The sequence below is a fragment of the Lynx canadensis genome, chromosome B2 (assembly GCF_007474595.2).
Source record: "Lynx canadensis isolate LIC74 chromosome B2, mLynCan4.pri.v2, whole genome shotgun sequence".
NCBI classification, from domain to species: Eukaryota; Metazoa; Chordata; class Mammalia; order Carnivora; family Felidae; genus Lynx; species Lynx canadensis.
This window is the reverse complement of record NC_044307.1, coordinates 144,853,049-145,429,764: the sequence shown is the minus strand read 5'-3', so window position 1 is coordinate 145,429,764 and position 576,716 is coordinate 144,853,049. Positions and strand designations below refer to the sequence as shown.

General features: G+C 45.9%; 6 protein-coding genes and 1 long non-coding RNA gene across 14 annotated transcripts in view; 4 read left to right on the top strand and 3 right to left on the bottom strand.

Annotated features, from left to right (window-relative positions):
* PRKN (parkin RBR E3 ubiquitin protein ligase) overlaps window positions 1-46,312 on the top strand; it is a 1,351,707-nt gene extending 1,305,395 nt beyond the window's left edge. For both annotated transcript variants that reach the window (XM_030316747.1, XM_030316746.1), the window contains exons 10-12: window positions 7,070-7,153; window positions 36,957-37,074; window positions 43,901-46,312. In XM_030316747.1, the coding sequence (XP_030172607.1) occupies window positions 7,070-7,153; window positions 36,957-37,074; window positions 43,901-44,013 (315 nt within the window). In that variant the 3' untranslated portion in view covers window positions 44,014-46,312. The remainder of the gene's footprint in view (window positions 1-7,069; window positions 7,154-36,956; window positions 37,075-43,900) is intronic.
* Window positions 3,322-20,269, bottom strand: LOC115514619. Its single transcript, XR_003969050.1, has 5 exons — window positions 20,198-20,269; window positions 10,441-10,485; window positions 9,852-9,950; window positions 5,637-5,912; window positions 3,322-4,941 (listed from the first exon to the last, which is right to left on the bottom strand). It is a non-coding gene; the product is annotated as an uncharacterized LOC115514619 (long non-coding RNA).
* Window positions 46,313-92,220: 45,908 nt separating the features above from the next.
* Window positions 92,221-218,826, top strand: AGPAT4 (1-acylglycerol-3-phosphate O-acyltransferase 4). Of its 6 annotated transcripts, XM_030316742.1 has the most exons (10): window positions 92,221-92,340; window positions 120,478-120,722; window positions 128,382-128,646; window positions 188,202-188,371; window positions 202,240-202,401; window positions 202,903-203,056; window positions 206,397-206,499; window positions 208,995-209,070; window positions 215,612-215,810; window positions 218,267-218,826. In XM_030316742.1, exons 3-10 carry the CDS (start codon window positions 128,469-128,471, stop codon window positions 218,359-218,361), a joined length of 1,137 nt encoding a protein of 378 aa, XP_030172602.1. In that variant the 5' UTR covers window positions 92,221-92,340; window positions 120,478-120,722; window positions 128,382-128,468; the 3' UTR covers window positions 218,362-218,826. The 6 variants fall into 6 exon arrangements, with proteins under 6 accessions (XP_030172602.1, XP_030172601.1, XP_030172599.1 ...); XM_030316741.1 differs by lacking the exon at window positions 120,478-120,722; XM_030316739.1 differs by lacking the exons at window positions 92,221-92,340; window positions 120,478-120,722 and adding an exon at window positions 92,379-92,401.
* Window positions 218,827-225,774: 6,948 nt separating this feature from the next.
* On the bottom strand, window positions 225,775-337,479 carry MAP3K4 (mitogen-activated protein kinase kinase kinase 4). The gene is made up of 26 exons (XM_032593352.1): window positions 337,340-337,479; window positions 297,982-298,172; window positions 284,337-285,700; window positions 268,831-269,073; window positions 266,414-266,560; window positions 260,892-261,049; window positions 257,723-257,839; window positions 256,149-256,248; window positions 255,885-255,968; window positions 254,199-254,462; window positions 252,684-252,833; window positions 250,286-250,447; window positions 249,692-249,825; window positions 248,930-249,008; window positions 248,147-248,213; window positions 244,587-244,683; window positions 240,418-240,518; window positions 239,699-239,779; window positions 236,621-236,812; window positions 235,552-235,622; window positions 234,456-234,572; window positions 233,413-233,572; window positions 231,117-231,239; window positions 230,132-230,238; window positions 228,082-228,261; window positions 225,775-226,317 (listed from the first exon to the last, which is right to left on the bottom strand). The coding sequence occupies exons 1-26, from the start codon at window positions 337,477-337,479 to the stop codon at window positions 226,297-226,299; spliced, it is 4,650 nt and encodes a 1,549-aa protein (XP_032449243.1). The 3' UTR covers window positions 225,775-226,296.
* A 57,859-nt stretch (window positions 337,480-395,338) lies between these two features.
* On the top strand, window positions 395,339-438,399 carry PLG (plasminogen). Its single transcript, XM_030316733.1, has 19 exons — window positions 395,339-395,456; window positions 399,945-400,080; window positions 401,403-401,509; window positions 404,946-405,060; window positions 407,282-407,421; window positions 410,065-410,185; window positions 411,650-411,768; window positions 412,947-413,109; window positions 413,807-413,952; window positions 417,571-417,736; window positions 423,347-423,528; window positions 425,083-425,231; window positions 426,785-426,878; window positions 429,070-429,190; window positions 430,600-430,674; window positions 431,303-431,443; window positions 433,079-433,185; window positions 437,192-437,337; window positions 437,988-438,399. The coding sequence occupies exons 1-19, from the start codon at window positions 395,408-395,410 to the stop codon at window positions 438,147-438,149; spliced, it is 2,439 nt and encodes an 812-aa protein (XP_030172593.1). The 5' UTR covers window positions 395,339-395,407; the 3' UTR covers window positions 438,150-438,399.
* A 589-nt stretch (window positions 438,400-438,988) lies between these two features.
* Window positions 438,989-535,846, bottom strand: SLC22A3 (solute carrier family 22 member 3). 2 transcript variants are annotated; one of them, XM_030316731.1, is made up of 11 exons: window positions 535,436-535,846; window positions 491,701-491,804; window positions 489,161-489,315; window positions 487,276-487,444; window positions 486,277-486,394; window positions 457,049-457,146; window positions 456,715-456,929; window positions 447,652-447,760; window positions 446,783-446,895; window positions 443,171-443,270; window positions 438,989-440,556 (listed from the first exon to the last, which is right to left on the bottom strand). In XM_030316731.1, exons 1-11 carry the CDS (start codon window positions 535,844-535,846, stop codon window positions 440,496-440,498), a joined length of 1,653 nt encoding a protein of 550 aa, XP_030172591.1. In that variant the 3' UTR covers window positions 438,989-440,495. The 2 variants fall into 2 exon arrangements, with proteins under 2 accessions (XP_030172591.1, XP_030172592.1); XM_030316732.1 differs by lacking the exons at window positions 438,989-440,556; window positions 443,171-443,270 and having other exon boundaries at window positions 446,789-446,895; window positions 447,684-447,760.
* On the top strand, window positions 535,845-536,702 carry LOC115515021 (translation initiation factor IF-2-like). The gene has a single exon (XM_030317127.1). It carries the CDS (start codon window positions 535,845-535,847, stop codon window positions 536,700-536,702), a length of 858 nt encoding a protein of 285 aa, XP_030172987.1.
* Window positions 536,703-576,716: the final 40,014 nt, after the last annotated feature.

Here is a 576,716-nt window from a genome sequence, read left to right as displayed (position 1 = left end):
TCGGTTAAGAGCTCCCCATGAATGAAAATTAAACCAAGGAAAGTAAGGGCCTTTTGTAGTAGGAAACCTAAAACAAAACTAATGTGGGGGATGAGCAGGGTCAACGTCACGGTATTTTGCGGGAATCTAGATGGCACTATTTAACCCTCCTTCGTGATTCCTACAGGATCTGAAAAAGACAAAGGCATTCAGCCACTGAGCTATATTCAGCTTCCTCAAAATTATTTCTTTTTAGCCATTTGGAGGTTATGTGCAAAAGATTGTCTCAGTCTGTTTACATTTGGAGCATGGCATAGTCTAAGATTGCTTCCCACCATGAGATTCTGTGATTTTAAGATGTGTACTTGAAAGGAAACAACCTGACTTTCTTCTTTTCAAAATTGTGTTTTAGCGCATTATAATCTAACACCACTTCCGGTCTTGTCAGAACAATTTTGCACGGATCAGCGGCTGGTCACCCGTGGGGCGCCTTACTCTTTTGATACACTATTTTTAACACACCGAGGTTGGATCATATATATCACTGCTGCCATCTTCTGGAAAGTCGTACCCCTAAAGGAAAAATATTTCATCTGATCCCACAGAAGCACAGACAGATGTGTGCCTCATGCTTTGATGTTTCCCTTGACTATAGTAGGGGGTCCTAAGATAGTATTTGATTCTCTCCCGTCCTTTTAATACAAAACTTCAGAGCTATGGAAAAGAAAATAAATGGCGGATAACAAAATGCTTTTATAATCGATGCTGTTATGACAGAAAATACGCAGGAAGAAATTTGATCAGATAGACATCATTCAACTTGAAGGATCAAACCCTTATTTGAGGGTCATTGCTTATAGGTACCAACTCACTCTCAACTTTATTGATCAGCAGACACTGAATGTTCTGATTGCATTGGAGACTGTTCACTTGATTCCTTTTTGTGTTTCCAAAGAGGAAATATACATATGTCTCCTTTGGAACGTCTCCATTTTGGGCATGTGGGAAATCAAACTCCGACATCAATCAAATGACTCCTCTACTGGCATGATATTGAATGATAAACACGACAGGCAATTCACAGAGCTCTGGATGGTCTGAGCACTGGATGGTCTGAGGGGATTGACCATGGAGGTACCTCTTCACAAACACGAGCAAAGTGAGACATCCCTTTGCATAGAGCAGTTAGGGGAGCGGACACGCCTGGCGTTTCCTAGGAGGTCCTCAAGTTCACAAGGACTTTCACATTTATTACCAGAATAGTGGGAACTGCTTTCATTACCAAGGTGCTTCACTGTCAGTTTACTTTTCTATCGAACTTTATTGCTTATAAAACATCATAACTCTATAAGGAAATCATTGATTCCTCTGTGCCAGAAACTGTGTTAAATACTCGTCACCTTATTATTTCTTCCTTACAAAATAATAAAGGAAAGAAATGTTTAGGGTCACACAGGACAATAAATGGTAGAGAAGGGCCTCTGTCCCTAGGTCTTTCTGACTTCAGAGGCTTTACTTTTAAACATAAGTACGTCCGATTTTTAAAAATATATGCCTACTATGTGACTTCATGTGTTACAATGTGCTATTCTTTTATGTGTGGTCCAGGTCCAAGATTTTATTTGTCCTAAAAGCGAATACTCAACACATATTAATCGCAAGGCCAATAAAATATGAATTGAATGATAACAGTAATTTACCTATTACTTCTTACAAAAAGTTTGTCTTATTGAATTTTTCATTTACTAAACTGCTTTAAAGTTGTATGCCTCATTTTAGGCACCGAGGATGAGCTAGTTTCTACAGTTAAGTGGAAAGTTGGGCACAAAACTCCCGGGCAGCTCAGCTAATCTGAGGATAAAAATGAATTGGATTAGCATATTCATTGTCACATAAAGGGACACAGTCACAGTCACGCTGTTGGGAGTGATGACCTTGTTCCTGATGTTGAATTCTAAGGGCTAGTGTCCTGTGTGTACTTGGGATTAAAAAACACACACGGAAAGAGATTTGAACTACAATTTTGCAAATAACATAGAAAATTTCAAGTAGCGATTTAATGTCATGTTAGATAATGTCATATGGAAACATATCCATCCGCAAAAGAATTAACTGACCTAGTAAAATTTTTTCTGTAGCAGCTGAGCTATATCAGCCAAGATTCCCAAAGAGAGGCAGAACCAGTAGGAGGTAGATGTAGTTTTATATGATACAGATAGACAAGGGTCTATAAATATATTCAGCTGTCCCTAGAGATCTACAGGTGTATAGATCGATATATGTGTATAGCAGCATATCCATATCCACATACACAGGGAGAACACTGACCTAAGTGACTGTGGGGCTGAGCTGGCGGGTCCTAACTCCACAGGCAGACCTCCAGGAAGGGCAGGCTGGCCCACAGCCTGGCTGTTGTTCCCAGACAGACTCTCTTCTTCTTGGGGAAACCTCAGTTCTGCTATGAAAACCTTTCAACAGATTGAATCAGGCACACCTAGATTATCCAGGATCCTCTCTGTTTCCTAAAACAAATTGAGTATGGATGTTATAGGCTTACAAAATATCTCCACAGAAGCAGCCAGATTAGTGTTTGACTGAAGAATTGGGGACTGTAGTCTAGCCAAGTTGACTTCGAAAGCTAACATCATAGGAGCTAAGATGATACAGTCCATATAGATTGCTTTCTAATTAACTCTAATAAGGGATAGAGTTGAGGGAACCAAAATTGTAAGTGTGTATTACTTTTATAATTTTTAAAGGCTTTCATTTTTTTTTTTACTACAGAAATTGATGGCATTTATCAGATATCTCAAGAGAGAACAACGCAAGAAAAGTAGACTACATAAATGTGTGGCAGTCCCTTCTATTCAATTAGTATTCACTTAGAAGGCATCTTCAGCAAATGTGAGACCACAGTTAGTTAAGAGCAAATCCCTAGGTAAATTGCAGCTTTCTGCATATCGGTTAGAACAAGATTCATGTGTCCCAGGCGAGGGATATACAAAGTCAGCAGACCGAATGTGAAAATGTTGGAGCCAGATCTGTCTTCTCAAGCTCTTTCTCTAGAAATATCTGTGCCGCTGGCAGTGTTTGAAGACTGTCCCAAAACATTATCTTGGGAGCATCTGCCCATGCCGGAGGTCCCCGACCTTCCTCTGTTTGTCATGCCCTTAGAGACTCAGTAGGTTTTCATGGTGTTCCTAGGCCAAAAGAAATGTGGTTTTGTTTATCAAATACTTAGGTCTAAGCAGTTTTGTGTATTAAATACTTAGATCCAAGTAACACAATAAGAATGAATGCCTTAGCAACTTAATAGCCATTTGAAAAGATAGTTCACAGAAATTGAAAGAAAAACGATTTTTATTTCATTCCTAAATAACTGCATCTCCTGTAGCAAACAGATGTTCGTTCACATGCTAGTTGTTTTTCTATCACAATAACCAAAAACCCATCTTTGCAAAGATATGTCATCAAAAGAAGGAGAGCACAAGCCACGATAACATCATGAACTACCGTGCGTTAGTAGTTCACGTAGCATCCAACAGATAGTATCACTGTAATTTCCTCAAAGATGTAAAATTTCCCACTGCACCCCTGAGAGCCTGTTATGCCCCAGAGTACCTTGGTGCACAGTTTGGGAACTGAGGGGTCTAAACATTTGTACAAGCTCCCGTTTGAATTCTGAATAACACGATTAAAAACTTGAACATTTTCAAGATCAAACCAGACTTTCTAGATATTTCCCCATTTTGTATGAGACAGATTCAAGTTATTTACCTAGGAGGCCCCACTGCATGGCATCTCTAAATTTAAGTCATACTTTCTGCATAGAAGCAAATTAACAAGCACATTAGTGTTAAATCATCCCCAGCGTATTCTTGCAGCTTCCGCTTGCCTTTTGCCAGGCTGAAATGGCGAGGCCTTCATTTCTGTGCTCTTCCCTTTCTGTTATTTTTTCAGTCCATTCTTTGTAGTACAGTGTGAAAGGGAAGTTAATGTCTTTGTGTCAGGAAAGGCCTATTTATTCTGACAAACTGATCAACCTCCAGGGTGTTCCTCTACCATGAAACTGATTTTATATCTCATCCACTAGCTAATAAGATGTGAAGCGTTTTCCCTGTCACGCCGAGAGATCAGACTTGCTTCCATAGAAAGCGGTGGGATGAAATCACACAGCAAGCTCTTCTCGGTGACTGAAGCACGCAGTCTACGTTTTTCCAACATGAGCACGTAAGAGCAGAGCAATGGCTCTGAGGCAAACCCACAGATGAGCGGAGACATTAATAAAAAAAAAAAATGGTTTTAATCTGAAATGGAAGCCCTGAGATGCACTTCATTCGCCGTTCCCTGGATCGGCTTTCGGTTCAGGGAAAATGAAAATGCCAGGAATTAAAACCTGATTGCATTGGCGAATTGCCTAAAGACATCCTGACATACAGCCCTCTCCCACCAATCTGAATCTTTAAATAAAGTTTACATCCTACAAACTTGAGATCAGGCTCTTTGCTGTGAGAAGAAGTAAGACTACAGTATCCTGAAATTAATGGATAGAAGGTAGATTGTATCGTATCTAAAGAGACCTTTTCCTTATAAAATACTTGCCTTTTCTAGTTTGGTATGTGCTGAGATTAAGACGATTTTCAGACGAGGGGTTAAAACAAGAAATTGGATGTGGGGAAGGAGGGAAATCTGTTTCCGTGGTGAAGACAGCACGAAGGAAAATTGCCTTGGACGGGCTGCTTTTGAGGCAAGGAGGGATGACGATGTACTGGGGCATAAAGCTGGACTTCTCTGTATCCTGTTTGTGATTTTGTTTATCAGTTCACATCAGTCTTATCTGAAGCAAAATTGTGCCAACTTCCTGGCTCATGCTATAGAAGAGTCATTTGAGAACTTTAAGCATCCAGAACTTTCTTGAGTCTTCCAGATTCTCAGTGCCATTACTATATCGGTTATCGATTGCTGGGTAAAAAACACCAAAAAACTTAGTGACTTAAAACAGCAACAATCTTGTTCCTGTTTTGCTTTATATTCTCTTCCCCCCCACAAAGCTGTAATTTGGGCAGTGTCCCGTAAAGCCAATGTGTCTCTGTTCCACACGGGGTCACCTGGGCCAACTCATCCAGGGGCTGGAAGATCCCCTGGAAACATGGCTCAGACGTACGGCTGGCAAGTTGGTGCTGGCCGTCTGCACTCAGCCAATTCTCTTGGCCAAGGGCTTTGGTTCCTCTGTACATGAGCCTCTCATGAGCCACTCACATGAGAGGAAGCTGCCAGTTTCTTAAGGCCTGGGCCCAGAAAGCGGCACACCATCACTTCCACCATGTGCTATTGGTCAAGTAGTGAGCACATCCGTATCTAAGCAGAAGAGACATCAAACCCACCTCTCCATGGGAGGAATACCCGCTCATCCGGGGCCGATGCTATAAAATCACCACCACTGCCCACACACCATACTCATTAATCACACTGGTTCTCTTGTGACACCTGTTTCTCTCCAGCGAGGTAGAGAATGTTTGCTGAAAGGAACCTGTTTTCTAGTAAAGCAACTCCTTCTTCAGTTGTGAAATGGGGTCGGGGAAAAGCAGTCCCTGGCCGTTATCTGTGTAACAGTTAGAACATCTTGTGTACCACTTAGCACGTATGATCTCACCTACCTCTTCCAGTGATCAGAGGAGATAGTTACCAGTGTTATCCTGGGTTTCCAAGGATAACTGAGGCCCAGGTGACAAGGTGGCTTCCCAAGGTATCTCCGTGGACAGGCGATGGGATGATGACTTCAATCCCATGTGTCTGACTGCAGAACCCACACCCTTAGCCACAACCTCTAGAGCATGGCGGGTGACGGTGAAGTAGTTCTAGAAGGGTCTACTGATGCCAGATGCTAGCAGGACAGCCTCCTTTTCCAGCATTCACTTGCATAGATTCCTTACCTGCAGATGAAAGGTAGAGGGCGGTTGGTTGGTCCCCAGATCTCGTCCATTCCCTGGAGCACTATCACCAGGTGAGGAGATCCTCTCCAGACTAAGCATTGGCTTCCTACAGCCACCATAACAAAGCACCCTGGACTGGGGGCCTCAAACAACAAAAACTCTTGAAGAAAACTGTAAGAAACAGTCCTGCAGATTAGAAGCCCCAGAACAAGCCCCTTGGTTTCTACTGAGGCCTCTCTCCTTGACTTGCAGACAGCCACATTCTCACTGTGTCCTTGTGTCTCTCAGCCCCTGTGTGTGTCTGTGTCCTAATCTCCTCTCATAAAGACCAGTCATGTAAGATGAGGGCCACTCTAATGACTTCATTTTACCTTACTCACCTCTTCAAAGACCCTATTTCCAAATGCAATCACACCCTGAGGTCCTGGGTGTCAAGACTTCACCGTATGAATTTTCAGGGGACACCATTTATTTCTTCTTTCCATTATAGGCTGTCATTGCAAAACCAAGTCCATTAATATGAACATAGAAATCCACTATGTATGTAAACAGATACCAGATGTGAAATTCTTTATTTTTAAGTTTATTTATGTATTTTGAGAGAGAGAGAGAGAGAGAGAGAGAGAGAGAGAGAAAGAGAGAGAGAACAAGCAGGGGAGGGGCAGAGAGAGAGGATCCCAAGCAGGCTCTGCACTGTCAGCTCAGAGTCCGATGTGGGGCTGGAACTCACAGACCATGAGATCATGACCTGAGCCAAAACCAAGAGTCAGACACTCAACCAACTGAGCCATCCAGGCGCCCCTAGATGTGACATTCTTGAATAACGTCACTTCCCTCGGAGCCTAACACCAAAAACACTTTACTACAGATATTTATCTGCATTGTTATCTTTTCTGCCAGACTGGAAACATCTCGAAGAAAGGAAACATGACTCATGCATCCTTGAAACCCTGCTATAGTGCTTGGAACATTGTTTAGTAAAGAATTAACAATACCATCAAAATATAACTTTATTTCCTCTTTGCAAAAAGTGATCTGGCTCAGAAGCCATCACACACGTCAGAGGAATGAATCCAGTGAGCTTGGAAAAGGGAAAACATGTTATGTCCAGATGCAGCCCACAAGCCCGTCCCTAACACATGTGTGTTCTTCTGCAGTTCGTCTTTTGCCGGGACTGTAAGGAAGCGTACCATGAAGGTGAATGCAGCACCCTGTTTGAAGCCTCAGGAGCAGTTTCTCAGGTACAGTGACCTCTTCCTGCCATAAAACAGGGCTCAGGATATGGAGGAGAGACAAGAGCTGCTTCCTGAAGCCCAGGGAGGGTTTCAGTCTTTAAAAAAAATAGTTTCAAACAGAGAGGTTGGCAAACCACAAGAGACTCTTAAATACAGAGAACAAACTGAGGGTTGATGGGGCGGGGGGGAGAGAGGGAAATGGGTGATGGGCATTGAGGAGGGCACTTGCTGGGATGAGCACTGGGAGCGATGAATCATGGGAATCTACCCCTGAAACCAAGAGCACACTGTATACACTGTATGTTAGCTAACTTGACAATAAATTATATTTAAAAATTGTAAGATGATAAGATAAGATGATAAGATAAGATAAGATAAGATAAGATAAGATAAGATAAGATAAGATAAGATATAAACCCCAAACCAGACTAAGTAGCCAACAACCATGGGATGTGGCTCTGGCTACTCCACCCTCAAAGTCCTTCCAGAACCATCCACCTCCTCAGGGTAGGGCTGTAGATGGCCATCGGGATATGTCCATACTTTCATAAGAGTTTTTCCCTAGGGGTATATGCAATAGGGAAAAGGAAAATAGCGTGATGAGAGGAGACTTTAGAGGAACAAACAATTTAACAATTTCCAAATCAGATCAAGCAATATTAACCCTACATTTATATCTTTTTTTTCAAAAATGTCTTGTTTAAAATCTTTGGTGAAACTATGATATGCATAGAAGTATTATATGATGCAAGAATATTACTGTTTTTTAGCAACATCATGAACTATGCTAAATTGTATTTCAGTCTTGATTAGGTAAAGAATGTGTTTACTGAGCCTTACTCTCCAATCTGCTATATCAGGCTTAGGGAAATGCAAATACATTTTCTTTTATTTATTAATTATGATCAATCAAACCTCAGAGGAAAGGAGTAAAATTTCAGCACAGTTGATGAATTTACTCATTATTTTTCTACTGATATAGATGTTAACAAGGTTTTAAACATTAAACCTATCCGGATAAATCTTTTAGTTACTTTATTGACAGGAACCTCAGAAACAGACATAGAAATTTCAGAACACTTCAATTTTACAGTAGAAAAATTTAAATATCTGAATGTTCTGGGGTACCTGGGTGGCTCAGTGGGTTAAGCGTCTGACTTCAGCTCAGGTCATGATCTCACAGTTCATGAGTTCGAGCCCTGCATCGCATCGTGCACTCGGCTGTTACCACGTGACCCTGCTTCAGATCTCTCCCTCTCTCTCTCTGCCCCTCCCCCACTTGCACTCTCTCTCGAAAACAATAAACATCAAAAAAAATCATCAAAATGTCTGAATATTCTAAAATCAGAGCATAAAGAAGTGTATCTTTGTAAGGCATTATGTGGATTTATTTACTAATATTAGCACAACCAAATAAACATAATTAGTGAACTCAGGTCTTCTTATCAGCTTCTAAAATGTTGGCTATGAGCCTATGGGGAGATTTAGATCTGAACTGCCATTTCTGCAACAGAGGCAGCAAATGCTCTTTCTGTTGATTTTATTTTAGCTCAGGGGCATTCAAATACCAGCTCACTGCATACTGATGTCAGGAATAATATTAATCCTGAGACTCCCCTGCCTCAGGACCATGGTAGCCCAGAAGAGCTAGCCTAGACTGAGGCTCTAAGAAATGGGTTTGGTCTGGCAACTTATATCCCTGGGCTCCTATGACCGCAAACATGCACAAAGCCTTCTAAGAAGTGATACCTTAATGTCCACTTATTGCAAAACAGTAGAAATAGGGTGAAGAAAAGAACACATTAACCTATAGTTGCCCAAGTGCGAGACGCACTAGATAATCCCCTTCATTATTCATTCAAGAACTAACCAATCTTGGTGTTAAAGATTGAGGTAGCCCTCCTCCCCCCCCCCAAATTTTTAAACTATTAAAGCATTAATGTTCAATTCAGGAAAGTGGGAGAAAGAAAGTTAGAGCTGGGCTGAAGCATAGATGACCAGTACCTAGAGGCCTGTGTCTGCAAGGACCACCCATTAGCAAACATTAAGTCCAGCATTTGTATGCACCAGACATCCTGCGGGAAAACTGCAGATAAGTATTTCTTTTCAGTATATTGTGCAGATAAGCACATGAGGGAGTCATAGGGGAGACTTACAGAAAAATATATAATAATAGTAATGTGCTACAACAAAGTTCAGGAAATCTTTAGCTTTGCATAACACTTCCCCAGAAAAGTCATAGAAGGTGGGTAAGAGCGTCAAAAGGACAGTGGGAGAAGGATGATAAAGAACATTCCAGCAAAAACACTGCATGGACAAAGATACAGAGGCAAAAATTTTATCTGGTGCACAGATATTTCATAGATGTTTGCTGAATGATTGTGGCTTCTGAAAAGAAAAATACATTCTTTCATTTATTCAACGAATATGTATTAAACACCTATAATCCGTTAGACTTTATGCTAGGCTCTGGGGATAAAGTACCTGCTGTCACAGAGGTGAGATGGTTGGCTGCACCAACAGTCATTATGACAGGAATTCAGAAGAAGAATCGTTAATTCAGGACAGAGATGTGCAGGAAAGAATCCAAGAAGAGATAGCTCTGAAATAAGACGTCCCTGAAATGAGGCTCCTCCCTGCCTTGTTCACACTCCTAGGCAAACCTCATATTCCCCTTATTTGAAAACAAAGCAAATTGACCAACCAAACTGGAAGAGCCTGTCCATCCACTGTTGTCTGAGAACAGAAGGCAACTTCTTGGGGTTTTGCTGCCCTTTTTCCATACATCCGATTTATTCAGGTCCTACAGGAAAGAGAATTCAGCTCAGATGGGCACATGAAGAGACTTTAACTGAAAGGTCATGGATGGCCTACAGACGTGGGGAAAGGTCACAAGAGCCCCAAACAATGTGGAGGGCCTCAAAGTGCAGCATCAGTGAGGAGCCATGAGCCCCTAACTCTGAAGGGACAAGAGGAGGGAATGGTGTCACACAGGGAATAATCCTGTGAGCTGGAGCCACGGAGGCGGGGCCTCTTGGCAGGAGGTGTAATCACAGAGGGTCCAGCATTGACAGAGGTAGGCCCCCAGCAGGAAGAGAATGAAGGGACATCTCCATTTCTCTCTCCCATCCTCTGATCTCTTGCTAATGTCTCCCATTGGCCACACCCAACCGAAAGTCAGCCTCGAGGCGTCTGAGGGACACAGCCTGTCCTAACGAGCCAGCCTTCCAGGTGCAGAAGAGGGGAGGGGAAAGAATGCAGAATGACGAGTGCATTCCTATGATCTGATTTACCACGTCTCCAAAACCTCTTGATTTCAATCGTAGCTCCTCCTGGGCCTGGAAAGAAATGAACCAAATGAACTATTTCATCAAACTAAAAGACCCAATTCCATTCACTAAGAGAAAGGAGGACTTCTATTCTAATAGGGCCAGCTTGTTTTCTGTTCCTATATTTCGCTCAAATGGGAGTGATCTCCAGGTGGATCACCTCTGCAATTCCACAGACACGAAATCTTTGAAAGAGGACATGCTACACATCCAACCACAGAAATCTAATTGCAGCTTCCTTCTTGGGACTGAAGGCTTTGGATGCAGCCTCATGGATAAAGTCTTCTAATACAAACAAAATACTCTCATTAACCCTCTTCACATTTCCTTCTAGTTCAATTCACTTGTAAGGTGTTTCCTTTCAGCATTTGTGGCCACTGTCCACTGCTCTCCCTTGAAAGCTGAGTGGTTTCTGGACTTTGATATTACATTACCCAGCCAGGCAAGCCCATGTCTCCCGGGGCCCAGTCAGGCTTTTTCCATCAGTTGGGCTGCTTGACCCTAAACTTAATGCACTTTTTGATTAATGCAATAATTTTTTTAAAGCAAACTCAAAAATTGGTTTTAAATTGGTTTTAAAATATTGAACACACTTTAGGTCAAAACTGCTGGGCATTTGGGAAATCAGTGACAGAAGATCGATCCGTCACAAGCTAATGAGAGTCCAGTCCCATTTGCTTTTCCTTGTTCTTGCCTGGTTGTTCTCCTCCCCGTGCTCCGTCCCCTTCCACAAATTCCCTCTGGAGGCTTTCTAATAAGTAAACACTTGCTCTTGCAAACCACAGAAATTGATTCATTTCCCCCAGTGGTTCTAAGTAGTAGCTGTTACTCTCCCTATTCAACAGGAAGGCAAACTGAGATTTCTAGATTTTTAACGGCATTATCCAAAGACACAAAGGAAATCATTTTCAGTGGCATCACCTGATCAAAGTAACAGTGAGCACTCTTTCTGAGTAATAAATCTACAGTGTCTAAAGGGAGTGTGCCTATCCCTTCCTGCCAAGCTCCTACTCAACCTTCAAGACCCAGATCACACATCACCTGCTGCATGAACCCATCTGCCCACGCTACAACCTCCTTGAAGCTTTCAGACAACTGTACATACTTCTGTGACACATTCATCACACTGAAATATTGTTTCCCTGTCTCTTCACTAAAATTATGAGCTTTGCTAATGCAAGGTTTGTACCTATTTTATAACCCCCAGTGCCTAGGATGCCTAAGATATAGTAGGTTCTCTATATAGATATAGTAGGTATAGTAGGTGCTTGTTGAAAGAATGACAACTCCTTCCTTCATCCCCAACCCTCCCTTCTCACCATGAAGCTGGGCAAGCACTCTACAAGAATGAGTGGAGAGGAGTCATCCAAGATGGTGACATAGGAGGATCCTGAGCTCCCAACCCCCATAGATGCATCAAACCTGGAGTAATGCCCTCTGAAAAAGATCTAAAAACTGGCCAAGTGACTCCTGTCTATCAGATGAATGAGAAAATACCCACATCAAAATGGGGAGGCTGAGACACATTCTTGTCATGAACCCCACTACTGGCACTGTGCCATTCAGGATGAAAGCCCCAACCCCCTGCTTCTCGCAGAGTAGCAAAGGGTTTTGACCCCACATCTAGCACCCCCACTGTTAAGACTGGGTGCCAAACACCTGGCTCTGCAGCCAACAAGGCTGATAATAATGAGACCCACAAGACTATAGCAAACACAGAAGCAATTCCTACAGGGGCACACCACAAGCCCCACATCTATCCCCACAGGACTCAGCACAGAGGGAGGCAAAACTGCCCACCTTCCAGCCTTTCCGTGAAGGAGGTTTGCCTGCATACTTTGAAAGCTGCTGTCTCTGGACCAGGCTTCTAATTTAGCAGGCACTAGCAGTTGGCTGCCTTCCTCCCCAAAGACCAGGGAAGCAAGAGGACACCTCTCTCACCTTCTCCCTCGCATCCACCACAAGGTACCTGTGTCCTCTTGGAAGGAGCTTGTGAGCACATCTGCACCCTAACTTTCATGGCCCAAGGGATGGGGCTCTGATCCCTGGCTCTGAGAGCCAAAGAGACTTCCATTCAGGAGTCCCACAGGACTATAGCAAACAAAGAAGCGCTTCTTGGCTGGCTATCCCCCCAGAGCCCAGCACAGAGGAAGCAGGCAAAAAACACTATCTCCCATCTTTCCCTGAAAGGGATTTATCAAAATACTTTAAAAGTTGCCACCCAAGAGCCAGGCTTCTATTTTAGCGGGCATCTAAGGACTGGCTGCACTCTTCCCCAGAGACAAGGGAAGCCAGCAGATGCCTTCCCCACCCTCTCCCTTCAGCTTGCTCCAATAATAGAACCAAGTTGCCAGTAACTCTTTGGAAGGAGCTTGTACATACATCTGGCACCCCAGTTTTTACAGCTTCCACCTGAAAGATGGGCACTTAGATTTATCGCCTGGCTTCAATAGCCAAGGGAGTTTGCATTCACAATTCCTACAAGACTATAGCAAACAAAGAAATAGTTTGTAACAGGTGCAGGAGCACCACCACCACTCTGTGGCTGTATACCTGGGCTCAATGTGGAGGGAGCAAGCAAAAACATTCATCTCCCAGATTCTCCCTGGAAAGGGACTTAACTAACTACCTACTTTCCCATCTGCTGCCTGAGGGTCCCACTTCTAATCAGCCTGCATCTAGATGCCGAATGCAGTCCTCCCCTTCAGTATCCTGACAGGTCTCGACATAGCCTCAACTACTGGAAGCTGCTAAGAACAAAGAAGGAGACCTGGACAATCACAAAAACTTCAGAGACAGCTAGGAGCTTGGGCCGAGTTAATTGGTGAGGCTCATCTCCTGCATGAGAACTCTGTTAAGACTGGGAGAGGTGGCTGTTTAATGCACAAAAACCAACACAGAGAATCAAGGAAAATCAATGGAGGAATATGTTCCAAACAAAAGAACAAGGTAAATCTCCAGAAACAAATCTTAGTGAAACAGAGATAAGTGATTTATCTGATAAAGAGTTCAAAATAACAGTCATGAAGATGCTCACCAAGGTCAAGAGACCAAAGCATGAACAAAACAGAATTCCAACAGAGAGACATAAAATATAAGAAAGTACCAAACAGAAGTTACAGAGCTGAAGAATACAATAACTGACCTGAAAAAATACACTAGACAGATTCAACAGCAGGCTAGATGAAGTGGAAGAAAGTCAGTAAGCTCAAAGACAGGCCAGTGGAACTCATCCAATCAGGGCAGCAAAAAGAAAAAAGAATTTTAAAAATGAAGATAGCATGAAGGACTTACGGGACACTATCAAGGAGACTAATATCCAAATTATAGGGGTCCAAGGAGAAGAAGAGAGAAAGAGTCAGAACGCTTATACAAAGAAATAATAGCTGAAAACCTCTCTAACCTGGGGCAAGAAACAGACATCCAAAACCAAGAAGTCCAAAATGTACTAAATGAGATCTAAAGATATCCACATAGAGACACATTGTAATTAAATTGTCAAAAGTTAAAGACAAGAAGAGAATTTTAAGAGCAGCAAGAGAAAAGCAACTTGTTATGTACAAGGGAATCCCCATAGGACTGTCAGCAGATTTTTCAGCAGAAACTGCCAGCCAGAAGGGAGTGGAGTGATATATTCAAAGTACTGAAAGAAAAAAACTGCCACCCAAGAATTCTCTACATAGCAAAGTTGTCCTTTATAATTGAAGGAGAGAGATGCTTGGGTGGCACAGTCATTTAAGCATCCTCCTCTTGATTTCAGCTCAAGTCATGATCTCACAGTTTATGAGTTCAAGCCCCACATTGGGCTCTGCACTGCCCTTCTCCCACTTGTTCTCTCTAAATAAATAAGTACATAAATACATAAATACATACATACATAAACAAACTTTTAAAATTTTTAAAATAAAATAAAAAGAATTGAAAGAGAGGTAGAGTTTTCCAGACAAACAAAAGTTGTAGAAGTTCATGACCATGAGACCAATCTTAGAAAAAATATTAAAGGGAGTTCTTCAAGCTGAAATGAAAAGCCTACATCAAGAAACAACAACAATCTCAAATAAACAATCTAACTTTACACGTTAAGGAGCTAGAAAAGTACAAGCAAACTAAGCCTGGGGTGCCTGGGTGGCTCTTAACTAGAGTCTGACTTTGGCTCAGGTCATTATGTCATGGCTCGTGAGTTCAAGCCCCACTGAGCTGACAGCTTAGAGCCTGGAGCCTGCTTCAGATTCTGTGTCTCCCCCTCTCCCTGCCCCTCCCCTGCTCACTCGCTTACTCTCAAAAATAAGTAATAAAAATTTTTTTTAATTAAAAAAAAACTGAACCCAATGAGAGTGGAGAAAAGGAAATAACAAAGATCAAAATAAATGACATATAGACTAAAAAGATAATAGAAAAACATTAAAATTAGAAGCTGGGTTGTTTTTTAAAAGATAAATTGGCAAGCCTTTACTAGGATTAGCAAGAAATAAAGTTCTCAAATAAAATCAGAAGAGAGACAAGACATTACAACTGATCCCATAAAAATACAAAGGATCATGGAACTACTATGTACAACTATACATGAACAAATCAGACAATCTAGAAGAAATGGAGAAAAAAACATACAACCTACCAAGACTGAATCATGCAGAAACAGAAAATCTGAACAGACCAATTACAAGAAAGAAGATTGAATTAGTGATCAAAAACCTCCCAACAAACAAAAGTCCAAGATCAGATGGCTTCAGTGGCAACTTCTAACAAACATTTGAAGAATTAACACTGATTATTCTCAAACACTTCCAAAAAATAGAAAAGAAATAATTTCAAATTCATTTTACAAGGTCAGCATTATCCTATGCCAAATCCAGACAAGGACATTATAAGAAAAGAAAATTATAGACCAATAGCCCTGATGAGCATAGATCCATAAATCCTCAACAAAATATTAGCAAATTCAATTCCACAATGCATTAAAAGGATCCTACACCATTGTCAAGTAGATTTATTCCAGGAATGCAAGTATGGTTCAACATCCACCAATCAATATAATGTGTCACATTAACAACGAAGGATAAATATCATATGATCATCTCAATAGGTGCAGAAAAAGCATTCGACAAAATTTAACATCCATTCCTGATTAAAAACTCTCAATAAACTGTGTATAGAGAGAACGGACTTCAACATAATAAAGGCCATATATGAGAAACTCACAGCTAATCATATGCAATGGTAAAAAGCTGAAAGTTCTTTTTCTAAGATCAGGGACATGATAAGGATGCCCATCACTTTTATTCAGCCTAGTACCGGAAGTCCTATCCAGAGCAATTAACCAAGAAAAATAAATAAAAGGCATCCAAATAGGAAAGGAAGAAGTAGCATCTCTATGTGCAGATGGCATGACACCATATACAGAAAATCCTAAAGATTGTGCCAAAAAGCTGTTAGAACTAACAATTTCAGCCAAGTTGCAGGATATAAAATCAACATGCAAAATCAGACACACAAATGGCCAAAAAGTGCATGAAAAGTTGCTCAACATCATTCATCATCAGGGAAACGCAGATCAAAACCACAACGAGACACCACTGCACACCTGTTAGGAGGGCTAGTCTCAAAAAGACAGGACACAAGAAGTGCCAGTGAGGACGTGAAGGAAAGGAAACCCTTGCCGGTGGGAAAGTAAACCGGCATAACCACCATGTAAAGCAGAATAGAGGTTCCCCAGGCAATTAAAATGAGGACCACTGTATGATCCAGCACTTTCACTTCTGAGTATATATTCAAAGGATATAAAGTCAATATCTCAAAGAGATATCTGCACTCTCGTGTTCCTAGCAGTACTATTCACAATAGCCAAGATTATGGAAACAAGCTAAGTGTCTGTCAACAGATAAAAGGATATATGTGGAATGTTACTCAGCCTTTAAAAAAGAAGGCAAGTCTGTCATTTACAACAATGTGGATGAAACTGGAGGGCGTTATGCTAAGTGAAATAAGCCAGATAAAGACAAATACTTCATGGTATCACATGTATGTGGAATCAAAAAAAAAATGTCAAACTCACAGAAACAGAGAGTAGAAAAGTGATTGTCAGGGAAACATAAGATACAAACTTCCAACTATAAGATGAATAAGGACTAATGATCTCATGTATAACCTGGTGACTATCATTGACAGCGCTGTATTTTGTAGTTGAAATTTGCCAAGCGAATAGAACTAAAATGCTCTCTCTCTCTCTCTCTTTCTTTCTCTCATACACACACACACACACACACACACACAGCACTGTGTGAGGTCATAGATGTGTTAACTCAATGCAGACAATGCTTGCCCAATGTATGATATATCACATCGTCACGTTGTATACTTTAAATATCTTACAGTCTGGTTTTTCTATCATACCTCAATAAAGCTGAAAAGAGAACCATTATGTAGATAAATTTTCAGATGGAAAATATTTTTCAGAGCAAAATCTGACACACTCATGTCTTTTCAAAGGCAAAAAATTCTAGCTACTTTCTTTCATAATTAGGAAAAAATTAGGAAAGCAGGGAAAAAAAGCTCACTCTAAAATGCTCAATGAACTTTGTTTTATATAACAAAACAAAATAAATCATTTAAAATTTTTAAAAAGAATGGGCAGTAACTTCAGGGTTGGCTTTTGTCCTGGCCATCTTTTGAATTGTAAGAGAAAATAAGATTGCCCACAGCAAACTACACTGTTCCCTCCATCTACCTCCTAAATTAGAAGAATAAACCTCCAATTTGCCTGGGATAAAAATAATAATGTACACTCGTATAGTACTTATTTACAAAGCACTTCCTTTTTTTATTTAAAATGTTTTAATGTTTATTTATTTTTGAGAGAGAGAGAAACAGAGCACAAGCAGGGGAGGGGCAGGGAGAGAGGGAGACACAGAATCCGAAGCAGGCTCCGGGCTCTGAGCTATCAGCACAAAGCCCAATGCGGGGCTAGAACCCACGAATGGTGAGATCATGACCTGAGCTGAAGTCGGACGCTGAACCGACCGAGCCACCCAGACGCCCCTACAAAGCACTTTCAAATACACCATCTCATTTCGAGCCTCTTGACAACATTATACCACATACTTAGATCGTAGGCAAGGCACAGGGAGAGAGACAGAGACACCCAGGGTCATGGAGTTGACAATCAATAGTTCTAACTGGTGTCACGCTGCATGTTGAAAAGGGGATATGTGTAGGCTATTGTTGGCTTGTGAGATGTTATACCAGGGTGGCACTCATAGTAGTATACATTAGATTAGATTCATGGACTTTCCCATGTGTTGATAAGGATGAAGACACATTTTACTTCTCTTCTAGCTTTCCTTTAAAACAAATACAGCAAGAAAAAATCACATTAAAATAACTCTCTGCAAACACAATTGCACTTAGCCTATGTCGGAGGAGGGGAGGGAGTGGGGTGGTCTGTGCAAAATTGGAAGCACATGGCTCCAGCCAATTTGGCCAAGTAGAAATGGGGGGCCAACATTACCAGATTTTCCAAATTGATTAATTTTTCGGTAGTTCGAAACTCATGTGTTTATGTTAAATATCTTTATTTTTAAGTGTTGAGAGCTAACTCCATAAAAATTAAACACATCTATCTACAGGTAGAATTTTGTCTCCAGCCTTTGTGTTACACCTGTTACATGACTTGGAATTTTATTTTGACTGTCTTAATTCCTCATAATCAATAAAAATGAGAAAAAAGAGGGATACCCAGTAAATACTTATATAAAATCTACTCTGTACCATTAAGACTACAGGTATTTTGGATACAGCATGAAACAAAATAGAGCACCCCCCCAATCTTATGCAGTTTATACTCTAGTGACATAAAAAAAAGCTAACAATTAAAATATCGTATGCTGAGAGGCAGAATCGGGAAGTTGGGGATGCTATAACGTTTAGTCTTCTGAGACGTTCAAGGAATTGGTCACAGGAAGAAATGAGATCTGAGATGGAAAAGACGAGCTGGGGCGATCCTTCAGAGTTGCTCTGCATCCCAGAGGGGCCAGGCTTTCGCACCCCTTTCGTCCCCAATGGTCCAGGCCCCTAGTTTCATACCATACTAAAGCCACAACTACCGAACTTGACCGTTTGCTATTGAAAGGATTGCTGCTTAGACCAGCCCCACAGGTCAGGAGTGTGCCAGGGAGCTTTTTTCCAAATGGTGCATTACTTTCGGCTGCAGGGCCCTAGATGCCATCACCGTGAATCACTGTGATTGCAATAAACTCCGCGCGACGTCTTTTCCCGCCACGGAAACCTTGCGTACCCTGGCTCCATGGCAGAGACTGTTTGCATAGCCCTTTGCAGCTCTGGACCCCCTCCAAGCGGCCAGTGCTCATCTGCCACCAGTAGGCCCCCTTTGTGGCCACCACCTGCTGGGTCTCTACCTCCACCACCTCTCCGCCCCCCATTTTAGAATTTGTGTTCTAGGACCACTCCTAGTACCAACTGTCATAGGTCAGGTTCCCAGGGAAACAGTCCCTGAGACTTGCACCCAGAAGGGACTTGGGAAGCACTGTCAGGAACAGCCCCTTAGGAGAAAAAGAGGGGGTGTTGGAGGTAGGGTCCGTGGACCTTGGCAATGAGAGAAGCGGCAGTTCTGGTCAATGCCTGGATTTCTAACTTGGGCGGAGGGTGGTGCCCTTACCTGGAGGAGGAAACACTGGAGGAAGAGCAGAGAGTGTGCAGGGACAGAGCCCTCACTTTGGACGTCTGAGCACAGGTGAACAGCCCGCCAAGGAACGGATGCATAGAGCGCCTTAGAGCGGATGCGGAGGCGGGAGCCAAGGATAAGCCACAAGATTAATAGTGTCCAGTCGCTGGCCCCCCAGCCACGATCCCTACCCCAGCCCCCTAGGGTTTACAGCCAGGGCTGGGAGGGGGCCTCCCTGTGGTGGAGAATGAGACAAGGAGGCTCTGGAGAGGCTGGAGTCCTGGATATATTTTGCCTCTGTATCTCATCGCCCTCATCTCTCGGCCATTTACTACTTCTGCACAAGTGCCGCCCCAGAACTGGGAACCGGATGAAACTTACTCTCCCCGAGGTGCAGGTCCCGGTTATTTAGGAGTGTAGTTCGGAATCACGTGTTGGTTTAGGCAAAACAGCCTGATTGATCACCACCTCCCTGAAGCCCTAGGGTCTGGACGTACAGCCTCATGGCCTCGCGGATGCGAATGGCCTCGCAGACGCGAACGGCTGGGATGCATCTGCGGTCTATGCAGGTGCGTCCCAGCGTGTCACTCCTGGAAAGTTGCTGAGGAGGGGCCTTCCCCTCCCCCAGCCCTCAGTAGCCCATTTCCCCAGTGCTCAGCACATGAAAGGTAGGCTCTGGGGGAGCGGGGCTGGTACACTGAAGAACGGGCTCCGGTTTTCTCCATTTCCAGGCAAGTCACCCAAATTCTAACAGCATTTTTTCCTCATCTGCCACATGGGGCCAGCAAGCTCTACTGCGCTATAAATAATGAAATGAGAATGTATGTGAATCATTTTATAAGTTGTAAAGTACTACAAAATGGTCAAACTTGGGCTTTGGGTATTTTTAAGGCAGAATGCTAAAAATACCAGGCATTACAGAGAAAGAAAATGAAAGACAACACCAGAGGCCAAATGAAGGCGTGCACACACACTGGGCATGCACACACACACACACACACACACACACACACACTCTTACACGACCGGGAGGCAGACCCTTACCACACAGACTATGTCCCTGTCTCTCCAAGGACCCTCCTGTCCTTCAGACTCTTTCCTTCTCGTCTGGGGCTGTCACTGTAGGAAGAGCCCACACTGAGCCCGGATGCAGCACTTCCTGGGGCTCAGCCCCTCCCATGGGGCCTCTCCCCTCCTCTCCAGAAGCCGCCCCAGCCCCTTCCCGCCTGGTGTCCACACTGGGGGACACAATTCTCCAGGCTACCTGAGCTCTCATACCCCAGCCCCAGCCAGACAGCTGCCCGGAGTCCCCGACCTTCCCTGGGCTCTGGAACACCTCCGGGAGCAGGGCAGGCTCGCCTGAACAGGGGGCTACCTCTAGGGTGCTGGATCCGGGAGGGGCTGGGATGGAATCCTGGCCAGTTTGCTAGAAAAGGGCCAAATATGGGGCGCCTGGGTGGCGCAGTCGGTTAAGCGTCCGACATCAGCCGGGTCACGGTCTCGCGGTCCGTGAGTTCGAGCCCCGCGTCGGGCTCTGGGCTGATGGCTCAGAGCCTGGAGCCTGTTTCCGATTCTGTGTCTCCCTCTCTCTCTGCCCCTCCCCCGTTCATGCTCTGTCTCTCTCTGTCCCAAAAATAAATAAAAAACGTTGAAAAAAAAATTAAAAAAAAAAAAAAAGAAAAGGGCCAAATGTAAACTCTTCACCCTCATTTGCAAGTCTGCATCTTGTGTGACAGACAGAAACTCACACATGCACACATCCCATGTACTCACCACACACCCCCATGTGCACATCCCACACACACATCCACCACACAACACCCCAGCCCCCTAAACACACTACGCATGCATCAGACTCCCGACATACACACCTCTCACCCCCGCAAACACCCACACACACCCCCACATACCCATATAGCACACGCCGCCCCCACCCCCCACACACACACACCACAACGCATCCCACATATCCCACACGCCCCACATACACCATGCACCCCACAGACACACACACCCCAGAGACTATTTTATCTCCACCCAGGAGAACAAGCCCAGGCCAGCCCGCCTGGATTTCCTCTCCAGCAAGAGGGAAGCACCTGCAGAGCTCCTCTGTTCCACCAGATGGCGCTACATCCTTAAGGGAGCCGGTATTTTGCAAGAACCCGTGGCCACCTGCAAAGGACCGGGAAATGAGGACCCTTTGCCACTTTCTCCACGGCCCCCCGGGGCCAGGAGGACCAGAGGACGGGTCCCACGGGAGAGCTGACTACCGGCTCCCGTAAATCCTTCACTCGTTGATAGATGAGAAACGAGGAGAGATAGGTGTTGTCATCCGCAGGAGGCTTGTTGACCACTCGTGGGGAAAATGGTTCATCTGCTCTGCCCGATCACCTCCGTGCAAACCAAGCAGGTGCCGAATGCGAGCACGAAGGGGGGCAGCACGCTTCAGGTGCTCCTGCTCTTTGCCCAGTTTTCATGTCCTTTTCCTGTGTAAGAACCACTTGTGCCGCTCGTCTGCCTGGCCTTATTCCGTGAGGAATCCCAGGCAAGGCAAAATGGCTTTGTAGTCCAACGGATCTGGTCTCGAAAAAGTCGCAGCCATGACAGGCTGTTGCGGTTACTTTCCATGACCGTGACGCTTAGCTGGGCAGTGGAGCCCCACTGCTTGGTCAGACGCTGGTCTAGTTGCTGCCGTGAAGGTATTGATTTAGGTCAAGGCCACATTTCTAGGTATTTGTTTATTTCTTCCGTAAAGGGGATGCCCGAAACGCAGGTGGGCCTCATCCAATCAGTTGAGGGTCTTCAGAGCAAAGACTGAGGTTTTTCAGATAGGAAGGAATTCTGCCTCAAGACTGTAACAGAAACTCTGCCCAAGTTCCCAGGCGGCCAGCCTGTGATACAAGTACTGAACTGGCCAGCTCAAACAATCCCATGAGCCAATTCCTTAAAATAAATCCGTATAGGGGCGCCTGGGTGGCGCAGTCGGTTAAGCGTCCGACTTCAGCCAGGTCATGATCTCGCGGTCTGTGAGTTCGAGCCCCGCGTCAGGCTCTGGGCTGATGGCTCGGAGCCTGGAGCCTGTTTCCGATTCTGTGTCTCCCTCTCTCTCTGCCCCTCCCCCGTTCATGCTCTGTCTCTCTCTGTCCCAAAAAAAATAAATAAACGTTGAAAAAAAAAATTTAAAAAAAATAAAATAAATCTGTATATTACATATTACATGTTACATGTTACATATTATATATACATATCCTATTCATTCTGTTTCCCTGGGGAACCTTGACGGAGACGTTAGTTGTAGTAATTTATTAAGTGAACCGTGTAATCTCTCAAAGCTATGCTTCCCTCGTCTGTAATATGATGTTGTAAAACCAGGCAGATTTCTTGAAATAACGAATGCGTGATGCCTAGCTCGGAGCCTGACAAATCACAGTGCAAGCTGGATGAGGTCATTCTTTCCGCATCCATCCCCATCCCTACAGGATTACATAAGATGGGGGGGACTTTGGGGCCACATGCCCTGAATCCATTCTGTCTGCGGACCGCAGTGCATACATTCTGCTAGCGGCTTCTCAGAGGCTGGTCCACGGAACCTCAGCATGAACGTCACCCAGGGATGTGTTAAATCCCAAGCTCTCGGGCCCCACCCCACACCTGCTTCAGAGACAAGGTTGGCACTTTTGGGGGAGGATGTGTGGCAGTCTGTGTTTCAGGGAGCCGACCAGGTGATGCCAACGCATCAGAAGAGGACGACTCTTCTGCTAACGTAAGCTCCACACGACAGGGACATTTTGGTTTGCTGTCATCTCTTGTGTTTCCTAGTGCATCTCTAGAACCTGGGACAGTGCCTGGTACATCGTGGGCACCCAACACTTGCTTACTGAATGAATAGATCTCTGTGTCGCCCTAAGAAAAATAATGGTCTGCTTTGTACCAGCATAGCCTCACTTTGCACAGAGCACAAGCTATGTGCTCTGCCCTGGCTTCCCCTTTGTATTAGTGGTGCTCCCATATTCAAACTCCTGTCTATGTTGATAATTCTAGTAATTACTTACCTAACCCAGCCATGACCTACAGATCTTCGTTATCAAAAATACAAGTTAGGGGCTCCTGGGCAGCTCCGTCAGTTAAGCGTCCAGTTAAGCTCAGGTCATGATCTCACGGTTTGTGGGTTCGAGCCCCGCGTTGGGCTCTGTGCTGACGGCTCGGAGCCTGGAGCCTGCTCCGGATTCTGTGTCTCCCTCTCTCTCTGCCCCTGCCCCCCTCTTAAAAATAAACATTAAAAAAAATTCTTCTAAATTTCATTTTAAAGTGTGGCCTGTGAAATTTAGAACTTAGTGATGAGAGTGCAGCCTAGTAGCCTATACAGCCTTCGGCCAGACACTCTATTACGTATTAGTACTCCAACGAGTTCTTTCCAAATATATGTGTATGTGCAATCTACATCTATATCTGTAGATATATAATAAATATATAGAAATTAATTCTAAACTATTTATTTTCTAATTTGAAATTGTGTAATATTAATAATAATGTGTATATGTATTCCCCCCAAAGAGACAGCAATAGTTTTTAAAACGTGAGAACAAAAACAATTTTGTTGACATCCTTGTGCCTGAAAGGTACTGCAGTATTCTGACTCACCAGCAGGGGGCGGGCCGCTCACAAGAAGTGGTCGTCAAGGAGAACATCCGTTAGACTTTGCTGGGACTCTGGGAAAGTTGGGAGGGCCGCTGTCTGCAGAGGTGGGAGTTGTCAGTAAGGAGGTGGCAAGGGACGTTACCTGGGCATTCGATTTTGATGAGAAAAGTGATGACACTTCAAAGCTGGCATTCACCTGCAAACATTCCCATCTGAACCGAACCAACTATGTTTTCGGTGATTAATGACAATCTAATCCTTTTTGGTTTTTTGTTTTGTTTTTATTTATTTTTGGGACAGAGAGAGACAGAGCATGAACGGGGGAGGGGCAGAGAGAGAGGGAGACACAGAATCGGAAACAGGCTCCAGGCTCCGAGCCATCAGCCCAGAGCCTGACGCGGGGCTCGAACTCACAGACCGCGAGATCATGACCTGGCTGAAGTCGGACGCCTAACCGACGGCGCCACCCAGGCACCCCTCTAATCCTTTTTGGAAAATAGATTTGTTCTTGACTTTTAGAATTGGGATTTACTTTTCCAAGTGCTGGCTAAACAGGTGTAACAAATACGTTTCCTAAAGCAGGAAAGAGAAAATGCACGTGAACAGTAGTCTCTCAAGTTGTTCTAACTTACCTATACATTAGCAACAACCCCTCGGCACAAATTTTAAAACCTCTCTAAGGACGCTTTGATTAACCTGTATTTTTCAAAGGAGACTTGAGGCCAATCCAGGCCTTCAGCAGCCTTTATAGTTTATACAAACTCGCATAGTCTGATATTCCCACCTCTATAAGCCAGAGATGATGGTGATGCTAAGGAGGGTGAGGATGATGGAGGTGATGATGATGGTGGTGAAGGTGATGATGATGGTGACAGTGATGGCAAAATAATGACGATCATGATGAGAGGAAGCAGGAAGTTAGCGTTCAGGGGTACCGGGCCTTGTACTAAGCCCTTTGCCCATTTATCGTACTGGCCCACACCAACCCTGTGAGGTAGGTACCACATTCTTCACACTTAGGGATGAGCAGACACCGAGTTTGGCCACCTGTCCAGTCACACAGCAAGTAAAAAAACGAAGCTGGGGCTTAACTCAGGCATGATAACTTCAAAGCCCCACTCTGAACCACTACCTCTGACACAGACACCTCTAAATATCCACTTACAAATTTTCACTGCGTGAACAAAAACCATCGTCCTCTTTTGAGCCACAGATCAGGTATCAGGCCAACATTTCACCTCGCTAATGCAACTTGGAAGACATATAGGAAAATGCAGGAAATTGCTGTCTTTAGCCGTCTAATATGTAAGACAGAAGACATTCCGCTCCCACCCCTGTTTCACACACACACACGCACACGCACACACACCATTCCTTCTCATGATGGGTAAGCAATAAGCAATAAGCAGGCCTATGCAATTAACCTAATTGTTGCAATGCCCCATACGAGACACAGCTAATCGCACGTAGAGCCATAACGCTGAATCACAACAAAACCTTCACCTCCCAGCAGCACCAGCCACTGCTTTGTAGCTCGACAACTGAACTCATAACAGAGAAAAAGCTTACCCTACCGACCGAGGGAGATGGTCCTCAAACCTCCCTACACCTCACAACTCCCCACGGTGTTCTTAAAGATTCAAATCCAAACCTGCTGAACGCAAATCTTCAGGGTGTGAGCTCAAGAATCTTTTTTTTTTAAATCCCTCCGTGACCCTGAAGCAGTGGGCACCTGGCCACCGCTTACAATCATTCCAGATGGATTTGAACAGCAGTATTAAAGATACTCCTGAAACATGAGAGTCTGGTCTTAGTGTATGCAGCTTCTCAAAAATACGTTTCCCAGGTCGCCTGGGTGGTTCGGTCAGTTAAGCATCCCACTCTTGATTTCAGCTCTGGTCATGATCTCACAGTTTGTGAGTTGGAGCCCTGCGTCTGACTCTGCACTGATAACATGGAGCCTGCTTGGGATTCTCTCTCTGCCTCTCTTTTTCTCTGCCCCTCCCCCCAAAATAAGTAAATGAACGACAAAAATATACTCCTAAAGGATGCTAAGCCAAGATGGGCTCATGTCAGTAAAAAGGGCTTGATAACAACAGCCTTTTCCCCCGGGAATTGACCGTCAAAGGTCTAACACAGACTGTCACCTGGGCACAGATGGACCCCTTGAAGGATGTTCCAGGACTGTTTCGTGGCTTAGAAATAAGTGTCGGTTAGAGCTGTAGCAGTGAGGTGAGTCTCTGGCTGCCGCCCCCCCCCCCCCCCGCCCTTGTGGATCCAGCGGGTGAGCCAGGAAGCAACAGGAGTAACTTTGCTGTGCGGGCGTGGGCTTCCCGAGGGCCTTCTGGGGGACTCTGTTCTGCCCCGGAGGAAGGAAGCCCAGGAGTGTAAGGCACCGTGCAAAGCTTCGAGGTGATAAGGACAAAGAAAAGGCATCGGCTTCGGCAGCTGGGGCCTCACCCCTGTCCCCTCTGAGAACCATTTCAACAGGCCACGTGGAAGGGAGAGCCAGACAGAAGACAGTGATGGCAGAACAGAAAGCGGTGCTGAAGGAAGCAGGCGAGCGGGGCTCCGTGGCCGTGGCAGCGGAAGCCAAGGTTTCTCCCTCTTGCCTGTTGGTTGCGAGTAGAAGTGCTCCATGACCTCGTCACGGCCTCCAGTCCCCTAGTCCTCTTTGTGGCAGGTGACATCTAGTGATTGTAGTCGCAAGAGCGTGAGGGTATGAAATCAGAGAGCTCAGGGTTTACATTCCGATTCTGCTGCTCACAGACTGCGTGACCTCAGGCACGTTCTGCCGTCTCTTGAAGCTGTGGTTTCTTCAGCAGAGACAGTTGATAACAAAACCTGCCTTTTAGGGAGGCTACAATTGCTAACTTAAAGATCGCCATCGGGGTGCCTGGGTGGCTCAGTTGGTTGGGCATCCGACTTTGGCTCAGGTCATGACCTCCCAGCTTGTGAGTTTGAGCCCCGCGTTGGGCTCTGTGCTGACAGCTCAGAGCCTGGAGCCTGCTTTGGATTCTGTCTCCATCTCTCTCTACCCATTCCTCTCTCTCTCTCTCTCTCTCTCTCGCTCTCACTCTCGCTCTCTCTCTCTTTCTCACAAATATAAATAAACATTTAAAAAAAAAAAAAGATCACCATTAAGCCCCTGACACAGAGAGCACCCTTCCTGATGCGATAGAAACTGTCACCATTTCTTCTCCAAACCCTTCCCCTCCTGGCCTCCAAGATCCCAGAGGAGCCAGCTTCCCTTACCTCTGTACCTTCTCACTGCAGACTGCAAACCCACAACTTCACGGTGTCTCGGCACGACTCCTAACACAGTTTTGTGTTAGCCCACACCGAGTGAAGTCTTCTCCATGCACTCAGCAGAAAAACCAGCAAAGGGACGAGAAAGAGAGCTGCCTCCATGAGCATTTGAGGAATGGAATGCCCTATTGCTTATTGGGAAAGGACGTTGAAATGCTGTTTCTAAGTTATACACAAACTAGTTAATGCCCTGGGGTGGGGGAAGGGAGGGAAGTAACCTCTGCCACCAAGAAAGAAAGAAAGAAAGAAAGAAAGAAAGAAAGAAAGAAAGAAAGGAAGGAAGGAAGGAAGGAAGGAAGGAAGGAAGGAAGGAAGGAAGGAAGGAAGGAAGAAGAAGAAGAAAGAAAGAAAGAGGAAAGGAAGGAAGGAAAGAAAAGAAAAAGAAAGAAAAAAAGAAAATCCTACCTTAGCAATTTTCTACGAGTTAACTTCTAATTTTTCAAGGCTATAAAACACCTGGGCCCTAACCGGTGGTAGGTAGGTAGTCAGAGCGACCTCTCCCAAGAGACAGCAGACATAGCAGAAACTCCTCGAGCACGGAACTAAAAAACATTTCACACAATCCCCATTTGGCCTTGTTGCTAAGGTGCTGGCTAATTCCTCCGGCCCCAGGCTTCCTCCTCTTGGCTCAGATCATTGAACGTGGGCATCTCCACAAGTGTCCTTGGCATCTCGTCTCGCCTGTGCTCCTAAGGCATCCACATAGCTTCAGGCATCTCTCTGAAGAGCGGGCACTGAGATCTCTCGTCCCCACCCCCACCGTGGGTCCCTGGGCTTTCTTCCAACACCCCCAGCTGCCTCCTGGACCTCTCTACCGGGCTGGCCAGCCAGTGACTGGACACGCCATGTGCCCGCAGCTCGTCCTTCCCCCATATCACGTCTTCTTCCCATGCCTCACCCCTCAATCTTATAAGTGTCCCCGCTGTCGTGCAAGGTCTGACTGGCCAGTGTCGGTGACAGCTTGCCCCCCTGCCGCCCTGTGTTTCGCACCTAAAGCCGTCCTCATGCTCCAGATGTGCCTGTGGTTCGGCATTGGCTCCTGAATGACCACACTGTGGTAGGAACGTGGACACTCAGGAAGCAAACAGACTTAGGTCTACGTTTCCATCTATATCTCCTTGGGGAGGCGATATAACCTCTCCGGGCTCATTTTCTTCATCTGCAAAATAAGGATAGCATTTGCACTGTATTACGTGTGGGATTATTACAAGGATTAAAGGTGATAGAAACAATGTTCGTTTCACACATAGTAGGTTCTCAACAAATGGCACCTCTCGTTATACAAAAACAACCTGCTTGCTAACCTGCTAATTGTTAATGAACACAACACCCAATGACCTATCATCCAAGCCAGGATACTTCTGAGACAGAAGGGCATTTTAATAGTTTTGCTGGGACATTAGATATACACCGGTTTTATCTTAGGTGTTCTGAAAGACAGGTTTTATTACTCAGGAATATGAAGCCCAGCAGATTAGGAAATGACTGCCATGGAAAAGATAGTCTATTACTCACCGATCCCGAGAGGAGGGCAGGTGACACCCTGCGGGACCACATAGGGAAGCCCCAGGGTTGGTCAGGAGGCACAGGGAGCAGGGGAAACGTGGACAAGAGCTTTTGGTGGTTTCCACGCGAAGGGATGGGTGAGGCAGGGAAAGCGGGCTTTGGATCAGCTCGGTTGAACGATTCCATGAGATCTGGGGTGCAAGAGCCATCCCTAATTGCCCGGTGCCTACCTGGCCCGGGTGTGATTAGGACAGGACACGGTGGCCAGGGGTGTGGGAGCCCAGCAGAGGAGACAGCTGGGGTATGGGCTCCGGATTGGCTGGTTTGCGTAGGAAGAGCATGCTCCCATCTATCTCTGGGAATTGGCTAGCCCTGGGAGGGGTGGTCTCTCGGGTGTCAGTGAGGCCCCAGATGTCGGAGCATCAGAATACAATGACGTCTGGGGCGCCTGGGTGGCGCAGTCGGTTAAGCGTCCGACTTCAGCTCAGGTCACGATCTCGCGGTCCGTGAGTTCGAGCCCCGCATCGGGCTCTGGGCTGATGGCTCGGAGCCTGGAGCCTGCTTCCGATTCTGCGTCTCCCTCTCTCTCTGCCCCTCCCCCGTTCATGCTCTGTCTCTCTCTGTCCCAAAAATAAACAAACGTTGAAAAAAAATTAAAAAAAAAAAAAAAGAATACAATGACGTCTGATACACAAGGCAAACAAGGCCATAGGGTCGCCCTATCAATATGAGAAGTCTGTCCTCTGTGCCCACCCCCACCTCCCCTATCGGTGCCGCCCACTGGTCTGCCTAGGGCTTTTCTCCCCCTCGGCGTCTTGGGAAAGTTCCTTTGCAGTAGCCCGTGCCTAGCCCAGGCGGTGCCAACCTAACGCTCCAGATTCCTAACTGGTCCCTAGAATAAGTAATCAAATTTTCAGTATTTCTAATACTGCAGAAACTGTACACACGTTTAAAATAAGGAAGGGATGTGCTTTCTTCCATGCGCAAAACTCTTCAAAACCCGGAGTCTGTAAAGGAAATGATGACAAAGCAAAAGTCAGAAGATGAAAACAGAAATTGCTGCTCTAGCGTTTTCCTTTTCCCTCTTCTCCCGTGAATCAAAACCTCCTTACCTACCTCCCAGCCCGCTCAGGTATCCCAGGCGGACTGCCAGATCCCAATCAGTCCAGGCTCACGTGCGAATGGTTACACAAGAAGTATTTTGTTACTCCGGGTGTGAGTTCGCGGTACCCTCTCTGGAGGGACCTTGGGCCCGGGATGTTGGATACACAGACGTTTGCGAGCAATCTGTTTTCGTATCATGTTACGGTTGTTACAGATAACCTAAAGTATCACTCACACTCATCACAATTTCAAAATAATGGTAACTTTACATCAACCCCTGGATCCTGCTAACTAACGTGTTCCCAGCAACAAAACCCATACAGCATTACGTCAAAAATTATTATTTTATTATTTAACAACCATATTTCAAGATAGCTGGCATCCTCTGAATTTTATATTAGAACATTCTGAGAAGTCCAAAGACTGCCAAAGGGAACCATGGCACAAAAGAGAAAAGTTGAGAAGCCCACTCTAGACCAGGGGCAAGTATGGTAGGTCAAGTAATGGCCCCTCATCGATAGTTGCCCATACCCGACTCACTGACCCCTGGGGATAAGGTGCCTTGTCAGAAGGGACTTTGCAAACGCGATTAAGGAGTGAGTCCTAGATAATCAGTGGGTCCAAAGAAGGAAACCTTTCCCAGATGAAGTCAGAGAGATGGGGCAGACGAAGAGGCAGGAGAGACTCGAGCATGAGAAGGACTCCATCCACGGCTACTATTGACGAAGGGAGCCAAGAACCAGGGAATGCAGGCAGCCTCTGGAAGCTGAGAATGAGTCCCAGTTGACAGCCGGTCAGGAAGCAAATCCTCAATCCTGCAAATGCCTGCAGCGGAATTCTACCAATAGTCCTAGGCAATATGCACATGAATGAACAGGGCTGTTCCAATAAGACGTTATCTACAGCACCGTGGCAACCCAGACGTGGCCCGTGGGACATTGTTTACCTACCCTTTCTCTAGATTACCGTCGACTTCACATCACTGCGGGTACGGATGTATTTGCAGTCATTTCGGCCACTTTATTTTATACTTTCCGTATCTTTCTATATTTCTATACTTCCATTTCTTGCCTTCTCTTTGACTTTTCGTTGGCCTGCTGTTTCCATTAATTTTTTCTTGTTTAGAAGCCAGGTGCTTTCTCTCTTTTCTTTTAATGATTACACTAGAAATGTAAACATGTATCAGTGTAACAAAGTCCATGACTCTCAGCCTAAATAACATAAGCACCTTAGAGCCACTTAATCCTTTTACTTACATGCAATTCTTGTCTAGCATTTTAGTTCTACCTTGGTTTTTTAAAACCAGCCAATGGAACATGATTTTGATAGTTTTGTATAGTCAGTATTTGCTTTGATTTATCCGCATATGACCATTTTCTTGGCTCACAGTTCCTTATTTAAAAAAAAGTTTTTTTTAACCGTTTATTTATTTTTGAGAGGCAGAGAGAGACAGAGCACAAGTGGGAGAGGGGCAGAGAAAGAGAGAGACACAGAACCTGAAGCAGACTCCAGGCTCTGAGCTGTTATCACAGAGCCCAACGCAGGGATCAAACGCACAAACCGTGAGATCATGACCTGAGTTGAAGTCGGAGGCTTAACCAACTGAGCCACCCAGGCGCCCCTGCTCACAGTTCCTTCTTGTGATTCAGCTCTTCCTTTGGACTTTATCCTGTGTAGCTGTTCCTTTAGTGAAGGTCTGTTGGTGAGAAATCCTCTGTATCTTACGTCTCTAAGTATTTTTATTAATGTTCACTTTGAAAATTAATTTTGCCTGTAGAAGATTCTAAGTAGGCTGACGTTCTCTCAGTACTTGGAGGACATTCTATTACTGTCTGCCGGCATCCAGGGGTCAAGAAATCAGCTGTCAGAATAACTGTTACTTTGTAGATAATCTGTTTTCTTTGCCACTCTGTGTACCAACACTTCTCCTATTTCTCTCTGTCTAGAACTCTAGAGAAGTGTTCTACCTTTTCACTGTCCACACTGACTCTCACTCTACTTTTCACGTTTTGTACTGATTGCCTCTGATCTGTAGTCTGGGTTATTTCTTCAGTTTTATCTTCCGGTTCACGAGTTACCCCACATTTGTGTCTAATTTGCTATGTAATTCATCAAGTGAGTTTCTAATTCTAATCATTAGTTCCTTTGTGTTCAGAAAAAAATGCACAAAACAAAGAAGTATGTGTCTTTTCCAAATGTGCCTGGTTAATCATGATAGTCTCTGATGCCTTTACCACACTTTGTATCCTTTAGGTGTTTGAGCATATCAAATATATTTATTTTGTATTCTGTATCTGACTGTTCCAGTATCCACACCTCTGTTGGTCAGGTTCTTCAGTTTTATATTTTCTGTCACTTTCACTCATGATAGTTTGTTTTCTCCTACAGTTGCAACTTTTTTGTGTGATCTCAGGCTTTTTGGAATGTTATTTGTATGATTTTTTTTTGAAGTTTGGCTTTTTAAAGTGCATTAATCTAGGGGCATCTGGGTGGCTCAGTCAGTTAAGTGTCCGACTTCAGCTCAGGTCATGATCTCTCAGTCGATGGGTTCGAGCCCCACGTCAGGCTCTGTGCTGACAGCTCAGAGCCTGGAGCCTGCTTCAGTTTCTGTGTCTCCCTCTCTCTCTGCCCCTCCCCTACTTCTCTGTCTCCCTCTCTCTCAAAAATAAACATTTAAAAAATTTTTAAGTAAATAAATGAAGTGGAAAATAGTTCTGCTTCAGCCAGGTTCGTGGGTATGCTACCAGAGCATTCTGAGTATTTCAGATTAACTTCTTGGCTTGGGTTCTTTTCTCAGGTAATCAGGTAGTATGCATTCTTTTCACAAAACCTTGGGTGTAAGGCTTGGTGGTTAGGAATTCTCAAACTTTGTCTCTCCAACCCGCCTCACCATAAGGCTGAGACCAGCACATAGCTTTATTAATTCTTTACCAATTCTCTCTTCTGGGAAGATTTTTTTCCCATCAGCTGAGGATATCACCCCTCCGGAGTCTAGGTTGTGTGTGTGTAATGGGAAAATTTGATTCCACCTTCCACCCTGCTCCGGTCCAGGTTTTGTCCGGTCTATACTCTCGGGGCCTGTAAAGACCCAGCTCTGAGAACCCTGAGACAAAGAATACAGCCCCATAGCAAACCCCAGATTCCTCCCTCCTTTACCCAAGAGGATTTTCTCTTTCTTTTTTAATTTTTTTTAATGCTTATTTATTTTTGAGAGACATAGTATGAGCAGAGGAGGGGAGACACAGAATCCAGAGAAGGTTCCAGGCTCTGAGCTGTCAGCACAGAGCCCGACACGGGGCTTGAACTCAAGAACCGCGAGATGATGACCTGAGCCAAAGTCAGATGCTCAACCGACTGAGCCACCTGGGCACCCCCATTTATTTTTAACTTTTTAAAATTTCTCTTTCTTATTCTAGCCCTCAGGGATTTCCTGTATTCTCCCACCAGATCAGCCATGCATTAAGTAAAGATTTTTCTTCCATATTTCATCCATCATTTTTAGGTGCATAGACCTGAGAAGAATTGCACTTATTGTACAGCGAGCCATATTGCTGAAAAGAATTTTGAAATTAGTTTTTACTAAGTAGAACTATGTATTTCTCTGATCTATATGCCCCTGCAAACAATTTTACAGCATCACTTTAGAGATACGAGCTCCCGGACCTTAAAAAAGAAAATCTTGGAGCATATGGTTAGGGGATGTTTGCTATGTATCACTGAGGATTAGGCCCACAGGTGAATCTGAGCTGACTGGAAGATGTGTACTTAAGATACAAACCTGCTTACTAAATCTGGCAACTGCTGTCATCAACCACAGCTTTATCACCCTGCACTCTCAGCCAGAGTCATCATTAAATCATCCCGGGGCCAAAGGAAGTTCTCAGTACCTGTGGTTATTCTTAGCCAGTAAACTTACTCTGTTTTATCCTAACAAAGTATTGACAAATCACATGACACCCTCTGAGTTATAAAGGAAGCCTCGTTTGTGAATGGGATAGCTAATTCACAGAAAGAAATTTGCTTCACTGCAAGGCCGTCATTAGGATGCACCCCACGTGCCCCACGGGCTTCTTGGGGCCTTATCCCTGGATGCTTATCGTGTTAGTGTCATTCCTTCATTACTCAGCCGAAACATCGCGAGTGCCTACCAGGTGCCAGGCAGATCCTGGTCGTGGGAGGAAGATACCAACGTGATCTTGGCCCTGGACAAATTCGCTTTCTATTGGAAACAAGAGAAACATACATGCGAATTACAGTAAAAACCACTAAATGCTGCAAGTTAGGTACAAACATAGTTATTTACCTCAGAATACATCATTCTTTTTTGAGATGTTATTGAAATATAACATTATATTAGTTTCAGGTGCACAGCATAATGATTTGATATATAGACAGAGAAATGATTACCACGAGTTTAGTTATCATCCATCACCATACGTAGACAATTCTTTTTCTTCTCCTAAGAGCTTTTAAGATCTGCTCTCTTAGCAAGTTTCAAATATATAATACAGTATTGTTAACTATAGTCATCATGCTGGACATGACATCCCCAGGATTCATTTATTTGATAACTGAAAGTTTGTCCCTTGTGACCCCCTTGACTTACCTCTCTCCCGAACCCCGCCCCTGGCCACTGTCAGTCCATTCCCTGTAGCCGCGAGTTCAAGTTCAGGTTCCACATACAAGTGACATCATATGGTATTTGTCTTTCTCTTGGACTTATTTCACTGAGCATAATGCCTCCAAGGTGTATCTGTGTGGTCACAAGTGGCGGCACACTGTCTAACCACAGCCGCTGCACGAGTTTACATCCCCACCAACGGTGCCCAAGGCTCCCTTTTCTCCACATCCTCGCCAACACTTGGGATCTCTTATCTGTTTGCAATAGCCATTCTACCAAGTGTGAGGTAAATAGCTCACGGTGGCTTTGATTTGTATTTTCCTGGTGATTCGTGATGTGGAGCACCTTTTTACCGTGCCTTCTTTGGAAAAAACGTCTGTTCTGATCCTCTGCCCATTTTTTTTTCTCAGATTTCTTGGGGTTTTTTGCTATTGAATTCTAGAAGCCTTATATACAGTTTGGATATTAACCTCTTATCAGATATCTGATCTGCAAATATTTTACCCCATTTCATTCCGCTGAACGTTTCCTTTGCTGTGCAGAAGCCTTTTAGTTTGACAGAGTCCCCCTTGTTTATTTTTGCTTTTGTTGCCTTTCCTTTTGGTGTCTTTATTAAGACTGAAACACTTTAACATTTCGAAAGTATTTTGAATGTGACAGTGAATGGCTGGACGTTGGATTCGAACGTGGGACGGAGGGTTCTACTCCCCAGACGTGGCGTCTTAGATCCAAGCGCCTCCCTGCACCGGGGCCATAAGAGGATGACTACCTACTAGCTCTAGCCTTCATGCTCACCACCTAGAAAACCTGCCACCTGCCACGCATGATGGTGCTGGGCAGAGTTTGATGTTCAAAGCACAGTGTCATGGGGGAGGAACTTGTGTGTGAGCACCTCTGGTTTGAGTTCCCATCTTTCAGGTTTTCCAAATTTTTGCATTTGAGAGGCACTGATGCTGCTGCATAAGTGTAAACATCCTGAATTTGGCACCTGACCTTTGTCACTCAGAGGGCTCATCTGTGAGTTTGTTAACTTATTAGACACCGCACCGTTTCCTCTAGGTTATTATGACAAGCAACTGAAATGATGGGAGTCAACGTGTAAAAACGAGTGTTATGAATTTGTTGAGCATTATCATTATCATTATTATTAGAGTAATATCAGAGTGTTAGAGCATGTTTTGGTATTTGATTTCTTACCTACTTTATATTTAAAGTTAGTAAGGAGTTAATTTTCGTAGTTTCTTAATGTAAATTAGCTCTGGGAATATACTAAAATAATTATTACAAGTTAACCAAATGACTTGAATGCTCACAAAAAAATTTGTTTAGATGCTATAGAAGCCAAAATGGAGGGATTCTATATGGATTAACATGTTGAAATATTTTAGATATAGACCGAGACTACACATGTCTTGAACCGAATCCAAAAATGTACCAATCCATGGGGCGCCTGGGTGGCTCCGTTGGTTAAGCGTCCAATTCTTGGTTTCAGCTCTGGTCACGATCTCGTGGTTCGTGAGATCGAGCCCCAAGTTGGGCTGTATGCTAACAGCACGGAGCCTGCCTGGGATTCTCTGTCTCCCTCTCTCTCTCCCCCTCCCCTGCTCTCTCTTTCTCTCTCTCTCAAAATAAATAAATAAACACTTTTTAAAATGTACCAATTCTTTTTCTGCACACGTCATCCAATGTCGAAGTAAGCGGGAAAGATTAGAGTGATTAGACAGGAGCAGAATGAATGTCTGCAGTGGTTGCATGAAACGCCCCCTCCTCCTGTGCTGAGGGTCGGGGATGGCTCAGTCCTCTGCGTGAATAGTGTTTGCAAACATTTCTGAGAGCTCGCCGTGCGATAGACCCCGAGGTAATTCATAGCATCACTTCACGACACGTGTCAGATACTAGTCCCACGCCTTCAAAGAAACACACTCCGTGCTTGAGACCCCCAAAGGCACTAGGCACTTTTTTACCTCCATCTAAGAGATGAGACCTTTCAGAGACGTGAAGGGGCGTCTCAGAGTCACCCACCCGGCTGCGGCCGGGACGGGAGCCCGGGCAGATGTCCCCTGAGCCCAGAGTCCTCACATGGGCTGTTCCCGGCTCTCTCTGCATCCCCAGCCACGTCAACTTTGTTTCCTTCTTCTGGCTCCTGAAGACAGAAGACCGTTCCCCAGGTGCAAGAATGAAGGATAACAAGATGAAGAACATTTAAATGTCCCACTCGCCAGCTTTGGGCAACTGTGTAACTCCCTTGATCCTCGATGGAAAATAAAAGCGAGCACGCTCTCCTGACAAAGCATCGAACAAAGACGTGTCTGTAGAGCACTGATCACCCTGCCTGCACGTTGGACACCTGATAGATGTTATTTATTACAATTATTCAAAACAACAAAAGAGAGGATCTCGCACTATAAAATCAAGCTGTGTTTTCTTAGCTTGCAAGCGAAGGGCCCATGCCAAGAGAAGTATATCCCATCCATGTCAAACCTTGTCCACCACTTGCCAAGTGACTTTGTGTTTGTGCTGCCTGAAGACACTTCTGTCTCGAAGAAGTTCCCGTATCGGTGTTTCAAGGAACCTCAACCCTGACATAAAGATCCGAATTTCAACTCTTTTTGTCTTTATTCGCAGGCCTACAGAGTTGACGAGAAGGCCGCAGAACAAGCTCGGTGGGAAGAGGCCTCTAAAGAAACAATCAAGAAAACCACCAAGCCCTGTCCCCGTTGCCATGTGCCAGTTGAAAAAAATGGTGAGTCTGGGCTACGAAAAAAAGTGAGGATTTGGTGAGCTTCTTGGAGAACATGAGCTGCATGGTTATAACAGTCAGGAATTCTAGGAGGATGTGTAACTGAATAGTAGTTCAGCACTCAGGGAATTTGGAACCATTGGCCAGAGTGCAAATCTCTCCACTGTCCCACATCAAGTCTCTTAACTGCCTAAGCCCATGGTCCTCCTCTGTCAAATAGAGATGAAAATAGAAGCTGTCCCCCAATAGTAGAAGCATGAGATGTCATGCAGGGCAGATACTCGGCCAAGTACCTGGCATAGAGAAAGCACTCCATAAACCCTAATTACCCTTATTATTATTTATTATTAATAATATTAGGCACTTTGTATCTGGTAAGTTGTCTACTATATATATATATATATATATATATATATATATAACCTTGGACTGTGAGTAACTTGTTCTGCTAGTGTTCCACAAGATGAGCAAATATTTCTAATAAAGTTTAGCTTGATAGATGAGCGATATCTTTTGCAATACGAGTCATACGTGATGCCGAATGTCACATGATCACAACTGAGCCAATGGTTCTTAAAATTCACTTTGATACACAAGTGCTTTGAATTAAAAGTATGTTTCGGAATGAATTATGCTTGCAAACCAAGGTTTTACTATATATATATTTTTTAAACATATATATATATATATATATATATATATATATATATATATATATTTCCTAGTCCAGTATTTCTCACTGTATCCCCCATAGTATTCTGGTGTCTAGAGACACTCAGTGGGGAAAGGGGGAATGTCACCATGTCAAATACATTTGCCAGGTCATTCCTACTAGAGCCCCCTCTTGGATAATACCAACAACACAAACAATTAACTTGTATTGAGCATTTGTTCTATGATTGTTCTAGGTTCCTTACAATTATCACATCATTTAGCCCTCACAGGACTCGCATAAGGAAGCTATTCTTATTATCCCCGCTCACAATATACATTGGCAATCCAGACTTCCTTCTGTAAGAGAAATCTGTTTAATTTTGTTTAATGGACAGGTTCCCACTTCTTTTGGCCACGATATTCTTTTTTTCCTCCTCACACCCACTTGTGTACCTTTCAATCGCAGCACACACTCTGGGCTCTGACGTCCCCATCCCTGCTGTGGGACATTTAGTCCTCGACGTTACTACGACACTTGCCCCCTTCAGTAGAGTATCCTTCGCGTAATCTGTTTCTCAATAGAGTTATTCCTTTGGCCTTCTACCAACTACTCTCTAAATTTTGAGAACGTGAACTGAAACTTTGGGGATGCCGCTGGATTAGCTGACATTAACCGCAGGCAGTCTTTTAGGAGCCCACAGTTGTGCCCTTGTTTGCGTGAGTCAACAGGCTTAGAATCACAGGGGCCACACTCGAACGCTTCTCTCCCTGACGATGCTCCAAACCCAAGGCATCAACTCCCAAGAGGGCCTGCTCTTCCTTCCTTACACACCCCGTCACACCCGTGCCTCCTCATAAATGCTGGAGGCCACCGTGCCTACGGGGACACCGGGGAGAGCTGGCAGACGGAAGGACCGCCCTTCCTGATCCCGTCCTGATGGACAAGTGACCCCTGTCATACGCTGTAGGACACGGGGGGAGGCCCGCTCAGCTCCGCGATGCTGTGTCTACACTTGCAGTTGCGGTGTTATTCTCCTCCTGAGTGTGCCCTGCTCCCACGATCGCGTGGCGGTCCTGTTGCCTGCCGGCCATCGTTGCACAACCCGCCCCTGCTCTGCGGCATTCAGTCTATATTCAGAGTTGTACTTTGGGCCGCCCCGTTCACGGTCAGCCTGATACCCCGCAGCAGCCAGCGGGGTACCTGCCGCCGTCAGCCCGGGATGTGCCGGCCAGCTTAAAGCCATCACGGCCCCCGGAGCCCGTCCTAAGTGTCAGACACCTCTGCGTGGGTGAGGTAGGGGCGGCAGCCCTGCCCGATGAGAAGTAAAACGAAGCACCAGGTACACTTTTCCCACACTCTCCCCACTAAGCATGAGCGGCACCTGCCCGGCAGGCCTCTAACGGCTGGCTCGCCGTGGCGTGAAGCCCGGCAGTCTGGAGGGGCGCCCCCCCCCCCGCCTCTCTTTCCTCGGTCATGCCCTTTAGGAGGTCTTTATTCTTGCAAAGGGGAGAGTGCGAGCACATCCCAGAGCGGCAGGAACGGGGCTCAGTTCAGGCCAGGTCCCCGGCGGAGTCAGTGGTCTCCTGGCAACAAATAGATCCGCGTGCGCCGTGAGCCGCTGTTCTCCTCCGTGCGCTGGGTTGTGCCCTGGGTTGACACTCCAGGGCGCACAGAGGACGTCAGCGGAGCCAGGGGCAAGACCTCTTCCGGTCCTCACCGCTGGAGCGGTGATGCCGTGTAGACAACCTGAGGTCAGAGGAGACGCAGAGACCCTTCACGAACGCTCACTTCACGATGCAAGTTCAGTAGCGAGAGACCGTTCTGTTATCACCAAAGGTCAGGAGCCTTGTCTGTCTGTCCCCCAGGCCCAGAAGAGTCCTGACAGATATCTGTTGAATTAACAAGTAGCTAGTAAATACATGAACAGATATTTTATATAAAACATGAGAGAGAGAGCAAACTAGCAGAGCGCAAAAGCCTGAGGGCTAAGAGTTGTCTTCCCGGAGGGGCGCCTGGGGGCTCAGTGGGTTAAGCATCCGGCTTCCGCTCAGGTCGTGATCTCACGGTTTCTGAGTTCAAGCCCCGCATGGGGCTCACTGCCATCAGCACGAAGCCTGCTTTGGATCCTCTGTCCCCCTCTGTCTCTGCCTCTCTCTCTCTCTCTCTCTCTCTTTCAAAAATAAAGTAAAAATTATTTACTTATTTTATTTTTATTTTTTTAACATTTATTTATTTTTGAGACAGAGAGAGAGCATGAACAGGGGAGGGTCAGAGAGAGGGAGACACAGAATCTGAAACAGGCCCCAGGCTCTGAGCTGTCAGCCCAGAGCCCGACGTGGGGCTCGAACTCACGGACCGCGAGATCATGACCTGAGCCCAAGTCAGATGCTTAACCGACTGAGCCACCCAGGCGCCCCTAAAAATTATTTTAAAAAAGGTTTCCCAATCCACCATTTCTTTGAAATAGCATGATTTAGTATAAATGGAAAGCACTGATTTTTCACCTATAGATTTTTAACCTATGAACAGAAAAGTTGAGACTTTAAACTTATTAATGATAGTCTCCACTGATTTCAAGCATACAGCAGAGATACATGTGAGCTCTATGGGCCAGAAAAGCTCGTTTCATGATCTCGTCCTGAAAGTAAATTCATGATCTATTTCATGGTCATCTGAATCCCAGAAAGTAGTTCTTTGTGCAGCAAAGCCGTAATGAAAATGAGGCTCATTTCCATCTTAAACATAGGCTAAGCCTGCACTTCCTCCCGCAGCCTTCCACCGCGGAAAGTGGCTTCCTTCATTTCTGCCTCAAACAGATGAGATTCCAGTCCCATTCTCTGATCAAAAAGTGCCAGGGTGTTCAAGAACTTCTCCTCTGTCTTTAAACCTAATGAAAGAGTGGCTGGCCCCAGCCATGGGGCTGACGGCGCATAGGCTGGGCTTTTCATGGTTTGAGCATCAGTTGGTGGATAGAATTCTCTATGAGGGAAGCCATGTTTTCTTCATTCAAATGCCCTCAAAGTCACGTGAAGTTGTCAGCTTCTTGCTCACATTTACTTTTAAGTTGGCAAAGCTTTGGGGCACCTGGGTGGCTCAGTTGGTTAGGCATCCAACTCCTGGTTTCAGCTCAGGTCATGATCTCACCATTTGTCAGATGGAGCCCCAAGTCAGGCTCTAGGCTGATAGCTCAGAACCTGTTTCAGATTCTCCCTCTCCCTCTCTCTCTGCCCCTGCCCCACTCTGGTATGCTTGTGCTCTCTGTCTCTCAAAAGAAATAAATACACTTTTAAAGAGAAGCTATGACCCAGCAATTGCACTGCTAGGAATCTACCGAAGGGACACAGGAGTGCTGATGCATAGGGGCACCTGTACCCCAGTGTTTATAGCAGCACTTTCAACAGTAGCCAAATTATGGAAAGAGCCTAACTGTCCATCAACTGATAAATGGATAAAGGTGTGGTTTATATATACAATGGAATATTACCTGGCAATGAGAAAGAATGAAATCCTGCCATTTGCAGCAACATGGATGGAACTGGAGGGTATTATGCTAAGTGAAATAAGTCAGTCAGAGAAAGACAGATACCATATGTTTTCATTCATATGTGGATCTTGAGAAACTTAACAGAAGACCGTGGGGGAGGGAAAGGGGAAAAAATAGTTACAAACAGAGAGGGAGGGAGGCAAACCATGAGACTCTTAAATACAGAGAACTAAGGGAAGATGGGGTTGGGGGAGAGGGGAAAGTGGGTGATGGGCAGGGAGGAGGGCACTTGTTGGGATGAGCACTGGGTGTTGTATGGAAACCAATTTGACAGTAAATATATTTTAAAAAATAAAAAAATAGACATTACAAAATACTTTTTAAAAATAATAAAAATAAATAAATACAAAAAAAAAAAGAAGTTGGCAGAGTTTTTAGAATTAGAGTCCCTGATTCTTCTCCATATTATGAGATCTAGCATACTGCCTTGCATATATTAAGCACCAAGGTGGAAAAGAAAGTTAATAACATGAATATTCTTTCTTCCTATTTCCTTTCTTCTTATTCTACAGAGCCATTATGTTTCTAGTTTCTATAACGAAATCTCATTTGTAATGTTAGTATTCCATACCCATGAAAATTTGGTATAGTAGGAAAACATTATATTATTTATATCATAAATGTACAGTCAGTAAATATGTGTGGAAAATTACACAGTCCTGCCAATGTGTAATCCTAAATGAGAAATATTAAGATGAAAGTATCATAGGTGAGTTTTTCCCCTGATTTTCTGCATATTTATAATTTTTTTTAATTTTTTTTCAATATATGAAATTTATTGTCAAATTGGTTTCCATACAACACCCAGTGCTCATCCCAAAAGGTGCCCTCCTCAATACCCATCACCCACCCTCCCCTCCCTCCCACCCCTAAATGATCTTTAAAACAAACCAAAAGGAAGTTGGAAAAGTATGGGATTTTAAATGCCCTTAAATTATCCTAAAACAAATTCCTTCAGTTACATATTCATAAATATTTTAAATCGGTGGAAGTTCTTATGCCAGGTTTCTAATAATAAAAATGAGACAGTACTGAAGCAATTACCTAGAAAATTTGGCAAGAAAAAAAATGACTTAACAAGATAATTGGTAAAATTGAATAATAGAGCACATCCAATGTTATATCGAGTTCAAGCAAAGAACTGCTTTTGCCTGAATTATCTAGGAAATTCGATCAGAAGCCATTCTCTACATGTAACTTCACACGAGTAACTCCCTCTGCACTCCACCGCAGACTTGATGTCTGAGCCCCAGAAGCAAATAAGAAATGAATTTAACAAGTGTGGGAAGGGGCGGAATCCCAAAGTGAATCCCCGAATAAGGGACCTTTCATCTCATGCGGCGAAGGCCCTGTTCCGTGAAAGAACAACAGATCCTGGTGAAATCTCAGACTTTGCCGTTTAAAAGTCCTTGGCCTTAAGAAAATTCTAGAACAGGGTAACACTGCTCTCTCACAAAGTGCTTTTGAGGAGTGAATGAGGTAGTACATGCAGCGCCCCCACTTCTCCCCGTCTGCTCACCCTAAATAAAAGTTTGAATCGCATTAAGGGCTGCGTTCCCTATGAGATACTTTCAATACTGCTGTCCCAACTCCTGTTTCAAGCCAAGTTATATTATGTATTCCATATTAAGTTGCTAAGTATATTAACATCTATTTAAAACATCAACCTTGATATATATTTAGTAAGGAATTGACCCCGTTTGTGAAACACAAGGCATTTGTCTCTAAGTCCCATTTCAGGAGAAGTAAATAAAGTCAGATTTGTAAATAAAATTAGTCCTAGATGAGGATGGCATGTTTCACCCTCACTCCTTTTTTTTTTTTTTTAATTTTTATTTGGGGGGGCGGGGCAGAGAGAGAGGGAGACACAGAATCCGAAGCAGGCTCCAGGCTCTGAGCTGTCAGCACAGAGCTGGACGCGGGGCTCGACCCCACGGACCGTGTGATCATGACCTGAGCCGAAGTAGGAACCCTTAACCCACTGAACCACCCAGGCGCCCCTCGTCTTCACTCCTTTCTTGATGAAGGTCATTAACTGCACAACTTCCAGGGAGCTTTCCAACGGGTTTGCCTCAGTCCACATTCTGCCCTTGGATTGCTTGAGACATTCCCTTAGAAACCCTTTTCTTTTTTTTTTTTTTTTTTTAAGTTTATTTATTTACAGGGCGCCTGAGTGGCTCAGTCGGTTAAGTGGCAGACTTCAGCTCAGGTCATGATCTCGGGGTTGGTGAGGTCCAGCCCCACCGTCAGCTCGGAGCCTGGAGCCTGCTTTGGATTCAGTGACTCCCTCTCTCTCTCTGCCTCTCCCCTGCTCGTGCTCTCTCTCTCTCTCTCTCAAAATAAATAAACATTTTTAAAAATTGTAAGTTTATTTATTTTTGAGAGAGAGAGTGAGCAGGGGAGGGGCAGAGAGAGGGGGGAGAGAGAATCCCAAGCAGGCTGTGCGCGGACAGCGCCGATGTGGGGCTCGAACCCACCAACCGCGAGATCATGACCTGAGCCGAAACCAAGAGTGGGATGCTTAACCAACTGAGCCACCCAGGTGCGCCAAAAGGTATTTCTAGACCGGGGTGCCGGTGCGGGAAGTGCTGTCATCCAGGCCTTCACCTGTGTCCTTTGCCCGCCCGCAGGAGGATGCATGCACATGAAGTGCCCGCAGCCCCAGTGCCGTCTGGAGTGGTGCTGGGCCTGCAGCTGCGAGTGGAACCGCGCCTGCATGGGGGACCACTGGTTCGACGTGTAGCTGCAGCCCTGCGCGCGCCCCCTGCCGGCCGGCTCGGAAAGGCGCGCGAGTCCCGCCATGCCCTGGCCTTCTGTCTCCAAATGCTCGCTCTCTCTCTCTCTCTCTCTCTCCCTCTCTCTCTCTCTCTCCCTCTCTCTCTCTCTCTCTCTCTCTCGCACACGCAGCCCTCAAGGTCCTTCCAAAACTACAAAAACAAAGTCAGAGGAGAAGCTCCTCGCATCTCTTGCTTTGTGCCCATGAAAAAGAGCGAGAAGTATTCTCAGGCCTCAGCAATACGCATAACCCAGCGCAGAGGTCAAAGTGCGGTTCGGCTTTTTTGTGTGGATGGCCATTCCCGCGTCATTTCGAGTCAGGCTAGACACGTACATAGAGATTCCTCAGGTTCTTTTCATTTCTCGCATTTTACCTTCAGCAACGACTGGGTGAATTCTCTGTAAGACTGACCGCGACGGATTCTGAGCACTGTACTCACAACTTTAAGAGCAATGTTCTCATTTAAGGTTTCAGAGAGCATCTGTTCCCGAAGAACCACAGGCAATAGTCAAGACCGCCTCTATCCCCAAGAATCCTACTATATATATAACATTGACGGAACATCAACTAATCGGCTTGTCAACTAGTGAGAAATTATGAAAGCTGATTTGAATGTTGAATGATTAAATTCCAGGAGAGAAATCAAAACTCCATGTACTTTCATTCTATTTCATTATTTGCGACTTTAGAAAGAACTTGTTTTTTCTCAAAATAATTACGAAGTCTATAATTCGACCTCAGACATTCATTTTGCGGCTTGGAGAACAAGCTAGTACCTTTGGCTTCGCTGTAAATTTAATGGATAAGGGGCCCAGAGGGGAGACATTTTTATAAATGGCTTTATAATGGTTCTCAATGGTAACAAAAGTGCAGAGTATTAAAGCAGGATCTTTAAAGAAGGAGCATTTCCGGGGCTATGGAAATGAGGCCAAACCTGATTCTGCACCACAGGAGTTTAAGCTCTCTCTGCACCTGCTCTGCCCCCCCATCTGCACACCCCAGGGGCTCTGCCTACCCAGTGGGTTACTCCAGGGAGAGCCCTTTTCTCTAGGACAGTACAGTGACACCAGAAGGTTTCCTCACGTTGACATGGATCGAAATGGAGCCTTCACCAAGTTTTCGTCTTTTTTTTTTTTTTTTGAGGCATCCACAACACATCAAAAAGAGATGTGTTTCACTAAATGCAACAAACCTCGTTTCCTACAGCACACCCTACAGATGAAAACGTATAACCACCGTCGTTTGTTCTCACTGTCTGTCTTCTCAGGGACGATCGTGACCACAGCATAATGAGTTTCACTAGCCCATGGGGTCCTCTTTGGATGTAGGGCACCTGGAAATGATCAAATCAGTAGCAAGGCTTCTCTTTGTAGACATAGCACCAGAAATCCTTGCTAGGGAGAGAGAGGGAATGACCTCAGAATACTTCCCAAGGACCTCCGTCCCTCTTTCCCTAACCATCCATCCAGGGGCAGTCCTGCCTGATCTCCCTCTTCTCTCAGAGGCTAGACCTGGGACAAGATGGGGTGTGGCAGCCACAGTGGCATTAATAGCCTCATTTGGCTTCGCTCTGTCAGAAAGTCCAGCCTCCCCAACGTGACCCCAAAGCTGCCAGACTCATGTCAGGAAGCCCTTAAGATCACAGAGAGGTCCTGGAGAGCCATTATCTGTGAGTGTGAGAAAAAGGAGGGTCAGTCGGCATGAGCCCACGTGTCCCAGTATCAGTGATCAGTCCAAAACCCACTCAGGGCCCAACTGCACAGTACTGACAATCCCAGTAAGTAGCAGCTTCTTACAGTGACCCAACGTGACAAATCCGATGGCTCCCTCTGTCATGTGGAGCACCCAGTATTTTATATCCACTAGAGTTTTGGGGTTTAGCGATACTGTCGTTTTTGCTTCCTCCCAAGCTTGCATGGTGTGTTGGATGTGTGAAGCCCGAACAAGGGTTGCTCTCATCGGTTCGGGCACCGTAGAAGTTTCTAGGTCTCTGCTCCTTTCCTGGTGGTGGTCTCTTTTATTTTTTCTCCCAGAGGAGGACACTGAAACAAGTTAAAGAAAAAACAGCGTCTGTAAATGAATATGAATCACAAACCACTACAAATGAACGTGTTTGAGCATGAATGCTGTAACCAAATGTGAATGTATCAAAAAAGTAGAAATAGAATCTTTGCGGAAGAATATTTCTCTCTGAAATGTGTAAAGGAATATTTGACAACTAAATCTAAGGTTGTACTCGACTTATCAATAAAAGCGTCAAAAAAGCTGTTGAGTCCCTCTCTGAAGATATATTTCCAATAAATGCTGAAGGCGTGGGAGGGAAGCACAGGACACCTCGCTCCGGGAGCCTCCCCCGTGGCCTGAAGGGATCGCCTGGTCAAGCAATGGCCATTTTTATGGCCATCAGTTGAAAATCTAACGGTTACTTTCCTGCCTTATCAGCAAACTTTTCTAACAAATGCCCAAAACAGAAGTTTGAGTCAGGAAAAACCACAAGGATTTTCTCTGTAGTGTCATTTCAGAAAAGCTCAGTGACCTTGTGTCGCTGTTGACGTGGGTGTGTTGACACCGCATTTCTTTAGAACTATTTCAGTGGCTGTGAGTTGACAATGAGTCTGTGTTTGAGCAATCTGGAATGGAACGTTCTTGGAGAGCTCCTATACATATAGCAGGCAAGCCACACACCATGAGGGCCCATTGGTACCAAGCACCACAGGAAACGCTCTGAAGAAACACAAAGTTGTTAGGAAGGGTGGCCCTGGTGCTGACTATCATCTCCGGCGCTAAATTAGAGAGCTGGTGTCGTGAGTGGAAATGAATAAGCACAGAGGTGGAGGGCTTATTTGAAAAGAAGCAGATGTGGGGGAAAGCCAGCATCATTGTTTGGGTGGGGTACGGGCTCCCACCAGCACCCTTGCCTGGCTATGTTCTTGTACCATGGAAAGTATCGATGTCAGTTTTTGGAAGAAAACCCTATTTCTTTTGCTTTAAGGATTGTTTTTTTGAGAGAGAGAGAGAGAGAGAGAGAGAGCACACATGCAAGCATGAGCCAGGGTGGGAGTGTGGGGGGAAGAGAGAGAGAGGGAGAATTTTAACAAGGCTCCATGCTCATGAGGAGCCCAGTGCAGGGCTCAATCCCATGATCTTGGGATCATGACCTGAGCCAAAATCAGGAGTAGGATGTTCAACCGACTGAGCTACCCAGGCACTCCAAGAAAACCCGATTTCAAAACAACATTGAACCTGCCTCCCACCCCCTCTGAGTAAACTGTCCAACCCCAAACGTTTAAGAATTTCCACTGTGGTTTGGATAATCACGCAAAAAATAAGGTGAGAAGTGTCACCTGGGAAGACATTTGGCACACAATGGGTGACACTGTCTGGATGGGCCCTCAGTGTTCCCTGATCCCATCATCCGATGCGTAGACTGAGAGAATCAACTTTGTCAGCATCAAGAGGTAATTGGATGCCAGAAGACTGACTCACGCTAATCCAACTTCTGAGAGAACAAAGTACAAAACCTAGAACATCAATTTAAATCTACATTTACAATGAGAAGCTCACACCCTGGTCTTCACACGTGATTTTCCATCTGCCTAGAATTTTTACAGCCCTCTTCACAACGCTCCCCTCTCCGCTTTGGCTGACCAATCTCAGGTCTCCATTTAATCAGCTTTTCCGGAAACCCTTCTCTTACCATCCTGGCCTTCATTGAGGGTCTTTGCCGTATGTTCCCAGAGCTGTGCTTCTTCCCACATCACAGCAATACCAGAAAATTCTCCAACTCTCCAGATAGCACCTGGGTGTCCTACAAGTCAATTCTGACACTACCAGGAGTAGGTGTCAGATCCCACAGGTTAGAGCTCAATTCCACAAGACTACCCTCACTTGAGACGTGGTGCAAGTCCCAGGTTACCACCTGTAATTCTCATTGGCTATGAATCCGGGGTTCCCATGGTCGCCTCCTCAGGCTCAGTAACCTGCTAGAATGACTCACAAAACTCAGGAGAGTGCTTTACTTACTACTACGGGCTCGTGATGAAGAGTACAGACTCAAGAATCACTGAATGCAGAGATGCATAGGGCAGGGGTGGGATGGGATCAGATGTGTGTGCAGAGCTCCCGTGTCCTCTGCAGGGGCCCCGCCTTCTCAGCACCAAGAGGGAAGCTCTCTGAAACCCGTTGTTTAGGGGTTTCTATGGAGGATTCATTAAGTAGACATGATTGATGAAATCATTGGCCATTAGTAATTAACTCCATCGCCAGCCTTCTGGAGACGGTTACGGACTGGGGCTGAAAGTTCAAGCCTCTAATCATACCTTGGTTTTTCTGGCAAGCAGCCCCCATCTTGAAGCCATCTGGGCCCCCCCAACCACAGTCATCTCATTAGCATACAAAAGACACTCATCACTCCACAGAGATTCCAAAGCTTTGGAGAGCCATGTGCCAGGAATCAAATATGTATCTTATGTTTATTTATACTTATTATAAGTATATATGTTATTTATATTTATATTACATATATTAGTATAATTATACCTGATATTTATAATAAGTATATATGTAAATATAGATATGTGGCATTTATTATGTAAAACTTCACCCATTTATCCTCCCAGGAGCAGATAAGAAAGAACTATCATGCTAACCTTTGTCTCTAGCCCTAGGCTTGCCACAGACCAGGCTCCCTAGCCAGGGAACTTCATGCTTGAATTCTGAAGAAATCTACACGGAAAATCAAGGTTCAGTGAAAAGCTTACTTGCTGAGCCTAGACTCAGAGCTCAGTGACTTAACGATGTGTTGACCAGTATTCCCCGGACAGATGTATCATTTTCCATTACAAACGTGTATCAGACACAAGCCAGGAAACCCTGGTGTCAGATGCGGTAACATTACCTCAAAAAGTTTCTGAGATATGTGGCCAAAGGGTTGGACTTTTAAACTCCCTATTATGACTTCACTGCCGTCCTTCCTCTCAGTGCCCCAGGTGACCTCACCTACGTGTCGAGTGTTCCTAAAAACTCTCCAACTGCACCAGCAGCAAAGGCTTACTCCACTGTGTTTCCTTTCTACAGATGGTTTGTTTCATCCACGATTCTTGGATCTTTAATTTCAACCTCAGGGAAACTGCAGTGACATTTTTGAAGAATGCTATTTGCAATCAAATCTCCACTCAGTGTTCTTTCCCTGTATAGTTTTCCTTATGTTTTTTTTTTTTTTTTTTTTTATAAAATAGGTATTCCTTTAGTATGTGCTCATTACAGAACATAAAGAAGGCAAAAAGAAAAACCGCCATCTAGAAATAATTATTTTGCAGCTTACGTGTTTCTACTTAAAGCATATGATAAAACATCTTCTTATGTCAATAGATATCTTTTTTTAATATTTATGTATTTATTTTTGAGAGAGAGAAAGAGACAGAGCATGAGTGAGGGAGGGGCAGAGAGAGAGGGAGACACAGAATCTGAAGCAGGCTCCAGGCTCTGAGCTGTCAGCACAGAACCCGACGCGGGGCTTGAACCCATGAACCAGGAGATCATGACCTGAGCTGAAGTCGGACACTTAATCGACTAAGCCCCCCCAGGTGCCCCTGTCAACAGATTTCTAAATTGACAATATTCCAGGGCTTCAACATGGTCTTCTGTATGCTAATTAAGTAAGCTAATCTTTTAAGCTTTCAGATCTAAATCAAAAGCATGTTTTTTATATAGTCATTAAACAATTTGGTTATGAAAAGTATCCCGCAGCCCGAAAAAATATGTTTGCAGTATAACGTTAAGTGAAAGGAGTTTACCAAAATTGTGTGTGTACTGTAACTAAAACTGTTGGAAAAATTCTAAGAAAAAAATGATTGAAGAACACACATTAAAATGCACTTTGCTATGGTGATAAAATTATATGTGATTTCTTTTTTACTTGTCTCTACTTTCCGTGTCCTTTGGCAGCGTGAAAACTCACTTTAAATGAAAATAATAGTTTTTTAATTTCCTGTGACAGTTAAAGTGGCTGATCTTGCAATCGGCCAAGGAGTGAAGCTTTTTCCACTCAGTAATTCTGTTCTTGAAGTACCTGAACTTGACTAAAATAACAAAACAGCAGACACACTCTACTGCTTCTTTCGGAGGAACTCTAGCCAACAAATTTGGGAGAGGTGGGCTGAGGGGCTGAGTCTCTGGGAAGGTGCAATGGCCCTGGCCACCCAGCGCGAACGTGACGTTTCTGAGCTTCTCGTGCACCTGCTCGGCCCAGCACGGAGAGGGGTCCTGACCCCTGGAAAGACTCTTGTTCCGTAAAAGGCAAAGAAATAGAAGGTCAGCGTGCCAACCTACGTGGCCACTTCTGTCTTATTCATAGGAAAGAAAAAAAGGTTTTATGTTTCTGACTTCTCCCTCAAAAAGCATCTCTCCCAGTGCGGACTCGATCGATGTCAGGAAGCTAGAATAATCCGGCGGCAGCTAACAGAGTGTGAGAACTCAAATCAATGTCATGCAAGGGGTGATGACCTTATTTTGTTCCTGAGTGATGGGAAATACAAACCCGCTTCTCTCTTTTGTGTAGTAAATTGAACAAAATGGAATAAAGTCATTTTGATTTCTTCTTAAAAATTTGAAATGCCGAGACGGTGTTGGGTGGAGATCACGGGATGAGGGCCGGCCCCGGGGCAGCACCACGCGCTGGGGCCTCCGGAAGGTCCTGTCACCTCCCTGACGGCCGCTGCTGCTTCTGTGCAGCCGGCCTCTGCCAAGGCTTCCCCGATCCGTGCTCAAGCCAGACTCCTCAAGAGGCCAACATCTTGGACACTGATGCCTCCCAAAGGAGCTTATCCTACTAAAAATAGGATCTACTGGAACCACAGCGAGCCCTTGATACTCACGAGGGACCATCAAGTGGTATTCGAGAATCCCTAAATTGTGAAGTGTCTCTCTGCACGAGCAGCTGGCTTTATTCTGGGGGCCGTTTGTCACAAAGACATTCAGATGTCACGATCTCACACCTGTTCTGTGCATCATCCCAGCGAGCCCTCGCTCTCTACAGCCTGTGCCCCTGCAGTGACCTCCAGATGCGGTGTCTGAATCGGACACCCTCTTTCCCCACACCGCCTGTGCCCTCCCTCCCTCCCTGCAGGCACTTGCTCCCTGTCCCTCCTCCACCCTCTCTGTCCCCCATCCTGGCTTGCTTTTCTCCACACCACTGACCTGTCCCTGAATGCACTGTGCAGTTTACTTGTTTATCTCGTCTCTGCCTGTCTCCCCTACTAGAATGTTAACTATGGGGACAGCTCATTTGATACACTTGTCTTGTTAATGTTAAAGTATAACCATCAATAATCAACCCAGGGGCTCCTGCCCACCCTCCTGCTCAGTGCCCAGGCCCTCAAATCTATGCAAAAACCACCTGACTGAGACAGAAGAGAGGGTTTTCAGAGTAGCGTCAATCCAGATCATCGAACACTGGAAGAACGTGGCATAAGAATACAGTCTCGAGGAGCGCCTGGGTGGCGCAGTCGGTTAAGCGTCCGACTTCAGCCAGGTCACGATCTCGCGGTCCGTGAGTTCGAGCCCCGTGTCGGGCTCTGGGCTGACGGCTCGGAGCCTGGAGCCTGTTTCCGATTCTGTGTCTCCCTCTCTCTCTGCCCCTCCCTCGTTCATGCTCTGTCTCTCTCTGTCCCAAAAATAAATAAACGTTGAAAAAAAAATTTTTTTTAAAAAGAATACAGTCTTGACCCCTCCATGGTCCTTGCAGTTTCTTAACGTTAGAGGCAACTTGGGGAAATAATCTATCATCTGAAGAAATATTTATATGTTTATCTGCCTGTCTTTTTTCATTTTCTTTTCTTTCTATTAACTTCACATGATCTGAAAATTAGTATTTCACATGACAAGAGAGCGTGTCTACTATGACTCCCTTTCTATGAAACGAACTCACACTTGGGCTGATATGCACACCGACCCTTCCATCTGGACTCTTGGCGGAGTTTGATGATTGGCATGAAACTTACCAAAAGCAGTGCTGCCTTTTGGGGATGGTGAGATTTGGAGTGATTTTTCTGTTCTTGTGTTTTTCGATAGTACTTGAATTTTTTATGACAGTCATCATTTTTAGAGAAAAAAATACCACAACTCATTACTTAAAAGACAGAAGGCCAACAGAAATCTATAGACCAGCCTCATTTGTGAATGTGTACGGGGGGTTTGTAGTGGGGTTCATGTGCAGGGTTCATGGCCACGCTGCAGTGCCCACGTGGGGAAAGCCTACAGGTGAAGAGGGTCACTGTGCTTCAGGGTGTTCAAGAGGTTCTATTACATCTGAAATCCCATCTGCTGACCTGAATGTGTCCAAATGAGTCTGAATAGTGAGTTTGAACTATGGCCAGGGCTCCTGTCCTGATGGGCGTGTCCAGACGGGCGTGGGGAGGGTAGCCGCGCAGACCAGGTACCTGGGGGCTTTCTGGCGAGCCCTCATTAATGGGATAATTCTATGTAGGCTTTCAGGCCACGAAATTTCCTTCAGCTGCTAAATGTCCTTTCCCCGGTGCCTTACTACGTCTCTGCATTAATATTCATTTCCTGTTCTTATCAGTAGCTTATCCTACTACACGTGCATAAGCTACATTGCCTATGGTCCATAAAACTGAGTCTCTACCCATGTATTACGACTGAAATGTGAGCATTTTAAATAAAGATCTGTAAGGACGTTTTCACCAATATATTAACCAATATATTAAAATAACCGCACTATAGGTAAGTTTCAATACCATTCGTGGAATGTTATATTAATATTAAAAATCTATAAATATAGCATTTCACAATATAGGCAAATAAAATGATCTCATTTGATGGCAAAATGACATTTGGTAAAAATAAACATTTATTCTTACTGAACAATACTTAAAAAATGAGAAATTGAAGGATGTTGTCTCCGTTTGATAAAGAAGTGACTCATTGGTGAAACTATAGGTGTGCTCATTAAATTTAACCCCCGTTACAATAAGAAACATTGTGGTGACCATGACTGACTATTCACCCTTCACCTCTTCTCCCTCTTTTCCTGACAGACCTTGTTTTGTCTAGGTTTTCACTCCTTTCCTATTCAGCCACAGGGGAAGGCGACCAAGCCCACCCCAGAGAAATAAAAACATCTATCCAGACAAAGTCTTGTACAGGAATGTTCAGAACAGCTTTATGCATAAGAGCAAAAAAGGTAGAAGCAATCCTATGCCCATCAACTAATGAATAGGTAAATAAAATGTGATGTGCCCGTAGACAGGAAGGTTATTTGCCCATAAAAAGGAATGAAATACCGAGAAATGTTACAACGTGGACAAACCTTAAAAACAATGCTAAGTGAAAGACGCAGAAGACCACATATTGTAGGATTCCTTTTATATGAGTTTTATATGAGTTGTCTAGGATAGGCAAGCCCAAGGGACAGAAAGTAGATTGGTGATTGCCTAGGGCTGGGGGTGGAGGGAATGGGGAGTCACTGCCAATGGGTACAGACTTTCTTTCTTTTTTTAATTTTTTCAAAGATTATTTATTTTGAGAGAAAGGGGAAGAGAGAGAGAATCCCAAGAAGGCTCCATACAGTCAGCGCAAAGCCCGATGTGGGGCTCAGACCCACGAATTGTGACATCATGATCTGAGCCAAAGCCAAGAGTCAGACAACCCATTGAGCCACCCAGGTGCCCCGGGTACAGACTTTCCTTCTGGGGTGATGGAAATGTTCTAAAGTTGATTCTGGTGATAAGTGAACAACCCTATGAATTTTATTAAAAGCTGTTGAATGATACAATTTAATGGGTGAATCGCATGCTGTATGGGTGAAATCTCAGTAAAGCTCCTACCAAAAAAAAAAAAAAAAAAAAAAAAAAAAAAAAAAAAGAATGAATGAATGGAACATGGAGAAGTAGAACGAGTATGACCTTGGTCTTTTGAGAGACTTTGTGGGCCCTCGGTAGGGGGATAGATAAAGGGTGGAGGTAAGACGTTTGTTTTAAGATAGGATCGTGCCTACAGGGCAAGAGCCAGCACACAGAGAGAAGTTGAAAGTGCAGACTGTGACTGACTGTTCTAGAAAAGATATGATTACAGAAGGAGGACTAGCCTCAGGCAGGAAGGCTGGCAGGAGCCTCAGATTGTACTGCTAATGACTGCCCCCTTTTACGAAAAGCAGTGTGTCTTCGGAATGAGACCAGTCCTGCTGCCCAAGTAAGGGCGGACAAGGCAGAGTCTGTGCCTGAGGCTGCACCTGCTCCGAGGACACTCCACGGGAGGCCACTTGCCTCACCTACTGGGAGAGACCGAGCACCAGCGAGAGATCCCACGGGAAGCCGGGGAATGGGACCCGTCAGCACAGAGCTGCCTCAGATCCTGCCAGAGCCTCCTGCACCTTTCTCCACACCAGGGAAGAGGGAGGAAAGCATGGAACGGGGCTTGGGACCCGGGTTCTAGTTCAGCTCTGCAGGGTATCTGTGAGAGATAGTAACAACTAAAACAGATGTTCACATGAGGAAGAACGATTAGCGACTCGATTAACTGCATTTTATATACACTTCTGGTCTCACGGGTAACTATGCAATGTGGTCTTTTGCCCTTCATCAAACATGCAGAAATATCAAGTGAGCCTGGATTTCTGCTCTACATTGGAACGGTTTTCATTTTTTCAGTAGTTAAACAATTACGTTTAAAATAATTTCCTAACAACTCCGATAATGCACGTTCAAAAGAAACAGAAAATCATGACTCTCCTGACACCCTTTCCTGCAATCAGTTGGAATTCAGGGTTAAAACTGGGGCCACCTGATGGTTGATGTCAGAACAGCATGTCTTTACCTATTAGGGGCCCATTAAATATACCTTGACTTTAACTCAATTTGAGAAGGAAAACTTGATCTACATATATATTTTTAATGTTCCATCTTTCAGCCAGGTGGCTGGAGTTTCTCTTTTAAGAAGGTAATGTCACTATGCTTACAAAGCATGGATGTATGGATGCCAATGGCAAAAAGTCTTCCCCAACTGAACTCTTGATTCAGGATGTTAAGATCAATGAAATAAGGGATTTTTTAATGTTTATTTAGTTATTTTTGATAGAGAGGGCACCAATCGGGGGGGGGGGGGTGGTGCAGAGAAAGAGAGGGAGACACAGAATCAGAAGTAGGCTCTAGGCTCTGAGCGCAACGCAGGGCTTGAACCCACGAACTATGAGATCATGACCTGAGCTGAAATCAGACATTTAACTGACTGAGCCACCCAGGTGCCCCAATGAAATGAGTTTTTTAAGCCACGTTTATGAGTTGGAAAACAATGAGTTTGTAAGTAATCAAGTTAATAAGTTATTTCTAATTCAACAATCTCACTTGTTTAAACTTCCTGGATAAAAGAGTGAAGTTCATACCAGAGAGTAGTTGCAGAAATGTTTGGATTAGCAGAGAAGGAGCAAACCAGGAAGTCATCCAGGTTGTGGTATGACATTAAGTGCCTAGAGAAGTGGGGAAAGAGGACGGACAGGAAGTAAAGAGGGGGGTGCAGAGGACAGAGCACACCTCTCCACACCACCACGCCCTGGTCCTTGGCCTGTGTTCCCGTTTAACCTTTACAACAATGGCATGTGCATTACCCATGTTACAAATGAAGAAAAGTGATTTCACAGAGGTACCTAATGTATCCCAGGCCATTCTATGTGGAAGCCATTTGGAAAAAAAAAAACATGGCAGATCTTGGTAACCAAATAGACATGAGCAACCAAGATGGCCCCAGGTTATGAGTTCAGACATCACTGACAAAACCCCGAAAGGTGAGGAGGCCAAGACAGCGCCTCATCTATTACTAAATATGAGCCAAACTCCATAATGTAACCAGGTTCTATCAGATCTGTCAGAGCTCCGTTTCCAGACACATCCCCTTCTAATCATCCCACACACCATAGACTCCAGGCAGATTGGCCCCTTCAGCTCCGCCAGGCTTGGTTTCTTCCCTGTCACTTCACACTTCGCTTCTGAGTGGGTCACATCATATTCTGTCTTGTAATATGGCTCCCCACACTACGTTGTGACCACATTAAGAAAAGCAGTAAAAGTTAATCGTCTTGATTACCACTCTCTCCTCCCTCAGAGCCTAGAACTATCCCTGGTACATAGAAGGTGCTTAATATTTCGTGAGTGGAAGTATGGATACATGAATTGAGTTTAGCGCCCTTCTCTGGCTGCTATGTATCTATACCATTTAGTAAGGATAAATGAGGAAGTCTGTCTTGAAAAAATATGAATGGAGATTATACAATTTCCATGATTTAAGTGTGTAGTCCCATTTAAATAAAAAAGGCTCCTCCATATATTTGATGGAACCTTCCTAGTTACAAGTGTAAGAACTCTGCATTTGCATTCGGGGGAGGGAGTCCTAGAAAGTAGCGGGACTTGCTGCTGTCCCGGGTTTTCTATTCACCAGCTGTGAAGCCGGGACATCTCTGGACCACCACCACCCCACCCCAAGGCCTCAAGTGAAACCAGTGCGGACAATGGCGGTATCCACCTGTGGGGACCATGGAAGGATAAAAGGAAAACATAGATACAAAGTATTTAGCACGATGTCTGCCCACAGGAAGTGCTCATGAGCAAATTGTTATAGTTCGCAGTAGTGATGACTGATTTTTGCCAGCCTTAATTTAGGCAGGTAATTAACTCCTCTGTGCCTGAGTTCTTTTTTTTCATCTATAAAATAAGGACAGTGATGACTGTCACATCGTCTTCATAGTGTTAAGAAAATACAACTAGAAGTTGTAAATATTCAAGACAGTTGCAAGAAAGAAGTATGTGCCACGGTCTCAGAAAAAATGAAATGAGTGGCGCACCTTGATTAGTACATTCCAGAACCATGAGTTTACAGGGAGAAGAGCTCATTCATGCCTTACTGCAGTTCCTTTACCTCCAGCAGGGATCTCTTCAGGGGGCCGGGGCCACGGGGTGGTCCTGTCTGAGCCAGGAACAAAGAGGGCTCCACCTGTCCACCACCACCAGCTACAGATTTCTTCCAGAAAAATCTCGGAGAAAGTGCATGACCTCACTGCAAAAAGATTAGGCAAGAACAGCTCTTTAAAGCCATATGCCAACTCACAAATCAATCGTGTATAAATGGCCATGCAGGGGTGCCTGGGTGGCTCAGTCGGTTAGGTGTCCGACTTTGGCTCAGGCCATGATCTCACTCACGGTTCATGAGTTCCAACCCCATGTCGGGCTCTGTCCTGACAGCTCAGAGCCTGGAGCCTGCTTTTCAGATTCTTTGTCTCCCTTTCTCTCTGTCCCTCCCTGCTCACACTCTCTCTGTCTCTCAAAAATAATAAACATTAAACAAAAATTTTTTAATAAAAAATTAAAATAAATGGCCATGCAAACTCCCTGTTGGCTCATCCATCCCATGAACTGAAACTTATTTTGCTTCCTCTGATACAAAATTTCTCAGCTTCAGCACTGAGGACATTCGGGGCTGGGTACTTCTCTGTTGTGAGCTGTCCTGTGCACCGTGGGATGTTTAGTGGCATCCTTGGGCTCGTTCTCCTAGATGCCGTGACGGTCCCCTCCCTGTCGCCCCCAGTTGTAACAACCCAAAATGTCTCTAGACATCGTCCAATGTCCTCTGGGGAGCAAAGTCACTCCCCCTCGAGAGCCACCACCCTACCATGTTTCTAGAGTATTGCCTGCTTATATAATGTTATTTCATTAGAAAAATCTTCCTTTCAAATTCCCCGTGTGTCTGCACCAGGAGAGTTTTTACCTAAATTCAAACAGTTCTGCAAACTGTTTTCTCATCTGGCTAAAATTACCTAGTAACAGCAGTGTATTTCCTATGGGAAGACGTGCTCTGGAGTGACTGTTTCAGAGACAGTCCCTGGGTATTCCAGTAGTAAATTGTAAATGGCTCTTAGCCGCAGGAGAGATGACCTCTGAGAGAGGTAAAACATACAATTAAGGCAATTCAGGAAAATCTTGAATTCCACACGATGTACTTTGCCTGTGGATAAACAGTGCCTGTACTTGGGTAGGCCACAATTCCTTTCTAGTACCTGTCAAGAATGCTTGAATTCACTTAAAATAAAAACCCAATTTCTCAGAAGCAAAATAACCAAATCAAGGTTTCTGCGTTCCCCACCAAAGTTTTCAGTTTCTCAACCCAAGGAAGTTTCTAATTGCTATTAAGATTTTCTGTAATGAGCAGGGGCGCCAGGGTGGCTCCGTCTGACTTCGGCTCAGGTCATGATCTCACAGTTCGTGAGTTTGAGCCCCGCGTTGGGCTCTGCGCTGACAGCTCAGAGCCTGTAGCCTGCTTTGGATTCTGTGTCTCCCTTTCTCTCTGCCCCTTCCCTGCTTGCATTCTGACTCTCTCTGTCTCTCAAAAATAAATAAACATTAAAAATTAAAAAAAAAAAGATTTTCTGTAATGAGAAGTGATGGCATCCATTACTTGTGTAATTAAAAGTATGCTGCCAGGCACTTAAATATTTCTTTTTTTTTTTTAATTTTTTTTTTCAACGTTTATTTATTTTGGGGACAGAGAGAGACAGAGCATGAACCGGGGAGGGGCAGAGAGAGAGGGAGACACAGAATCGGAAACAGGCTCCAGGCTCCGAGCCATCAGCCCAGAGCCCGACGCGGGGCTCGAACTCACGGACCGCGAGATCGTGACCTGGCTGAAGTCGGACGCTTAACCGACTGCGCCACCCAGGCGCCCCTAAATATTTCTATATCAAATCCTGTTCCCAGTACACAATAATGGGCCAAGTACAGAATGGATCCACATGACTTTTCCCTACATTATTTTCACAATGCCAACTAGATTGCAGCTTCTGTTATTGAAAAGTGCACTGTATTTTACATATTTGGCAAATACCTACACAACTTAATTTCCTGTTGTCACTACTTCTTAAAGAGCTCGGTCTTCCTTCCATTTGAAAGGTTGAAATAGAACCTCAGTTGGCTGGAGAAAGCAATGGTTCTTCTTCAAAGATTCTTTTGGTGGGTGATCGGGAGATGACTAGTACAGTGGAGTCTTACCGTTTGTACTTTCCACTGAGACAAAATCGAGTATTTACACTTGGCTATGAACCGTGAAAAGACACAACAGCACGCACAAAACAGTGCAGGCAATTCCACTGGCCCCTCCGCTGAGAAAGTGTATGTCCATACCGGATCTGCCATTTCTTTGCTCTTTCTTATATCTGGCCTCCATGAGTATGACTCCATTATATTATTTTTATACGATGCCGCTGATTTTATACAAATCAGCTATTTCAGCTGGTCCTCAGCCTGAGAAATAGTCATTTGTTTCAGCCCTGGAAGAAAAATTGATCATGTTGGATTTATTGAGAAATAGATTGGTCTCCACAATGGCCGTCCCTTTCTAAGGAATTTTTAAGAGTAACATTAATGAGGCACTGCTTTTTGCCATGTTTTCTGGACGGGGAATTTAACCAGATGTAAGTAACGATGCTTCTTTGTTTCCCTATTTCCGGGCAGACAATGTCACCCTCTGCTGCCTTCTTGGGAGATGCCCAGTAGGCTTCTTACTGGATGTTGTGTACATTCACCCCATTCCTCTTCTGTGTGGGGAGACTCCAAGGTTTCTTTTGACTTTTTTCTCTCTCTGGAATGCATGAAAAGGAGATCTATCCCCCCACAACACCTCTGTTCTGTAGTTCCTCTAACCAAACAGCTTAACAGCCGCTCCCTTCCTCCCCTCCTCCTTGAGCCACACCATCTCCTATCAGCTTTTTATTGTTTCCTTCTTCTTTATTTCCTTAACAATTTAACCTGCTGTCTCGCTCGAGCATTTTTCAGGTTCCAAAGATGCAAAGGAGAGCCGGTTGCAGCCCGAAGTCCAAGGACAATAGATAAGGTACACAAATCCATAGACTCCAAAGTCAAAGGTAGACATTCTAGAACTTTCCATGTTATAAAAGACAATTTCTGAGGCACCTGGGTGGCTCAGTCAGTTAAGCGTCTGACTTCGGCTTAGGTCATGATCTCACAGTCTGTGGGTTTCAGCCCCGTGAAAGGCTCTGAGCTGACAGCTCAGAGCCTGGAGCCTGCTTCCTATCCTGTGTCTCGCTCTCTCTCTCTCTCTCTGCCCTTCCACTGCTCACACTCTGTCTCTCTCTGTCTCTCAAAAATAAATAAACATTTAAAAATTGTTTTGAGGGGCGCCCGGGTGGCGCAGTCGGTTAAGCGTCCGACTTCAGCCAGGTCACGATCTCGCGGTCCGTGAGTTCGAGCCCCGCGTCGGGCTCTGGGCTGATGGCTCAGAGCCTGGAGCCTGTTTCCGATTCTGTGTCTCCCTCTCTCTCTGCCCCTCCCCCGTTCATGCTCTGTCTCTCTCTGTCCCAAAAATAAATAAACGTTGAAAAAAAAAAATTTTAAAAAAAAATTGTTTTGAAAAAAGACAATTTCTCACCAATAGAATGGATACCGGCATAAGATTTGCCACTGTATAAACCTTTTAAAGATGTTCACAGATACTGAGTATTCCATCATTTTGACTTCACATCAAATCAGTGCATTTTGCTTTCAGACATGAAGCTGATTGTTCCAGCCAGAAAGTATCGTGTGAATTTGCAAGACACAAATAAATGTTAAAAGAAAATTCCTCGATTAGAAATACAAGAAATCCTGAGAGAAAAATTATCCCGTTGGTAGTATGTTCATACTTGTCACCTACAAGGTTTTTTAAAAATGTACCTTGAATGAAGGTGAAAGAGTACATTTTCCCCGAACCTGAAAATAAGTATCCGTGTATCTGAAGTCTTGTCCTTCTATCCTTGAGGCTCATTCTAACTCAGGCAGGGAACAAATAGAATAAAATGCTTGAGCTCTAAGACCCAGCTCTCGAACTACAGTACACAGAGGTAACAGAACAAGGAAATGAGTTTGCTTCCCTCTGAAGAAAGAGGCATTAAGAGCTTCACTTCTGTCTCTCTGTCATTGCCGGTAATGGAAAGATCTAAACAGATGTTTGTGAGTGCATCTCTTGTTGAAAAAAACACACACAATATCTTGTTAGAGTTAATAGTAATAACTAACAATAATCATGTACCGAGAACTTACGTGCCAGGCATTGTGGGAAGAATTTCACATGTACAACCTCATCTTGCCTTCTCTTTCACAGCCCTCAGAGAGAGTTGACTTCATCTGACCCAGGAAGAGAGAGACCCATGAAGACGCTGACCTGCTCAAGGTCACCCAGGTGGGAAGTGATCTCACCTGCCTCCTTGGGCTGAGCTCTGGGTTTTAACCACCTTGCTGTGCAGCACATTGTTTGGGGTCAGGGGTCATCGATGCAGACACTATTCCACGTGTATCTTTCATTTCAAAAAGAACGCATCATATCAGGTAGAGAACAGTTTATGTGGCAGGATTATTTACTCACCCAATCTATCAAGTATGGTCAATTGACTAATTCAGATTTTTGAAAACGTATCAGAATCAAACGTTCTGACACCCCAGAGGTGCACCAAAGCATACACGTGGTGTCATCGGAAAACATCAGTGACCGAGCAAAATGTGACTTAAGACAGTGCTCCATAAATTTACTGGCTGATTTTGTCAACAATTTCTGTTCTCTGGTTTTTATCTAAGGTCAGTATTGTCCCTTCACAGTGGGAAAATTACAATGCTCCTTTCATCCAAGTAGTTGGCGATTTTATTGGATGCTATTTTATTTACCCTCTCTTGTGATTGTTCTAACTGATGTTTTATCGCTTCCTTTAAGAAATCTATCACTGGATTTTAAAGATAAAAGTTAAAGTGATGCAGTTTATAAAATAACCCAAATATGTCCCTAATTCCACTATTTTAACATCACCACCAACACCACAGATATTGATATTCTTATTACCAGTGTCTTTTATATCCTGTAGGAAATTAGTCACAAGTATAATAAGATAGAACTCTTTGTTTTTAAGAGCCCCTGCCCCTCACTGTTTTGGGTAATATTTGAAGGATCACCATGCAAGAGGAAACATTGTGATTGTAGACTAAAAGAAACCATCCAAAAGATTCATGCAGATAAAGGAAGCAGGAGTAAAGAAAATCTATAGTTTGCAAAACAAATGGAATTTGGGGCGCATCATAGTGCACCTGCCCAAAGCAGCCCAGTTCCTTCCCCCTGATTTAATGAAGAGTGACCACATCACATCAAATGTACTCTGGAACACATTTTTCAGGAATACAAAGCAGCCTCTGCCTGCACAATGGATGATTATCAAGCTGCTAGGGGCCAGCTTGTTCCTAGAATAGACCACAGGGATGGGGTCCCTCAGTTGTGCGCCGAGAGATTGGTCCAGATGGGGAACAGTGAGGCTTTCGTCAGGCCATGGACATGTCACATAGGTAGTGCTCCGTAGAACACGAGGAAGGGAGAAATTGGGTGCAGGGTGGAAGGAGTCTTAGGAGTTGGGGAAGTTTTTAAAAACTCATCCTCCAACTTCAAGAGTCAAATTTCAGTCTTTCAAACAAAGTGGTGAGGAGAGAAGGAGGCCAAAATGAAAAAAGAAACGAAAGAAAATTCTCCATAACTTTGTGTCTTCTAAAGAACATCGCTATTCACGTCAACTCTACATGCAGGACCTAAGTAACCTTGCTCCCTGAGACACTTTAGGATAATTGTCTGGTGTGCCCATAAAACTTACAGTAAAACCTTGGTGTGCAAGCATAATTCATTCTGGGAACATGCTTGTAATCCAAAGCACTTGTATATCAAAGAGAATTTCAAGAACCATTGGCTCAGTTGTGACCATGTGATGTTTGGCATCATGTTCGGTTCATTGCAAGACATCGCTCATTTATCAAGTTAAAATTTATTAGAGGGGCGCCTGGGTGGCTTGGTCGGTTAAGCGTCCGACTTCGGCTCAGGTCATGATCTCACGGCCCGTGAGTTCGAGCCCCGCGTGGGGCTCTGTGCTGACAGCTCAGAGCCTGGAGCCTGTTTCAGATTCTGTGTCTCCCTCTCTTTCTGCCCCTCCCCTGTTCATGCTCTGTCTCTCTCTGTCTCAAAAATAAAAATAAACGTTAAAAAAAATTAAAAAAAAAATTTATTAGAAATGTTTGCTTGTCTTACAGAACACTTACAGAACATACTACTCGCAATCCAAGGTTTTACTGTATTTAACAATAACTCACTGCTGATCTATTTATGCTAGAACGTGAGATACATAAAATCTTGAAAGGAAGCATAGGAAATATGGAAGAAAAGAAAGGAAAATAATCCACTGTCATAATGGAGAGAAAGACTGAATTCTGGCTATCTTAAGTTCTAATATTTAAAAAAAGTCACCATGATTATGAAATATATTTCTTCGGTGGTCTCTTTAAGTGCTCTGCTACATACTTAGGAGCAGAGCAGAAGGGGCAAAAGAGGCTCCTGTATGACTTAGTTGGTTAAGAGTCTGACTTCAGCTCAGGTCATGATCTCGCAATCCGTGAGTTTGAGCCCCACATCGGGCTCTGTGCTGACAGGGTGGGGCCTGGAGCCTGCTTTGAATTCTGTGTCTCCTTCTCTCTCTGTCCCTCGCTCTATCTCTCTCTCAAAAATAAATAAATATTATTTTTTTTTAAAGGAGAGGGGCAGTCAGAACTGTAAGCACCTGCTGTGTGCACAGCCCCACACCTTGCACACACGGTCTCCTTTAAGGGGATTCTTTAAATAGGATTTTCTGCTGGCACTATTTGGTACCAAATACAAGAGAAAAAATTTCCTCTTAGATATGAAGGGGGAAAGTCTGCCTTACTGAACAGTGTCCCCTATGGCAATGAATGTGCTGTCAGTTCCCACAAAAGCCTCTTTGTGGCAGATGTGATACAATGAATGCAATCACAGCAGAAGCTGGGCCCTTCTCTGTGGATGGACGCGAAATCCTACAATGCAGAGCTTCATCCTCCTCCTGCTTTCCTTTTTATAATCCTGGTTTGCCTCCCCAACAGTTTAAGTGGTGCCGTGGCCTGGGAGCTTCTAAGATGTGAGGTACAATCACCAGGAACTTCTGTTTCCCTTTGAACAGGTCTGCCAACTCCCCGACGCTTCCCCTAGCCACGAGTAACATAAATATCACCCAACTAATGACAAAAAGCCACAGTGGCAAAATATATATCCTGTCAGGTGTAAGGTTTCTGCCAAGATCAGCGAGAAGAGCTTGAAGGTCGTGTAGTTCCCACGTGGGGCTCATGCACTGCACGCGGTCACATGCCTGTTCCAACCTGAAGACACATCGAAAAGGATTTTTCATTCACTCATCCATCCCCTCATTCATTCAACTATCGTTTATTTCTGGACTGTGTGTCACCTTGTGCCAGATCCTGAGTTGGGCTGGTTAAGCAGGGAGGGGTAAAAGAGTAGTTTCAAGGTTGAAAATTACATCATCTCTGGATAAAAAAGAGCTATAGAAACATTGTATTAGATCATAGTATTGAGGGGCACCTGGGTGGCTCAGTCGGTTGAGCATCTGACTTCGGCACAGGTCATGGTCTCGCGGTCTGTGAGTTCGAGCCCCACGTCCGGCTCTGTGCTGACAGCTCGGACCCTGGAGCCTGCTTCGGATTCTGTGTCTCCCTCTCTCTCTGCCCCTCCCCTGCTCATGCTCTGTCTCTCTCTGTCAAAAATAAATAAACATTAAAAAAAAACTGTATTAGATCATAGTATTGAAGCAATGTTAAATCCCTTAAGATTATAATTATATCATTATGTAGGAAAATGCCATTGTTCTTAAGAGATATATATGTAGGGATAAAGTGTCATGATGTGTGCAGTTATTAAAAAGTTTTTCAAGAAGTAAATACGTGTGAGTATGTATATGTATATGTATATGTATATGTATATGTATATATACACACATACAGAGAGAGACCGAATGTCACAAAATAGTAATGATTGGTGAATCTAGGTCAAGAGAATGGGGGTGTTCGTTACATTTATCTTGCACTTTTTCTATGTTTTTAAATTTTTCACAGTACAAAGTCAGAGGAAAATTTATCATCTCTGACTTCAAGGAGCTTACTATCTAGAGATCAATTTTTTCTAATAAAAAAGGAAGATAGGGAAGGACTAAATTTAATGTTTATTTATTTTTGAGAGAGAGACAGAGCATGAGTGGGGAGGGGCAGGGAGAGAGGGAGACACAGAATCCGAAGCAGGCTCCAGGGTCCGAGCTGTCAGCACAGAGCCCAACGCGGGGCTCGAACCCACAAACCGTGAGATCATGACCTGAAGTCGGTCGTTTAACGGATTGAGCCACCCAGGTGCCCCAAGAGAAGGATGAAATTTAAAAAATGTAGGATCGGGGCGCCTGGGTGGCGCAGTCGGTTAAGCGTCCGACTTCAGCCAGGTCACGATCTCGCGGTCCGTGAGTTCGAGCCCCGAGTCAGGCTCCGGGCTGATGGCTCGGAGCCTGGAGCCTGTTTCCGATTCTGTGTCTCCCTCTCACTCTGCCCCTCCCCCGTTCATGCTCTGTCTCTCTCTGTCCCAAAAATAAATAAACATTGAAAAAAATTTTAAAAAATGTAGGATCAAAGTCACTGGAAGGATGTCGAAACTGGTAAACCAAGGCTGGAACTCTTTGGCAAGGAGGTCTTGGTGGTTTCTGGCCACACCCACAAACTGAGCTATAAAAAAGGAAGGCCCGAGGCAGATGCGCATGGGTCCAGCCGAGCCCACGGTGGATGCTGTCAGGAAACAAACACTGCAAGGCTCTTGGAGGCCCTCCTCCCCAGCCCCTGGAGGGGGTCTCCTACCCCATTCCTCAGAGATGACAACGGCAACACCGTGACTGGGGCGAGGCCACCGACTTCATGTTACAGGTGCCTGCAGTCACCGAGCGATGGCCAGGTGACGCTTGAATGGATATTTAGTAACAAGGAAAGTAGAGGGGATGGGGATGTTTAGGAACATAAATCAGAAAGAATGTGGAGCAAACTCCCCTGCTTTGTCTTTATTCAGAAGGACTTCACAGAAGGTGATGGAAACCAACGTGGGAAAGCAGCTGGCCAGCCAAGCCTAACTGGGCCAGGGGCTGTGGGGCTCTTCCCTGCTACTGTTGGGGGCTTGGTGCCACCATGAGACTAGAAGAAGCTTGAGCTTCTTTGTTGATGGCATTAACACAAGAGGACGAAGAGAGAAGAGTGGTTCTAGGGCCTGTTGGGAAGGGGTCGGGGTTACGGACCTGAGAGCAAGGCTCAGGTTCAGGCTCTAATGACCTCACGGCCAGGCTGGTGTTGACTTGGCCCGGAAAGCTGAGGTTTCCCTGCAACCCCTGAGTCACCCAGGATGGGATGACAGCCAAGCCTTCTCCCCAAGGACAAAGGGCCACCAGCGAAGCTGTGAGGCTTAATCGTCCTTCCCTCTCCGCTACATGATTACTGCAGGGAGATGTCACTGCTCGCTGTAAGCAAGTCCCCTCCGTCACAAATAACAGTATCAGAAGTTGGGGAAACACTCTCAGGAGTGGAGAAGAGCAAAGGTGGACCCTGGAGAGAATGTTCTCCACCGCGGCAGGAGCTGTAATCCTCTCCCTATCGCCAGCCAATTACAGGTCCAGGACTCAGACCTCAGCCTGTTCCACGACAAAGCCCGAGTCTGTGCCACCATGGACTCACAGAACCACAGGACGCTGTCTCACCATCTGACCCAGAATCAAAGGTTTCCTGTCATTCCAGTCCTGTGTGCTGACGTTAGCACCCCTGTGGGACTTTCTAATGTCCCGACTTTGTGGTTCTTGACCCTGCAATGCTTCTGACCGGTGGGTCACCTCATCTACCAATCGTAACAATCTCTGCACGCCTGGTGCCTGCCCTGACCTCCAGTCCTGTTTGCCATCTTGGTTCCCAGGCCCAGATTTCTCTGCTTTGTTAGATTTGTTCCACCGGAAGATCATGCTCTAAAACTCCAGCTGGGGCCCCACTCTGACCTGAAATACCTTCTCATTCATTCTGAGTCCCAGCCACTGTGCAGATGATCCTCATGGTCTCTTTTAGTTGTAAAAAGCACTTGACTGTACCTTTTATTAACTCCTAAATCCTTAAGTCAGTTGCGTCCATCCCCGTGCTTCTGTTTTTCAGGAAGAACTATTTTTTGCTCTGACAAAGCTAACCCCTCATTCATCTCTGCTTTTGACTCCTTCCTACACCCTCTAGGGTCTTGTTTTAATTATTCTTCCTTATTTTTGAGATTTTTGATCACTCTGTTTGGGGCTCCTTGTTCCCAGACAGCATATCCAATCTTTTTCTGACACTCCTCACAGATCATGGAACCCAAAGCACTTTCCTCCACCAAGACAAGTGGCCATAGAATGTTCTGGGGCATAAAGATTCTACGGCTTATACCACGTGTTTCCAGGGAAGCCAGCCTGAACGCTGGCTATGACTGCCTGCACCAGAGATTGGTGTTCAAGCCAAAGGCAAATTCTTCCTGCCTGGACACCAAGGAAGCCAACAGAGTGTGAGGCAATTAAGACACAAACTGTGACATAGAGAGGTGCTCCATTCAGATCCTGTCCCAGACACATAGCTCTAAAGTACAACCCAAAGAAGGTCATTGACCTGTTGAGTCCTAAACTGGGGTGGGTCTGTTTTCCAGTTCTTCACCAACATGGTGATACATCCCAGTGTGGAATATGCTGGATGCAAATAGCTTCCATGCTTTCTAAACCCACCACTTGAGAGAATCCGAGGTATGCGGTTTCCTTTTCCTCCATCCTGCACCCCTTCCTGTGGGATGTCATGGGTAGTGCAATCAGGGAGTCTAGCCCTGCACAGGTCATGGTGTTCTGTCACCCCTCAACAAATGATTGGAGCTCAGCACATGTATTTGACCAAAGCAGCCTCCTGCCATTTCATATCTCCACAGTGCCTTGCATTACTTCTCTTCTCTCTCATGGGTTATTTGTACTCCCATTTCAACACCTATGGCGCCTCGAGTTTGTCACCACCTTCCTGTTGTCACTGGCACTACCATCGGGCTTCCACCTAGACTTTCTGACCTCACGCCCCTCCTGCCAATCCATCCTATATAACTCTTAAAAGGCAATATTGTCAGTTCTCACAGAGGTAATTCTTGGCTCAGGGAAATACTGTTTTGTGATTTTATAACACTTAGAGGAGGGGTGTCTGGGTGGCTCAGTCGGTTGAGTGTCCGACTCTTAATATTGGCTCAGGTCATGATCCCAGAGTCATGGACCAAGTCCTGAATTAGGCTTAGCGTGGAAAGTGCTTAGGATTCTCTCTCTCTCTCTCTCTCTCTCTCTCTCTCTCGCTGTCTCTATCTCTCTCAAATAAAAATTTAAAAAGAACTTTAATTTAAAAAATAATAAATAGGGGCGCCTGGGTGGCGCAGTCGGTTAAGCGTCCGACTTCAGCCAGGTCACGATCTCGCGGTCCGTGAGTTCGAGCCCCGCGTCAGGCTCTGGGCTGATGGCTCAGAGCCTGGAGCCTGTTTCCGATTCTGTGTCTCCCTCTCTCTCTGCCCCTCCCCCGTTCATGCTCTGTCTCTCTCTGTCCCAAAAATAAATAAACGTTGAAAAAAAAATAATAAATAATAAATAAAAAAACAATTGAACTCTTAGAGTATATTCAGTTTGGTTATCCAAGCTAGAGGTTCTTGTCCAGGGTCAGAGCAGGCAGGGACGCATGTTTCTTCTGTCTTCACAGACAGAATCTTTGTGTCAGAGCTATAGATAAGAAACTCTCCTCCTCTGTTCTAGAAACTTCTTGTTCTGTCCTGTGGAGCTAGATGAGAAAGCCAAAGTTCTTGGCAAACACAACCCATTGTTCCTATAAGAAAGATCCCTGGTGTCAGAAGGAGGGGTCTTGGGTTCAAAGAGAATAAATGAACCAAGAGATACCTCTGAGAATAGAACCTGGAGAGCTTGCCCCAGAACCAGCCCTTGTGTTCAGGAAGATCTGTCTCTCTTCACATTTTCATCCTTCACAGTCTTTATTGGAGGTTATCTTTTTAGTATTTATGCCTTCAAATGCCCCTACATGCAAGTACAAAAGCATAATCCGATTGATTGGAATAGAGTTCTAATGTATATGTAATAATATTAAATGATGAAACTAAAACAAATTGCTTTTTCTTTCTGCCCCCATTTTTCATACAAGGCTTTTGGCTTGCTTAAGGCAACTAAATACCTTTTTATGATTTAGACATCTTCAACATTTAGAAGCAACGATGGTTTTCCAAAAATGATAAGCACAAAGCTGTTAGATTATTTCAAAAAAATGTTTAAATTATTTTCTCCTATCCTTCTCCTGTCAGGCTGTGGCTGATGAGCTGATGACCAACATTAAGTGATAAGAAGAACAAAATAAATAACCCTTGAGTGTTCTTCCCACCCACCCCAGCCCCGACCCTTGGCTGAGCAGCTACTACAGGGGAATTTAGATGTTGTTGGTTAAAGCAGTTGCATCCAAGGGTCAAGGACGGAAGAAAAAATGGCAAAACTGGAAAGGCAAACTGAACTGGATTGACGTTAAGGGTTGAGCAACTTCTCACGGGAAAAAGAAAAATGGATGTAGAAGAGGATTGTGGAGGAAAGCCAGATCGGGGGACGAGCACTCATAAAGCTGAAGTCTTAGACATTTGGGAGTCTGGGGGATGGGTGGGGGGGAAGCTATTGCCACATGAGCTGTGTGAGATTTTGAGAGCCAGAAGGAATGGGCAAAGAGGATTTTAAGAGAAGCTGGAGTGTGTAAAGAATGTACTCCTTTAGAGACATGGCAGTAAAGGCTCAAGTTACTTTCAATTACGGGATTTCTTCTGAATGGGATTCTGGCCAGAGACAGGCCTTAAGACGAGCAAGAGCTGATGTCTTTATGCAGATTAAATTTACAAGATAAGAGTAAAATTAATTTAGGAAGACTGGCATAGGCTTCCCTGTTCCCCAGGGAACTTTTAATGTCTGATTCCCAGCTGAAACTTTGTTCCCTGGGTGTGGAAAGAAAGAGTCCGTTTACTAGACGATGGCCAGTGCGAAAATTCAAATCCACACATCCTTGTAAAAGGCACTTTTTGCATAGACTAGAAGACCTTTCTAGCATTGCAAAGCCTCCTTCTGACCCATGTATGATCAGGGCCTTGTCTACGAGTCATTTACATTTTGTAATGCATGTTTTCCTTGGTGTCTCTTCCTAGAGTGTTTTCTGAAAAGATATCAATCAATTCTCTCCCTCCAAACCAGCTTTATTCTTTTTCAGTAACATTATTCTTAAGCAAAAACACTTCACCTATTCAGGACCAAGAGATGAAGAAGCCAAAGAACATCCATTATAGTCACCCGAACCATTCTTGAAATTCAGGCAGGTTAGTTACACCATGGTGTAGACCTCAGTTTCCTCTGACAGGCTTGGTTGTCAGGGTTCTCGGGTATTCATCTTCAGGGGAAAAAAATTTTTAAGGAAGTAGAGTGGCCCATGGTGCCCTACTTGTGTTAAGAGTTAAAAGGATGGATGTTAAAGGAGGAGTGGATGGATGTTGGGTAGATGTTGGGGGGAGGAATGCATGAATGTTGGGTGGTGGTGTGGATGCATGTTGGATGCATGTTGGGTGAGGGGGTAGGTGCATGTTGGGTGGATGTCGGGTGCAGGAGTGGATACATATTGGGTGGAGGTGTGGGTGCACATTGGGTGGATGGTGGGTGGAGGAGTAGATGCATTCTTCCCTCCACAGTCAACCCTGGGGTGAGGCAAGGATGGGAAACAAGGGGACACTGATGGTCAGAGAGTTCTCTTGGCATTAAAGAGGAGAGAGAAGCAGTTAGACTGAGTTCTAGGGTCTCTATGAAGGCATAAAGTGGAAAGACAGCATTCAGGTTTCTGGGATGGACTTAGGAAGCAGCTGTGGAGACTGAACATTCAGTAGACTCTTATGGTGGCCAGATGTTAAATTCTGAGTCCTTTGTACCTACAGAGAGCTTTTTGTTCTCATCAGACAGACGGTATCTCTTGCCCAGTTGGTTTTCCATTGCTTTCCAGCACTCAGGTGACTGAGGCTCTTTCTGTGGCCTTTTCTTAGCCCATTGTCACTGAAGAGGAAAAGCACAGAACTAAAAGGAGGTTGAATCGGTAGTGACAACTGCCAGCCCCCAGAAGCCCAAGCTTCATCCCAGCTTCTAGTGCCCCCATTTCTGGATGGCCTGGGCTCTGTGCCCTTCAGCTCCCTCCGTGTATTCCCTGCTCTGCAGCCCAGAGGCAACCAGCTGGCCTTCTCCTTTCCTCCCTCCCCTACAGGGCCTAGAAAACAGTCTCTAGGCTCCAGTTTGTGATATCAATCACTGCCTTTGTTGGAATGATGTGGGAACAGATCCTTTTAGGATGAATGAATGTATCAATTATTCTTCATTCCAGTTATCGTCTTAGAGTAAGCCTGTAACTACTATTCAAGGACCTTAACTATAAGAATTTTATGAAATTGTGGAACCATTACAATGGTCTTAGTCCCTAGAGTGACTCATGGTAATTTTAAAAGTGAAAAAGGCCTGTTATAGACTGAGTTGTGTGCCCCCTCCAAATTCATATGTTGAAGTCCTAACCCACAGGATCTCAGGAGGTGACTGCCTTTGGAGACACTATCTTTCAAGAGGTGATTAGGTTAAAATGAGGTCACTAGGGTGGCCCTTAATCCAATGATTGGTGGCTTTATTAGAACAGATGAGGATACACACACACAGAGAAGGACCGTCATGTGAAGACACAGGGAGAAGACAGCCAACTACAAGCCAACAAGAAGCTGACCCTGCAGGACACCTTGTTTCTGGACTTTTAGCTTCCAGGACTGGGAGAGAATGCCTTTCTGTTGTTGAAGCCCCCCAGTCTGTGGTACTTTATTAAGGCAGCCTTAGCAAATGAACGCAAGGCCTAAATCCCCACCCACAGGAGCAACAAAAAAAAGATGAAACAGACTTCCTACTCATCCTCGGGGCAGTAAGCAAAGGGGAGGCACAGGAGGCAGCCCCAAGAGGAAAGGAAGTGGCCCTGTGTGCAGGAAAGTGACCCCGGGGCTCCCAGCAGAAAGACCCTGGCGAGACCCCACCTCTGACATTTTCTAGCAAAGCAGGAGCCCCAACTGAGTAGGGTTCCATGTAGAAGCAGACAATACTTTTTCTCCACACCCACCCACAGACTTACAAACAATAGGTGAGAACACAGAAAAACCATAATCAGCAGATGTAAAAAATGCAAAATGCATTAAGAGTCTGAGCCCATTTTGCAAATAGGAAACTGGAGTTTGCAGCTCGTACAGTGTCTTAAGAGTATCTCCCCACTCACCAGTCTGGAAGGCAGGAGGCCTGGGGTGTGCCAGTCCAGACCTTGGACCAAGAATTAAAGCCGTGGCTTCTGGACCAGCTGCCTTCGAACCTAACTGCATTTTCCCACTCTCCATTCCTATCATGCCTCCATTTGTGCGTCTAGAAATGGAGCTAGCTGCTCTCTAAGGGCCTTTTTTGTACTAAAATCCTTTGGTTTTGATTCATAATGATGATTCACCATGAGTCAACAAGAAAAAGGTTAAATTATGTTCTGATTATTCTAGTTAAGAAAACAGGCAAGTATGTATTCTATTGTAAAAATGTTTCCACCAGAATTATTAGAATTTAAGAACCATTTTGTTGTGTACAGATGTAGGGTTGAAATACCGAGAATGAATTTTAGCGGGGCCTCTCATCCCTTCTGATGCTAAATGGGGACTAACCGTACCTGTCTGTACCGCATTACTTCCTCAGAACCTTCTGGGCACACGGAGATTATGTATCGTGCATTTTCAAGGTCAGAAAGTTCCACAGGCTGAAACAGCATGTTATTTCAGGGAGTGTCATGGCATTTAAAGTTGACATATCACATCTAATCAATCCCACTTGTCTTTCAGAAGCAGGATTATCCAAAAAAAAAAAAAAAAAAAAAAAAACCCAAAACTTAGGTATTTATAATGCAGTTAGCATCTTCTTTCCTAAGAAGTCAGTGGATTCCAAGTATTGAGAATCTGTAGATAATCTTATCTGTCTTCAAATTATTTTTAAAATTGTAATTATTTCAAAATCAAAACAAAGGGACATGAAGATTGTATCTCTGTCTCTTTCCTGTTAGATAGTCACATTCACTTCTGGTTTATTTACCCCTCAAATCAGATGAGAACAGCTTGGCAGGGCCAGCAGGTGCCCGTCTGCTAGACACACAGTACAGGGCATGGGAACAGAGGCAAGTGCCTGGAAAGCCCCTCTCTGCTTGAGACCCCTCTGCGTTCACCTCCACATCCAGGACTTATCTAGACTTTTGGTCCTTCTTTCATATGTTTCGCTGGCTCATTTTATTCTAAGATGAATATTCTTGCTTAACGGAAAAGAATAATTGTCTCAGTATCAATTGTCTAGAATGCCTGAACCACTGATTTGGTTCCGTGGTTTCCTGCAGTAAGGGGGCACTCCCAGACATTCTGTTGACAGGTGACAATGCTAATGCTCGGAGTTGCTTGGCTCCCTCCCTGCCCCGAAGAGGAACCTGGTGACCCTTCTTCAGTGTTCTCTCAGGAGAATGCAAATATGTATGCTTCTATTGATTCTTTCAACAAACATTTGTGGGAGGCCTATGCTGTTCAGGTCGACTCTCAGAATTTTGGAGTTTCAAGGAATTTTCTAAATAATCTGGACCAGTGTCTTATTTTGCAGTGAGAAAACCAAAGATCTGAAAGAAGTGACTTGCCCAGCGTGGAGGTTATGGAATTTGTTAGAGACAAGAGGGACTGGAATCCAGTTACCTGGGTCCTGGCCTGAGATTTTAGGGTTGACCTCCATCTCTGCTGGCTGTGGCTTCAGAAACGAATGCAAAGAGGGCAATGCTGCTCCTGACTAGGATGAACGCTCCTCACTACCCTGGCCCCTCAGAGCCAGTGGCTCCTGCTGTGATGCGCCCAGAGCCTTTGCACAAGGATGTAGCTTGCCTTTTTGCAGATGGCAGCAATGAACACCAAGATAGCAAAGGACATCACTATCCTCTCCTTCCCTTAGCCTGGGATTCTCCTCCAGCCCAGGAAGCTAGGCTAGTCCACAGAAAAGGAGACCAAAAGAGTCATTGCTTAGCTTTTGACTGTTTTTTTCCATTTTTTTATTGTGATAAGATACAACATAAAATTGTACACTGACCTATTTTTGTTTTAATTTTTTTCAATGTTTATTTATTTTGAGAGAGAGAGCCAGAGACAGACAGAGAGCAGGGGAGGGGCCGAGAGAGAGAGGGAGACACAGAGTCCCAAGCAGGCTCCAGGCTCTGAGCTGTCAGCACAGAGCCCGACATGGGACTCGAACAAGAGTTTGGCGATAACATTTTGGTGCAAGAGACTGCTTCCCTTTCTAGACTGGGGTAGGAGTGTGGGAGGGGGTTTACTGCCTGATGCATCAGCCACCTGCCAAGCCCTGACTAGGGACAGCAGAACCCTCAAGATAGATGTGGATATCCAAGTGTAGAGGAAGTGAGAGCAAGCCTCAGTTCTGGGGAGCGGGGAGCCCTCCCAGAGTCCCCCTAACCACAAGGACACGGGCCCTTAGAGTGGGGATGCTTGGGCAGGCAGGCAGAAAGGCATGGAAAGCAGCTAAATGTTCTCGGTGACTGGGAGTGAGTCCCTTGCCCTGTAGAGGGGCAGAGGTGTGGGGGCCAGAACGTGCAACTATGTGTGATACCATTAAGGGTTCTGTCAGGTCTCAGCAGGGGCCTGTGGAAAGGGTCGTCCCGAAGGACTGTGGGCATAATGAATCATCGTGAGAGACAAGCAACACCGGGGTTCAAGTTCAAAGAAGTATCGCCGGAAATGCGAAAGTTCTTGATGCTCACGATGGTTATTTCATCCCTCTAGCCGCAAATCAAGCTCCTTTCTGCCTGTCATCAAAAGGAAGAAAGAACCTGCATAATTTAAGCAATATAAAAATAGGCTCCCTTTTGACTTAAAGAGGAGAAGAACTAGTACCTCTCTGTCCAGAACAGACAGGAGGGAAGCGTCAGCGGATGGAGATGACAGTGAGCCACTCCGGAATTCTGGAAGGCTGGCCGTGGATCCCAGGCTCTGGTCCTGGAGGGATGCTGACGTTTATCCCCCTCCTGCATGGTGTTTTCTCATCTATAAAATGAGGTGCTGGGGTCAGATTTGTCTCGTGGCTCCCGCACGGTTCCGTGTGGAGAACTCTTTATGGATAAGCTCTAGGATTGCCCTTCTCCAAATAAGGTGTGGTCCCCTGACCACCACCAGCATCTGTCTCACCTGGGAACTTGAAAGAAAGGCAACTTCTCAGGCCCCACCTAGACCTACTAAATGAGAAACTGGCCCTGGGGTGGGGCCCAGAGTTCTGTGGTTTAACCAGCCTACAGATAGTTCTGGAGTGCCTTCAACTTTGAGAACCACTGCCCTGATGTAAATAAAATACTGAGTTTGCAGGGTGTGAAGTAGATCCTTACCACTTTACTCTTAGGAGGATGGCAAACAGAGAATAGCACTTACTCAAGTATCCATAGATGTTAGAAGGAATAGGTTGGACTGATTACATTTGGTAACCAGCCTGCACCAAGATAAGTAAATTTTCACAATTGATAAATATGTAATGCTTCCCATTTATTTTAATGCAGTTAAATAATTTTGATTTTTTTTTAAGAACAGTGCTGTAGTTAACCAGACGTCTCTATCTGATTAAATGTACAACATGCAAAAAGCTTTCACAGATAGATGAAGTCATAGAATAATTAAGTTACAGAGATCTTTGCAGCTTATTTTTCAAAGCCACATCATTGAGTTTTTTAGGGGGATAACCTATAAAATCAAGATGTATTTAGATTTAAGTAGATAGATTATACACGTAGCCAAAACGCTGTGAGAGTAAATGTTATTTTTTTTTCTTTTAAAAACAAACGTAACACCCCTAACAATTTGCAGTTATGCGTGCTGATTCTCTGGCTCGTTTTCCAATACAAAAGGCTGACTAAGGTTTCCAGTCATGATATTATTTGGATAGGAGACAAAGATGAGCTCTGTGTTATCAACTGTGAGGCAGAATGTTCTTTTGAGTTGCAGCCCTGGCTTGTTCTCAGAGCAAGAGAATGTCCTGTGTATGGGGTGATATTACACTCTGCGAGATCACCTGACCCTTCCCATTCAGTACCATTTTTATGTCTCAATGTAGCAAAGGCCAAGCCAACAAGTGAAGAAAGGAGGTTGTCTTTTGCTTGAATTAAGGGACTTGGTAACAACCACATTTTAAAGTACTGAAGGATTCAAATGGTACCACTGCCGCTTTCTTTTTCCAAAAAAAAAAAAAAAAGAGTATTGGCCGTTGGAACGTGGCTAAGTATGCTGTGGCGTGTGGGCCCTTCCAGCCCTGGAACGGTCATGTCCCCGGCAGGGGTAACTTGCTGCTTCCGGTGCGACCCGGAAGTGGGTTCAGTGCATCCGTCAGGTGTCCCTCAGCTTCAGTCCTTGTGTTCCTGGAGAGCAGCTAATCACCTCCTCCTCATTACTGTCCCTCAGTTCTTCCCTTTTCAGCCCGCCTCCCCGTTTTCACCAATGCACATTACTTTCACCTACTTCAATTCTGTATCCACACTCGGGACTGCCTTTCCTGATGGAGGTGTCCAGTGAGTTTATTTAAAACCCCACTGATTGCGTTCTTTCTGGGGCATCTTCGAGATAGAAAGTGTCTACCCTAGCTCAAAGGTGAAAGTCATCCTGACCCCTTTCATCAATCAATCCAGCACCAGTGAACTGAGGTCCTGCACGTCAGGCCCCCAGAAGGAGGAAGATCATTTATCTGTAAGTGCTGAGAGTCCACTCAGCACTACAAGGTGCTCAGGCGCTGGGAGGTGACACCGGCCAGGGTCACCAGCAGCTTCCTCGTTGCCAGATGCCGTTCATCAGCTTTAGTCCTTGTGTTCCTGGAGAGCAGCTAATCACCTCCTCCTCATTACTGGTTTCTCCCTCGGGGGCCCAGGACCCTGCACACCTGGATTGTCTTCTTCCAGTCTTACCTCTCTGTCCCCTGCACATGCTCTTCTCCTTCTCCCCAATTGCTATGGACCCACACTTCAGTCCTTGGACCTCTCCCTTCCCTGCACTCACTCCTGACGTAGCATTGCCAGAGTTTCAAAATGGGAATACAGAAGTCCCCATTAAGTTACAATTTCAGGCGAACCAATAATTTCGTAGTATGCATATGTCCCCAATATTGCATGGTGCCGAGTATTTACTTGGTTAACAAGTAAATATTGCATGAAACACACTTATGCTAAAATTATTTATCTGAAATCAAATTTAATTAGGTGTCCTGTGTTTCATCTGTCTACCCTAAAATGATCTCATCCAGTTTCGGGACTCTCATGCCACCTAGATGCTGACTCCTCCCAAAATGTTTATCTCCAGCCTGGATCGCCCTCTCCCAAACTTTAGGCTCCTGCCGCCTACGCCCCATTGCCACATGGATAATTAATGGATGTCTCCACATCAGCATATTAAAAACAAGGCTCATCTTTAGCACAAATACTCTGCTCACAGGTAATTTTGTTCTCATTTGCTCAGCCAAATCCCTGAGCACGTGATTCTCCTCTTTTCTCGTGCTTTGGTCCCGGCTGGTCTGCCACCAGCATCTCCTGCCGGATCAGTGCAAACACCCTCTACTCCTCCTCTGCTTTGCCCTGGACCTCATACCGTTTTTTCTTCACGTGCCGACAAGATTCTTTGAAAATATTAGTCACATGATGCCACTCTTCAGCCCAGCACTCCACAAGCCTCCCCATGCCACTCAGCCTAGAAGCCAAAGGTCCTTACCTCATCTTGCAGTGTCCCAGGCCCCCTCAGACATTATCTGAGCCTGCGGCCCCTCCAGCCACTCATTCCTGCAGCCTCCTTGTTTCTCCAGCGAGCCGGCATGGTCCAGACCCTTGGCTCTGGTGGCCCCTTCCTCCCTCCTGGAATGCCCTTGCCTCAGATACCCCTCCACCTGGAGAAGATCTGTCCCTCCCCTAAATCTCTGCTCATATCTTGCCTTCTTAGAGTGGCTACTGACCATCTTATTCCCATGCTGATCTACTTACCACCCCAGGCACTCCAGGCACCTTTTTTCCCACTCTTCTCATCATTTTGCCAGTGATACCGACTTCTACTGTATTACAAACATACTCATTAAATTATCACTTGTTCTCAGGCTCTTCCCACTAGAAAGCCCCACAACCCCCAGGAATCTTTGCTCGGTTCCCTGGTGTGTGCCAGGCACCCAGAAGAGGGCCTGCCTCACCGTTGGCATAAATGTTTATTGGATGAACAGACAAAAGAGTGCTTGTGGCTTGGACACACAGAAATGATTGCAGGGCACACAGATTCAGGTCAGTCTGTGCTCTTCCAGGGCACGGTCCACAGGGTGGAACAGAAGATAAATCATTTGCAGAACTTAAGTCCCCCTTTGCCTCCTTTCTTGCCAGCCCCTTTCTGTCCCTCAAAGTTAAATGCAAGAGGCAGTTGCCCTGTTTCTCCAGTTGGGTGGAGTCCCAGGAAGGGTGTCACAGCAAAGAGCCACCCGGGAAGTTTCCAGAGCCTTCTTGGTGCCAATCATTAACCTACTGGCTGGCAGACAGCTGTTTGTTCTTGGACTCTGTAGTTCCATATTCATCTCTAGGGAGCTAATAAACCCATAAGGAGTCACGTGACACTGATGGAATGACTACCACTGTGATTGGGGTGCTAAGCACTATCACTTGGTTATCAGTGGTTATTTTCCTGGGTATAAGTTCTGGAGGATCCTCAGAGTGTCACATTTTAAGGGTGAGATAAGGGAAGAACCGATCAAAGTTGCTTGATAAAGGGTCTTATTCATCTTGACAAGAAGAAGACACAAGGTAACCAGGTTGGGACTAGTCCCTGACCCCACTCTCCCCAATAGCCTCAAGTCAGGACTCATCGTACTTGGTGAGCGTGTGGTCCCGGGCAAGGTGACATGGTGCCAAGGGCATGGGCTTCAGGCTAATGAGTTGGATGAAGGTCCAGCACTACTTCCCTTATGGGATGCTTTTGGCCTTTCTGAGCCTCAATTTTCCTTTTTATAAAATAGGGAGGCTACGCCAAAGAGGTGTTATAAGACACAATGAAATATGAATGTAGGGGCGCCAAAGTGGCTCAGTCGCTTAAGCGTCCGTGAGGTCACGGTCTCATGGTTCATGAGTCCAAGCCCCGCGTAGGGCTCTGTGCTGATGTCTCGGAGCCTGGAGGCTGCTTCGGATTCTGTGTCTCCCTCTCTCTCTGCCCATCCCCTGCTTACACTGTCTCTCTCTGCCTGTCAAAAATAAATAAATGTTCTAAAAAAACTTAAAAAGAAAGAAATATGAACGTAATTATTTAGCATAGTGCCTTGAAAATAGTGTGCACACAATAAATTATAGTGATTTCCATTTTGAAAGAAGTGACAGATGTTGGCTGCTGGGTCCCAAGAAAACAATTTAACTAGTACTAAGTATCTCCAAGAAAAGTGAAACTCATTTCCCTTGAGGGTGTGGTTTTGCTTCAATGAATGTTTGGAGGTCAGACAAGAGTTTACTTATTGCCCAGGCCAGATACTTGGCTGTTCCCATGATGATAAGAAGCCTGTAATTTTTTTTTAAGTTTATTTATTTTGGGAGAGAGAGAGAGACCAGGAGGGGCTGAAAGAGGGAAAGAGAGAATCCCTAGCAGGCTCAGCACGGTCAGTGCAGAGCCCAATGTGGGGCTTGAACTCATGAACCATGAGATCATGACCTGAGCCAAAATCAAGAGGCAGTCGTTTAACCGACTGAGCCACCCAGGCTCCCTAGAAGCCTATAATCTTAAAACATCTCTCTGGTCAAGATACTTTTTAGTCCAAATTATATACCCACAAGATACAATGTCTTCCCAGAATAGAACTGGGTTAAGTAATTGGTTCCTGGCAGTACTTACCAATCTTGTCTCCAGAGAGTTGGTATCGAGTAGTAGAGGCATGATAAAATAGATTATTTTAAAAAATTTTTTTTTCAACGTTTATTTATTTTTGGGACAGAGAGAGACAGAGCATGAACGGGGGACGGGCAGAGAGAGAGGGAGACACAGAATCGGAAACAGGCTCCAGGCTCCGAGCCATCAGCCCAGAGCCTGACGCGGGGCTCGAACTCACGGACCGCGAGATCGTGACCTGGCTGAAGTCGGACGCTTAACCGACTGCGCCACCCAGGCGCCCCAAAATAGATTATTTTTTAATATAAAGAATACTAAACTATAAGGTACATCCTTATAATAAAGGAAAAAATCAAAATAGGCCACTGTTGGGGGGGGATACCCTCAAAATAATTACACAAAGAATCTCTCCACAAATGCCAAACTATTTTCAGTTTATACTGATCACATTAGGCCACCTTACCTACAATATTCTTCCTGAAGCCCTTTTCATACGCCAGAGCGAGACTCAGTTGTATTCCTGGGTAACGTGAGCAAAGAGAAATTTACTTTCACATTAATATTCGGCTGGAAAAGGCTCAAATCTGTTGTTTTTGAGAGGAGAGCTAGAGTTTTTTCTTGAAGAGCAGATGGAGAAATTGGAGTGAACAGTTTTTCTTTGCAGCTTTTTTATGGAAACAATATGCATGTGGAGAAGGGTGCACATCCTAAGCGTATACATATCAGTGACTGTCCCCAGAATGAGTCCACCCATAAAATGACTACCAAACCAAGAAATAGAACAGTATCAGCATCTCTTATTCTTCCCCATTTGCTACCCTCCCACATCCCCAAAGGTAACCACACAGGTTTGTAACATAACTTACAACCCATGGACTACTCCAGTGGACTCAGAGGCGGATCCTCAGAATGTCACATTTAACGGGAATCACGGAATAGGTTGTCGTTAGGGCCTAACTTCGTTAGGTCAAAATTTGCGACATTTTTTCACATTGTCGCATTTACTTGAGTGCCATTTATTTCCATCGGGGAATGGCATCATATAGCATATATACACCACCATTTCTTTATTCGCCCTCTACACGATCCTTTTAGCTGTGAATCAGGCCATTGCAATTGTTTGCCAGTGCACATAACGCTGCTCTAAAGACTACCGAATCACGTGTGTGCACTTCTGTTGGGCATATGCCTAAGTGTAGAATTGCTAGGTCATAGAGGATGCATGGGTTCCACTTTATCAGAACACATTACGTGATTGTCCAAAGCGTACCGTCTGTTTACTTCCCCTCCAGGAGTGTTTGTTCTGATCACTCGACGGTCTTGTCAACAGCTGGTATATTTCATCTTTTGTACGTGTACGATGGGTGTGTGCCAGTGAAGTCGGCCACCTTTTCCATTGTGTATTGATGACTTGGATGCTCTCTTTTGTGAAGTGCCTATTGAGATTTTTCACATTTCCTATGGGATTGACCTTTACTTACCAATTTGGAGCATATTTTAATACATTTGAGATAAGAGCTCTTAGTCATTCACATAACGAAGATCCACGCACTCTACGTACCTTGCCTTTCGACTCTGCGTGCTGTGTTTTGATGAACAGAACTTCTTCATTTTAGAGTAATCCAATTCCTCAGTCTTTTCCTGTATGGTTAATGCTTTTTGAATCATGTTTAAGAAAGTTTTTTCTACCCCAAATTCATAAAGATAGTTTTCTACTTTGTCATCATGATGCCTTACCATTTTATCTTTCACATTGAAACCTACAATGCATCTGGGAATGACTTCTGTGTATGGTGTGAAAAATCCATTAAGTTTTGTTTTCTCTGTGTGCCTATGCAATTGACTCAGGAGTTATTTATTCTTTCTTTCTTTCTTCTTTCTTTCTTTCGTTCTTTCGTTCTTTCATTCTTTCTTCTTTCTTTCTTATTTCACTGACTGTTCCTTCCCAACTGTCCCATGGTGCCATCATCGTCTTAAATCAAGTGCCCATAAATACATAGGTCTATTTCTGGACTTTCCATTCTGTTCCATCGGTCTGTTGTTTATTCTTGTGCTGTCTTAATCAGTGTAGCTTTATAATACACACCCGTAGCTCTTACATCTGAAACTGTAGGTCCTCCCTCCTTTTCTGCTTGGCTTTTTGCATTTTCATGTAAACGTTAAAATCAGCTTACACACCGGCTGGGTTTGAATGGATTGCACTGAAACTATAGATCAGTTTAGGGAAAATTTACATCTTTGCTTAAATATTTGCATTTGTGTCCACATTCTTCCATTGATTAAATCTTCTTTAGGGGCACCTGGGTGGCTCCGTTGGTTAAGCATCCGACTTTGGCTCAGGTCACGATCTTGCGGTCAGTGAGTTCGAACCCCACATCAGGCTCTGTGCTGATAGCTCGGAGCTTGGATCCTGCCCCCGATTCTGTCTCTCTCTCTCTGCCCCTCCCTCGCTCACATTCTGTATCTTTCTCTCTCCAAAATAAATAAATATTAAAACAGTTTAAATCTTTAATTTCTCTTGTTAGAGCTTTATAGTTTCCTATGTAAGGGTCTTACACATCTTTCATTAGATTCATCTTTAGGCATTTGAGTTTTTTGATACTATTGTAAATGTTTTCATTTTTTAAATTTCCGCTTTTTCTAATTGTCTGCTATGGGTGTATGTTTTGATGATCCAAAGCTGTGTGACAAACTACCCCAGCCTTAGTGTTGTGAAATAACAGCCATTCTAGTATGCTCATGGCATCTGTGGGTGAGCTAGACAAGGCACAATGGGAAGGACTCCCTTCTGCTCCAGGATCTCCTCAGCTGAGAAGACTTTGAACAACTGGTGGTGACCCAGATGGCTAGGGAACCATCTGGAGGCTTCTTTGTTGGTGTGTTGGGCACCAGAGCCAGACTGACTCATGGGCTGGCCTCCTCTGGGACAGCCCACAGAAGCCCATCACGTGACCTCTTGTGTGCTTGGGCTTCTCACAGGTTAGTGGCTAGTTTCTGAGACATAGACCAGTGAGAGCAGCCCTACAGAGCCCAAGAATGTCCAAAGACCCAGGAGGAAGCTTCCCAGACTTCTCCGACTGAGCCCTAGAAGTTCTATGGCATCATCTCTACCACACTCTTTTGGTTACAGTCAAGTTCCAAGGCCACTGATATTCAAGGGAAAGGGAAGGGAACACCATTTCTTGATGAGGGAGTGGTAACGCACACTGAAGAAGAGTGGGTGGGATGGCAGAGATTTCCTGGGCATCTTGGGAAAATATAATCTGTCACTGATACGGAGATACCACTGATGTAAGCCTGTTGACCTGCAAAACTCACTTATCAATTCTAATTCATTATCTGCAGATTCTTTTGGAATTTTATTTGTACAAACATGTCATTGCAAATAAGGGGAATTTTATTTCTTTTTTTCCCATCTTTACACTTTTTACTTCTTTTTCACTGATTCGTTTCTTCATTGTTCCATAAGTGATTCTATCATACTGTTAAGTTTGCTCTCCCTACAATCCTAAGACACAATTATTTTGAAGAATAGTCTATACAATGACACAGACAGTGCTAAGATTACCAGGAAAGGATGGGAGGGAGGGAGTGGTGGGTAGTAATGGGGGTGAGGAAAGGGAAGGGTATATTTTCTTCTTCAATAGAATGTTTGAAGCCCTTGATTCATTTTTCTCCTCTAGGCTCAACTATAGAATTGGTTTGAAAAGATTCATTTCACAATTTAGCCAGAACTTCCTTGTTTTTTTTAATGTTTGTTTATTTGTGAGAGAGAGAGAGAGAGAATGAGTGGGGGAGGTGAAGAAAGAAAGGAGGACAGAGAATCTAAAACCGGCTCTGCGCTGACAGCAGAGAGCCCAATATGGGGTTTGAACTCGCAAACCCTGAAATCATGACCTGAGCTGAAGTCAGACACTGAACTGACTGAGCCACCCAGGTGCCCCCTAGATCGTGGCTGTTAAGACATCCAGCCAACTGCTCCAGGTCTGCCTCTCGTGACTGGAAATGTCCATTGCCTTGGGCTACCCAAGGTCCTCTGGGACAAGGTCCTCTGGCTAGCTGGCATTCCTGTGTCCTGAATCTTCACCTGGAACAAAAACTCAAGTCCTCAAGACAGGGGTGCCCTGTGTGTGGGATGTGGGTGGATGAGTGGGATGAGGCAGGGGATCACGGTCTTCCTCATTATCTCCCTCCGTCCCACATCTCTGAGCCCTGCTGGAGCATAGGAGAGTGTGCACGCCCTTTTGGGAAAGGCTACCCCCAATCACAATAGGATTTATCTCCACAGCCAGGGTCCTAACTCACATCTGTTCTCTCCGAAAGCCCAAGCTCTTTCTGTGTCAGCACACTCAAAACAAGGGAAGATTTATTTAATAAATGGCAGGACGGGATGGCAATTTGCTAAGCACCTTAAACACCGTAGACCACACACAGAGGATGAGCTCAGAAGAAGTACTTAAGTACGGAACGACAGGACAAGGCGTAGAAACTAGAACTGAGTGCTGAAACAGTTGAGGTCATAGAAGACACAGATTGACCAATCACAGTTTACACGCAGATGGTAAATACCAGGACCGAAACATAGTCAATGCGTAAGAATAGGTCTCACGGAAAAATGGCTGCAAATGGTAATAATTAAGTCAACCAAGAGAAGCTGGTGGGGGGGGGGGTAGGCGGAGGTGGCAGTGGGAGGTACGAGAGGTGGAGAGGGGGGGACTCTGCCAGCAGCAGCCACAGTGGGAGGAGAGGCTTCTTGGAGGTAACTCTGAGAAGAGAGTTGCCAGTGCTGAGTGGGGAGGGAGAGCGGCAAGAGGAAGAGGGGGGAGTCAAAGCAAACTTTGGAATCACCATTCACCAACGCAGGGAACCAGGGACCTGTGTGAAACTGCGGAGTTCTGGCAGAGTCGGGGCCAGAGGTCCGTCAGGGGACCTGTTCAGCGCGGGGTGCAGTTAGGGTTTGTCCATGAAGACAAGGTCCATGAAGACAAAGGTTATGGGGTAAATATGTCCGAGGTTCGCAGAGAGATGCCAACCGGACTCCTAGGTCTGTGAGTCATCTTTACGTTCATGAATGGGTTGAGGAAAAGGAGAAAGGAAGGACCAGTTTTTGAGGTCCTACCCCATTTCGGGTGCTTCCACCTCCTGTCTCATTTAAACCACCAACCCATGAATTTTATAAACAAGAAAGCCGAGGCTCTGAAAACTTCATAAAGAATTAGAACCCTTTGTTGCAAGTAACAAAGCTAGCTTGATGAGGGAATTTATTATATAGGGGACTCTCGTGGCACCCAAGGACAGCGAGAGAGGGAAAACCCGTATGCTCCTTTTTTATGTTGCACAGGCTGCAGGGTAATGAACGAGAGGACTGAAACATGGCAAGAGCAAACCCATGAGGCCCAGAGAGACCATTTTCTTTTTTACAGCCTCTTGGAAATCGGTCACGAAGCTCAGTTTTGTTGAATTAGACGTGGCTTTGGCTGGCAACCAAGATAAAATGATGGTGGAGAGGAGTTGTCCTATGCTTTTTGCCGACGTTGGGCCGATATTCCAGGATTAACTTTGGGTAAAACCAACTCTCTATGTATAAATTCAAATGCATGGAGTATAGATAGGCTTTCAATAACCACACTTAGAATAACAACAGTTTAAATAAAAATTATTTTTAGCATTTTTATGCCAGTGGAGTTTCTTTCAGACTTGCTTTTCATCTGAAAGCCTAGGAAACACCGAGGAAAGAATTCTGGGGTAGGAGACATTAAAAACTGAGCCTCTGCTTTAGCTGTTTCCTGTTCATTGTGTAACCCAGGACAAGCGGACCCAGCCTTCCCAGACTCTGATATGACAGATTCTCTGTAAATGAGAGATGCGGACTAATGCGAGTACTTCTCAATCTTTAACGTGCATATGACTGTCCTGGAGATGTCATTAAATGCAGTTTCTGGGGCGCCTGGGTGGCTCAGTCAGTCCATTCGGTCTCCGACTTCAGCTCAGGTCACGATCTCACAGTTCGTGGGTTCGAGCCCCACGTCAAGCTCTGTGCTGACAGCTCAGAGCCTGAAGCCTGCTTCAGATTCTGGGTCTCCCTCTCTCTCTGCCCCTCCCCAGCTTGCGCTCTGTCTCTCAATGTCTCTCTCTCTCTTTCTCTGTCTCAAAAATAAACATTAGAAATTTAAAACAATAATAAAATAAAACAAAACAAAATAAAATAAATAAAATAAAATGCAGTTTCTGATTCACCAGGTCTGAGGTGGGGCTGGAGACTCAGCATGTCTAACACGTCCCCAGGTGATGCCCATGCTAATGGTCCCAAGCCACCCTCTAATTAGAATACCCTCTACGGGGCCATTAGGCTATAAGCTTAAGGGCTGCCAACTAAAGAAAAGCATACGTCACAATTAATAACAATACTTATTTTTAAAAATGAAGATGCTTTAGTTTTCCACTTATAAAAGTAATTCAGGCTTATCAATGATTTTTTTTTAAACACACAATATATAAAGTTCAAGGGCTGAAAACCATCCAGAGTTAAATACCACTCAAAAATAGCGTGCTCTCTTTTCACTCCGTCATGAAGAAGGCAGGTGCTAAGTTTCAGTATTCCTTTGTTTTACTTTGTCTCTTAAAGTCAGGTCATGAAGCTGGTAACTTTTTCAATTTGCTGTCCATCAGTTCGGCACGAATCGATTTGAATTCAGTTCCTCCTATTGTGGTAGACTTGCTCCTGTATCATATGATTTCCAGTTGTTCATTGCTTGGCTAGAGGAGGAGACATTGACTTTTTGACCATCCCTGCCAGGTTGCATTGACCCGAAGCTATCTAGAAGAGAAAGCAGATGAGCGAATACTGAGAATTTTTAAGAGACTTAAAACACGATCCAAGTTAAGAACGTTAACAGCTGTTGGACTTAGGGTTCTTCATCCGCACTAATGTTTGGGGGAATGACTCAGGTCGTAGTCATCATTGATCGAGGAGGAAATCTAGTGCTTAGTTCCTCTGCCTTTTCGTGATTTGCATGTTAAATGTTCATGTCAAAGCCATTTGAATGTGCTCAAAACGACCGCAGTAATAACAACATAGTCTTAAGAGCTTGTTGGCCATTAAAAATGATATGCAACATATCATTAAGGCTTAATAAGGGTTGATTTCAATATGCAACGATTAAACATAAGGTTAAAGATTCCAAATATCACATTCACTTTACTCTTTACCCATTTTTCTTTGTCTACTTGAAATAGCCAGAACTCTTAATTTAGCTAGCACACAGTGAGGTAGTTACAATTGCAAATCTACGATATGCTTATATTTTATAATTTGAGGAAATTTTCAAAGCGTGTATATAGATTTAGTTGGATTTGCTTATATTTGTAATCATACTATCAGGCAAATGAAATAAAGCAAAACTATCATCAGCGTACAGCTAACAAGGTATTAAGGGAACAGGCTGTTTGAAATACTCATGAAATAACTCCAGCATCTAGCCTGGCAGTCAAATATATAATATGTAACTTACTATTTGAGATAAATGATATTTATCATTTTAAGTGCCAAAATTTAGGTTAAGAAAAAACTTTTCTGAAACACATAGCATTCTTCCTTTAACAGAAGGTTCTCAAAATACTTTAATCTTTGGGATACATGTTATAATCACCATCAATTATTCTTTGCGTCTGTCCTAAATCATCCTAGGACACTATGGCTTTAGAAACCTTGAGTTATTTGGTTTTTACTCATAATCATTTTCTTTGATAAAAGTTATAAACGTTCAGTGTTGAAATTTTTTCCAAAGGCAATAAAATAGAAACAAATGCGAATCATCCTCCATCTCACAGGCCAGAAATAATCACGAACAGTTCAGTGTAGTATGAGTCTCCTAGGGCCACCATGACAAATGGCTATCCACTGAGTGGCTTAAAAACAGAACTTTGGGGGCGCCTGGGTGGCGCAGTCAGTTAAGCGTCCGACTTCAGCTCAGGTCACGATCTCGCGGTCCGTGAGTTCGAGCCCCGCGTCGGGCTCTGGGCTGACGGCTCAGAGCCTGGAGCCTGTTTCCGATTCTGTGTCTCCCTCTCTCTCTGCCCCTCCCCCGTTCATGCTCTGTCTCTCTCTGTCCCAAAAATAAATAAACGTTGAAAAAAAAATTAAAAAAAAATAAAAAATAAAAAAAAAAACCAGAACTTTGTTCTTTCACAGTTCGGGAGGTCAGGAGTCTGAAATTAAGGTGTCAGCTGGGTTGATTCCTTCTGGAGGCTCTGAGGGGGAATCTGTCCCAAGCCTTTCTCCTGTTTCCTGGTGTTTGCCAGAATGCAAGCCTTGACGTTCTGCCTCTAGGTTTTGCCTCAAGCATCGCATGGCCTCATTCTCCACGTGTGTCTTTCTGTCCTCTCCTCTTCTTGTAAGAACACCAGTCATTGGATTGAGGGCCCATCCTAATCTCGTATGACCTCGTCCTAACTAATTATATTTTCAAAGACCCTGTTTCCAAATACAGTTACATTCTGAGGTGCTGGATGGACGTGAATTTTAGGGGGCCTCTATCCAACCCGCTACACACAACCTAATATATATTTGTATAATTATAAAGAAGAGTTTATGTTAGATATATAGCTCAGTTCCCTTTTCACTTAATATACTGTGAATGTTTCCTCACGTCTTTCAAATATAGCATGTTAAATTTATGTAGTATGCTCCATCATACGAATATCACATCATTTACATAACTGACCTGCGACTTCAGACATTAGATGGTTTCCAGTCTTCACTATCATACATGACTCTGACGAAGCTACATGTGCCTTTGAGGTGACCTGTGCTTACTTCCTTGGCATAAATACGTATGAGTTGAATTATTGGATAGAGTGTGAACATTTTATTTATTTTGAGAGAGAGAGAGAGAGAGAGCAAGTAGGGGAGGGGCAGAAAGAGAGAGGGAGACAGAGAGAATCCCAAGATGCGGGGCTCAGACTCACCGGCCATGAGATCACGACCTGAGCTGAAGTCAAGAGTCTGATGCTTAACAGACTGAGCCACCCAGGCACCCCGAGAGTGTGAACATTTTAAAGGCTCATGACAGATCTGGTTCAATTGAGTTCCAAAAATAATGTGCCACTTTACTGTCACCAACAAGAGAGGAGAGAACCCATTGCATAGCATCTTCTTTACCTTTGTATATTTGGTTTTTGAATATTTGACAAGTGGATAAACAAAGAAAGACCATCACTTCTTGTATTCTTTCTTTTTAATGTTTTATTTATTTTTCAGAGAGAGAGAGAGAGAGAACGTGAGTGGGGGAAGGGCAGAGAGGGGGGGACAGGGAAGCTAAACAGGGCTCTTGTGTTGACAGCAGAGAGCCCAAAGGGGGCTCGAACCAATGAACCGTGAGATCATGACCTGAGCTGAAGTCAGCCAATTAACCGTCTGAGCCACCCAGGCACCCCTTCACTTCCTGTATTCTTATGTGAGGTTGCATATTTGTTGTTGTTGATGTTTATTGGTTATTTGTATATCCTTTTTGTGTGTGTTATAGTTTATATCTTTTATGTCCTTTTAAATCGCTCCACGGGTCAGCTTTAATTTTTTACAGTCTTGCTGATGAATGTACTGCCTGCTGTCACCCCATACAGTTTGTTGTGAGCTAAGAAACTGTGTAGACGTTCTCCTCCACTTCCCTATTCCCATTCTTTGGGCCGTTTCTGAACCTTGTACAGACTTCAGTTACTGCCTCCATTACACCGTATCTTAACTGTTTACAGGTCTTTCGCTCCTAAGACCTTGAGCGCCGTGGGCCAATGTCCACATCTTATTCACGTTTTTGTGTCTTCAGCAACAAAAGCACAGGCACTCAATAAATATTTGTTGAACTGATTTGTTAGATTGTGAACTGGGAATTTTCACAATTCCTTGTCTAGACAGAAACAGCTGAACAAGGAATATCTAAAATAAGAACAGAGTCTAAAGTGTATAAGATTTAGTCCATGAATGTGGTACTTCCACTTTAAATTTTTAGAAGTGGTGACTTTCCCCTGTATTTCTCAGCTATATTGCTGAGATAATTGAGACTGTGAGTAACGTCATTGAAATAGACAAAGTGTTAATGTAGCAATAACACACATAATAATTATCATCATAATGGAATCAAGACATATTAAAGTACTGAGATCAGAATAAGACTGGCAATTGTCAAAAATTTTAATTTCATATTGTTTCCATTGAAATCAATGACTGTTCTTGTAGGAGCATCTAGGTGGCTCAGTTGGTTAAGCGTCTCACTCTTGACTTGGCTCAGGTCATGATCTCACGGTTGTGGGATCAAGCCCCTAGTCAGGCTCTGTGCTGGCAGTGTGGACCCTGCTTTGGATCATCTGTCTCCCTCTCTCTCTCTGCCCCTCCCCTGCTGGTGTTTCTCTCTCTCTCTCTCTCTCTCAAAATAAATAACTAAATTACCCTTGTAATATAGCACAACTTTATGCAATTTGCAGATTTTGAAATACATTTCCATTCAAGATTCAAATATGAAAAACAGTCTAACTCTACTTGAGAAGTACTTTGAAAAACCTTTGCAAGTTTCCCCCACACTAGAAATAAATGGATTTTAAAACATAATTTGAAAAGTTATAAAAACTCTCAAAAATTGCTTTGGCTGTAAGAAAGGTCTTACAAACATCTTTTATAGGCATCTCTGTAGGGTCAAACTTTCTTTTTTTAGTTTACTTTGAGAGAGAGAGAGAGAGAGCACGAGCAGGGGAGAGGCAGAGAGAGGAAGAGAGAGAATCCCAAGCAGGCTGTGCACTGGCAGGGCAGAGCCCCACATGTGGCTCAAACCCACAAACCAAGAGATCATGACTCCAGCCAGAACCGAGAGTCAGATGCCCAACCGACTGAGCCACCCAGGCACCCGCATTTCTGTATGGTCAGATTAATTTTCACATGGATATTAAAAGAAGACATTGCCACAAATGGGTTTTCTGTCCAGATTCCTGTTCAGATTCTTCTTTTATGCCTTCGATGTCCTTTAACGTCCCCCTCCCCATCCATGTCCCATCTGCCTCTCTCCCATCACACGTGCCACCAGCATGCCACACACCTTATAGTCCAAACCCCCCTTTGTCAATTGCGGATGCCCCCTTCTCTCCCACCATAACGGAGCAGAGCTCTTTCTCTGTTCTCTTTCTCTGCTCTCATGGCGCACTGTTTTGCTTGGGTTTTGGTTTGGTTTCCTTCGGTTTTAGCAATCTGTAGGTCTTAGTAGTTTTGCAGTGTGGTCTAGTTATTCGCGAGCATTCTATTCTTCCCCGTGGGCTGTCAACATCTAAAGAATGGGGGCGAACACAGGGGTCGTCTGCAAAGGCTCCAGTGTTATTTGTGAGTATGGTTCTAATAGTGGACATTTGAAGGGCACACATCTTAACTATTTGGAGGTTGAAATCATGCTGTGGGCATGTTGGAGACGCGGTATTTGAAGAGTTGCTGTTGAAACTCTTTTAAAGTTGTGATGACAGCGTTTGATTCTAAAGGTGTGCCCAGACCCACTCCAACACACTGGGTGCAAATGCCACGTGCGTGTGTGTGCGTGTGTGTGCGCGCGCGCGCGCGTGTGCGTGGTAATCGACCCCGGCGGGGAGAAAACACACCGACCCCAGAGCTTCTGTTTCCCAGTTCGGAACGTCTGCGATCACTTGGACTTTCCGGTCCTTGAAGGTGCTTCGGGGCGCCGGTGGGTGGAGAGCGATCTCCCCGCAGCCCCGGGCGTAGCAGCGAGGGCGGGGGGGATCGGAGAGCGCGGGCATCCCCCCCCCTCCCCCCCAGCAGACCCGCCGAGCGACCCGCGAGCCCGTTTGGGACCGTTTCCAGGTCGCCGCGCGGACGGGGCCGGAGTGCGTCCGGGCCGAGCCTGCAGGAGCCCTCGGGGCCCCGGGGATGCAACAGGGCGTGGGAGCCGCGGCAGGAAGAGAAGGGCCACCTAGCGGGCTTTGTTTCGGATTCCGGCAGGTTCCCCAAGCCGGAGGCTTTGGAACGCGAAGCCGACCGAGGAGGCACTTCCTTACACTAATTGCAAGGGGAAGGGAGTGACTCATGTTACACCGGCTCGTAGCTTCCCTCCCCGTAACTGCTAAATTGTAGCTTTAAAAGGAAGTGACATGGGGTGGGGAGAGACGTCAGCTGAGGACCACTTTTTTTTTTTTTTCCCGAAGGGTCCACCCCATGGGTGGAGTCTCGCTTTTTTCTTTCCAGTGTTGGCTGACTTACAGCTCCTATAAACTAGTGGCAATTTCTGCACCCCAGCCTGCTCCCTTTCAGTTTCTGGTTCCCAAGCCCATGTGCCAGGGGCCGCCAGCAAGGAGGTATGTGCCGTTCGTGCGATTTCCAGGCGACTTCACCTCTGGGCGTGGCGGATGTTTGTGTGTGAGTGTCTGTGTCTCACTGTTATCCTCTGCGGGGCTGGACCTCACTAAAACCTCTGGAAGGGGTAGGTACAGAACGAGGAAGCGTGGAAGGTGGAAAAGGAAGTCAGGCTCCAGTGGGGACGTGGAGGGGCAGAGCCTGGAAGGCACGGGGGCTCTGCAGCCACAAAAGGACCCTTCCTTTGTGCTCAGCTGGGCGAGCGTTCGTTTCCCGGTGGTGATTTCGAGCTGCCGTTCAGGGCTTCCTCCCCGCCCCCCTCCCCCTGCGGCCCCCTCCCCTTGGGCCAAAGCGTTTTCTCTGCGATAGATGAAGCTGGGGAGAAGGTTCCTGTTACAGATCGGTCTCCTGTGTCATGCAACACGTTCTTCCGTCCCTGGCGTTTCTATGGCAACCACAAAAAAAAAATACTCCACAAAAGGCAGCCCCCGATATAAATTGATTTATTTGTATTTCGTTCCGAGTTTGCTGCTTTCCGGACCCGGTTATGGGCTCCGCTTGCCAAAATCCAGCACGGCTTTGTGGCTACCCCCTCCTCACTTTCATTTTGGTTTTTCCCTATCGGAGGAGGGCTGGGGGAGGGGTGTTGTCAAGGAAACAGGCATTTGGGATTACCTCTTTATTTACTTAATTTTTGGCCTATGATTTTCTCCGTCATATCTAGGAATTATGGAAGGAAGGGTTCTGTGTTTATGCGAGTCCTCAGTTTCTGGTCTGTTTTAGGAAACGAAGACAGTTTTCTAGACGTGGTATTAATGCCGTGAGCAGCCTAAGCAAGGGGCGAGCATGCACTTCTTTATAGGAGGTGAGGTCCTTGAGAAAAGTTTTAGAGGGTGTTTGAGGACCAGCGCTGATGGGAACGTTATTATCTGCCCAGGTGTGCCCCATCGCCCAAATATGCAAAAGAGGGTTCTTTGCTCTAGCCTGAACTTACTCAGCACAAAACCCAAGTTCAACAAGTACGAGTGGGTGACAAAAGGTAACTACTAGCAGGATTCTCTGTTTGGATTTTTTTGTTTTTGTTTTTGTTTTTCTTTGCACATCTTCCTTATGTGGATCACCTGTGCCATCCGCTCTCATTAAGGTCAGGGTCCGTAGACCTTCTCGTTTTCAAAACCGGGAAAGCATTAGCCCATCTATGATTATGAGGGAAGCGTCTGCAGTTGGAGAAAAGTATCCTGAGAGGAGGGAGAAAGTGTGTGTGTGTGTGTGTGTGTAGGTGGGCAAGGATCAAAGTCCTAAATTAAAGCTACTGAATCTTCTCATCCTTTATGGGGAGAAAAAGAATTGATTTTCAGGAAAAGTATAGAATACAAGAGAAAAGTATCATCTCTCTGGTAATAAGCAAAGTTAAATATGATAAGAATCAAGGACATGTCTGCTAGAAAGACAGTCCAAATGGGCCTGTTAACAGGTGAGAGTCTTTTATTCAGTAAGTGTGAGGAAATATCTGATAACGGGCACTATTTTCTTAATGGGCATATCCCGAATTACAAGTCAGCCTTTATAAGATAGATCAATAGTCGTCTCATCCTCGATTCTTAAAATGATCTGTAATTTTAAATAAAGACTTGTGAAGGTCGCTCAGCCCTCCGAGTCCCTTCTCGTTCTGGAAACCAAAAACATTACTCAGAAACCTCAGGCTAACCCCTCAGCATGGAAGCAGGAAGAAGGGGTGGTTTTAACGAGGTTCTGTTTGCAGAGATCCTGACCTAAACATGCTATTATCTGGGACTTCTAAAACTTACCATAATGCAAGAGGTCTCAAGTATTTCAGATACAAAAGGGACCTGAAAATGAGGACTGCATGGTATGGCACGAGGCTAGCCAGAACCAAATGGAGTTAAAGCCAAGAGAACTAGTTAAATAGCAAAAAGCCAAGTGTCGTTGAAAAGAATCTGCCTCTCACTTTGAAAAGCGCCTGTTGGCACACCTGAGCAGTTGAGTTGTGGGTTTTCCGATGCTCGCAAAGAGCGTGGAAAGCAGTCTTGCTAAGTTACTGTTTTCCTAGTCTGAAAATGGTCCTCGGGGATGTAGATTTACCCCTTGACCCCCCAAAGCAGATGGATGGTGTGTGAGTCAAAGTCTGTGATGGGGGGCGCTCTGGAGTTTCCAGACCTAGCAGTTTCACAACAAAAAGCCTTCCGGCATGGAGTTCAGAGGGCAAGAATCGTTGGGAAGCACAGCCAGAAATAAATAAATAAATACTGTCCTATAAATGGACCCTGCGCAGAGCTTAAAAACATAATAATAGCCCTGACCTGGGGAAGGTCAGGGAGGCTATAGAGCAAAGCAAATTCAGGACGCCATGAAAGAGGCTGAATAGAGTTGGTTGGTTCCAAGGAAAGACCTTTTGACATTGGCGTCAGTTGCCACTGAGTGGGGGCCTCACTCCAAGGCTCTGAACTGGGTGCCGTGAAACTGCGAAGAAAAGAGAAGTTGTGGTCTGGGCTCCCAAGTTAAAAATCAAGTTAAAAGTTAAAAATCAAGTTAAAAACCCAAGTTAAAACCAAACAGGTGTGAATGATGTGTGCAGATGTGCACAGGGCTGGAGGGCAGGAGACCAGGCAGGAGGGAGGTGAGAGAGAGCAGACGTGGTTAGTCTGAGAAGACTATGACCGGGAAGAGGATGCGATGGTTGGAAGGAGAAGAGATAGACAAGTCAAGGGGAATAAGGCAACGTTGTCCCAGCTAACAGGGGTGGGTGGTAGGAGATGGTTCTCAGTTCTTGTCCCAAGTGGGGAGAAGTCCGCCTTTAGTGTGGAAATAGAGCAGGTATACCCTGTGCTGGTGGATATAGATTCAGGGGCAGAATTTTGTCTAAACCAGAGCAAGAAAGACTGGTAGAAGAAAGATGATGTGAGTAGGTGGTGGAAGCATACCTCATCCAATGATTGTTGAGTTGAAGCTCAAGAAGTGAAGGCCAGACTTCAATCAAATAAGAGATTTGGAACAGGGAGCCCCACATGCCCCTGTGGCATCATCCTAATAATACCTACCATTGCCATCGCTTTGAACTGTGGGATGGTCAGATGAGTGTGGGGCCAACTTAACTACGTTTTGTGCGGTCTGCCGTATTCTCAAAAGGAGGTCTAACGAGTTATGTGAAGACTCTACATTCACAGTTCTAAATGGTTTTTAATACCTAAATGTGTAGAAAGACCTATGTGATCAAGCCTGCTTAGTAATCATCCAACACTACCCAGAGCGTGGGCAACTCTAATTCAGTAGTCTTCGTCCAAGACAGAATCAGTTTGGAAATCAAGTTTTGGAACTCTGAAATTTGGCTTAATGTATGGACCAGGGAAGACCACGGCTAAGGCTGTGGGAAAGAGCAAGCTCAAATCAGGAACTCATTCTTTTAACAATATGCATTGTGCATCTATTGTCTGTCAAGTGCTATGGACACAACTGTGAGCAAAACTGGATACAGAGTAAACGGCCACAGTTTTCAAATATCTGAAGCCTTTTCCAGGGAGATAATGTGACTGGCTGATCTCCATTTTCTTCTAATGACTGAGTAAGAGGAAATATCTTAAAACAAGAGCAATTTTTGGTGAGCATTATCATGGGATGATCTGTCTAACCTGTGTCTCCTCCACTTTTCAAGACACACTCTTGTTCCACCAAAGATTTTCTACCTGTTTTTGATTTTGTCTTCATTTTGTTACTCTAGTTGGGTTTGTTCCACTTCTTCCTTTGATCCTAAATCCTACTTTTCAGTCACCCTTCATTCATCCCTTTATACATTCATGCTTACATCATCCATCCACCCATCCATTACTCACTCAACAAATGATATTGACTATCATGTGTCAGGCACTGTAAATGATGGATATAGCAATAAATAGGAAACTATTTCTTTCCTAAATAAGCTCAGGAACTAACAAAGAGAGAAATGTGGAAACAGCCCCTTAAACCAGAGGGTGTTATCTTTGAGAGATGCATTTATTGGCTAATGGTGATTCATTCTTGTTTCATTGAACAAATTTATACATAGATTGTGCTGGGCAGAGAATAAAAGAGTGGTTAGCTGTTGACCATTGTCCATGTTAAAGTTTTCTTGTATCTTTCACACTGGTTGAGCTTATGGCTGGTGTCAGTAAACATTTGTTGATTAACGAGATGGGAAGAGGTAGGATTTCTGACCCAGGAGCCATAGAGGAATAGAGTCCAGAAGACTTACATGTTCTCTTTCTGAAAAGTACAAGCTGAGCCTTAATCTCTCAAAGTTCCCTCATAGCGAGTTACTTGTAGACTTCCATGGGACTAGAGCTCCCTCCAGATGCACTCAACGTATAGCGTTTTTAAAAGAGAAACTCCCCCCCTTCATCAAAATTATATGCCCAGTGGTTTACCAGAGAGCCTCTTGTCATTTAGAGCTAGGTTTCCCATAACACATTGCAAATCTATGTCTCCTTCCTACAAAACCTAGATTTAGGTTTCAATACCTTAAATCTAAATATCCAAAATACAGAATGTTAAAACTTTGTTGGAGTACTCCTGTTTATATTTCCTGAGGTCATGAAGCTCCTCTTAGAATTGTTTTGTGCCCACTTGATTTCCTACCTTCATCATGGAATTTATATGGGCAACCTAAAAAAGTTCTTCTGGAACACCACCCTCCTCTGCTTGTCAGACCTTCAGAGAAAACATTTAGCAAGTTCCCCTTCTTAGTTATTTTGATCTCATATGAGGTCAGCTTCTTCCTCCAGCATGAAGTTGTTGCAGAGTTCCAGATAATTCTGGTTGGCATAGATCTCTCCCTTCTGAATTTGGGTTGTACATAGTAGTAGCTATTTCATGGTCATTTCTATGTGGGCTCCTACAAGAGAAGAGGCCACATTTTGGACTTCTTAGGAGTCTGAAGCTGATCACTAAAATTTCTGCAGAAAGTTATTGCTCAGTCTGGGGGATGACAGGTAACTTGCAGAAGCCATCAGAGATGTTGAGGTGACCAGCCAACCTGTAGGCTCTCTGAGAACGCTTATAGCCCGCCTTCACGAGGACTTCCTGTGTCTATTACAGAGACCTCCCATGTATCAATTCACTTGATCCTTATAACAAACCAAGCAGGTAAAAGTTTTCTTTCCATTTTATAGATATAGAAGGCAAAGATTAGTGAGTTATTCACCTGGTTTCATAATAAGTAACAGAGCTAAGATTTGAACCAAGACCATAGCTTTCCCGAGCCCAGCTTGGAACCACTGTGCCCTCCGTATGGTTGGTTGGCATTGTATCCATCTGTCTGTGCCCAGGGCCAGCGCGGTGCTGCATGCTGAACAGACACGCAGCAAACATTTCTGGCATAATCATCAGATCTCCACCATGCAGACCTTCCCCTGTATCCCTTTCATCTTAGTTTTTGGGAGCTGCAGAAATACTGGAAGAGACAGCAGTGGTTTTGAACTTGGGGAAAAACCAGTAGCAGAATGTATAAGACACGCTACTGTGGTTTTCAAGGAGCTTGGCTGTTCTGGTTTAGCCAGGGAAGTGATCTGGTGGGGAAGGGGAAGGGCCCTGTTGCTAAAATATCTGAATGACAGTGCAAGGCATCACATCAAATTAAATAGGAACTGTTCTCAAAACACATTTTTAACCAAGGGTTGAACTTTGCTTGGAAATTGCTCTTAAGGACACCTGTGGTGGCTTCTTGAAAGGCTCCCAAGGCTGTGGGTGGAGAGTCCGACTCTCTTTTCTGCTGCTGATTGCCAACAAATCTATCACCGAGTGTAAAGGCAGAGTGTCATCTGGGAAGACATTGCCTGTGCTGATCTCAGACAAACTTTGAAATAAGACCTGGTGAAATGAATTGATGGGGAGGGAAATTTGGTCTTTTTCCCATCTCCATCGGCTCCCTCGTGAGCTGTCACCTCTCTGTGGGCAGAGGTTAACCCAGGCTGATGAAATTTTAAAGAGTCTGTCCATACCAAATGCTTCTTCCCAGAATGCTGCCGCTCTCAGCACACAATCAGTGCAGTCCCCGAACCTTCCTACTGGGACCAGCTCACGCCCCCCTCTTTCTTTCTTTCTGCTGCGGGGAAGGGCAGGTTGCGTGGAGATACGGCGACAGCTTCTTTCCCCAAATGTGCACCACCCTTTGGGTCTATCTCTCAAACTCCTGGCCTCTGTTTTCCTCCATCCCATCATCCGTGCTTTAGAAAACTCACTCGAGATGCCATTACGTTATATGACAATTCAGTCTTTATGGTTCTATCCTTTTTATTTTTTTTCAGTTTTTTTTCAGTTTATTTATTTATTTTGAGAGAGAGAGAGAGCATGAGTCGGGGAGGTACAGACAGAGGGAGAGAGAGAGAATCCCAAGCAGGCTCTGCACTGTCAGCACAGAGCCCGATGTGGGGCTCAAACACATGAACTGTGAGATCGTGACCTGAGCCGAGATCAAGAGTCAGATGCTTAACCCACTGAGCCACCCAGGCACCCCTTTATGGTTCTATCCTAATGACTGCACTGGGTGCTTCCTGGTGGACTGGGGTTTTCTAACTGCACTGTTTCTTGCACAGAGCAGGGTCTGGCATTGAATGGGTACTGTAGCCTAGAGAAAGGTGGGCGCAAGGAGTCAGGGGTCAGATGGCCCCCGCCAGGACTTCCCAGGCTGACTTTCCTTGAGGACAAATTCTCAACCTGGGCGCTGTTGACATTTTGGGCCAAGTCATTCCTTGTGGGGCCTTGCTGTGCGTTGTGGGATGTTTGCATGCCAGTAGTCACCTCCCCACCCCAGGAGTGACAGCCAGAAACATTCCAGACTTTGTTAAATGTACTCTGGCAGGGCGGAGTTACCTGCCATTGGGAACTCTAGGGAACTCTTACATCTGACACTCAGAAACCCGGTTAGCTGGCTGGTGATCTAAAAGAACTCATCTCTCAGGACTAACTTGCACTCACCAGCTTTATAACAATGGCCCCAACCAAAGGGGCAATTCGTTCATTTAAATCAATTGATAGGAATTGAAAAATAATAAGAACACAGGTGTAACCACAAAATAATCAAATGTGGCCCCCTGCCCAGGATTCCATTTAGGTTGCCCCTACCCCTCAGCTGGCTGAGCCCGGGGTGGGCAGGGGGGCTAAACTTTGGGTGGGACAACCCACTCCCCAGTCCCGGTGGGATGGATTAACATATGTAAGGAAAGAGTTGTGAGAACAGCTCAGTATTCCTGACTTCTGGTGAGTCTGCTGGGATTTACTGATTAATTCCCAGTTTCTAGGCCAACCAGTGTGCTCCCCACCCAGGTCTCCCTGGTTATTTATTTGCCTCTTAGTACCCACCTCCAATTCTGTAGGCATTTCAAGCCTCTCCTGCCTTCTCACTGAAGCCGGAGGGTCACTTTTATTGCTGGTCCTGGGACCAGCTCCTACTTCAGGTGACCCCCCACCCCACCCCGCCTTGGCATCCCCAAGGCTCTGCAACGGCTCCCCAGCAGCTCTCCAGACCGGTGCCGGCAATGCTAGGCGTCTAGTCTGTCCAGGTGTTGTGTCTGCCCTTCTCTTCCCTTCTTCCTTCCAGGACCAGAAAGATGGGCGTGGGGGGGGGGGTGGGGTCTATTCTTCCAAACTCCCACACAATTCCAGAACCTTCTCACAGCATTCCTTCCTGAACCCTTGTATCCAGCCTATGGTTGGCCAAGCACTGAAGGTACAGAGATGAACCAGACGGAGTCTGCCCATGGGGATAAGACAGACTATAAAAGCATTGCATACACTTGCATGATGTGCTCTCTCCCATAACTTCCCTGGATCTTCTTTCAGGGTTAAAGGACCTTCCATAGCTTCAAAATGAGCAGAAATTCTACATCTTAACCCCTGAATCACGTGGAAATTTAAGAAGTTACTTAAGACCAAATAATCTAATGAAAGTTCTGTGGTGTCACTAAAATCCTCATTTGGCCTCCATTTCTAGCAGAATAATAGGGTTAAAGTTTAGGGGAAACAGGGACAAAGGACTGCGGAGATATTTTAAATGTGCCTGATTGTTTTAATTATTTATATTGGGTCCAATTTTAGCTAGATTGAGATTTCATCCCCCCTCCCCTTCTTCCACTCCTTCTGTCTTCTCAAATGGTTGAATCTGTGATTTGTCTTTAAGACAGTCTGGTCTTAACAGCTTCCCCTCCGGCCTGGTTCCCCAGAGAAGATGTACCTGTCTTGAACATGTGCTTAGCCAGGCTGGGATCTAGTTGTTTCCTGTGGGTGTTGGGCAAGCGTTGAGTTGCAATTTCCCAAGAACGGTTATGCTATGTGGCACACCCTGCCTGCCTCTCTGGGCAGGGAGAGGATTAGCAGGTGGGGAGTCAAGGTGTCCAGTCCTTGTCAAAGGCCACAGGAATATTTCATTAGCGAGAATCTGATGACTGTCCCGCCTCCTTCCCTAGACACTTTCTGCTGGGCCACAGAGACTGGGGGTCTTTTCGGGACAATGAGAAGCAGCATGGCACAAGGGAGGACCAGGGCAGGGTAGCAAAGCCTGGGTTGGGGCCCCAGTCCTAGCCACCTGCTTCCTTTCAGTGGGACCTTGGGCTTCTTGAAACTAGGAGCTGTCTCTTGGTGGGTACTGTCCCTGGCACTGGGAGGTAGCCTCACATGTCCTGTGTCCTCATTTCTCAGTCTGGTCAGGGAGGAGTCCAGGCGTAGACACAAGCGTCTTCAACCACCCACAGGTTGGGGTCATATTGGGGAGTGTGCCAGCAATTTGTGCTGAGCTGCGGGAGAGACTGGGCCCAGGTCACCCAAGCATCTGTTTTGCAGAAAGATCTAAAATTTATTTTACCTTAAAAAAGACAACAAAGATGGATGTGCCATGATATAACACACAACATTTACATGAACTTTTAAGACAAAACCCGCTCGATTGTTTGGATGGCTTTAGGCCATAGCTCCAGACCTTTTGGAGTTAGCCTCCTCTGCTAAAGGGAACATTTCTGCAGAAACTTCTAGAGTGCTGAGTTGGATGATCTCTAAGTGACTTTGTGGGAAGGAAGAGTCGATTTATTGTGCTGTCCCTTCCAATGCCTTTCCTCTTTACCACTGTCACTAAATGAGGAGTCTTGGGGATGGGATGGGGTGGGGGGAAGCAGGGTTTGAGTCATCTCTGAGAACTGGCCTGCCTTGACTCTGTTTTCTCCTCTCTCTGTTCCTGATGGTATAACTGATGGGGGTTGCTTGGGTCTCTTTTTGGCTCTGGTCACCCACCACCCACCTTTTTGGACTTTCCTCCCTTCTACTGGAATAACCCCATCTCTGGATTAGCACAGTGCCTTGTTCTGTTCTTTCTAATGTTTCTTCCTCTCCCATTGCCTTGACTATCTCTCGAATAAGGAGTTACTTCAACTTCTACTGCCTGCAGCTATCTTTTATCTTATTGTCAGTTTATGATACATTACTTCCCGTCCTCATAAGTATTTCTTTCATTGGGATTATCTTTTGAAATTTGGACAAAACAGGCAAGTAAAATTTGCCGATTCTAATCCCAACAAGCTGTCATAAAGGTACCCATTACTCCACGCTCTCCAGTGGGGAGAAAAATAACCTAAGTCAAACCTCCTGTGTAAATAAGAAGGCTGGATAGACCTTGTTGTAATAGAGGGAAAGAGGAGAACCCGACACCTAACTACCCTCAATAAACCACTTTTTTTCCCTTTCCAGTTAAACTTTGTTGGAGGAAAAAAAAAAAATCTGAACTGTGGACTTTGCCCAGGCATAAGCAAACCATGTTTTGTTTGTATATTCGAGAATAAAAGGAAGAAGGGTCGACCCTCGTGTGTGTGTGCGTGTGTGTGTGTGTGTGTGGTGTCCGTACTCTTCTTAAAACCATGTTATTAGGCCACCTGGCTGCTTGGTGGTAGAGCGTGTGACTCTTGATCTCAGGGTCAGGAGCTCAAGCCCCACATTGGTTGTAGAGATTACTTAAGTAAATAAAGCCATATTCTTAAGCATAGATACGCTGTGTCACTTGGCCCAACATTTGACTGAAATGCGAATAACGCTGTGAAGATTATTTAGGCTGCTGTGATGTCTGCACATAAGAAGTCTTACCACGTATTCCAGTGCAATGTATATTTGCATATTTGTGTGACACAGGATGGTGCGATCGGCATTATGGTGTGGAGCCTGTTGAAAGTAGAGAAAAGGTACTCTGTGACCACAGGGGGTTTATTATCTAATTCAGTTTAAACGAGCAAGTCTGCCAAAGTGCATTCCATTTAGGAGATGGTAGAATATCTACTTGGGGACGGATTCGACCATGTGGAGCCAGCCCCAAATCTGTAGTGGGAAATAATTATTGTCAAAAGCCTATGTACTTTATGAGGCCAGATCTGATTTTACCCTGAACCTACTGGCACGGCGTGTATAATACCGAAATTACTGGCTTAACAAGGGTGGTTACCTGTTTGCCTGCGTACATTGTGAAAAAGCAACCACGATAGCAAGGTAGGAAAAGAAGGAATGGTCGACTGAAAAAACTTGTCTGGGGGCGTCTGGGTGGCTCAGTCGGTTAAGCGTCCGACTTCGGCTCAGGTCATGATCTCACGGTTTGTGGGTTCGAGCCCCGCGTCGGGCTCTGGGCTGATGGCTCGGAGCCCGGAGCCTGCTTCCGATTCTGTGTCTCCCTCTCTCTCTGCCCCTCCCCAGCTCACAGTTTGTCTCTCTCTCTCTCTCTTAAAAATAAATAAACATTAAAAAAAATGTTTTTTAAATCGTCCATGGTTGAGACACACTCACGTCCGGCAGAATGGAGGTCCTGAGCCGTTGGCGTGGTATCTAACCTACTCCATTTACTAAGGGAGGAGAGTCCGGATGCCAGTAGAAGAGAAGTTGCCATCAAAAACAAGGAATGGTTTTGTCAACTTCAGTTCCAAATTTTAGCTTTGCCGAAAATTATTTTTACTCAAAAAAAAAGTGTCCCTGGTTCACAGGGGTGACGAAGCTGATGGCTACACGTAAAGTCCGGGTGGCCAGCTGCCTGCCCTCGGGCCGTAGCCCTCCTGCACGGAAGCCGAGCTCTGAGCTGGCCATCCAGGTCCAGATGGAGTCTCCTGGAGCGTCTGCTCCCTGTTCTCAGTCCCCTTCCAACCCCAGACTCCAATGGAAGGAAAGGAATCAAAGGAAGAAAGGGTGAGCCTCCGTGGAGCCGGCCTGCTGACCTGGCATGCTTGGTCTTTGATGCAGAGGCAGAGTTGGGGACACAGCCACAGTGGCACGGAGGGAAGACGTGGCTCCAGCCAGCTACCTCTCACTCCCTGTATTCCCGTCCCCGGGCCTCCGTGGCAGAGCCTTGCCCACGTTCTCAACCTTGCCTGCCTGTTAGAATTGCCCGCCTTGGACCGGCTGCTTGAGTCTCTGGTTCCTCGATTAAAAAAAAAAAAAAAAATGTTTTCTAGGTGATTCTGAGGGGCTGGGAGAACAGGAACCGTGTGACAGAAAGAGGGTGGCTAGTAAGACAGCGACTGGACAGACAGAAACCAGAACCAGGAGACAAGCAATGGGGATGATGATGATAGCCACATTTACGGTTATCACGTGCCAGGCAGGGTTCCAGAAACAGCTAATCTTCACCATGACCCCGTGAAGTAGGACCTACTATCTCCATCTTACCGATGAGGAGACTGAGGTTAAGTAATCTGCCCGGGGTCGTGGAGCCCATAAAGGCAAAGCAGGTCTTTGGCTCTTGGGTCCCTGCCGTGGTGTTAAGGCTGATAACTTTCCATGACACAGCGTCTTCAGATACTCAGTCTGCAAGTTTCCGTGTTACAAGAGTGCAGCAAGGAGCTCAGAGCCTACTTCGTAACTAAAACAAAAGGAATAAAGCGGATGAAACCAGTTGCAGGAAATCCCCTCATCCCTGATTTTGTTTTGCCTTGTGTTTTGCCCAGCGCCTCTTGGATTTCACTTTAATGGTGGTGGTAGAAAGTCACAGCGGAAAGAGTCGGGAAGGTTCTATCGTCTCTGACCGACATCTGTTCCTAGGACGGAGATAGAGTTACATGACTGAGTTTTCCCACATCAAATACAGCTTGGTGGCATTACATTATCAGCTGGAGCGATGGAAAGTAAAATGTCCCACCTGCCTGAATGAGGGCTGCTTCACTAACGAGGATGCCCCGGTCTGGGTGCTGTGTCACAGCTCCATTCCACTGACATTGTGTCAGGTTATTCATACACGGTGAGCGTCTGGACCAGTGTGGTGGATGTGACTGACCATTGAAGTCATTCACATTATGAATCTTTGCTAAGCACCTGCCACGGCCAGGTCCACGCGCTGGACACCGTGGATACAGACGAAAGCACTTTTGCTCCTAAGGAATTCAGGCTGTAGGACGGCAGACAGATACACAAAGGAAAACATTCATTGATGTTACACGGCCTGTGCTGAACCTTTTACATCACTTCCCAGGCAGTAAGTAATCTTTACCACGCAAGGGTTAAGTTCTTGAATCCTGAACTTCACAGCGAAGATAGAGGGGACCCTGAGAAGACAGGGAAAAGGGCATGTCTCGGTTTGGGGGAGGGCAGCTGGGTGGTACAGGCTAGGGCAGGGTTTGGAAAGATGAGCACACGCCGGGCAAGTCAACTGGGGGAGGGGGAAGGGAGGGCAGCGGGCAGATGGGACAGACCCGGAGTGCAGAAGTGGGACAGTGAGCCCTGCTGGGGCAAAATGACCACTGAGGTGTGCCCTCTAGGAAAACCGTCCTGACCTCCTCACTGCCCTGCCCGCCCTCACTTTTTATTCTAAAAACACACTGCATTTTGGGAGGGTAGCTGCTATCATTTAAATTTCTCTCCTCCTCCTTCCCTACTGTGTAGCCAGCTCCTGGATGCCATTGGGCGTTTCCACTCCCCTGGGTGGTGCCTCAGTAAATATTGGGGAAGGAGTGACGGGCATCCTCCGGGGAGGGGTCCTTACAGGGGGAGCCTCTCTCACCAACCCCCCCCCCCCCCCCCCCCCCCCCCGCCGATACTGCCAGTTTTATTGCAGCCTGAACCACATCAGAGCAACAAGCTGCCGGGCCAGCAGGGCTTCTGTTGGAGGCACTGAACCTCTTTCCCCAGGAGATGTTTCTGTCGTTAGAGGATGCAGTTCAGCGGCAGCCCCAAACACGCGCAGTGCCCCGTGGCCGTGGAAGTCCTCCCGTGGTGGCCCGTGCGGGTCCCAGTGTGTGAACTGTAACGTCGCACAGAACCTCCCGCTTGGTATGAGCTCTGCGCTCACGGTCTTGAAATTCTTCCTAAATTCTGACCAAGGGGCCCTACGCTCTCATTTTGCACCGGGCCCTGAAAATGATCTAGTCCCTACGGCGTTGAGTCTAGAGAGGTTTATTGGGTGTTCGTGAATGCCAGGGCGTCTGGTGGGGCTACAGTTCTGCCCTCACTGCGGACAGCTGTTCAAAAGCAAGACTGTGTGAGACAAGATGGCCACATAAAGATCCGTCCGTGACCACCAGCAGCTCAGGGCGTGGATGCCACTGCCAGCCAGTGTCACGTGAGGCCATCTCGGAGTAGGAAGGATGGTGTGTTTGTTGGGCAAAGCTTGTGGTTAAGTTGTTCCCACACATTCTTTACCTCTGGCCATGTGATTAAATTTTCAACCGAATCTTCCTGAAACTCAGTCTGAAGAACGGCTCTCTGTTGATGGTGTTTCCGTGGTTTTTTGGGGGGGAAAATAGAACCATCTTCCAACATACGAAGATGCCAAAGTCCAAGGCCAAAGTTGCCTCAACTAAGAGAAATCATTTCTGGTGATCGTGAGAGATTATTGCTCTCCTTGTGCCCGTTTAAGTGTGTGTGTGTGTTTTCTGTATTTTGGTTGCCTTTCTGACTCGAGGCCTGAATAAATAATATATGTTTCAGGTTTTCTGTGAAAAACAGCAACTTTATATTCAGTAGAAAATAACTTTTTAAAAAACAAAATTCTAAAAATTAATACGTAGATACTTTCAGGTATTTGGAGATTCTGCCCACCCTGTTTATGGGAAATCTGTTTTCAAATGGGGAAGGATAGAAAAACGAAAAGGTGGGATTGCTGCCATTTTGAATTCTTTCAGTTATTCCAGCCAAGACAAATCACTTTTTAAGGAATGGAGAGAATTTACAGTTTTCATCTCTGAATTGCCATTCTCACTCTTGGCGATCTTGTGGGGAAATTGGAAAAGTATCATACGACTGGAGACAAGTGAAATTCCCTGTTTGCAAAAGCTGGGAAACATAAATACTGGAGCCTTTATTCTGGTATGCAGGACTGGCCCCAAATATTTCAGTTCATTAACTAATAAATAATCACATGGAGCCAGCATCCACTGTAGCTAAATTCTGTTGAGTTGACTTAACCTGATTTTTTCATTGGTACCATTATTGGGTGGGTCAAGGGGGAAAACGCCAGAGCAAAGGTGTTATCTTTATTTAAGTAAAACTGTAACAGAATGTACCCATATGCTTTTATGTATATGACAGGGCAGCTGGGGGTAGGGAGACCAGCTGGACTCATAGCTAATGAAACAATGAAACTGGCATGTTTTTATTTCCACTTTGAAACAGAAGATGGAACTCATGCTGTCTTTCCTCTTTTCTATTTTACGTCTCTTTCTCATTCATTCCTGCCTACGTTCCTTTTTAACTTCCACGAAGACAGTTCATTGAAACTGACTCCTCCTATTCAAAGGATCAGCCTATCGTTCTTTTCTATTGTTAGGAATTTGACCACTTTTTTTTTTTTTTTAACGTTTTTATTTATTTTTGGGACAGAGAGAGACAGAGCATGAACGGGGGAGGGGCAGAGAGAGAGGGAGACACAGAATCGGAAACAGGCTCCAGGCTCCGAGCCATCAGCCCAGAGCCCGACGCGGGGCTCGAACTCCCGGACCGCGAGATCGTGACCTGGCTGAAGTCGGACGCTTAACCGACTGCGCCACCCAGGCGCCCCAGGAATTTGACCACTTTTTACAATTCTTCCATTCATTCATGTAATTGTTGATGGCTTTTTTGAGACATACTTTACATATCATAAAATTCATCCATTTTAAGTGTGTAGTTCAATGAGATGGTAAATGTATCCTGTTTTGCAATAGTCACCATTGTGTGATGGTCATTCATCACAGAGCCTTTTTTTGTCACCCTCAGCAAGTGCCTTGTTCCGATGGGATCCTCACTTGCACCTATAGCCCCAGGTGATCAGCAGTCCATTTTCTGTCTCTACAGTTTTGCCTTTTATGGGAGCTGCCTATCAATGGAATAACTCAACATGTAGTGTTTTGTGTCTGGTTTCTTTCATTTAGCATAGTTTTTCTGAGACCTGTCCATATGTTGCATGGGTCAATCGTTTGTTCCTCTGTTTTGCTAAGCAGTAGTCCATTGGATGGTCTAACCACATCTTGTTTATTCATTCACCTGGTGATGGATGTATGGTTTTCAACATCCATCCAGTTTTAAGTTTACTGCTTTTTTAAAAAAAAATTAATGTTTATTTATTTATTTTGAGAGACAGAGAGAGTGAGCATGTGAACAGGGGAAGGGCAGAGAGAGAGGGAGGGAGGGAGAGAGAGAGAGAGAGAGAGAGAGAGAGAGAATCCCAAGCAGGCTCCACCCTGTCCGCACAGAGCCCCACGTGGAGCTCGAACTCCTGAACCATGAGATCATGACCTGAGCTGAAACCAAGAGTCAGACTCGTAACTGACTGAGCCACCCAGGTGCCCCAGTAAGCTTACAACTTTTATTCCTGATTCAAAGTACAGGTTGGAAATAAGTCCCATTTTCTTTGCTGCTTCATCCCTATCCCCAGAATCCCATTTGAGGGACACGAACATTCACAGAAGGGCTTGGAGGAAGAGTGAGGAGAGCTGCCCCCACCGTCCCTGGCCACAGTGTCTGTCTCTCAGACTATGCAGCAGGTGCTTCGACTTGGACGCTGTAGGTTGATCAAGCTAACAACTCTGATCTGGGGGAAAGAGCAGGTCTCTCAGATCTAAAACTGGACAACAGGGAATATAAATTCCTGACTCCTGTCGTGGCTCATTTGTCTCCCACCCCCAAAAATGTAAAAATGTCCATGTTGCCAAACTGATGAACCCACTTTTCCCCCCTCAATTATTTACCGCCCCATGGATTTCGTTGCTTAAGTGAAGCTTTTGACAATTCACCAAATCCCATTTACGAATTCTTTCCGTAAGCGTCCGTTCTGCGCTGGCTCCTGGGGGGGATGGGGTGAGCCCCCAGACGTCAGTCCTGCCTCCCAGGGTTGTGCTCCAGAGAAGCTTTGTCAGCTTCTGCTCTGTTTGGGCATCAAAGGGTAACTGACCTGGTAGCACTAGTAAAATTTCTTTCGCATATTTGAGCCCTGAAATTTCATCTGATTTAATCACCATGAGTCTGCCGTAGCAAATACAGCCTATCACGTCTTTGAGTGGGTAGCATTGAAAGTGATGACAGGATTCAATGTCAGGTGTTCAAAACTTTTGACCCGCAGAAGATTTTCTCTGGATCTTAAGCCCAAAGCCTAATTATCCTACGTGGTGGCAATGGCTTCTGTGGTCTTGCATGCCTAGGGCTGATTTCCCGTCACTCTTTGTAGTATATTCAGAGTTGTGCAATCATCACCACTATCTACCCTTAGAGGATTTCATCACTGAAAAAAAAAGAAAAAAAAAAACAAACCACATAGGCTGTCACTCCTCCTCTCCAGCCCTGGACAACTACTAGTCTGCTTTCTGTCTCTACAGATTTGCCTCTTCTGGATATCTCCTATAAACAGATCCAGATGATATGTGGTCTTCTGTGACCGGTTTCTTTCACTTGGTCTAATGTTTTTGAGGTTCCCCCATGTTGTAGCATGTATCAGTAATTCATTCTTTTTTGTGACTGAATAATATTCTATTGTGTGGATACACAGCCTTTTGTTTATCTGTGCATCAGCTGATGGACATTAGGGCTGTTTCCATCTTTTAGCTATCACGAACAATGTTGCTATGAACATTCACATACAGATTTTGGGTGTCCGATTTTGGTTGGAGTGCATATCTAGGACTGGAATTCTTGGGTCATATGGTAACTGTTTAACATCTGGGAAACTACAGGCGCCTGCGTGACTCCGTCAGTTGAGCGTCTGACTCTTGATCTCGGCACAGGTCGTGATCTCAGAGGTTTGTGAGATACGGCCCCCCATCGGGCTATGTGCTGTCGGTGGGGACTGCTTGGGATTTCTCTCTCCCTCTCTCTGCTCCCCTCTCTCAAAATAAATAAATAAACTTTTAAAAAAATATTTGAAACAAAAACATCTGGGGAACTTGAGTTCGGTGTCTTCATTCACTGCCTAAAATCTTCTCTGAGGCCAAGGAAACTGATGCTTTGCAGAGATGTCTCAGACTTTCAAATCAAGCCCCTTTGCTAGTCAGGCCTATCTGAAAATGATATTATTGAACTGATGCAGGAGAATTTTATGCATGAGATGCCACAGGAAAGAAACGAAGAAGGAACTATCAGAAGGGCTCTTGGTTCAACTCACATAGTGGTAATTACATGGGGTTTTATGACAGGGAACCAGGGCTGTGTCCTGTCCGACCTGATGTACCTCTTACTGCCCTCAAAACAGTAAAAATGGTTTCTTGGGTGTGTTTAGCACCTTGTCCCTTTTTCTTTCTTTCTTTCTTTCTTTCTTTCTTTCTTTCTTTCTTTCTTTCTTTCTCTCCTTATTTTTGTTTTATTTTTACTTACTTTTATTTTAAGTAGATTCCACGTCCAATGTGGGGCTTGAACAGACGACCCTGAAATCAAGAGTAGCATGCTCTACCGACTAAGCCAGCCAGGTGCCCCAGTGGGTGCCTTTTTCTAACAGTTTTAAGACGCTAGCTTTTTTTTTTTTTTTTTTTTGCATCCAGGCATTGTATTTCCAGAGCTCTCCACTCTGCCAGGATTTGCTTTCTTAGAAACTAGGAAGTTCTGTGAAGAGCGTTATCTGAAACCCAGAAGCTTTCAGTATTGAATCTATTTTTTGTTGTCCCATTTGAGCCAGTATTTACTGATCTTTAAGAATTAAATTACTGTTAGACTAAAGCTTAGATCAAGGATTAAAAGAGTAAGTCTCCCAGCAGTAAACCATTTGCTAACCTATACTTCTGCCCATGGGGAGGACCAGTTGAAATGGTACCTTGAGGTTTTGTAAGAATGTATTTCCCCCATATTTCTTGATATTTAGTTCTTACTCTGTAAGAAGAGTGATGGAGATATAAAGAGCATAACTATGAAAAAAGACAGCCAATGAATTGTACATATATAAAAATCACTTTAATATTTTGTAGAGTTTTACACAAATTGTCTTATTTTTCATCCCCAGTAGTTTTGTGAGGTAGGCTGATGGGAGTGACCGAAAAGGAAACTGAGGGAGCAAACTAAACAAGTTGTAGAACTTCCCTGAGCCTCCATTACCTTATCTATAAAGTGGGTACATGGATAAATCACAGAACATTATCAATCCCAAGTGATATACAACATACTTAAGTAATCTGAAAAATGTGGTGCAAAAGTTTGAGCTCTTTTTTTTTAAACTAAAATACATTGCCTAAAATAAAATAAAATACATTACCCAAGTGGGGTAGTGCATTACCCCAATACCCTTCTACCAGGGGTATTTACCATCATCAAGAAGAAAATTACTATTTTCCATTATCTCTAACTCAGAACATCCTTCTGGAGTGTTAATTGTCCAACCATTTTTACAAGCCATTTGTTGATATCTGGGAAAGCTGGAGGGGCGCTGTCCGAATAATGCAGCAATTCCAACTCCAGTGGTCATTAACACGTCGTCTAGAATAGAGAAAAAAAGTGGAAATACCCTAAGTGTTCATCAGTGTGATAATACATTAATATTTGGTGTAGTCACAGAAAAGAATACTTTTCTGCACTTAAAACGACAAAACTACATGCATAAAATTTCAAAAAAAATAGTGTGAGTGTAGAAAGGAAATCACAAAAGGATTCAAATATTATTTTCACACCTCTTTACAACTCAAAAATTATGTATTGTTTGTGAATACAGATATATCCAGTAGAAGAATAGACACATAGAAGAAAACACGAATTTCAACCTCAGATTGGGGAAGTGGTTTCAGTATCTATACTATGTTATTTCCTTAAAAAAAAATCAAATGTGACTAAATATCAATGAGGTAAAACATTTCGGACGTTTTGTATATTTAAAATATTTCAGAAATTGGTGTGCCCGGATCACTCAGTCGATGGAGTGACCTACTCTTGACTTCAGCTCAGGTCATGATCCCAGGGTGGTGTGGTCGAGTCCAGCTCTGGGCTGAGTGCAGAGCCTGCTTGGGATTCTCTCTTTCTCTCCCTCCCTCTCTCTCTGTCTCTCTCTCTCTCTCCCCCCCTCCACCCTTCTCTCCCCTGCTCAAACTCTCTCTTCTCTCTCTCAAAAAAAATTTTTTTTTCAGATATTAAAAAACATTTGATGGCTTATCATATAGAGATAACACTTTTCTTGTCTCACAAAAGTTAGCTCCTGTGCCGGCCATGTTTTTGTTGACTTTGCATATTGTAAACGTCTTTTGTCACTAAATATACATTCTCATTGTTTTTTTCCCTGTGCCTCATCAGTCTTACTGTTACAATTTAATTATTTACTCAGAGAAGAATGTTTAGAAGAAACAAAATTGCTGGTGCTTCCTCTTAATATTTTTAAATTATTTTCTACTTATTTATTTGTAATTCGAAATTATTTCTAATCCGCTTAGGATATATTTGGTCTCTGACACTGAAGGAGCTCGTAACCTAAAAAACAGAGGTAAAATTAAAGTCTGTTTTAACTAGGGCACAAAGAACCCATGGAGTTTCCTAAGGAATTCCTCAAATTTGGGAAGTCAGTATGGAACTTTAGTTTACTATTACCAAAAATAACAATTAATCAAACAAGTGCCTGGGTTGGAAAGAGGATTCGCCCATCCTCGGGCGACCCAAACTCTCACTGGCTGTTGCCCATGACTCCCTTCAGTTTTCCCTGTTTCCCGGATGCCCTGTGGTTTGCCTGTGTCCCAGGATACCCTGCGGTTCTGCGTCCCAGGATGTTCTGTGCGTTCCCTGTGCCCCAGGATGCCTTGCGGTTTACTTGTGTCTCTGGTCTCCCATTAGTACTGTGTCCTAGGCTGTCAGTCCTTCAGCAGGAAGTGGCCCAGAGGCCTTGCGAGGCTTTACTGTCCCCTCTATTCCTGGATGCATTCCTGATGTGGGTTCTGGAGATGCACCAGTTAAGACCACGACCTAAGCTCCCTGCTGTGCTAGGGTTTCCATTCCCTAATCTCTAATGGTAGTGTGTCCCTTTACAAATCTAAACAATTTACCTCTCTGCTTTTGTTTTTTCTTCCTTCCACAGAATCCATCGTATAGGTAGCTAAGTATATCAGAACTGGCAGTGCCCTTACGGGTAGTGAGAATACTTCTTGGGTCTTTGGATGGGCAAAGGAAGGCCCAGGCAGTGGCTTCTGCATTCACCTTGGTTCCCCTCACTCCCAGCTGAGGTTATGTCGGCATGAGTGTAGTTCCAAGGTACAGCTTCCTGATTTCCTATGGATTTTTAACTAGTGATTGGAAAAGGCTGGTCTGTGACTCAGTAACAGTTGCTGCGTCTGAGAGAGGAAAATAGCATCTGGTGGCAGGACCAGGAAGAAAGAACACTCAGGGCTTTGTCCCTACCCCCCAGTGACGTGATGGGGCCAGTCACCTGACTGTCTCGATGGCCAATGTTTCATCTAGAAAATGAGTAGTCGGAGTATTGACCCCTGCAGTCTCTTTTTATTGGTATTTAATAGATGAAATTATAGTATGAGTTAATGGAATAGGAAGGGTCTTTCAATAAATGCCTTGGATACAACTGGTTAAATATTTGGAAAGAGATCCACTTAGATCTTCACGGACTATCATAGCCCAAAATAAATGTCAGATATAGATTAACCAGTTAAAAATAAAATTAATTCTAGACCATAATATTTAAATAAAAATTCTAATAAGCATTAAAAAATAAAAAATAAAATAATTCTGGAAAAACAGTGACATGTGTTTTGTGCCGTTTGAAAAGTGAGGGTAGAAGGAAAAACTTTCTAAGTTTAAACTTTATGAAAGAAATCACTGTTCTTCACAATAATTTAAAGCCCCAACGAGCTAAAAATAAAAGCAAACTAGAAAAATGGTCATTCTAAATGGAATAGGAAGATGTTATTCTACTTAATAGATGAAAAGCTCTTGAAAATCAATATGCAAGAGATAAATGGGCAATAAATTAAAAGGCAAGTCATGAAGAAAAAGCCATAGTTTAATAAATGTTAAAGAATATCCAGCTTTACTTGTCACTCCAAAAATTAAAACAATGCGACACACTTTTAATGTATGAAGAGTGAGTCTGGTTTTTGTTGTTTTTAGATGAGAATTTTTAGTGTTGACATAAATGTGATAAAATGGGTATTTTTGTATTTTGCTGCTAAGAACATAAGTAACCACAAAACTTTTGGAAAATGATTTGGCAATATTTGCCAGATACCTTAAACTTTTATTCCTTGAACCCAGATATCCTATATGTTCTAAAGACCTAACTCAAGGTTCAGAAGAAAAGTTATGCCTGAAATTATTAATCATGGCTTTATTATTAAAAAGGCAAAAAGAAGTCTAAATATACAACGATGAGGCAGTAAGGAAATAATTATGATATGCCCAGTATAAGTACTAGAAGAGTTATACTGTGATATTTGGACACATTGAAAATGATCTCACTAAAGCTTAACAAAAGGGCATATAAAACTGATTTAACCTAAGAGTTCAACATATTTAAAAACAAAAAAGGCGTCTGCTTTTTTATGGTAAGTTCTACCTAACAAAGAAAAAAAAAAAAAAGGAAAAAAGCCTATGCATTCACCAAAGACTGAAAGAAAATAAACCAAAATGTCAGTGACAGTTTTAGGTGCTAAAATTTCTACATTTTAGAACTTGACAAATTTTTATATAATGAATATGAATGACTGTTATAGTGGAGGAGAATTATCTTTAAAAATATCCATGACTATGGCTTAGTGACTTGCATAGAGCATATAGTTTCCTTTACTTTTATCAGATTTGCATTTTAATAGAAGAGTTTTTGTTTAAAAAAACAAAACAAAACCAGTCCGCTCTGGTCCCCAACCAACATCTGAGCTCCCCTACTGGAGTTCAAGTAGGTAATTTGCTTTCATTTTGAGTTATTTTCATGTCAGTTTGATATATTGCCTCATGCAATTTTAGCATTTGTAAAAGAGAATTCTGTGCTTGTTACACGCAATGTGATGGGTTAGGGAGCAATCATGGGGGGTTATCTGCATGGCTTTTGCAAGGAGAATAAATTGTTGGGTCATCTGACCTGTGCTTAATTTAATGGGAAAGAAACCTAGGACTTTATCAGTTCCTGCTTTCGCTTTTGCACTTTGCTTTTGACGATTCAGAGTTATTGGTATAAAGATTAAATTATATTAGGTCGTCTAGAGATTCCGATTGAGTCACCATTTATGGAGTATCTACTTATTCTGTAAGAAGTGGAAGGGGTGGGGGCGCCTGGGTGGCTCAGTCGGTCAAGCGGCTGACTTCGGCTCAGGTCATGATCTCGCGGTCCGTGAGTTCGAGCCCCGCGTCGGGCTCTGTGCTGACAGCTCGGAGCCTAGAGCCTGTTTCAGATTCTGTGTCTCCCTCTCTCTGACCCTCCCCCGTTCATGCTCTGTCTCTCTCTGTCTCAAAAATAAATAAACGTTAAAAAAAAATGTTTTTTTAAATTAAAAAAAAAAGTGGAAGGGGTGGAGGTTCCTCCTGAGCCTGGAAATATTACTCAGTAAGTGCTTTAGTTTATTGTGCACAGTGCTGACCCACATGAGACACAGAGAGGGGTTCTGTAACAATCCCCTGTGCTTACCTTCAGAAGTCTAATGCAGTGGTATAAAGTTATAACAATAAATACGAATCAATGAATTTCTAACTGAATGGATGAATGGGTAGCTTTGTGGACAGCCTAATGCATGAATGGAGTTATCAATGGATTAATGAATGTTTGCACGGGTCCAAGAATATCTGTCCTGGATTCTACTGAACAGAAGTTGAAAAGAACATACCTGCTTTCACGAAGCATCCTCTGTTCCTGAGCTTTGTGACAAAAGGAGAAACAGAAAGGGAGAGAGAGGAGGCCCTACTTCATGTTTTATCACTGCTGTTATTAATGAGACTTTTCGAGGAATAGCCAGTCTGTAATGACCCCAAAAGCATTGTTCCTGTCTGAGTACTTCACTATTCTGTGGTCATATTTCAGACCTATCTAGAAACAAGGATACTGTAAGTCAACTTATTTTGGGCCCTCACAGCCAGCATTTCTGTCTTCAATAAATGATTCATGTCAGGAAAGCATTTAAGTGCTTTTGTTTTCTAATAAGTCCCTCTTCGGGTCCATTATGCATGAATCCAGTCGGGGAAATTGCCTGGGTTCATTGACATCACTTTATGAAAATCAAAGAAATGAAAGATTTAAAATCCAGCCTTATTGATCTCCCACCTTCCACACACTTCTTACCAGAAAAGAAGAGTTGGCCACAACAGGGCCTCCAAGAACTCAAGGGTCAAGGGTGCTTAACCAACAGTGAGGAACCCGCCAGAGAAAAGAGCCCATTTACTGGTGTCTGAGACACAGAAGAAAAAGGCCACTTGCTTATTTTGCCCGGAGTTATCACCTCTGAGCAGACCCTCACAGAACCTACCCACCTTGAAATAAGCCCCATGGATCCTGACAGAACGAGTGGAGGGCTTCTTCCAAGCTCAACTCCCTGGTAGGGACCCCAGGGCATTAATGCTATGGCAGTTCTTATGAATCAGAAGCACTGTGGTTGACAGCATGTAGACTAGTGTCCCCATTTCCCATTTTCTGAGCCACAAAATTGGGTTTGACAGAGCCTTTGCTCATCCCTTACCTCACTGAACTCTCCCACCACCCTTCTACGTGGCCAGTGAATCTGTCATATTCAATTGACAGAAGACCAAGCTGAAATTCCTGGAGGCCAATGGCCAGGTTGATGCAGACACACAGACGGTCAAGAGTCAAACCCAGACCCGAGTCAATACTGGTGCTTCCCTTTCTGTACTTACGTTGTGGACCACTGGTAGAGTCATGATTTCTACCTTCCCGAAGAGAATTCTAGTCCGGATGATACATGCCAGTGCAAGATAAGTTCCCAGTGTATCGCCCCCGGCACCCCCTGTATTTGCACCAAGTTAGCTATTGTGTACAGGAGCATCCCATGTCCACGTGGTTTTGTTACATAGCCCTCAAGCTTTGGTTCCCTATCACTTCACATCTTCTTGGTTTTCTCACTTCATATCTAATGCTCAGAACTTCCCCAGGACTGGCAGTTTGGGCATTTGTCTGAGGCTGGTGACCTCTGTTGGTTACAGGCCCTGTTTACCTGGCTACAGACAATGTTTTGTCCTGTGCGTAATGGCAAAGAGTCATGACTCCTAATGAGCTGTTGACCCAGGCAGACTAGGTGGGCTAGGCCAGAATACGTGAAGAGATTTGTGCGATCTTACCAACTTTACTGGAAAAACAATGCCAGAGAATGTGCTTGGCTATCTCTGGTGATTCAGTACTAGTGTCCTCACAGTTTCCTGGCCTGGCCATTCCCAGACCATGTGTCGTCTGGCCAAACTGAAGCCTGCTTTAAGGTTAGAGCTTCTAAATACTGAAAAGATTAGAGTTGTACCACTCTCTCAATGGGTACTGAGAGTGGAAATATTAAATTATAAAATAAATTTAACGAAATTTTTGATGAAGTTTTACATTTTACCCTAAGTCTTAATTTAATGTAATTTTTTAAGTAGGTTTCGTGCCCAGTGCAGAGCCCAACACAGGGCTCGAACTCACAACCCTTGAGATCAAGACCTGAGCTGAGATCAAGAGTCAAATGCTTAACTGACTGAGCCACCCAGGTGCCCCGCCACAAGTCTTAATTTTAAAGGCTTTTTATTATTATTATTATTATTATTATTATTTTACCTATTTTGAAACATTAAAGGTCAGGTTTTATGAAAAAAATTTAGGCGCCATGATTTGCTGATGACCTAAGCACCTGTCTGTCCGCACCAGTAAGTTGTCCCCAACCTCACCCTGTTCAGAAGTCAGCCTCCTGCAAATTGCTTCCTGGTGGATACAGACACATCTATTATCTGCTTCCTCTTATATATATATGTATATCTATCTTATATATATATATATATATATATATATATATATATATATATATATATCTTGTATATATGTGTGTGTGTGTGTGTGTGTGTGTGTGTGTCCTTAGCTTCTTATTGCAAGGCTCCAGGGAAATGCTGTGACATTCCAAGGGCACCAAGATGACTGTGGTCTTAATCTTGTCAATATTGGTTTTTGTTTCTCTTCCACGGTGTAAAAGCAAGTCGCATATCGTACGTCCAACTTACTCCTTCCATGCAGTTTATATAGATAACTCACTGGTATCGCCCATCGTTTTGAAGAGAGCTTCAGAACCAATGGTTTTGAACTATCTTACTTGAGGAGAGGAATGAGGACCGAATCATTTAACTAAAACTTGTGAGTGGACTTTGGGGGTCTTACAAGTCACCTCACCTCATCCTGGAGTGTGTGGGGTCAGAAAAAACAAATGTTCACACGAGGAATCTTACTAAAACAAACAGGAGAAATGGATTAGGGGAACTGCAGAGTGGAAAGGCTAGTAAGAAAAGATGGTGGATGGTTTGGGGTCGTGGGTAAAGCAGCTGAGGGAGGAGGAGACACGCCCGGGCCGCCAGTACCAAGGAGCTGCTTCATGCGGGCCTGAGCTTGGCGCTTTCTTTCTATACATTGGCGCAGGTCAGCGTCCCACGATTCCTGGAAGGAGGGGATTATTACCTCCATTACACAGACGAGGATACTGAGGCTGAGATGACGAGGCCAAGGTCATGCAGTTAGGAAGTGGGGAGTTAAACCCAGCGTCTCTCTGCAGAGCTTCTCCATGGCTGGTTTGGCCACCCAGCTTTGTCACGGCCCATGTGGGAAGGGGAGAAGGAGGCACTGGAAGACCGCAGTCCTGACCACGTTGCCTTGGTGACAGTGGGACTAGAGTAGGAGGTGGTTTATACGCTGAATAAAGCTCTTTTCTCGTTTTTGGTGCCAGCTGGTGCTGCATCGAACTCGCGCCTGCTTCAGCAGGCCCAGGGCTGGTCCCGGGCCGTTTCCCCACTTGGAGAGACCTGAGGGGCTAACTGCTCCCTCCTATTTCCACCGTCACAGGTAGATTACTGGACCGATGGCCACCGATCTGCCACAACAAGAGTGGTGATGAAGAAGCAACAATTTGCGTTCAACATCCATCTTGCTTTCATTCTGTATTTGAAAAGGCTTCATTATTAATTGGAATATTCTTATTTAAAGCAGAAATGTCCATGTTTCCTGAATGGGAAGATTAGTGTTCCCCCATTTCATTTCAGTTTTTGGTTTCATGATACTGGATCTTGGGGAAACTTCCAGAGGTGGAACATAATTTCACAATGCATTTTCCACAGAGTACCTAGTAAAATAGTTCACACATTCTTGGTTGCTGGAATTGCAACCCACCAGCTAGCTCCTCGGACTGCCCAAACGCCGTGAAGTCAGGGCCCCCCGTACCCTGTGACCGTGAGAGAGCTGGATTGGGGTGTAGAAATGGCAGGCATTGTTCTGGAAGTGAGGGTGTTCCTGAGGGCTGGGCAGGACCGACTGGTGGGGCAGTAGCTCAAAACTCATGATCTCCCCAGTGTCAGAAGTGGGACCATGAATTGAAATATGGAATGGTGCTATGAAGGCCCAAGTTCATGTGCAGTCCAGCTACCTCAGCTGTGTCAAAGCAGCACAATATCGCTCAGGGCACGAGTTTGGATTTTAGACATTTATTCACTCTTTGACCTTTGCATAGTCTAACTGCTTAGGCTAGCTAAATCCCCGTTTCCTCATCTATAAAATAGGGATAATAATACCTTCCATGGTGGGCTTTTGTGACGGCGACTGAGATAATGTGTGTGAAACGTTCAGTGTGCTGATCCTCACTGCGCTGGTTACTACTCAGAAAATCTCATGTTTAACTCTGGACATTTTAATCTTGTAGTCGTTACTGCTACAAAAGGCCTTAGAGAATATCTAATTGAATTTCCTTCTATCTTTGTTCTTTTCTCGTAAAAAGGTACCTAGGGTATCCATCGGTGTTTATCTCGGAGTCTTGGTTTCCTTGGATTGGACAGAAAAGCTCTTCAGAATGTGTTTTGCTCTTATAAGCTACTCAGAATCAACTATTAAATATAAACTCAGAAGCCTCAATTTTCTATAGACCTAAGTTTTTATCATCCTAAAATTAGACTTTGGAGAAAGGCTCGGTGTTATTTATTAGAGGACGTAATGAAAACCTTGAGTATGATTTATGACTCCTTCGGAGCTTGGTTTGTTTTAATGGACATCATGTACGGTACAGGGATATTGGACAGAGGACTGGTCCATAAAATTTTAACATAAGCTAATTTTAATAGGCTTCTCTGCAAAACCATTCGATGGGGATCATTTTTTTAATTGAGGAGTATTTTAGTTACAGATGGTCCCAGAGACAGTTAAATTCAGTCTAGAACACTTTCTCTCCTGTTTTGTTTTGGGCCTTGGGCCAGTCTAACGCGCAGGAATCCAAAAACTAAATTTATCCTTGTTTGTCAGGACTAAGCCCTAAGTGGAAGCCTCAGGCTTCCACAAGGTAGTCGCTGCCCTTTTGGAGATTTCTGCTAAATTCATTCACCCTCACGGGGCACGCAGAATCTGAATGTTCCAAGAGCAGAACATACCTCACTCGTTTCCCCCTGGGACTACATCCGTGTCCCTTTCCTCCAGGGCCACCACTACTGGCCCCAGGCATTCTGTGCTCTACCGACCGAAAATACTGGTCCAGAGACAAAATTCACTAGCTAGCTGCACGTTAGTCCGTGTTACTCTCCACCAACCCTTAAGTTTTCTTTTTCTTTCCATCCAGTTGACCATGCCCCTTTGAGAGCCCTCTCTGTACATGGGAGCTGAGGAAGAGAGAAGGATCTCCTTAATCACTATTGAGGAGACCCCACTGAAATGACCGGAAAACCTGATTTGTGAGGACATACATTTCCTGTATTAGAATCAGAGACTGTTCTGTCTGTCAAAGATCTTGGAGCTCGCCTACTCACTGTCTTCCTAAGGAAGAAAATGCTAAAGCAGTAGTGAGGCCATCCCAACAGACTCCAGGTTGGCTGACGTGTCTAAGTGTGGGATGTGTGTATGTGTGTGTGTGTTTGTATGTGTATATAACAAATAACTGTTAGTGTTTTCGTAAGGCGTCCTTGGCTTCCAGTACTTTTTTCTATACTTGATTTTAATGTGATTATTATTTATATATGTGTATGTATATATACATAGATATGATTCGGGGTCCTTTAGCTCTTAATATATTGAAAATGTAGCCATCTCACTATAAACCTATTACAGTGATACTTAAATTGTATGGGTTTGCCATAATTCACTTAATTGTTTCCACATGTGGAAATGTAAGCAGTTTCTAATTTTAGGTGTTTATAAATAATGCTTGCTGAATATCTTCATGCAGAGAGAATAGTCTAAAAGTTAATTTTGTCCTTAAGAGTGTTTCCCAGAAGTTGGTTACGAGATTGAGCGGTAGGAAGACGTTTCAGGTCTTTGTACGCGTGTCAAGTTGCTTTTCTAAAAAGACTGAACGGTTGTTCTCACAAGGAGGGTGAGAGTCCCACTTCCCTTCAAGTCTTTCAGAATGTATTATTATTTTAGTTTGGAATGTAAAAAAAAAAAAAAATAGGTTCTGTTTGTTTAGTATTTGCATTTCTCGCATCTCCTTTCTGCTTTGTGACCTGTTCTGGTGCTTGGAGTTAAAAGAGCCTAAAATGAGGGGTTGTTTTGATTTCAGTGATGATACTACATTGGTCACGGGTATTATTTTAGCAATTCCGCTTGGACTGATTTCTTTGGAGGAACGTTTTGCTTCTTCTAAAACCCTGCCCTGGCTCGGCGCTGTAATAAGTGTGACAAACAAGCCAAACCCCGAGAAACAAGCTACTGAAGGACTTAAACCCGTTTCAGACTCCTTCTCTCTTCCTGCCCGAGCCTGAAGGTCGTGCTTATTTAATGGTTTCAGAGTAGTGAGGAAGGCAGAGGACTTAAGTCTTAGCGAAGGCTCTTCTGTCTGTCGCCTTATTCGAATGCTTTCCGTTGAAGCTCTCTGTGCGCACTTAGAGGAGGATGCAGTTTGAATTCTCTCCTGGGGACATTCCGAGCTTTCTTTATTTGCTTATGTTTCCACTGCCTGAGGCTGGGCAACGTGGGGCGCCATCTGCTTGACTGAGCTGAACTGGCTCAGGAGCCCCGCGGGGCCCCGCTCGGCTGCTGGGGTGCGCAGGGCTGCTGGGGTGCGCTCGGCTGCTGGGGTGCGCGTGGCTGCTGGGGTGCGCGCGGCTGCTGGGGTGCGCGCGGCTGCTGGGGTGCACGCGGCTGCTGGGGTGTGCTGGGCTGCTGGGGTGCACGCAGCTGCTGGGGTGTGCTGGGCTGGGGTGCGCGGGGCTGCTGGGGTGCACGCGGCTGCTGGGGTGCACGTGGCTGCTGGGTGTGCAGGGCTGCTGGGGTGCCCTCTGCTGCTGGGGTGTGCAGGGCTGCTGGGTGCCCTTGGCTGCTGGGGTGCCCTCGGCTGCTGGGGTGTGCAGGGCTGCTGGGGTGCCCTCGGCTGCTGGGGTGCACAGGGCTGCTGGGGTGCCCTCGGCTGCTGGGGTGCCCTCGGCTGCTGGGGTGTGCAGGGCTGCTGGGGTGCCCTCGGCTGCTGGGGTGCACAGGGCTGCTGGGGTGCCCTCGGCTGCTGGGGTGCCCTCAGCTGCTGGGGTGCACGTGGCTGCTGGGTGTGCAGGGCTGCTGGGGTGCGCCTGGCTGCTGGGGGGGGTTGTTGTGCAGGGCTGCTGGGGTGCGCGCGGCTTCTAGGGTGCGCTTGGCTGCTGGGGCGCGCGGCCGCTCCTCTCCTCGGTGTCTGCTCACTTCCTTGCTGGGAACGCTGCGTGGGAAACGCAGCGTCCCTGAAAGCACGGCCCGGCTCGGACTGCCTTCCTTCTGGGGTCCGCTTCTCCAACTCCACACTTGGGAAGATTATTCCTCAGTGAAGAAGGTGAAGAGCCGCGAGCTCTCGTGAACGCATCGTTTCCCGTCTCTGAGTCACCGACGGAAAAGTAGAGGTTACAATGAAAACAAACGGGGGAGGAAATGTTTTCACACGCTTGGAGGTAAATTCAGGAAAATGTCAGGCTCTAGATATGTAGTGAGAAGGGAAACTAAGTCGATTTCTATCTCTCTGCTTTCCCAGAAATGCTAAAATCACATTTCTTAGCTGCGCCCCTTTGCCTCTTTATTTTCTTGCCACGAGAAGAAAAATCTCCCACTATTTGGGCGCCGCCTGTGTGGCAAGCATTCCAGAAAGTGTTTCAAATGCGTTATTATCCGAGCCCCACGACCGCCTGGTGTTGAAGGTATTGCTCTGATTTCGCAGACACGGAAGAACTTTCATAGCTGCCGATGGGCTGAGCCTGGATTTCTAGCCAGGGCTGCCCTACTCGCAATGGCCCCTTAACCTTCCCTGTTCCCAACTTCCTCCCAGGCACCTGTGCTGGGGTGCAGGGTGGCATCCAGCCTCCACACGGTCAGAGCCCGGATTCTCACCTTGGCGCCCTCCTGACGGGGGGTGTGTCCTTCTCATCAGGTCTCATCAGGCAGCACACTTGTTCTGCCTCGACGACCTGGGCTGTCTCCCCTTCTGCATCACACGGGCTCCGTCATCTGACCACAAGGAACCATGATGCAGGCCGGGATCGGGTCCCTTCTTCTGTCCAGGGGAGGAAGAGCTCATCTCATTCTAAGAAAAGAGTAATAAAACAGGAGAAAAGAAACCGCCAGAATTCTTCCACCCCAAATTAGCCACTATTAATAGACAGCCATGAATATAGAAATAGACAGAGATGTGAATGATATAAATATACACATTATTATTTTACAAATCTGAATCATGCTTCTTTGTTACCGTTTTTCACTCAGTGTCTTCTCATATTCTTCAAAGGCCTATACCAGCTCGTTTAATGCCTCTGTTATACAATTGGTTCATGGTCGCTCAACGTCCCCCATGTGCGTGACCCCAGGTCTCCCTTCCTTGGATGAACAGCTTCTTTTCTTCACAGTGGCACTTCAGGAGATTTCTTCCATTGAATAAGAGGCCTCCTCCAACATTAATGGCAGCTTTTTCAAACAGCTGTGAGCCGATTTAACATAGACTCATGGGCGACAATGTGCCCTCAAGGACTGCCAGAGACTTTTTCAAATGATGAGTTAAGTTCAAACTCTGCTAAACATCAGTAGCTGGGACATGAAGGTAATTTGGAGTAAACTATCCTCCTTGAACCTATTATCCTCCTTGAACCTTGATTCCTGGTGACAGGAGCTTTCTGTCTGTGTTTAAAATGCTGGTTCAGGAATTTTCAGGTGATGGGTCAGACTCTACCTTCTGAAAAATCCAAATAATGTATACAGGTTGGGTTTTCTGGCATTTTTCCCTGTTCTCTACGATTTCTCTTTAAAATGTCTTCATGTTTCAGGGGCACCTGGGCGGCTCTGGCAGTTAAGCGGACGACTCTAGATTTCGGCTCAGGTCATGATCTCACAGTTCTTGACATTGAGCCCCAGGTTGGGCTCTGTGCTGAGTGTGGAGTCTGCTTGGGATTCTCTGTCTCCCACTCTCTCCTTCTCTCTCCCTCTCTCTCTCCCTCCCTCTCTGCCCCTCCCCCGCTCGCACTCACCCTCTCTCTGTCTCTCAAAATAAATAAATAAAACTTAAAAAAAAATGTTTTCTTGTTCCGGCAATTCCTCCTACATGTTACCTGCATTCCCTGGGTTGTGACTGGTCTGGGCTTCAATATCTGGCAAGACCCCTGCTCCTGTTCTCAGCACAGCCAGCTTGTGCGCCAAGCCCCAGTCATGTCACCTCTCCCCTCTGTCCCCTCCTCAAAGATGACCTGGGCTGGATTTGCCATCGTGAACACGATGGAAGGGGCTGTACCTCACAAGCCTGGAGTCAGCTCTCGGGGCCTGTGGGCGAGTGCCAGGGAGGGGCCCACGGGCCGGGTTAAAGGCCACTTGGGAGCCCCTGATGTGCCGTCCACACTCTGCCCTGTGCAAGAATCCCAACCAGACCATGGCAGCATCTCGTTTGGGCTTTCAGGCACATAGGTTCTTCATCATTGCCCTTGATGATAAGAAATATCTTTGCTCACAGCAGTATGACACAGAAACAGCTTCATGGTTATTTGTTGATTTACAAACTCCATAAATTACTTGTTCTGACAGTCTGTGAAATAAAATTCTTTGTCATTTCCTTGCTTCGTATAAGCTGCTGAAGTGAATTTGCTGGAAAGTTTCTTCCCCTCACATTCTAGGTAGTCACGCATCTGAAAGGGAAGTAGGCAAAGTATTTTTAACTGCTTTCACCACTGGTCAGATATTTCTATCATCTCTCCTCAGTAGGGCACCGAATTGGCTGATGACCACGTTCAAAAAAAGCTGTTCCTTATTCAGTATGGGTAGGGTGGCCCCCCAAACTTCCATCTGGAATAAACTTAAGACACACAACACATATTTACCCAACAGATACCTCCTTAAATGATTTAGCCTTGTGTCTCTTTATTGCTAATCAGCTCTGAGACTAAGTCAGTCGAATTGTTTAACAAACTCATGGCACCTGCCAGCCTTGTTCCTCTTCAGGCAGTTCCTTGGCTAGTCTTTCCTTTTGCTCTTGCCTATAATTTTGAGACTCGGTTTAGGTTAAAAAAGAAAGAAAGAAAAACAATAGTCTCCTTGGAATTTTGATCCCTCTTTACAGATAGGGAAACTGAGATTCAGAAGGGTTACTTCACCTGAAGGCACACGACCGGTAAGAGGTACAGCAGAGGTTCAAACCCAGACAGTTGGACCCAAGCCCACGCTCGGCCACCACACTAGTCTAGGAAGAGAATTTGAGGAAGTGTGTGCAAAACCAAAGCAACCAAGGCCCGCCTGCCTGTGATTCCCCCTGAAACATCACCAGTATTACATAGACTCCTGCTTCGTGCGGTACTAGCGAAGGTTTTACTTGAGGGCATGGTGGTCCCTGGTCTTTTACAAGGAAAAAAAAAAATCTTCCGTGTTCTTTGTAATGTCCTACTATTGACTGGAAGTCGAGGAAGGCAGCATTTCTTTCCCTGCGTTTCCAAAGTCCACTGTCTTCCTTTTCTTAGTGTTAAGTCAGCATAACAAAGGATTTGCAAAATACTTGACACGTACTAGATCGTAGAGACCTAGGGAAGAATCCTACTTCTTTTGGCCAGGTTGTCTGGAAGCTTTTAGTGGCTCATCTAGGGACAGTGAATAAAGCGCATGAATATTCAACATCGTCCTGTAACTGCTGCCACACTGTAAACCAGCGTACATCACTCCTCTTTATGTGGCTCCTAAAACTCAAGTGCATTGAAAGGGGGCTGCCAGCTTAATGCCTACTCATTAGAGAGAGACTGAGTGTGTTGGAACCAAGTGTGTCTTAAGGAGTTTGACAACCTGGAGATGTTTGTGGGAAAAGCCACCTGGGAAAGGTCAGAGACGTGACGCATCAATCAGTCCCCGCAGACCCTTGGCTTTGTGCCAGAGAGCAGGGCTTCTGGGGGGGTCGGGTGTCTCAGCTGACTCCAGAGAAATCAGGCCCAACGTTACTTTCCACTTCCCCCTACCAGAAACATATGGAAAGCATGCGGGAGTACCGTGTACCTTCCAGATCATCTAAGCAAGTGTAAATGTTCTAGAGGAACACACCTTATGTCTGTCCTGCTGCCCACGGCCATCTTCAAAACCGGTCTGGGTGACCAGAAGCAAGTCCCATTCCCCACTCTGAATATAGCTTGTGATTTTGAAGTCCACTGGAGGCTGCGCTCGTTTTTGCCTTTGGGGTCATCTCTGAGCTGCTCCGCAGAGCCCAAGAGAGCTCCCCAGCTCCCACCCCGGGAACAAAGCAGCCCAGGCAGGTGCACAAGAAAGAACTCGGAGATAAGACAGAGACCTATGATTAGTTGCGGGCTGTGACAACCTTAGGCAAATCACCCAACCTGTGAGTCATCTCAGTTTCTTATTCTGAAGAATGGGATGATAATAATACTCTTCTCATTAGATTCATGGGAAGCTTAAAATGATATAATAGATGTGAAACTATTATGTAGATTTTTTGGTGTTATTAACAAAGACTGATCTCTCCACTGTTACTGTTGGAGGGTTTATGCTAAGTTTGGGCTGCTTCTAGAGAAGTTTGCAGTGAGATCCTGCTTCCAGGAGAACCAGGCTACTGTGCGTGACTGCCTCAGCTTTCTTCCTTTTGCCATCAGAGTATTTGAAACTCCTGCCTTCACGCTTGCCCTCAAAGGCTTTTTTTGCCACACTGTAAAGTCATATCATTATTCCATTTTGGGGTCGGAGACTGATTACCAGGCCGTGAGTCTGGCTGCTATTTGAGTTTCTTTCTGATTTTAGAACTGTGTGTGTGTGTGTGTGTGTGTGTGTGTGTGTGTGTGTGTGTGAGGGGTGTGGTGGGGGTGGTTCTCTTGCCTTCATACTTGGTCATTTGTGTTTACTGATATTTCAAAGCCCATTCCTTGTCTACCTTCATTAAATCATTCCACATTTTTTTTTTTTAAATTAAGCTCCCCTTGGGGCGCCTGGGTGGCGCAGTCGCTTAAGCATCCGACTTCAGCCAGGTCACGATCTCGCGGTCCGTGAGTTCGAGCCCCGCGTCAGGCTCTGGGCTGATGGCTCGGAGCCTGGAGCCTGTTTCCGATTCTGTGTCTCCCTCTCTCTCTGCCCCTCCCCCGTTCATGCTCTGTCTCTCTCTGTCCCAAAAATAAATAAACATTGAAAAAAAAAAATTTTAAATTAAGCTCCCCGAGGGGCGCCTGGGTGGCTCAGCCAGTTAAGTGTCCGACTTCAGCTCAGGTCATGATCTTGTGGTTCATGAGTTCAAGCCCCACGTTGGGCTCTGTGCTGGCAGTGCGGAGCCTGCTTGGGATTCTCTCTCTCTCCCTCTCTCTCTGCCCCGCCCCTGCTTGTGCACTGCATCTCTCTCAATATAAGTAAATAAACTTTTTTAAAAAAATTAAGCTCCAGCTATGTGCCAATGACTGCTCCAGTCACTGGAGAGAAAATGATGATCTTCAGGAGAACCGTGTACTTGGGAGCAGTGACGGTGCAGTGGGGGAAGGGGGAAGAGCAGAGGGTGTCCTCCAGGGACACACTGGGACAGGTGCTTCGGCAGGCAGAGGCCACCCCAGGGGTATCCCTAACGTCACGCGGGCCAGCTTGCCAGAAGGGACGTTGGAGCAGGCAGGATCTGGAGGAAGAGAAGTGGGCGGGGGAGGGTGTTCGGGCAGAGGTGGCAGCAGGAGGGGACCCCGGAAACACAGCCTCTGCTGTGATCACCAAAGACAGGAGCTCGCACAGCAGGCGAGCCGCAGGACTCGAGCCAGCTCGGCCACCTGTGAACCTGGCAGCCGTAGAAGCCGTGGAACCGCGGCCGGGCTGCTTACCCTCCCAGGACCTCGGTCCCCTCCTCTGTGCTAACAGTCCCAGCCTCACGGGGTGTTGGGGCAACGAAAGGAACTATTACTTTTAAGGGGCTGAAACCCGGCCTGACATAAGTAAGCGCCACGTGACTGCCGAATAAAAAGAAACCAACTCGTGTACAAAGTGTTTCATTGTAAGAGTCTATTTTAAGTCTATCCCCCCCGACTCTAAAAGCACGTCTTATATTTTTGTAACGTGTAACACTGGTTTGTGTTCTAGACACTTTCCTGGGTGGCGGACCTTGGTTCCCTCTGGAAATATTCTCCTGCGAGTATTTATTTGTCTGAATCAACGCAACCCCGCGCCATGGACCTCCTCGGGTTGCTGAAGTCTCAGTTCCTGTGCCACCTTGTCTTCTGTTACGTATTTATCGCCTCGGGGCTAATAATCAACACCGTTCAGCTCTTCACCCTCCTTCTCTGGCCAATTAACAAGCAGCTCTTCAGGAGGATCAACTGCAGACTGTCCTACTGCGTCTCCAGCCGTAAGAGTCTCGTTTATTCTGTTTGTATCCTCACCGCTGCGGGGTGTCGGAGACAGGGCTGGGAGCGGCTCCCCGGGCTTGCCCGGCGGCCCAAGCTGCTTTTGGTTCTTTTGTGTCCGTTCCTTTGTTTTAGGTTGGCAATGTCTGCTTTGTCCTCACTCTTCAAAAGCTAATTTTTGACCGAGCGATGCCAATAGCCCACGGTGCAGCTCAACAGGCGCAGAACGGTCGCCTCTGGAAAGTAAATCTACATTCTGTCTGTGTTTTCATTTTCCTCCTCAGCGGCAACCAGTGTTAACGATTTCTTAGTTGCCCTTATGGAAATGGCATTATTTTGTGTACTGAGATCTTTACGGATTTATGGCTCTGATGTGTGTATGCAGGTGGGTCTGTGTGCATATGTTTGGATACATAATGTTTTTAACAGCGAAATGGCAATGTAACGTATTGTTCTTTTGCCCTGCATCTTTAACTTTTTATTTTGAGATAATTGTAGACGTACCTGGGGTTGTGAGAAATGACACAGAGAGCTCCCCTATACCCTCCAGGCAGTTTTCCCTAGTGAGAAATAACTTCTTGCATAACTACAGTATAACATCCCAACAAGAAAACCAAGAGTGACACAATCCACCAGCCTTATTTAGATTTCTCCGGTTTTATGGACACTGATTTGTGTGTTTGTGTGTCTGTGTTTGATTATACTCAGCTATTTTAAACGTGACTAATTCCACTGGCCCGAATTTCAAAATTGAAGTGAAAAGAAGTAAATCAGAATATTGGGAGTGCCTGGAGATGAGTTTTGTTGTTGATTGACCTTAAACCTGTACCTATTCTCAAGAGTACGGAAGGCAGTGTATCATTACCAATTATGTATATGGGTGTGAATATATTTAAAAATATGAGGGGCGCCTGGGTGGCGCAGTCGGTTAAGCGTCCGACTTCAGCCAGGTCACAATCTCGCGGTCCGTGAGTTCGAGCCCCGCGTTGGGCTCTGGGCTGATGGCTCAGAGCCTGGAGCCTGTTTCGGATTCTGTGTCTCCCTCTCTCTCTGCCCCTCCCCCGTTCATGCTCTGTCTCTCTCTGTCCCAAAAATAAATAAACGTTGAAAAAAAAAATTAAAAAAAAAAATGAGCTCTTTCACATCAGGCAATTTAAAAATCTCAGCTATATTAGATGCACCAGGAGTCCAAAATTATTGGCATCTTCCTGAAACCCTTTAAATGAAGCAATTAAATGTGAATTTGAATCCAGACAATACAGGCTGCTTACAATTATCCAAATGGATTACTCCTGATCCAATCAGTTATTAATTTAAACCTCAACATACCGACTTGTGACAAGAAAATGATAGAAACATCCTTATCCGTGATTTCTTTCACCAACTCAGAACTTACAAATCTTTCTGATACTATTTCTGATAGGGTGTCAGTGCTAGACCCCTAAGTCTTTTATTAGTGTGTTTTATATAAATATGTCTTGAAGATATTCATAACATCCCAAAGGCAAGCTATAACTGCAAAAAAAAAAAAGAGAGTCTTGAAGCCATTTGTCTATGGCATATTGGATGCGGTACCCGATGCCCCAGTACATAATGCAAGTCTCCGTGTCATACATTTTACTCTCACGTTGGTCTGTGGTACTTAGGGAATGGCTCTTCAGAGCACGGTGGCCGTAGTAAGAGATGTCTGAGCTGAATTGTAGCTGTTTGAGGAGAGAAGAGTTTGCATAGTCAAGAGAAGGCGATCACTGTCTGAGACGTACCTTATGATTTTAAGGTAAAATTTTAACTCCGGTGATCGGCATCTCTTTAAACAAAACGGAAATTTAACAAAGCAACGCTGATTGTGCTCTTCATCGAAACCTGTATTTATGTGATGCGCACACACCTGTGAGATACCAACATCTGTCGGTTTGCAAGCTGAAACCATGCCTGTTGGCACCGTCACAACCCCAACCAAGTGTCAAGCACGTGGTTCGGAATTGGGTTTCTCATTTGGAGTCAAGAAGAAAGAGGTAGAATTCGGGAGGTGAGTTCCCAAGAGTACTCGATTTTGCTTGTAGTAGGTGGGGGAGACACCCAAGGCTATGGCAGGATAAGGTCCAATTCTTCCGAGAGTGCTTTAGCCCACTTGTTTCTGGTGGAAATTAAGATGGGGGACAAATTCAGAAAGCAAGTGCATTTTTACCCATCACAAATTGATGGAGTGATTTTAGAATAATTCCAAGTGGAACTCAGGAACTAACCATCCAAGACAACTAGCATTTTCCCCACGCAGAGTGTGATGGACAGACAGTCTCACTACAAGGCCTGGGAGTACATCCATCCACGGTGTCCCAGAGGAAAGCTTCTGCAGGCTCTGGACTGAATAGAAGCAGGGCCATTGTACAGCTATGTGAATAGAGAAGGGAAGGAGCAGCCGTGGCTCCTGGGGAAAGAGAACATGGTAGGAGAGAAGGGCAATGCATCCCGGGCCCGGCTTGGGGGCACCTCATTATAACGAGTTCCACGCAAAGCAGATTCCTAACCCCTGCTGCCCTGGCATGTGTTACATGGCAAAGCTACTCTCCTTCTCTTTCTCCTTTCACTTGTTCTAGCTGGTAGATGTCCTTATTCCCTGAGTGCTTCACAACCACAACAGAGGACGTGTAACACACAGACCGTGGGCCGTTGAAGGTCACGGGCTACGGTCCGTGGGTTCCTCGGCAGCTTGGAGTAGGAGACGGTCAGGTTCCTTCTGTTGGCTTCACCCTCCTCCTCTTCTCTCCAAGTTGAGATGAAAACTGTCTGTGGGGTTTGATTGTGCCTTCTGGCGTATGAATCAGTCCGAAGCTTAGAAAACCGGCAGCAGCCATCCCTGGCCACTGATATTTTAAGAAAAAAGGCAGAATAAATTGTCTCTTGGAGACTCAGGCCCCCTCCCTCACCCTGTTCACTTTACCAACAGGGCTGTGTCATCATCCCTTTTTCTTTAAATGTTTGTTAAGAGCTTGGTGTTGTGCCAGGTAAATCCGAAGTAATCCGCAGCCCTGGTGTGGGGAAACGCACGTGCCAAAGGCCACACGGATGTGAATGACAAGTAGAGACGAAATGCAGCAAAGACAGCGTGGTTACTGGCAAGACACACGGTGCAGAGAATTTCAGTCTAGTGGCCAGGACTGACATCATGAATAACAATTTGAAGGCATGTTTAATCTAGATGGCTGGGTTTGGGAGGGTTGTTGTATCTCACTTGCCCCTAGATTTGCCAGCACGAAAGGCTAAGACAGGCAGGCAGCTGAGTGGGGACGGGCAGGGTGGAGTCAGCTTCTGCAAGGAGAGAAGCAGGAAGAAAGTGACAAGATGCGAGGCAAGGAGTAGAATTGAATTACCTTTCCATCGCACAGGATGTGCCTTTTAATATCCAGGGAAAGGTAGCCAAGATTGGCTGGCTTGTTTTTCTTCCCTTCTGACACTGCAGGTTTAGAAACAACCACCACCACCACCACCACAACAAAAAAACCCAAAGATTAAAAGAACCTGTTAATGGCAGGGTTTTTAAGAGGGGGTAGGGCAGGGGAGGACTACAGATGACTTAATGTTTCAGCAAGGGAAGGACTCTTGGTGAGCCCATAGCAAAATGGAGACACCCCGTTCCCTCTCCCCCACCCCGCACCCCCCCAGCCCCGGGGCCTCGCTGCCAAATTCCTTTCTGCTCCTCACTAGCCCTGTGCAGTTGCAATGCCATTTAGTTCCTCCGGACTGAGGCGCCCACGGTCACGATGCCTGCCTGACGCACAGCTCCAGGGCCAAGGCCGCACGGTGGCGAGGGGGCAGCCAGCATCTACGGTGCCAAGATGTACAAGAGAACGTTCTACCTTCCTGCTTACAGCCTGACTCTTCACTTCTCCCACGGTGGCACTTAACTCCTTGGATAGGTAACTCCAAAACACGAACTACATTTGAAGAAAAGGAATGGGGTGGAATTGACCAAGATTCCAAGATTTTTCTAGTTAAGGGTTTAGATTTTTGTTTTTGCCCTTGGGAAGATGTTCCCTCCTGTCTTTAGCACCCCTGCTGCTCCCCTGACCTGGTTGATGGCCACCTAATCAGTAGTAGGCAGTGGTTGAGCATGACGAGAGAAGCGAGCTTCCGGTCACCACCTACATGTGTCCTGCCTTGGAACAGATGCTGGTTTTCCTGCTGTCATAATAATACACATTGGCAATGGACTCTGGGGTGTGTACGTCACTTCGGAGTTGTGACCTGAGAAGAGGGCTCGGCAGTCTGGTGAGCTTGGCAGAAGTCAGTCTGTGATCCTCTCTGGAAGGGTCAGGGCTCAGGAACTTTTCAGAACAGCCTCAACAAAGGCACGCGCACGCGGGCAGGGTGGACGCTCTGAGCCGCCCGCGAAGCTGTGTGTCCCCGAGGCATTCGATTCCGGGGGTGCGTGTGAATCGAAGACCATGGGGAGAGGGAGGTAGCCCCATCCCCCTGAGACAGAGACCAGATTCTTCCCCCAGCCAGCACGCGTCATGGGTGCGAGAGTGACCCAGCAAAGAAGGGGCCGCTGTAACCTTTTCCGACATGACCTTGGGAGAAACGATACGTCCTGTGAACCTGGCAGCTACTGATCTGTGTCTCTCTCCCCAGCCTGGGTGAGGGCAGGGCTGAGTTTCTCACTTCAGTCCAAACTGATTTCTCACTCTTCAGTGCTGGAGAGGTTTGACCCCTTCACTTGCCGCAGTGGTCTCTCCTCCAGGATGTCAGAGAGGCTCTTTGTCAGATAATCCCAAAGCTCCTAGTCTTGACCCTGCACACGCTGTCTTGGCTCCTGCTGAAATGTGGGTCTGGGGGGGACCTGCCAGTACCTCCGCTGGGAGCCACGACCCGAAACCTGGGTGTTGTCATCACAGGTCTCCGGCTGCATCCTTAGTGGGTGCCAGGCGGTGAGCACCTCCCCGGAGGGCACAGATGCCGGGCTGTAGATGGACAGAAGCAGAAAAGCCTACAGTTGGCGCTCTCTCCTTGGCTACAGCTCTGTGATCGGATGGTGGCTTCGATGAGTGGTCAGTGAAGGGATTCTGAGGACTCATGATAGGTGCCTCAGCGCTGCCCCTATGGATTAGCATTCTAGAAGGCAAAGCCTAGCTCCCTGAGGGACCCTCAGCTCCCCATGGGGACCCCTTCCTCTCTGCGCTCTGTCACCCGCTGGCACCCTTTGCGTCCCCTGAAGTGCATTGGTCTCCCCACCCCCAGCTTTACTGAGCAAACGCTGCTGGCTTCACCTGGAGTCACCCTCTGATGGCTTGACCTGGGAGATTCCTCAACGTCCACGGTGATGTTGAACGAGTGCTTTCAGGAACCGGCAAAGAGCGTCCTCCTCCTCCTAATCCCCCCTTCTAAGGAGTATACCTCTGTGTCGACCCAGGCGATGACGGCAGAATCCAAAGACAAGATCCATGACATGAGAAGGATCAAGCAACAGAGATCCTATGCCACGTAGCGTTTTGGGTTTTTTTCTGGTGATTTATTCAACAAGTATTGAGCACCTATCATGTGCTGGGCACTGTGGTCCCGGGGACATAGTGGTGAGATAGGAAGCTCTGCCCCCAGGGAGCTTCCAGTCTGGTCTTCTAAAGGTCTCATCATAACATCTTACAAAGGCATCTTTAATGCGTTCTGCCTGCCACATGCCACAGCCGTCATTGTTCCCGGGCCCAAACCTTCCCGTTTGTCCCAGGACTGGGCGAAGCAGACCTCCTCCATTTTCTCCTCACTTAGTAAGGCCTCTTGGATAGCACAAACAGAAAACCATACCAGGTTAGCAAGTTAGCATTCCTACAGGAATATAGCCGAAGTGATCCAGAAATTGACTGAGGTTAGATCTCATTTAAAATTCCTTACAGAGCAAAAGAACTGGAGTGTCTGAATTTAAACGACGCCAGAATGATGCACAGGAGAAAAGTAAGGGCATGCTGGCATGTGTAGGGTGAGCGGAACAAACCTCAGGTCCGCCCCTTTATTTTGCGGACTTCTGCCCAGCTAATAGGACAAGAGCACCTATTGTTCTAACACTGCTCTGAGTCCTTAGGCACAGAGAGGTTAAGCAGTTTGCCCAGGGTAACCCAGGAAGCGGAGAAACTGTGATTATATCCAGGAAACCTCAGCGCAGAACTTCTCTGCCGGGCTACCAGTGTGGCCTTGGGGCTGAGGACCAGGCTTCTGGGCTGAGGCCAAATGTCCAAGAGGTGATTGTAGTACATGACGTTCCGCAGGGCCGTGGAAAAAGGGAAAGGGAAATCATAATGGGTAGTTATTTTCATTTCTAATCATTGCTATCACTGCGGTCTGTGTGTTGACTGTGTATTAGGCAATTAGGCATCATGCTAAAACTTTTATATCCTTTACCTTGTTTGAGGCTATAATCCCTCTTTTGAGGGATTTTGAGGCAATCCCCCATTTTGTGGCTCAGTTAACTGAGGCTCCGAGAGGTCAGGTGACTTGTCTAAGGTCAGACAGTTAGTAAGTAGGAGAGCTGAGGTCCCAAAATGCATTTTTTTCCTACCATATTTTGAAACAAACATAGACAGTGTGTGATAAGACTTCTTATTTTAACACCCATGGCTAATGTCAAACAAACATCTGCTAAGATCCACCCTGGGCATGTTAATTCACAGTCTTGGCCCCAGGTGACCCTGCAGGATGCCTGTCCCTGCTCAGCAGGTGCTCTGGTCGGTTGCCCTGAGAGAGATCCAGTCTCATGAGGAAGGCATGAGGACACAAGCCATTGTGGAGCGTGACAGAAAAGCTAAGGTGGAGGAACTCAGGGAACAGAGGAAGGGACAGCCCATCCCGTGAGAGGGTAGAGTCGTGTTCTACTGAAACATGTCACTAGCCCGGTGTTATGGAATGAGGAGGATTTGCAGTGTGTTAGCAAGAAGAGGAAGGATGGTCTGGCCTGAGGAAAAGGCATATTTTAGCGTCTCCAAGGGACAAATGGGTTTCTTCAGGCCGTCGGCCATCAAAAGGAGGAGGTCCTACCAAATCCCATCAAGAACCTTCCTGTGTCAGGAGACTGGAGCCAGCTGCAGCCCCCTAGGCCAGGAGGACAGCAAAGACATGTGTGCAGAGTGGGCTCAAAGCTCCTGGTCTCCTAGATGAACCCCAAGTGTTTGTCCTCGGGAATTCCAAGCGTTATGAACATCAGTTCACGTCAGGATTTATTTCTGTTTTGCTCTAAGCAGCATTGTTCAAAATGTGCCTTGAGAAACTGTTAATTTGGTTTCTTCTTCTTCTTCTTCTTTTTTTTTTTTTTTTGAAAAATCTGTTCACACATAATCTTTTATAGAAAGATACCCAGCTGGGTCTTTATTTCTTTGAACCATCTTATACCCTAAGTATAATATTAAGTAAAAATAGCACGATGCAAAACTGTACAATATAATACCAAGCTCATAAATATAGACTGGACATAAATTCATCAGAGTGCCATTTTTAGGAATTATAATTAGAAATTTTTTTAATTGCCTTTGTATTTTCCGAATGTCTTCTATCTCATACGTGGAGCATGTCTTCTAAAGTGAAAGAAACCAAACAAAATAAAAACCCAAACACCAGAAAGAACTAAATAGAGAGTGGCTTATGGAAGGCAGTCGAGGGGGGAAATATTAAGTGAGCCCTTTGTGTGGTAAGGCTGGATATAGGCTGGGTGTGGCGAAAGTCACGGAGACCCGGGTGACGATTTTCGGGCCCTACCTTCCCGGGATCGCATACAGCACGGTGAACCCCATCACAAATACTGCAGTGATTCAGTAGAAAGGAAGTGAGAGGGACATGTGGCCCCAGAGCCGCGTGTTCAGGTTATGGGTTGAGCTGCATCGGCCTCCCCAGAGGCTACGAAGTCCTAACCGCCCGTGACTGTGAATGTGGCTTTATTAAGAAACAGGGTCTTTGTCGATCATCGAATTAGGAAGCGTTCAGTGGAGTGGACCCTAAGCCACTAGCACTGTGTCCTTATAAAAAGGGACAATTGGGACACCGTGACAGATGTGCACTGAGCAAACACGGGGAGACACATGGGGAGACCCGAGGCGGGAGAGGCCTGGAGCAGATTCTCTCCAGCAGCTTCAGTGACAACCAACCTGCCTACACCTTGATGTGGGGCTTGTGGCCTCCAGAACTGGCACAGTATTTCTGGTTTTGAGCGCCTCGGTTGGGGATAGTTTGTTATAGCGGCCCCAGCAAACCAGCACACTTTCCTTTTCTAAGTCCTTTTCCTTCCGCCGTGGCTGTGAAACACAAAGTAAAGCCCAATCCATGGGCACCAGTAAGTGTGGACACTGCGTTTATTTCGCCTTCTTCCCCCTCGCCCGGCTTCCGCCCACCCTGGCTTGTTTTACTGGAAGCACGAGAAACAGGTCACGCAGCTAGCCTTGTCCTCGCTTGTGGACCAAGCCAAGGACTCCCTTAAAGTCAGGGATCTCGGTGAAGTGGGGCTGGTGACACGGCACGCGGATGGCGACGCGCTGGCCCAGAGGAGGCAGTCCGGCTCGGGTCCAGCCATGATTGGCATGTGGATCTTTCAGTGGATAGAGATGGCTTCGTGCTTCTCTCATTCTTTATTTCTTCTATTTGCAACTGGCGTTTATTTTTATCACTTTAAGTACACTATTCAAGTCCAGATCTGCTTTGGCTAACCACCAAAAGCAATCTGCCTGGGAAAAATAGAATTAAATGGTTCTTCAACCCTGGAGAAAGGTCTCAGAAGTGTCAAGGAAAGGGAATCGCTTACGCATAATGCAATACTTGAGTCTGTCTGAGTAATAACCTCTCTGCCATAAAGGAGGTAGCGAATCTTTTCTTCCCCTACTTGCCTTGCATAAAGAAGTCATAGCAGATGAAGCAATCTCAGCGAGGCAGTCTGTTCTGGCCTCCATGTGCCTGGATTTTGTATTCTCAAGTATCAAGGACGGCGTCTGCCCAGCATCGTTCAGATACGATGTCGTCTCTTCGTGATCAGTGTTACACTCCGTGCACCTCCCGACGAGACCGTCAGCGCAGAACTGGCCTTTTTACTTTGCTGACCTTTATCACGCAAAGCTTGTTACAAAATTAGTTCTTTGTACCGCCACCTTTTTGGGGTTTTTTTTCGGGGCGAAGAGGTATTGGGGTTGAGATCTAACGACAGAAGTATGTTACTAGCTCAGTCCCCTCAAGAAATAGCTCAGCCCCGTGCTTCGTGTTCCTGGCGATTGCAAGCACATTAAATAGCCAACTGGTCGTATCTTTTGTAACTGATTCAGTGAAAGGAGCATGTTAAGTGACACCGGACTTGTAAAAAAGTTTTTAAAGAGCAATGTAACTGTAGAGCACATGCCACGTTCAACTTGAGTCACATCCGTTTCCGTATCTTAAATATATGTGTGTGTGTGCATATATGTTTCACACACAGTAGAGGGATATGTATTATATATAATATATAGAATCCTTTGTATAAGAAATTACATTTTATTTTTTTTAGTTTATTTATTTTGAGAGAGAGAGAGAGACAGCATGAGTGGGGGAGGGGTAGAGAGAGAGGGAGAGAGAGAGAAACCCAAGCAGGCTCTGCATTGTCAGCACAGAGTCCGACGTGGGGTTCGAACTCACGAAACTGCTAGACTGTGACCTGAGCCAAAACCAAGAGTCAGACGTGCTTAACCAACCGAGCCACCCAGCTGCCCCTGGAAATTATATGTTAGATAGGGAGACTGAGTGCTCCAAATTTCAAATAGGGGTAGTAAAAAGACAGCAAAATTAGGAATACTTATGTGATATTGAATTGTATGAGCAGACGCTTAACTTGGAGCAAGGTGTCTTAGCTGTTGATGTGGTTTATAAGTAAATTAATTCTCAGCCAAGGTTGACATTTGTTTTTGCAAGCATTAAGTTTCACTTGCGACTTAAGTTACAACTTTCAAATTAGGTTATAAGTTGGACTTGGGTGTCTCATAACTTCAGAAGATGATGGGGTGTGGGTATTCTCCAGGAGGTAAACAAGAGAAGCCATTAGGGTCTAGAAAGAAATTTCTGTTTCTAATTTATGTTTCTTTGATCGTATATACACGGATAAGATAAAAGACATTTAAAATATTTTATATAAAACATCAATTGTTTTATACATAACAATTTACATGTGCTAATAGTGCATATTTAATTTCTTTTGCTGAACCAATCAAAAGCATTTGGAGACCACTGCCTTAGCGTGTGGATTTGGGTACGAGCATACTGACGATAGAATTTAAGTGACACAGAGTTTGAGGCAAGGAAGAAACAGGCTTCATAGACATGAGTTCCAGAGAAACGGAAAGACTAATGGCAAAAAGTATTTCCCTGTTTTCCTCTATTTCAGTTTATCTTGGGTCCAGATGGGAGACGAGGCATTTTCAAACAGTTTGAGGCATCCTTTCTCAGGCTCTTTCCCGGGTCTTCAGAAAGGAGGGGAGCTATCAGATTAAAAGTATTCCCTCGCCTCCGCATTTTGTTTTGGAGAAAAATAATGATTTTTTCGGTGTTTTATCATAATGTTTTAAAATACATAGTTGGCCACTGTCCATCTCAGTGGCATCCCGTGGGAGGCATGGAGTAGAGTGGGTCTTCTCTCTCATTCTCGGGCTGCCTTCGCGGTCCCCATGCAGCTGTTTCGGGGTAGATTTATTTGGATGTATTGTGTCTAGGGCTGTGGGGCAGGGGTGGGGGGTGTCCTGCTCTGGTGTTCCCGGAAGGAGACTGCAGTTGGAGCCTGGCGTCCTGGTTTCCTGTGCACTGGCCTAACCAGCTTGGTGACTGGGCCTTGTTTTTCCATGCGCAAAATGAGGGAAATAAAATTTAACACGCTATAAAAATGTAAGGTGAAGGTATTCTTGCTGTTACTATGCACTTAGTCAGCAGGTGTGGGCCAGATGGGCTTGAGTATGCCCTACGAGGAGCTCTGGGAACCTGGGACGGGGGAGGAGGGAGTGGTTGGGAAGGTGGAGGAACCTGGGAAGGGAGACCGGCCTGGGAGGCGCCATAGCTGTGTCAATACTAGCAGGACATTACGTGGAGAAGGGACTACCGATGTAGCCCATAGCCTGGGAAGGAAGGAGACGGGCATGCGGAAGAAGCCACCCAGACACATCTGTAATGGCGGAGACTGGGGGCAGCAAGGCGGTTTAGGAAACGGGGAGCCCATCCCCTGGATTCTGAGGAGACCGGGAGAACTTCCTTTGCGGGGAATGTGTTACAGGGCCTTCTTCAAACCACCTGTCTGCGTGGAAAACTTCCGAATCCCTTCAACGACCTTCCGAATCCCTTCCAACATTAAGAATCTGAGTCAGGAACGTTCGTGGGGAAACAGGGCTGCAGGGTGCCTGCCACATCCTGGGTGCTGAGGAGAGAGTGTTGGAGGCTTTCTGCTGAGGTAACCCTCAGAGCTCAACAAACGATTACAAGAATACGGGGACTTGCTTCAGAAGAAGTAGGCGTGGGACAGATGAAGAGATGACTGAGGTATAAGTCATGTTTCCCTGCTAAGGGAGGGAGAGGCTGGCATGGCCTCCATTAGATGGGCAGAGGGAGGCACTTAACAAATTATGTTTAAGACGATAGAATCAAATACTTTTGGTAAGAAAAATAACGTTTTGAACTGGCCAGAAGGTTAGAAAGGAGAGGCCTCCTTTGGTGACTGCTTCGCCTAACCATGGCTCCAGGAGCGAGGTGATGGGCGTGGGGGAGGGGAGGGTTCCCACATCAATAGGGCCCTCCCCCCACCTGCCTCTTCCTTCCCTATGGGTTCCATTCACTCCTGTGGAGGGTCTTGAGGGCGACCAGCCTTCCGGGTTTGCCTCCAAGGGGCAGGATCCCCAGGATGTGGGATTTCCAGCTTTACCATCCCGACAGCCCCAGGTAAACTGACAAGTTCATCTCCTTAACTTGGGTTCAGGCACAGCCACCCAGGCCTAAACCCATCTCCAGAACTAAGGAAACAAGCTAATGTTCACTGTCTGCTCCTTGTGGGTGACCTTGGGCCAAGGACAAGAAATATTATGGTTGTGTGCACGCCCACGCATTAATTTTTTACTGAACCTGCCTTTTATCATATGAATTCGCCGCTTTTCATTTCAAAAGGAGTACCTTTTGACAGACACTCTAACGTGACATTTTATTTTGAACGTCCTGACGGCTAATCATCTGGGTTTTGTAAACATGGCCTTCACGCGTATTGCTTTATAAAGGAGCTGTGTAAATTCAGCGGTAATTTTTTTTTTTTAATGTGAGGTTTTTGTTTAGAGGGCGACTATGCCTGGCTGACATTGCCTTGGAGGTCATTGTCATGCTATTCTCATAACTGTTTCGGCCAAGGCTGGACTAGATCGGACAGTTCCTGGCTGAGATGTGCAAGTGGAAAAAATCTTCCACGTCATTGCATCAAAATAATGTGTGAGGTGCTTACGATTATTTTCTTGGACTAAAAGGGGGGATTACCACATTCAAGGAATAAGGTGATGCCTTCCAGCCAAGGTCCTGGCTGGTGTGCAGTGAAGGCCAGTGGTTAGTATGTGACTCAGCACCTGAAGTCTTAATTTGGCAACTCTGACTCAGTCCCGCCATTTGGGAAGCCCATGCTGGCTCCTACCCTCAAACCATGACTCAAAAGATGAGTCCCTCTCTTTCCTAGGATTCCCGGGCGCTTGTCTCTGCCTTGACCTCCCTCATTGCTGTAGGGAATGTGAACTTCCTGGGGGCAGTGAGGCTTGATTGTCCATCCTCCCCGTGGGGCCGGCAGCCAGCACCCCCCTGTCACAGAGCAAGAGCGCTCTCTGTGAAGGTCATGTGGATAAGCCAGGGGACGCCCCACCCCAGTCCTAGAGTGAGCCACTGTGCACAGGGACCACCCCGCTTGACCCTGAAGGCATTTTATGCAGCCCCCAGGTGTGGGTGATTGGAATACTCGGATGCACTGGCTGCATTTCAGTGTTCTCAAGTCATAATTATTGAATGAGCCCAAGGCTGTTTATTATTGGGTACTGGTCTAGTTTCACCGTGAAACTAAGTATTACACACAGGAGGGAACAGAAGACTACGTTACTCATTCCAAAGTAATATGGGAGAGACCTGAGTCTTGTAGGATTTTAGTTAGTAGAGTCTGGACTAGTCAGGGAAGGCTCTAGAAAGGGAATGATGTCAGCCGGACCTCGGAGAATGGGAACCCGGGGTGAGGAGAGGGACAGAGGACCCGTGCACCAGGACTCTCAGTTGCGTGGGGCTGACGCCCAGCTGGGCTGAAGGACCCGTCGGGACTTTACCAGCTCACGATAGCAAACTACAGGGAGGGTGGCCCGGATCGGCGTCCACCGGCCACAGCAGCCAGGAGGCTGGTAGACTAGCTCACTTAGCTTCTCTGTGCTGGTGGCCCTGCTTCTTCGCACGTGGGGTTTCTTCACCCAGCACGGCTTCCCGAAGTTCCAAACTCTCATTCTCCTCACTTCTGCTACCAAGGAGGAAAGGGGTCCCCCGCCCCCCCCCCCCACGTCCCCATCACTTCTGCTACCGAGAAGGAAAGGGGACCCCCCACCCCCCAGCCCCAGTGCCTGGCCCAAGCTGAGTCACGAGCCCATCATCCCTATAACCAGCAGAGCACAGGGTCACCAGAGCGAGCTGCTAAATCAGCAGTTTTCCAAGTCAATTAACCACAGCCGTCACAAACTCACAATATATTACATTATAAAACAAAGGTAATAAGTATTCCAGACTTGTCACTCCCTAGTTAATTTGTTGCATTTTACTATTACCTCGTCTCTTCTGGAGGTTATTTACATCAGCCCTATACATACGGTAAAAATGCTATATAACTCCGCATTCAATCGTTACAAATTGGCAGTTTGACATTAACCGCAGTGGGAAGATTTACACCGTGGAAGTCGGCAAAGCCATAAATTGAGGCTTCCCGCCCCCGCCCCTGGAGAGCTGGTTGTTAAACATTTCCCAGCACACCGCTGTCTGCACTGTCACTCTGGACAGGGAAGATTACCGAAGGGACCTTGTCCAGGTCACATGCCCGCCACTGAAGGGTATGCTTCTGTTTCTCAAAGAAAGGAGGACCCAGCTGGTCAAAGACACCAGACAGCACAGAGCGCATCTAGCGATGGACGAGTAGACATTCAGAGGCCTACGTAGGTATCACCGCAGCACAGGCTCTGGACCAAGAGGTGAGCAGGGAGGGGAACCAAAATGACAAAGCATCCTGAAGCCCAGCCACGATCTCGTGGGGGCCACGCAGGGAGCAGGCAGTGCCAGCCATGCGGAGAGCTGCGCTGAGTGCCCCGGGATAGCCCCTGGCCACGGAGCCTCCTGGCTGGGCTGGAAGGGAGGCTGTTGGCTGCACCCTTTCATTCTGTTGCAAGGCTGTGGGTCGTTTCTCACTGGAAATCTCCACGTGCCAAGTAGAGCAGATGTCCCTGCCAGGCCGTTGCTTTCACCAGGACAGTTTGGATGCTCGTAAATAGGTGATTACTCACGTACAATGTATATCTCTAAGCAGAAAGGAACAGATGATAGCCCTCTATCTCCCCACTAGAGGCGGGGCTCACGAGAGAGAAGGTAAGATGCAGTCAAGCGCCTTCACGTTGGGTCGGCACACGCATGCTTGGCCCTCCAGGTAGATGCAGGGAAAGGCTTCCATGTTGTGGGCATCGTTGCAATGAGCTTTGAACAGAGGCCCCCGCCCCCGCCCTCCCCCAGCACATCCTCCACCTGACACCCGATTCATTTTTGAAAAGCACACGCAAACAATGGAATGCCTTCCATTCATTTCAGTAAACATTTATCGAGCGCCTACTGTTAGCACATCGCAGGCATTGTGCTCTAGGTGCTGGGCGCCCACAGATGACTGGGATCCAGGTTCTGACCTGAGGGGCCTCGTGCCCCCCACCTCCACCCTCCGCTGCGTCCCCCTGCCTCGGCTTCCCAGCAAAAGGACCGCGTTTCCCTCGGCACTCCTGTCTCTGTGCATCTCCACACCTGCGCCTGCCCTGGTCTCTCCCCCGGCGTGCCTCCTTGTTGATCTGCTCATCATTCAGAAATGTTGTGAGTCAGCCCAGAGCCATGCTGTGCCCAAAAGGAAATCCTGATGGGAAAGTCTGGGAGCAAAGCGCAAGTGCATCATGGGGGCAGTATCAGCAGGTGGGAGATGAGGCCAAATGCAGAAGGGAAGCCCACACTCGGGGAGGGGAGGAAGTCAAGGCAGGGGGTGGAATCACTCAGGAAATTACCTTAAAAGAGAGAGTTGGGGTACCAGATGCTGCCCGAGCATTTTTGGAGCTTCGATGAGTAGCGCAAAGCAGGTGCGTGGGGAGGGAGGGGGTGCGTGGGGAGGGAGGGGGTGCGTGGAAACCCTTTGTGCGGATGGAACAGCCCGAGAGAGTTCACGAAGGCAGGGGTACAGGTCGTCTGCCCTCCTGATGCAAGAGGGTTGCGAATTTCACAGGGTCCCCTGAGGACAGAGAGGCTGGCAACGGGGTGGCCTCTCTGCCTCGCAGGTTTCTTCCAGGAGCCCTGAGAGCCTCCAGTTTTGTTTCCCTCATCCGTTAGTTTATTCTCAGCCCAGCCCACGACCCCAGCATGGGGTTGGGACTCTTTGAACCAGGCATCAGCATCTAGTCTTTGGGTGGAGGTGTCTTACCGTCCCTCCTTCGTCAGATGCGAAGCAGCCTTGTCAGATCTGGAGGCCCGCGAGCTCTTGGTGGCCTCGCGCATCTGGCTTTAGTTGAATATCATTTTCGGTTTGTTTTCTGTAATCCCTGTCAACAGGACTTGGAGCAGCAGAGAGAGGCAAGCTTGTCTGAACTGCAACAGGTCCCCAGCTCTGGGGGCAGGGGAAGGTTGACAGCCCTTCGTGGAAGGGTACGTGCCACAGTCTTTCCTGCAGACATACATCAGCTCGATTGTCTCCTCCGTCCAATTTGGTGTGCATTGAGGGTAATGCTGTGTCAGTACTGAAGGAATGGGTACATGCACCTACAAAGGGGATGTTGTAGGGGTTCCCGGGTGGCTCAGTTAGCTAAGTGTCCGACTCTCGAGTTCCAGCCCAGGTCATGATCTCACGATTCGTGAGTTTGAGCCCCGCATCAGGCTCTGTGCTGACAGCACGGAGCCTGCTTGGGATTCTCTTTCTCTCTGTCCCTCTCTCTCTGTCCCTCCCTCGCTTGCTCTCTCTCTCTCTCTCTCTCTCTCAAAATAAATAAACTTAAAGAAAAGGGACGTTATAGTAGATTGGTGTTGAGACTTTCAGAGTTTGAGCCACCAATAGGAACCTCGGGATTTTTGTTGTTGAGGTGGATGAGAGCTTTCTAGTGGGTGGTTCAAGCGATGGGCCTCTTCTCTCTGGCAAACATCTCTGTATCTCATGTGTGTGCTTGACTCCAGGACATAAAAGACTAGGATGTTTAAGGTTCACAAAGAACTTAATATGGGTTAAAATCCAGTTTCTGCCTATGTCTCTCTGTGCCAGAAAGACATACCCGGGAGAAGCACTCATGCAACGGAACCGGAACATTTCCGCGTGAGTCGCGGGAACCAGCCCGGGCTGAGTCACGGTCATTGGGTTTTTTTTTTTTTTTTTTTTTTTAATTTTTTTAACGTTTATTTATTTTTGAGACAGAGAGAGACACAGCACGAACAGGGGAGGGTCAGAAAGAGAGGGAGACACAGAATCTGAAACAGGATCCAGGCTCTGAGCCGTCAGCACAGAGCCTGACGCGGGGCTCGAACTCACGGACCGCGAGATCATGACCTGAGCCGAAGTCGGACCCGTAACCGACTGAGCCACCCAGGTGCCCCATCATTGGATCTTTATATCATGCAGATTCAGGAGTGTGCAAAGTAGCAGAGAAGGGAGGAGCTGTAACGCCCAGGAGCTGGAGATCCAGCACAAATCTGCCCACTGGGCCGGGCAGACATTTCAACCCCTGTGTATACGGGAACTCACGTCTGGCAAGTCATGTTCGAAGCCAGCAACCGATGAGAAATGCAAAGCTTAGGCATAGGTAGAGGTGGCCTCCTGAGTTAAATAGGATCAGCCTGTCATGTCCAATCGTGAAGACTCTTTTAATATTAGTATTCAACTTGTATTGAGGTCTGTAGAAGAGAGAAGTGTCTGCAGATATTCCCTTTGGGGGATTTAAAGTCAGTATTGAAAATACTAGACAGAGGCCATAGCTGTAGCCTCTCTAAAGGAACGACTGTTACTGTGAGGCTGGATGTGAACCGACTTGTGGAGGCTGCAGTTAGCTGGCCCAGGCCTGTCTAAGGAAGCTGGCACAACAGGTTTGGGAGCCTCCAAAAGCATAGTTTTGAGAGACACCAACTTGCAGCCCAACCCCATACGGTCCTCTTGCAGGCGCGTTCCCGGGGAGGACTCTGAGGGCTGAGTGCAGGCACCAGGCACCTCCCTGCTGGCCTGAGAGTTGAATGGTCTTTGGCAGCTCCTCCGAGGCAGGGGTAGCCGGAAATGGTGCCGGTGGACTTCTTCCGGTGCATAAATAGGGAAACAGAGCGAACCAGAGAAGTGACTCCCTCCCTTATTCGGTTCCCCTCAGGCAGATGCCCAATGAGCTCCAGGACCCAGGCCGGCCAGGCTGGTTCGGTTTCTGCCTCCGAGAGACTGCTCCGAGGCCCCAGGGTTGACTTATCCCGGACCCTCAGCTAATCTGGCCTCAGCTAGGCTCCGGGCTTCTGCCTGTTTCTTTCCGTCCCAGCTGTCACCTGGGGATTTGGGCACGTCCCTCACCTTGTTCTGCCTCCTGGCAGTTGGGTTCTTCAGCACATCCTTGTCTGGTCTCCAACTCTTCACCTGTATTTGTGCCTTGACTGGCCTCCTTGATCCGCTCAACAGACCTTTGTTGAGCACCTGCTTCTGCGGCCCACCGTCCCGGGAGCCGGGCAGACCACTGAGGACACCTTCCCTCTCGCTTGGGGCTTCCGTCCCCGTGCGCATGGCTGCTGACCCTCCGGGAGTCGACTAGCCTCTGACGCGGGGTCCTGCTACTTGTGAGCCCCCCAAACCCCACTCTCCAGCCCCACCCCGCCCACTTGCAGGTCTATAAATTCCAGGTCTCTCCTGGCCCGTGCCTTCAGATGCCCCCCTGTCCCGCTGGTCCCGGCTCCTCAGCGTGTGTCAGACCGGGTGTAGACTATCAAGGCTGGTAATAAAGGAACAGAAAAATTCCCTCATCTTTCTGCCTTTGTTAAAATCATTAACATATTTGGGGCGCCTGGGTGGCCAGTCAGGTAAGCGTCCGACCCCGGCTCAGGTGGTGAGGTCACCGTTCACGCGTTTGAGCCCGCATTAGGCTCCACGCTGAAGGCTCAGAACCCGGAGCCTGCTCCTGTGTCTTCCCCCCTCTCTCCGCCCCTCCTCCGCTCTCACTCTCTCTCAAAGAATAAATTACCTTAAAAAAATTTCTTTAAGTCATTAATATATTTTATAGCTACACTCGTGCAAACTTTTCTAGGGGCTTGGCAACGTTTCCCTCGTAAATGAGCGGTGTTTAAGCGCATCGATCCAGCCGGGTGCCACGTGCTGGATCACCAGCCGTGGGAGACGGTGATGTGAGCTCTTGGATGAACTCAAGCGCAGTAGAGGAGCAAACAATCACCTCTGGGCCATCACCTCTGGGCGAGGCTCGGGGTTTCTGATTGTGCCTTTCTGCTGAGCTGTTCTCCAGAGGGAGACAGCGCCATCCACATGTCAGATTTCCACCCCCCTGGGGATTGCATCTCAGGAAAGCGCCGCTCTGCCCTCTCGTCACCAGGCTTCAAGCTGATTTATGGGCAACCCAACTTTTTTCCGTTTGGCTTGCGTTTGTCTCCTTGAGGAAGCCAGCCTTCCCTGTGAGATGAACTCATGCCCTCCCGGTAATTGACACACGGGGCAGTGGTGCTGTTTACAGGGATCACTCCCAGTGCTGCACACCCCCCCCCCAATTACGGTCCCCGGGGTGGTTCTGATTGCACGTTTTGTCTGATTATTAACCGCCCTTTCCTGTTGGGTGGTGACACATTTCGTCCTGGCTTCTATTTGATTGTGACAAATTATAAATTCATGGAATTCAAATTCACTTTGTACCTTATGTAAATACTTGGAAAAGAACTCTTTATTCAAACCAATCAGCCACAGATCATTTCCTTTTGAGCACACCTGATTATTGGCCATGTCTTGCCATCTTTTTCCCTGGCTGTGACTCTTGACGATGTAAATGATGAGCGATCGCGACTTTTTCAACCAAGTTGCTCGTTGCAGGCGTTTTCCTTATTGTTGACTTGCATGAATTTTAACGTGGCCCGTGGAGATAGGAATTGTTGTGTGCCTTACTGGATTTTGTCTTAGATTTTGTGAGTGTCGTGAACAAAAATAAAAGCAACTCAGATCTGTGGATGTCAGTACCATCTGGCGTGCGTGCGTTGTGTACTTTTGCGGACACGAGTGTGTGTACGTGGATGTTGCACGAGCTGTTGAGAACAAAGGACTCCAAGGTTGAAACAAAGAGAAGCCTCGTTGCCACAGGTGCCGAGATGATGAACAGGCCAGAGCGCGCCGTGAGGGCAAGTCCACGTCGGAAACGTCCTGAGAGATTTGTCGGAATCCCGACTAGCTTACTCTGTAGTACGGCGGGCTTTTTCTTGGTAGCTAATGTTCACGTACAAAAAAGCAAGACTGGAACGTAAAATGTATCCTTGGTTTTCAGAAAACCTGCTTCTTTTTAAACTGACCGTTTCCTCCTTGTTAGAATTGGAACTCAGCCGGGGCGCCTGGGTGGCTCGGTCGGTTAAGCGTCCGACTTCGGCTCAGGTCGTGATCTCGCGGTCCGTGAGTTCGAGCCCCGCGTCGGGCTCTGTGCTGACCACTCAGGGCCTGGAGCCTGTTTCAGATTCTGTGTCTCCCTCTCTCTCTGCCCCTTCCCTGCTCATGCTCTGTCTCTCTCTGTCTCAAAAATAAATAAATGTTAAAAAAAAAAAAGGAATTGGAACTCAGCCTCACCTTGTGAGTAAGGGGGACATTAAAAAGCCCACGAAAGGATTGCTGATACTACCTTTGGTTCTCATTCTTTTACCTCTGGTAAGAATATGTAAAATAAAACACCTCAGGGCAGGGGCTCCTGGGTGGCTCTGTCGGTGAAGCATCCGACTCCTGATTTTGGCTCAAGTCAAGATCTCATGGTTCATGGGTCCCAGCCCCGCCTGACGGAGCCTGCTTGGGAATCTCTCTATCCCCCTTTGTCTGCCCCTCCCCCACTTGTTCTCTCTCTGTGTCAAAAATAAACATTAAAAAAAATTTTTTTTTAAATACCCCAAGGCATCCCTCGGATGATTCTACATCCACATCTCTCAGTCCAGAGCTCCTACACGAGCCTCACCCCTGTGCCATTAGCTGCTTCTCATAGGGCTTTCTTTGCTCAGCCCATGGGCTGCCATATTGGCTCTCAGTGACTCTACGTCTCCCTCGCCCATATCCAGTGCTCACTCCCCCTGCATGCCCCTGATACTAGCCCACCATTTCTTTTCTTTTTAATTTTTTTTCAACCAGAGGACTATAATTTTCTTAAATACTCATTTATTTTTTATGTTCATTGTTAATGGTCATCTCTCTGCACCCCGCCTACCCCTCACATCCCTGGAATTTGAGCTTATTTTAGGGACTTCTGTCTAGAGTCCACGTATGTATTCCAACTCTACAGAGCAGTGCTTTCCACTAGCAGCACCAGTAAATATTTGTTGAAAGAATTCCTTCATTGCATTATGTTTGTTTGATCTTCTTACCGAATGTGTTTACCCAGTTTTACAGGGTCTTCATAGCATAGGCCAGTGCTCTGAATGACAGTTGGTACCAAAACAGGCTGGAGGCTAATCATGTGACCCAGGAGCTTTTTGTTTTGTTCTGTTCTGTTTTGTTTCGTTTCACTCAGATCCACCCCAGAGTGAGGAAGGGTCCTGGTTCTCACCGGAGAACAGAGCAGCACAATCCAGGGCACCAGGAGCAAGAGGGCTCTTATCTCTTCCGTGACCGATTCCATTGGCACTTTTAAGCAGCCAAAGACATTTTAGCAATTGTGCCTCCAGATTTCTAGAATCACTCATGGATTGCTCACTCTTTGCAGAAGAGAGATGGGCTCAGCCTGCATAGATGTTGTGGAAACACGAGACTCTTAAATTCATGTCTGCGTTGGAAACGGTGCCTGGATAATAGCTTTATACTTTCTAGGGACCCAGGCATTCCTTGGAATGTTCCACTGAGTAACTTGAAGGACTACTTTTCTGCCTTAGTTTTCTCCCTGTTGTTCCAATTGGAATGTCTGTTGTTCTGCCCTTGACTTCATGGATTCTTTTCTCTGCTTCTGTTCTGTTGGGCCCCACCAGCGACTTTGTTATTTTGCTGTTGCTTATCGAATTCCAAAATTTCCACTTGATTCTTCTTTGCATCTTCTATTTATTTGTCGAGACTTTCTACTTCTCATTTCCTCCCAGCGTGTTCACAGTTAGCTCACAGTTACTCACTGAAGGATTTCTGGCATGGCCACTTTAAAACTCTTGTCAGATAAGCCAAACATCGATAGCATCTCAGTGTGGATAAGCGTCCATTGCCTTTCCTCATAGAAGTTGAGTTTTTTCTTGGTTCTTGGTACATCTGGTGAATTTCCAGCTGTATCCTGGACATTTAGGGTGTCATGTTTTGAGACTCTGGATCTTCTTTAAACCTGTTTTAACAGGTTTCCTCGGACACTGTGTTAGTGGGAGAAAAGCTGCCACCTTCCTACTTACTGTTCAGCAAGGGTAAGTGCAGATTCCTCGCTGTACCACTGACGCCCCAAAGGGAAGGGTTCCTTGCTAGTGCTGAGCAAAGGTGGGAGTTGAGACTTCCCACCAGGCCTCCACTGACCACACCCGGGCTGGGAGAGGGAGGTCTGCCTTGTCACCTGGGGGGCTCAAAGGTTCATGACCAGCGGAGGATAGTGAAAGTCCCAGCTCCCCAATATCAGCCTTCCCAGAACCACCCAGCAGGTGGGGGAGTTGAGAGGAATGTTTCATTATAGCCTGAAAGTGGTCCCCCACACCCCCCACCGGGCCTTTCCTGAAACGAATCAGAGTAGGGCTACAGTTTTTTCCATAATGTTTGGTTGGAGTAGGGCGGTTAATGTCTTACAGACTGTCTTACAGACTACTTTTTGCCTCGTCCTTGAGCTAGAAAGAGGAAGCTTTTGGGGCGCTTGGGTGGCTCAGTCAGTTGGGCATCTAACTTCAGCTCAGGTCATGATCCCACGGTTCATGGTTTCGAGCCCTGCATCAGGCTCTGTGCTGACAGCTCAGAGCCTGGAGCCTGCTTCAGATTCTCTATCTCCCTCTCTGCCCCTCCCCCACTGGCGCACACGCGCGCGCTCTCTCTCTCTCTCTCTCTCTAATACAAATAAAAACATTTAAAGAAATAAAGAGGGGGCTTTGGGCAGGAGTGGGGGGATGGGACGGGAGGGGAGGGTGGCTTTTTTCATCTGCATCCCATTGGCATTTCCAGGTTGCGAACGCCTACAGCACCCAGTCTGGGATATACGATAAAGTCTATGTGAACACCAGGGAATGCACCACCTTGTTTTTCCTCTGATCCTGGTCCCTGCCTTTTTCTCTCCACCTTTCGGTCTTCACGCGCCCCTTCTCTACACAACACCCTGAACGAGTGCATCCATTCCATCTTGTCCCACAACCAGAAGTCTAGAAGGACTATTGTAATGTCCTGTTTTAGAATTTGTCCAACTTTGAAAAGGGGACCAACAAAGAATAGGGAGTTTTAGGTCGGCAGGTTTGTTGTTTAATTTCAACTCTTACAAAGTTTCTTTTTCTTTCCCCTCTAATCTAGTCCTGAAAATTGATTTCACTTCCACTCTGTTTTGATGTTTTTTGTGATTTGCCAATACGAAGATTCATGCTGCCTCTTCCCCACCCCCACCACCTGAAAGTGCTATTGTTTCTTGCTTCAGAACCAGGTATCCATCTGGTGCCTGAGTTATTGACCAAAGCTGATGCAGGAAGAGAATGCTCTAACCTCAGCATCAGGAAACAGAGGCGGAAGGAGACACGAGGGAGACGTGCCCTTGTTCCAGGGGGCACAGGACTGCCCTTGATTCCTCTTTGGACTGCCTCTGGCCACTTGGTGTCACAGCCTCAGTTTCTCTGGCTGAGCCTGGAGAGCTGCTTGGCACGGGACCTGGAGGTTAGTGGGACATGCATGCCCACTGTCTGAGGTTGGGCAGCCTGGAGGGGGCAGGTGGAAGGTCTATGTTTTAGGAGCAGTCATGCCAGTGAATCATTACTTGTTCGACCCTGGGCAAGTCGGCAATGCGGCGCTCCTCACGCTTGCCTTACCACCCAGGGCGTCCGCAGGTAAAACTTCCCTGCGTGCACCCTTCCGTGGAAGGCCATCAACCTTTCTCTGCCCCCGTGTCAATCTCCTCTTGCTCAGCGCCAGTGGTGGGGTTGAGGCTGGGGCCATCTTTGGTTCCCCTCCAGCGTTTCGCCATCAATAATGCCACACAGGCATTTATGCCAGGGATACTGTTAAACTTGGCAATCTTTCACAGATGGGGGTCATCCGGTTTTCATTTTCTTTTAACCACAACTTACTTATTTCTACGGTGGATTCTGAAGAAGTTACAACACAGTACAATTGTGGGGAGGAAGGAAGAAAGGAAAAGTCATTCGAAGCTTTACTTCTCTCCAAGTATGTGTTTAATCGTGGGGGCAAAAATCCTGCTTCTTTTACATCAGAGTGTACCCATATCTATTATACTTGATGCACACAAATTCCTTGAATTTGAAGGAACAACCTTTTTCTTTTCTTTTCTTTTCTTTTTTAAACAGCTGCTGGCGACAGACAACTGTAGATCAGTTTTGATTGACATTTTGTTGGCTTTTTTAGATTGAATTAGCATTTGTAAAATTTAGGAGAGTTAAACTTAATCATGACATAATGAGATAATGAGAACCAAGCTGTTTCTAGATAATTGTCTTTGCAGGGTAAATATAGAAGGAAAAGGAAATTTTGGTTGGGGATTAAGTAGAAGCTGAGGTATTTACCTTCAAGCCTGGTGCCAGTTATAAACTTGGGTATATGAATATTAAATTGAAGGCATTCATTGTTATCAGATCCAATAAAATAATAAATAAAGTCACAGGCTCAAGCGAATTGGAACGTCTATCCAGACTGACTAAAACACCATTCTCTCAAATATCAGACGTGTTTAAAATGTATTCTAGGGGCACCTGGGTAGCGCAGTCAGTTAAGCATGTGACTTCAGCTCAGGCCATGATCTCACAGTTTGTGGGTTCGAACCCCGTGTCGGGCTCTGTGCCGACAGCTCAGAGCCCGGAGCCTGCTTCAGTTTCTGTGTCTCCCTCTCTCTCTGCCCCTCCCCCATTCATGCTCTGTCTCTCTCTGTCTCTTAAAAAGAAATAAAAACAGTAAAAACTTTTTAATGTATTCTATACTTATGTAGAAATATATATTTTAATATATTCTATATTTATGTAGAAAGACACACAAATGCTAATAAACACACGATCCCCTTTTTATACATTCATTAATGTAAGGCTTAAATGCATTCAACTCCTCTGAATGCAACTGAGAAAAAAAATTTAATTTTTTAAAATGTTTTTACTTATTTTGAGAGAGGGAGAGACATAGCACGTGTGTGCATGCTTGAACTGGGGAAGGACAGAGAGAGAGGGAGAGAGAATCTCAAGCAGACCCAATGCCTGCTATGAGCCAATGCAGGGCTCCATCTCATGAACTGTGAGATCATGACCTGAGCTGAAATCAAGAGTCGGATGCTGAACTGACTGAGCCACCCAGGCGCCCCTATAAATTTAATCTTTTCAAACACATCTTCCAGCCCATATATTTGGAATTGAGGAGGTAAAATCAACTCCAGAATCCTAAAATTGTTTTCCAAACATTTAACCTAGAATCAGAATTAAATGGAAGTACCTGGGGGGCTCAGTCGGTTGAGTGCCCAACTTTGGCTCAGGTCATGATCTCACAGCTTGTGAGTTCCAGCCCCGTGTTGAGCCTGGAGCCTACTTGGGATTCTGTGTCTCCTCTCTGTGCCCCTCCCCCATTCGTGCTCTGTCTCTCATAAATAAATGAGTGAGTAAGTAAGTAAGTAAATAAATAAATAAATAAATAAATGGAAGTACCTTTTGACTTTGAGGCCACAGCCGTGTTTATGATCATTATTACTATTTATTTATGCTAATAGTATGCAAGTCTTCGCATAGAAGCAGAAGGAGTCCCTGATTAAACGCTTTCGGGGTGAATTTAGAAGGTCAAAAGAAGGGTGGGATGAGAAGATAAGGAACGCCAACTCTGCGAGGGGCAGGGAGATGGGCACGTGAGCTGGACTGGTAAATGGTGGTAACTCTACTGTCGGACTGCTATCCAGTGGATCTCAGGAATTCCAGCCAATGAGGACTATTCTGCCACAACTTCATGAATTCTTTTTCTTTTCTTTTTAATGTTTATTTATTTTTGAGAGAGGGAGCGTGCAAGCCGAGGAAGGACAGAGAGAGGGGGACAGATGATCCGAAGCTGGCTCTGCACTGACCACTGACAACAGCGAGCCCAATGCAGGGCTGGAACTCACGAACCGTGAGATCATGACCTGAGCTGAACTAACTGCGCCGCCCAGACGCCTCACAATTCCATGAATTCGTATTCATTCATTATTCGTTTAACAAACATTTGTTGAGCATCTACTACATGTCAAGCACTATGTTGGGTGCTTTATAAGGAGTAAGACACAGCTCTGTGCCCTAGAAAGCTTTCAGCCTAATTGTGTATCGGGGGAGAGCGTGAGAGAGCGCAGACGATTATAATGCAAAGTATGTTCCGGTTACTAAATGCTGTGTAACCCAGAATCCCAAAACTTAGCAGTTTAAAACAGCCATGCCGTGATGCCTACCGATTCTGTGGGCCATGAAACTGCACAGTGGTCCGTGGGAGCAGCTATACCCCGCTCCAGGATGTCTGGTTCTCAGCGAAAAGACTCCAGAGCTGGGGGCCAGAATGAGCGGGAGATCCCTTATTTGCTGGTCTAACAGTTTACGTTGGCTGTTGGCTGGGACGTCGGCTGGGGCTGGGGCACTCTATCCATGTGATCTGGCCTTCCTTGTGGCATGGCAGCCTCTGGGGGGTAGGATTTCTTAGCTGGTAGTTCAGGGCTCCCAGGTGAGTGTCCTGTCCTAGCTCCCAGGGCAAATGGTGCTCTGCCTTTTATGACCTCACCTTGAAAGTCGTATCTTGCTTCCACCGTATTCTGTTGGTTGTGAGTAAGTTGGCAGCCCTCTCAGAATCAAGGGGTGGGGAATTTGTTCTACCTCTTGATGGAGGAATGACCCCATTCTAGAAGATTATGGGGCATAGGAGATATTGCTGCAGCTGTCTGTGAAAAATTCAACCAGCTGCAGGATGGTAATTTTTAAATATGTCTTTGACAGTCCTTTCTACAAGAGGTGGGACCTAATTCTTCTAACTCTCAAATTCTGGCTAGACTTAGTGACTCTCTTCTAGCAAACTGAGTGATGGAAATGAGGCTCTGTGAATTTTCAGCCATAAAAAGTACAGTTTCTGCCCCTCCCTCCCTCCCTGCCTCCATCCCTCCCTCTCCCCTCCTCCTTTCCCTCACTCCCCTCACCGCTGCTCCTGTTCTGGGGAAGACTGACACCACATCAGGAGGACATTCAAGCTGCCTGTAAATAGAATTGGGGTCTGTAGCCGGCAGGCAGCCTGCTGTGTGAACAGCTGCCTTAGAGGTAGACCCTCCAACCCCAGTCAAGCCCCAGCCGACATCCGGACCACAGCCTCCCAAGAGACCCTAAGCCCGAACCACTCAGTCCTGTCAGTCTTGAATAATTGCTGACCCCAGAAGCTCTCAGAGATAGTGTTTCTTGTAGTTCTGAGCCATTCAGTTTTGGGGTACAAAGTGATAAATAACCAACACATCTTGTACAACAAGTATATAGGAGTGTGTGTTGGCATGTATAGGAGGCCCACCTTGTCTAGGTTTGGTGGGCCCGGAAGGCTTCCTGGAGGAGGAAACACACGTGACGAACCTTCAAAGGCTCAGACTGGGAATGGCAGGCCAAGGAATATGAACCAGGGAACACCACCTAAGAACAATGGAAATAGGGAAAGAATTATGGGCGAACAGTGACCGGAGTCTAACTAATTGTCTGTTATGGGGCTTTCCTCTTGGACCATTAAGAGACTGAAGAGAACTAATATATTCAAAGAGCCGAGAGCAGGACCCGGCCCTAGTTGGGGTGCGGTAATCCACCTACCTCTCTCCCCTAGGTCAGCCTCGGCATCACCCTGGAGTTAAAAAGGCAGATCTAAGCCCTAAGACTCAAGACCTAAGACTATGTCGTAAAGTCATCTGTAGGTGGTGCACATGCCTATGAAAGTTTGAGAGGCCCTGCTACACGGGACGGACGCTGCCCCCCGCCCCCGCCCGTCCGCAGGGCGCCTGGCACTTCACAGGTAGAGCTCATGGTGGGGAAATCTAGATGGTGGCCTTGAAAACCAGTGACTAATATAAGAAGCAGAAAGCCATCTTGCCTGGTTGTCGCAATCGACTTTCTTCTGTGTTCTATTTTTAACCCAAAGTGCTCTTTGAATAAAAATAAAACTTTAAAAAAAAAGGGGGGGCGATCAGTTCCTATAATTTCCTCTTCTTTTTGGTACTTCGACATCTCCCTTAGGACTGTGGCGCTCATGAATCCAGTCCCCGGGGCAAACTGTCATTTTTCCTTAATGACTTCCTAACCTTCGCCTTCTCTGATGAGCTGTAGAATTAAGTCTGCCTTGAAAAGCCTCCAGTCCCCCCTTCCCTGCCAGCTTCTCTTCTCCAGGAAGACCTGGAAGATCAATATTGTGGAGCAAGCCGAGCTGATCAATGGGACAAGATTTCCTTTGTGACACTGCCCGATTCATGACGACTTCCTCAGCTCAGCTGTTACCTTGGCGGCCGGCTGGAGAGTGAGGACAGGCTGCCTCTGTTAGCAGCTGCCGCTCTCCTTTCTCTGCTCATGGAAGGGTCCTCCAGCTGGTGTAGCCCCGTGCTTGCCAGTCCCAGGCTGGATGTGTTGTTTCGGTTGAGAGCAGTGAACCGAACTGTGACAGGGAGTCGTTCTGAAACGAGGTGGTGGGAGATCTCTATGTTTATGAACTTGGATAGGTCGTATGGCCAAATAGAATGCCCTTCTCAGAGACTAGAGCCATGTGATGGCCGTGCGCCAAATGGCCCAGAACAGATGGATCCTCCTTCGAATTAAACATGTCATTTGTTTGTCCCTGATACTTTTTTTTTTTACTCATTTTCTAAATTCAGTATATTTAAACTACAAAACAAACTGAAACAGTTCACCCATTTTTGCCACCTCTAACCTTCCACTTCTGGCCGTTCTCTTTTTCTGTGAGCTTGTTTATTTACTTTTAGATTCTACACGATATTTGTCTTTCCCTGTCTTAGTTCTCTTAGCATAATGCCCTTGAGGTCCATGTGTGGTGGTGCAAAGGGCAAGATTTCATTCTTTGTTATTGGTGAATAACATTACTGGTGAAAAATGTTATTGGTGAATAATAATAGTAAAACACACACACACACACACACACACACACACACACACGTCACATCACATCTTCTTTACCCATTCACCTATTGATGGACGCTTAGGTTGTTTCCGTATCTTGGCTCTTGTAAATAAACCTGCAATGAACATGAGTATACACATATCTTTTCAAGTTAGTTTTTTCCTTTTCTGTGGGTAAATAGAAACCCAGAAGTATGGAATTGCTGGATCATACAGTAGTTCTATTTTTCATTTTTTGAGGATCCCCCACACTGTTTTCCACGGTGGTTGCACGAATTTACATTCCCACCAAGAATGGGAAAAGGGTTTCCTTTTCTCCACATCCTCACCAGCACTTGTCATGTCTTGTCTTTTTGATACTAGCCATTCTAACAGGTGTGAGGTGATACCTCGTTGTGGTTTTGATTTGCATTTTCCTGGTGCTTAACGATGTAGAGCATCATTTCATCTACCTGTTGGCCATCGTATGTCTTTTTTGGAAAAACGTCTGCTCAGATCTTCTGCCCATTTTTTAATCAGATTTTGTTTGTTTGTTTTGCTGTTGAGTTACAGGAGTATTTTTTTTTTTTTTTTTTTTTGGGACAGAGAGAGACAGAGCATGAACGGGGGAGGGGCAGAGAGAGAGGGAGACACAGAATCGGAAACAGGCTCCAGGCTCCGAGCCATCAGCCCAGAGCCTGACGCGGGGCTCGAACTCACGGACCGTGAGATCGTGACCTGGCTGAAGTCGGACGCTTAACCGACTGCGCCACCCAGGCGCCCCAGGAGTATTTTTTTTAAATATATTTTGGATATTAGACCCTATCAGATATATGATTTGCAAATATTTTCTCTCATTCAGTAGGTTGCCTTTTCATATTTTTGACGGTTTCCTTTGTTGTGCAGAAGCTTTTTAGTTTGATGGAATCCCGCTTGCTTGTTTTTGTTTTTTTTTTTTTTTTTTTTTGTTTTTGCTTTTGGTGTCAGTTAAAAAAAAATCATTGCCAAAATCTATGTCAAGAAGCTTACCACCTATGTTTTCTTCTAGGACTTCTATGGTTTCAAGTCTGAATATATTCTGAGTTAATTTTTATGTATGGTATAATAAACTTGTCCAATTTCATTGTTTTTGCATTTGGCTGTCCAGTTTTCCCAACAGCATTTATTGAAGAGACTGTCCTTTCCCCATTGCATAGTCTTGGCTCCTTTGCCATAAATTAATTGACTGTATATGCATGGCTTTGTTTCTGGACTCTCTATTCTGTTCCATTAATCTATGTTTTTATGCCCATATTATACTGTTTTAATTACTACAGCTTTGTAATATAGTTTGAAAAAACGGGAGCATGATGCTTAGTTCTTTTTCAAGATTGTTTTGGCTATTTGGGATCTTTTGTGGTTCCATACAAATTTTAGGATTGTTTGTCCTAGTTTTGTGAAAAATGTCATTGGAATTTAGATAGGGATTACACTCAATTTATAGATTGTTTTGGGGAGCATGGACATTTTAACAAAATTAATTCTTCCAATCCATGAGCATGGAATAGCTTTCCATTTATTTGTTTCTTCTTCAATTTCTTTCATTAATGTCTTGTAGTTTTCAGTATATTTTCACTTCCATTTTCTTGGTTAAATTTACTCCTAAGTATTTCATTCTTTTTGAGGCAATTGTTAATGGGGTTGTTTTCTTAATTTCTCTTTCTGATAGTTCATTATTACTGTAAAGAAATGCAACAAATCTTCCTATATTAATTTTGTATTTTGCAACTTTACTGAATTCATTTACTCTAACAGTTTCTTGATGGAATCTTTAGGGTTTTCTAAATATAATATCATGTCTATTAAACAGTGACAACTTTACTTCTTCCATTTCAATTGGATGCCTTTTATTTCTTGCCTAATTGCCCTGTCTAGGACTCGTGCTACTATTGAATAAAGGTGCTTAGAGTGTCTTGTTTCTGATCTTAGAGGAAAGCCTTTCAGCTTTTCACTGTTGAGTATGATGTTAGCTATGGGCTTGTCATATGTGGCCTTTCTTATATAAGTTCCCTCTGTAACCACTTTGTGGAGACTTTTTGTCATAAATTCATGTTGAATTTTGTCAAATGCTCTTTTTGCACCTATTCAGACGATTGTATCATTTTTATCTTCACTTCATTGATGTGGTGTTTCACCTTGATTGATTTGCAGATGTTGAACCATCCTTGCGTCCCTGGAATAAATCCCACTTGACCATGGTGTATGAGCCTTTTCATGTGTTGTTGAATTTGGTTTGCTCGTATTTTGGTGAGAATTTTTGCATCTATGTTCCTTACAGATATCGGCCTGTACTTTTCTTTTCTTATGGCATTCCTGTCTGTTTTTGGTGTCAGAATAATGCTGACCTCATAAAATGAGTTTGGAGAGCTCCCTCTTGTATTTTTTGGAAGACTTTGTCCCTCATTCTTTACTAGGAAAGCAGGGACCTCTGGTATACCCAGTCAGCATAATAAACATGATTATTGAAGAGGACAATAGGCATAGATAAATTCGAAGTATTCTTCAGCAGTCAAAACATGAGATTATGTGGCACTGTCACGCTTAAAGACACGTATTTCTTTTTCTCTCCTTGTCCAGTCCTAGGCTGGTAAGACACTGGACAGAGATGGAAGGAGAGAAAAAGAATGCAAATCTTCTCAGATAATTAGAATTTTACTACAGTTATTTGGGGATGGAATGGCACATTGTTTAAGAAAAGACCTTCTAGAGGCGCCTGAGTGGCTCAGTTGGTTATGTGTCCGACTCTTGATCTCCGCTCAGGTCATGATCTCAAGGTTCATGAGTTTGAGCCCCGCATTGGGTTCTGTGTTGACAGTGTGGAGCCTCCTTGAGATTCCCTCTTTCTTCTTCTCTCTCTGCCCCTCCCTCACTTGTACATTCTCTCTCCTTCTCTCTCAAAATATAAGTAAAGTTAAAAAAAAAAAAAAAAGAAGATAATACTCTCTGAATCAGCCCGCTCCATTATCTACTGGCCTGTAAATCTTTTATTGTAACACTTGGTACACGGAGCTTAATTAAAAATTTAATAACACTTACTGAATGCCTTCTATATGAGTAGTAAATATGTAAATGTTAACACTAATATCATTAGCAGTATTCTAGTGTGATTTTCTCATGGAAGTGATACAGGTTTACAGGGTCTAAATGCAGAGCTGAAGACTGTCCTTTTTCTTTCTTTCCTTGTTTCCTCCTTCCCCATTATGCCTGGAGTCATCCCAATTCAAAGTTGGGTTTCCCAGCAACACTCTTTCGTGCCTTTTCCTCAGTCTCTCTGTCCCTGTGCTCGTGCTCAAGAATGGTGGTCCTGCGAGATTTTAAAAGGCAAGTTCATGTTCCTGGAGGCCAAGAGGTATACATTCTTTTTTTTTTTTTTTTTTAACTTTTTTATTTTTGAGAGAGAGAGACAGAGAGTGAGTGAGTAGGGGAGGGTCAGAGAGAGAGGCAGACACAGAATCCAAAGCAGGCTCCAGGCTCCGAGCTATCAGCACAGAGCCCGATGCAGGGCTCAAACTCACAAACTGTGAGATCATGACCTGGGCTGAAGTCCGACATTTAACGTACTGAGCCACCCGAGTGCCCCAAGGGGTATGTATTCTTTATGCAAGAATTTGCCTAGTGCATAAACCCAGGCAGTTTCTCCAGTGGTGGTGATGAATGTGGCCATCCCTCCCCAGCTCTTGACCAGCCACTGTGTTCGGTAAGGGGTTGGTGTGTTCAACGGCACCAGTCAGGTTCCCACACAAAACAAAACAATAATAATCTCCACATCTGCAAAGACCTTTCCCAGCAGCAACACCTAGATTTAGATCGGGTTTGATTAAATAACAGGACACTGCAGCCCAGACAAGTTAACACATAAGCCTGCTATCACACGACCCATGGCTGGAACGAAGCCACGGTGCCCACGTGGGATTAGAGACCTTCACTCTGGCCTCGTTGGCCCTGTGCTTTGAACAGTAAAAGAGCAGTAGGAGGGGGGAGCGCGACAAGGAGACGCATGGAGGAAATGGCAAACGAATGCCTGGTCAAAACATTCGCAGTCCTGCAGGAAGGGTTTTATATGTTTGTGCAAGTCTGATGCATGGTCTCGTAACGCATCATTTATGCAGAGGAGACACCAATGAATGTTTTCTGTAATTTCTCTACAATTACCCAACTAGAATCTTTTTAAAACCTGCATTGTTAGGCATGTCATATCCAGATGTTCTGTCCTAGGCCAGTGAGCCATGTGGCGAATGTAGACAATCTGTTCCAAAGGCCTACTGCACCATGGATTTCAAAAACAAGGTTTAGGACTTCAAAGAATGAATTAGTATTAGCAGGAATTCCAGTATGTGAGGGTTTGAGGATTTTCCAGAGTTTAAAATATAAAGTCTTGGATAATGTAAGGTATCTTTTCCTTAACAAGCTATGTAATTCTGTATTCATTTACAGACACAGATGAGTTCTGGGTCATTTCTTCTGTTAACATGCACACAATCTGCCCAAGAAAAGGAAATAAAACAAAACAAAACAACAGTCTGCAAATGCTCCAGGCACCGTCCCAAGTCCTTTATATGTGCTAGTTTACTGAAACCTCAGAACGGTTACAGAGGAGGAAACTGAGGCTCTGCAAAGTCAAATAACCTGTTCAGGGTCTCACGACAATAAACAATAGAGCTAGAATTCAATGCAGACCAAGCAATTACGGGTCCAGATCCAACCATAAAACTGTGTGGCCAACCTGGCCCGTCTTTTTCACTGTCGACGGTCATAAAGCGGGTTTGTCGGCCTCTGCTGACTAGTGACATTTGGGGCTGGGTAGGTCTTTGTCACAGGGCTGGTCTGTGCATTTTAGGATTAGCTACACCCTGGCCCCAACTCCCTGATGCCAGTGGTGCTCCACCCCCAAGTTGTGACAACCCAAAATATCTCCAGACGTGGCCAAATGGCACTCTCAGCTGAGAAACCACTGCCGGAGAGAGAAAAGTCATCTGGTGGTCACACTGGGGTACAAAGCAAGCTGTGTAATCTCTAGGCTTTTATTATATTTTGGAAAGAATATGTAAATCATTGTACCTAATCCACTTTTAAAATGAAGAACAAGAAACACAGAACTCTTCTATCAGCATGTCAGTAATTGCAATGGAAATATGCTCAGTCGTTAGAGAAGGAGGGGAGGGACAACCGTAAAGGTACAAAATACACGACGAGCGAGGAAGAAAGAGATGTGGACGTTGAGAAAGAGCAGGGATGAAAAACCGAAGCGGAAAATACGTCCTCCCCGACAGACAGCACGTTAAAATGGAGCTAACAAGTTGCTAGCCTGAATTTGGGTCAACTATGCAGGATTGCTCAGGTTGGTGACGGTGAGGCCAGGACCAAATTTCAGTCGGTCACTAGTGAATATTGGCTGATTGTGCCATCTCCGCTTAAGCCCAGGCGTTCCCAGAACTTGAGGGCCCACAGGCACTTAACCCCTTGGCCGGTGCCCTCCGCCATGATCTCACTGGGAGGAGGGTCTGGGTCATCAGAGGCTCTCCTCCCCTGCCCCCCCTCCCCCGCACGTGTCCCCATCCTTCCGGGAGCTTCTGCAAGATGACCTCTCTGGGTCAAGAGCAGCAGGGAAACTCCAGACCTGGTTTGGGAGATAAAAACAGGAACGCGAGTCAGTCTATGTCAGTACCTCCACCCAGGCCTGCCTGCCAGGGCAGGAGGGAGCTGGGTTGGTACTCTGGAGATTTCCCAGAGGATGGGGCAACCAGGTTTAGACATTGAGACTCTTTGCCAAGATTACATGAAACAAAACATTAAGAAATCAAGATAGACGGGTACACTTACTCCATCAGGGTAAGGAGGGGAGGAACGGTTTCTGGAACACTAGTTCCTTAACAGCACCGTAGTGTGAGGTCAGGAGGTGGGTGCCAAGACCCGTCTCTGAAAAGTCTCATCAGCACATTGTGTCCTGAGAAGGCTGGTGGTGAAGACACTGATATGTCTCTTTTTTTTGTTTCCCCGAATGCCGATCTCCCCAAACACTTGTTAATGTCACCTAATAGTGTTCCTGAATTGGGGTTCCGTGGGGCAGAGTATGGGAGAGTGTTCTTGGGTGTGGGTAAAGTCTGCATGCTTCGGACCAGTTGTGATTAGCTTTTCTGGAAGAGGCTTGTGACACAGGCCCATTGGTGCGACTGGACCGCCCTGAGCCCTACGTTCCACAAGCTCCCCTCCCCAACTTCCACTCTTTTTCTCTCCCCATCTGAAGAAACAGAGTCATGTTCTAGTGGGAAACCCAACCTCTCCGTTTCCCACTTTCCAACCTCACACCATCTTTAAAATCACACCAGGTGAAGTCCTTCCAGGGCTGAAACCCTTCCGTGGCTTCCCATCACATTTATAGTAAAATCCAAAGTTCTTCTAGTGGTTTCTGAGGCTGGCCTGGCCTGGCCTGTGTCCACTGACTCCCTCTTCCCACTCCCATCTCACACCTCGCGCTTCAGTCACTGTACCCTCCCACAGGGACTTGCATTCTCCACGCACACTCCACTGGCAAGACTCGCCTTTTCTGTCCCTTGTGCTGGCGACCCTTCCCCGGCTACCGATGACATCATAGGCGCTCAAGTACTGCCTCCCAGATGACTTCCCTGACCGCCTCCTCCTCCAATACTCCCCTTCACCTGCCAAACTTTCCCGTAATGTGCGCACCACTCCCTGCTCCCCCAGTGTCACCTCCATAGTGTGCAAGGTCTAAGAGGACAGATGCTTGCTTTTCTCGTTCATGGCTGAATTTCCGAGCCGGCCACCCAGTTTGCTCAATGCCTGTATCCTGATATAACCCTCCCGGCACTCACGTTGCCAGTTTTCCTCTCCTTGCTTCTAGGATTTAACACACTAAATTGAACTCTGGCCCTTAACTCTCGTCTTCCCCTCAGTCTGTTGCTTCAGACCTATTTGGGGTCCTGTGTCCTCCCCTCCAGGTCCAGTTTCTCAGAGTTGATGCCCCCCCGCCCAGTCACCATGTGTTATTTGATGTGATTTCCCTACTGCACGTGACATGACCACTTCCTTCCGTCTTTTGAAATTTTCCCTTCTCTTTTTTTCTCCCGCCTTCCCTCCAGACTCCCGGACTCACCAGTTCCTGGGTTTTTCTTAATGTTGCTTTAAATGTGGGTAAAAATTCAGCTCTCAGTGTCCACAGTGTAACCTACCATGTCCCTACCTGCTGCATTTCTCAGTCTCCTAGAAAACGTGTTTGACGATGGTGAACCCAGCCAAGAAGCCTGACCTTTCTGTTTTGTGACTGGTGTTGTTAAGGTCTGTTAAGCTACGCTAGTCCTAAAACTCTGACACCTGGAAGGGCTCTTGACCATCAAGACGTGTAGCAGCACATGAATTGTGAAACCTTGTACGAGTGGGGTGCACGGGTCACTCTGCAAGAGTGAGCAGAGCCTTAACGTGATCACAGTGCTTCAGGGAAGATGTGATTGGAGTAAACCTTGAGAAGTGTCACATTCTGGACTTGCCTTAACGCCTGATGGCAGAGAATCGACGTGCCCGCTGGCCACTGCACCTGCAAAGAAGAGGCAATCGGGAGTGACTGTGTGTGTTGAATGAGCCCGTCGGGAGTGTTAACCAACCGTCCCCATGTCGGAAGTTTCCATGCATGTGAAGTTTGGGGATCTGAGAGATAGAGGGTGACTTTCCTAGAATTGTATTCTATTCAGAACAAAGACAACTGAGGCATCCCCTATCTCAGGGTTTCTTGTCAACCTCTGAGTCTTTGACGACTTAACGAGGTCCTACCAAGTATGCCTTGGCTGCATACACCACGAACACGCTGAGTGAACGGTGACATCGAGCGCACTCTACAAACCTTCTTTGGCCTTTCAAAGATGACTGGTTGCTGTACGAGGTGTTACTTCTAATGATCATGAAATCCCTGTAATTCGAGGTGGCTCTAGAGCTGGGAATGACCGTGTATTCTTTGCAGGACACATCACACAATGAATGTTGGCTTGAGAAGTGTTTATTCCAGTTTGCCTTCCAGTCGTGGTCCTACAGTGCTTGTCTTCTCTGGCTAATTGCTCCCCCCCCCCCCCCGCTTTATTTGGGAAGACTGACATTGGAAAGAGAAAGCCAGAATCTTGCCCTGAACATAATAGCCTGTTTCTGGTCTTGAGTTACCCTTCAACTTGATCTTGAGTTAAATGGGGAGTTCGCTTCAAGCTCTGAATAATGTTTCCAGTGTAGTCAAATTAAATTGTATTATATTCTCTTTGGAGCAAAGGATCTGTGTCATTTTGGACCTCGAGGATGATGATCTCCAAGAGGTCCTGATACATAGTACTGTGCTCAGTTATTTTTCTGAACAATTTGAGAATGTAAGCAGAGACACGGAGGATGGTGGCCAGAATATTTCCTGTGTCCCTGATGGAGCCTGTCTTGGAAGCTGTAGCTTTGTAAGAGCCAAACGGGCCCGCTGACTGAGCCCCAGGATTGGGCAAGCAGTGTTGGCCCAGAGCAGCCTCCCAAGGTCAAAGACGGCAGTTCCTGGAGAGTAGAGGAATGCTCACTTTCAGACAGAATGCAGAGCCAAGTCAAGAATTCTGGTTTAACTTTCCCCAACTCACCAGTCATGTAAATTACCCCACTTCTCCTGGGTCAGGTGAGTAAAGGGCTGTTGGAAGGGCAAGTGTTCGCTTAGAGAAACCAGAAGTCAGGAGAGGTGTTCCCATCTGAAAGTTGAGAGTATCAGATCACAGGGGCACCTGGGTGGCTCAGTCAGTTAAGCCTCTGACTTCAGCTCAGGTCATGATCTTGTGGTTCTTGAGTTCAAACCCCACGTCAGGCTCTGTGCTGACAGCTCAGAGCCTGGAGCCTGCTTCAGATTCTCTCTCTCTCTCTCTCTCTCTCTCTCTCTCTCTGCCCCTCCTACACTCACACACACTCTCTCTCTCTCTCTCTCTCTCTCAAAAATAAATAAACATTAAAAAAATAAAGAGTATCAGACGACTTACCTTGGAAAGTATTTCATTCATTCATTACTCAAATGTTCACTGGCCTTCTACTCTGTAGTAGGCACCAAGTCTGATAACATAAAGATGAAAAAAAGTGTTTCCTTCCCCAAATAACAGTCTTATGGAGAACAGATACACACACACACAAGAATGGTGACCAAGTTTGGCAGTGAGGCTCACCAAGGACATGGGAGCAGCTCATAAAGGGTCTTTACAAGATGCTAAGGAGCTCTAACGTTTAGACTAGAGCTGTCCATTACAAGTCTAACGAGAACCACATGGGCAATCTTTCATTTTCTGGTAACCACATTTAAAAAAATTAAAGGAAGCAGGTGAAATTCATGTTTATAATACATCGTGCCACCACAATACGTTCAAATTCTCATGTCAAAATGTTACCATTATAAAAAAATACTGAGACATTTTACATTCTCTTCTTTGTTCTATGTCTTTAAACCCCAGTGTATACACCTACAGCATACCTCCCTTTGGTGTAGCCGCTGGACAACACAGCTGTAGACACTGATTATCATCCCCGTCTTACAGATGGAAACACTGGGGCTTCGAAAAGCTAACTACCTTGAAGAGAACTGAGCCATTTTCAATATGGCCACTTAGGGTATTTTGCCCACTCTTCTTCTGCAAGAAGAAAGATGAAAAACTGAAACCTAACCTAAAAATTAAAACCAACCTAAATATTTTTATACTGAATAAAAAATATTTTTGAAAGTCTTCTTCAAAGTATTAAAATGCTGTCAAGACACTAAGGACATACCAGATAAAATCTAAGAGAAGACAGGAGCCAAGAGTGTTCTGATCATTTTGAAGAAGGCAACAAAGGAGAGAGAAGAAAGACACATTGGAAATGTGGGAGGAATAATGTGACTCTAAGTCCAGGTAGGAGAGCAGTGCACCACCCCAGACCCCGTATAGCGCTGGTCACAATAGCCTAGGCTGTGGGCATTGAGCTGAAAGCATCATTTCAGCTTTCAAGATTGAAGAAAAACAAATGACTTGCCCGAAGTCGTCACCTAGAAGAAGTGGAGTCAGTAATCAAACCCAGTCTGTGCTGACTCCAGAGTTTCAACTTAATGTGAGCACAATAACCTCGTTGGGGTCTAATTTTGTCCACATTAACTGGAACTCTTCTTTGGAAACTACATCTTTACCCACTGGGATGATGTGGATGCAATCTCTTAGTTCACTTAATCTACATCTGACAAAAATCTTTGTTATTGATATTTTAATGTCAATCGACAAAAAGTCAAGTGGCTGCAATTTAACCTTGATTGTGTCCTTACTCTAATGACTCAATCAATGTCTCCAGGACTATGACAGGTGGGAAAATATATATACATCTTTAATCTTGTCTGGCTCTAGTGTCACCAGCCATCAGAACTACTGGAAGGGGGGGGGGGGTGCCTGGGTGGCTCGGTCGGTTAAGCGTCTGACTTGGGCTCAGGTCATGATCTCACCGCTCATGGGTTCAAGCCCCGTGTTCAAGCCCCAAGCTGACAGCTCAGAGCCTGGAGCCTGCTTCGGATTCTGTGTCTCCCTCTCTCTCTGCCCCTCCCCCACTCACACTCTGTCTCTGTCTCTTTCTCAAAATAATAAATAAACATTAAAAAAAAAACTACTGCAAGTGGAAAATCTCTCCACTTGTATTTGAGATGTTTGGCCTCTTTTCTTTCTGCCACTTGTTATCCTAACTTCAGTGGTCTGGGGGGTTGTCTCCCTTGGCCATAGACTTACTTCCCTATACTTGAGTTTATATTGTGATGGTATAATTGTCCTAGTTTCTTTCCATTCTTACTTACCAAATTTTTACTGTTCTACATATTTCTCACTCCTAATTTTCATACAGCATAGTGGTTAAGAGTGTGGGGGGTCAAAGGAGCGCCTGGGTGGCTCAGTCAGTTAAGGATCTGACACTTGATTTGGCTCGGGTCATGATCTCACAGTTTGTGAGACCAAGCCCCACATCAGGCTCTGTGCTGATAGCATGGGGCTTGTTTGGGATTCTCTCTTTCCCTCCCACTCTGTCCCTCCCTGTCTTGTGCATTCTCTCTCCCCCCCCCCCCCCCAAATAAATAAATAAACATAAAAAAAAAAAGAGTGTGGGATTTGGAGTCCACTGGGCCTAGGTAGAGTCTGGCTTTGTGACCCTGTGTGTCTACTCAAGTCTTCTATACTTTGGTATTTTCATGTTCTGTATGATAACTACTTCATTAAATAAGATAATGTTTGTAAACGTTGCCACTACCCATAGCCCGTAACAAGCACTTAGTAAATACATTATTATACCTGGAATCTGGTCATTAGCCTTGTTAGTATTATATCTTTAGGGATTCAGAAGCCAATGTAATGATGCTGGGAGATTTAAATACCAGAAGTAGCAGTGAGTCTAATAGACCTCTATTCGTGGGAAATCTAGATTGGGAAGACTGGATATATTTGTCAAGAACAAATAACAAGCCTTGACTACCATTGTGACCTTAGATTATATTATCTATTCGTTAAATAGATCAAATTATGTCCCAAGAGCCAAAGCCATTGACTCTCATAATAATTGATTCCTTTCTGCTTGCCTTTACCTGAGAGATGGATATTTAAGGTCATGTTTATATCATTCCTTTTTCCTTTGGACCTACTGGGGCTTGGCAGCTGCTGATCTCCCTTTCGCGTCCCCATGATTGCAGAGATTTGATGTGTTGGAGGTGAAGGTGGAGTGGAGAGTCTTTCTCCTCTCTCCGTCAGCGTTGTAAAGCCAGGGATCTGATAGCACCTCTGTTTGCTTCCTTCATGACAAAGTGTTTCATCAGCCTGCTGTTGATGGGCCACGGAGAACTCACACCAGCTGAAAGGCGGGAGAGAAACCGGCAAGGGCAGAAACATAAACAATAGTTTATGTGCTTTCTGTAACATTTAAAAAAAAATTTTTTTTTAATGTTTATTTATTTTTGACAGAGAGAGAGAGAGAGAGAGAGAGAGAGAGACAGAGCATGAGCGGGGGAGGGGCAGAGAGCGAGGGAGACACAGAATCCGAAGCAGGCTCCAGGCTCCGAGCTGTCAGCACAGAGCCGACTCGGGGCTCGAACTAACTCATGAACCGTGAGATCATGACCCGAGCTGAAGTTGGCCGCTCAACCGACTGAGCCACCCAGGTGCCCCTGTAACATTTTTTTTTATGGAAGAAATATAAAAAGAAATATAAAAGGATCAACTCACCCTGGCTTGTTTTAATTAATAGACTTTATTTTTTAAGAATGGTTTTAGGTTTACAGAAAAACTGTGTGGAAAGCACAGTTAGTTCCCATGGAACCCTCACTTCCACCACCGGCCACACACACACACACACACACACACACACGGTTTCCCTACCATTAGCATCTTGCATGAGTGTGGTACATTTGGTACAGCTGATGAACCCATGCTGATATGCTGATATTCACTAAAGTCCATGGTTGACATCAGGGTTCATTCTTTGGGTCTTGATAGATGCATAATATCACGTATGGGCCATGACAGTATCGTACACAACAGTTTGCTGCCCTAAACACCCCAGTGCTCCACCTGTTCATCCCTCCCTTCCTCCCTGCTACCTTGACCGCTGGCACTGCTCTAACACGTGGCCGCATTTCAGATGCAGCCTGTCTAAAGGACATCGGCTTCCTAAGCCGATTTTTTTTTTTCAAATTCCTATCTTTCACAGAATCTAAGATGTCACCAGTTGTGACGTGCATCATGACTTACATATCTCTAAGCAAGAAAAAGACACACTGCGATTACGCTGAGTTGCGCCACTGACCGTAAGATGCCCTGCCTTCAGGCATGTGAAAACGAGAACAAATAGCATCTCAGGACTGATAAAAATGTGACATGGAGTCCAGGCCTGCACAGGTGACCCTGGCGCTAGGTAATGGGTGACGGCGTGTGACAAGCCTTGCTCACCGCCTGCCCACGATGTGTGCCTCCCCTCTGCCTTCGTTCCTTGACTCCCCCCCCACACCTCCTGCACCATCCCTCTGTGTCCTTCCACTGTCTCCCCAACCCTCCCCCCGCCACCCCGCGCTCCGTCCCCCAGTCGACCTGGGCTGGGTTCCCTTACCTTGCATCTCGTGAGTCCCGGATGCCGGAGCCCTTGTGTCAGCCTTGGGCTTGCCTGCAGGAAGTAGCCTTCGCAGTCAGAGCTGGTGGGGATTACCTAGGACACTTGACAGACAGCAAAGCCTCTTAATTCTTGGCCTTGGTGTCCCCGGGGCTGGGGAGCAATTAGGGTTTAGTGACGGATCGTTGTGCCACTCACTGGCTTTCCAACTTGATTAGGTAAAGCTCAGACAAACCCCAGTAAAATGATTTCTCGGGGACCTTTGAAAGTTTGGGATACAATTGAAGACAGGCTTATTATTTAACAATTGCTAAAATTCAAAGAAACACGTGTTGTGCTTATTCGTGAGGTCAGTGAGGTGAGAAAACTCTCCCATCGACCACCAGGAATTCCAGATGGTAGCCGGAATCCTGCTCCCTCAGATCTGTGACCTTGGGGGGCCCTGGACCTTGCATCTTGTCATCTGGAAAGGAGGGGGGGGGGGCAAGCCCATCTCCCGGATGGCTGTCAGGGTTCCACGAGGTGATCATGAGAGCCCGTGGGACCGTCGAGGCCGGTCAGCCCCGAGAGCTTCCGGTCCATCCCAGAGCTGCCTTTCTAGAGCCTCATCAGTGCTCATTGCCATGGCTACTGCTGGCTTGCTAAGGACTCAGGCTGCCAGATTTAGCAAATAAAAACTCAGGATGCCCAGTGAAATTTGAATTTCGGATAAACAACGAATAATTTTTTAGTGTGAATTCGCCCCAGATAGTCCACGGCTCGTACTTCACTATATCTTTCCTTTCCTATTGCAGGAGACATACTTATGCTGCAAAAGCATTTGTAGTTTATCTGAAATTCAGTTTCACCGGGCGCTCTGTGTTCTATCTGGCAACCTTAACAGGGACAGAATATTATCTTGTTGAAAACACTAGGAAGATGTTTCACTTGAAACAGCTGGTGTTAGGATAGATTCAGAACTATCTGGCAGCCTCATTTATCAGTTCTGCGTGAAGAAGAACCAATTTATACATTATTCTCGATAATTAAACGTCGTTCCACCAAAGTTGGTCCTGTATTAAAGAAACAAAGTTAAGTACCTCGTGGCGTCCTAGGCTGAGAGAAGGAGTGTCTCATGTGATGAAAAGGTTTGTTGTTGTTAAAGTTTGTTTTTTTTTAGCGATCTCTGCACCCAACATGGGGCTCGAACTCATGACCCCGAGATCAAGAGTCACATGCTTTACCCACTGAGCCAGCCAGGTGCCCTGAAGAAAAGGTTTTTTAAAAAACAATCCCAAGGCAGCCTCTCCTTCACATGACCCTAACAATTATTTTTGGATTTGTGTATATTTTAGCATCTTAATTTTTTTATCCTTTTCAAAATTACACTATATGTATTTCTCTGTGGGTAGCAAATTAGAGGCATGAAAATAAGCCTAATTACATTTCGATGAGGGGAAAGTGAGAGGAGACAGCAAAGAGATGAAAATTAAGAGCAGGTATTTATCTTAAGTAGATTCTAAAATTTGCTTTAGATGCTCTCAAAGTGATTAGTAATTTCTTAATGCCAACCAAACAGGCCTCTGGAATGTGAGAAAGAAGAGAATCAGGCTGACTGGCCATTGCTACCTGTAGGTCCTTCTACAGACAGTAGTCTTACTTAATGCTGACAACAATTTTGTGAGTGATATTATATTATTCCTTTTTAACAGGGAAAACTGAGGGCCAGAGAGGTTAAGTAACATGCCGATGTTATAAGGCTAGCAGGTGATGGAGTGAGATTTCAAATCAGGTCCGTCTGACTTGGCTGTACTATCAGCACAGAGTCCCTAAACGGGGGGACTTGGAAGAGAGACAGGTCACTTCTGACAGAGGGGTTGGGTAGCATCTAGGACAAGTTCACGGGCAGAGCTCAGGTGAGCAGAGACCTGGTGGACAGATCAGGTTTTGACATGCCTTGGAAAGGAAGGGTCTTTGGGCCAAGAGAGGAGCTTGAGCAAGAGGCCAGACCTTGGGGTAGGTACTGAGTTCTAGGTAGTTCCAGGAATAACATGTAATTCACTTGGACTTGAGCTCAAGGTGTGCGGGAAGAAGAGGTGCACTAATGAGGTGAGCCAAGCAGGAGGACTTCGTGAAGGAGTCTCCCTGCCTCTGCAGATGGTGGGGAGCCAACAAGGGTGTTGACAGGGTTAAGCTGGCATCAGGCACAGGCTGGATGAGACGAGCATGTGACACTGGAGGCAGACGGACCAGATAGAAGGTCATCGGCGTGACAGGGCACCACGGAAAATGAAAAAGAGGGTGGATAGCAGTAGACGTGGGCAAAGCAGGACTGGGGACTGGAGCGATGGCAGTGGATGGCAGGGGGAACTATAGTAGGGTGCACAGTTGACCCGTGGGTGGGCTGTAAGTGAAAATCCCCGGCCACAAATAAATGGCTGTTTGGAGAGGAGCTCTAGAGATAGCAGGATGAGGGATGGACTTCCCCGTAGGCTGGTTGTACTCAGAATAGTTACCACATTCCGGAGTCTAATCCTCACTTTGTTAGTCTATGACACTGATTTATTATTATTTTAATCGGGCTCTAACAAACTAATATTAAGCAATCTTCTGATACACTTATGCAGGAAAATTAGAATGCAGTTAATCTATTTCTCAATGGAGACAATAAGGTTAAGTGAATGCTGACATTTGCTGATCAATACATTTTTACCCTGAAAGCTGATCTACACTTGAGTTCAGATTACATTCAGGAGGTAGAGGAGTACATTTGCAATCTCAGCAAAGGGATTTGGATGGGTATGCAGTGGTAGAGGTGTATCTGCCATGTGGACAGGCCTCACTCCCGAATGACCAGCATGCCTCTGGTTGATTCATTCTTCCTACAGTTGTATCCATTTCTTTAAATGAAGCTGGTGTCTGAGTCTTGGCCAGGAAACCATTGGTTCTCTTTAAGGTGACTCTGTACATGCCTGCACCGTCCCTTGGTATATGTTTTTACAGTTTTACCATGAGAGCACCAGGTTGTGCCTTATTTCCAGGCTCTTTGGCAGAAACTCAGTGTTGAATGTGGGTTTCGCCCACACGGGTATAGGGTACACCCAGCTTGCAAAGTTGAACTTCCATTCAAGGATGTAGGGAAAGGACTCTTATCTTCAAGGAGAACATTTGGACCTGAGGCTTAACAAGGGTGTAACATCTTTGTGCATATGGGAAGGTCAACACTTCAGAATATGACCATGGCCTTCATACTTCTTGGTTTTAAGAAACCGTTCTTTCTTTAAAACAACTTAGCAAGTAATTCTGGGAGGACCGCTCTGACTGAGACCTCAGGAGCAGGCAGTAGAAGTCTGAGCTTCAGCCACCTCTGGAAATTTAAAAAACACATTTTAGTCATAGCTCAAGGATATAAAAGAGCCCAGAGGCATATGAACCTCCCATCGCTAAGCGGAAGGCACAGAGACCAGTTAGTTCACAAGTCAAGGGCACTTCAATTTGGGGTCTGGAGTAGCTCTCCAAAGGAGGGAGCTTTGATGGGGTCTTGAAGGGCACTAGGATTTGGATCAGGTAAACAGAGAGGTGTCCTTGTATCCAGGGTTGGATGGAGGAGACAGGTAAGAGTCTATTGCCCTTGAGAGTCTGCTGTCAGCCAGACCCTTTGCAAAGTGTTGATAAATCCCCATTTCGCTTGGTGGTTCCGTTCTGGGGGAAAGCCTGGAGGATTTCCTCCCAGCCCACCCTGCAATGCCCAGACCTGGCAGAGAAAGCACTTAGCAAGACTTATTTTTTTTCAACGTTTATTTATTTTTGGGACAGAGAGAGACAGAGCATGAACAGGGGAGGGGCAGAGAGAGAGAGACACACAGAATCGGAAACAGGCTCCAGGCTCCGAGCCATCAGCCCAGAGCCCGACGCGGGGCTCGAACTCCCGGACCGCGAGATCGTGACCTGGCTGAAGTCGGACGCTTAACCGACTGCACCACCCAGGCGCCCCTTAGCAAGACTTATTTGATCAAGGTCGGAAACATCGTCCACAGCCAATAACCATTAACAAGAAGTCACCTGGCTTCTATGTACCACTGACATGAGAGCTTCGCCACGGCCTACTGGCGGCCTTGTCCCCACTTTAGACATCAGGAGACTGAGATGGCGGGCAGAGCTCCCCAAAGTCACTCTGCTGAGAAGGGGTGAAACTCAGGGGTCCGACCTCCATGGACTGACCCCCATGTGGCCTCAAGGCCTGGGAACTTGACTCAGGGATAGCGTGAACAGCGGAACAGCCGAGATTTTGAGAGCGAATTGCTACTCCACGGAGCAAGCAAGGGAGAGCAGAGAAGTGACGGCTTTCACGCTCTGGAGAACTTTAGACCTTTTCATCGCTTAATAGAGTGGCATTGAAATGCAAATTATTTTCAAATTGTACTTTAATCTTCATCTCCTTCAGAAATGAAAAAAACAGAAATCCATTTGCGGAGCTGGTCTACGTCTTACACGTGGGTATCTTCATAAGATTTTCGTCTTTGTCTCTTTCTCCTTGTTGCGTCTAGAGAAGCGGCAGTGAATGCTTGAGGCAGGACTAAGGTGTTTGGGGGAATGCCCTTGACCCTGGACTCAGTGCTTCCTGGACATACTCTTCTATGGAAGAGGGAACTTGTTGCCTTTTGCTTTTTTATTATGGAACATACAAATAAATATGAGTTAGAGGACACAGTGTAAGGATTCCCCATATTCACAGCACCTAGACTTAATTTTTCATCATACTGACATCTATAAAGTGAATCCCAGACCTTGTAGATCATGAAATACCACTCCAGATTATCACAAGGCATGTTTTATAAAGAATAAGGACAACTTTGGGGCACCTAGGTGGCTCAGTCCAACTTTGGCTTAGGTCATGATCTCACAGCCTAGGAGTTCAAACCCCATGTTGGGCTCTGTGCTGACAGCTCAGAGCTTGAAACCTGCTGCAGATTCTGTGTCTTCCTCTCTCTCTCTCGGCCCCCTGCACTCATGCTTTGTCCCTCTCTCTCTCTCTCTCTCTCTCTCTCAAAAATAAACATTAAAGAAAAAAAATAAGTACACCTTCAAAACATAACCCCAATATTATCGCAACTATCAAAATTCTCTTAGTATCGTGTTATACCATCTAGATTCAGATTTCTCCAATGGCTTCCAAGCTGTCTTTAGTTGTTTCTGTTTTTGTAACATTTGGAGTGTTGAAGTCAGGACTTGAATAAGGTCCATATACTGCATTTGGTTGTTATGTCTAGAAGTCTTTCTTATGGTAGAACAGACCCCTCTCACCCTTTTTTGCCTTCTTCTTGCCTCTGCCCTGCCGAAGGTCCCACATTCTGAGTGTGTGAGTGCTCACGGGGGTGGGGTTTCACCTGCTCCTCCCTCCCTGGTAACTGGGAGTCGGGCACAAACGCTCCATGGATCCAGGCTCCGCGTTGTGCAAGAGAACGTTTCGCGGCAGGGCTGCTTTTCCTCCCTGTGGGCAGTTTATAGAGAACAAAATCCAGGTGCTAATGGTGCTCGCTAATCCTGAGCTCTCGCTGCTTCCAGACCTAGTGAAGTTCAATTTCTTGTCCTGCCAACCACCTGGGAGGCGTTGAAACCTAACGTGGCGACTGAGCGGGAAAGCGTTTTAAGGAGAATGACCAGCAGCATTTGGGAGAGAAGAGGTGGGGCAGGGCCTGGGGACAGAGTGGCTTGTGGTGCCAGGGGAGGGGGAGGCTTGAAGGCCAAGGTGGGATAGCACCGTTACCACTGCGTGGGTCCAAGCCAGGACCGCAGGATCCCTTCGCTTGACAAATACGTCCCAACCCCCGCCCCCGTTCCCCCACCATCCGCACCTCCCTCCCCGCCCCATGTTTCCCAGCTCGTGCACCCCAGCTACCCAGGCCGAAACCTCAGAATCTCTCCCTGACCTTCTCTTCTCCTGCACCCCATCCAGCCCATCCACAGACGCTGTCTGCTCCACCCGCTGGAACCCAGCTCCCTTCCACATGTCCACCGCCCTCTGCCCTCTCCCTGGCTGGTCACTCGGCCCGCTCCCTGGTCTCCACCCTGGACCTAATGACATTATTCCCCCCACAGCAGCCTGTCACCGCTTAACTGTGTTCCCAGCTGTAGGCACTGGAAACGCCCCTGTGGACAAAACCAGCCCCTCGTCTGGCAGGGGTCACCTTCTAGCAGCTCACATTCAATTAGGTCAGGGCGTGCTTCACGCTAAACTCCCGCGACAGCCAGAGAGGCCTCCTGTGAGCACCCCCACTGGAAGATCAGCCTCGCCCCCCTCTCAACAGCCCCCTGCTGTCCCCACGGCACTGACAGCCACCTTCCAAGTGACGTGTTTCTGTGGCCGTGCGTTTGTATCTCCCCGGCTGGAATTTGCTTGCTCACTGCCATATCCAAGCACCTCCAACTGTGCTGGGTCCCCGGTGGGCCCAGGATCTGATGACTGGGTAAGTAAGGTCACTCACGTAACCAGGCCTGGAAAATCAGACGGTGGAGATGCCACGGCCCAGTGACCTCTGAGCTGCTTAACTGGAAGGGAGTTTTGAGAAGCCAGACGTCAGGGCACCAGAGTGCTGGGGTGGGGGGTGGGGGGTTGGGTTCTAGACCCTTTCTTTCCCTCTCCTCCCATCTGAAGGTTCTGACTGAGGGTGGGAAGCATAGGGCTTCTCCCCAGCTTTTACACTCCTCTCTCTCGAGATAGTCGTATTTCTTGACATCCTGCCTTTCTGAAAGACTGACCCGGTACCTGGAAGCAGAGTGCTGACTCCACCTGATAAAAAGCTGATTTTTCACCCTTAACATGATTCACTCCACCGTTCGTACTGTGAAGTCTGGTGACGTTCGTACTCGTGAAGTCCGTGAGGCACTCTCAGGCCACCTCTAGCTCAAAATCCATTACCCAATCCCCTCTTCTTCATCTGGAAGGCTCTGTGTACTGTGGGGAAGGAAACAGCACCCCCCTCACCTTGCGCGGTTCAGGCATGTTTTCACGGCCCCTCATCGCCCTCCCGCTCAAGGCTTCAGGAGGAAGTTACGGTGTGGCAACATTACCTTCTTACGATCTGGGCTCCAAGAACATACCAGGTCAAGTCCGTTTCCTCCGTATCTTGCCAAGGGCAAAGCCTGCCTAGAAACAGGCACTTCCTTTCCGGGGGCCGGGAGAGGGACGGTGATGCAGGAGGGTGTGTTGTCGAAAGTAAGTGGCTTCGCACCATGCCGCTCCTGGCAGATCAGTTTCTATCAGACGCGTGCCGCGGGGCTTCTCAAACTTCCCTCGTTCTCCCCGACGGTGTCTTTCTAGACGCTGTTTTCCTCAGCGGCCCCATGAAATGGCGACAGCACAGGTGTGCCGTGTGTGCCTTTCTGGGCGTCTGGCCTCGGCGTCATCCGATGACCCGGACACAGAAGTGGGAAAAGCCGGGCTGACTCCGGGGCGTGGACGCAAGTGTGGCGAGCGCACTGGGCTCCCCGCGTGGTGTCGTGGGAAGGCGGCGGGAAAGCTGGCTGTGGCAGAAAGGCGCCCGCCGCCGAGCTCACGGGAAGTGGCTCAGAACGAAACACAAGCAAGTGCCCAAATGAGTGGGGCACACTTGGCATCAGGAAGTTAGGGAGACCTGGCTCCGTGGCCTTGGATCTGAGACTTCACAGAAATATGGACACGCCCTGAGCCTGGAAGGACGGAGAGACGTGGTGAAGTCAGGAGTGGGGAAGGAGGAGAAGGTGAATGTGGGAGGAGCCGGCTCCAGCCAGTTTGCAGCTGGTTGGGCCCGGCTGTGAGTGAGGAGGACGAGGAGGAGGGGGTAGGCGGCTGCACATCGGGCCTGGAGGGGGACGGGGACCAGCACGTAGGGTCTGCTCTCAGATCAGAAACCCCAGCAGCTGCGTCGGGCGCGTTTAGTTACGGAACTTCACTCACTCTACCGTCCCCGGGCCCACGCGCTCGGCCCTTGACCCTGTGCGTGCCGCTCAGCACCTGCTCAGCAGCAAGACCCCCTGGGCGCCACAGCCCAGACAAAACCTCCCTGTTTCCTCAGCTCCCAGTAAATCTTCGGTTTCATATTTTTATTCCAATTTTTGCCCGGGGCCCAGAGAGTGCGGGCGGGCGCCTGCGACTTGATGAATGGCTTCCAGGTGAAGGGCACAGGACGGGTGCACCGGAGAATGTCGCCGTCTCCTCCCAGGCCCCAGTGCCACGTGGCCGGGGCAGAGGCGTGTCCCCCGCCCGCCTTCCGTACAGGATGGAGACACAACAGCACATCATGCACCAGACGCTTCAGAGTTTTGTTTTTGCCTTTTGGGGTCCTTTGAAGACGAGAGGTTTAAGTTTTAACCTTAATTTTTATCAAATTATAAAAATGGTTATAAACCCATAATTGTATATACTTAGTTTATAGATTACACATCATTATGGATGTGATTGTACAATTTTTTAAATTAGATAAAGTTAATTAGGAAACTACTATTTCCCATTGTAGCATCTCTCCCCCGTGTCCGGATGCGGGGGAGGCTGTATTGTTGACGCAAGTTCGAACAATGAGCTCTGCTCAACGGTGTGGATTTCAGGGTCCTTTCTGCAGCCGGTTTGCCTCTCGTGTGTGATGAGACCTCCGCTCAGCACCCCCACCAGAGCGGAGTCAGGTGGGCTCAGCATCGGCTGTGTCCGGAGGGATGTCGAGACTGAGGACGGGGTGTCTGGGGATGACAGATGGAGGGGCGGTCCGCACACGGACACTCAGCCTGGTGGGTTGCTCATCTCTTAACTGGCTGTTTTTCCGCTATCTCTTAATTACGTCTTTGGTCCTCAGGGCTGTCTGGTCGCTGGTCAGAGTGAGACGCCGGAGAAGAGCCGTGTGCCGGCTGCAGGTTAAATACTTTAAATACTTGAGTGTATTTCACCTTCACCAGAAGCCCTGAGTTGATTATCTTATAGATAAGGAATGACCACCGTCTGCCTGAGGCCAGGGTTGACCTTCCACCGTAATCTTCCTCTTATCCGCCCCCCTCCCCAAATGCTCTCTTTCTTTCCCCTACGCCACCCCTTATAATCACGGCTTTTAGTGTCTGTGCAACCTCGGAGGGGCCTTGCGGGCACCAGTGTCCCCAGCTCTGGGTTCAACACCCGGCAGGCTCACGTCCCCGCTCTAGGAGTGTGGCCGGCTGCCTTGCCCCACCGTCTCCCTGTCCTCATCGGCAAGATGGGGGCAGGGACAGTGGCTCTCCAGGATGCTCTGAGCTAAGTCAGTGCATGCTACTTCTTACCCTTCTTCCCAGACAGGAAAATAGGCGCCTCCCCTCCTACCCCACTTTTCCTTTTGTCCATCTAACTTCTTGTTTCCCACCTGCGGTTAAGCGGAACAGCGGCGCAGCAAACAGAATAGACGTAAATCTGTGCTCCGGGCCGTGTGTCTCTATAGCCACCTGGCATTGGTGCTTCCATCGGCCCCTGAGATCCTAGACCGCAGCTGGGGTTTTGCGGTGAAAGTCACTTCTTGCGCCCCAGGCCCCTCCTGGCCATTGCCTCGCAGCACTGGGAATTGGCCCCCACCGGTTCTCCAAATGGAGTTTGTAAAACTGGCCCCAGTAGTGGGCAGAGGCAGGTATGGCCCCAAGTGTAGATTCCAGGGGTGGTAGGGGAGGGGCAGAGAGAGAGAGAGAGAAAGAATCCCAAGGAGGCTCCTGGCTGTCAGTGTGGAGCCTGGCGTGGGGCTTAACGTCACCAAACGAACCGAACCGTGAGATCACGTCCTGAGCCCAGACCAAGAGTCGGAGGCTTAACTGACTGAGCCACCGGGTAACCCCCGGCAAACCAAAAATTTTAGATGGAACAGAAATTTCAAAATTGCTGTATCATATTGTAGGAACCTTGGCCGCAAATCTTAAGCAAATCTTATCTGTCATAGGTTTCAGACGGCCGAAGGCCCTGCCACTCACAGTGGCCCTGCCACTCACTCGGTGCCTCTGAGGAGAACCCGTGAACTGGGTGTCCCTCCTTCCCACAAGGAATTAACATGCAGCTTGAGGCTGCTGGAGTGGGAGGGAAGGGAATGTGATAAATTGGGTATTGGTTTGCCTAGGGGAGGGGACGGGACTGGAGGGGAGGGAGGGACTGGATGGGGACTGGAGAGGGGAGGCAGGGGATGGGTGGGGACTGGAAAGGGGAGATGGGTGGGGACAGGAGGGGTGGGGGGGATGGGTGGGGACTGGAAATGGGGAGGGGATGGGTGGGGACAGGAGAGGGGAGGCAGGGGATGGGTAGGGACTGGAAAGGGGAGGGGATGGGTGGGGACAGGAGGAGTGGGAGGGGGTGGGAGGGGATGGGTGGGGTCAGGAGAGAGGAGGCAGGGGATGGGTAGGGACTGGAAAGGGGAGGGGATGGGTGGGGACAGGAGGGGTGGGGAGGGGGTGGGAGGGGATGGGTGGGGTCAGGAGAGGGGAGGCAGGGGATGGGTGGGGACTGGAAATGGGGAGGGGATGGGTGGGGACAGGAGGGGTGGGGAGGGGGTGGGAGGGGATGGGTGGGGTCAGGAGAGGGGAGGCAGGGGATGGGTGGGGACTGGAAATGGGGAGGGGATGGGTGGGGACAGGAGGGGTGGGGAGGGGGTGGGAGGGGATGGGTGGGGTCAGGAGAGAGGAGGCAGGGGATGGGTAGGGACTGGAAAGGGGAGGGGATGGGTGGGGACAGGAGGGGTGGGGAGGGGGTGGGAGGGGATAGGTGGGGTCAGGAGAGGGGAGGCAGGGGATGGGTGGGGACTGGAAATGGGGAGGGGATGGGTGGGGGACAGGAGGGGTGGGGAGGGGGTGGGAGGGGATGGGTGGGGTCAGGAGAGGGGAGGCAGGGGATGGGTGGGGACTGGAAATGGGGAGGGGATGGGTGGGGACAGGAGGGGTGGGGAGGGGGTGGGAGGGGATGGGTGAGGAGGGAAAGAGCTTGGGGAGGAACCAGTTTCGGTGCGAAGGTGAGGAGTGAGGCCCTGCAGATCCAGAGGAAACTCACGTTTCTCCCTCTCCCTTTTCAAAGGGGCTTTCACTGCAGGTGAGGGGCGTGCCTCCCTTCCTCCTGTGTCCCCTGCATCTATTCCGTTGTCTGCCTTGAACAAACACTGATATCTCCATTTAGATTTATTCTGAGGTCAGAGCAAAGGGGCTTGAGGATTGGGGCTGGGGCGGGGCGGGACCCACAACACCCAGCGCTGTCTGCATTGATGATGATATGGGAATGTTCTCGAGGACCTAGGACCGAGACCGACAGGAGAAGGTACTAAGGACGGAACCCAGACAGAGTGTGAGTCCAGAAGTCTCTGCACCCACTGAACTTCAGCCAGTGTGGTGAGGAAGCTCCTGGCTGGGCCACAGCCGAGCCCCCCCACGTGTCCCAGGATTGCAGGGCCTGCTGTCACCCTAGCATCTCGCGCACCGCAGAGGCCACAGAAAAACGTGTGGAGTCCCCAACCTAAGGCAGTGCCACCCGATAGAAGGATTTCAGGGACAGAATGGAGAGGACTCTTCCTTGGGGGAAGGGCAGCAAAGAAGCTGGAGGGACCCGCCCGCCTGCACCCCCAGGTCCCTTCTTAGATCAGCGAAGGAAGTTTTTTCATGCCACCGATATAGCCCGATTATTCCAACCTACAGCAAAATGTGCCCGGCCAGCAGGCCTCGGGAAGAGCCGGGAGGGAGGTGGCTCCGGTGGTCTGAGGACGCTATGTGGGGGTGGCTTGTGGTCTCCGTGCAACTCGTGGTCTCCGTGCGGACTCGCTGCAGCCACCTTCCATCGCACGTGGGTCCACTCATCACTCACTTTTCCAGAGTGCAGGTACAGGCTGATCAAGGAGACACAGGCGGCATCACCCAAAGGCTCTAGTTAGTGAGGTGCTCCATGGGGACATCACTGAGGGACAATAGTGGCTTCTCCACGCTCCAAAGTTTTCTGCTGGTCTTTGCCTTTTCTGCCTCGTGGCCATTAGTACTTCCAGGCCCCCCATGGATGACCCAGCCTCAGGGGGGTGACCTCCTTGGCTCACCAAACAATCAGGAGCCCAGAGGTCAGCAGGTCTGTCTGGATGTTTTCTTTACCTGCAGCACCTGACCTTGGAAGAGTCAAATCCCAGCCACCTTCCCAAGTGACTTTCCCGGGCAGGGACCCCAGTGGTCCTGTTCCCTTGTGCCTTCCTACAGTCTGCCCGTGGTCGGTGATGTGTGAGGCAGTAGCCCGAGTGGACATGTCCCCGGAGAGACCCTGCACTCGCTCACCCTCATGGCCAAGATATGACCACTGAGTATGGAAGAGCGGGTCCTGGGGAGGCCCTGGGAACTTCCAAACTGCTGGCACTGTGCTGGCCTGGTTTCCTTCCTTCCACCATCTTCCCACCGAGAGAGCCCTCTCAGGACACCGCTGCAGCCTCTAGGCTCTTGTCTGGGGCTGGCAGAGGAGCTCCCCTTCCCCCTTCTTCTGCTTCGGTTTTGATGTGATTTATTGTTTTAATTCCGAGCTGCACTATTTTTCAATTAACTCCTCAGTTATTGGCTCCAGTTCTCGTGAGGCAAAAACTTCCATTGCTTTTTTTTCCTTCTGATTGCTCAATGAGGGTTGGTTTGGATACACAAACAAGAAGGTCAGTGCTCTGGGGGCAAAGACCTCATTTTGCATCTCTTATATTTGCCCTGGTAGTATTTGTTGTTGCCCCCTGGCGTCGTAATGCCAGCTGATGGGCCTGCAAATCCCAACAGTTGACAAGTGATTTTTCCCCCCATTTTCTCATGGGCGTCATTGGCGCCACTCACCTGTCCAGGGTCGTTTGGAGGGAGAGGGTCAGAGCAATCCCAGGATCTGCTGCCATCCTGGGCAGATGGTGAGAGCCCGCGAGACAGGCCATTGAGGGAGCTGCTGGCAGACCTCCCAGGATCCTGCGCCCTCAGCCGCCAGAACCCTGACATTCAACACGCCACAGGGCAGAGTGCATCTAGCTCAAGTGACCGATGTCCCGCCCCCCTCCCGTGGGAGCAGTCCACCAGGCAGGTGCTCTCGGGGCTGCCTGGCAGTTGGCTGGGAAACCGCAGAGCCAGGCCCTGACCCACAGCGCCGAGAGCAGCCACACCAGAGGGTGAATGAAACCTCGCTCGGGGAGGTATTTGTAAGTTGCGTGTAGTTATTCACATGGCACATCTCACTAAAACGTCAACTGCTGAGTCATTCGACTGAAGGTTTTTGAGCACCTACCAGGGTGGGTACTGGGACAAGGGTGGCGGAGACACGAAGAGGAAGGGACGCGGGTGCTGCCTGGAGGGTGTCGCGAGGTAACTGACAAGAATCGCCCCGCGCTCTGTGGGAATTCGTGTTGAAGGACACGCGTGGTCCCAGACTGCTAGGCGCTCCACTGTTAGCCCAGACAGGTAGGAAACGGACCGCCTCCCATGCTGGTGATTCAAGCGTAGATTGGTAGGATCTTTTTGGAAGGCAATTTGGAAATACCCATAAAATTTGAAAATATGCGTACTCTTCAACCCATAATTCTACTTTTGTGTATACCTATGCTGGAGAAATACTTTCACAAATATTTTTTTTCTAAAACATGCATTTTCGAGGGTGTTTATTGCCGTATCTGTAACAGTAAAAATGCTAATCAGTAGCAGAATGGCTAAATAAATCGTGGTATATCCATAGCATGAACAGCACAGCTGTTATGTTACCCTTTATGAAATTGTCATTCTGGTTATTTTTGACCTAAAACAAATGGCAGTTTCATATATTGAACAGAAATCCCTGTGCCTGTGTTTATCTTCAAAATGGGGATAATAATAGTGCCTCCTACTCTCATAGAATTAATGTGAGGATTTCATGCAATACCACGTGCAAAGCCCTTGGGACAGTCCCCAGCACATGGCTGGAGCCCAACAAATGTGTGCTAATATCACTATGTATATGTGTCAACATGGAAAGATTCAAAATACACCATTTGGAGAAAATCACTATATTTACATTTTTACAAAGGCGGATGAAATATGAACCCACTTGTGGGTGGGAAACACATGAGCCAGTGTGTGTGCGTCGAGTAAATGCCTAGGAATGGGACTAGAAGGCTTCCTTCCAAACTCTTCCTAGAGGTGAACCCTGGAGAAGGGAGCGGGAGGGGGAAGGGGAGGAGAGCTGCGGGGAGATAAGGCAGCCGCCTGTTCAGGGACTGGTCTCAGGGACCCGTCCTTATTCCACCGTGGGGCGGGGCGGGCTGTCTCTGCAGCTGGGGGTGTCATCTCTGCGGCTCATGTTGAAGCCTGAAACCCCAAGGGCAGGCAATCAAGGCGTGATGGATGTAAGTGGGGGAGATCAAGGGGTTGGAACCCCCAAGTGCAACCCGAAGCCTTAGGAGGGCTTGCGTCAGCGAGGGGACACACAGAACCTGGCCCAGGAGTCAGACGAGCTGGGGGCGGGGCGGGGGGAGGGGCAGTTGGAGACCCAGCTCTGATGCTGCCTCAGGCGGAAGAGGTGAATCAGCAGGTCTGCAGCCCTGTGTGTGTGTGTGTGTGTGTGTTACAGAGTGCCGCTTTGTCCCCTCCACCTGCCAGACCTCCCAAGAGTGTTTGTGGCCCCCCCCAACTGGAAACAAACCAAACAAGGGAGTCTGGGAGATGTAGTCCAGCCTAGCCTAAGGGACAGGCCACAAGGCCATCAAGGGGGAAATGTTACATTTTCCTCTATATACATCTGGATTTTTAAATTCTCTTACAGTGTGACCCTAAAAATGTATTTATTATGAATGAAAAAAAAAATTTGAAAGCCCTTGGTGAAAAAAAAAAAAAAAAACAAAACAAGGAAAGAAAACTCTTCCTCCCAGTGAGATCTAACGTTTGGATTTCTTGCTAACGGCGTCCTGAGAATCTATTTCTCCGCTGCTACCCGCCTGGCCTGGCCGCGGCCACCATCGCCTCCTCCCTGGGAGACTGCACTCACCTCCTAACTGCTTCTGGCCGACTCTCACAGTCTGGTCCCCCTTCAGCCAGAGTGCGCTTTTCAAAATGCAAATTAGATGCTGCTGTGCGCCTGTTTAAAAATGCTCCTGTGGTTTCTTGTTGCTTTCATTATGAAGCCATAAATCACAGCTCCCCACTCTGGTCCAGAAGTCGTTGTAACACTCTCCCTCTGTCTCTCTCCCCCCACCTCTTCGCTCTCGCCTTTAGTGGTTGCAGAGCTTTGTGGGTGCCATAAAGTTACCATGCAGATTACAGTAGTTCATGGCTGGCTACTGGCTGACCACCTACTATGCGCAGCATTTGCTAGGTGCCTTGACGATGTCATCTGATTAAATACCCACGGCATGGGGTACAGGCTAAAAGCTTTTCCTGTGCCCAGTTTACAGACAAGCACACCGAGACTTAGGGACATAGAGAAACGAGTGAGGGGCGAGCGGCACCACCGGGATCGGAGTCTGGAGCGTCTGACCCCCATACCCATGAGCGTGATGTTCAGAACCATCCATCCTGGGGACAAGTCTTTCCTTCCCTGTCACACCGCCTCGCGAGTGGGTAACGGGCTTTCCCTGGGGCAGTCGGCTCTGGGAGGGTAGGCATCTGAGCCGTCTCCAATGCCTCGCATGGAACTCGCGCACATTAGGTCACTGGTGTTTGTTGAAAGCGTGAGTGTGCTGGCGCCGTGCTGGGTTCTGGATTGCCGCTAGGGTTATTAGACCCCAACGATGCAGTCCTTGCTCCCAGGGCTTGTGCTGTGGAGTAGGGGAGCTGGTCTCACGCTCTGTCGCTAAGTCCCGGCAGGGTGCAGGGGGGCGGCACGTGTGAATCAGCCCAGCCTGGCCCCCAGTAGGGAGGTGTGGAGCCCAGAGAGGCAATCAGGGGGTATTTGCAGAATGGCCGTGGGATGCGAGTCACAGAACTGGAACAACAGCCTTATCTCGCAGACTCCCACGTAGTTCTGCTTTTGGGGGCTTATCTGTGCTCCGTGGCCAGTAATGGGGTAGATTGGTCCTGCCCACCCAAGCTCTTAGAAGAAATCAGCGCAGCAATATAAGCTCCTCCTACCCGGTGGTAAACAACTCTCCCTTGTCCTGGGTGGTGCTGCCCGGCCCTCCCGCCCTCCCTAAACACTTACCTTCGTCCCGACTTGCTGTGTTAGGTCCCACTGATGTCATTGCCTGTGGGACAACTGACCGGGGACTTGGCATTTTCTCAGCTCTGAGGACTAGGCAGACACTTTTCATTACCAAGTAAGGGGAGCCGGTCAGTTTGTCTGTCATGAGAGTGCTGGATCCTGAGTGGTTGGTTTGTTGGGAACTTCCTGTGTACTGTGCGTGGATCGGCCGCTGTGTGCTGTATTCTTTAATCCTCACGGAATCCATTCTAAAGAGTAGGGCACTGAGGCACCAGGAGGCTCACTTGTCCAAAGCCCCACAGTGCTCAGTGCTTAGAAACTAGCCTGTAATGCCTTCTAGAGATTTCTAGGGCTCCAGTTAGAAAGCATCAGTCTCCAGCCTCAAGGAGAAAGGTTTCCAAGGGCAGCCACTGACGCCCTTAAAACATGAGGTGTGCCTCCAGTCAAGACTGCACCTGCTCATGTGTGCGTGTGTGTGCGTGTGTGTAGGGGGTGGGTGAGGAGTGAGTCTTCGCTAGATGCGTACCCCACTAACCGGTGATAAACAGGGCTATGGCCTTGGGGCACAGGCCTCACATACCACCCATCCACCTGCTGAACACCTTCAACTTTCAAAATTCATTTTAAAGCTGCCATGTAGTAGATAGAGTCTTAATCCCCAACGTGCAACTATTTTTCTGAGCCATTTCTACCATCGAGGCAGGCTTTTCCTGAGGCAGCCAAGTTGGAAAGGGGTCACCAGGAATAAAGCTATCACTGAAGAATAAAGCCAAAGTGGTCATTATTGCCTGGGGCGGGGGGAGGGGGAAGGACTTCTCTATTTTCACAAGCTCCTTCCTGTAAAGAATATTTGAACAGTTTCACTGAGGCCCGCAGTACGATGGCTCTAATGTATCCTGGCTTCCTGACACCATGGCTCTTCATTATTTCAGGTGCACACAAGCATCGTGAATGGGAGAGAGAAATTAGGTATTTAGTGTTCTTTGATGGAGTTTATAAGAATCCCGATTAGGGGCGCCTGGGTGGCTCAGTCGGTTGGGCGTCCGACTTCGGCTCAGGTCATGATCTCACGGTTCGTGAGTTCGAGCCCCGCGTCGGGCTCTGTGCTGACAGCTCGGAGCCTGGAGCCTGCTTCAGAATCTGTGACTCCTCCTCTCTCTCTGTCCCCTCCCCAGCTCATGCTCTGTCTCTGTCTCTCAAAAAATAATTAAACGTTAAAAAAAAAATTAAAAAAAAAAAAAGAATCCCAATTAGTCATTTCGCAGGCTTTTAAGAATTCTGTGCATCATCTCACGCTGCCTTTCAGAGCGCTGGAAACACGAGGGCAGGCATTCTTGATGGATTCTGGCTTTCTGGTGTACTTCTCCCCAAGGTACTTAATCAAGGAATGCAAGCAACTCACTTGGCTTCTCAGCGCTTCCTCTCCTCCCCCGGACACTGTTGTGCAGTCTTCCTTGTTTTCCTTCTGCTTCTAAGCCATTTCAAGGACAGGGGTCTGGGCTGAAATGATCTAGAATGTGACCTCTAGAAGTTGCTTTCTGCCCCAGCCGGGAGGGTAGAGCCTTGCCCCTGCCCGGCCCGGTAGAACCAAGCCTTGGTCACCAAGGACGCGTGAAATAAACGTCTGTCTGTTGTTGTGGTTTGTTCCAGAGCTGGTGATGTTGCTGGAGTGGTGGTCGGGCACGGAATGCATCATCCATACAGACCCCCGGGCCTACCCCAAGTACGGAAAGGAAAATGCCATCGTGGTTCTGAACCACAAGTTTGAGATTGACTTTCTCTGTGGTTGGAGCCTGGCCGAACGCTTTGGGGTGTTAGGGGTAAGTTGGATTCACATTTTTCCGCCTCACACGCTTCCCTTGTTCAACACCATGACTTGCCCTTTTCTCTCAACCACTCGGGATTGCAGAAGCATTAACAGTTTCTACCTGATGAAATGTTCTTAACCAATTGCTTTTCATTCCTGCTTGGAGTCAAGATGAAATTCTTCTTCTTCTTTTTTTTTTTTAAGTTTATTTTTTTATTGATAGAGAGAGAGAGAGAGAGAGAGACACCCCCAAGCAGGCTCTGCACGGTCAGCACAGGGCTGGACCCCACGAACTGTGAGATCACGACCTGGGCTGAAACCAAGAGTCGGATGCTTAACCGACTGAGCCACTCGGGTGCCCCAAGATGAACATCTTCTAATGACCGACAGTGATATTTATTCAGCGACGACTGTGTGCTAGGTATTTCATATACCGTGAGTTTATTTGCTCCTTATAGAAACATTTATGAATAGATGATATATGCCCTCCCCTTTTTAACAACCTAAGTGACAGAGGGTTTAAATGATCTGCTCAAGCTCACAGAGCTATCAAGTGGATTTGGACTCGGGCTCCTCTGGTTTGAGGCCCCGTCGCGCCCTTCGTCTCTGCGCTCCGCTGCTTTCCCGGCTACCGGCCAGGAGTCATTCCAGGGTGCACCTTCCCCTCTGTGGGCTTCAGCACGCTGAGTCCCCAAGCCAGAGAGTTTCAATGTCAGAGTTGAGAATAAATACGAACTTCTGTTTCCCGCCCCCAAGTAGTTTGACTTCTTGCACGCCTTTGGGACTGGGTTTTCTGGGTTGACTTTCATCATCTTGAAAACAGCGCGTTGTGTAGTCACGCCCAGATCCGATCAGCGAATCTGAGCTGTCTAGGTGCTTAGGCTGAGCCGTCCCGACCGGGATGACGGGATGACAGGTGGCGGCCTGGGGCGAGGAAGGGCCCGGACAGCTTGAGCAAGAACTCAGGGCTCCTGTTTAGCACCGTCTGTGGGGAACAACGCCTGCAGACAGACGGGGTGTCTGCTCACATTGTTTTTGGACGAGGGAGAGAAAATGATAGTGTTCAGAGGGGCGGAGATTGAAGCCTGGGAGGCTGGCGGTGACTGCCTGTTTGGGAAGACCCTTCGTGAAGGAGGACTGCACTGCACGGATTACATTTTGTATCTGCGTTTAAACATTGATGCACTTTTATTTTTTTTTTTTATTTATTTTTTTTTTAATTTTTTTTTTTCAACGTTTATTTATTTTTTGTGGGACAGAGAGAGACACAGCATGAACGGGGGAGGGGCAGAGAGAGAGGGAGACACAGAATCAGAAACAGGCTCCAGGCTCTGAGCCATCAGCCCAGAGCCCGACGCGGGGCTCGAACTCACGGACCGCGAGATCGTGACCTGGCTGAAGTCGGACGCTTAACCGACTGCGCCACCCAGGCGCCCCAAACATTGATGCACTTTTAAATTGGGGGCAGAAGGAGAGAGAAGGAAATGTGTTTAGAATCAAGTCCCATTCATGTCTTTGGGACAAATGAGACTCCTTCGTAGGCACTGAAACCATCAAAAGGCAGGCAAGGTCTTTAGCAGTTTTTCAAGAGATAGAAACAGTGTGTTCCTTCGCCGTTGCCACCTTAAGACTTCGAGAAAGCTGGGTTGCCTATGAGCGAGTCACAGAAGGGATTTCTAGGAAAGGGACAGGCCTTCCAGCCAACGGTTTTCTCCTTTGTTTTCCTATTTATTCTTCCAGTTCCGACTTGGTATCTATGCGCACACGGGTGTTAAATATGTTTCCAGGAACAAGACCAAACACTTTAGCATCTGCCTTTCTCCGTTTCGGGCTCCTGGTCTCAGCTACAGTTCTGTGCTTTGATTCTCTGCGAGAGGAGACCACCCCCTAACGTGTCACAATCCGAACCCCACCACGGAGACGAATGGTCATGACAGGGTCCTTCTTCTGCCTTGGGAGAAAGGGTGCCTAGTCTCTCTGCGTCCTGACTGCCAGAACGTTCTTCCTACTGCCTCCGAGCTAGACTTCCTGGCGTGCCAGCGTCCCCCCAGGCCCGGGACTCCGGGTGTGGTTGAGGGACAGTCGGTGTTTTCCCGGCTTCCCGAGGCTTTGGGGGTATTCCTGCTCAGGATGTGAACACGCATATGGTCTGGGTGGCACCGTCCAGTTCGCGTCGTACCCTTGTAGCTCGATGACCACCAGCTCTTTCTGGGTACTTATTCACTGGATTTTGCTATTTCTAATTCTTAGGACATTGCATTATTTACACTCCATAAACTCCCAAAGCCTCAGTTTGGCTAAATCATTTGTCCCAGGAGCGTAACTAGAACATCTGATTTCAGAGCTCTGCTCTTCTCCCCCGATGGTGGTAGGGGAAGAGACGCAGGGGCCCTGGGGACGCTGGAGCCTTTGCGTCAGAAAATGACCAGGGCCACCTGAGGACAGGGACCAGGCTGGAGCACAGTGGTAAGAGTGCTGATGGCCGGAAGGTTCTTAACAGGACACCCCCATCTGGCCAACAGCACAGGGACTTCTCGCCTCCAGCTGTGATTCTGTAAACGGATACCCTGTCCGTCGGGTTTCCTTCCTTACTGTTGAAAACTGAGCAGCCAGGGTTGCCTGTGAGGGGTGTGAGCCCTGGCATCAGAGACTGTTCTAGGAGCTCGCAGGTTTCAGAGCTTCCGGGAGCCCCGGAGTCCTCGCCGGGACGGGAGGTGGCCGCCTTCCCCTGTCCTCCAGCACTGAGCACCGGCCTGTGGTGTGGCTGCACTTTCCAAGGTCGCCTCGTGCCGGCCAGGTACCTGGTGCCCGGAGAGCGTGATGGAGGAGTCAGCGACCCTTGTCGGGGTCGGGGGTTGGGCCAAGTCAGGGGGAAGCCGCCAGACTCTTCTCCCCGGGGACTGCCCTGTCTGCTGCAGGGGACAGTTCACATCCACACGTGCTGCTCGAGCAGCCGAGGTCCAGGCAGCGGCCGTGATGCCAGGTGAGCCGCTTGGCCTCTTTCCAAAGTGGCACGTTTATTCCTGCCACCCTTCAGCGGCCACAGAGCAGCGTCTTGTTACGTTAATTGTTCAGCAGTGCCCTTTGGCCTTAAATCACCTGCCCCCCAAAATAAATGACTAAATAAACAACACGTGACAGCGAGATCCTTCTGGAGTCTAAGGAGCTCCCGAGCTTCTTAGAGAAGCTTCTTAGAGAAGAAGGGACAAGACGGAGTTCCTGAGGGGGCAGTTTTCACCTGCCCGTGCAACTGCCCACGAGGATGTGCGTTCATAGTGAAGCCATGAAATTTGCCGAAATTCTTGAGAATGGGGCCACTAAATGTGAAATTGGTTTTGGGGGGAAAGGGGTGGGCTTTTCTTAAACAGGAAAAAGACTTGTCGCCTTTTATAAGCATCTGAGGACCCACACAGTCATCCCAGTGGCCTATTCTCCCCTCAGAGCTGGCACTTCGTGGCACAGGCCAGGGTTACAGCAAAGGCTCCGGTTATGACTTTGAAGAATACACGCGCTTCCCTCCTGCCTGGGGACGGGCGTGGCCCGTGGACAGTTAAGAGCATGAATCACTAAAGCGTCCAGCAAAAATACAATGCAGAGGGGCCGGGTTTCCGAAGCTTCCGGAAGTTTCTCTTTCTGTCCCAGCAAAATACATACGTGTCACTTCATAGTGGCCCTGGCAGGTCACTCCAGGTCATATTTGTTGGGTCTTTGAGCGACACCAGGTGCCTGGTGAGCGTTCCATACACAGAAGCGGCTATGGTCAATATTTACCTGCTGGGTAGGTGCGGCCTGTAGGTTAACGTGGAGGCCAACTGGGATATTGTTCTTTAGATTGTTAACGAGCCCAGATCTGTTCTATCTGTGGCAGTGAGACAAGCCACCAAACACAGCAGCTTAAAACAGTGAACACGTATTGGCTCAGCCCGTGTGGTCTGGGATCCAGGCACAGCTCAGCTGGGGGTCCCGGCAAGGGTCTCTCGGGAGGTTGTACTCAAGCTGCCGGCCAGGGTGGTGGTCTCATCGGAAGGCTCGCCGTGCGGTGACCTGCCTCCACCCTCGTCCCTGTGTTTGTTGCCAGGCCTGCCCCCTCCCCTGGGCTTCTTCTCAGCTTTCCCCTGGACGTGGCCACTGGCTTACCCCAGGGGGAGCTGTCCCGGAGAGAGCAGGGAAAGGCCCCCGACACAGCACCCACGGCCTTTTTGTGACGAAACCCCGAAGTGGCATCATCACTTGGTCACGTCGTATCTGTCCAACGTGAGCAGATGAGTCCAGCCCACCCTCCAGGAAGTAGGGTGGGTTACAGGAGAGCTTCGATACCAGGAGGCGAGGACCACTGAGGCCAGTGTAGACCCTGCCACCACACCACGGCAGGACATCTGCTCTCAGACCTCACATAAACATAATATATGATAGCTCAGCCTGAGAACAGATCGAATTTCTGTTGTGTTTCTTCATATAGGGAGAAGTAGAAGGAGAGTAGTAGAATCATTACCCTAAGCAGAGGGCACCCTGATGTCCCTCACAAAGCTCTCAGGATGGCAATGACAGCTACTGAGGCATCTTCAAAATACTTTCCCAACAAAAGGGGACTGCGTTTCTGTAGATAATACCACTGGGCATTAGGGAGATACAAAGGGGGATCGGAAAATACAGTCCTTGCCTTCAGTGATTTTGTAACCTATCAAGAGAGGTAAGGAAGGAACTTGCATGCCTGCCACGGGACACAGGGGGTTGAAGAGGGTGACAACATAGGGCTGAGCGTGTTCCCTTGGGGCGGCAAGGTGCGGGTGGACGGTCGTGATACTCGGCGCATTTAACCACAGACCAGTCAGCCCTACAGCACTATCCTGGGGGCCTCCGTCATTCCGAGTGTCACCCCTTTGTTAGCCCTGGAGGGCCTGGGGACGAGCTGGGTTCACTGTGGTACAGGTGGGATATTGGGGGGTGAGTTTGGGTATTTGGGGCAGCTCTGTTGACCAAACTGTGGGGAGGGGTTTCAATATTTTCACAACTGATGTAACATTCTGGTGCCTACCAGCACATGGGCTGTGGGGCCCCTGGGACACAGGAGACTTCCAGAAGGTGATAGCAATGGACCAAGGCCTCAAGGGCATGATTTGAGGAGCCACAGGAGATGCAGATGAAGGGATGATCATAGAGGTGGGGAGGTGCCTAAAGGGAGACCCTGAGAGATAGGCCCCCGTCTGCCAGGCGTCACGCCCCTCTTCGCCGTCTGGGCGTGGCCAGGAGTGCGTATTAGTTTTCCCACTCATGTCACGGGCCGCCAGCTCAAGGCCACTGTGGGCTGCTTTCAGACTTACTGAGGCAAGTCAGAAAGAAGGATGTGGGCAGGCTGCTGCCATTTTGGAGGACCCATCTGGGCCGAGGTGGAGGCCTGCACGGCTCCGGGTAACACGGCCAGCAGATGTCATAAAGCCCTAGGAAATCACTCAGGGGCGAAACCAAGAACGGAACCCAAAGTGTTGGTGTCCCGATTTAATTTTGCCAAGACGTTTGTGGTCCGTAACATTGAATATGGTTCTCTCTGTGAAAGGTTGACACGTATCTGAAAACCAGCATTTCTCCATGTTTGATTACGAAAAGGAGCACTTTTGTCACTAGAGGTTTCCTGTAGGAAAAATACCAACGCACATTTGTTTAGAAAGGCTGCATGACTGTTGTTACCTATAAACCTCCGTCAACTATAACATTCCTTCAAATTGTAGGTTTCCTGGGTCTTGTGTTCAAACGTGTAAGACTTAGTAGGAAAGTGGACACTTTGAGAGATGAATCCATGCCTTCTGTGCTCAGATATCAAGAGCAATTGTTTCTTTTTCCCTGTACTTACTCCAGAACAGTTCTCTCCTGAGGGTGGCAGGGCAGACACAGATGTATAGGGAAAACAAAACAAAACAAACAAAACAAAAAACAAAACACACAGAAAAACCCGATGTCTTAGAGTCCCACAGATTGGGACTTGGAACCCTGACTCTTGCATTTACCAGTTGCACGACCTTGGGGAGGTTATCTGACTTTTCTGAACCGCAGTTAATAATTCCCATTTATGTGGTGTTGTAAGGGCTTAGTAAATATATAGGGCTTAATGGATATATGCCTCGGATTAATGAGTATAAGTAAAATACTTAGTTCAAGTGCCTTGCACAAAGTAGGCGTGCAGTAATTATTAGTTTCCTTAACCCTAATTAGTTTCCTTTCATTGAATGTTTTCATCTTACGAGAAGGAGGAAAGGGTATGGAAGACAAGAGAGAACAAAGGTTTTACGAAGTGGGCTTTGGCTGGTGCTAGACCCCCAGGCAACTGACACCTCCCCCATCCCATCATTTTTGTGCAATGCAAAGTGCGGTTGTATTCGCTCTCTCTTGGTTTCTTCATACATGGCAGTCAAGTTCCTTTTGGCCCCAGAGAGATTGGAAGTTTCTAGATGGGGAGAAACGTTTTGTTTTCCTTCTCATCAGATACACCTGCAGCTATGGTTTATCAGCTCCCTTAGGGTGGGTTTGCACCACGCTCAATGCCAGTATCACATGGCGGCGTGAGGGAAGCATGCTCACCCCCCCACCGCCCCACCCTCAGGGGCTTGATCAGCAGCCTCCATATTGCACTCGGGTACCACCCACTATACTAAGAGTGGGCAGGGGTGCCACTTTTTGCCGCTAAGTATTGACCTATCGGGCCAGGCATGCGGGATCTGGCATGACACAGATAAGGAGACCGAGAGAATAGTGATGAGGGGAGCCGGGGGGCCTCATGACTCACTGGCTAAGGACACAAGCCAGCAGCTCCGTGGAAATACAGATATGCACCTTGAGTTCTTAACTGAGTATATTCCTGGCCATGTTAGCATACACTTTATTTTTAAAAGCGTAGTGCCGAGTTCGACACACCAAGGTCTTTTTTTTATTAAACAGGATCCTCTGGCAATGTCTTTAACGAGCCAGGGTTGGATCACACCAACCGATCGTAAATCCAGACTTGTTTAAGCAGCCCTACCATGGGGCTTCCTCCCTGCTCTTCACACAGCCCTCAGCAGACCTCCCAAGCCGGTGATGGGAACCGTCTCTGACTGTGCTGGGCCCCAGTAACTGCTCCCTCTTTGGCACGCCCGTGTCCTAAGGCGCTCGGGGCCCTCCGTGCCCCCATCTTCCCTGTGCCTCTTCAATGGCTTATCAAACACCTGCTGGTGACAAGAGGTTGGCGGTATAGCTGTCCTGTTACCTTCTGCCCTTGCGGAGCGCTGGTCCCCCAGCCCCGCCCCTGGATTTCTTGTGCTCTGTCTTTCCATCTGGCCAGGCCCGGGGCCACCTGGGGCAGGACTCAGGAGGGCCATTCAGAATAGAGGATGGGAAGGGGACACACGGATCTGTGCTCAGGAAAGAGGATCAGGGCATTGCGTGGTGGGGGGGGGGGCTCCTCTCTCATCTGCTTTACAGGGAGCCCTGATCCGCTGAGCAGAGTCAAGTGTGATAAATACCCAACGCCCGAGAGTTTACTTTGTCTGCAAATGCCCTTTCCTTCCCCGCTCCGCATCTGCGCACCAGGCAAACTAAGGAGAGCTTTGGGTTTGGTAATGGCAGGGATGTAGACTGGGGAGGGGGGACAGAGGGCGGGAGGAGATGCTATGAAGAGCTTTGAGTATCGTGCTCCACCTGGATAAATGGCGCACGTTTATTTCCGGTCGAAGAGAGATGAATTCTCAGAGAGTGCTTTTGTGTCTTGTTTGTTTTGTGCATTTCCCTGTGGCTGTGACTAATTGTGGAACAGTGTTCATTTTGTTTTCAGACTCTCTGGAGATTTTTCTGGTAGTGCAAGGTCCCCAGCATTTTCTATTTTAGCATCAGAGAAGGGAGACAGCAAGAGAAGGGAATGAGGGCAAGCAGAATGAGGCCACATGTACGTTACCCCAGTTGGCACGAACGGAGTCTCACCTTTTGACGTGCACACGCGTGCGCACACGCACATACACATACACACACGCCCGGCTCATTGTTTTGAGCTCTAGTCTTATCTCCTACCTTTTATTGTAGTGAGCGACTTACATTTCAGAGACACGTTCCAGCCCCATCTCTTCCATTCTTGCACCGATCTCTTTTGCCAGAGAGCACGTGTGCTCCACTCGTTCGCAGAGTGGCACAAGTAACACAGAAGTTGGTAGCTTTCTGTTTCTCTCCTCCCACGACACTTTGAGCGTCTCAAGGCCGTGGGTAACCTTCTTCATCTCTGTGTCCCCAGCACCTGTCACAGTGCCCAGTACAAAGGAGGTATTTAACTGACGCTTGTTGCATAGACAGAACAGAATAGGGTTTTTTTCAATGTTTTTTTTAAATGTTTATTTATGTTTGAGAGCGAGAAAGACAGGGTGCGAGTGGAGGCGGGGCAGAGAGAGAGGGAGACACAGAATCGGAAGCAGGCTCCACTCTCTGAGCTGTCAGCACAGAGCCTGAGACGCGGGGCTCTAACTCACAGACCGCGAGATCATGACCCGAGCTGAAGTTGCCCTCTCAACCGACTGAGCCACCCAGGCGCCCCAACAGAACAGTCTTGATGGTAAAGTCCACACGTCAAAAAAGAGGCTGCGCCGTCGGCTGACTTTCTAGCCATCTGCAGAGATGGGGCCTCACTCACAGTCAAGAAAACATTCAAAGGGTTGAAGTGTGGATGTTTTAGCCGGCTTTCAGAGTTCCACTTAAGACACCCCAGCCAGGTATTTCATATATTTAATAGAAATACGTGACCTTGGGTGAATCCAAATGACTGACTGGTGACTGTACTGGTAAACCTCCAGGAACGCCCATGTGCTTGGAAACCGGGAAGAGATATTTATACAAACAACACATTGACCAGGGACCATCCTACTGACTAGTGTCAGTCCCTAATCGTGTTTTCGGAGCGGTCAGAGGAGGCAGGGGTGCCATGGAAAGAAAGGATGCCCTACCTGTTCCAACCGTCCTACAAACCCGGTCATCGACACTTCATAGTTTCATCTTATCAGATGAACATGGGTGGCCATGTTGGAGAAAGCCCTTAGCTAGAAAACCCTGATTCTGCTCAGCTTTCATCACAGAGGCTGTGGAGCTGAGAAAAGTCAGGCAAGAGCCACACGGTCTCAGGGTTGGAATGGACCGGATCTCGGTGTATCTTCAAAGCAGTTCTTTCTGGCACCACACGGTGTCTGCACAGGGGTCGACCAGTTGGCTGGAGGTGCTGAAGGGGTTTGTGGGGTTGGCTGCTTCTCTGAGCTATTGGGTGGTCCCAACTAGGTTATGGGCCGATTGATTAGATTATTGGGCAGCTGTAGTAAGATGGTTCTCTCTCACACGCACACATTCTGACACAACACTCTCTATATACACACACACTCTCTCTTTCACACACACACACACAATCACTCTCATACACACACCCTTTTTCTCACACACACACATATAGATACATACTTTCACACATACTCTCTCTCTACACACACCCTCTCTCTCTCTCTCTCACACACACACTCAAAAGTTTCATAAACTGCAGAACGCGATATCACGTCAGCGACTCCCCACAGCTACTAGAAACGGCCAGGTCCTTGCCGTTGTGGATTCCTCATAGGAAGTTGCGCTTCCTATGAACGTTTTTGATTTTCCAGATATGCTAGTGTCTAGAGGGGCCTGTGGTAAATCTAACTCCTCTGTAAATCCTCTCAGGTCTACCCTCAAAATAAACCCAGAGTCAACAAAATTGGTATTGTTTTCATACAGTGTCTTTCCTGAAGACGTTACCGTCCACACACAGAAGCCCTTGCGTGGCCTGGGAGGGTCATGATAGTGATGGCACATTGAGTTTCCGGGAGGACCGTAAGCACACTGAGGAGAAAGTTTCTAGTCTCTTGGTCTGAAATGAGCGAAGCTGGGTAAATCTCTTCGCACACTGCCTCTCAGGGAGCCCTGTAATAACCGCAGCCTTCCGCTATTACCATATGCTGAAGCATGGTTTCAGAAATGGGGGGAATAAAAAAGGACGTTTCGCCACTGTGCTTACTCTGTGGCGATAATAACAGCTATACGTTATTGAACACCCGTGGTCAGGTTCTCAACTCGGCACTTTTGTGTCTGCTTCCATGTGGTATTCAATCTTTACAACAGCACGTCGCGATAAGTATGACTTTCCTCAGAAGGCGGCTGGGAATACTGAGGCTCGGGAAGGTTGAGTATCTGGACCAAAGTCACACGGCCGAGCCGTGGTAGAGCCTGGCCGAAACCAGGACTGATGTCAACGCTTTCCAAATCCTGTTATCCTTGCCAAGGAAAGGAAATCAAATAAAGTTGCTTTGATTTGAAAGGCAAAAGTTTCTACCTTAATATTTTAAAACAGTTCTTCTATCAGGTAAACATAGTCAGCATCAAGGCCTAGGCCTAATGATAACATCCAGAACTTGAAGGCTGAAAGATGTATTAATTCCCCATAAAAACAGAAATACCTCCTCTGTCCCTTTTGATCATCACCAAACGGGCTGCTTTGATCCAGTCTCACTTAAGTGGTTGAAATGTGCCGATGTCAAGAACTTCCCAAAATGGTAGTTGTTATTAACACTGCAACATATTTTGTTGGTGAAAGAAAACAGGAAAATATAATAAAATAATAAAATTGGGGGGGCGCCTGGTGGCTCAGTTGGTTAAGCATCTGACTCTTGGGATTCAGCTCAGGTCATGATCTCATGATTTGTGGGTCCAAGTCCCATGTTGGGCTCTGCACTGACAGCTCAGAGCCTGCTTGGGATTCTCTCTCCCTCTCTCTCTCTGCCCCTCCCCTGCTCTCTTTCGCTCTCAAAATAAAAAAAAAAAAATCACTTCTGATTTGACCACCTGGCTCTAGCTACTGTTATTTTTTACTGTTTTACTTTTTTCATGGAGTCATAATCAGGCTATAGACTCAGCTTTCATTCCAGACCTTTGAAAAATTTGGTATTATATAATCATTTCCCCAGCTATTAAATTATCTGTAGAAAACAAGTTTTAGTGGCTCCAAATGAAAGGTTGGCAGACTTTGTAATTGGAGGGACAGTGAATATTTTAGGCTTTATGGACCACGTTGCCTCTGTCACAGCTATTCAACTCAGCCGTCGCAGTGTGAAGGAAGCCATAGCGGTGCGTACCCAAAGGAGAGTGGTTGTGTCCCAATAAAACTTTATTTATAAAAGCATGTGGTGGAGCCGCTTTGGCCCACGGGCTACAGTAACTGCTCTGTACTATCATATTATGCACTGTATATACAGTCTGCCATATATACCAGAATTCATCGAGCCCTTCTAGTGTGGGGCGCTTAGATGGTTCGCGGTGTTCTAACACAGTAGGACAGTGATGGACATATAGACTCTTGAGCTCCCCTCTTTGGTCTACACATAGATCCTACATCACTGTCAAAGTTCATTGCCTTTTAGCAGTAGGTTACCAAAGGCCCACTTGCGTCTGGTGGGATAGAACCATTAATAGGAAATGCCCCTGAGAGTACTTTCCCCGCCAGACAGCCGTTGTGATTGACAGCATGGGGCCACTCACCTTCCTAGCCCCAGTGGTTGCTACCTTATAGAACATGATCCCCTTCTCCGTTATAGAACAGATCATGTTTTAGAATCCCTTCACGTTGACACAAGGTATTTTGGGGATGAGTTCAAGGATACGTAATTTTTGTAAGCAGTCTTAACCTACCAAGAAGGTAAGTTTAGTTCATCGGGGAGGATTTTCTCTCTTGTTTCCATCTCACAGGCTGTGAGTAGGGAGGTAACAGGAAACAGAGAGCATGAGAACATCCCTGTCAATAGGAGGAGGCTGAGGGAAGGGAGGCAGGGCCTCCCACGACCTGAAAGCTGGCAGTGGACAGACCCGGTGGACTGTTAAATGGCTCCTGTGGGCAGAGTGATGATCCCCAAGGCCATTTGCTTTTGCGTTCTGAGTGACAGGCACTTCCTTCTCAGTCCTAGTGCGAGAGAGCGCAAGTCAGGATAATTCGTTCACGCTTTTAGGATTTAAAGCAACCCCATGTTGAAAAGAAAAAAAAGCTGACCATAGGAAAGATTCTCACCAGTAATGTGATTGATGCTCTGTCACAGGCCCTCGACAGCTGGAGATGTACGGAAACCCTGACCCAGGGGCTTTGGCCTTGGAGACATTCTGCCGCCTCAGAGGAGAGCAGGGCTGTAGCCAGATGCCTCTTGGGCTGGCCCAGCGGCCCCAGTGGCCTCAGCATTTCTAGGCTGTTGTCTCAGGGCCACAACATGATGGTCAAAGCCGTGATACACTTGGCAACCGTGTTCACGGCAGAAAAAGAGCCGGGCCTCCTGGCCATCTCTCTTTTTGTCATGGAGCAAAAGCTTCCAGAAGCCCCAGAACATGGGCACCATGACCTCTGAGCCGCCTTGCCAGAACTGGGTCAGTGCCCACACTAAGCTGAGGGATGCAGGAGGGGACACCAGGCTGGTATAGGCGGTTAGCAATGTGACTCTGGGCTAGCTACTTCACATCTCTGAGCCTCAGTTTGATTATCTATAAAATGGGGCTATTTCTCTTGATTTCACATTGAATAGAATTTATATAAGTGCACAGCCCATGCCTGGCACACAGCGGTCCCCCCTCCCCGCCGCCCACGTACAGCGGGTTCTCTGACCCAGCAGGACCGGCCTCTTAGGTCCTCGGGGGACAGGCCCCAGGTCTTATGGCTTGGTTCTCTTTGAGATAACTTGCATGTTGGGTTTGTGAGAATAACAAAAGCAAAACCCATCAAAACATAGAGACACTGAACCTGAACGGTGTCTGTGCTTTGTCTTCCCCACCGTGGGGCAAGATGTTTGTTGTTGCTTTAACATAATGGGGGCAAGTGGCTGTTTTTTGCCGCTCTCCAGTCTGCACAGGTGTGTAAGAGGATACGTATTGGCTGATTGGTCTTCACCGAGCTGCAGCTGTGTGGTTGCTGGGCACGTGACAAGTCTCGTAGGCTCAGGGCATAAGTAGACAGTCGTCAGTCCGTATGGCTGCCCGACTGTCCGCATCACTGCCTCAGCCTCCCATGCCGTTCATCAACGACGGCTATCTCGAAGAGTATCTTGGCCAATTCCAAAATTAAGGGTGAAAAATATAGAGCCCAACCCACTAGATGTAAGGCAGTTTTGGGTCTCCCCTCATCCCCCTGGACCCCTGGTCTTCCCCAGGCCAGCACAGGCCTTGTAGACTGGCATAGCCCATTCGGGGCCTTGGCCGAGTGGCCTCAGGGGCCCGCCGGTTGGTGGGCCAAGCCCTTGCGTCTTGAGCCAGCCTCAGGCAGCCGCGGGGGGATGTCCCGACCCCACTGCCAGCCTTAGAGATGAGCCAGCGAGGGGATGGGTGGGGAGCCCCCAACACGATCTGGTGAGCTACGCTCAACTCCAGGCTCCCCCATTTTGCAGCTCTACGATGCAGAGAACCGCCCCCACCCCCACCCCATTTCCTAGTCTGCGAAAGGAGATCGTGTCTGCCCTGCCCGCACAGCCAAGTTTGCCTGAGGACTGAGTGAGACCTACAGAAAGGGTTTGGTGTCACAACTGCATGGCCAGCTTGGAAAATGAGCTGAGCATCGATGACCCTTAAATGTCCCTGGCTGTTCCAGACGCTGCCCAGATGCCTGCGCACCCCCGCGAAGAACCCCCGCTCCTCCCCGCCCCGCAGACTTAGCACAAACTTGGCCTCGAGTTAACTGGTGCGGAGGCTCCGGCTTCATTGTGCTGTGGGACCGTCCCCTTAGGCCTTCGGAGAGCGCGTCCTCTCCACTTTTTCTAGTAGCGTCTCCAACAGCCGTGGGAGAGGCCCCGCAAATGCCCCTGGCGGACTCCTGGGCCCCCTCCTCTGTTCCAGGGCTCCAAAGTCCTGGCCAAGAAGGAGCTGGCCTACGTCCCGATCATCGGCTGGATGTGGTACTTCACCGAGATGGTCTTCTGCACACGCAAGTGGGAGCAAGACCGCAAGACCGTCTCGCAGAGCCTGCTGCACCTCCGGGATTACCCCGAGAAGTACTTTGTACGTGAGATCCCCCCACCCGCCACCCCCCGACCCCTGACCCCCGACCCCGAGCGGCCACGCCCCCCGGTGCCACGCCCCCCGGTGCTCTGAGCGCCTGACACGCCTCGCTCCTGCCAACTGCCCCGCTGGCCTCCCCACGGTCGCACACTTGTCCTTCCCTCTGAACTGACTGGTGCAGAAATAAATCCTCAGGACACTCTTGTCACACACACTCGGGACACTCTTGTCACACGCACATTCACTCCTCTACTATCCTCAGGGTAAACCTTGGTCTCCAAAGCTCAGAGACAGGAAGGCCACCTCTGCGCCCCACCTGAGGCCGGGGGCCACGCAGCCGCCGGGCTGTCCCCACTCTGGCCGTTCCCTAGGGCTCCTGGGGGACCGTGTGTGACCGAGGCGTGTGACCGGGGGCACCACGTGACTCTGAGAATGAGCGTGACCGGGGGCCCTGTGTGTGAGACCGGCAGCTGTGTGTGACCGTCGCCCTGTCCTTTCCAGTTCCTGATTCACTGCGAGGGCACTCGCTTCACGGAGAAGAAGCACCAGATCAGCATGCAGGTGGCCCGAGCCAAGGGGCTGCCCAGCCTCAAGTACCACCTGCTGCCACGCACCAAAGGCTTCGCCGTCACCGTGAGGAGTTTGAGAAATGTAGGTAAGGAAGATCCCAGAATCCCCTGCAGCAAGGAGACCGAGCCCCAGCACCCGATCTGAATGGCTGTCCCCTGGCAGCGGGCCCCAGCTGATGGCGGCCGGTCGCTGGGAGGGCAAACGGGGGACAAAGGATGGCTTGCCAGGATCCAGGCCAATGCTCGCTCTCCCCCCCCCCCCCCGCCTGTCTCTCTCTCTCTCTCTCTCTATCTTTCTCTCTCTCTCTCTCTCTCTCTCTCTCTCTCACACAGACACACACACACACACACACACACACACAGGCACGCACACGCGCACGAACTCTACGCGAACACCGCCCCCTCCTGCTCAGCACCGGGACTGCAGGGCTGTGCTGACCTTGTGGATTCCCGGGTCCTCACCTGGGGTCAGCCTGGCCCCACGCCTGCTTGGCCCAGGTTTTTGTTGTCATTTTGCTTTGTGTGGCATTTCTTGCCCATCTGGTGGCACCAGCTGCCTCCAGCTGATGAACCCTGTGACCTTGCCATCTGTGCCCGCTGACCCCGAGTTGGGAGCATTTGTTTTCCAGCGTCCGGTCATGACTCCGTCTCATCTTAAATCCCCGGGCAGCCAGCCCCCTCCCAGAGGTTCACCCCCTTCCTCGTCTGTCCTGAGCGAGGCTGGTGACCCTCGTGGCCCCACGTCCCCCGGGGCCAGGCGCCGCCCTGGCCGGAGTCCGGCAGCCGGTCCAACAGCTTCTGTCCGCACACGGTCTTCTTTGTTTAGGCCCCCAGGTCTCGTCTCCCTCTTGGGAGCACAGGGATCTGAGTGTCCGGCGAGGGGTCTCCTGCGGCGCTGCCCGCGCCCGGGGTCGCGCGTAAACCCGCCCAGGCCCCCTGCGGACCCGCCCGAGCCGGGCCCCAACCTGCGGGGCAGCCAGTCCTCGGGTGGGGGGGCCCTATCCCCGCCCCGCGGCCGCCCCCTCCCTTGCTCCAGGCCCGGCCCCACCCCCTGGTCCCCTCGCGGTCGCAAGGCTGACCCGGGGTTTCCTCCCGCCCAGACACCAGCGCGTCAGTCCGGGCTGGCTCGCGGGGAGGGGGGAGAAAGGAGAGCCCGGGCAGCCGCTCGCAGATCCCAGGCCGCGCACCGAGGGCCCCCCCCACCCCCGGTCCGCCTGCAGAACTGCCCGGAGACCAGACCCCGTCACTGAGCTCCCCGCTGCCCCCGGGGCCGAGGTCGCCCGCCCGGTTCCTGGTCCCTCCCTCGACCTCCCAAGACACCAGCTGCTGGCGTCCTGCATCGCCCCGGGGAGTCGGGGGCAGACCTGAGACCCAGCCCTGAGTGCCGGGGCGGCGGGGGTGGGGAGGGCTTTCGCGCGCGCCGTGGGGCCCCGGGCGCATCACCTCGCAAAGCTTCTTGGAGTCGCGAGGGTTAAGTGAGAAAACGGGTAGAGGACTCGGCACCGGGCCTGGCCCGCACTGAACGTTTACTCAGCGCTCGCCCCGCTCGCCTCACCTTCGCCCCCTGGTGGGGGCGCCCAGCTCCGGCGTCGGGTGTTCCCCGCGGGGTTCCGGCGCCGCGCCCAGACGGACCCCCTGGCTGAGCTTGGCCTGCAGGCCGCCCCGCCCCTCCCCCCACCCCGGAATGAGCGCCAGCGCGCGCAGGGCCCTCGTCATCTGTCCCGTGCGCAGGCTCGTCACGCGTGGCGCGGCCAGCGTGTGCTTGCCAGATCCAGCGACGCAACCCTTTGTTTACTTCCAGTTTCCAGGTGGGGAAGTTGGGGCTTACAGAGAATTTAAGGAACTTTTTCCAAACGGCTCCACTCGTCCACAGAGGCTGGGGCTCAAGGGCTTCGCAGGCAGATGGGTTTCCTGCCGGGCCGTTGTGTCCCTTCAAGACGCTTCTCTTGGGGTTACTCCTCTGGAAACGAAGAGAACTGTGCAAGTCATTAGTTTTCAGGCTGTCCTCTGGGGACCCCCTGGCGCTCCCCCTGTCCTTAATTAACCACAGCCACCCCACTTGCGTGTAGGAGCCAGTCTGAAGGAAGGAGGCTGAGGCCGCTGAACTCCATGAGCCACACGAGCCCTTCTTGCTCCCAGACCCGGTGACCCCACAGCCACACGCGGTGCAGCCCGAATGCCTGTAACCATAATGCCTCCACCAGCCTCACTCGCCCCTGGAGAGCCACACCTTTCCCCACCGGAGTGACAGGATGGGGCAAAGGTCTGGGTTGCTGGGGGGTGGGGGGCCACCCCCCGGGCACTCCTGCGAGCCGGCCCCAGGGCCCCTCTCTCCTCAGCAAAGACCAGCTCCAGCTGCCACAGCGCCCCACGCAGACCCCACTGGCGGGCAGGCAGCAGGTCGAAGCTAATGGACAGTGCTTTTCGGACCGGGTTTTGAATGCTGGTTCTTCACGTTCCCAACTAGAACCGAGACATCCCGCCATCCTCCTGCCCACTTTATGAAGAGTAGCCGTACACATGCCAGGATCTCGGTACCGTATCAGGCGCAGTGTCTCCCCGGCACAGTGCGCCAAGCCCTGCGGACAGGGGTGACTTTCGCCAGCTCAGCAGGCGTGGGAGGAGGGCATCGTGGGTCCCATTCTCCAGGGGAGCTAGGCTCCGGGAGGCTGGGCGGCCTGTCCGAGAAAAGATCCCGCAGGCGCCAGCCTGACTCCACAACTCCTGTTCCTTCCGCTGCCCGGTCCTGTCGTCCTGACGCCACAGGAATGGCATCTGTCTCCCCTCCGTATTTCCCTCTCCACGGCTGATCCCTCGCTGTTCCCTCGGGCATTCTGCATCCCTCCCCGCCTCCCCCCAGTAAGCTGCAACAGTGAATTCTGACAGCAAGCTGCGGGGTTAACTCACCACCTGGGAGACACATTGAAACCACACGTTCTTCTTTGTTTCTCTGTCATGTTTCAGCCGACTCTAGTTCAATTCCTTAAGAGGTTCCCCACATCCACTTCTAGCTTCGTAGCTATCTTATTTTTCTAGGGGAGAAACGCTGGTAAAATGGTTACACTGCCATCAACTTAAGACATGTCCTTAGTATGCGTTAGATTCGTTGACCTTATTATTGGTATTTGTCGGAATATGGGTCCTTGTTGTAGTACGTCTAGAAGGGACATCGCAGTATTGCTTTCAACTGATCTGACCTCAGTAATAACTCTGTTCTCAGCTACTAAGTTAGTGTGCTTTCTGATTACAGAAAGTGATGTGTGTTCAGTGAAGGCATTTGGATGATATAGAAAAGCATGAAGAGGAACCCAGTAATCCCACCATCCTGAGACACCCAGTTAGCAGATTTCAGTATTGTTTTCCAATGTGTGTATCTATGGGTTCACACGCTATATACTGCTTTGTATTTGTTTTATTTTTTTATAGTTTCAGCTGTATATGACTGTACACTCAATTTCAGAAATAATGAAAATCCAACACTGTTGGGGGTCCTAAACGGGAAGAAATATCATGCAGATTTATACGTCAGGTAAGTGGGTTCCATTTTCTTTCCAAAAAAGAGAGCGCCCATCAAAGTAAATAAATCCCAAATGGCCGGCCAACCTCTTTCCGGAGAAATCTGTTTAATATTTTCTTGTCTCTAATCTGTACTGAAACGGACCCATTCACTACCTGTATTAGTATTAGAAACTCAAGACGCAGGCCACTCATGGGAATAATCAGGGGAGGCCTCGTTTCTTCTCAGCTACTTTCTGATTCTCTCTGACCAGTTCATACTCATCACAGAGCTCAGGCTGGCCAGACGGAAGCCTAGTCATTTTATAGTCGTTTTGAGATTGAGTATGAAGAGATTATTTCATTGACCCCTTTTCCTGGAGGATGTATCTGCTGCACACAGATGTCCGCAGATAAGAGGGTGTGTAATTTATAAGGAGGTCTAGAAACAAATGGAGACCATTTTAGCAGTATCTTACTTATGTGTTAGATTCCACGCTGTTACGATTTTATTGAAAACACTTCACAAGATTTTAGACAAGCTAGTTCTCTTTGCCCATTTATCAACTGACAGAATGGATCTCACCCTGGTCGTCTGCAATGTTGAGATTAATGGGAAACAGTTGAAAGACACTGCAGATGGTAAAACACAACAGTGCACACACATGAAACCCCATGTGACCCGGTAGAGGGATCGCGCTGGTTTCTCATGCAGTAGGTGGTCTGCCCAGAAGGCGAACCAAGGTGCTCAGACATGCCCACTGCTGGAGAGCTAGCCAAGTGTTCTATAGCCTTCTGATTATTTTTTTAAATAATTAGACCTTACAGATGCTAAAGTCAACACAGGATGCAAATTCGGTGGCTGATCATCACCACGAGGCTTCAAGAAAAAGCTCAAACCTTCCAGGACTGACAGCCTGGATTAAATAGCTTTCTAGCTGGAAATGACTTCGGCTCCCCCTTACAAAGAGGAGGGAGCGTCATACTACTGTTTTCTAAGGCCACAGCCAACATTCTGGCTTATCACTCAGTTTAAGGCAGACGAGGGTAGGAAATGCAACCTTCCCAAGGGAGGCCTCCTTCCAGAAGTAAAGGAGGCTTTGTCCCCTGAACTCTATCACCTAGCAGAAGCGCCACTGACAGCTGGGCCCCTGCTATTTGGGGAAACTTCGCCCACCATGCAAGATTATTGCACCTCTACTAGGCCACCTCTCGGGTAACTGCACCTCTCTGGAGCACATGTAGGGATGACGGCTGTAAATGCGATACCCAGCAGGCCCACAGAAGTTGGTACACCCTCACGGCTTCCGAGGAAGACCGTGCCACTCCTCGTGGTGCAGGGGCCCTTTCAAAATGAGAGAGGCTTTCTTGTGTTTTACCGCAATACAAAGTGTTCAAAAAGCAAGGTGGAGAATGTCAAAGAAGTTACTGAAAAGAGCAAAACTGCCTTAAACTCCTACTATTCGAATAAGTAGTATGCAGGCTTTCTAACCTTTTTCAAGAAACACATTGAGAGATCCGGTTTCCAAACCAGGGTGAGCCAGTAAGAGCGCAGGAGTAGGGTATTGGTGGGAGTATTTGCAGGGGCCTACCGGGTGATTCCTCACCCTGAACAATACTGCCTCTGTTACAAGACGAAATCGCACGTTCTCGTAACGGGCTATAGTGTGACGGATAAGTTCTAAAGATGTATCTTCGTGCGAAGATAGTCCAAAGCCGGAGAGAGGACCCAGTCCACCCATGGCAGTCATGAGGGATGTAGAATTTTACATGGATAAAATCAGGTGTGAATAAATACGGCTGGGCATCACAAAAGCCAGCAACCTGGGAACACACAGAAATGTATGTACAATAGGAGACAGGGTCCAGTGACTTCCCCTTGCTCACTGGGGCTGTTGGCAAGTGGCTGAGCCCCCAGCCCATGCCAGCACCAGCCCAGAGCCACCCTGGGATCTCCTCCACCTCTGGTGAGCCAAGAGCCCCGGGGCCTGGCCAGGATCCCCTGTCTCTCCCATCCTGCGGGGAACAGGAGTTGCCCAACATACAGGTCCTTCTGTTTGTCGAAATCCTTACATCAGGATCCACCTCTAACCTGTCTAAGAGGTCAAAGGAATCATTTGATGGGAGACACTTCACCACCGTGTTTAGTCATTACCTCGCTGGCAGAAGTATTAGCAGATTACCACCTACACGTAGATTCTCTGCATATACATTGGATTCTAACATGTGGGAACGGAGGCGGTTCTGCCCTCTCTTGGAGAAGCAAACAGCCGGTCTTGGGAGCCTTTCCATGAGGTAGGGAGGGAGGACGGAGAGAGGCAGGTGTCTGAGTCCCTGAACCTGCCGTTGGCCACTCCTTCGTGGACTATGATTACAACTGGGCCTGTATCAACTGAATTGCGCTTCTCACAGCCACGTGATCGGGTTACCTAAACAGAAGCCCAGAGAGGTGGAGCACTGTTACTCTGAAACCGTGGTGGGGGCATCTGGCGTCGGCCTCCCCGCTGCTAGCTGCTCTCTGCTTTGCAGGCGGATTCCTTTAGAAGAAGTCCCAGAAGACGAGGATGAGTGTTCAGCCTGGCTGCACAAACTCTACCAGGAGAAGGTCAGTGCCGCGGGTGCTTCTGTGGGACCCAACGACCCCCGTTTCGAGTTGCGGCTGTGGGCGCGCCGTGGGGGCCTCTGGGAGCTGACGGTGGCGAGACCCCACTGCCTAGTTAGCAGCCGCCCTGGGGCTGACGCTCTGTTCAACAGTGGGGAAAAGAATATAGCAAAATATGTGTCAAAGGGGCTTCACAGGAAGAATGATGGGTGTAGTGGACAGAAGAGGAAGTGACGGCCCCAACAGCCGGTGTCTGGAACTCGGGGGTGGAATGTTCTTTCAGTAACGCATACGATCCCGCTGGCTTCCAGACCTGCAGCGTGGCTGCCTGTGTGGTCTCAAAACCACCAGCATCGGCATTGCGAGGACCCGCTTTGCTGGTCTGATCTGGTGCAGTGCCCCCCTGCCTCCTGTCTGTTCCAGCCCCTCAGCTCCCCCCGCGTCCCCGTCACCACCACACACACCGTCTTTGCTTCCTCTGGGCAGGACCTTACCTTCCGTTGGCTTCTCTCTTCAAAGACCTGCTCAGGGCAGAGGCAGGCTAATTATCATTGTCCCAACTGCCTGATCTTATGAAGGAGAAAAGGCTAGCTTCCACCTATGAGGAAGGCGTCCTTATGACCAAGCCTCACTGCCCATAAAGACTTATTTCTGATTCATCGTACGTTTTAAGGGCAAACCAGCTTATTACCTAGAATCGAGCTCAATAAGCAGGATACTGATTTCCTGTTGCCAAACTCCATAAATACAGACTGCCCATCCCTGCCCCATCCCTCTAGAGATAATTGCCCAGAACTCTATGGGCTGTCCCCTACAGTGGGGTAGGAATTTTAATCCTGCCTTTGCCAATGTGCTTTGGCCCCAAAGCCTTCCCAGTTACTACCATCAGATTAAGTAGAGGCTCCATTTTGGGGATCAAGATCCTCATACTGTCTTAGCTAGAAGTCGCTCCTGCGTTCCCAAGGAAGTGATTTTCCGATGGTGCCTTTAAAAGCGCATTCACGGAACTTGCTTCGTGTCTTTTCTGGACGAGTAATAGGGATGGGCACCCAGTTTCCTCTTACAAATAGTCAACAGTAAACACCTGTCACAGAGTGTGAGCCATGCATCTTCCTCAGCCTCAGAGATTTATGCAGTGGGTCTGAGGAGCCCTGGAAACGTGTATTTCTAGAAGGCCGCCTCTGACACGCGGCCTGCAGACCCGCCCTTGGAAACGCACTGCAGATGCTTTTTAGCAAGATTCCCAGTTATCACGCTTCCGTGCTGCCACGGGCCCAGGCCCGACAGAAACACACAAACAACACAAACTCTTTTCCTCTGGTTTCATGCACGAGGCAGCATTTTCCTTGTGCGGTTTTCTGGTTTAGTCATTTAGGCAGTATAAAAAAATGTCACTATTAGCAAGAAGAAAAACGTGCTAAGCAAAAGCCTAAGAAATGAATCGCTTTGTAAAGAACCACACAAATCTAACAAGCGCAGGACCCAAAACTCACCAAAGCAAAGGAGGTTTTTCTCCTTCGGCCCTTTCTCTCCTGTGTTCGGGCGCGAGAGCCGCGGCCGTCGTGTGAACCGAGCCACTTGGGTGTTTGGTGGAGAGGCGCCTTTCCTTCTTGCCGACCTCTCTCGGGAAGGTTTTCTCTAAACTATGTATGCATTAGAAATGATAGCGTTCAGTTTGGAGAGGATTCTTGAAACGATCATCTGGCTCCGAGCTCTTAGGCTAGTGATGAGGGTATTAAGGTCCAGGGAATGACATCATTTGTCCATCTTCGCAGCTCACTAATAAAGCCGGGTTCCCGAGGCCAAGTTCTTCCTTTCTATGGAGGGCTGTGTCTGCCGGCGAGCAGACCTTTGAGGCGGGCCTTTTCCCTGGAGGGAACACCGCTGGGCAGTAAGTGCAAGGGTCAGCGGTGCCTCCAAGACGAGATGTGACCGGATGGCAGGGAACGATGGCATCCTTTCATTTCTGTCAGCCCTGTTTCCTCAGGAGCCTAGCTGGGTCTGGGGCTTTCTTTACGTACCAGAAATCTCGGTGCCCCACCACGCTTGTCAGAGTGGGGCTCTGTTTTAATCGTCATCTTTCAGATGTATGGTGTTGAAAGACAATTCTGTTGACTTTGAGCTTGGGACTTTAAGGCAGTAATTCTCAGGCTTTTGATGTCACAGACAAGTAAAGTGGCTGTCAGTGTGGGACAGGGTGGTGGCAGCCACACAGGGATGTGCTGACACTTTCTTCTGCTCCAGCAGAGACACAAAAGGAAACCCACTAGGGACGCCTGGGTGGCTTAGTCGGTTAAGTGTCCGACTCTTGATTTTGGCTCAAGCCATGATCTCATGGTTTGTGGGTTTGAGCCCCGCGTCGGGCTCAAGGCCGATGGTGCAGACGGAGCCTGCTTGGGATTCTGTGTCTCCCCCTCCCCTCTCAAAATAGATGGATAGATAGATGATAGATAGATAGATAGAAACCCATTAGCTACGACTGCCATTTTAACACCCTAAAATAGAAAGAGCATCATCTCTGAAGCCCGGGCCATCCTTTAAGTGGAACAAATTTGGCATTTCGGAAATGCACAATGTTGATCACTTGTCAGCATTCAGGACTGCTGCCGGCTGCAGGGTGTGGGCTTTGAGAAACCAGGCACGCCCTCAGGTGACCCCTCTGGGGACAACAGCAGCTCCCAAATCACCTTCCCCGGAGCCATGATGGTTCCTCTGTCATGTGGCTTAAACAAATTCTAATTTTTCATTTCTTTTTTAAAAAAAATGTTTTAATGTTTATTTAGTTTTGGAGGAGAGAGAGACAGAGTGTGAGTGGCGGGGGAGGGGGGGGCAGTGTTACACAGAGAGAGAGGGAGACACAGAATCTGAAGCAGGTTCCAGGCTCCGAGCCGTCAGCACAGAGCCCGACACGGGGCTTGAACCCAAAAACCGCGAGATCGTGACCTGAGCCGAAGTCGGACGCTCAACCCACTGAGCCACCCAGGCACCCCGCTAACTTTTCATTTGTGACTTAAAGTACTCAGTTCCCTGGCGTGCAGTCTGAAGTCTGCTGCAGGGGTGAAGAATTAGTCCTTAATGGTGCCAGATGAAAAGTGGGTGAAGGAAAGGGGCATTCGAGCCGTCTCGTGGGCGTGCAGGGGCCACAGGGGCCACGGTTGGCAGCTTCTCCGTGTGGGGTGCGGAAGCCAGCGGGAAATTCTTCACGCATAAGAACTGAGGGTTTTCCAAGCTGGCCAGGGCCTCTGCGCTTACACTGAGGGCATCGCTCCTTGGAAGGGCGGCAGGGTCTCTGGCCTGGCCCCGTGGTACCGTCCTTTGCCCACAGCACACGCCCGGCCGGAGTTCCGCCCCCATGTCAGGCTGATGCCGGGGAAGGCGTCCTCTGAAAATGTCCCTCCTGCCCAGACGTGCTTACTTTCTGTCTCTTGTTCTTTCCTCCTCTTCCCTTCCCTCCCTCCTTCCTCCCCCAGCACCATCGAAGACGTTTCAGTTTGCTGAGCCGAACGTTGGGAAAACCCAACCAGCCGGGCTGTTTCTGGCCGGCGTGGCTTGTGGTGCCTGCCTCCCGGGGCTCTGGTTGTGTGCACACCGTGTGTGCTCAGGGGCTCTGCCCTGCGTCAGGAGGGCCTCCTCCTCCTTTACGCTTTTGGGCTGATGGCTCTTTCTGGAAACAGATCAACTCCCCTTTCACTAAACACATTTCCCAATTCCAGCCTCTCCTGGGCCACGTGATCCTTACACACGGAAACAAAAACTGGAAGCGTCATGAACCAAAGCCATCTCCCCGTAGGGCCGGACTTCCTTGCAAAGGAAGGGACGTAACCAAGAGAGGCCATAAATGCTGCTGGAGCTAACGTCTGGCCCCAGACGTGCTTCGGGTCTACCCTGCCGGGTCACAGAGTCACTGTGACGCCCCCGGGGAGGCCAGCAAGGGTTACTGCAGCAGCCACGTCAGTGGGGGCAGTGAAGGGTCTTAGTTTTCTGAACGAAACAGAGACAAAGAAAACTCTGGGTTGAATTCGTTCTGACCCCCTAGAAAAAGCAGTGCTTTTTCGTCTTGCTAGAGGCACAAATAAATGTTGGCTTAGCCAGTGTCTTTCTGGCAAGAGATGGGGAAAGTGGCACCGGGCCCTCTGCAGAAATATCACAAGAGAAAAGTTATTATCAAGACTATTAAAGAGAAGAATTAAAAAAAAAAAAAAAAAACAATTCCACTTTTTAAAATGAGGGAGTTTTATGATATGTAAATGACACCTCAATAAAGCTGTTTGGGGTTTTTTTTTAAGGCGCAAAGGTATCCCCTCCTGTCTTTGTCCAATCAGGCTTGTATGACAAAGTGACAGGGACCAGGTGGCTTGTACACAGCAGACCTTTGCCTCTTGCAGCTCAGGAGGCCAGGCCAGCACCCCCCGCCCTCCCCCGCCCAGGCTGTTGTGTCCTCACATGCTGGACGGAGTGCAGGGGCTCTCTGGGGCCCCTGTGCTAAGGGGGGGGCCCCCAGTCATGAGGGCTGCATCCTCACGAAAGGCCCCGCCTCCTGAAACCACCGCCCTGGGGATCCGGTCTCCACATGCAGATTCTGGGGGGGGGGGGGGGGGCACAATCAGTCCGCAGCAAACCCCTTATCTGGTTATTGGGCTCCCGTGGCCCCAGCCTGAGATGAGAAGCATCAGCCAAGTTAATGGCAGGGAGGGACCATGGGAGGCCTTGACAGAGTTAGGTGCCCTCTCTCTGGGCATCGGACATGTCACCATCAGGTGGTCTGTTGTGGCCACAGGCTCTGTGTCACTTGGGCGTCGGGAGCACTCGGCACACAGGTCGGTTCTCCTAGAATTATTTGATTATTTGGCCCAAGTGCAGAGACACAGGAGGAAAGTTTGGACCGGGCCTGGGAAGGGGCCGCGGTGCAGAGCGCCTGAATCCCCAGGGAAGGGGTCAGAGGCTCTCCTTCCAGAAAGGCCCGTTTGCGGACTCATTTTAATGACCCTCCCTGAGGGGTCAAAAAAGCATATTCCTCAGTACCTCCTGACTGGGAAAAAAGAGAAGTGGGATGTATTTTAGAGATTTCTATCTCAGGCCGTTGAAGGGAACAGTTCGGTACCTAAGGTGTAAGTCGCAGGCATATGGAGGCTTGTCTTCCAGGACCCTCGCCTCCTTAGACAACAGGGACATTACTGGGCTGAGACACGGGGCTCGCGGGACCCAGAGATGCACGCGTGTTGTCAGCCCCCGGGGTGTTGTTAGGAGATGTTAATTTGTTGCCGGTATTCAGAAATGGGGAAACTGCCCACGGCTGCCGGCCCTCATCCTCACACGGTGCCGGGAAGTGCCGATCGGTGTCCTGGTGCCCGTCCCTCCCGGCAGCACACTCCTCGGGGCCGCCTCCTGGTCCCGCTGCGTCACTCACTCCCACCTCGGGGCTCCGGGGAGCAGCTGGGCGAGCTCGCTGCGCAGGGCCGGCTTCGGGGCTCCCTGTGCTTCGCCGTGCCCCCACCGAGACCCGTGATGGCGCACTGACACACACACACACACACACACACACACACTAGACCACCGGCCGTCCCCTCACCCGCGGTCTGTGACCCGCGGTCGGTGGTGGTGCAGAAGCAGGCGATCCTTCCTCTGACTCGGCACCCGGTCAGTAGCAGGCCGGCGGCTCACACGCCGTTCCTCCCTTCGTCTCATCCCGTGGGCATCTCATCATCTCACGCCGTCCCTAGAAGGGAGGGTACGTGCGTGAAGGCACTGGGAGACCACAGTCACAGAGCCTTGGTTACAACGTTGTTGGAACTGCTCTATTTTGTTACTGCTGTTCGTCTCTTACGCACAAGGGCTACACACAGGAAGGACGCGGCATATGTAGGGCTCGGCAGGTGCAGGCGTCCATGGTGGGCGGGGTTGGAGCCCGCAGAGAAGGGGCGGGGGAGGAACTCCTGTATTTAGTCTCGGGTCGGGCACCAGATGAGAATCTACTGAAATGTCAGGACAGGAGGCTGTTGGCCATCTGGCTGTGTTGACAGCCACTGCACACGGCTGCTGGATCCTGAGGAAGGAAGGAGGCACAGAGAGCATTGCCACTGGAGGCCGGCCTGGGCTGGGCACCGAGCCCTCCTCTGCCCGGCCTCCTCCGTGAGCACCTCGCCTCCCGCGAGCAGCCCCCACAGCCTTTCGTGGTCGTGCGGCCTGGGTGCCCGGGCCAGACGATCAGGACAGTGCAGCGGTGTCATGGGTCAGGTGCAAGAGGGTGAGCTCCTGGCTCTTCCTGAGCCCCGGGGTTCTGGTCTGTTCTGCGGGCATCCACTGAGGGCCAGGATCAGCGTGTCGCCTCAGTTCGCTCCCTACTGGCCCGTCCTGGGCGGCAGAACTGTCCGTCTTGCAGACCGGGAGTCTGGGCCTCAGAGGCCGGTCACCTGGCCAGAGGCGGGGGGGGGGGGCCCAGGGGGGGGCCATGAGCCGCCCCCAGAAGCGGAGCCTTGGGAAGGGCCTGCGTCAGCCCGGGGTCGTGCGTGAGGGAAGTGCTTCAGGGTCGCCTCTCTGTTCCCAGGATGCCTTCCAGGAGGAGTACTACAGGACGGGCACCTTCCCAGAGACCCCCATGGTGCCCCCCCGGCGGCCCTGGACGCTCATCAACTGGCTGTTCTGGGCCTCCCTGCTGCTCTACCCTTTCTTCCGGTTCCTCACCAACATGATCAGCAGTGGGTCTTCCCTGACCCTGGCCAGCTTTGTCCTCGTCTTCTTTGTGGGTAAGTAAAGACGAGAGGCCCGGAAGTAGGGACCACCCCACCCGCGCCACCTCCAGGAGCGTCTGACGGGGAGACAGGTGGAGGCAGGAGTGGGGGTCACCTCCACACGGGTGCCGTACGGCCTCTGGAGTGAGGGCGCAGGCTGCAGGTGCACAGGGAGGAGCGGACCGCAGGGCCCGTGTCCACACACACCCGGGACCCCAGGCCTGGAGGAATCTTTCCCCGTGGCCCAGCGAGGCAGGAGATCCGGTCACAGGGTCTCTGCGGACAGCACCGCTCAACTGTAGTCGTTTCTGCCTTCCTTCTCCCCAGGAAAACCCTTTTCCTGGGGCCCAACAGAAACCGACAAAGGCTCTTGGCCACTCGAAGCAGGTCCAGGCCCCTTCGGGGACGTGCGCATGCTTCTCGGACTTGGTTGCCACGCGCACCGACACCCGAGAGAGGGGTTTGGTGACAGCGTTTTCATTGAGCCGTACTGGCTTCACGGACAGCAGTTTTGAACTGCTGTGGTTTCTTCGCGCCAAGGTTCCCTGCAGTCAGGTGCCCCTGGGGCCAGAGGGAGACGTGGCAGGATCCCCCGGGAGCCAGGCCTCCCGAAGCGGCCCGGTCGCCCCGAGTCTGGGAGGAAAGGCATCCTCTCTCGGGACCGGAAAGCGTGGGCAGAGGGCAGCCTGCTTCCCTGTGACGGAGCAGACGCGTGTGCCGCGATCCGGGGGCAGGCGCAGTTACTCCCGAGAAACATGCAGGCGCCGAACGAACGCGCCAGGCGCCAACAGTATAAAAGCGTGTCAAATTGAAAGCGTCTCGGGACAAAATCGCCCCGTGAGCCTGCTTCCCGGAGATGATCATCGCTAACAGTGTGGCTCACATTCCTCCAGACGCGCGCACACGTGCGTGTGTAAATTCACACAGATGGACTTCCCCTGCACTCGTCACAGCACACGAGACCTCACTCATCCTTTTGGGTCAAACCAACCAATTCTAGACTGTTCGCAACAGGCCAAACTGGCTGTTATTCCCCAAACAGACCTTACTCTGGTCTTTTTAAAAATTAAAAGGTCTATTTTCATGTTGCAAATTAAAATAACGCCTGCTCTCTGTAGAAAAAAGGGGGTGTAAGAGAAACCCCATTTCCGATGATTTAAGTCCCCCTCCCCCACAGGCCAGAGGGCCCCCTGCCGCCTGCTGGCCAGGTGACAGGCAGCTCCTGTGGTCAGGGTCTCCAGAGGGAGGAGGGAGGGGGCAGAGACCCGTGCCTTCAGGAGAACCTGGCTCCTTGGTGATGAAGGTGTGTGGTGAGAGCCAAAAACGGGCTGAACTCTCTCCCCGAGGAGATGGGGTCCCCAGGAGCTCTGGAGGAGCAGACTGCCCTGTGCCCCCTGCCCCTACGCCTCATCAGCTGCGAGCCCCAGCCTCCCTGCACTCTGTCTTGGATTGCCGTGTGTCTTGTTCCCCTTTTAAGGCCTTTGGGCAATGGGGCTGATGTTTTATGCACCTCTTTACTCTCTACGCTCTCATCACAGCCACCGCACGGTGGTTTGGCCACTGGGATGGGTCCTCCTTAGAACTGGCCCAGGCTGAAGCCCGGCTGGTTTGTAACTGGCCCGTGGGATACACGGGCCCCATCGGGCGGGGCTGTGCTCAGGCACGCCAGTCAGCTCCACGGGTGCCTGACCGATGGTTCACTGGCCACGCTGCTCGCGCTTTTAAACACGTGCGTCACGGAGATTTCAGCTGTCACCCATTTATCCATTCTGAAACGTGTGCGACACAGTCTGCCGGGCCTGGGGTGTTTGGTGCTGGGCTCATCAGGGTGATTAAGACGAGCTCCCTGCCCTGAGCGAGCTCACCGAGTCTGCCCTCTCGGAGGGAGTAGCTTTAACTACAGCATCTGAACTTGGCCTTGTTTCCCAGCTTCCTGGTGGCTCAGCTGGGTTCCCACGAGGGTCCCTCCCGTTCTCTGTTTGGGCCAAACCTCACTTGGAGAAAAGGCTTTCTGCAGACTTTCCTTGTTCTCTGCTCTATAGTTATACCAACAGCAGTGCCGGGCACCGAACAGATACTTGAACCCTAGCAATCTCCAGGCTCCTGGGGGGGCTATCAGGCTTCGCTGAGGGGCCTTAGTAAGCACCTGCCCTGCATTCGCGAGGGAATCCTCTCTGCCTCGGGGACCCCACGGGAAGCAGAGGAATTCCATAAGCCTCCGCGTATAATGGAGCGTGGCTCACGCAGTTCGAAGGGTCGAAGGAGCATAAAACCCCCCAGCAGAACAGCCTTGCTCTGTTTTAGTGTCACTTAGTCTATCCTGACGCTCGTGCTCAAGGGTAACCGTGCAGCAGGAGGACGCAACGGGCCCAGGTTAGCCCCTCAGCTCATGCTGCAGCCTTGCAGATGGCTTTCCCGTCGGCATCTCCCTCAAAGGTTCCTCCTAAGTCTCTGCCTTCCCATCTCCGCAGCCTCCATGGGAGTCCGATGGATGATTGGGGTGACAGAAATCGACAAGGGCTCTGCCTACGGCAACATCGACAGCAAGCAGAAACGGAACGACTGACCCCGGACACATCAGCACCCAGAGGGGACCTTGGGGACTGGTGGACGCTGTCATCCTTAGTGGGACCCAGGGGCGAAGCGGGGTGAGCCCCTGCTGGGAAGCCAGGGAGTCTGGTCTCGATGCCAGATGGGGAGGAAGATGTTCTTAAATCTTTTTTCCCCCATCACGCTTTAGTGGGTTTTGGTTTTCTTTTCGTGTGTGTGTGTGTGTGTGAGTGTGAGTGTAAGAGAAAGAACACATATGAGTAAGAATGGTGTGCGGTTGAGTGTAAGCCTTATTTTGTGATCATTCGGGGGGGATCTGAGGCACAGGGGGAGGGCAGGGATGGGGAACGGAGGGGTTCCCCTTCATTCTTTGGTGCTGAGTTTTCTGTACTGGATCGCGAGAGAGTGAAAGGCGCTTTAGGTAAGATGACTAAATTATGCCTCCAAAAAAAACAAACCAATTAAAGTGTTTGGCTCTCTGTGGTACGTTGTTTACACAGGCCGCCGCGCGCTTCCACCCGGCTCCCTGCCGTGGCCCTGGTGTCCAGGTGGCAGTGACCCCGCAGCACTGCCGGGAGGGACAGGCGGGACTCCGCACGCCAGGGGCAGCCGGAAGGGGCCCTCCCGGCAGGAGGCGCAGGGGCAGGAGCCCGGAGTGCGTGCTCAAGGGGTGTGGCGGTGCCGGGGGCGGGCTGAGCGCGGCTGTCGGACACAGCGCCAGGCCCAGTGAGGTCCGGTTTTCGGAGTCTCCCTGGCCCAAGCCTTGAAGACGTGGCCGGTTCCCTGAGGAAACCGAATGGAAAAATCGTAAGCATTGCGGTCTGCAGTGATTTGAGAAATGACTTTACGTCCACTGCCCACCTCAGTAGCCGGTAGAAACCGGGTCCCTCAAACGAGGACAGGCTCCTTTGGGGCAAACACCATGCAGGGGCCACGGGACTCCTCTGAGCAGGGTCAGGCTGGAGCAGACACGGGGTACAAGCACCCCCTGGGCTTCCACGTCTCTCCCAGAAGCCCAGACTCACACCACAAACGAGGGCTGCTCCTGGGCATGGAAGGTGTTCTTGGGAGTGACGGGCACACGCAGGGCTTCTGCAAGCCGCCTCCAGGCCCCACAGGCCAACGCAAAACACGAAAGAGAGGCAGTGACGCTTCTGGTGGAGAACACGTAGGTACCGGCCACTGTGTCCTCTCGGGTCAAGACGCGACGGCACTTGGACCGACGGTATTTCCAAGCGCGAAGAGTTACGCGGGAGAAGCCTTTCTGTGCTCAGCGACACGCTGCTCAGGACAGAGGTCTATTCTGTGCTCCCAGAAGAAGCTGGGCAAATAGTACTGAAAGGTGTCATCTCTACAGAAGCTCTCTCTGCTCGAGGGACAGTAACGTATCGTGGACATAAGCTGCAGAAGGGAGAAGAGGAACAAACTCTGGCTGTGGGACGGGCGTTCCGGTGAGGCCCAGGCCTGAGAGCAGGGTGGATGTGCCCCACGCGTGTGCTCGCCCTGCGTAAGGCCACGTGCTGGCTTCAGACGCACGGTTTCCACAAAGCAAGAAGAATAGAGAGGTGTGGGCAGATCCCCCGCAGGCCCCTGGAGCGGCTTGTCTGTATACGTGTTCCCATGTGTCAACCTGCACCTGGATGTGGGGGGCCGCTCTCCGCTGGGGACTCCGTGCTCCGCAGGGGACCAGAGTAAAGCGGTCAGAGTCCGTCATCCCTGAGCTGTGTGGTCCGCCCTCACAGCACTCTGCCGCTAACTCGCTCCGAGACCTCGGGCCAGTCATTTTGCCACGAGTCCCAGCTTCCCCGTTGGTAAAACGAAGGTGATAACACCTACCTCTTGGGCTGTTTCAAGGGTAAACACACTGTAAGAATCCTAAAGCACTAAACAAATGAGGGATGAGAGATAAGAAAGCTGCCCTCCACCTCGCGACTTCCCAAAGCGCTCAGAAACCACCCTGAGGTGTCCAAAAACGTGTCACTTTCCTGTCCCCCCCCCCCCCCATTCAATACAGTGGTGATTAAGTTCTAATAACATATACCCTGCCTTCACTCCAGAACATAAAAGGGGCCCTGAGACATTTATTTTTTTTCCGAATTGGTTCTGGGACCAAACACAGGATCTGACAAGCAGACAGACGCAGGCTGCGCACCCGTGCCGTGGGTCCAGGTCGGAGGAGGGCAGGCAGAATGCTCTCCTGGGAAAGGACTCGTCAGCGCAACTTCTCAGAATCGCCTTAGGCAGCGAGAGAATGCGGGGTGCTGGGGACAGAGCCTGTCCTCCCTTCGGCTGTCTGCCCTCCCACAAAGAAGCATTTTGTCAGGAGGCACAGGGATCTGGTTTTCCTCCTACCCTGCTGCTGTAATGGCAGAGACGAGCACAGAACCTTGGAAAGACCCGTCCCTGGGCCCCTTAACCTGTGCGCAGGTCTCACAGACGCCAGAATCTCTTCAGCAAGGAGCCGTTCTGGCTCCCAGGATGTAGATTTGTCCCCGAATTAAGACCCCATGGGGTTTAAGCCTCCTGTAGTGCTCCCTGGTGGCGTGCCCCGGATGAAGAGCTTCACGTCCTGACATTTTCATCCGACTGTAGCTTGGGTCAGCCCTGCTCAGAGCCGGCGCCGGGATCCAGAGGAAAACACCGTTTTCCTGCACTCTGGACAGCCACACCCCGGGCTTCCTGCAGCTTTGAGGCAGGGAGTTTGATGCACTTCTTCTAGGAAACCAACTCCACAGAGTGACTTTCTTTACCAAAATCCCCAGCCATCCAAAATGCAGCTTGCAGCCACGGGCAGTGGACAGATTCTGGGCCTGCTAAAGGACCAGGAGTAACCGTGGAGGAGGAACTCGTGCGCTCTGTGAGTCTGTCATCTTGCTTATTTTTTAGAGAGACCACAACCCTTTTCATAGGATCACACAGTAGTACCGGAGTATCTCTTGACTTGCTGTATTCTCTAAATGAGTGCACGCAAAACCTTGTAAAAGCAGTAGCCACTGGTGTTTAAAAATTAAAAACATTAATATTTTCCCAACATATCCGTAAAAGTGGATCTGAAACACAGTGACTTAGCAGTAAAATCCAATGCTAACCATGCAGCCATGACGCAGAAAGAGATGATGTGACGTCACTGAAAGGGGCCCTGGCAGCTTCCGGTTTCTCTCCCGGTAGAATGGAACAGCGGCCTGGCTGGTCCCCATGCGAAACGTTTTCGGCTTTGCAGAGAGTGTAGCACTTACTCCTAAGTATGGACAAAAGTGACCAAAGGGTACCCGTTCTCTGCTCAAAACGCGGTTTAACCAACCCAGCTTGCCCCGAGGCACTGGTCAGACTCTTCACCGACTTGCTAGGCCCGGGTGAGGACAAATGCTCCCGGGGCAGCCGGTTTCCAGCGCGGCCACTGGAGGAGCGTCGGGGCCGCACCACCTGCCGTCTGTGTTGACAAGACCGCAGGAGCGAGAGGGGCCCGGGCTGCCGGCCGCGTCCGCACTGGCCGCGAACCATCCCGCCCTTCCCGGAGCTTCCGGGTAGGGCGCCCGCGGTGTCAGCCCCCGGGCCACCGTGCGCCGGTTCCCCGGGGAACCCAGTGTCCGCCCTCCTTCAGCGGGCGGGTCTTGCAGCCTCCGCGGAAGTGGCTCTGGCGCGGGGCTTGCGGAGGACGGTGTTCGGGGCGGCAGCAATGGTGCGAGGACACCGCCCCACCTGCGACCCCGCAGGGCCGCTCGCGTTCCCGGCCCCGGTTCTCCTTGTAAATGCTCTTCCTCCGACAAAACGGGTCCTAACGCCTAGCGCTGCCAGGGCCGGGGCCAGAGGCGGCTCCCGGGTGGACGCAGCTCCGTGACGCGCGTGCGCGGGCTTCCTGTGCGTCCACACGGCCGGGAGCTGCTGCGTGTGCAAACTGGGAAGCCAGCTCAGTGGCTCTTAAAACGAATGACGTGGGGTTGGACACCCTGGACGGGGGCGCGGCCCCTCCCCCAGGGCCAGACTCACGGTCATTTGCTGCCTTTGCCAAGGAATCGCGTGGGAATGTCACGCCAGCTGCTGAAACTCCCTCATTTGTGGCTTCTTCCCCGCCTCTACGAGGACACCGTGGCTGCGCAGATAAAGAATTGGTTGCATCGGAGGAGGAGGATGTCCTAAAAGTATCCCTAGAGATTTAATTAAAAACCATTTTTAAAACCATTTTTTAATTTTTTGCCAGGATTGAATGAAGCTCATTTCCTTGATCGACATGCCAGACGGAAGGGCAAGTCCCTTCTCAAGGCCAGCCCCCCTGCCCTCCCTCCCCGTCCCCCCCCCCCAAGGGGCCCGTGTGAGGCTCCCTCGGCACCGAGCGCCCCGAGCCGCACGGGAGCCTGACGCGTCAGCCACGAAAGAACACACACCACAATCTGCAACGTGCTCCCGCACCCCTGGCTTGGGTTTTGAGTATTTCCAGAGTTTCCACAAGGGTAAACGAAAACCAACCACTCCAGAGGCTTCGAGGCTTTCAGTCCTAAGGCAACGGTGCCGCCAAGCACCGCCCTACAACTTGAGAGGAGGGTAGGGGACTCACGGACTCCGGTTTCTCTAGACCCATGACATCCTGTACCATTCCCAGCACCTGTCACCAACTGCTAAGGTGTCAGAAACAGAGTACGGGAAACTTGACCTAATTGGTTAGCGCATGTCTCCTGAGAGCATCAGCCCTCCAGGGCAGGGCCGGGGCACCGGGCACTCAGGGAAGGCTGGTGAGATGAAGGGGGTGCTGACTCAAGACGCTTTAGTAAGTGACCTTCCATGGTCTTCTTTTGATTCCCTTTCCTGAAGTAAAAGTAAGAACCTTTCTTAAATGCAAACAGGCCAAAATTAAATCCAGGACGTTATACACGGTATTTTGAAGCAGAGTTGGTGGTGAAAAAAAGCAAAGCTTTCTCCAGTGAAGGATAAGCAGCTCGAAACGAGGCATTCCTCAGCCCCTGCAGCCTTGTCCTGCTTTAATATCAAGGTTCTGAATGGTCTGACAAGCACTTATCAAGTACCTACTTAGATCTTTTCAGTATCTAGAAAATACTCCTACGACCATGTTAGTAAAGCTTCCCACTGAGTAAGACTCATACAATTTTTACCTTTAACATTTTGTTTTCATATGAAAGGAAAGTCTTGTTTTGCATGTTGGAGAAACTGGGTATTTTTGACATTTCTTGCATCTCTGTTCTGTTGAAATTTAAGGAGGTAAGCAGCATGAATACAAAGTTAGGATTCTGGAATAATAAACCCTTTGGACTTCAAAACTGCATTACACCACACAAATCGCACTTTTTCTTGCTCTGTAGTCTCTAGCGGGATCCCTCCCAAGCACTTTAGGAAATCAGGAGTTACCAGTGCAGCCCAGAGCCATTTCCATCCGGATGTTTGCAAACGATGAGGAAGGAGAGCAGTGGAGAGAATTAACAAAGGTGATCAACCTGTGCAGGGTGGCTCAGACTTCTAAAGTTTATGCAAAATAACATCGCAAAACCACAGGACCCCTGCCCACATGGGGCAGCGCCTAGAATGAGCGGTGCGCATCTGAGGCAGAAAGGCCGAGGCTCCAGGACAGGGGTGGCGGTGGGTGGGGCAGCTCTTCCTCCACTTCTCTGTCTCGTCCACAGTGGAAGTTAGGGAACGAGTCACTTGAAGTGCACGGTGAACCCTACCGACGTCACACATGACAATTACCTACAAACTGACGGTGAGCCTAAACGTAAGAGCAGAAACTATGAAAACTCTTTGAAGAAAACCTAAGTGTAAATCTTCGTGACCTTGGGCCCGGTAATGATTTCTTAGATAGGATATCATGAGAGCATGCAATAAAGAACAAGTTAATGAGCCAGATTTCAAAAGACACCATTAAGAGAAAAGACAGACGGGGGGGAAAAAAACGACTGTAAATCATATCCCTGGTAAAGGGCTTGTATCAAAAATATATAAAAACCTCTCACGATTCAATCAGACGACAACAAATACCCCAATTAAAAGATGGGCAAAGGACCTGAACAGACATGTCACCAAAGAAGATGCAAATGGCCAACATGCAGGAGAAAAAACGTTCACCCTCCTCAGTGACATGCGGACCAAGCCCCCAGTGAGCCAGCGTTTCCCACAGAGTGGACACGATCAGAACGACAAGTCCCAAGGAGGTTATGGGGGAGCCAGAACCCTCGCACGTGGCCGGTGGGAGCGCAGGATGTGTGGCCACCGTGGGAACAGTTTGGCACGTTCTTAAAATACCGAACGTGGATTCGCCACGTGGCCCAGAAGTCCCGCTGCCGAGAGAGATGAAAACGTCTGTCCGCGCGAACACGTGCGTGTGAATGTTCAGAGCAGCATTCCCCCCGAATAAGCAAAGCATGGAGCTCGTCGGTGAAGAAGTCGCGTGTGCAGCATCTGCACTCACTGGAGCGCTCGGCACCGCAGAGGAAGCAAGTCCCGGTGCGTGCAAGGGCCCGGATAAGCCTCCGAAGTACCAAGCTCAGTGAAGGAGGCCGGACGCAAAAGACCACGTACAGTCAAATTCGTCTGAATGGCATGCCCGGAAAGGGCGAGCTGTCAGAAGAGGTGGCTGAGTGGTCACCTACGGCTAGGGAAGGGGGATCCAAGCGGATACGAGGCTTCTCCGTGGAGGGGTGTTCTGAGACGGACTGTGAAGACGGCCGGCTGTACAAACGTACAACTAATTACGGAGAGTCACCTAACGGTATCCGTCCAAGATTAGGTGAATTCTACCTCAAAGAGCTGTTTGAAAGAGCTGAAATGTTTTTAAAAAATCTAAGTGTCTGTATAATCCTGCTGTGATGCCAACGTTCTCTGGACATTCATGTCTTGAAGGGGACTGCCGCCCAGGAGGGAAGGTGAACACACAACGTGCCGGAGAAATGAGTCTCCCAGAGCCAGCCGTTCGGTGTCAGCTTCTGAAAAGATCTCAGGAAGCTTTAAGCTCAATCTTTTAAAAAAATCGCAAAAAAGAAACTAAAGAACACCATCAATGACATAGACTTTGGGCTAGTTTAGAGAACTAACTGCTGGAAGGTCACCTTCTGACAAAGATGCTTTCTCCTCAAGAGCTCATTCGGCGGTGCCTACCACTCACCTGTCACCTCTCCGTCCTGGGGTACACATCGATGGCCTCCATCCAGCATGCGGTAACGAGGCTTACCCTTTCACCCTCCCACACTGCCCGGGTGACGTAGGAGAATTTAAAGGGGCCCTCTTGCATCCTGAGTGGTGTTTCCTTTATCTGCTTCACTCTTCACGAAAAGCCAGGAGGTCCTAGGTCCTGAAGGACGGCGCCCGTCTCTAGTGCATCTGACTGCACCCCTTTGGTACGGGAACACACGAGTGAGAGCAACAGACCTCTGTCTCAGGTAACGTCTAGGCTCTGAAGCTGATAACCATTAAGAGACAGTATAACTGAACTTTCCTAAAATAAACCATTTATTGAAAAAAGAACCTTTTTCTGAAATTTCATCAATCAGCCTTTGCGTAACAAGCCCGTGGCTTGCCAATGACAAAAAGGTAAGGTTTCACAGTCAGTGCACTCGACAAACAAGAAGTTTAACAACAAGGCCCAGGACACCGATAACACTACAACTGCTTTTGAACCCGGGAAGGTCAAAAATACTACACTGACGTCACGGTCCTCAGTCACACGAGAAACAGGTGACAGAGGCGATGGTCCGTGTACAGTAGTAATGGCACTTAACATGCAGCTTCTTTACCTCGTGGACACCGTCACGCGGAAGGGCCCCGCGCCGCATCGAACAAACAGGAGCAGCAGGACAAGTGACGCTTGTCGCCTGTGCAGTCCTCAGTCTTGGAAGGTTAGAAAGGCTTACACTGCTTCTCGGCACAGTCTCTATGTAAATATTACATACAGTAGTGATTGAGAGAATTCTCCGAGCACACACACCACCAGGCCACAGACCAACTGGCTTCATTCTTCATCTGTGCAAACCTGTGAGGGAGGCAGGAGAGAGCTGAACACGATTCACGGTCCGCACACAACTCACGGTGAGTCACTGCCGCCGCCTCCACGTTCCCAGCGCTGAGCCGGCGGGGGGAGGCTCGGCTGGTGCGGCGAATAAGGTCAGAGCTAAGTCACTGCTCCGTCACCTGACCACTGAAAGCGGTAAGAGTCTGTATGCTTTATAACGAAGAAATTAGTGTCTTTTTAATCACAGATCCTTAATATCTACATAGCAAATCCAGCTGTCTGTTCCCTAATTCCACCCACCCATGAACGTGGTCACTCCTCTCTTCCGCATCGTCCTTTCCTCTATCGGGGGCTCCCCTGCAAGGCCCTTCCAGTGTTGTTTTCCCCAGGGTTTCACGGGCACCCCGCTTCTCCCTGAAATACTCTCCCAGCAACGTTCTGTCTCCCAGGTCTGCATCTGGGCCCCACTCTCTCCCAGGCGCGGGCCCGCAACACCTACGTGCCCATCTGAAGTCCCTGAGCAGACGTTCCAAACACGCCTCGACCGTGATCTGCCACAGACAGAACCGCCACCTCCATGACTCAGCACCCCGCCAGCTGCCTCTGTACCCCTCTTGGCCAACGGGGTCTCTAACCTGGTGGCCCAAGCCGGGGCCTGGGAGCCGTCCTGGACCCCACCCTCACTCGCCTTTCTCAGCTCATCAGCTACTTGGTGGTGGCCATTTTAACCCCTAAATATTGCTGATAATTCGCCCCTGACCCCCCATGCCCAGCCTATTAGCTGTATCAGCAACTTCCTCACTATTCTGTTGCCAGAAGGATCATTCTAAAGCACTATTTAATATTATGCTTATAATAAAACTGAAATTCCTTCATGTGGCGCCTGCTTACTTTTCCAGCCTTACCTTTTACCAGTTCCCACATCCTAGGATCCATCTACACACACAGTTCCTTGACTGTTTTACCCTCTTCACCCTGCCATACCCCTCCCTCCCTGCCTGACCCCTCCACACCCTCCCACACAGCTCAGGCATCTCATTCCAGAGCAAGCAATACCTGAGATTACCTAGCTGGATTAAACTGCTCTTCTCAGTGACCCCACAACAAAGCATGCGTACCATTATCACAGCTCTGCTCTGAACATACTGACTGCTCAGTCATTACTAACTCCGTCTCTACTCTCCCAGAATTTAGTCATTACTAACCCTGCCTCTACTCTCTCCTGGTAGAACTCAGTCATTACTAACCCCGTCTCTACTCTCCTAGATTTGAGTCATTACTAACCCTGTCTGTACTCTCCTAGAATGTAGTCATAGTCATTACTAACCCCATTCCTACTCTCCTAGAAGAACTCAGTCATTACTAACCCCGTCTCTACTCTCCTAGTAGAGTTGAGTCATTACTAACCCGGTCTCTACTCTCCTGGAATGTAGTCATTACTAACTCCATCTCTACCTCCTAGAATTCAGTCATTACTAACCCTGTACTCAAGCAGCCTACACACTCTCCAGAGTAGAAACAGGGTCGTTCGGCCAGTTCCATTAAAAATTCCACGCAACAGCCTCAAGTGTACTGCAAACACACCCGGATGGATCAAGCAGAGGACCTCAATGAACACTTATCCCCCCAAAATAACATACAAAACCCCTTGGCATAATACGTTGACCTCCTTTCCATTCCAGATATAGGGACTTTATATCTAAGTTCCCAAATTCCTTCAGTGCCAGACATAAGTAGAACTCAAACACTGAAACATGAAAAACACTGTTCAGCGATCTGCCCAACCTTGACGAAGGCGTGGTCGAGGAGCTGGCTGGCCGTCCACCTCATCCGGGGCTCACTTTCAAGGCAGTGAGAAAGGAAGTCCTTTCCTTCTGGGCTTAGTCTTTCAGGGATCGGTGGCTTGTGCCCCATGCCCACTTTATACATAATCTGGAAGTTGTGTTCATATTCATGCCAAGGCCTCTAAAAGAGGGAAAAAACAGGTTTTAATACTACATGGCCTTAAAAAAAAAATGAAACTTTCAAGTCTTTTCAGGCACCTCAATATTAATACATGTCAGAGGCCGGCGAACTTTTAGCTACAGAGCCAAACGGTAAATATTTTAGGCTTGCGGACCACGTGACCTCTACCACAACTCCTCAGTTCTCCCACTGTGGGGTGACAGCAGCCACGGAAGGTGTATAAATGAATGGGTGTGACTGCATGCCAATAAAACCTTATTTACAAAACCAGGTGGTCAGCGTAGGCTGCCGACCCCGTGTGGATGTTCTGTTAGCCCAGCATTACCTAGAAGCCACATCATACGATAAAAAATGTAACACATAAAATGATGTAAATATGTCAAGAAAACATATAAAACTCAACAGTTATCTTATAGGGAATTACTACACTACCTTATTGAATAGTGAACATGAAATTCTATTAGTGCGAAGCTCTGGTTATTTTATATATCATAAAACATAACAATAAAATGCTATTTCATTCAGAGGCCACAAGGTATAATACAGTTTCCTACTAATAACACGAGAGGTTTGTAACATCTTCTGCTTTACAAAAATGATGCTGCTGCACGTGCGCGCGCGCACACACACACACACACACACAATGGTACCTTTATACATTTGCCTCGTTTAGTATTTTCATCAAAAAATAAATTTTTTTAATAAACCTTTTAACTTTTTTTAGTGCTCATTTATCTTTGAAAGACAGTGAGAGAATATGTGAGGCGGGGGAGGCGCAGAGAGAGGAGGACAGAGGATCCAAAGTGGACTCGGCTCCGAGCTGTCAGCACAGAGCCCGACGCAGGGCTCAACTCACGTACTGTGAGATCGTGACCTGAGCCGAAGTCAGATGCTTAACCAACTGAGACACCCAGGCGCCCCCCAAAAGAGAAGTTTTTAGACTCTGCAGATACTCAGTCCTACAGAACAGCCTCATTGCCCTAAAAATCCTTGTGCTCCATCTATTCCCCCTTCCTTCCCTTTCCCACAGCCCTTGGCAACAACTGATCCTTCTACTGCCTCTACGGTTTTGCCTCTCCTGGAATGTCACGTGCTGGAATCACACTATACATATGTGGTGTTTTCAGATTAGCTTCTTTCATGTGGTCGCATGCTTTTCACGGTTCCACCAAGTCATCTTCTGACAGCTCATCTCTTTTCGTTGCTGCGTAATATTCCGTTGTCCGCATTTCCAGTTTGCTCATCCACTCACTTACTGAAAGACACCCTGGTTGCTGCTTCCAAGTCTGGCAAATTATGAATAAAGTTGCCCTCACATGCCAGTTGTCGAGTGGACCTAAGTTTCTGGCTTCCTGTTTCTTTCTGTAGCTCCTCGCTTCTCAGTGTTTTAACTTCAGCTTCATACTTTTTTTATTCCCTCGTAAGAGTGCTCAAAGTTATAAATCTTATAAATATCTGGTTCCTAGTCTGTCACTCGTCTTCACAGTACTGTATCTTTTGACAGGTCACATTTTTCATTTTTTTTTAAATGTTTATTTTTGAGAGAGAGACAGAGCACAAGTGGGGGAGGGGTAGAGGGAGAAGGAGACACAGAATCTGAAGCAGGCTCCAGGCTCTGAGCTGTCAGCACAGGGCCCGATGCAGGGCTCGAACCCATGAACCACGGGATCATGACCTCAGCCGAAGTCGGACACTTAACCGACTGAGCTACCCAGGTGCCCCGACAGGTCACATTTTTTAATCTTTAGTCATGATCTCTAGTTAGCAGATATGTCCGTGGTATTGATAATAAATGATACAAGCACACATCCAGTCTTGTCAGGGTACAGAGCCCCCCGGGGGTTTGCCCCCAGGTGTGCACCCCGCTTACCTTGCCAGTCACCATCTCTATGACGACGCACCCCAGACTCCAGATGTCAGCGGCACGCCCGTGGCCTTCTCCTTTTGCGCGAGTGATGACTTCTGGAGCCATGTATGCTTTAAAAATCACAGATACGGGGATAGGAATAGGTTATAAACACAGTAGCACACAGTAATCAAGCCAACCATGGAATTAATATTGTCTAATATTCCACATAAAAGAAACAACTAATTTGCCGGGGGCAGGCAGGCAGGGAGATCTTTCTCTGAGTTATGTAATAGGAAATATCAAAAGCAATAGACATCTCGAATCAGTTTTCTGAGTGAACATTTTAAGAGGCTGAATTACTATCTAAAAGGACGATTTTTGAATGGCAAATCTTCAGATAAACTGTATTCACATTAAAAATGTGAAACCTGCACTACAAAAGAGAATGAAAAGCTTTATGCCACTGAACAGTCGAAACAAATTAATTACCCTTTCTGCATGTCCCTCTTAAAGGGGACAAAAGAGTGGACCGTGGTGAGGAGCAGGCCAGGTGTGGGCGTGGCTGTGTGGGTAGCACGTCCCCGTGTGTGAAGACATTCACTTACTCCTGGGTGTGCCTACCCACTCCTTTTCCTTTAGAAGGGCCGATAATGCTCCAAACTGCCTGTCTGCTTTAGACAGACATGAAACGGTCACAGGTGCTGGACAATCAAGAGGTTATGTTCGAAAAGAAAAAAACAAACCAGCCCATACCATCGTGTTTAATATACATACAGCTGAGTTTGGGCTGGAATCATTTAAACATCCCCCATGTGAACAACAAACGATAGTGTTCCGGGCAAGAGAAGGAGAACTTTCCTCCTGCCTCTCACTCTGGGGGAAAAGGTGTTTAGAAACCCTCCTCCCTGTTCCCGGGACGAGCTGACAATAGGGGTGATGGAAAGCCCAGACGGCAAGCGCACTGTAATGAGTCGCCTTCGCAAAGCCCGATCGGGCCAGTCCCTACCTGCGGTCCCCAGGGTGCTATTCACTTCGCCCGGCATGGTCTGTGCGTTGTTTTTAAGCTTTACGGAGCATCCAAAATCCCCGAGCTTGATGAGTCCAGACGAGGTGAGGAAGATGTTGGCCCCTAACCGGAAGAAGGGCACGCAGGTGCATTTAAGCTTGCATGGTAACCAGAACTCCCAGGGACTTGCTTCACAAACTGAATTACGCAAAGCTTCATAAAACTCCACTTACAAAGATAATCACAGAAAGACTCTTAAGCCTTGTGCACAAACGTTAATACAAAGCAATTTTAATATCCGTACAAACAGCTTTGACCGATAGGTTCTGAAGTGAAATACGCACACAAACTCCGACACTAAAAACCCAGAGACAAAAAGGAGCTGTGTATACGGCGCAAATGCTTGTGCTGTGGGTCCCCGAAAACAGTGGGCACGGACGGAAGGCCCGGCACACGCACCGCTGCCCTGTAGGCCGACCGAGGCCGCCCTGGGCGGACGTCACCCTCTCCCTGAAGAGAACGCTCTGCCGCCTGCTTCTGTGTCTACAAGCAACGTGCCTCGCGTACCCCAGCTGGAGTCCGGGCTTATGCTCCCGGCTCCGGGCAGCTCGAGGCTCCACGATCTCTCCGGCACCGTGCGTCCTGTGGCACCTTCCTCAAAAAGCACGACGGAGCCACTCGCGTTAGATAAGCAGCCACACAATGAGCTGACATCTAACAGGGAGTCCTCAGCGCCCCAGTGCTCCCAGGGTACGCTGTCCCCACAGCGGACTCGACAGCGCTAACTTCACGACTCTGGAGCTGGCCCACATGGGCACACTGGTGGTGCTGAATTATAACAAATGTCACAAGGACACAAGTGAATGGATTGATTCAAGGACCCTGGCTGTGCTGACGACAGGAAGGTACCATTTTGTGACAGGGGTCAGAGACAGAACAATTGCAAACAGGCAATGCCGTGGCCTGACAAAGAACCAATTAAGCAAGTGCTCAGAATGACCCCAGCAGCGGTGTCGGCAGACGGGCAGGTGGGGAGGCAACGAGACTGGAGGACGCTGGGGATTCAGGGCAAGCCACTGCAGAGAGGGTGGACAACTCTTACACCCAGACCAAACCAGGTTCTGGTGTAATCCATCCCCGCCCCGGGGTCCAGGGCCCGGCTGGAAGTCAGCCAATTCTAGAATGAACGTGTTTAGGCTGGCCTCAGGCTGTGTGACAGAGTGGAGTCCTTTACTCGAGGACCCATGGGAGACCAGTAATTCGTCACTTGAATTACCTCGAAGGCTCCCAAATACAAAGGCCAGGGGCAAACGCCAGAGAGACAGTTCTGAGACCAGCAGGACCATTCCCCTCACGCCAGAAAACAAAAGCGCTTCAAATCAATCAGCGTGACCAAGTCAGTCATTGGCAGAACTCTATACTGGAGGAGGTTGGCGTCAATAAACGCTCTCGCCCAGGACACGGCTTCCATTTCAGACTCACTGTCCCTTCACACATTCACAAGGTCCACATGGAAATACCAAAGAGTCCGGACACGGGGAAAAGAGCTCCAGCAGTGAACGTCTAGTAAATACACAAGCTTGGCTAAATCAGCCTATAAAAATAGCAAATTTCATTTTTTTTTTGAAAGTTTATTTATTTCGAAAGAAAAAGAGAGAGAGCACAGGCAGGGAAAGAGCAGGGAGAGAGGGAGAGTGCGAGAATCTCCAACAGGCTCCTTGCGGTCAGTGCAGAGGCTGATGTGGGGCTGGAAACCATCAACCCTGAGATCGTGACCCGAGCCAAAGTCAAGAGTCAGACATTTCACTGACTGAGCCCTGCGGGTGCCCCGCAAATTTTATTAGAAACCAGACTTCACTGAAAAGAGTGTGACCCGCAAAGAGCAGACTTATCGGCTCATGGGTGGAGACAAGTGTTCTACATGGCCTCTCGATACTGGGCTCTTTGTGGAAGCATATTGCCAGTAAGGGTACTTCTTTGTGGAGAAGTGACGTGTGGGAGTGGGAACGAGTGTCTTGGCAGCAGCCACGTTCTGGTGCTGGGCACCAAGGAGTCTGGTCTCCGGCAGCCAGGTGAGTATGGGGATCACCTTCGTTTTAATGTTTAGTTTGAGAGCAAGAGGGAGAGCAAGAGAGCAAGAGAGCGTGCGCAAGCGCCCGCATGTAGAAGAGGGCAGAAAGAGAGAATCCCAAGCGGGCTCCACGCGGAACCCACGAACCGTGAGATCATGACCTGAGCCGAAATCAAGAGGCAGACGCTGAACCGACTGAGCCCTCCAGGCGTCCCAGGGGGTTACCTTTAATGTCTCGGTGAACTATGCCGTGCTCGTGGAGGACGTTGATGGCAACGGTGATCTGCTTTGAATACAGCCTGATGACGTGCTCCTGAAGTCCCAGCCTCGACACCTCTTCTAATGTCCCCTCGTCACAGTACTCCATGAAGATGTACATTTCTTCCTGCAGGTGGAAGAAGATGCAGCCGCGTGTTCACACGTACGCTAAGTGAAGAATCTGGAAAACGTCACAGGTCACACCCCAAAGGAATCTTCTTTCTAACGGTAGGCTACACTTGTCCTCCTCGACACTGAATCTGTCTTGTAGCAGTCATTTCTCGCTCCTGCACACAGGTGTCTGCCTGCCTCCTCTGTCTGGAATTATACAGCTGGTTGGGACAAGAACGTCTTCTCCAAATCACAGGTGGTAAGTGTCCATAAACCTCTGAAACGAAGTCTGCTATATAATCTCAGACAGGGACCAACAGGGCTGTCCCTACGAATGTATTATTAAGTACTGAAACACATCCTTTTCAGACACGAATCTGTTTGGGAAAACATTAAAAATCACCGTTCAACTTCCCCCGGAAGTTCAGACTCCACCGGGACGCTCCAAGTTATCCTCTTTCCCTCCAAGTGTTTACTTCCAAACACAAGGGGGGAAACGAATTTGAGGCTGTAACGTTCTCATTTCACAATGGGCCCTTACACACGTGTAAAAGGAAAATCAGCGTTACTCGATAGCGCACACAACAGCGGTTCAGTGAAAACTGGGGGAAAAAGTAACGCGCTGTGTAAGGGGCACGTTGGAAGAATCTTCTGACTGGCAGGATGGGTTTCAGTGCTTTATAATGTCGGGTTAACGACTACAGTCTACAACTTACATTTTAGGAAGAACTCCTCTAGTTTCAGAGAGAAGGCAGAAATGATGTAACTCATGGAGATTTCCTGATAATTAGGCAAAGTTACTGTGCTCTGAAATGAGAAGACCTGTGATGTAGAACAGGACTCCACCTGCGCCCTTAACTGATTCCTCACACAAAACCGTGTGACCAAAGTTGGCTTACTCTATGCAGCTCCACACCAAAATACCGAACCAGATTGGGGTGTTTGATGCCCTCAAAGATTTTCAATTCGTCTGCAGTTTCCTTGATAGTTTTATGGTCGTTAGGTTGAAATCGAATCTGTGAAAAGAAAACCGTCCATTAGCGTCAGTCCTGCCACAAACCAGGACAAGACACCTTTCGAACACGGGGGCCGGGAGGCCGTCTCCTGACGTTTGTACCATCCAGACCCACGGGACTACGGTCAGTGGCTTTGTGACTCGATTTTGAGTCTTTCTTTCCTTTGTCGGGCCACGCGAATAAAATGCGCCTGCTTTACGATACTGATGAGCGAGCAACCTGCTCACGGGATCACACTCCGAAGTGCAGACCGAACTCACAAAACCACTAGACAGTCAGCAGGCGATCACAGCTGTCTAGGTTCTGGGAAGGCAGAGATGAGAGAGGATTCTGCCCTCAGGAAGCTTCCGGCCAAGTGACAGTGAGGTTGAAGAAGCAGGGCGGGGAAGAGCCACACGGGGAAGACACGAAATGCCCCGGGAGCTGCGAAAGGGAGGCCCGGGGGCTGCGCGGGGGGTGTTGCACCCACACGAACGGCCGCGGCAGCCCCACACTCGTCCTCCACGGGCTCCTCTGCCCTTCGGAGTCCCGAAGCGTCTCCTCACGAGCGACAACGGTATCCGTTTCCCTGACGGGCCTCCTCGGCTTTTCCCGGCTCCCCCCCCCATCCTAGCTGCAGCTGTTTCTGAAGCCGATCGCAGAGGTCTCCTCCCCTGACTCCCCGCCAAGACGCTACCGTTGTCACCGTGCTCTGGGTCTTCGGCTAACTCTGCCTGCCTCCCCGGTACGGCCCCGAGCATCCCTGCGTGGGGGCAGAACCACGTGTGCACCGGTCTTAGCAGCCTCACCGGGATCCGCACTGGAGTCGGACACCCCGTTACTCTGCCATCTCGGTGTATCTGCCCAGACGACGCAACACGGAGGCACCCGAGTTGGCTCTGTGCGCTAAGAAGGCCTCACAAACGAGCTGCTTTACCAAATCTCTGTCTCACAGAGAGGCTCCAAACAGAAGGGCCTCCGGGAAGGCCAGACCACTCACCTCCTTCATAGCCATCAATTCGCCAGTGTCGACACTGATGCAGGTGTAGACCTTCCCGTACTGCCCCTCCCCTGTGAACAGAACAAACACACTGCTCTCAGTCACCAAAGCTAGGTCATTTTAAGTCACTCAGATGTACAATAATCTTTTGAATTCTGGATCTATATTCAGACACCTACCTTACCTAGAGTCTACTATCGCAAGACCCAAAATGTTTCTGAATGTCCCCCAATAACCGAAAGCCATCTCTTCGCTGTGCCTTACCTGTAAATACCTATAAAGAGAAGTGACTTTGGCAAACCCCAGAAGAGGTACGAAGGTGCACACTCTGAGCCCTTACGACCCTTCAGGAGGTCAGGGTCAGGGTGGGGCACAGGGAGTAGCCAGGAGTGAGCCTGTGTGCAGGAGTGGATACTGCACCAACGTATCTTTGGGGACATTAAACTAAGGGCATATATGGCTAAGACTGGTAACAGTAATTGATAACATTTCTACAGCACTTCATTGTTTCCAGTGTTTCCTGCGCCTATGGATAGCTCTATGGAAACTTCAGGGTCCCGGAGGCTCCCAGAGTCCTACATTCCAACTGCGTCTGCCTCATCAGACCTAAACACTCCATACATAGATGCATTTAAAAGAGGGAAGGATCTGAAACATCATCAGGCTCCTTCCGTCACACAATCTCCCATGAGTTATTTCACCTGGAAATGAATTAATAGGCAATGTTTTAGGAAAGACTGTCTCTATTTGCATCCAGTCTCTCTTCGGTAATGTTCTTGAGGGAACACGATCGTAAGAATATCAACTGGAACAAATGGCTAACTGGCAACTTCTGGAGTTATCGAGCAAAACCAGTCGGTTTAATGAGCCACTTAAAATCCAAAATCTCCTCTCATATTGCTCTTACAACACATTTTACAGATATATGACATTTGCACAAACAAAAAACCAGAACCCTCTGCAAAAGACCTGCCACGTCTATGAGAGAAACGGCTTGAACCTAAAGACGTGCAATGATTGCCATTTCTAAGAGAGGCGACCTTTGTGTCACGTTCCTCAGTTTCCTTACCAATTTTGTTTCCTCTTTGCCACTTGAAGGTCACCTTCCTCAAGCCTACGTGCATAACATTATCATAAGATTTAGGGGTATCACAAACTTGACCAATGATATTCTTTCTCCTCATTTCTCGATACCTCTTTTCTTCGAACAATCGGACCGACTTCTGGATAGCCTCTATGGGTCCTTGTTTGGAAGCAGTGTCTGCAGAGAGAATCACAAACGCAGGAGTCCCCAGTCACTAGCGGTGAGTCAATGTCCGGCAAATAATCACAGAAACAGAGCACTGCACGTGACCACTGCCGCACGGCAAGGCACAAATGAGCAGGTGTGTCCAAGAGCTCCCGGCACCGTCCCCCCCGCCCCCCCCCTGCACAGGTACATACATAAAACACAGGCTAGTCAGGCACAGAGGGTGCCTTCCTCCCCCCAGGCTGTGGCTTAGCAACCTCCCACCTGCCTCCAGCCTCTCCTGTCTCCAATCCACTCTTGTTGGCCAGATCTAACTAGCATGTAAAGTTTGATCATGTTCCTTTCCTACTTAAATTTATTTCATGGTTCTCAACAACCTGTTTACCAAAAATCCAAGTCTTTCCCACAGGATTCGAGGCCGTGTGGAATTCGGACCCAGTTTACCTTTCCCAGTTCACTTTTACAAGTAGTCTCCTTCTATTCTCCTACCACAGGTCCCAGACAAGCCAAACTGAACACACTCCTAGAACACGGCAAGCCGTTCCCCACTCCCAAGCCTATGTTCCCACTTTCCTGCCTGCCCGAAATGCCTGTTTCCCGCCACGGTGCCTAGGGAATAACCTCACCCCTCACAGCTCCGCTGAAGTTCCACACCTTTCTAGCAAGCATCTCTGATGAGAAGGGAGGTCAGTCATCCCTTCTCTAGAAAAAGTCCAGAGCAAAGGCTCTGGAACCAGAATGCCTGGGATAAATAAAGCCCCAGCCTCGCCATATTCCACATGTCTGACAATGGGCAAGTTAACTGACGTCTTTATATATCCAATTCCTAATCTGTGAAATGGGAGTAAAATATCTTGAGTACAGAGCTATTGTGAGTATTTAATGAAATCACACACGTAAAGCGCTAAGCCTTGTGCCTGAGACACAGCAATACTCAGTAAGATTCAGCTACTATTGTTCCTATTCCTTATTTTTTCATCTGTCTCTACATCTCTAGTTCTCCAACTTATTTGATTATGAAGGACAGTGAGAAGTAACTTTTACACACACAGGTATCTAAACAACAGTTTCATAAAACAGTGAAACAGACTCCATCCTATTTTTAAAATTTTTTTTTGCATTGTATTTCTTTAGTAGCATTGGTTCTATATAATCTTGATTATCCATATTAATTGCAATTGTAATTGGAGTAATTTTATTTCCTACAGAGATAGAGAAAACTGGGAAAAGGATAATATCATGTTATATATAAGATAAACACGGCTCACAAGTACAAGCTGTATCTTTCTTGCCTTAAGAAATGTAAATAGGTATGTGTGACTATTAGGAGACATCCTGATTTTTTAAATGCTGACTTTCCGACCCTCCTAACCGATGTGTCACAACCCCCAATGTGAAAAGCACTGCTTCATTCCTGTACCCATTACAGCAGCCCTCATACCATATCCTAGCTATGTAAGAGCCTGAATTTCTGGCCAGCAAAGAGAGGACCAGGATGGCTCTGAGGTTAACGCCGAGAAGAGAAATTCCCAAAGGTGCATCATGTTCTAACTGTAGTTTCTCACTACAACCGTTTCTTTAAAACATGAATCGCTGTTTCCTCTACCTCAGTAAATGACACATCAAGTCTACCGGGCTCTGAACGAGACTTCACAGCTACGAGGCCATGGACTCCACGGTCAAATATTTCCGGGAAAGGGTTTTTTTTCTTTTTTTTTACAGTAAGAACTTCTCAAGATTTCTCCATCTCTGTGAATGTGAACTGTAAGTCTCCCAACAGTTCCCAAGTTCTCTTGACCACAAAGTATTTGTTTTGAAAATCGTCACAAAGACCCGGTAAGTGTGGGAACTAGTGATTATGTGAGAGCCAGTGGAGACACCCTCTTGCCTGTCTCCCAGGCTCAAGCCTGTGGATCTCCTGCTCCAAACCCTCCAAACGCACCGCACCTGCCCCAGGCCTGGCAAAGACTGCATCAGGGTCATTTCCTTTTTTTAAAATCCCACCTTAGCCTGATGTGTGACCATCTCCCCATTTCCTCCCCACTCCAGGCCAGCAGCTCGCTCCACACCGGTGTCTTCCTCACTCCTCCTTCCCACTCGCCAAACACACCAGCAGCTCAGGAGGCTGCAAGGGCTGCCCGCCGTCCCTGGGTAAGGCCTTCATCCGTCATTGAAGACCGGCCATGGTCTGACTTCCCCGAACACCTTCAAGATCATTTCCATTTCCAGCTACACTGCCCCATACAGCTGCTATATTCTTTAGACACTGGGCCTCCAGATGTGTTTTTTATTCTGTACTTTGTCCCCTGGCTTGATGCAAACCTGTTTTTTCTTTAAAAGCCAGCTCAAGCCTCACTCCTCCATGAATCCCCCCCGCCCCCGGCCCCAACTATTCTCGGCTTTGGTGGGCAACATACTTCCACGGGGCGCTGAGAGGTAAGAGTACTGGACTCGGAGGAGACAGCACTGTACGCACGGTGGTCCTAGCTCTGTCAGTTATCACGTTCACCAAACTATCTGGCTTCTCAGAAACTTTATCGCTTAGCATAAGATAGGAACAGTTACTCATTTCACAAATATCAATTATATTCCTGTCACCTACAAAGAATTATGCCAAGGGCCCACTCAAGGTGACACATAGAATTAACCATCACGTGTATGCTTAAAGAACACAAAGATGCATAGAACACGTTCTGGATCCAAAGGAGCTTATAATTTATTAGAAGAAATAGGAAATGTATACAAACATGCTACACACAAGAAAGTGATGTCACGGGTCTACAAGAAATCACTAAATATTAATGTAGAAGGTCTAGTAATTCAAAAGCTAACACATGTTTTAGCTGAGACTACTCACTCGATGCTTAAACGTTTTAAGTTCAACATTCTCTCTCTTACCCTTAGTCTGGCTGATAAGTGTCCGAAGTTCCCAACTTCTTCGAGCTGACCCACTTGAATCACCTTTTGGATATGCTGGTTCTGCAGGAAGTATGTTTTTCACACAAGTTAAGATTTACGACACAGACGCAGCTGATGTAATTGAGAGCAAGACTGAAGTGGTGAGTGGCAATGATTAGTTACCATCCACCCGTCCTTTCTGGTAATTTCTAGTTGAGGTGAGTATGAGAAGCTGTCTCTATAATCAGTTCTAGAAAAGTGTACCAAACGAAGAAGCTGCCCATGGTGTTACATGACTTTAACTACGTGAACTTTCCATAAGCAACAGACAACGGAATACTGAGCAGACATTAGATTGTTTAGGGACACCCCCCGCCCCCAACACCTCAAGAGGCCCTGCCTGGCAATAAAACCTCAGCATACCATTAACACACACAGTGTCAGTTTGTTTTTTTAAGCGGATGAGAGTGCTTGGCAATTAAAGTATCAGAGATCATGGTTTTTAAAAAGTCAACAAAAGTAGACTTAGAAAGTGCATCTATAAAAAGGCTAAAAAAGGCATCTATATTAAAAAGGCAGCATGCTGAGCATCAAATGTCTGAGAGTGCTGCCGCCTCTGTCTTACTCTTCACTTCTTTCTAAGGCATCAACAGTGGAAGCCGGTGAAGTGAGGCGGAGGATTCAGCCGGTCGGGGTCACAGCCAAGGCCTCACACTCACCATCGCGCTCCTCGGTGGGGCTCGAGTGGCGGCTCAAGGACCGAAACTGTAACTCCGCAGCTATGGAAGCCAGCCGGTCGTTCTCAGGGACGCTGGAACCCCTGTTTCGGTATTTTTAAAAATTCAGCTGTCAATTCAATGGAACTGCAAGTGAAAGCTCCGTGAGATTCTTCTAGAGCGGTGATTCTCAACTAGGGGTAATTTCTCCCGCTGGGGACACTGGCATCTAGCAAGTAGAGGATAATGCAAAGGACGGCCCCAGATAACGAATTATGCACCCGGAACAACAGCGCTGCTACTGAGAAACCCTTCCTGGAGCTGGGAAGTCAGTCGGATTTTTATCCTCCACTGCTGACACATGAGAACCTGACTGCGTTACACTGTTTTAAGTTAAAAACAGCAAAAATAAAACCAAAACAGTATTTATTGAAGTGCTATTGACTTGTGTAGAAAGCTCCATCATTTCAGCCCAGGATGGACAAAAATTATTAGTCAAACTGGCTAATATTTAAAATTATGATCATACTATATATTTATGGGCTTAATTCCATTTAAAATGTAAAATTATTACATGATTCAAAGATTTCAAACCTCCTAATAAGAAAATGGAAGGAAACACCTAGTGACTTTTTAAGCAGTAGCCAAGCAAAGGTGCAGGACAGCAGAAAGCTTAGCATGGAAAGAACAAGGTTAATTTGCTGCTTTTCCAGAATAAAGTGAAGTGTGTTTAGAAATCCAGAATGAATCCAAAAAGAGTAAAGCCCAGAATTAAATAAGGGCAGTGTTAAAACTGTAATTCAAATAATCCACACTAACTATGGCATTAGTTTATTAACAAGTTTAGTATTTTGTACACGAATGATATTATGAAGTATGGTAGCATTTATGCTCTTTTTCACGATATGCTGAATGGATTTAAGGCGACGTGGTCTACTGAACACGTGTTCACAAATGACGCTGTAGGCAATGCTTTTTTATTTCCCTAAACTCTCAAATCCAGTGTAACACTTGTAAGTCTGAAGAGTGGGGGGCATCCTCTGTGCCATGTAGCTCATCAGAGAGTCCTGACACCATCTCCTGGGAACAGCACTGATGCTGAAGTAAAGAAACACACGACTCCTAAACCAAGGACACGTCACTCAACACCCCTGTTCCTGACTTCCCAGACATGAAATCAGCCGATTCCACACCCTCAGAGATCTTTGCTAGGGCAAAAGGCAAAAAAATATCCTTAAATGAGGCAGCGTGCCGGTGAACGTCTCACTACCCGCTGTGGACTCCCAGTTTCAGCGGCGGGACGACCGGCTTGCTAAAGCCGTGAAAAATTAACCATCGGTCTCGCAGACCGCTAGGAGCCAGTTCCAACGAGAACAGCGCAGGAAAGTTTTATCAACAACGTCAGGTAACTGAAGCCCAGCCTGTTCCCTAAGTCAAACCAAGCCAAGTCAAAACACTTCCGGGATGCCCTGGGGCACAGTGACAACTCCCGGGGCAGGAACCCAGAACGTCTCTGAGACAGGGGGTGGTGGCTGCACGCTGTGAGGCTGGGGCGGTCCTGCGGCCCCGGAAGTTCCAGCCTCGCGAGACTTCCCCACGGCGCACTCGCCAACCGAGGGCTGTACACACCGCGGCTGCGCAGCAGCCGGCCACCCCGGGGTCCGCCCCGCAAGTTCCCGTCAGCCGAACTGGGCAGGCGCAGGTCCGGGACGCAGGAGGGCCTCGCTGCCCTCTGCCCACGGTCACACGTACGCCGCCAGAGAGTCGCGACAGCCTCATCCTCCGGAAACAGTGGCCTCGAGACGGCACACTGTGACGGCAGGGAAATCCCTGCGTGTCCAGAATCATCGGGAAGATGAAGAACACTTACGAGACGCTGCTCGTAATGTGCTGAAAAAGCCTAAGACAACGCACAGGAAGGCCAACCACACGTACTTGGCCTTCAGACTAGTAACATCCGCTCAGCGTACCACTGGCACTCACAGATGCCTTCGGCCAGACTTCATGACCCTCGAGAACTGGGGCGCTCCTCCCCCCTCCCCTCTGCAGTTCTGCAGGAATGTTGTGAGGACGCGGACGCGGCAGGCGTGGGAGCCAGCACCGCCGCCCTGGTGGAGTGTTCTGGAGTCTGCACTGGGGGGCAAGTCGCTTCCATTAATCCCGTGTGACACTTGTATAAGAAACATTGCTTCAAGAACAGTATCTGTAAAGGTCTGCCCTGCAACGCTCTAAACATAAATGAAGAAGGTGAAGGGGAGTCCGCTTACGTTAACTGTTAATTGTTTTAGTTGACAGCTTAAGCTGTAAAGTATGTGGAATTTTTTAGGTGATAGATGTTTATCACTACAAATTAGGGGCATCTGTTATTTTAATGAAGGAGAACAATGGAACTGCAGAAACTTTAGACTTCTATAAAGTACGTCTAAAAACAAGTTGGTGTGTCTTAGATTCTAAAACTGTACGTCATCTTTCTGCCAATGACCTACTCGTATCTCTTACGAGCACCGAGTTTCTTTACAGTTTTGTCTATTTTGATTGGATTACCCTCAACCCCTGGAGTTTGACTCTATCGCCATGTGTGTCCGAAGACGAGCACAGAGACAGTGTGTCCCCTCTGCCAGACAGGGGTGTAATGAAGAGTGACTGAATGGCTTTTCTCCACTAAGTGTAGGAGACTTGGCTGAAATCCTCTGTCAGAACGACTAGAACGGGTGCAGAGACTTCATGCAGGAGACCTCCGTTTTCCGGAGCTTGCCAGCTGTCTGACAGCTCTCTCCAGAAAGGACACTTTTCTCCGCAGAAGATACCAACCTCACGAACTCACTTTTCCACTCTTACACACTACTTCTAGTCAATGATTATATAAATGAGGAAAGCGGGTTAGGAAAGTGACCCTCCTCAAAAACAAATCCCCACCTGAGGGTATTAACTAGATGCCATCTCTGAACCACTATGGGGCGGGACCCCTCAGGAAAGGCGCTACTGGCCCAGATTCTCCTGTCCCCTTCGGTGGGAACTAGGTTCTCTTGTCCGATACACTCTCAGAGGACTTGTTACTGGTCATTTTGGTTAATGTTTAGCTCCAAAGAAATACCGATCGGGCACACTGTTTCCTCGTGCTGCTGGGTGTGAGAGCCTTTGAGTCGGGACACCCCACGGGCGAATCCCAAAGCCAAGGCCACTGCGGACGTGCACACGAGGGGGACCCAGGGGACGTGGAGCCGGTGCAGGGTGACTACCTGGTGTCATGGGCACCGCTGATGGGTTTGGGCGGCACAGCGTCGCTGCCGGAGGGACCGGGCCGGCCGGCGGCGGCCACAGTGACGGCAGCAGCAGGGCCGCCGTGGCTCCGCGCGTCTGAAGGCACGCTCCGAGTGCTGGCACGAGAAGAGAAGCTTCAGGAACACAGGTGAGGAAAGGGAACGGACTCTTGAATCGTTTTCAGTTAGAAATAAAACAGGGTGAGGAAGGGAAAAATATTTAAAAATATAAAATGCAAAGTTTTCTTTGAGATTCAGGTCTAAGTATGAAGAAGAAAAAAAACTCATTATTTTGAAAAGTAATTGTGGTCTTCTCCTAGCAAATACTGTCAAATAAAATTAACTTTTAAAAAGGGATCCTACAGGGGAGAGAAAATGCTCACTCCCTCAAGATGCAGAAATGCCACCACATTCGAGGGAAAGACTCGGTACGAGAGTTCCAGAACTCACGGTAGTACTTAAGTTGCTTTGAGGCTACGTAACACGCATAAAAGTCAAGACTGAAAAGATCATTCCAATTGTTTCTCCACTTCTAAACTGACGTTTAGGATGGTTTTTCAAATGCTTATTATGCTATGCACACTCACATTTGATTTCCTAAGGTCATTTTCAAAGAAAAGAAAAAGAATTATTCCAAAGCCGGTCAGCATTTAGCAGCCTGAAGTTATAAATGAGCAGAGACACTAAGTTATCTTGAAAGGAACAAGTCTTGTAAACTTGCATGTCTTTTTCTCTTGCAGCTAAGGCACTGTGGTGTATTTCAAGATAAGGCAACAAAGAGCTTTTAAAAAAGGCTGAAGGAGGACACGGAAAGGATACTTAGTTACAGAGCAAGCACCCAGGAGCCCAGAGAGTGAGCACGCACGTCAGAGGAGGAGTCATAAAGCAAATGACTGGCTGAGCACCAAATACCTGAATCCCTCTGGAGTCGGGATAATCAGATGTGGGTTAGGAGGGTCACTGTGGCATCGCGGCACCTTCACGGGACGGGGACTGTTCCGATGGATGGCTGCCAGTGACAACGGAGACAAATGCAAAGTGTTAAAGGGGTGGACAGAAGATGCCGAACCAGACAACTTAGCAGAAACGGGATGGGCCTTAATTTTGCTGGTGACCAAAATAAATCCATTACATGAGTAAGAAAATCGTACTATACCTATACTCATATTGGGGAAAACATCGCTTTTTAAAAGTTAGTAAAAGTTACATCACACAAACTTTCAGCCGTCGAAAACATTTCTTAACATCCTGGAGAAAAAGTACACAACGGATGCAGAACAAACAACGTGGCCCATGTTAGAGACCGCGCCGTGGCAGCTCCGGTGAGAAAGGGCTCTTTCTGCTGGCTACACTTTTTGAAAGACTCTGGTCCATGCTGACGCCTCAACAGGCTCTGAGCCAGGGAGGGTCGCTGTCATTTTCCTGAGTACGTGGAGTTTTATTTAATTCTTTTAAATCTAGAATGAGGGGGGCCAGGCACAGTTTAAACAGGTTATTCTTTTGTTCAGAACGCATTTTCTTCTCTTCTTTGTTTAGATAGTCTGGCAAAAACTGGATAAAATTTACAATAAAAATTTAAAGGGATAACCTTACCTCATGATTACAAAAACGCTGATAATTGTCCTTTCCCCGTAACTAGACAGAGCTAGTGTTGCACATGTATTAAATTGTCTATTTCACCCTGACATGTTGTCCCCTTACTTCTGACTCCGTTTTAACTCTCCTTAATTTTGTAAATGTCCTATTTTCTTTTTATGTGAATAATTTTACTCCACGTGTTTTATTCACTCCGTATATGCTTTGTCCTAAGTGGAAACACTTCCTTCTTCGTGGTTTTGGTTTCTTTTTAACATTACACAGGAAAGACAGCAGAAGTCCCCCAAACGGAGAGATCTGAAGGGAAAACTTGCAAAATAAAAATCAAGCAATTGTTAAGAAAAAAGTCAAGCAATTTGTGTCTCTGGCTCATTATCTCAACAATTACAGTAGTAAATAAAAAAACTCCAATTGTAACAAAGATAAAAAGAAACAAAACAATAAAAATGCCTTGGAGAAGATGGTGATGTCTTTGAATTGGTGGTATCTTTAATTCAGCAAACGTACTGGGAACTTCTGAGTCAGAAACTGCTACACACTTTCCTCATAAAGGTATAAAAGAAATACCTGCTGCTAAAACACATGTCCCCAAGTTTTACGTTCCTCATCACGAAACAGAACATTTAAGAGTATATATGACCAACTGCTGAGAAACTGTGGTATTTTATTGAAAAGAAAATCCGAACAGCCAATAAAAGGAAAATAGATGCTCTAATTTCACTGGCAATGTTACTAGAGAGATGTTTTTCAGGGCAAAAACGAACAAAACAAATGTCCCCAAGGAAATGGTGCAAAAAATCGCAATACCCCCATCATGGACAAAACGAAGCCACTAAAGAGAATGAACCGGATCCATTCCTATTGACAGGAAGGAATTTCTACGACTGTCAGATAAGAAAACCAAGAGATTACTATCCAATGTGATCCAGCTTTTATACAGTGAAGCGAACGACCCTATCCACGCTTGTGTGATTACAGGAGCAGAGCCACACACAGCAGAACGCGCCCGTGCAGCTCCCTGAGCACATGGAACCGAGGGGAGGCCACACACCAGGCCGTGCTCAGTGGCTACGAGCGCAGAGCACAGGAAGAGAAGACGGTACACAACGGAACGACAGCTGGTGTGCTCTCCATTCATTAACTGCCCTCGTAAGGGAAGGGCACAAAACGAGATGCGGACGGCTGCCGCGCACAGGACACTGCAGTTTACAGCTCTCATGACCTTACTGAAGCCTCATTAGCATCCAGTTGTAAGCATTTGCAGAGGAGCCTCTGTGATGTTGGATGAGCGGCCCCGGGTCAGCAGGATGTCAGGCGATCTGACTCGGCCAGTGCTGTTCCCAGCAAGCCACATGGCCGAGGGGACAAAGGTCACCTCCAGCCCACAGATGGCACTGCTGACCCACTGTCCCACCAGCAGTTTGCAGAGAGGCATGTGAGTAATTAGCGATGGATCGCACGTTAGCCATGATTACCTAGCAACCGTAGGAGGATTGCTTTTTTTCCTTTTGTAATATTCTTCTACCTTGAAATTTTTTCTGCATGTACATTTTCTACATTTGTCTATATACTCTTCCTACATTGTAACTTTGCCACCATGGAAATGATTCCTCACGTAGGAAAAACTTTAAAGAAGTGATTTTTACTGAATTATTAATGATGTATTCTTAGTGAAATATTTTAGATCAGAAAATCAAAGCTTTTAGGATAATATGATTAATCAAAAATTTGATAAGAATACAGAACACTATAAAATTGTAACATTATATAAAATGTTCAAAGAGTTTTGTAAATGGTGACTTTCATAACAGCCTCGGGAGAAAAGCAGGTATAAACTGAGTGAACTGTTTTTTAAGTATTTATTTATTTTTGAGAGACAGAGAGTGCGTAAACAGGGGAGGGGCCGACAGGGAGGGAGAGAGAATCCCAAGCAGGCTCCGTGCTGTCAGAGCAGAGCCCAGTGCAGGGCTTGGACTCACAAACCGTGAGATCATGACTTGTACCAAAATCAAGAGTCGATGTTTAACTGACTGAGACACCCAGGTGCCCCCTGAGAGAATTCTAAAGATCAAGGAACCAAGCATTAAAACCCAGTGTACTAACTTTTCTATAGCTAGCAAATACCCTTTAAGATATAGTTCCTCCCGCTCGAGAAATTTACCATTTATGAATTATTTTATTTTGTGTAATTTAAACTGTTTTAAAATTACTAAATTTTCATTTTTGGATGTTTATTGCATATAAATAGAGTTTTGCTTTTAGTTACTATCTCAAGAATGGGGTAAGGCACGGCCTTTTTCTGATACATACTTTGTTGTAAAGTTTCAACATACTCCATAAAACTGTAATATTAACTATAATTGAAAACTCTAATTGAAGTACATCATAGCATAACTTGTGTTTTTGTCTTTTTAAGTAAAATCAAATAAGAATTTACTATGTTAGTGGGGACACAGGTACCGTCTCAGCTGTGAAAAGGGGAACAATTACACTTGCCCCCCTCCAGCAGGAAAGGCCCTTCCTTGCTCCTTAACGGACAACTGTCTCCAAGTCTTTCCTTCCCAGAAGAAGAGATTTTAAGGGGGAGAATAAAGTGTTGGTGTGCAAAAAATAATGAACTAAAATGTGTAGTTAAGACTGCTGGCAGGCAGTGAATGCCGTGTGCTGGCATTTTAATCTTCCTGCTGGATTTGGAAGGACTATGGTCTTCTCCACAGGCACACCTCATTCCTGTAACTTTCACTGTCGTTTTCCGGAATACCATTAAAGAACTTCTCTACACCGGGTAAACGGCCACAATTACAAGATGATGCGCTTGCCCAGACCAGGAGGTTCTAGGGGAAATGTTCTAACTGCCATCTTACCAAGGTACAAACCTGTAACAGGACTGTGTGGCTTTCCTATCACATGGCCAATGCATTCATTCATCAAGGCTTGAAGACTCTGGAAACCCGAGGAAAATAGCAAAGAAGAAGGGGAATGTACATTCTCTCAATCAGTAAGTAACACAAATTAACCTTTCAGTATATTTAAAAGAAACATGCTACCCTTAGTCAAGATTTTCAAAGTTTGTTTAAAAGAAAATAGCTATAAACATAAACACAAATTGCACATAACTTATAATGATAGTACATACAATTCTATTTTTAGGAACAAAAACAAATTCACATTCAACTCCCCATAGTGCAATGATGTGCACAAGCACATCTCTACTACTTGAGGCTAAAATGAATGAATTCACATGCTGAACACCATCTTTTGGAACTGATGGAATGTACTGGAATAAAAGTGATAATATTCAGCATTTGGCACTACCCCCTCAAATGGCACATGCTCGTGTGAACCAGCTAGTCCCTCGTTAAACTGCCAAAAAGCAGCAACTAGTAAGTCAGCAATTCATAAAATCTGAAACTGACAAATATTTTAGAAGTGCTAGGCTTCCCAGCTATCCATGGACTTAGCCAGTTGGACACTATTGTTATGAAAAGAAAAGAACACGGAATTTCTTCCTATGCTATTAAGAGTGCTTTTACTTTAGCATTATCGTTACAATTATGAAAATAACATTTAAGAACAGCTATAAAAAATACACAGAAATAGTAATCAATTCATTTCTTTAATGAAAACAAAACAAAACAAAACTCTAGAACATTCCATACCAAGAAGTCATCTTCTGGCAAAGCTGAAATAAAGGCAGGTTCAATGGCTTGTAGAAAATCAAAACCTTGGGTTGCCCACCTGTTACATGAAAAAGTTCAATAATCACAAAACCAAGAAAATACTGTAGCAGTTTTACTCTACACAATACTGAAATGTAATCTGACTGGAAAATTACGGCCTAAGAAAAAACATACCTTTTGGGGATGAGTACATTTATAGCATGTTTTGTGAGAAAAGGACAAACAACTTCTTCATAAAGGAACTGGTTACCAATTTGTTTCCACTTACATTAATAACAGGCTTAAATTTCATGAGGGAGGGAAAAAAATTAGCAATCAGGAAGACCTGTCCAGGGAGAAAGTGAACTCCCCTGAAGTTAACTCATTATGGAACAAATTTTGCTTTTAAGCTTTCCAAGCACTATGGAGTCTGCTGTGTTGATAGTCTCATTTAAAAACAGAACAAAGCAAAATCCTGATGGCCAAAGAGTTCAAAATGCTCCTTTTTGTGTCAGCTGCTCAGAAACCTCACATACAATATGCAAACGAAATATTACCAATCCCATATCCCTTGTATTCCTGCATCTTCCAGCTTCACAGGCTGCTCCAACACTCACACTCACACATGCTCACGCACTCACAAACACATACACACATGCTGTCTCTCTCTCTCTCTCTCTCTCTCTCTCTCTCTCGTCTCTGCTGGAGAGACTGGAGTACTGAGTTACTTGCAGTTCCAGGAAACATGTCCTTGGTCATTACCTGGGTCTTGTACCTCGACCGCTCTCACATTTAGTTAGGACATAGTTCATCCACTTCCGGGCAAAGCTTATATATTTGTCTCCTATCTTCTGTCTAAACTCTCCAGACATCAAACGAACAACTTCTTTATGATACTGTAAGAAGATTTTGTGCATATCAAAATGAAGAAGAAAATAACGATTATACAACCATCTCAACGCTACAAATGCCATGTCTGTTTAAAATGTCATTTTTCTAAAAACAAAAAGCAAAGTCTAATTAAAATTTACACATTTTCAAAAGCATAAAAAGTTACAGATAATATAATATCTTAAAGTGCGGCTTCACGATGTTTTATTCGTAAGTTGAAATTACAGACGTACTTTCATGATAGTAACCATCTCATAGAAGGTTTTGAACACAGAAAGCTGTTAGCACAAAATAAGAACCGGGCAACGACTGGCCAGTCTAAAAGGAAACCAGCATTTCTGATACTCAGCAGCGTACGATGAGTCGTGCCTGACGAAGCCGTGATTACCATCAATAGTCTGACGTGAGTGCGTTACGGAGCAACTGCAAAGCTACACCGTGCTTCTCCTCTTACTCTGTACCTACCTCGAAACCAAAGTTGTACCCCTGAATCATCGCCTCGCGGTAGTACTGCTGCAGCGTAACAGACTCAGATTCGTCAACCTCCGCATCAAATTCGGAAGTGAACATGTGGTCCACTCGGTCGATGGCATCGCTTATTCTGTTGCAAAGCTCTAGCGCGTCATTCTAAAGAGGCCCAAAGCATAATGAATACAAACCAAGCAATCACCTAATACCTACTGCATTTTAGAGGAAGACTCCTTTCGTCATCACAGACGTTAACCACTGCAATATATTTTAGCCGTATTTATTCTAGTTATTCAAAAATAAAGGATATTTATTTACTTATTTTCATGTTTGTATTCATCATTTGTATTAGGTCTTCTTTAACATCTTATGAAATCCAAGAGGAAAAATAAATCCGTTTAAAACGATAATGTCTAGGGGCGCCTGGGTGGCTCAGTCAGTTAAGCATCAAGACTCTTGGTTTTGGCTCGGGTCATGATCTCAGGGTTTGTGAGTCTGAGCCCCACATCGGGCTCTTCGTTGATGGTGTGGAGCCTGCTGGGGATTCTTTGTCTCTCCCTCTCTGTCTCTGCCCCTCCACTGCTCTCTCTCTCACTCTAAATAAATAAACTTAAAGAGAATGCCTAATTACTATGTGGTCTCTGAACAGACGCTTTCCTCTTCATATTTTGCACATCAACCACCAGCTGCTTTTCCCCCCCGGGGCGGTTGCTGAAGTGTTAGTGTGGTTTCAATCCAACATGTGCACCCTGTATTGTCCTTCTCATCTCCCTGCTGCTACTTGCTAGCAGCCTGGGGGTTCTCAGCTAGGGCTGATTTCACCCGCCTTGTGCCAAGGGGACACTGGCAATGTCTATTTTGGTTGTCACAATTTGGGGAGATGGGGTGTGAAATCTATTGGTATCTAGTGTGTAGAAACCAGAGATGCTGCTAAATATCCTACAAAATAGGGCAACTGCCCCAAAACAAAGGATTCTTGACCAAAAATGTGAATACTGCTGAAGCTAAAAAGCCCTGTCCCCGCTGGCACTTGTCTCCGCAGGCAGGACGACAGCCGCTCCAAGCTGGACCCCCACCCCGCCCCTGAAACACAGGCATGTACACATGGTCTCCACCGGGCGCTCCCCCTACATACTGCTTCAAAATGCTCTTCCTAAATCTTCAACAACTCCCTGAGGCCTAGAAAAAAATAAAATCCAAAATCTCTCAACAGCCTGACTTTTGTCCATCTAATTTTACCAGCTTTATCTCCCCCAACTTTCCACTGTGTCCACCAAGATCCAGCCAAATCAGACTATTTGATATGTGGTGAGCACTCCGGTTCCCCTGATCCAGAGCAATGTTCCTTCCCAGTTTGTATCTTCGGTAATCCTACAAGCTGAAATGCCTCCGTGGTGGCAATTCCCAGATGCTACGAGGTTCTAATATCTCCCTCCTCAGGACTTCAGTGTGGCGGTTCAGGTCCTGAAGGCCATAAATCCCTTGGGCTCAAGAATCATCACTATCTTATATAATTTTACACTCTCCAGAGTTCATGGACTCAAAGACAAAGTCTCTTGCCCTGCTACTGGAGTGGGAAGGCAATCGATGGGAGAATGTGTTTCCAGGTAAATAAGACAAATCAGACTGACAGAAGAAAAACAAATGTTTATCAAATTACTTCTGATTTCAAGAAGTGCTGCTTCTTCAAGCAGTCAAGCCCTGATGTGACTAAGAAGGCATAACTGATGGCCTGTGGAACAGTGTGGATCAGACCACGGCTGATGACTGGGGTACAAGGCACAAGTGGTGAAAACAGGAAATCCTGGGAGAAGGTGAGGCTCTGGCTTGCCCTGGATGTGGAAGGCCTGCCGCCTGTCTACAACTGCTTGCTCTGCTGTATTTCATTTGGATGAAGTATCTGCTAAAGCAAGGTATAAACAAGGCTTCTTTTAGATTACACATTACTGATCTGGAGTACCTCTAGCAAATACTGGTAATTGCTAAAGAAGAAAGGAAGCTGGATTAGAAATAAAGAGACATAAATTCCAGTATCAACTTGGCTGCTAACCCACCACGTGCCATTAAGAAATCACGTAACTGTTCAGACTTCTATCCTGTCCAATCCCCACGTTCTACGGCTCCAAGAAAGATGTGGGAAATTTTTAGTTGAAGTGTGGGAAAATGTGTATTGTGAAGAGGGAGAACGGAGAGGACAATGTCGGACTTCAGATTCCCCGCGTGGCATTACATTGTCACACCCGGACTCTTCCACAGCATTACCACGGAACATCAGTCAAATAGCTGAGGCAGAGGTGGCAGGTGAGGGAGACGAGGCAGGGGGAGGCAGGGGAGGGAGAGGCAGTGGGGGAGGGAGAGAGAGGCGGCAGCTAAGGTTGGGGCGGCACCAAAATACCTTTAGCTGCTGCAAAGCCTTGGCGATGAGCGGCTGACTGGATGTCTGCTCCTGGTGCAGAGTCATGAGTCCCTCGATGGACTGCTGGAAGGCCTTTCTCTGAATTGTGAGATGGGCAGACTGCATGACAACTAGTAAAAGATTATCCACCTGGGAGGAAAATCAAGCACCGGGCTTAAAAACAGACCCACTTAACGGTTTCCCATTCCAGGTGAACCCCTCGTCCAAAAACAATGCCAACCTCACAGAGCTACCAGGCCAGGAACCACCGGATCAGAAAGCAGTTTTCAAGCAGAGCTACGCCTGGCAGTGGGCCCTACGTCTAAAGTCTTCCACACAATAGTGAAGAATCCCACGGAACCGTGTGGGCACGATGCCTTGAACAACCTAGAACCACAAGTAACTCAATACTCCTGCAGCAGTCTGTGTGTGTGTGTGTGTGTGTGTGTGCGTGCGCGCGCGCGCATGTGTGTGTGTGTGTGTGTGTACACGTGCTGGAGCAGTACATAGTGTGTGTGTGTGTGTGTGTGTGTGTGTGTGTGTACACGTGCTGGAGCAGTACATAACGCTGGAAAATGCAGGAATAAAAGAAAGTGACCTCAGTGGCTTTCCATGAAACAAACAGCTAATTGAGACTTCTTTAGTTTTTTCTTTCAGTGACAGTGAGTCACTGCAGTATTTCGCACAGAGGTGTGATGTGATCATAGCCGCGTGTTATGAAGGTCATTCTGAAAGTACCCAAACAAACACAGACTTGGGGAGAGGGAAGGTGTGGCTGGAAGTGTGGCAGTGCAGCAGTCCAGTCCCGGGATGACAGAATCGAACTGTGGTGGTGGCTCCGGACGGCACAGAAAGCGTCACGTGCTGGAGATGCTTCGGGTGTGCTAGGGCTGGTGACTAACCGGGGGGTAGGAGGACGAGTTTACACGGTCACACTCTGCGTTAAACACCTGAGTGGACACAGCAGCATTCACAGAGACGGAGAACACGAGCAAGAGAGCAGGTTGTGTGGAGAAGAGACAGCCGTGCGCTCAACTTTGGCCAGGCTGAATGTAGAGGGCATGCGAGGGTTTCTTCCAGGTTGTAATTAATGAGTTATTTCAACCCTCCTGGGGTTGAAACCCTCCCTGTCGGGGAGGTAGGTAAAAAGCTTCACCACAAAAACGGAAGCTAACAGCAAGTCAAGCAGAATACGCGAAGAAGCGGAACTTCTGAACGGGCGAGAGAACTCCTGTGAGAGTGCGAGTACACAGATCACGGCTCAACTAGGTAAGGACATAAGTAAAATACTCCAAATATTCCAGTACAATTTAACATACACAATTTGAAGGAATACGCTGGTACCAGTCGTGCTACAAAACTATGGAAACATCGAGGTCCATTTTGGGGGAAGTCTACACTTGAGACTCCTGTGGCAGTTAAACCAATCACTCGGGAGCCGGTCATTCGTTTTCTCCAAAGGTATTTGAAGCACCCAGTGCTGCCTCAGGTGCGGGAGCCGCGACTGACACGCACCTGCATGCTTCTCAGGGTATCGACGGTCTCCACCTGCGGCACGACTTTGACGGGCTGCGCTTCCCACGCGGCCCAGCCATCGTCGGCATCCCGGGCGCGGTCGCTGTGCTTGGTGAGCAGTAGGTACGCGTCAATCAGGACGTCATCGGACTCTTTGGAGCAGTCCTTTCCCGCAGCTGCATTGAGCAACTGAAGAATAATGCTCTTCTCAGCGAGGGTGTCTGGGACAAACACCTGCAAGTTTTCCAAGCCGGGAATCTGTACCTGCAAAAGAAATGACCCAGAATCTTAAATTAGGGAATGTCACACATAGAAATGTTATTTAAAAAAGAAAACCAAAAACAAAAACCAGAAAAGGACCGGCCTGTGTGGGGAAGGCGCAGAAGGCACCTCAGGGCATCCAGGGCCACGCTGCAGGCGGCAGGGAGGACAGCACGGGAGCACTGTGCTCGAGAGGCCTGGTGAAGCCACTCACAGAGCACCCTCCCACCGGCGTATTTTTAGTATAAGCACAAAAATACCCTCCAGGGGAGGAATGTTGGCCTCCAACAACATCCAAGCGCTACTTTGAGATGCTTACAGAAAGTAAGGCAAAACAGGGTAATAACGGATTCATTAATGATTCTTGGTGGGGGCATCATAAAAAGCCTTTTAAAGATCATTTTAATAAGGAACACGCATGTGATATTGTTGTGCAAATCACACATAAATGCAGGTGGGATAAAACTGTGGGCTTGGGATAAAATTTCCAGTAATAAGACCATAACACAGAGTCTGTCAATACTAAATGTCCAACAACTTAAATGGGAGTAAAGATGGTGACTCAAAAAGGGGGTCCACTGATGGCAAACGTTCCTATAAAAAGTCTAAATTGTTTCAGGAAATATAAGGGTAAAACATAAAAAAAAACACTTAAAATAATTATTTTGTTATTTTACATTATTATTGTACACACATTATTTTAGATGTATGTGTAGCTAATTTTAACAAATAGTATGAATGAATATTTGATGACTTTATCTGCATTCTTTTTTAAAATTTTTTTAACATTTATTTAAAAAAAATTTTTTTAATGTTTATTTATTTTTGAGAGAGAAAGAGAGCACGAGCAGGGGAGAGGCAGAGAGACAGGGAGACACAGAATCTGAAGCAGGCTCCAGGCTCTGAGCTGTCAGCACAGAGCCCGACACAGGGCTTGAACTCACAAACCACAAGACTGCGACCTGAGCTTGAAGCAGGACGCTTAAATGACTGAGCCACCCAGGTGCCCCTAACATTTATTCATTTTTTTGAGGAAGTCAGAGACAGCACAAGCTGTGGAGGGGCAGAGAGAGAGGGAGACACAGATTGCCAAGCAGGCTCCAGGCTCCAAGCTGTCAGCGCAGAGCCTGACGTGAGGCTCAAACTCACAAACCGTTAAGGCCCACGACCTGAGCCGAAGTCAGACTCTCAACTGACTGAGCCACCTCAACTTTATCGTCCTTCTTAAAGCAAGTCAATACATATGAAAAACTTTGTTTTTCTAATTATTTCATTGAGAAATTATGAGAAAGTCTTTTTACTGGGATCAATACAGCCAGCAAAGCCTAAAATATTTACCATCTGGACCATTAAGATAAAGTCTGTCCATTTTAGAGAAAAACAGGAAAGGCAAAATATTCCAGTTACAGCATTTTAAATATTTACCTTAACATACTGCTTTGATTTCAGAACGTCCAGAAGGTCTCTGACTGGGGCTGAAAGTACAAATTCTGCTGCTATTTCCAGGTCCTAGGATCACAGTTACAAAGAAACTTCTTTAGGGTTAGCTTTTAAAAAGAAGGAAGGAAGGAAGGAAGGAAGGAAGGAAGGAAGGAAGGAAGGAAGGAAGGAAGGCAGGAAGGAAGCAAGGAAGGAAGGAAGAGAAGTAGGTAAAGGAAACATTTTCAACAATCAGGATTGTTAACTCACCTTTCTCAACATTTTGGCAAATCCGAGGGCCTTGGAGGCTCTTTCTCTGGCTTCGTGGAAGAGCTCCTTCAGCGCCCGACTAATCTCTATGACAGACCTCCTGCAAAGTCAGCACCACCCAGTTAGAGCCCGTGACACTGTGTCAGGAAACCTCAACAAAGAGGAGCAAGTCCCAAACCACATCAACAAAGACTGAGAACTGGACACATGGGAGCAAGCAGTTACTGAGAATGTGTCTGAAATACTCAGAAGCTCGCTCTCTTGTAGTTTTCCAGAAGGTACTTGTATTCTTTACATAAGTAAGGCACATACAATAACCTTCAAATAACAGTAAGCTCAATTTTCTAAAGATCTGATTATAATAACTTCTTGGAGTTTGAGATAAAATTCCTAAAAGTTGACTCCCAGTGCAGAATCTTTCTGAAGAGGAACATACACAGTGGTGGGCTGGTAAATGGTTAACAACCGGCCCCCCTCAAGTTCCTGTCTTCACGGTGTCTGGTGATTTCTGTGGCATAAATACACCCCTCGCGGCTGACTGCGAGCTGCCGGCGTGACGGCACTGAGCGACGGCGGGGGGACAGGTGTGCATGATCGTACTTCGGCTCCCGGGAGCCGGGACGAGCCAGCACGAGCCAGCACGAGCCAGACCCAGCGCACAGCGCACGAGCCCGCTTTTTAGATCCACCGCTAATAAAGAACCGGGGCATCCTAAGAGCCCTTCTCTAGTTCACCACCTTACATCTCCGACTCCCTGTTTATTCTGAATCCACCGTGTTACCTCCCAAGCCTGCAGGATCTTCTACAGGCCGACTCCTTCCAATTCTCAGCTATTCGTACTTTCCCAGGTAAGAATCTGGGTGAACGCTTCTTTCTTTAACTCTGGCGTGAGGACCTCCCAGGTGTTCTGAAACCCGAAATGTGCTTCTCATCAAATTTTGGATGGTGGGAGAAACACATTTCAGCTCTAGAGAAGTCATTTCCCTTGAGCATCTCCTAAGCTTGAATCCTAGGACATCGCTAATAACTGGCCACGAAACAGCTATGCGGCTGATACACGTGCCACAGAAAGAGCAGTTTAACACGGTCCAACCTGAACACCATGTCACGGAACTGGAGGAAATGCAACAGGTGCGTAAGCCATGGTTTCATGTACTTAAGCTTCAAGTTCAACAGAGGGAATAAGCTATGCATAAAAACAATGACAATGTGTTAAATGTATTAATGGACTGACAGAAAGAAACAGAATTATGTGATTAGAGACATTCCAGGACACAGGGATGAATGCTCTCTACTCATTTTTAGTCAACTTGCACTCTTTCTCCCTTTCTCAAAAGACACTATTTTCATTAGGCCACTAAATTCTAAATTCACCTTCAAAGAAAACGCCACAGAAAATTCTAACTAAGAGAGGACAAGGAAAGATAAGACAGTCACAACCAGAAATCTTCAGATCTACTACGGAAATCCCTACAGTCCAACAGTTCGGTTTGAACGAGGTGCACTTTAGACTCATCACCAAGAGCAGGAGTCCGTGAAATGAGGAAGGGGAGGGGAAGGGAATGAGGCACAACCTTATTTCGTCTGAAGCGTTGCTGTCGTCGGCGCTGGTCCAGAACTCGGCACAGCTCTCCTGTAAGCCAAACTCTAAAAAACTTCCTGTCGACTTCAGCAGCATCCCTGCGATGTCACTAAGGGAACAAAAGTACAAAAGTAAACCAAAGAAGAAAAACTGTCCTCGTTCTTTCTAATTCTAGAATGAGAAGCTGAAAGTCCAGCTGTTTTAATAGTTTGGGAATCAACAATAGTGAGAATTTTCTTGTACTATAAAATCCTGATTAATGTGAGAAAGGGGAAATCTCAACTACGGCATGTATCTGTCTTCGTTCTATTATCACGGTTTTATCATAAACCTTAAAATTTTAAATCATATTCAGAGAAGCTAGGTAATTATTACACAAATGTAATTTTCTACTTAAAAATCTAAAATAGCATGAAACAGCCTTAAATATATATCTGTGACCAGATATTTTTTAAAAGCTTTATAAACTAAATGACGGCATAAGAAAACAAGGTGAATTCCTTAAATGCAACTGTTTTTACAAATTTCCCTGACAATTAGCTTTGCCTGGTCCATTGACACGAAACACGCCACACAGCTGATGCCCCTCGCGGAGTACACAATCCACACACTAGGGAAAACTGTAAGCCCGAGTGTATAAAACTATCTAAATGAGTGAAGTAAAGACTCAACAGCAGTTTACCGGCCTCTAGGTTCAAAGAGAGGAGCGTCTATCTGGTAAAAGAGAGCGGGTAAGCATACAAACAGTGGCGGACGCGGCACAGGGAAGCGCCAGGGGACTTGCAGAGGATGGAGACCAAACCCAGCTGCGTGCGACACAGGGGTGCAAGGGAGAGAGCAGTGAGAAGAGAGGCTAGCAGCAAGGGAATGGAGAAGGGGAAGAAAAGTCCAGGAAGAACAATGAATACGATCGAAAGGCATGAAGACGTGTTAAGCAAGAGGTCTGGCTGCGAAAAGAAATTGCACAATCTGAAAGGAGCGAGACCCAGAACGCGAGCTGCGGCCAGGCTGCGAAAGGCCTTGCACGCCCTGCCGAGTGCCCCACCTTCAGTTACTGGGCAGAGAGGTCAGCCTTCAAAGAAACTGAGTGGGAAAGGGACCTGATTACAGACCCGCTTTCAGAACAGCAGTGGAGGAGGATACCCACAAAGGGTTTGCTCGACAAGCACTGAGTATCTGTTACGTAGTAAGCAGTGAACGGAACCGGTAAGAACCGCTCCAGTGAATAGAGGAAAAACCAAGAAATAAAATAAAAAAGGAAAATATGGAGCAGTTCCGTTAAGTGCTATGGAGAGAAATAAGAGGAAAGGAAACCAAGAAGAACTTGTGGGTAGGAATTTCCATCTTAAATATGGAGAAGGCGACATTTAGACAAAGACCTAAAGGAAGCGGAAAATGGGTCATGAAAATAACGGGGGAAGAGCAGTTCAACTAGAGGAACCACCAAGTGCAAAGGGCCGGAGGCACGAGCATGCCCTGTCCGGGAAAAACAATAAAGAGGCCAAGGTGGCTGTCTGGTAAGGCCTGGAGAAGGGGACAGAGAAGGGTGACAGAGAGTCAGTGAAAAGTCAGACTGTGTCCAGCCTTACGGGCCGTGTTCAGGAGCTCTCACTTTTACTGAGGAAGAAGGGAAGCCACTGGAGTCTTTGCAACGGAGGAGAAAATGGTCTGATGTGCACTTTAACAAGATCATTCTGGCTGTGGTGTTGAGAATAAACCAACGGGGTGAAGAGCTAAAACAGAGAGTCTCCTTGGAGGGTGCCTGCAGTCATTCGAGCAAGATACGACAGCCTGGGAGGAGTGCCCACGTGGAGGGGTGTGCAGAGGTCAGACTGCGGATGACTCCTGCAGGGACCAGCGACAGGCTCAGGGGTAGTGTGCGAGACAAAGACAGGACTCAGGGATGGCTCCGAGACTGATGGAACCTGGGAGGAACAGCCCAGGAAGGAGACCGCTGCCGTGCGCATCCAGAACTAGCCCGGCCCGCGGCGGCAGGCCCTCAGTCGGGAACTGCTCAGAAGAAGGCACAGGAAGGTGAAGTTCAGACGCTGCCGCGTACAGACAGCGAAGGACGAGCAACAGATAAAAACAAAAAACCAACAGGAGGAAACGAGGCTGGGGGGAAATTACATAACATGAATGTGTGGCACAAATGAACAGTAACCTCTTAAAAAAAAATTTGTTTGACAAAGCCCGACAGCCTGGAAACAGAAAACGCAAACAGAAGAAATTACAGGCAAAGCAGAATTACTGGACATTAAGAGAAGGCGAGATGCTGAAAAGGGCCGTGAGCGCACTCTGTAAGAAGGCTGACTGGTTCTGGAACCAACCGGAACAGGAAGGCAGGGCCCGAAGGGCCGGGGAGGTCGGAGAAAGAGTCAGCCGCTCACTCACAATCCAGGGAGAGAGGACGGTCAGGGCAGGAGAGGGATTCTGAGGCCCTGCGCATGGGACACAGATGGGGGTGGGGGGGCTGACAGCGATGCCCTGTGAGGCTGGAGGGGAACCCGGGAGAGCTGCGGTCCTCACGACCCACACGACGGAGGGGAAGCTGGGCTGCGCACACGAGGACTTCTACGAGGGGACAGAGGAAACGAAATGGCTGATGGGGCAAGTGAGAGGGGGCGGCACTGACCCCCAGCAGCCGAGTCGAGAGCCGAGGGGCCAGCAGCGGGGACGCCACCTTGGGCACTCAGCTCCTGGAGAAGGGACGTGGGTGAGACACACGCCTGAGGTTCCCAGCGCCCCGCCGAGGCTGGGACACCCGGGGCCTCCGGTCTGAGCCGCCCTTCAGGGGCCTCAGAGCGTTTCCGCTAAGGCAGGGGTTCCTCAACTTCTCAACTGGCGTTTTGGGGGGAGAATTTGTGGTTTGGGGGCTGTCCCGTGCACTGCAGGATGTTCAGCAGTGCCGCCGGCCTCTAATCAGGAGCACCGCCCAGTCACTACAAGCAAAATTGTTTCTGGAAGGTGCCAAATGTCCCCACTCACCCCCCGCTGAGCAGCCTGGCTCCCAGGACAACGAAACTCGGGAGAGAGGCACATGCGCACGTGTGACTGCTTGTCACCTTCATGTAACTGAGCAGGTACACATGTCGCAGAGGACGGGGTGGGGGGCGGGGGGCGCGAATGGGCGGGCGCGCTCAGGAGCACAAGGGTCCTACCAGAAAAGTTTGCCGGCCTGTGCTTCTCCTCCCCGGATGTAATGGGTTATTTCTTTGGTGAAATTCCATTCTTCTTCTAACAGATTTTTTAAACTATGGGACGCCTGAGGTAACTGCTGTAGCATTTGGATCCAGCTTCTCATGTAATCAAAATACACCTTAAATAAAGAAACATAAAGGGAGATAGTTGAGAACAGAACTCAGCAGCTCACAACATTCACCTCTGCTGACCTGAAAGCCACAAATGAGAAGGGCAAAGTGGAGGGGACGTTGAGGCACGCAGCCCTGCGAGAAGCAAGATCGTTCATTGCATCACCGAGGTCTGAATGGGCACCTCTCTTAAACTGTGCAACTCAACTCCTTGGCAATTTAACACATTATTTATAATCCCCTCAAATTACCAAGAAAATAAAATGTTCACAATGTACACAGAAGTAAAAAAAAAACACACAAAAACCAAGATAATAATACCCAGAAAATTTCATTATTAATATATTATGAAATTATTCCTTTAAGAGGTTGGGATCTTTACTTGTTGAATCACCTAATTTAACTTTAGACAGTATCTTCCGTGTTGAGAGGAAAAGAGCACACTTTTCGCCACCATCCCTTCCTGACCCCCGGATTTTTATGACACGGTTTTTTTCAAGATGTATGATATATAAGTTATGGGATCTAATCAAAATACCCAGGTCTTCTGAAATGGGGTTTATGTCCACCACAAATCCTATGCAACAGCTCTCCCATCCCTACATCCTTATTTTGATGTATCTGCTGCTTCCCAGGGTTTTACTGTCAATTAGCTTTTCTCAAGACAGGTTCACAATTATTAGATTACAAAAACTCACCGTCTGTGGATTCTCCTACTGAAAGGACAACTTGACTGAGCATAAAATGCCTGAATTACACGTTCTCCGCTTCAGAATGTTTCAGGCATTGCTCCCGGACTACTGTCTGCCGTTGCGTGTCGTTCGAACAAAGAAACCTGATGGCAGCCTCGTCTCCCGCTGTCCCCGCTCTCCTCACGCCCTGAGGTGCCTTGCTTTTTCTCTGCCCGGATATATACGGGATTCTAGATCCAGTCTCGGATCTCAGTTACTTCCCCAGGCTACATCTTCGTGTTCGCTGGAGCGAATGTTTTCTGAAATCCGGTACTAATTTTCGGGAGGTAAATTTCAGGTCTTGATTTCAGAAAACCGTCTTCTGTTGTGTCTCTGGATGCCCCTGGGCTCCCCCAGCCAGCCTGTGGGGTGTGAATCTGCGGTCCGGGGTCCGTTACGAACACAGCTGTCGGGGTATGTGGAACCTAGCATTTGTGGGTCTACCACCCTCTCGTCCAAATGACACAAACTCTTAAATACGAGGCCAGGACCCCCTTTGGCCTCTCGGGGTGCTGCTCTTCTCCCCGGCTTCGCTCATGCCCGGCCGTCTCCCAAGGAGTGCACCTCTCCCTTACGGCCCCGTCACGGGGCGCCCGTGTGACCGCGTACCCGAGGGCCGGAAGCAGTTGGCATCCTCAAGAATCCTTTGTTCATACGGTCACCTACTGATTTCCGACTGCTGTCATCCTGTCCCTCTCTGGTGTCCAACACAGTCTTCTCTCCATCCCAGACTCAGCCACCACATTATGTTTCATCCCAGATCTTGTCATTACAGAGTATCTCCAGGCCTCAGAGCACCCATCCAAACGCCTGATTCTAAAACTCCTGTCCTCATTCCAGTTTTCTGTTCAACTACCACCACCATGACCATTCTCGTATTGAAACCTTATGTGAACTCCAGTCCATGGGTTTCTCTTCCTTCTCCAGTTCGCTACTCCCTTCCTTCACTCCCTCTCCTCCTTTTTTGGCTTAGAGCCCACACGGTCAGCTCTCCACACCCCGGCCACCCCCCACCCTGCCACCCCTCCCTCTTCAGCTCACCTGCCAGATCCCCAAAGCACGGTGAGCCCAACAAGTCCGCGCCCCACACCCTCACTCAAGAAGCTGAGGGTCGTGAGGGTCGCGGGACAGGGAGGAGCCCCTGCTCTACACATCGCGATCCCGACCACGTGGTGCGCGCAATACTTCTCTCTCCACTCGACCCGTTTTCCTTCTCTCTACGACCGCACTTTGAAACCCCTCCATTTTCCTCAGACTGCCAATGCCCACCCTCAGCCCTTCTCAGCAGATGATCTATCTCAGCCCTCCTAACGAAGAGAAGTCATTAGATACAGGATTCCTCACCTTCTCCACCCCAAACACACACACGGCCGTGTGACATCTCCTCCTAGCAGCGGCCGAGCGAAGCGTCCTCCCAATCTCAACACTTGTGTTTCGAGACCCGCCTCCTCATGGCATCTGCGGAAGCTCACAGTATCAAGTTCCCCCTCCTCTCATACGTGCATCATTTTGTTCATCTGTCTCCCTCCACAAAGTCAATCCCCAAGGCTTTCAAATGGCCTCCAGTAAGTTCTATTTAAGAGCTCTCACTGGACCCACAGTCGTCACTATCGGGGTACAAGCTGCACCCCAGCAGGAACACCGGCTGCACACGTCTCCCCTCTCCCCCCTGCGTCTTCTACAACTGCCACGTCTTGCTCCTCATTATCGCATTTTCATTCCTTCTAAGTTCTTTTTCTGTGGCTTCCTTAGATCCATCACACGTTCCTCCACCTCCATCATGTTCACTGCTTTGGTTACTTCTAAGGCCAGGGCCAGAGAAATGAGCTGAGACGGTTTATAGCTTCAATCTGGTTTGCTGCCTCAAGCAAACGCTCAGCAAGTCACGTCCCTGGACCTGCTCGCATGATGCTTCAGTTTTCTGCGTCAGGACGATGACGAAACGCGGAGTAAAGCCCCCAAAGTCACCGACGTTCTGCATCACGGCCTGCTCACCACTGCCTCCCGTCACCCTCCTCAGCAGCGGGATACGTTCGGACAACACAAGCGTGCCTGCTCCTCCTCTGTCTTGCGGACAGGCCACCGACAAGCCCTCCGCGGGGACCCCTCCAGCCTCTCCCTGGACCGCTCACACCCCCACACACCACCGCTCCAACGGATCCCTGAACGGGCTGTGAGATACCCAGAGCTTGCATCTACCCTCACGTTAGTCCAAACTTCAAGGCAAATAACCGTAACGGTCTTTTGGTCAGGCAAGGAGAGGAGAACAGTGTGCCAAATTTTCTCCTTTGCTGAACACGGAGTTTTTTTCCTTACTCGCCATTCCTTTGGCTGTTTTTGAGTTTCAAGAGGAGGCTGTGTGGCAAACACGATGCAATTGGCCATCCAAAGACCATTCCCTCCTTCCTTTCTAACGAACACACCGATAGTGTTTGGGTTCCCCCAGATGTCTAAACAGGCCCGTGCCATTAGCCACTGAGCACACGTCAGGCACACGTTTAAAACCGCTGATAACTTCCAGCTCTTCATCTGTGAAGTCATGGAGATGAAACTAAGGGAGATCTTGTCTCACACAGATCATTGTAGCAAAACCAAAACAAAGTCCTAAGTACTTAGAGCTCTGAGGAGCTGCTGCGAATTTGGGTATTCCCTTCACCTGGCCTTCAGATATCCCACAGGCACACCGCGGACTCCGGACTCCAACATTGAATGGCCCGAGGGCACACCCTGCCCACCTGCCTCTTACCCTTCCTGCCTCAGTGACCGCACTGATAAGGGTGCTTGCTGTGTGTGCCTTTGTGAAACCACCAAAGACAGTTTGGGAAGCTTTTTGTCTTTTTAAACTCCTGGTTTAACCATCCATTGAGAGAAAGAGAAAAAATAATTTGCATTTGTTTTTTTATCATGACTTTTCAATGATAAAGACTTTTCTGACCTAAGAAATACACTGTATTTCAAAATGTAGCCAGGTTACACACTCTGGTCTTTTATGCATTCACCCCAATTAAGAAATAATTTCAAACTCAAAATTCTTTCTTGTAATGCACCAGATATTATAAGTCCCCCTCCTAGCCACCTTCTTCTTTATTTTTTTTTAATGTTTATTTATTTTTGACAGAGAGAGAGAGAGAGAGAGAGAGAGAGAGACAGAGCGCTAGCAGGGGATGGGCAGAGAGAGGGAGACACAGAATCCAAAGCAGGCTCCAGGCTCCGAGCTGTCAGCACAGAGCCTGACGCAGGGCTCAAACGCACAGACCACGAGACCATTACCTGAGCCGAAGTCAGACGCTCAACCGACTGAGCCACCCAGGCGCCCCCTTTCTATCCTTCTGCTGTAGCAACTGGAAAGCTAAACATTTGAATCCCCAGCCTCTGCCACAGTCAAGAGGCCACGCCATAGGTTTGATCAATACGATGCAGAGGAAATGTGGTGGGTGTGGCTTCCAGGAGAGCGTTCACTGCTCTGGACTTAGCTGGCAAGGGCACTTTTCCCCTTCTGCCCTTCTCTTTTCCTCTAGCCTAGAAAGTGGGGGTGGTACCTGGAGGTGCTGCAGCCACCCTGACACAGGACACAGCGAAACGGCATGCAAAATATGTCTTGAAAACCTTCCCCAAATAATATACCCACAAGCATGGTCATTCTTGTATTGTTTCATCAACCTGCCAGGTTACAGAATCATCTGTGCATATGCCCGACTCAATCCAACAGGTACTGGCTACACACTATCCTCTCCCAGACATCATGGGAGACAAAGTAACTCCAGGCTACAGCCGCTGGCTGATGACGCTTTCAGTAGTCTGGGAAACCTGAGAGCAGAGAAATGGTGTATCATTGCATATTTCACCGCACAGCTCTAACCATGACTGCGTAGAGTTCAGAGAAGGTGTCGACAGAGGCACGTTAAAGACTGAAATTGTCAGATAAAGCTTCCAGAGAAAAGCAAACCTTGCAAGTAAGTCTTAAATGGGCACCTAAGGTAAAAGGATACGTCCACCAGGAGCGAATAATCGGAGCAACAGGACAGGGGTTACAACGTGTGTGCATGCGCACAACTCACATGGTGTAAGGACTGGGGAGCTCCTCTGGGCAGGTCTGCTCCTGCCAAATCCCATTGTAATTCCTCAAATGGGCCCAGTTCCTCAGCGAACTCTGGCTCCCACACGTCCCCAAGCTAATTTAGGTGACCCGTCTCCAAGTGGTCACCGCATTTCAGAATCCCGCCCAGGCACCTAGCCCTCACGCCCAGGGCCCAGCCAGACTAGGAGCCTCTAACTGTCACTACTGTCTTCTCAGTCGTAGCGCCGGCCACACATTGCAGAACAGCTGAGGACAGATGGCTCAATAAAATAGGACCAGACTATGACTCCATTTCTGGGCCGTTCTGCTCTAAGATGAAGAGTCTTACAGTTAACAAAATAGGGTAAGATTCGCCAAAAATTCTAACGCAAAAACCCTTGAGCGTTTTTTAAAACGTGGATTTAGGAGACACAAAAGTAATCCAATACTAGATGAAAAGAATCAGGTTAAAGACTGCCCCCTCCCTCTCCCTCTCCCTCCCTCTCCCCCCCCGCCCCCCCCCCCCCGCCCTCCCTGCCCTCCCCCCGCCCAGTGCAGCTGAGAAACCCCCCGCTGGGCCTCACCATCAGCATTTTGTGCAGGTCCTCCTCGAAGGCATCGATGTTGCAGTCGGTCTTCTCCAGGTCGTCCAGAACCTCGTGCAGCATGAACTGGTAGTACTGCTTCATCAGAAGGCCGCCCTTCAGCACCTCCTTACACTCCCTCACCAGCTGCGGGAGCACACACACCTTCTGTGACGTCGCACACCAGGGCCGCGCCATCTGTCAGCCCACACACCTCCCACCTAAATCCTCAAGAAGTCTTGAAGTCCTAAAGTGTTTCCAATTCTTTATAAGCTCCGTTCATATACATATCTTAGCAGTCTTGATTAGGAACAAAAAACCGAAAATAAGTATTTACTATTACAGCATGAATACATAGAGAGAGTACCAGACAGGCAAATGCCGATTTGTGACAATACGTTCCCCTACAAATAAAGTTATACAGAAGAGACATCCCACACAGTAAGGTCTATTTTTCTACGATTTTGCATCATAGAAGACAATGGATAGAAAACTCTCCTAATGAAACTGCTTATTTTTAACCAAAAACATAGTAAAGATTCAAATACACCTACATACCACAGGGCACGACAATCTTTGCGGTAATTTAGTACAGTAACTACGTGATTTGTGGCCTTTACCATCAGAAGCCTCTAATAATCACAAAAATCAAACCTAAGATCAATTTGATGAAAATAGAGGTCAAGGGAAAACAAAACTAAACAAACAGATGAGTGACCCCACACACTAGGCCCAGGAGGCAGCGGGACAGGAGGGAGGGAGACGGGATGAGGTCACTGGCCCTCCAGCCCTTCCATCACGGCATCTCGCTAGATTATCACAGTATTGCTTAAAGCAACGGGGATTCCATAAATACGAGTACCTAGATAGCAGAGCACTGCTTTAGCCAGCTGAAATCTTTTTTTGAACAATGTTTAAGGGTAAAAACTCATCTCCTTTTCTTTTACTTGCATGTGTGGGATGAACAGGTGGACACAAATACACCGAAATAGTTACAGTGGTCTGCTCTGAGGGGCAGGATCATAGGATAATCCTCATTTTGTCTGCATCATTTTCTGTACTTGTCAAATATTCCAAAATTAGTACAGATTGCCTTTATACACATAAATTCCCTTTCAAACGGTTCTAAAAGTAATTACTCACTATCAGGGAGCCACGGCTAGAGCGACATCTACTAAAAGCTGTTCTGTTCAGATGTACATTTCTCGGTTAAAGATGTCACTTAGGTGCTTATAACCGAATCTTTGAATGATCTAAGCCAAAACTTGTTTTATTTTGATTCTAGCAATACTACATTCATCTAAGTTTTGTTTTTTTATTTTTAAAAACATTTTAACATAAACTACTGTTTCATCTTCATAAGAGCCCCACTAGCAAAAAGTAAACTCTGCCTTGTTTTTACCAGGTTATATTCCTGAATATTGGTTTTGTGAGAAAGGAAGTCAGTATATACCCAGGCCTGCTAAAGCCTGCTAAATTACCACTGCAACAGGTGGACAAGTGAGAGGCACGGCCATTGCCACAGCGGGCAGTGAGCAGCAGAACGAGGGAGAGAAGAACACTCTCTGGCCGGTGCTGGGCAGGAACCCAGGAACCCAGGAACCCAAGCGGCAACAACAATGAGTCATGCCTTCTCGGAGCCACACCACCAAAGTCAAGTCCTATTCTGTGCCTATCCGATGACCTGTGCTTGTCCCCAGGTGCCATCCCATCATCCCCCTTCCATCCCCAGGGGACAGACAAGCACAGTTGACAAAAACATACCTTCCCTCCTCCCCCAATCGGAATTATTTATCTTGTATAGTGGATATCCGTATGGTTAATACCATAAAGTACGAATACAAACACTCACCAGCATTCACCGTGCTAGATACAACTGCTTCCAGCCCTTCCTGTCACCTGTGGAGTATCAAACTCCCTAGAAAATCCCATCCAAAATTGATAAAAAACAAGAAAGCAGAAGCTGTCATTACTATTTAAACCATGCAACTGTCTACACGAGCAGAGTCCAAACATCTCCCAGCTGCACACTCGAAAGACAATGAATGCTCTGTTTACAGGTAGCTTCACTCGGACAAGAAAATAAGTGTAAGGAACTTAAACTACTTCTCCTGAGTGAATTTTAAGCTCCCAGCCTTCAACGGCTAATGTTGGGAGGCTACGCCATTCCACCACCATCCCTCTATATCCTTCCGGAACAAGAAAGTGATGGCAGGAAGGCGAACCACAGTCTTCTCTTTGAGGACTACATGCAAAGAACGTTTGAAATTACCCTAAAAAGAGCAGCTTAACAACACCAACATGCACTCATTTTTCGCTATTTGCAGCAATTTTAAAAAATCCTCAAAATAAAGACTATAAGCCTGTAGAATAGCATAATAATTGCTAACTTTTTTTAATCAGTCTTGGAAACAGACCTGCTTAATACTCAAGAGAGACGGTTCTCCAGCAGGCCTCTGCTCCAATCTTAACTTCAGACACTCATGTATGACATTCAGAAGGACTCGACAGAGGACCAGGAAGGCAGGTTCGAATGAGGGCAAGTCCATGGACTGGAGTTCATCCCACGACACAGTGCTGCATTTCTGCTCCGAGGAACATGGCGTCCTGGATAACTGCACATAATCTGAACCCCACATGGGGTCTGGAAATTCGGAAAACTAGAACAAAAATTCAACAAAAGTTACAAGAGCATACAAAAAGAGGTGCTATGGTTGTGGTTGTAACTACTATTCCCTATAATTTGCTGGCAAACCTACAAAAATCACAATTTTACAGGTAAGATAATCTTTAGAAGAATTCAACGTGTTTAACATAGACCCAAGCAGAAAATCCTAACAAGAACTAATACCAAACTATGACATTTTTATCAAAAAAGCATAGTGGAAAAACTACCAAGTTCATCATTTTCATCACAAATTTTATCATCATACTTAAACTAATTACAACACTTTACTTTTAGGGTTAGATACAGTACTATCCACAACTATCTCTAGACTGAGAAAACCAGAAATTATTAAAATCTGAGAAAGATTACCAGGGAGCCATTTACATAAACATAAAAAACTAGCTGATTCTACCAATTCCTCTGTCCGTTGCTCTCCCGAGCTATATAAAAAATTTCTAAACTTGACCTGGCTGGTCCCACTCAAATGTTATTTGATACCCCTGGGAATCTCAGTGTCACTCCCCTTTCTTACAGTTACTCCATCCAATGCCTTATGCTGTTCCTCATAAAACAGGGAGTTTGGAGCTTCCCCACCGTTCTTAAACTTCTGGCAACATCACCCTGACCAATCAGATCCAAAGACCTTCATTTCTCCTTTTATTGACAAAACAGAGGCCAACAAAATTTGAAAACCTCAATTTCTCTTCAATTTAAAACGTCACCAATTAGAACTATTCTGCCTCAATGTCATTCCTATCTACGTTCCCTGTCCTTTACTGAACTCTTAACTCGTCTCCTCTGCTCATATCCTTTCATGCTCAACACAGATTTCTGCCTTTAAATTAACACATGCTTTAGTTTTCTGTAACAGGCCAGAGTATTTAAAATAGTGCATCATTTTTAAAATGTGATAAACGTGGTTAGGGTTAAGACATGTCTGTTTAAAAGCTTTAGGCAATATAAATGCTTGTTTTTCTCCAGTGCAGAGAGTGGTACCAGATCAAAGGCTGATGTAAAGCTCTATGAAATTCCGTAAACTCTCTATGATAAAATTCTAAAGAATTCTTTTGGCATTCCCTAGCGTCCCAGTCCGTTTACCCACATGCTGCAAGCTCGCTGGGAAAGAGAACAATCCCTACTTGTCCACAGTGCAAGAGAACACCGCCTGGGAGACTCAATGGCCAGACCCACACAGCTGCTGGGAAAACGTGTTCCTCCTGGTGGTGCATGGCGGGTCAATCCCTGTCCAAGGAGGAGCAGGCGTTAGAAAACTGCTGAGCACTGAAGAGGAAGTGGCAACTTTAAGGAAACCAAGGTGAAGAATCAGAACAGCTGACACTGATTTCATGTAGGAAACAGAGAGAACCATAAAATACTCTACTGCAAGATCTCATTGCAGTCCTCTGGAAAAACAATTTAACAAACCAAGACTTCTATAATAAATTCAATAAAGGCAGTAAGAACAGAATGAATGTGATAAAAATTAATAACTTAGGCAGTAACTACAGAAATTATCGCTGTAACAAAGAGCAAAAGAAAAAGAAACAAATTTTGGGTGAAAAATAGAGACACGGGAGTCAGATCTAGGAGCTTAACGTAAGAATCACATGAGTGCAGAAAGAACAGGAGATGGAGAGGGCTGTTTGCACAGTCAAGATACCACTAACGTGAAGAAGGAAGAAACCTATTTAGATAAGGAAGAACTCTAAGTATAATTCCTTTATCTTCACTAAAAAAAACCCTGAGGAAGTATAGTAAGGTCTAATCAAATAAAAATTAAATCCAAATAAAGATCCTAAGACAAAATACCCAAGGAAGTGAGAAGCCATGAAATTAGCAGAATCTACACAGGCAGATACAACTCCAGGATGATAACTCGGTTAAAGAGTTATAATGCAAGTTCTAGAAAGGAGTATTTGAATTTAAAAAAATATATATATGAGGAAAAAAAACCTGGAAAGGGGCAATAAAGTGCAAGAATGGCACTATTTGTTATTATTTCCTTCATTTATTATTACCTCCAGTGAGAAATACAGGGTTAAATATGGTATGAAATCTGTGATCAATTCAGGCAAACTGGGCTGACTCCATTGTACACAGACATCAATAAAAATGCAATGTAATTACAAATCATAATCTCACTGACCTTTTGTGTGGATTAATAAACTCATTCAATAAAACTCATGTGGAAGAAAGTAATGTACAAAAATAAAAGCAGCCCAGAAATTTTTTTTAAAGAATTAATGGGAACGGGGCACCTGGGTGGCTCAGTTGGTTAAGCATCTGACTTCAGCTCAGGTCATGATCTCACGCTTTGTGAGTTCGAGCCCCACGTCGGGCTTTGTGCTGACAGCTCAGGTCCCAGAGCCTGCTTCGGATTCTGTGTCTCCCCCTCTCTCTGCCCTTCCCCTGCTCATGCTATGTCTCTATCTCTCATTAATGAATAAACGTTAAAAAAAATTTTTTTTAGTAAAAAAAAATGTTTTTTAAAGAATTAATGGGAAGAATTGCCCCACACAATGGCAGACCTTACTAATGAAACTACTTTATGTAAAATAGAAAAGTACTGTAAACAGATCAGCAGAGAAACATATCTAATTATCCATAATTTAATACATAAAAAAGGCAGCAGCTGAAACAGTTGGACAATGGATAATCTAATGTTCTAGAAAATTGAAAAATTATCTCCTTACCTCCCTCTATTACTAGACCTCATGCTGTCACAATTAACCATTTTTTTAATTATGTGGCTGTTTAGAAATTCTTGCCTGATATGAGAAACCAAAGTATGTATTAGTGTAAGTATAAAAATATGTTTTGAACATACATATTTGGAAAGACTCCAAACGTACTAAAACCTAAACACAGAGCTATACATTAGGTTAAACCATACGAACTTGTCATTTTAGGCAGTCGAAATGACCAGTCATTTCTAACTGTTGACCAGTTAGGCAGTCAACATAATAACAGGAATTCTGGAAAGACAGTGGTGGCAGCAGAATTTTGATTTCCCTTAGTTCCCCCATAAGAACAGACAAAACTAGGACAACAAGACACACGTCCAATACAACTTGGTGATGAGGTATTGCCATGAAGTCCAAAGTAGAAGAGATGGGGAGAAATGACCTGTTCCGGACCCTGCAGGATCAGCACTTGTGCAGGGGAAACCCAGGGGATTACCAGGGTGTCTGATGGGCCTAAAGAGGCAAATTCCACAGTCACCAAGGACCATTCGATAGAAAGCTCACTGCTTCCATTGAGGACTTCAGTGAGAAGAAAGCAATTTGGGCCCAGATTCACAAGTGAGGTGAAAGCGTTGTAATAGGTCTGAAGGGCCGAAGCGGTTTAGGCTCCCCAGACTCTTAAATAAAACTATCCGCTAAAATCTTCTTCCAGGACAAACCTGCTAAAGTAAAATCCAACTGACCTGCAAACTACAGCAGACATAAAGCAGCGAGAGGGTCCAGCAGTGGGAGGGGAACACAGCCAGAAGATCTCAAAAAGAGAGACTATTTTTTTGCAGTTCAGAAGGAGAAGCTCAAAGCTATAAACCTAAACACGTTCTGAACTCTCTCTTTCCTTAAAGTCCATGAAAACAAATGTTTAAAAAAGAGCAAGAGGAAAGGACAGCACTAGAACCCACTAGGGCTGGAACCCATACAAGGTTATTAAGCAGAGAAAGAAAGAGCTGAACCACTTTACGGACAAAGAAAACCGGCCAGAAAGACACGCCCACTAAACAGAGCTGTGGCCCAATTTTCAAAAAAAAAAAAAAACGCTGAAAGAAATTAAGAAAACCACAGAAGATATAAAAGAACAACATAAATTAAAATTAGAAGGACTCCAAGTGATAGTACTCAGAAGATAACTTTTCATCATTTCAAAAACAGAAAACAAACTAGCAGGAACATGAACACAAACAGAACAGATCATGGCTTCACAGAAACCGGAGGTAAAAATGAAGAAAATGTTATATATCAGAAAGAAAAGAAAAGAAAAGAGAAGAGAAGAGAAGAGAAGAGAAGAGAAGAGAAGAGAAGAGAAGAGAGAAAAGAAAAGAAGATTTGAAATAAAGGGACAGAGAAGAGAGGGAAAGTAGGTCCAAAACATATACAGCGGTGGTTCCCAGAGAAGAAAACCAAATCAATGAAACAGAAAAAAGTTAAAACAATAAGAAATTCACTTGAAATTAAAAAAAAAAAACAGATAAAAACCAAACAAAACCTGAAATAATATATTAAAATGGCACCATGTATTCAAAAATACCAATGTGGAAAAACCAACACCAAGTAAACTAGTTGGAGTTTGAAGAAAAAGAAAACAACAACAACAACAACACAACGATCCTTTGGGCCTCCAGGTTATAAATAAATAAATAATACAGGTGAACAAAGGTCTTACAAGTAGAAACAAAAATGTATTGTCATCAGACTTCCCAACCTCCATGCTGCAGGCCAAAAGACAAAAGCATCATATATATCAAACTTCTTCAAGGAAAGAAAATATAGGCCAAAGATTTTATAGCCAAACAGACTTGCAAGAGTAAATGCCACAAACTGTTTGGAAAATTCAAGAACACAGAAAACGCTGTTTTTGTGAACCCTTACTGAGGACTACTACGGAACAAAATGACTCAGAAGACCATTAACAAAGATCAAAACATGAGTCTCAAAAATTAAAAAAAAAGCCAAAAACTTTGTATCTAAATCTCAATCTCTGTCTGTCTACTTCTCTATGTCTGTCTATTGAAACTCACACACATACTCCCCTAGAGCTGAAAGGAGGGGATAATGTAAGGGAGAAAGTGTGGTCAGTAACGGCTATACTGTTGAAACACCGCAAGGATCACAATCTGGGGGGCCGGGGTGGGGGGCGGGCATATGCAATTTCTTAGCATTTCACTGGACATAAAAGAAAAATTACTTCAAATGAAAACCTGGGTTTAAAAAAAAGGTTAATTCCAATATCCTCATAGTTGAGAACCCACAAATAACAACAAAAAAAATGTTGGGCTGGGGCAACTAGGTGGCTCAGGTTAAGTGTCCGACTTCAGCTCAAGTCATGATCTCCCGGTTCATGAGTTCAAGTTCTGTGTCGGGCTCTGTGCTGACAGCACGGAGCCTGGAGCCTGCTTCAGATTGTGTCTCCCTCTCTCTCTCTGCCCCTCGCCCACTCACCCTCTGTCTCTCTCTAAAATAAATAAACATTAAAAAAAATGTTGGGGCGAGAGAGAGCAGTAAGTATATTATACAAAGATATTAATGTAAGTATAACCTTAAGGGGTAAAAATACACTTGCCATATATTAAAAGTAAATAAAGAAAACTGCATACACAGCTTATATTAGAAAATGGAAGAATAAAACATAATCTTAAAGCGTAATACCTTTATCAGAGAAATCAGATTTCCTTGAAAATATATTATTCCATAGATTTTTCTCTTAAAACAAAGCATTTCTCATAACTCTTGCAAAATTAAGGTTAAAAAGCAAAACCTAAAAATAAAAAATACACATAAGAGATCTCTGAGTGGGTGAAGAAAATGTGGGACACCCACTCAAATGTGCGCCACACAGACGAATGGCGCATTGATACAACCACAACGTGGGTGGCGTGAAAAAAGCCAATCCTGAGAGACCACTAGAGGATTCCATTTACAGGAAATGGCCAGAATAGGCAAATACAAAGAGACAGAAAACAGGTAAGGGGTTGCTCAGGGCTGCAGGTGGCGGGTGGAAAGACTGGAGGTGGCAGCTAACTGGTCGCGGGCCTCGCGCGGGGATGCTGAAGATGTTCCCAGGTTACGTGGCGCTGATGATTACACGGCCCTGAATACACTGAAAACCCCTGAACTCAACACTTCAAAATGGTGAATGTCATGGTATGTGAACTCTGTCTCAATACAGCTGTTATTTTAAATAGATGGCCAAAAAAAGAAGAGAATCTAAATACATGTCCAGTTGGTGGCATAACCATGAAGAATTATTCAAGCATCTTCGAAACACGGTAATTTGAGGGCATATCCCCAAAGGGCTGTTCCCTAAGGATGGGAACGTCTCAGAGAGACAGTCATACATTCTATGTGTCCCGAGGAAGTAGTATTAATGCCATTAATCAACCAATCAATCAAGAAATCCTGAATCTGATCAAGCCACTAGACCTTACAGTCACTTTACACAGAACAAAGAGAAAAAGGAACACATAATAGGACACCTGTAGGTCCATTTACCAAAATTCAGACTGTGGGAGACTCCACAGGGTAAAAGGCCCAGGTTGTTCAATAAACATATGGCAAAACAAAGGGAGGGGGACTTACACTTAAGAAATATAATGAACTGTTACCTTGTGTGATGGATATTCGAAAACTGATGATTTAAATTGTTAAATGTTTTTCAAAGAAAACCAAGATAACTATGACACAACCAAAATATGAACATTAACTTGATCTTTGATGATCACAGGAGTTAATGCTACCTTTTAGGTGTGACAATGGGACTGCGGTACATTTCTAGAACAGGCCCTCTTCCTTCAGAGAAATGTATAAAATATGATGATCCCTGAGCTTTTCTTCAAAATGATGGAGGAAGTGTGGAGTGGCAGTAGGTACTGGCCAGGAGTTAATAACCACTGTGCTGGGATACAGATTCAAAGGTATTCATGGTATTATTCGGTCTAGTTTTACATGGGTTTAGTATTTTTCTTAACAAAATTTTCCTGAACTATGTAAAAACAATTAGGAAAAAAATACAGAATGTTTTATAAACTTGGACTACACACAAAATAAGGTGATGAAGGCTATAATAAAAATTTTAAGTTTCTGTGTAGGGAAAAACATCATAAACAAGTTAAAAGACAGTTTGAAAAAAAGATGTATAGCCATAATAAAAAATGAATAATATCCATAAAATATAAATAACTCCAACAGATCAAGATTATAATAATAAAAATAGAAAATGAATAAAATGAGGAAAAAGAAAATTCAAAGAAGACATATATGCGGCCTATAAACTTGACAACGGGCTCAATGTCACTAAAAGTGAGGAGAATGAAAGACTAAAAGGAAATTACAGTTTTTACTGATCATGGTTGCAAAACTGAGGACTAATGGGATTTCTCCTCCACTGTCAGGTAAAGTAAACATGAATAAAGCCATTTTGAAGGGCAAGTTGGCAGTGTCTGTCTATCAAAGATTTAAATGTGCATGCACAGTGAGCTCACAATTCCATTTCAATTAATCATTCTTACAAGAACAATGAAGTAAGTTTATAAAGGGGAATGTACACAATACTCTTGGCTGCACTATTAAAAGTTAAGTGTCCCTTAAGAGTGACGTGGTTATAATCATCAGGGAAATGCAAAACAAAACCACAATAAGATATCACCTCACACTTATTGAATGGCTATTACCAAAAGGATAAGAAGTAACAAGTGTTGGCGAGGATGTGGAGGAAAGGGAAGGCTCGTGCACTGTCGGTGGGGATGTAAATTGATGCAGCCACCATGGAAAACAGTATACGGATGTTCCTCAAAAAATTAAAAATAGACCTACCACCATCTGATCTGCAAATTTCACTTCTGTGTATTTATCCAAAGAGAATGAAAACACTAACACGAAGAGGAATCTGCCCCCAGTGTGTTCACTGCAGCACTATGTACGATAGCCAAGATATGGAAACAACCTAAGTGTCCATGAGTGGGTGAATGGATAAAGGAAGTGTGAGATTTTATATATACGCAAAATGGAATATCATTCAGTCACAAAAAAAGAAGGAAATCCTGCCATTTGTGACAACAAGGGTGAACCCTGAAGACATTTTCCTGAGTGAAGTAAGTCACACAAAGACCAACACCGTATGATCTCACTCATATGTGGAATCTAAAAACGAAGCAAAACAAAACTGTCCTGGGAGACACAGGGAACAGGTGGATGGGCGCCAGAGGCAGAGGGTGGGATTTAAACAAGAGAGTAAAATGGTTAAACAGGCTATGGTACATTCATATGATGGAATACCATGGAGTTGTTAAATGGAACTGAAGCACGGCTAACTATACCAACATGGGGGCAGGGGGGACAACCCATCAGTTACAGAATAAATACAGCATTATCATTTAAAAAAAAAAAAGGAGCGCACTTGTGATGAGCACGGGGTGTTTATGGAAGAGCTGAGTCACTATATTGTACACTTGGAACTCGTATCAGGCCATATGTTAACTAACTGCGATTTAAATAAAAACCTGTTAAAAATTACCTGTATCACACAACAAAGACATACATTTATAGAAGCACAAAAAAAAGTCTACAAGATCCAAACCAAAGGATTTAGTACTCTGAGCAGGATAAGCAGCAACTTCATCTCTTTGTATATACACTCAATATAGAAGTAAAACAAAAGAAGGCACATCGTCTTATAAAACGAAGGAGCAGATCAAAATACAGCGGACCCTTGAACAGCAGAGTCTGAACTGCATGCGTTCACTTACACGCAGAGTATTTTTGATAAATACAGTACAGGACTGTAAATGTATCTTCTTTTCCTTATGATCTTCTTAGTAACATTTTCTTTTTATTGTGAGAATACAGTACATAATACATCTAACATACAAAGTACATGTTAATTGTTTAGGTTATCAGTAAGGCTTCTGGTCAACAACAGGCTATTAGTAGTTAAGTTCTGGGGAGTCAAAAGTTATACACGCATTTTTGACTGTGCAAGGGGTCAGCACCCCTAACCCCCATGTTGCTCAAGGATCGACTGTAGTCTTTGTGTTAGCCTTCAAAAGTTAGTTTCTACGATTCTACACCAGGGGCCATGTCACAAACTGACATGCCCACAGGGCCAGGTGGGTGATGTCAACGGGTGAGCGAGGTAAAGGTGACGGTAAGAGAACAAGAGATGATGGGCACTGTGGTCAGCTGGAACCCGCCAGATGCTACCACGTGGGAATGCAGGCCCAGTGGCGACAGACCTCCTCCCAGGACTTTAAGGAAAACAAAAAAATCCAGATATTCATGTAACATCTTGTAATTTTTTTAAATGCTAGCCACTAAGTCAAAAAATACTCAAAGCGCAAGGCGGGACAAAATATAAATTCAGGAGGCAGGATAGTGTAAGGATCAGGAGCACAGCTTTACAGCCAGCGCTGGGTTCGCGTCCTGGCTCTGCCGTACTGGGTGACGACCAAGTTACTTGACCGACCCGCCTCCATATATAGCAAGTACTCAGTTAATGGCAGCTACTAGCCTTGCTGCTGCTGCTGCTGCGTTGTCATCACGGGATCCAGTTCTCCACTGCAAGCTGATGAGTTCTCTCCTTTGATCTTTTTCATCTTACATCCGGTTGCATTCAGTTGGCTCACCGCAGTCAAAAATAACGCAGAGCAAATTTCTATCTTCCCTCAAGCGAGTATGCTTCTTTTAAGAAAACAGAAAACTTATAGGCAAGTGAGCAGTATGTGTTCATTGGCTTGCCACTTACTCAATTAAAAAGTTCGCCATTAAAAAAATTTTTTAACAAAGGGGGTGCCTGGGTGGCTCTGTCGGTGGAGCATCTTCGGCTCAAGTCTCGATCTCACGGTCCGTGGGTTCCAGCCCCGCGTCGGGCTCTGTGCTGACGGCTCGGAGCCTGGAGTCCGCTTCGGATTCTGTGTCTCCCTCTCTCTCTGCCCTTCCCCTGCTCACACTCTGTCTCTCTCTCTCTCTCTCTCTCTCAAAAATAAATACACATCAAAAAAATAAAATAAAAAATAAGTAATAAAAAAAAGTTCATGTAACTTTACTAATGCAATCAGACAGGTGATGACTGAAGCAAATAAAAAATTAACTACAATAACTGTATTAATGAACACCGATCTGGAAGGCGGGGGTAGGGGAAAATCGTAGCCTACTTAGTGTCTCCCTCGGGCTTAGTCCGAAGCGCACAGCGCTGGTCCCGCTCCTTGTGAAGCACGTTGGAGGGTAAAGATGTCGGTGCTCATGTCCTACCCCAAGAGATTCTGATTTGCCCTATAACCCAAAAGGGCACGAGTACGTGTATTTTCAAAAGCTCCCTGTGTAACAGTGATGTGCAGCCAGGTCTGGACACCACAGGGCACAGTTTAAAGTCCGGGATCCAAGAGTCCTGGGTGTAAAGCCCTCCAACAATCAACAGCTCCTGTGATTTGGAGCAAGTTACCTACTCCCCTTATTTGTGAAATATGGAATGAACAGCACCCCTTCCTTGGGTTGTTGTGCCTGGCACAAGGCAAGACTTGAAAACGAGTAGCTGTTGTTGCTACATGTCCCAGCTTCTACAGGCTTTGTCCGCTCTGAATACAAAAGGCAACCTCTCCAGGGCTGCTTGTGCTTATAGGAAAAGTTGGCATAATTATATATATTCTTGGATCATAAGGCAAACAATATTTGTTTGGCCATTAAACTTACGATAAATACATCATCATTTCCAACTCAAAAGAGAGTTAATTTATAAAGTAACCAAAACTCCTCCTTAGGATTTGAGGTAATATGCATGGTAACATGCAATGAGTCAGGCAACTAAATTTTTTTATACACTAAAGTAAAAATTTCCATTTTATCTTTCTCTTCTTCTGAAAAGGTATAAATTTCAGATGGTAAAACAAAAAGGAAGGAACAGAGAATAACCATATCACAATCTATGGCTCCAATATTTTATGGGCATTTGACATTTTAAAAAATGCACAAAACTCACAGATCCATACAACACAAAAAGTAAACTTTATGGTAGGTAAACTTGAAAAAATCAACTAGGACACTGGGGAATCCCAGGACAGAAGGCAGACTGAGATTAAGTGAATCTAGCTTGGGGCGCCTGGGTGGCTCAGTTGGTTAAGCGACCGGCTTCCACTCAGGTCATGATCTCATGATCTGTGAGTTCAAGCCCCACATCGGACTCAGAGCCTGGAGCCTGCTTCCAATTCTGTGTCTCCCTCTCTCTCTGCCCCTCTCCCACTCATGCTCTGTCTCTTTCTCTCAAAAATAAACAGACAAACAAATAAATAAATCTAGCTATGTTGCAAATGTATGCTATAACCTCACTGAAGAAGCTGGAGGAAACTGGTAACCTAACTAACTAACTGGTAAATTCTGTTGTGACACTCTGAGACTAAAGACAAAACAAACTGTACCTAAATGCTGTACTCTAGCTGGCCAATTTATTCCTCACAGGGGTCCCGGTCAGTGCTTCCGAAACCGCGTTACACGTGCACTCCAGCCGCACGAATAGGCCAATGACCTGCAGTCACGGCAGCCAGGCTTCCCACTGCCGGTGAGCAGAGGAGGGAGGCTGGATGAAACTTGTGGTGCTGGCTTAGACCACAGACATCAACCGGAACTCACGTTTATTTTTAACGGACAGACAGACAGGTAGGTAAGCAGATAGACTGATCGATCGATCAATCGATAGAGAAGGAATTGCAGATCTGTGCATACACGTGGGCTGAAAGACATACCTATATTTTCTAACTCTATCACTGAAGGGCATGGAAGAATGACACCTGACAGTAACATCCAGGGCCCAGATCTTCATTTCTAAACACCATACTCCAATAAAAGGAACCAGAGCTCCTCGGGGAAACGGCTGACTTCAGGACCGCAACAGGAAAAATAAAGGATGATGCTTTAAAATAAGAAACTGCTCAAAAAGCAAAACCATACAAAAAAAGATGCAGGCATGTCAAAAGGACCCAGAAGCCAATTGAAAGAGTTCCGATGGCTAAAGCAGCAACAATCTGAGCAACGAAATAAAGAACAATATTATTAGATTACAACCCAAGAAAAAAATAAAAATTTATGACTCCACACAGAGACATAAATAAATGGGAGAGAAGAGGTAAATCTTTCAAACAGAAGAACTCCAAATAATACATGTAGATATTCCCTCCTCCTGGAGGTGGAGATTCCTACAGGAATTCCCCTCCCCTTAAATGCGGGTTCCGTTTAGTGATTCACTTCAAAGAATACAGCATGGAAAGGGAAAACTGCTAACTTGTGGAGGAACCTGCCAGACACCTTCACGGGGTGATCCAGGTTAACATGACCAATGATATTATGATGCCATGAGAGTGGCATTCATGCCCAAGCCTAAGAACCCAGTCTACTCTTGAGAAAACATCAGACAAACCCAAATTCAGGGACATGCTACAAGCCACCCAGATCATGAGAAACAAGGGAAGACTGAGCAACTACCACAGATCACAGGAGACTAAGAAGATGCGACTAAATGCAATGTGGTGTCCTTGACTGGACCCTGGAACGGAAAGGGGCCATTAGTAGAAAAATAGAAACCCAAATAATGTCTGCAGTTAGTTAACAGTATTTTATACCAAAGTTAATGAATTAATTTCGACAAATATAGCAGAGTTAAGTAAGATGTCAGCATCAGAGGAAGCAGGAAAAAGAACATAAATGAAAACTCTGTACTATCTTTACGAGTTTTCCAGAAGTCTAGAATCAACTGAAGATTACAAGTCTTTAAATTTAAAGATTTTGAAATATAATAATAAAATTTTAGAGAAAAACTGCTTCATAAAGCATGTTGATAAGCCAAAGGAAATTAAACATAAGATCACGTTATTCATAAACACTAATTATAAGTAACTTAATCATGAAGAATAAAAATACAAAGACATAGTCAAGAAAAATAAAATACCATGAGTATATTTCCTCCTTTCTACAAAATCCTTCGACTATATTCATTACTATTACCACATAAGCCATAAATACAGTGCAAAGTAGAAGATATGTGTTGGGTACAATGTGTGGCACCAGATGCTCAAGATGTTTCTAACAATTAAGAATGAAAATAAAATCGTCTTTAAACCTAAAGGCTATACACTGCTTAAAACGTACCTTTAAAATGTCTGAGTATTTGGCAGAGATTGCAGAGATAAAAAGGTTAAATACACTTTAAAAATAAAAATATAGAACAGTCTAGCCCATACTGACTTACAGTTAGCTTCTAAAGAGAAAAAAAATTTAACAAAACTTATAAAAATTAATAGTTCATATTTGGCTTCTATAGCATTTTACTATGTATACAAATACCTTTTTAAGCCTCACAACAACCCTGTGAGGTAGGTAGTGAAGTAATATTATAGCCATTTTACAGACGCAAAGGCTAAGGGTCCGAAAGATTAAGTTATTTACAAAGTCATGTGGTGAGAAAGACCCACACCGAGGAATAGAATCCAGTCACTTGATTTCAAAACTGCAGCTCTTCCTCCAAAATACTTAGTCAAAGTCTAAAACGAACCAAGAAGGTAAGTCTATATATAGTCATGCGTATACATACACACCTCCCCTTACAGAAATGATGTTCCTCAAATGGAAATAAAAAGAAGTCTTCCTTTCCCACGGAGTTAATTATAATTCTGGGGCCTCATCTTTTATTAGTTTGGACTGATCTCTAATACAGAAGAATTTCTACTTCAGCTCTCGGTTACTCTTTCGTTCTTTGACAAACACATTTTATGACACAAAACCTGAAACAACAGGGGCTTCTGTACTCCATTTTTGTTGTGAAAAGCAAACACTATCCAAAAAATTCTAATAAGCAGCCTTTAACTCCCACGCTTTATGAGCTCTGAATCTGTACGTCTCCTCTTTTCCCTAACAAGGATAATCTTCTCAGTTACATCTCAACTGGTCAAACCGAAGGATGGCAACTATGATGGGAACCCATCTGTACTCAGCTTGAGTTCTAATACAAAATGTAGTGCACTCATCACCCATTCTCAGCCTCTTTCTTGTTCCAACACATCTAAGGGACGCAAAGCTCTACTGTTAGCATCGACAGTTCACTGCCACGGAGGATCCCCAAGGGAGAGGGAGACAATCTGGGGGGAGGGGGGAGTTTAAAGCAGTCGTATGAAGCCCCCACATGTGTCCCGGGGCCCTTACCATGAGCCCCCCTCTCCTGTGAGATCCACTGAATTAGAGGTGAGGTAATGCTGCCAGAGCCGCTCTATTCATATCACTTCAAAAATAGTGCTTCACAATAAAAGTTAATCATCGACCCTGTCTTGCCCACATGTGTCCTCACTGGAACTGACCCACTCCAGCCAAAAACCTAGACCAAAGTCAGCCATTCACCATCTGAAGTATCTGGCAAATCCTTATTCCATATTTAGTTTGGTTCTACTGATTTTGAAACCTGCACTATATTGAAATCATACAAAACAGTGATTCAGGAGCTCAAAGGGAAAAAAGTCATTTGCCCTAATTAAAAGACGTACATAAAAAAATCAGAGTTAAAATACTGTCCAAAGAAAATCTCATAACAAATGCACTTTTAAGACATCTAATTAAAACAATAATCAAAGTAAACTAACTTCTTATAGCTACAAAGTACTGATTCCTTTTGCAAACATCTTGCTATATTATGTTAATGTCTTACCCCTTCTCCTAGAAGTTCACGATCTAGTTCACGAACAATAAAAATCTTACAAACTGAGGCTCTCGTCCACTGTTTCCGATTATTAAAAAAATGCTGTTTTATCACCTCTCACTCCAAAGCAAGCCAGATTGTGTAAACTGAAGTTTAAAAAATAAAAATAGGGGTGGCCTGGGTGGCTAAGTCAGTTTAGCATCCGACTTCAGCTCAGGTCTTGATCTCGCGGTTTGTGGGTTTGAGCCCTACGTCGGGCTCTGTGCTGACAGCTCAGAGCCCGGAGCCTGCTTCACATTCTGTCTCCCCCTCTCTCTGCCCCTCCCCCACTCGCGCTCTGTCTCTGCCTCTCAAAAATAAAGAAACATAATAACAAAAAAGAAATTAAAATACAGCGGCCAAACTGGACACACTACTCAAAAGGGAGTAAGCTATTTGCGAGGAATACAGAAAGAACTATATCCATGACCTCGGATGCCATATTCATTTAAAAATATTTCAGCATCATGTTGACTTTTTTACTGACTCATATTCAGCTTGTGGTCACCCATGATTGTGGCTTTCTTCCCTCTTTATTTATACCTAGCCTGTCCTTCTCCATCCTATATTTATATGGCTGGATTTTTTTCCCCTCCACACACCACCTTCTACTTAATTCACTGAATTTCATACAGTTTTCATAGATCCATTTCCCCATTTATCTCAGTACTTGAGAGAAATGTTTAAATCTGCAAGTTACAGTAACTACCACTTACACTTAAAATATCGAGCCTATGAAAGTACCAACAATCAACGCAACACCTTGTAATAATGGAACTAAGGACAAGAACAGACTAATGCCTACCAGAAACCTACCTCCACTGGATGGTCACTCTTTACCAGTGCTATACGTGCCCTTTGCAAGGAACCGTCCATCAGCTTGTGAAGTCTTAAAATTAACTTTCTTAACCCCATTTGCTTCAGCGCTTTGTCTACAAATGGCCTATAAATAGAAGTCAGACAGTGTCTACTAAAGCCTGCTTCCGTGCTGCCGTCTGGGGCTCCCCAGCCAGCAGAATCATCCTCAGACTCAAGCCGCTCAAGCTTCTTAGACACGCAGTCCTGAGAATGGATGCTGAAACGGCGGTCAGCGGGCTGTGTGGGTTCCGGGGCCCTTGGACCAGAGAGCTCTTCTTCTTCGCTCTCATCCGCGCTACTCTCCAGCCCTTTCAACTCCCCTTCTGTGTCATCACCCTCATCTTCCGGCTCATTGCCTTTGGATGATCGAGGAGAAGGGATTTCAAACACTGGCCAGCCAATGTCTGATAAATTCTTGATGCCCAAAACAGTGCCCATAATCCTTAACTTCTGATTTAGGTCTTTTGTGATGTTTAACCACAAACAGAGCGCCTGCACCCTGTCTTGGAAGTCTTTCGCAGCATATTTTTCGTAGTCCTTTTGAAGAGCCTGCAACGATGGATAAAGTGCTTCTATGTACTCCAGCAGCTCCATTATCCGTTTCACCTGCTCGAATGACACCCTCTGGCGTTGGAGATGCTCATGATATGTTGAGTAACCCACAATCTTTGTTCCATGAGGGGCTCTGCGCTGCCCTTCTACTGAAGTACCATTAAAACTAGCTCCATTTCGAACAAAGGCAAAGCTCCCATAATTCACTTTGAAAGTAAGGATTTCGTTGATAATATCTGGGATGGCTTGACGGGCTGTGTACAAAAAGAGGTCCTGGTCATTAATGGTCCGTCCTGCATGCCAGGCTTGTAGCTCTAACCAGATGAGCTCGTTAGATCGGTTAAACCAGAGAGCAGACGTATTTTCCTGTCCTCTTTGCTCCCTGTCCTTCTTCTTTGAGACTGAGGTAAGCTTTAGCAGAAGTCGTAAAGTCTCAAAAAACTTCAAGCGATCTGCCGGACAGTCAGTCCTAGAAGTCTGGCGTGCAGTTCTGGCTATAGGCATGGGCACGGATACCGGAAGCTTAGCGTTGCTGCAGCCAAGACTGAGGTAAGGCTTATTAAGATCCACATCTGGAATTGATTTTTTGGGCAAAGACCCACCCACCGAGTCCAACATGAACGAGCACTGCACATTTTTCTTATGGTCGCGCTCTGTTGTCCTAAGAGCTGCTCGGATCTTTTTCTCCTGCTTATAGCTGTATTCTTCCACATTCTCCACAGTTTTTCCAGTGTCTTTGTGTGGAGGCTGGTTTGGTGCATTCATTTTTTCTATTTAAAAACAAACAAACAGAACATTATGTTACTCTAAAACGTGAAGCTACTCTCGGCATCTTCAATAAAACTGATACTCACATGTACTTCTTTTTCAGGCTGTTACTGGAGACAAAATCATAGCCATTTGCTGAAAATTAAAAGATTCAGAATATATGCATTTCTAAACCTCTAAAAAGATTTTACCCATCTTCCCTGCTTTATTATACTTGCTATAGTCTCTAAGAGTCTCCGGTGGTAGCCTAGAACAAGTTGTGTACCTCTGTGCCAAAAGTGCAGTTATACAGGGAGAGAAATCGTCAGAAGTTAAGCCTTCACCTTACAAGAGACACAGCACAGCAGATCTGACAGAAACATGGCTTAGAAAACACACCCAGGGCTGCCTGGGTGGCGCAGCTGGTTAAGCCTCTGACTCTTGATCTCAGCTCAGGTCATGATCTCACAGTTCGTGGGTTCAAGTCCCACATCGGGCTCTGGGCCGATGGCATGGAGCCTGCTTGGGATTCTGTCTCTCCTCTCTGCCCCTCCCCCGCTCATGTGCGCACTATCAAAATAAATAAACTTAAAAAACAAAACAAGACAGAAAACACATCCAATTCTCCCCTTTGCCGTAAACTAAATGTATTAACTCAGAGCAAATCACGTAAGTTTTCCAGGTCACTTTTCTCATTTGTAAAATGAAGTAGATTGAACAAAGAATCTTTAGGCACTTTCAGATTATTTTCATAAAAAACGAAAGACAAACAATAGGCAAAAGTGTTATTCTCCTCCTTGGTTTCTTCTTTCCCACAAACAAATGAACGACAACATTTTGAATTTAGCATTAGCAAAAGTGAAAAGATATAGACTAATTCAGCATCACTTACCTGTACCGGCATATAAAGTAATTCAAAACTAATGCAAAGAAAAGTAAACACACACTTTTTTGTCAAACAACTGTAGAAAGTTCCATTAATTTAATTCCCAAGCTTTGAAATGTCCTGTTTGGCATTTCTGCCGCTACCTTGCCGAAATCCCTTCACTCTGTTGCTTTGTAGACACAACAGTCTCTGGGTTCTTTCCTACTTCCCAAGTCACTCCTTTTCAAACCCCCTCCTTGCAACTTGCATCAGAAAATGCTAACGTTTCTCAGAGTTCCACTCTTCTGCCTCTTGTCTTGCTTTTCCCTCCCTCGGAGAGCTCCTTCACAGCCACTTCAGAGATCGAAATGCCCAAACCTAAATCTCCAGCCCAGTCTCCCCTCCACACCCAGGATATACTTCGTTTCATTGAATCTACGATACGCATTCTCTATTTTAACATCTCTGAAATGAAAATATGTTTCATAATTAATAATGATATGAATAAGTTTTAGGAACAAACTAATAGCTTTCGCTTACATTTTCTCTTTTATATATATATAAATAACATATATAACATGTATATATGTATATATAACATATACATAAAAAGAATAGCTTTTTTAAAACCTGTGTCTAAATATCAGGAAGTATAAAAGGGTTCTTTCAGTAAATAGAAAATAAAAATTCTAAGTATGAAAACACATTGCATCATCAATTGTAAGCATTTTTTTCCTTAACACATATTATAGTATGTCTTTAGACTGGGTGAAATATGGCATATTTATATGGGTTACAAACTAATAGACCCCAAAATCAATTCACTAAAGAAAATTAGTTTAAAATCAATTTACCTTCTAATCAATTTAAATGACAATAGTTTTAAAATAAGAATTTTAAAACAAATATTCCTAAGTGCAATATTTACATTATATTTAATTTCCTTTATGGTCCATCAAAAAAGATTTTATCTGTCTATATGGATTTTTGCTATATTTTAATATAAAAACTATTATTTTTTAAATTACTACTATTTTTTAAGCGATATAACTTTTAACTCTGGTTTTAATCTACTTTACTTCTAAATGTCTTAAAACTTGTTATGCAGTCCATTGAAGAAACTTCTTCATAATTTTGTTTCTAGCTACAAAGGCCTATCAATGCTCATTCATAAAAAATTTGCCCAGTCCAGGGCTTTCTCTCCTCTGTGATGTTTTAACTGTGTTTTCCATGTCTTTACCGACATAGCACACGCATACATCCATCTCTACTCGGGAGAACAATGGTTACTTGAAAGCAAAGCTAACAAGTGCTTCCAAATTTAACTCCACTACTTTTATTTTTCAAGATATGAATTTATACTATGTTACTATGAACATCATAGCACACTGTTTAAGACTAGAGAAAAAGATACTGAGTAATTTTTTACTACACTAAGTTGGAGGTGCCTACTGGATAGCCATGTTGGTTGGAGATATCTGTAGGTGAGTAATACAGGTCTTGAGTTCAGGAAAGAAATCCAAAGATACCGATTTGGAAGTCATCAGTATATACAGACGTCATTTACTACTAGGAGAGTACATAAGAACATCCAAGAAACGTGTACAGAAGAGAGGCAATGCAGGTCTAGAAGAGAATGTTTTTTTGGTACGTGCATCCAAATAAATGGTTTTGAGTCAAAGACATCGAATACTTAAGTAACAAAAACCAATTTTTTTAGCTTAGGGTTTAGGATCCTAACAAGACTTCATAAAATGATGCAGAGTAATGTAACTGATAATGGCCAGAAAATGTTTGCATATAGTTTATAATTTGAAAGTAATAGTGAAGAGTGAAAAAGTATTACTTGGCTTATATAACTCATAAATGTTCTTCTAATCCATGATTTAAAGATCCTAAGGAAAACAAAGGGTTAACTGAGAGCGGCTGGAATGGTTTTTCATAACTCCAGAAGACTGGACTATAAACATTATGTCCAAATCTATGCTGTATTTTCTAGGAAGCTAATCTTCATAGCATGAACATATTAAGAGGTAAAACTTCTCAGCCTTGATCTTTATTTCAATAATTAAGAGGACTTAAGACCAATAAATGGCACAATCCCATGTTTCTGTATAAAAGAATCAAATTTTAGTAGCATAAAAAGCTAATTTTTGTAGATTATATAGAAATCTTGTTAAGCTTACCTCACAGCATACAAAATGGTTTATTACACAATTTTTTTTTAAATTTTGTGTTTACATAAAGCAATGGCTTATTATTTGGATCTACAATGTGGATAAAGAAAAGCAAATTGGGAAAGGCACAAGATGGAACAGAAAAGCTTTTTTTTGTTTGTTTTTGAAAACAAAAAACCAAGTTGATTTTGAAAATAAATACACAAATGGAAACTGATACATCTTAATTTAAAGTTTTTTTTTACCATTTACTTATTTTTGAGAGACAGAGACACAGCATGAGCAGGGGAGAGGTAGAAAGAGAAAGAGAGAAAGAGAGAGAAGGAGGGGGGGGGGAGAGAGAGATACAGAATCCAAAGCAGGCTCTAGGTTCTGAGCTGTCAGCACAGAGCCTGATGTGGGGCTCGAACCCAAGAACCACAACATCGTGACCTGAGCCGAAGTCGGACACAACGAACTGAGTCACCCAGGCGCCCCTGATACATCTTAATTTGAAAATGATTAATTTAAACTTAAAATAGCCTTTAACTACTGTGGGAAAAAAAAAAATCAATCTACTTTATCGGTAGCTATACTTTTAGAATAATGTATTTGTGATGGGCGGAGGAAACACAAGCCTATTTCCTAGCAATCAGTGACCCGGTAGGCCTCTATGAAACCATAAGGGACCCATCAGTTAAGGGAGATGTAGAAATACTAGGTGTTGAGTGGGGAGGAGTGGAGGAAGGGGGGGGGAAGAAACTGTGCAAGTTTAGATACAGTTCATATTCCCAAGCATTTAATATTTTGTCTTTACCCAATCTGACATAAGTATAAAACTTTTAATAATAACTTAAAAGCCCATTGATAATAGACAAGTTTCTTTCTTTATCTAGTTTTCTGTTAATACTAAATCCCTTTGCAATTAATAAAAAGTCAAATACAAATAGTTTCTGAAAAGGAGAATAAATCAAAAGTATACAGAATGTATTACATGAAAAAATTCTAATTATAGTATTACAAAACTAGTTCATAACAACTTAAGTAAGACTAATGGAGGGGCGCCTGGGTGGCGCAGTCGGTTAAGCGTCCGACTTCAGCCAGGTCACGATCTCGTGGTCCGTGAGTTCGAGCCCCGCGTCGGGCTCTGGGGTGATGGCTCAGAGCCTGGAGCCTGTTTCCGATTCTGTGTCTCCCTCTCTCTCTGCCCCTCCCCCGTTCATGCTCTGTCTCTCTCTGTCCCAAAAATAAATAAATGTTGAAAAAAAAAAAATTAAAAAAAAAAAAAAGACTAATGGAACATCTAATCTCCTGAGTAGCTATAAATTAAATGGTGTGATTTGGTCAGTGCAGTTAAAGTGATCTTCCAGATAGTTACTTTTTCCTTTGGCCAATCACCAATAATTCCTGCCTAATGAGAAGAATATGAAAGGAAAAGAAAAAAAAATTATAATGAAACCAAAAGCAACCAATGACAAGCAATATGGTTCGCTTGTTTAAACAGAAATGAGACATTCAACCGAATTCTCCCACCATCCATATCTAGAACTGGCTCATTAGAATATATAGAAAATGTATTTTTTATCAAGTCCCTGTAATACTTAGGCTCTCCCATCTGTGCACTGTCCAAATGCAAAGCAATGGCCTTCCTCAAGCTCTCAGATGAGTAAGCGTAAACAGATGGCTGCCCCTTACCTTTAAGTGGGAGACGATCATTAGAGCAGTGACGTCCTGGATGATCACACAATGTCAGCAATCTGCAGGGGCTCAGAGATGGAATTCGAGGTTCTAAAATTTCAGTCAACACTAAGAATCACTTGGATTCTTGCTAAAATGCAGATTCCTAGGCCCACCCCCAGTGTCTCTGATTCAACCTGGCTAGAACGGCAGCACACATCGGAGGGAAACACTGCTTTCTTCAATCCCCTCCCTTTCAAGGTAGAAGCTGTACAGAGACTGTTGTCATCTTCACAACAACACTGTGAGGAAGACCACCATGGAACACAGAGACAGACAGGAAATGTCAGGACGGGGATCCCGACCAATGTTCATGCCATCACTCCACCGTTACACCTGTCACAGGTGCTCACGGACCAGCACTAACCGTCCAACGAAAGGTTAGACACTGAGGGTCGTAAACAACAGATTATAACAGGTGATCCATAAAGGCTTGAAGTAAGACCACATGCTTGACTGGGGCCTTAAAGAATGGAAGGAGCTCAAACAAGGGTATTAAGAAAGTCAAGAGCATCTTTGAAGCCAGAGAAGATCATGAAAAAAAGGAAGAAAAGAAGAGAACTTGGCTGAACAGTGAGTCTGTATAAGGGTAGCCTGGAAATATAAATTACAACTTTGACTATCAGGCTGAGTTTAGACTAAAGAGCTGAAATGCAGATTTTTAAATCCACTCTAGTTAACAATGAACAATCGCGTGACTGACTACACAGCAGACCCCCTAAACAAGAAGGGTTTGAACTGTGCAGGTCCACTTATACACAGATTTTTTTTGATAAATACTGTAAATTTTTGATAAATACTGTAAATTCCCTTAAGTTTTCTTAATTTTTTTCCTCTAGCTTACTGCACTGCGAGAATATAGTACATAATACATACATAAATACACGTGAGTTGATTCCAGTCAACAGTAGGCTATGAGGTTAAGTTGTTGGGGACTCAAAAGTTATACACCAATTTTTGTGCACAGGGTTGGCCCCCTAACACCTCCCCTGCATTGTTCAAGGGTCAACTCTATAGACTGAATTTGACTTTTATCAGTTCAATTTTATGGCAGTATTATAGTCTCTCAAAAAAAAAGTTGCCGAGGCACCTGGGTGGCTCAGTTGGTTAAGTGTCCAAATCTTGATTTCGGCTCAGATCATGATCTCAGGGCCGTGGGAATCGAGCCCCACATTGGGTTTTGCGCTAAACATGGAGCCTGCTTGAGATTTTCTGTCTCTCTCTCTCTCTCTCTCTACCCCCTCCCCCACTCACACTCTCTCTAAAATAAAAAATTTAAAAAAAATTTTTAAGTGCTAATCCTACTTTTAGCAAAAAACACTTTTACACACACACATACATACACATACCTTGAGGTATTTGTTTATGATAGGGAAATTATGATGTTTGTTTATGATATATATGTATATATACACGCACACATAGGTACCAATTCTGATTAAATGTCTTGAGATATTTGTTCTATCTCTATAATTTGGCAATTGCGGTATAGCGTAATACTGCTGTAAAAATGGGGCTGGTGTTGATTACGAGGCAGATTCACCCTGGAAAGGACTTTTTGGCTTGAGTGTTTTCATTCTTATTTAACCTATTTAAGCTATTAAATGAACCAGCTTTTAACTACGTTAAAAGAACAAAACTTTACGGATGTGATAGTTTGACTATCTCTTCCTTAAACCCATCTTAAGAAGAACAGTTACATATGACTAATTATTGTCCAAAACTTATTAAAATCTTAATTGCTGTGATTGGGCAGTTATTTACCATTATCCAAAAGTATAATTCAAATAATACCACAATTAGATCCTGTTACTAGGGAAGTATGAAACCCAGCCTGGTCAGTGAGCTAAGTCAAGAGCTTAACTGGCAGGTTCCATCAGTCAGGATGTCACATAGCTGACTTCTTTTTAGGTAATAGGAACTGACCGTTCTTCCCGAGCTATCATAATGTGGCTATCATATTTGTCACAGCTTCTAAAAATAGAAGTTAATATTCTGACAACAAAAATGTCTTTAACCGCAAAAAACGGATAAAATATAGTTCTGCACACTTCTAAACTGGCAACCATTTAAAAGTCCATCAATACAAAGCAAGAAATAAAACACCGCAACAACGGTGACCTCGCCTTCGCCCTCACGTCCCACCCCCGTCTTCAGTTCTCTCCCGTCTCAGTCTCAGACAACCTCTGTGACAGACACTGTTTTGAACTGTCCTGTCTGGTGGTTGCACACTCACATACTACAGTTGGAAATCACAAACGATGAATGACACATGAATCTCTGGGCAGCATTTACTATGTGCATTTGCAGGGACTTCTCTAAAGTCTACTCCCAGTGTGTGGATTTGCCGGGTCAAGGACATAACCGACCACAACTTGACCGTATTAACAAATTACTGTCCCACAAGGATTGAGACCATTTATACTCCCGTTAGCCTGCATGAAAGCTGCCATCTCCTCATATCTCTGCTAGCAGTTACTCACTGAGGTAACTGTAAGAAATATATTTGGTTTTTGTCCAGGTTCCTGGCACAGAGCTGCTAAAAAACCCTCGGAATTTCCTAAGTGATAGGGGTTATCTTTTATTATTCATAAGGAGCCCCTTTCAATCACATCTAATAAATTTATGCTAAAGAGGTGACTTAGGGGGTGCTCCTAGAAAGCCTCCAGATGGGGCTGGTCACAGAGGGAGCAAGTAATTAGCAGCCCCCCTACCCACCTTCCTAACCTCCCAGAAAGGGGTTAGAGAGGGCAGCCTGGAGATTAAGAGCTACAAAGACTCTCAAACGGGAAATGTGATGAGCCCCAGGTTGATGAACACATGGAGGTGGTGGGAGGCTAACTAACACCTGGGAGGACCCGGAAGTTTCATGGGAACCCGACACCCTGCCCTACACCTCTCTTCCATTTGGCTGTTCCTGAGTCCTTTATACCATAAAGTAAGTAAAGTGTGTTCCTGAGTTCCTGTGAGTTCTAGGAAATTATGGACCTGAAGAGGGTCTCATGGGAACTCTCAATTTATAGCAGGCTAGTTAGAAAGGGGCCTGGGACTGAATTTCCAATTATAAAAAAAATAAATCTATAGTAGTTACTACTATGGATTAGTAGCAGTTACCCTGAGCCTATAATAATAAAATATTTGAAGAATCATATCCATATAATCAGTTCATGACAATGGTTACCATTGCTAAAAGAAAATAAACGTTAATAGTTACTCTTACCTCCTTTCAATATAATGCCCTCAGTTACCTTTTCATGTGGTTATATTCCTTCAGGAATGCTTATGACGTTGTCTGCATTCACAAAGGAGAGAGGCTGGAGGCATAAAGACAGTAAGGCTGCCCAGACACAAACGCTCCAAAGCTTTATATCCAATGCAGGCAGGAGCTAGTCTCTTACAGCTAGCAACCCACCTCCTGCTGGTGAAATGCCCTGTGGTCCCCCCACCCCCCACCCCACAACGAATTCTGGCGGCCATGTGTCGCCAAAGAATTCAGCAAAAGCGGTGTCATGTGACTTCCTAAGTTATGAACCCTTACAACTTTCACCTCGACCTCTCGTGACACTTGCTCTGGGGGAAGCTAGCTGCCACATAAGAATTCCCATTACCCGGGACCAGTGTGCTGTGAAGAAGCCCAGGATATGCCATGTGGAAGGTTATGTAGGAACGAAACAAGGCCAGCCAGCTCTCAGCCCAGGTGCCAGACTCGTGAGTAAAGGAGCCATTGCGGACCACAGAGACCCAGCGACACCCTGTGGAGAGGAACCGAAAGCCCACTCTGAGGGCCCTATCCAGACCATGACCACATCTGCAGCCAACTGAGCCATTTCAGCTAAAGCTCCAGACATGATGGGTTTGAGACAAGCTGTGACCTGCCCGGACATGTGGCCCGCAGAATCCTGAGCACAATAAAATGGCTGTTCTTTCACGCCACTAAGTTTTGGGGTGGTTTGTTACACAGCAACAGATAACCTGAAAAATGCAAATACTATTGGTGACATTTGTTAAAAAGATGAGTGCAACTTGGGACTGCAGTTCTAAAGTGAAGAGTCTGATTCGGAGTGTCTTTGCTTGTGGCAGTGAGAAAGAACGAATGCACCAGTTCACATTTCCTTGGAAAGCTTTTAAAATAAAAGCTGACCAACCCAATTAATTCTAAAAGCTCTTGAAAGTACTGAGGGACCAATATATTATCATGAGTCACACACTCCTTTGAAATATTGGTCTCCCTGACTCAGCCTTCAGGTCATAGCACAAATGTCACTTGTTCCTGAAGCCGCAGGGGCCTTCCCAGCCCCTCCTGGGGGGGTGGGAGGCAGTCTCTTCTCACCAGCCTCTGTCCCACCTCCGCCCCCAAGACCGCACTGCCCGTTTACCTGCGTGCTTCCCACGCAAGTCGGGGCTCTCACCAAAGATAGTACAAGTTATCATTTCTATGTATTGGGTTTATAGGTATTTTTATTTCTTTTTGTTTGTATTTTCGAAATTTCCTACAATAAACATGTCATCTTTTACAATAAGAGACAAGATTAAGTTATTAAGGATTTTGGTCTCGTAGGTGCCACTGGATAGGTACAAGCCAAAAGACACATAGCGGGGCACCTGAGCAGCTCAGTGGGTTAAGCGCCCGGCTCTAGATTTCAGCTCAGATCATGATCTCACGGAAGGTTCATAAGTCCAGACCCCGCATCAGGCTCTGTGCTGACGATGTGGAGCCTGCCCAGGATCCTCTCTCTCTCCCTCTCTCTCCCCTACCTATCAAAATAATATAACAAACTCTATCAAAATAAATAAACAAGCATACACACATAAAATAAAGACGTATGGCCATTTACTTCTTTACCTGAAAAATGGCAAGAATTGGAGTAAGCAGTCCTAAGACCCCTTCCAGATCTAAAATTCTGTAATTTTATGGAATAAACAACTGAAAGAAATTGAGGAGGAAAGGAGGCAACCTTCCATCTTCTACCTCCCACATACCCCAGAAGGACAGTAGCCATTCAGCAAATATTTAGTGACTATTTTTCTGATTAGTGAAAGATAGTTAACTCAAGTACGGCATTCAGGTAAGCTTAACATCTGCTGCTTGTACTAGAAAAAACTCCAAACCAAGTACTCGGAGAACTATTTCTAAAAATACTCCTGTCACTATCTCAAGTTTTCTAGCCTTGAGGTTGCTTTGAAAATCCAGGCCTCAGTTTCTCAATCTACAAAACGTGAGAATTATGCCTTCGACTCCTATTCTAAAATGGTATGGACCAGGGTGCCTGGGGGACTCAGCTGGTTAAGCGTCCAACTCTTGATTTCGGCTCAGGTCATGATTTCGCGGTTTGAGCCTCACACTGGGCTCTGAGGTGACAATGCAGAGCCTGTTTAGGATTCTCTCTCTCTCTCTCTGTCCCTCCCCTGCGCGCTCTCTCTCTCTCTCTCTCTCTCTCTCTCAAAATAAACAAATAAACTTAAAAAATAAAGAAAAACCAGGGGCGCCTGGGTGGCTCAATCAGTTAAGCTTCCAACTTCGGCTCAGGTCATGATCTCACGGTTCGTGGGTTCGAGCCCCCCGTCGGGCTCTGTGCTGACAGCTGAGAGCCTGGAGCCTGCTTCAGGTTCCGTGTCTCCCTCTCTCTCTGTCCCTCTCCCACTCTCTCTCTCTCTCTCTCTCTCTCTCTCTCTCCCTCTCAAAAATAAACAAATGTTAACAAATTGTTTAAATAAATAAATAATGGAAATAAATAAAAATAAAACAGTATATGGACCAACAAGTGAAGAAAAGGCAGATGTGCTGCAGGCACCTTCTCAGTTTTCCCAGCTCGAAGCAATTATGTGCTAATACTGATTCAGGAGATGCTACTTCACTGACACCTATTTTAGATAAGGAGCTTCTATTGACGTCCTGGAAGAAATGAATAAGGGTTGATTTTAGAGAGGATAAATTGCAATAAAAGCTATTAGTTTCCAAAGGGGGTTGTAAGTGCAGGTCGCAAGTTAACATCCTGGTGCAAATAAAGTTTTAATAGAAAGTAAAAGAATCGGGGTGCCTTGCTGGCTCAGTCACTAGAGCACATGACTCCTGGTCTCAGCGTTGTAAGTTTGAGCCCCACATTGGGCGTAGAGATGACTTAAAAATAAAAAAAATAAAAAAAATAAAAATCTTAAGAGAAAATAAAAAATCACCTTCCCTGTGGAAAAGAAAGACTACTTACTGCTTAGAAATTCTTTCCTGGGTAAGATTTCACTCGAGCAAATAAACAAAATCCATTTCTCTCCCCTTCCTTCTTTCTTGAGGAAGGGCTACGACAGGAATACAGAGTGAATTTGCCAACTTACAGCCATGAGAGGTCAATGTGTGGAAGAAATCTGTAGGAAGGGGAACCTGGCCAAAGAAAAAGGAAGAACACGGACCAAAGAAATGCAGAAATGGGCAGGAGCTTGATGTCAAAAAGGGAGAACATGTGATAGGGGAAATTTCTCAGATAAGATCAAGAATGAAATCTCTACCTCGTGCAGCAACTGATGATCAACTTCCAAAAAGCTAGGAGATCAATTTTAGGACAAGTGGTTTGCTGAAATTAATAGAGAAATGCTAAAGCCATAAGGCTTCAGTGACCGGAGGATCTAAGCCAGAAAGCAGGGAACAAGGAGGTAGCAGGTCGGCATGATTTATCTCCCTCAGAAAAGAACAGCTGTGACATGCTGGAGGAAGTGAAGAAATGAAAACAGAAAACTCTCCCAGCTTCTAGGAACAGAACATTATCTGGGCTCTGAGATTCTAAACAAAGAGAAAAGGAGAACTGTCTGTGGTGATGAGGTGTAGGGTACCATCTCGGCACTGTGCCTGGCAAGAAAGAGGGCCACACACGCACGCTTAGGGCCATGTCACGGTCACCAACAGAGAGCACACGTCATGAGCTGCTTAGAGAAGCCTGGCTCTGCCTCTCCCCAACTACCCACACATCAAGTCTAGAAGACAAAAGCTAGAGATTCCAAGAATGAAAAAGGCCTGGGTGGCTCGGTGAGCGTCCGACTTCAGCTCAGGTCATGATCTCACAGTTCGCGGGTTCGAGCCCCGCATCAGGCTCTGCGCTGACACCTACAGTCTGGAGCCTGTTTCCGATTCTGTCTCTGTCTCTGTCTCTGTCTCTCTCTCTCTCTGCCCCTCCCCCACTCACACTCTGTCTCTGTCTCTCAAAAGTAAATACACGTTTTTAAAAAATGTGTTGTTGGTTTTTTTTTTAATGAAAGGCCAACTATCTCATCCACGAGTACCATCCTGAAGGAGTACACACTCGACTTCTTCCACCACTGGCTTTAACAATTACTCCGGCCAAACCTTTCTAGCTCTGGAGAATTCTTTTCTCCTTCATTAACAATACTGCTAGTGGTAATGATTCAAAAGTTAAGAAGTGAAATTTAAAATCGGCACCAAAATTAAATTTAAGATAAGAAGAAAAACATTCTCATAGAAAGGATCAATCAATAGTTATGTGATCTACCGATTAGGTACTGAAAGCATCAGGCCTGTGTATGTCGTACGTAGCGCACTCACCTTTCAAACCAGACCGGCCAGCAGGCCTCCCGACGTTATTCCTCTGGTGCTTGGTGGACATGCGTTTTATCTGCCGAGGGGTGCTGGGGGGAGAGGTGCCATCAAGGTTCTCTGTATTGGTTTCATCTGGAAAGTCCTCTGGATCAGACTCGGAATTCTGGCAGCCGGAATCTCCTAACGCGCGCTCTTGCCTACGAAACATGATACACACAGAAAATACTCAGTGACGCGGTAAGTGAACTCAAATGTAAACTACTTGCAATTTCATTTAAGAACTCTTCGCAGAACTTTGCTACGGATACGTCTCCTCCTCGGCACCGGCGTCGTCCTCCTCTATTTGTACGTGTGGCACTCACAGGAGAGCTCCTCTTTCGCCCGGTGGAGTAACGACCGTGACTTCTGCTCTGACCGCGAACGGCGAACAGCAGGGGAACCGCACGAGCAGGACGGCCCGCAGTTTCTCTGCTTAGAGAATTCTGACGTCAGTGACGTTTAAAACCAAAAGCTCACAGATTGAGTAAAAACAGAGCAAAGGACTGGAAGATACCAATCAGACAGAACGAGGTATGTACGTGTGTGCTGGCCACTGAAAGCCGGGTGGGCGAGTGGACTTGCCTCGTCCTGCCCCGGACCTCGGGGCTGCTCTTCCTCTGAGGCACACAGAACAGAAAGGCCAGGAACGTTCTATGGTGACCCCGGCAGCAAAGCAGGGGGCACCGCTAACAGACGAGAGGTCCATGTTCCTATGTTCTCCGCCACACACGACAGGGCAGGGCTCGGGTGAGCAGTGGGGGAGGACGCTGGGGAAGGAGAAAAAGGAATTCGTTTCTCTTCAGCTTCAAAATGCCACTCCTCACTAACTTGTCCTCTGGTAATGCTTCCGGCCAATTCTCTATCCCCAGCCAGCTTCTCAAACACCACTATTTTGATAAAGTTCTATTTTTGCGAAACCAACAACAACAACAAAAAACTTATTAGTACAAACAGAAACAAATACAATCCCAGAACAGCAAGCTAGAAGGAACCGATCATGAAGCTCCTTTCAAGTACATACCACAGTCTACCGCATTCTGAATATTCTTTATTAAATACGCTTCAAATTTTTAAACATAACTCCACACTATATCCAAGACAGAACCAGTTTTCTTCCTGGCAATTCATATCCTGATATAAAATCAAAGCTATTACAAAATCAAGATGGAAAAAAAAAAAACCACTCTAAAATATAGGATACATTATTGAATTATACTGACAAAATATTAGAAAATAAACTTTCAAAAAATAAAAATGCTGCAGAATTACATAAATTTACAGCACTGAAATCCATACAGAATCCCTCAGATGGGTCAAAAACTGACATAACCAGACAAGACCACTCTAGATACTGTGAATATACATGGCCCCACACATATGTGCATACATTAAGACATACAAATGAAATACCCTGAAAGCTGACTACAACAAATTAAATCATAAGCAAAGTTAGAAATGAGGTTTTTTTTTATTTTTTTAACGTTTGTTTATTTTTGAGAAAGCGTGCAGCGGGGGAGGGGTAGAGAGAGGGGGGAGGGGTACAGAAGACCCAAAGCGGGCTCTGCCCTGACAGCAGCAAGCCCGATACGGGGCTCGAACTCACAAACCACGGGATCATGACCCAAGCCGAGGTCAGACACTCAAACAACTGAGCCCCTAGGTGTCCCAGAAATAAGTTTTAAGTATTCCTGTTCCCTCAGGCTAACCACATCTATAATTTAAGTATCACACAGTCATACAATAAATAATACAACTTCCAGATGAACTTGGAATTTCCTACATCCATATCTTCTACACTCACTGCAAAATAGCTGATTCAGCTGAACAGAAGATACGACTATCAGTGACAAGGTCACTCAAATCATTTCCCCGTGTTGTAGTGGTTACTAGCATAAGCTTGGAATGATTAACACTAGGCTTTGTGGCACAAGGGACTTTGGTTGAAAGGCTGACTGTGCTAGTTAGTAGCCATGTGGGCCTTCTCCAAATTACTTAGTATCTCCACATTGCACATTTACCAAATAAAGATAATGCTTAGAATCCATACCTATGAGGATTTAATCCAATAATGTATGCTTAACAAAAGAGTAATAATAGAGCAGGGTTCACTAAATGATTGCCACTGCTCATATTATAAACCGTGGAAGTCACCAAGCCTATTGGCCATCATGAGGGAACCTGAGTTCCTTCCTCATCTACTTAACATTAAGACAGGGGGTACCTGGCTGGCTCAGTTGGTACAGCAGGCAACTGCTGACCTCATGGTTGTTAGTTACAGCCCCACGGAGGGTGTAGAGATTATTTAAAAATAAAAATGTTTAAAAAAATAAAAAAGGAAAGGGGCACCTGGGTGGCTCTGTCGGTAAAGTGCCCACCTTTGGTAAAGGGCATGATCTTGCAGTAGGTGAGTGAGAGCCCCGCGTCGGGCTCTGTGCTGACAGCTCGGAGCCTGGAGCCTGCTTCGGATTCTGTGTCTCCCCCTCTCTGCCCCTCCCTCACTCATGCTCTGTCTCTCTCTGTCTCTCAATAATAAATGGACGTTAAAAAAAATATTTTTTTAAATAAAAAAGGAAAGAGAAGTCTGCCTTTGAGTTCAGCATGGTACAGGCCCGGAAACTATCTTAACATTTTTAACACCTTCTAAATTGTTTCAAATTCAATACTATAACTTTTTTTTCCCCACTAAGATAAAGTCAATGGTAAGGAAGGGCAGCATATTTCATTACTTTCGTATCTCCAAGTTTCTAGGATAGAACTCAAAAGCATTCAATGTTTTACCACAAAAACATATTTCATATTTCAGAATGGTAATCACAACAAAACTACAGCACAGACATTTAGTCAGTTAAACACATCAAGGCCAGAGAGCAGCGAATGCCAGGCTAAACAGAAAAATGGAGTCAGATAAAAGAGCAAACGAGACAATCAAAACATCCCTCTGCAGTGAAGAGAGACGTGGACTCAGGAAGCAGAAGACCAAAGGCCAAGTCCCAGCCTGACTAGACAGGTGACTGCATTCGTGACTTAATCTTTCTACGACTAAGAAAAAGACTAATATATAATTTGTAAAGCCAACATTCTAAAATACTTCAGGAAATTCAGTTATAAATATTTCAAAAAAGTCAAGGATATCAAAGCACTGGAAATAAACGGCTATGTGGAAAACACTACAGTATAAAACAGGCACAGAAAATGGCCTGTTTTAGTAGCATCCAGCAGCACTGTGTGCATGAATAAATTACTAAAACGCAAAGTATAGGAGGAGGAGGTTTTTATGAAGAGGGACTGAAAATGTCCAAACATCAGTGAGCCAGGTCTCCAAGGGCCAGCTCCCGGAGCTAAGGACAGAATCATGATCTCGGGATGAGGAGAGTTTATTTTTCAAGAAGTACCTTTGTCTGATCTACATATGATGGAAACAAGTCGACTGCTTTAGCAGATAAAAAGAGTCAAAGAAAGTACATGTAATAAAGATGCTAACTTTTATGAAAAAATTTAATTTGGGGAAACAGAAAAAAAAATATTTGTCATCTAACTACGGACAAGTTATTTCTCTACACACGGAAAAATTCACTTGGCTGCACTCTCCAAATAAAAGTAAAAGACTAAATCCCTGTAATACTTCTCCAGAAGCTGAAGATCTCTTGTTTTCAAATCTGCATCTATCCCCAAACAGAAAGTCATCTTAGTCTATAACCTCACACACACAATAGACACTACTGGTTTCAAAGTATTTCCAAATTATTTAATTACTCTAACAGCAAACATAAAAAATGCATGGAAGCAAAGAGGAATACTGTCATAAACAATGTATTAAAATAAGATAAAACACGGTGCACTTCATCACTCTTTATTCATTATGCCACACAGAAAGTGAGGTAGAAAAACTGCCATGCGGAGCTGACAGCCACTTTCTTAGGATTACTTAAGATGGTACTCACACTCACTGAAAATGTTAATAGTTTACATTCCATCCAAGTAACTTAGTAACTTAATACATGTCAGTACAAAGTCCAAATATATTTGAAGGAATTTTTTAAAAGTCTAGCACTCAATAAGTAAAATTCATGTCTGCCATCCTGTCAAAAATTACCAAAGAAAAGGAAAATATGGCCCAACCCAGGAAAAAAAAATCAGTAAGCAGACCAGAAATTTTGCTCAAACAGAACCTGTAAAGATGAAAACTATATCTGAAATGAAAAACACTCTGGATGGGATTTAAAAGCAGATGAGACACAGCAGAGGAAAAGAACCGTGAACTTGAAGATACAGCAATAGAAATGATCCAAAATGAATCAGAAAAAGATTAAGGAAAACAAAGAAAAAGAACAGAGCATCAGTTATCTGTGGGGCAGTAACAAGCAGTGTAACGTGTGTTATTAGAATCCAAAACAGAAAAAGGGAAGCACAGAAAAAATCTTTTAAGAATTAAGGGCTGAAAATGTTCTAAATTGGAAGGAAACTGTAGCTCACAGATCCAAGGAGCTCCACAAACTCCAAGCAGAACAACTTGAAGAAAACTATCAGTTTTGACTATGCACATCATAATCAAATTGCTGAAAACCAATGATGAAGAGAAAAATCTTAAAAGGAGACAGAGAAAAATAACTCGGCTTGGGAGTCTAAGCTAAGAAGCAATATACAATAGAGGGGTGGGAAGGGAAATCAAGCTAAAAGTTTCTTTTCTTTCTGTAAAAAGAAAAATTTATACACAAAATCTAGGAATATAAACACTAGTGGTAAGTTCAAAAGAACGTGCATCATTTCAATTAAGTAACCCAAACCATCCAAAACCTCATTTTGTATTAGCTCATGTGAGATGAGCTAATGTGGTCAGTTGACTGGTTCAGAATGTTGCCATGGATACCAATTATTTTGGATGAGGAAAGTAATACAAGGTTTACATCAATTGCCCTGAAACACTGGCCTGATATGTGCTGAAAAACACGCAAATGTGAAATTCCTTTCTAGTGCTAAATTTCTGACAGTCATATAAAACAGTGTCTCACTCTTTTCACATCAAACTTTGCTAAAGTACTATTCACTTGACATAGAATCTGGTCTAACAAAAGTGTGCCCTGAACTCAACCCAAGGGGTTTTGCTGTCATTTCAATGGAAAATGTGTGGAAGACAAGACAAAAATTCAAGTAACTAGGGGTTAAATAGTTCTGCTGTGACACAGTTGGTGAACCACATGGTGCCCGAAATAGCTCATCTATAAAATAATGAAGTTGGATTAGACGAGTTCAAAAACATCTGTGGTTTTGCAAAAGCCCAAACACACCAAACACACACACACACACACACACACACACACACACACACACACACACCCTTCTTTAGAAGTTCTTTAGCAAAGTCCCTAGAAATCAATTTTAGGGACACCTGGGTGGCTCAGTCAGTTAAGCTTCCGACTTTGGCTTGGGTCCTGATCTCACAGTTCGTGTGTTCGAGCCCCGCGTCAGGCTCTGTGCTGACAGCTCAGAGCCTGGAGCCTGCTTCAGATTTGGTCTCCCTCTCTCTGTGCCCCTCCCCTGCTTACATTCCATTTCTCTCTCTTAAAAATAAACATTAAAAATTTTTTTAAAAACAATCAAGTATTTTATTCACTTATGAAGTATAGTACTCACCCGTGTGAGATCCTCTCTGTCAACTCTGCCTTCTCACTAACCTATTCTCTATTAAACAATAATTAAAGAAAGATTTCAGGAAAGGCAGGGAAGGGGGTAGGCAGAGGTGGTAGATTTTCTAGATTTCTTTTTTTAAGAATTCATACTAAAGAGTTTGCTTGGCTGGTGGTATAAATCAAAAGCAGCTAAGCTAAATTTGAGGTTGCTCAGTTGGTTTGTATTTGTAAGAGCCAATTAATTAAAAAGTTAGTTGATCTATATTGTCAGCCTATCATTGAATGTTTATCAGCTAACCTCCAACTAAACTGTTGTCAAACCTCAAATTTATCCAATATTTGCTAAGTTTTTAACTTTTTCTGTGGTGCCTGGGTGGCTCAGTTGGTTAAGCATCCGACTTTGGCTCAGGTCCTGATCTCACAGCTAGTGGGTTCCCGCCCCACATCAGGCTCTGTGCTGACAGCTTGGAGCCTGGAGCCTGCTTCAGATTCTGGGTCTCCCCCTCTCTCTGCCCCTCCCCTGCTCACGCTCTGTCTCTCTCCCCCCAAAATAATAAATAAACATTAAAAGAAATATATTGAACTTCTTCATTGACTCAGAGTATAGGGTCTTTACAAACCTACTGAGTCTTGGTTTTCAAGACAGACATTCAAACTTAATTTTTTTTTAAACTAAATTCATTTTTTTTTTAACAAAAGCAGATTAAAAAAAAAAAAAAAAGATTTCCCGTGAAAAGAACTATCCCTCCCAACCAGTCTCAAAGCTCTGGGAAGGCAGGGACCCATCTATTACTGTTTCACCACAGTTTCTCCAATGTCTAGGACAGTACCTGGTGCACATTATGTGCCCAATAACTACCTACTGAATAAATGAACTTGTGAGGCAAAAATAATGTTCTCTTTTGATACTTCAGACTTAATCATCATCTAAAGTCTATTAAAATACAATCCCATTTAATTATTTGAAGAATGTAATTTTTTTTAAAGGCTGCAAGAATTAAATGATTGTTGATTTCTGTGGATGATGTTATTGGGATACTGTAACCCTAGGTGCCAAGGTAACTACCTCCCGTCCAGAACAATGGCAATGGTGGATAACGGAGGGAATCGTGGTTTTGGAATCAGATTAACATGGGTTGAAATCCTTATGTCCCCACTGTTAAGAATACAAGCTTTAATCGAATTACTCTAAATTTGCTTACACTTTCATTTATTAGAAGCCTTCTTATCAAATGCCACTGAGACTTGTGGCTAGCCAGTTAATTTTAAAAATACATATCCGGGGTGCCTGGGTGGCTCCGTCGGTTAAGTGTCTGACTTCAGCTCAGGTCATGATCTCACAGCTCATGGGTTCAAGCCCCACATCGGGCTCTGTGCTGCCAGCTTGGAGCCTGGAGCCTGCTTCGGATTCTGTGTCTCCCTCTCTCTCTGCCCCTTTCCCACTCGTGCTCTGTCTCTCTCTCTCTCTCAAAAATAAATATTAAAAAAAAATTTTTTAAATACATATCAAGAGCATAAAGAATGAAACATGCAAACTCGAAAACCCGAAACATCTGTGGTGGCTGTGACTTTGGTGGCCTTCCACAAACCTGGCCTCCCAGTATTCACACCCTTCTATAATCACCTCCTCTTGAATCCAGTATGACCTTGTAACCTGCTTTAACTAAAGAGATGCAGTGAAAGTGACACTGGGCCAGTTACACCCTTGTCCTTCAGGGGAGGCTGGCCACAGGTAAGAAGGCCAGCAGCCCTGAGACTTCCGCGGTCTTCAAAGCCCCACCTAGGCAGGTGGACAGGCTGCACGAAGAGCCTAGCTAGGTCAAAGTCTTGTGAGCTTCCAGCTGACAGCCAGCACCAACTTGCTAGCTTGTGAGTGAGGCTATTTTGGACCTTCCAGCTGTCCACTGAACCCAAGCCAAGACCATGAGGAGCAGAAGACCCACTCAGTACCGTAACAGATAAGAAATGGTTTTCATTTTAAGCCATTAAGCTTTGATATGGCCTGTTAAATTATAAGAGATAACAGCCACACATATAAAACTTAAACATCTACTTTCACTTTAAGCCCATGAATGAGATTAAACCTATCACCACTCTGATGAGGGCCACAGCCTTGCCTTTTAGTGTGGGTCCCCGAGAGAAGTCATGAGTCACACATACCACGACCAAGTGCCGTGTCTGCAATCCACACTCTGGTTCTTTAAAATAGAACAAGAATCTAAAGACTTTCGTGGAGCAACTTTTCCAGATTTTCATGATTTTTCTTCCTAAATGTTAACAGTCCTCTCCTTTACCTATTTGATGGCAATTTTCTTTTTGTGACCTATCTTGAGACTTTCCAAAGTATTCCATCTAGAGAGAAACTACAATTCTCTTTTGCATTCACAGTTCACATGTTTGTATAAAAGCGTACTAAAAAAAAAAAAAAAAAGCGTACTAAATTATGCAATAACAATTAAAACATACAACAGACCTAAACAGATTTAGGAACAAACAAGGAACTCTTGATAAGCATATGTTTCAACTGGTGGAAACAGAAAGTCACGGCCATTCTAGAGTGTAACCTGTCAGTCATTCATAATGCTGCAAGCATCAGTAGATATGTTTCATAGAAGAAATGGAGAAGGTCAGGTCTTGGAAAGGGTTAGGTCACGTATGGATAAGGCTTACCTGACTTAAATCTTCTAGCAAAAGTCTTTTATTTAACTCACAGATTTACACAAAGTATACTTTATCAGTCCTAAACTAACTAGAACAAAAAGAACACTTAAAGATAAAAAAATAAATATACACTCCATATGGATAAGTTCTGCTCATCGTTAGAAATAAAAATAATTATAACCTGTTGAAAAAACATTTTCAGGGGTGCCTTGGTGGCTCAGTCAGTTGAGCGTCTGACTCTTGATTTCAGTTCAGGTCATGATCTCACAGTTGTGATACTGAGCCTCACATCTGGGCTCCATGCTGGGCGTGCAGCCTGCTTGGGATTCTCTCTCTCCGGCTTCTTCTGCCCTCCCCCTCTCCCCACCACTCTCAAAAAAATAAAAGTATTTTCAGATGAAGTCTTTCAGAAAACAAAGTCTTATAAACAAATATAACAAACTGCTTTAAAGACTTATCTTTCATTTCTGGTTAACCAGAAGACTACTCCAAAATAGAACCAGAACCAAAAGAAGAGAGAAAGAAAAAAAGATAAAGAAAGAGAAGCTTTAGGTATCTAAATACATATAAGTCATGCTACAGATGAAAAGACAAATGTGATTATTCTCGTTTTTTCTGCAATTTTGCTGCAAGAACTGAGGATAAAAAGAAGAGGGCAAAGAATAAGACATTTTCAGGTGTGCTTTCTTATTTTTACCAGTTCTAACAGCTCCAAAAATGTATGAGCATATCTATCATCTACATCTTTTTCCAAAGCTCTGCAAATCAACACTAGATCGTATGAATATAGATTCGCAAGGAGACAATCAAAATGGAACAAAAACCCTTCTGAGATGCACCGATTTGGGGCCTTCCAGCTGAGTTGTTCAACATGAACAGGAGAAGGATGCCGGCAGCACAGGTGAGAGGATGTCTTTTCAATACAAGACGTGAAAATAAGCACAGATCAGTCTTGTTGTGAACGCATCTGATGATGAAATGCCCATGGAAAAGAATTTAAAGAAAGCAACATAAAAGTGCTAATTCATTCAAAAGGAGAATTGCAGGGGTGCCTGGGTAGCTCAGTCAGTTTAGCACCCGACTCTTGGTTTCAGCTCCGATCATGATCTCGCGGTTTGCAGGTTCGAGCCCCACGTCAGACTCGGCGCTGACAGTGTGGAGCCTGCTTAGGACTCTCTCTCTCTCTCTCTCCCTCTCTCTCTGCCACATCCCTGCTCATGCTCTGGCTCGCTCAAACTAAATAAACCTAAAAAAATAAATAAATAAAGAGAACTGCGGGGCTGAAGCAGCTTAAGTGGGAAGATGAAAAACTGGACCAATGCTGGAAGGAAGAGCAAACAAAGGGTCTTCTATGCCAAGTGTGCACAAAACACTAAAGAGAAACAAGAAAAATGCTTAAAATTTTAAAGGGAGCAAAAAAAATTTTTTTTAAGGTAGCAATAAGAATTATGATGTCCCTCTACCTACTCTAACAAATGAGAACATTTTTTAAATTCCCTTATTTTAATTTTAATTTATTTGTGGAAAAAAACACATCTTCCATCATGAATTACTCCCTGTCATTCTTAGAAATCAAGTAACTGAGGAGCCTCTTTCTGTAGGAAACACATGAGCTGTCTGAATCGCCTTAGCTCAAGTTACCTTTCTAATTCAGATTTTTAAAATAGTTTTAACTACAAATATGCTCTGTGACACACACACACGCACACACACACACTCAAAAGATGAACCCTAACTCTTGGGGATAGACAGATCTAGGAAATATGAGTATATTAAATATATTCTCCCAGGGTTTTTAGCAACGTAAACTGCAAAGAAAAGTGAGGAAAGCAATTAGGACAATTTGGACATAACATCCCTCACCTCTGCTTTGACATCAGCTCAGAAAAGCTCATTTATCTAGGGACCAGATCTTGGGTTTCCAGCACCATGCTCCAATAGAAGAACCAGAAGAAATGGCTGAGTTCAGGACTGGGGCAAAGAAGATGTAATACAAGCCTGGAGCACTTTGTAGTGCCAGCAAGTGAGGAAGTGCTCAAAAAACAAACAAACAAACAAACAAACAACCTATGGGAGTATTTTAGAAGGACACAGAAACAGAGCTCCCGTTGGCCAAAACTGGAAAATTCTGGGCAACAAAATACAGATATAGAATTATACCCATGAATTATATCCAATTATAACCATGAATCCATACTGATATAATTACTAAATAAATACATGGGAGAAGAGAGAAATCACCTGTACAGACAAAAATCCAAAGAATTTAAGTCTACATTCCCCTCCCAAGGACAGGGAGGTTAACTCCCCACCACTTAGGTAGAATAACGTGTCAACGCTGGCTCACTAGCTGTGACAAATGTAGACAGTAGAAATACTGAAATTCTTTACACTATCTTTGCAATTGTCTCTAAATCTAAACTATTTTATAATAACCAATTTATTTTACACTTGATTATCTTAATGATGCTGTATGAGACAGTTCCTCGATGATGCTGAATAAATTTGGTGCTACTGTACCAGGTACAAAAGACTAAGAACCAGGACTAAATGGAAAATGTAGTATTATGAAATCAAGCAATTCTTTATCAACAGAACTGATGATTGTGGTTGTAAAAAAATTTCAAACGATAAGTAAAGAAATGCCCTTTAAAACAGTGACTTCCAAAATTGGGATATGCATCAGATTTCTATTTATGTTTTCAATCAGCTGTATAATTCGTTACACAGTAATGAATGATTTCCATTCTAACAGTATAATTGCCTCCATTAGGTACTGAATTCTGACCATCTGCCAGGCACTATGCTAACCATCATATGTAATTTCACCTAATCCTTGCCAGAGCTTATGGAGCCATTGTAGAAAGGCTTCTTTGCCCAGAAGGCCACTTCTCATTGATTATGAGAAGCGCTCGTCATCAAATACCCATTACATACTAGGTAGTCAGTCAGGCACTCTACAAATGTTATCTTATTTCACCTTCCCAACGACCCCCGCAGGTACTACTGCGATCCCTAAGCTGCAAAGGTAACTTGTGTGCTCAGCTGGAAAGGACCTGAGCCAGAACTGGAGTCCTGGCCTAACCCCACGGCCCAGGGCCCCTGCACCCCCAGCCTGGTTGCTGGGACGTCTGCCCTCTCCCGGTGGCAGACACGGAGGAATACTCCCCCTGTGGAAGGAGGCCCCTACGGGCTGGAGAAAAAAGAACGTGGGAACAGTTCGGAGATGTAGTACTCAGCCGAGCTGCAGGACTCGTATCTTTGCTGATGCCTTTTAACCACTCCACGTCGAAATTTCCTCACCTATGAAGGCGTTAGCCTGGCTAAGATACTGAGTCTCAATTCGGCTGGGGACCACAGTGTGACTACAATTTAAGTGAAAAAACAAAACGAAACAGAATAGTGAGGGCTTTGCTTGCCCTACCTCTTTCTGCGTATAAAAGAAAAGGTCTAAGTCAAATCCTCTCCCCTTCAGGTAGCTGCTTACCTTCCCTACCAAGTCCAAGAATTACGCCCTGTCTTCCCTTAATTTACTGTCCTCTAATGGAGCACTCCTCAGATCAGGCTAGTGTTTCCATTCATTTTGTGTAAATCTGCGTGTATTTATACCTAAAACAGAGCCTGAAACTACCCCCTAGAAGGACAGAAAAGCAAGCCTTTTAAATCAGAGAACGATAATTTGAAATTAACAATTAACTTTTTTTTCATTGAGAACAGGATTTTGTGTAAGAGAGGAGACAGAGGGCAATACAAAAATTTTAAGGTGTATTATCTTATTCACTTCCGTTTTTTTGTTTCTTGGGTCTTTGTTGTAGTGACTGGCTTATTTAGAGCTGAAAACACACATTAACTGTCCCATGCTTCCCTGTGTGTGTAGCTGCGTCAGCGACACTATTAGCTCCTCTAGGACGTTAACTGTGCCATTCATTCAACAGTGGCCCTACGGGACAAGCGCTGTGCTAAGAGTTGAGGAAGAACACACGACTCAACGAGAGCGTCACCATTCCTGCCCTCCTGCAGCTTCCAATCTACAGAAAGAACTAGATACTTAGCACGTAAGTGCGCACACACCAGTGTTTTCAGTGCGGTCCCCCATTACGCTGTGAACGACTGCTGGCGGACGGGGTCCAGCCCCGAGAACTGGGACAATTCCCAGCGACGATAAAGCAGACTTCTTTAAGAAGCAACATGTCAACCGAGATTCGAAAGCTCCGAAGGCCCCGACTGGACGAAGGAGAGGAGGAGCAGCTGAGACAGAGGAGCTCGGGGCTCAGGAGGAACCGAAAGGCCGTGACCACCAGGCACAGAGCGGGCAGAGTGAACGAGAGCCCCCGCAGGCAGGCGGCCATCGGATTCTGTCCTTCGTCCTAACAGGAACCTGTAGCCGCGCGGGCGCTAAAGCGGGGAGGACATGAGCAAACCCACCTCCCTAAGCATCTTCCGCCCCACTGTGCTCTACTAGACAGACGTACAGATACGCACCATTTTCTGGCACTACGTCGACTTTTTCACACACAAGGCTTCTCAACTATTCCATCACAAAGTCAACCTAAAGGGTTATTCTGTCTATGCTATTTCAACAAGCAAGACCGTTCCCCAGCTGGGAGCCCAAAGAGGAAAGAGAACTGCTCACCTGAGAGGAACGATGCCTTTAGGGATCGTGAAATCCTTAGAAATGGCCCCTTAACAACCAAGAAGTAAAACACTACCCAACACCAAAGACGTAATTAAAGATATATACACGTACACAAAGTTGTCTCGTGAAAAATATAATTTTCTTCTAATTAAAAACTATGTAAACTAGGAAAAAATGTAAATGGGTCTAAAACAATTTTAGAAGAAAAAAATAAAAGCTCCCATTTTTAATTATATAGCTTTCTTCACTCAAGAGAACATAATTGGTAACTGTGGTTGAATACATAAGGCCAACGTGAAATTTACTGGAAATGTAGAGCCTAGAAGTCTTGTTTGTGCCAAAAATAAACACCACCTACGGTTTCAGAAAAGAATGTCTCACAGTATACACTTAAATGCAACATGTACAAAAAATATAGGGAACACAAAAAGAGTTAACGTATCAAAACTGTATTTTTGTTTAATTTTTTTTCTAACGTTTATTATTAAGAGGCAGAGAGAAACAGACCATGAGCATGGGAGGGCCAGAGAGAGGGGGAGACACAGAATCCAAAGCAGGCTCCAGGCACTGAGCTGTCAGCAAAGAGCCCGACACAGGGCTCAAACTCACAAACTACAAGATCATGACCTGAGCCGAAGTTGGACACTTAACTGACTGAGCCACCCAGGTGCCCCTTTTTAATTTTTATTTGAGAGAGACACAGAGAGAGAGAGTGAGCACTTGCTAGCAGGGCAGAGGGGCAGAGGGAAAGAGAAACATTCCTAAGCAGGCTCCACACTCAGCACAGAGCCCAATGTAGGGCTCAATCCCACATTGAGGTCAGGGATTATGACCTGAGCCGAAATCAAGAGCTGGATGCTTAACCAGTTGTGTCGCTCAGGCACCCCAAAACTATATTACCTTATAGCTCAATCATCAGACCACGAATTCCCTGAAACTGAATGCAAATTTTTATTACGTGCATTTTTCAGAGGAGTCAAGAGTCTACGGTTTTGATCAGATTCTCAAATACAATCTATGACCGAAAAAAGGTAAAGAAGCAATGACCTAGAGAATATTTACCACACATTTAGCAGAGTTCTCTTTTCAAAATACCTCATCCTGACATGTACTAGACACTCAGAGAATGAGGTTTCAGAGGCATAACTAATTCAAAATCAATACTCAAGCTACAAGGGCACAGCCACACTAGCCAAGAACGGAGGAAAACCCCCTCCCAACCACAAATACTGGCTTCACACAAAACTGACTTAAAACTCACCTAATGGTCATGAAGTAAACCAAATAAGAAAATCATTTTCAATCTTTGGTGACACGCTGTTGTTTTAGGTTTAGGATGACATGAACCTCCACACTCCCTGCAAAAGTGGTTAATTAAAATAACATTTAATTTTGTAACACAGTTAATTTAAGAATAAGTAAATCCTAGAGAAGAACTAGAGAACTACAGAAGAACAAGAGATTTAAGCAGTGATTTTTCCAGTGATGGTTGCCTTTGTGTTTATCCTTCCTGGGCCTCATCAAATTTTTTAAATCTATGGGTTTATAGTGCTCATCAAATTTGAAACATTTACAGTCATTATTTCTTAATCTTTTCTCTGTTTTCCCCCTTTCTTTCCTCTTTTAGGAACTTCAATTACACAATGCTGACTGCTTGATACGTCCTCATGTGTCACTGTTGTTCTCTACATTTTTTCTGGTCTTTGTTCTCTCTGTACTACATCTTACAACACTGACATTGCTAGGCCCACAAGTTCAGTAATTTTTTTTCTATAGGGTCTGTTCTGTTGAAAATCTCACCTGGTGTATTTGTAATTTCAGATACTCTATTCTTCATCTCTTGATGTTCCATGTGGTCTTTTTTATCTATTTATTTTTCTCCAATGTTCGTTCATGTTTTCCTTTAAACAGCTGAATTGCAACCACATTAACAATTCCTTCTTCTACTTCTATCGTTTTTGAAATTTCTGGGATAGTTTCTATTGATTGTTTCTCTAGGTCAAGGGTCATCTTTTCGGGCTTATTGACATGTCTAGTAATTTTTGGTCACATGTTAGACATTATAATTTTATGCAACTGACTACCTGAATTTTGTTATCTTCCTTTAGAGACCATTTGGCATTTTCTTTTTTTTTTTTCACAAGCTGTTATTTCTAATTCCACTTTATCCTGTCAAGGTTTGTTTTCAAGCTTGAGTAGGCTAATTCCAGACATGCTTTTACTCTAGGATTCTACTACTAAGATGTGAATCTTCCATATCTTTATTGCATGTCCCAGTGACCAACAAACAAGAACTTTTCACTTTGACCACTGGAAATTCAAATACCTCCAAGTCCCATGTGAACTCTGGGCACCTTTTGGCTCACAGTTCTCCAGTGGCTCTTTGCTTAACCTTGTAGAGTTTCTACTCTACACAAGCGCATCTTGTATTCAAACACTCAAAGAAGTCTTTGGTAGATTTCTGGAGTTCTTTTTCTGTATCATTCCTTTCTCTACAGAACTCTGCCCTCAACTTCCAACTACTTCAGTCTCCCTGAACTCCAATCTGCCTCCTCAATTCAAGAAGACTACTCTGCTTTGCTGCGGATATTCCTGCCTGCACCACAGTCTAGAACGGTTTGCGGGCAGAAAACCAGGGTAATTACAGGGCTCTCTTCATTTGTTTCCCTTGTCTCAGGGAGGACAATCCCGTATAGTCCATTATCCAGTGTCTGAAAACAGTTGTTCTGTATTTACATTTATCCAAAGTATGATAGGAATAGTTTATTATATACCACTAAAAGGCAGTATATGTATAAATTTTTATTTTAAAAATTGCTCTGTGGATTATTTAGTGTTAAAACAAAATGGTACTCTATCTACTCTGTTTTACATATAAGGAAAAGCCATACTTAACTTTCAAAGTGACTAATTTCACAACATAGCTAACTATTTTATGATAGGATCATACAGCAGTTACTTTAGGAAACAAAGAAGAGGGAAAATTTTGTTTAAAAACAAAGAAATTAATATAAGAAGGGAAACATTTCATTTTATTGGTTAAAATATTTATAAATAGCCAAATCCAACCCATTTATTTTGTAGCAATTAAAACACTTTGTTTGTGTCCCAGTTTCTATAATTTACATAAGATCAGAAAGACTCTTTGTAAACCTAATTGTAGAAGGGAAGATAAAAGATCTAAAACAAGATTTAGCACACAAAACTGATATCACTTAAATATACGAATATTTTAAAAATGACATACTTTTCAACTATAGATGGCACCAGAACACCAAACAAATACATAGCATTTTTGGCAGTTTCTCATGTCTGCTTGTCAGAAAAACTGTAAGTAGTTCTATTACTCTAATTTCTACTGCTGAGGGGAAAAAAAAATCATTAACAGAAAAAAAATGCCCCTAAATTTTTCTGACTTAGCTACAATCATCCAAACAAAATTTCTAATATATTAAGACAAGAAGCCACTCGATTTCTTTTTTTTTTATAATTTTTTTAACATTTATTTATTTTTGAGAGAGAGAAAGAGACAGAGTGTGAGCAGGGTAGGGGCAGAGAGAGGGAGACACAGAATCTGAAGCAGGTTCCAGGTTCTGAGCTGTCAGCACAGAGCCCAATGCAGGGCTCGAACCCACAAACCATGAGACCACAACCTGAGCTGAAGTTGGACGCTTAACCGACTGAGCCACCCAGGCGCCCCAAGAAGCCACTCAATTTCTGAAAATTTATACTTAAATAAACAAGTATATCCCTCTTCTACAAGAATAACTTTAACTATACTGAGTCTCGATACTTCCTTACAGCTTGATATTGTGTTGGTTAATCACTACTACTTTTGTTGATGTTTTTTTCATCTATGATTCTTTCCTCAGTGCCTACAGGACCTTTAATAAAGCAACATACTCCCATGATATATTGCATTACTAGAAACTTTTATTAACAGAGATAGAAATAATAAGGAACTGAGATATCTTACAAAATATACTGAAAAAGTGTTGGCTACAGTTGGAAAATTCTTTTTAAAGAATCAATTTACCGCTTAAATTGAAGCTGAATTAGTTACTTTAAAGCATCCTTGCAATAAATACTTACTAATAGTTACTATATCCTAAACATTATTCTAGGCACAGGGATACAAGGTGTTAGAAGATAAAGGTAACCGAAACAATCCCATAAAGACTACTGTTGAAGGACTCACCTTCCCGATTTCCTGTTGCAATTACTACAAAAGTAACAACAATTAAGACAGTGTGGTCAATGGAACAGAACTGAGTGTCCAGATATAAACTTAACAGACTTTTGACAAAAGTGCCTAGACCTTCAATGGGGAAAGAAGAGTCTTTTCAGCAAATGGTGCTCGGATAAACAGATAACCACATACAAAAGAACGAAGATGCACCCTTAACTCACACTATACAAAAATCAATTCAAAATGCATCAAAGATCTAAATGTAAGAGCTAAAATTATAAAACTCTTACACAAAAACTGGGGTAAATTTGTAGGACCTCAGATTTGGCAATGGATCCTTAGATACGGACTCAAAAGCATGAGCAACAAAGGAAAAAAATAGATAAATTAGACTTCATCAAAATTTAAAATGTTTGTGCATCAAAAGGCACTATCAAGACAGTGAATAAGATAATCCACAGAACGAGAGAAAATATTTGCTAATCATATATCTGATAAGGGACACATCAAGAATATACAAAGAACTCTTATAACTCAGTAATAAAAAGACAGAGAACCCGATTTAAAAATGGAGATAGGATCTGAATAGACACTTCTCTAAAGAAGATATGTAAATGGCTAACAAGCATCTGAAAAGATGCTCACCACCATTAGGAAAGTGTAAATCAAAACCAAAAGATGGCATTGGATACCCAATAGGATAGTTATAATCAACAAGTTAGATAATTACAAGTGTGGGCCAGGAGGTGAAGAAATCAGAACTCTCCTAAGCTGCTGGTGGGAATGTTAAATGGTGCAGTCACACTGGAAAACATACGATGGAACAGTTGCAATCCTAAGTATTTACCCAAGAAAAATGAAAACACGTGTCCACACAAACACTTGTGCATGAATGTTTATAGCAGCATTATTCATAATGCCAAAAGGTGGAAACAACTCAATGTTAATCAAATGATGAATGGATAAACAAAATATATTAAATCCTTTAAAAGGAATATTATTCAGCCGTATAAAGGAATTAAGACTGATACATGGCATATCATGGATGAAACTTGAAAACATTATGCTATGGGAAAGAAGTTAATCACAAAAGACCACATGTTGTATCCTTCAATTTATATAAAATGTTTAGAACAGTCAAATATCCAGAGACAGAAAGCAGATTAATGGTTACTTAGGGTTGAAGGGCATGGGGATTTGAGGGTGGCAATAGCTAAAGGGTGTAGAGTTTCTTTTTGAGGTGATTCAAATGCTCTAAAATTGAGTGTGGTAGTGGCCACATATACACTCACAGATGTATTAAACCGTGAAAGTATTAAACCAATTGATCTGGACACTTCAGATAGGTGAATTATATGGTATATGAATTATATCTCAATAAAGCTACTTTATTTCTTTTGCTTTTTTTTCCCCCTTGGGGTTGGGGGGAACACCTGGATGTGAATCAGAGACTTCCTGATGCACAGAAAGCTATTTAAAAAACAAAACAAAACAATAAAAGCAAGATCCCTACTCCTATAGTTCTCTTATGCTCCATGTAAATTACAATTCTGACTACTTTCTGATCAATTAGATGTGCAATGCTTTCGATAGTCCGGAATCCAAATATATATACACTAAGGTTAGTACAAGCTTTTAGCACCTTAATACCAAGAAAGTCTATCTCACCTGTTCATTTCTTAAAGAAACTGTGAATAGTAATAAATTTGGAAAACTGTATGGTACAGATCTCCACATACCAAATTAACTCATTTAATCACTTATTCAAATTCTGAAAAAAAAATGAAAAAGCACTAGCAAACTAGCAGGATCTGAGAGGAAGGCAATCGAATATTTCTACTAAAACAAGGGAAACTGGGATATTACGACACGTTCTACATTAACTCTCACTCAAATACCATTTCCAGGAACAAAGCTCTTACCAGGCATGTAACATATAGTACCAGTGATGCAAAAAGCAGTAGAAATATAAGCCTAAAAGAAAGGGCACTCCTGTGTCTTTTTATTAGTTCACTAGTTCTCAGAAAATGAGTGCATACAGAGAATCCAGAGGAAAAGGTGCCAAGAACCAGTGAAATTTACTGAAGTGGTTATCAGTGATAATTCATTGAATTAACTCTTATTCATTCCATCGACAGTTAGGACCTACTATGTGCACAACTTACTGCAAGAAGGTTTCCAATGATGTAAAAATACATAAAGCCCATATTATAAGCTCCTTTACAGCTTGCATGTAGCCTACAGTAATCTTCCAGAAAATATCACAGAAAATGATATTTATGTTATAAATACTTATTTATATATTATAAATATTTATGTTATGTTATAAATATTTACAAATAAATAAATATTTGTTATTTTTCCAGAAAATGGGTCTAAAATTATTTTCCCTTAATTTCATGTGTTGGACTCTCTAGCTTTAATAAATGGAAGAAAACTAAAAGACTTAACTATGTGGGGGCACCTGGGTGGCTCCGTCGGTTAAGTATCAACTTTGGCTCAGGTCATGATCTCACAGCTTGTGAGTTTGAGCCTCACGCCGGGCTCTGTGCTGGCAGCCAGGAGTCTGGAGCCTGCTTCGGATTCTGTGACTCCCTCTCTCTCTGCCCCTCCCCGGCTCAGACTCTGTCTCTGTCTCTCTCAAAAATAAATAAAATGTTAAAAAAAATAAAAATAAATAAACATTAAAAAAATTTTTTTAGGATTTAACTGTGTGAACATTTAAAACGCTAATATATTTTTAAAAAACTAAGCCATATTAAAAGCTAAAATGGAGAAAAAGAACACATTGTCCTGAATTTATAAAAGGCTCACTAAATCTGGCAAGAAAAACCCTAAGACATCAACAGGAAAATAAGCAAAGAATGCAAAAAGATAATTCACAAAACAAATTTAAATAGCAATAAAACATGAGAACAGTTCCACCTACACCAGTAACCAGACACTCGAATTAAAACCAGATAACCCCTTCTGACCTATTAAATTAGTAAAGGCTTCTTTTAATACTCAGAGCTACAAAGGGCAAAGTACAGTAAGTACTATTTGTGGCCCACTGTACATTTGTACAATCTTCCCAAAAGCAAATGTTTAACAATAGATATTAAAAATCTTAAAAGTGTTCAGAAGACTCCTTTTGAATCCTACATTCAGAAGTTAATTTTACAAGAGCACCCCGACTGCAGTCCTATCTAAAACAGAAACTGGTAATAACTTAAATAGGTTATGGTATAACCATAAAAAGGAGTATGATGGAGCCAATTAAAAACGATGTTTTAATATTTTTACTGACATGGCAATCGCTCACAATACATTCAGATAACATAACGTGCCCACCTCAGCCTAAAGAGACCTCTTCCCATTCCTGCATAATGCACTTGGCAATTAATCATTCTTGTGGTATTCTTGCTAAAACAAGCTATTGTTTAGATCCTTCACCATGTCCTTTCACATTTATGCCTAAGGACATAGCACATAAGATAGAGAACCACAGACTCTGAGGCATAACAAATACAGATGAGTCCCAGCTCCAGGTATTCTCACCTAGTCTGTCTCTTCAAGTCTCATTTTCCTCATCTGAAAAATGCACATCTATTTTACAAGCTTGTTGTCATCGTTACGTAAAACAGCAGGTTACAGCACCCAGATGACGGCACACAAGTAGATGCAGGTGTAAATTTATCACCATTTCTGCACCAGACGATGAGTTATCAAATTTCCATTATTTTATCTCTTCTCCTTAACTACATTATAAATCCCCTGAAGGCAAGGCACATTTTACATTATGCTTATTATGTCATAAAACTACTATCTGTCTGGGGGAGTGTGGGGATATTCACAAGTGGAGTGCCTTCGGGAAGGACTCCAGTGGAAAAGGCAGGAAGGAGCAGCCGACACCCAGGAAACAATCTAGGAAAGGCGAGAAGCTGAGGAAGAACACAGCGCACTGAGGAACTGGGAAGATGGTCAGTGTGAATGCAGATTCTGAATTCTAAGAGGCAAGGAGTTCAGCGGGTCTATTTGGCCTGGACCGCCAGCGTCAGCCTGAAATTTGGCTGCTGCTGAAGGGCAAACGTGTGTGGGGACGCACCGTAAGGTCTCTTCACCAGTGGGATTCACTGAAATTTGTGGCCTCCCTGATTCTAGCTCAACCTGAAGGTGGGGAGATTTGTAACTCACAAAGCTCCCTGGGGCTAATCAAGGCCCGTAGAGGGCCTGGTCATCAGGTCAAGCCATGTCTTCATTTTATCCACCACTAGCCGCCCCATGGTCTGGCCTATCACTGTCTGACACTTAATTCAAGAGCCGGGCTCAAGGGAGATTAATAAACGGTACAGGATATTTAATAGTTAAAACGGGATGAGGACACAAACTACTACTGACTACCTGTCACTAGAGTTAAGGTGGGGTTCTTAAATCTACTGCACAGAGTCAGGCCAGCCAGTCTCCCTTTTTAGAAATCATTCCTCAATACGCACATACTCCTTTTGGTTTCCTGTTCAGTAACCTCTGGATATTCAAAGAGCCAAGCAAAACTCTTTTACAAAGTAAAAACTCAGCTCTGAAGTTGAACTTCATGGCAGACGTTTCTGATATTTCCAGAAGAATTTCTCCCCAATTTACTTCCGACATCCTACTTCATCAGATAAGTGAGTGTAATCAAACAACTTCTAAATTATTTGTTTTAGTTCAAGACATGATTTCCAAAATTAAGTGTGTGACTGGGGGCGGGGGAAGAGGTGTTGAAAGGCAACCAAACAATAAGAGGTTGCCACCATTTTGCTTTGCCAAGTAAAAGATACAGAAAATACATAAAATCTACTGCCACCATCATCTCCAAAAACATACAATTTAGCCTGGAAAATAAGTGTAATTTTATAGAAAAACATCACCACCCTGTCATTTTATCAATTCACTGCAGGCTGATAATTTGAGCACCTGTTTGGGAACCTCTCGCTAAAGGAGTTTATTTGACATATGCTGCCAAAGAAACTTTCCTTAAAAGCATTTTCCTTTATAATTCTTCGTAAGACTTTCCTTGTATAAACCTGTTGGGACAGTGACTGCTCCTGTGAGTCAGGAAGCGTGTTGGTACCCACCTCTCCCCACTCGTTTGTGCCCCACCCCCACCCCCGCCAATGCTCTCACCCTTCTCTTTGGGGCTCTCCTCACTTACTCCCCGACAAGCACTCCTGGAATCACACACCCACGAGGTGTCTAAGCAAAGTCACCAGAGTGTCAGAGTTCTCACTCTGACAGCTGCCTTAGGATCCTCCAAGGAGCATCCGCTCCAAACACCCCGAGGAGTAAGAGGCACAAAAAGCATAATCAAAGCCACACCAAAGGACAACCTCATAGCCTTCGATGAACATAACTCAAAAGTTCCAGAGCAGTCAAAGTTGCACAAAATGCTTTGTATCAGACACCCATATGTGGCAAGATAAGTTCTCTTCGAAACTGTCCAAATATTTAAACTGTTAGTGGTTGAGTACTTAACAAGGATTAAAAACAGCCATACAGCAAAGTGATTAATGGTATGATCCTAAGCCTAGACTGAATAGTATCATCAAGCTTATCTACTCTACCTAAAAGAAAATAAAGGGGTAGGCAATTATACGATTAGATGGGCTAAGGTCTAAGGAGAAAAAAGAAATGTAATAGATCAAAATGACTTTTATTTAAAGCTGCCTATTTGAAAAAACTAATACATATTGGTTTAACCTAAGAAATGTAAAAAAAAAAAAAAAAAAAAAGCCTGCAATAAAGATAACTTCTAATCGAATGTTACTTGAGTCTAGTTATCAAATACTACTTGAGACTGTTTTCTATGCAACTACTTTCAGAAATGTTTTCATAACTGGTCACAAACAAAAAGTACCATAAGGACAGTATTATCCTGTATCAGGATACAGTCTTATGAGGTCCCAATACAACCACACACAAACGTATTCATTAATTTACCAAACACATCCTGGGCATATCATGTAGTTGACATAGAACTAGACAGTTCAGGGATAAAAAGAATGTCTAAGATGATAGTTACTACCCTCAAGTAGTTCACAGTCAAGAAGAACGATATATGAATAATTTTTAAGACACAAAAGGAAGGGGCGCCTGGGTGGCTCAGTCGGTTGAGCGTCCGACTTTGACTCAGGTCACGATCTCGCGGTCCGCGAGTTCGAGCCCCGCGTCAGGCTCTGGGCTGATGGCTCGGAGCCTGGAGCCTGCTTCCGATTCTGTGTCTCCCTCTCTCTCTGCCCCTCCCCCGTTCATGCTCTGTCTCTCTCTGTCTCAAAAATAAATAAACGTTAAAAAAAATTAAAAAAAAAAAAGACACAAAAGGAAGAAACGTAAGTAACCAATTGACATAGTTAAACCTCACAAGTAATCAAAACACTAACAAAGACTTAAAAATAATCACTGTAGGGGCGCCTGGTGGTGGCTCAGTTGGTTAAGTGTCGACTTTGGCTCAGGTCATGATCCCACGGTTTTTGAGTTTGGGCCTGCGTCGGGCTCCGTGCTGACAGCTCAGAGCCTGGAGCCTGCTTCAGATTCTGTATCTCCCTCTCTCTCTGTCCCTCTCCCATATGCACTCTGTCTCTCTCAAAAATGAATAAACATTAAAAAAAAATTTTTTTTAATGATCATTGTAATGGCAAGACAAAGTTCACATGTTCCTAGTGAAAATTAACACAAATTTTATTTTTATTTATTTTGAGAAAAATAGAAAGCAAGCAGGGGAGAGGCAGAGGGAGAGAGGGAGACATTCTGTGCTAACAGCTAACAGTGCACAGCCTGATGCAGGGCTCAAGCCCACAAACTGTGAGATCATGATCTGAGCCAAAATCAAGAGTCGGATGCTTAACTGACCGAGCCACCCAGGCACCCCTGAACACAAGTTTTCTGAAGAGCATTTGGCAATATACATCAAAGATCTTTAAAATTATAAAACCTTAAAAGATGGAAGCAACCCAAGTGTTCACAGACAGATGAATGGACAAACGAAATGTGGTATATACACACAAGGGAATATTATTCAGCCTTAATAAGGAAGTTCTGACATGCTGCGACGCGGATGACGCTTGAGGACGTTATGCTAAGTGAAATAATCTAGTCACAAAAAAGTCAAATGCTGTATGACTGCACTTACATGAGGAACCTGGAAGAGACAAGCAGACAAGACAGTAGAATGGGGGTTCCAGAGACCAGAGGGGTGGGAAGGGGGGGGGGGGTGGGAAGCTGTTATTTAATGAGCAGAGTCTCACTTTTACAAGATGAAAAGAGTTCTAGAGACTTGATGCACAGCAGTGTGAATGAATGGACATAAAGCCCTACTGAACTGCACACTTAAAGACGGTTCCTATGGCTGAGGCACCTGGGTGGCTCAGTCAGTTAAGCATCCAACTTTGGCTCACGTCATGATATCATGGTTCGTGGGTTCAAGCCCCGCTTCAGGCTCTGTGCTGACAGCTCAGAGCCTGGAGCTTGCTTCGGATTCTCTCTCTCTCTCTCTCTCTCTCTCTCTCTCTGCCCCTCCCCTGCTCTTGGTCTGTCTCTGTCTCTCAAAAGTAAGTAAAAACATTTTTTTTAATTTAAAAAGAGATGGTTACTATGGTTAAAAAATAATGAATACATACACTGTGATACATCCACACAACAGAACATTTTACATATTTTACAGCAACAAGAGTAAAAGAACCATGACTACCCAAAACAAACCACACAGGTGAATTTCACAAAACATCATATTGCATGAAAGCTGGAAAATATCAGCAAGTGTCCGGGTAATGGGGAGAGGCAGAAAAGTGGCTGTGTGGGGGCCAGAGAGGATTTCTAGGAGACTGCTCACGGTCTACTTCTTCACCTGGGCGATCTCACATCAGGGCACGTGCACTGCTGGATAATTTATCAGGCTACCCATTTCACACATACGCAAGTATTTGTATTATATTATACAACAAGAAATACTATTAAAAAACTTAAAAAAAAAGGGGCGCCTGGGTGGCGCAGTCGATTAAGCGTCCGACTTCAGCCAGGTCACGATCTCGCGGTCCGGGAGTTCCAGCCCCGCGTCGGGCTCTGGGCTGATGGCTCAGAGCCTGGAGCCTGTTTCCGATTCTGTGTCTCCCTCTCTCTCTGCCCCTCCCCCGTTCATGCTCTGTCTCTCTCTGTCCCAAAAAAAATAAAATAAAACTTTGAAGAAAAAAAAAAAATTAAAAAAAACTTAAAAAAAAAAAAACCTGAAGAACTTACCAGGTCCTGCCTAATGGGTCAACTGGCTTCTCTTTCATCTCTGTATTACCAAATTCTGCCAACAGCCTGTACCGTTGCCTCCCTTATATATAAACTCACTATGTAAAATTCTGTATTTAAAGGATAGCAGACTGTAACTAAAGAATATAAAAGCATATTTTTTTGATACAGCAATTACATTTTCAGAATTTTATCCTAATAAAACATCCTGGATACACATAAAGATTGAGCTAAAAAGGGGCGCCTTGGTGGGTCCAGTCAGTTAAGTGCCGACTCAATTTCAGCTCAGGTCATGATCTCACGGTTCGTGAGACGGGGCCCCACGTCGGGCTCTGTGCTGACGGCACCGAGCCTGCTTGCGATTCTCTCGCCTCTCTGCCCCACCCCCCTCACATGTGCACACACTCGCTCGCTCTCGCTCTCAAAATAAACTTAAAAAAAAAAAAAAGATTGAGCTAAAAAGAATGCCCATAACGTTGTTTATAATAGGAAAAGAAATGGAAACACCCTAAAAGTCCAAGAAAGGACTGGTTAAATTAAGATCACCAACAGCCTCTTGGAATAGAAACATCAGAGAACTGAGTCAGCATCCAGTTTGCTACACAAAAGTTCCCACTGGTAGACTGAGATTATTCCAAATTTTCTGTAATAAAAATTAACTACATCCCACTTTCTTCCCCATCCCACTTCCTTTATACTCTTCGTGAATTTATCAGAATCATGTAGAAGCCAGCAGCTTCCTCTGTATATACACCACCATATATATCACATCAAGTTTAAAAACAATGGGAGTCAAGACCTTCCCCTATTTCACTGATTTTAAAACATGCATTTTCCACATCTTAACATTTCTGATATTACACTACTTCCTACAATGATATAAAAAGCACTGTGTCATAGTTTAATTGCAGTATTTTTTCCCTTGTGATATATAAAATCATAGTGCATCTGACAATCAAGAGCATCTTATATTTGATGAAATACTATTTAGAAGTTCATTTCAGTAAGTTAAATGAACATTAGGCAGCCAAAAATGAAGTCTATCCAAGAGCAAAAGCACGTGAATAAGTATGAACCAAAGCAATTTTTTAAAAAGAAAAAAAAAAATTTCTTTAGAGTTTTTTTAGAGCCCGTAAAAGTTATGTCCAGATATTCACAATTAAGTAAATTACTTCAAATTACTTGACGCAAATGAAGATACTCAATGTTATAAATAAAACACGGTGAGCTGGGCGCTTACACATAACACTTGTGAAAACTGTTCAGTTTCATCTGAGCTCTGTGCTCCTGGATGAGAGCGATCAATAAGAAACCCTCCACCCTTTTGTGGTCCAAGAAATGGCTAAGCTGAGGGGCCACCATGTCCTTGCCTATTAGAGACCCACCTCTATCTTCCTCTATGATTTCCATGTTTCATAAAACAAGCTTTCTCCCTCCTCTTTGAGACACTCTCCATTAATGAACACTCCCATACTGTAACTGCCTGAACTGTTCTTCATTGTTTAAGAAAGCAAAAGTTTCTCGTGCAGGAAAGGTCCTTTACAACCAATCATGTTACGCCCATGTTCACTTTTTTTTTTAATTTTATTTATTTATTTAGGGGGCAGGGAGAGAGCATCACACAAGCTGGGCAGGGGCAGAGAGAGAGGGAGAAAGAGAATCCCAAGCAGGCCCCACCCAGTGCAGGGCTCAATCTCACAAACCTCGAGATCATGACCTAAGCTGAAACTGAGTCACCCAAGCACCCCCTATGTTTACTTTGAAAATCTTTATTGTTACTTTGGTTAAATATATACTCAAGCATCACTTCTTGGTAAGTCATAATCCTATCTTAACCAAAGTGTTCAGAACTCCTGACAACTTTCTATACTTGCCTTCCCAAAATTAAATCCTAAATAGTATATTTGTTTACACCTATAACTGTCTTGGAGATTTCCCACAGGGGCCTTGGAAAATCACAAAGGATTTGTTTTTTCTTCTTGTAAAAGGAGAGGTGCTAGAAATAATAAGATTTATTTGATGTGTCACTATGTTGATGAGTTACCAAATCACAGGAGATGCTTAGGTTAAATTCATCTGGGTAAGATGTCATAGTATTTCAAAAATGGCCTGCTGTAGGAGAAGTTCTTACAGAATTATCAACGCCCTCACTGTCCACGACACGCTTAGATCAGAGTGCTGGACCTACTTTGCTGGATATTAGACAACAGCCATATTCAGGCATAATTCAGGTATGTTTTTTTATATTGTTCACTTAGTCCCAAGTTATTTTTTTTAATTTTTTAAATGTTTATTTATTTTTGAGAGACAGAGAGACAGAGCAGTAGTGGGGGAGGGGCAAAGAGAGGTGGAGACACAGAATCTGATGCAGGCTCTAGGCTCTGACACAGGGCTCGAACTCAGACCATGAGATCATGACCTGAGCCAAAGTTGGACGCTTAACTGACTGAGCCACCCAGGCTCCCCTGTCCCAAGTTCTTTAATTTGAATCTAGGATTATCTGGGCCAGTGGTTCTCAAATGGAAATTCATTATCACTTACCTGTGGAATTTTATAAATACACATAGATGTTTAAGACCTGTTCCAGATTTACAGAATCTCTTTACTTGGTATTCTTGATATAGTCTTGGAATATTCTAACTGTATATTTAGTATATTGTTGGTATATTATTATATCTGGACTATTATATGTTACCTGTGAAGATCTTTTTTCTCTATAAAGATTAAATGTTTTCCGTTTTCATAAATTAGACATAATACCCACTCTTTCTTGACAGGAAAGTTAACCATTATGTTTATAAATATTTTATCTAAAGATTTTTGGACTGACTTTTATCTTGTTTTGCATGTCACAGAAACAACCAAATTTCTTATCCATTGCCTCAATCTTATCATGAATCCCCACTAGATCTTCTACTTTTGAAACTTAGCAGTAATAAATTAACCAGAGTCATGTCAAGTTTCCCATCACCTACAGATAGGTTTTTGTTATACTCTGCCATTTCCCAGAAAGCACTTGCAATCGGCTATAGGGCTGAATGCCTATCTTCAACAAAGAAGGGCTGTCCCAAAGCTTGGGGAAAAGGACTGTGCCAGGCACTTTTGGGTACAGGCTTCTGATGGCATGTTTCAACAGCTCTAAGACCATACCAGTGGACTGAGTCAGGATTTCTGAACTCCAGTCGAGAAGATGGATTCATAAAACTACTAAGTAAACAGCAAGCAGAACCAGAACTGCCTAGAACTGAATGCACTGATGAAGGATGACTACGGCTTTTGTTTAGAAGACTGTTAGTGAACTAATGTTTCATTGTCCCACTATGTAAGAAACCTCTTTTCTCTTAACTATCCATAACTCATAATTTTGTAAACTATGCTTTTGTAACTGAGATTATCCAGTGCATTTTGTCTTTCACATCAGTATGAGTAAAACAACTGAGTACCTTCTAAAAGGAAACGTGGCGACGTCTCAAGAGTCTTAAAACTCTAAATATCTTACGACCTAGTGATCTATGTTAAAGAAATAATCTAAAATACTTCAAAGTTTACATAAAGATTTTTATCAAGTCATTAACAGGAAGTGGAAACATGTATTATAAAACAATTCAAGAATAACTGGGGCGCCTGCGTGGCTCAGTCGGTTAAGCAACCAACTTCGGCTCAGGTCATGATCTCACGGTTTGTGAGTTTAAGCCTGCATGGGGCTCTGTGCTGACAGCTCAGAGCCTAGAGCTGCTTCAGATTCTGTGTCTCCCTCTCTCTCTGCTCCTCCCCTGCTCACACTCTGTCTCTGTCCCTCAAAAATAAGATAAAACATTAAAAAAATTATTTTAATGAAAAAAAGAACAATTAAATTATGGCATATACATAAAGAGGAATACTCTGTCATTAAATATGTTTACAACATAAGAGGGTGCTCATGATATGGTAGCTTTTGAAGATAAACTGTATGGAGAAAAAAATGTGTGTGTATATATGTATATATGTATTTATGGATGTGTGTCACACACACACATAGACACCACACACATAGATAAACCCAGGAAATAAATGCTAAAATGTTAATGGTAACTGTATTTCGGTGGTAAGATTATGATGGGTTACTTTCTTCTTTATACTTTTCAGATTTTTCAGACACAATAGATATGCAGCTTTTATAATCAGTGAGATATCTGGCTGATTAAGTTAGTTTTATTAATCAAATTGTATTTGTTTTTCTGAGGAGGCAGCTAGATCAATCTGAAAAATATTACTTTTGAATACAGCATACAGCATTTTAAAAAATGAACAGTACTGGGGGCATCTCAGCGGCTCAGTCAGTTAAGCGTCTGACTCTTGATTTCCGCTCAGGTCTTGATCTCGTGGTCTGTGGGATCGAGCCCCACACTGGGCTCTGTGCTGACAGTGAGGAGCCTGTTTGGGATGCTCTCTCTCCCCCTCTCTGCCCTTCCCCACCTCTCTAAATAAACTTAAAAAAAAAAAAGACTAATATTGACCTAAGTTATAGACATGTCAAGTTAAATAAACAACTAAAAAGAACTTCAAAAAAAAAAAAGACTGAGCTGTGCCTACTAACCTAAACAAGTTATTCAATCAGTAACAAAAAATTTCTGATTCCAAGACCATGCTTTAAGACCCTCTGAAGGACAGTCAGAATCCCAAACACCTTTAGGAATAATACGCTAAATAAATCAAATAAGTGAAGCAAAAGAAAGAATTTTTAAAAATCAGGTCCCCAAATCCTTTTTCTCCCTTCTTTGACTTCTGCAGACATAGAAAAAACAAATGTTTCCTGGGTAATGCAGATGATTGCAGTTATTTTTAAAAGTAGCTAGTCCCTAAGCCATTTGTAATGGCTTTTTAAGAAAATTAATTACAGTGGACTTCCCCTTTTTTCATTTTAAACCAAAAAGGAAGAAAAGAGAACTGTAACCATGATACCTAGTATATACGGAGCGCTTTATGTAAAAAGGCCATTATTTCATTGAATCTTAACGTAGCAAGTAGGTGCTACTACTCTTCCGTTTTTCAAATGAGGAACTGAGTCTGAGGGAGGTTATATAACATCCCAAGAGCAGACAGCTAACAATCAAAGGTAAGATTCAAAGCCTATCTAATACCAAATTCCCACTCTAACCAACATATTCACTGTCGCCTGCGTCCAACAGGTATCAGGGAAACCTACTAACCTTTAGATGCAGTACCAGGAAGTGGGATATAAAAGTCAACAAAACCATGTCCCTGCCTGCACGGGGCTTAACGTTAGGGGAAGGCAAGGCACAATGAGCAAACCTGCTCACAGATATCTCATTACAAAACGTGACACACGCTGCGGTGGCCAAGTACAAGGGCTATGCGGACTTGTAACAAAAGGACCTAATTTAACCTAAGGGACAGGAGGAGGGGGCCAAGGAAAGGTTGACTCTGAAGTAAGTAATGCTGAAGAGAAGACCCTGAGCAAGAGGAATAACTAACAGGGTAAAGAGAGGGCAAAAGACAACTCTCCACTCTCCAGGCCGTCTTCTCTTAAAAGTATACTTCACTGGGGCACCTGGGTGGCTCAGTCGGTTAAGCGGCCGACTTCGGCTCAGGTCATGATCTCGCGGTCCGTGAGTTCGAGCCCTACGTCGGGCTCTGGGCTGACAGCTCAGAGCCTGGAGCCTGTTTCGGATTCTGTGTCTCCCTCTCTCTGACCCTCCCCTGTTCACGCTCTGTCTCTCCCTGTCTCAAAAATAAATAAAACGTTAAAAAAAAATTTTTTAAAGTATACTTTACTGAAAACTGCTGTGCGCGCGCGCACACACACACACACACACACACACACACACACACACACGGCAGGGGAAGGGAAAATAGGATTTTCCCCCCACTTAGGGGCCACTCTATTTGAAAAAATGTAAATACAGATCAGTGTTTTAAAGAAAAATAAAATATCAAAGGTATTCGTATATTCCAACTTCAATTTTCCTCTAAAATTAATCCTAAATTCTAAACCTCCCTTTACAATTGCTGTGTTTTAAGGATAACCAACCAAGAGAACAGCCCGGAAGGGCCAGGGTAAGATGTGCTCTTACTCTCGACTTGAGGAAATTACACTGTTTTCAAGGAAGAAATATTCAGATCCTAACCTCGCCCACCTTCTTCACCACTATCACTCAGTGGATAAGCGCTGTGCCATTCTCCTGACTTAATCTCAAGGGACAAGGGACAAAGTACAACAGCACCTTTTTTTATTTTTGGTAGAGCCATGTAGTTGTTCAAAGTGAGGGTCACAACCCATCTGTGGGTAATAAAATCAATTTAATGGATCACGGTGAACAACTTTTTTAACAGAACAGAATTATCAGAGTGTATCATTACCTGATATCAGGCCAAACATTACCTGATAAATTTTTATTTCACTTATGTAACATATACATACTGTTGTAAAATTTATTTCTTACTGTAGGTCACAGTCACGGCCAGAGTTTCAATATCACTACCCCAGAACAGAAATGACAATCTTACTGTCTGCTTAATCTAGAGACTGAGTACAGAAAAGAACTGCAAGGTAACTAAAAAGGTTTGAGCAGTGGTTCCTCTTTATTCTGTGAACTTAAAGTTTCATGAGAAAAAAAAAAAAAGGTGTGTACAACGAGTTTGGGGGAGTTTGGGGGGGAGGTGCATTTTTTCCTGAAAATGAATCTTTCATCACTGCTGTATGCTGTAAACTCTAATCAATCCGGAAAACACAGTATTCCCCAGTTGCCGAGTAACTGGTCACGTGGGTACGAGCGGATGCTGGCCTAGGCAGTCAGGTGGCTGAAGAGCACCTTTAGCTTTGGACCCTAACCAGGGGAGCACAGTGTGACATAAAAGGAAGGGAAGCAAGAGCCTGGAGGCCTGGATCCTCAACTGTAACCTTGGTGAGGCAGTAGCCCCTCTAGGTGTCTTTTCTCATCTCTAAAATGAAGGGCACGGCTCCAAATTCCCTTCCAGCTCCAATTCTTGTAATTCTACAAGCAACGACTGAGAGGTGGGACGAAATCAATATTAACAGTCCTACCACCCGTAAGACTGGCACTGTAAGTGCTTAATTCCTTATTTGAGTAAGAACGAAAGAAAATCAAGTTATAATGACATTTTTAGGTTCCTACATAAAAAGACTTTAGGATTTTTAATGGCACGATAAAAATAATGCATGTATTAAATTTCCTTCCAAAATATTCCCACTGACAGAGTAAAAAGGTTGACAATTTCTATTAATTTTACGTCTCCCAACTAGCTGTCCTCTAAGAAGCCCTATTCAGAACATTCTACAGTTCAGCAGTATCCTCAAATAGCCTGCTCACATGCACAAAAAGCTTCCACTGAAAACATCAAATCTGATCAGCTTTAAAGCTTAGTACCCACTTTTCTCCACAGAAGGCTTATTTCTTCTGAAATTATGCTGAAATCAAATCCACTTACGAAATGCTTTTGACAGAATGCCTAATATCCTCTTAATAGCTTTCCCTGCTACTTTATAAACATTTGGCATCCAAATGATCCCTGAGACTAATACCTCCACTGATGTCTGCAAAATATGTCAACTGAATGTTCTTACAGGTAAGAAACAAATTCTCACTTTGCCTATGCTGTTAGTGAATAAATATCTATGGCAAATTACACTCCATTATATGAGTCTGAGGTCTGTGAGATACAAGAAAGTACCTACCACACCTACTTTCCAAAGGAATAATGCTCCTTTGAAAACACAGTGGTTTTGCACAGGCCTCTTAGAGAGGGGAAGGCATTTTAACATAATATACATGACGAAGATATATATTCTCAATAGTTCTATAAATATGGAAACTATCATGAAGCAAACACTGTGTTTTTGTCACTCTCACGTTATTTTTTTTTAATTCCTTTATTAAATTTTTTTCATGTTTATTTATTTTTGAGAGAGAGAGGGACAGAGCATGAGGAGGGCAGGGGCAGAGAGAGAAGGAGACACAGAATCTGAAGCAGGCTCCAGGCTCTGAGCTGTCAGCACAGAGCCCCATGCAGGCTTAAACTCACAAACCGTGAGATCCTGACCTGAGCCGAAGTCGGCCGCTCAACTGACTGAGCCACCCAGGCGCCCCAATGCTCGTGTTATTTCTAACCTATAAATTCTGTTACCCAGGATGAGGTAATTAAAGAAAACCATCTCGATACAGTCAGTGCAGTTAGTTCATAGATACTAAAAACACGTTTTAAAAAAGGAAATTTAAGTAATTAAAATAATTTAACTTAAATTCTGGCAACCATATTCTCTTTATATAAAATATAGAATCTCATCAATTCCAATTTTAGTAACAATTCCAAGTAAGGACACATAAAATTATAAATGTACTAGTTAAGCAATTAGGCTCTATAATTAGCTTTTTACTATAAAATAAGAACATGTAACATGGTAATTATAAAAAACTTAGGAAAAAGTTAGTATGTATCCTTTCAATCCTTTTTCTATGTAGATACACACTTTTTAAAAATGGGATCTATACTGAGCATTAGTTAGGATTAAGAAGCCCAACTCAAACTATTCATAATTTAAGCAAAAACAGAGAATTTATGAACTCACATTTCAAATCAAGAGAAAAATGGGGGTAAACCTAGCATAAAAAGAAATTGACCAAAGAGCCCTTTTGACCCCTCTGCTCTTTCTCTGGGGATTAATGTTACTGCCTGAAAGCAAAGTACTTCTCCATGAGACTGACTCTAGCTTCAGGGAGCCAGCTCCAGGCTCAGAACTCCACATTGTACACATTTTGGTTATTTTATACACATATGTATAGTTATTAAAAACAGCACTGCTCTCCTCCAGCTCCAATTCCAAAGAACCGGCTTGGGTCAGGTGTCCATCCCTACGGCCAGGAACACGGAGGAAGATGGCAGGTCCAACCTGAAGCAGGGAGCTAGAGCCAATAGAGAAAGAGAGGACAATGGGAACAGGGAGGGCAAAGGAAGGACAGACACACTGGCGGAGAAATACATACCAGCTGTGCAGCCACCTCAAGTAGTTCTGATGTTTACATACCCATCACTGCATTCAGTAACAGAGTAGGAAAGCTTTTTGCAGAACATCACCTACTCTGTTACTGAATGCAGTGATGGGTATGTAAACATCAGAACTACTTGAGAATCTTTTTAAAACCAGGTACTCAGGTCCCACTTATCTATAAAGCCTTTTCTGGAAGGACTTCTATCATGAGCATGTTTCCATGTCACTGAATATTCTTTTTAAAAAAGCGGGGGTTTTAATAGCGGCACTGAATTCTAACATGGTTCTAAATTTTTTCATTTTAATGATTTAAATCCAGAAAAACCACATACCATCATGATCTTTTTTTGAACATAATACTCCCGAGAGTCAAAAAGCATTTTATGAAAGCAGCAACCACTGCCACACCTTTTTCAGAAAGTATGCCCAGGATTCTTTGTGGGGGGTGGCTGCAGGGGGGTGGGTTATGCGGTGGGTGGAGACAGTTAGGTGACCTTGAGACTTACCACTACTAAAAACCTAGCACTGAGGGTTTTTTTAAACAAATGTCTCTAAGGGACAAGGATACAACATACCTCAAAGTATAGCCAGAAAAGCAAAGTCTGTCATAGTCTAATTAAAGTAAGACTGAAGATTATAAACAAACACAGTATAACGCAACTAGCGGAGGGAAGTGAGTGACGAGAAGGGGAAAAAAGCAGCCTGTGCAAAGTCTAGGGAAATGAAAGCTTACGAGTAAGACTCTGTCACACGCCTCTCATACTAGAAGAAGGAGGTACAAGCCAACCTCCCCGGTCTGTCAACATGAGTTGCTAATATCATTCAACCAATTTCCCTTGTTGATGTCATGTTCACCAATCCACTTCCTAATTGTACTCTGGCTTTCTATAGGCAAGAAGGATACAGTGGAGACAAAGCTGAGCAGGGGCTGAAGCACAGGACCTGGAACTTATCCTGCCGAGGGAATGCCAGCTCAAAAAGACCCACAGCAGTCACTGCCCAAACTCCTTTTCTGACATTTCTTCTATTTTCTCTTTAAAGAAACTATTTCCAATGGTCTACTTTTAGGCAACATGCAAATGTCTCCAAAAGGAATGGATACCACCGAGTCAAGTAAGAAGGCTGAGACAACAGAATGCTATGAGTAAAGAGATAATCATTGAGGAATGAGGAATTATTAAGTACCAGGAAGTTATTAAAGCAAATGTATCCAGTAAGCAGTCAAATCCTTATATCCCCATTTTTCAGGTAGAGCTCAGAACAAGATTTACAAGACACCGAGAGAAGACACGGGAGGAAGTAGAAGCAACTTCCAACCATATGACAATTAAAGGGAACTACAAGGTCCTTCTTGAAACACTAGCTGTCCCCATTTCAGAACGCGAGAAAGCTTCTGCCTTCGCTGGAGCCCTTTGTTGCTGCTGCTGCATGGTCACTGCTTCTCTGCCGGAAGCCACCCCCACCAATGGGATCTAACGTTGTAATGGTCTCAAGCCACGCCCATCACTGAGGCGGCCCAGGCAGTCTGCAGCTGCACCAGAAGGTGGATTTCGCTAGGGAGGATAGGTGACCTCCAATGTCAAGATTGGAACACGGAGGCTCAAAGGGGACATTCCAGTTGAGAGAGAGAAGGGACACAAGATTCAAGAACTCTTTTGTAGTGAAACCCATTTTTTTTTTTTCAAATGAACTTATGGCAACATATTACATAAATAGTAAATAAAGGTACCCTGGCTTAAAAAAGGGTGATTTTAAAGTTCAGGTAACATGCACTTTTCCAGGTCAAGAAGTAGGAACAATGAGGCTATTTTAACATACATATTTTAAACGAAAAGTTACAGATAGGAGCGGTCTTTTATCAGCCTTAATATCTGAGTTCTGTGTTTTTTTAAGTGCAGATTCAAGAAATCCCAAAAGTAAATTGTTCCAAATTGTTTTTAACGTCTCTCTTTATAATCTCAGGATCTTCCTACAAATGACCCAGAAGCTTGAAAAATTCTAAGACATGTTTACTTCTAAGTTAAATCACGAACAGCTGCCACCCTTCTAATTCCTTATCAGAAGCAAGGGCAAGAACTACCCGGTGCCCGCCTGTAGGCAGTACAACTATTAGCACTGTCACCTCTCAACCTGTTTTGTGTTCCTTGGTGACTGTGTGACCCTCACGTCAGCACGCACCAAGCAGATGTGCAGGGCTGGCACCGGTCACGGCGGTGCGCTGGCCAACATGTGCAGACCTGAGTTCTGCAAAAGACCTGGGCATTAGAACAGCCTTCCTAATCAATGACATGTTAACATAAAGTACACGAACAAAGATGGCCGAAGAGTTTTATTCTGTCTGTCCCCAGACCAGTTACCTTGGCAGCACAAATCACCACGTCATTGGTCTCCAGGATTAAAATGTGGCATCTGTCATTTTGAACACGCATATGGAGCTTCTTTAAAATCGTTACAAACATAAATAAAAGCAGTCCAAATAAATACTTGCAGAATCCTGGAAGCATGTTGTCCTAATGATCTACAGTAAGTCCGTCAGGGGTCAGCTCTGTATACTGAACAGGTGGTGGTGACAATGATGGTGTATGAAAGACAAAATAACAGCTTTGTCAAATAATCTGTTTTACAGATTTGCTATTGTAAAATTAACTGCAATGTTGCTAAGAAAAATATTTCTAAGATCTTCTTGTTCTGCACACTGCTGTTCACTTCCAGTTGGATGAAGCCCATTTATCCTGACCTATTTTTATTATAACAAAGGCAGACCAAAACCTGACTGAAAAATCAAGGTTTCTTTTTATAGTTGGCGAAACAGTCCCTTTTCAGCACATTTCCACTTCTCTCTTTACTTTTACCTAAGAAGGATCACATCTATTTCCTTCCAAAGTACCGTTACACAGAATTATAAACTTCTGATCTGCCCATCTGGGTAATAAAATCACGCCTCGGGGCGCCTGGGTGGCTTGGTCGGTTAAGCGTCCGACTTCGGCTCAGGTCATGATCTCACGGTCCGTGAGTTCGAGCCCCGCGTCGGGCTCTGTGCTGACAGCTCAGAGCCTGGAGCCGGTTTCAGATTCTGTGTCTCCCTCTCTCTCTGCCCCTCCCCTGTTCATGCTCTGTCTCTCTCTGTCTCAAAAATAAATAAACGTTAAAAAAATTTAAAAAAAAATCACACCTCTTCTTCAGGGTGTTTAAGGTTGTGTAATGTGCAACCAGACCTGAGTTCAACTAGCTGTGAAACCTTAGACAAGACACTTAACCTTTGTGTCTCTGTTTCTTCATTCGTAAAGAGAAATAACAGGCCCTACCTCATAGGGTTGTTGTAAAGATTAAGGAAGCAAAGAAAATGGCACATTTTAAGTAGTTAATGAGTGTTCACTATTGTTCTTCTTCAAGTTTATTTAGTTTTGAGAGAGAAAGAGCAGAAGCGCTTGCACAAGCGAGGGAGGGGCAGAGAGAGAGGGAGACAGAATCCCAAGCAGGCTCCTTGCTGTCAGTGCAGAGCCCAATGCGGGGCTCAACCTCACAAACCGTGAGATCCTGACCTGAGCCGAAATCAAGAGTCTGATGCTTAGTGGACTGAGCCACCCAGGAGCCCCTCGCTATTATTATTATTATTCTTAAAGAAAAACTTAAATGAGTCAAAATGCCCAAAGATAACCTACTAACAAATTCATACAATAAGCTTTTTGATAAACTTCTAAAAACGTTAGATGCATTCAAAAGGAACAAAATGAATTCTCATTACACCATGTACTATTATTTAGAGAAGCTGCTCCTTGAAAGTTCACAGAAGTATCTCAGAATTTAGGGAAACGAAGAATGACTTTTTTTCACAACTTATAAAAATAAAACAAATTTGTTTGGGCTGACCTGGTCGACAAGCAAGAATATGGCGCCTGTGTTCAGTTCTAACTACAGCTACAGAAATTGTTTTAAATGTCTTGAAGCAGGAAAACTAAAGACACTCGCCTTATTCGTGGAACTACAGAGCAAGACAGTAATGCAGGAGGAACTCGGCAGGTATTTTCACTATAAGGGACAGGGGGCAGCAGTTTGCAAGTTTACTCTAGGATGCAAAGGACAGGGGGTAAGAGGACGTTTGAACATACAAACACAGGCAATACAAGAGGTAAATTCTTAGTTATGGTGAGTCTGACTTCCCAATCAGGGAAAAAAAAAAAAAAAAAGGTGACATGAAACGAATTAACAGAGTCTCTAAGGCACAGAATGCAACAAATGCTTTGGGTACCAAAGTTCCATCTTAGAGCTTCAGGCGGTAGCAAAGTTTTAGAGAAATCAATCCTGGACTTTACGTGCACGTGTGAGCAACAATCTGCACAATGCTACTACTGAAGGCGGTCAAGGGCCCTCAGGAAGGGAAACCAACCTGCCTGTTTGCGGAGACGAAGTGCAGTTTCGCACTGGAAAGACGGCAAGCAAACGAAAGGGGGAGGGGGGTTGCAAAAAGAGGGCAGGAGGAGAACGCAGGGGACCCGCCAGTGCGTGTCTGCTTCACGAGTGTCTACTTCTTCACTCGAATTGGGGCAGAGGGAGGAGCATTTTTCGTTTGGCCACGATGGAAGCAATTTCTGCGCGGCCCCCGGGTCTGAAGCTGGCGGCGGGGACGAGGTCACAGTTCCCGCAGGACCAGGGGTGCCCCACTACGCTCCCGGCCCCGCCGCGTTCCGGGCGGGCACCGAAGCTGCAGCGAGGGCCGGCGGGCTGGACGCTCGGGCGGCCCCGCGGTCTCGGGCAGGGGTCCCTCGGCAGACTCGGCCGCGGTGCCCTCGGTCCCAGGGCTGCACCCCGCCCCTCTGACCCGGCCGCGGAGCCTGGATGCTGCCCTCACCACCTGGCGGGAAGCGCAGGCCCCCACGCCCCCTTGGCCTCCGACCGAGCTCAGGCCGGGACGCGACCCGCTTTCGGCGCCGGGCCGCTGCGGCAGCCCCACTCACCTCGCCGCCCGGCAGCGCTCCGGCTCGGGCTCAGGCTCGGGTCCCGGCGGCGGCGGTGGCGGCTCCTCCATGGCGGCGGCGGGGGTGACGGCGAAGGCGGGCGGGGGGACCAGCTCGGCGGCGGCGGCGGCTTCTCTCATCCGTGCACGGGGCCTCGCATGGCCGCGGCGGGCGGTAAGCTGCAGCCTGGCGCGGGGAACCGAAGCCCCGAAGTGCGGGAGTGACTCGGCTCCGCCTCCGCCTCTAGCCCGCCGCAGGAGCCGCTCGCGCCGCGGCCATCTTGGGAACGGCGACCGGCCAGCGCCGGGCTACGGCGGGCGGCGAGGGACAAGCATCCGAGGGCGGCGGCGGCGGCGGCGGGCGCGGCAGCGGACGGGCGGGGAGCCGGCGAGGGGAGGGGCGCGGGGAACGGCGCCGGGGGCCGGCGGCGTGGGCGACCGAGGCGGCGGCCCGGGAGGCACGTCGGGGCCACTTGGCCCGGGGGCCGGGGGCCCGCGACGGCCGCCTGATTTCGCTAGCGGGGAGTGTGCGCTGGGCCGTGCCCGCCCTTGCTCCCGGGGCGGCCGGTGGGGGGCTGGCGCGGGGGACCCCGGGAGGGGCCGCGCGGCCCGGATTAGGCGGCGACCGGAGACTTTGAAGGGCGCCGTGAACTTTAGCAAATGGATCGCCGCCAAAGGTGATGCCATGCTCAGAAATAGGGCGCAGTGCAACGCAGACGCTCACTACCCACACGCGGGCCTGGGGGCTCCGAGGGTCCCGTGAGTCCGGGGGAGGGTGGGGCGCACTGGTGAACGTGCAGTCTTCCGCCTGCACGTGAAACTCGGGTTTCTGAGACTAAACAAAGTCTCGGGACACGCAGAGCATTAAAGCTACCCTCTTATCAACAGGGCAGAAAAGAACATTGATCTAACCTCGCCTCGGTATCACAAGGTGGTTTTGATCTTCCGGAAACCGGAGCGGGAGTGCTGCTACGGTGTGGAGAAAAGAATTCTACAGATTTCTTCAGAGTTACAGCAATACTCTTGAAATTCCAGTGCATCCTGTGCCCTTGGAGAGGACTTGGGGCTTCACAGTTTTAAGTTGCACATATTTACAAAACTTCCCACAGGGTGAAGTCCAGAGTAAATTCAAAATCAGCATCTTTTAAAATTAAGTATATTTCTGTTCATTCAAACGTGCTGGTTTTTAAAACTTAATTCGGTGGAGCTCGAATATGTAAAACACACGTTGGATGAATGTTGGTAAGAAAACTGGCTGAGATAGAAAACTTTAAATATGATCATATTTACAGGCAGTTGTGAAATTATCTGTATTTCTCTCAAAGTACCTTCCAGAAATTTCTGCGTCAATCTACTGTATCACGGTAGTCTGTACTGACATTCATTTTACTTATTCAACAACATTCATTCAACAAATACTTATCAAATGCATATATGTGCTAGGAACTGTACTAGATAGTGAGGATATAGCAGTGAGCAAAACAGACCGTATCTTTTCCTGGTCGAGCTAACATCCTAGTTAAGCAAGGCAAAGAGAAAGAAAAAAGAAAAACAAGCGAGCATATAGCATCTCAGCCAGTGTAACGGCTATGCAGATGTCAGCTGGGAAAGACTGGAGAGGGGAATGCTGTTTTTATAGAGAGAGTGTGTGCATGCACAAGTGAGGGAGGGGCAGAGAGAGAATCCCAAGCAGGCTTCACACTGTCGGTGCAGAGCCCAGAGTGGGACTCCATCCCAGGAACTGAGATCAAGACCTGAGCTGAAAACCGAGAGTCCTACGCTTAATCTACTGAGCTACCCAGGGCTGTGAGGACAATGCAGTTTTACCAAGATTGGGGAAGATGATTAAATGATTTGGGCATACAACCATTCTTACTTACTGAATTTCACATTGTCTTTTGAGACAGTTGTATGACCAAATCTGTTAACTTTATCTTCACTAATTCATATTTAACTATTTTAATACTTAATAAGTATTAAAGTATCTATTATTTATTTATTTATTATTTGGATAAGTCTTGGTTCACAAATAATTCCTGAGGACTGTCTGAGCCTGTGGCCTATCTTCAGGTCTCCAAGCTTGCTTGCAAGTCTATATTTGATATATAGATGAACATTTGAGAGATGCGTGGTTTGTTGTTTTAATTTCCACTTGAAGATGCTATCTATTTTAGCATGAACCAAATGAACTTACATTTAACTAAGCACTGAAGGCACCAGGTGTAGAAACCTCAGTTAACTAGTACTAAATATTCAATGTAAGTGCAGTGAAGTTTTTCTTCACTTAAGGTAATTTTGTGTTAGGCATCCCCCCTTTTTTATTCCTTGTGTTCACCTCCTGTTCTGGGCCACCTCATTTCAGCAATCCACTATTCCAGATTCTGAGATCTGAATGGGTTTCCTTCTTATCCACATGCCCTTCAAAACTGCACCTGACCTGTGCTCTCTGACTTGGTGGTGAACTGTAGGTAGCAGCCTCGATTCAATCAGAGTTCTGAACCACCAGGCGCCCCTATAACTCATTTTAAAGTAAAGAAACTTATGAAGGGCTATGTGAATTCAGTCTTGAGAACAGAGAGTGAGAGGCAATCTAACTATAATAGTTCGTTAATGTGAAAAATAAAAACACCCACATCCTGAATGCGATGATATTTACTAGCCCCCTGACTAGCGGGTCCCAAATCCCGGCAAATTTTACCTCCCCTATGGCATCCATGCACCTCTCTCCATTCTCCAGTTCAGCCCGCCATCATGTGTCACCTAGATCACAGCCAGCCTCCGGGTCTCCCTGCCCCTCACACGGCAGTCGGCTCCGCGGCCACACTAATCTTCCCACATCTGCATCCAAACACATCACCCTCTTACCTAATGCATTTTATTAGCATCTCATTGCTGTCAATGAGAATAAAGTCCATAAAGAGCCTTTCTGAGTTCTTCAAAAGCTCCATAGTTGGTCCCATGAATAGGATTGTGCCCAAGCAGTTCCTGTGCTGTGACACCACTCTTTCTGCCTGGCTGGTGCTCTCCCAGGGCAGGAGGGAGAGCCGTGCACTCTGGCAGGCTAAGAACTGGCATCTATTCAAACAATAATTTTAAAAATTTGTTCATATATGTTATATATGTATGTTATATATATGATATATATGTAATTATAATATTATATAATATATAGTATGTAATATATATACATGTCACTTACTAATCCATGTCCAGTGTGTGAAGAAAGCCCAGCAAAGTATTTCCCAGCTTTCTGTATTTCTGGTTCTCTACTTAATTTTCCTTTATAATTTTCCAGGCCAGAAGCCTTCTTGGAAGGCATATTAAAAATGTTAAATGTTATATACGCAGATAAATCCCTCTAGGAGCGCCTGGGTGGCTCAGTCAGTAAGCTTCCGACTTCAGCTCAGGTCACGATCTCGCGGTTCGTGAGTTCAAGCCCCCCATCGGGCTCTGTGCTGACAGCTCAGAGCCTGGAGCCTGCTTCAGATTCTGTGTCTCCCTCTCTCTCTGCTCCTCCCCCACTCACACTCTGTCTCTTTCTCAAACATAAATAAACATTAAAAAAAATTTTTTTAATAAAAATTAAAAAAAAATCCCTCTCCTGTAAACAGCATTATGCCATATATTCTTTGATGTTGGTATTCCAACCAAGTGTGACAGCTGACTTTAATGGAGCTGATATACACACACATACACACGAGGCACAAAAACACTCCACGAATATAAACCAGCATCTGGGAGTGACTTCTTGTTATCTGAATTTCCACTTAAGGGTACTCTCTGTTTTAGCAGGAACCAAACAAATTTCAGCAATCATGTAAGGCATCTTGTGTAACTGGTGCTAAATATTCAGTTTAAGGGCAGTGACCACTGGCCCTCACAGCACCCACCACCTCCTCCAGCCCACAGATTCCTTTTCTGCCTTCTCCACTAGAGATGTGCTCCTTCAGGATCGGAGCTTTCTGTCATCCGCCACTGTGACTCCTCACCACCAAGTGAACTGTCCTGGAGGGAGGGGACCACGGTGTCACCTGGCTGTCTCTGGTGCCAGCACAGTGTTCAATACATCATAGGAACTAGTCAACAGTGTTGCACTCGGGAGGTAGGTGTTATTTTTAACAGTGATGAACTGTTATTACAGTTAGATTTTTGTCTCTAAATGTATCACTGTTGTCACATGACTGGTCTCATTGCCTTTAATCATGTTCTTAAAAACAATGACAACAAAATCTGCAGAGGAGTGCCTCTCTCTGTCCTCAAGACTGGGTTCACATTGCCCTTATTAAATTTCATTACTTTAAAATGAGTCACAAAAGCTAGATTAAAGTTTTACTGAAGATCCAGTTTAGTTAGAGGTTGAGCTACGTAACATTCTCAGCTTTGCTTACTATGAATGTTAGGCCCAATTTTGACACATGCTACCCCTGTTATGAAGCCTCAGACTGGTAGGTAGGTAGGTAGGTAGGTAGGTAGGTAGATAATAGATGATGGATGGATGGATGGATGGATGGATGGACAGATGATAGATAGCCACACAGATAAATGGATGGATGGGTAGATAGACAGACAGACAGACAGACAGACAGGAAGACTTCCCCAGCCATTCCCTCTCCTCTCCAGTGGCTCCCTGGAGCACTGCCCAGCTCTGCAGAGACAGAAACACAAAAGCCCAGACATCCTCATCTGCTCATGACCAGGGAGGGCTGACTTACTTCCACTCCGGCACACGCCACGGAAGTCCAGCTCAGAAACAGCAATAAAAGCTTCACTCCTATTGAAGAAAAGCTAAACTGAGCATTACACACATAAGTCTTTTGTTTTCCCTAGTGATACAGTGACATCTATTTCTGACTAGTAAAACTCAAAAAATATTGGATACGTACAGAAGATAATTAGTCCTTGGAACACTGAAGCTTCACCCTTGAGGAGTTAGGTAAAATCTCCCCTGGGTTTTCTGAGGGGTGATTTGCCTGTTCTTGTTATTTGTCCAGCTGGACACCAATCATCCCTTATTTCAGACGTTCTCCTCTGTACAAAGGAATCATTAAACGATGGATAAAAAGGTCACTCTCCTTTTCAATGGTTACAGGAGTATGAATGAGAACAATAGAGGGAAAGGAATTGTACTCCAACATGTGAAAAGTCACGCCAGAGAAGGGGGCGTGTGCTCCAGAGATGCACAGAGGGAAGAGCCCTTCACCCGATTTCCTTCTGGAAGTGCAGACAGTAGAAGTCAAGAGAGCGTACACTTCTTCAGCCCTGCTCAGCAGTCTCAGTTCAGCTCTCCAGGGTCCTGCCAACCTGAGCTTTGAGCATTTAAATCCCCAGGGGAGCCCACTCTTCTCGCTAGCCAAACAGCGCTCTCATTTCCCCACCAAAACGCCTACAGACCTTGCCAGATCCTCTCCCTTCCGTTCCGCTTTCAGACGTCCAGGTGCCAGCTTTAGAGAACCATGCCCCTGCAAGTGCACTGCCTAGATGTGCACTGCCTAGATGAATTTCAGATCCCTTCAGTCCCTACACGTGGACTTCACACAGGACACGGAGTGGATGACACCGGCGACGAGCTCCTGGACCCTCTCCCCAGGGCTTCTGCTCCTCGCTTTCTCCTGCCACAAAGTCACTCCTCCTTGCAAACGCAGATGAAGGGTCTCCCAAACCACTCTGGAAAGACATCTCTGAGCTCCACCACCCTTCTGTCCTAACCTGACAACTGGGTGGTGCCTTAGTGTCCCCGTAACATCTTTTTTAAATTTTTTTTAAACGTTTACTTATTTGGGGGGGGGGGGAGGGCTGAGTGGGGGAGGGGCAAAGAGAGAGGGAGAGAGAGACTCCCAAGCAGGCTCCCTGCTGTCAGTGTGAGGCCCAACACAGGGCTCAATCCCAGGACCCTAGGATCATGATCTGAGTCAAAATCAAAAGTCAGATGCTCAGCCTACTGAGCTACCCAGGCGCCCCTGTCCCGGTAACATCTTGGGCAAATCCTCACTTTAGCACTTCCTCCCTATCTGCATCTATACGTTCGGTTGATTACATGTGTCTCTCCTCGCCTGTGACCTTCCAGAGAGCGGGAAACACTTCTTGCTATTGCTGTCTCTTCCGGACCTAAAATAACACACCGCTCGTAGTACACATTCAGGAAAATGTCCGTTGAAAAAACGAACTGGATGGATGAGTGAACATATGGACAGACGGAGACACGGACGGATCCAATTGGGGAAATAAGCCTTGGATAAAAATCACTCAAGACTCTAAGGAGCATCATAAGGCAGCTTTTTAAAGTGTCACAGACGTTCTAAAGGGTCAGAGACAATCAAGGTGGACACAAGTAAAGACGAAAAGTTACATAAAAAACAGGCATTCAGTATGAGGGGTAAAAGCAATGTTATTTCATATCCTATGAGGCTTCAAGTCACAAAACAGAAGAACAGAACAGAAATCACCTGGATTTTTAGACTGACAGTGAAGAATCTTAATGACCCCTTTGGTTGTTTGCATATATACACTTACACACCAACAAATAAAAGGTTCTGACTTTATTCTGGTTGAAGTAAAAGAACAATAGTGATGGATAAATGTTAAAATGGAGTTTAAAACACTGATTTTTATTGAGATACGACTCTGATGCACATCGGAAATATTTTGAGCCAACAGACTTATAACCAAAGGCCAGAAATAAGTTCCCAGAAGTCAAAGACCTATCCTTCTGAAGTGTACATTTTCAGAGTAGTTTTGCAACAGGAAACCTTTGAATTAAAACCATTCTTGGGGCGCCTGGGTGGCTTGGTCGGTTAAGCGTCCGACTTCGGCTCAGGTCATGATCTCACCGTCCGTGAGTTCGAGCCCCACGTCGGGCTCTGTGCTGACAGCTCAGAGCCTGCAGCCTGTTTCAGATTCTGTGTCTCCCTCTCTCTCTGCCCCTCCCCTGCTCATGCTCTGTCTCTCTCTGTCTCAAAAATAAATAAACGTTAAAAAAAAAATTAAAAAAAAAAAAAACCATTCTTCAAAGCCACCTATCTGTCTTCTCAGAGCAAGATTTTCCTCTTCATTAAGCACAGACATGTCCAAGGCTTGAATTTCTCAGTTTCACAAGACAGTCTCTTCTGTATTTTGACAACTCTTATCCTTTGAAAATCAATGTTTATAATAATTCCAAACCTGCCTCCTTAATACGTCTACCCAATGTTCTATCTAAGACAAAGCAAAATAAAAGTTCAACATTTGAGAACAGCTATTGTGTGGTTCTCCCCAAAAATGGCAACAAAAAAGTCTTCAAAACCTTTTTTCCAGATTCATCATCCTCTCCCCTCCACTTCAGACTTGGGTAGTGTAGGCTAGCAATGACTCCACAGGAAGATCTTTCTGACAATGGTTTACTTGACAATTCCGATCTGATAAGAGTAGTTTTGCTTAAACTAATCACAGAATTTGACAGCAAAAGCAAAAAGTGCCTGGTCTGGGTGGGAGGACACCAACATGACCATAGCCATGAAACAAAATGCCACCTGCTTGGGATAATTCAGGGCAGAATGCACTTCTAGTAGAGTGGAGGAATAAGTCATAAGTCACCTGTGGGGAAAAAAATCAGTTTACATTAGGTTTGAGCAGGATTATTAAAAGAAGTTTGGAAAGTTAAGATATAGATCAATGGGTCTTCCCTTTGGCTGCAGGGCAGAACTACCTGGGGACGTCTTAAACACATTAATGCTTGGATCCCACCCCTCTTCTACATCTGAGATTAACTGGTCTGGGACAGGTCCCCAGCATCCACAGGCTGAGAAAATTCCTCAGGTGATTCTAATGTCCAGCCAGGGTCAGAACCACGGTCATGGACCCCAACCTTCAACCGCAGGATGGCTTAGGAAACACGGTCTAAGAGTATTCCTCAATGATTTACTCAGGGCCCAATCTGAACAACATTGTGTGGCCTCAAGCTGGGAATACAGAGGTCTGGATAACCAGCTGCTGGTCCTCACGGGAAATGTCACCCAGTGGGGACCCAAGAGGCCCTGCAAACACAGAACTTTCCAGCATATCCTTGACTGCATTGGGTGTTCACAAGGGTGCCGCCCCACCCTGTTTTTTGCCTCCCCCCATGGGTCACAGACCTGTGCTGCCAGTCATCCAGTGCCTGCAAACAGTGGTTCAAGATATTCTGACCGATTTTCTAGTTGTTTATAGGCAGCTGGGTGTAGGAGTATCCCAGGGCCTCCATAATCCCCAAGTACCACAAACAGCAGGGCTTAAAACAACAATTTATTCTCTCACACTTCTGATGGCCAGAAGTCCAGAATCGAGGGGTCAGCAAAGTTGCTTCCTTCTTGGGGCTCAGAGGAAGAATCTGTTCCACGTTACTGTCATGGATTCTGGTGGCAGCCAGCAACTCGGCTTCCCACCACGTGGCTGTCTTCTGTCTGTCTCTGTGGTCTCTTCTCATAAGGACGCCAGTCATAACGGATTAAGGGCCCACCCTGCTCCAGTAGGACCTCAGCTTAATTAATTACATTGGTAACAACCCTATTTCTCACAGGGTCATACTCTGAGGTTCTGGCAAGGACGTGAATTTAAGGGTGACCGTGTTCAACCCCATGCAACAGGTCATGGTGGTCCTTGTCACTCCAAAACACTGTGCAATGGGAGTCCTCACTTGAATTGTAGACTCCTTGCTAGACGGATTGGTTCTTACGTACTTCCGTGCCTTTCACCGTGCTCTACCCTATTGCAACTCACATGCTGAAACGAATTAGAGTCACATACCGAAATATAACCAAGAATTCTGTAAGTGCAGACTTCATGGCCCACCAGGCTCTGCTGGGTCAGAGTCTCGGGAGGAAGACTGGGAACATGCATTTTTAAGGGCTTCTGGGTTGTTCAGATAGGTTTAGGCCTTGTTCTGGGAGATTCTGGCATGGGGGTTGACTATATATACTTTGCAGTGAGAAGGAGTGGAGTTCAAATTCTCACAGGGTGTATCAGAGAGCAGAGAAACAGAGCCAATAAGAAAAATGAGAAAAATGTGTGTGTGTGTGTGTGTGTGTGTGTACGGAGAGAGAAAGATTTTAAGAAATTGGTTTCCAAGATTAAGGAGGTTGACAAGTCCAAAGTCTGCACTGTGGGCTGGCAGACTGGAAACCCAGGGGAGAGCAAATGTTACAGATGAAATCCAAAGGCCATCTTCCAACAGAATTCCCTCACACTCAGGAGAGTTCAGTGGGGCGCCTGGGTGGCGCAGTCGGTTAAGCGTCCGACTTCAGCCAGGTCATGATCTCGTGGTCCGTGAGTTCGAGCCCCGCGTCAGGCTCTGGGCTGATGGCTCGGAGCCTGGAGCCTGTTTCCGATTCTGTGTCTCCCTCTCTCTCTGCCCCTCCCCCGTTCATGCTCTGTCTCTCTCTGTCCCAAAAATAAATAAACGTTGAAAAAAAAAAAAAAAAAGGAGAGGTCAGGCTTTTGGTCTATGCATGCCGGCAACTGATTAGATGAGGCCCACCCACGCTATGGAAGGCAATCTGCTTTCCTCAAAGTCTACCAATTTGAGTATTAATCTCATCCCAGACACCTTCACAGAAACATTCAGAATAATGTTGATCACCTATCTGGGTAGTGCAGCCCAGCGACGCTGTCACATAAAATTAACCATCACATAGGGATCTCATTGAGGCCGGCACTGAGAGAGGGCTAAATAGGAAAGGATCAGGAGAGAGGAGGCAGGGGCAGGTTGGTACATCTTAGGTTTGTGTTTCTCCAAGGAGGATCTTTCTACCCTCACCACTGGAAGCTCTACATGGAAACGCAAATCACTGGGCCCCATCCAGGAATCCGTGAATCAGAACCCATGGGGGTAGCACCCAGGCATCTATATTTGAAACAAATCCCCTTGGTGCAGCAAAGCGAGTTTAAGACGTCGCACTGACCAACTGACTGCAGATCTAGACCGGTCAAAAGTGTCCATCTCACCAAACACGTCTGGCATAAAGCACTACGTGTGGGCCTTTCTGGAAGGAAACTGCTGAGCAACAGCTTCAGGCAGGAGGGGCACTGGAGGGCCCTGAGCCCAAGTGGATGCCACAGGTAGAAAGGGCGTTGGGCACTGGGAGACAGGGAAGACACGGAGCAGAGCCGCGTGCAGGGTTGGGGCTCAGACACGGTCCGGACGCCGTGGTGGTAAGGGTGGGCCCCTGGCTGGGAATTAGAAAGTAAAGGATTTCAAATGTCAGTCCGGACTTTGTGTGCAAACGTGGTGGCGGCCGGAGGGCCCTGAAGGTATTCTTCTCAGTTTCCAGTCTTAATTTTAGAATCTCGGTACAACACAAAGGATCACAACAAGAGGACGGATTAAACGGCATTGAGAAGTCGCTGCGGTTCCCTAGCAGCAGCACAGAGAGAGTGACGACGTCTGCCCAGGCCTGCAGCCCGGGCCACGTCAGGAGAGACTTTTTAGCCCCTGTCCACGTCTGAAACTTGGAGAACTTAAGGCTGGAGACCGTAAATCTCCCTCTCGGTTGGCAGTCTCTGCCATGATTCATTCATACCAGATCCCCAGTCACAGCGCCTCCCGGGTCCCGTTCCGCTGGGTGCTGGGGAACTGGGTGAAAAGCAGAAGCCGAGTGTGAGGCTTGGACACGTCAGAGGATTTCAGGCCAAACGTCTTCATGTCCCCTGCCGCCTGCCAGGTCGTGACACTTCTGTTATTATTAGGTCATCACCATGGCGTGTTTATGAACTGGCCAAACACCCCGGCCACGCGAGGGCAGATGTGTGGGAGAGTGTTGTGGTCACTGTATCTGGGTGCTGGGTTTGCTCCCATTTCCTCTTTGGAAAACACTGAAACCAAGGGGCTTAGCGATAATGAAACAGAAGTGGCTAGTTCAAGTGAAAACGGAGGAATAAGGCACACCCCCGTCCTCCCCATGCAAGCTTCCCCAGGTCCTTCCTTGCTCCCCGCCCCATCGCCCCTCTGTTCCCTGAGTCCAGCAAGGTAGGCAGGACAGGGAGTCCATCGGCCACGTACTCTGCTTGAATGGACACCACACACACACGTCTCAACACGCTTACATCTGGTGTCCAGGGTCCACTGCCCGCAGCTATCAGGCTTCCAAATTCAATGATCTCATCTAATTATTAAAATTTTTTTTTATTTTTTATTTATTTTTTTTTTGTTTGTTTGTTTTTTTAATTTTTTTTTTTTTCAACGTTTATTTATTTTTGGGACAGAGAGAGACAGAGCATGAACGGGGGAGGGGCAGAGAGAGAGAGAGACACAGAATCGGAAACAGGCTCCAGGCTCCGAGCCATCAGCCCAGAGCCTGACGCGGGGCTCGAACTCACGGACCGCCAGATCGTGACCTGGCTGAAGTCGGACGCTTAACCGACTGCGCCACCCAGGCGCCCCTTAAATTTTTTTTTAAAAAAACAACTCCTCAGCCAGTTTCTCTAGGACGTGCCTAGCAAATCAGCCTCTCCCTCCCTAAAAGTGGCTCTTGAGATGGAGATAAAAGTTGTTTTCTAAAAAAATGCTCATGTGGAGGTTAAGAACACCGCCAACATCAGAGCACAACACAATCGTTTAAGATAAGCACTGGAAACAAATCTCCGGCTTTATCATGATGATACGAAAGGTTTACAGGACAATTAACACATTTTTTTAAGATTTTTAAAGAGAGGTCCCATTATCAACATTAGCAATTTCAATCCTTGCAGATTAACCTCTTGACAACCTCATTCCAGGGGAGATTATTAGTCACTTACTGTATGCACGGCTCTGTGCCGGTTATGGAGGGAAAGGTCACTCTCCCCTGAGACTGTGCAATCTGGCTGGGAGATAAGACGAGTGTGGGTAACAATTAAGTAACAATGTCAGGCAGTAAGGTCTGCTTACCTCCTGCCCATCCTGCTGGCTCCCGCCCAAGCCCCACCTCCTCTGTGACAAAGTCCTCAGCCTCCCCAGGTGGCCTGTCTCTCCCTTCCTGGGCTCCTGTATTCCTGCCTCATTCTGCCACTTCCCTGGGCACTGCCTTTGCTTCTGACTTGATTGTCTCCGGTGCATTTGTCCCCGACCTGGATGGCGATCTTTTGGGGGACCAAAACACACATTTACATTTCTTTTGCATTCTCCTCAGCAACTAGCACGTGGAAGAGACTGAATTAATACTCAGGTAAAAAAAAAAAAAAAAAAAAAAAAGCATAGAGCTCAGTCTTCACTGAGGCCCGCTCAGCTCCAGGGCAACTGTTAGCTTCCGGGTGTCTCATAGAGAATGACCTAGATGTAATCAGTATCGGTAGTCAGGATTAGTTATGAGCTGGGGTCTCCAAAGGCGAAAGTTAATAGGTTATCTATTTTCACATCACAACCAGTCATAACCAGCCTTGTTTGTATTTGGAGCCAATTTCTGACAAACATAAAAAGCTAGCCCCAAGGGCCCAGACCATCCGGTGGTACGACGCAGGCAGAGATACGAGGGATCATTGAAATCTTTCATATTTGCCTCAAAACATCTCAGTGAATATAATCGTGATAAAGCCAGATCTCTAACGTGTATCTCAAATTGTTACTTGTTCTATGCTCTGATGGTGACCACGTTCTTTGCTGAACTCAATATATAATATACTTTATATTTAGTTTACTATGAACTATATTGTATATGATTACGTTATTTATATGTTAATACTATATACTTGATATTAAATATTTCATTATATTACATATTTATACAGTGATATTATAAGTAATTATATAATGACATATTACATATTTTATATGAACATAAAATATAAGTTATATAAGTTCCACTTAAAATAGTGAGAGTAAAAAAGTTTAGCATCCTCTCTAGAGATATAACGCAAGTCACAAAGGTGCGCCATATATAAAGTTTTTAATCAGCCACATCAAAAAAAAAAAGAAACAGATAGAATCAATTTTAATAATAAATATATTTTATTTAGTCCAAATCACCAAAATACCATAATCTCAACATGTAATCAATATAAAACTTTATTCATGAGATATATACTTTTTCATACTAAGTCCTCACAATCCAGCGTATTTTACTTTTATAGCACATCTCAATTTAGATGAGCCACTTTTCAAAGACTCAATCACAGCCCCACGTGGCTACTGGTTACCATATTAGACAGCGCAGCACTGGTTGACTAGTTATAACTGATAAAAAAAATTACATGAACTGTTGTATTTCTTTTTGTTGCATTAGTTGCCAGGAAACCCAAAGCTAAATTTGGTGCTCGATTATAGAGATCTTCTCATCCTGAGGTCCTCTAAAATTTATTTCTCCTCCTTCTAAATGGATTTGAATATCTCTGTTTTGTACGTCCTTTTAGAGAAGTAATTTAATACTAGTAACAGCCATAATGATAATTGTCTTTTATTATTCATAATGATACTAATTTATCGCTCACCCGCTGTGTGCGAAGCAGAGTGCCATATGCCTTACATGGGCCACACAGCAAGACAGTGGTCGAGCGGCGACGAGAGCTGAGATCTGATTCTAAAATCCTCCTTCTCCACCATTCCACTCTTAGAATGCTTGTATCGGTGACCACCAGCACCACTCTGTTCCAGGAACCTCACACACACTCCATCCTTCCTCATCGTACAGGTTAGGATCGAGGCTCGGAGGTCAGGTCCCCAGTCGGGGTACGGCTAATAAACACGAGAGCCAGCATATGAACTCAGATGCTTTGTGCATTCACTTTCTAAATGCTCTCTGTTTCAATTATGTAAAACCAACTTTAAAGGATCGAATTCCTTTTGAAGATCAACATATCACAAAGTTATTAATTCAGTAGCTGTATTTTGAGCTCTTTTTGTGAGCCAGGCACCGGCCCCTCCCCACCCCCCAACACTGGGATTCACAAACGGAAAGGACAAAATCCCTGACCTGAGAGGGTTCATAATGGAAGAAATGCAAAGTGGAGAAAAATGTTACAAATACTGACTGGAAATTCTCTGCTGGATTTTGCAGAGCAGGTGCTAAGCAAGTACTTGCAAAGAAACCTATCTAGCAAAGATCAAATGAGTAAAATAAATTAGAAAAAATAGTTCAAACCACTTAGAACTCTGAGTGGATGCATAAATGTGTCAGCGTTGACTGCAGACTCCTGCTTCTCCTAAAATGCCCTACATGCCCTCTGTATCTCTACACGTGTTCCCGCGAGCTGTCCAAAAGGCAAATGGCCCACAGAAGGAGGCAGCCCACACCCTGTCTCAGCATAAACTGATACTCAGCACCATCAGCTAAATTGTTCGGGTGGCTCGTCGAGTTCACAGGATGAGAACTCACAGCTGCTTTCTTGAACGTCTGGCAGGGGCTCACGAATGCATTTCATCAAATTTGGCACATGGGCTGTTAGCAAACACACGAGCAAAAGGCACTCGTGTTTTGTTCAGTGCTGTCACTTTCCCGTCCTCCCCCCAACATCTGGCCCTGACATAGACTGATCTCAAATGAATGTCTGAGACTCACTGCCACGTAACGTTGTTACGCATTCGCTCAGCCACCATCGTTCAGCCCAGGTTCTCCATGCTCTCTCCCTGTGACCACACAGGCAGGTAGGTAGAGACATGGCTTACTGAAGCTCATTCATCAGGAATCCGTGCGGGGTCACTGGCTCAACCCCCTCCCTATTCTCCATTCTGACATTATATCTGATTCTAAAAATACCACGGTCTTAAGCCTAACCTTTAAATGACAGACACCTCATTCTTCATGCTATAGTGTCCTTAATTACCCCCTCAAAGCCAGTGATTTTGAAGGTTCCCAGGAGACCTGGCACGAGCGAGTTATAGTTTTCACTGGAGGGCTGTGTTTTCTGTATGCCCAGCAGAGAGTTTCTATTCAGATTGTCCTGGCTGCAAGGAACAGAAGCATGCTTTAATCAACTCAGGAAAAGTGGGGCTTATCGTAAGGACACAAGGAAAATGGAAATGGAACCTGAGGTACGAAACAGGCCCGGGGACTGATGCAGGGCCCACGCGGGCTTGGCCTCTCCCGGCTCTCCTGCCGTTCTGTCTCCTGGCCGCTTCCTCTACTAATCACAGCTTTTCTCTCTTACAGTCTCAGACCGCATGGCCCTGACTCTCACTCATGACATCCTTTCAGCTGCTACCCCAGCATTCACCCATTCATATTCCCTACAGACATCACTGTTTTGGCCCAACCCAATTTTGAAGACCATTTGTCACTGGCCAGCTCACGGATTTGTTTATCTTGAGTCGGATGCCCAACTGTGGCCCAATTGTTTGTGGCTTCGAGGGCGGAGTGGGATGGGAGTGATGTGGCACCAGCAAGGACCCATGAGGGGGCAGGATCCCTAAGAGGTGTGGTCAGGGATGACACCTGAAGGTTTGCTTTGCCCAGTACAGACAAGTAAAATCACGTAATATGCTAATCGACGAAGAAACATCTAGGAATTAAGTTAAGGGAGATGTCTGAAGCGGAGAAAGAAGATGAATATCGAAAAAATAAATTAATTAAATCCAGTAGAATTTGCTGCTGAAATTAGTATTTATTAGCTACTTCATGCTAAGCACGGTGTAGGCATTTTATATGCATTATTTCATCTAAGCCTTCCGAACACCCCGGAAATAAGTGTTTCACTAACCCATTTTCATTTGTAGGACCTGAGGCTTGGGAGACATTACCTACGTCACTACGTGACTCAAGGTCACAAAGCCAATGAACCAGGATATGAATCCATGTATATTTGACTCCGAAGTTCTTTCCACTATAAAACACACAGAGGAAGAGCTAAGTATTAACATCATTCTAATCTACCTCCTAACAAATTATACAATACAGCTGTTTCCTTGCAGACCTGACCTGCAGCGATACGAATAAACAATAACTCAACTTCAGTGTCTTGACAGCACTAAAAATCATTCATAACAAATCGCTGGGTTATAACAACGTGGGCACTTATTACTTGGAAAAAGACCAAGCCCTTAAAATAATCCGTTTTAATCTACCGTATGAACGATTCTTGCCACCACCAACAAAATGCAATCGCTACCTCCCTGAGCCAGTCTGCTACTCTGATTCTTTTCTCTTACGTCTTTCAAGCTGAGCCAAAGGAAATGAAGGTACTGGCCCAATTGCACCTTGTTTTAAAAGTGCTCTCACAGCTTACTCCGGTATTTCTTTATAATGCAAATATCAGTTTAATTAATGATAGCAATATGACATTGGGTTAAGCTCTTCAAGACATACACTATTTTTAAGACTCAGACCCGATTGTTTCAGATTCACAACAAAGTGAATCTAAAATGTGGTACAATGTCCAGTGTTGATCTGATGGACCCTGGAACAGGAACACATACAGTTTCTTGAGTAGAGATGGGTAAAGAACACGGCTGTTCGTAACTTTTTTTATCCTGTTAAAGACTGGCATCATCTGATCAAGGTAGAAATGTATTGCTTTTGGCCAAAAAACTTTGTAAGATAAAAAAAAAAGCATGAGCAGGGGCGCCTGGGTGGCTCAGTTGGTTAAGCATCTGACTTTGGTGTAGGTCATGATCTCGCGATTCATGAGTTCGAGCCCCACATCAGGCTCTGTGCTGACAGCTTGGAGCCTGCTTGGGATTCTCTGTCTCCCTCTCTCTCTGCCCCTCCCCTACACTCTCTTTCTCTTCCTCTTAAAAAGAAGTAAATATTAAAAAAGAAAAAAGCAGGAGCAGACACAAAATGATCTTTAAAATCAATATCAAAGTTTAAATATAAGGATAGCACTTTAGACAAAACAAATGAACAAAGGGAAAAAAATCAGAGGCAGAGAGACAAAGCAAGACACAGACTCGACTATAGAGAACACACTGATGGTTACCAGAGGGGAGGGGATCGGGGAAATAGGTGACGGGGATTAAGGAAGGCACTTGTCATGAGGATCACTCAGTGATGTATGCAACTGTTGAATCACTATATGGCACCTCCAACATTAACATTATACTGTATGTAACTATGCTGGAATTAAAATAAAACTTAAAACACAAACAATAGATCACGCTCCGGAACTGTCATCATAAAAAGAATCCTCACATTTAACACCACCGTGTCACTCTACCTTCACTGTCTGAAGCGTCTTTAGCTTTTCAGCTTTGAAATGGCCAGAGCACCTGGAGATGTAACAACACTGATGTTTCTGGATATCAGAGCTCTTTTTTTAAAATTAACTTGTTTATTTTGAGAGAGAGAGAGGGAGAGAGAGAGTCCCAGAGAGAGTCTGACAGCGCAGAGCCTGATGTGAGGCTCGATTTCGAGAACAGTGAGAATCATGACCTGAGCCGAAATCGAGAGTCGGATGCTTAACTGATTGAGCCACCCAGGCCCCCCTCAGAGCTTCTAGTTAAAAACAGTGAAAGCTCATTTTAACTGACGTAGGCAAAACAGAAAACGTATTTTTCTTTAAATACTGGCCTCCAAGACATGTACAACAATGTTCACGACAGCGCTATTCGTAGGAGCCACGTCTGGACCCAAGCCACATGTCCGTGCCCAGTGGAATGGACACAGGGATTGTGATACGTATATTCCTCCAGTGGGAAACAGCATCTGAATGAGAGTGAATGACTGACAACAACATGGAACACGGAGGCTTCTCAACTGCAAAATGAAGAAGCCCAACACCACAGAGCGCTATACGATTCCACCTTCTTAACATTCGAAACACAGGCAAAACTAATGAACGGTGTGAGAAGTCAGGATAGTGATTTCCTTCTAGGGGCACCATTGACTGCCAAGGCACCTGATGGGAAATGAAGGGTTTCTAGGGCTTTGTTTATTGATATGAATGCTGGTAAGGATTGATCCCCTTCGTGAAAATCCATCAAAGTATACTCTTAAGATCTGTGCAGTCTTATGCGTGTGTGTCCTTTTTCAAGAGACAATTTTATGCAACGCCATGTGGCTTCAGTATTGCCAGGAAGGCTGAAGGACCAGGTTGAGGGCTTCACGTCTGGGAACAAAGCTTGCTACAGAACTGGTTGGCCAACGATGCTGCTGCCACCACGTGACTACCCAACAGTGGACCTGTCCACCGGCCCCTACTGCCCTCTCTTCCCCTGGGGCTGACCCCTGCGAAGCTTCCCCCGCTTTGCCTCCAGACTGCAAGGCTGGTATCGCTGTGGCTGGCACGTGGAGCTGGTGTCTGGAATTTACAACTTCTGTGCTGAAAAACCACAGGGAGACACATAAGGCACAAAAGACAGATACGAGGCAGGTGTCGAGAAGGCTAATGTCTTCTACTGCACCTGCATGGGACTCTGTTCTGGGCTGGACACGGATTCCAATGACTCGAGCAAGCTTCAGGCCTGGTGCCAGATATGCAGAACAACATAAAAGATGTTTTAGGAGATGCTTTGGTCCTCAAGGAAGGTCCAGAGAAAGGTCACCAGGTAGGGAATCTGAGTTAGAGCACCGAAGCAGGGGTGGCTTGGAATCAGATTGTTAAATGGCACTACAGATAGTAAAGAAAGCCATACTGGCTCCTTTGGGTGGTCTGTTAATGGCTGTTTGTAAATTAATTTTTATTTTAAAATAGTTTTGGACTTAACAGAAAAGTTGTGAAGATAATACAGAGTTGCCATATCACCCAAACCTATTTTCCCCTCTTCATGCACATCTTATATCAGTATTGTATGTCTGTCACAAATAATGAACAAACATTGATGCATTATTATTAACTAAAGCTCATACTTTACTCAGATTTCCTAATGTCCTTTTTCCATTCCAGGATCACATCCTGGATACTATATTACCTTTGGTCCTCACATGTCCTTGGGTACCTTATGGCTGGAACAATTCCTCACTTTCCTTGTTTTTGATGACGGTTTCGAGTAGTGGTCAGGTATTTTGCAGGAAATCCACCAACTGGGGTCTGTCTGACATTTTCCCCACAGTTAGACCACAGTTATGGGTGTGAAGGAGGAAGACCACAGATGAAGTGCCCTTCTCTTCACATCATACCAAGGGGCCTTATCACTGTTGACGTTGACCTTGACCACCTCACTCGTGTTCATCAGGCCTCCCCACTGTAAAGTTTCTCTTTTCCCCCTTCCATTCTCTGCTCTTTGGAAAGAAGTCACCATGTGCCGCCCTCGTGGGGGGAGGGGTACCTGCATATCTTGAGTAGGGGAAGTTGATAATCATTTTTTATTGCCTTCTAACATGTCGGAGATTGTATATCCCAAATAATTAGTTAACCAGATACAGCGTTTTGATCTTAATTTGTTATATAGTTAGTATTTATCTTAAAAATAACCCATGAATCCAGAAAAGATCAGAGGTGACTGTGTTTTGGTACTTTGACTCCAGGTCTTGTAATGTTAAACCCAGACGTAAGCAACTGGAGTTGTTTACCTGATGTCAGGAGAGGAAAAACATGTATTTAGCAAATACTGGAGAAGGGTTTCCATTATATCAACATTTTAGAGGTTTCATATGTTTTGACGGTTGGCTTTTGTGGAAATGTCTTTGTTTATATATAGACTTTTAATTATGGCCAGATGAATACAGTCTTTACTGGATTTAATATTGCTACCAAGAAATGAATGTAAGAGACTACTTTTTGGGGGCTGGGGGGATTCGATTACCTTTAAAGATTTACCGATTTGTAGTGTGTGCATGATCCCAACCTCTACTCTGTTTGAAATCTGGGCCTATAGCTGTGCTGAAAAAAAAAAAAAAAAAAAAAAAAAAAATTGTATGCAGCACCACTGTCATTGCAAAATTCTATTTGCATCTTTACATATTGTGAATTTGCATACAAAAGTTTACTAACACCATTTCTGAATAGATTTCAGTTTTTGTACTTAAAACAGTGCGCCTTTTCTTAAGGTATATTCAAATTGGTTTAAATCATATCATAAATGTCTTGTATCTGAGTTTTCTCTGCAATGTTCTAAGTGATGAGAGCAAGCATTTTAACCCTGAGAAGCACAGCCCCGAAGAGCCTGTCCTCAGAGCTGGGGCACGCGGGGGACAGAGTCCTCTGGCCGGACGCGAGAAGGGTCCAGAGGTGGGAATGGAGACACAAAGCCATAGCTATTAGGATTCCAACCTATAAATCTGAAGGCCCGGGTAACAGGAACCAAAATGTCAAGAGAATGGGCTGAAAACCAAGCAGTCGGGGGCTTAGCCCCAAGCAGCGGTTGCATGTTGGAACTTCCTTCCTCTTTTCAGGGTGGTCCTGAACTTGACTGTGACACCAGGTGAAACAGATGCCTCCCGCTTGGGTTAAACAGTTGACTTTGGCTCTTTCCATCCCTCACCCCTGGGCGTTGCAGTTAACCCTACTGACAGCAGCGTGCCTCCCTCAGGCACAACAGAATTAGCATGAGTTCTTGGAATCTGATTGGCATCCTAGAAAGAAGAGAATTCTTGGGAAAGATTGAAAAGAAGGTTAATCCAGTCTTTTGGCCGTTTTCCAGTCCTGAAATTGTAAAAATCAACACAGCTGAATTTTAAAACAAGAGCCCCCATTCTTTTACACTCTGCCATCTCTGGGGAGCAACCTTTGATATTTCAGACTTGGCTGGAAATTAGTTAATTGCGAGGCCTGCTCACAGTACTTGGAATAAAAACATGTTTTGGGAATAACGCTGGAAAATACCTTTAGGGTGGCACATGGAATTGTTGACTTTTTCAGATTTGCTTATCACGCATTTAATGAGTGGCAGTTGGATATGGGTCCGATTTCACTGGGTTCAAGAGACGCTTTGTGGCCTCAGTCCAGAAAAATTGGCTCTTCATATTCAATCACGAAGGTGAGGGAGGTCAGGAGACGGCAGGGGCTGAAAGTGTATTTGGAAACTCCTAGGGACGTTAAAGAACACGTTAAGTTTAAGCTTTAATATCCATGAGTGTCCCGACAAAACTTTGAATCTGGACTGTTTGAACAACTCATGTCTCTGGATCCAGACAAGGATCCATCATACACGTATGACTAGTAATCACGTGTGTGGCTAGTTGCCGTACGTGTGACCAGCTATCGCACACATGACCAGCAACCACACAGGTCTTTAGCATGGCACTTATGGGTTGTGAGGTACAGGTAGTTTCTACTTAGCATTTTAAACAGGTTTTGAACACAAATAAAGCATAGGTCATAGGTAATACAGAAGTCCACTGTGCATTGTTCCATAAACCTTCTCAAATGTCACCACCGTTAACCTTCCCGTCAGAAGCATTGTGAAGAGGTCCTGCAGAGCCCTCTGGCCCTTTGTCACTCTCTGCCTCTGTGGGACAGTGAAGCCCCTGGGGGCGGGAATAGGGTGGCAAAGAGGAAAGCTTTTAGGTTCAGGGAGCACAAGACAGATTGAGGCAACTTCTCCCACCTAAGCATCCTACGAGGAGTTGGAGAATAGAGCCTCCAGGAGTCTATTCCTGTCCCCATTCTAAATCAGCAGAGTCTGAAGACTTCCACGCCCATTATCAGTTCAGGAACATTGTCCTCCTACGCTGTCTACTTCCCGCACGCAGCCCAGGGCTCACTAGACCGATGGGAAAGCAGGTAGCAGCACAAAGCACTGAGGAGCTGAAACTCAGACCCTGGATGTGATTGCATGGCTTGAGCAATCATATCATAAGACAGTTATCGTATTTTTATTGGTCACGGCTGCAGGATACGGCTTCTCAAATTGGCCTTGAATCAATGAGAAATACAAGTCTACAATCCATGCAGCCATCTGGGCGGCCACGCGCCATGCTGGGAAGGAAGGTGTGTGCAGAGGATATCAAGAAGAAGATACATGCCCTGCCTTCAAGAATACAAGGCCGGATTGAATGAAACAGAAAATAAATATTATAAACATCTCTTTAAATACAAAGACGTTTTAGGTGCTATTAAGTGACATTAATGAGGTAGAGAAGTATCAGGAAAAGGGTAACTGGGCTGACAAGGGGATAAGAAACTAAGTCATAGAAAGAAAGACCATGGGCAAAAACAGACACTCAGAGCAATGGAACAGAATAGAGAACCCACACACCTATGGCCAACTAATCTTTGACAAAGCAGGAAAGAATATCCAATGGAATAAAGAGAGTCTCCTCAGCAAGTGGTGCTGCGAAAACTGGACAATGACATGCAGAAAAATGAACCTGGATCACTTTCTTACACCAGACACAAAAATAAACTCAGAATGGATGAAAGACCTCAATGTAAGACAGGAAGCCATCAAAATCCTCAAGGAGAAAGCAGGCACAAACCTCTTTGATCATGCCCACAGCAACTTCTTACTCAACATATCTCTGGAGGCAAGGGAAACAAAAGCAAAAATGAACTATTGGGACCTCATCAAAATAAAAAGCTTCTGCACAGAGAAGGAAACAATCAGTAAAACTAAAAGGCAACCGACGGAATGGGAGAAGATATCTGCAAATGACATATCAGATAAAGGGGTAGTATCCAAAACCTATAAAGAACTTATCAAACTCAACACCCAAAAACCAAATAATCCAATGAAGAAATGGGCAAAAGACATGAATAGACACTTCTCCAAAGAAGACATTCAGATGGCCAACCGACACATGAAAAAATGCTCAACATCACTCATCATCAGGGAAATACAAATCAAAACCACAATGAGATACCAACTGACACCTGACAGAATGGCTCACATTAACAACTCTGGCAACAACAGATGTTGGCGAGGATGCGGAGAGAGAGGATCTCTTTTGTACTGCTGATGGAAATGCAAACTTGTGCAGCCACTTTGCAAAACAGTCTGATTTCCTCAAAAAATTAAAAATAGAACTACCCTACAACCCAGCAATTACACTACTAGGTATTTATCCAAGGGATACAGGTATGCTGTTTTGAAGGGACACAGGTACCCCAATGTTTATAGCAGTGCTATCAACAATAGCTAAAGTATGGAAAGAGCCCAAATGTCCATTGATGGATGAATGGATAAAGAAGATGTGGTATACATATACAATGGAGTATTACTCGGCAATCAAAAAGAATGAAATCTTGCCTTCTGCAACCACATGGATGGAACCAGAGGGTATTATGCTAAATGAAATTAGTCAGTCAGAGAAAGATAAATATCATATGACTTCACTCATAGGAGGACTTTAAGGTACAAAACAGATGAATACAAGGGAAGGGAAGCAAAAATAATATAAAACCAGGGAGGGGGGCAAAACATAAGAGACTCTTAAGTATGGAGAACAAACAGAGGGTTCCTGGAGGGGTTGTGGGAGGGGGGATGGGCTAAATGAGTAAGGGACACTAAGGAATCTACTCCTGAAATCATTGTTGCACCATATGCTAACTTGGAGGTAAATTAAAAAAATAAATTAAAAAAGAAAAAGAAAAAAAAGAAAGAAAGACCAAAAGATTAGGGTTTGTTTTCTAAAAACCAGAAGACTGTAAAGGGCATGGGGGTGTGCACACGGGGATCTATATACATGGGGCAGAGTAATGTGACTGCTCTTTTCAAATATTTGAAAGCATGTGTGGAAAAGCCTTACTCTGCGTTCTTAAGGCCAACACCAGAACCAGCGGCAGGAAGCTGAGACAAAAGGAGGGGTTTCCCCTAGGCATTCTATTTGCTTCTGGGCCTTCCTTGCCCCCGTGCAGTTAGGTAGCACCACGTGAGCAGCTCTGGTCAGTGGGGTATGGGTGGCAGTGACAGGTGTCACTTCCAGACAAGGCATAGAAGAGATGGGGGCTGTTTATTACTGCAGCATATCCTATCATATCCTAACTGATACAGAAATTATGTGAAAGGAGATTTGAGACCAAAAAACCCTAAGCTACTAAAACTATTTACACAGATTATTTTACTATTCATGTTGCCTTTGTCTAGAAGTGTTCAAAGCGAGGCTGAATGTGGAACATACAGTAGAAATTTCTGACATGGGTGAAGAGATTTGGTTACTTTTGGGGGGAAAAGGGCAGTTAAGGGCCTTATCTGTAACTATACATAATAATAAATAACTTCAAAACACTTAAAACTTAGAAATCTTGAGTTAACCTGTATACACCTACAGATAGATATTACTTTCAGATAGCAAACAATTTTTTGTATTTAAAAGAAAAGGAAAATACAGGTCAATTTGACCACATAAAATGTTAAAACTCTATAGATCATGTAATGCCATCATAAAACCAAAATGTAAATAGTTGAGGAAAATATTTACCCCATATGACAAAATATCAATATTCTACTGCACTGGTGGCTTGATCAAGTAACTAACAAAATAGGAGACTTCACAGGTAAAACTGACAAAAGACACGAACAAAAGGCCTACAAAGCCATAACAAGCTCACGAAAAAATGCAAACATCACTGACAATTTAACTCTGTTGTCAAAGAAAGAAAGAAAGAAAGAAAAAGAAAGAAAGAAAAGGAAAGAAAGAAAGAAGGAAAGAAAGAAAGAAAGAAAGAAAGAAAGAAAGAAAGAAAGAAAGGAAGGAAAGAAAGAAAGAAAGAAGGAAAGAAAGAAAAAAAGAAAGAAAAATGACCAATACATAATGTTGGTGAAGCCACAGTAAAATAAGCATTCCTCTTTCACAAAGCCAAGAGGAGCAAAAACTGGAACGGTCTTTCTGGAGGGACATTTATAATACATATTCACTTTTGGCCTTACAACTCCATTTCTAGAAACTTATACTGCAGTATGAAGTGATTTCCACACAAGCATTATATACGATGCTGAAAAACTGATACAGACACCCAGCAATCAGAGAAAAGCAAATAAATTAGAGCACACCCATGAGATGAAACACTATGCAGTCGGGGGGTGAGAGGGAGGCGAGGGTGGGTGATGGGCATTGAGGAAGGCACCTGTTGGGATGAGCACTGGGTGTTGTATGGAAGCCAATTTGACAATAAATTTCACACACACACACACACACACACACACACACAAAAGAAAAGAAAAGAAAGACTACACAGTCATTAAAAGCCACATATGAGAATATGGAATAATGAAATGGAAAAGATTCATAAAGTAATATCAAGAAGGCAAATACATACACATACTGTGTGTGTGTGTGTGTGTGTGTGTGTGTGTGTATACACAGATGGTATGATTCTAATTTGTAACTAAGTAAGCAGAAAGACAACACCGAAAGTATTAATATTTTGGGACGCCTGGGTGGCCCAGTCGGTTCAGCATCCAACTCTTGATTTCAGCTCAGGTCATGATCTCACGGTTTGTGATTTGGGAGCCCACCTCTGCACTCATAGCATAGAGCCTCTTGGGTTTCTCTCTCCCTCTCTCTCTCTCTCTCTCTCTGCTCTTCCCTGGCTCTCTCTCTTTCTCAAAATAAATAAATACACATGTAAAAAAGTATTAACATTTTATTTTTTATTTTAAAATTCTCTATTCACTTCTGATTATTCAAATTTTCTTCAGTAAAGGGCACTGCTTTAATAATTAGAAAAAATGTATTTGAACATAATTGATAGCACTCACTGCCTGAAGGGAGTGGTAAAAAGCATCTCTCACTCATTTCGGATGGGTGTGTATATTCCTACAAACTTTCTCAAAAGGCAGCGAGTGCCCTAAAATGCTCCTACCCTTGACTCTTCTTGACTTGTATCTCTTGTGGCTAAGCTATCCTAAGAATTAACCTCCAATGAAAACTAAGATGTTATTTTCAATGATATTTATAGTGGTAGAAACTGGAAAACTTAAATGTCCAGAAGTAATGGAATAATTAAATTAGGATCTAGAATAAGGTATTGTGCAGTCCAGTCACCAAAAATAATGTTTATACAGCACTTTCAATGGCCTGGGAATATATGATGCAATATTAAGCTTATAAAAGAAAATTACACATACTCACAAATATGTATTCATAATATGGTCTCAAATAGAGGGGGAAATGCATTAAAAAACTGTGAATGGTTGGATTGTGGGCAAGTTTTTTTTTTTTTTGGTTTCTCTTTGCTTTTCATACTCCTAAGTTTTTACATCGAGCATATATTCTCTAAGTCAAATTTTTAAAAAATTGCAATGCAAAAATAAAAAGACCAAGCTTCTGCCATTATTACTGTGTTTTAACACTACTTTTGACACCGAGAAAGAGAAAGAACAGTCAGCCCGTTGAAGCTACCTGCACATTGCTAGAATTGTTCGTGTCTCAGACCTCCCGACACCTGACCTATTGGAAGCACCTGACAGAGGTGACCCCACCCAGGCCTCCTGGACATCATCTCTCTCTCTCTGCTTCCCCTCCCCTCGGGTCACACTTTCTCATGTTCCTTTGCTGGTCCCTTGCTATCCACTAACTGGCAAATGTTGGACTGCTACAGGTCTCTGACCGTGGCCACTTCCTTGTTTAGACCCACTCTCCAGATAATTCCATCTACTTTCATGGGTTTAAACCGCATCTCTGCACTGATGTATCCAAATGCATGTCTCCAACCCAGAACAGGCCCCCGGCTCCTGTCAGACTCTCGCTAATGAACGTGCCTCCTGGACATCTCCACTTGGATAGCTAATAAACTTCACACGTCCCACATCGAACTCCTGATTTCTCTTGCATCCTTCAAAGAAATAATCAGACCTACAAAAACCCGCTCTGCCTGCAACATCTCCCTTTTGAGGATACAGAAACCCCACTTTCCCAGCGGCTCAAGCCAAAGCTTAGAATTCTCTAATTTCCCTCGAACCCTATTTCCAAACGTTCAGCAAGATTTTCCCAGTTCTACCTGCACGGTACATCCAGAATGGAACCACTCTCCGCACCTCTGCTGCGACAGCTCCCAGGTGGGTCTGTTGAGAGATCTGCTCTCCCGGCTCCCCTGGTCTCCCTTCAGTCTTCCCGACACAGCAGCAGAATGAACCCCTATCCCTCAATCCCACTCTCCTTGCATCTCGCTTGGAGCGCAAGTCAAGGTTCTACGATAGCCTGGAAAGTTCTACCATGGCCTGGCCGTCTGCCAGCTGTCTCACCTCTTCCAGCCACTCTGGCCTCCTTGCCACGCTTCCAGTATCCAAACCTGGCCCTGCCTCAGGGGCTCTGCACCTGCTCCTCCCTCACTGCAACACTGGGCAGATGTCTGCAGGCTCGCTTTGGTCTCTGCTCAAAATGCCACCTTCCCTGCGAGGCTTCACCTGGTTGCCCAACGTCAGACAGGACACCTGATGCCTCTCCCCCTTCCTCTTTCCTCTATAGAGCAGGAATGTCTACCGGGCATGTGGCACATCTTCTTGCTGATTATTTATTGTCTTTTTCTCCTACGAGGACAGAGGCACCACCGTATTCCTGGAACAGTGTCTGGTGCGTAAAAAGCATTCAAATATTCATTGCATAAACGTGGGACAGCTGCGAATGGTGAAAAGAACACTTACGTGGAGTTCAGGACACCTCGGACCCACAGGCAGCTGTTGGGAACTCGGGCGTAAGTGCGACTGTCGTTGCCTTAACTCTCACACAGCAAAGGTACCGCGCGCTTGTGAACGGCTGGAAGCACGAAGCCAACGAAAGGAAGCTTTTGCTTCCTCCGGGGCAAGCGGGCGGCATCCGTTCCTTCACTGATTTTCTGTTCTAGAACAACAGTACGGGTGCATAGCTTCGATGCCGTGCACTGCTCCAGTCCCCAAGGGGCCTCCTGAGGGGTGTGGTGGGCTAAGGGCTTCCAGTGGGAAATCCGTTTGTTTGCTTTCTCAGAAGCCTTAAGTCACTGGGACAGCTGAGGCGGTCTCCAGGATGGCTCCAAAGAATGACATGAAGCTCATGACTATTCTGCTCATGCAGTAACCGCCACTGTGGACCAGGCGCTTTATATACACTGTCTCTAATGTTCACAACAATACCAAGTGTCACCGTGCACATTTTCCTGAGGCGACAAACACTGAGAGCGACCGCTCTAGCTAAGCCGTAAGTCCGTGCTCTCCTTCTGCGAGCTTCTGTGCCTCCCTAAGTTTGGACTTAGTCTTTGTGATTCCTTACGTCATGAAGAACGTCCTTGGTAGCTGGTTACAAACAATTTTTAAAATACACAGTGGATGCACTGTATCCTTCCCACCTAGATTTAAACCGTGCAGAAAATAAACATTTGACTCCACTTAAACATGAAAAACACCCGATTAACTCACTCACTCATTCATTCCACAGATATTTAGAGACCCTACTGTGTGCTGGCACCACGTGAGGCACCGGAGATACAGCATCTCACAGAAAGAAAACAGATACTGCTTTCATTCGGCTTGTGTTTTATTGATGAAAGCAATCGGCCTACTAAATGAGCAAATACATAGTCGGTATGTCAGAAGGTGGTGAGGCCCAAAGTAGAGCAGGGAAAGAGCATGAGGTAGGTGTAAAGCGTGGAAGTGAAGCCTTTGGTCTGGAATAGAGTGGTCTCGGTCGGCCTCACCGCGCGGTCTGGAATAGAGTGGTCTCGGTCGGCCTCACCGCGCGGTCTGGAATAGAGTGGTCTCGGTCGGCCTCACCGCGCGGTCTGGAATAGAGTGGTCTCGGTCGGCCTCACCGCGCAGGCGAGTTAGGAGCCTGGCCCCTAAAGTAGATTTTCACTTTAAAAAGGACTGTGACAAAACGACAAACGCCTCTAACTAGCCATCTCGCCTAGTAGGATTTGATTCGCAGAAACCACGCACATCACCCCAGCACACGTTCCCACGTAAGCACGGTCCACCCACAGCTGTCTTAAGAAGGTTATTATCGGGGCGCCTGGGTGGCGCAGTCGGTTAAGCGCCCGACTTCAACCAGGTCACGATCTCGCGGTCCGGGAGTTCGAGCCCCGCGTCAGGCTCTGGGCTGATGGCTCAGAGCCTGGAGCCTGTTTCCGATTCTGTGTCTCCCTCTCTCTCTGCCCCTCTCCCGTTCATGCTCTGTCTCTCTCTGTCCCAAAAATAAATAAACGTTGAAAAAAAAATTAAAAAAAAAAAAAAAAAAAGAAGGTTATTATCAAATAAGGTTATTATCAAATACATCGCGTAAAAACAAATGGGTTTTTTCAAGCTTGTTTAAAACCCTGCAAGAGTAACACATACTTTCGCATCTGGTGTAACCTTCCAAAGTCAAAGGTCCCTAGGAAGTCCCAATAAATGAAACTATGGAAAAATATGTCAAAGGTTCCTGCCAGAGTCAAACACATGCATCCATGAGGAAAGGAGCTACTGTCTGCTGAATGTCTCAACAGTTCAAGAAATGTGCCTTCAAAGTTTTCTTGGACAAAGACGCCTCTGAGCTCACATTCTTTCCTACGCAGTATAATGATGCTTTGCAAGAAGGGGAAGCCATTTAGAAGCGGAATCAATGCAGGGCTCTTAGGGACAGAGGGAGACATTGGCGACAGAGGGAGCCTCCAGTGCACACGGAGCTACGAGGGGGACTCAGGCACAGGCTGGCACACCATGAACACGGACGGCGTCGCTGAAACCATCCCTTGACTTGATCGACCGCTGGCACCATAAAACCTTAGGACAACGACTACAGCTCGTGGACACAGAACAGATATCACACAGTTGATCTCTCTCTGATTTAGTAAGGCCACCTCCAACAAAAAAATTGGGAAAGAATGAAAAGTTTAATGTCAAGTGTACTCACAGGGTGGGCTTTCTGTTTTCCTGAGGGTGTTTTTCTTTTTCCGCTCAGCAAAGGGTTTAATGCATTTCTATTTTTTCTCTTTTTAACCAGTCCAATAAAAGGTCTCCCTTACTTGCAAAGCAGTAGGAGTGGGCAGGAGTTCATCAGTCATGCGTGTCCAAATCCCCTAGTAGCTTCATGAAGAAACAATACCCAGGAGAGGGGATGTCCCTCGCCCTGGATCACAAAGCTGCCAAGGGCAGGGCTGGGGCTGGACCCCAGGCTCAGTGAGGTGGGTAGCTCCAGTCTCTTTACCAACTAACAAGTCCCACAGGGCTGTCATTAAAAACAAAATACTGTAAAGGGACGCTTGGGTGGCTCAGTCGGTTAAGCGCCTGACTCTTGATTTCAGTTCAGGTCACGGTCTCACGCTTTCGTGGGTTCAAGCCCCGCATCGGGCTCTGTACTGGTAGCACAGAGCCTGCTAAGGATTCTCTCTCCTCTCTCTCCCTCTCTCTCTGCCCTTCCCCCCCCCCCCCCCGCTTCGTGCTGTCTCTCTCTCAAAATAAAGAAATAAACTGGAAAAAAATTACTGCAGAAACCTAACTGAAAATGTACGGCGGACAGTTAATGATGATCTGAAAACAACTCATACTCCTTTCATACAGAAGCCTCCCCTGTGCCAGGCAGCCTGCTAACGGCAGAATGATCGTGAAGAAGGCCAGCACGATCCCTGTCCTCAGGAGCCTGCGGTCCAGTGAGGAAGACAGACAATTAAACAAGTAATAAAAATGAAGCACAGTTTTGTTCCCATAGGGGAAGCACGGGCACTGTGGGAACAAGACAGATTTAAAACTCGTGTGTGTGTGTGTGTGTGTGTGTGTGTGTGTGTACTTGGTCACGTGGCAGGTGTAGAGAAAGCCTCACCCATCCCTTGCCCCCAAAACAGACTCTATTTCATTCTCGATCTTGCCATCCATCCGGACTCCTGAGCTAGGATGCTTGGAGTCACCTGGACTTCTCTTGCTCCCTCGGCCTCCTATCCAGGAAATCGTCACGTTCTGTTGGTCGGAAGCTTATCGTTCTTGAGGCTGCCTCCCTCCTCCAGCCCTAACACCGTCTGGTCCACGTCTTACCCCAACTACCAGCAGAGTCTCACAGCTCCCCTCCTGGGGTTCCGTCTTGCTGTCAGTTCTGTCCTCTGTCAATTAAACTGCCTAACGTGCAACTCTGACCACGTGACTTCCCCACCGGTAACTTTCTTTTCTTAAGTTCTTTTTCACGTGTATTTATTTTTGAGGGAGAGGAAGACAGAGTGCGAGCAGGGGAAGGGCAGAGAAAGAGGGAGACACAGAGCCCGAAGCTGAGCTGTCAGCACACAGCCCGACACAGGGCTTGAACTCACGAACCACAAGATCGTGACCTGAGCTGAAGCCAGACCTTTAACCGACCGAGCCACCCAGGCGCCCCTCCACTGAAAACTCTCGATGGCTCCCTGTTGGCTAATGAAGGATGAAGCCCGAACTTATCCACACGGCCCGGGAGCACTCAGGAGTCAGTCTGGCCTCGTTCTCCAGCTTCCTCCTTGCCTCTGATCTCCTTCACTGTATATGCCAACAACGCCCTCCTCAGAATGCAGACTGCTCTTTGTTGTGACTCACGGGACATCTCTGCCGTCACTGCCGTCCCCTCCCACACCGCCTCCCACTCTGGTTGGAGACAGGCTGATGTTCATCCTCCCTGACTCAATCCAAGCATCCTTCGTCAGGAGGCCTTCCCGGCTGCCTCTTCCCGAAAGCGCAGTTAGGGACGCTTCTCCGTGTCACATAAAACCGGCATGGCCCGCGTGGAATTACAGTCATTCGCCCCTGGCTCAATTTCCCTCCCTAGCTCTCAACCTCCTGGGGGACAGGGATTGCCCTGCTCACCTTTGCACACTTAGCACCCAGCATGGTCCTGACACACAGCAGGACGTCAGTATGTGTTTGTTAATGCCACAATGCTTGCATCACTCGTGGGCGGCGCTCAGCCCAATGGCAGCCCAAGGTGACAGTATTACATGTGGAAGTAAAATTAATGGGGTTTTGGTTTCCCAAAAGTGGAATAATTGGTTTAAGTTTCCTCAAAGTTACCGGTTTTGGCAAGACACATAACAACACCTAAAAGCTGTCTACGTTATCAAAAGACAATGGTTCCCGCTGTTTTATTACCGAAGAGACGTCCATATGTACGCAGCTGAATTATAAGTGCTAAAAACTAGCACAGCACTAGTCCCGGGTCACAGCCTAGTGGTTTCTCCAATAGTGTGAGATTAACAAACTGGTTAGAGACTGGCTCCTGGGCTGGGCTCCTTAAGTGACACACTGCCTGGAGAGGTCACCATCCAAAACAGCAGGTAACCAAAATGAAACACATTTGCCCTCCCTTCTCCGAGTAGGGTTACCTATCTTCCAAATTTTGTAAACACTGTGGGGACACTGAAGGAGGCCACTGGAAGGAAAGCAACCTCGGAAAGTGTTTAGACAGAAAGCCGAGGCCAGCTAGACTTTGAAATGATTACCAAAAAGAGTGAACTACCGACTGATCATCTGCAAATTTTATAAATGAAAATGTACCGTGCTCCAACCAGAAGTAACCTGAACTTCAAATTGCGAACTGTACAGTCAGTGTGGAGAAGAAAATGACCAGCCAATCCCTCCAAATGCAAACATATACACTGGTTTTCTTAACACAGCACACATGCTTTCACATCAGCCCCAGTGAGGGAGTGGAGGGTTTATATACCATATTCCGGTGGTGTTTGTTTACAGTATGGGTGTGGAGTAAAATATCATATCACAACACATTATCTGCTTCCATGAGAACCTCTCCTTCCCGCCTAGAGCGATCTGTACCCTCCTTTAGAACCCCGCATTTAAAAAGTGTATCTTGTCAAATTGTGACAAATTGTTGTTACCCGAATAGCAAAGAACTCGCTAACTAGAAGTAACTTTCGTTTCCTCCAAGCACATCCTTCAGGTAACAAACTGAATCTACTCTTTGTACTTCCGTAACCTTGAAAAAAAGGTGGGCCGAGGGCTCGGCAAAACCACTGAGTTATTCCCAAGAAGGCTCCAACACATTTTCAAAACGGTTTTCAGGCGGAGTATTGCTTTCAACTTACAAAAAGGAAACAGTATAGGCTGGTGCAGAACTAATGTAAAAATAGGGCTTTGGTGAAAAGGCTTTCTGCCTTCAAACATGAAGGGTGCTGGTATGTTGGTGCGTATCCATTCATCTATGGGTGGACACTTAGGTTGCTTCCGTATCTTGGCTACTGTAACTAATGCTACACTACACACAGGGGTGAATGCATCTCTTCAATTTAGTGTTTTCATTTTCTCTGGGTAAATACCCAATAGCGGAATCACTGGACGGTATGGTATTTCTATCTTTAATTTTTTAAGGAAACTCCATCCTGTTTTCCACAATGGCTCTGTCAATTTACATCCCCACCAATAGCGCACAAGGGTTCCTTTGTCTTCACACCCTTGCCAACATTTGTTGTTTCTCGTCTTTTTGATAGTAGACATTCTGACAGGTGTAAGCGGATATCTCACTGTGGTTTCTATTTGCATTTCCCTGATTATTAGTAACGATGAGCATCTTTTCACGTATGTGTTGGCTATCTGTGTGTCTTCATTGGAGAAAATGTCTATTCAGATCTTCTGCCCACTTTTCAATCAGAGTATTTGTATTTTTGGTATTGAGTTGTAGAAGTTCTTTATATATTTTGGATATGAACCCCTATTGGATATGTCACTTACAAATGTCTTCTCCCATTCAGTGGGTTTGACTTTTCATTTTGTTGACGGTCTCCTTCATTGTGCAAAAGTTTTTATTTTGGTGTAGTCCTGATAATTTAGTTTTGCTTTTGTTTCCCTTACCTGAGGAGACCTATCTAGACAAACGTTGCTAAGGCTGATGTTAAAGAGACTACTGCCTATGTTTTCTTCTAGGAGTTTTATGCTTTCAGGTCTTTAAATCCATTTTGAGTTTATTTTTGTGTATGCTCTAAAAAGTAGTCCAGTTTCGTTCTTTTGCATGTAGCTGTCCAGTTTTCCCAGCCCCACCTATTGAAGGGACTATATTTTCCCCGTTGTACATTCTTACCTCCTTTGTTGTAGATTAATTGAGGACGGTTCTTTTGTCTCAAGGAAAGCGTTGGTGGGAGGACAGAGGAGGGACCCGGGTACGTATATGTGTTGTAGGAATGGTATGAGATAAGTGGGGGAAGAGGTATTTGCAGCACAATTTTGGCTATCATCAGCTTATTTCTTGGTTACTTTGGCTAGGGTCATTAAATAACAGGAATAACTATTTTTGCAATTTTGTCAGTATTTTCCTTTCAAACAAAATACAAAAATGGCTAAGAGGTAAAAAATCGTCCATGGAGGGCTTACGGATATGCCACTGTAGGTATAATCACAGCGTAATGTCAAACTTCATTTATATGTCAGAAAGAATATACCATGATGCTCCATAGATGTGTCTTTCCACTTTAGTTAGTCCTGTATCTGTGAATTAACATTCTTCCCAAAGTTAAGACACCACGTAGTCATGACGCAATTAGTCAGAAGGCCACAATCAAAAGCAGGTGTAAAAGTATCTCTCAGATTTAAGTCATCATTTTCACAGCCTGGCTAACGAACAGAAATTGAACCTATACTTATTTATGCCATAACTACTAGGCAATAACTATTCAACCCATTAAAGTAAAAACTGGGAACAATCTGAGAATTTTAGATGTTCAGATTCCTGAGAACAAATAAGGTACATCAACCACTGAGGGAGTTTCTACCTGTGATGTCGAGTCCTCCCTTTCTGCCTAGCGTCAAAGCTGATGACGCGAGGAGTAATGGTTTCATTAAAGACGTGAATGAAAGAAAAATCCTATTATCTGATCTGTAACAGTCATGTATTAGAAATAGTGATGTAAGTTTTCACCTTTCCCCGGGATACCGGCACGTCGACACAGTTGTAAGTGATCTCGGATCTGGAGGTCCACGCAAAGTGAGACATAACGTGGCCTGAACGTAGGCTAGTGCCATCAAGTTCTTCTGCTTTGGCAAATGCACTGGTGAAACATCTGACAGATTACACGTGGTTTGTGGTTGTTTTTGAAGCGTGTGAGAACAATTTTACTGTTTCCTTTCCAGTTTGATTTTTTAAATTGTTTTGGTTTTCATTCCAGTAGTTAGTGGTGTTGTATTAATTTCAGGTGTACAATATAGTGAGTCACCAATTCCAGACGTCACTCGGTGCTCATCATGACAGGTGAGCTCCTTAATCCCCATCACCTGTTCCACCCATGTCCCCGCCCACCTGCTCTCTGGTGTTCCTCGGTGTGTTCTCTGTAGTTAAGAGTTTTGTTTCTTGCTTTGTCTCTCTCTCACTGTCTTTTTTCCTTGGCTTGTTTGTTTTGTTTCTAAAATTTGAGTGAAATCATATGGTTTTTGTCTCTCTGACTGACTTAGATTACATAGGATTGCAATACTTGCTCCAATGCATACTTAAGGTCACAGAAAATTCTAATATTCAAAACATACTGGTAGTTATGTTGACCCAAATAGGCAAAGCAGTCAGTCAATAGTTTACGGCAGTAAAGCCTCAAATCTCTAATCAGAGGTATATGAACAGCTCACCAGTGGCATTTTCCATACACCTTCAGAGAATTTGCTGCCCTCAATTTTCTGATTGAAATGGGGAAGGCCAAGTTCCTTTGATTGTTCATTTTATTTTAAGGTCCCCTTTTATCACCAAAACTTTCCCTTCTATATAGCAGAGGGGGGGAAATGAGGCGAAATAGAGGTAGCAAAAAAAAAATATCTACAAGGGAACAAGAGGCCATATTGAGCGCATATTGAAAGAAAATCTTTCTGGAAAGACTGTCAAAAGGTCACGTGGAAAAGGAGTCCAGGAAAGACAGAAGCATAAATGACACCTAAATAAAAAGTCCATGTGAGGAACAGTTCAAGGTATTTTGATAAAAGAAGGATAAAATAAACAAGCCAGGGTGTCCTGGGGGAGTAGAAACAAAGCAGTCACTCATAAATCACTTTCAAGGCAGTAAATAGGTTTTTCTAAAGACAAAATAGCAAAAGGAGAAATAAACTGTCATAACTTGTTACACCTCTTGATTCTAATGGAGCAAATGTTAAGTTCTGCCGCAGAGAGGAGGTCTATCAGAAGGAGCCCCGGAAGATGAGGAGGTCACAGAGGCGATAAAGTACAATCGGGGAGAAGGGTTTAGTGAGGATGAGGCCGCCTGAGTCAACGCCACAGAATCCCTCCTTGAAACGGTCAGCGGCAGAATAGTGGTGATTAACACAGCAGGACAAATGAGTCGAAAAAGAGGAGATCCCAAACCAAAGACAAGAACGAACAAGCAAAGGCCAACAAAAGTTAGGGTCTACACCTACCTAGTGAGTGAGCCGACCATTTTTAGGTTGCTTTCCATTTTCAGCTTCAAGATCTGGCCACATGGCTGGTCTAATTCAGATGATAGGATTTCATGGCTTTTCTAGTAGGACCGCTACCAACAGCAGGCTTCAGACAGTCAGCCTGAAGTACCCCGATTCTTTCAGTTCTCTGACCCATTACTCAGTCCTAGAGTCCAGTCAACCAAATGTCACACAGAACACTCTCCCTGAGCTTGCCTCCCACCCACAAAAACCAACCCAGATCTTGTCCCTGAAGGAGCTCTGGTAGGGAGTCCCATTCTTCTTGGGGTGAGCCCTGACGTCAGTGCAGAGAGGCCGATCTTTGGGCCCTTCCCTCTGCAGAGATAAACCTCTGACCTCCCACCTGGGGCGAAGGGTGGAATGCTGGGAATTCTGTGAGAATCCGGGTGGAGGAAACGCTACCGTGTTCCCCGTAGACTTTGACTCACACCCTTCTCTGTCTCTGGATCATCCCTGGCTGCATCCACATCTGGAGCTTCTCCCGAACTCCTGCCCGCCTTTCTTGTGCATCCCCATCCGTGGGCGTCCTCCAGACAATACCATCAGCTACCAATTCTTGTTTCTGCCACGGTCTCTGTCACCAGTGGCTCCCCTTTCTCTCAACCTTGTGGAGTGAAGCTTTTCAGATCTCTACGACTCTTTTGGTGGGTCTCTCTCAGGAGGGGGCCGCATGGGCAGGGGCAATCAGACACTTGAACCAAAAGTTCCACAAAGTTATTGGCACCTTCCGCATCTATACCGAACACACTGCTTTTTGGTCACTGGTGCTATTATTTCCGTGCTTTGCTTTGCCAAATAGATTTTTTAAGTTTTCAAGCTAGGACTCTTTATAAGCCTTAACATCAATGGTGCTGGACATAGAACAGCTACGCAAAGACGCACATGGCTCATTTTGAGCCTCAAGAAGAAAATCAGGTTTCCGAGCGTAAGCATACCTTTGCTCACCACTCGGCCTGTGGCGTCCTCCTCTGCTCACTTTCTACCTAATGTCCTGGCTGTTCCTCCAGCTCCACCTCTTTGCCTGGCCCTCCCACGCCTTTGATGCTGGTGCTTCTTGGCGATTGTGCCCTGGCCTCTCTTTTCTCACTCTGCACGCAGATGCTCTCACCCATTCCTCTGGCTTCAAGAAACCTCTACGTGCTGATGACTCCCACGCTTATGTTCCTCAGACTAGATACGCACCTATATCTACCTATAGATGTCTGCTTGGATGTCTCACGGGTGCCTCAAATTTCACATGGTCCCCACCCATCTGTGGCTCTTTCCGGGTTCCTCAAGTCAGTGAACATCACCACCTGTCATCCAGACCAGAAACCTGGGCTCTGTGCCCCACGTCTCCCTCTTTCTCATCTACCCATCCCAACCCAATCCAATCATCCAAGTCCATCCCCAGCCATTCAGTTCCCTAGGTGCCAGCCACCCCTGTCCTCACTCGGGCCGCTGTCATCCTTCAAGAGCCTCCTAACCAATCGCTTACCCGCAGCATCACACTGTGGACATGTAATCCAGTATGTCAGTTTCCGGTATTTTGTAAAGACCCCCCCCACAATCTGATCTTGACTCACTTCTCCAGCCTCATTTGTTTGATGATTCCCACCTCATAGGCACCATGCTCTGTGTTTATTTCCTTCAATGAGCATGGCTCTCCATTAGCCCCAGACCTTGGTGGACATTATTCTCTCTGCCTAGAAGATTATTCCTTCCACCCCCATGTTCTCAATCCACCGTCTTTACCTCATTCTTCCTTCAGATCCCTGCGCAGAAAGGACTCCAGAAGTCTCTCTGGCCACCCTACGCTCCACCTATTTTGGATTCACTGCCTCCTACGGATACCATAACACCCTGTACTTCCTCATCAAGGGTTTTAGCATAGAGTGTAATTGCCTTTCTCTGTCTGTATCTCCCTCTTACCCATAAGCTCAGGGTGTACAATGCCCACGCTAACTTGTTCATTGTTTTAATTGCACCCCGGGGCCTAAGACACGGTGCACAATCCATATACGCTTGTGGCATGAATCCATGAAAGAGTAACCAGTATTTCATTGACTTCCGTTTTAATCTTTGCTTTCCTATAACTTTTGATTTCTAACATAAAACATTCGAAAGACAAATATTTCTCAAGACAGATGCTTTTTTTTTTTAATGTCAGAGGTTTGCTTATTTATTTATTCCAACATGTTCCATTCTTCCCTTATGCGATTGGCCTGAGGAAGAGAGCCACCCAAATCAGCGAAGTCCCAGATGGGCCAAAGAAGGGAGTCTACCACTTTCTTGGGTGACCTCCCATGAGGAGATTCCAAAGGTACAGAAATTCTTTGGGAGCTGGGAAATAGGTTGTGGTATCTCGCAAGCAAGACTTCTAAATGCAGGTATAGATTTTAGCCCACTGGCCAGAATACACAATATTTGTATTTTCTCCAAAGCTATCTTAGAAATTAAATAAAGTGTAGAGATTCATTATTAACATACATTTTTAAACTATCAGATGACTCTGCATAAAAGTAACAGTTGGTTCTTCTTTGTGTTCAAGATTTTCGTGTGTGTGTGTGTGTGTGTGTGTGTGTGTGTGTGTGCGCATGTTAGGAGGGGAAGACTGGATTAAAATCTTTGTTTATAATTAAAAAAAACCCAGATGCTCTATTATTTAGGATTCTATGTTCTTTTTTATGGACCATTATTGGAGGTCAAGGGCTGAGATTGGTGTCTACGCAGATTTCAGAAGAAAGTTCCCCCAAAGGGGTCAAAGCTAGAAACCATTCACTAATTCTGATGATTCAGCTTATTAATGAGAATGACAACAAACACTGGCTGTTGTACGCCTTCTGAGCACTTAGAAGGAAACAGGTGATGGCTCAGAAAAAAATCAAGGCAAGCTGAAATTATAGCATGTTAAATTAAATTAAGTAAATAGCCCCACATTCTGTAAGGACAGATCACTACCCACCTGAAGACTGGTTTCTTGGAACCTGTCACATGGCTTTGTCATTGGCTCCATTCAATGCAATGCTTTTATCAATGATTTGGAAGAAGAACAGAATGGGGAGGTGTAGGTAGTATTTTTATTGTTATTATTTATTTATTTATCTTTTGCACACATCTCGGTTGTCTTTATTGAAAGATGATACAGAAATGATAGAGTGATACCTAAAGGGTCTTGAATATAAGATAAGAAGACAGAGGTCCCTAATGGAATGTCCCCGAACCTTCTGGCACTGGCCCCTGCAGGATCTGTTAAGTCTCCTTGCATGATTGCTGCATATTCCTTCCGGTGCTCAACCAGCTTCAGGAATACTTCATATTTCTTGTCATAGTATCTTTTATCCTCCAGTCTAGGAAACACGACTTTCCCAACTTTGCTCATTCTAGCCATTGCCTCCGGTACAGAAGTGAAATCCCCAGAGGCACCAGCACCCAGAATAACAGTGCCCACAAGAACAGACTCCACCTCTTGCGACAGGACCACAGGCATGCCTGTAATGTCCGTGTGCACCTGCACAAAAGGCGATTCCTGCTCAGGTCTCCACACAGGAAAACAGCGCTGATACAGTGCTCTGCCACCCCCAAGGTCTCTATAATGAGGTGGGTCCCAAAAGCAATGGCTTGAACTGTGGCCAGATAGAGAATGGCAAGATCATTGAGGTCCTGAGACAGGTAATATTTTAAAAAACAAGACAGGGTATTAAGTAACATTAGGAATTATTTTTAATTTTTACAAGTATGCTGAAAGGATAGTATGGTTATCTAAAAGAGTATCTTTTTTTCCTGGGGCAAAATATCAAAATATGTGTATATGTCACTGAAATGTTATAATGTCTGTGTATTTATCCACAAACAATCTAAAAGTAAAATAATGTACGTGTGTGTGTGTGTGTGTGTGTGTGTATAATGAAGACAAAGAAAAATCCCCAGAACTGAAGGACATGACTTTGCACTTTGAAACAGCCCACTCAAAAAATAAACCCACATGAAGTACTTGAATACTGGAGATTAAAAAATATCCTAAAAACTACCAGAGAGAAAATATAGGTTACATGTGAGGCATGAAGAATGAGAATGGCATTAGGCATCTCACAGCAACTGTGGGACCAGGAATATAATTCTGGGGGGAAATATGAAATTTTTATCCACCCAAATTGTCAAGTAGGTGTAAAGGTAGAGTGAAGATATTTTCAGACATAGAAGATATTAAAAGATCTATTGAGTCAACTGATTTTCAATTAGAGTTCAAAGACATTCTATTGGGAAAGGACAGTCACTTCAACAACTGGACAGCCATACACAAAAGCACCAAGTTGGACCCCTACCTCACACCATGCACACAGATTAGCTCAAAATGGACAAACAACCTAAATATAAGACCTAAACTGTAACACTTCTAGAAGAAAACAGGGGCAAATCTCCATGGCTTTAAATTTGACAAAGGATTCTTAGACATGACACTAAAAAACAACAAAAGAAAACTAGAGAAGTTGGACTTCTTCAAGATTAAAAAATATTGTGCATCAAAGAACATTATCCACAAGGCAAAAAGCAACCTACAAAATGGGAGAGAACATTTACAAGTGATATATCTGATAAAGGCCTAGTATCTATAATATATAAAGAACTTTTACAACTCAACAACAAAAAGACAAACAACCCAACTTAAAAAATAGGCACAGGATTTGAACAGACAGTTCTCCAAAGATATACAAATAGCGAACAAGTACATGAAATGATGTTCACATCATTAGTCATGAAGGAAATTCAAATCAAAATCACAATGAAATACGACTTCACACCCACTACGATGCGTATAACTTAAGAAAATGGAAAATAACAAGTACTAGTGAGAATATAGAGAAGTTAGAACTCTTGTTCATTGCTGGCAGGAATGTAAGATGGTTCAGCTGCCATGAAAAATAGTTTGGCAGCTTCTCAAAATGTTAAATAGAATTACCATATGATTCGGCAATTCCACTCTTAGGTATACACCCCAAATAACTGACAACAGGTACTCGAACAAATACTTGAGCACAAATATTCATAGCAATCGCTAAAAGGTGGAAACAACCCAGATGTTTGTCAGTGGGTAAATGAATCAACAAACTGTGGTATATATACACAATAGAATATTATTAAGCCACAAGAAGGAATGAAGTACCCATACATGCTACAATATGGCTGACCCTGGAAAACATTATGCTAAGTGGTTGCTCATTGCTAAGGCTGGGGGAAGGGGAAAGGGAGTGAGTACAGGGCATTATTTTAGGGTGATGGAAATATTTTAGAACTAGGTAGAGGGAATGGTTGCACAGCATTAGAGACGTCCTAAATGACAATGAAATTTTCACTTTAAGATGTTTCATTCTGTTACATGAATTTTACCTCCATTAAAAAAAATTCACGTATCTTTTCTAAGGATTTCCTCCAATAAAATGAAGAAGTAATAAATTAAAAAAAGAAAGAGATGTGAGATTCAGGAATCAGGGGGTCAAATCAAGGAGGCTAAGGGATCTGGTAGATGACAAGACATGGGGATCACATGACAAGTGTGCATCAGGTCTGACGCGAACCCAGGCCAGGTGGGAGCAAGACAGAGGGTCCAGAGGAGAGATCCTTAAGAGCAGAAAATCACTAGGCTGCCTAATAGATCCGGGTGTATACAAAAAAGATTTGTAAAACTGGTAGAGAATTTGGGGTGGGAATTAGTGAAAATACATGAAAAGCTTACAAAAATTATGAATTCTAGTGAGAAATGTAAAAGTATACTACATGACTTAGTTATAAACAGCATTTTCTTACTCATTAAAGATCTGAACACTGAAGATTTATATAACCAAAATTAGAACGTAATTATCTATTGTATTGGGAGCATATGAGAAAGGACGTGTGTGTGTGTGTGTGTGTGTGTGTGTGTGTGTGTGTGTGGTGTGATGTTGACAAGTGAGTTAAAGGGAGTTCAGTCCTAATGTTGCAAACTGAGAACTCAAAAGATAATGATTATAGCTGAAAAAAAAATCTAGAAGCACTAGGATTGGAATGTTATTTAGAGAGCAGAAGGTAAATGCCCCTAGAATCCGTTTAAGGAGTTCAAAGTGGTTTCCTTTGGGATGAAGGAATTGTAGGTGCTTCTCAGAACTTTTTGGCTCTCCACGTGCACATATCAAAGTTGAGCTTTTAATAACTAGATTAAAAGAAAATGTTTAATGCCAAAATAGATTGGATGGGTGCACACTGCATCATGACAGCCTTGTGGGGCTTGGGTTAGGGACAGGATGAGATCAGGGCCCGAGGACCCACGAGGGAACTAGAGAGGATTTCATCTTTTGTTTTTTTATTTTTTATTTTTTTTAATATGAAATTTATTGTCAAATTGGTTTCCATACAACACCCAGTGCTCATCCCAAAAGGTGCCCTCCTCAATACCCATCACCACAAAAGGCCCCGAATAGCCAAAGTAATTTTGAAGAAGACCAAAGCAGAAGGCATCACAATCCCAGACTTTAGCCTCTACTACAAAGCTGTAATCAAGACAGCATGGTCTTGGCACAAAAACAGACACACAGACCAATGGAATAGAATAGAAACCCCAGAACTAGACCCACAAAAGTATGGCCAACTAACCTTTGACAAAGCAGGAAAGAATATCCAATGGAAAAAGTCTCTTTAACAAATGGTGCTGGGAGAACTGGACAGCAACATGCAGAAGAATGAAACTAGACCACCTTCTTACACCATTCACAAAAATCAACTCAAAATGGATGAAGGACCTGAATGTGAGACAGGAAACCATCATCTTTTGTTTTTTTAAAGAATAATGCTCAAAGGACGAAAGGTTCACAATTATTCATTCCAGGTTGTGGGAAAGCTGGTAAATTGCTTTGGTATTTGTTCAATCTGTACTTTTCCGTATAGCTAACATTTCTTAAATTAACATATGTTAATGAACTCTATAATCAGCTTCACAATCCAGGATGGAAAGCTACCTGAAGGATGGTTTACACACACACACACACACACACACACACACACACACACGACTGCTGAGCTACTAGCTTAAAACGAAGGGTCTTTTAAAAAATGTCTGCAGAATTCATAGAAATCCGGCATTCTGATCAAGGGATGAGTAACAGTGGACCCATGGGGCTCTGTCTTAGTTCTCTGGAACATACCTGGAGGCCGTGGTCTTTTCTAAGGTGGTGCATATTCAAGGAATGGTGATGAGGGACGCAGGAGACTGGTGGCCCTGAGCGATGCTTGCAGACATGTCTGGAAGACTGTCCTCTACAAGAGAGGCTGAGGGATGACTGGTCCAGCACAAGTGGTCCTTATTACTGACAACATTTTTTGCTCGCCTTCTATGAGGATGCTGTGATCGCATTTAAGTTTCCTTTATGCAATTTACTTTCCTAAATGCAATTTTTTATACCTGTTTTCTACTTTTGTAAGAAAGATAAATAACAAAGAAAGCCAGAAAAATCTGTTCAAAAGAGTCATTTCCAAGGTATCACACTGAGAGAATGTGGATTGGGTCTCCTGCATTTAACTGCATTTTTATTACTGACTGCCGAGAATGGCAACCTCACGCTTAACCAGCGGTACAGATTATTGCTTTCGGTTTTTCAGTGTGCTTATGAAATCACAAAAACATGCAATGTTTTTGTTCCTGTTGCTTATTTCACAGATCTTTAGAAGTCCCTTTTTTTTTTTCATTTAAAAAGGGTTTAGTGAGGAGCAATAAAAGTATAGACTTAGTACAACGGATAACACACTTTTTCTTATAAAGATATCTAGCTGCTTATACACGCATACACATGTACATCATATGGGTTAAATTACTAGAGGAAATAAAATTTTTAGAAATTGCAACGTTTTCTGATTGTTAAGCATATCAGCTAGCTTTAGGGTATTAATTTTACTCTACTTATATTAATTGAAGCCCAAGCTTCAGAATAGTGGGGGATAAACGTTAAACTGATCTAAGTAAAAGGGTTTCTCCTTTATTCCCTCTTCTGGAAATAAGGGGAGAGAGGTGTACAGAGAAAACAGTAAGCCCCCCAGCCCCCACTATATACCCTTGAAGTAACCAGCTCACAATTCTCAGTATCACTTAGAAAAGATCATCTGTACTTCTATATAACATGAGGCAGACGGAACATATAATTATCCATATTTAATTAAGGGTATATAAACCCGTGTTACCTGGGATCAATATGCCCTGTGGTAAGCTACTTCCATCAGATTCCATAAAGGAACATTGTTTTGCATAGCTTTCTAGGAACCCGTCTATCGCACAAAACAAGGCCGATCTGTGGAAGGAAGCTTACCAAAGTCACACTGGGCACGTTAAGGAGAAGGAGCAGAACTGGCTTGTCCGGTGTTGGAATTTCTCCGGCCAAAAAACACAGGTGCGAACTCCCTCCCTGCTCTTTCCTCCCCAACCTAGCCTCCCCAGTCGCTGCCTTCATCAAAAGGGTGTTTTGAAACCGGGAAAGGCAGGGCGCCGCCGGCCTCCAAACACCGCCTACGCGCACCGTTTCTCGGCGCAGGCTTCGGCGTCTAGAGCGTCAAGGCTACGCATCCACGCACGTGCCAGGTGGAAACTCCACTCCTCCTCTTCCACGCGGATTGTGCGCAGGCCCACCGCGGGCGGCCGACGCTGGGCCAGCCCTTGGACGGAGCCCATCCCCGGGCGCGGGATGGAGGAGGGCTCCTACCTTTGCTTCCCGCCGCCGCCGCCGCGTCACTCGGCCCGAACGCGCGCAGCTGCGCCCCGCCCGCTCCCCCGGTCCTCCCCGGGGGCTTCTGCCCTCGTCCCAGGCCCTAACCGTGCACGGGAACGGCCCCGGGCCCGCACCAGCCCCCCCCCCCCCCCCGCGCGGGGTCTGCAGCCTCCGAAGGGATGTGACCCATCTGCCGGCGGAGTCGCTGAGGCTAAAACCTGCGACAGGTTCGGTGACCCGGAGACTCCGATCCGGGAGGCGCGACGCTCAGCCTCCGCCGCCAAAAGCGGCGGCGTCTGCCGCCCCCTGCCGGCCCGGGTCGGCGCGCGCTTTGCTCAGCAGCGTTCCAGAAAAGCGGAGCACCTCCAAGGCACGTCCAGAGTAAAGGCCGCCTGCCGCGTGGGCCGGAGTTAAGTCTCCCTGCGTCAGAGCGGTGGCCCCAGGCGCTGGGATCGCCGCGGGAGGAGGTTTCAGGGCTGCGTCGCTGGAAACTCCAAGCCCTAGCGGGAAGCCAACTTTCCACATTGAGCACGTAACATAATCTACTTTATCTCCTCTGGTTTACCGTCTCTCCAGACGAGCAAGCCTCTGCAAAATCGGGCTTACGAAGAAGTTTTCTTCGGAGAAGCAAATGTTGGCTGTGCCGATTCCCTGCCTGGGAGTTGTTGGCCGCATCGAACTGATGCCCTTAAACGCATTGGAACAATCAATCAGGAAGGCGATTTGAAAAGAACGTTCCATTGGACTGAACAGGTTTCTACTTGAGCACCAAGACGCCCTCTGCAGGTTTGGGGATATAAAAGAGAAATAAAATGAGCCGTGTGTTTCCTGCAGGAGTTCAACTCAGCTTGGCGATGTCCATCCCAAAAGCAGGAAGCAAACCGAACTCTGCACAACCAAGAGGCAAACTCAGTGCAAGAAATTAAAATGTGCAGACCTGAGCAGATAGTCCCGGGGCAGTGGCCCCAGAGTAAGTTGGTCTAGGCAGCACCCTTTAGGCAGTGGCCTCTGATTTGGATTCTGCTTTGTCTACCTGTCCTTGGCTTTGCCTCATTGCTGCAAATGCAGCAGGCGCTCTATAAATGCTTACTTATGGTTGATGCAATGGTTGATAACTTTGGTGGATAAAGAGAAGCTGGAGGCTTTCTGCAGCAGTGAGGCTGAAGGGTCTGGCTGGGGCATTCAATGCCCTGTCAGTCCCTACCCCAACCAGCCTCACTAGCTGTGTGACACTGGACCCGTTATGAACCTCTCCTCACTCCTCGGCCATCAAAATGCAAATGATAATAACAGTGCCTCCTTCTTAGGATCAGGATGAAGGGTAAGTGGAAATAACGTATGTAAAGTGTTTAGGGTGGAGCCTAGTACATAGCCAGTACTCAATCAAGTGGTGCTATTATCCTTTTTGTTACCACTGCTGTTCCTTCTTTCCCCAAGTTGCAATGCACTAGTTAATAGCAGTCACTTGAGGGGCACCTGGGTGGCTCAGTCGGTTGAGCGGCCAACTTCGGCTCAGGTCATGATCTCGCGGTCTGTGAGTTGGAGCCCCGCGTCGGTCTCCGTGCTGACAGCTCAGAGCCTAGAGCCTGTTTCAGATTCTGTGTCTCCCTCTCTCTCTCTCTCTCTCTCTCTGACCCTCCCCCGTTCATGCTCTGTCTCTCTCTGTCTCAAAAGTAAATAAACGTTAAAAAATTTTTTTTTTAAAAACTAAAAAAATTTTTAAAAAAGCAGTCACTTGAAACCCAGATATTTGGGTAGGAAGGTGGCCAATTTCCACTGGCATAACACTGGACAAGTGAGTTTCAATTTCCTGAGCTATAAAATGGCAATGATTATAATAGCAAAGGATATGGTGATTATTTCGTGATGTGACGTTGTACTTAATTCGTAGAGTTGATTGTGCCCAGTGCAGAGTGGACAAGCCTACAGTAAGTGGTAGCTAGTAGTAAAACAAATTTTTTGTTTAATTTTTATTTATTTTGAGAGAGGGGGCAGGGCAGAGAGAGGAAGAGAGAGAATCCCAAGGAGACTCTGAGCTGTCAGCACAGAGCCCGATGCGGGAGTCGAGCCCACGAACCCGTGAGTTCATGACCTGAGCCAAAGATCAAGTGTCAAATGCTTAACTGACTGAGCCACCCAAATAAATTTCCCAAATAAATTTTTTGAAAGGCTGTGTTTAGACTAACCACCAATGCTTAATTGTCCCCTGAGGTAATATGCACGTCTTTGTCTCATTTCACTTTTCCATCCATTTACTTAGCAGAAGGTTAATACTTAGCAAATTGCCAGTGTCTGAACTCTGTGACACGAAGGTCAGTGACTGTGTACGGCACTTTGTCTGAGTCTGAAGGGCCTTGAGGACTTTTGCTGGTGATGACCGGTGATTATGGCCTGGGTGGGTAGAGGGTCTTGTCAGAGAAACCAAACACAGTAACCTTTTAGCTCCGGCAATTATTCGGATACGCCGCTTGGTTTTGAGAAGTTGATCAAATCAAACTGAACAATATTTGCGATAATCTGGCACTCCTTGCTGACAGGAAAGGATTCTGGAAGGAACGGGGCTAGAGACGCGTGGCAGGAAGCCGGCAGTGAGATAACGGGTACCCATCCCCTGTCTGTATACCTTTTCAGGACGATATGCACACCCGTTACTGAACTGGAACGCAGACTTAGCAGATGCCTTTTACTCTCCGGGCGCCCTTCGGGACTCAGGAAACCAGGCTGGAATGATTCAGAAGAGGGTTTTTAAAATTTTTTTTTTCAACGTTTATTTATTTTTGGGACAGAGAGAGACAGAGCATGAACGGGCGAGGGGCAGAGAGAGAGGGAGACACAGAATCGGAAACAGGCTCCAGGCTCTGAGCCATCAGCCCAGAGCCCGACGCGGGGCTCGAACTCACGGACCGCGAGATCGTGACCTGGCTGAAGTCGGACGCTTAACCGACTGCGCCACCCAGGCGCCCCCAGAAGAGGGTTTTTAAAAGTCCAGGGAACTACTTTCTGTTTCCGTGCTCTAAGACTAAGCACCAGAGAAACTACTCTTTTGTGAAGGTCAGATGATCCTAGAAAAGGAAGGGCCTACCTTCTTTTCTTCACACATGACAACTTATTCTTTTTCAAGGAACCCGGAGCTCCCCAGTTTGTAGTATACCCTACCTTAAGTCACAGCCTTTAGGTTAAAAGGTATAATATTTATCAAGCACCCCCTCCAGTCATCTGACCCCATTCTGATTTTCCACTCTTAGCATCCTCCCCCCATGCTCTTGGTCTAACCATGGCTTTCAACAGCCAGGCAGGTAAAATGAATCCTGATGAGAGCCAGTTACAAATTTTTATTTTATTTTTTAACGTTCATTCATTTTATTTATTTAAAAATATTTTTTAGTGTTTATTCACTTTTGAGAGACAGAGAGAGACAGAGCACAAGCCGGGGAGGGGCAGAGAGAGGGAGACACAGAATCCGAAGCAGGCTCCGGGCCCTGAGCTGTCAGCACAGAGCCTGACGATGGCTGGAACCCACAAACTGTGAGATCATGACCTGAGCCAGAGTGGGACGCTTAGCCGACTGAGCCACCCAGGCGCCCCGATATTCATTTATTTTTTTGAGAGAGAGAGAGAGAGAGAGAGAGAGAGAGAGTGTGTGTGTGTGTGTGTGTGTGTGTGCGTGCGCGCGCTCATAAGCGGGGGAGGGGCAGGAGGGGAACAGAGGATCTGAAGTGGGCTCTGTGCTATTAGCTTAGAGCCCAATGCAAGGCTCGAACCGACGAACCGGAAGATCGCGACCTGAGCTGAAGTCAGAGGCTTAACCAACTGAGCCACCCTGGCACCCCAGCAAGTACAACTTTTAAAAACATAGTCACTAGCAAACCAAAGTATTGTCACTTTTGCCAGCCACACAGAACCACATTCACTGTCACTCTTCCCTCTGAGCTGTCTCCACCCCTCCAACCCAGACTCAGTCGGAGCAGCTCAGGCCTGGGAGATGTTTCCGGCAGGGATGAAGGTGCCGGGAGCCTGCCCCCTGGGCCAGGGCACCCACGAAGATGTGATCCGAACAGGCTATGCTTCATTCTCCCAAGAGGCCAGAGGGGTCGCAGGCTGCAAAGTCCAGGCCACCTCTCTGGGCAGCCAGTCCTGGGGCTTCTCTCAGTCTCCGTGAGGAGGCTCACGGACTGGCTCAGAACAGCCTTACCTCCTCTCGTCTCCTGCCTGTACCCTCGTGCCGCCTCTGCTCTGGGGACAAAACAGAACCCTGAAGGGGCTCACTCAGTTTCCTCGGGGAAACTGCAAACTCCCTGTCAGCAGAGAAGGGTTCTCCCTCTCCTGGTGCTTGGCTCGCGGCCTCCTCTGGCACCTCAAGTCAGTGTCCTCTGCTCTGGCCTCCTCATCACCCATGCGCTCTCCCGTCAACCCCACAATGTGGCCTTTGCCCCACGCTCCCTCCAGCCCCGACTCTGTATCTTCCCTCTACTCCCTCGCGGACCCACTTCCTGAAAGAGCCGTCTCCACGTTGTTTCCATCTTATCTGCCACCGACGCTTCAGCTGTGGCCTGGCGCCCCCTCCCCCCTGTCTGCTGCCCCCCTCGTGGCTGAGCTCAACGAACATTTTTCAGTCCTTATCCTTCTAAAGGGACATTTCGGTCGAGTAGGAATTGGAGCTCCTACAGCACTGAGGAAGAGAGTCGGAGTGTCCCCCAACTGATCTACAGCTGGGGCTTGAGTACAAATGCAGAGCTGGGAGGACCCTCTCACCCTGTCTTCACCTCCCCGATTGGCCTGGGGACAGAGGAGCCACCTGGGAGAAAACTACTGGGATGTCCACACTCTAATGCCTGTTGACGTTCAAGGATGTAAAGAGGTGACCAACTTGTGGGAAACCAGTCAGGCTTCCTGGGAGAGAATGTACCATGAAGGGGAAAAGGACCTTATACCAGAGGTCTACCCCAATACCATGATATCAAATTGGAGGGACTTTTGGTTCAAGGCAGAATAAGGCGCTAATGCCAGAAGTCCATTCGCATCCTGACACCATAGTACCGAAACACACGTACTTGAATATGCTTTGCAAAAAGATTTCGTGTTTATGATAACTGAAGATTGGAACACTTTGGACCCCCCAAGGAACTTTGTGTTGTTATATCCCTGAATGAACGTGACGGGTGGGAGATGTTATCCTTCCATTAAGCCAAAACCTCCCTCTCTGTGTGCAATGACAATTTGGAGTTAATTGTCTGTGAGCCACTGAGGATAGGTGAACAAGCTCCTTTACCTAACAAAGGCGCAGTGATATTGAGGTGCTTTGACACCAGTAGCGGAACGTGGGTGAGAACAAATCTCTGGCTCTACTTTCTTTGGAAGCAGATGTGCTTGAAGCTCTTTGGGCAAACTGTAAGAATCTGATCCGTGTCTAGGTGGGAGAGGGAAGCGTTTTAGCAAAGTACTTTTGTTAAGCTATAGAAAGAGCTGAATTATGAAACACATGTCAATAGATCCAGATGTACAGTGAAACCAATAAAGCTGAGGCTGCAGGGTCCCCTGCAGCAGATTGTGTTTTTTCCAAGATGGCGGCAATAGGACTGCCCATCACGTATGCTCTTCTTACAGAGTGAGGCCAACAGTCTTCCCACTGACAGGTAGGCCCTACGTGTTGTCCTTTTGAGTCTGGGCAGGCCTGTGACCATGATGCGTATACTTTCCGAGCTAGGTCTCAAAGAAGCTATAACTTCTGCCAGATTCTCTTGGAACCCAGCTGCCACATGGCAAGGAAGCCCAGGACACATGGAGAAGCTACAGGTGTTCTGGCCTGTAGTCCCAGCTGAGGTCCCAGTGACAAGACACCTTTGAGAGGAATCCAGCCCTCACCACCATCTGACTGCAACATCGGAGTGACCCTAAGTGAGAGAACCACCAGGCTAAGCCCAGTCAACTTACACAGTTGTAGGATATGATAAAATAATTGTTCTTATTGCTATGAAATGGATCACCATATTTAGGGGTGATCCATTCCATCGCAGTAAACAATTTTAACAGGCCCCTTGGAGGCTCTGCAAGGGCCCCAGCAATGTGTCCAATGTGATCACATGCTTTTGTAAGATTTACGAAGGTAAGATATTTTAGCCACAATTGGTTAAAATTTCTGTCTCTTTCCACCCTGACTTCCCCTCTGTCTCTGCAAGTGGCATTAGAGTAGATGTGGGTATTTTGAGGATTCAGCTAAGGGCAAATTGAATTGGGGTTCATTTAACTTGGGCTCAATGTGGTGTATTTATGTGCTGTCGACTCACTTCTATGTTAAGTTACTACTGTAAATAGCTTCCAAAATATTTCTAACAACCGCTGTCCCGGTTTGGGGGTGTGACAGGAGTATGTAGGACTATAGACCGTATCATGACAATGCGCTATATGGCATGTGGATTTGAAATGTACAAAGTTAGAAGAGAGTCTGTGGGAATTATTCCAAACTTTACAGCTCAAACATAAGAATAGTTCAACAGATGGGGCACCTGGGTGGCTCAATCGGTTGAGCATCGGACTCTTGGTTTTGGCTCAGGTCATGATCTCACGGTTTGTGAATTCGAGCCCCGTGTCGGGCTCTGTGCTGACAGGGTAGCACTTGCTTGGGATTCTCTCTCTCTCCTCTGTCTGCCCCTCCCCTGCTCATGCTCACTCTCTCTCTCAAAATAAATGAATATTAAAAAAAAAAAACTTTCTAAAAAAAAACAGTTTGACAGAGGCTTTCCTAGATGTGACTATTATCCTGAAAATTTATCTTTTATTATGAATAATAAGCTATGGAAGCTGAAACTTTTACAGTCTATCAATAATAAAATGTAAGGGAAAGAATGAATTATTTTTCTATTCTCTCATGGGATCTGATGTTACAAAACCATTGTTATATGAAGATTCAATAAAAAATTAGCCAAAAAGGTTAGGGAAAGAGCATTACAGAGGTGGCTCGTGAATTTAATAAAAATATGCTATGTTCCTAGGTTTCTTATATATTTGGTGATAGCAGTGGACAGGGTGAACTTTTGTGGGAGGCCAGACCCTTTTGAGATTGGCATTGTTGAGACGCCCAGCTTTAAAGCCCTGGATTCCCTTGGTTTCTCTGAACCTCCGGTCAGTTCTCTCCAGCTAACTGGTCCCCGTAACCTAGAGGGGCGTCTCTTTCTCTGGGACCTCCCGGGGTCCCTCTTTCTTCTGTCAGGGCACCCTCACCCTACTCTCATTTCAATGCCATGGTCCTGCTGCAATCCCAGATTCTACATCTCCAGCCCACACCTCTTTCCTAGACTCTAGGGCCAGACAGTAAATATTTTATGCACCTGCTGGGCATCTCCCCGCCTCTGTCCACCTCAGCTCGACGTTGTCCTGCAAATGTAGCAGTAGCCAGTAGTCAGTTGGTGGGTGTGGCTGTTTGCCAATGTAACAGGATTTATTAAAACAGGAGGCGGCCCCAAGGGCTATATTTGACAACACCTGCCTTCGGCCCAAATATCCAGTTACTTCTGGAAGTTTCCCTGTGGACTTTCACTAGTTCCCAAACACAACGTCTCCAAACAGACTCGTCTTATTCCCTCCCGGCTCTGTGTTCCTTCTCAATGAACTATACCACTGCCAGGTGCCCAGGACAGAAAGGCGGGCACGAGCCTTGGTTCCATCCCCAGAGTCAGTCAGTCACCAAACCCTATCAATTCTGCTTTCTAATCATCTCCCTAATGTCGTCGCTGTTCTCTTTCTCGGCTGCCTTCTTTGAGACCCCTGTGTCCTCCCCTCCTTCCCCCCTGCTTCTTACAATCCCCTCCCACTCTGCAGGCAGAAGGAGGGTGCCACTCTTCCAATCTAAAACCCTTCCGTGGTCCCTGCTGTCTGTCGGTTAAAGAACCCCCTGCCGCAGTGTAAGAGGCCAGCGAGACTGGACCCCCCTCGAATCAGCCACCGGTTCCCCGTTTCAGCCTGAATGCCTTTCAGTGGCCCGGACCTCTTTCTTGCCTCCGGGACTTTGCACATCTATTCCTTCTTGCTCCTCATCCCTCCCACTTGTCTTCTAGGGCTCTGCTCAATGTCACGTCCTCGGGGAAGTGTGTGCTCACTTCTCAAAACAAGCCAGGTGTCGCTCTGCCTGCTCCGTGTAGCCTGGGCCTCAGCAGGGCTGGGCACTCACCATGCCACCTGACAGCCCGACTTACGGATCCACAGCAGCCCCGTGTCCATCAGGTGGGAAACTCCCTGAGAGCGGGAATCGGGTCTTACCCACTCGTCTACCCAGCTCCCAGCACGGAGCTAAACACTGTAGACACCGGAGAGGCTCTACCCAGGAGGGCCTGGGTACAGCACCCGGCACAAACCCCGGCCTCCACCCCACCTTCCTGCTTCACTCAGGGACCTTCCCACACTTCCGCTGGACTGTGGAGTTGGTGTGGCTGAGTGGGAGACGAGGGAGGCGTCATCGTGTGGGGCCCGCTCGGTTTGGGTGGTGTTTTGCCTGTGTGCAGAGGTGTTGGGTGTCTGAGAGGTGGGACTCCTCCAGCCTCTGGATTCCAAACCCGTGTGTGGGGGCTCCTGCTGCCGGGTAGCTCAGCCAGACCTTAATAGTCGTCTTGGCCTTGGAAGAGGGGGCAGTGGAGGTGGGGGAGGGGGCCTCTCCCATTCCACTCACGCTTCCCCTGCGCTCACAGAAATCAGCCGAAGGCTGAGTCCTGCATGCTGATTTAATATTTTGGTAGTCCTTTTAAATATTATGGAAGCATTTACCTCATCCTGGGTCCTCTTAAATATATACATATATGTCCGAAAATATATATATATCTCCAAATATATATACACATGTACCCAAAAATATATACACAAGTATCCAAATATATATACACACATATGTAAATACACATACGCACATAGCCAAATATGTACACATGTAGCCAAATATACACAAATATATAAACATATATATGCATATATAGATATATATTTTTGCTTTTTAGCTGGAAGTCATTATAAACATACAATAAGCTACAAAAATAATGCTGAGAGATTTGGTATCGCCATTACCCAGCACCCAGCTCCTCCAAGGGTAAAAACTTGCATAACTGAAGTTCATTGTCAATACTGGGAAACTGCTCTTGGTCCAGCGTAATGAACTTGTCCACGGACGTAGCTCAGATTTCACCAGTTTTGATATAGACTCATTTTTTTCTTAAAACATTTTTATGTTATGTTCATGTTTTGTGTCTTCCAAGTACTATGAAGAAAGATTTTTGTCATAATTAGCTTAGAGAATAACGAATTTTAAAGATGGAAAGAATGACTTGGCTTCTCTCTTTGTTTTATATGTGGTGACTCTGGATCTCAGAACAGAAAGGATGTTTGCCTGGATCTCGGGGGAGTCCTAGTGCTGACTCAGTGTGAGCTGGTAAATTTCTTCTCTGCTAATATTTTTTTGAGGCGGATAAAAATCTAATGAAAAGGTATCCCAATGAAGGCTAATTTTGTTTTTCCAAAAATGAATAAACATCTTGATTTCTGCAAACACAACTCAATTAAGAAAATATTGCCTTGCTGAACACTGAATTAGTCAGTCAGATCTTACTTAGAAAGTGCTCCTGGACTGGTTACATTTTAACCCCTGAGCTAACTGAGCAGCCCTGTTATCTCTTTACGGGAGCTGATACGTATCTCATTCCATAGTGCCAGAGACTAAGGAACAAAGGCTAACAGATTTGAAAGAAAGGTCGGATTAAAGAAATGAAAGCCACCTTCCGGTTAATGAGGACATGTTTCCTAGGTCATATGTCCTAATAAAATAACACAGTAAAAGCACTCTGCAAATTGACATGCAGGGCAAAGAAAAACTTGCCTAGAACCTTTGCAACAAGGAAGGTATACTTTGTTTGAACCCTTACTGGATTAATTAATTGTTGCTAGTTTCATTTTGAAATATATGGTCTTATTGGGGATACTCAGAGAATGGTCATGGTAAAGAAATGAGGTGTCTTAGAATGACAGTTCCCAGGGGGCAGAGCCTGGGCTGGAAGGAACCCTACTGGGGCTGGAGGAAGGGGGAGAGTCAGTAGAGAAAGGTGACCCGTGCAAATGTCAGGCCAGCAACACAAGGCCCAAGCAATGTGAAAGCAAGTCCCTGGGAAGTTGTGACCTGGCCACAGCTTCCACTTTAGGCAAAGTGGGGGCAGGTGCCACCGAAGGGGAAACTGCCTCACTCTCCTGGTAAGGTTGACCTGGCCTCGTGTTCATAACTTACCTCTCGGGTTCTTGCAAGGAATTTGCCATTGTAATGCCTGAAGGGAAGGTACTAATTCTCCTCTTCGTAAGGGAACCTGAATGGATCTTGGTGGCAGGCCCCGTGCTGCAGAGCTAAGGAAATTAGATTCATCTTCCGTCTAACTTTGATGTCCTTGTTGTTGGCTACAAGTATAGCAGAAGTCTTCACAAATCTTAGATGCAGAAGTTTCCTGGAGTTCCTTTGGGTAGGGACTGTGATTTGTACCTTTCATGTAATCTTAAAGGAGCCCAACACACAGTAGGTGGTCAGTAAATATTTGATGAATTGGGGGCGCCTGAGTGGCTCAGTCGGTTCAGCATCTGACTCTTGGTTTCAGCTAAAGTCACGATCTCACGGTTCGTGGGTTTGGTTCGTGGGTTCGAGCCCCGCATCGGGCTCTGTGCTGGCCGTGCGGGGCCTGCTTGTGATTCTCTCTCTTTCCCTCTCTGCCCCTTCCCTGCTCACACACACTCTCTCTCAAAATAGTTAAAATTTTTTAAAAAAACTTTGAAAAATACTTAATGAATTGAACTCAATAAGAATGCACATCTTATTGAATGTATTCAACCTGCTGAAAGCATAGAGAGATGATCTCTTTCTTTTATCTCTTCCCTCAGTTTTTGCCATTCTTTCAAGTTGAAAATGACTTATTTTGAATTAATTGTCTTTGCAGCTTTGAGCAAAAACCCCGCCCAACATCCTTCTAAGAGTGCTGGTGTGAGACTCCTATGAACTCTCTAGAATAGTCCATTGCTTTATGCTTACGCTGTGCCTGTGAGCTAAATCATGGAGGACCATGCCATAACGGAAGTCTCTATGCCTTCAGTCTGGTACACGCCTGAGCAATACATTCCTCTTTGCTCTTCTCTTTACACACTACAGTATCTGATGGCACATTCACAAAACCCTGCTTCATGTTTATCTGAGCTCTCATGATGCTGACACGTTATGAAGGTGAGGAAGAATGTATAGGCAGAAGACCATAGGAGGGCAACCTGATTTACAAAATAACAGGTGTAGAATCAAATCATTCAAGAAGCTTTCAGGAGGAAAGGGGACAAAAGGCATACCACCACCACCCAAATTAAAAAAATCAAACAGGAAAAGGAAAATTACATGGATATAGAATTTCTTGATGACATTGTTCCTGATGCTTTATCCATAAAGCAGTAATAAAATATTAAGTTAAAAAAATGTTTATTTATTTATTTGAGACAGAGACAGAGACAGAGAGCATGAGTGGGGTAAGGGCAGAGAGAGAGAGAAAGAGAGAATCCCAAGCAGGTTCCTCTCTGTCAGCACAGAGCCTGATGGGCTTGATTTCATGAACCATGAGATCATAACCCGAGCTGAGATCAAGAGCTGGAGGCTTAACCGACTGAACCACCCGGGTGCCCCAAAACTAAAATATTTTAAATGGAAATAAATGCATACTGGAAACATTACGTATCGGAAAAGTCTGGTTTTTTTCCCCAAAGAACTTTCTCAAACACATCAACATAATCCCCCTAAAAGACTTTTGGAACATTTTTAAGAAAAACAGTCTGCCCAGTTCTGACTCCTCCACTTGCCTCCACGCTGTGTCCCCTTTAGTAAACCAGGCCACTTGGGGACACGGAGGGGTGAGGGGGACAGAAGAGTTTGGGGAGAGAAGAAAGCCAGGAGGAGGTAGAAAACCGGGAAATGTGATCAGGTCCTCCCTGCCGCTCACAATAGTCTGCCTTCTTATTCTCCAGCACGTTTTGTTCCGGAGAATTCCGCAGAGGACTTGGGTCCCAGGGAATTTAGCAAGAGGTTCCACCCAAGACAGTTTGGTGACGACCTCTACACTTTGCTAATTTACAGAAAGGGATTTCATAGCCTAGAGTTCTTATTTCACAATTAAAATAGAATCCATTCCGCTCCTCCTAAATATTGGTGAACGCTGAAATAGGAGGGGTTTAAAAAAATTTTTTTAAATATTTATTTAGGGGCGCCTGGGTGGCTCAGTCGGTTGGGTGACCGACTTCGGCTCGGGTCATGATCTCGCAGTTTGTGAGTTCAAGCCCCAGGTCGGGCTCTGTGCTGACGGCTCAGAGCCTGGAGCCTGCTTCGGCTTCTGTGTCTCCTCCTCTCTCTACCCCTCTCCTGCTCACGCTCTGTCTCTCTCTCTCTCTGTCTCTCTCTCAGTAGTAAATAAACGTTAAAAAAATTAAAAAAAATATTTATTTATATTTGAGAGGGAGACAGAGACAGTTCACGAGTGGGAGAGGGGCAGAGAGAGACGGAGAGGCACTGTGAATGTCTTTGGGGGAAAAGACGAATGTTTTTATAGCATAATTTATAATCATGGAAAGCATGTGTGTCCAGGGGGCATAAAGAAATTTTGATAAGAAAATATTTTAACTTTCGTAGTAATTTCCATATTGTTTGGTAGGCCGTGGGAATATGATGCCAATGCCCTAGCTTATGCTTATAATCTAAGGCCTACACAGTCTGGGTCTATTAGCCTCAACCGTTGGCAGCTAAATAACCTTGAGAAAATTAAACTCTCTGAGCCTGGGTCCCCTCCTCTAAAGAGGGGGTGTTAATATTACTTGTTTTGAAGCGTGAGTGAAACTGTGCATATGTACCTCTTAGGAGAGTGACTGGCCTAGGAAAGTTCTCAGCAGAGGTTGGCTATTAGCATGATTGTCTTTCTTTCTTTTTGCCTCCCATTTTACTCAAAGCCAGGGAAGGAAAGTGGGGAGGAAACCGGAGGGAAAGGGGAAGATGGTAGGCTTGGTGGGGAGAGGACAGGGGTCGGGAGATAAGAAGGCAGCCTGGGGCGGTGGGAGGGGGGGAAGGGGGGAGGAGGGGAGGACGGCTTTCACCACTTCCCAGCATCTATTGCATACTTGGCTCTCAAACATTGTAAGGTGCTCCAGCCGAGGTAATGTTTGAACCCTTCGGAGCACAGTGGCGATGGGCGTCTCAGAGAATAATTAACTCCATGCGATTATCTTGTTTGTGGATGCGTTTTCTCTCCTGTAAGTCAATAACATCTCGGGATTGGGACACCCAGGTTTCTGGGCACTGCTGGCCGGTCCCAAAATGGAACACAAGGAAGTCATCCTTCTACTTCTTTTATTTCTGAAATCAGGTAAGACAGAGGGTGTGTTTATTTTACTTTAATTAAAATGGTTTTCCTAGCAATGTCCTAAAGATAGATCGCATGACGGCTTTCTGGGCAACCTGTTTAATTTAGCTTTTGATTCATGAGAGTCCCAAACCAAAACCTACGTGCAAGGTTGAAGAGTTCTCTAAGAACTAACTTTCATTTCTCTGTGAATGCTAAAGACCAGTGGGCAGAGGAAATAATGAACGACTTTTTAAATCTAAAAGATTGTACTTTGGGGCGCCTGAGTGGCTCAGTCAGTTAAGCATCCGACTTCGGCTCAGGTCACGAACTCATGGCTTGTGAGTTTGAGCCCCGCATCGGGCTCTGTGCTGACAGCTCGGAGCCTGGAGCCTGCCTCCGATTCTGTGACTCCCTCTCTCTCTGCCCCTCTCCCACTCACGTTCTGTCTCTCTCTGTCTCTCAAAAAATAAATAAACGTTAAAAAATTAAAAAAATAAAATAAAATATTGCACCTCAGTGATGGTTGCTAGAGTGGAAATAATAGCCCACGGAGGCGAAAGACCCCCAAAGTTGTGGGCCCCCTCGCCAGGCCCTCAGTTTGACTGAGATCATTTTTGTTAGTGTCCTGTATTCTCTTCACTTTTAAATGTAAGCGGTGAACTATCTCTTTGACTGTGTTCTTTGACCATTCTGTGGTGGTCGTCACCAGTTCTCTGCCTGCTTCGGCTTTAAGAGAGTCTTCCACACGTGTAAGTTTGCTTCTTATGCGTGGAGAAATCACGACCATCGATGTGCAGAATGATGTGTGCATGGGGAAATTTAATAGATACTCACGTAGCGCTTGAGGTAGACCAAGCACGTTTTTATACATACACACACACACACGTGTGTGTGTGTGTGTCCTTAGATACTACTAGCTTATTCAGGTGGTATGATAGGTAGGGTAGTATATGCATCCCCATTTGACAGAAGAGGAAATCCACACTTAGGGAAATTATGTCATTTCTCTTTTGACCCGACTCCCAAATCCAGGAAGCGAAGAAACCAGAATTTAAACCAAGGCTTTTCCAGAAGGAATCTGGTGCTCTTCTCACTTTTCAACTTTGTTTAAACTGTCTTTAAAATATTCTAAGCATGTCCTTGTAGGTTTGGGGTTTTTTTTTTGGACAGCTTTATTGAATTACAATTCACATACAATTCACCCATTTAAAGCATACAATCCAGTGGTTTTCAGAATATTCAGAGTTGTGCAACCATCACCACAATACATTTTTGAACATTTCCATTACCCCAGAGAGAAACTCCAGGCCCCTTGGCTGTCACCCCTAGTCCCTCTCCCCATCCCTCTACCTCCATTCCTACCCAGCCCCTGGCAATTGACAATCTACTTTCTGTCTGAGTTGCCGATTTTAGACATTTCATATAAATAAAATCATGCATTTATGATGGTAATTCTTCGTATAAACAATGCATAGATACTTGAAATTCGATTTTTAAATTCTGCTGGATAAAATTTTATAGGCTGTACTTTAAATTTTTTTAATGTTTATATATTTTTGAGAGAGGGAGACAGAGTGAGTGGAGGAGGAACAGAGAGAGAGGGAGACACGGAATCGGAAGCAGGCTCCAGGCTCCGAGCTGTCAGCACAGAGCCCGACGTGGGGCTCGAACCCACGAGCTGTGAGATCATGACCTGAGCCGAAGTGGGACGCTTAACCAACTGAGCTCCTCAGGCAGGCACCCCACTGTAGGTTGTACTTTAGAGTTAAATGTGCTTGAAGTTAGCAGATCCGTTTAAAGAAATACCAAAGAAATACAAAACAGAAGATTGAACACAGTGATTTTTTGTGGGCAACGGTCCTGTGTGGGGGTGCAGGTCTGTGTCTTTTGTGTTAGCCTACGGAAAACAGGACCCAGAACACCATGAACCAATACAGTGGGTCGCATCAGAATGGGAGAGCAAACTCTTCTGCAATAGAATAAACATAAGTTTTTGTCAACCTGGCAGGGAGAGACTTTCATAGGCTCTTTTTGAAAGGAAGGCATTTACTCTGTTTCCGTGGATGTGTTTCATCTTTCCAGGGCACAGACATGACTGGGGAGAGGGAAAAAATATCCTCTTACAGCCATTCTTGGTGGTTTAATAAACCACTAAGACTTTCGTTTCAAACACACGAGCACGGGTGTATGCATACGCGTTACAGTGATTAAACAAACAAACAAACAAAAAAACCCAACCACATTATTAACACAATACATTTGCTTTGGTGGCAATATACATCTACATTTGGCCTAGAATATAAACATACTTTCCTGACTAAAAAGATGTGTTTAATATTTCTTGGTCAACCAATAAATTGTATTACACCCCACTGCTATATAGCCCTGCAGTTAAAGAAAATAACGTGGGAAAACTTTTCAAGTGAGAAAGAAAAAACTGATCTCTTTTGGGATATTGCTTTGAGATATCAACTCCTCAGGTGGTCTCAGCAGCTTTTTGCTATGAAATATAACAACACAATTAAAGGTCACTTAATTAATGGGTAATATAAATGGAAATTTTCTTGTCTTGGTATCATTCATACACCCCAGCCTTCTCAACTTTCTGAGAACTCTTCAGAAAGTTTATGTCTTTATAGGATATGCTTTCCAGAGTTACTGTGATCGCCATATTTGTTTTGTAAAATCACATCCCCATCTATAGAATTCAGCCAAGCACACCTTTTCTTGGAAATGAAAGCTCAAATTGGGGGGAAATGCAGGATGAAGGCACGGATATGGGTCTAAAATCTCTGCTTCTCCATAATCCTTTGAAACATTTTTCCAGTGCTTTCTGGTGCATTCGATGTAAATTACATCAGCTAACTTCCTGTTCCATTGCCACTTTCCAGTTTAGAGTATCCTAAATTGGGGAAAGCAAATACCAGAAGGAAGGGAGGGTGGCCTCGGGAAGATGGCTTGTCTCCACCTGCTAGCGTGCGTTGCCTCTGTGCCCCAGGTCTCTCCAAGGTGGGCGGGGAGGGTCTTTCAGAGAATGAGGGGCTGACCTCTAACGGTACTTCCTAGTGGATAATTTTCATTAGCAGCTAAACAAGCTCTAGAATGTCTCAGCTTACACAAAAATTCCGTGAGGGCACATGCCCTCTGGGAAAAGCTGCTTTCACAGCCTGGCTTCTGAAGACTTGCCTGCTCTTGAGGCTCCAGGGCTCCCGTCAGTCTTCAACCCGCTCAGCCTGGCTTCCGTCCTCACCACTCCCCTCCAGCCGTCAAGGCCGCCATGTTGCCTAATCCCATTTAGGCAAACTTTAGGCAACTTTGCTGTCTTCGTTTTATTAACCTCTTCCAGCCTGTCACCCTGGGAACATCACTAGGGTTCCACACCAAAAGCAAAAAGTGGGGAGGCCGTCGTCTCTGGGTGGGGAGTCAAGGTATCAAAGCCGGTTCAGCGCTGCCTGGAGGCCTCGAGACAGAGAACACTCCTGTAGCTCCTGTGGGAACACTCTCTGAGGTGGCAAGGGCAGAGCAACCCTGGGACAGATTCTTTGCTTCAGATTTTATCTTCTAGAAAAATCAAGGCCAGTGCTCGTCCCAGGATCTGCTTTTTTATAATTTCCTCAGAAATGCCAGATACTTGTCATCATTGTGGGGAAAAAATGATTTCTCTTTAATTAAGAGTGAGTGTCACTGTCCTAAGCCCAGTATAAAAATGAACTTGTGTGGTAGTTGAGACGTAGTTCAAACCTTCTTTATTAAAATCATCAACTTGCTGACGTGGAACCATTCAGAGAATGTCTGTCTCATCAGTTTAAGTAACAGAGTCGCAACCAAAGTTTATAGTGTTGGAAATCAAGGAATGGCCTCCAAGTTGGGTTCACATCCAGCGAAGGACAAATCAACATTAGTAATTGCTAACATAGTGGCCACTGGTGGTCTCTTACTGTTCTATCATGGTGTGGCAATCCATAGCAAACAAATCGAATTTTTCTTATTTAAGGTTTCATGCTCATTAATGTAGCAACAGAAGTTGTTAACTAATTCTAATCTTTTTCTTTTTAATTTTTTAAATTAGTTTTCTTTATTTTGGAGAGGCGGAGAGAGACAGAGCGCACGTGGGGGAGGGGCAGAGAGAAAGGGAGACACAGAATCAGAAGCAGGCTCCAGGCTGTGAGCTGTCAGCACAGAGCCCGATGTGGGGCTCGAACTCACGAACCGTGAGATCATGACCTGAGCCGAAGTCGGTGGCTCAACCGACTGAACCACCCAGGCACCCCAATAATTCTAATCTTAATTAACCAATTGGTCCAGTTGATCTTTTAGTAGAATGCAACCCAATGATGGAACTGTTTTGCTGACTAAACATTCTTATTCATGACACCCGTCTGCTTTCCAAGAAAGCAGCAAGTTTTATTTGGTTGATGCAAAGCAAATAGATGATTATGAAGTCATGATAATTGAACCATGGTGTTGATGAATCTTACCAATTATCCCACCTTTATCTTCCATTTGTAGGTCACGGAGACCCCCTGGATGACTATGTAAATACCCAGGGGGCTTCTCTGGTAAGCCTCACTAAGAAGCAGCTGTCAGCAGGAAGCATAGAAGAATGTGCAGCACGATGTGAGGAGGAAACAGGATTCATTTGCAGGTATTTCCCTCGTCACTGCTCACGTGCAGAGATTTTGCTGTTTGAGACCCTATTGCTTTGATAGCGAGAAATTTGCTCAGGGATTTCTTAGCAAAAATAGCATTTGAGAGGAAAGAGGAGTTTCATGGGACTGGAGTGTATTTGCACTCCGGATCTGAAGCCATGTGAACAGTTCCTTGTCAAAGTTGACTCGCATCCCTTTTAGAAAACTGCCCCCAAAGGATGTTATTTTTACCCACGACATCACCAGCTGTTGTTCTGAGCTCTGGTTTTTTGACATCCTCGTCAGTAACTATTTAATGAGCATCACGTGACTGGAAGTGTCCTGTGCCTAAGGAGCCAAGAAGCACAGATACAGTGATCCAGGATGTATGATATATATGATCTGTGTCACCGGCATGTATGATATATATGATCTGTGTCAGTATGTGATAGCTCTCTGTAGAGTTGAACGTGCGGTGTTTGCCTTTTTCTGTTTATGGTGTACTCACAGACACTGGATAAAATGTAAAAATTGTTTAAGAACACAGGCAATTTGAGGTGTCCGTAAGTGACATAATCAATGGGTGCTTTATGAAGATGCAGAGAAAAGAACTCCTAAGGGGCGAGAAGGCTGGAGAAAGCTTGGGGAGGACGGGGCTTGGAAGGAGGAGTGAGATATACTGACGAGGCAGGAGGCGTTCAGGCTCAGGGAGCCTCGTGGCCCTGTGAACAGGACAGTGAGAGTACCAAGTTGGCTAAAGAAGGGCTCATGGAGAAAATGGAGTTGGAAAGACAGCTGTGGATGGCTCTGAATGCCAGACTGAATGTCCACGGCAAGACCATGGCGATGGGCAAGGCGGTTGAGGTGAAGGGAGAAGAGGGGAAATGTAGAGGCAGAAGTCAAGTCAAGGGAAAATTCTGGGAGTCCAGAAGTCACATAGATCCTTCTGGAAAGAGAAATCTGAGTTGGTTCTTTGGTTCTTTCCAACATAAAAGCAAATATTCTTAGCACTGAACTAAAAAAAAAAAAAAAAAAAAAAAAAAAAGAAAGAAAAGAAAAGTGAAGAGAGAGCAGAGAAGCAGAGAAGTTGAAACAGAAAGAGAAACTTTGGAGGGGGAGAAGGCAAAGGTGGAAGAACACAAGAATAATTACCACGTGGATGTGTCCTTTCACAGCGCTTGACTGATAACTGCACCAAATTCAATGGAAAGGAAACATTCTGAGCTCCGTGGCCCATCAAGAGATACAATTGCCTTTTGAGTCTCTTATTTATTAACACAGGTTTGCTTTCCTTTAATAGGGGAAAGCATTTGTTGTGTTTCCTGATTTTCTTCTGCAGGTCATTCCAGTATCACAGCAAAGAGCAACATTGTGTGATCATGGCTGAAAACAGCAAGAATTCGGCTGTCTTCAGGATGAGAGATGTGGTTTTATTTGAAAAGAAGAGTGAGTACAATGTTTTCTTCCTCCTGTTCCTGTCCTTCTTTTCCTCCCCACATCTTCCCCCCTCCCCTCCTCCCCCCCACCACTTCCTCTTTTATATCTGTCCTTTAGCAGCTAGACCAGAGAATGGAGACACTATCACGCAGGGAAATTGAGTTCAGACTCACGGTAAGACTTGGTCACGAATCCAATATATATTGATATATATTATATTATATATTGAGTACATATTATTTCCCCCTTTAGATTTCATTTTTGTTGATTTGAAAATGAAGGAATTGAACTGACAAAATCACTTCTACCTCTATAACCCTGAAAATAAGATATTCAACTTTGAGGAGAGGGAAGTCTAAATGTTCCTTATGATCGTGACTTTTTATTCTGCAGGGACCATGGTCCTCGGGCCCTGGCTTCTGGACCGAAGCCCAGGGAAATAGAAAAACTGAGGTGCCTTAAATCCTCGGTAACATTTGTATACAGACAACATATTTTCATTTTTAACTTTACAGATGTTTTATGTCACAGTCTGTATTTACCTCAGGCTCAGAAATATCATCTTTTGAAGATGTGCAACCCCCGTTGCTTTTCCATAATTTCCTTGAAAGTTCTGGATCAGGAATCCCATTGTTTAGGATAACAGATGGGCTAGACTCCTATGACAATTGTATGTCCTTTTAGATATGCCAAATCCCATTAAGTATGCCTGAAGATTTCAGTGATTGTGTGACATTTTAAAAGCTACTCCGTACTCTGTTGTTGGCTAGGAGTAAGACTATTTATAATAACAACGTAGCTCTCTAAATATACTATGTCACAGGTGTGAAAGACAACAAGAAACATCCTCTAGCGTGCGTTATTGACAAGGGCCTGCAACATTCTCTCTAATCTCACCACAAAACTCTAAATAAGATTTTTTGAAGTATTTCCTTAGGTTAGGATTACTTCTGTGCCTCGGTTCATCTTCTGAGGTTTAATTAGCTGTATGCCTACTACACTCCCTTTCTTACCATTATTTATCTCTAATTCTTTAAAAAAATTTTTTTTAATGTTTATTTTTGACAGAGAGAGAGAGAGACAGAGAGACAGAGCATGAGTGGGGGAGGGGCAGAGAGAGAGGGAGACACAGAATCCGAAACAGGCTCCAGGCTCTGAGCTGTCAGCACAGAGCCCGACGTGGGGCTCGAACTCACGGACAGTGAGATCAGGACCTGAGCTGAATTCGGATGCTCAACTGACTGAGCCACCCAGGCGCCCCATGTTTATCTCTAATTCTCAAGATTCAAGTGCAGAGTCAATCTGAAGTTTATCTGTTGAAGTTATTCATTTTTACCAGTCAGTGCAGGGTGAGCTATATAGGGTTACCTAGTAGATTTAAAAAAAAAAATAGACCGGTAGGATTTTCCCTGCAAAATGCTAACATTTAAATAAATCCTTCGTAAATTGTTAACCAGAAGGAGCTTGGGGGTGATCCCTAGGCTTAGCATGAGTAGTTGAATAGTGGCTTGTTTTCAAGGTGATGGAAAGGAGCAAAAGGTTATATAAACTCTAGTGGGTACATACAAACAGAAGAGAGGTAAAAAGTCAAAAGTCAAGTCATTTTGTGGTGCTTGTTTCTTTACTGTAGCACATCGACCCGCTGCTAAATTCCCTGCCTGAGTTTTTCTGGGAATACTCCATGTCAGATCCCATTTACGTCTGCCCCTCCCCACCACGGTCACCGCCACCACCTGGGTCTAAGCCATCACTATCACTGGCCAGGCCATGGCTGCGGGTGGGCTGTAACTTCCCTGCTTGCTACTCTTCATGCCTTTAGAATAAAATCCAAATACTTAACCTACTACGACTGGAACCTGTACTATTTAAGCCCACCCCATTTGCTGGTTCACTAGGCCTTTCTACTCCGGGCTTGTATCTGTTCCTCCCACATGCCAGGCACACACCCCCATGCTGAGGCCCTCTTCTGTTCTTTCCGTGGCCGGACCCTTCTCACCTCCCGCGTCTCAGCTCAAGCATCACCTTCTTTGAAAAGCCTCCCCGGACCCCTGGGCCTCCAAAGTGCCTTCAGTTTATACTTTTGATCACTGAAGTATGTCTACTGCCATAGCTTATCAGATGAAGATATATTTGGAGTCTTCATACACGAACTTGAGTTAAAAGCATTTGTTTGCTATGGGTGTGTTAGAAGTACTTGCCCCAGATAATTGATCAAATTAATTTAAAACCTTGGCAGGACATCATAAAAGATGACACAAATAGACCGTATGTATTTTGTATTTTTAAAGAAAACACAATTCATATTGACACCTTTTGATGAAGAGTGGAAGCTTTTTTCTTTGAATATGGGGCCACCAATAGCAATTAGCAGGTCATTTCCTGCGCAAACTCTGCTCTAAGCGCACCGTCTAGGATAAGTGCCTTTCATCTCTTTGAAGTGAAGCAAGGTCTAGAGACATCTGTTAATCAGTCTGACTGTAAAATACCTTTGTGTTTTTAGGATTTCCCACCCAAAATTATATAGCCAACAGTATGAATGGATTGCCCTCAGTGGGTTTGATAGCCTTTTTAAAGACGATTCGAGTCTTTCGAGTCCTTAAAAGCATTCGTCTTAGCTTTTTTTTTAATTCATCTTTGATTTTTTTTCACATTCATTTCTCAGTTTAGATCATCTTAAACCAAATACAGCTGTACCAGAAGTTTAATGATGAAAATAGTTGACTCTTCTAAGTGTAAAATCCAACTGGTGGGAACAGAAGTGGGTGGGCACACTGGAAAGCGGCCCGCCAGCCACAGGTGCCCACCTTATCACATGGAGAACACAGGTGGGCATCTGACAGTGCATTCTAAAAATGGGCTGGAGACTACTACTGGCTGACCAGTGAGTTGGTTAAGTGGAGGCTAGTTGAGAGTGTCTACTGTGAATTCTCAAGCGTATAACTGTTTGACATTTTTTTTCCATATCTAAAATACTGGGGGCCTCAAAAAACAGAAGTGGCTTGGATCTCTTTCCACCTCTGAAAAGCCCCCTCCCCATTCCCTTTGACTCGCTCCTCATGTTATTTGTCCTGTCTGTTCCGTGTGTGACCGTGAGGTTATCTCATTTCATGATCTGTGACCTTGATTACTTTCTGTAACCGGCCCCTCTGCCTTCCCTAGACTGGAAGCTCCATGAGGGTAGGGCCTCTGTTCTCCTCTCCGTGTGTCTCCAGCACCCAGCCTGGTACCTGGTACACAGAGGGGCTGTGGCTTTGAATAAACCAAAGCGCCAAACAGCTTGGTGAACTGCAGCTCTCACACAGATGTAAAATGCACAACATGGTCTTTCCAAGGAGTAGGAAAATGGTGTCTCGAACGCGAATTTTTTCCACATGACTATGCAGCACAGGGCTTCTTGGTGGTGGTTCTTGCGGAGGTCTTGACCGCTGTGTGGATCCCCCTTCAGTCTATCTTTCAGAGTGCAAGATTGGAAACGGGAAGAGCTACAGGGGGACAATGTCCAAAACGAAGAATGGTGTCACCTGTCAAAAATGGAGTGACAATGCTCCGCACAAACCTAAGTAAGACTCTCATCACTGTGTTCCCCTGTGATATTTACAATGATCCCCATTACTTTTTTTTTAAGTTTATTTATTTATCTTGAGAGAGAGAGAGAGAGAGGGAGAAAGCATGAACGGGGAGGGGTAGAGAGAGACGAGAGAGTGAGAATCCCAAGCAGGCTCTGTACCAGTATGGAGCCTGACACGGGGCTCGAACCCATGAACCGTGAGATCATGACCTGAGCCAAAGTCCGACACTTAACCGACTGAGCCACCCAGGCGTAGCACCCGCTCCCCCACCCCCTGCCGCCATTACTTCTAAATCAAACAGAATATGCGAATAAACCGGTCTGGAGAGAGCCTTATTGAGGTTGATGTGGAACGGGTCGGCTATTTATAGCACAAAAGCAGAGAAGGGTTCCATTTGCTCTTGTGTGTGTACTGTTTTGGAAGACCTGGAACGTGGAAGGATGCCTAGTGGAAAAGAACAGTCAAACCACGAATCCCAGGTGACTCAGAAAAGAGCACAGATGATCCTGTTTAGGACAGGATTAGTCTAACCCAAACATATCAAGTGAGAACCCTCCCCACGTGTTCACCTCAACATTACAGAGCAAAGTAGCAAATAGAACATAAACGAAAAACTGATTATCCTGCAACTTGCCTATTATTATTTTAGTGTCATTCTTTTTCTGCTTTCCCCAGTATGGCATTAGGTGGCATGAACAGTAACAATTCTCATCAATTCTTAGTGACAGTGCTTATCAAGTAGAATTTAGTGTATATGACCACCCACCCCCCCAAAAAAATTCCATTGGCAGATATAATATTCCCAAGACATATGGCTTATAGAGGAAAAACGATCAAACCAAAAGGCAAAGTCACGGAGTGTCAGGGGCTTTAGAGATAATCTAGGCCATCTTGACCCTAGCAGATGAGGAAACTGAGGCCCCGGGAGGCACTTTATCAAAAACAGGTACATAGAAGAACAGAAATGAAATCTGCCATTTAGACTCTAAGTCTTGGGCTTTTGATCTAATTTTTATCTCGACACAGCATCTAATTTCTAGTGCTGGAAATGAGCTTAACTTTACCCACCCCCACACATTTGGAATCAGACAGGTAGATCTGAACTTGAGATGCTAGTTAATTAGGTGTTCACACTGAGGCAAGATGTATTTTGTTTGACGTTGCTGTGCCTCAGTTTTCTCATCTGCACAATAGGGATAATAACATGTTTCCTTTTAGGGGTTTTATTAAAGCTAAATGAGAGAATGTAGAGGAAAATTTCAGTATTGCCTGGTGCATTGTTCACACAGACAGAAATGGCATTAACTACCACTATTTTGACAGAGTGAAGGTTACCTGAAAAAAGCAGGTGTTTGGAAGGAATCAAGAATTTGGCACTTTTGAGGTCTTTATATTTCTACTGACTGTGCATAAAAACAGTTTGGCTCTACTTCTGAGACTCACCTGTCAATATCATAATAATGGTAATATTAGCTACTATGCTGAAGCAGTCTAACAGTAGAGCATTGGAAATCAGACAACACAAATGCTGAAGCACATAGCGGAAATGCATTTGGATGACAGAACCTTGAACCTCAGATGGGAATGGCATCTCATTCTGCCTTCCTAACAGCATACTGACTTTTAAAACACATTTGACCCCTGGGGCGCCTGGGTGGCTCAGCTGGTTAGGCATCTGACTCTTGATTTCGGCTCAGGTCGTGATCTCGTGGTTGTGAAACTGAGCCCTTCACTGGGCTCTGTGCCGGGCACGGAGCCTGCTTGGGATTCTCTCTCTCCATCTCCCTCTGCCCCTCCCTGCCCGCGTTCTCGCCTTCACTCCCCTCCCCGCCAAATTATAAAATACATTTGACCCTAGAACAGGATGAGGGACACTGGCCCCCTGCGCAGTTGACAACCCACGTATAGCTTTTGACTCCCCCCAAACTTAACTACAAATAGCCTACTGTTCACTGGAAGCCTTACTGATAGCATAAAGGGCCAAGTAACACACATTTTGAATGTTTCACATATCAGAGACTGTATTGTCACAATAAAGTGGGCTAGAGAAAAGAAAATGTTACGAAGACAATCATAGGGAAGAGAAAGTCCATTCCAGTACTTTGCTGTGTTTATTGAAAACCATCTGCATGTAAGTGGACCCACGCAGTTCAAACTGTGTTGTTCAAGGGTCAGCTGTATAGTCACAGGGATTCTTTCCCACGCTCTACAGCTATTCACCTGATAAGTACCCTTTGGAGGGGCTGGAGGAGAATTACTGCAGGAACCCCGACAACGACGAGGACGGACCCTGGTGCTACACCACAGACCCAAGCAAGAGGTTCGACTACTGCGACATTCCAGAGTGTGAAGGTCAGGAGCGGCTCTAGAAAATGTTCTCACATCTGCCATCTATCTGTAACGTGCTGTAGAGCGATTCCCTACAGAGATATTATTAACAATCAATTAGTGGCATGTTTGACAAAATTGAGTAATGTGTATACCTCTGGGAAAAGACCAAAAATTTGCTCAGACTCATCCCTATTTATTGGCCTCAATTATTTTTATTTAAATGTTGTTTCAATATGTGCAAGTATCAAAGTAGATGTAAATTCTAGATACAATTTCTTTTTTTAAGTTTATTTATTTATTTTGAGATATAGAGAGCGTGAGCAAGCAGAGGGGGAGGGGGAGAGAGAGAATCCCAAGCAGGCTCCGCACTGTCAGTGCAGAGCCTGACGTGGGGCTTGATCTCATGAATCATGAGATCATGACTTGAGCTGAAACCAAGAGTCGGATGCTTAACCACCTGAACCACCCAGATGACCCTAGATACCATTTCTTTTTTTTTTAATTTTTAAAAATGTTTTTGCTTATTTTTGAGACAGAGAGAGACAGAGCATGAGCAGGGGAGGGGCAGAGAGAGAGGGAGACACAGGATCTGAAGCAGGCTCCAGGCTCTGAGCTGTCAGCCCAGAGCCTGACACGGGGCTCGAACTCACAGACTGTGAGATCATGACCTGAGCTGAAGTCGGACGCTTAACCGACTGAGCCACCCAGCGCCCCTCCTAGATACCATTTCTTATGCTTAAAGCTCTTACACAGGATAAAGCCAAAAACAGATTTGCGATTAAATCATTAGAACCACAACATCAGTAAAATCCAAATACATGTATTCATTTAATGCGGTAGACTTTGCTGTTTTGTCAAAGCCAAGCAACAACCCGGGTTTTTTTTTGTTTTGTTTTTTTTTTTAATTTTTTTTTCAATGTTTATTTATTTTTGACAGAGAGAGACAGAGCATGAACGGGGGAGGGGCAGAGAGAGAGGGAGACACAGAATCGGAAACAGGCTCCAGGCTCTGAGCCATCAGCCCAGAGCCCGACGCGGGGCTCGAACTCACGGACCGCGAGATCGTGACCTGGCTGAAGTCGGACGCTTAACCGACTGCGCCACCCAGGCGCCCCCCAACCCGGGTTTTTAAACCAGCAATCTGCTATCTTTAAGGACCAACCAGTTGAATAGCGTACCTTGAGAGTAGATACTAAAAACTTTAAGAACCTCCTATTGAAAAACTTTTCTTCGTTTTCTATTTTCTGCCACATTTATCGGTGCAAAAGGGGAATGGATGAGGGCGGAATTTGTGTGGCAGTGTGGATTGTATATGCACCGTGCGACAGCTCACTTCTCCCGTCTTTGTTCCAACCACAGAGATGCCTTACTGGTATATGATGTCATGAGGTCATTTGGCCCTTAAATGACATGAAAGCATCAGTTTTATATCAAGTCCGCCTCTGGTTTCGTTATCATTCTGTAAAAATTAAAATCCTAGATTCTTCCACTGCACCATGTTATTCCAATAATTCCAAAAAGAAAGAAAGAAAGAAAATGTAAATGGGAGGAAAAAAAAAAGAACTCCAGACCAAAGTTTCAGTTTTTAAATAATGTAGGAGTGCCAAAAACAACCAGTCTTGCTTCTCAGTACAGGAGTGCCCCCCCCCCCAACCCCGTCTTATCCGCAGGGGATATGTTCCAAGCCCCACTGTGGATGCCTGAAACTGTAGACAGTACAGAACCCTGTATATACTGTCTTTTTCCCTGTACCTACATACAATAAAGTTTAATTATAAATAGGGCATAGTAAGAGATGAACAACAATAAGTGATAATAAAGGGGGGTGATTGTGACAATACACTATACACAATAACTGTAATCAAAGTTACGTGAATGCGGCCTCCCCACCTCCATATCTTATTGTACCATATCCTCCCTTCTGGTGGTGACGTGAGATGATAACATGCCTACAAGATGAGACGAAGCAAGGGGAAATGTCGTAGGCATTGTGATGTAACCTTGGGCTACTGTCGACCCTCTGACGATAGGTCAGATCATCTGCTTCCGGGCTGCAGTTCACCGCAGGTAACTGAAGCATGGAAGACAAAGCCACGGATAAGGAGGGGCTACTGCTATGATATAAAAAGAGAAGCCCTGTCACTTTAGGTGAATATTGGTCTCCGGGGAGGCCTTGAGCACCAACAAAAACTCAAGCACTAAAATCCAACTCACTGGCAGTCATCCACATGATCATAGTAACTTCCTAGAAATTTCTAAAGACTGTTATTGAAATGAAGACATCAAGTATTTAAAAATCTTTGTAGAGAACTTACAGATTTCTGGGGATACATGCACCTTCTCCCCATACCCTTCCCACCCACCAAGGGCCACTGGATCCCAGTTTGAGGAACAGGGTGTTATGGAATTTCTGGACGTGGTCATGAGTATAATAGTTGAGGGGGTATTGACCGAAATACATGAATTTTACTCTTTGAAGGAGAGAATGACGTTTTAGAGTGTATTAGAAGAGTGCTTGCAGTGATTTCATTGTCAAGTGATTGTTGGAAAATGCAAATGAACAAGTAGCTAGTGGTATTTGAGGCATTGCTAGTTTTTACTCTTTTTTGATTCCTCCATTTCCGTTTCTCCTTCATTCCTTTCCTCCTTCTCCATTCTGCCCAGATGAATGTATGCACTGCAGTGGGGAAAACTATGAGGGCAAAATTTCCAAGACCATCTCTGGAATCGAATGCCAGTCCTGGAACTCTCAAACCCCACATGCTCACGGATATATTCCTTCCAAGTAAGTCTTACTGGAAAAGCAATTCGACGTTTACAACTCTACACCTCTAGGGAGCGTTTAATGTTATTTAGATGTTTTCGCACGCCTCAGGAAGAGAACACATCTAATGTTTTGAATTTGGAAGTGTGTATCCTCCGGCACCATTGCAACTGAGGTATAATTTCTTGCTACTCAAAATGTGGTGCAGGGAGGAGTGATATCATCTGAGAGTTTGTTGGAAATGGAGAATCTCTGACCCTCTGAATCTGAACTTGCATTATAACCAGCTTCCTGGCTGATTCATATGCACATTGAATTGTGAGAAATACAGATACATCTCACTTGTGTATTTTCCAAGTATTTCCCTCCTCCCTTTATTCCTTTCCTTTTCCTTTATACTGATGAGATTCAAGGCTTCCTAATGTATGCTCTACGGACGGGCCTTAGGGATTGTGAATCCCCCATCGTTTTATGTGTATTTATATCAGTGCATTTTTCTGGGGTGAGGATTTTCAACTTCCACCAGAGTTTCAAAGGGGATCATGAATTTCTAATAGGAATAAGAATCCATGATCTGGAAAGTAATGATGATTCCTAGAGTAAGGTTTTCTGGGTCTTCCTTCTCACACTAATTGTACTGGAAAATGCCTCGTAATGGGCCTTATAAAACTCATAGGAAATGGGACTAAGCCACGGATTTCAGCGTGGCTCACAACTCCCCTGAATTTCTACACATCCCATTCCACAGGGCTCGCTTAAAACACAGCCGTTGTCATTTGCCTTCAAAGGAGAAATACGGTAAAGGCCTCAAGGCCCAGACTGGATAAATTCACTTTCCAGAGACTAGAAGAGGCTTGTTTAAGCCACTGCTGGTTGTTCTCTGCATCCTGACTGAATATTCACAGCTTCAGACAGGGACGTGGAATAAGCCCAAATGCCCACAGGCTTGCCGTGCATCTCACAGTCTCCGTCACTAGGTCCCTGCAGAGGTCCCTGGGGCACTATTTGGCCAAGTGCTTCAGGAGTATACCTTCTCCCTTCCAGTTTCTATAAGCTTAAAGGCTAACAGGACCAGAACCTGGTAGACCAGAAGGACCATTCCTTTAAGTTATGAAGATGCCAACTTCTTGACTATACGGTGTCTTAGATGACCATCCCTGGTCAGTGAGTACTTTGTATTTTCAAATGGCTATCATTTGCAACTGAATAACTGGAGTTTGCCTACATTAATTTTCCAGATGGCCAAAATGATGAAGGCCTGTGATTTTTGCATATATACGCTGTTAGAAAAACAGCCCTTGGAATAGTGAGCTAATCTTTCTAATGAGATAGTTACCTCTTTGAGGACAGCTCTCATCCAGTCATTTCCTTGGGTGCCTGACTGTGCCTAGCACACAGCAGATGCTCAATATTTGCTCATTTGAAGTGATTCTCACCCATAAATGTAAATGCTCAGTGCTATTAAAATCCTTCTTACCCCTTCAGATTTCCAAACAAGAACCTGAAGATGAATTACTGCCGTAACCCTGATGGGGAGCCCCGCCCGTGGTGTTTCACCACAGATCCCAACAAACGCTGGGAGTTCTGTGACATCCCGCGCTGTAGTAAGTATGGCTCCTGCCCAGTCCTCAGGGATCCTCACCTGTTATGCCCTTGAAATAGAAACAAACAAACAAAACAAAACAAAACAAGCAAACAGCAACAAACAAACAAACAAAAACAAACAGAAACCTTGCATCAGGCTCGAGCGCTGTGCCTAAAACGTGCCCTATAGGTCCCGTGGGATATAATTGTTCTTTTAAAACAATTTATTGATGACTGTAGGTAATTGATCAGAGCCTCTACTGATTATGTTTTTGTTGTTGTTTTTCTTGCCTCTTCCAAGTACAGTTCAATGTAGGTTTGGGGGAAGTGTCTCTGCTATCCTACTTTTCTCTAGTGCACAAGGGCAACAGACCCATGCTTTCTGATACATGGATTTCAAATCAATCCGAATTCCTCGTGACTGTTGCTTTGTAAACAAAGCGATCTCTCTGGATGCGCAGTTTTTCAGTAAGCCAAACTTGTGAGAGAGCAGCAGAAAGATAGTGTTCAGGGGAAGACTTGGCAGGAATGACTTGGAAGAAATAATTTTATGTTTTCCTTCTGGGAGAACCTGTAACAGAGGACTAAACATTTAGACAAGGACAGTCATCGAAGATTAAAAAAAGATGCAGGAGACCTTGATGGTGGCTTCCTGTTCTTTGATCTGACAGTCGTGCTTTGGGACTCTGAAGGTTATCAGGTGCTCTCCTTTATGAATATCAATTATTTTGTCATCTTTTTTTTTTTCCTCTCAAGAATTTCTTGATTTCTGTATGCATACGCTTTTCCTTGGAGGTAATTTTTGCCTTCTTTCAATGGGCTCCTTGTTGTTTGGCTTTATAGAATGCTGGGTGTTCTCCAGTTATGTTTACTCAGTGAATAATTTATTCATTGCAAAGGAAGTTGTATCATTGGTATATGTGACTCTTACCATGAATGATGAACTGAGCAGAGAAAATATAAAAAGAAGCATCCACTCCAAGGGTCTTGTCTTGGGAAGAGTTCCTCATTAGATGATCTAATAAACTCTACCAAGTCAACTTCTTTTGAAAATGATGGACGACTTTCAAATGCCAGATTCCAAGAGAGGATGAGCCGAAGACAGGCTGATTCTCCCTGTCTCCATCCCTCCTACGATGTCCATCTGTGCATTCTTTATTTTTAAAATACTCATAGTAATTTATTACCTCCATTCAAGCAACACCACCCCCAACTTCTGGTCCAACGTATGAGTGTCTGAAAGGCAAAGGTGAAAACTACCGAGGGAAGGTGTCCCTCACCGTATCTGGACATACTTGTCAGCGCTGGAGCGAACAGACCCCTCACAAGCACAACAGGACCCCTGAAAACTTCCCTTGCAAGTAAGTCCGCCTCTGGTCTCAATCCCTGTCTGCCGGATGGAATGTGAAATCCCACTGACTTGGCCTTGGCTTTGTTACTAGAGGAACCGACATTAAAGTATTCTCGAATGAGAACTGGCCAAGTCATACACAAGGAAGTGAAATTTCACACTGCCTTTCCCCGAACGCTCGTTCTTTAAGTGTGGTTCCCCAGACCAGCAGCACTGGCATCATCAGAATTTGTTCCAAATGCAGATTCTTGAGCCCTGTCCGGATCCACTAAATCAGAAACTCGGAAGTGGGTCCCGACAATGTATTTTGGAAAGCTCTCCACTCAATGCACAGTCAAGGTTTGAGAACACTTAAATTCTACAGCTATGATGTATCCTTCTTGAGGCAGAAACGGTCTGGGTATTTACCCACTGTGTTTTCCACATTGAGCATAGCACCCAGCCCACAGCAAAAGACCTGTTTTGCTTCACTATCCACAGTTGAGGCGTATAGTCCCATCATTTGCCAGTGAGAAGCATCGGATCCTGCTTTAATTCTGCGGATCCTGCGGAATCCCTCTGTGCTTAAGTTTCCGCCTGTTACTTGATTTGTGTCATTCTGGAGAATTCGCTGGGTGCATCCCCAATATCACCATCAACAAGCATGCATGAACCATTATGTATTGAGCCTTTTTGAAAAGCTGGATTCCCAATCACTTCTTTTTCAGAAATTTGGATGAAAACTACTGTCGCAACCCTGATGGAGAAACAACTCCGTGGTGCTATACGACCAACAGCGAAGTGAGGTGGGAATACTGTCAGATCCCGTCCTGTGAGTCCTCGCCGCTGTCCTCAGAACATTTGGACACCCCAGGTAAGGAAGGGGAATGAGAGCTTACCGAGGGCCCCGAGGCATTCTGGGTTTTTCCACTTCAGTGGTGCCACAGGACACAGTAGCTTTGTTTATAGTTTCCTTCTGCTCTGTTCAGAGAGCATGCTGTATGATTTCAATTATTTTGAATTTGTTGAGGCTTGTTTTAAGGTCGAGAATATGGTTGTCTTGGTGAACGTGCCCTGTGCTCTTGAAAAGCAGGTAGCTCTGCTGTTGTCGGGTAGTGTTCTACGAAGGCCAGTTAGGACGGGTGGGTTAGTGTTGTTTCGCTCTTCTGAATCCTTCCTAATTTTTGTTTTTATCTCTGTTCTATAGATTTCTGAGAGATGAATGGTGATGTCTCCAACTTGAGCTATGGATTCGTCCATATCTTCTTGGTCTTGTGTTTGCTTTATCTATTCTGGAACTCTTTGTTAGGCATATATACATTTAGGATTGTTATGTCTTCTTGAAGAAATGACCCATTCATCATTATGTAATGTCTCCCCTTATCTTTGGAAAGACTGCCCGCTTCAGTCTGCTTTTACTTGTAGGAATACAGCCCTTACAGCCCCATTTTCACTATTGTTTGTATGATACCTCTTTTCTCTCAGCCTTTTAACTTGAGATGTTTAGCGTTTGCATTTAATGTAATTGCTTTATTTTTATTCTTATTTATTTTTAATCTTTTAAATGTTTTTATTTGCTTTTGAGAGAGAGAGAGAGAGAGAGAGAGAGAGAGAGAGAGAGATCAGGGGAGGGGCAGAGAGAGAGGGAGACACAGAATCTGAGGCAGGCTCCAGGCTCCGAGCTGTCAGCCCAGAGCCTGACACAGGGCTTGGACTCATGAACCGTGAGATCATGACCTGAGCCGAAGTCGGACGCTTGACCAACCAAACCACCCAGGTGCCCCTAATATAATTGTTAATATGGTTTGATTTAAAAGTTGTTTCTATTTGTCCTGTTTGATTTTTGTTATTTTTTTCAATCTTCCTCTGCCTCTGTGTTCACTCAATATTTTTGATTCTCTTTTATCACCGCTATTTGCTTATTAGTTAAACCAATTTTAATGTTTTTACTATTTTTTTCCAATATCTACAATGTCCATCTCTAACTTATCACATTCCACCTTCAAATGATATTAGTCTCCTATATTTGAAATGCAAGAATCTTAGAACACTGTATTTCCACTTCCTCCCTGCAGTGTTGTGCTACTGTTCCCAAAGGGCTTACTTCTACTATGTTATAAATCTCACAATATATTGATACTATTTTTGCCCAAATAGTCACCTTTTAAAGTGGATTATAAAGTGGATTTTAAAGTGATTATAAATTAAAGTGTTTATGTTCTTCATTTCTTTTTGAAGATTCAAATTTCTATCTGGTATCCTATTTCTTCTGTAAAAAAAAAACTTACCCTTTAACATTTTTTGTAGTACAGATCTGCTGCTAATGAAGTCTTTCAGCTTTTGTATGTTTTAAAAAGTCTCCATTTTGCCTTCAGTCGAAAAAATAATTTTGTTGGGTGTAGAATTCTAGGCTGATTTTTTTTTCTTTCACTACTTTCATAATATTCTGTTTAGAATAGCTTCTGGCCAGAAATCTTATCTTTGTTCCTAAGTATTTCATACTTCCTTTTTCTCTGGCTGCCTTCAAGATTTTGTCTCATCTTTGGTTTTCAGCAGTTTCATTGTGGTATGTCCACATGTGTTGTCCATTTATTTACATTTTGTATCTATCCTGCTTGAGGTTCTCTGAGCTTCCTGTATGTGTGGATTGATGATTTTCATCACTCTTATAAAATTCTCAGACATTATTATGAAAATATTTTTTCCTGCTCTCTTTCTGTGTTCCTTTTTGAGACTCTAATTACCCTTTCATATTACCTCATACCTCTTATATATTCTTCTTTTCCCTTCCACTTTTTTCTCTCTTTGTGTGTCAGTTTAGACAATTTCTTTTTTTTAAGTTTTAATTTATGTATTTGAGGGAGAATGACTGGGGGAGGGGCAGAGAGAGAGAAGGAGGACAGAGGATCTGAAGTGGGCTCTGTGCTCATAGCAGTGAGCCTGATGTGAGGCTCAAACTCATGAACTGTGAGATGATGATCTGAGCCCAAGTGAGACACTTAACCATCTGAACCACCAGGAGCCCCAGTTTAGATCATTTCTATTAACCTATTTTCAAGTTCTCTGATTCTCTTTTCAGTTGTGTCTAGTCTGCAGATCAGCCCATCAAAGGAATTCTTCATCTCTAATATCATGTTTTTTAAATTTCTATCATTTGCATTTTATCCTTTCTATCTCTGCTGAAATTCTTCACCTATTCATATATCTCGTTCACCTTTCCTATGAGATACTTTAGCATATTAATCATAGCTACCTCACAATCTCTGATAGTCTGCTCTGGTCATCTCTGAGTCTGGCTCTATTAATTTCTTTATTACTGGCTTTTTTAGTGTGCCTTGTTATTTTTTATCAAATGTGGGACATTATGTGTAGAAGAATAGTAGCGATGGCAGTAAATAGTACTTACACTTTGAAATGGACACCCTCCTTCTGTAAGCATCTTGTGTGGGTAACTGAGTCAATCTAATCAGAAGATGAACAGAATTTGAGTTGTCGTTGCTGCTTTTACTTTAAGCAGGTTTCACATTCCTCATATCCCCTTCACATTCCTTCACATTCCTTACAGTAAAGTTTGGGGGTGCTCAAGAGTTTTCTTAGGATTCCTAATCCGGTCTTAGTTTTTAGCAGTCACTACATGCTTGCATCACAGAGGGCTCTTGCTCTAAACCTGATTTTAGTGATAGACTGCTATTTCTTGTTACTCAATGCTAAGCTTTTGGTGGAGGTAGGCATTCTCTACCTTCCTGATCTACCCTCAGTCTTAGATGGACTCTGTGCACTTGGGCTTTAAAGGTACTGTTTTCTTAATGTTCTTGCTCCTTCTTTCCATGGAACTAAATTCCAACTTGTATCTGTGGTGGATCTTAAGTGGAAGAGTACCAGACTTCTGCTCTGGGTCAGTGAAGGATTCTGAGCACCGGAGAATTCCCTGTCCCTTTTCCAGGGGAATAGATCTTTACCTGTATCCCTCCTTGAGAAGCAATGGACATTTTGCCTGCACTCTTGGGTGCAGAACTATTTCCTGCCCCATCTCCCATCAGATTAAGGCTTTGGCTTTGTATAAGCAAAAGGCCTGGGGAAACACACACACACACACACACACACACAAGGACTTCATTTCTGCCCCCACTGGAAGCCAATCATCATGTGCAGCTTACACTATTGAATGTGCCTCTGGGCTCCTACCCATCTGTTCTCATGAGCACCCAGTGGACATCCAAGAAAAAGAACTTGCACATGAGTGCAATTTCCAATTAAAGTACTCTGACCCATTTGTTTTTTCCTGAATTTTAAATTAAATATTTACAAAAGAAAGTACGTGATTAAAATTCTACAGTGTGATGGATCTATTGTTTTCTTTACAAGTCCATCTGACTGCCGATATGGAAAAGAAAGCAAAGTTAATTTCAAGAGACTACTGTTCTGTTTGTGTCATGAATTGCTTCACATATCTCTGTTCTAGTCATTACTTAGTTGATTTCTTCTATTTCAGTTTCAGTACCACCTGAACAAACTCCTGTGGTCCAGGAGTGCTACCAAGGCAACGGACAGAGTTATCGAGGCACATCATCTACTACTATCACAGGAAAGAAGTGTCAACCTTGGTCATCTATGGTACCACACCGACATGTGAAGACCCCAGAACGCTACCCAGATGCGTATGTCTTTAATTTTAACCACGAGAGGAACAATAGCCAAACTAAATTTCTGTTAGAAGGTCCATGCTTTAAGCTAACTTCTTAGAACCAAATTTCTCTTTCACACTCTGGCTCCAGAATGTGAGGCAAAATGTCTTAGGCACCTTGCCTTTGAGCAAAAGCTCTGGAAGTAGAGACATTAGAAACTGGCTATCTTTCCTGAGTAGTTTTGTGAAAGAAAAGGAAGATGTGTAGAGGTGTTACAGTCACACCAGCAGAAAGCTCAGGAGAGCACATGACCAAAAACTTAGAAACAGAACCATTCTATAACCCCTGCTAAAGATCAATGAAATCTTTCAACTATGGAGTTTTATCATTCCAAACTGCAACCTCTGAAGTGGACTTTATGTTTATCATTGGATCACAAATATAATATATATATATATATATATATATATATATATATATATATTCAAGTATATATAAAATGTAATATATATCACTTAAGTTGTACTGACACACGGCTCCTGAGCACAAGTGGTCTGCAGGGGTAGGTTGCCAGGACATGAAGAGCAAAAGCAGAAGGGCAGATGAAAGTCAGGGAGTATACAGATACCAATAAGCAAAACAGGTAGAAGGACAAAAACAAGCATTTCTGCTGTAAATGTTTAGAAAATGTAAGGAAAAACTATTTTCACATGATGGACAAAAGGTGTCACAGGACTGAGAACTTTTAGAAAGGGAAATAAATTAGTAGGTAGTAAGTTAGTTATAGGATTACTGAAGCTGCAGGGGTTTTGTAGGCTGGGGAATAATGAGGAAGGATCCACGAAGAGAAGGAGCTGAAAGAATATGCACAGATCTCCTTAAATCTTTGGCTGAATAAAAAGGTGCACCTGCACAGGGAAAGATTCCACAAAGTTTGCAGGACAAAGAACAACTACTGAAGAAAGAACAACTACCAGGGAGTGGTGAGATAAATGGAGATTACAGAACTCACACAGCATTGGGAGATTCTGTGTTCAGAGATTTGAGATCCTGAGTAGCCAGAGAGGGGAGACCTCATGGGACACCGTGAACATTTAGTCAAAACTACAGAAAAGTCACACTTTAGGAGTAGACTTAGTGTATTCCTAAAATAAAGGCTATTCTAGAAACACCCCAGCAAAGCCTGAAAGCAATCTTAAAAGGATCAAAATAATCTCTATGTAATTAACTACTTGCCACAAGTAAACTCAACTCTCTTTAGAAGAAAACGACAAAATCCAGTCACTCAGTAATGTGGCATCCAATAATGTCTGGCATAAATTTAAAAATTACCAGACATGCAAAGATCATTAAATGTAATCCAGAGCCAAGAGAAAGTCAGTCAATACAAGCAGACCCAGAAATAGATAGAACTGATGGAATCAGCAGACAGAAATTTTAAAAAGATATTATAATTGTGTTTAAGAATTTAAAGGAAAGTATGAATATAAAAGAGAAAAGTAGATATTCTAAAGATAAAGGAAAACTATAAAAGAACCAAATGGAAAAGGCAGGATTAAAAAAATATATATACATCAAATAAAAAGTACAGTGGATGATCTTATCATCAGGTTAGACATTACAGAAGAAAATCTTAGCTTGAAAACAATGCAGTAGAAGCTATACACCCTGAAGCACAAAGTTAAAAAAAAAAAAAAGACTGAAAGAAAATAAAGGAAATAAGGATCTCTAGAAAAATATCAAAAGTTCCAATATATGTGTAGATCAAGTCCCAGAAAGAGAGGAAAGAGATATTGAAACAGAAAAAAATACTTGAAGTAATGATGGCTGAAATTTTTCCCAATATGAAGAAAATTACAAACTCATAGGTTTAAGAAGCTCAATGAATCATAGGTAGAATTTCAAAATTTTATCAAATATTTAAGGAGAAATAATACTGATCCTTTATCATCTCTTACAGAAAACAGTGGAGGAGGGAATACTTATCAATTCAATTTGTGAGGCCCAAAAAACTGAGATACAAAAAGTAGACAAGAATATTGCTAGAAACTACAGAACATGATCTGTTGTGAACATAGACAAAAGACTTAACAAAAAATTAGTAATTTGAGTGCAGGATTGGTTTAACATTTGCAAACAACCAAACGAATCCAACGTGTCAACAGAATAAAAGTGATATATCATATGATTTTATCAATAGATGTAGAACAAAATTAGACAAAATTTAACATTCATATGATAAAAAAAGTTTTAGCAAACTGAGACTAGAAGGAAATGTCCTCAATTTGATCAGGGCCATCTACAAAAAACCCCCAGCTAATATATTAATGGGTAAAGATTAATGCTCTCTCTATAAGACTGGGGACAAGAAAAAGAAATAAAGAGGCTAAAGTTTAGAAAGGAATCAGTAAACCTATCTTTATTCACAGAAAACTTGATTAATAATACAGAGTCCTAAGGCCAAAAATAAGTGAGCTTTTCAAAGTCGAAATATACAAAAGTATATACAATATCAATATTCAAAAAATCCATTGTATTTCTATACACTAGAAATAACCAATTGGAAAAGAAAGATTTTTAAAACAATGTCACTGATGATGGCGTCAAAAACAAAATATTTAATGATAAATTTAACAAAGTGTGTACAAGAACTATATACTGCTTGCTACAAAATGTTGAGAAAAATTTAAAAGATCTAAATATAGATATACTATGTTATGGATTACAAGAGTCAGTATCAATTCTCACCAAACTGATCTTTGGATTCAACCTACATTCAAGCAAAATTCCTGCAGCTTTTTTTTTTTTTTTGAAAAAGAGACAAAATCTGTAGGCAAGGACCTAGAATCAGCAAAACAATCTATAGAAGAAGAACAAAGTTGGAAGACACACCCACCCTGATTTAAAGATTTACTATCAAAGTACAGTAATCAAGACAGTGGTAATGGCAGAAAGGTATACAAGTAGAAAAAAGGACGGTCCAGAACCAGACCCACATACACATGGTCCATTGATTTTCCATATGATGGCAAAGCAAAGCAGTACAGAAGGGAAGTCTTTTCCAAAATCATTCTCGAACAACTGGATATCCAGGTGGAAAAACAAAACCAAACAACCCAAACCTTGACTCTTCTTACCTCAACTTAGAGAAAACTCTTAGACCTGAAGGTGCAAGGTAAAAACCTAAGCTGAAATATAAAGCTTCCAGAATATTTTCATATCCTTAGGGGAGGGAAAATTTTTTTTAGACAGGACCTAAAAGGCAGAATAAAAGAAAAAAGAATGTATATTTTGGACTTTAACAAAATGAAAACTCCTGCTCACCGAAAGTCATTGTTTAAAAAAAAAAAGGTAAATCACAGACTGAGAGAAAAATACTCTCAATTCATATATCTGCCGCATGGCTTATATCCAGAATATATACATATTCTTCCTACTTGCTAATACAGAAACAAACAACCTAATAAAAATGGACAGATGAGTTCATTAGGCATTCCACAGGGAAGATACACAAACGGCCATTAAGTACCTAAAAAAATGCTCAATATCTTAGCCATCGAGGAAATAAGAATTGTAACCACAATAACCAATGGCAGTGGCTGTTATTGAAAAGAGGAAAGACCGACAACAATCAGTGGGGCCAAGGTTGCAGATCAACTCTACCCGCCGCCCCGTGTTTTGGGTAGAGTAGGAAATGTACAATCATTTCATGTGGAAATCAGTCTGACATCCACATGCATCTGCCCTACAGACTTGCAGTTCTATGCCTGAATTTTTACCTAGAGGAAATAAAAACATGAGTCCACAAAAATATCTACCAGAATATTCGTATCAGAGCAACTTTATTCATAATAGCCCCGAGCTGGAAGCTGCTTCAGTGCCCAGCAATAAGAAAAGGGATCAGTAATTGGTGGTATATTCATACAATGGATATCATTCAACAGTAAAAGGGAACAAGCCACCGATACTCTTAAATAGCTCAAAAAAATCATCCTGAGGAAAGAAGCCAGACACAGAAACGTACGTACCATGAGTCCGTGTTTATGAGGTTCTGGAAGAGGCAAATCGGGTTTATGGTGAGAGAAATCAATAGTATTTCCTCCCCCAGAGGGGCAGCAGAGATACATTGAACGCTGACCCGCTTTCTGGGGGGATGGGAATCCCGTATAATCCCGTATAATCCCGTGGGTTATACAGGTATATGTGGTCAACAAAACTCATCAAACTCCCTTGAAGGTCTATGCATTTCGCTCTGTATTAAGTATACCTCGATTCTAAAGAAGAAAGAGATCAGGGCCCCATTTCAAAAGGTAGAACTTTCGACACATCCAGTTGCTTGAGGGCCTCTCTGAAGGGCTTCCTCGGATTGTTGGCCAGGCCCCGTGACAGTCACTTGCCTGTAGTGTCCACAGACATAGTGCTGGATTCCCATAATTCATAGTATGTTTCAGTTTTCTCAGCAGGTTGTGGGTCTGAACTCGAAAGAAGATTGCAAAGCTGAGAAATCCCAGAGGCTGGGGCAGTTTGGGGGGGGGGGGGGGGGGGGCGGCAGGGACCGCCCTGCCCAGTGTTCCCAGGTTCCTCACCTGCTGTGCCTCTTTCCCAGTAGTCTCTGACTCTCGTAAGCCCTCAACCCGGCTGCTGCACCCTCACATCTCCCCCCCCCCCCCCCCCCCCCCCCCCCCCCCCCCCCCCGCTTTAGCATCGTCTGCCTCCCTCCATCCAATGTGGCTTCAGGGAGGGAGTCCCCAATCCGCCTGCCCCCACCCCTGCATTTCCCCAGAAGGCATCCTTTAGAAACACATTCTGCCTGGAGCTAGTTTCCCAGGCGAGCTTTTCTTAAGTCTTTCAAAGCCCAAGCCCACGAGATCTACCTGAGAGGCTATTTACAGTGTTTTCATGCTAAGTGCACAGCATTTTAGCAACATTGTGAACCAGTCGATGGAGGGGGCTGGCCTGGGAGTGTGGTCACAACGTCACTCCTCAGGGGAAATATTCAGTTCCTACTTACATAGCTCTGTGTATTCATAAGATAGAGATAGAGATATATTTGTATGTGCATAAGAAAAAAAATCTAAAACATCTGCTTTAAAATCAGTATTGGTTATCCCTGGGGAAATGTATATAACATTCCCAGGGAAAGGAAGACATTTAGGTATTTTCTTTTACACATTTAGGTATTATCTGTTTTTATATGAAGTGCATATAAACTGTATTATTAAAGTAAAAATTATAAGCTATGGTTTAAAAACATTTTTTTATTTATTTTGAGAGAGATAGAGACGGAATGAGTGGGGAAGGGGGATAGAGAGAGAGAGTGAGAGACTCCCAAGCAGCCTCTGCCCAACACTGGGCTCGAACTCATGAAACCACAAGAAGGTGACCTGAGCCAAAACCCAGAGTTGGGTGCTTAACTGACTGAGCCACCCAGGCGCCCCTATAAGCTGTGCTTTAAATGTACCCCGTTGTTTAGAAGTTGAGAACCATCTGTGCTTGTCACGATTATAATAGCAATTGGCACTGAGGTACAGGTAAGGGAACGATTTCAAAGTCACTTACTATCAATCAGTCTGTTACAACAACAGTCTGGGAGGGCCCCAGAAGATTCTCCACCTCTCACGCCCTGTATTGTGGACTCCACAGCGGCCTGACCATGAACTACTGCAGGAACCCAGACGCCGACAAGAGCCCTTGGTGTTACACCACCGACCCCAGTGTCCGCTGGGAATTCTGTAACCTGAAAAAATGTCCGGACAGAGAAGAGAGTGCCACCAAGTCCCCGACTGTTTCCCAGGTTCCGAGTGCAGAGGACCCTTCCGAGTCAGGTGAGAAGTCCGTGCCCTGACGTCCACACACCTGGGCATCGGGAGGATGCGAGGTGGGACGTCTCTTGGAAGGGCTTTATTGCTACAGGCAACTGAGCCCCGGCTGACGGTCGGCCACCGGAGGCCACAGCCGCTACTGCCAGTGTGACGTGGGTGGGCCATGTTTTAAGGACTTGCAAACCAATTGGTGGTGAGGGATGGATGAAATGTGAGCCCGAGGAGACTGAGGGGCTGACCATGGCAGCACTGGCCAGGATGGAATCTGCTGGAACACCCAACGCTCACCTCCTCCATGGAGAAGTAGAAATGATTAATTCGGGTTTGAATGTACTGAGTTAGGAAGGCTTGGAAGGCAGTTGGGTGAGGCTCCCTGACACAAACCTGGGAAGGTGGATATGTGGCTTGCGGGGTGCCTGGGCCCGAACACAGGGTTGTGATTGTCGTCCGAGGAAAATAATCACGCTCCCCTGTGTTTCCCTGGCCCTGGGAGTGTATGTAGCTCTGAGCGCTTAGCACCTGCTTCTGGGCTTGTCTCCCCTCGGCCCCAGCATGGAGACTCAGGGGTGCAGGGCCCATCTGGCCACATTCAGGTAACTCAAACACCTCCAGAGGGTAATGACTAAAACAAGAACTTTGTTGGAAGTTGAGACCCCTCTCCTTGCTGAGATGGGCTTGGTTCCTCTGAAATGCTCACCTCCCGTTCCCTTGACCAGGCTGAGCGCATCTCTCTTTCCTCTCTCTCGGTGACACCCTAGGCTCTGTGCCCGTCTGCATATCCCTCCTAGATAGTACTTGAGATGGCCCCCCCCATGGGTCTCCCTCATGCCTGCCTCACCTTTGGTGCGCGGGTAACTCCCCTCCCCTGGTCCTGGCAAACACCGAGGTTCTAGGCTTCCCAGATGGCCCCCCTTCCTGGCAGAGAAGCTAGCTGGCCCAGCTTTTGTTTTTTGTATTTTCCAAATGGCCATCAGAGCACTGGTGCCCTGGGTCCCCCTATGGGGTATGTATCATGTTCTCGGGGGGGGGGGGGGGGGGTCTTGTGGAAGCTCCCTTTCCCGAGGCTCGAGTTGAAGATGGGCTTGAGGAAGAGGCCCCAAGTCATTTCTTTAGGAACCCTTTCACCGCAGAGGGTGGGAACTCACAGCACAGCTCCAGCCAAGATAGACTTGTTTATAAAATCCTTTTCAGTCCGCACTCTTTTTATCCACCCTTGATGAGAATGGGGTGCCCAAGGGTCGCCTGACGGCTCACAGAACTACCTGCGTCTTGTCAACCCTCCACGTGCTAAAACTCCCCTTGTTACGAAACTGACCTAGTGTCCTAGCCAAAATTCCCATGCTAACATCTTGGCTTGTGATTATTTCCCAGGCAGTAGCGTTTCCAGTAACATTTTAAAGTAGTCAGCGCTCACTGGGATTGTCAGCATTCCAGGGCCCTGAGAATGTGACCGCAGGATCTGTCGTCAGAGAATCCGCGCAGGCTGTATATCTTCCTTGCCATCCCGGAACCGCGCAGGACATATCCCCCCCCCCCCCCATTTTCTTTTCCCTACAGACTGCATGTTCGGGAATGGCAAAGGATACCGGGGCAAGAGGGCAACCACCGTTTCGGGCATCCCCTGCCAGGAGTGGGGAGCCCAGGAGCCCCACAGACATGGTATTTTCACTCCTGTGACAAATCCACAGTCAGGTCTGGAAAAAAACGTAAGCCACTTTGATTTGGACTGTATTTGGCCTTCTGCTGACCAATCTTTGCAAAGAGGATTGGTCCTGTGGTACAGCAAGGCAGCTGGACAGGTCCTCGGGGGCGGCAGAGAGGATTAGGAGAGACCTCAGGAACTCAGCCTCCGTGTAACTGGCATCAGCACGTGGCAACGACCCTTTCCAAGGGCAAGCGGACCTCCGGGCTTGTGGCCACTGGGCTCAGGCCCCTCACTTCGTCTGTGACCTTTAACATTGTGGGCTGTTTCTACTTTCTAGCATTTGTCTTCTACATTCTGGTGGTCAAGGGTGACTTATGTGACATTTTAGTCAAATTTTTCTAGAAAAGAATGTGGATGGTCCATTAGGACTCCACACGGTAGGATTTTTCCTAGTCTCACCCACTCTGTGGGGTGGTTTATGTGGGGGGTCTATACAGGACAGGAAAAGAAAGACATCGCCTTCCTGTGGCTTGACCCTGTTGGAATGTGCATGGTTGCCGAGAACAGTTTCTGGAACAAGAGCAGATGGGCGTCACTGGGGAGGACACCACAGAGGTGAACCTAGGGATGAGTCAGTCGTGTCCCACGGTCCACTTTGGCTACTGCTTGGTCTCTAAGAGGTCCGCTGACACAGGCTGCTGGAGGGGCGGCCCCTTTCTATCACCTCTACCCAGGGCACCTGGGGGGCTCAGCCAGTTGAACGTCTGACTTTGGCTCAGGTCATGATCTCACAATTCATGACTTTGAGCCCCACATCGGACGGGCTGCTGTCAGCGCAGAGCCCAAGTTGGATCCGCTATCCCCCTCTCTCTGCCCCTCCTCTGCTCATGCGTGCTCCCTCACTCTCAAAAATAAAATAAACATTAAGGAAAACCTATAGCACCTCAGGGCGCCTGGGTGGCTCAGTCGGTTAAGCGTCCGACTTCAGCTCAGGTCATGATCTCACAGTTCGTGGGTCCGAGCCCCACGTCGGGCTCTGTGCTGACAGTTCGGAGCATGGAGACTGCTTCGGATTCCGTGTCTCCTTGTCGCTCTGCCCCTGCCCAACTTGTGCCCTATCTATGTCTCTCAAAAAATAAATAAATGTAAAAAAAATTTTTTTTAAAGAGAAAAACCTATAGCACCTCTACCTTAGCCCCTCGGGGGTTCTATCCACTCACAGGGGGCTTGACCGATGTCAAACTGAGTCAGAAGCTTTATAATATCCTAAAAAAATAACCTTGCCCCCTACTGCAAAAAACTAAGAACGCTACCTTTTATCTTTTTCTTAAGTGTGTTTATTTTGAGAGAGTCAGAGAGATTGAGCAGGGGAGGGGCAGAGAGAGGGGGACTGAGGATCTGAAGTGGGCTGTGGGCTGACAGCAGAGAGCCCGAGGCGGGGCTTGAACTCTTGAGCTGATAGATCATGACCTGAAGCGAAGTTGGACGCTTAAGCGACTGAGCCACCCAGGCGCCCCACTACGCAGCTTCTAACGACAGCAGTGAAATGTCTGTCTGAATACCTTCTCTGCCCTGCTGTGCCCAGCCCTCCATACACCTGCCTTTTGTTTTCAGTACTGCCGTAATCCCGATGGTGATGTCAATGGTCCTTGGTGCTACACGATGAGTCCAAGGAAACTTTTTGACTACTGTGATGTCCCTCAGTGTGGTAAGTTGCTTGCCTTTCTGGAAGGAGATGACTTCTCGGATAAATGCAGCATCATCTCCCCGACACAGATTTGCAAAAGGAAGGCTCTGAGCTGAGTGCGTCGGGTGGGCTGCCCTCTCTTCATCCTGGGCCTCTTGAATCTGTCCTCCTGGTGGCCCCATTTGTTAGGGAGTCCCCTTCCCTGACACCTGAAATAAAGTAAATATACACCATCTTCGCAAAGAGCAAACTTAGAGGTGATCCGATCAGCCTCAGGATGGTCTCACTGAATTCTCCGTGTCCCGCTTGGGCTGCCTGAAAAACAAATTTAAGTCCAGTCCCCAGACAGGTGAGTCTTCTCTCTTAGTGGCTGAGAAGTAAGAAAAAACATACGAACAACATGACCCAGCTAAGCATACCATGTACGTTGCAAACCTATAAACTGTCATCCTAAGAATTCAATGAGAAGTAATGTAGGTTTTTACCCAGCCCCAAATCTCCTTTCTCCTCAGATTACTATTCATTACCCACACATTAGCCACATAACTTAGAGGAAGCTTGTGTGGATTCTTTCCTCATCTCCCTGAGGTTTTCCAGGGAGACAGAAGCTTGGATCAGGGAAAGGAGAAAATTTGGAAGAACAGATCCACGGGCAGGTCTGGAGAACGACGTAAGCCTCTTTGATTCGGACCCTGTGTCATCTCCTGCAGACCTGTCTTTGCACACAGAATTCGTGCCGGTTACCGAAAACCAGGCTGGACCTCCCCTTTGCTCGGCTTGGTTACATGTGATTGTGTCTGATTGTGTCTGATTGTGTCTGCCTGGTGGAGGGACTGGTGCTGGGGAGGGAGAAGCTCTGACTGCGGAATCACTGAAGACCAGCGCGCAGAGGCGGTTGGGGGGGGCAGTCGGGAGCACAGGTGAAGAGCACGGGAGCCACTTTGCCAGGCTTCGCGCCTGGGGCCCTCCTGGGTGGAGCCGCGGGGTGGAAGGAGCGGCCAGGGTGACAGGCAAGTTCGCACTCAGCCGCCGTTACTCTGCTGTCTGGATTCGGGGGGAGTTCGTAGCTGAATCTTCCTCGGGTGGGTGTCCTCTCTGTTCTGCAGAAGCTCTCTTGGCGGCCCCTACATCTGGAAGTCTCTGAATGGGGTTACTGCCTTCCCTTCAGCGGGTCACTCCCGATCATCAGCCCTGCCCCTTCTGGAATGCCTGGCCGCCTCTTACGGCCCAGGCTCTCCATGCTGGACAGGCCGCTTGCTCGGCAGGGTGGCCTTCAAGTTGTCTTATCAGCATGACATTCCTGTCACGGGCTCCACAGCTGTGCCTGGGATGATACTCCTCAACGCCCATGGAGGAGAAGTACAGTAACTTCACAGGGGCAGCCCTAGGCCACCACCAGATGCTCTGGCCTTGTGGAGGCTAGAGCTGTTTTAGGCATTAGTGGGTGGTACCAAGGAAGGAGCACTGCCCTCATTGCCTAGGGGGAAAGGTAGGAGGGAAATAGAGAATAGGGCAAGTGGCCGTAAGTCACCCCCAGGGCATTGGGTTAGTCTTTGGAAGCTTCTGGAAGCCCTGTCCCGAGGCTGGCTGAGAGATGTTTAGGACGGTTATCTTTGTTACATACAACTATACACACACACACACACGCACACACACACACACACACACACGGGTACGTGTATGTACACACAGAGTTTCACATCAAAAAAAATACCCATCGTGCCTTTCAATGGACATGACAACTATGGTTTTCAGTGAACTTTATGTGGTTCAGATGGCACAGAGAAAGAAGAAGAAGAAGAAGAAGGAGACAGAGAAGGAGAAAGAGGAAGAAGAAGAGGGAGATGATGATGGAGATGAGAACCTAGATCAATCACATCAAGTCAGAATAACATTTGTGTCATGGCGCCCTCAGCAAGCTCTCACTGTAACACCTAACTCTGCTTCATCCCTCCCCCCAAAATAATACAAGAGCACTTAACATTTTCCTGAAAGGAGAAGGTTCTGTGTTGTCTACTGCCACTTTTGAAATCAAGGGGAAAAAAATATCCCAAAAGGTGCTTGTGACCTTGCTGTTCAGTTTGAGCTTCGAGATGTCAAAACCTTCGTGCTTTGACCATGACCCATTGATCTCTCTGGGGTTGTGTGACGCAATGGCTACCTTTCATTTCGCTTCTTTAAATGTGACTCTCTTCTCCGCTTTGTGCCACAGTGTCCGCTTCATTTGATTGTGGGAAGCCCCAGGTGGAGCCGAAGAAATGTCCTGGAAGGGTTGTAGGTGGATGTGTGGCCAACCCACATTCTTGGCCCTGGCAGATCAGTCTTAGAACAAGGTAACAACATTTCCAGAAACGATTAGTTCCATTCTTCTACGTAAGCCCTGCAAAACCTTTCTCATTTCACACTGAATCCACAGAGCTTAAGTTATCAGTACCTGCCTCTATATTCTTAGGAGGAAGGAAAACTACAAAAATAAAATTATATTTTTCTAGGTTCTCTACTTTGAAAATAGCCAGAATTGGAATATTTTCCTTGATCTGGGCATCTATCGTCAAACTCTGCGGATGTAGCAACTTACACCAAATTCCGATATTTCTGGCAAAGTATTGGAGATGCCTGGAGGGTTTTTATCAATGTCTATTGTCTCTTTGGAAGACAAAGGGCAGGGGGTATTTTTAGAAATGTGTTACGTTGAGGGAGCCATGGACAAAGTTATCTATAATCTTTGACCGATACCCTTTTTTTTTTTTTTTTTTTTACACTTTTGTGAATTCTTGAATTTAATCAAAGGGTGCTCAGCCATTCATTCACAAGCACATCCCATGTCTTCACTCTAAGTTCAGGAGCACCATAATTCAAGAGTGATCAGTTCTGGTCCTATGGAACCCAGAAGGTTCGGGTGACTGTTTCAGTGGCATGGGCTTTTAATAAGTTCGATTTTCCTGGATGCCTCTTATAAAGCGCACGTGTGAAACAGGCTGATCTGTTTTCTGTGTTGCTCTGTCATCTTGTTTCGACACCAGGGCAACACTTCTGCATTCGGTTGTTGTTCTCAATTGCCTTCCTTCCCTATATTTGGGAGATGCCACCACTAAACTCGACTTCAGTGTATTTCATTCTTTTGTTGAGTTGGCTTTTCTTCTCTTCACCTTATCATTTATTAACTCTTTGCTATACAAACCCTCACCTTTCACACATTTCAAGTTCTTTCTTTCCCCAACCATGCTGTGGTCTATTTCCTGACTGATTATTCGGGCACTTACAATTTGTATCCCTTTCATTAAGAAGGAGTGGCTGACACCCAAAGGGTAAATATGAGCAGATTCCCACAAATCACAGCTATTCGGGGTCACATTTGGTTCAGGCCTTGCATGGGTCTTGCCATAAAGAAATAAAAGAGGCCTCAAGGGTAGGACCTTTGGCTGGTCACTTCTGTTGGAATCCAGGGCCAACGAGTCTAAGCCACGGGTGTGGACTTCCTGTTGCAGCCCCATGGCTTTGTTCTCCTGTGGACCGGTTGTGCCTGGGTCTCCCCCTGCCAGCTAAAGCGTGGTGAGGATGAGACCTTCTGGAAAATACACTACTGAAGCACAACTCAAAGTTCTTGCCATCCTGATGATAGGCTGGTAGCCTTTTCCTATGGGAGCATCAACTTTGTTAAAATTGAGTGAATACTTCTTTCGGGCTTTCTGTAGAACATATCATCCGATTTGAACTAAAATTCTGGCAATTTTCCTTATAGATTTGGAAAGCACTTCTGTGGAGGGACTTTAATAGCCCCAGAGTGGGTGTTGACAGCTGCCCACTGCTTGGAGAGGTATGTCTGGGGAACATGAAGACTTGTCTTAAAAACTCTCTGCCTCTCTCCCCCTCTCCTTTCCTGATTTCCTCCCTCCTTTCTTTCTCTCTCTGCCCCTTCTTTTCTCCCTCTCTCCCTCCTTTCTTTCCTCCTTCCCTCCGTCTTTTCTCCATCCCTCCGTCCTTTTCTCCTTCCTTCCTTCCTTCCTTCCTTCCTTCCTTCCTTCCTTCCTTCCTTCCTTCTTTTTATGGCAGTGACACTAGGGACCAGGGAATGGATGTGAAGGTTGAATCAGAATTTCCAGGGCCACTGGATGAGCAAGAAGGGGAGTATTTCTAGGGAGGGTGGGTATGTAGGCCTGGGTCCATGGTAGAACAGACCTCCTCACTGTGACAGACACGGGTCCTCCCAGGTTCTCCCGACATGGGTATCTGTCCATTCTTCTTCTGTGGTCAGGCCAAAAGCAGCTCGAGAACATTCCTTAGTGACCAGATTCAAGTAAACGGTGAGCTTTCTCTCTTGCCACTTGGAGGTCGCTGACTCTGGGTAGCGAGGTGGGGAGAAGATGCCATGTTTATGACTCAGAAGGCCACCTGATGAAGGGGCTGGCACATGACTTTGCTCCAAATGTCACCACCTTTCCTAGATCCTCAAGGCCTGCAGCGTATAAGGTCATCCTGGGCGCACACCGAGAACTAAATCTTGAAGCGGATATTCAGGACATAGAGGTATCCAAGCTGTTCTTGGAGCCCACACGTGCAGATATCGCCTTGCTGAAGCTAAGCAGGTACCAACTCATTCTTGGTTTTCACCCCAAGATCAGGGATAACATTTGTTTATGCCCGGGTTTCATGAGCATAACAGAGTTGCGCATATGTGTGTGTGTGTGTGGTGGGGGGAGACACCGTCTAGGACATGAAAGACACAAAGGCTTTGGGGAACAGAGAAAACCTGGGTTCGGTCCCATTCTGCCACACATTAGCTGTGCTCTTGAAAAAAGGCATCAGACAGATATCACAGGATTTCACTCGTAGGTGGAATTTGAGAAACTTAACAGATGATCACAGGGGAAGGGGAAATAAAAACAGAGAGGGAGGCAAACCCTAAGAGGCTCTTAAATACAGAGAACAAACTGAGGGTTGATGGGGGGCGGGAGGAAGGGAAAATGGGTGATGGACATTAAGGAGGGCACTTGTTGGGATGAGCGCTGGGTGTTGTATGTAAGTGATGAATCACAGGAATCTACTCCTGAAACCAAGACTACACTGTATGTTAGCTAACTTGAGACTAACAATTAAAAAGAGGCACCAGGATTCGGTTTCCTTGTGTGGGAAAGGAGTGAGTTGAAATACGAAGTGCATGAAGCTCTCACTTAACGTTGGCCAGTCAGCTAACATACATCCATAATCAGAGAAGTATTCAATTCTTCCAGGTTGACCGTTGTCCTCTCAAAACAATAATTTGTTTGGGGGAAACCAAACGAAATCACATGTTTCAAAGCACTTCAGAAGCTACAATATAGGGGCGCCTAGATGGCTCAGTGGGTTGAGCACCCGACTTTGGCTCAGGTCACGATCTCGCAGTTTGTGACTTCGAGCCCCACGTGTCGCTCACTGCTATCCGTGCGGAGCCCACTTCAGATCCCCGGTCTCCCTCTCTCTGCCCCGCCCCCGCTCGTGCTCTCCCCCGCCCCAAGTAAATAGTTTTTTCAAAAAGCTACAATATAGACCCACACACAAACACATACACACACCATTCACAAATGCAAGTTCCTCTTCCTCCTATGTTTTTGTTTTTGCTTTTGCTTTTTTGGGAGAGAGAGAGAAAGAGAGGCGAAAGTGAGTGAGGGGCAGAGAGCGAGTGGGAGAGAAGCAGGGCTCACCCGAAGCGGAGCTCATGTTTTTACCCAAAGCGGGGCTCAAGCTCACCCGAACGCGCGAACTGTGAGATCGTGACCCGAGTCGAAGTCGGATGCTTAACCGATGGAGCCACCCAGGCGCCCTTCCCTGTCTTTGGTTTTATTTTCCCTGTTGAAATAGAATTTTGTTAAGTCTGACGAAACGATAAATCCGCTTATGTTACTTAAAGTGAGTGATATTTGGAAACTGGTGCCAATGGAGAAGGCTGATAGGACAGCTATTTTGAGAATAGGCGCATTTGGGCCGGGCAACAAGGCCCAGAGAACACATGTACCGTATCTGGTGGATTCCAGACAGCGTGGGATGAGCCAGGATGGGCCAGGCCAGCACAAGGAGAAAAGGTGTTTTCTGCATCGTGCTGTGTCAGTGGAGCAGGGAAATACCAGCTCAGAGGATTCTGGGGGCTTTGGGCCGATGGCATCTTGTTGTGAGTGACCAACAGAGGAGTGGCGCAAGAATCCTAGTGAGGCAGTCCGATGTAACTTTTGATGTTTTTCTTTCAGATCCGCCGTCATCACCTCCAAAGTGATCCCAGCTTGTCTGCCACCCCCAAATTATGTGGTTGCTGACCGGACATTATGTTACATCACTGGCTGGGGAGACACCCAAGGTGAGAGAAATTCCCAAACTCACACAAGGAATTGGTGTAGACCTATAGCCTACAGGAGAAAATGACCATTTGTGCAAATTCCTACCACTTTTCCTGAGGGTCCACCCTTCCTGACTTTGTCTTGGTTCCCGCCTAAGTCTCCATAATTCATCGTCGAGGGACGTGGGCGAGGGACGGAGTAGTCCCTCTTGGGACTGAGTCTCTTGGCCCATACATGCAATGTTGATATCCCATCCCCAGGTAAGCAGGGTTTTGAAGTAGACCTAAACATTAAGGGTGTTTGATTATTCTTCATGTGAAGTTAGCCACACTGAGCTCCCTAACATGGCACGACACAACAACAAAAATTACGCTAAGCTCATCTCCCCAGATCCCCACATGCATTCATAGGCGTGGAGAGGATGTTGGTGGTGGGACAGACCGACAGCTGGGGGAAAGGAAGGAAGGTCCCAGCCCTACGGTGGTATTCGGTGTTGGTTGATGGGGTGTGCGTGGAAGAGGAAATGCTTATGCGGGATCCTGTATCAGCACTCGTGCTGCATTTGGGGGGCCCCATCTTCTCTTGGCAGTAGGCCCTGATAGGGATTATATTCATCCGACTCGGGCCTCAAAACATTGTAAGAATGCCTTAGATCTCTGCCTCGATTTCTCCAAGTGTTGGTGAGGGCTCCAGAATGGGGGTCAGGGGCTCCGGAGGGTAGATCTCGTTCTGCCGCTCGCTGGGCAAACTGGACAAATCACCTTACCTCCTTGTACCACTTGGCCTGGAAGCCCTCACCTGTAAAACCCGCGTTTTTGAATTGTGTTTCACACAGTATTTTGTTATTAGCTTTCGTTTAAGCAAGGTTTTGTGGTTTGGGGGAAAAAAAAGTTAAAAATGACTGGCCTTGGTCACTTCAAATCTGCCTTCCTTCTTTCTGCACTTTTCCTACATTTGTGAAACCCCACCTCCTGAATGTTGCACGTCCCCTACTTTCCGTGCTTTGGAGGCTGTGAGCACTGAGAAGTTAAAGGGAAAGCTTCCCAAATGAAGCGTCCCTGTGGATGTGACAGTCTATTCCGTTGTTTTGCATTTAAACAAATTTAAACATCCCAAACCCCTATGAGTTCAATATTTTTTGTTTCCGTTTTGGAAGTGAGGGATCTGAGGTTCCGAGAAGGTACAGGGCGGCCCCCTGGGAGCCGCATGCACAAGGGGCGGGCAAGGGGGGTTCTGAGTCAGAACCCCGACTCCCACCTATCGGCTGCAGGCTCTTTTTGAACCTGTTTCCTCAGCTGGAAAACGGGCTGCAGGGCCACGGTGGGGGAAACGATGAGAGGGGGGCACGGAGCACTGAGCATGGCCACCATCCACAATTTTCTAACTGCCATCCTGTGGTAGGTTCCTCCATCTACCCTGGCCTCACCCTCAGGTCGAGTGGGAAGATGATTCTCCGTATACTCAGTGAACCAGGAGGAGTCACAAAACAGGAGTCAGGCCTGTTTACCACTTTTCTTATGTCAGGAGTAACGTTAGATCAGTGTTCTCAGCTTCTCGGCGTGAAGTCAAAACTCTCCCGTTCTCCCTTTCAGTCTCCGGACTTTCCCTGACTTGCCATTTCAAGGCAAGGTAAGCATTCAGGCAAGGCGCTCGTGCCGGTTAGTCCTTCATCAGCAGAGTGCTTCTGGGGCGGCTGCCTCTTCCTCCCCACAGCTCCTATCAGGGCGTCATCCCTAGGGCACTCCAGCCTCCCGGCCCTCAGCAATGCCATCTCCACTGCGGCCACACGATGGCAGCACTTCTGCACAGACCGCACCCATTTCCCCGCCAGCTAGTGGGGGATTTTGTCACCAGCATCAGGACGGGTCTTGCTCAGAAAGCAGATACAAGGGCAAGACACTTGAATAAATCGATTTTCAGCAGGATATTTGAGAAGGCTGGTCCCTCCCCACGAGTACTCAATCCAAGCAGTGCACCCCACCCGATGCCTCCTCGGGCCCTTCTTCCACGGTGGCTCTGCCCAGCCAGAGCTGGGCCAAGCCTCTCCTTCCCAGATGGCGGTCCCCGTCCACGCTCCTGTCAACTCCAGATCCAGCGTAGGTATTCCAAACTCAACACGACCGTCCAAGTGTATTCAAAGTCTTTGGAGAAGGAGTAGCACCCTGTCTCTTGGCTGTTCCACACTAGCAACGCTTTTCTGCAAGACACGTGAAAGCCGGGCTTGCAAGATTCGAAAACTGGGTTATTTCTGAAAACACATGCCCGGGTGTGTCTATCTGGAAAAGCAGCGTTTCCTCTGGCTGTTTTGCAAATGTTCCACTTCAATTTGCCAAAGTAGAAAAAAAAAAAAAAAGCAGTTTTTTACAAAAGAAATACGAGGAGTAAGACAGGCACATGGGAGAATATTTACTCTTCCTGACTGGAAAAGAAGTGAAAATTAGGAAACAAACCAGGACAATTTTCACCTATTATATTAGCAAATATCTTAAAAAATATTAAATACTCAGAAGTGTAGGGTGAAGTGCCCTTTTTTTCTGGTGAAATCGTGTCCTGTCATACACTTTTGGAAAATAATTTGGCAACGTTAACCGGGAGCCATAAACACATGTATATAATTTCCGGGAACCAGGGTAAGAAAATATTAAGGAATATAAATAACATGCATGAACAAAGATGTGGACAGTTGGAAACCACTGTAGGAGCCCAGAAACACGGGTGTGAAGAATTTGGGCAATGACGTCACAGACCCAACTTCAAATCCCAGTTCCTCCACTGACTTGCTGGGTGATCTTGGGCAAACTACACACCCTCTCCCAGCCTCAGTTTCCTTCACTGTGCAATAGAATTGACAAAAGTGCCTATTTCGTGTGACTATGGTAAGGATTAAATGAGATACACCACCAAACGAGCTTGTGCCTGAAAAAGTTTATTCCGGTAAAAGGCGGCCATTTTTTTTTATATTGTGGTAAAGTATATATGACATAAAGTTCACTAGTTTAATTATTTTGAGGAGTACGACTCAGTAGCACTTAGTACATTCGCAGTGCTGTGCAACCACGACTATTATTTCCGGAACTTTCCTCACCTTAAAAGGAAACCGCCCACCCATGAAGCAGTCACCCCATTGAGATATTAACTACGGGCACCTGGATGGCTCATTGACCATCAGACTCCGGATTTTGGCTCGGGTCATGATCTCACGATTGTGAGATCCAGCCTCACATTTGGCTTCTCGCAGAACGTGGAGCCTGCTTAAGATTCCCTCTCCCTCTCCCTCTGCCCCTCCCCTGTTCATGTGTGCTCTCACTCGCTCGCTCTCTCTCAAAAAACAACCCACTAATTACACAGATCGTAGTATCCAAAAAAAAGCCCTTATTATATAAGATTGTGTGAAATCAACCAGGGTATAAAGTCGTGCAATATGATATAAGTAGTAAAAAAGAAACAGGCATCTAAAAAAGACTGAAAGTGAATATATGGTATAGTAACACCTGTATTTCTCAATCTCTCTTTACATATTAAAAAAGATTTCTTTAGAGTTAAAAAAAGAACCAAAGAAACATAACACGAACCCCAAAACACCACAAAGAAACCCAGATTTTTAAATCCAGGTCTTGGGAACATGAAATTGTATATAATATTTATACCTTTAAGGGGTAGAAAGAAAGAGAAGAATTCCAGTAGTATTAGGAACTCACTTCTTTTAATTTTTTTTTTGAGAGAGAGGATGTGAGCAGAGGAGGGGCAGGGAGGAAAGGGGGACACAGAATCCGAAGCAGGCTCCAGGCTCTGAGCTGTCGGCACAGAGCCCGACGCAGGACTCAAACTCCCGAACCGCGAGATCACGACCTGAGTGGAAGTCGGACGCCTAACCCACTGGGCCACCCAGGCGCCCCGGGAACTGACTTCTTTATACAACCTCGCGGTCAAACAAGAGACCTGTCACTGTTGCTCTGTTGTGCCGGAAGTTTCCCTGGGGGCATATTTGGGATCTGGTAGCCATTTCCTTAATCTTTTTAAACACAGGGACCTTTGGCGCTGGTCTCCTGAAGGAAGCCCAGCTACCGGTGATTGAAAATAAGGTGTGCAACCGCTACGAGTATCTCAACGGAAGAGTCAAATCCACAGAGCTTTGTGCTGGGAATTTGGCCGGAGGCACCGACAGTTGTCAGGTAAGGACAAAGTCCAATCTTCTGCCGTCCTGCGTCGGCCTCTTAGATTCCTCTGCCCCCCGAGTGGCAAATCCAGGAAGCCTTTGTCCATTGAAGGCCACGTCCACGTGCTACCCAGAAACATTTTAGGTCTGGCCCTGAATGCGGACCGAGATCATCTGAGGGGATTTCTCGGGCCCTGAGTTCCAGATGGGTTGTAAGGGAGTCGTTAAGTATCATCACTGCCAGAGCCCCACACACCTGGGGACTGTGTTGGAGCATGGGACTCGGGTGGTGGCCTTACTAGCAGGGAAGCAAGGGAGGGTATGGGGAAAAGACCAACTGTGCTCCCTTTGCAATTATTCTGGGGTTTACTCTGCCTAAGGGAAACCCCAAGGCACGAAGGGATGAGTCCACTCTTCACAAGGGACTTCTCCCCCAGGAACACCAAACGGTGTGGTTTTGCTAAATGTACCCTGTTAAGTACCGAAGCACTTCAGCCCTTGTTGGGTACTGAAGCTACTCAAATGACACATTAATAAGTTTCTTTCTAATTGCGAAAGAATGTTCAAGTGCTGGGAAAACATACATTTGGGTAACAGAGGGGTGACATCCCATAATAAAAGGGTGCCGGTTTAATCCTCTCGTGGTTCTTTTCTCTCTCTGCCCAGGGTGACAGCGGAGGGCCTCTGGTCTGCTTCGAGAAGGACAAGTACATTTTACAAGGAGTCACTTCTTGGGGTCTTGGCTGTGCCCGCCCCAATAAGCCCGGTGTCTATGTTCGTGTTTCAAGGTTTGTTCCTTGGATTGAAGGGATAATGAGAAACAATTAATTGGATGGGAGACAGAGCGAGGCGTCAGCACATCTAGAAGCTGGAACACGGGTGGGGCATTGAGCACGCTCAGAAATGATTGACAGTAATCAGACCAACACACTGTACTCACACCGCCCGCTGCTAAACCTCAACATTTTTTAGTATTATCGTGGATAAATTGTTCCTGTCCATGGACTGCTGGATTCTGTAATAAAAAACGTAACACATTTATAACATTTGTTGAAAATAAACTCTGTACTTCCTTTAACTTTTTTGAGCTTCATTGTTTTCTTGTTCTTCGTTTATCCTACCCATTTTAAATAGTGTGACTGCCAGACTTAGGTGATCTCTCTCTTTCTCATAAGGAGTCATTGCATAAAGGACAAAGGAGCCTGTAAGATCATAGAGAAGAGAGCAGAGAAGTCCTAGTAAGCCGCCCATATGTTTATCATGTCTACAAAAGACGGGTTGACACACGTCTTTATTTCTGGCACCGCAATGGATGTTTTCAAAGCTGCAGCATGTATGGGGAGTCATGAGAACAAATTCTATTCTTGGGGATGAAATCTGTTACTGACAACTTGACGTTAGCTGAGCACAGCGGACACCGGGCGGAGACTTGTGCACGGTGAAGGGAACCGGGCAATGGCAGTGTAATACAAGACCCATAGGGAGCCTGAGTGCTATTCTGGGTTACATTTGAATCTAGGAATGGTACCAAGATCCACGACCGCAGACTGAAGGTAGAGCACTTAATTTCCATCCCTAATTGTCTGCCCAGACAACCTGTACTGTCACGCGGGAACGGTGTTTTCCAGTGACGCGTGTGCAAAAGGAAGACGGAGAACAAACCTTGATTGTTCTTGACAATTAAACACTTTTTTATTGTGACCAGAACCAAAACAGCAACTCAAGATGCAATTCAAAGGTGAGAGTATCGAGGAGGAATAGTCATCTTCCAGCATAGAGAAGTGCGAAAACAGCGACACTGCAAGTGTGGACGAATACAGGGTGACGGCAGCATGAAGTCCCCAAAGAGCGGTGTTTATTTCATGGGAAAATAAAACATTCATATTCAGTCCTGTTGTGCTGGAGGATTACAAAACTTATTTTACAATTAGCCCACACCCCGTACCTATTGTCATGTGTTCACAAAGAATTGTCTTCTTCGTTGGCAAGACTCTCCTCGGTGCTCGTTTTGTCTGTCCACACAAAATAACTCATGAAAAACTTCTGCATAAGATATATACTGAATCGGAAATACCACGAATATAACATACAAAGCAGAACAGCAGGAAAAGGTAACAGATATGTATTTAAGCTCTGCATTTCAAAAGTCTCAGTAACAAAAAAAGAAAGATCAAATCCCTTATTAGTGTCTATGACATCACTTCTAAGGCTTCTCCCAATTCTTTTAAACATGGATATAAATTGACCTTACTTTTAAATTAAAGTGTAAGCTGCTTCCCAAGACAGGTTAAACGTGTCAAGGTTGAATGAGAACAGTCCATGGTTTTCACCCTTGACCATGGGCGGCATCATAGAACTGAACTCACAAGATATAAGATAAATATCCCTTCAAGATTAAAATCTTAAGACCCATGAACTCAGAATCCATGGATGTTGTTCAATACTGAACTGAGTATGTGGCTCTATCTTCTGAGGCCCAAATCTGATTTAAGAAAACAATAGGGTCAAATCCTCAAATTGTACAGCGGATTTGTTCATGATCACGGAACAAGGCCCGAGCATGCCCGCAGGCCCAGATGCTACAGTGGCTTCCACAGGGCAAAACAAGAAGAGAAAGGAAAGCCTCAGTACCACGTGGCCCAGGGGCCTTAGATTCAGTCTCTTCACAGGCAGGATTTCCAAATCTTCATCCTCCCTGGAATCTTGAGAACGCTCAGCTCGGAGCTTTCGTTCGTCGATCAGCTTTGATGAACCTGCTCTGGACACTTTTCCCCGATCCCTGGTTTGCACGTCCTTCATCTTTGATGGAGCAAGCAGTCGTGAGAACTTGGTGAAGGTTTCTCTCGTCCCTCTATAACTGGGTCAGACCTGCTGCCCCAACTTTAGACAAAAACTGGGGCGGGGGGCGCTGTATGTGCAACAGGCTCTTGGCTAAACCAGCCGCATACTCTGTGCGCCCAGAGAGTTCCCTAGCGCCATAAATCCTAATTCATCCGACATCATATAAATATACTCTGGGCAGTTTGAATGTCTTTGTACAGCATGACGAACACTTAGAGCCGCGCGGCATAAAGTGGCTAAAATGGACAACACGCACGTGTGTGCAAGGCACATCGGTTCCTTGAGAGACATCGACCTAGAGAGCCCCTCCCTTCTGTCTTTGGCAGGGGGGCCTCAAAGGTGCGAGCTGCAAACTTGGGTTTTCTTTTTCCTGCCACATTTGTAGGAATATGGACTAACAAAACAAGGAGAGAAGAGAAAGTCCTTATCAACTATTATACAACAAGCTACCACAAAGTTTTCTTGCTCAACATTATAGTTGGTTTTGATCAAACACACGGACGTGTAACATCTCATAAAAGCCCAATTCAAAGGTGACAAAAAAACTGTCACCAGGCTCATTTTTTAAAACCTGCTTTCAGACCCTAGGCAGGGTTAATCTGCATGTAAGTTCTTTATGTGACAGGACTAGGACGCCACCCACCCTGACCTGGTCCCTGAACTCTGATACAAACCAAGCAATTGTCTAGAAAGACACAGTTAGCAAAATGTTTCTTTTGGATAAAGCAGGACCTTACAATGGTATCGGGCTCAAGAGGATTTCACACAGTTTAACACCTTTTATAAATTTCTTAATTTTGATTTGCAAAATGGCAGTATCTCAAAGAGAATCTTCGACCTCACTCCAAATTTCAGGTATCATTGCTCTAAGGGTGAAAAATAGGTGGAGCTTTTGGGTGAGAAGTAAGTCATTACTCGTCACTTCATTTCCAACCAAGTGTAAGAATCTGTTTGGATTACTTCCCGAGGCAAATGCCCACCTGTTCTCTGACTGTTATAAGTCAGTTACTGCGATATGAGCTGATGGTTTTATTTTACACACACTGATGAGCTTTCCTTAGGAAAGTTCTGAGATGATGAATCAATCTTATGTTTCAAAATAGCATCAAGAAACAGGGTGATAAAATCCAATGAAATCATTGTATAAGTTTTAGAGGTTTGGTAACATACTCAGGAGACACTTAGCAATGGTTGCTGACCTGAGCCAAAGTCGGACGCTTAACCGACTGAGCCACCCAGGTGCCCCAAAGCTGTGAACCTTTCTAAGCATAGATTTCCTAGTACTGAAATGAGTGAGGATAAGAACTGCGATTGCATAAAATCATTTTGAGTATTAAATGAAATGGCATGTGTGAAACCATCCATCACACGGGTACTTAAAAAATGCCGCCTTCTAATTTCTTCCTAATCTACAAGTGAGGAAAAGAACTGCCATGAGTTTATTAACACTTCGGTCTTCTTATAAAGCTTTTTGATGCAAAATTTTTTTTCAAGTTGAGAGAGCCACATACTTAATTTCCAGGCCGTTAGTTAGAAGACTGGTTTTCTTTTAAAAATCAGCAGTTGGGGCGCCTGGGTGGCGCAGTCGGTTAAGCGTCCGACTTCAGCCAGGTCACGATCTCGCGGTCCGTGAGTTCCAGCCCCGCGTCGGGCTCTGGGCTGATGGCTCAGAGCCTGCAGCCTGTTTCCGATTCTGTGTCTCCCTCTCTCTCTGCCCCTCCCCCGTTCATGCTCTGTCTCTCTCTGTCCCAAAAATAAATAAAAAACGTTGAAAAAAAATTTAAAAAATAAAAATAAAAATCAGCAGTTAAATTGTTTTTTAACTATGCAAATAATACAAGGCCATGTGTTGTAATGAGAAAATTAATCAAATAATACAAAAGTCTACAGAGTGTATGGGGCTCCTGGGTGGCTCAGTTGGTTAGGCGTCTGACTTTGGCTCAGGTCATGATCTCACAGTTTGTGAGTTCGAGCCCCGCGTCGGGCTCTATGCTGACAGCTCGGAGCCTGGAGCCTGTTTTGGATTCTGTGTCTCCCTCTCTCTCTGCCCCTCCCCCACTTGTGCTCTGTCTCTATTTGTCTCTCAAAAATAAATAAAACATGTAAAAAAAAAGTCTACAGAGTGTAAAAGTGAAGTCTTCTTCCCAATTCATTGCTATCCCAAGAGGGTCTACATTACTATATTAGATTTTTTGCTACACTCTCATATTTCATATCCTCTCTTCCTCTTTTTATTATGAAACACTTCCAGCAGAGGAAATTAGAAAGAATTTGTGTAGTGTGAATTTTTCTTGATATAACTCTTCATGTTTGTGTATCAGTTAGATACTTGCCCTACACACCAGTTAGACGCCCTTCTCCAAAACTTAATCTCTCTTTCTCCTTCTCCATCATCTATCGATCTATTTTTATCCATCCACCCACCCATCCATCCATCCACCCATCTTCCATCCACCCATCCATTATCTCTTTTCTCTCTCTTTCCATCTTCTGTCTTCCCATCTAGCTCCAGAGAGGATTCGCTATTGGTTTTATTTTTTAATAAATACTGAAACACATTGTTCAGCAACTTTTCACTTTGTAATTAATCTTGAAGATCTTACTGTGTCATTCCATACAGATATATCTCAATTCTTTTCATCTCTATATAGTAAGCCATACCATGAATATATTACCATTCTCACAATCAGTTTCCCACTGATGCACATTTATTTCTGCTTTGCCAAATGACCCATTCTCTTCCTTTAGATTTTTTTTTCTGAGTTTTAACACCTTAGCAATGTTTCCCTCTTCATAACCACATCTTAAAAAATAACATACATTCTTACAGAGTTTTGCTTTTTTTTATATTAATCTTCCAAATCAACTTTGAGTCTTCTGCTTAGGACGTGAGATGACGGATTGATATTATTTCCCCCCATGAGAGTTCAATTTTCTCCACACCCTTTTTTCCCTTAGTAGTTTGAAACGCTGCTTTTATTTAAGGTGCACTGAATTTCATACGATACCTGCCAAGTTTTTCTACATCGTCCACTGTTTCTGGCAAGGCGATACCCTTGGTTTCAGGCAACAGCATCACGAGCCCGCCGCAGACAGATGCCAGGATACCTACGGAATAAGGAAAGGCGACAGCACACGAGGAACGCACAGCTGGCCCGTGGCCTCCCTCCCTGCTCACCCTGGAGCTTAACCTTAACCAGCTAACCAACTAACCTCAACCAGCCCTTACTGGCAGCAGCCCTCTGGTTACCCACCCAGCTCTCCAGTTCTCTTTTGCCACCCTTCGAAACGTTCTCTTCCTTCCTTGGACCCTGTGCGGTCCCACCGTCCCCGGACTCTTGCAAACACCTGTTCATTCGCTCACTTCACTATTACTTATCGGGCGCCTAAGTGAGAGAGAAGACCTCACCTCCTGCTTCCCACAGGACTCCTCTCAGCTTCCTTTTACCCTCCAAGCGCTTTACTGGTTCCTCTCCCTCCCCTTCCTTACTGGGTCACATTACACGGTCGGACTCGTCCCCACTTTAGCCCAATGGCCATCTCTTGGAGTCTTTCTGGGCTTCTCACTGTGCGCCGAACCCTCTGGCTCTAGTGTCTGCAACGGGCTGGTGGAGGCACGGACCCTATGCCAGCCTCTCCTCTTTCGGGACCCTCCTCCCAACCTCGCGTTATCCTCCAGTTGCTGTCCCCACCTTTCCTGTTCTTTAGAGCTGAAATTCTTGAAACACCATCCTCCCCTATTTTCCACATCTCTTCACGTCCTATGGATATGCCGGTAAATGTTTAGCAACCGGCCCTCCCGAACATACAGCGCCGACTTGCAGCGTCTGCGGATTTCCGTGGTGTGAGTACCCCCACCGCGGGCATCTCTAGGTCCTGCCACGATATCATGGATCCAGGCGGTGGGAAGGGAGGGGCGGTGACAACGTGTGATGTCGCGTCTCCCCCATAAGGACACGACAGACCAAAGTGGCCCGAAGAACACAGAGAGTAGGGAAATGTACGTGAACTAGGAAGTGATGGGGTTTGAGTAATTATCTCCTCTGTTTTTAATAGATTTGATACAGGGAAGTTTGAACAATGGCTATGCTAACCCCTGGGCTCAAAAATCCCTGAAAACTTCAGAGCTGGCCTTGGCAGGTGGGTGCTGGCTGGCGTCCTGTGCCACCCCCCCCCCCCCACCGCCCGCTCTCTCTGGGGTCTGCCCTGCGTGCTCCGGACCCACCTTGCCCACTGGTCGGGCCCCACGGCAGCACCGGCCGCTGGTGAAGCCGCTGCCCTCCCCTGGCCCCGCTTCTCTCTGGCCTCTTCATCCCTCTCGCATCCCTCCTCCTCTCCTTGAGGCCTCCAGGCCCTTTGCCACCCAGGACGCTTTGTCGCTCATCAGGGCTCTGTCTTGCCCGGGCCCTCTCCTTTCCTCTCACCTGGTCCCATTCCTGGGGTGGGGGTCTCAGACCCTCCCATGTCAGTGGTTATCTACACTCAGATGGCCTCCCGATCTCTGTCACCGGGCCACGCTTCTCTCCCGAGCACTGGCCCCAAAGGCTACTGGCTTTCTTGCAGGCACTTGCTGTGACCCACACCCAGACAGGTTCCTTGGTGTCCCGTGGGCCAGCTCCTCTGGCGTTCACTCAACGAGGGCCTGGCTGTCTCCGCTTTTCCCAGCCAGGAGCTCGGCCTTCCCCCCTCCCTTTGCCTCTGGGGAGCCCCTCCGGGGAGCCCACTCAGTCACCCCTCTTGACAGTTTTACTTTCTTTTTAAGTTTATTTATCGCGAGAGAGAAAGAGAGAGGGAGAGAGCACGAGTAGGGGAGGGGAAGAGAGAGAGGGAGAGAGAATCCCAAGCAGGCTCCACACTGTCAGCACAGAGCCCGATGTGGGGCTTGAACTCACAAACCATGAGATCACGACCTGAGCCCAAACCAAGAGTCAGACACTTAACCGACTGAGCCACCCGGGTGCCCCCTTGCCAGTTTCACTACTGACGTATCTCTCGAATCTCTCTGCGCCCAGTGCTCCTTGTGCCATGGCCTTAACCCCCAGCCGCCAGGCATGATCCCTTCCCTGCTGAACTGGCTCCCCACCAGCACGGCCTCCCTCCAACCCATTTGCACATCAGAGTCCTGCTTCTAATATGTGAACCTAACACTGTCAATCCCAGCTTAGATCTCCTAGCTTCCGCTGCTGTTTGGATAAAGAGCAAACCTTTGCGGGACCAGGAATACCCTTCATGACTGTGATCTGGTCCAGCCTGCCACCCAGCGTCTCCTCCCTTCCCTGTGCCCCCAACCCCCCACATCTGGCGTCTGCTTTTGACTTCCCCACTTCCCAGACAACAGCTTCACCCTTGGCCGCTAGGCCTTCCACTGCCTGGAGCCCAGGCCCACACTTCCCATGTAGGTAATTTCTACTCCTCTCCGATCTCAATTATGCACTCCTCCCTCCTCCACTCCAGCGGGTCAGGTGTCCCTACCCTGCACTCGCCTGCCCGCGCCCTCTGCTTTCAGTGTTTAGCACACTGTGCTGTGACTGATGGTTTGGAAGGAAGTGTGGCTCTCTCCCCAGCCAGACTCGGCAGGAAGGGGGGACAGGACAGCATCAGGGCCGGCTTTCCCAGCGCTTGGCTGCAAGCCAGGCCCAGACCTTGAACGACTGCCGCCCCACCCCCAGCCCAGACCACTTGGTCTTGGTTGAACAGAGGCACTCTCTGCTTTTTCATGCTGGCCACAGAGTCAACACTGGGCTTGTTCATCAGACCCCATGAAATAATTTGCGATAATCTTTTCTTGAATTGGGTGCTGTCACGTGGTTAGGAGCTTTCCTGCCCCTAGCTAGCGAGCACTGTTAGGGATTTTGCATTATTCGGGATGTATGTCCCCACGGACTCAATATTTTCATTGCAAGTTAAACCGCTGAGCACAAAGTAGAACACAGTCTCTACCAGGAGTGAGGACGTGGAGGTGGAGGGAAGGTAGGTGGGAAGGGGGCCAGCCTGTGTGCTTTCTTGCTGAAGAGAGTCGAGGCAGGGACGAGACACAGGCAGAAAGGTGAGCACAACACTTGAGAAGCACTGGGCTGAATTACCCTAAGCCCCCAGCCCCTATGCCTTGCTTCTGTCCCCTCAGGAGGCCTGCGGAAACTGGAGTTGGAAGGAGGGCATGAACTTGAGAGCCATCGCAGAGCTTACAGTACGTGGGCAAGGGGTTCCACGCACAGCCTGCTTCACGTCAGAGCACACGAAGATACGATATCTAATAGGTATTGAACATTTAAAAATCTAATTAGTTTGTAGGCTTATTCCGAAACAGCCGGAAGGTCCAAATTGGTCCCCTGAAAATTAGTCGTGTGGTCCCCCAATTTCAGGAGTTTTGTAGTACCGGAATGCAACTCAGAACTTAAGCAAAGAAAGCTAATGGCTCATCACGACACTTTTATATAAAATAAATTAAAATCATATAGGTTTCCCATAGGACTATAATCGGTTTGGCCACTCAAAACTCAAGCAATTGTCACAAAAAAATTGAATGATCTCATTAATAGCAAACCTAGTAATCACTATAGATGAAATACAAAGAGTATAGATGAAAGCATTTAGGAATCACGTATGAAAGGAGTTCTTACCAAAGATGATAAGAGGTAGTTCTAACCAAATGGCCGCCAGCCGGAAGAGCAGAAATGGGGCTATGATTCCCCCAAAATCACATAAACCCGAGCAGAGAGAAACTCCGAAGTTTCTGTAGAGTAAAACATTGTTTTAGAGACAAAAATATTTAAATGTAGTCAGGATAAGGGAAACGTTCAGATACACAGGCAACAAAGCAATCTTAGTAATATTTTCCGTTTCTGTAGCTTTCGACTTTGAGAACTACGACCTACTCTCCTATTTCGAAGCACGCCGTTTCCATGCTGCCCCATTTCACATCGGGCAAACGCCGAGTCACCGGAGAGCGAGGCGGTCTACAGTGCCGGTGGAAATCACTCTCTCACCGGAGGCTCACCGCCCAGCCCACGCCGCAATGCTCAGGGATCACCTCGGCACCCTCACTTGACAGTAAGGAAGGCCCGTGAATACTCCCCCAGGAAAGGAGGCCAACGTGCAGCCCATGCACGCTGTTTCACTCTGTCCTTCCTCAATCACTCACAGCTGCCAGACGTGGAATGTGGTCAGAACAGAGGCCGTAGCCTTTAAACGGGGTGATGCCGACGAGCAGTTTTGACCCACATCTAAGCAAGTACGCTACCCAGATTTTCTGATCCCACAAAACCACAAAGATACTGATATGAGAAATGCTTCTGTCAAGAGATGCGGAAGGTAGCAATGCAGAAAGCAGCTATAGCTCAAAGTGGATCTTCTTTATCTCCTTTACTGGCTGCCTCCAGCCCGGGGTTAATATATCATCAAGTTAAGAAAACTGTTTCATGGGTTTTAGGGGAAAACATTTGGCTGCAGAATCACTTAGGAGAAACCAGGACATGTAGGTTGGAATTACCGTAATGTTGTTGGGTACAATTCTGAATTTACCAAATAAACAATTTCAAAGGCCATGGTAATCCCTAGTCTTCCCAGGGTAGCCACTGTGGTTCTCAACCACGGTATTCCTGCAAATAGAAGATGTGGAGGGGCAGAGTTAGGGGTTTGCTTTCAATGAAATATCACAAAACAACAAAAGGCATCTGTTTAGTGTTCCCCCAGCCCTAAGTCTTTGCTAATGTTAAGCACAAATGACAGATATCTTCTAATATTGTAGTCAAATTTATTTTTAAGTGTTTATTTTTGAGAGAGAGAAAGAGAGAGAGAGAGAGAGAGACAGAGCATGAGCAGGGGAGGGGCAGAGAAAGAGGGAGACACAGAATCCAAAACAGGCTCCAGGCTCTGAGCTGTCAGCCCAGAGCCTGATGCGGGGCTCGAACTCCCGAACTGTGAGACCATGACCTGAGTGGAAGTTGGACGCCTAACCGACTAAGCCACCCAGGTGCCCCATATTGTAACCAAATTTTAGCAGCAACAACCACCAGGATGATAGCTCATATTTAGTGTGCTAGTTGCCTTTCTGAGCAGGGTTAGATGATGGGAATACAATTCAAGAACCATTTGTTCAGCAGCCACTGTATTGAAAACAGTGTTCCCGGCACTGCCATCCTAGAGGGCCTGCGTGCCCTGGCGTTCTGGAAGGTGGTCTTCACTTGGGCCCTTGAGAACCATTATCACAGCCTATTGCCCATTTGCCCTCTCTCTGTTCCCACCCCTTAGTGATAACACACAGAACACCTGCTCCAAGCAGGCCAGAAAGAATCTGGATGTGAAGCCAATGTTGCTTTCTAGAGGGTAGCAAAGGCTTGGAGACTGGAACCTTCAGAAGGGAAGATCTATGCCTTGTGTTATTGGTAGGGTGTATATTTCTTATTGTCTTCCCCATCCCCAATCTTGCTACTTCCCCAAGAAATCATCTAGAAGAGGCCAGATTCTTAAAAATCAGTTGGTTCATCCATGAACTGTTCTAGGGGCTGCACTGGTTATATGAGGAAATTCTCCTATCCTCCAAAGTAACTAGGGGAAAAAGCTCAAAGTTCTTCATTAAATGTTTTATTTCTTTTGAGTTTTAACAGAAGAAGGAGTAAACCATCTTTGCCCTAAAAAGTCAGTGCTCTAAATTTCTTAAGAGTTGCACAAAAACAGACACTCAGATCAATGGAACAGAATAGAGAACCCAGAAATGGACCCACAAATGTATGGCCAACTAATCCTTGACAAAGCAAGAAAGAATATCCAATGGAATAAAGACAGTCTCTTCAGCAAATGGTGCTGCGAAAACTGGACAACGACATGCAGAAAAATGAACCTGAGCCACTTTCTTACACCAGATACAAAAATAAACTCAAAATGGATGAAAGACCTAAACGTAAGACAGGAAGCCATCAAAATCCTCGAGGAGAAAGCAGGAAAAAACCTCTTTGACCTTGGCCGCAGCAACTTCTTACTCAACCCGTCTCCAGAGGCAAGGGAAACAAAAGCAAAAATGAACTATTGGGAACTCAAAAAATAAAAAGCTTCTGCACAGAGAAGGAAACAATCAGTAAAACTAAAAGGCAACTGACAGAATGGGAGACGATATTTGCAAATGACATATCAGATAAAGGGATAGTACCTAAAATCTATAAAGAACTTATCAAATTCAACACCCCAAAAAACAAATAATCCAGTGAAGAAATGGGCAAAAGACATGAAAAGACACTTCTCCAAAGAAGACATTCAGATGGCCAGCCGACACATGAAAAAATGCTCAACATCAGTCATCATTAGGGAAATACAAATCAAAACCACAATGAGATACTACCTGACACCTGGCAGAATGGCTAACATGAACAACTCAGGCAACAACAGATGTTGGCGAGGATGTGAAGAGAGAAGATCTCTTTTGCACTGCTGGTGGGAATGCAAACTGGTGCAGCCACTTTGGAAAATAGTATGGAGGTTCCTCAAAAAATTAAAAATAGAACTACCCTATGACCCAACAATTGCACTACTAGGTATTGATCCAAAGGATATAGGTATGCTGTTTTGAAGGGGCACATGCACCCCCATGTTTATAGCAGCACTATCAACAATAGCCAAAGTATGGAAAGAGCCCAAATGTCCATCGATGGATGAATGGATAAAGAAGATGTGGTGTGTGTATATATATATATATATATACACACACACACACACACACACACACACACACACAATGGAGTATTACTCGGCAATCAAAAAGAATGAAATCTTGCCATTTGCAGTACGTGGATGGAACTAGAGGGTATTATAAGTGAAATTAGTAAGTCAGAGAAAGACAAATATTGTATGCCCTCACTCATATGAAGACTTTAAGAGACAAAACAGATGAACACAAGGGAAGGGAAGCAAAAATAATATAAAAACAGGGAGGGGGACAAAACATAAGAGACTCCTAAATATGGAGGACAAATAGAGGGTTACTGGAGGAGGTGTGGGAGGGGGGATGGGCTAAATGGATAAGGGGCACTAAGGAATCTACTCCTGAAATCATTGTTGCACTATATGCTAACTAACTTGGATATAAATTTTAAAAATGTTAAAAAAAGAATGATTAGCAAGATTCACACACACACACAGAGTTGTGCGACTTATGCCATCCGTCCTTAGTGGACATGGGTCTGAGATATGTGACTGATGGACAAGCACGTATCTGTTCTCCCAAGCAAAGCTAAGGACATCCTGACTTCCATCTTTGAAAATGAAACTCTTCCCTTTTATATTCATATGTGTTCATGCTCACTCAGTACTAAATGGTCCTCTTGTCTCCTAGAAGGATTAATGCTCATTCCCGAGCACATGATTTTTTTAGTAGAAAAGCAGGTGTGGAGGTGGAGGATGAAAGAAAAGAATCGAGCTTGGTAGATTGTCTTCTCTACAGAATAGTCAACAACAGCAGCAACAACAAAGCTAAAACCGACCAAATAAAACCATTGCCTAGGACGTCAAGCACAGAGAAAGACGGTTTAAGAATCCAGATCACTGCTGGGAGGCTCCGGGTTACTACATTTTGACCGCAAACTGGCCGAGGACGTCCTGGTGTACTTGACGTTTTTCCCAGATGAGGACACCTGTAGCTCTCACGCTGACAGTTACATCAGGGGGTGAGGAGTATCGGGATTGTGCTGATGTGCTGGGCTGCCATGTGCCCTGGCACAGAGCAGTGGTAAACATGTGTTTTATTTAGGCCTTGCCTCTTCATGAAGGCCAGAGAGGGGGACTAGGAAATGCATTCCACCCCAGCCTTCAATGAGCAGGTGGTACAGCGCCAGGGGCCAGGGAACGGAAAGTGGGAGCCCTTGCCCAGATTCCCTGGGTCCCAGCCCGACCGGGCAACCTCTCACTGTTCTCGGGCTGCAAAGAATGTCGCCGGCTACCGTGGAAATGACTTGATTATCCAGGTTAAATTCTTAAGTTAGAGGGGTTTTTTTCCTACTGAATCAAGACTACTCTACAAGTGAGTCCCGCTGATAACTTTCATGACAATTTAAGTTTACAAGTGAGGCTATCACCGTTTGCCAGAAAGAACCACACGAAACCCAAGAAACCGAACACACACACACGCACACACACGCAACACGTGGTTAGCTCAGTGAATACAGACAGATAACAAGTCAATTCAACGGTATGTTGAGAAAATGCTGTCAAGCGGCCACCCTTGGGGAGACATGGTTTCTCCTACATGCTGGCTTTACCCCGAAAGACTCTCAGTTCGTTCCGAGGAGCAGAGGCCACTATCTAACCACCCTGAGCTAGAGATTTCGGTGAAACGTGTAATAAAACAGAAGTCCCAAGGGCACTGCACTGTTCGTGAACTTAAAAGTGAAGTGAAAGCAATTTGTCAGGTAAATGATGTGTGGATATTACGTATGCAAACAGAAACTTCTGATCATCCATCGCAGGAATACTCGAAGTTTGTCTCAGAGAGGCAACAGGCACCTTTCAGGAACAGAGACAAGAAAACACACAAGACAACTTAAAAATGAGGAATGACGCTGGAACTAGGCTCCGTGGAATCCTGAGAACACAGAGAAAGATGGTCCCTCTGAATAGACGTTTATTTGGTCAAGGGACTGGAGATTACTGAGAATAATGCCTCAATTTTTGAAGAAAGGATATGCAGGATTTTTTTATTTTTTTAATTTTTTTTTAATTTTTTTTTTTCAACGTTTATTTATTTTTGGGACAGAGAGAGACAGAGCATGAACGGGGGAGGGGCAGAGAGAGAGGGAGACACAGAATCGGAAACAGGCTCCAGGCTCCGAGCCATCAGCCCAGAGCCCGACGCGGGGCTCGAACTCACGGACCGCGAGATCGTGACCTGGCTGAAGTCGGACGCTTAACCGACTGCGCCACCCAGGCGCCCCAGGATATGCAGGATTTTAAATGAACGCTATTTTACATCTCCTCTGACTGTACCATCTGCTTGGAGTTCTGAAATAAAACGGTAGTGAAAATTTGTAATAGAGATATGTAAATTAAGATGTATTGGCTTACTCCTCACTTCAAGAGAAATAAAAGGCAGAATTCTCCCTTCAAAAAGACTACTTACCAAAAGGGCTAGGTTTGTACCCATCCTAAACAAACCCAAATGAAAGATGCAGACAGCTACGGATAAAGAAAACCTAGTTCTCAGACTTCAATTAGAGTTCAGAAATTTGGGTCAAAAGCAGAGTGCCTTAAGTGAAGAGACAGCCAGAAAGACTTTCTTTTTCCAGAATGTCATTCTTTAGACCATGAAAAGTTGTGCTCAGTGGAGGCAAAGCCAGTTACATTGTTCTCTAAGAGATAATTTTAGAGCTGATTCCTCTAAAAGGCTAATCAGCATTCAGTGCAGGGGCCCTCCTCCTGTTCATGACGTCAAGAACGACTGAGAGGAAGAGTCTTTCTAATGTTAATCCAGCAGCCCAAGTAACCAGGTCCAAAACCTCCCTTAAGTAGAAGTTAGGGCTGCCAACTCCAGCGAGGAACCTCTGTTAAAATTTGGTGCTCACAAGGAGCATTAGGGCTTGAACCTCTTCTTGTCAATCATGGCCGACGTAGGCTTTTATAAAAGCAGCTGAATCTGTGAATGTACACATCAGATGTGTTCAGAATAAAAGCAATTATTTTTCAGTCCTGCTGAGAACAATTCTGAGGCTGCAATCGGGAAATTATGTCTTCAAAATAAGACGGATCAGACCAGACAGAAAAGTCTATTCTTTGCCTTATGGTTTTCAATTTATGAGTGTTCTCTACAAAATAGCTCCGTTCCCACACATTTAGTTCCTCCAACGTTGGTGTGGACATATGGCTTAGAATGCTTTCTGGGATCGTGCGGGATGCAGCACCCATCCAAATGAGCCCAATCAGTCCGGGGCCAGAGAGAATTTACCAGGGAAAGATTGTATCACGAAATGATGGGCCACCTGTAAGTCATTAACCTTTCTCCACACCTTCCTAATTTCATATGCAATAAATACTTAATTCCTATTCCATGTGCGATGAGGACAGAAGACTTCGCTCCAGGGAACTAAATCCAAAATGATAGTGTCAAAAAGGGAAACAACAGCGAGGTCTCCAATGTTCCCCATTCGTCCCCCTTCTAGTTCAATTGTGCATTGTTCACAAGGGTAAGAGCTACGTCTATCTTGTTCAGGCTCTGTTCCCACTCCTAATTTAGTGGTGGCAATTAATAGATACTAAATAGGGGCGCCTGGGTGGCTTAGTCGGTTGAGCATCCGACTTCAGCCAGGTCACGATCTCTCGGTCTGTGAGTTCGAGCCCCGCGTCGGGCTCTGTGCTGACAGCTCGGAGCCTGAAGCCTGCTTCGGATTCTGTGTCTCCCTCTCTCTCTGCCCCTCCCCCACTCATGCTCTGCCTCTCTCTGTCTCAGAAATAAATAAGCATTTAAAAAAAAGATACTAAGTAGACGTGTATTGACCAATATGAGTTATACAGATTCCTCAACTGTTAGGATGCTTGAATCCAGTGCAGTGGGTTGAATAGTGTCCCCTAGAGTTCATGTCCACCCAGAACCTAGAATGTGACTGTATTTCTATATGGAGCTTTGCAGATGACACAAAGAAGAGAAAGTCATACGAGGGTGGAGGTGGACATTGGAATGATGTCAAGCAACACCCAAGATTGCCGGCAACTGCCAGAAATTAGGAGGAGGCAGGGAAGGATTCTCACCCAGAGCCTTCAGAGAGAGTGTGGGCCTGCCCACACTGGGATTTCAGATTTCCAGTGTCCGAGACTGTGAGAGAATACGTTTCTGTTGTTTCAAGCCACCCGGGATGTGGTGCTTTGTTACTATAGCCCTAGGAATCTGGTATGCTCATCAAAAATGAGATCAGTGTAAATAAACAGTTCTGTTTATCATCAGCCATTCCAATCAGAAGACTTTACATCTTAATTTTCTAGTCTGAAGGGGGGCATTTCTGTAATTTTATTTAAATAGGGTTTGGGGGACTTCATAAACCTTCATATAATTAACAAACTCATCTGTAAATGTCTATTTTCACTTCCACAATACTGGAGCTTCTTTCTTGACTCTCAAGTGATTCTCAAAAGAAAAGACAGACTCTTTGGGGCCGACAAAAGGGCTCCCAGAGAATCAGCCCTCTCAGTATCCCCCACCCCACATACCCCAGAACATGGAAAGAACGAACTTGCTCTAATTCCTACGCATTCCGTGGGGCTTTGAAAAGCTTCCCTGTCCTGCGTCTGCTGTGTCCTGTGGCAGAGATAACGCGGGTTGTGTTAACGGTGCACTTGGGGTCACCCGCCACCTCCTCAGCGTGCACTGGCCTCGGGCCCCCCCACGAACTCTGACTTCTCCCTGAAATCACCCTGTGCCCCCCGGGCCGCCTGCCACAACCTTAACTCCTGCTCTCGGCATCTCTCTCCTCACTGGAGAGATCCAACCGGATGCGGCGAGCAGGAAGCTCGAGGGACCATGCCCAAGTTCCTGGCACGGCCAGGGAGGCCAGTCACTGCTGGTGGCAGGTATCCTCGGCCCCTTCTCGTGCATGTTCCAGCAATAACAGAGAACGTGTGGTCCCGGGACTCCCGAAGATGGCTCATACTTCTGAGAGCTCTGCCCTACTGTGGACAATCTCTACTACCCTTCCCTTCTGTCCACTACATTTCCTTTCTCTTCTTTTTTTAAGCTTATTTATTTTTTTAGTAATGTCTACACCCAATGTGTACGAACTCGTGACCCTGCGGTCAAGAGTCACATGCTCTTCTGACTGAGCGGGCCAGGTGCCCCTGTCCAGTACGTTTCTTTTCCTTCGTATGTGCCGAGTTCTCGCCTCCGGAAGCTTTTCCTGACTACTTCGTGCATATCACTGCTTGCGTCTATTTTTTTAATCAGTCAGAGCCTTCAGAGAGGTTTATTTTCCTAAATCTTGTATTGTTGGCTCTGGAGCAACAGGTTTAAACTGCGTGAGTCCACCCACAAGCAGACACTTTTCACAGTGCTGTACTGTAACTGTATTTTCTTTTCCTTATGAGTTTCTTAATAACATTTTCTTTTCTCTAGCTTACTTGATTGTACGAACACAGAATGTAACACATACAGCATACAAAATATGTGTTAACTGACTGTTTTGTTGTTGGTAAGGCTTCCGGTCAACAGAAGGCTATTAGCAGTTAAGTTTCAGGGGAGTCAAAAGTCATATTCAGATTTTCAACCATGCAGGGAGTCAGCGCCCCCACCGTTGTGTCAAAGGTCAACTGTAAATAATTCCATTATTTCATGTATTATAGTGAGTTGTGAAAGCATTAAAGTGTCTATATCCCAACATGCACCCCGGTGTTTACAGCAGCATTATCAGCAAGAGCCAAGTTATGGAACGACCCCAATGTCCATTGACTGATGATGAATGGATAAAGAACATATCGTATAGATATGCAATGAGATACTACCAGTCATAAAAAGAATGAAATCTTGCCATTTTAAATGCAACCGTGTGGAAGGAGCTGGAGAGTATTATGCTAAATGAAATAAGCCAGTCAGAAAGACAAAAACCACATGATTTCACTCATGTGCAATTTAAGAAACATAAGACATGAACGTGGGGGAAAGAGAGGCAAAGAACAAACAGACTCTTAACTACAGAGAACAATCTGAGGGTTGCCGGAGGGGAGGTAGGCAGGTGGTCGGATGGATTCAATGGGTGATGGGTATTAGGGAGGGCATTTGCTTTAAAAAATTTTTTTTTAATTTTTAAATTTATTTTTAAGAGAGAGAGAGAGAGAAAGAGCGTGAGCAGGGGAGGGGCAGAGAGAGAAGGAGACACAGAATCCAAAACGGGCTCCAGGCTCCGAGCTGTCAGCACAGAGCTCAATGTGGGGCTCGAACCCACAAACCGCGAGATCATGACCTGAGCTGAAGTCGGACGCTCTATTGACTGAGCCACCCAAGCGTCCCAGGAGTGCACTTGTTGTGACGAGCACTGGGTGTTGCATGTAAGTGATGAATCACTAAATTCTACCCTTGGAGCGATTATTACACTGTACGTTAACTAACTGGAATATGAATAAAAACTTGTAAGAAAAAAATTTCAAAAATAAGGTATCTATATCTCTTACTAGGTTGTGAACCTTTGGAAGTCAGAAGTGTCTTTCTTTCCTCCTTTTGTAACCCAGGTGCTTTGCATGGGGCCAGTGATATGGCAGAAGCTCAGGAAATATGCAAAACATGGTCGCGATATCATGAAAATAAGTCAAATAAAGGCGATCAAAAGCAAGTTACATGGCTACAAGCTAGATTTTGCACATCTATTTCATCCATAAATGCACCTGAAGTGGAGAAAACAGAAAAGTCTATGGAACCAACCGCTACACTCAAACTCGTTACGCTGATTAAGCAGAAAATCGAGTGCCATCACTACAGCTAAGATTTTGATGCAGTGATACATTTTCTGAGGACAAGAGGCTCCCCATTCTTGATTATTTTGATTTAAGACTACTTCAAGGCCTTGAGTGCCCAACAGATTCAGGGGCCCATTACCTTCTGGTAAGAATGCGGTGACAAGGCAGGCCACGCCTGCCACCATGTTGCTTCCCGCAAAGGGAAGGCGGCGTCCAAAACGCTCAATGGTCAGTAAGATCAAAAGGGCTGCAGGCAACTCCACAACTCCCGAGATGAAGAAGTCGATATACAGGTTGCCTCCTATAATCCCCAGGCGCATGACGAGTCCTTGATAAACCACGGCACTTGTGAACCTGGGGTGACATTGAGAGACAACGGAGATCAAGTAAGACATAACTTCAGCCTGACCTGCACAAGGGGACACGTCGTAAATTCGATACAAGGTTTTGAGCTCATCACAAGTCAGACTTACCAAGCAAACATAAGAATAAGTGTGCACTTCCTCATTTGGGGAGTCCTCACCAGATCTAAAAAGGATGGGTTACTAACTTCCTCATCTGTAACAGTGATCTATATGAGAGAAGCAGATTTCAGTAGCAAATACAGCAAGAAACACCTGCACATTATAGATTTTCACTGACCAGGTTCAAAGCCACTGAGTCAAATGATTTGACTGAACTGACCAGGGTCTTTCCACTTACTACATCTGAAAACCTGAGAATGAAGACTTTTGATCCCCTCGCTTTGTTAAAAGGTCAATTTCACCAAGATGTGGTTGCCACACTGACACTCAAGCACGTATCAGCAGTACTGAATTCTAATCTGACTAAACAAGGAAAAACGGGGTGTTTTAAAGTAAAATACATTTATGCATTTATGAAACTGGAGAAAACAAACGTGAAAGTGGCAAAAGCAGGGGGGATCCAAACGAGTGTTTCTTTGTTGAATATCAACCTGGTGTTAACACACCAAATACTAGTGAGTTGAACAGCAAGCACCGCACCAAAGAGATCAATTTGCTTCCGTCCATTTCCTGGAATCCAGCATATTTTGGAGCCAGGAAAATTCAGCTCATCTCTACTCGGCCGTCCAAGAAGTTGGGTCTTTTCTTGAATTGCATTAAACACATACTGCTGTTTGCCTACTATGTATAAGGTACTGTAAAGGAAACAAAGCTGAACAGCAGACCCTGGGTCACCACGGCTGCTCCGGTCTAGCATGCCAAAGGAATCCTACCAGAATGCCCTCATGCGACAGTTCCCATGCTCTTGCACATTCTGTCTCCTCTGCCCTTCGACCTCCCCAGTCGCGATTCCAGCTCCACTGGGAGGCCTTTCTGAGGCCGCCCGATCTGTGCGTCTCATCTGCACGTCTACTTCTCTTTCTCCCTCCCCGAGCTCTGGAGCTCCAGGAGGGCATGGGCCGTGTTGTAGCACCAAGCAAAGTGGCCGGTCAACCAACGTTTGGGTGATGACTGAGTGTGAAGCCAGAAGTCAAGTGCCCAGGCCATGCCTGTTCCCTCGGAATACTGCCCTCAGTCTTTGTCCTACTAAGTGAGAGCCCCGACTAGGAAAGACAGGACCCCTTCTATCTTCTTACTCAACTCCACATCCGGTCAAGACTGAGCGGAGATTTAGGCAAAATTTCCCCCAAGACTTTGAGACAAAAGTCTCTCTGCCAGCAGTCACAGGAATTTGACTTAGAGCACGCTCACACTGATAGTACTTTGTTAGTCACCTAGTCGAGCATTACACTTGATGGCTAAAACAAAGTTTGATATCTCCTGTCAAGGCTTGCTCTAAGGAAAGTCACACACACACACACACACACACACACACACTGCAAAAATGAATGTCTTTGGATCACTTTCTCTTCCTCAGTCTTTCCAATACTGTATTTCTTCTATAGCGAGACACAAGTTTTTCACATTTTAACACCTCTTAAATTGGGATGGGTCCTACAACTGAGCTAATAAGAAAATATGTTTAATAGAATTTTTTTTTTACTTAATCGTGCATAAAATGATGGGTTTTACAATCAATAGTGCCATAGCTCGGGGAAACAACACTAGTTTCCATGACAATACCCGTGGAAGACTGTTAATGGATTCCACGTCCATTCTTTCCTCCTCCCGATTGATAACAGAATCCACTGAATTTTAGTTGGGCACATGGCTGCCTAGCTAGAGTCACATTTTCTAGCCTCTTTTTCAACTGTGGGTGGCTATTTGACTAAAATCTCGGCAATGACGTGCGAATAGAAGCCAGGTATTTAATTAAGCTCTACATACGATCCTTTGAAAAGGATGGCTTTGCTCTTCCTTCACTGCCTTCCCTCTCCTAAGGGATAGAAGGAGAAGATACTAGTGAACCAGCTTCTACGATACAACCTACTGCAGTTGACAGTGGACAAACAAGGTAACTGGAACCTGGGTCCTGGAGGCCCTCATGGAGCAGAGCTCTCTTCCGCTGCTGGGCCTGCTTACCTCTGGGTGGGAATGTTAAAGACCCTTCTCTTCCCTCCCTCTTTCCTCCCTCCCTCCCTCACTCCTTCCCTCCCTCCTCCCTCCCTCTTCTTCCTCCTTCCCTCCTTCCTTCCTTCCCTCCCTCCTTTGTTCCTTCCTTCCTTCCTCCCTCCCTCCTCCCTTCCTTCCTTCCTTCCTTCCTTCCTCCTTCCTTACTTCCTCCCTCCCTCCCTTCTCCTTCCTTCTTTCCTTCCTTCCTTCCTTCCTTCCTCCTCCCTCTTCCCTCCCTCCTTCCTTCCTCCCTCCCTCCTTCCTCCCTCCCTCCCTCCTTACTTCCTTCCTCCTTCCCTCCTCCCTCCCTTCCTTCCTTCCTCCCTCCTTCCTTACTTCCTTCCTCCCTCCATCCCTCCCTCCATCCCTCCCTCCTTCCTCCCTCCATCCCTTCCTTTCTCCCTCCCTTTCCTCCCTCCTTCCCTCTTTCCTTCCTTCCTCCCTTCCTCCCTCCCTCCTCCCTCCCTTCTCCTTCCTTCCTTCTTTCCTTCCTTCCTTCCTCCTCCCTCTTCCCTCCCTCCTTCCTCCCTTCCTCTCTCCTCCCTCCCTCCTTCCTTCCTTCCTTCCTCCTTCCTTCCTTCCTCCCTCCTTCCTCCCTCCTTCCTTTCCTCCTTCCTTCCTTCCTTCCTTCCTTCCTTCTTCCCTTCCTCCCTCCCTCCTTCCTTCCTTCCCTCCCTCCTTTGTTCCTTCCTTCCTTCCTTCCTCCCTCCCTCCTTCCCTCCCTTCCTTCCTTCCTTCCTCCCTCCTTCCTTACTTCCTTCCTCCCTCCATCCCTCCCTGCTTCCTCCCCCCCTTTCCTCCCTCCTTCCCTCTTCCCTCTCGTCCCTTCCGCTCCTCCCGTCCCTTCCTCCTTCCTTCTTCCTTCCTTCCTTCCTCCTCCCCCTTCCCTCCCTCCTTCTCCTTCCTCTCTCCTCCCTCCCTCCTTCCTTCCTTCCTCCCTCCCTCCTTCCTTCCTTCCTCCCTCCATCCTTCCTCCCTCCTTCCTTTCCTCCTTCCTTCCTTCCTTCCTTCCTTCCTTCCTTCCTTCTTCCCTTCCTCCCTCCCTCCTTCCTTCCTTCCCTCCCTCCTTTGTTCCTTCCTTCCTTCCTTCCTCCCTCCTTCCTTCCCTCCCTTCCTTCCTTCCCTCCTCCCTCCTTCCTTACTTCCTTCCTCCCTCCATCCCTCCCTGCTTCCTCCCTCCCTTTCCTCCCTCCTTCCCTCTTCCCTCTCTCCCTTCCTCCCTCCTCCCTCCCTCCTTCCTTCCTCCCTCCCTCCTTCCCTCCTTCCTTTCCTCCTTCCTTCCTTCCTTCCTCCTCCCTCTTCCCTCCCTCCTTCCTTCCTCCCTCCCTCCCTCCTCCCTCCCTCCTTCCTTCCTCCCTCCATCTCTCCCTGCTTCCTCCCTCCCTTTCCTCCCTCCTTCCCTCTTTCCTCTCTCCTTTCCTCCCTCCCTCCCTTCTCCTTCCTTCTTTCTTTCCTTCCTTCCTCCTTCCTTCCTTCCTTCCTTCCTTCCTCCTCCCTCTTCCCTCCCTCCCTCTCTCCTCCCTCCCTCCTTCCTTCCTCCTTCCTTCCTTCCTTCCTTCCTTCCTTCCTTCCTTCCTTCCTCCTCCCTCTTCCCTCCCTCCTTCCTTCCTCCCTCCCTCCCTCTCTCCTCCCTCCCTACTTCCTTCCTCCCTCCCTCCTTCCTTCCTCCCTCCCTCCCTCCTTCCTCCCTCCTTCCTTTCCTCCTTCCTTTTCTCCTTCCTTCCTTCCTTTCTTCCTTCTTCCCTTCCTCCCTCCCTCCTTTCCTTTGCTCCTTCCTTCCTTTCTCATTCTATTTTTTGGGTCTCCATTTCAGCAGCAAGTTGACCTATACACTCAACTAATAACGTGCTTATTAAAATGTTCCCTGATCTGCTCTTCTAAATGCTAAGACGCCAGTAAAGGGTTTTAAAAATCTATCTTCACTGTTGCTGGTCCAAAAATAAACCAGGAATACCAAAAGTGGAAGAACTTAGTATATTACAACAATATATCATTATATGGTTGGTTATCAAATGTCTTCCACAACTATCTTGTCCACATCAAAACGGTTCACTTCTAAGGAGCATGTAGTATTTGTTAGATTCTGGGCTATTTTCCATGGATGATTTCACTTGATTATCATCAAAACTCTCTAAAGTTAGTCCTTTTTATCAATCCTATTTTGTAAATAAATTTAAAAAAAAAAACAAGCCTTAGGGCATTAAAGATCAAATGGAGGGTGGTTGAGCCAGGATTTGAAATCAGGCAGTTGATGGAGATCCTTTATTCTTAATCCTCACACTGCACTGAATGTATGAAAAGCTTTTTGGGGGCGCCTGGGTGGCGCAGTCGGTTAAGCGTCCGACTTCAGCCAGGTCACGATCTCGCGGTCCGGGAGTTCGAGCCCCGCGTCAGGCTCTGGGCTGATGGCTCGGAGCCTGGAGCCTGCTTCCGATTCTGTGTCTCCCTCTCTCTCTCCCCCCCCCCCCCCCCCGTTCATGCTCTCTCTCTGTCCCAAAAATAAATAAACGAAAAAAAAAAAAAACAAAAGAAAAGCTTTTTGTTCTAGAAAAGTTCTTTGTAGTTGATGGTCACTTCATTTTTAGAGAAGGACGTTACACATTTGGCCAAAAATCTAACGGCCTTTAGTTAAGACACTATTTTTTGGAAAAGTTGGATGTGACTAAAATAATTTAGATCTTGAGGATCTTTAAATTCAAGACCAAAACGACCCATAAGGTGAGGGCGGTGTTCCTTCCCGGATGTATCACTTATTCCAGTGATGCTTTTCTCTTCCCTTATGGCTCTTCCGAGCCTCAGGCTTGGGTCGGCTTCACTGTGCTCATTCAGACTATTCCCTTTGCTCCGGGGAGCCCTTCCCATCCACACATCTCCACCACTGTTCACCCAGAGCACACAGGGGGCGGCAATCTTTTCTTTTCTTCAGCAACATCTGCAGCGACTTGTTATGGGTTCTCTTTCATTTGCTCTTCAGTCTTATTTTCTCCCTGTAGCTGTGACTCCAGACAAATTCACTTTCGTTCATGTCCCAGTGTCAACACGCCAGAGTTCAAGGGAAATCATGTATCACGTATTTTAAGATCTCCGGTCAATTCAGATAGATAATTTGGCATTTAAACACCTTGGTAGATTTTTCAATTACTCATGGTTCTTACCTATTTCTAGCTGATAAAATAACTTCGCATCATCGCTCCCCTTTGTGTAAGCTCTGCAGATGTCACTTTTTCTTGATCGTATCTCCAGGCTGGTTAAGTTACTGCGTGACCACAGAACTATGACACGTGAGATTTTGACAAGACAATAGAAGTCTGATGGTCTGGGGCGCCTGGGTGGCGCAGTCGGTTAAGCGTCCGACTTCAGCCAGGTCACGATCTCGCGGTCCGTGAGTTCGCGCCCCGCGTCAGGCTCTGGGCTGATGGCTCAGAGCCTGGAGCCTGTTTCCGATTCTGTGTCTCCCTCTCTCTCTGCCCCTCCCCCGTTCATGCTCTGTCTCTCTCTGCCCAAAAATAAATAAAAACGTTGAAAAAAAATTTAAAAAAAAAAAAAAAGAAGTCTGATGGTCTGACCCAGAGGTCGGCAAACCTTTTCTGCAAAGGGCCAGATCAGAAATACCTTTGGTTCTGTGCGCTATATATAGTCTCTGTCGGAACGACTTAACCTTCCCATTGTAGCGTGAAAGCAGCCATAGATGGAAACACAAACAGATGACCGTGACTGGATCAGTAAAACTTTGTTTATGAAAACAGGCAGCAAGCCAGGTCTGGCCCGCAGGCTGTAGATTGCTGATCTCTGAGCTCCAGGGTTACTGCCAGAGTAACTTATAGATACTATTCTTATATCTATCACAGAGAAGAAGTTGAGGCACAGGAAAGATAAGTAGCTTACTCAGTGAGGACACACAGACAGCAGGGTGACACCTAAGCCTGTATACTGCTAAGCATTAGGCTATACTGTGTCTACAGAATACACAGTAGAATATTTTATTATTTAAAAATATGTTTGTATCACTCGTTAATAGTTCTTACGGGGTAGTGGGATTGTAGTGGTTTTTACTCTCTTCCTTTTTGTTACAAATATTCCCTTAAAATTAAAATGTAAACCTCGAGTACTTTCCTAAAAAGAAAAAAATACAGCTCCCCTTTAAAGTAACGGATTTAAATTAGACCCCAATGTACGTTTTTTACCGTTGACTCAGTGTCAATCTCCCTTTCTCTTTCTTAATGGAGCTGCCACTGCCCCCACCCCACCCCCCCTTCATCCATTTGTGTTCTCAGGGGAGCTGATTCTGTTTCCAGTTGTAGGGCAGACCTGATTACCGAAGGGTAATTTCATCCTCTGTACAAGGGACTGGCCACGTGACCCGACCTGAACCAATGAGAAATGGCCACGTGACCCAATTTGAACCAATGAGAAAAGACCTCCAGAAAGTCCTTCACTGACCTTAAGCCAGAGGCTCCTGAAGGAATCTTCTCTCTGGATTCTCAGGAAATTAGTGAGAAAATGGTGGGCTCAAACAGATCTCAGCAGCCATGGTTCCCAGGAGGGAACCAGTGTAAAGAGAAGCCATCCAGGCAGCAGGGTAGAGAGGAAGGAAACCATGGCTTGATGGGACTGTTGAGACCCAGGTCTAGCCAACCCTGAACGGGGCTGTATCTCTAGAATTCCAGATACACAACCCAGGAAATGGGCTTCCTGTCTAAGCCCATGCAAGTTGGTTTCTGTAACTCGTTGCCAAAAGCAGGATTATCTGGAGAATTCAGGGCAGAACAATGCTTTGGCATTAATAATTGAATATTTTAGGCAAAATAATTCTCTGTTAACTAATTAAAAATAATTGCTTTTGTATTCCAACTTAGTAAAAATATTCAGTGTTCATCTTAGTTTCAAATTCTTAAGATTTAGAATCAAGCAGTCACATGATCCCCGCTTTCCCAAAGCACAAGTTTAATGCCTAATATGTACCCTCTACCAAAAGAACATGCAGTATGGATAAAACCGAAGGTAATCAAGACCATAAAACCAATCTTCCCTGTCCAGTGAAGGAAGGGATTAATAGTACTTCCAAGCAAGTGAGCATTTTGCCAATTTAAGAGTAAATCCAGCTGGTTTTTGATTTACTGACATGTTCTCCATAGTGACGCAGATATTCTGAAAGACGACCCACTTTCTGGGTGTCCAAAGACCTTGAGAGACTAAATGCAGTATCTTGGATGGAATTCATCCAATAAAGTCTTGGCAACTCATTCTCAGCGGCTGCTGCAGCTACTTTTTTTTTTTTTTTTACAGCAACTTCTAGGTCTCTACTTTGAAATTAAGCTGGGTTTATTTTCTGTTGCCAGAGGGTTACTGAATTTCACTTACTCTGAGTCAGATACAAAAGGGTAGAAAGGCTATATTAGGTTATCATATATATGTATTTTAATTCGCTTCATAGACACAGAACTTTCATACAATAGAAGTCAGCAATTCCAAGGGTACACTTCAGTGAGTTTCGACTAATGGGTTGAGTTGTAGAAATCCCTACTTCCACCATCGCTATCGTGAGATGGAACGTCTCCATTACCCTCAGGAAATTTCCTCCTGACTCTACGGTCACCCTCTCCCCACGCCCAACTCTTAGCCCCTGGCACCCCCTCATCTGTTTTCTGTCATAACAGTTTTGCCTTTTCTAGAATTTCATATAAAGGGAGCCACACAGAATGTTATCTTTTGTATCTAGCGTGGTATTCTATTTCGTCGTATGATTATGCCATCTAAGTGGTATGTGCCTGCTTCAGTTCGGAGTAAAGGAAGACAGGAAAGGCTCTTGGTAACATTTGCGTGTTTGGACTCTTGTTGCCTAGTGATGTCAGTCATAGGAAAAGGTGTTGCTCACAGGTAGATTGCACATGTTGGTTTCCTGATGTGTATTTACTGAGCTGAGTGCCATCTGTCCTGTCTCTTAATGGTCTTTTAGCTTTTCCAAGACTTTTACATTACGTTACCAGTGATTCAGCTTATGCTGAAAGTATACTTTGTTCATCTTTCTTTGATCGATCTAGCTATATTTACAATCCTTCCTGGTGCCTTTCTGAAACCATTCTTTAAGTTGACATTTTAATTTAAATTGCCGAGGAAGAGAAAGACATTATAAATTGCCATCTGTTCTAAATATGGTATCAGTGTGCCCCTGATGTGAAAGACAACCAGCCAGGGAGTGCTTGGGTGGCTCAGTGGGTTAAGTCTCCAACTTCAGCTCAGGTCACAATCCCGCTGCTCGTGGGTTCGAGCCCCACATCAGGTTCTATGCTGACAGCTCAGAGCCTGAGCCTACTTCAGATTCTGTCTCCGTCTCTCTGCCCCTTCCCCACTCAAGCACAGTCTCTCTCTCTCTCTCTCTCTCTGTCTCTCTAAATATAAATACACATTAAAAACACTTAAAAAAAAAAAGAAAAAAAAAAGGACAACCAGCCAGGATCAGGCCTGAGACACAGTGTTTTGCTCAGAATGTTTTCTTCCTGACATGTTACTTAAACTCCATGGACCTTACTTCTCTGGTCAGGAGTGTAAGGATAGTAACCCTCATTTTACTAGTATTTTGAAGATCCAATTAGATAATCCGTTTACACACACACACACACACACACACACACACACACAGCATTCAGTAATGGAAGTGATCAGCATTACTATTGCTTTTTTATAACATTTCAGAGATATTTACTTCCAGATGACAGTTCCCTTGGCACTTTTTTATCTTTTCAGTTAGTAAACTGTAGCTGATGCCATAATGCCTAAGGGGAGATGCTTTTAAAGGTTCCCTGTAGTGAATCCCTTTGTAAAAAGAATGGTCAATCCTTTTTCAAGGCTTTCTTTTTATATTGGATTTTCTTAAGTTTACCAGGTATATTTAACGCCAGTTTGACGCGTTGATCTCCCAGGCCTCAGGCCGGATAATTTTTCGGGAATGTCCACACAAGCAGATGACGCTTTGTGAACGTGCTTCTCAAAGTGTGTGTGGTCCGCGCATCGGCAGTGTGGCCATCACCCGCGAGCTCGTTCAGCACGCCTCAACCCAGATTAGGGAATCAGAATCTGCGTTTTTACAACATCCAAGGAGACTAGTGTGAGAAGCACTGATAGTGAGTTGTCCCGCCTCAGGGCTGCCTCCTAGAGTTTACTCTCCCCAGGCTGAGAAGTAATAGCGCCCCCCAGGCTTCAGAGGAAAGAACTCGTTCGCAGGGCCGGCCAGGGTAGGGGTGGGGGTGGCGGGGACAATGTCAGGTGGCTGTGTCTCCAGCCTTGCAGTGTCATCTGCTTGTTCTCAACAGGTGGATTTTTCATCAGTTGCCATATTTCACAAGGAAAAGGAAGCCACCAATGAGAAGGAGGCTTTATCTGTTCCTGAGCCAGACCCTGTAATTTAATCAGTTGTCGCTGGTTCCCTAAAGCTCTGTTCTCTAGAAGCCTTGACTCACTCAGAAAGCTGTGAGAATAAAATATTGCCTGGGGATTTGGGGTTCACTGATTTGGAGGCCCAGGGGCCACCTTCGAAGTTCAATTGCCCACACGTGTCTCATGCAAGCGTCAGGGGCCAGAAGGCGGGGCTGGGCGGGAGGAAGTCCACCGATGCCTGCTGGGCACCCATGCCCTCACCCCCTGGCCCCCTGCCTCGTGCACACCCCCCTCAGTGAGATGAAGGCCGGCACCAGAAGGTCCAAGGGTAAGTATTTAACATTAGAAAGCCTAGGCCAGCTTAGCACTACCTGGTATCCACAAAAGAGAATTTGTCAAATAACCCATAGTGCTTCAGGAATTGTTAAAAACCTCATTCTACTTTAAAACAAGAGTTCGTAGGGGAGCCTGGGTTGGTTCAATCAGTTAAGCGTCTGACTTCGAATCAGGTCATGATCTCATTGTTCATGGGTTCGAGCCCCACATCGGGCTCTGTGCTGACAGCTCAGACCCTGCTTGGGATCCTCTCTCTCTGTCCCTCCCCAACTTGTGCATGTGTGGGTGCTCTCTCTCTCCCTCTCAAAATAAATAAGTAAACTTTAAGAAAAATAAGAGTAGACAAAATATTTACCATGCAGAGTTCACAGTAAAAGGAAAAGTCCACATTAAAATGATGACAAGCATTTGCCTCTTATTAAGGTAGTTAAAGACACATCTCAGTCACCTGGACCGGAGCCACCCCACAAAATTATAGTGCGACTTACACAGTTCAGTTTCAATTTTCTAGAAGCCACATTAAAAGGGGTGAAAATAAAGTCAAAATCAATTCTAATAAAATGTTCCGTTTAATCCAATCTATCCAACATGTTACCATTTCAACAGGTAATTAATATGAAGTTAACAAGATATTCTACGTGCTCTATGAAATTCACCATTCAGCTTGCTTTTACAGCTCATTTTGGTTCAGATTAGCCACATTGCAAAGCTCCATGACTACACATGGCTAGTGGCTGCTGTACTGGACAGAGCGGGTCCCAAGCACCTGGGGCCCAGCCAGGTCTTCTGTTACGGTGCCGTGCAGAGAAGATATTTATTCCATCCGTTTGAGTCTGGCTGGAGAGAGCCCCTCCCCTCCATTCCCCAAGCAGGCACACTGCCTAGAACAGCAAAAGCGCATCTATCTAGAGGTCCCACGAGGGATCCAAAGTGCAGACTCAATATTAGTAAAGGTTAACGGGTTGCAGCTGTGGGTCACGTGTTGGAACATTTCTTCATTTTTAAAAAACAAACTGAAAGAGGTTTTTTTTGGGGGGTGTGTGTTAAAGTAAGAGAAAGAGAGAGAAAGAAGAAAAGGCACTCTCAGATCTAAAACTCTAACCCAAAAGGCTCAGAATTTGGAGGGGGGGCACAGGGACACCAAAATGATTGAATTGAACATGTCTGTCAACTCTCCTATAGCACCTACAAACATCAGTGACAATCACGGAAACAGAAAAGTTCTAAATATCACGTTTTAAAGGACGTCCATTGTCTTATACTAAAGTAGCATGCTTGGATACACAAAAGTTTTAATTCTATGAATCCACAAATTGAGTATCTATGAGTCACTGATTAGCCAAGGACTTTTTTTTTTTTTAAGAGAAAGGAAAAAGCTAGTGAGTGAATTAAAGTCATCTGATACGTCACAAATGAAAGCCAAACCACGCTCTTCCACTCATCAATCTTTTTATCATCGTTTCTTTTCAGTCTTCTGAATGCTTCAGACATGGTTTTAACAAGAACACACTCTTTAACGTGTTAATAACAGGGTAGATAGAAACTCATGAGACGGCCTTTCTCTTCATCAGCTGGGGCAGGGGGTGGTATTTTCCACTAGGTTCTGCGAGCTGCTGCCCACGTCAGCTCTCTTTTCCAGATGTTCAGGTATTTGCAGGATTCCAGTAAAACGACAACTCTGCCCAGTTAGATTCCCGGCAGGTGTCTTTCTGCCCGGGCCTGCGGGCCTAAAGGACTCCTGCCCCGACTCTGGGTTGGCAGCCCTTTCTGGACAGGCCAAGGACGGCCAGGCGGCAACAGGCTCTGCCACACAAGTGCCCAGGGCCACGGTGATGGAGTGAGTCCAGGATAGTATTCTCAGAACCTGCAGGTTGGTGTCAGCTGCCTCCTGTATGTCCCCCCAGGGACGGGGTCTCTCTCTTCTCTTCCGTCCTCCGGCCCCTCCCAGCCTCTCCGCAAGCCCAGGTGGGGTCCCCGCCTATTCCCGGGTGCTCCCCCTCCGCTTGGTTCTCGGGCATCTCTTCAGGGCGTTTTGTGCGAATCCCTGCCCCGAACTGGCCCCCACCTGCCGGCTGTGCCCGGGGGGGACACCTGGCGGCTCTTCCACTTGCCCCTGTCCCTGTGCCCCTGACGTCCGTTCCTTTGGGCACGGCCCTCCGTCCGCTCCCAGGGTGCCCCGAAGTTGGGGTTTCTCTCTCGGGAAACGGGTCTTCATAATTGCTACTATGTCTTTCCATCACAACTTTTAAAATATGGGTACACTTCGACCAAATTTATTTATTTATTTATTTTTACCAGTTACAGAAGGTGAAGCCCGCTTTGCAGTAATCATTTGAACTGAAAAGCATTTATCTTCCCGAGTCAGTGTTAACTGAATCCTGTGCTCTTAATCATTTGTTTCTATCTTAAAAGGGGTCTCTGCACAAAAACAGACACACAGACCAATGGAATAGAATAGAAACCCCAGAACTAGACCCACAAATGTATGGCCAACTCATCTTTGACAAAGCAGGAAAGAACATCCAATGGAAAAAAGACAGCCTCTTTAACAAATGGTGCTGGGAGAACTGGACAGCAACATGCAGAAGGTTGAAACTAGACCACTTTCTCACACCATTTACAAAAATAAACTCAAAATGGATAAAGGACCTAAATGTGAGACAGGAAACCATCAAAACCTTAGAGGAGAAAGCAGGAAAAGACCTCTCTGACCTCAGCCGTAGCAATCTCTTACTCGACACATCCCCAAAGGCAAGGGAATTAAAAGCAAAAGTGAATTACTGGGAACTTATGAAGATAAAAAGCTTCTGCACAGCAAAGGAAACAACCAACAAAACTAAAAGGCAACCAACGGAATGGGAAAAGATATTTGCAAATGACACATCGGACAAAGGGCTAGTATCTAAAATCTATAAAGAGCTCACCAAACTCCACACCCGAAAAACAAATAACCCAGTGAAGAAATGGGCAGAAAACATGAATAGACACTTCTCTAAAGAAGACATCCAGATGGCCAACAGGCACATGAAAAGATGTTCAGCGTCGCTCCTTATCAGGGAAATACAAATCAAAACCACACTCAGGCATCACCTCACGCCAGTCAGAGTGGCCAAAATGAACAAATCAGGAGACTATAGATGCTGGAGAGGATGTGGAGAAAAGGGAACCCTCTTGCACTGTTGGTGGGAATGCAAATTGGTGCAGCCGCTCTGGAAAGCAGTGTGGAGATTCCTCAAAAAATTAAAATAGACCTACCCTATGACCCAGCAATAGCACTGCTAGGAATTTATCCAAGGGATACAGGAGTACTGATGCATAGGGGCACTTGTACCCCAATGTTCATAGCAGCACTCTCAACAATAGCCAAATTATGGAAAGAGCCTAAATGTCCATCAACTGATGAATGGATAAAGAAATTGTGGTTTATATACACAATGGAATACTACGTGGCAATGAGAAAAAATGAAATATGGCCTTTTGTAGCAACGTGGGTGGAACTGGAGAGTGTAATGCTAAGTGAAATAAGCCATACAGAGAAAGACAGATACCATATGGTTTCACTCTTATGTGGATCCTGAGAAACTTAACAGGAACCCATGGGGGAGGGGAAGGGAAAAAAAAAAAAAAAAGAGGTTAGAGTGGGAGAGAGCCAAAGCATAAGAGACTGTTAAAAACTGAGAACAAACTGAGGGTTGATGGGGGGTGGGAGGGAGGGGAGGGTGGGTGATGGGTATTGAGGAGGGCACCTTTTGGGATGAGCACTGGGTGTGGTATGGAAACCAATTTGTCAATAAATTTCATATATATATATATATATATATATATATATATAACAAAAAAAAAGGGGCCTCTGGTGGTACTTATTAGCACTGTTTGCCAAATAATTTTGCTTCCCTCCCTCCCTCCTTACCCCATTACAGGGGCATGATAAGATTGTACTTCTTGGCCCCTTGCGCCTGGGGTGGGGGGTGGGGCGCTACCCGAATCTGCCAAGGACGTGTGAGCATTTCACCGCTGAAGTAAGACCCCCTCGAATTCTCTTTCCTCTGATAGTCCAGGCAGCAGCCGCTAGAACAGCCTGGATTATTGGCGGAGAACCCCGCTCCGAGGAGAGGAACCCCCAGTGAGCCCACGGGCACAGACGAGACTTAGCCCTTTATCGTTTTAAGCCACTGAGATTTGGGGAGTGCACGTTACACACAGGCCTAGCTTATCCTGAGTGACCGAGAGTCTGTAGATTTCTCAGGTTTACCCAAAAGACCTCTGGTCCACACCTTCTTCCTGATGGGAATTTACCATGCAAAACACTAAATTTCTATTTGGAATTAAACTTAGACTGTCCGATTTAAATTTGGAAAACTTGCAATCTTTACGATTTTGTTTCTCGTAATAACCCCTTTTGACAAAATCGCACCATTAAAACGCCTAAAAGGAAATGAGGAGCATTTCTACTGCATTTTCAATTCACAGGCACTAATCAATTTATCACAGAAATAAACCATGAAAGCGTACCACTAAAACAGAGGGCCCTGGTGCGAACTTCCATCCTGTGGAAGGCTTTCAGCTAAGAAATTGTGCAACTGCCCAAGGAAAGAAAACGTTAACAAATCAAATTTCAGCCCCAGGTAGATCTCATGAAGGTGTTGGTGGGTCTAAAAATCATGATCTCTTTTTACACTTCTGAAGTGTGCTCATACACATCACCTCCCTTTACAAGATACAGAGAGGGCAGGGCATCACTGTTGCAGAGAGCAAATCTCATTTTTTAAAAAAATTTTTAATGTTTATTTATTTTTGACAGAGAGAGAGAGAGACAGAGCATGAGTGAGGGAGGGGCAGAGAGAGAGGGAGACACAGAATCCGAAGCAGGCTCCAGGCCCTGAGCCGTCAGCACAGAGCCCGATGTGGGGCTCGAACTCACAGACCTTGAGATCATGACCACAAAGTTGGATGCTTAACTGACTGAGCCACCCAGGCGCCCCCGCAAATCTCACTGTTTAAAGAAATGCTGAGGGGTGCCTGGGTGGCTCAATCAGTTAAGTGTCTTGACTTCAGCTTCAGGTCATGATTTCACAGTTTGTGAGTTCAAGTCCCGCGTCGGGCTCTGTACTGATGGCTTGGAGCCTAGAGCCTGCTTTGGATTCTGTGTCTCCCTCTCTGCCCTTCTCTCCCACTCACGCTGTCTCTCTCTCTTTCAAAAATAAGTAAACGTTAAAAAAATTTTTTTTTTAAATAAAGAAATGCTGAGTATTTGGAGGAACAATCATATCCCTTCTGGTTTATTCCCGGGACGAACAGAATTGTAAAGGGTGCTGTAGAGAAGGGCAAGAAGGAGAGGGGCAGAGAGAGAGAGAGAATCTTAAGCAGGCTCCATGCCCACCGTGCGGAGCCCAATGCGGGGCTCGATCTCACGACGAAGAGATCGTGATCCCCCCTAACCGACTGAGCCCCCCAGGTGCCCCACGTATTCATCTTTTGAGGCCAACAAGGTGAAGATGACTGTTTTGTAGTGCACACAAAGCTGGGGTCTAAATGCTGTGACTCATTACCCCTTTCTTTATCATATGGAGCTTTGTAAGTATGCCGTCACTGATAACATCTGCAACCCGTCTGGATCCTGGCTCAAGTCTGCAGCACAGAAGCACATATTTAAGTCACCAGCTATTTGGTTCCTTAAAAATAGGAGACAGGCTTTGGCTTGGAAACTAATTCAGACTCTGAAACAGGAACTTGATAAATGATGAATTTGCTTAGTAGCTGGAGCTCAAAAAAAAACAAAAAAAAACCAAAAAAAACCGAAAAAACAAAAAACAACCAGCTTGGCATTGAAACAAATCAAGATGGATCACTGCTTCTCAGTCAGAATGGTGGGGGGCAGAAAAATTCGGGCATGACTGTGGTAGCTAAAGCCATAGCTAATAGAGGAATATCTTTGCGGCCCTTGGATGTAGAAGAATATTTCTTAAACGAAACCTATAATACAATCAATACGCAAAAATACACACTCACTTGCCCGTATCGAAGAAGTTTAAGGCTGTAAGAATTTTTGTTCAATGAAGAAAAAAGTAGGCAAAGTTAAAAGTAACTAAAACATTGAGGAGAATACACTTGGAATGTCGAAAACCCACAAGGGGTGGTGGTTTTAGAATATGAGAGGAGATCCTATAAATTGGAGGAGGCAAATGCCAGAAAATCCAACACACGTGGGCAAGGAGATGGCAAGGCAACCCACAGAGAAGGAACCCAAACGGCAGAGTAAGGTGCTTGAAGATATGCGGAATCTCACTAGTAACCAGAGATGTTCCACTGCAAACATTCAGGAGGCGGGCCAAAATTAGAAGATCGGAAAATACCCAATGTGTATGGGCACCTGGACACTCGATGGGTGTACACGGAAAGCAATCTGGCATTACTCAGGGCATGAATCCTGCTTGCATCACAGGACCCAGCATTACACTCCACGGGGAACCTCCAAATCTTGCCTTCCTCCGGTACCTCAGAAAACCCTTCGTTTCCTGTTTATTCGCTTGCGTTGGCGGATGCGGAGAAACTTTTCCGCCGATGGTCAAGTACAACTGAACAGTCAAAAGGCTAGTTGAAGTGTACCTCCGTAAATATCACAATCCTTGGTGCGTTCTAGAATTTGCAAGCTGCTCCCTTTCCTTGATTTGCGAAAAATTTTTTCCCATACAGCTACTTATTGTTCATTGGTATGTCCTTATTGTTCAATGCAGAACAATCTTTAGAGAGGGACGAGATGCTTCTATGTACAAGCCACGAGCAGATGGCAGATGCCATCCCTGGAATTCTGTTTCCGGAGGTTTTCGATAATGAAGCACGTTTAGTCTCACGGCTTGACTCTGGACCACGGTAATGTGCATCGAGGTGAGCCTGTGCACACAATTTACCCTAATTTTGAACTGTGAATTGTTTTATTATATTTCACCAAATATATATGTTCGTTTTCATCCTTCACAGCTATACTGACTGAGATCCAATAAGAATACCTTCCTATTTATAAACAAATGCAATAAAAAAAAAAACAAAACACTGAAATGGTTTCCAAACACTGCCCATGAAAGCTAAGCTGTCCTTCAACTGTAACTGACAAGAATTTAGATTTAGCCCTATTCAACATCCCTATATGATGAAAGCGAGTATAGTTGAAGAGATAAGGAATGACCAGTCACGGAAACTGAAAACAGCTCCAAAAAGACAAAAGAAACAAAAAAAGCAACCACAAAGAATTGGAAAAAATGCATCTTGAATGCCTGTCAAGAAACATTTTTTTGAAAGTGAATATTAATTACATGGAGGTTGTTGAAAAAGCAGATGTTTTGAACACAGCTCTTGGTAACTATTTGCCGACTAAATAGATACACAAATGACAATGAGTACCAGCTACACCGGGTGAGTCAGTGTCTTTTTGCTTCTGCGCAGCTTCATGTCAATTAAACTTAAATGGTTTTTCTAAACATGTGACCACCAAATAAAATATTCTGTGCTTCACTCTGTAACGTGAAAAATATCTTCATGGCCACGATCAATGACTTATTGAACTTAAGAAGCTGGTTATGTTTAGGCAATAAAGTCTACCAAATAGTTTACAGAACTTGGGAAGAGAGGATAGGGTAAAAAATACTACATGAAGCAGACACTACGGTTCACTCAACTGCCATCAAAAAGTCCATCCCCTGCTAATTTTGGAGCAGTCTCTATAAATACAGCATGCAAACGATCATGAATGGCAGAGTGAATGCTTCAGCTGTCTTTTTTTAAAGTTTATTTTTGAGAGACAGCACTAGTGGGGGAGGGGCAGAGAGAGAGAGGGAGAGAGAGAATCCCAAGCAGGCTCCACGCTGTCAGCGCAGAGCCCGACCCAGGGCTCAAACTCATGAACCATGAGATCATGACCGAAATCCAGAGTTGGATGCCACCCAGGCGTCCCTTCAACTGTCTTTAGCAGAATTTTTCTAAGGTCTCAAAGACAACTATTTATGCCTGGAGACTACACATAATGATCGAAACAGGAGGAGACGTACTTAAAGTCTACGGCACTCTAAATAAAATAATCACGCCGAGCATTCATTCTGTAAGCCTCCCTCATTCTTCCTCAAAATCTAAACTATTTGTGTGTGTAGGCTCTGAAATGTGAGCAGGAAAGAAAACCAGGATTCACCTTTTCGAGGTAGCAAGGCAACGGTACACCGAGTCACTCAACCCTTCCTACTCAACACGTAGAACTTGTCCACAAGGTCAGTGAAAGGGCAGAACACGATGCACTTGCGTTTACTTGACTGAATCAAAAAAATGAATGAATCTTGGGAGCTGTCAAGATTCCATGTTTATGAAGACGATGAGAGGTCCTTCAGCTCTTCCTGAGAACATCATGTAACTTTAACTGTGACAGCTCAGACAACAGTTTTGCAGCAGATGGAGACTAATCCTACTTGTGCTGACAGATCAGTGACTCTTATCCCTCCCGAGTATTAGGACTTCCAGGTAATGTCAAAGAATATAACGGCTGCCCACATGACAGAAGTTGTGCTTTTAATTTCTGTTCATTGAGGCCACATAACGACATAGATTTACTACAAACCCAATAAGATCTTTCAACCCATTAGTTATTATTACGAACAATTGCATCCGCCTTCATCTGAAAAATTAGTACGTATTTATCCAAGGTGTATTAATTCACTCTACAGATAAGGCTTGGTTGTGAATGGTTTGAGGAGTCTTGCAGAATTTCCATGGTCCCCAAGGGTCTGTGGCCCCTTGGGGCAGACTGCCACCTGATTATCCCATCTGCCGTGGGGCTGAAGTTACAGCTGCTGGGAGACACCAGTGTGTTAGCAACCCTGCTCATCAGGATTTTCTGTCTGGTCGCCCTCCATGCCCGTTACTAGGGAAGGTGACAAATTTTGCTTTTACATGAAAGTTTCCTCTAGCAGAAAGAGTGTCCTCGGTTCTGGCCATTCCCCCCAACCTTCCCCAGGTTCTTCTCCTGGGAAGGACATAAAGACTTCACTCTCAGCCCTCCTTCACCCGGCCACATCAAGAAGGGTGCATTCACTACGTGGAGAAGGAAGGCTTCCTCCCACTCAGGTTCCCTTTAAACAGCACCAAATTCAAAGAAAAAAGAAAACAGCACAGGTCCACACTATTTGGTTCCAAAACAAGGCATCCAGCCATCTCTGGATTGTGCGCGCCTAGTCCCCTTTGCATCTGCACCCACATGAGGAAGCGTTGGGAAGGCGACACAATCGATATTCTTCAGCCATCTGGGTGCCCTCTCAGGAAAGAGAGAGTTGATCCCATGAAAGATCTAGCACCTGACATCTTTCCTACCATTTTCCCAGATGGGGCCTCGAGCGAAGGAAAAAACAAGTGGACCTTAGTGTGCTTTCTCCTTTACTCTCACACAATTTCCTCCCGTGTTTATTTGCATCAATGGAGCTCGTCTGTGTTCACCAGCATCAACTTGGCCTTGGAGAATCTGAATGATTTCACCTGCTCCCCAGGCTGCACCTCTTTTCTTAGGATTATTTCGTGAACAAAGGCAACTTTCCTGGTGGGATGAAGGTCGAGCAGCCAGTATCGTCATGGCAACGGCAGCTCTGGATTAGGAGTAACGCCCAGAATCCCTGCCAGGGAGCTGGACACACAGGGCTCTGGACATTGTACCCCTCATCGCCTTCGCAGCAGGGAGCGCGTTCACAAAGAGCTAGTATTTTCTCATTTATTCACAGCGGGGAAGCACAGCAATTGGGATTGCACAAACTGGTTTTGCCAAAAACACGAGACTGGGCCAAATGGCGCAGGAACAAAATGCTTCGAAAAGCTGAGCATCTTTCTCGCTCACACAGAGCGTGAACGTTTCAAAGACGGTATTAGAGGGCCGTTCTCTTGGCAAATGTTGAAAAAGAAAAAGAAAGAGCAAACCCACTCCCCTATTCTATTAGAGCGGGATTCAGAATTAAAATAATTGAATTAAGCATTTTCACAATGCCCACAAAAGAGAGCTACCGTTATTAACAGAATAGAAAAAGCCCGTGTGGCTTATTCATTTTCTTTTATATTTGAATTCATTCTGTTCGTCATGCCACCAGGGCTTGGGCTCGGCAGAAAGAGGCAAGTGCCCCTCTGCATCCTACAGCATGCTGGGGCTGGAAGGGGAGGGCCATTACTCTCCAGGGCGAGGATCAGCCTTTGAGAAGGAAAAAGGGAGGGGTCCCCGATTCCCAGATTATGTAACAACGAATGACCCGCTGAAATGACTGTGAAGGTCACCAGAGCTTGGAGCTCTCTGCGCCCCCCACCTCCATCATCCCCCACAGAGATCTGCTGGAGTCTCAGCAGGAGGGAGAGCAGGCCACGTGTGAACGGAGGGGCCGTGGCTCTGTGCCTGGCCACAAATGGGACCAGGACCTGCAAGTGGAGAGGCCGGTGCAAGGGAGGGCACACGTGGGTCTTCATGGGCACACGGCTGTCTGTGGTCTGGGACGCGTCTGCAGAGGGGGCTCTTAGTGGCAGCGGTCTCTCGAAAGAGCAGGTGCCGGTCATCAAGAGAATGTGGCATGTGGCTTTCAGAGAACCGATGAGCACATATATAAGCAACAGGCTCCTACTTTCAAGAGAGAGGGCAGACATTAAGCAGGGGTCAGGCCCTCAAATAGGCTAGGGTTCAAATCAGACTTTTTCTTTTTACATTTATTTATTTTGAGCATGAGAGAGACAGCATGTGTGCAGAGTGAGCAGGGGAGGGGCAGAGAGAGAGACAGAGAGAGAGACAGAGAGAATCCCAAGCAGGCTCCAGGTGTCAGCGCACAGCCCGATGTGAGGCTCCGACCCATGAAACGTGAGATCGCGACCCGAGCCGAAACCAAGAGTCGGACGCTTAACCAACAGAGCCACCCAGGCACCCCAAATAGGCTAGGGTTCAAGACCAAATAAGAACTAGAATAGAAAGGGGAGTAAGCAAGCTGAATAAATCAAATACGTGCAGCTTTTTGTGTGTTTATCAGATGTCAGTCAAGTGTTATTTTAAAAAAGGAGTATCATTTCATGTTGGAACTTCAAATAAAGGCAGTAAAAGTTAAAAAACAAAAAAAGAAGATGACAAAGAGAGAGAAAAGAAGCGAGGGATTGAAGAAGAGAGGGCTAGAAAGAGAGGGGTCTGGTGGGCCCTGGGGCGTGGAGGCCTGCATCTGACTTTGGGACCAGTCCAGCGAGCAAACTCGGAGCCCATCCTCTAGTGGTGTCAGGCAGGCAGGCAGACGTGAAGCCCACGTACGTAAACCTTTGTATCTCCCTCTGACACAGCCGGGTGGGTGAGGACTGACCAGCCCGTCCCAGTTTGCCTGAGACTTTCTCAGACTTTCCCGAGTCCCAGGAATCCCCCCAGTTCTGGGCAAACATGGACAGCTGGTCACCCTACTGGCTCCTGAGTCCCCTGTCCTGGGTCCTGTAGATCCCATTACTCGTCAGTGATGTGTCATGAGACACCAGGACCGATGTGCAGGATTGAACACCCGGAGCGCACGTTAACAGTAACGCTGCGTGCTTTCCCTTCATACTTCTGACGGATGTTTTTCAAGCTTTTACTTGTATTTAAATGAAACAGTTAAGGCTCTGACAAAGGTGTACAGCCCAGTTATTTCTAGAGGGAGTCTGGAAGTTGGGCGTGAGGAACTGGGGTGGGGGCCCTGTCTCTCCAGGGTTCCCCACTCGAGATGCTGTTCTTTGGGGAGGCATCCTGAAAAATCTGCCTTATCTGCTCCAAAGCTGCAATCTCATTCCATAAGAGATATGTCACTCAGATTCCTAGCTCAATGAAAGCCATATGATGCTCCGGGACATCCTCCCATCAATATTTGTATAGGTTAAATGAGAGTCCACCGACCTGGAAAGAGTTTAGGCAGAATTTCCTTTCATGGGAGGGGCTTAAAATTTAATCACCCACTTTGGGGCGGGGGGAAGGAGCTCACTCTGGATTCAAAAGTCCATCAGGACTGTTTTTTGTGGCTGTTTTTATTGTAGCATTTTCCCCCTTTGCAGGCATTAGTTTTCTTCACACAACATTTTACCCTTTTCGTGCAATACGGTCACATTTTGAAAAGGTTAAAGACATAGGAACCAAGTAAACAACCCATTTAAATATAGGTCATTCGTTGAACTCAGGCTATTTGTGAAAATGTATTTAGGTACAGTACTATTAAATTAACTCTCAGCTCCAAAGGTCCATTCTATGGTAGCTATATAAAGTGTCCTGCTATTTTTTATGCATTCGAGAATATTCTAAATGAAAGTTAACATGGCGGCACGCATATTCCAGTAATTTTTATATGCCATTTTTAAGGATGATGGCTTTGCTGGTAGGATTGGCACCATTAGTTCTGTGTGAGGTCAAAGAATGAAGCTGGAATTCTGTGAAGGGAAAGTGGTGTATGAGTTTCCGGTGACTTTCTTTCCGATATCCTTCACTATTTTCTAGACTCACGCCTTTCCCACTCTTGACATGGGAAGTGGACTGGAGCCCCGCCTTGGGCACTGCTTGGGCCTGAATTACTTTCTCTGTAATTGAATTCCAGGAAGAGAGTTTTCAAGTCCTGAGATGGTAATTAAACACAGCATTAACAAAGACAGTACAATAATTGGGCTGAAATTCCGCACAGCCCAGATGGGCTTCATGACAGCCAGAATCCTGGTGTGGTTCCTTCTTTGGAAGAACAAGAGTTACGTTTATAAAAATCCCCCATTGAAAGGAAATGTCATAAACAGACATCCCCAAGGCTGGAAAATCCCTTTCTGTAGTGATATTGGCATCTGTGCGATACTTCGTTAAAATACAAATAAGATGGCAGCTATCAAGAGTTGGAAATCACTCTGGTAACTGAGGTAATCTTAACTTTAGCCTGACACTATCTAATGAGGTCTTAATCTTTTCTATTTTCTGTTTCTTATATACCTGCCTAAAGGCTTGGGATCAGAAAGCTCAAGCATTAGCTCCTGATGTTATGTAAACATGCCACCAGGGACACTGCCCACGGGTGTATTTATGCACGAATGGGCATCAATATAACATCTGGCACTTGTATTTTAGTAAGTTGTAGGTTAGCTGTGAGCAAGGAGCTATATAAGCGTAGCATCAAAATAGGGAAATTACAGTCAAGACTTATTGGTTTTGGGGGCCAACACAGAACAACATCGCTAACGAATATGGACAAATATTCAGTTCTACGCTGTTAGAGGCTCTTTGTTAACGAGAATTGCAACATACTCTTTTCCATGAGCATATCGCGTACAAAGACAAGACGTGGAGGAGTAGGGGAGGAGAGGGAGCTTTAGGGTAAGGGCTTTTAAAATCCTTTAGAAAAAAATGCAAGCACAAGCACAGCCACAGCTGCTACCTACGCAGTTGTACGATCTGGGTCAGTAAGCGCCAAGAGCTGTTTAACCAGTGTATTGGTTAAATAATGCTGCATAACAACCATCGATCTCAGTGGCATAAAATAATAAGCATTTGTTTACCTCACACATTTGTGAGTTGGCTGAGAGACTGCTGATCTAGGTTTGGGAAGTTTTGGTAAAATAAGCCTTACTCCAAATGCTTCTCAGCCTCCTCTGGGGCCAGGAGGCGAGCCTGGGAATATTCTTCTCCTGGTGATGGCTGAAGCGCAGAGAGCAAGCCCACATCTCAAGAGCCTACTGCACCACGTCTGGTGGTAGGTAACCTGCCATTGGCCAAAGCAACTCGCATGGTCAAGGCGCGATCAAGGCCAAAGTCAAAGGGCAGGACATACATTTCACCTGCCACGAGACCAAAGCGAGTTACGCTGCCATGCCCGATATCAATGGAACCAGGAAGTATTTTCATCCAATGGGAATGAGGGGCGGGACATGAATATTTCAAACAATAAACTACCACAATCCACCGTCACCCAGGTAACCAAAAATGTGTTGAATCACTAAACCCTACTCTGGCAATTGAAACAGTGCTATTAGTAATGATCAGCTACATTAGTTAGGTTTGGCCACCATAACAGACACTCTCAAATCTCCAAGAGCACACTAAGACACATTGAGCGGACTGTAGTTGACTGAGGAAACAGTTGGGTTTGGGCTGTATTCCATGTAGTGGCTGTAGGTCAGCTTCTGCAGCTCTGTTCCAAGTTGTGGTTCTTCTCATTCTGAGACCACGCTGAAGGAACAATTCCAGTTTGGGATATGCTGTCCTTGTGGCAGAAGGAAAGAGCCAGAGAGCTGTCAGAAATGCATGCTGCCTTTACAGCTTCTGTTCTGAACGGGTACCTGGCCACTTCTGTTCCTTGGGCCATCAAGTCAGATGGCCAAGCCTCAGTGGGGAAGTATATCTGCCTGCCCGGAGGCACTGTGGCCAGTCACACGGCCACAGGTTGGGGGGGTGTCATCCTCTTACAGAGAGAGGTGAAGAGCTGGAAACAAAAACACGGTCTATCACAAGTAGTACCACCTCGTGATGAGAAAAGGCCACTAAGCAGCAAGCCCAGCTCTCCACTACGTACCAACAGACCAAGCCTACTACTACCTAAGCCTGAGCCCACTTAAATACTTGCTCACTTTCTCAGCTGTTTTGACACACATTCAGTTTTTAGGGCAATGGCCATCTCTTCAGACCAGCATTGCCATTCGATGCCTCGTTCAATCACACACACGGTACTGGTGCGTGTCTACTGTACGAGAATGGAAAGTCGGATCGACTGGTAACTTACTAGGCGTGAGGCAAGAAACAACACACTCCAAGTGACAGGTTGGAAGTAACGTCAGACTGATGCCAAATTTAACTGCAACGTGTAAGAAGTCTGCCCGGCGTGGCCAGGGCAGGAAACAGTTCTATCAGCGACATGCTCCCCGGGTCAGAGGATGGCTGTGGATGCCCCGAATGACATTAGGAGACGCTGTTGTGCCATTGCTGTGCCTGGGCTATACCTACTGTGGTCTTGCCAAGAATTTGGTTTTAATTTCTTCAAGTGTGCCTTAAACAGTGCAAAGGCACCCACGTAAGTGTCTAAGCCAACTGTCCTCCTGCATTGGCTAAGTGCCTTGTGTTCCACACTCAGCCCCTCCACTGACCCTCTACGGGGGTCTTTGATTTCCGTTTTCTACATTGCTTCAGCTTCCTAGAAGTTCCACCCACCTGCCTCCTCTGCATTGGGTTTATATTTTTGGACTTTTCTTTTCAGTAAATAAAAACTACACTGTTCATATATCCAGAGAGCCTGATGTTCTCATCACCTGTATTTCTACCTTCCAGCTGCGGCTTTAACAAAGTCAGAAGCCAGCTGGGAATTCTGGCAAATGGAAGCCTAGGGACCAGTGAGACAGAGAGCCAGAGTTTATTGGCCCATGAGATGAGTAACATCCATGTGAAATATAACTGTGATGGTTTATTACACAGCCAAACCTTAGAATAACCCACCTGGTTGAATGCTGGAATCCACTCCACCCTACCTATTTCTCCCCATATCCCCCTTCCATTTACAAAGCCCAGGGGGTTGGTGTAATCCTAGTTTGTGGTGAATTTCAGGATCTCTTCTGTGATACAGAGCATTGTTTTAAGCTAGGTCTTTTGATCCCCATAAAACAGACCAGGATCTTTGGTGCCAGCGATGGCACGGGCTGGGGTCTGGGGGTGGCTGAGGAAAACAGCATAGCTGCCAGTCCTCCTGCGGACAATGTGCGTCAAGCAGATCCTTTCTAGTTGATTCTAGCTTCACTGCAATCAATGATGTGCACCCTTAGGATGAGGTGGGGATTGGAGAGGTCTTGGAGGATGCGGTAATTTACGTGATAATAACTTCTTCCTAAAGTCGGGATTTACTGACAAAAAGGCTCTGTGAAAAGAGAAAAGGCTATGATCCTGGGCCATGGGGGCGTCCTTGAGATTATATCCAGAGAGCAGGGATACCAGTTAAGGCAGCAAAAGGACACAGAAGGTTTGAAGTGACTATGTAAACATCAGGTTTCAAGGCGACCCGGACATTGACATGGGCAATTAGTTATCTGAGTCACTAGAACATGAGAAATTGACAGGGTTACACAGAAATCATGACAGGATCCTGCTTTGCTTTTGGCGTTGGGGCTCAAGCCAACGCACTTGAGTGCAATTCCACCACCGGCCAGTATTTCTGAGTAGTATAAACTGTATCTTGCACATGGTTATGCTTTGTGGGAACATTAACATCTCTGAAACAGAAAATTGTGGTCTGGTCTATAATTTGACTGAATTCCTCCATTAGCAAGGGGTTTTAAACCGAAATGTCAATTCCTTCTCTTCTTGAAGACAATACTTTGCTTTTCTACTTACGTTGTACAATTTTAAAAGGTTGGGGATGGATAGGTTCAGTTTGAAGACATTTGTTTCAAACCTCAAAGCACCCTTTGAGAAGTGGGTGATTCCAAGAGTGAGACCAGAGACCACAAGATGAGCCTGGGGAAATGTCACCGTGCTAATGAGCAAAGCGGCATTCTGAAACTCCTAGAATATGGCAGAGGGAGCCCGGAACCAACAAAGATGAGCCTTGTCTGTCCAAACATGGGGCAATCTAAGCACAAATCAGGATAATGACAATAACTGAGAAGGGCTGACTCATAGTAGGTTAAAACCCAGATGTTAATAATGAGGCTTAAAATTTTTTTTAAAAAACCCCACAACACACAATTCACTGATAACTTTTGCAGAATGCAGTGAACCGACTTGTTATTTTGACAAGAAAGAATTACACATGTTTCCTGCCTTTCCTGTAAGACCTGTATCTCAGAGTCACCAAATGATTGATGGGAGAAGTTAGTCTTTATGTAAGTATTCCAGCAATAAATGAAATAATGATAACATGGGAATACTGTCACTTGCGACCTCTGATAAATTCATAAATCTAGGCAACGACGATCAGTGGCAGCTAACATCACAAAAGAAGAAACAGGCAGACACGACCTATCAATGGAAATGCACTAAACCACTTACGAAGTAGGATTGCCAAAAGTATCAAACCCAAACTTAATTAAGCTCTAGATCTACCTACCAAGTGATAGGGAACACAAGAGACAGAGGGCCATATTAAAGGATCCTAAGGATGTAATCAACAAAATTTAGACTGCAGAAAAGTCTACAGAAACAAAAAAAAAAAAAAGGAAGAAAGAAAGAAAAAAAAACCCTAGCATTCTTTATTCCCAAGGTTGCAAGGAAAAGAAAAGAACAGGAACCTATAGATTAAAGACCGAAGAGGCTTATGAGCCAATCACAATATGTAAGCATCAGACAGTGGTGGCTGGGGCACTAAACTCCGCGAGAAACTCATGTCTGGCTTTGAACCTGACTTTCAAATGGAGATCATCTCACTGCTTAAAACCAGAGTTAACCTGTTTTGGAAGCCACTGGATCCATCATTCACGATCCTTCCACAAGCACAACCATGTAGAGCATTGGACTACTTCCCCGGGGAAATGTCTCTACAGTGTTTGTGAATTAGAAGTGGGTCAGTGGGTCTATGGGCGCAGCGCTGAACTGGTCCCCCGAGGATGTGCAGAAGTAGCTGGGGCCTCTTAGCAGTACTCACAATAACACATCACATGCCTCGTCAAGTGGTGCCTTCTTCTGGAAGCCATCAGAACACACTGGTTTCTTTCTTTCTTTTTTTTTTTCTATTTTTTTAAAACCTTGATGTAGATCTGACAAATGCTTAACGCCAGGACTACGTGTGCAGTGTCTTCAGGATACTGCTGAGCGAGGAGTAAAAATACTTATTGGACTATTAAAACTGAGTGCAAATTATTATACGTTTGATCCTGTTGTGACGGCCAAGGCGAACGGGATGAGAGCAAGGTATGAAGGCAGTGGATACTTTTTCCCTAAAAGGAATACACAGCCCAAAGGTGCTCAGAGAACCAGGATCGCTTTAACCTTAATGGTTAAAACAGATTTTTTTTCTTTTTATCTTTACCACACATTGTACGATCTGTAAACCCCCAGGTACATCATCACAATCCAGTGACAACTGGTCAACTGAAACCTTTGTAAACATGGAGGCTCCTGCTTGTTGCTGAACATAAGAGTGAAGGAAAAAGGTAGAAATCCAAACATCTCCGACCAAGTTCTGGGGGGTTGGGGAGGTGATAATAAAACCAACGAAGCCTGTTTTCTCTCAGAATGTTCTATCGAAACTGAGTGCAACAAAAAAAAAAAAAAAAAAAAAAAAAAAAATGTTACCAACCTAATATTCTTCAAGATTCGTATCTTCCAAAAATTCTTCCCTCACATCCCTTTATAAGAAATCTTCTGTTATTCTATATTCACTTAGTCTCTGTAGTAAAGCATTGCCATGTCTTTTTTTTTTTTTTTTTCAAAATCTTATTTATTTTTGAGAGAGAGACAGAGCATGAGAAGGGGAGGGGCAGAGAGAAGGAGACACAGAATCCAAAGCAGGCTCCGGGCTCCGAGCTGTCAGCACAGAGCCCGGCACGGGGCTCAAACCCACAAACCATGAGATCATGACCCGAGCTGATGTCAGACGCTCAGCTGACTGAGCCACCCGGGCGCCCCACATTGCCATATCTTTTTTTTTTTTTTTTTTAATTTTTTTTTTTTCAACGTTTATTTATTTTTGGGACAGAGAGAGACAGAGCATGAACGGGGGAGGGGCAGAGAGAGAGGGAGACACAGAATCGGAAACAGGCTCCAGGCTCCGAGCCATCAGCCCAGAGCCCGACGCGGGGCTGGAACTCACGGACCGCGAGATCGTGACCTGGCTGAAGTCGGACGCTTAACCGACTGCGCCACCCAGGAGCCCCTGCCATATCTTTTTATATATTATTCTCTAATTATTCAGGTGTGGCTTCAAATATATCTGAGGCATATCGAACCTTCCAAAGAGCAAAGAATAAGCTTTAGTCCCCCCCATTTCTTTTAGTGTAATGATACAGAAGCACCCCAAAAGGCTTTGCTGGACAAAGGAAGAAGAAAAAGAAGGGAGGAAGGGAACGAGGTAAGGAGGGAGGAGTAGGCCAGCCAGCATGTGTAAGTCTAAAGGTTGAAAACTACATTCTTGCTCAAGCTCTGATTCGAAGAAACAGTATTTCCAAGACTAAATTTAAAGACAAATCTTTAGACTACACTGAATGTCAAGAAAAGATCTCTAGTTTGTGCAATTAAGATGAATGAATGATTTCATAGTACGGGGCCTACGGTAGGTAAAGTTTAATAATGTAAGTGACAAGGTGCAACTATGAAAATACGGACTAAGTGGCCAGTTGGGCTCAACCTTAATGCTGTCACAGCTTCCAAGTGTGTCTTCTCTAATGCACCTCGTGATTCTCCCCAAGGCGGTTTTTTTTTCCTTTTTTAAAGCCAAACTAAAAATGATTTAGTCAGATGTTTGATAATGAGACAAATTAATTCACTCACTTGAATAATATTTGTTACCAGTAATAAATGAAATTACCTCTGAGTAATTTGGAGAGAGATACTTCCCATTGCATTTGGCAATGTTCCTCAGAATTTTTAATGCTTTATCTCCTTTCTTCCGAGTAATCAGCCAGCGAGGAGATTCAGGAACCACCCTGGTAAGAAGACTTTGTTGAGTTATGTCTAGGAATTTCAAAACCTTAACAGTTAATTAACAACCTCACTTTCCCTCTTAAAATAGAGCTTGCAATTAGATAAAACTTTAGGAGATTCTGAGAGTTTAGAACATGCTCTTTGAAACATAGATTATCTTGGAAAGCTTATAATGGAGGGAAAAAATGCTCACTTGATAATTGGATCATTGGTCATAATAAAAACAATCAATATTACATTGTTCTTGTAAGACCAGGCTACCCTAGAATACAGTGTCCTAAATTACACACATGAAAAGAACTGAAATTACACACATGAAAAGAATTCAATGGACACTTAGGCATGTACGTAAACTGATTTCCCCACATATTAAAATTAAATTAGAGAAATGATCAAAATGTATTCGCTTCAGTAAGAGTCAAATGTATACACCTGTAGCTTTCTGGTAACTTAATTTTCTGATGCTCTCAACATTTTCTTATTCCTGAGAGGATTCCTGAACAATATTAATTTGCGTAATAGAACACACAGGGAAGCAAAGCGATTTCGTTGCATTGAATTTGCATGTTGAAATATCGGCAGATAGGGTTTGTTACCTTACAGTGTTCGTGAAAATATTACAAAATAACAAAACATAACTAATACTCTGGAGTTTTGCGTTTTGGTACTTTTTTATTAATCTATTTTAATGAGAACTATTAGTCAATTAATGACCACTCTTTATAAATTCTCAAACACTCTAGAAATTCTCAAAGCCCACGGCTACTCTGGAGATGTCAGAAAACCTCCTTAATTGCTTTCATTTTCCTGTTGGTTGAGAAAGTGCAGATTCTACATTTCTGCGGAATAAGAATAAATTCAATAATGACCAGAACCACTTTACCAGTAATAAAGGAGGAAGAGAAAGCTGGGCAGCGTTATGGCTAGCTGGATCCCTTGCCAACTGGGGATAAAGTAGGCAATTCCAGGGAGAATTATGATTCCAAGGGTGAAGAACATTTGGACTACTATCCCCACAATTCTCCTTTGCTTTGAACCTACTATTTCTGTTACTGAAGGAAAACAAACACAGAGGTTAGGGAAGCTCAAGTTGAGCTCCAAAATGAACACACAGAGACATCACATCTGTCATATCCATCGGCATTGTTAGAACACCACAGAATTCTTTCTTTTTTAATTTTTTAAAGTTTATTTATTTATGAGAGATAGAGACAGCATGAGTGGGGGAGGGGCAGAGAGAAGAGGGAGACACAGAATCCCAAGCAGGCTCCAGGCTCTGGGCTGTCAGCACAGAGCCCGACGTGGGGCTCGAACTCACAGACCGCGAGATCATGACTGGAGTCGGACGCTTAACCGACCGAGCCACCCAGGTGCCCCAACACCACGGCATTCTTAAGGACACTAAAACTTCCATGCCTGCTGGAGCTGGGTTTTCTGCTCACTCTCTTCTCTGCCAGTTATTGGCAGGCACTGGCCACACTCATCTTACACACACAGCCCAGCACTCTTCTCGTTATACAAAAAAATGTATCTGTTGATTTTACGAAAGCTTAAATGATGACTATTGTATCAATACAGAAGTAAAACAAACTGGCTAGATTTCTATCACAGTATCTCTAAAGGTGTGCATATTATAGTCTCTTTAGGAGATTCTTTATGAGCATTAGACTCTACAAATGATTTTTTCAAGATCACAACATAGTTTCTATTACATGATGGTCCTCTCCACAGACTTTCCATGTAGGTGATATCTCTTTAAAAATCAGATGGGGAATTTTATTGCTGGCATCCTTCTCCACCCAAACGAATCCATTTCTATCTGTCATTAATTCTATTCCGATCATCTTGGGATTACGCTACTTGGTTGTGCCCTAAGATCGCAGCTTTGAAAATTCACCTACACTTAGATCTCCTTAGAAATGCTTCATATGCCAAAGTTATCCCTTCTGCCCCAGCCAGCGACAGGCAACTTCCCGACACTCTCTCTCCTTCCCGGCCCATACAGAGACCTTCAGAGGGTCCTTAAGGTGGGCACCGCTTGGGGAAGGATTGTCTAGCAGTGATGGAAGGGACTAGAAGCCTAAAGATCCGGAGCAATACTGTAAAAGAAGCTTTTGCCTCTCCCTGGTCACGAATCCACCGTGACCCTTAGAGGAGGTGACTGGTCTGGACATCACTAGCAACAGAGCCCAAGTAGCATCCAGGACTTTTCTCAGTAAAAGGAGCAAACAGCAAAGGGAAGTTTTTCTTTCTAGAAAGGTCAAACTTTCTGGTTATGGAAGTAACAAAGGTTCACAAATGAGCTTCTCATTTTTAGGTCCTATCTCCTTCACAGTAAAAAGCTCTCCACTTGTACACAAGGAATAGAATTAAGAAATATTTGAGAACACAGGAGTGTCGTCTCAAACTATATCCCAGAAATGCACAGAGAATGCTTTAAAAAGGTTCCCAAGAATTGCTGACATTTTTCATAAACGTCAATCTCCGAGAAGGCAAACGATAACTTGTGATAACAGTACAGCAGTTATCTGCAAGAGCGTGGTTCACCCCCGTATTTCGTGATATTCCGTATGTGGCCAGGACCTAAAAATGAGAAGTTCATTTTGCCAGAGTCAGAGTCTCACCGCGGCGACCTTCCTATTTGCAGAGATCATTCGTGTGGCAGCCGCGAAGCCTCATCATGCGAGCCCGAGGAGGCTCAGCGGCCGGCACCGCCCAGACACCTGACCCTGGCCGTCAAAGAGACACGGAGCGCAGCAGTGTCTTACCGATCACGTAGCAGGTCATCCACGTGCCCTTTCCAAACACACCTTGTAGGAAGCGGAAGGTCACAAACACGGGGAAATTTGGTGCGAACGCCACCACAACACCGGTGACGCCAACACCGAAGCAGGATATTAAGTAAATGACTATCCTGCCGTACCTTTTTGAGAAAGAGAGAGGAAGAAGTCACCTTTGGCATTTTCTCCAACACAGTGAAAAGCACTATCGGTAAGTGTTGTTAGAAGAGGCTTCAGGACAGAAATTTTGTTTTCGACGCTGCATTATTACTACCGTGTACAGGATGGCTGAGAATTCTGCGTTTCGTTTCGCAGCAAACCCAGGCAAGTAAGGACATGTGTTCCTGAAATGGCATTACAAAACGCAAGGCACAGAATGCATTTTTGGGGGGATTGCAGTTTCCAAAAAGATGACCCTCTCTGTCCCATATGGTCACCCCGGTGGCCCAGCTTTGATACCTTTCTAGCATTTTTGTGGGTGGAGTTGGAAGGAGAAAGGGAGAAAGCCCCAGGAGCAGGCTTCAGTCGTGTCTCAATCATCCACCAACCATGCGACCTTGGGTCCGTTTCTTAAGGGAAGCAAGATTCAGATTTTGTTTGTTTGCTTGTTTCTCCCCTCCCTTTCTACAGTGAAGTTGTACAGGCTCAAATGCGATGCTGATGTGAAAGCTGCTTACAAACTCTAAAGTTCACGAGCAGGGCGAGCTGTTCTTAAGTTTTGCATTTTAGTCTCGCCATTTACGTAGCTGTTACTAAAGGCGTAGGCAAAGGGCACGGGTTACCGTCGTGGGCAATACTCTGGGATTCTGATGCTAAATGGTTCAGTGCAACTGTGCCAGATTACTGGCTGGTGAAGGTCTGTCGTCAATGACCTTTATGAGACTTGATTCAAAAACATTCTCCCATAGAAATTCCCACCAAATTCACTCATGCAGTGTCCTGCTTCGGTCAGCGGAGCAGAGACAGAAGTAGTTCTCACTTATTCAGGTTTTAAAATTCACCGTCTGTCCTTCCTACGCTGTCCTCTGGTAGATTTGGGGCCTGTTAAATTGTTTCTGGTCCTTTCCTTCAACGATATAAAAGCAGAGAAGGAGCTGACAGACGGGTAGCCCTGTGGTGAGGCAGAATCATTCATGGGTCTGTCTTCTTCTCCAAAGCATGGAATCACCAATGAGGACAGGTGCGCAGGCCCCTGCTGGAACATAGGTAGGAAAAGCCCCCCTCCTTTAGTTGAGTTCTTTTGTTTGGAAATTATGTTTATTGACTGTGAGAGAAGAACATGAAGAAGAAGCAAAACCTAACGTTTAAATCAGGAAGAGTAACAACTAAAATGACGAAATACGTGTTGAAAACACATCACTCAATTCTAAGCCACAGCAGCTAGGAGAGGAAGTGATGTGTGGGGAGATTAAGAAAAGAAAGATGAATGGGAAGGGCTATAAGAGGAAACCATAGGAAAAAACACGGATAAAAGACAGGGAAAGAGCATCAGACACAAGGATTAAGGAGAAACTCACATGCAGAAGACGGGGGCAGGGGGCCGCAGGAGAAAAATAAGAGACAGACGAAGGAGCAGAAAAAGAAAACAAAGGTTATACTTTGAAGTCCTGATCCGGCCAAATTCAGATTGTCAACTGGCTAAAGCATTTGGGGCATTTTATTGTCTCCAATTAGCTAATTAATTGCTGTGGGCAGTTCTCCAAGAAGTACCCTTAAGCACTGTGCACTGTGTGCTGGGTCACAGGGACCCATCAAGGCTGGGCTTAGAGTGACCAGAGCGATATCCAGCCAGACACGGTCAATGGCCAAAGCTTTCCTACCCCTGTCCTAAGGGGTATAGAAGGAATTATTAAATTACTGCATGTATTTTCATAGTTAGAATTGGGATAAAGGAATAGTTAGGCATGGATATAATAACCAACATCAATAATGTCCAAAACAGGAATGTTTGAATAGAAAAATTACTATGTTCAGTATACATACTCACCACGTCTGCCATTAATCTATATCTTTATGAATGTTAAATAATAGACACAATTCTCTTAAAGGTGTTTGGAAAAACTGTGTTTTTTTTTTTTTCTTGCAGAGTTTTTAACTTGTAGAATAAAATACAAGGATTTCTTTTAAAAAATATAACCGAAACATATTGGGAAGGGGCCGACTCTATGACTGAATTAATCCAGACCACAACCAGTGAGTTATGGAAGCACAGGGAATCAACTCTGTCCACAGTGTCCAGCCAGCTATCCGTCTGTCCCGTGATGAAGTTACTGCCTTGCCGGTGTTTCCGCTAAGATGCTTTCAGATCCACGGGGAGTGGTCCCATCCATGTGTACAGTTCAAGGAGTAAGGAGACGCAGTTCAACAAGGAGAGAATTAGTCTAACCAAACAAGTGAGAATGTCACAGGTAGAGAAAATAAGATTCCCCCCCCCCAAGTTTAACAAAAATTGTTTCCTTATGTTAACATAAAATATTTTCATCCCCACACTTATGCATCATGTCAAGGGCTGTCATATTCGTGCCTACCTGTCCGCCGCATAACCCAAGGTGAAGGCTCCGGCCAGGAAGCCCAGGTTTAGGACAGCTTGTGTGAGGTCCAGCATCCAAGCATTGACACACACGAGGTCAAACTGGGAAAACAAAGGAAATGCATGGGAGTCACGTGACCATGCTTATCCTCAAGACATCTGGTCTTCTGTCTAGATCTGTGATCGTTAAACATTTTTGCCCAAACACTCCTTACATTTTTCAAACGTTTCACATGCATATTTTTATATTGATACGTAAGGGTTTTGTTTTTGTTTTTGTTTTTTGGTCAGTTTCAATAACTGGCAAAGATGTCCCCACTGTCTCCAACAGTCTAAATACTGAAGCCACCGGACACCTACCATCACCCAGTAAAAACCAGTTCCTCAGTGGTCTCAATCTGAAGTCGATCTTTTTTTCTCTTTGAATTCTTGTTTTCATTCCCACATACTTACATCCTCGTATCATAAGCAGAACATATTTTATTGTGTTTTGTGTCAGTGCGTATTGCATCGACCGTGAGGTACACAGATACTTCTGTGTGTAAAAACTATATATATAAGTTGACATTTAATTACAAATTTTTCCCTGTGACAACGTCTCGAAATATCTGCATCCTTTCTGGTGGGGTTATAATTACAGTTACTAGACTGCAACAGATGCAAATAGAAAATGTAGGAATCTTGAAAAAGAATTACTGCACAGGGGTAACATTTTGTTGGAAATGCGGCTCTCTGTTTCTAGAAGAATGTTAAGAAAGCCTGGGGTTTTCCAGCCAGTTCATGTCATCTGTGGAAGAACACTGTTTATTACTAGAGTCAGTTATGGCTAAACATCAATTCTGCTCCATTTTTCATTTTTATAAATATACATGCCAGGAAAATATATGTGTATAAATAAATTATTGAGAACTGAGAGTTTTGTTACAGCAATGTTACTCAATTCTTCTGTCTCCCTCTCAGCTACGTGCCAAGACTCACAGAGCAATCTATCATCAAAATTAGTTTTACTTGCCTATTAACCAACATGCCCTTTTCAGTCCTACGCTCTTGCTGCAAGGAAAGAAAAGGAGACCGCCACACTTACAAAAGTTGTTGAATCAAATCATTAGGCTCAGTTATTTTCTTTCCTCATGATCTTCTTCATACCAAAACCAATAGCCCAAACTGTCCCACTATTTCATTCCCCACAGTTTTTTTTTAAATATGAAATTTATTGTCAGATTGGTTTCCATACAACACCCAGCACTCATCCCAACAGATGCCCTCCCCAATGCCCATCAGCCACTTTCCTCTCCCTCCCACCCCCCATCAACCCTCAGTTTATTCTCACTTTTTAAGAGTCTCTTATGGTTTGCCTCCCTCCCTCTTTAACTTTTTTCCCCCTTCCCCTCCCCCATGATCTTCCGTTAAGTTTCTCAGGATCCACATAAGAGTGAAACCATATGGTATCTGTCTTTCTCTGTATGACTTATTTCACTTAGCATAACACTCTCCAGTTCCATCCACGTGGCTACAAAAGGCCACATTTCATTCTTTCTCTGCCAAGTAGTATTCCATTGTATATATAAACCACAACTTCTTTATCCATTTATCAGTCGATGGACATTTAGGCTCTTTCCATAATTTGGCTATTGTTGAAAGTGCTGCTATAAACATTGGTGGGAATGCAAACTGGTGTAGCCACTCTGGAAAACAGTGTGGAGGTTCCTCAAAAAATTAAAAATTGATCTACCCTATGTCCCCACAGGTTTTAAAACATCAAGTCAGTGCATCATAGCGAGATGGGAGAGAGGTAGGATTCCTTTAGCCAAGTGGGAGAAGGACATTTAGGAAAAAGGACCCGCGTCCTCATCACATGCATACTCTCAGGCAGATCCGTTCTGGACCTACATGAGCCGAGGCTCTGACAATGGAGTCCCTTCAACGTATCCAGACCCTCCACCCTGTGAACGAATGGCTTTGCATACCTCCAAATGGCTTGCCCACCCCAGCTTGAGGATCGCTCATAAATACACATTCATAAGCAAACTGTCACATTTATTTACGGAACCCAACTTCTTGTCTTGGTTCCACAGCTAATGACCTGTCACTTAACACGGCTGGGGAAAAAATGGGAGCATTGGTAGCTGGCCCATGTCACAGAGTTGCTGAGAAGATTTATGGAGATTAAAAAGTAAAAAGATTTCCATATATGCAGAGGATAGTAATTTTGGTAACTTAAAGTGAGTTTTATCATCCATTCAGGTACTAGTTTCTCAAGGCATGGCAGTTTGACTATAAGTAAACTTGCAGACGATTAAAATTAACTGAAATAATTTCCCACTGGAATTAACCATGCAGAGAATGCAGTTAGAGGACAGCAGCATGCAGAAGAATGAAAATGGACCACTTTCTTACACAACACATGGAAATAAATTCAAAATGGATGAAAGACCTAAACGTGATATTTGAAGCCCTAAAAATCCTAGAATAGAGTACAGGCAGCAATTTCTCTGATGTTGGCTGTAGCAACATTTTTGTAGATAGGTCTCCTGAGGCAAGGGAAACAAAAGTGAAAATAAACTATTGGGGCTTCACCAAAATAAAAATTTCTGCACAGTGAAGGAAACAATCAACAAAACTATAAGACAACCTACTGAACGGGAGAAGATATTTGCAAATGACATATCCGATAAAGGGCAGTATCCAAAATATATAAAGAACTGATACAACTCAATACCCAAAAAACTAATAATCCAATTAAAAATTGGCAAAAGACACGAACAGACATTTCTCCAAGGAAGACACAACAGATGGCCAACAGACACACGAAAAGATGCTCAACATCACTCATCATCAGGGAAATGCAAATCAAAACTACAATGAGATATCACCTCACACCAGTCAGAAGGGCTAAAATCAAAACCACAAGAAACAAGTGTTGGCGAGGATGTGGAGAAAAAGGAACCCTCTTAACACTTTTGATGGGAATGCAAACTGGTGCGGCCACTGTGGAAAACAGTATGGAGGTTCCTCAACAAGTTAAAAATAGAACTACCCTATGATCCAGTAATCGCACTACTGGGTATCTACCTCCCAAATACAAAAACATAATTCAAAGGGATACACGCAACCCTATGTTTTGCAGCATTATTTACAACAGGTAAACAATGGAAGCAGTCCAAGTGTCCACGTATAGATGAATGGATGAGGAAGATGTAGTATATATACAATGGAATATTATTCAGCCACAAAAAAGGAAATATTTTCATTGGCAACAACATGGATGGAGCTAGAGTGTATAATGCTAAGTGAAATCAGTCAATCAGAGAAAGACGAATACCATATGATTTCACGCATGTGGAATTTAGGAAACAGGACAGAGAGAGAGAGAGAGGGAGAGAGAGAAACCAAGAAGCAGACTCTTAACTACAGAGGACAACCTGATGGTACCAGAGGAGAGGTGGGTGGGGGAATGAGTGAAGTAAGGGACGGGGATTGAGGAGTGCACGAGTCAGGATGAGCACTGAGAGATGCATGGAATTGTTGAATCATTATACTGTACACCTGAAACTAATATAACACTGTATATTAACGACACGGGAATTAAAATAAAAACTTAAGGGGCCCCTGGGTGGCTCAGTCGGCTAAGCGTCCAACTTCCGCTCAGGTCATGATCTCCCGGTCTATGAGCTCGAGCCCACAAGGGGCTCTGCGGACAACCTGAAGCCCCGCTTCGGATCCTCCCCCTCTGCCCCTCCTCTGCTCAGTGTGTGCATGTGTGCACACGCTCTCTCTCAAAAATAAAAGGAACATTTAAACAATTTGTTTCATTAAAAAATAAAAATAAAAACAAAGAAAAGAACGCAACAAGGAAAAAAGCATATCAAACAGGCAACTTAGCTGCCAGAGAAAACACTGTGCTTCAGGAAAAGTAGCAACCAGTGTCAAATATAAGTTCCCCGAGAGCGGAAGTCGCCTCCTCCAACTGTGCTGCAGGTACCAGGATTAGCTGGGGGCGCAGGCAAGCTCTGCACAGATGACACGGCAAGGCCCAGCAAGAGCTATCCTTCCAACGAATTTGTGCAGCCGCTTTTGAATTGCACGAACTAAAATGCTCCCCAAATATTCTTTAAATCCACGAAAGATTCTCCAATAGAAAACTGATGATCTTTTTCACCCTCCCGTAAGAGAAACTATCAAAAAGTGTTTTTTCATATTTCGTATTAAAATATTTTTCCTTAAAATTTTTTTTAATGTTTATTTTTTTTGAGAGAGAGACAGAGAGAGAGAGGGAAACAGAATCTGAAGGAGGCTCCAGGCTCTGAGCTGTCAGCACAGAGCCCCATGTGGGGCTCAAACCCACAAACCATGAGATCATGACCTGGGCCAAACTCGGAGGCTTAACCGACTGAGTCACCCAAGCACCCCAAAATAAATGTTCTTCATACTTGAATTGAAAATAAATGTCTAAGTGGTTAAAGTTCTGTGATGACATTTTCTAAAAGACTGTGATGCCATCTGGGCTACGTATTGCCTGCTCTTTGTGCTTTATTCTGCATCCCAGGGGCTGGAGGTGTGAAAACTTCATTTTCCCAGAATACCTTGCCAGCAAGGCTCCGAGTTCTGGTTCCGCCAGTGGGGGAAGGGGGAGGTAAGCGCAAGATCAGAAGGCTGGAAGCAGGTAGTGGGGCTTCTGCTTCTGGATATGGCAGCAGCTCCCGCTCGAACCGTGGCAGTGACAACAGGGGTTGGCGGCTGAAGTCAGCTAGCATTTCTAACCATGCCCTGTCCAGGTCGGAGCAAAGGGGCACTGGGCCCACGGGCACTGTGAGCACTGTAATGCCCCACACAGGGCAAGGGATCTTCAGGCGCTATCCTTCCTGATCTCTCCCATCTGTGCTTTTCTAGCCCTTCCAAAGCAACTCAAATCCAAATCCTTTTACTAAATCCCTTCCTGCTTGAGATACCTCACCTGGTTTCCGCTTTTATGATGGGAGCCTGCTATCTTTCAAAAGTACAAAATAAATTAAACCACGTACCTGTTAGGAAATGCACACAAGCACACATACACTTGTGTTTCCAGTACGGGGACCAACACAGCAGGGACACGCATTCGGGGGCTTGGTTTTGACCCCAACTCATACATTCAGGAGGCAGCCTGCCTCCTGCCTCCTGGGCCCGGCGCTTGCTCATCAGCTCTCAGCTCACACTGCCTGCTACCACAACAGCTCTGGGTCTGTGATACGTTTTCATGTTTAAAGAGAGGTCAGCAGGCACGGAAGCTGATGAGATTCGCAGGCCAAGGACTTTTTCCTAAAATAAAGTACTGAAAGTTTGTTGTAGTTCCCAGACAGACCTAAAACCTACCTCTTGTCAAATGTACCCAAGTCTGAATCAAAGACACACGTGTTTATGTCTTTCTTCTAAGGCAATTTATCAAGAGCAAATGAGACATTTCTTTTTTTTATTTTTTTTTTATTTTATTTTATTTTTATTTTTTTTTCAACGTTTTTATTTATTTTTGGGACAGAGAGAGACAGAGCATGAACGGGGGAGGGGCAGAGAGAGAGGGAGACACAGAATCGGAAACAGGCTCCAGGCTCCGAGCCATCAGCCCAGAGCCCGACGCGGGGCTCGAACCCACGGACCGCGAGATCGTGACCTGGCTGAAGTCGGACGCCTAACCAACTGCGCCACCCAGGCGCCCCTTTTTTTAATTTTTTGAGTCTACACAAAGACATTTAAAATTATTTTTAAATACTCATAAATCCATGTGTACCCATTCTGTTCGTTACTAATCTTCAAAATCACCTTTACACGAAGAGAACTTACTCCCCTTGGACTCAAATAACTATTCATGTAATGTGGAAAGAATCACATTGCTTCGTTTCACAGAAAGCACAACTCCAGCTTTATTAGATACTTTTGAAGGGCTTCTAGACCTAGGGATGTTTCTTAGCATTTCCTCGTTGTTACACTCCAAATAGACATTCTGTTAACTTCAGCTACAATGATAAAATGCTGGGACGAGTTACCATTCAATACCTGTTACAGTTTTGATTTCTAAGTCCCCTTTAAGGCTAGAGCAACAGAATATCTCCACCATACAAAGGTCAAAGGCAACCAATTAGGTACAAATAATGCAGGTATGCAAAAGACTTAGAAAGGCAGAGGGGGCCTGCCTGCTCCTCAAGCCACAGACAATGGATCTGGACGACCAGCTGCTGGCTTTTCTGCAGAAGTCTCTAGAACAAACTGTCATGTAAGAGGGTCAAGGTTAGAGGCCATCACAGCATCTGACGTCAGTCACGTCCGTGAGGAAGAGTCCTCATTAGCTCTTTGTACTGTTGTGGGAGAAAGGGAAGTCTCTGATGTCAAGTGACCAGACATATGTGCCCGTGTTTCGATCTTTTTTTTCTTTTTTCTTTTCCTTTCCTTTCTTTTCTTTCTTTCCTTTCTTTCCTTCTTTCTTTCTTTCTTTCTCTCTCTCTTCTTCTTTCTTTCTTTCTTTCTTCTTCTCTCTGTCTCTCTTTTTTCTTTCTTTCCTCTTTCTTTCTTTCTTTCTTCTTTCTTTTCTTTCTTTCTTTCTTTCTTTCTTTCTTTCTTTCTTTCTTTCTTTCTTTCCTGTTTGCGTTTTCTAAGGATGAGTGCTAAATTGAGCCATTCCTAATCAACTTTTTGTTCAAAATCAGTGGCCACTAAACTCTTCATCAGTGTTAACAAAAACATCAAACGTACTTTTGATCTGACATCAGGTATGGGGTGCCCCTGGCTAAAGGTAGCCCTGGCCAATTACATGTCGACCTCCACAGGTGGGTGCCATTTCTTTTTTTCTTTTTCATTCTTGTGAGAGAGAATATTTTATTCTTTTTTTTTTTTTAATTTTCTTTTTTTTGAACGTTTATTTATTTTTGGGACAGAGAGAGACAGAGCATGAACGGGGGAGGGGCAGAGAGAGAGGGAGACACAGAATCGGAAACAGGCTCCAGGCTCTGAGCCATCAGCCCAGAGCCCGACACGGGGCTCGAACTCACGGACCGCGAGATCGTGACCTGGCTGAAGTCGGACGCTTAACCGACTGTGCCACCCAGGCGCCCCATGAGAATATTTTATTCTTGAGAGAGACAGAGCATGAGTGAGGGAAGGGCAGAGAGAGAGGGAGGCAAAGAATCTGAAGCAGGCTCCAGGCTCCGAGCCTGACGCAGGACTCAAACCCACATACCATGAGATCGTGACCTGAGCCGAAGTCAGGTGCTTAACCCACTGAGCCACCCAGGCACCCCGGGCGGCTTCCATTTCTAATCAACACCAAGCCACCCTAACAGAGCCTAAGAATGATTAAAAACTATTGTAATCGTAAAGAGAAAAATGTGGGTTGGGCCTCCATGAGGGGAGAGGATACCATAAGTAATTCTAGTCATAATGAACATTTCTTTCACGTGATCTGCTGGCCTATATAGGCCTCTTAACATGGAACAATGAAAGTTTTTCTGGTAGGTACGAACCATCACAATAAACGAACTGCAGCTGCAAGAAACCCAGGCAGCTTCCAGGGGCGTGCTCAGCCTGGCCTCTGCCTCTGTGAGGAGCTTAGTACCTAGGTTGGAGAGCCAAGGTCAACGTAGGTGAAGCAGCTGTGGAACAACTGAGATCAGGGCTGAGAGTGATGGGCCACGAAATGCGGGAGGGCCTCAGCAGAGGAAATGGCAGGTGGGCCCAGAGCAGTCAGTTACAGAAGAAGGTGGGATGTAACAGATCCTTCGGCAATGAGCTGGGCTTAGCAGGAAAAATGGGAGAGAGGAAGGGTACTGGAGCAGAGTGATGGCCAGCCCAGGGCAGGGGCCATGAATGCCGGTGAGGTTCAGCTCTGCCTGCAGCACGTGGGGGTGCCGAGCTCAGATCCTAAGCTGGGAACCACCTGCCTCTGTCCCACCCAACAGGGCTCAGGGTGGGCCCAGGGCGTGGGACAGTGAGTTTCTTTCTCAGGAAACCAGAGACATCAGGGGAATTCAGGACAGAGGGAGGAGGAAGCTCTAGAGGACAGAGGGAGAAGCTGCAAGGTCGCAAATGGAAAGGCCCAGAACAGATGTCCTGGTCCCAGGACAGAACACGATTCCGGGGAGATGAGAGCAAGACCAGGAGACGGAAGGGAACCTGCGATCTGCCACGGGTCTGGCATGAGGAAGCACCAAATTTGATTAACAGGCTAATATAAGCTGTCACCTAAGCTGTCCTCCAAGGTTAATAACGGCCGCGCTTTAAGGTACGGCTAAGCATATCGCCCTCAAGATAGAATGAGCAGGTGTTCTTCCAGTACATGGCTTTTCATCTGGGCTTGTGAAGTAAAGAAAAATACAAAACCGAATTTACCTCAATGGTAATAATGCCTGGTTGTCGCGACTCGCCCTCTAATCTTAGGAGCTCAAACCGTTCTGCCTTTTTGTGGAGAAGACAGGCTGTTACTTACCTTGAAATGTTGATGATTTCTTTAAACGACTGAATGTCCACAGACAGGAGGAGGACGAGAGGCTCTGGGTGTGTGTGTGCACATCTAAGGGCAGAGGAACCGCGGGCTGGGGTCAGCCAGCCTGGTATCTGGTCTACCATTGCTAGGTGTGTGGCCTTAACATCTTCAACCCTCTGTGTCCCCATGTATAAAACGAGGTTAAGGACAGGACTAATGATACCAACGAAATAAACTATGTAAAGTACTTCCCCCAATGCTTGAGACATCTTAAATGTCTGATAAATGCTACCTCTTGCATTAGGATTAGTGATACAATGATAATGATAATAATCCATAGCATTACTAGTGGTCTTAAAATGTGCTTTTCCACACTGGCTGCCCATTAGAATTACTGGGGACAACTGAAAAAAAATGTCTAAGGCCCCTCCAGACCAATCCAGTCAAAATCTAGTCTGGTGAGCAGCCGAGGTCGAAACCCACCAGTTCTCAGCTCTGTAAACACCTGCTGGGGGATAGTGGACTTTTGCCACTTTTCCACTACTTTTGCATATTGTACCGGATTGAATAGGGCCCCTCCCCAGTTTTTCCCTATCTGGAGCTTCAGAATGTGACCTTATTTGGAAGTGGGGTCTTTGCAGATGTAATTAGTTGGAATGACGTCATACTGGGCCAGAGCGGGCCCTAATCCAATGACGGGTGTCCTTATATGGAGAGAAAACAGAGACGCAGACGCACGCAGGGGGAACAGCATGGGAAGGCGTAGGCAGACACTGCTCAGGATGGCCAAGCAGACCTGTGTGTTCACTTGCCAGGGCTGCCATGGCAGAGTAGCTCAGACGGGGGCCTAAATGGCAGAAACTTATTTTCTCGCCAATCTGGAGGCTGAAAGCGTAAGACCACGGTGTCCACAGGGCTGGTGAGGCGGCTCCTTGACTTGTAGACGGCCACCTCCTCCCCGTACCTTTGCGCCGGCCTCCTCTGTGTGTCTGTGTCCTGACCGTCTCTTCTAATAAGGTCACCTGCCATTTGGATGAGAGCCCACCCTGATCGCTTCATTTCAGCTTGCTTTGCCCTTAAAGACTCTGTCTCCAAACACAGTCACAGTCTGAGGCGCATATGCATTCAGTGGGGGCGGGGGGTGATGGTGGCTGTATCTCAGCCCGGAACATCTGACGTCAGATTTCAGACTTTTGGCCCCCGGAATCACGAGAGAAGAATTTTTGCTGTTTCATATAACCCACTTCGTAGTAATGTGTTATGCCCGCCCTGGGAAACTAATACACGTATCAATCAGGATATTTTCAACGTTTTTGTATAAAATGAAGGATTAAAAAAAAAGGCAGCTCTTCCTTCCTGGTCCTAGCTCCTTGGGATGCATGGGTGACTGCACCCTGGATCCGAATCTGCACAGCTCGGTGGCCCATCTTGCTGGTGTAGGGCCCCGGAGAAAGCGCGGATCCTTCTCTCACTGGGGGGGCCAGCCACCACTGCTGCGTGGGCCGAGGGGCTCAGTGTGGAGGCCTTCTGTGTGCAGGTGGCCAAACGTGCTGGCTCCCCAGGCAGAGAGGGCTTGACATCTCAGACAGGAGAAGGAACGGAGGCCTTTTGGTTCGGACTGACCGATGGGAGGTGGGAGACGGGAGGAGGGAGGAGGGAGGAGGGAGGAGGGAGGAGGGAGGGATCCCACCCTGCCGTGGCTGCTCTGAGATGTGGGTGGTCCACGCGGCCTCAGGGGAGACACTGAAGGCCGAGCACATGCAGTGTTTGCTGTGGAGCTGTGGCCGGCCTGGGGCTCCATTCCCTTGGATTTGCCCTCCCCGCTTCGCTTCCCCTCTTCACTCCTCCCTAGCTGGGGCTGCGGCTCCTGATGGAGAGTCAGTATGCAAGCTCTTGTCCCAGGCCCTGTTATTTAGGGAACCCAGGTAGAGGAATGCTTCACAAAGCAGCTCATGATCCTTTCAACAAGCACTACTCTGTTTTAAATTCACGACTCTGTGTGGAGGGGTCTATTCAGAATGAAACATCCTAATAGGCGAGTTGTGAGTTCGGTGCAAATAGTGCCACGGCTCCTATTTTCCACGAGTTAAGCATCCTTAGCTGCCACCTTGATTGAGTACAACTGCATCCAGAAGGAAAGATCCATCCAAAGTCTCATCCAGGCGCAGCTATTTTAGACTTCACTCTCTGGACTCTCGCGCCTTCCCTGAGGGAGCCAATTCCAACCAGGTTCAGGAGTGTATCCTCAGAGCCAGGCTTACCAGAAGGTCCTGTGGCCACACACCTGGAATTACCAGATGTGTCCCTTTCTAGAAAGGGTGGGACATGATTTAAGAACTGAGCCTCCAGCCTGGCTCTGACCCTCGGGGTATGAGCACCTTCAACACCGGGAGCAAGAATGGTCAGAAAGGAACACGTATCTGACCTGCTAGACCCACGGAATAGAAGAGCCCCTTGGCAGAATTACAGAAAAGTGCCTCGGACTCCACATGCAGGACACAGGCCAGGCTGACTTCTGGGGACTCACCCCCCACGTGCTGTGAACGGGTATGGGAACCGTCAGTCAAGGAGCTCTGTCCTCCCTCACCAAAGCCACCACATGGCCCGAGGCGGGTTGAGCCGAGGATTAAATGATGGAATCAACATTTACTTGCTCGACACTCTGTAGACACTCGATAGATGCTTGTTCACCGACTGGTCCGGTCAGTTATTCCAAGAAAATGGTAGAAGGAGCTCAATACTGGTACAAGACTGTTTAAACAAAATGGCTCATGGCTGAAGCTCAGTGGTATAGAACCAAGTCCCGTGACTTCTTAACCAAGCGAGATTATGCGTCTACAATCTCAAATACTTCAGTAGGTCACCTGAAAATGAATGTTCTGGGAAGATGAACAAAATCACTGCACCTTGGAAAATCATTCTTTTTCTAGTATTAAGTGACCTAACACAGTGGTTCTCAAAGTGTTTCGACCAGCAGCAGCAGCAGCATCTGGGAGCTTATGAGAAACACAAGTTCTTGGGGTCTACCATAGACCCGCTGAATCAGAAACTCTGGGGTGGGGCCCAGAAACCCGCGTTGGATCCAGTCCTACAGGGGATTCCGCCACGCACTCAAGCTTCAGAAACACGGACTCTGACATCCTGTTTGCGTTAGTAAGTTTGCAACCTGGACGCTCTGATGCGTACAACTGGCCGCCTTCAGGGAAGCCAAGCTATCACCACGGGCTTCTTGAGAGAATGCGGGGCCCTGTATCAGTTTTGCGTAGGGCCTCGGTCCTCAACTGCTATGTGACAAATTACCACAGACCTAGCAGCTTCGGTCAACACCCGCTCATTGTCCCACAGCTCTGGAGGTCAGAAGTCTTGACAGGCCGGGGGGGGGGGGGGGGGGGGGGAGTTCTGAGTGGTTGGGTGGTAGGTGATCTTGTTTTCATACGTTTTTGTGTGCTTTCTTAATTTTCTCTCCATTGAGTATGTATTATTTTTATGTATTTTATTAGAAAAACATAAAATTAGGGGCACCTGGGTGGCTCAGCCTGTTAAGCATCCGACTCTTGATTTCAGTTCAGGTCATAATCCTGGGGTCATGGGATTGAGTCCTGTGTTGGGCTCCGTGCTATCCGTCTGCCCCCCTCCCCGCTCATTCATGCATGCTCGCTCGCTCTCTCTCTCTCTCTCTCTCAAGAAAAAGAAAAACCATAAAACTACATCCACCTCTGAAAAATTGTATACTGAATATAAAGCCATATATTAGAAGGTTGGGGAAAGACTTTGGCTGAGGGAATAATGTAACCATGGCAAGGGGAAGGGGGGAGAAGGGGCCTCTAGAGTTGGGAGCAACTATCTATCAAAGGCTGGTATGGGGTCGAGTGGGGAGCTCTTCCTGACAATTACGTTTGAGATAATTCAGAAGGGAATTAGAGATGAGTGAGGGTTGGGCGGGGAGAATGTCTTCTCTTTCAAGAGGGGCACCTGGCTGGCTCAGTAGGTCGAGCACGTGACCCTTGTTCTGAGGCGTGAGTTCAAGCCCTAGGGTGGGCACGGAGACTACCTAAGGGAAAAAAAAGTTTCTCAATAATATTTAGTTTCACTTGAAATGTAAGCAATAATTAAAGATGCAAAAACACAGATCAAGAATCTCTCTCAAAGTAGAGCTAAAGCCCTAATGCCTAAGGCAAGTCCCCACTCTTAACCTCTGGCAAATCCAGTTCTGGGAAGTGAGTTTTCATGGCAGAAAGCAGCTCTCGCTCACTGCCGTTCCTGGCTGGTCTGTAGCCTAACGCTCAGGCAGAACTGGGGTTTTGTACACGGACCCTGTGATATTATCCCTCAGGTCTCTGGGGCACTGTTTGTGTTCAAGCTTTTTCCTTTCTCTCCTTGGGACTGGGTCATCTCTACTGATCTACCTTCAAAATAACTTATGCTTCCTTCTGCCCTCTCCAATCTCCTACTGAGCCCATTTAGTGAATGTATCATCTCAGTTATTGTACCTTTCAGCTCTAGAATTTCCTTTTTTTTTCAAAATTGTTTCCATTTCTCTATTGAGATTATCTACTCATTCGGTATTAAGACCATTTTTCCTTTAATTCTTTGAACATCATACAATTGCCTGAACGTACTGACAACAGCCACGTTGAAGTCTGACTACTTACTAACACCCAGGACCATTCAGTCAGTCTACTGGCTTCCCTTCTCCACCCCAACCACCCCTGGCATGATCGCCTTTCCTGTTGCTCTGCATGTCTTACTGCTTTGAGGTGTGTCAAAGGACAGGGCCTAAAGCTGGCAGATAATAGTCACTTCAGCCTCTCTCAATCCAGTTGTGCTCCTTTTTTTTTTTTTTTTATTCATTTTTGAGACAGAGAGAGCGAGCAAGAGGGCACAAGTGGGGGAAGGGCAGAGAGAGAGGGAGACACAGAATCTGAACCAGTTGTGCTCTTCTAATAACTGTAGACTCTTGTTCTGGTAGAAAGTTACCTTATCTGGACTCAGACTGCCAAGTCTGACATCCCTGTGATGTATGGCAGCTAATAACAGCTCAGCCTGGTCCTCTGGTGGTCAGAAATCTCTTACTCCACGATTCCAGTATCGCACGTAACGACAACAGCACTTAATTCATTTAAGTGGAACTTAATTGAGTCCAGCGGAATGGAGACAATTTTTAAAATCAAAAATTATTAAGGACATATTCTTTTCAGTAGGAGCTATCTTGTCTTTTTCGTGAAAGAAAACGTTCATTTTACAATTATTTTAAAGCCTGAAATCTCATTTTGTGTGGTCTTTAAATGTGGAAAATTCAATATTATCATGGAGGTATTACCCCATTAGAGCCACAGTATGCTAATTCCCAATTTTATCCAACTTAGTTTGTCTTAGAAAAAAAAAAAAAATCCAGATTCACTTTTTTTCATTTATTAACTGAGTGCATGTCCCAACCTATGTACGGCTTGGGTGACAGAAAGCCAAAGCCCTCCTGGCTAAAGACGTAAGACACCAGAGCTTTGAACTGGCAGACCAGCTAGAAATTAAGTGAGTGAGCTTCCCCAGAAGCAAGAGAACCACAGAAAGCATGAACCTTGGAATCTGAATATACAGTTGACCCTTGAGCAATGCAGGGTTAGGGGCACCAAGTCCCTGTGCAGTTAAAAGTTCATGGGTAACTTTTGACTCCCCCCAAAACTGAACTACTAACAGCCTACTGTTGATCAGACTCACTGATAACATAAACAGTCAATTAACACATATTTTGTATGTTATATGTATTACGTACTGTATTCTTACAATAAGCAAATATGTTCCCATATTCCAACTTATTATAAAACAAATTAAAAAATACTACGTAAAGCAACTTGCTAATTTATATATATGTATAATACATATTATATATATAAAATACATATTATATATATAATATATATAATACGTATATATATATATACATATTACAGATTATTTGGTAAAACTCTTACATTGACCTTCTAAAATAAAATATGCATGATTTTTCACAGAAATCCATTTTTCCCCATAAAGTTTTTCAACCCCAGTTTTTTTTTAAATGTGGAATCTATCTAGATTAGCCTCAATGTAAATGAAAGTGATCACAGGTCTTTTGTGGCATTGATTTTGTAGCCCTTACATGAGAATAACCTTCTGAACTATTTACAAGATATGAAGACACTTAAAGGACATGATCAGGGGCCACTGGGTGGTTAAGCACCTAACTCATGATTTCGGCTCAGGTCATGATCTCACAGTTTGTGAGTTCGAGCCCCGTATCGAGCTCCATACCGACAGCACAGGGCCTGCTTGGGATTCTCTCTCTCCTCTCTCTCTCTCTCTCTCTCTGCTCTCCCCCTCCCCTTTCAAAATGAGTAAATAAACTTTTTTTAAAAGTGTGAAAAAAATAAAGGACATGATCAATGTATATAAAATGACTCAACATTTTGGAAACAAGGCTATCCAGGCTAGATGATAGAAAAATAAAAACAGGTAACATAGTCAGCATGTACATTTTAGATGCATTTATCTGCATATGATTTGTGAGCACAGGTCATAAATGAGATACAACTCAGAAACAATGACACGTACCGAGCATGGGTCATCGCTCTGCTTTCTTAGACTCAGACTGCCGTTACACATGGGGGCTGACTTGAATTTGAAAGCTCACAACAATTAGCGCAGAAGTAGGCCAACTATTTGATAACTGTAAGTACTAAAGGGGAAAAAACACATCAGATTTATCTTTAGAAACATTATAAGGTTCAAAACTAATCGTAATTAATAGAAGTTTGGCTGCCTTTTAGGACTCCTTGGTTTGGGAAAAGGAAAGCACCAAATTAACCTAGTATGCAGCAAGAGACTTGGGGACCTTTACTGGTATAAAAAGTTCTGTCACATCTACTTGGCATTTTGAAAACAGAACCAAGGAATATTTTGCTACTGGAAATTTTCTCAAATACAGACACAGTGATATTCGGACAGCTTCCTGGGCTGTAAGAGCCAATGGAATGTACAGGAAGGATGTCATAAGCCATCTGATTATAGGTTGGGTGAAACGGATAGAGGAAAACAAAAGAGTAATAATAATAATAAATCCCACAATGAGCTTAACCATTCCTTTTGAGGAAAGTAAACAGATAACCTTTTCTGTCCTTTAAAGAGAAAGACAGCCCCCCCTTCCCCACCTCCCATGTGAGTGTGTGATTTGGGTCCTGTTAACTATTGGGGCCTCTCCCAGGACAACTAGACTCCAATCCCTTTTAGAAATCTGCCATTTTGCCTTTGTAGAAACGTGGATGGAACTGGAGAGTGTGATGCTAAGTGAAATAAGCCACACAGAGAAAGACAGATACCATATGTTTTTACTCTTATGTGGATCCTGAGAAACTTAACAGAAACCCATGGGGGAGGGAAAGGGGGAAAAAAAAAAGAGGTTAGAGTGGGAGAGAGCCAAAGCATAAGAGACTCTTAAAAACTGAGAACTGAGGGTTGATGGGGGGTGGGAGGGAGGGGAGGGTGGGTGATGGGTATTGAGGAGGGCACCTTTTGGGATGAGCGCTGGGTGTTGTATGGAAACCAATTTGACAATAAATTTCATATATTGAAAAAAAAAAAGAAATCTGCCATTTTGATATGTCAAAGATCTCCTGATATATATTATGCCCATCGGACATTCCTTGCAGAGGAATTCCGGAGTGGAGAAGGAGGAGACCCATAACATCTTACTAGATTTTAGTTTCTGTCTTTCAGAATCATTGGCAACACGTTTTCTCCACTTGGAAACCACCGTTGCCAACGATTTTCATAATCTAGTCTGAACATGGCATAACACGTACACCTTTTAAAGTCTGCCAAAGCCTATGTTTTCTAAGAACACACTCTTATGACATAGTCAGCCAAGCTGATGAAACACCAGCAAGAGCGCCACATAAAAACTGACTTCTCCAGAATATGAAAAGTAACTTACAGATTTTAGACATCTAGAACCTTCCCACTTTAATACATGTCTTTCTTAAACTTCTAAACATCATTGCATTTTGGTATGAATATCAAAAAGCTGCATTCTAATCCTATTACCACCTTTCTGACGTGGACACACCATTCTAGAACCATCTAGGCCTTAGTTTTGTTCACACATCCAATTAGACACACTGAACCGTCTTGAAGGTCCGTGCTTTCCTGTTCTGGTATTTTTCTGATTCTGTGAATGTGGAATGAGTGTTAGGGCAGAAACGCCAGGTTACTCATATCCTTAAAATAACTACTATTTGATTAGGAGGGAAACAAACATACGATGAAAAGTTTCAGAGGAGAAACATAACATTCGATAAACCAGCGAGAAGAGTAGAAGCTATTGTCAGTGTAACTCAACGAATTCCCACAAGGTTAGATCTGATTCAAACAAATGGAAATGTCTGAGCCAAATCTGAGCTTCTTAGCAGCCTCTGCGGATGGTCTCTGCCCCTTTTGTGTCTTGTGTTTGCTTCCACTTTGTTTTTTGTTCTCTTGGTGGTTTGTATGTGAAAGCAAGAATAAATGGGACTTGACAACAGATTTATTTTGATAACATTTCCAATTGCTTAGAATCAGGAAAGAGATTTGAGAAACGCGTAATCTTGGGAGAGTTTTGGCCGGGATTTGTGGTCGAGAGCTTCAGGGAAGTCCGGGGACAATAGGATCATTGACTAATACTCCTGCTGGAGAGCACAGCTCTGAAAACGTTTCCTTGTTGTGACTGTAAAGTTGATAATCATTTGACCTGAGGTGCAGATCCAACTTTGTCATCTGTATAACTGAATAGTGTTCTCGCACACACACGCCCTCCCCACCCAGGAGCGTCTGTCCCCGGGCCCTGAGGATGCCCCGCACCATCCCTGCCCAGGTGTCGGGCGTGTTAGAAAAAAGGTATGAAAGGCATCCCAGCTCCCCTTCTGGGCCTGAGATGCACTCTGACCCTGCCTGCTCCCAGAAAGCCACTCTGGTGTGTGATACACGGGACCCAAAGCAACATTATGATTGCTTGTACAAGGCCCTCAATTGGAAATATCTGCTTAACACATGTTTAAGACCAATTGTTTTCATAATGCTTATTTGGAGTGGTCGAAACCAAAACTATAGATGGAGTTCACAAAGACCCTGTTTTCAGGGTCTTAAAGGAGGCGTCACTGAGGACCGTCCCCGAACGCACAGTAACCAAGTACGCGAGCGGCAGCGAAGCGGCAAGCGTCAACAACCTGGGCAGTTTGATTGTATACATCTAGACGCCTGGTGAATAGGTACGCAGACGAGGCCCGGCCGGGAGTAGCGGGCAGGCTTCGCATCTGGAATCCAGTGGCTGAAGCCGATTTCCGTTGACACCTACCATGCACCGCGTGCAAGGCCTCGGGTTAGCCGCTTGGTTACACGCTGTCACTTCGAAGCCCTCCAGCAATCCAGACGTGGTTATTATCATCATTTTACAGATGAGGAGGCTGAGATTAGACGCTACTTAGCAGTTGCATAGCAGCCAGTATGTAATCAGGGGAGGCTGATTATCAACCCCTAGTACGCCCCAATAGAGCCACACCCCAACTCCTGCAGCCTTTTACAAAGGCACGCAGTTCTTAAAATCTGCCAAAATAGACATTCTTCATTTAAGCAGGTGCCACGGATCATTCTTAAAACTGCTTTTACTTGGATCGAGGCATGGTGCGGCAAATATCCAAAATTCTCTTGTTTGGGGGTTATCTAAAAAAAAAAAACTCTTGTCGTTTTCTTCTAAACAAATGAGCATTAATAATTACACAGATAGGGCACCTGGGTGGCTCAGTCGGTTAAGCGTCCGACCTTGGGTCAGGTCATGATCTCACGGTTCCTGAGCTCGAGCCCCACATCGGGCTCTGTGTTGACAGCTCCGAGCCTGGAGCCTGCTTCGGATTCTGTATCTCCCTCTCTCTCTGCCCCTCCCCCGTTCATGCTCTCTCTCTCTCTCTCTCTCTGTCTCTCAAGAATAAACATTAAAAAAATGTAAATAATTACATAGACTTCATTAAACGGTCTCTTTTTAGTAAGTGAGCTACTGCCTTCATTTTGCCAATTGAATACTGCCTCAAGTTTTCTCTAAAATGTTCTACAACTGGTATAATACAAAAAAAAAAAAAAATGGCATGGGTATCGTACCAGTCTGGTTATTCATTGTCCTCAAACATTGCTCCAGCAGCTTCATTTTGCTCTTAGGACCAATTGTTTGGGGGCTGGGGGGAGGGGCAAACTCTTGAGGACCAGAGTCATGCACCTTGGTCTTAAAATCACGTTTGTTTCGAAAAGGAGAGACGGTTCTAGAGTAGAGTGTCACCTTGGCCGCTTATCTTTTTCTGGGCTCTGACTAAGCTAGACACAAGAAAATAAGCCACGGCTAAGGCTGTATTTCTGGTGTTAAACTTCGAGGGGCACTTCAGAAAGGCGGTGGTGCTAGTTTTGTGCGCCGAGGTGGATCCGGCTGTTTGGGAGCCAGATCTCGTTGGGGTCTGGCCTGATCGGTTCCTGGAAAGAGATGCTGCCACCAAGGTTTTGGGTGGCCATGAAGTCGTTCCCGTGGCGCTGTTCACCTACCCACTCGGGAAAGCGGTGGGCGTCAGACTTCCGAAGCTGGGCAGCCGCACGACTCCGTCTACACTTCAGCGGCACCTGGGATTCACAGAGGATCCACCTGCCACACCACACGGCTGCGCACCGCGGCACTGCGCGGGCAAGGGGGCAAGACACACCTTCCTTTACTCTAACTTAGTGCTTGAAACCAGAGGTTGGCGCTCATCCCAGAGAAAGCCTAAATGACCTCCCTGCCTCCAAGTCTATTTGCTTTTTTGCGGTCTTTCCCAATCCACATGTGCTCCGGACTGGAAAGCCGGGGCCCCCAGAGATGAGCGCCCTGGTGCCGGGAAGGCGTGAGTGGCGGGAAAGGCCCGCGTCGCAAAGGCCACCATCTTCTCGCTAAAGCTGTGTGATCTGGGGTGAGCCAGGGAAGATTCCTCTGAGCTACCAGGTGCTCCCACATATAAAGTACCCCCAGACCTTGTCTCGTCCACGCCTGAGAGAAATACGAGGAAGCAAAGCATGGTGTACAGATAGTTCATTCATTCATTCTTTCACTCGTTCATTCAAAACACTTCTACGGACTGCTCCTGGCCGTGAGGCACGTTGTCGTGCACGGACAGGGCACCAAAGCCGGGCTCCGGTTTGCCAGAAGCTTCCAGCTGAGCATCGGGGATGCAGCATGTGGAAGAGAATACGAAGCGGAATGTGTTTAAATGCCGTGAGAGACACATAGAAGGCTCTGGAAGCACAGAAGAGAGATGAGTCCCAGCTGCAAGGCACGTATCGGGGAAGGTCTCTTGCAGGAGGCAGGATCTGAGCCAGGCCTTGAAGAGCTGGTTGCATTTGGACACACGGAGATGAGCGGGAGCAAAGCGGGCAGGGTCAGCCAGGAGACATAGGAGGGGCAGCGCAGGGCAGGATTCCAGGATATAAGCAGCTCACCAGAAAGCGTGACTGCGGGACTTTATAGCAAGGGGCCTCTCCATAGCTCTAGACGGTTCCCGAAGCACTGGGTCAGCCATTACGTTGTTTCACACAACAGACATACTTAAGTCTTCAGATTCTAATCAAGTTTGTTTTCATGCAGCCTCAACTAAAGGAATTAATGTGAATGTCCTTTAAACACCGTCAAATACTCCACCAAGTAAGATATGAATACTTTTACTAGTGATTTGAGTGTCAGAAAGTAGAGTATAATTCCATCAACGGTATGTATCAATGCCATGTTCCCCCTACCCCCTTCCCCCTTGCTTGATAAATAATACTGTGAGAGCACTGGCGACGCCTGGTTCTGACATTGCATATCCACGGCCCTCAGTGGTCAGTTCTTAGAAAGACAGCTACAACAAGAAGAAATTCACGTGGACGCCCACCGATGCAGGATGACTATTAAAAAGGGACCAGAAGCGCACCACAACGGTGGGGGGCCCCCGAGGACTTGTGGCCTACTTAAGGACGGCTGGACCCCAGTTCCCACCCCACAACCTTGTCATGCTGTCACGAGGAGGCAGAATCGAACTCTCCTTCCCTGGAATCCAGGCAGGGCTTGCGATTCTCCTGGAGCCCACGGAACGTGGCGGAAGTGATGCGGCGTGACTTCCACGGGAGGCCATCAGCAGTATGAGCTAGACACACAAGGAGTTGTGAGCCGCCACGTGGGAAGTCTGAGGCCACCTTGCCAGTGAGAAGCCCTAGCTACCTGGAGAGGTCAGGTGCCACTGTGTCAGCAGACAGGCCCAGATGACGTCCCAGCTGGCGTGGATACTAACTGCCCGATGGCTCCTGTCACGGGCCATCGGGTCATCTCAGCCTGTGAGCCTTCCTATCTGAGGCCGCGCATCACGGAACAGAGACAAGCACTCCCCGTTGGGCCTGCTCGGAAAACTCCCCATGAAATACATTTGTATTTCTAACGTGACATACAAATTGCCAAAATTTCCAGTAAATTTCTAACGGTTGATGTTAAAAAAAAAAAAAATCTAAAAGACTCACATGTAAGGCCATTTGCATTTTATTTGGTTCTCTTAAGGATTCAAAGATGGAGATAAAATACCTATAAAGTGGCCCATGAGAATTACAAGCACATGTCACTGGAATTGCTCTGATAATGGTTCCACAAAGTAGTAAATTCCGATATTGGTTCCCATGACTTACTTGAGTGGAAGAGTTTCGTAATAGCCTGGAAAATGTCAGCACGCTACGACAGCATTATTTACCAGATTTTTTGAAATGCTAATGGATTTTGGCCTCGTGTCGAAAAGGTTAAACAAGTAAACACAGGCAGTCAGGGATAATTTGTCAACATGCTAAGTCAGGCATTGAGGCTTGGGCTCTTTCCAGATAGAGCGTGGCTGAAAAAATAAAGAACAATGAGAAAATGAAATCACCAATATGAAAATCTCCTAAGAGCATCTACATTCCAAGCAGGCACTTGGAAATAACAGCAATGGTGGAGATAATGGGTTACAGGAGAGTTAATCTAAATTATTTCTACTAGATTGAATATTTTCTGCAGATGTCTCCAGATTTCGGAGCACGGTTCCTGGAATTGTGCGGGAACCAGCAGATGGGGGTCCGCCCGGCTGTACCCACCTGTTTGGGTGTGTTGGCTTCAGCAGACAGGGGGCTGAGCGGGCAGAGGTGGGACAGAGGTGCCTGGGGGCACAGGATGAGCAAAACAGTGAAATATGAACAGGTCCCTATGACAGCAGGGTCACTAACAGTATGAATCATGCCCCTCCCTCAAGCACAGGTGACACTTTGGGGGATACATGGGACCAGGGATGACGCTTGAACGAACAGCAGCCCCCGGGGTCTCCGGAGGCCCCGGTAAGAGCAGATTCTGGATGGTGAGGATGGAGAGAGCACAGTGGGTGGAGAGGAGAGTGAGAACGTGGGGGCAATTAGAGCGAGAGGACTTTCAGGAGATGAGCTTCTGGGGGGGAAACATGGACCTCCGCTGTAAAGATATTCGGGCATCAGGGAGGGTGTCCTATAGATGAGATACACTTGAGCACCTTTAAACGTGGATAGGGAAAGATGTCAGTAAAGGACACCAGGAGACAGAGCAGCGGGGGAGGGGGCGATCACCTCAGAAGTGGGCACGGCGGAGGGGACACCCTTCCGTGGGGAGGGGCGTCAGGCGGCTAGGATGGGAGCTGGCACGGGTAAGTTCCTATAGGTGGCAGGACACTCAAGAAGCTTCTTGTTCCAAGTCTTCTATGTCTGAGCAGTGGAAAGTGAAGGGACTTGCTAGGAGGGAAGGTCAAGGGTGGGTGTGGGGAGGACAGACGGTGGAGAAGGAGTCTCCGGAGGGAGGGAGGCTGCCCGCCAGCACCGGAGGCCCAAGGACCGGCGAGGACCGTGCTCGGCTGGCCAGGCAGGCGTGGAGCAGGGGAGCAGAGCCGTGCAAGATGCGGGCTGCAGAACTGGGCCTGAATCTAAAGAGGATGAGAAGGAAGAGGAGAGATGGTCCTGGGGGCCCGGGGGCCTTTGAGGGGAGGAAACAGAAACAGAAAGCTGGAAGAACACAAGGTAGGGGACGCCCCCACACCTACGACGTGCCTGGCACACCCTGGCCACTCCATAGACAGCCCCTCCAGAACCACATTCCAGGGGCTGACAGGACTCTCGGTGGCGCTTTCAGGGGTGGCTGGTGGGGTGGGACCACACTGGCAGAGCACAGGAAGGTCCCATTTCATTGGACAGTCTGCTCCAGGCACGTGAGATCAATGCCAGACGGTGGTACCTGAACTTCGTTTCACAGACAAAAGGGAGCCTTGGTTGCTCTGTAAATAGAACCGTGCTGTGACCAATATGCTGTGTGCGTAAGACCCATCTGGCGACATTGGGCTAAAAGAGAATATGACTGAGAAAGAAGGCACATCAGTGAGTAGTAGCTGCATTTTTAAGAAGAACCAAACCTCATATGAACCTTACTTGAAGACAGTCATTGTTTTCCATTCAAGTATAAGGTTAGCCGGTCACCATCCTCATGAAAATTCATGGGCTAAAGCCAACCTCCTTTTAGACCAAGTGGGTCTCCGAGTGTGGTCCCAAGGATCCCAGCATCAGCAACAGCTGGGAATCCAAATTCTTGGGCCCGCCCCTGCCCGACTGACTCAGAAACTCTGGGGTGGGGCCCAGAAATCTCAATCCCCACACGCCTTCCAGGTGGTTCTAGACTCTGAAAGCCACTGTTCTGGAGTCAGGTTGGTAGAGACAGGTCATTGGCTTGGGTGAGGCTGACCTCAGAAGGAATGCAACCCACAGCGGCCCATCTTCACGGCCTCAGTCCCATCCTTCGGAAAACAGGAAAATAACAACGACTTCTGTCATAAGGCTATCTTGATGCTAACATAATACATTCAAAGTACCCAGAACATATCTAGCTCTTACGTTTTTATGACTGAAATAAAAGTCAGTGATCAAAACAACCCCACCTAGTACACAACCTCAAACACATAAATAAATGGTTCATGAATCACGTGAGGGCATCTCATCACACAGTTAAAAAAAAAATCACTAATGTAAAACAATATAAACTGGACAATGCAAAATGTAATACGGTCTCTAACACATGTAAACCGACTCTAGCTATTAAAGCCGGGTCAGATTCAACCCTTAATTCCTGCCAAGCGGAGCAAAATCGCCTTTTTGATTATTCAGAGCAAGCCAGGCAATTATAGGTCCAGCTTTGTTTTCTGACCTTGCGTTGGGTTGAAGAAGAGGCATCTTGTCACCTATGACAGTTTCCAGACTGGATACCCTTGATGCTAGAGGCTCCTTCTCCCCAGGCGACTTTCCCTGAACAGCCCCCTCTTTTCTGGAGGCTTTTGGGTAGGCCATTAAGTACTTGTGCTGGATAAGAAATTATCAATACTGTTCTTTCACTAGCTATAGGATTTCACAACCTCGCATTAGTGGGCCTTACGGAGAGCTTTTTCCTCTGCTGAAAACCTGGTCTTATTTGCACGCTCTAGTTTTTGTAGATTTGCCTGGTTTCTCGGCAATCCTATCAAGGTGAACAAAACAATTGCGGTTACTTTGAACGAACCATGCGCATTCTGTTTATCCGTTCTGTTTTATTTTACTTTATTTTATTTTGTTTTGTTTTATTTCATTTTGTTTTTGAGAGAGAAAGAGAGAGAGAGAGCTCAGGTAAGGGAGAGGAAGAGAGAGAGAGGGAGAGGGAGAGGGAGAGGGAGAGGGAGAGAGAGAGAGAGAGAGAGAGAGAGAGAATCCCAAGCAGGCTCCATGCTTCCATGCTTAGTGCAGAGCCCAACTAGGGGCTCAGTTTCACGACCCTGAGATCATGACCTGAGCTGAGATCAAGAGCCAGAGGTTCAACTGACTGGGCCATGCAGGCGCCCCTCTGCTCATCAATTTTAAGTGCAGCATGACCACAACGTTAATATGGCCTTACCTGTATTTTAGCGCTGACTTTGGCAAAAGAAGATCTCCATTAAGAAAAACATGTAAGCAACAGCAACTAAAAGGTCTCTCCTTTCAAGGTCTTGGTGTAGGCGGTCCCTGCTTTACAACAACCAATTTTGCACGCAAAGGTTTTAAACATACGATTGCAATCGTGCAATATGCACACACTGATAGCCCAGCCCTTTGTTTTAACTTAATATTGTCTCCCCAGCATGTCCGCATTACGATGCTGTAAACACGGTTTTATCATCTCTGCCGTATCATATCAAATGGGTACACTATGTTTATTTAACCATATTCCCCTCTATTACACAACCAAGTTGTTCACAAATTTTCATTTTTTATACATCTTGTGAATCACTTTTTCTGCTTGTAGCGTGCTCGAGGTGACCGACGGCACCGGCTTGCCAAGGACTCTCCCAGATCCGGCACCGAATGTCTTACATCACAGAAAACCCCCTCAATGGTAGGCAAACTGGGACAGCTGGTCCCCCATGGAGAGCCCCCTCTGCGAGCTGTAAAGAAAATGGAAGCTAGAATGCAGAACACAGTCTCGGAAGGGGAAAACTCCACAGGACAAGTTGGGGATTCAAGGCGGCCCCGTGCAAGGAGGCAGGGGGCAAGGGCATCTGACACGAAGCTGGGCAAAACACGGTGGGAGGGGAGCCACCACATGCAGGCGTTTGGGAACAGAGAGGCAAAAATCCAGTGAGCTCCAGTCTGTGCAGGAGCTAGTGATCTACTGGTCCCAGTATCAGACTGTCTCTGAAGTCCTCCCATCTACTATTCCTCACTTGCCTCCTGACCTGGCCCTGTGGGAGCTCTGACCGCCTGATGCAGGCCGCCCCTCCCCCACCCTCCTACCCCCCTCCCTTCCCCCCCCCTTCCCAGCTCCTGGCCTCCTGCCCTTGCCCTGCACCTCCCCCTCCTACGTCAGAGCCCCACGCGCCCTCTGCAGGATAACCTGAAAGCATGAGCCAGTTAATGCCTGGGGCGGGAAACTTTGACCTCAGGGAGGCGGGAGCCAGCGGATAAATTCTTCCCCTTTCCACCCTCTCTGCTCTCTGTCCCTCGTCCTCCACCTGATTCTCGGGGGCAGGGTGCACAGAGGCGTGAAGGGTGTAATGGTGAGGCCGCCTGCTTCCTTCTCCCCTTCTTCACCCTCCCTGCCCCCACCCCTGTTTCCTGGCTGTGCTAAGGCATGAAATAGCACATATACAAACCCTCGTCTCAGGCTCTGCTCTCTGGGGAGCCCAGGTGAAGACGGCACCTCACCGAAGAACCAAAAGACAAGGAAAGAGGGCAAATCGAAAAGGACAGTGATGACAGACTACAGCATCCTGTTTCTGGAAGACCTGCAGAGTTACCCAGTCGCAGGACTTCAAGAACCTAGTGCCCCCGAAGATTCTGCACAGTATCTGCTACCTCTGCTTCCCAAATAGGAAGATGATATGATCTTGAAAGACAAAAGCAATGCCTGAAATTCTATATCCGAGAACGCAGAAAAGCATAATAAAAACTGTGGATTAAAAAGCAATATTGGGAATGCACTACTAGACTTGGTTGAATTATTACATTTTATATTAGACTTCTGAGATGGAATCTGAGGGACATCTTCCATGTGACATGTACAGGAAAGACCCACTTGTGCCGCAATGGTCTGCATCTGGGGCACAGCATCCCCAGTGACCGCTGAAATCACCTGTCTCTGTCCTTCAGCAGTGCTGTCTCCGATCCCTGCAGGTAGACAGCTCCGGGGACATCTCTGGCCAGCTGTCACAGGGGATAAAGACACAGGTGGTATCCATACACTTGAGATGTATTCAGTCTCTAAGGTACAAATCTACACATAGACTTACATGATGTTCCATGGTGTACTGAAAGCTAACAAAAAGGCATTTAGGAATGATAAGTTCCCAACACCTTCCCAGGAAAATTTCTTATATACACTCACACGTGGACCTGACATTTCAAACTCCCAAGTTTTGTTTTTTTTTTTAATTTTTTTTTCAACATTTATTTATTTTTGGGACAGGGAGAGACAGAGCATGAACGGGGGAGGGGCAGAGAGAGAGGGAGACACGGAATCGGAAACAGGCTCCAGGCTCCGAGCCATCAGCCCAGAGCCCGACGCGGGGCTCGAACTCACGGACCGCGAGATCGTGACCTGGCTGAAGTCGGACGCCTAACCGACTGCGCCACCCAGGCGCCCCAAAATATACAGTTTTAGATCTGGAAGGGATCCTGGGGAATATTTATCCTGCGTTTTTTCAAATATTATTTTAGAAGAACTCTAGCTCCGCTCTTAGAAAACAGAACAATCTTAACACCAAAATAAAACTGACAAAAGTAAAATTACTTTGCTGAAAGGGACGGGCGTTGCAAAGCCAAGGACTGGCAAGAACACAGTTTGCAAGAACCCTAGTGAGACCCTGTCGATATTCCTAGGTTACAGGCTGATCCATTTAACAGACCAGGGGCTGGGTGATTTCTAAGACATCTTACGAGGCCCTTGAGTGTCTTTGGCAGAAAAACCCATTTCTTTCTTTTTACCCCCTTGTCCCTTTTGAGCCTCAATGGAAGAAGGTTGGGTGAATTATAATGTATTCTAGTCATTGGTTATACGAGACCCCTACCTTACGTTTTTATCGATTCTGTTTTATCGCTATTCCTATCTCCATCCCGTCCCCACAAAGGAATTATACTGATGTGTTAAGGTGTCTCTTTTTGCTCGTCTTCTTATGGAATCTATATTCTTTTGTGTCCACACATGTTTAGTGTTATGTAAATGGTATTGTATCCTATACCTCACTGTGCTTCTTCCTTTTTATTCTGCCCGAGGCTTTATGGACCATCCATCAGGCCATATGAACACCTAACCCACAATTTCTGACAACCGCATGGGGCGTATGCACCGCATCTGACATTCCCTCTCTCCCAGACTGCCTCCAACTCTCTGTCACCCAGGTAATGCTGCAGAGAACATACCTACCTCCTGATGGATGGGTTTGAGAGCTCCCTTTGGGACTTAATGCACAGGAGTGGAATTGCTGGGTCACAGTACGGGGACAGCTCACGGGCATCCGCGGTTCCAGACTGTGATGGAAAACAGCTGCACGTGCCCTCCAGCAGGCATCCTGCCACCTACCAACCCTTGGCACTGCTGGGCTTATAGTTTCTAACCAGCCTAATGAGTGTGAAGCGCTATCTTGGTTCCATTTTTATTTCTCTGATTACGAATGGATCTGCATTTCTTCTTATGCTTGATGGCCTTTTGGGTCTACTTTCATGAAAGCTGTCTCCATCCTTTGTCACTTCTCCTACCAGGCCTGTTACCTTTGTCTTACTGATTCACAGAAGCCCCGTTTAGATTCTGGAGACATCGATTAACTTCTTATTGGTTCAGACATCAAAAAATATCTTTTCCTGGCACCTGAGTGGCTCAGTGGGTTGAGTGTCTGACTCTTGAGCTGGAGTCAGGTCATGACCCCAGGGTCTCTGATCCCTGCGGGTAGACAGCTCCGGGGACATCTCAGGCCAGCTGTCACAGGGGACGAAGACACAGGTGATATCTGTACACTTGAGACGTATTTAGTCTCTAAGGTGCAAATCTGTGCATAGGCGTCGGGCTCCGTGCTGGGCAGGGGGCCTGCCTGGGACTCTCTCTCTTTCTCCGTCTGTCCCTCTCCCTCGCTCGTCCTTGCTCTCTCTCTCTTTCTCAAATTAAAAAAAAAAAAAAAAAAAAATCTTTCCTAGTGATCCAGACATGGGACAAGTTACTTAATCTCTCTGTACCTCACTTTCCTTCCCTACAAAAGAGCACCTGCCTCCCAGGGTGCGTGAGGATTAAATGAGTTGACTGTTTACTACGTTTTCCGGTAATTTAGTAAGGAAAAAAGTCTCCAAGCAGTAATGTGCATTAATAACTGTAAGGTTATAGTTACACGTAGTATATTACAGCACGGCTTTGTGTCCCTATCAGGGATTAAGCTACTTTCATGGATTAAATTTTCATGCCTATTCAAAGTCAGGGGACTGGACTGCTTAATATAGAGAGCAATTTAGCCAAATTCACTCAACCTGAATCCCGATATTCCTAATTACTGCCCCCCCCATCACTGCTGTGTGCTCATTTCACAGACCGCAGGGGGGCTGGGGAGGTACCCTTTTGGTCTTTTCTCTCTGAGGCCACTTTCTCATGACAGGACAAGCAAACTGTGATATCATTTAGACTTTGAAACCCCCCCCCCCAAACATGAGGCAAATGTGTCTTATTGACCCGACCAGAAAGTTGGCAGGAGCCACAGCGGTGCGTCCCAACGCAGCACCTCTGGGGAAGCTTTGCCGTCCTGATTTACTGAAGGATTTCAGGGGGTTGTGCATGAAAACACGCGACGGAGAGGGCTTCGCGGTATAGTGATGCCTTAGTCCTTTTCTTTCCAAAATGCTTCATCAACAAGCAGCCAGTGCAGGAGGGAGCGGGCAGAGCCACGTGTGTGGCTGCGAGTGATCACGGACAGTGAGCCACCCCCCACCCAGAGCCACAGGGAGCCCAGGGAAGTGGACAGACGCCAGGCTGCCACCCCAACTGGCCAGAGAAGAAGCACATTCTACTCGGGGGTTGGGGGGGGGGGGTCGCAGGGCCTCAGCGTGTGCCTCTGGCCGTCCTCTTTCCCTCCCCAGGGGCTCTCCTGGCAGCAGCCTGCTCTCTGGGGACACAGAACGCATCAGTTCCAACCAACACACAGCTCACACCGTCACTTGTCTCCCACAGTGCCACCACCGCGAGTAAAGCAGCCATAACTTCAATCAGGAGAGCTCTCTTTTACGTGAAACTTGAGAAAAACATCTTTACCTGCTGCGGGGTTTTCCACCCGCACCCTGCAGCGCCCCGAGATTTCCCCAGTTTCAGGGAAGTCCAAGGCCCTAGCCGGGCGGTGCTCTGCTCTGCCTGCGGTCAGAACACAGCGTGGGGCCTGAGCCAGTCTGGGCTCCTCACCCCCAGACCAGACCAGGCGCACCCAGGCCTGGGAGGCCACCTTTAGCGACAAGAGCGAGACGAAGGGAATCAGTGGAGCTCTCTGACGGGGGGAGGTCACAGCTGGAGAAAGGAGCCTTGGGAAGTTTTGTCAAAGCTCGTGGCTCTGACCTCGTATCCTGGATCTTTCCTCAGTCTTTATTGCTAAGCCCCAGCTCCACGAGCTCCAGACGGTGGACCCCTGCCATGTCCCTCAGTGCTGGAATCTTGGCGGTCTGCCAGACAAAAGCTTTCCTCGGACCCAGGGTTTGCCATTTCCTCTAATCCCCAGACCCAGGCTGCCTCTCTGTGTAGACTTCCTGAATATCTATAATCAACAACTACCACCAGAGCCAGGCACTCAGCACTTCCCAGGGGCCAGCGCTCCGTGCCGGCCTCTCAGTGGCTAGTTTTCCCATTTGTAAGAATCTGAGCCTGGAGGGTGTTCGGGGGGCTCAATCCGTTAAGCGTCCGACTTCAGCTCGGGTCATGATCTCGCAGTCTATGGGTTCGAGCCCCGAGTCGGGCTCTGTGCTGACGGCTCGGAGCCCGGAGCCTGCTTCGGATTCTGTGTCTCCCTCTCTCTCTGCCCCTCCCCAACTCACTCTCTCTCTCTCTCTCAAAAATAAATAAACATTAAAAAAAAAAAAAAAGAATCCAAGCCCAGACACATGTCAAACTGAGCAACTTGCCATCTTCACACAACCAATGAGCCTATATCCTTAGCCACGTATTCAACGTTAGAGACAGGCCACACCACACCGGTTCAGGTCTGAAATCTGATCATTTCTTCACAGCATTTTGCAACCATAAATGGCCATTATCTAATCATCTACATGGTTTGGTAACACACCTGACCTGCTTTCATTTAAAGTCGTCCACCCTGGAGGGGGTGCCGTCGTAATCCTACAGGGGTGCAGGGGTGACAGAGGAGAGGAGGCCCCCAGAGAAATCGGTCACACCATTCCCAAGTTGCCCAGACACGGCGACACGGAGAACTGGTGCGGGGCGGGATCCTGGAGTAATCTCCCGTCCACGACAGAAACCCCGAAATTCTTTTCTCTCTTTGACTTTTTAAAAAGTTGGTGCCGCATTCGTTTTAATGAGCTTCCCCCTAATTTTCACCTCGACCCTCGATGTTTAATACGTTCAATTATCCCCGTGGCTTCCATGCGCGTGTCGGCTGCCAACCACGCACTTGAGAACAGTGCACGGGAACAGGTGTCTCCCGAGTGTCGCGGTTAGAACAGCATCCGCATCGAACGTACAGCCCGTGAGCGCCATGCCCTTCCCCCTCCCCCCCTGCATAAATGTGCCACCATCTTCAGAACCAGAGGCCCTGGCGCCTCTCCCTTCTGCTTACGTCTCCGAGGCCTCAGCTGGTGGCGTCCCTTCCCCGGGGATGGAGACACACATGCTGTCTTTCATCCTGTGCCGTGGGCCGCACGGCACTTCCAGTTGGCCGAAGCCCCTGAAATCAGAGCCACCCTGTGCGTACGTGGGACTTAAGCCACAACTGAAAAAGGCGTCTGAGACGTGAGCCGCTGTCGAGCAGGGAGGATGGACAGCGTGTAGGAGAGGAGCCCGGGAGGGGGTCCAGGCTGCCCTGGGGAAGCGCTGTCTTCCCGGGGGGGGGGGGGGCAGTCCCCTCAGCCTCCTTGGCTCACGAGGACACGGGCGGTGACCCCAGAAACCCGACAACGCTACCGGCAAAAACTTTCAAAGCCGTCGGACTTCGCTGGGACCCAACAGTGTCACGGGCCCCGGTGCCTTAGAGTCAGGGCTGGTTTTTCTGTGTCGCTTCCTTCTTCTGTGGCCAGCGGGACCCGCCAAGGCCCTGGCTTCGTCTAACTTCACCTAACCACAGGCCTTACTTGGGTCTCTCGTGCTGGACACCGCGGTGCCGGTGGCGTTTCACAGAACACCGCCACTTTCCAAAGCCGCCCCCGTGTGACACCGGCAGTAATGAAGTCAACTTTCGTTCCAGACCAGAGAAACTTGCATCCCATATCCTGATGTGCTAATGTAGGTCTTGTAGGTGAAACGCCTATTTCTGCGTTACGAAGTCAAGAGAAATTAAACAATTCTGACTGATGATACAAAAGAAACTCTCTCACTGTGCGCTCTGCTTTGCCATCACCTGCACCTGTGAGGAAGTGCGCGTCTAACTTCCCAGGTGTTTTGAAGCCTGTCAAAGTGGGTCTCTGAACTCTATTCTAAGGAACCAGAAAACATGGTCTCCCACACTCACCTTTGGGTTTTATTACAAATCAGCGCAGCGTAAGTTAACAAACCCCATAAAAGAAATGTTACACGCCCTTTTAACGGACGCAACCTTGTCAGGATTGCTTAAAATACTTAAATGTTTTGGCACAGACGTTCAATGTTAAGTTTCATGGTTGAACGTTAATGATCAGATCACTGAGGGCAAAGGGTGTGAGTACGGACAGGCTTGTGAAGCTCTTGTTCATTTTCCCATGTTACTGTCTCAACTCCCGGCCCCAGCCATCGCCGTTCAAATGGAAAGCCAGAGACCCACCTGTCACTTGGTCATCTCCCCTGCTCCTGCCCCAAAGCAGGAGTCACCTGCCTCCCAAGACCAGATCAGACAGCATCATAATCACCTTTGTTTCTGAAGTCTAGGCTTGCACTCCCCCCTGCCTCCCCCTGGGAGTTTTCGTTGTGTGCGTGGCCCGTGGCACGTCCCTTTCAGATTCTCCACGAGGTCCTGGGGTCTAGAATCAATGTTGAAGAAGGCAGGACGGGCACCTTCTGCAGGGTGCAGGGACACCCATCGACCACATTCCCCTGTGCTCCTGTGGACATCACTCACGGCACACAGCATGCCCACCCGAAAGAAAGGCGCCCTGGGGAGGAATCCATCCTGATTTCCAGAAACTAACACCTGTAGGCTTTAAGTTAGCTTCATTCCAAGACACTGGAATGTGATGACGCTGAGCTCAGGGTCAGGGATTAAATACATCAGGAGCCTGATAACGGATTTGGTTGTGGAAGGATAGACACGGAGGAACCTTGGAAATCCACTGGCAATTAATTGACAGAGGTCCACAGATGTGGCCCACTGCCCCCAGTGGCTCACAGAAACCTGTGACGGGGTTCTGCATCTTGGACCAGGTTCTCTTTCTACCATGCCGTCTGCTTCTCTGATTCGTCAGAGACCACGGTCTAAGCTTTTAGAAACTATTCAACAACAATCACTATGCTCGTTCCCTGACTTTCATTTTTAATTTTCCTGAACACAGCTTTTGAGGTGAAATTACTGAATCAATCTTACACTTTGAATGATGTGCTGCCCCAGGGCCCACACTGTCGGCAGAATTTAACTTTAAAGAATTTGTTAAAATCACATTCATTATTCATATTCACCTTCTCATTAGGCCCTAAACCGCATCCCTCGCTGTTTTTCTCTATTACTACTCAACAGCCAGCCCCAAAGTTGCTTTGCTTTATTGCAAGCATGGAATGGTTAGGGGCATCGGGGGGGCTCAGTCGGTTAAGCATCCAACTTCAGCTCAGGTCATGATCTCATGGTTTGTGAGTTCGAGCCCCACGTCAGGCTCTGTGCTGACAGTTTAGAGCCTGGAGCCTGCTTCGGATTCTGTGTCTCCCTCTCCCTCTGCCCCTCCCCTGCTCGTGCACTGTCTCTGTCTCTGTCTCTCTCAAAAATAAATAAACATTAAAAAATTAAAAAAAAAAAGCATGGAACAGTTAGAACCCAGCAATCCTTGAAAAGCCACGTCACTGATCTCTCACCCGGACACAATGGCATTAACCATTATTTATCATTCTAAAAAGCGATACCAGGAGCTTTAGAGAACTTTCCTCATAGAACAGAAATACACTTTCTTTCTTGGCCGTGGTTCAGGAAAGGGAAAGATGAGGAAGAGTGTTAGAAAGGTTTTATTTGGTTCTGAAAGGTAGGCAGTGTCTGCCCTCTCCACAGCTTTGGGGGGCTCAGCCCTGGGTCTCTGAACCGTTGAGAGCCAGGCCCCCGTAAGCCCCTGGCTGAGCCAGGCCCTGCACCCGTGTGCAGCTGCTTCTGGAGCGTGGCTAGGTCGAAGACGCACATGTGCCAAAAAGTGTGCCAGGACAGCTGAACAAATAGCCTTTGCTGCCCAGCGGACGTCAGCACATAACAATTATGGCCCCGAAGAGCCAGAAGTTCTGTTCCCTGGTTCCTTTCCTGTTTCAGGTCACATCCCCTAAATTAGGATTCTGAGGATGGCAGCACCCTTGTGCAGACAGGGGACAGGGGTGTGGTCTGTCACCCCTCGGCCTCGGCGTGGGGATGGGGGCAGTTTCTGCAGGGCCGTGGCCACCTGAGGACTCGTCAGACCTCATGGGGTGAGGAGGAGGCCCGTACGGTGCCATCAGTAGGACAACAAGTACCCAGGAATAAAACTAGTGACATCTGTGTAAGACCTTCACTGAAAACAAGACGCTGCGGAGAGAAACTGAATAATGCCTAAGAAAGTGCAACAACACAGCCGTTCAAATTATACCAAATACATCACGTTCAATATATTGGAATTGTTGAAATGTCCGTTTTCCCTAAATTAAAACATAAAATTAAAGTAAAAGAGAAAGAACAAGGGGCAGCCTGTTTGGGGACAAGAGCTGACGTTAATCTACGAAGGTCAATTTCAGGGTTGGCTTGACCAAAATTGTAACGGGGGTCAAATTTGTCACTCAACCCTTTTCTCATTGACTCACTAATTTAGCCACAAAAATTACCACAGTGAGATACCACCTCACACCTGTCAGAATGGCTAAAATGAACAACTCAGACAACAAGAGATGTTGGCGAGGGTATGGAGAAAGGGGAACCCTCTTGCGCTGCTGGTGGGAATGCAAACTGGTGCAGCCGCTCTGGAAAACAGTATGGAGGTCCCTCAAAAAATTAAAAATAGAACTACCCTGTGACCCAGCAATTGCACTACTAGGTATTTATCCAAAGGATGTGAAAGTGCTGATTCGAAGGGGCACGTGCACCCCAACGTTTACAGCAACACTGTCAACAATAGCCAAAGTATGGAAAGAGCCCAAATGTCCATCGATGGATGAATGGATAAAGATGTGTGTGTGTGTGCGTGTGTGTGTGTGTGTGTGTGTACACACACACACATACATACATACATATACATAAAATGGAATCAAAGAGAATGAAATCTTGCCATTTGCAACAACGTGGATGGAACTAGAGTATATCATGCTAAGCAAATAAGTCAGGCAGAGAAAGACAAATATCATATGATTTCACTCACGTGTGGAATTTAAGAAACAAAACAGAAGAACAGAAGTGAAGGGAAGGAAAAATAAGATAATAACAGAGAGGGAGGCAAACCATAAGAGGCTCTTAGATACAGAGAACAAATTGAGGGTGGCTGGAGGGAAGGTGGGGGGGGATGGGTATTAAGGAGGGCACTTGTGATGAGCACTGGGTGTTGAATGTATGTGATGAATCACTGGATTCTACTCCTAAAACCAAGACTACACTGTAGGTTAACTAACTTGAATTTAAATAAATAAATTAAAAAAAAATTACACACCATGTAATTTCATCACATATATTTACTGAACACGTTCTCAGCCCTCAAGAAACCTGTAGTCTGACAAAGGAGGCAATGATGAGCACAGTTAGCATACAGTGAGGGTGTTGAGGCAGAGAAAGGAATCCAGATACCCCCGAGGGTAGTGGCAGGTGTGTGTGTGGGTGGGGAGTGGAGGGCACGTGGAAATTATGGAAGGTACTTCTGGAATAGGTAACTCCCAGCTGCATAAAAAATGGAACAGCCTTATGGAAAAAGAAGAAAGGTATTTTGAGAAAAGGAAACAGCACGTTCCAGAGCCTGGAGAGGGCAGCTGGGCGGCTGGAGCACTGGGTGCTAGAGAGGCCAGGGGCCTGTAGGGCTCTAGATGCCCACAGGCAGGGACAGGGTGGCCTTGTGCAAAGACCAAGGGGAGGACTGTCTTGAAGGAACAAGCTTCCCTACCATTTAATCAGGGACGTGCAACCTACAGAAAATATGCTCAAATGGTGTGTTAGTCAGGGTGGGCTCACATTAAGAGATGCAACAAACAGCCCCTCCAATATCAGTGGTTTAATACAAGAAAGTTTATTTCTCATTAATTTCACACTCCCATGTAGACTTCCTCCCCACAGGCTTTCAGGGATGGATCTCCTTCCATCTAAGGACTCCACCATGTTTTAGGGCATCAGCATTCTCTGCTGGAAGGCGAGGGAAGCAAGGAAGAGATGGGGATTACCCGGAGGAAGGTTATTCGGGCTCCGGGCCTGGCAGAGTCACATATCACTTCTCCCATCTTCACTGACCAGAGCTCTGTCCCATGACCTACTAGCTGCAAAGGAAGCTGGGAAATACAATCTCGTGTGTGTCCAGGAGGAAAGTACAGGGTATTGTCTGCCCTAAGGGCAAATTAATGTCTGAGAGATTTTTTTCTTTATATTTAAAGCCAAGTTTATTAGTGATGTATTATGCTAGACCAGGATTCTGCAAGCTACAGCTGCAGGATCAAATCTGGCACACCACTAATTCTCTCTCTCCCTCCTCCTCCTACTGGTAGGTAATAACACCTACCCATCATCATGGTAGGTGTCATTACGCCCATTCTAGAGCTGAGGACACCAAGGCTGAGGCAGATTCTGTGACTTGCCCTCAAAGTTGAAATACAGAGGAGCTGGCATTTAGGCCCAGATCTATCAAATCCCAAAGATACATCAGAAAGTGTAAATATCAATGCCATATCTGTTGGATATCCCATTCGGTTGTGCCCCTGACTCTCCCCACAGCTCTATTCAGGTTTGCCAAAATTCGCAGGGAGTGTGGTCCAGCTGTGGGCACCCCAGCCCAGTCAGTTATGGGATTTTGCTGTCAGTTGCCCATCTCTGGAGAGCCCAAGCTTCTGCAGATCAACAGCGGCTTTTCACCAGATACAATCTGGGACTCGTGCCTCCAGGGAAAGGGATGATGCTTTTGTCCCAAGGTCTCAGAGTGTCTGGAGGAGTGGCACTTGCTTCAACCACACATAAGGCTGTTCCTCTCATGATATTCTCGGCATGCTCCTCATAAAGAAACACTCAGCATGTCTCCATGGACCACCTCCATGGGAAAAATGAAGATTCCCAAACCCCACCTCAGTCCTTTGATTCCAAATCTCTGAATAGAAAGGCAGTGTTCTGGAAGGTAGGTCTGAAACAATATCTAGACCATACATGTAGGTATGGAAATAGAAAATATGAGATAATGTTAAGATTCAGGAAGGGCATGGGGCGCCTGGGTGGCGCAGTCGGTTGAGCGTCCGACTTCAGCCAGGTCACGATCTCGCGGTCCGTGAGTTCGAGCCCCGCGTCGGGCTCTGGGCTGATGGCTCGGAGCCTGGAGCCTGTTTCCGATTCTGTGTCTCCCTCTCTCTCTGCCCCTCCCCCGTTCATGCTCTGTCTCTCTCTGTCCCAAAAATAAATAAAAACGTTGAAAAAAAAATTTAAAAAAAAAAAAAAAAGATTCAGGAAGGGCAGCAAAAGAAGGTCCAACTTATGTCTAATTAGAATCCCAAAAGGAAAAAACAGAGCATGGAAAAGGTAACACTGAAGAGATAATGGCTGAGAGTTACCCAGGACTTATTAAAAAGAACCAAAATTCACAGTTAAAGGAAATACAACAATTGGTTCATTTAATGAATATTTACTGAGTGCCTATTATATGCCAGATGCCTTTCAGAGGCAACGTACACCAATCTGGGTAAACAAAAGAAGTACCCACTTAGATACAACCTGAGAGAAAAAGGATGGTTAGATGGTCAGCAGATTTCTCCAAAGCAAAATGAAAGCCTTAAGACAGAAGTAACATCTTCAAAGCACTGAGGAAAAATAATTGGCAACACAGAACTATTTTCCTACCAAAACCATCTTTCAAAAATAATGGTGAACAATGGCTGGCTTGGTCAGTGGAGCGTGTGACTCTTGATCTCAGGGATGTGGGTTTGAGCCCCATGTGGGGTGCAGAGATTACTTAAAAATAAAATCTTCTCAGGGCACCTGGGTGGCTCAGTTGGTTGAGTGTCTGACTCTTGATTTCAGCTCAGGTCATGGATCCCAGGGTCATGGGATTGGGCTCTGTGCTGATAGCAGATTCTCTCTCTCCCTCTCCCCTCCCCTGCTTGTGTGCTCTCTCTCTCTCTCTCTCTGTCTCTCTCAGAAATATAAATAAATAAATAAATAAATAAATAAATAAATAAATAAATAGATTCCTAACTTGTTGAGGAGAAGTTTGCAGTATTAAATTTAGGCTCTGTGAAGTAAACATAGTAAAATGTCAAGGGTAACCACTGAAAGAATTGAAATAAAAAATCTAAATTCCAAACAAACGAAGGAACAAAATAGAGTAAGAAAAACAAATTGAAAAATCATCTTTTAAAGGAAGGAAAAAAGCATAGAAAGAACAAGACAAAGAAAATAGTGTAGTATAACAAGCTCAAATATACCAATTAATACAATGAACATAAAGAGACTAAGCATAGCAGTTAAAAACTAAATAAAGTTAAATGCATTTTATAAAAGATACATATAAATATCAGAACATGGGAAGCTTGAAAGTCAGAGATAACATAAAATACAGCAGGCAAATATTAACTGAAAGAAAACTGGAGTAGCTACATCAGTCTCAAACAAAAGAGACCTTAAAACAATATACAGCATGGATTTTAGATAGGGTCCCTACACCTATAAAAGGTTCAATTCAGTATGTAGGTTAAAAGCAAATTCTAAATTTGTAGACACAGACATCTAATAAAACTGCCCCATGTATGTGACTTTTTAAGTCTGCTGGAAAAATAGGGAGGAACTGACAAACCCACAAACATAATGGCAAATTTCAATACCTGTGAGTTAATTTTGACAGACCAAGCAAATGGAAAGTTTAACAGCATAAGTGACAAGCTTCAAATATGGGGCATCTATAAACCCTGCACCCAACAGCTAAAGACTGTACACCGTTGTTTTTTTTTTAATATTTATTTTTGAGAGAGAGAGAGAGACAGAGCACAAGGGAGGGGGGCAGGGGCCGAGAGAGAGGGAGACACAGAATCTGAAGCAGGCTCCAGGAGCCATGCTGTTAGCACAGACATGGCACTCGAACCCACAAACTGCAAGATCATGACCTGAGCTGAAGTCTGACGCTCAACCTACTGAGCCACCCATGTGTCCCAAGACTGTACATTTTTGTGGAGCACGCAGGGAACATTTATGAAAATCGACCTCTTAAAGGCCAAAAAGCAAGTTTCGATAAAGTCCAAAGAGGCCGTGTCACACAGACCTTGTTCTCCGACCACTCCAAAGTTAAACAATTAAACAACAATTAAAAGTCAACAATTAAAAGATAAAAGCATCAGCACACAGTTGAAAGTTTAAAACAAGCCTCTAAATAAATCATGGGCCAAAGAGAAAACAATAATGGAAATTACAAATACTGAGAATGAAATATTAAAATTAGCTTTTCAAAACTTGTCGGATACAGTCAAAAAAGTACATAGAAGGAAATCTATAGCTTTAAATATTTATACTAGAAAAGAAGAAAGGCTGAAAATAACTGAGCTATGGATCGAACGTAAATCGGAAGAAGCATACCAAAAGTAAATCCAAGAAACAAGAATAATAAAGAGGAGAAATTAATGAAATGAAAATGAACAGCCACATATTTGGATCTTCAAAGTAGTAATAAAACAGATGTCCTCCTGGTGAGGTTGATATAGCCAAAAAAAAAAAAAAAAAAAAAAAAAGGAGGTCCAAATAATATTAGAAATAAAAACAGTACAAAAGCAAGATCTTTCGCAAGTACCCAGAGCAAATCAGAGACTGAGCACAGACTAAAACGTGGGCCTGGATAGATTTTCTCCAGTTTCCACAGCAGCGCAATTCCATGCTTGACAACAGAGAGGCCAGGATGCTGGCGGCACTGATGTCTGTGGGTTGACCTTATGTCGTGGGACAGACATTCAAGAGGCAAAGCAGAGACATGTGAAGCCCCACAGATCAAAGCAGCCATCACTCTCTCCGGCTACTTCCCTCAAATGGACTTTACTTTTATTGTGGGAAAAAAAAGATCTGGAAAGGAAAAATAAGCATGATTCGGACTATTTTTAAAAGGTGCTCTGAAGCCCAGTTCCTAGTGAGACCCTAGAGGGAACTTCTTTTTCTTTCTTTCTTCCTTCCTTCCTTTCTTTCTTTCTTTCTTCCTTCCTTCCTTCCTTCCTTCCTTTCTTTCTTTCTTTCCTTCTTTTCTTTCTTTCTTTCTTTCTTTCTTTCTTTCTTTCTTTCTTTCTTTCTTTCTTTCTCCCATTTATGGTATACAAGCAAGCATTTAAAAGTCCTAACATCCATTTCAAAGACTCACTCTCTAGGCAATGAATTGAAATATTGGGGTGGGGGGAGGGGGCTCGGACTTCTCTGCATTATATCTTAATTCTGCTTATATCAGAATTAATGCTTAATTCTGGCCAGTGTCTGACAAGCAGACGAAGCCAAGGTTCAGACTTAGAAAGTCTGCGCTGAGAAAGCTACATGCAGGTGGAAAATCTACTGCCTCGCCTTGAGCAAGAGAAGTAACTGAGGGAGCTGGATTTAAATGGCCCTGCACTTGGCCTTGGCTTCTGACTTCACTCCCCGGAGCCGTTCTGCTTCGAAAGATGGAAAGACAGTGGGTGAGGTGCCAATGTCCATTCTGCAATGTCCACATCAAGAGGAGACAGCCATTCTCATCCGCCGGTCTGGCTGTATGGCTGACCCCGTTCCTGCCACCGGGCAATGAAATTCAATGGCAGGTTGGCCCGAGGAATGAAGTCAACATGAAGAGGCCCCCGGGATTTCCTGCAGCTTCTAAAGTGTGAGTGGTTGGCGGGGATGAGGAGAAAGGGGAAGCCTTTCCAAGAACCAAGTCCAAGTTGCCTGGACTTTCCCGAAGACTTCAAACGCCGTATGGAGGACAGGAGGACGATTTACATTCACGACCCTTAGATCTGATCCCAACTGGGCTACTTAAAAGGTCTGGGACTCTGGCAGGTCCTTCCACCTCAGGTACCTCTTCTACAAAGCCGGGACAGCGATGTCTCCTCACAGGGGTGCAAATAGAAAAGAATAGCCAGATAGAGACATCCGGGAGTCTGGTCTGCCCTTCTCCCTTCTAAACTCTTGCAGTTCACCCTCTTTCCACGATTAATACGTTAGACTCTGAGCCTATAAAAACACATTGGATACACCGTGTTAACCAAACACGGAAGGATAGTTCCTTGAATGCTGACAGAATATGAAAGCACAGAAACTAAACAGATCCTATTCAAAACCCAAGGCAGCAAAGTATCAGCCAGGCAGAACTCTGAAAGCGAATGAGTCACTCTGAATGGCGGAACTTCCTAAATGGAAGGGGGGGAGGTGGGGGTTCCTCTTAAGAATCAATACATTAAAAGCAAACAAGCCAGAAGAAGCAAACAGTTTGGGACTTAAAAAGAAAACAAAACAAAACTCTCCAACATGCTTCAAAGACTTGTCGGTGGCCTTAAGGAGTGCCTGCTGACTACCATTCAACTTTTCCTTGAAGATTTTTATCTTTGTTCTAAGCGCACGGAGCAGCAATCCAGCGAAACCGCTGATGAACGGCATCTGTAGGACGTCATCCAACCTCTAATTTTACAGATGAGAAAGCTAAGCCCAGGGAGGTTAAGTGATCCACTCGAGCCACCCAGCTCGCTGCAGACAGTGCCACACCGGGTCTCCTGCCCTTCCACCTGCCACGCGCTACCTTTGGGGAGCCACTGACCTTCATAAAACTACCTGTCCCTCCTTGAAATAAGCCCAGATCGCTTGAAACAACTCCAGTATGTTTCTAAAGCATTGGGGCACCAACTCACAGATTTTTACGTCTCCTTTCTCCAATGTCTAGGGATCACGTCTGCTCACAGAAACCCCGCTTGAGTGCGTGTGCCTTTAGCTTTAGAGGCTCATCTGATTCTTCATTTGAGGCTTATATGTCTTCACAAATCAGGTGTCCTCTCTCCAAATGGTATCTTCCGATTTGCCTGGGAAGTAGGCACTGAGCAGCCAGGTGAAGGGCTATACACGGAGCCACCTAACCGGTGCGGCTCTAAGCAAGTACTAGTGACAATGCCCCGTCCTACCGAAGTCCACCCCCTGCCCATTTCAACTATGAGATCCTTAACCACAAGGCCAGCATAGTTTATACAGCAGTCATCAGCATCACCCACAGGTTAGATAGAAATTAAAGTACCCCAAACACACGCACACACACACTGCCTGGCTGGGCTGCCAGGAGTTCTACAGCACATAGTACGGCACCACACACGCTTGGCACTCTACAGAATATGCGTGAACTGGGGGCACCTGGGTGGCTCAGTCGGATAAGTGTGGGACTCTTGATTTCAGCTCAAGGTTCGGGAGTTCAAGCCCCACATATGGCTCCCAGTGCAGAGCCTGCTTGGGAGTCTCTCTCCCTCCCTCTTTCTCTGCCCCTCCCCCGCTCACTTGCTCACTCTCTTTCTCTCAAAATAGAGAAATAGATTTGTGGGGCCCCTGGGTGGCTCAGTTGGTTAAGCCTGGGACTTCAGCTCAGGTCAATTTCACGGTTCGTGAGTTCCAGCCCCACATCGGGCTCTGGGCTGACAGCTCAGAACCTGGAGCCTGCTTCGGATTCTGTGTCTCCCTCTCTCTCTGCCCCTCCCCTGCTCACACGCTCTCTCTCTTTGTCTCAAAAATAAATAAATGTTAAAATTTTAAAAAAAGAAATAAACTGTAAAAAAAGAATATGCACGAACTCAAAGATCAATCACCCCAACACCAGTGACACCAGACCAAAGAATACCATCAACAGTGACACACTGCTAGAGCTGAATCTAGTGTTTTCTCCATTATTCATGCAGGTGCTTTAAAATGTTTATGACAATAAAGACAAAAGTTTTTCTTTCCTAATTTGCCTGAGCACATTCAATCGTTTCTTTCAGACATTAAATTGACCTAGGATTGCAGACGAAGTTCAATGAAACTGCTCGTTCCTGCCACCCAGCCCCCACAGAGGCAGCCCCCCCCCCCCCCCCCCCCCGCAGATAAAGACGGCCAAACTGCCTTCCCAGCCCGGGGTAGGAACGGCCGTGCAGCCAGGGCTGAGGGGCCACACAACCCCCAATGCACTGCATGCCCAAACACACCTAGGGAAATGGGGGGACTGCCCCCACCTGCCCCAAGCAGCCACTCCCAGGAAGGTGGGAGGGGGTCTGCTTCGTAAGGCTTGAAGCCTCTTCTGCTGCCCCCCTGTAATTTATTAGAAGGGGGAAAAAAGAAAGAAAGAAAGAATTAAAACTCTTCTATTTTTTTTAACGTTTATTCATTTTTGAGAGACAGAGCATGAGTGGGGTAAACGGCAGAGAGGGAGGGAGACACAGTCGGAAGCAGGCTCCGGGCTCCAGGCTCCAAGCTGCAGCACAGACCCTGAGGCCGGACTGGAACCCGCGGACTGGGAGATCACGACTCCAGCTGAAGTCAGACCCTTAACCAACCGAGCCCTTCCCCAGGCGCCCCCAAACTCTCAATTCAAAACCTCAGCTCTCCCAACTTCGCTCCGATGTTGCTCTTTGCCCCCAAAGCGGTTTTACCAAAATCGCGACCCGGGAGAGCCTTGACCTTCGTGCCCTCGCGCTTCACGTAATCGTTCGGGCAACCAGGCACCGTCTCGCCCTTCCCTGACCCCCCGAAGACCACAAAGCACTCGGGCCCTGCCCCCAGCGAGCCGCCCGCCCCGCGGGGCTGCGCTTCCCCGCCGCGAGCCCACCCAACATCGCCCCCCGCGGCGCAAACCCCTCGGGGGGCGACGACGCGCCGCGCGCTGGCCGCTCGGATTCCCCAGGAGGGGCGTGCGGAGCGTCTCCCAACTCAGCGTCCGTCCCAGCTTGCGTTCCCTCCCGAAACCCAAGCATCCCCCCACCCCACCCCCCGTCCACTCCCCCCGCAGAGGGACACACACGAGAGGCATTTCCCCGGGCACTCGGGACGCAGCGCTTCCGAGCGCGGGATGAACCCGGTCGGTTCCCCCTCCCCCCAGGCAACCAACAGGTGCCGGCGCCCCCGCGGCCCTTCCCCGCGGCGTCCCGTCCCGCCGGGGGTTTCTCCCCCGCCCCGCCGCCCCCCACCCCCCCACCGCGAGCGAGCCCCGACGCCCGTACCTCGCTGACGATGGTGGAGTGGGCCTGGACGTACCGCCAGCCGCCCCGGCAGGGCACGAGCGGCGCCGAGCGGTTGGGGAAGGCGGCGAGCGGGTCGGCGCAGCTGAGCGCGCCCGCCGCCGCGCTGCCGTTGGCCGCCTCCAGGAGGTAGCGCCGGCAGCCGGCGTCGCCGCCGCGCTCGGGGGGCGCCGTGCGGTTCCACTCCTCCTCCGGACTCCAGCCGCAGCGCTCGGCCAGCGCGGCGGCGCTCGGCCCGCGGCACCAGTAGCGCTCGGGCCGGCTGCCCAGGAAGACCACGCCGACGAAGAGGAAGGCGAAGGTGACGCCCGTCAGGCACAGCAGCAGGAACACGCGCCGCTGGAAGCGCCCGAACTCGCCGGCCCGCTGCAGCGCCTCGTCGAACGAGGGCATGGTGCGCGACCCCGCGGGCGCGTCCTGCCGCCCGCCGCCCGGCCTCCGAGTGAGCGCGCGCCCCGCCGCCGGCCGCCGCCTCACCCCGCCCCGCGCTCCCCGCCTCACGCCCCCGGGCGCCGCGCCCGCCGCCCCCGCCTCCCGCCCGCCCGGGCCGCGCTCCCCGGGGACGCGCCGGGGGCCCGGCCCGGGACCGCGAGTGGCGGCCGCGGCCGCCTCCGGCCTGGCGCGGGGCTCCGCTCGGTCCCCGCCGGCAGCCTGCTCTGCGGTCGGCCCCGGGGTCGCGCTCCAGAAGGAAGTTGCAGGGTCACCCTCCGGTCTCGGTCGCGGCCCCTCGGAGGCCCCCGAGGGCGGCGTCGGAGGTGGGGGGGGGGGTGGCGGGGCGGGGACGGACGCCGCGCGCTCCGCGTCCCGCGCCTGTGCCCCCGGAGACGCCCTCGGGCCCTCCAAGCCCTCGGCGCTCAGGGGCCGCCCCGCGCGACCCGCCGCCCAGCCGGCTCCAGGCGGGATTCGAGTTCGGCGACATCTCGGAGATGGTCCAACTTTTTCAAAAAGGCAGCTGGGCGGGCTACGGAGTCCAAGCGCCTCGTTCGCGTTCCGCAAGTTCCAAGTGGGAGAGGACCTCGGGCTGCATTTGGGGCTCCTTAAGCCCGGGCCTTTGCGACCTACTCTTGGCCCGAAAGCGCCCCCGGAGAGGGTGTTGGTTGCTTTGAGCGTTGTTTTTACCTTCTTGACTCGCGCCCGGAGGTCCGCAGGACTGTGTCCGCACTGGCCCCTGGCGTCCTGGGCCCTGGGCTGCCGCGTCCCGTGCCTCCTGGGTCTTCCCGCGCGGGGTCGCAGCCTGGGGCAGTGCTGACCACGCCGCACCGGTCCACACTGCCCACGGCGCTCACCCAGCCCTGGCCTAGCCTATCTGGCCATGTGTTTTCTCAAAATTTCTCTAGCTCTTCTCCCCAGACCCCACCCCATCCTCAGAAAAGCTTTGTATACTCGTGTTGCTTTTCTGGAAGCTCCCAGAGGCGGGTAGAGCACAGACACGTTTTGTCCTTCCGGATCAAGGACTCGGGAAGCCAGGCTGCCTCTATGCAGCCCGCTTCATCCCCTCACCAGCTCTTGACCTTCGGCAACTCATTGACCGGCCCAGTATTCTCATCTGTCAAGCGAGGCTAACACCCTCCTGGGGTCTATAAAGCGCCAGAAAACCACCTGATGCACAGAGCATACCCTTTCATGTGTTGGCTGCTATTACTGTTCTTTGTGTCGAGTTAATGCTATGGAGGGTGCAGGGATGTCCTTACGGTGACAGATGCTGCGTAGGATAGAGCACCTGGTAGTGTGCAGGCCACACAGCGGGGGCTCGCCGATGGGCGGTTTTTATTGTCCTCACCTTCCTTGCCCTCGGCTACTAAATAAAGCAGATCTACCACCGAGTTAGCAATGATTTCTATGTCCACGTGTCTCCTGCTCCAGGCTGTAGCCCATATTAAAAAAACAAAAACAAACAAAAAACCCTTTTTTAACATTTATTTATTTTTGAGAGAGAGACAGAGTGTGAGCAGGGGAGGGGAAGAGAGAGAGGGAGACACAGAATCCAAAGCAGGCTCCAGGCTCTGAGCTGTCAGCACAGCGCCCGACACGGGGCTGGAACTCAGGAACCGGGAGATCGTGACCTGAGCCGGAGTCGGATGCTTAACTGACCGAGCCACCCAGGCATCCCCCTAGCCCATATTTTTAACCGGCTCCCTGGACTCCAGACTCAATCTGTCACCCGCTACCCCCACCCCAGCTCTTCCTCCTGACCTCCCTTTTGGTGTAACCAAGGCCCAACCCCAGAATGAATCTCTGGATCATCTCAACACCTCTCCCTTTTGCAGGCCTTTCTTCAAAAGTCACCTCCGCTCACTCCGCCCCCACCGGTCAGCCTTCCCCTCACCACCCAACACACACGCAGACACACGCACGGGCGATCCATCCTGGCGGCTCCCTTCCCTGCTTTATCCACCTGCGATGCGTATCCGTATTCCTTTGTTTACCATGTGTCTCATCTGTTCATTTATCTTACTTGTGATCCTCTGCTAGACTGCAAGTTCCATGAAAGCAGAAATTTCTGTTTTGTTCACTCTAGGTTGCCACCACCCACAACTGTGCCTGCTTCATAGTAGGTGCTGGTAACTGGGTGCTTCTTGACACAGCCCCCTATACACACACAGGTATTGTCTCCTTTCCTCTCCGCCGCCATCTTTGTTCTGCCCGCAGTGCCCCCGGGGTTTCCTCACCTGCAACCCTGGCCCTGTCCTGCGGTCCAGCCCACGCTGCCCACCAACTGCCCACAGTGGAGCTCCAGGCCCGCCTTGCCTTCCAAATTAAATCCTCATGTCTCACCCTCCCTTTCAAGATCCTAACCCATGTTCCTCACCAAGTTGTCCCCTTATGTGGCAGCCAAACACAGCTACTTGCTAATACTCCAATCCTTCTTGAACTTTCCTACACCCATCCCGGTATACGCGAAGTTCCCTCTTCCTGGTGGTTCACTCTCCTGCCCCTCCCTGCCCACTGCCCAGGAAGGCCTGGCCTAAAAGGTGGCACCAGGTTCGTGAAGCCTTTCCCACCATAGCAACTGCCTTCCTTCCCAAGTAATGCCCTCTTGGTTTGCGCTCCTAACACATCCAAGAAACTTCTCATGGAATTTCACTACCTTTTTCTTTGTATATACTTGGTATTTTAATTTTAATGTTTTTAATGAAGTATACAGTTCAGTAGACCTAGTATATTGCTAAGATCACAGAACCCCTACTGGGTTCAAATCCCCTTCTATTTTTTGCAACGAGTGACCTTGGGCAAGTTATTTGGTTGTCTTCCATAAAACTGAGTAATAATGAACCTTCTCGTTTTTAATGCAAATCATTTAGAATAATAATTGAAACATGATAAGTGCTGTATGTGAGTCAGCTATTTAAAAAAGCAATGAGTGGGGTGCCTGGGTGTCACAGTCAATTAAGCATCTGACTCTTGATTTTGACTCAGGTCATGATCTCACAGTTCATGGGATCAAGCCCCACATCAGGCTCTGTGCTGACAGTGCAGAGCCAGCTTGGGCTTCTCTCTCTCCCTCTCTCTCTGCCTCTAACCCCGCTCACATACTCTCTCTCTCTCAAAATAAATAAATAAACTCAAAAAAAAAAGTTTTTTTTAAAAAAGAGCAATGAAAAAAAATACCACCCACCCCGAGAATTAGCAAATGTCATGTTGTTATGTTTGTTTTAGGTATATCATTATAAAGAACTAACATTCATACACAGAGTTGAAGTCTCCTTCATAAGCCTTCAGATCCTGTTCCCTGTCACCTCCCTCCCTCCCCAAGGCAGCCACCAGGCCATTTCTTCAGAAGGTGGGCCAGGGGAGAAGGCCCACCCAGACCCAAGAAGCGGGCTCAGGACCCTTGAGCAGAGAATCTTGGGTTCCTGGCTCCCAGAGCAGGGGGGAACTGGAGAGACAAAGTGGTGATAGGCCTCCGGTGGGTACTACCCCTTGGCCCTGGGGCTGGAGCAGACAGAGGAAGTCCAGACTCCCCCGAAGGCACAGACCTGTCGTGCCCAGGTGTAGCTATTGTGAAATTGTTAATTTTCATCTCGTCCAGTTTTCATCCTTTTAATACACAAGTATCACGTACAAACAATAGTACGTGGGGTGCTTTGATATTTACATAAGTGGTACCACACTCCACATATTTTTCTGTCACTTTTTCACCGCACATTATATTTTTGAGACCCATTAGCCTTGATAAACATGGATCTAGCTCATTTACTCCAGCTGCTACGGATCATTCTTTTGAATGGCCATACTATGATTTATCCATTCCCCTACCGAGAGACATTTAGCTCATTCTTAATTTTCCACAATTACAAGTAACGTTGCAGTGAATGTGCTGTGCATGCTCCTTTGTGCACTTTGTCCAAGAATTGATGGAAAGTAAGTACCTAGAAATAGATTAGCAGGGCTGCAGAGTGTACGGATTTGGAGTTTGCCAGACATTGCCAGGTAGCTCTTAGGGGGGTGGTCCCACCTTGCATCCTGCAAATGATGTATGAAGTTATCCATGTCCATGCTATGGCTCAGCTTTGTTAAACTCAAGCCCGCTAGCGGATACTGTGGGTATAAAATGCAGTCTTACTGTTCTGATTTGTATGTGGTCAAACAGAACACATTCTTCATGCTTATTCATTACTCAGGTTTTATCTTCCAGGAGAGGCCTCTTTTCATATCCTCTACCTGCGTTCTCTTTGTTACTTGTGTTTTCTTATTGAATTTTTAGGAAGTTATTTGTATATTTGTGTATTCTACTCCTTTATCAGTGGTATGGGTTCTGTCCTCTCAGTCTGTTAACTTTGTTTATAGTGTCTTGCTGACTATAAAAAGTTTAAGTTCAGCTGTAGTAAAATTTATCAATTTTCTTGAGAGCTTCTGCTTTTTGTCTTTTGCAAAAAAAGAAAAAAGAAAAGGAATCCTTCACGAATGTGTTTCTGGGTTCTTCATTCTGTTTTACTGCACTAGCTCCATACCAATATTTCCTTGTTAATTACAATAGCTCTATACAAAGTCTTAATATCTGGGAGATATTAAATCCCACCTCCACTCCCTAACCTTATTCCTCTTCAGAATTATCTTGGTGATTTAGGGGCTTTTTTCTTCCATATAAAATTTATATTTATTAAGGTCCATAAAAATTCAGTTGGGACTGTCATGTAAAATCCTGTACACATTTTATTTCTCCCATTACTTTGTAGGTCTTCGAGAGAAAAGCCATATCAATTCATGTTTCTATCCCAACACACTGATGTCTATTTTATATCTGCACATGTGGCTGTTTAAATTTAATTTAATTAAAATTTAGTAAAATAAAGAATCCTGTTCCTCATGAGCCACGTTTCAAGTTGCACACTAGTCAATGTGGCTAATGGCTAAGATATTGACTAAGGAGATACAGAACATTTCCATTCTCCACATGAAGTTCTCTTGGGCAGTGCTGATGCAGATACCATGATCGTTAACTGAATAGAAATAACAAGAATCAATTGGCCCACAACCTTCGGCCTTTGTAAAGCATACTGACTTTATTCTTTCTGAAAAGGTAATTTTTCAGATTTATTCATCTAAAATTTTATAGCTGGTATTTTTTATTGCATTTAGGAATTGACATACCAAGTATTAGGGTATATTCACCACATACTGAGTTACCAAAAGATGTCTTAATGACATTTATGCTGTTTGTAAGGCACCAAGAGACATTAGTTTGCTTGAGAATAAATAATAAATCTTGAAACAAAATGTCTCAAAAAGGTCCACTGGAAAAAAAAATTGGGCAAGTGGACTGGTGCATGTGTTCAAGCCTAAGGAAAAAAATTAGGAATTATATTTCCTTTTTTGTTTTTTTAATGAATGGGTAAGGATATTTGAAGCATTCTCATTCTTACCATATCTGACACGGAGTAACTATTTTTTACTTTAGCATATGAATGTAGTAAATGCTACAGGGCACTTCCATTATTACGTGGTCTAACACTGGACCCTAACATTGATTTAGATTGGCCAGTATTCATCATTATCTTTTTCTGACCCATTCTCTTGCTAGTTGATTACGATTTGGACTTTCCTATAAGAAACTTTCTGGTTTGAGGGGGAAACATTATAGATACCATTATCCTTTTGAAATCAATGCTCACTCTATACTTGAAATATCAAGGAACTAAGACTTAAAGTAATCTTTGGAGAAGGTGTAGCCAAGCAGAAAACATGATGAAATATTCCAGAGTTGGTTTTTGACAAGGTAGGAAAACTTAGTGACGCTTTTAAGAGCCTTGTGGAGTTCTATTTACTCTGCTAATGTTTACGGTAGCAAGCCCTTCACCACTTCCCTTTCAATATTTGTGGGGTTTGTGCTCTTCTAACAAGTGCAAGGTGAAGTGTGTTGCAACTCTTGCCTTTTCATGGCAAATGGTTTAGACCAGTGGATTCCTTCTTATGTCCCACCCTGTGATTTGGCAGAAGCTCTCTGGAGGATAACTTTATCGAGGATAACTTTGAGGTTGAGTCCAAAGCAGGCCACGATTGATTAGTAATGTCAGATAGAGGAGAAGGGGGGGGCAGGATGAGTGTAAAAGAGTTGTCATGCTTCTATTGGTCCACGCAGCCCAATCAGTGCCAAATTGCTATGATTTGTCCTCTGGGTCTCCAACACTCAGAGCATCTATGACTTTGGGGATTTATAAAGGTCTTGGTGAAAGGCCACTGTGCTATTAATTGCTAAAATATTGCCCAGAGGTTTCTGCTATCGGATCCCAAATGTAGATGAAATTGTCTTTTAGTGAGGTGCCTTCAATAGTTTGGGAGTAGTTACCCTGGGCAGAGCATTCAACAGAGATGCACTCTTTCTGAATCTCAGTGCCAGCGTGCCAAAGTCCCATTAATGCAATCTTCGAAAGGGAGCAGGCAGTCTTGGGAAAGAGGCAGGCATCAATTAAAACTTGAGTCACCTCTCAACTAATTGCATGTAAAGACTGAAGAATAACACATTCACTGAAAATTATGTTATAGGGGCACCTGGGTGGCTCAGCCTGTTAAGTGTTGACTCTCGATTTTGGCTCAGGTCACGATCTCGCAGTCGTGAGATCGAGTCTTGTGATGGGCTCACAGTGAGCATGGAGTCTGCTTGGCATTCTCAGTCTCTCTCTGCCCCTCCCCGGCTTGCATGCTCTCTCATGCTCCCTCTCTCTCTAAAAAAGAAAAAAAAATTATGTTATAGACACATAGTCACTGAAATCGAATGATGCTCACTACCTGTTAGACTGCGTTCGATATCAATGATTCCGAACCCATCTGTGGTAAAAGAGACGTGTTTGTTTGCCCGTTTTCTATCAATTGCAGACCAATTCCTGGTTTCACTCGGCATGAAAAAAGCCTGAGGTTCACAACACATACAACAGCAAGGTGAATTCAACAGCATCAGAACCGGTCTACATCCTATTCAAGGAGACCCGTCTACAAGGCACACACTTCATGGTGATGTCAGGTTGTAGAAAAGTTTCCAAAGGCTTACTCCCAATTTCTGCACTTACCCGATTGCAAACAGGGGGAAGCAATTCACAGATCAGTTGTAACAGTGCATCCTATGCGAAGTCTAATTTTTTGTATAATAACATATATATATTTCCATGCAAATTCTTTATTGTAACCAGGACACAAGCAGAGGTATGAACATTATAGATACCATTATCCTTTTGAAATCAATGCTCACTCTGTACTTGAGATATCAAGGAACTTAGACTTAAAGTCATCTTTGGAGAAGGTGTAGCCAAGTGGAAAACATGATGAAATATTCCAGAGTTGATTTTTGACTATGTATGAACACAGGCTTTCAAATGCAGGCGGTACCAGGTTGGCGGACGGAATATTCAATTTTGCGGGATTTTTTAAAGCTGTGTCTTAACATAAGAATGGGAAAGAATCTGAAAAATTCCAAAGGAAACCTTTTAAAAATGTGGCCTGGAAAAAAAATAGAATGAAATGAAAAATTAAAAAAATTAAAATGTGAGCTGAAGTAATCGAATCAGGAGTATAAGAACGTCCATTATGAGGGGCGCCTGGGTGGCTCAGTCGGGTGAGCATCTGGCTTCGGCTCAGGTCATGATCTCACAGTTTGTGGGTTCGAGCCCCACATCGGGCTCTGTGCTGACGGCTCAGAGCCTGGAGCCTGCTTCGAGTTCTGTGTCTCCCTCTCTCTCTGCTCCTCCCCCACTCATGCTCTGTCTCTCTCTTTCAAAAATAAATAAAAACATTAAAAAAAAACTAAAAAACAAAAGAATGTCCATTATGCAATTTTGATGTAAATAGCAGTGACACATGGCTGCGGGGACAGCCAAAACAAATATTTCTGTCTTATTTTTTTCTATAGTTTATCGAATCAATCGTGGTCTGGATGATTTTACCATTTATCTCGAGTGCAGCCATTGGAAGGCTTATGTTTGAGGCACCACTGTAAATATTAGGAGAAAAGGCCAGGCAGCGGAGAAGATGTTTACGACAGGAAATGAGAACGAGCAGCAAGATGGGGAGAGAATAATAAATCTTTGCTTCATTTTCATAGTAAGACGTCTTAGACTCCGGAACCCAGAGTCTAAATCCTAATCCCAAACGTACAGTGAGATAAAAAGTACGTGGGACGTGTTTACTTGTCCTAAAAACAGATTAGAGCTCTCTGTGTTGCTCATTTCTGCCTCTCTGCCAGTTCAGGGATGCTGAGACCATGAGTCTCTCTTGTGCATCGTGGGGGGAAGCCGCGTTACCTTCCTCAGCTCAGCTCGATGCTTCGGGAAGTGGCCGGGGCGACAAATCCATCTGAGCCCCATAACAGGTTCTCCTCCTGAAGTGTCCTCAGAGAACAGAGGCTTCCCACTGAAGGTAACTGAGCTAAAAGACAAGCCGACTGCTCCTTTCAGTCATATTCCCTAAATGAAAACCTCCTCCCAGCCTGTCTTGCACTCCCTTCACCCGTGACACTCGGGCTGTCCGGTAACCTTCATGGACCCTGCTTGGGACGCCTGTGTGCTTTACTCACTCCCTCCCTTCGGTCCTCAGAACCACACTCCCCGGGAATATGGTCCTTTTGCACAGTAGAAGAAACACAGGCTCGGAAAGGCTAACATCATCCGTCCGAATGTCACACGAGTTTCAGTGGCTTCTGGGGAGTGCAGACCATTTGTGCCTTCCCGGCCACCTGCGGGTGGGTCTCCCCAGGGCCACCGATGCTGCCTTTGCATTCTCTTTTGTACTTTTCCCATGGCCTTCATGAAAGTACAAGACGTTTTTTGCTTTTGCTTTAGACCTGGGATCATTTTTTGGTTTGTTTGTTTTAAATAAAAGCATCTTACGCTTTCTATAATGATCTCTGTACAATACTTCCGACAAAAGCTATTGTAGGACTTCTTTTTTAACGAAAAGACATTTTAGAAGTCATGTAGTCTGATTTCCTTATTTCGCAATCAAGTAATTAAGGGCCAAAGAGATCAAGTAACTCAGCTAAAAGGACTTCACTTAGTTCGTGGCACAGTGGGAGCAGGAGGCCGGCCCACACTGTTATCAAGTGTCGACTCATTATCTTGTAAAGTTGTCATTTCATAACTTGTTCCTTTGACTACAAATATAGCATATTCCAGAAACTTTAAAAATCTTTGCCTTTTGATGTCAGAATTAAAGTAATTTGTATGAATAGAAAGCCTACTCAATCTTCATTCAAATAAGATAGTTAAAAATTTTTATAGTAAAGAATGGGAGATTTTGTTGCAAAAGTGAAGATTTTTAGCATCTGTAACACTGGAGAAATAAAATGATCTAATAATTCTAAAGCATTATATTTGTGTGGGGGGGAAAAAAGATAACTGGGCAAGTCCGAGTAAGCTCCCTAACTGGGTAAAAAGTATCGTGACTGTATCAGGCTCCTGGTTTTGACAATACACCAGGGTTATGTAAGATATGATCATGGGACAAAGTGGGAGAAGGGTGCACAGAAACTCTCTGTACTATTTTTACAACTTCTTGTGAGTCCTAAACTATTTCAAAATAAAAAGTTATTTTTAGAAAAGTATTGATATATCGCCATGACAACCAGTCCTGAACATTTTGTGGCCAAAATGACTGTGGCATTGAGTTCTTCCTTTCAAGGACAGGACGGTCCCTGAACTCCAAACCCAGCCCCACCTCCCTGGCTCCATCCTCTCTCTCCCAGGTGCCTGGTGACTCTTGGAACCAGCCTCAGCCCTCAAGGGGTTAACTAGAGTTTTCCAGACTGTCCCGAGGGTGAAGCACTCCTTCCTACCATTGTGTCCTTGGGGAAATGCCCCAGTGTTCCAGGAACCAATTTACAAGTGTTCTCTTGGGGCCCCGCCCATCTGTAAATTGAGGATTGTTTTGTGTGTGTGCTGTCTTGAGCGTGACCTTGAGTTTAGCACAGAGTACAAGCGAAACTGAATACACGGAGCTATAGATTTCTTCTGCTTGGAAATAAGCGTTCATCTTTGGATGGACAAAGAAAGAAGTTTTACCATTAGGTAATCAGTGATCAGTTATGTTTTTCCAAAGCCAAAGTCTTATAAGAAGGCTACAACCAAAAAAAAAAAAAAAAAAAGGTATGTGTGTTTCTTCTACTCTTTTACAGTTTCAGCCATTGGTGTTTGCGATCCTGTGGTCTTGCTTACTTTCACACGTGGTGCATAGGGTTTTGTGTGCACATCCGGTAACACACCTGAAGCACACCAGAACAGCGTGTATTTGACAAGCTGGCTCTCCTGGGTATCTTCAGCCTGTGCTCACCAATGCAGCACTTCAGGATGGCTGTGTGAATCCCTGCAGCTTTAACCGCCCCCATTGCTGCAGAAGGTCGCATACCCAAGCATTCCTGGGAATCCCTGGGGCTTGTCTTTATGTGGATCCCACAGGCCTTATTGGCAGTTTTGGAACTTTCCCGTTCTGGTACCTCCCAGGAATCTCTAAGCCCACAATAGTGTGGGTGGGGCTTCTCCTGTGCACGGAGAAAGTGCATCTTACACACGTGTTTGGTTCTCAAGGCAGAGCACACGGAGAAAAGAGTGTGTGGTCAAAAATCTGGCTTGAAAGTCTTCTCAGTACCCCAGAACAAGATCAGATCATGTTTCTCTGGTCAGGGACCAGGTGGGGTGACTGGCATGCACTGGGGGATCACCTTGCTTGAAACTACAGAAGGAGAATGGTGACGTGTGCCCCTGGGAGGCTGGCCAATGCCAGGGAAGAACAGATCCACCGCACTCGATCAGATTCGCTAGGGGCCGCTGGCCCCTGAGTGGGGTTGGGGGGACTGGACGGGACCTCTTCGAGCCTCAGCCCCTACGTTCCCACTGCTCCCCACCTCTGGTTTATCCCTCAGGTCTGCGTATATTTCACCCCCCTCCCCAAACAGTCAGGGTTCTAGCTCTTTGCCACGGGTCTCCTGGGCTCAGATCAGGGGACTTGCCCGGGCATGGGTCCCTAAACACTCTGTCAAAGCACACAAATTAGGGTGGTTACTTATTCGGGCAGCCAGTACACCCCTGAATCTCAGCTCCAGACCAGCCCTAACTCCCTGTCACATGCTATCCCACCGGCCTGCCCACTGGGTCTTCCATAAGCCAACCCCTTTTCATCTAACCCTTCCCAAGGTAAGCCCTCCTTTCAGCTATTCAGGGAAGTATCCTCGTTGACCCCTCCTCAAACTCATGCCAACTACGACTACAGTTACGCGTAATTCTTCTCTCGCATCTGCAATACCCTCCTATCGCCGTCTGCTGCCTAAGTCACGTCCAATATATATATATATATATATATATATATATATATATCCAGTATTTATATGCAAGGTGTGCTGTTTATAGACATCATATCCATTTCCATCCATATATAGACGTTTATATCTGTATTCATAGCTAGACCCACGTCTCTTAAAACAACACTGCCAGCTACTGGAGCAAGGTGGTGAACATCTGGAAATGGATCTGGGTTTCCTCCTCCATCACTTATTTGCCAGGCGTCTCAGACACATCACAGATCCCCAGAGAATCTCAGTTTCTTCTTCAGTGAAATGAGGCTAAAGAGCAGTATTTAGCCCAGAGAACCGAAGGGAGCAGTAAGTGAAACACTGTTAAGTTGACTGTTTACCATAGTATCTGACACAAAGAAGGGTTCAATGTTAACTCTTCTTCCAAACTGCTCTCCACTTCCAGGTTGCACTTAATCCCATCTCCCCTGTGCCTCTTCCCTACGTTTGTCTCTCTTAACTCTTGGGTATTTATGCCCATGTCACACCAGTCACCCCCAGTGCAAACCACTTAGCAGGAAGTACGTTTTCTAATTGTGCCGTACGAGTCATTAGTGTCTTCCTGGTCTTCCTAACAACCAGGATTGCATTATGTATTTCTCATGCATGTCTTTCCCAATGTAATGCTGGACATTTCACAAGACAGTCCACAGTCAACCCATCGGATCTCTGTGTCACTTTAAGGGGAACTTAATGACTCATAAGGTTAGTAGTTCAGAATATTCATTTTTCCGAAACGCTTTTTTTTTTTTTTTTTTTTTAACGCTCGGGTCTAAGAACACTTTCCCCTCTATACAAGTGAGAAAAATAAATTAAGTCCTCTGTGGTGTCCAGAAACCCGTTCTTCGCTTTTCATCCAAGAGCAAGAACGCCATGATCTCACATTATCAAAATGGGCCCAGATGCCTGACGCAGTTGCTAATTATTGTTCCACTGACGTTTTTCTGATGTGCTTCTGATCTGCCTGTCATGAGCTGGTCACACCAAAACACCAGTTACAGAGGAAACTTGGCAGGGCACTGGGTGATTTATCGCCCTTGCAGGTGTTAGACAAAATCTAAAAGATGTTCAGTTTGCGCGGTCGGCAGACCTTTGTTGAAAGGAATGCATTTTATGCACCAGAAAGAGTGATAGACAAACTGACTGATTTTGAAAGAAATCTTCCCACTTGGATATTTTATGACTGTGAAATCTCCATTAGAGAACATCAAACAGCTTTCTGCAGATGTTTGCCTGAAGTGATCAGCATAATCCTCACTCAGATGAGAAATGACGCAGATAGCCTGGGAATCATAATTCTAAGTACTGTTTCTCAGATGGCAAGTCCCTTATTCATGGTATTAGTTCATCCAAATATTTAGGAGATTTGGCTTGGAAAAAAAACGAGAAATTGAGCTTTTCAATACCAGCTCTGCGATAAGATTTGAGATTCGTGCTATCCTTTCAGGAAAAGAATACTCATGAATGGGAGTGGTGGTGAATGTTCCAGATGTTGCGTGAATGAACTGCATGAATGCTTCCTACTCACAACGCAGTTCCCTAAACTTCACATAGCAGACAGTCTGAAGTGTTGTGACATTAAAGAAAGGTCATTGAACACAGTACAAACTCACCTGTAGAAATCAACCAGACAGGTGCATATTTTAAATGATGATGAAACTTTTAACTTTTTTGTTTTAAGTTTATTCATTTATTTTGAGAGAGAGAGAGAGAGAGTGTGCATTAGCGAGGGAGGAGCAGAGGAAGAGGGAGAGAGACAGAATCCCAAGCAGGCTCCGTGCTGTCACCCCAGAGCCCAAGGCAGGGCTTGAAATCACGAACCATGAGATCTTGAGCTGAAATCAAGAGTCGGCTGCTTAACTGACTGAGCCACCCAGGTGCCCCAAGGTACCTTTTAACTTTTAAACAGAAAGAAGTATGGATTTCAGTCTAGGAGACATGTGGAGATATACCATAAGTTTCTGAAATCTCAAATTTAAAAACGAGAAATATTTAGGTTAAAACTCACCATCCAGAGCATGTTCGAAATAGTTCTTGCTTTTCTTTACGGAGCCTGGAGTGAAGCCCCAGAGGAAGCAGGACCTGACTTTAATCCACTTACATTTCAAATAAGAAATCAAAATAGTAACTTTATGTATCTTATTGCATTTAATCCCCCAAGGCATTAGGAAGAACAAAAAGTCTTGTACAAAACAAACGCATACCTCATAAGTGGACTCTTTCAGATAAGCATAGATTTGTCTCTTTCCTGTTCTTCTTTTTTTAGAATTTCCTTAATTGAGGAATAAGCATTAATTTCTAAAACATGTCATAAACTCAAAATACATTATCATTGGAAAACAGTTGTAAAAACTGTCATGTGCCATTTTGTTTTCAGAAGACGGCACTAAAAATCATTGCATAGGAGTCATATAGGACTCAAGTGTGATGTTACTAGAATAACCCCAATGTGTTAGTAAGTTGTAAGACTATCTTAGGCAAGCGTTAAAATATATTAAAACTCCAAGGTGTGATTTGAAGGAAGAAAGGATTCAAATAAGTTTGGGTAGACTTTGGAAACAAATTTTGCTTTTTTACTGTAAAACTTCTCAGAGCCCTCGAAGTGCGTTGTGTATTCCCAATGTGGTACACACTATTTTTGAAACGTATGTTCACTGTGGAATCCTTCTATCACAGATCATCTTAAAGGACTGAGGTGTCCTGGCAGCACATTTTGGGAAACATATGCGATGCAACAAATGGCCTTCTGATGTCTGTGATGGTCTCCTGTGGCTGAGAGAAGTGTGGCTGGATGGTGATGATATGACTTGGTGCTATGACTCAGTTAGAGAACTGAGCCCAAAAAGTGACGAGGATTCAGTTCCACAAAATCACAATTAGCCCTGTCGTCATTTTCATTCATTCATTCATTCATTCATTCATTCACTGGGTTCTGCTATTGGGCCAGGTGCTGGAGGTACAGAGATTAATAAAACAGTATCCCTTTCTTTAAAGAGCTTACTCTCTACAGTAGAAAGGGTGAGGGGCATGTGACATCAGATCAGAGGCTGGAACAGAGGTGGCCAATTCTTCCTGGGAGTCAGACAACCCCTCGAGCTGGGTCTGATACCGGGGGCAAAGGGCGTGCCAGACTGAGGAGGATGAAGGGACAGAGTCAATGACGAGGAAGCCACACGTCACATTTGGAAAGCTGCAAAACTTCCTACAGCTGGGTTTCAGAATGAAGAAATTCCTTCCAAAGATGACGTTGCTAAATCGAGGAAAATCCCTTTGAGGATTTGAGATATGAGACGTGAGGCGAGGTGGCCATTTGGCTGGAGGGAGAGGAAGTGGCAACTAGCTGCCCTTAGGAGTGACAGTGGGGACAAAGGAGACCGATGGATGGGAGGGATGTTGAGGGGATCGTAGGATGACACTGGGAAACCAGGGTGATGACAGGTACCTGACGTGGCAGCTCAGGGAATAGCTGGTGGGGTCAGTCAGGAGCCTACAAAAAGCAGAAAGCTAGGAGGAGAGGGGGAAATCAGCTTGGGCTTGTCGAACTTCAGGTACCCAGGGAATATCCACATGGAGCTGTTTGATTGGCAACTTGCCGGTCATATGAGAAAGTCATCCGGGCAGGAGAGAAGGGTTTTGGAAATTGTTCGCCTGTGTCTTCCATTTCTTTTTCCATTATTATTTAAGCATGCTTATGTCTCTCTACTCAAAGAAGGAAAAGAAGGGAGGGAGAGGGGAAGGAACAAAGGGAAGGAGAAGAAGAAGAAAGAAAAGAAAGGAGGAAGAAGGAAGAAACCCAGCTTTCTACAGCCCCGTCCGTCCAGGGTGCCGCCCACCCCTTCTCTGGTTACAGCATCTCCTCCCCTGCTATAATTTCCCTTGTACTCACTACTCCACTAAGACCATCGTGGCAAGATCATTAAGGACCTCCTTTCGGCTCACCATTTGCATCCACCTGGACGGATCTAGAAAGTATAACGTTAAGCGAAATAAGCCAGTCAGAGAAAGGCAAATACCATATGCGTTCACTCATAAGTGGAATTTAAGAAATGAAACAAATGAACAAATTGGAGGAGGGGAGACAAATCAAGAAAGAGAGTCTTGGGGCGCCTGGGTGGCTCAGTCAGTTAAGCAACTGACTTCAGCTCGGGTCATGATCTCATGCTTCGTGGGTTTGAACCCTGCATCGGGCTCTATGCTGACAGCTCAGAGCCTGGAACCTGCTTCAGATTCTGTGTCTCCCTCTCTCTCTGCCCCTCTTCCGCTCATGCTCTGTCTCTCTCTTTCAAAAATAAACATTAAAAAAGTTTTTTTAAATAATAAAATTAAAACTTAAAGAAAAAAAAAAAAAAGAGACAGAGTCTTAACTATAGAGAACAAACAGATGATTACCAGAGGGGAGGTAGGTAGTGGGATGGGAGAAATCGGTGACAGGGATTAAGAGAACACTTAACATATGGAAGTGTTGAATCACTATATTGTACACCTGAAACTGAGATAACACCCTATGTTAACTACACTGGAATTTTTAAAACATTTTTTTTGGCTAAACCCTATTGATAAGAAATCTGTTCCTCTTAGACTTCCCGGTCACCTTCAATGTTACTGAATTCTTCCTTTTTCCCGAAGCACTTCGTTCCCTTGGGTTCTGAGAGACCCAAAGCCCACTCCTCAGACCTCTTGGTGGGTTCTTTCTTCCTGTCCACTCCCTCCAAGTGGGCATACCACAGGGTTCCCCACAAATCGCACTCCTCCTTTTCTACAAACTCTCCTTGGGCAATCATAACCACCCCATAACTTCAGTTATTCATATTAAAGTAGTTGTAGCTGCAGTAGCAAATGCTCCCCAAATATACAATGCCTCAAAGTTAATGGGTGCTTAGTTTTGCTCAGTCCAGGAGAAACTCAGAGCCTGGTCACCTCATGTCCCCAAATATGTCCCTCTCTTACTCTTACCCGTTCTTTCTCCTTCTCCTACCTCATTTCGGGAGGCAGAATTTTTATTTGTTTGTTTGTTTGTTTACACTTCCTAGGCTCTTACCTCTTTTGGCGTAATAGAAACTAGTATGTTCCAGACATTTTTCACACGCTTCGTCTCATTTAAACTGTTATGCTATTTTTTCACAGAGAAAAACTGAGATTGGAGAGAGTGAATTCACCCAAAACATAACAAGGACAGAATTAAAATCCAAGCCTGTCAAATTCTAAACCTGATGGTTTTCCCACCTGGTCATGCTGCCTTTTTCTCTTTCAGAAAGGGTGAAGTTCAAACAAGAACAAATTACCCATCAGTAAGAGACAGAGTTGGGATTCAGACTCGGGTTCCTAAGCCTGCAATCAGCGTTCTAAGTCCTTTTTACATTAGTCTATTCTATATCTTTATCAATGTCACGATGGATTTCCCAAATTCCTGCCTCTACATTTGCAAAATAATCGACATTTGACCACTAGGTGCTTGGGTAGAGCACCAAGAAAAGCTCATGGATCACTGCTGATGTCATCCATACTCTGTTGGCTCCCAAGTCTGTCTTAGAAAAGGCCCTCCTGGTAAATGGCCACTGCCTGAACTCTCAAGTTAACCTGGCCAAGAATATAGAAAATAGAATCTCCACCCCAAAAACTGTTGCACAACAGATAGCTCCTTGCACTTCCAGGCATGGGCTTCTCCAGCTCTACTGGAAAGGACCATCCTCTTGAGTGCTCAATAGGCACAGTTACATAGCCCCCCAAAGAATTAAAATTATGTCCCCAAATCCATCTTTGAAACCAACTCTCAATGGAGTGGGGAGAGAGAAAATTGGGTCGGACCAGATGGAAATTGTTCTTTTCTGAGCAAATTTAAAAGCCCTCCCAAAGCCAAAAATATCCAGGGGACTCTGGTGTCTTGCAAGCCCTTGAACTCTGACAACATGCTTTGCCACTTGCTACAGATACTAATGTTAGTGGTACCTTCTCGAATGAACTCAGGAGCAGCGTAGCTATGCCTTTATAAAAGCATCCCAGATGATTCAAGTGCTGCTTTCGTCAATCGGTGAATTTTCCCGTTGTTCCTGTCTTCACAGATTTGTGATCCAAGCCTGGGCTTCTCACAGATGTGCCCTGGTGCTGCGAAAGGTGGCTTTATGAGATGTGGGTTCTCAGGAATAAGTACAACCAGGGCTCTATGACACTGGAGACCTTCCAAGAATTCTTGAGCCCATTACAAGTTGTCCTTTCTGGGGGCAGGCAGCTGATACCCAGGACTGGGAGGGAGGGCCAGGGGGCCTGATGCATGACTGTACTGCTTCCCCTGTCTGACCTTCTTCACTCTTCCCCAACTTCTACCTTGAGCATACACTTTACTTTTGGGATAGCTTATTTCAAAAAATTTAGTTAAAATAATACATGCACATGAAAAAAATTGAATGATACCGAAGGGACTATGAGGAAACAACAATCTCTCATCCCATGACCCTTCCACGTCCCCCAGAGCTGACCATTTTTTTTTTAATTTTTTTTTTAATGTTTATTTATTTTTAAGACAGAGAGACAGCATGAACAGGGGAGGGGCAGAGAGAGAGGGAAACACAGAATCGGAAGCAGGCTCCAGGCTCCGAGCCATCAGCCCAGAGCCCGACACGGGGCTCGAACTCGCGGACCGCGAGATCGTGACCTGAGCTGAAGTCGGACGCTTAACCGACTGAGCCACCCAGGCGCCCCAAGCTGACCATTTTTTAATGATTTCCATTTTCAATCCTACCGGACATGACCACTGTCACGTAGAACTCTAAGCCTCTGCTTCTATTTCTTGTTTAGCCAGTCTTGACAGTATCCATGGACCCTCTTCTGCAAAAGATAAGGTATTCCTTTCCTGTAATCCTGTAAGTATTTTATGACTACAGAATAATTTATAGTTTTCCCTATTTAAATAAAATGCATCTCTATTTCTTGTCCTAGAATCCTGGACAGCATCTCCCGGCTCCACCACAGAAGCACTGGCATCCCTCCATCCCTAATGTTCCACCTTTTTTACTACCCTCTGTCAAGAGTGAGAAGACCTCCAGTGTGGACGATGAAATGAACAACTCCTAAGTGGGTAATAAATCTCGCCGACTCTCCTGTGAGCTCCTCGCAAGTCCATTGTCAACGGAATCTTTCCGTGGGCTGCTAGCACTTGAAAATGAGGAGGACTCTCTTATTCCACCTCCAGGAATTGTTATTTCACGTTTGTATTAGTCTGCTTTGAGGTACACTCACAAAGGAAGACCCGAGAAGACTTTTAACCTCTCCTGGACAGAGCTGAAAGTCAGAGGTGGAAAGAAGTGAAGAGTATAGGCTAAATGGAAAGAGGACCCGGTTCCTATAACGGCGTGTATCAGTTTCTCATGCCCGCTGTAACAAATTACCACAAAATGTGTGGCTCAAAACAACGGAAATGTATTCTCATGGCTTTGGAGACCGGAAGTCCCAAATCAAGCATGGCCGAGCCATGCTCCCTCCTGAGGCATTAGGGAAGAACCCAGTCCTACTGCAACCATATTCTGATGGCTGCGGGCATTGCTTGGCTGTGGCTGCCCCCTTCCATTCTCAGCCTCTATCTTAACATAGCCTTCACCCCTTCTCCCTGTGCGACTCTCCTCTGTGTGTCTCTTAGAAGGACACTTTGTGGATGTCGGGCCCATCCAGATAATCCAGGAAGATCACATCTTGAGATACTTAGCTTAATTATCTCTGCCAAGACCCCCTTTCCAAATAAGGTTGCATTGACAGCTTCTAGGGGTAGGATATGGACGCATCTTTTTTTGGGGGGAGGGGGGCTACCATTCAGCCAACCACGCTGCACCTGGAAAAGTATGTTTTGATAAAAAAAATGAAGAAAGGGTCATTTTTTCCCCTTTGTCCTCTAAAAATAGGACAGGGAAGTAAGCTGGCCCTGAAGCGGCCATTGACAGAGGCTGGCTGGTATCATTTGGCCTAGCCATTCCCTCTCTATGGTTGCTGGTCCCTCTTCCATGATGGATACTTTCTAGTGAGCATAAAACATACAATATGAAGGCATTCACACTCCTGTAGCTGCATCCACACGCATCTGCTTCAGATCTCTCTGTCCCCAGTCTTCCAATTGTTCACTGACCTGTCACCCAAGTCATTTGCCACTGCCCATGTGTCTGCTTGTATTCTAACTCAGGCCACTTACCGTCCTATAAAAATTGGGTGACCAGGTATACTACCTAAAGTTCTCACCATGGCCTTCCAAGCCCCCACTGGGAGGGGTGGTGAGGCTGTTCCTGTCAGCTCATCCACACATCAGGCCAGCCTACCCGTAAATCAAACTGGGGCCTTTTCCCACTTCCGGCTGGCCACTGCCGATGCTCCCTAGAGCCATAGATGTAAGGCAAGTGACAGCCGCTGTGCGACATTGGTGGGTCACATGGCCACACGCTCGTGAGCTCGCTTCTGCCTTCTGACTCAGCTCCTGTTCAACCCCAAGTGAATTAATTCCATCACACAAGGGCCCGCCACCTGATCTCATGACTTGGTTGGTCTGATGGAAACAAGCTTGTGGTGGGCAATTGTTGTCCTGCCAGCATTTCGTACCTCAAAGTCAGGGCTCCTTGTCCAGGGCTCAGAACATGCCAGTTGTTTTCCAGAATTCACCCAGTTCTTATTGCAAATGGCATGACTGAGTCCCAGAAACTTAGGGACCAGTGTTATGATATCCCATTAAGATGTGTGTTTTAAATTCTACACGGCACTTTTTCCCACCACTGACAGCTGTAATACCACAATATCAGCCAGGTTGTATGGCCCACGTGACAAAACCTGGACGTCCTCCCAAGCCTTCTCCTGCTTAAGATACCACTCCAACGTGACAATTTTGTGCCACCCAGTATAGGGGTTGACGTTACGCTTCTTTCTTTATGGTGAGAGATGTACGATGCAGTGATTTGTCCTGTTCTTTGGATGGGATGGATGTTACAGCATATCCCTGGCCACCGGATCCCTAAAAATTTTACTGATATGGCCAGTCCCTGAATCTTCATGGGGTTTATGTGACGCCCTCTGGAAGACATGTGCCTTACCAAACTTCCAAAGTGCTTGGGAGGTCTTGTCATCCAGCCACATTAGCACAATGCCATTGACATAGTAGATCAACGTGCAGGATGTTCAAACCATCCAGATTTCCTGGGACTAGATTATGACAGAGAGTGAGAGAATTAGCATAGATCTGAGACAAACTGCAAATTAAGACTATGGACCATTTCATGTGAATGCAAAATCTTCCCGGCCCTCTTTTCTGCAAAGGACGCAAAAGAACCTATTTGCCAAATGAATGGCCATACACCATGCACCCGCGGCTGGGTAAATTTGTTCCAGCAAATTTTAACAAACATAGCACATTTTGCATGGCAGCTGTAAGTCAGGCTACCATTCAATTAAGTTACTGGTAGTCTATTGTCCTTCTTCACCTGGGTTTTTCAGGGCCCAGAGTGGTGAATTAAATAAAGATATGTTGGAAAACACTGTCACTACACCCTGTAGATCTTTAAGGGGCACACTAATTTCCATCACTCCCCCGAGGATACAATATTGTTTTTTTATTTATTATCTTCATGGAGACAAGATGGGGAGGAGAGCACTTCAGAGGCTTTTACTTGGGCTCTTACCCCATAGTCCAAGGACCTAACGTGGAGGTCAAGCCAACCATCAAGGATGTCTATTCCAATTATAATGTCCAGTCCAATTGCAAATATAATTATTTGAGGACCAGGGAAATGGTCATTGGACTCTGTGAACCTAATCTTGGCCACGACTCAATTTATTTCCCACCCCCAATATGCCCACTCTCTAACATAGAGGCCATGATAATGCTTTGAATTCCTGCATATCTACGTCAGCTTTGACCCCATGTTCAACAATCCTTGAAATGTTGGGTATTCTCTTCCAGTGCACGGTTTCCTGAGTAAACAGCCATAAGTCCTTTTGGGGAAAGACGGGGGTAATCATTATCACGTATGCTTGCTGTGAGGTAACAGAATCCCTCCTCCTGGATACCCAATCATTTTTTAATAGATGAATTTCAGGTCAAAAAGTTGGTTCAGCTTCAGCAGCTCCTTAAAGAATCATGCTTTATTAGAGCAACTGCCCTCAACCTCCTGATCATTCATTCGTGATTTTTTTTCTTGGCACAGATTGAGTGGTACCCTTGTTGGCAGCATGTTTGGTTTTCTCCCGAGAATGCTGTAGCGTATAAATCATCTCTGTAACTCTTGGGCAGTCAGGTCCCCCGACCGAGCCTCCAACGTTGCAATTTATTGTGGTAATTGCATCCATCTGGCTTTGGGTGAGTAACTACCCGACCGGCTTTCGCGTTTTGGGTCCTACCCCATTGCTATCGGTGAGCCAAATTCTGTCATAGCCTCTCCCTGATCGGCCCTGGCTTACAGAAGAGATCCATCACAAAGTTCTCAGTGATGCTGGTGCCCCTCACCGGTGCACTCCTCATGGCCAAGCCTTTCCATGGAACATTCGCCGTTAGTGGGTTTTCCGGTCTTACAGAGTCTCTCCAGCCCAGTATGCCCACTTCTCTGAGCCTTTTCATCTTCCCCACTGTCAGCCATGGTAATTCTGGCATTTCTACCTCACCTGGCACGGGCCAGCACTACTTCCGGGCTTCTGAGAGCCACCCTACTAGTGAGTTCACACTACGTTCTGAGGTCCTCGCCAGAGTCTTAAATCTCCTAACCTGGAAAACTGCTCTCAAATCAATGAACTCTCCCTTATCTGACCTTATGTTTTGGTCTCTTTGTTCGAATCAGCACCCCACAGAATCCAGTCTTACGTGTCCCCTTCCAGCTCCCACATGGACAGTGCTTATTATCACTCTTCTTGGGGGTCATTCCTCTCCTCCCTTGTCAGGATCAGTGCGTCCCTGGCTGGATCCCTGTAATGTAACCTTAGCTGTAGACCTGGTGTCAGGAGGTGACGGGGTGGGGGGGGGGGTTAGGCATGGCTGTGGAGCTGAGGGGCCACATGGCGTCTTGTGAGGCAGTGACCTCTGCACTGTATGCAAATAAGAGGGAGGGATAAGCCACTTCCTAGACTCGGAGGAATTCGGAGGAATCCACAGGAATCCAGATTCAAGATGGGGGTGGGGAGGCGGGGAGCTTGACGTCTGCAAAAATGGTGGAGCAAAAACCTCCAAAAGCCCATCCCCTCATAAAAGCAATGAAAAAAGACTGGCAAAAAGTAACAGAATCCGCTTTTCAGAACTCTGGAAACTAACCAAAAGCTTGCAGTAACCGAGGGTACACATATACAAGAAAAACAGTTGAATCTCTGTAAGAAAAGCAAACTTTGTGTCTTTTTGATTCAGCCTAATCCCATCCACCATGCCCCAGCTCAGCGATAGCCTTGAAAACCCCATCCTGTATCCCTGCCACCAGTCCAGAAGGAGCAGGACAAACATTCACAAAGAATTGCATTATTTGTTTTGGTCAGTCTGGTGGATTCCTGGAAGGCCAGCTCAAAATGCTTGCCTTTATAGTGCCTAACTTGGAACCCACCTAGAGCTAAAGCCGTTATCTGTAAGTGTCAAAAACATTTACAGGCACATGTAAAAAAAATAAATTAAGGGCTAATAAATGAGTTGAGAGAAGTTGCAGGATACGAGAACAATATGCACCTGTCAGTGGTATTCCCATACACTGACAATCAACAGCCCAGATTTCAAGTTTACAAAATTCTGTTTACAACAGCTGCAAAAAGAATAAAACATTTAGAAATAAATTTAATCAAGAAAGTCGAAAACTTGTCCACCAGGGACAATAAAACATTAATGTAAGATATTAAAGGAGAACTAAATCAATTGAAACACATCCCTTGTTGTGGATTGAAAGACTTAATATTGTTAGAAAGGCAACATTCCCCAAATTGATCTACAGATTCCACTGAATCCCTATCAAAAGTCCAATATGTTTTTTGCAGAAATGGACTGGATGATCCTAAAATTCATGTGGAAATGCAAGTGACCTCAAATAGCCAAAAGAACCTTTAAAAAAGAGGCACACAGTAGTAGACTCACACTGCCCAGTTTCAATATATATTAAAAAGTTACAGTTTTTAAAAATTTTTTTTTCAACGTTTATTTATTTTTGGGACAGAGAGAGACAGAGCACGAACGGGGGAGGGGCAGAGAGAGAGGGAGACACAGAATCGGAAACAGGCTCCAGGCTCCGAGCCATCAGCCCAGAGCCTGACGCGGGGCTCGAACTCACGGACTGCGAGATCGTGACCTGAGCTGAAGTCGGACGCTTAACCGACTGCGCCACCCAGGCGCCCCAAAAAGTTACAGTTTTTAAAACAATGTGTTACTGGGGCGCCTGGGTGGCTCAGTCTGTTAAGCCACCAACTTCAACTCAGTTCATGATCTTGCGGTTCATGAGTTCAAGCCCCGCATCGAGCTCTGTGCTAACAGCTTAGAGCCTGGAGCCTATTTCAGATTCTGTGTCTCTGTCTTCTCTGCCCTTCCCCCACTCATTCATTCTCTGTCTCTGTCTCTGTCTCTGTCTCTGTCTCTCTCTCAAAAAGAAATAAACATTGAAAAAGTTTAAAAAAACAACAACAATGTGGTTCTGGCTTTGAATCAATGCATAAACCAATGGAATAGAGTTACAAGTCCAGAAAGTAGCCCATACATCTGGTGAACCGACTTGTGTTAAGGGTGCCAAGACCATTCAAAAGAGAAAAGAATAATCTTTTAATAAACAGTGCTAGAATAACTGGACATCCACATGCAAAAGAGTGAATTTGGGTCCTCATTTCACGAACTCAATCGAACAACGAACTCAAAACGAACTCAAAATGAATCAGAGACCTGGGGTGCCTGGGTGGCTCAGTTGGCTAAGCCACTGGTTTTGGCTCAGGTCATGAACTCATGGTTTGTGCGTTCGAGCCCCACATCCAGCTCTGTGCTGACAGCTCAGAGCCTGGAGCCTGCTTCGGATTCTGTGTCTCCCTCTCTCTGCCCCTCTCCCGCTCATGCTCTGTGTCTCTCTGTCTTTCAAATGTGAATAAACATTAAAAATTTTTTTAAAAAATGAACCAGAGACCTAAAACTGTAAACTTCTTGGAAACATACGTGTAATTTTTAGTCACGTGACACGTGTCTCAACAGGAATGAACCTATAAAACATTATGCTACATGACAGAAGCTGGATACAAAATGCTACATTTTGTAAGACTCCCTTTATATGAAATACCCAGAAGAGGTAAATCGGTGGTGTCCAGGGCATGGGAGGAAGAGGAAATAGGGGAGCACACGCTTTCTTTTGGGCATGATGGCTATGTTCTGGAATCAGGTAGTGATGATGGCTGCACATTTTGAGTAGATGAAAAACCACTGAATTACAGACTTAAAATCATATGATGGTGGATTTTATCTCAAAAATGTTTTTAAAGTATATGAAGGAACACTGACTTCTTGTCCCTGTTCCCTGAGCCCCGGTCGTATTCTTTCCCATAAGGTCCCCAAGTCTGACATTACATCCTACCCTGGTTTCCATTTATCCTTCTCTGGGCCTTGGCTACTCTGGAAATTCAGTTTGGGTCTCATCCTCAGCTTTGTGTCCCCCCTGCTGCAGGAGAACCGGGGGAAAGCGTGTTGGTATGTGACCAAGGTAGCTTTCCGTTGCTTGTTAAGTGACCTCAGGAGGTATTCTTGGCTTAAACCCCGATAGATCACACCAGCCATATTGTAGCAATCTCTTCCCCTGTTTTGCCACCCCAGTCCTCCACCAGAGAAGGTTGAAATCATTAGACTATTGCCTTCTACCAGAGGCTATGACGGGGTCCTCATTACCACCCTGACTCGTGAGTGTGCCCACTCCAAACTCCATTTCTTTTGGCCTGCTGTCTCAGCACATTCCTGCTGCCAATTGTTGCAGACTGGGTCCCAGCGAAAGTCTCTGAGATGGAGGTTAGCATGTGAAGCGCTTGTTCGGGAGTGCCCTGGAGGGCCATGCCAGGGGAACAGAAGAGAAAGGAGAATGGGGCAGAGGGAAAGGTTGACCTGCCTGCAGGTCCAACATTAGCCTCAGAAAGACCCCACAGAAACTTCTAGAAATACACTGGTTCTTCAGAGTAGTCCTGATTGGGTCAAAAGAGCCAGACCTTTATACTTTTCAATCGATCAGTCATATCCTGCGTGCTGCCCAAGGCAGGGGAGGGCAAAATGGCTCTTTATAGCTCACCTTTGCCAACAGCTCATCGAAGGGGCATCGTAGGAAGCGCAGCTCAGCATCCGTCAGGTCCCGCGTTGGATTTCATGCTTCTGCTGTTCCCGTACGGATTCCCGTACAAATCCTAAACTCCTCACAACCCACTCAGAGTTCATATCCCTCCACTTCTCAGAACATGTAAGAACCTTGCAGCAATATGGTTCCATTTACCACTGTTCTTGATTCTACTGCTGCCACATGTATTATATCTACATACTTCACACACAGTGTTACACATATTAAGTCTTTTTTTTTACTTTATTTGTATTTATTTATTTTTAAATATAATTTATTGTCAAGTTAGCTAACATGCAGTGTATACAGTGTGCTCTTGGTTTTGGGGGTAGATTCCCATGGTTCATTGCTTCCATACAACCCCCAGTGCCCATCCCAACAGGTGCCCTCCTCAATGCCCGTCACCCATTTACCCCTCCCCCTGCCCCACCATAAACCCTCAATTTGTTCTCTGTATTTAAGAGTCTCTTATGGTCTGCCTCCCTCTGTGTTTGAAACTATTTTTCCCCTTCCCTTCCCCCATGGTCTTCTGTCAAAACACACAGTGTTACACATATTAAGTTTTTTTTTAAAAGTTAAGAGAATAAAAACTATGTACTCTTCTATACTTGCCCACATATTTACTATTCCTGGTGCTTTCTCTCTTCCTGTCTCTCTCTTCTTCCCCTGTAGATCTAAATTCCCATTTGGGGTCAGTTCTCTTCAGACTGAAGAACTTGTTTTATTTCTTATAATGTGAATCTGCTGGCCACAGATTCTGTCAATTGTCAGACATCTGCAAAGGTCTCCTCCATTTTTGAAGGGTCTTAACTCATTCACTCCTACTAGGTTGGCAGGTACTTTTTTGTACTTTACAGACACTGCTCCATCATATTCTCATCTCCAACTTTTCTGCCGTGAAGTCAGCCATTATTCATATTTTTGCTTCCTTATAGTTATTGTGAGCTTGCTTGGTTTTTGTGTTTGTTTTACCATTTCCAAGACTTTCTTGTTCTCTCTGATTTTCAGCAGTGTGACTATGACATGCCGAGGTGTAGGCTTCTTTGTATATATTCATCTTAGGTTCAGTGAACTGTTTGGATCTATAAGGTTATGGGTTTTCATCAAACTTGGAAAAATTTAAATCATTAGTTTTTCAAGTAATATTTTTTGCCCCACTTTTCTCCTTCTGGGACTTCAGTTACATACTTTAAATTGCTTGATCTCATCTCACAGATCAATATCTTCTCAAACCGTTTCTTCTTGTTTTTCAGAATTGTTTTCATTAATCAATCTGCAAGGTTATTGACCATTTATTTTGTCATACATAGCCTGCTGTTAGGCCCATCCAATTTTTGTTTTGGTTATTTTACTTTTTAGTTGTACAGTGCCCATTTCGTTCTTTTTACAGTTTCCACTACTCTACTGAAATATTATAACTGTCCTTTTATTGTAGGCATTGCCGCCTTTAATTCCTTAATATCTTTATAAGGCTCTTTAAAATTCCTTGTCTCCTTCTAGTTATCACATTTGGGTTATTTCAAGGTAATTTTCTATTGATTTTTCTTATCTTGATTATGGGTCACATTTTTCTCCTTGTCACACGCTCATCGATTTTCAATTTTAGGCTGGAATTATGAATGCTGCATTGTTAAGAGTCCACACTGTAATGTCTTCATCCAGCAATCATCTATTTTTGTGCCAACAGGCAGTTGATTTATTGGCACATCAGGCTCTTCTAACGAGGCTTGATTTTAAGCTTCATCAGATGAGTCTAGGGCAGCCCTTACCCTAACCAGAGTAGCTGTGCTTGTAAGTGTGGCCTTTCCCGTATGTGAGCTGAAAGCTGGGGTGTTCAGTGGGTCTCTCTCTTCTGGCCGGCTGGATGCCCCTGACTCTGGTCACTGGACACCTTCTACCATCTTCCAGCGTCCCCAACAACTGCTCAGCCAGGCTCGTAGATTCTGCTCTGTTCACAAGCAAGTTATTGTTTGGCTAAAGACTTCATGGCTCCGTAGGGGTGAAGGTTGCCACATGCCATCCAGAGCCCTGCATCCAGGAGAGGTTTATTGAATGAATACATTTCATTTACATCGATTAGACACTCAGGGCTGACCCAGTTACTATCAGCACGTATCTTCTCCATTTGCTTTAGATATTTCCTTTCCTTCGTCCCTCCTTCCCCTCTTTCCTCACATATCTTGAGTCCCAGGAGAAAATTCTGTACTGTGGAATTATTTCTGAAAGGATAGTATTTAAAATAAAACTGAAGAATAAGGTCATAAGGGATCGCATTTTTCTACTCAAAAGGACAAAGCAAAACATTAAACACTCTAATCAAGGGATCATTGATTTGATTGTTGGCTGCAGAATCTCTTCTTCTGTGCCAACAAGGCCACAGGGGAGGAGAGGACAGCAGGACACTTCTGGGGTGGTGGCACTATGCACCCCAGGGCTCCTGCAGCCTTCTCTCCCCAGCACCTCCCCCATCCCACCATGTTCCCCTGAGGCTGAGGCTGGGCAGAGTGAGTTTCAGGCGTCAGCAAGGTGGAAAACTTCTGGAAGGCACCCAGGATGGACTTCAGAGGCAGAAGATGGAGACGGAAAAAGTCCAGTGGTAGGAAGACCCTGATTACATCCCTGAGAGAACTGTGGCCTGGAGAGGGGCAGCTGTTGGCAAGACGCACCAAGCTTGTGTTATAGAGTGGACGTAACCCGAGATCCTCTGGTCACATCACAGAGCCACCCTGCTGCTCTCTCTCAGACACTTCCTGGGGTGGCTGGGCCCCTGGGCACTTTACAGAGGCATAGCCTGACCCCCTTTACAGCCATCAGTCCAAGACCTAGAGCCCCGTGGGCTGATGCACTTTGAAAAGATCGCCCCAACTGCACCTGTCAGCAAAGAGCTGAGAGACACTGGAGGGGTCCCGGGAAGGAAGAGCTCTAGCCCAGGGGTCCACAGCACCCCCCACCCAGCCAATCAGTGGTGTCACATTGGTTAAATCCCTTTCTCCCTGAGCTGTTTCCTCCCCGGTAAATTCAAGACACCACCCGCACCCTCGACTCCTCCCTCCCTTCCTTCCATCCTTTCTTCCTTTATTCAAGCGTTAGCTGAACTCCTACCAGATACCTGGCCCAGAAATGAGTGAGTCTCTCTCCTGGATAGCTTCTGCACCCTGTCACCTCTGTTGGGGCATTGTGGGGATCAAATAAGAAGGCGATGGTGTCTGGTAGAGCAGAGATACTTTCCAGGCACGGGGTATGATTGCTATTTTTAAAGCAGTCCTATTTTAAAGGCAGGGCCTCCTTTAGCAGCATGTGGTGTGAGTAACAATGGCCAGTCCGTGGGGGGAGCCCTAGAATGATCGTCCTGGTTCTGTGCTCGTGAAAGTTCAAAAGCCCCACCGTGTTGTCCGGCTGGCTGAGCCGGCATCGATCCAGCCTGGCACCCCGGTGGAGCCACCTGCCTGCCCCCACTGTCCAGGGTCCTTCTCCCCTCCCCGGGGGGCCCATGGCAGGTGAGCCGGAGGGTGCCCAGGCTCCCTTGTGCCGCTCAGGGTAGTCCTCAGCCAACTCCATCGGAAAGGGAGGGGAGCACACTGACAGTGCGGGGGTTTCCTTTCGAGTTCTTCGGCAGACAGCCGTGTGCCGCTGGACCAGTTTTAAATTAGCTCCTATTTAACGTGTTCCTGCAACGAACGTTCACGTAGAAAAGTTCCCATCTGGTGGGCCTCCCCCTCCCCACTCTTGCTAATCGTGATCGCTGGAACGCACCTGGGTGGCCAACACACGGCCCCCGGCTTTCCTTGCGGGTCCGTGCCGAGCTCCACGTCCGGCACCAAGCTGAACCAGTCACAAGCGTCTATCCACAGCCCCCGTGGGCTCATCTGCTGAACGGGAGACAAACCGGACCTGTGGGTCTCGCGCATTTCCATAATTATACAGTCCTGATGCTAAAGGTTCTGAGTTTATCCTATACTTCAGGGTTTAGAGCTAACGAGGCAGTAAACAATCCAGGTCTCTCGCTAAGTGTCTCTCCACGATCCCCCTGCAATTAAAAGCAAGACACAACCTTCCTCTCTTTTCGGGGATCTTGCTCAAGTGCTTTGCAAGTCGGAGAGGCCATGAAAGCGAAGGTACATCGTGCGTGATTCTGTCTCCCAGGCTTGGTTTGTCTGTAAAATGGGTCAGTTACATCGCGGTGCTGGCCTCCCACGGCGTTTGCTGACTTCTGTCAAAATGGGGGTAAGATACGAAAATATAATGTCATTCAAATTTTTTAAAGCTACATTTATTCCATTTCTACATTCTGCGACGATGCCTGCAATGTCTAGTCTCCGCGTGTCCTTTTAGCTTGAAGTCCGGGCAAGAGGAGAAAATTTGTTGCTGTCATTGCTTCGGTTTGTGCCCTGCTTTTGAGGGTCTTGCCAGCAGCTCCGGGTCGGTCATCGCAGGTTTTAAATGCACCGTCCTGGTCCATAAAGCGCAACCAATTGGAACTGTTAGAGTGTGGATTTCTCCTTTGAGTCTACTGTTCTTGTGGCCGAAAAGTCTGTGTGGTATCTATGTCGGCAAATTAATTAAAACCTTTTTACCACGATCTCGGTCCCTCAATCTTCCTCTTGTCACTCACACCCTAGCACCCACTCTTCCTTCCAGCCGCTGCCCCTCCAAGCCACCAGACAAGCTAATCCCCGCCTGGAACATCCCACCCATCCCAGGCGAGGGTCCTCCCTTCCTTCTAAATTCAAGTGAAGACTTGCCTTTTATCGCAAACCCTTCCAGCATTGCTTCTCCCTGTTCCAGTCACTGTCATCTAAGTGCAGCCTGATGACATTAATGCGGAGAAATGGGACCAGCTCATGATGGAAAGCAACAATTGTATGAATATGTATTTCTCTGGTTCTCATCAGCAATGCCTTTCTCTACCCAATACATCTTATCTACCTCCAAACGGTGAATACATCAGAACATTTAGGACTGAAAAAAGTCTTGGCGGCTAAGTGACACGCCCAAGGTCACCAAGCTGGTTCAGGAAAGAGCAGGGACTGGACCCAGCCGCCTGTCTCTTACTGCCAGTGTTGGTAACATTGGGCATGCCACTCTCCCATCACGAGTCCAGATTCCCGGGAGAAACTTCAGTGGTTTCAATGCACCAACCTAACCCCTACTGGGTGTTTTCAGAATCTAACTAGGTGATACCTCTTCGATAGAGTCCTCACGGGGAAAAAAAGAGGGGAGGGGGCAGGCACCTGGGTGGCTCAGTTGGTCGAACCTCTAAGTCTTGATTTCGGCTCAGGTCATGATCCCAGGGTCGTGGGATCAAACCCTGCCTCAGGCTCTGCGCTGAGCATGGAACCTGCTTAAGATTCTCTCTCTCTCTCTCTCTCTCTCTCCTCCGCCCCTCCCCCCCATTAAAAAAAATAAAGTTTAATAGTCCTTGTAGAGATTGACTACCAGGCATAATAGTTTCCTACAAATTGCCTCTTTCCAGAATGGATCCAACTTCTCTGAGCTTGCCATTTCGAAGGCAAGGCCTCGACAGGATCCTTGAAATCACAGCCCCTTCCATAACACACACACACACACACACACGCTTTGCATCTGCAAATGGTCTGCCCTCTAGACAGAACAGGCCTTTGATGTCTAATAATTTCAGGAAGCTCATCTATTAATCCCTGGAGCAGGCCAACACACTTATTTCAAACCACAGGACCCCTGGTGCACATACTTCTTAGCATAAACAGCTTCTTCCTTAATATACTGTGACTTTTTCCACCAAACTGGACTTTATTTTAGTTATTTCAATTTGAGACAAAGAGCAACTTGTGTTTAGACTATAAAATGCTGACCATAGAAAGTGGCCTCGAACGATCAGCTCTACTGACAAGTTTAGTAACTCTTTCAGAGGGGAGACCTCAAAACTGCCGGATAGACTCTGTCTCAGCAGCGTGAGTGGTGGTCAGCGACTGATCAGATGACTATGAGATGTTGGAAGCACAGCGGCTGCCTTCCCCGCACAGGGAAGTTGCCGGAACCCGGAGGAGCCTGGCCTCCCCCGCTCGGCCGTTCGGAGCCACGCCGTCTCTCCAAGCTGTATTTACAACGTGCTCCTGATCTACCTGAAAGTTCCCTGAGCCAAATCCTTAGGCTAAACTCCTAGCTCACGAGAGACCCAGGTTACTCGGCTCGCCAGGGCCTTGGTGGGAAGAGAAACCGTGAAGGAAAACTGCTGTCCTCTTTCCATGGTTGCACCATTGCACCCCTCCCCCAGCCCTCGGATGGAAAGGTGGACACCGGACCGCTTTGCAAACCTCAAAGGCCGTTGGAGGGTCCGGACTGTGCACCTGCCTCCCAGCCCAGCCTCCCACCGGTGTGGAGGGCTCTCAGCGGGTGAAGCCTCTATGGACTACCGACCCGGGCTGCTCCTCGTCAGCACCCAGCCAGCTGAGCCCCATCTGTGCGGGGTGAGGGCTGGCCTCTCACCGAGCTGTCTAGTTGGGGAGCAGGAACCCCAACCCCCCCTCGCAGCACAGGAGTGTTCCCGTCAATAAGTCCCGCAAGGATTTGATAAAGTGCCTGGCACGGGGTTCGCTGTTCCGGGGTCCAGAGCGTGGCCTGCGGCAGCCAGGAAAGGCTTCACCTGTGAGCTGGGAACCGAGTCTTTGGGAAGTGGTGTTGTTTGGGAAGAAAGGCTGGGAGGGTGCGGCGGCGCGGACGTGAGGCTGGGCAGAACCCATTTGAGTGTCGGTGAGGAGCGGGGCCAAGCGGAGCGAGATATGAAGGAGGCAGAGGCCCCGGAACCTCAGCGGAGGGTGTGCACCTGCTCCCCGAGTGGGACACCACTCCCTGTCACTGTTTCCTCTGAGGGACACGCCCTGCCTCTCCTTTGTCCAGTTGGTACCTCCCCGACCTTCAGGACCAGGGTCACGCGTCACTCTTCTGGGAAGCCCTTGCGGGCCTCCCTGCTGGCACTGTATCCCAGCCACCCCTGTCCTGTGTCCCCATTGCCTTAGCACACGTGGGGACAAGGACTGGCTTGCTGGTCGACCTCCCCAGTAGGCGGTGAGCACCCAGTACCTGGCTCCAAGCCCAGCATTCAGTCAGCATTCAAATAACAGTCTGCTGAGCGTTGGGGGGCAGGGGGTGCACTCGGCCCCCTAATGGGGACCTACAAGGATTAGAGGGAGCCTTCCTTGGCTGGCATGGCTACTGGAGAAGATTCAACATCTCCAGGCTTATGCACCTGCCAAGGCTCAATGGCTGCTAAGGATCTGAGACGCCTCTCAGCACTGCCATTTCCCCACGTGAAGAACCAAATCTCAGTTTCTCAGACACTGTCACAGGGTCGCCAGACATTATTAAAATCTTTACCTTTGATCCAGAAATCTCATCCTATAGAAATAAAAGCACATTCCAACGCTTAAGTCATATACAAGGATGTTTGTTGCAGCTTTGTTCACGGTGGTAACACACTGAAGACGACGAGAATGCCATCGACGTACCCACACCGTGGAACGTACCCACACCGTGGAACGCGTGTGCTATTGGGAAGGGGGACTGCCCACCTCCGCGAAGTGACTGGGAATGATTTGCCGGAGGTCTTGCTGAGTGAGAGTAGCAAGATAGGGCTCTCCCTTCCTTTGCCTTTCCCATCCTTTCCAGAACAGCTCAGCCCTAACGTCTTTGGTGGGGCTAAGCAGGGTGGGCAGTCACACATGGGATGTTGGGGCCTGGTCAGGGGAGGACGGCATCCTTGTAGGACAAGTCAGATTCTGAACAGAGCATGGAGAGTGTCCGTGCACAGGGGACCCGGAGCAGAGAGAGGAGGGTGAGAACGTAACGTAAGGGGGTGGCCCAACGGAGGTGTCAGAGCCTGAGGGAGTGAGAAGAGCGTCCATTTCCAGGGGGTGCCCTGGCAAGATGTCAGAGGCTCAGCGGAGAAGACAGGTCCTGCAGTGTGGGAGCCTGGCCTGGGGTCTCAGAGCCCCAGAAGGGCGAGAAGGCGCTCACGGGGGGGGGGGGGGGGGAGGGTGTCCCAGCGTGGGGTGACTGGTCCAGGAGGGCTAAGAGGGACTCTGCCTGGGGGAACAGCCCAGCGTGTGGGTGCTGGAGCCCCAGCAGGGGGGAGGGGGAGCAGGGGCATCACGTGGGGTGCAGGCAGCAGGTGAGGAGAGCATCCACATGGGAGAGGATGTAAGGCACAATGGAAGGCTGTTTGTATGCCAGGGGATCCATCACATGACATGTTAAGAATGATAGAGCCATATTCCTCCCTGTGAGAGATGGGATTGACGGATAAGAACACTCCAAAATTGGAATAAACCCAGCAGTTTTTTTTTTTAATTTTTTTTCAACGTTTTTTATTTATTTTTGGGACAGAGAGAGACAGAGCATGAACGGGGGAGGGGCAGAGAGAGAGGGAGACACAGACTCGGAAACAGGCTCCAGGCTCCGAGCCATCAGCCCAGAGCCCGACGCGGGGCTCGAACTCACGGACCGCGAGATCGTGACCTGGCTGATGTCGGACGCTTAACCGACTGCGCCACCCAGGCGCCCCAACCCAGCAGTTTTAAATTGGAAGCAGGGGTATCAATGTGAGTTCATGGTTGCCAATATACACAATTATAGTATGTATATAATACGTAATATATAAGAACGGATATACATATTCTAATGTGTGTATGCGTAGATACATATGGGTGTGTGCACAAATGTGTGAGTATACGTGTGTGTGTGTGAACATGCATATAAAATCTCTAACTCTGCTGACTAGGGGAGAGGGTCCTTAAGAAGTGACAGATTCTGCACCAGCATTCTTCTCGAAGCTAGAACAAGCAATCCTAAAATTTGTATGGAACCGCAAAAGATCCCGAATAGCCAAAGTAATATTGAAGAAGAAGACCAAAGCGGGAGGCATCACAATCCCAGGCTTTAGCCTCTACTACAAAGCTGTGATCATCAAGACAGCATGGTATTGGCACAAAAACAGACACATAGACCAGTGGAATAGAACAGAGATTCCAGAACTGGACCCACAAAAGTATGGCCAACTAACCTTTGACAAAGCAGGAAAGAACATCCAATGGAAAAATACAGTCTCTTTAACAAATGGTGCTGGGAGAACTGGACAGCAACATGCAGAAGGATGAAACTAGACCACTTTCTTACACCATTCACAAAAATAAACTCAAAATGGATGAAGGACCTGAATGTGAGATAGGAAACCATCAAAACCCTAGAGGAGAAAGCAGGAAAAAAGCCTCTCTGCCTTCAGCCACAGCAATTTCTTACTTCACATCTCCAAAGGCAAGGGAATTAAAAGCAAAAATGAACTATTGGGACCTCATGAAGATAAAAAGCGTCTGCACTGCAAAGGAAACAATCAATAAAACTAAAAGGCAACCAACGGAATGGGAAGAGATATTTGCAAATGACATCTCGGACAAAGGGCTAGTATCCAAAATCTATAAAGAGCTCACCAAACTCCACACCCGAAAAACAAATAATCCAGTGAAGAAATGGGCAAAAGACATGAATAGACACTTCTCCAAAGAAGACATCCAGATGGCCAACAGGCACATGAAAAGATGCTCAACGTCACTCCTCATCAGGGAAATACAAATCAAAACCACACTGAGATATCACCTCACGCCAGTCAGAGTGGCTAAGATGAACAAGTCAGGAGACTATAGATGCTGGAGAGGATGTGGAGAAAAGGGAACCCTCTTGCATGGTTGGTGGGAATGCAAACTGGTGCAGCTTCTCTGGAAAACAGTGTGGACGTTCCTCAAAAAATGAAAAACAGATCTACCCTGTGACCCAGAAATAGCACTGCTAGGAATTTACCCAAGGGATACAGGAGTACTGATGCATAGGGGCACTTGTACCCCAATGTTTATAGCAGCACTTTCAACAATAGCCAAACTATGGAAAGAGCCTAAATGCCCATCAACTGACAAATGGATCAAGAAGATGTGGTTTATATACACAATGGAATACTACGTGGCAATGAGAAAGAGGAAATGTGGCCTTTTGCAGCCACATGGATGGAACCGGAGAGTGTTATGCTAAGTGAAATAAGTCATACAGAGAAAGACAGATACCATATGTTTTCACTCTTATGTGGATCCTGAGAAACGTAACAGAAGACCATGGAGGAGGGGAAGGGGAAAAAAAGTTACAGAGGGAGGGAGGCAAACCATAGGAGACTCTTAAAAACGGAGAATAAACTGAGGGTTGGTGGGTGGGAGGGAGGGGAAAGTGGGTGATGGGCATTGAGGAGGGCACCTGTTGGGATGAGCACTGGGTGTTGTATGGAAACCAGTTTGGCAATAAATTTCATATTAAAAAAAAAAAAAAGAAGAAATGGCAGATTCCATGCTGGGCCAGGGAAAATGCAAGACGGGCCTGAAACTTCTTGCGTCGGTGAGCAGGAAGGTGTTCGAATAGTGATGGGACTTACCAAAAGGATACGGACACGGGCATCAAAATGCATAACGATAGTTAATAGATTATAACCTATAAATACGAAAACCAAGTATGAGTCCATGTGATATGCATAAACGCGTAAACAAAAAATTCGGCCAAGGAACAAGATATTTGCAGAGAGTCACGATGCCTTCCCACAAACCGTTGATTACAAAGGGAAAAAGAGTAACCGTGTGGTAAAAAAAAAAAAAAAAAAAAAATACGGGCAGACACCATCTTGATCAAGCTGTCAAGGTGAACGTCGCGAGTATTGGTAAATGAAACTGCGCACCACCTATGGGGTTCCACGTGAAAAGCCAGCATCATTTCTGTAATATTCCTGCTAACGATGCCAACCTGTGTGTAGGAAATACAGACCAAAGTAATCAGACGTAATGAGGCATCAGGTCTACACCTTGGTCCGCTTAAAAACAACGACAAAAACAGGTACTTTGTATTATACTTGCAACTTTTCTGTAAGTTTGAAATTGTTTCAAAATGTAAAATACGTAATGAGTAACGCAAAGCAAGATGTTGAAAGCTGTGTGATATATGATCCTAATCGTGTGAAACAATGACCTGCCCTCACATAATATATACATGTTTGGGGGGGTGGCGGGTAAATGCCTCTTTGATTACATGATGATATACAGAAATGTGGACTCCAACCTGATGAGTTGTACACAGGTGACCTTGGGCAGAGGCAGAAGAATGAGTCAAGCATAAAAATAAGAGAAAGGCTACATTAAAAAATTTTTTTTTAATTTTTTAATGTTTATTTTTGAGAGAGACAGAGCACTAGTGGGGGAGGGGCAGAGAGAGAGGGAGACACAGAATCCGAAGCGGACTCCCGGCTCCGAGCTGTCAGCACAGAGCCTGATGGGGGGCTCGAAACTGCAAACCGTGAGATCGTGACCTGAGCTGAAGTCAGACGCTCAACCGACTGAGCCACCCAGGTACCCCACTACATTAAAAATTTTAAATGTGCGGGGCGCCTGGGCGGCTCAGTCGGTTGAGCGTCTGACTCTTGATTTCAGCGCATGTCGTGATCTCATGGATCGTGGGTTCCAGCCCCGTGTTGGACTCTGCGCTGACAGTGCCCCTCCCTCCCTCTCTCTCTCTTCCTTTCTCTCAAAATAAATAAATAAACGTTAATGTGCACTGTAAGCCATCATTATCTTGTACTTGGTGTGAAACAATGCGTGTATTAGTCACCAAGGGCTGCCAAACCCCGTAGGCTGGGTGGCTTAAACAGTGGACTTATTTTCTCACAGCTCTGGAAGTCAGACGTCCGAGATCAAGGTGTCAGGAGGGTCGGTTTCACTCGGAGGGCTCTCCTGGACTTGTGGGTGGCCACCTTCGTGTCCTCCCTCACGTGGTCTCTCCTCACACACGTGTGCATCCGTAGCGTCTCTGTATGTGTCCAAATTTCCTCCTTATAAAAAAACTGATCATATTGGATGAGGGTCCGCCCTAACAAACTCATTCTAACATAATTGCTTCTTTAAAGGTTCTGCTTCCGGGGCTCCTGGGTGGCTGGCTCAGTTGGTGAAGCATCCAACTTCGGTTCAGGTCACGATCTCATAGTTTGTGGGTTCGAGCCCCGTGTCAGGCTCTGAGCCGACCGCTCGGAGCCTGGAGCCTGCTTTGGATTCTGTGTCTCCCTCTCTCTCTGCGCCTCCCTGCTTGTGCTCTCTCTCTCTCTCTCAAAAATAAATAAACATAAAAAAATAAAATAGAATAAATAAAGTAACATAAAATAAATAACATAACATAACATAACATAACATGAAGGCTGTACTTCCAAATACAATCATTCCGAGGTACTAAGAGTTAGCACCTTCCGCATACAAATTTGAGAAGGACAGGATCCCGCCCAAATCAGTATGACTATGTGTGAGTGTGCGTGTGTGTGTGCACAGGCACGCACAAAAGCCTTCACCCTGATCGTCCCATGTGTTCCCGGTCCAAGCAAACATCCATTATGACTTGTTCTGCACTTCTTGCTGAAAAAAGATTCGGTGACTTTTGCTCTTCTGAAACAAATGTTTTTATAGGGTTGAGCGTTTCCTGAGTTTTCTTAATTCCAGTTGAAAGCCACAGTAACTCTTGCTTCATTTCAGGTAAACCCGGACTTGGTAAATGATGAGGGGTAGGGCAGTCCTCTCTCCTAACAGGGTGTTTGTGAAATAACACAGAGAGTCCCCTTCTCTTTGGGGTGGAATGGCCGGAAAGCACAATCCAGCCATCAATTCCGGTTCCACTTGTCCTGAAGTTTATACCTTTGCTCTTATCGTGTCTTCGTCCGGTATATCGCTCTGTGATATCTTCAAGACAACTGCATCCTCCCTCCCCTCCGCCAACTGAGATTTCTTTCCCCTGCACTTTTCGGTCCCATCTAATTCACTTCCATCCTCTCCAGCATCTACGGTCTCCCGATTTGTTCATTTGAGCCACTCTGACCGGCGTGAGGTGATATCTGAGTATTGGAGGCATTTCCACAGCAAGCCAAACACTTCCCACAGCTCTGTGAGCATGACGCGACAGGGAGTTGAGATGCTGTAACACTGAATCCGCAAGGAGCATCCCAAAGAAAACACAGACGTGGGTTTTTGGTTTTGGTTTTGGTTTTGGTTTTTAATAAACCCGGCTTTGGAAACCGTGTAGTTTCATTGTTTGGGTTGCGTTGGACTGTTCATTCAGCGTGGGTGAACGTAGCACTTCGTTTGGGGAGAAGAGGTGCCTCCAATAAACCTGCGCATCTTCCCTTTTCCTTCTTCCAGACTCTGATGGGATGTGCAAACCCTGAGGTGGACGGAAGTGAACTCCCCGGCAGAGCTCGGCTAAGTGGACCGCGTTGTACCATTTACCTGTTGTATCATTCTTCAAACCAAACGCGGGAGAGCCCTGGCCGGGTCTAGAGAGCTCTGCGGTTCACTAGCTGGATGACCTCACCCGACCAGCCCCTCCCCGGTGCCGCGGACAAGGACACTCCTGCTTATGCCTCCACTGGACGGCCAGCCAGGCTGTGGATCACACACGAACGTGCCCGCCGATGGCAGAGCCCCATGCCAACGGGAGGCGAGAGGCGGTGTTAGTGTGGCGGGGAAGGGGGGGCGGGCTGGGGGGCCGGGGGCCGGGTGCGGGTTTCTCCCTGGGCACTTTCCTCTGAACCTCGGATCACTCACGGGGAAAGCAAGGACACAAGAGCCACCCTCCCGGCTGTCATCAGACAGCATTTTCCCAGGAGGCGCCACTGTCCTGTTTGACCGTCTCCCCAAGGACACCGCTCTGTGAGCAGGAGATGGGTGGGGTAGAGCCCACAGCTCCTGGGAGCAACGGATCCTCAGCCCCCCCCCCCCGGCCCTGGGAAGTGCGTCCCTGAGTGGCCCGGTGCCGTGCGGCCGGCTCGGCAGCTGTCCTCTGCTTGCTTCCTGTCACGTTCCTGAGGACTCTGCAAACACCACAAGGTGGAGTCCACGGCTCAGCCTCCCTCAGAACGAGGACAGCTTCGGAGCTCTGCTTCAGATCAGAGCGCAGTCTCCCTGCCAAGTGTGACCATCTCACTCAAGCACGCCGCGGGGAGTGGGGGGTTGGGGAGCCCCACCCCGCCCACCCAGCAGCCCGGACCACACTCGCAAAGCCATCCTAACAGACCCCGCCCAGGCCTCACCAGCTCACGAGGGACAGGGAACTTGCCCTGTGTTTCTTCTCCATCCTTCTCACGCTCGGGGCCCGTTCACTCACTCATCCCTTTATGGAAACCTACCGTATTCCGGGCACAGTGGTAGCGACAGAGCACGCGCGCGCGTGAATGTCATCATCCCTGCGCGGTTCACGATCCAGGGAAAGGTGAGCAGACAGGAGGTGTGGGCATTCGACAAACACTTGACGGGCGTACAAGTATAAAATCAGTGCCCACACTTTAGGTGTTCCTGCGCATTGATGTGGAATATTAACACGCTCATCAAAAATATTTTGAGGTACAGGCTGTGGAACAATCTGATCTAATGGCCCCAGATGAGGAGACAATTCTTGATTTTGAACCCTGAAGGCCAGGTCTCTGGTAATCCGCGAAACGAGTTAGTGAAGTTTTCAGATTTGCAAGTAGGAAGGGCTCCGTGCCAGTGGTGGCTCATAATCACGCTGCGGGGTCTTTGTTTTCATCGGAAACACTTTTTTTCCGGCTTCCTAAATGAGGACAGTGACGGCCCGGATTGCTGCGTACCTGTGTCTTTAAGGAGAATCTGTTTTTCGAATGTCCATGGAAGGAATCCATCACCAGGGCACTGACTCCTTCTCAGGGTACCCAGGGCTTGCTCTGTTACCCCAAGAAAAAAGTAGAAAAGCTCCTAGCGGGAGCGTGTGTGTCTCAGGCTTCCTCCTCTCCTGGCTCTGTCCCCTTTCAGCGATGCCAGAAAACCACCTCTCCGGGCACATCTTCCTGAGTCATCCTGCTTTACATAACCCACTTTGAAGCCTCTTGGCACGTATGCGTGTGGTTTGTATATGGTTTTACAGACATCCACCAACCACCAACATAATCACTTTTCCCTCTGAACCCCCAAATCAAAGGTTTACCCCGCCGATGTGGGCTCTTTGGGGGGGGATTTTTATTTAGCCTGCAGAATAGAGGTTATATATACATGCCCTGCAGGCTTGTGAAATAAACATGTACTTAATCATAATCTTATCCTGTGGTTAGAAAAACAAATTGTCACACATGTTCATGATACCAATTGCTCATTGTACAGTTCCATTAGCTGCGCTCTGG

What these genes read in the sequence shown, in the direction of transcription:
- SLC22A3 (XM_030316731.1), bottom strand. Translation starts at nt 535,846, where the DNA reads ATGCCCTCGTTCGACGAGGCGCTGCAGCGGGCCGGCGAGTTCGGGCGC. An exon ending in CTCTTCCTCCTTTATTACTG is followed by an intron (nt 486,395 to 487,275) that starts GTAAAGTGGTTC and finishes TCTTCTTACCAG; the next exon opens with GGTGGTTCCTGAATCTCCTC. An exon ending in TTGTACCCAACAACATTACG is followed by an intron (nt 446,896 to 447,651) that starts GTAATTCCAACC and finishes TTTACTCTACAG; the next exon opens with AAACTTCGGAGTTTCTCTCT.
- PLG (XM_030316733.1), top strand. Translation starts at nt 395,408, where the DNA reads ATGGAACACAAGGAAGTCATCCTTCTACTTCTTTTATTTCTGAAATCA. An exon ending in GGTTTTATTTGAAAAGAAGA is followed by an intron (nt 401,510 to 404,945) that starts GTGAGTACAATG and finishes ATCCCCCTTCAG; the next exon opens with TCTATCTTTCAGAGTGCAAG. An exon ending in CGACATTCCAGAGTGTGAAG is followed by an intron (nt 407,422 to 410,064) that starts GTCAGGAGCGGC and finishes CATTCTGCCCAG; the next exon opens with ATGAATGTATGCACTGCAGT.
- MAP3K4 (XM_032593352.1), bottom strand. Translation starts at nt 337,479, where the DNA reads ATGAGAGAAGCCGCCGCCGCCGCCGAGCTGGTCCCCCCGCCCGCCTTC. An exon ending in ACCTGCACAAAATGCTGATG is followed by an intron (nt 261,050 to 266,413) that starts GTGAGGCCCAGC and finishes TCTTTATTTAAG; the next exon opens with GTGTATTTTGATTACATGAG. An exon ending in TAGAGATGGTGACTGGCAAG is followed by an intron (nt 228,262 to 230,131) that starts GTAAGCGGGGTG and finishes TCCCTCTTTTAG; the next exon opens with AGGCCTTGGCATGAATATGA.
- LOC115515021 (XM_030317127.1), top strand. Translation starts at nt 535,845, where the DNA reads ATGGTGCGCGACCCCGCGGGCGCGTCCTGCCGCCCGCCGCCCGGCCTC.
- AGPAT4 (XM_030316740.1), top strand. An exon ending in GTCCTACTGCGTCTCCAGCC is followed by an intron (nt 128,647 to 188,201) that starts GTAAGAGTCTCG and finishes GGTTTGTTCCAG; the next exon opens with AGCTGGTGATGTTGCTGGAG. An exon ending in AACGCTTTGGGGTGTTAGGG is followed by an intron (nt 188,372 to 202,239) that starts GTAAGTTGGATT and finishes CCTCTGTTCCAG; the next exon opens with GGCTCCAAAGTCCTGGCCAA.